The sequence below is a fragment of the Phyllostomus hastatus genome, unplaced genomic scaffold, assembly GCF_019186645.2.
Source record: "Phyllostomus hastatus isolate PE091 unplaced genomic scaffold, TTU_PhHast_1.1 phas_scaffold_755, whole genome shotgun sequence".
Classification (NCBI taxonomy): Eukaryota; Metazoa; Chordata; class Mammalia; order Chiroptera; family Phyllostomidae; genus Phyllostomus; species Phyllostomus hastatus.
Window position 1 is genome coordinate 12,074,456 of NW_025334039.1, and position 576,716 is coordinate 12,651,171.

At 46.3% G+C, this 576,716-nt stretch overlaps 3 protein-coding genes across 8 annotated transcripts; 1 reads left to right on the forward strand and 2 right to left on the reverse strand.

The window, feature by feature from the left end:
• Positions 1 to 19,765: 19,765 nt before the first annotated feature.
• Positions 19,766 to 331,034, reverse strand: ANO2 (anoctamin 2). Of its 5 annotated transcripts, XM_045826455.1 has the most exons (27): positions 330,957 to 331,034; positions 313,451 to 313,635; positions 311,967 to 312,293; positions 253,417 to 253,515; positions 251,510 to 251,512; positions 231,543 to 231,694; positions 228,812 to 228,866; positions 226,303 to 226,354; positions 215,336 to 215,391; positions 214,114 to 214,155; positions 207,150 to 207,214; positions 171,314 to 171,448; positions 166,174 to 166,334; positions 161,267 to 161,349; positions 158,790 to 158,801; positions 158,457 to 158,567; positions 96,072 to 96,149; positions 89,292 to 89,487; positions 71,532 to 71,643; positions 69,240 to 69,297; positions 68,964 to 69,064; positions 54,126 to 54,271; positions 36,459 to 36,611; positions 36,086 to 36,138; positions 33,902 to 34,083; positions 23,408 to 23,513; positions 19,766 to 21,351 (listed from the first exon to the last, which is right to left on the reverse strand). In XM_045826455.1, exons 1-27 carry the CDS (start codon positions 330,976 to 330,978, stop codon positions 21,079 to 21,081), a joined length of 3,018 nt encoding a protein of 1,005 aa, XP_045682411.1. In that variant the 5' UTR covers positions 330,979 to 331,034; the 3' UTR covers positions 19,766 to 21,078. The 5 variants fall into 5 exon arrangements, with proteins under 5 accessions (XP_045682411.1, XP_045682412.1, XP_045682413.1 ...); XM_045826456.1 differs by lacking the exon at positions 251,510 to 251,512; XM_045826457.1 differs by lacking the exon at positions 158,790 to 158,801.
• Positions 331,035 to 334,490: 3,456 nt separating this feature from the next.
• On the reverse strand, positions 334,491 to 456,204 carry VWF (von Willebrand factor). Its single transcript, XM_045826343.1, has 52 exons — positions 456,029 to 456,204; positions 454,791 to 454,845; positions 453,157 to 453,321; positions 445,354 to 445,456; positions 444,850 to 445,058; positions 440,283 to 440,407; positions 427,998 to 428,214; positions 426,172 to 426,294; positions 425,272 to 425,383; positions 424,222 to 424,268; positions 416,353 to 416,489; positions 415,721 to 415,859; positions 414,542 to 414,642; positions 410,352 to 410,547; positions 409,542 to 409,757; positions 405,651 to 405,891; positions 401,833 to 401,930; positions 399,769 to 399,929; positions 391,628 to 391,731; positions 390,268 to 390,406; positions 388,958 to 389,092; positions 386,962 to 387,108; positions 385,677 to 385,817; positions 385,419 to 385,532; positions 384,178 to 384,334; positions 383,384 to 383,542; positions 382,562 to 382,697; positions 378,891 to 380,272; positions 377,359 to 377,475; positions 377,124 to 377,264; positions 376,695 to 376,838; positions 374,501 to 374,665; positions 373,535 to 373,578; positions 373,068 to 373,245; positions 367,909 to 368,129; positions 366,456 to 366,648; positions 365,915 to 366,256; positions 365,395 to 365,594; positions 359,405 to 359,507; positions 358,915 to 358,989; positions 357,652 to 357,756; positions 356,292 to 356,497; positions 355,092 to 355,241; positions 350,814 to 350,924; positions 348,390 to 348,570; positions 348,157 to 348,197; positions 347,500 to 347,616; positions 339,115 to 339,213; positions 338,345 to 338,473; positions 337,583 to 337,622; positions 335,570 to 335,667; positions 334,491 to 334,818 (listed from the first exon to the last, which is right to left on the reverse strand). Exons 2-52 carry the CDS (start codon positions 454,843 to 454,845, stop codon positions 334,630 to 334,632), a joined length of 8,448 nt encoding a protein of 2,815 aa, XP_045682299.1. The 5' UTR covers positions 456,029 to 456,204; the 3' UTR covers positions 334,491 to 334,629.
• A 60,109-nt stretch (positions 456,205 to 516,313) lies between these two features.
• On the forward strand, positions 516,314 to 548,916 carry CD9 (CD9 molecule). Of its 2 annotated transcripts, XM_045826644.1 has the most exons (9): positions 516,314 to 516,420; positions 516,739 to 516,916; positions 537,529 to 537,631; positions 543,839 to 543,936; positions 544,600 to 544,674; positions 546,296 to 546,394; positions 546,535 to 546,624; positions 547,246 to 547,329; positions 548,404 to 548,916. In XM_045826644.1, exons 2-9 carry the CDS (start codon positions 516,851 to 516,853, stop codon positions 548,467 to 548,469), a joined length of 681 nt encoding a protein of 226 aa, XP_045682600.1. In that variant the 5' UTR covers positions 516,314 to 516,420; positions 516,739 to 516,850; the 3' UTR covers positions 548,470 to 548,916. The 2 variants fall into 2 exon arrangements, with proteins under 2 accessions (XP_045682600.1, XP_045682599.1); XM_045826643.1 differs by lacking the exon at positions 516,314 to 516,420 and having other exon boundaries at positions 516,668 to 516,916.
• Positions 548,917 to 576,716: the final 27,800 nt, after the last annotated feature.

Below are 576,716 nucleotides of genomic sequence, written 5' to 3' on the forward strand. Positions count from 1 at the left end.
CCAACTTGTGGCCATGAGAAGAGTCAGCCTGACAATGAAGTGAACCATTGGAAGAAGACAGAGCCAGGAGAATTATAGGATGAGGAGCTGAAGCCCTGCCATACCGAGCTGTGTCTGCTTGAGACTTCACATGTGAGAAATGAATTTTCTTACCCCTTAAACTCTTGAGTCAAGGCTGTCTGTAACTTGTAGCCAAAACATCCCAACTGAATCAGGGATAGGAGAGGGTACTTCAAAATCACAGTCACAGAATGGAAGAGAGCTGAGAAAATGTCCCATGCTCCCTATAACTTTCCATACAAGGAAACTGAGTCCTGGGTCCATGCCTGTTCCTATCAGAGCAGTGACTGGAATCCAGGTCTCCTGGTCCTGAATCATCGGCATTTTTCCATGACTGACTCACTAGCCAGCATTTGCCCCAGTTCCTCAGTAGCCAACACTTGTTACATTTTTTCTGCCCCCAGGTCCCTCCTTTAAGTGATTTGCTCCTCACCCAACTCCATGTGATTCTGATGGGGCTGACAATCAAGGGGCACCACTGGAGGGATAAACATGTGGCCCAGGGCGGCCAATTAGACAGCAATCTTACTCTGATCAGTTTGTTTTAGGATAAGCATGTGACCCAAGTCTGGCCAGTCAGAATCCTTTTCAGGAGTTGTTACATGTGATAGGAAAGTTGAAGTCAAACACTTTCCTTCACCACAGGATCATAGGAAAGACCTAGGGTTCTTAAACGACTAAGTCTTTTCTTTCATTTTGACCTGATTTTAAATGTCACCTTTTCAAAATAGTCATGATGATGTAAAGGACAGCATAAGGAATATAGTCAGTAATATTCTAATGACTGTGTATGGTGCCAAGTGGGTTCTAGACTTCTTGGGGGGACCACTTCTTATATTATGTAAATGTCTAACCATTATGCTATATACCTGAAGCTAATATAAAATAATATTGATTGTCAACTGTAATTGAAATAATTAAATAAATATCATCTTCTCTGGCAAGTTGAGCTAAAGTAGCCCACCAAACACTGTTTCCTCATATTGCTTAATTTTCTTTATGATATTTAGTATAATCTGATCCTTTTTTGCTTATTTGTTTATTGGTCTCTTTTTATACCCTTTTACACTCCCCACCATCATCAAGAATTTGGTAACTCCAAGAAAACATGGACCTTGTTTGTATTGTTCATTGTTGTATTTTCATTGCCTGTCACAAAATAGATGCTCAATAAAAGTAAATTATGTTGGATGGTAGTAGTGTCTAAAATATTTGCTGACCTTCAGACTGGGCCTTCTCCTACAGGTTCCTCCATGAGGCTCTTTTTTGTAGGACAAGTATATGTCCCACCACCAATGATACCAGCCAGATGTGACCATAGGACTATTTTGACCAATAGAAGCCATTGTGAGCATTTGATCAATGCAAGCTGAAGTGACATATGCTGCTACTGAACAGAAGTTTGAAGAACTAATAAATGCATGGCTTCAAGGATGCTTTTTAGTTCTTTGAGAAGATCAAGAGCTTACTTTCTCAATCTTGTCCAATAATAAAGACTGATATAGAGCAGATTTGTAGGCTTCTTACCCTATGAAGAACATATAACATGGGTAGGAAATAAATGTTTATATACGTAAGACACTGAGACTTTGGGTGTGGTTGTTACTGAAGCAAAATCTAGGCAAAGCTGATTGAAAATTGGTTAAGTTAATTGATAAGCCAGCAAATCATTTTTTTCCTTGAACTAGTTTGAACTGGGTTTCTGCCATTTGCAACTAAAAGGCTGTCACTATTGTATGCTCTTATGTTGTTCTCTTTTCACTTATTTATATTTCATCTTCCACTCCAGAGTGTGAGGAAAGACATCATCTTACTCACCATTGTATCCTCAGGGCCAAAGATAGCATTTGCTCATTCCATGTCTGCATTTTGATTACTTGGTCTCTGTCTCTACAGTTAAGCCATTCAAGACTGAGCCTGGGGAGGGAACTTTCTGGCCCTCAGTCATTCCAAATTAAGGGTATTCTTGATCATCTTTCTCTTTTATCTCCTATCCCATTAAAGTAAAGAAATAGCAAAAGTGGCTGCTTGGGTAGTTTTAGGCTGAGGAGTCCTGCCAATGAAACCAGAGAAGTCAGGGTGAAGAGAAATGACCTGGAGCAAAGGCCTGGGCTCTTCTGAAGCTCCCATCCCTCTTTTTATATGGGGATCTGATGATTTACTAATGTTCAGCCGAGGATACCATATTTTGTTTTTATAAGTAGAATAAAGTTTTTGGATCTAAAAAGGAGCTCAAACCTTCTGTGAATAACAGATGGGGAGAGATGAGAAAGCTCATGAGGATAATGGGTGCCAATGTAGTCCTGGGTGGATGACTGATGATGGGGGTAGTAAAACAGGCCCAGGAATAAGAAGTCCATTGACCCAGCCAATCACCTCTGGGAGGAGATGGCTCCTAGTGACTTCGTTGCAGTGTGGAGAAGACTAGTACATGATAGGTAGCTATCTTTCAAGCCTGCTGACACCAGGCAGCCTGGTTTTGGGAGAGGAAGAAAGGATCAAAGTTTTACCTGAAGGAGAGTATTCATGAAATGGATTTACAGTTTTCTTCTGTGTCAGGAACACAAACACATCTACATGTGTGTCTGGTACATGCATGCACATGCAGATACACACAAGACACAACACAACATACATCTGTCTCTTCCAGATGGTTCAGAGAGGATTTGCATGAGATGGTTTAAAGAAGGGTTTTAAGCCATAGATCATTTTTACGGTCTGCTGAATCCCATAGACACTGTTACCAGACTAAAGGGGTTTGTTTGCCTGTATGCATCAAAACCAGTAAGACACCAATAGGAGTTGCAGCAAAAAAAGTAAGGGTTTATTTTTAGGAAGTGGCCCATGCCCAGAGACACGGGTGATCTAATGCTCAAAGACTTGGCTCTCTTCTAGCTTCCAGAGGATGGATTATGTAGGGAAAAAGAGTCATGATAAAGGTTGTGGTATCTACTGAGTGGTCAGCACTAGGATAGAGGGTAGCTCATCAGTGCATCTGGCCCTGATGTCAGCCATGGTATTGCTTCACCTGGTTTCACTGCTTTTCTGTGTCTGGAGCTGAAACACACTGAGGCCCAGATGTTATCTCTAGTTTGACCGGAAACTCTGTCTCTGTGGTCAAAAGACTAGAGGGTTTGTTCCTAAGATTATTTGATCCTGACCAGAACCTCATGGTCCTGAAAGGTTAATGATTAAGGGAGTGGTTGTGCAAGGGAGAAGAAAACAGGTAAATTGGGGTACTGGATAAAGCTAGTACGAATCAAAAGGAAAGAGAGGAGAAACAGTCCTGTTAAAAAATGAAGCTTTTGTGCAGTTCCAGCACTTCTCAGAATGATGTTTTTTAAGATCTGCATAACATAATGAAACACTTAGGATTATAAAAAAACCCAATGATATTAAAACACAGTTATCAAAATATGATGACAAAATATGATTAAGAGCATCATTAATAATGTATTAAATAATAAGATACTGTAAAAATACTAAAAACTGCCATATTTCAAAGTAGTGATGAATATAAATAACATTTTGTGACATCTGAAACAACAAAATATGATATGAAAATATCTGTGAATTTTGTTGGTGACACTGTCCTCACTACCACTAATAGTAGTGCGATTTGGTGCTTGTACTCAAAATAGAAGGACATGCTACACTTGTTAGGGGTTAGTTGTATTTTTTTCCATCCAAGGACTTGGATAGATTCTATCCAAACATACCTTGGGAGTCATGGAATCTTGGGTATGAACTCTTCATTTAGAGATAGTTCACTTGAATTCAAAGAAAAAGATACAGCATTTTCTTGGGACTCCATCCTGTCCTATCAATTCAGACCTAAACGACCTACTTAGTGTGTGACTCAAAGAAGCAAGCTGTTGCTTGCTTTGTTTTTCGGGCCCATTGTGCCAGGGAGCCAGACTGGGCTTTGAATATGTATGATCTGGGTTAGAGCTTGTCACTCCTCCCAGAGCATCACAGAAGGCCTGGTGGCACAGATGGGGTCTACTCTGTGCCCTCCAACTCCACAGGCCTGGGAGCCATCCCAGCAGGAGCCATGGCTCCAAGCCCTGCCCCCACCCCCATCTTCAGCCCCTGCCTGAATCTACGTCCCCATCCGCTCTTACGTTCTTGAAGCTGTGTGTCCATCTGGGACCACCACATCCCTGTAGGGAGAAGAGAAAGAAGGGGAAGGGAACCAACACTAACTGTGTACCGGGTGTGTGTGGAGCATTATGATCAACACTTCGCATACACTGTCACCACACCCCTGTGACACAAGTGGTATTATCCCATCTTACAGATGAGGACACAGAGGCCCTGAGCAGTTAATTGAGCTCCATCAGTTGAAACTCAGATTTGTAGAGCCCATATTTCACAACATAACGTACAGATTCTCAAAATTGAGAGCATGCTATCTGTTTGAAACAGCTCATTCAACCTGTGTGTAGTTCTAACTCTCAAAAAGTTCTTCCTTCTTCTGAGCATTAGCCTAGCAAGAGGGATGGTTGTATTAATCATTAATTTTATTTAATAATAGAGTGTTCATTTATTCACTTACTCACTCAATAAATTTACTGAGCACCTACTAAGTGCAGAGTAAATCAAAACCCCTTCCCTCTTGTGGAGAAGCTAGGCAATAAAAAACAAACAAGTAAAATATAGAGCATATCAGACAGTTGAGAGAACTCTGGAGAACAATACCAACAAGGGAGATACGGGTGTTGGAGATGCTCTTGTGGTCAGGATGCGTTTCTTTGAGAAGGTAGAATTTCAGCAGAGTTCTGGAGGAATGAGAGGGTGGGCATGTGGAGAAGAGCACCCACCCATGCAGAGGAAATGGGGATGCTTGGCACATGGCAATAAGGAGACCAGTGTGGTGGGAGCAGAGTAAACGGGAGGAAAACAGTCGAAGACTGATGTTCAGCCAACATGCAGCTGTATCGGAATACTGATTGTGAAAATACTGAAAACCTTCCAAGCTGGCTGGTAAATAGGCACAGGGCAAAGCTTTCAAGTGCCACTCACCGCACCCTAGCCACACCAGCCTTTACCCTTGGAACTCCTCATATCCAGCAACTACAGGGGTAATGCCCAGCATGGCAGGACACCATCACGACTCTCCTCCAGCCCTAAAGTGGGCACCCATTCAGATGGTCTGTGCCCATGCTGTCTGTGCCTTTTGTGCCATTTAACATTTTGAATATCACCTTGTGTAACAGAGGTCTCTGTTCGTGACCTCAAAGGTCTTTGGTAACTTCAGAGATTGAGCAGGGATCCAGATCCGGTGGTAAGGAATTTGGGGTTTTTGTTTACTTTTTTGGTTATTTCTTTAATGAGAAAGGAAGTCCCTTGCTGGTTCTGAGTGGAGGAAAGGCGTGGGCAGCTTCCAGGTTTAAATGACCAATCTGGCTGTGATGTGGAGAAAGCTGAAAAAAAAAAAAAGAAGAAGAAGGAAGCAAAGCCTGAATGAAACTGGGAGCCCAGCAGGCTATTGTCATAATCCTGCGGAGGTTGCAGTGGTTGGTCAGCAGCAGAGCTGGGGAGAAGTGGTCAGATTTTGGATATATTTTGAAAGCAAAGCGGACAGTATTTGCTGATGGTGAAAATATGGGTCATGAAAAAAAGTGAGGAGGCATGGATGATGCCAAAGTTTTTGTTCTGAGCAACTGGAGAGACGGAGTTTCCATCAACAGAGGTGAGAAAGACCGTGGGAGGCCTTTTAGGCCTGGTGTGGAGATGAAAGGCTGACTCTTTGGACTGAGTAAGGTGCTGGGGGTGGGGGGGGGGGTTGTAAGACAATAAGAGGTTCTTACTGGCACAACGACTGGAAAGCATAGTTGCTATTATACTGTGTTGGGAATCCTGCAGGAGGAATTTAGTTTGGGAGATATTAAAGTTGAGATAAAAGTAGATACCCACATAATGTCCAATAGGCAGTTAGAGAGAAAAGGCTGGAGTTTGTACTTAAAACCCTGCTACTGGAGTAAGGGCAAGGAGAGAAAAGATCCAAGGAATAAGCCCTGGGGCAGATGTGGGGGGGAAAAACCCCTAAAAAACTAGAATAAAAGGTAGAGCAAGAACAAACTGTGAAGAAGAAGGAAAATCAAGGGGAGAAATGCCCTGCAGCAAGATGAAGACAGTGTATGAAGGAGGAGGGGGCTGCGACCCACTGTAGCAACTGTTAAATCAAGAAAGGTAAAGATTGAGACCATTATGGATGGAGCAGCATGGAGGTCTTTGGTAATTGTTTCAAGTCAATTGGGACAAAAGCCAGATGGCGAGGGTTCAGGAAAGAATAGGAGCCAATTCTTCCCAGGGGATACAATGAAAACTTAGAACTCTTTTAAGGAAATGTGCTGTAAGGAGAACAGATAAATGAGACAATCGTAATTGCCCATCTAAATTTCAGTGCCTTCAGGCCTCTGTATCTCTGTTAACACTTTGGTCCAAACCAGGCAAAGAGAAAATGCTCAGGGCAGACTTGACAACTAATGGGTTAGCAAGATTTGATACTGACACGGAAAAATAACCACTGGACCAACCTATCTTCTGCACCCACCTCCTACCCGCCCCCGGCATGTAACTCAATAAAAGTGGAACTCTTCTGACACCATCGGGCAGCACAGACAACAAGATTAGAAGGTAGTTTTGTCTCCACCGCACTTGCCTTATCTCTCCCTTGTCATCACATGTGAAACTCACAAAAGAACATCTGAGCAGAGAGAAAATTTGGAAGGAGGGATTAGATGATCTCCACAGCATGAGCTACAATGTGTGCGGGGAGTGGGGGGAGAGTGGAGCCTGGAGAAAGGGCGCTCATTCTACACTCACTCTGATGAGTGTCAGATGAAATCAGCTGGCTCCAGGATCAGAGGTTGGGAAGAGGGCAGAGAGCATGCCAGACCTGAACCACCTCTCCAGGGATCTTCTTATCTAGGCAGCCACAGCCCTTCTCCGGGTGCTGCAGCCACCTGGCTAAGAGCGTGAGCCAGGGTGCCGTAGGTGGGGAGCACTGGATGTGTGGTCTGGCAGGCAAGCTCCTTGCTTACACCTCATCGGTAAAACAGAGATGATAACTGTCTGCTATCATCGTAACTAGAGAGGCATGGAGGGACAGCTCCCCTGATCTGGTGATCAGTCCTGCCAGCTAGGGGATTTGTACTAAGTCTATTCCAAACAAGTGCCCAGAAATAATTGTCATCAGCTCTCCCAAGACTTCAGCATCCTGAAACCACCTATTGTGAATGCCGGAAAGACCTGAATATTTAATCTAGACCCACCCTCTCATTTTGTAGAGGAGACATGTTTCACTTCTTAGCACCCAGGTCATGTGCTGGGGTTCCAGAGGGCCCTGCTGCATCTCTGCCTGGGGAACTCTGGGCCATCAGGAAAGGCCACCAGGGACCAAACTTCTATGAGGACCTTTGGGCCACCTGGGAGAAATGGCAAAGGTGGGCAACCACATGCCAGATTCCTGTGGGCCAGGTTGGACCCCTCTGTCACCAGACCTGGCTAACATGGTAAATGATGCCCGTGACCACTGCACATGGCCTAGAGAAAGGCTTGTCACCCCGTCAGAGTTTTTCCCTGGTCTTTGAGGAGTAGATGCAAAAGAATGCCTCCCACTTCCCTCTGTAGCCACACAGTTGGCTACCCTGAGCCATACACTCCTGACCTCACCCCGTGGAAATGGAGAGAAGCAAAGACAGGGGAGAGAAAGGAGAGGAGAGAGGGTGGGGGAAATACTTGGTTAAGTGTTCATGGTTCCTCAGCTCAGCTTCATTCCTGAACTTCCCAGTTACACAAGTAAAGTTTCTGCCACTTGCAATTTTGAGTAAAATATACTCATATACAATTTTATATTTAGTGAAGCCCTGTTAAACTCGATTCTTGATTTTATGGCTTTAGAGAATTAAAGGATGGGTCTCTGTCTGTGCAGTGATAGCTGCAGCTCAAGGTGAAGGTGAGAGGTGACCTGCCAAGGGATAGGATGACAATGGGAGCCACGCTGCTGGCTAAGGAGTCAGTCGCAGCTGAGACACACTGACGGTACAAGCCACAATTCCTTGGGAGATTAACAGAGATTCCTGGGAAAAGAGAACCCTGTATGATGGAATTGGAGCCTGATCTAGACATTGAAGTCTCAAGTGCCCTGTAGGTTGCAGAAGTCCGGAGTCAAGCTGATTCCTTCCCTCCCTCCCTTCTTCCTTTCCTCTTTTCCATCCTCACTGTCTTCCCTACAGGAGTAGCTGTCTTTCACAGGGTACGGTCAGGAGGGGCACGGCTGGCTAAAGACCTGGTGACAGCAGAGGGCAAGTGGAGTCACTGTCCTGGTATCTATATGCATTTACGGAGTCCACACCACTTTACTACCTTTCTTTGCTCGCTGGATCTTAGAACACCCACCATGGGGTGAAGGCAGGGGATGTGGGCATGTTGCTAGAAGTCTGTAATATAACCTCACCCTATCAGGCCCTTGGAAGTGCTTGAGTGACCAGGCTACCCAGGCTTCCCTGGGGGCAGGGAGTGGCACCTTCCTGTCCTCTCCCCATCATCAACATCAGCACTCTTTTTGGCAGGACTGTTACAGGGTGCATCCAAGAGGGGGGCCCCAAATAGGGATTTGGAATGGGGTCCAGAACTCAAGGTGTCCAGGAAATATTAGGGTGTCTTCCCCAGTACCCCCAACAGGTGTGGGTTGGGGGAAGGGACAAATTGGGCAGTGCCATTGAGAGCTGTTTTGCATAGCAACAGCTTTTCAGCTAACCTCTGGCATGGTTATTTAACATATCTATAGCCTTTAACTGGTTGCATAGATATGTTAAATAGCTGTGGCCATGCTCTGAGCCAGGGGGATGGAAGTAACTTCCCCCCAAGATGTAACTGGGAGGCAACTCCCCCTAGTTACAGTGCCTTCACGAGAGCTTGGCAATGATTGGCTCGAAGAGACATGGAGCCACACCTGCCCAGACCCACTATGGCAGCCCGGTAAAGCTGGAAGGATATAGGAGTGCTGGCAAGTGTAGCCAATTGTGGGAGCAGTCAGAAATGGGGCTGCAGAGGAAGATTGGCTTGGGGATTTAAACCCAGATGCAGCTGCCATTGGAGGGAGAATCAAGTGACTTTGCTAGAGCATGGACTCCCATGGCCATTGTGCAGAGAAGACCACACAGCTGTGGCATTGCAGACAATCATGTGGCTGTGGCAATAAGAAGGAGAGCCACCGGCTCTGCCAGAGTGGGGACCTCTGCAGCTTTAGAAGGGGGAACCACCACCCGGCTTTAGCAGAGATCCCGGTGACACAAGCTGATGGTGCTGGGAACTGAGGGAGGCCTACCAGCCGAGACAGATTACTGGGAAGAACTGGGGGCTGCCTGAGCCACGGACTTCTACTTCTTTTCCTGAGATACGGTACCCCAGACTGGGCAAAGGTGGGGAGGAAGGACTGTGTGTGTTTGTGGGTGTTTTAAGGGACTTTGGGATTTTGATGAAGACATTAGGTCACTACTTTAAGTTTGTATAGCATTAAATAAACATTTCCTTTCCTTTTCACACATCTCTGGCATTGAGAGATGTCTTTCCTATAAGGCGGTGGACATAATGAACCTGGGGGGTTCCTTTCGGTAATAATATATCACCCTTGGCCCCCTGTTGTTCTGTAACAGGACCACAGCATCTGGCTGGGCTGGAGGATGGAGACAGCCTCTAACCCTGACATTTAGGCTTCATAGACCACTGTTGACAGAAGGAGAGAGAGGGCTGCTGTAAGGAACTCAGAAAAGGAAGAGACCCTTCTGGGGAAAAGAACAGGAGGGGTAATGGTGGGAGGGGTGAAAGACCAGGGCGAGGATGGAAGGATCTAGGAAACTGAGCTGCAGATCCCAGAGGCTGTTGCAGGTGAATATGAGTGTGAGTTTTGGAATCAAATACAGATAGGAGGAAAGCCAGGCCTCACTGCTTACAGTCTTTGACAAGACACCTTTACAGCCTCAAGCTCTTCATCTGTAAAATGGGCACCATAAAATCCACCTCATGGCAGTTACTAGCATCAAACGTAACTATGTCTTTAAAAGCACTGGATTTTGTGCCCAGCAAAGTGAGCTCACACACTGGAAACCATCACCACCTGAGGCTTCATGAGCCACACCTGGAATCTCTCCATTACTCTTAGTCTGGCATTCAAGGCCAGCTGTGGTATGGTTCCTTGTTGTATGAGCAGGCTCAATTTTCCTAATGCTTCTGTGTCATTCACTCTGAACTTCAAGCTGGACCTTCTTTTTTCCTCATTTTAATGTCCAGAAGGCACATTCAGAAGGGTGAATGCAAAGTAATAACTGCCTATGGAAAATCTATTTTCCTCTTTTTCCTCACCAATAAAACCCTGACTTTGTTGAGAGATGGGACAGTATGCCCAGCAAAGAAAACTGTATTTCCCAGGCTCCCTTTTTGACAGGGTGGACATGTGACTGAGTTCTGGACCATAGCACGTAAATAGAAGCTATAGAATGGGTCTTCCAAAAAGCTCCTTAGGGAAGGACGAAAGCTCCTTAACTGGCAGTCCTTTTTTAAACCTTCCCCCCTTTTTTAAACTTTATTTTTTTTAGAGAGGGAAGGGAGGGAGATAGAGAGAGAGAAACGTCAATGTGCAGTTGCTGGGGGCTGTGGCCTGCAACCCAGGCATGTGCCTTGACTGGGAATCGAACCTGCGATGCTTTGGTTCATAGCCCATGCTCAATCCACTGATTGAGCCAGCCAGGGTGGTAACCTTCCCCTTTACTCTTTCTTTTTCCCTAGAATAAAGTGATGGCTGGAGCAGAGGCCATCTTGCAACTCCGAGGTGGCCTTGAGGAGCTCAGCAGCACCAACCATCTTGATCCTGCAGGGCAAGTCTTGCTCCCTGTGTCAGCCATGTCCCTTCCTACACAATGAGGAGTACACTCTTGTAGACTGCTTTGCAGATATGCAGGAACCCAGAGTTTTCTGACTAAAGGGCCCCAAGCCATTCCTAGGGCTGTTTGCCTTCTTCTCTGTATCTGTCCCCCTAAGAGTGGTCCATGTAACCAGTGTGTGCTAAGTGCTGGGGTGGTCAGGGAAAGTCTCTCTGAGGAAGTCACAGTTGAGCAGAGACCTGAATGAAGTCAGGGTTAGGGTCAGGGTCAAGCAACGGTACCTCAAGCACAGAGGCCTTAGGTGAGGAGAGATTGGTGTGTTTCTGGAAGCTATGAGGCCACCCCCATCCCACCCCTTGGACGTTGGCACAACAGCACTGGTCTCAGAACCCGCTCCTCCTGGTTCCTACCACAGCCACCCCATGCCACTGGGGCATACTTCCTACTGGCTATGGGATTCCATTTCCAAAAAAAAAAATTTGAATCAGATAAATTCTGATTTTAAGTTGTACATAACTAGCCTTTGGCCCCCTCTCAAATATTCTCTATACCATCCTCGCCCTTACCAAGGCTATAACAATACTGGCCTTGTGGCCATGGGCAATATGGTGTCTGAAGGCTGGTCTGTATTATCTGTTCCAGTTGCCATTCTCTCTTTTCTGGAACATGGTTTCTTTTCATCTTGAGCTAATTTATTCCAGGCCCTGGGCTCATTTGCCCATTTGGTCTTTGGCATACCAGTCTGGGATGAGTTTGACATGGTTCCTGGCCTGGGGGCTGGGGGATGAGTGAAGTGACCTGCAGAGGAATCCACAAACCACAGGAATTATCAGTGTGTCTGAGTCATGTCACCACCAACCAGGCCAGAGTTGGGCACATTTGAACATCTCAGAGTTCTTTCTTGGCAGGAGAGAGAGGGGATAGAAATGAATTAAGTGTAGGCAGGCAAAATAGTTTGAGTGCTGTCTTCTCTCTCCTGGAAAAGATTTATTACATGCAAAAGATAGCAGGTGTTCATTAAAATAGGCTTCTTGGTATTTAAATCAATGACATAGTGTTGAGAAAAGATAAGTTGCCTTGAGTGCAGATGCATCTCAGTCACACAGTTGCCCCCTAATAGGACCCCGATTGGCTCAGAATGTGTTCACTACAACATAGTAAGGGCAGCAGATCTCCAGGGCTTTGGGAATGTGGTGAAGGGTCAGCTGCGATTAATACATTTCCTTGGGATCAGATTAGAAATGATAATTACTTCTTCCTTTAGGAAGATACTGGGATTTGGGGAGGCGGAGGAGGGGAAGAAGGGGGCACAGGAGAAACCAGACATACAACCTTTGCTCCAGTCTTGTCAGAAAATCTGGAAGGTCCGAAAGTTTTTGATAACAATCCCATGGAGAAGCCAACTTGACAGATGCCAAAGGTGTTCCCACCTTGGATCTCACTTGTGTTCTGGAATCAAGGCAAAAGCAGGCAGCTACTCTGCTCGGCTTGTTTCTCTTGGAATGAACTCAGGCAAATTCCTGCCGGGTTTGTTTATGTTGGCTACCTGCAATGACTTAAGAGCCTTGAGACAAGAAGGAACAACCTCTACGCAGAAGTTCTGAGCAAATTCTGGTGATTTAAAGCTACTGAAGGGGAGTTTCTGAGTGGGGTAGGAGAGAGGGCAAGTGGGAATTGATGACTCCCAAGATTAGGCACCCAGGAATTTGTACTTTTATGCAGAGATGTTTTAATGTGTTGCATTTGGTACAGCCTGGACACCTACTGATTTCAGGGTTTTGAGGTCCTATGCCATGACAAGCAACACTCCTATATTACTTCCAGGGTCATAGGAACGACCAAGGAGCCTCCAGGGTGTAGCTCGAGTGGCCTGGTCGTATACTTGGGGAACTTAGTGGTGGTGCAGAGACTTTACAATCTAATAGAAAATTATTTCAATATTTTGGTCCTAGGTATGGCTCTGCTGGTGTGTCAGTGAAATATTAACCCGGATTCTTTATAATATAGCTGTGGAGAGTGAGGCAGTGAGATATGGAAAGGGGACTCGCTGGTCATTGTTACTTTCCGAAAGAAGTCTTATTACTGACCCACCTCCTAAATGCTGCACTGGGGACTCCAGCCCACACTGCTTCTTACCTCCCTTCCTTAGTTCCTGCCTCCCTTCCTTCCTTACAAATATTCGTTTTTATAGAGTGCAGACTCAGTTCCAGGGACTGTACTAGGCTTTGGGTCCTAAAGATAATTAACAGGAGCCCATTTTCCTTATGAGAGAGAAGTCAAGCCCATGAGTGAGCCAAATCTCCTTTGCTCAGGCTGAGTGCTCTGACATGAAGCCTGCAGATTCACAGGCATGGTTGCAGTTTGGTGATAGCAAAGTGAGGAACTGAGGTAGGAGGGAGGACTGGCTTTATGAAATACAGTATGAAGAATAGGCTGGCTATTTGAGTATAAAGAATAGGCCTGGGTGGGAACCAAGGGTCAAGTGTTAAGACCATGGGTTATCTGGCAGCAAGCCAATAATGCACATTCCAGTTGTAGCAAAAGCCCAGGAAAGGAAGACAGGAATATAGAAGAGATGACAGCAGATGGGTTTGGCCAAAGTCAAGAGTTTACATAACTAAATCATTGCAGGGAAAGGGGAGGTGGGGAATGATGGCAGGCTGGCACAAAGAAAATAGCACAGCCTCTGAGACAGACCTAGGTTTCACTTCTGGCTCATGAACATATTAGTTAGGTGGCCTTGAGTAAGTTAGAGAACGTCTTAGAGCACCAGGTGTTCATTTATAAAATGGGGCTATTGTTATGGGTCATGTAAGGATTATAGGTAATGACTATGATGCACCTGGTTCAAAACAAACCCTAATGAGCAGTTTTACATCCATTCATGCCCATCCCCCTCACACTCCCTACATACCTTCCAATCCCAGACCCATGCTTTGTATGTAGTTCTGGAAGTAATTGGGAGAGTGTTTATGAAGGGAGTTGGTGGAACTCTAAGCCTGAGCCCAGAGGGCATGACCACAGTGGACCAGGAGTCTCCCTGCCTTCCCTAAGAAGGGCAGGCTCAGGGACAGGAGAGAGGCTGACATAAGCTTGTGGGAGGAGCTCTGGGCATGTGAATGAAGGATAGGCCCAGATCTCAGCCAAGTGAGGGTGGTACAGGCAGAGAAAGTGGTCAGGCTAGGGCTGGGCATCACATGAAACATGAGCAGTGGGAAAGGTCAGGCCACAGACAGCCTGGAACAGTGCTCCTGCTCCAAAAGTCAGTCGGGTAACACAATGGGTCAAGTTAGCTAGTCGGCAAGCTCTGCAGCCTCTGCTGTTTTAGTAATGTAACAAACTGATAATCCTTTAGTTGTCTACCACCTGACACACTTTGCATTTAACTTCTTAATCTCTGTCCCCATCTTGAATAGTGGAACTACATTTTGTGTTATAATAGCATTTTCAAATCTCTTTTGAAAGTGAGTGATAAAGAAACAGAAATATCTTCTGTTTTTTAAAAATCTTTATCAGTGAGACAGTGCTTTTATCTGACCCCTTGCTTTTCAATCCACATCCTACCGCCCACATTCCCCACCACTAAGGGGCAGATAAATGTCTACATAATAACTTTCCAATATAAATTCTCATCTGAGTCGGTGCTTTTCAGTCTGCATCTGATCCTTCATTTCTGTCCTCACTGGAAATAGATTTGAGATGGCAAATTGTCACCAATAGATGGAAGACACCTTTCAGAAAGCCAATTCTTGGTTGCCGGCTCTGAAAGGTGCTTTAACATTTTCTGGCTTAGTGATCCTGGAACATAATTGTCTCCATGTGGCATCTGGAACTGGCGGTAGTTTAACCAGAGCCACCATCTTGGATCCCAGATGAGCTTCGACGCTATGAAGTAATCATCTCAGGATCAGTAGAAAAGCCAGTTTTCTTCTGAGGAAATTTCAGTCTTGATGATGAAGCATTTCAGTCTGAAGTCTCCCCTGCTCCCACAATAAACTCTCTTTTCTTTGGTAGACATTTATAAGGAACCACTCAAGGAAACCACAATAACCATGAAAAATTAGTTTAGATTAATGCATTTTCTGAAAATCATGGTCTAGAGATGGAAACTTATACTTGGGCATCACTTGATATGTTTTTGATGGAGTTGGTGCAATGTTTTTAAAAAACCACGACATACTTACTCGACGTCAAAGCGAGGAAGGCATGTGTTTTAAAAGCCAAGGCATGTTAACAGAAGTGGGGCCAGGGGGAGAAGACAATAATTCTTCAGTGAATCCTGGGCAGTGACATCTCATCTGAGGTCTTCCTCCATAGTTTACTCATCTGGAGGTGCAGTTCGAAATGGAATTTAGCAAACGTGCTGATGTCGAGAACACTAACCAGGCAGTGCTGGGTACTGTGCCAGCCCCCCATCCCCAGGCGTCTTGGAATTGCCCCACCTGGACGTTAGGTTTACTGCTGGCCACAACTGTCTCTACCAATAGATCTCGTACTACAACTACATTTCTCTTAGCTATTGATGATAATGTTCATCTCCTTAGAAACATAGGTGTTCATGACATCATCCTTTCCTCATATCGACCTTGTGCTCTGGGGCTCACCAAGGGCAACACAAGCAAAGCTCGGCAGAGTGGTATCATTTCTTTGTCGCAGATGAAGAAAGTGGCTCAGAGAGGCTATGGGGCTTGCCCCACTGGGAGAGTGGGCACTAGAACCCAAGTCTGGCTGCAAAACGGAGTGCATTTTCCATTAGAGTAAGTTCCCTTGGCACCGCATGAAAGACTGTCTCCACACTTTACATGAACATGGGCTGCTGAGAAATGCACCTCTCCTTTTTCTCCTATGAGCGGGGAGGAGCACAGGCTCTGGGGAGAGGCTGACAACAGCCTCACTCCAGCTCGGCGACGTCCTCACCTTGGACTCTTGAGCAGAAGTCCCAAGTGCTTTCTCTGTGTGTGACACAATGTTAGCATCCTTTGCCGTTGCTCCACACACCATCTCTGCCAGGTCAAATGAAAGCCTCCTGATTCAGGGATGGCTGACACAGAGGTTTCCTTTTATGTAATGAAGGATTGCATCGCTCAGGACAGAGAGAGAATAGACACTTTTGCTGCTTGAGAGGCAAACCCTTTGATTCAGCCTGGTTTGGAGGGTAGAAAACAAATGGATTCTTCTAGATTGTCTGAGACTCTCAACTCATAGTCCAAAGTAGGCATTTATCAGAGTGGATCTGTGGTAGGAAATACCGCCAGGGCCCCAGAGAGGATGTCCCTGTGGGGAAGGGGGATCTAGGCTGGTAAAACTGGCTTACTACAAATATCTCGGAGTTCCTAGGTAAGGGCTGGGTTTGGCACATATGTGGTAAGGCTGAAAGAGTTTGGAGACCTTCGGGGACCGAGCCCCTGCAGCGTGATGAGGAAATAAAACAGTGGGCAATAAATCTGGGCAAAGAAAAAAGAATCAAAGGAAACAGGTGGAGCACAGTGAAGTTAGGGGTTGGCAGTTAAGAAAGCCAAGTTTGAAGTTGATAAGGCAGACAGAAAGATTCCTGAGAGTGTAGTAAGAATGAGGTCCATGGAAAAGGGTTGAAGAGGCCTGTTTTGGGGGCCTCATCTGTTTCTCAGCTAGCGGCCTCTCTCAGACCAAGCAGATGTGGTTCTTGATAGGAGTTGACGTATACTTTCTGAAGAATTATAGGCAGGCCAACCAGAGTCTGTCACACTGAGGGAAACCAGGAGCAGGTTAGGATGCGGGATCCCTGTCAAATGCCTGCCTCTGTTCCTTGGGGTGGGCGGCTCCATTTTCCTAACTGAGGACGACATCCTGGCATGGAAGCCTGAGTCCTCCACCTGCTCTGTTAGGCCAACAGGAAGTGAGCAAAAGTGAGGCAGTAAAACACAAAGTCTCCTAAACTCCTACAGAGAGATATATTTTTTAATTCCCATCGGACTTTTGCCCTGCACTTTCTTTCTGCGGACAAAGCTACATGGGACATGGGGAGGTCAGAAGAATAAGTGAGGCCCACTGTGACTGCATGAGAGTCCTGGTGAGAACGTGTCTAAAGGGATAGCGGTCTGGGGCACTGCCCTTCACTGCAGTGCAGGAGAACGGGGAAGAAGGGGAAGGGGGGCAGGAGGCTAACCCAGTAAGCAAATAGACACTCTGAGGAAACATCCGCTTTGTTTTCCACAATGTGTGGCTAAGCCTTGAAGGGGTGGGGACTTCTGCTCTCTGGCGCCCTCTACTGTGGCTGAGCAGATCAGATACCACTGGGGGTGGAAGCCAATGTGGAAATTCCGACAACGCTTACACTGACAGAATTGGGTTAGAATACCCAAGACACATACGCTCAGGGCCTGTTTTGAAAGATGAGTAGAATGGTAACGTGAAAGATAATACTGAGCCATCAACGCACACCCAATACTCTTCATTTTTGCCATGCTGTGGTGAACCTGTAGAATTGCGCATGTCAGGACAGGAATGGAAGTTAGCGCCTGCCAAGTTCAACCTCCTCATTTACTAGCAAGGAATGTTTGTGGGAAAATACATGCTTCAGGTAAAAGTAAGGCCAGCAGTGGCACAGGAAGTTCAGAAGAATAGGGTTCTGAGGAGTTAGGGGAAATCACCTCTCCTCTAGATTATCCATGGATTCATACAAGTGAGAGCTTAGAGGCTGCTGGTATAACATATTGGAGATTATATAGTAAGCTTTCACTTCAATGGTTCTTGGATATTGTGAATTTAAGTGAAATGACATACATATAATGAATTCAATTTTACCATATGCTAATGGATATAAATAAGAGTTAAGTTCCTTTGGAAAAAAATCATCAAACTTCTAAAAAAAGACTCAAGTATTTTTAATATTAAACATTTGAAGTACATGTGAGCTGCATATACATTTAAGAAAGACTAATAAAAACAAGTAAGATCATTCTTTTCCAACCCACTGATTCTAGTTCAGGGTCACAAGTGGCCGGAGCCGATTTCAGCAGTTCAGGGCACAAGGTGGGCACACTCCCCTGGACAGGACACCCTTCCATTGTGGGATTACTCACACACATACCAGACTCACTCAAACTGTGACAGTTTAGACGCACCCACTAACCCAACGTGCACATCATTGGAATGTGGGAGGAAAACAGAGCCCCTGGAGAAAACCTGCCCAGACAAGGGCACAACATACAAACTCCACATGACAGTGGCCCCAGGTGGGAATCAATTTTTTTCTCTCACCAATATAACAATGACATCGAATGAAATTGTGTTATTTGAGGACCTGTTGTAGATGGACTGATTCTAGTGGGAGGGGTATTTTGGAATGGGCGTGGTCCTGAAAGATAGAAATAAGATGTTGAAAAAGAAAAGGTGGACATGAAGATTTCAAAAACTGGAAAACCAGTCTAAAACTTGTGGTTTCTTAAAGTAACCAGAACAGTTGGAATGGACACACTGGAATCCATTCTTGTATTGGAAGAACACTTTTCCGAAGTGAATATGCAGACTGAATGTAATCACCCCATTTCAGGCATATTAAACAAAAGACACTCTTATCAAGACATATTCTCGTGAAATTTTTGAGTTACAAGAATGAATTTCCAAATCCTATTAGCATCAAGCCAGGAGGAAGAAAAAGGCAGGGTGGGATCTTGAACCAGACATAGGCAACCAGTGGGCTTGGGTATAGTTCATTCACTGCAAAGTGGGTACCTGGGTGGTGGAGACACCTTCTGACTGTGGACCACCACTGGTTCCTGGAAACATCAATCCTGCCCATGCTGGTAGAAGTCACTGGGAAAACAGGGGTTGATATCCTCCTTTTTATGGGCCTGGAATCTCCATGCCATTAATGTCCCTTGAAGTGAAACTTTCCTCCTGCTGGCCACTTCACTCTCCCCAGATTAACAGAAGCCTGCTGTAAGGTGATGCAATGTTTTTATACTACTGTTAGACTCTAGGCTCAAATGACCAGTTTGAACATTAAGGTGTGATGTAATTAAAGTTTATTATGGGATTTCTTGTGTATGAGTGGCTGGGGACATGAGTGCCTGTTGCTCTTACTAACAGCTGTGTCTGTGCCCTGGTATCCCTTTAAAAGGACCCACTTTCTAGAACAAGGGTTGGTGGCAATGCAATCCTGCATGTGGCCGGGGGCAAGCAGCAACAATTACCAGTTTACGCACCCACGGGCCCTTGCATCACAGGTTGTGTTGAAATAGTAGGACAACGCTCATTTCTCCTCTGGAGCATGGGTCTCTTTGCTGTGGCCATTCAGGCATTGAGTTAAGACTCTAGTCAGATTGACCTGCAAAACTGGGGCCAGGTCCAGAGGAAGAGGACTGAGCAGTTGGTTTCTGGGCAGTAGGTGGAGTTGAGGTGTGTGAAAGGCAATGATGAATTATGTTTGACCCTCAGTTTTAACTACACTGGAAAGTCTTCTCACTATGAAGTTCTGGGAGGCTGGTACCAATCAATGATGTTAGCACTGCAAGATATAAGCACTTAATCATCTTGAGTTTGAAATGAATTCATATGTTAAGTCCCTCACCCCCTGTGTTGTCCTCACATTTCCTGTATCTCTTATCCCTGTTGTTTCTCCATAGCTCCTGTTACTATACATTTATCAGCTTATTGTCTGTCTCTCCCCAGGACATAAACTCCATGAGATGGATTTTTGTCTTGCATATCTCTTGTCTGAGAACAATACCTGGCACATAGTACGTGCTCAGTAAATATTGTTTGTGGGAGAGGAGAGGGGGAGAAAGAGCAAACCAAAGACAAGAAAAAGCATCTTTATAAAGAATATTTCCATTTATTTTATTATCTTAAATCTGAATCTGCATAAAATGGTGGTTAGTTGCATTTAGCGCAAAGCATCCCTGTGATGTAAACTGAAGATAAGCCCAGGTGCGAAACTTTGCAGCTCACCGTCAGATCCAGTGGCCACAGTAACCAGCCCTGTATCTTAATTTGCATCCGCTGAAGCGCTGACAACCCCAGGTGCAAGTGACTCGGGATTTTCTCAGGGTGATAGTGGAAGGGGAGGGGTGATGATCATTCATGATGGGTGGTAGGTAGAACAGGGCCCTGACTGTGCTTCTGTCATAACCTGCAGCCACCTGACATGAGAGGGCTCCTGAGGAAACACAGGGATGGCTCATGGTGATGCACCAGACACCCACCGTTTTTCCTTGAGTCTGCCTGACTGTGTGCACTGGCCCAGAGATATGCATGAACAGAAATGTGCAGTACAGAAAGAAAAAAAAATGGTTTCATATTGAATTGGCCAAACTCCAATATTGAATTGGAGGTGGGACGCTTAGGCTCTAAAAACAACAACTCTCCGATAGAGTATAGGTTACAGATTATCTAGGGCAAAATCACCAGACACTGTGGGTAGGGGTTTCAGGGTCATGCTGGGAGCTGGTTGGTCAGTGAGGTAAGAATAATAAATCATTTCTTCAAGTCTTGAAGATAGTTCTGAGTTCTTTTTCTGGTGTCCCTCTGTCCATTCTCATGGGAGGGTGGCCAGTGGGTCATTCCATCTTAGGGCTTAGAAACCAAAACATAACTTAGGTCAAGACCTTTGGTTTAGCCTGCCAGAGATCCAGACCTTGTGATCATTACTTGGGTCCCCACCAGTGTCCTCTGCTGGCTTGGGGGTTGCTGATTATGGTGGGGTGGGGGGGAAGGGCGGCGGAGCTAGGCCTCTGAGAGTATGTATACATAGAGAGAGAGAGAGATATGATTTCTAGAGCTATGATTGAAAGCTAAATTTAATCAAAGTCGTAAAATCCTTGATTTCAGTGCCTGGGAATCCTGGGGTAGAGAGGCTCCATTCTTTCACTGGTAAACTCAAAGCAGTACCAATCCCCGGACAGCCTACAGCTCAAAAGAGGACCTAAAAGAAACTTAAGCTTGAAGTTTCTGAGAGGCAGCATCATTTCTCTTCCTCCCTGAGCGCGTTCATTCTCTCTCTTCACACACACACCCTTTGCAAGACGCCCTCGTGCCACATCTGGGCCGATGGCAGACACTGCACCCCGCAGGTGCAGGCAGGCTTGGCCGTGGTCTCGCACCGCCGCCACCGCCGCCGCGTCCCTCGGCAGTGGGGCTGGCTAGCCGCTCACACGTTGGTGTGCTGAGAACCAGAAGACGCGATGCTGCCGGGCTGGCTGCGGCTGGAGGGTGCCGAGCTGGCCGCCCGGCTCCTCCTGCTGTGATGCACCCCTCCCTGCCTGCTGGGCGCTGGCTCATCCATCAGCTTGAGCTTCTCATGCTCCTCTTTCAGGAAGAAGTCCACCAACAAGCCCTTCTCTTTTTTGATCTGGTCACTGATGTCCGTGGGGATATCTGGGATCATCCAGTCCACAAGGACACTCAGGAACATCACAAGGTTCTGTTGAAAGCAGGGGACAGGAGTTGAGAGGAGAGGCTCAGCCTCGGAGCACAAGTGTATCACTGTCTACCCTGGCCCGTCAGAGTGTCTGTCTCAGCAGTGGGGCTCGCGGTAGCGTGCAGCAGTGAAGAGCACAGACCTGGGACTAGACACCTCTGTGTCTTGTTCTGGCTCCACTACTCACTAGTGGGTGACCTGAGCCATTGAGCATAATTGCCCCTTGGTGTCTCCTTTTAGAAAGTGGAGTAGTAACAGAACCTACCTCCTGGAGTCGTCTGAAGATTACATAAGTCACTATCTCGCACACAGTGGGGCTCCTTAAGTGCCAGCCATTGCTTCTTCCCCTCCTCCAGCCCATCTCATGGTCCCGCTCTGTCTTCTTGGCCTCAAAGCCTCCAGACACCCTGCCCCAGAGCTCCTAGGAAGTGGCCACGAGGCCCAGTGGCCTCTCCAGGGCCTTCCTTGGGCCAGTTTCTTCTCTCTTTCTTGCATCTGACCCTCTGTCTTCCAGATCAGAAATGGACCTTTGGTTTCTACACTGAAGGCTGGCCTCGGCCAACGCCACCCACTACTCACACTTAGTGCATTCTGTTCTCCACTCCATTCCAGCCACTCTAGTCACACCGGTCTGCCCGGGACACCCTGCCTCTTATTAATTAATTAATTAGTTAATTGGTTAAATCACCACTGACCCCCTCCCTCTTTTGTACCTACTTGTAACTGACTTCATCCTTCTGTCTGCCAAGCCACCCTCACCCCATTGTAAATACAGGTAGGATAAGACTGTGTTTCCCTGGGAGTATTTTCTATTCAGGTGAGTGAATATATTATAACAGCACCATCCTGTCCCCATAAGTGTTCACTACTTTGATAATCTGGTTTCCATCCATTTTCCAAGCCACCTTCAACCACGCCCTACCCCATACAATAGTTCCTACTCCAGTTGTGTTCTGTGCCTGACAATTACATGCTAATGTGTCTTCTCCTCTCTGAGATACAGAGGACAGTGACAATGCCCAGAATGAGGTAACAGCACTGCTGTCTTCCACACTCTAAGTCTATTCCCAGCTTGACCTTGGACCCTGTATGCTTCTAGGAGCCCAGGGGAAGACCTGGGGAACTGACTGCTGCTTCCAGAGGCACCTGGCTACCTTCGGTAACCTAGAGTCGCTTCGAGTCATGCGCTCTCTTCTTTTACAGCACCTCCCTGCAGCACGAGTGAACGTTACATGGGACATATGGTAAAGTGAGGCGACGACTGCAGGTGGGGCAGCAGGGGGATGTCTGAGCAATTTTTCAAATATATCGCCCGATCTCTCCAGAGGAAGAATAGCTGTCTTCTTTAGGTGAAAGACTAGACAGTGGGCTTCTCCACTTCCTGGGCTGGGGTCGGGGGCAGGATATTTTAGAGCCCTCCAGAGATCTGTCTTCAGGGCATACAAAAGCCTGAGGGAGCCGAGGAGAAAAGGATCTGGGCTTGCGCGCCAGCCTTGCTGGAAGACTGGCGGGACCCCAAATGGGAAGGGGGGCCTCGAGCTCAGAGAACCTCCGAGGTGCAATTGGAGCTGCGGCTATTGTCGGAGATAGCAATCACTGGGTTCAGGTTTGCTATTCATCCAGGGATGGCTCTGGCGGCCCTTCCCACCAGAAGTCTCAGGGGCTAAAACAACGCTAACAAAGGAGGGAGCCAGCGGAGAAGGCCAGGAGGAGAAAGGTTCAGGTGGGGCTGTTTGTCGGCATGAGAGTGGAGACTCTGGTTTCCACAGCTCTTCCCACTTCCTTTCGTTGTCTCAGGTTGAAATGGAAATCTGTCTCTACCCTGCAACTTACTCCACATCTGTCTTGTAACCTTACTCTGTGTTTTCGTCTCTTTCTGCAAATCCATCAATTCATGGCAGCCCAGGGCAGGGAGCACTCACTGCCTGCCACATGCACAGGCCCCTCGTGTCACCCTGTGCCATGCAGACCTGGAGATGAGGGGCAGGCGAGGAGACGTGGCTGTCTTTATTCTTGAAGTTTGAATTCTAATTGGCAATTCCTTATTCAAATAACTCACCTGGAAGATTATGACAAAAGCCAGACGGGCAGACAGAACAGACCAGTACTGTTTGGAAAACTCATATGGGTTCGGGGCCCACGGTGGTTCTCGGTAATCCTTAAACCTGTCCAAAGAGAAACGTGTTGTTAAGATAGAGAAGAGATGGAGGAAGGCGGACACTGCTTTAAAGAAACTTCAGGGTCAAAGCTGCAGGCAAGCCCTTGGCTTTCCAACTTGGGCAATAGGGGGCAGAGAGAGAAATCTATTGCCCAAACAACAAGTGTCCGTGGAATACAAAGACCAATGTCCAAAAAGCCAATGTCAGAACAAGAAATATTTTTCCTACTCTCCCTCTGACATTCTCAAAAGCTTCCTGTGCTGTCTGGATTCTCCTTCCAGAGGAGCCCAGGGATTATGAGAGGACCCCGGAACAGTGAATCCACCTTGGTTCCCACTAGCTTATGGGTTCTGGAGGGGAAGGGAGACCCCCGCACCCAACTGTCATACAGTTCTTTGCAGCCTGTGGGCTCAGTGAAGATATAGGCACCAACGGACGATCCCAGGCTTCACGCCCAGGTGTTTGCTCTGACACTAGGGCCCTGCGAAGGACTGGTCTCACTTGATGACTGCATTCTTGAGCCCAAAGAAACTGACTGTGACCAAGCTGAAGGCTGGGTGAAGCCAGGGAGGGAGGGCTGATGTTAACAGTCACGGTTGGTCAGTACCATCCTCTAGCTATAGTTATATGTTGTCTGTGTGGCTTAAGAAACGAAATGTCAGTGGCCTCATGTGAACTCGTGCCTCTTTCTCGGCCCATGGAGGAGTCCAGGGCTTCTTCTCACGGTTGCCTTTTCATCCTGGGATGACTAATGTTGAAAATGTCTCATTATTTTCAGACTCACTTTTTTCCAAGCCTGGAAAAATGACAAAAGCTGGTACCAGAAGACTTATGACTCTTTAGGAAACTGTTTCCTCCATGGAATTCAACAAAGTTTTGATGCTCAGTACAATCAAAGCAAGCCCTGGGCTGGAGGGAGAGCTGGGACGGCATCGGGCCACAGCGCAGAGTGCATGGCTGTCGAGTGCATCTGCCTGAGGAGGGGCCGGGAGGGGAAACAGGTCATTTGTGTCCACCCTTGAGTAGGGAACTTTTCTGGAAGTTTTCTCATTTAATCCTCCTGATTGCCTTCTCAGGCACACATTGACATCCCCAAGTAACACAGGAAGGAACTGAGACTCAGAGAAGTCCAAGTACTTGGCCAAGGTCTCACAGCCAACAAGAGGTGGAGTCAGGGGAAGACTCTAAGTCTGGCTGAATTCAGGCTTTTCTCCTGTCTCCGTAGAGCACCTTACCATGGGTAGCAGGTTGGAGGTGGGAGATTCAGAAGTGGGTGCTCTCTGCAGCTTCCCCTACCCTGAATGCACCAGCTGTTCTGAAAGATTCATGTCAAACCATGGTGACTTCTAATTGCCCAAGGAGAGATGAAGGAAGAAGAGAAAAAAAAAACCTGAAAAGAGTTGCACGTGAAAAGGGGGGAAAAATGCCTAGCGATGGAGTCAGCAACAGAAGAGAGACAAACCGAGAGGTGGACACTAAGCATTCGACTAGGGCTGGGCACGGGGCCAGGAGCTGCCCTCGCCACACTCAACTCCCCTTTTTCCAACAGCTGATCACAGCTGTTGCAGACTTGGTTTGACATTCGGATGAAAAGCAAAGCTAACTGCAGCCCAGCAAAACACCACGGCATTCATCACATCCATCCGTGGCTGAGGACAGAAACACAGCCAGCTCCAATTATGCCTGCTAATGGGAGAGGGTGAGAGCGTGGCTAAAGGAATAAGGACATCTTGGGATGGGAAAACACTCAGGCTCTCCACCCTCCTGTTCCCCCCCCCCCCCCCTCCCCGCCTAAGGACCCCATGGCAGAAGGGAATTGATCCTGCTCTTTCTTCCCAAGGCCTCCGAGGAGGGGTGTTACACACACACACACACACACACACACGCCCACTCCTTACCACAGGGAAATCCTTCCCCAGGTCTAGCCTGATCCCTTCTTGTTCTCTAGCTCCATCTATGAAGGAACAGATGTTCACTGACCTCAGTATGAGAGCCATTGCTCACCCTGCTTTTTTCCTGTCTGGAAGGAATCCATAAATAATCGAATTCTGGTCCCACCTCTGCTACTAACTCACCACAGCTTTTGAAAATGTCACTTTGCCCTCCCTGAGTGTCCATAACATGGTTTGAATCTAACAGGCACATCCATCTAATCAATGATCTGGGGAAATATTAGCATATAGATATGTCCAGAAAGCTCTACTTGAAATATGCCTAGGCCAATGGGCTAATGGTGCTCTGAGGAACTACAGGACAAGCGATCCACAGAAAAAAACAATATACAATTTAATGAATTATACATCTGTTCACATTTCTCTTTCCAAAGCTAACTTTTTAAAAACTGTGACCAGCAGTAGTGAAAAATGCATTTTAAATTAATGCACACATAAATATATGTTGCTGAAGTGAAATTACACATAAGATACTTCCTCTTGCTACATGCAATGAATGCACTGATGTTTTTCTATTCTATTCTATTCTATTCTATTCTATTCTATTCTATTCTATTCTATTCTATTCTCCAAAATGCTGATCATGACTCACTAGACTGATTTCATAACCTGCTAATGCACCATGACTCATAGTTTGCAAAACACTGATTCTGGTAAGCCTCCGCTACCAGGTAAATGATTGGTTGTTTACATTGCAACATAAATTCAGATAGCATAATTAAAAAACAAACTTCATCCTAAGAAATTAAGTTTATCAAATGTTTTCACTGAGTAACTAGAAGACACTAATTAAACAAGAGATAATTAGTGTGAAGACTAGAAATGTCCATAAAAGACAAAATGGTTAATAGACTTAATTATGTCCACCATGGTGACAGTTGTCTGCTTTGTCTGTTTTGCTTCTAAGCCCAAGGCACAGAATCAGCAAAAAACACGGGCTTTGGAGTCAGGTGTCTTGCTGCCGCCTTCAGCACTTCAATGCCATGCCCTCTACAAAGCGGCTTAACGCTCTGATGACCAAGGCCGCCATCACCTATGAAATGGGCCTCAACTCTCTCCATCTCACAGAGGTGTAATGAAGATGAAATGCCAGGGAAGGGCACTCAGCCTACTGATCTGTCAGACAAACATACCCAGTAAGCAGAAGCTATTCTTTCTCCTTTGACTGAAGGTAACGTATGAACTATATCCCTTCTGTCAAAAGAGGACAGAGCACATGCCCCCTTGCTCCCAGTTCCTCCTGACTTTCCAGGAGGATTTCTGAGCCCTCAAGCGCTGAGCCTCCAAGTTTCCCGTGATGCTGATATGGATCAAAAAGAGTCAGCCAATGCCACACGGCAAGGGGCTTCTTTCTGGAGTCCTGGAGTTCTGTCCATGTAAATGTAGGCAGGCCTCAGGCTGGTGGGGATTAACTTCTGCTCCATTCCCATCAGCTCAAGTGCTTTCTGAAACCAGACCCTTTCCCCTGGTTTAAGGAGCTTGGTTCTCCCGCAGTCCCACCAAGCAGCCAAGCATTGGGGACCCCATATCTGGTCGCTTCCTGCATCTGCTGCCTGGGATTTAAGTTCAGGCATATAATTTTAGGAACCGCTCCTAGATCTCACCCTCACCCTTCCAGGCCTTTATTTTCTTTGAGACTTAATGTTAATTTTGAGAGTTCTCTTTAGTCTTCTAATAAGGAGAATCTTTCATAGAGAAACAACTGGAGTGTCTAAGAAGCAAGTGAGCATTTGGAATGACAATGCCACTTACTAGCGGTGAGACCCTGAGGAAGTCATGTCACGTCTCCGACCCTCGGCACTCTAATCCCTACGGAGGAGGGAACAGAACATGTACTGCAGTGCTGAGAGCACAGACGGCACACATGCCAGCTCACTCACCCCAACCGTGAATAAGCACATGCCGACATGTGAGTATATGTGTACACTGAACATCAAAATTAGTCCATGAGAAATAAGATCACACATGTGAGTGTGGTCTCTGGGGACTTTCACAGAAAATAGACATGATGGTTTCTTCTGGGAGAGAGTGACTGGGATAGGGGCTGAAAAGAGAGTCTTTTCCTTATACTTATATAAAAATATAATATATTATATATTAATAATCAATATAAATATATTAAGTATATAATAAAAATATATACATTTAAAATATAATTTAAATATACTTAAATTATGTGATTTATATAATGTGTAGTATATACATGTGTGTATACATACATATATACAGACATACAGAATTATGAATATATATACACATACATACAGAATTAGGGGACTGAGAAGAGAGTCTTTGTATATACACACACCTACATATATATATGTAGAAAATTATAGGAAAAATTTCATAATTTCAAAAAAAGAATGTAATTAAGAGCAATATTCAGTTGCTCTTTCAGTTTCAAATACATTGTTATACTAAGCTTCCAGGAGCAAAATTATAGTGTTAATTGAGACCCACTCACATGCAATAAGTGAAACTGCTATAAAAATCCACATATTTTAGCTTTAAGATTACATTAAGATTTTATCTAGATCTAACACTAAGAAAAATCACATCGCCCTGGCTGGCGTAGCTCAGTGGGTTGAGCTCGGGCTGTGAACCAAAGCGTCGCAGGTTCGATTCCCAGTCAGGGCACATGCCTGAGCTGCAGGCCATGACCCCCAGCAACCGCACATTGATGTTTCTCTCCCTCTCTCTCTCTCTCTCTCTCTCTCTCTCCCTTCCCTCTCTAAAAAATAAATAAATAAATAAATAAATTAAAAAAATCACATTGATTGAGGGGAATATATTACCTAAAAATATAAGGTTCTCATTAATTAAAAACATATTATGTTTATTATAAAGCAAACCCAAGAGACAATACCTAAAGGCAGGGGTTAGGGTGGAGGTGGGATAGAGTTGGAGAGGTTGCCTATAATGTTTAGAATTGTTATAGGAATCGATTAATATACTACATGTATCATTAACTATGATTTTTTTAAAGCAGAGAAGAATCTTTGGAGATTATTTATTCCTAGTCCTCATTTTTACAGATGGGGAAACTGAAGTGCAGAGAAGGAAGAGAGACTCCTGGCTCAGATGTCCCCGTCCCATCCTCACTTGCAGGGGTGACCAGTGACAGTGCCACCTGCCACAACTACAATAACAAATCACTGCGGGCAGGAAGGGTGCCTAAATGACAAACTGAGGAGTCCATCACCAACGATCAGTAATTTTTTTGAATAAGGTTTTAGTTACATTACGAATTAGAAATGCATTGCTTAACTCCAAACACTGGTATGTAAAATTTTTTAATAGTCCCAATGGAAATTAATGTTATATTAATACTGAATACAACTATATATTATATTATTTTCATACCATCTGAGCTACTTAAAACTGCCTTCTGAAATTGGCCTCTAACAAGGGAAAACAGTACAGCCAATTAGGAACTAATGAGAACCATGTCAATCCAGTGGTTGATAAAGATCAGGAAAGGCAACACCCGGAAAAGCTGACTTTACCTCTGGTTTCAGCAAGAAGCAGATGAGAGGCAGCCATGGGCTGGAAGGAAACTCGCATCTTCAAAGAATTTTACAGCACCTCAGGATATGAAAGAACTTAGGCGCTCGCTCACAGAAAAACCCAGCAGGAGCTACCCAAGAATGCAGTTTCTTCAGGCTCAGCACCTCCAAACAGGCGCATTGGGTTAACCACGCCCAGGGTGACTCCTCCAGCTCTGAGACCCAGGATCCAGGCCAGGCCCTGCCCTGCTGATCTCTCTGCTCCCTTCCAGCTGAGCCCAGAGCCCAAGCCATCATCCATCCTCCAGGACACAGTGGTCCTTCGACCTTGTCAAATGGGCGCTAATCATGCCTGCAGATTGACGTCAGAGGCCGTTTATGGAGCAGCCCTGCCAGAGCGGTTAGACGGTTCGGGCCAACATTGCTCCAAAAATGCTGGGAATGCATCTCAAATGGGCAGCCGGAGACTTGCCTTAACTTTTATGGCTATATTTAAGATACCTCTTCCCTGGTGAGGCTGGGTTAGAGCTGGAGACCTCAGTTTTATTTGATACACATTTATCTCCAGAGGTCACTGAAAGCTAAGAATAAGAAGGGTCATTGAGTTCCCAACACTATTTGCCAGAAAATCAGGGCAAACTTCATTTCCCACCACAGGAGTAGTTTTAAATACCGGCTTTTGGGCTAGCTACGGAATTGTCTGTTTCTCATTTTCAATCTCTGTCTCTCACTTTCTCCCTTTTTCTCTTCCTCTCTCTATTTCTACTTTTAGTCACTAACAATTCCCACCATACAAAGACATCAGTGGGTTATGCCTCCACTTCCTAAATCTCTAGAGAATTTGATGACCCAGACAAGTCCACACAGCATGAATTGAGTAGGACCCATCAGATGTAGATATTTTTATCAACAATTCTCACCCATCTAGGAAAGGTAGCTGGCAAAGCATACCTACTTGATAGGGCCTGTCTAGATGATATGCTGACTTTGTTCTCTAGACATCTGCCCACACTTTGGAGTAGGGTATCTCCTTATTTCTAATGTAACCTGCTAGTCTTCACACTGTGGTCAGAGGTAACACCAAGGAAAAGTTTGAGCTCATCACTGCTCCTTTAAGCCTCTTCAGTGGCTTCATGCTGCCCCATGGGGAAATCCATACACCTCCAAATGACCAGCATACTCTTCTTTGTCTGGCTTTGGTGCCTCCTTCCAACCTCTCTTAGCTGACCTGTCTCACGCCATCCCCAACTACCAAGCAGAAACACGCCCTCCACCTGGAAACCACTGCTCTCCCCAGACCCCTTTTCCACCAGGCACCCCCTTTACCATCCACCATTGCTCTTCCTACCCCACTCACCACCCAGGCCAGCGTGGTCATGTGAATGAAGAGTTTCAACAAGATGATTCTTCTGGCCACTCTTGCACTGATCGTTCTTCAGGCTCCACCTCCCTTGAAGCTTTGCCTGAACACTTAAGTCTGAGCCAGGTGCATGGCCTCTGTCCTCACAGCCATCAGAGCTCCCTATACTGACACTATTGTAAACAATTAAAGCTATATTTTAGCTGCTTATTTACTTACTCCTCTATCTAGACTCCTTGAGGGAGGCACTTTGTCTTATTCTCTATCATATCACTAGTGCCAGGCTTATAGTAAGGTATCAAAACCAGTCGTATTAGTGAACCTATAATCCCCACTGGCACTGAATAAAGAAAAAATAATCAGATGTTTCAAAAATCATTTTGGTTTGATTCTGGAATGATTTATTTTCTGTGAATAAATTTTCTTGGCAGGAATATAGAGTATACTTCCTATGCATCCACCCATTAATAATTCTGCCACTAGTCACAGAATTTTTAAAAAATGGGCCACAGATAAGCCATGATGCCAACTACTTGCATGGAAACAACGGAGGGAAGAGTTACTGGGGATTTACAACTGGCTGAAAAACCCAGTGACTCTGAAGGCAGATAGAAGAAAGCTTGATCTGCTCCATGTGTGCTAACACCTGATGTCCTGGGCATTTTTTGTTTCAGCTGAGTGGTATCCATTCATCTTGTCTTCTCACTAGGGAACTGCCTCCAACTCAGAGATCATGTTCTTCAGCTGGAGATGATTTCACCCCCAAGCCCAGCCCCAGTGGCCCCAAGTGCCATGGAGAGCATCACATTTCTCGGGTTACAGGTAGGGCTTAATTGGTTCTGGGAAGGGCATGCATACTGATCGTAGTCAATGAGCTTCAATGATACTTTCTCTGGGGTTGTTGGGAATGAGGTATGGGCTTTTATCCCACTGGCCTGTAGCTGCTGGCAGTTGCACAGATCCTGAAACCATAATCAACATCAGTTGGAATGGGCTTGGCAGATGGAGAAAGATTTGGTTGGTGCAGACTTGATTGAATCAAACTTGCCTAAAATTAGGCCTACCCTCAACTTTCAATATGGAGTCATTAAAGTCCCTTTGTGTTTAAGGCAATTTAGGCCACTGATATATCTGGAAATCATACTCATATTTGTTACTGGAAGATCAGATAGTCAGGGCAAGGTCAGAGAACCTCAGTGTTCTGGACAAACATGTGATTCTAGACCAACTAAAGAAGCAGATAGTGTTAGCCTTGCTTCTCCACACAATAAGTCACACTAGTGTTGTGCCCTCTCTGCACATAGGGCTGGAAGCTTGTGTTCTTGGATAGATATGGATTTTAGTTCAGGATCTGTCACTAGAAACCTCTGTAATCTTGGAGAACTCTTCAACTTTCTAAGCCTCAGTTTATTTTTCTATGGAATAAGGAGTTTCAACAAGATGATTTCTGTGGTACCTTCCAGTTATTAAAATGACTGTCTAATTCTCATCTTTCTGTGCCTGTTTATTTAATATAAACCTATCAACTGACTCCATGGACCCTGCTGGAGCACATCTAGATGCTAGCAGGAAAGGTCTAGAGCTGGTATAGACCCTCTCTGAGCAGTAGCATTATGTCCGCTCAGTCTACAGACCAAATTCCAGCACCATGGACAGCCTGGCACTCCAGACACATAGAGGAGTGGCCCCTGGGTACAACTTTAGTCTAAGAGCCAGAGTCTTAATAGGCCCAGATATGAAAATTCCTGAAACACTGAGCCTGCTACAAATTGATATCTATTAATAAACTTACTCATCTGTTCTTAGATCTGGTCTCTGATTTTGAGTCTTTTCTTGGTTGGCTGGAGTTGAACCTTAAAGTTATTGCTCCTGGGTCCAGAATACTCTTCTATTTAAATCACAAATTAATAAGGCTGTTTAACTGAGTCATCTTGGTTAGAAGATCAACTTTTTTCTTTCTTTCTTTTGTAGTCTCAGACTGTGAATCTGACCTAAAGCGGCCACCTTACAAATGGCTGATCTCAAATACCAAGGTGTCTTGGGTGGGAAAGCAGGACAGACATGCCCAGGGTCATGACTGCTACAAACACAGCAGATTCACTCCTTCTTCACTGGTGTCATTGACATCAGATACCACTGGGGATGGTCCGGGAAAGCCCTGTATTTTCCCAACAATACCTTTTCCTAGATTTTTATTTTCATTGTATTTATTGTTCTACTTTTTAAAAAATTTATGAGGTATGATCCTTGATTAAGTCCTTTATAGGGACTATCATTTCACCAGAGTACAAAAGTGTTAAATAATTTAGTCCCCTCTGATCTTCTCTTCATTTTGCCTTCATGTGTAAATACTGGAGAGTTTTCTAATTTTTTTGGCTTCAATGATCCCTGTGTTAATGGGTTTTAATCATAATGCTCATCTGGACCTCTCTGGAATTCTAGCTTAGAGTGCCTAGAAGTTAGGTGAAAATTTCCCCTCCGATTTCCTACCATTATTTTCAATGCAATATGATTAAAATCAAATTCATCACATGTACCATATTCATCAGATTCACTTAGCATCTTCCCCATCTCTGTGAATGTATCCACAATTTTCTAGTTTTCTGACTTTACTCCAAACTTTGGGGATATTCTGGACTAAGACTCTCTGTTTCTGGTCACCAACTTTGCAATATGTTAATAAAATAGCTCATCTTCTCTCTTCCTCCTCCACCACCCTGCTCTGTTTCCATCGTGGTTCATGTCTGAATGATACAGCAGCTCAGCTGCCCTCCCTGAGTTCCCCCAATTCTACTTTATCTTTCTTTCTAAGACCAGATCAATTTTCCTAAGCCTACCCTTTATTCTCATTCCTTGTCACTAAACAGTCAATATCTTCCTATTATATCACATTAAAATTCTTGTAAGATTTCAACATTTCCCACCAACTACTTTATCCTATCCAAGTTCAACAATATTTTGGCTTTTATTATCCTAGGAAAAAATATATATATATAATATTATATTATTCCTTATTGTTTTCTTAAGCACTCCCTTTGCTAACTATATCACCTAGCTGGCTGACATAAAAAAATGAGAAGGTATAGTTGACAAAGTCATGCAGAGTCCCTAACACCCCAGATTCATCCCCACCCCCATGACTTTGCCCATACTGACTCCCCATCTAGGGTACTTTTTCTGTCCTAGAATCCCTCTTGGTGCCTCCAGGAAGCCTCCCCTCTCCATTCCACCCAACACTGATCTCCCTCTCTGAATAGCCACAATGTTTATGGTCCATATTAGACATAATTATTGAATAGCCTGCTATTTCCTATCTGTCCTGCTTGTTTTCTTCCCAACCAGACCATAAACCCCTTAATGGTAAAGACGAGGCTATATAATTCTTTGTCTGCTTCACAGTGTCTAGCAAAAGGCACTCAATACTCAATAAGTATTTGTTGATTCATGGAAATGGGTTTATAGTAATTAGGCGAGGGGTAGGAGAAAGGAGAATGATCTAAGTCTAGGTCACCCAGACAATTATTTGGATCTCCAAGTCAAGGTCCTCCGTTTCTCTCCTCTTCACGATTACTTTACCTGCAGAACTGAACCTCCTCGTCAAACTGTGAGTTTTCAGGTTGCGTTCCCTCCTTCAGCTGGCTGACGTTAAAAAAGGAGAGGGTATGGTTGACAAAGCCATGCAGAGTCCCGTTGTGACTATAGGCATACTGGTACACAAGGCGGGGGATAAAGTCGGAGGTGACAGCAATGACAAAAGCCTGAGGAACAAAACCAAAAGTGTTTGAGGAGAGGTCAGGGTGGATGCTGTCCAGGTGGCACGGGTTCCACCTGGCTGAGAGACTGTCCCTTCTTGGGCTTGCCATCCAGAGGTGCTGCTCTGGTTGATACAGAAGTCCTTACCTCTGAGCTCATGAGACTCAGCTTTTGAGTTCTCAGCTCATGAAAAGCCAGCTGACTTACCTGGCTTTTCCACTTTTGATATGTGTAAGTAAATCCATAAGACAGTGGCTGTCAAGAGAGTAAGTTACAACCACTGTAGAAAATGATGCTAAGCCATTTTGGGCCATTCGGTGCTGGAGGGAATAAATCACCTCTGAGATATTTGGTACTGGCCAATCCAAAGTAGAATGGAAGATTTTTTTCTGAAAAAATACCAATAGTGATAAAAATGTCACATAGGTACCATAGGCAAGGACTCTGAATGACCAGGTACATCTGCCCTTGAATGACACCCGAAAGCCAGGAATACCAAGGATGTGGTTCCCCAATTCCCTCAATTTGACCATTACCTCTTGGCACTTTCTGGCACATTGTATAATGGAACTGGTTCTTTTGTTCATTTTACTTAGGAGAAGTGAGACACAGAGGGGAAATGAATGGGCCCTGCTGGATGGAACCACACATAGCCAGCACAGCGTCTGGCATCTCTAAGCAGCCTATAAACGTCTGTGGAGCAAACCAAATGACAAATGAATGAGTCCGTGTATGAATGGGGAGGTCCTTTCTGCAAAGAAAACCTTAAATCTTTTTGGCAAGTGTTTATACTGTGTTCCACACCAACAATTAAAGCCCTTTTTTAAAAACGTAGTTTAGGTATTGTTTTCTAAATGTATATATGACTGTGGATGGCCATAACCATATTTGAGAGTGAGTGACATACTTACATTAATCACAGCTACCACTACTGAGCACTGGTTAGCTGTCCTTTTATCATCATGTGTGACCTCCAGAGCGATCCTAGTTGTGGGTCCTCTTGTCTCTCCCATTTTTACAGATAAGGGAAGAAGTCAGGCTGGGAGAGTACAATTTCTTTCCTTCTATTGTATAGATGGAAAGTGTTTAGTACTCAGGGCCTTCTTTTTTTTTTTTTTTTTTTGTAGACAGAACTTCCAATTAGCTATTGATCTAAATTTTCCCAAATTGTACCTTGTTTCTCAAAATCAAAGTGTTTCCTACATCAAACATTCAAAAATGCAATGTGCTGATTCTCTCTGCCTCCCTCATACCTCTCCAGCCATTGTATGTGTTCTCACTAGGGAACCGGGTCCCAACCAGAGTCAGCGGTCCTCTCCCAAGGGAAAATGGGCTGTGGATTTCTTGGTGTTCATTGAGCTGGCTGACATGTTCTTGGGAGACTGCGAGAGGAGGCCCTGCCTGGCCACCATCTGTACAGAAGGCAGGAGCAAAAGGAGCTGTTGGCTTGGGCCCAGCAGGATTTCCTTTGAAATGTGGACGTGTCTGGCAAGGTAGTTAAGGAGGTCACAACAGGTAGGACCCCTCTTCTCCCATGTCCTATCTTCACCTATGCAGTGCCAGAGTCCATGGGGATAATTAAGACTTCACAATGACAACTTGGAGGAACCGTAATTAGGAATTGCAACCTGGGCAAGGCTCCAGGTATTGTTTAGCTCAGGAGTAGAAAAGAAAGGAAAGAGATGGATAGATACAAGGAATTCTTTCCTCATTAGTCTTGGCTCTGAGCAAAGACCTGATTTTGGCTTTTAAGGCAAAGTTTTGCATTCTGGTGGGTAATTACCCTTCTTTCTCTTAGTGAAATTAACAATTAAGTGGCATTGTTCTGGCAACAGCACAATGAATTAGAAAGGCTTCCATGCATTATTAACCAGGGAGCTGCTTTAAATAAAGCTCTGAATGGAAAAGGCTGAGATGTAACGAGGGCTAGCGTCTCACTTGGAAGGCCTCAGTCCCTCAGGAAAGCCCTTCCCACAATGCTAGGGTGTCATGAATATAAGCACTTACATTGCTGATAACAGAGAACTTGCCGATTCCAGAGAGAATGTCAAACCAGATCCCTGTAAGACAGAAAGAAGGGTGTCTGGCTCACTCCCACCCATGGCCCAGTGATGACAACCTTGCAGCTCAGAGTGATGCTTTGCAGGGACATTACCAAAGAAGGTTTTCTGGGCTACCCAGCAGTGGGCTTGTCTAGAGAGGCTGAGGTGCTCCTCTGTAACACAGCCTCTGAAAGCCTGCCAGTACCTGAAGATTTGAGGATGAGGAGGTCAGAGGGGTGAAGAGGCAAAGGCTTCCCCAACACTCTGGATTCCCATCAGCATGAGGGTGGTGGGGCGGGGGAGATGGGTCTTCCACCACCTCTAAGCAGGGGACATACCGATATCTTTAGTTCTCACAGCATCTGGCCGTCTCAGCTCCGTGACAAACTTCTTTGCATCAAGCCGCACTTCAATGACATTGTTGAGGAGGGCGAACACAGGTGCCAGAGGGAAGGAGGCCACAAAGAGGGTGACAAAGCCAAATTGGATGACTGAAAGAGAGCACAGGCATGAGAAGCTTCATGAGGAAGAAGCAGGACTTAGATCAATTCTGCCTTGTATGTTATGGCCCTAGTCTCTCTGTTGTTTTTGTTTGTTCTGTTTTTAATTTTTTTTATCCTCACCTGAGGACCTTTTTTCGATGCCTTTGGAGAGAGAGAAAGTGAAAAACATTGATAAAAGAGAAACAATGACTGGTTGCCTTCTCATACATGCCATGCCCAACTGGGGATTGAGCCCACAACCTAGGTATGTGTCCTAACTAGGAATTGAACCCACGACCTATTGACCTATGGGAGGACACTCCAACAAACTGAGCCACATCAGCCAAGGCCCTGGTCTCTTCCTATGGGTCTCTTTCCCACCTTACACTCTTAGGCTCCCTTTTCCTCCTGCCCCACAGTCATGGGCATTTCTCAGTTCCTGCAGGCTTATGGATCAATGCCATCACTTGGGAGCAAAGTGCTGTACTAGGACAGTGAGGAGACGAGAGAAAAGGAAGTCTTGTCTCTTTCCTTTCCATCACCCTTTATCTCCAGTCATAAATCCTGGCCACCTAACTCTAAGGTTGACAAGCTTTATCAGGAAAGGTCCAGAGAGTAAACATTTTTACATTTACAAGCCATCCGATCTTGTCACAAAGAATTAACTCTGCCATTGTAGCATGAAAGCAGCTATAGACAAAATGTAGGCAAATGGGGTTGGCTGTGTTCCAACCAAACTTTATTTACAAAAGTAGTAGAGAAGTGGGCTGGATTTGGCCCATGGGCCATGTTTTTCCAACCCCCGATATAACTTAAAAATATCATCTCCCAAATTTGGCCTCATCTCCATATCCACCACGATCATAAATAAAGGCGGTGGCCTTTATTTAGAACGTTTATTCATTCATCTTACATTTATTGAGAGTTCACTGAATGTCAGGCACTGTGCCAAGTATTTAAGGAGGCAAAGGTCTGGTTCTGCCTTCAAGAGGCTGGGTGTAAGCAGAAAAGAGAAATGTACATAAAGATGTGCAACACGATTTTATGTGTGTCCAGGGAGGAAGAGGAATGTACCAGAGACAGTGGAGCACCAAAGGAGGGAGAGCGCAAGCCTGTGCAGGGTGGGTACTAAGGAAAGTCTCCACGTTGAACACCTGTGCTTAGTCTTGAAAGATGGGCCTGTCATTCCAGCAAGACTGGATTAAAGAGAACATTCCAAGTGATGGAAGCAGTGGGAAGATCGAAGTGTAGGCAGACTGTGCCAATCAGATGGCTATAAGCAGTCCAGGCCCTCATTTCCACCTGGACAACCTCAACAACCGCCTCGCTGGTCTCCTTGTCTCCAGTCTCCCCATGCTTCTACCATCTCTATGGTCCTGATTCTGTCATTTCCTCACTCATAAAAATTTCTGTTGGATCCCCTCTATGTACCGGATATAATCCAAATTCCTTATCTTGGGACACAGGTGCTTTACAGTCTGCTCCCAACCTGCCTCTCTAGGCCCATCTGCCAATATCTCCCGCACAGTCACCATGCTTCTGCCTTCTAGCACTCTGAACTTCTCACCCTCCTGCTTTTTCCCTGAACGTGTTAGGTCCTTCCATCCATTCATGCAGGAGCACTCACTCTCCAGCTAGCAAATTCCTATGCATCCCCAAGGCCATTCAAATGCTAACTCCTTGGTGAAGCCCATTACACCCTCCTCAGCTTCCTGCCACCTTTTATGCATGCCTGTCTCAGCCATCCCTGAGTGCTATTGTGACTGATCCACTCACATGTCTTATTTCCCACTAGAAAGGCAGGAACTTCATCCATTCCAGAGGCTCAGTACCTATTTGCTGATGCAAATACAGCCCCAAGTTCCAGAGAAGTCTCAATCTAATAGGACTTCCCCAGCCCTAACCAGTGTAGCTTAGTTGGTTGGGTGTCATTCCAAAAGCAAAAAGTCATGGGTTCAACTCCTGGGCACATGCCTGGGTTTGCGGGTTCAGTCCCCAGTCAGGGCACATATGAAAGACAACCAGTTCATATTTCTCTGTCACAGTTGATGTCTGTCTGTCTGTCTGTCTGTCTGTCTCTCTCTCTCTCTCTCCCTCCCCCTCTCTCCAAAAATACATAAATAAATAAAATATGCTAAAGGAAAGTTATTTAACTTCTCTGTGTCTCAGGTATTTCAACTGTGAATTGATGATAATAATATGACCCACCTAATAGGATTGTTATAAGGGCAAATGCTATTGCATATACAAAGTGCTTAGAACAATGTCTGCCATTTAATATTTATTCAGTAATTTTACCTGTTATGTGTAATTTTACTCTTATTGGAATAAATACCAACACACACAGATAGCTGCTGTACAAAGTCTGTTTGGAAAAAGTCCTACCATTGTTAATATGATGAGAATGGTTTATGTGACATTGATATAACCTGGCAGCCAAAGAGAGTGAGTGGTCTGGAATGCCCATGCATGAACAATGACTTCACTGTACTAGTCAGTGGGGGTAGTAGACAACATTGAATGAGCATGTGTACTGTGTGGCTGTTGCATTCAAAATGACTGAGAGAGTAGAACAACGAATCTGCATCAAATTTTGCATTAAGCTTGGATAGTCCTCTGTAGAAACTATTTGAATGATTCAGAAGGTCATAGCTATGGGCTACTGGTGACTGGCAGCTTCATCACGACGATGTGTCTTCTCATGCATCACATCTCGTGCAGTTTTTTGGCAAAACATCAAATCACCCAGGTGATTCAGCCCCTTACAGCCTAGATTTGGTGCCCTACAACTTCAGGCTTTTCCCAAAACTAAAATCACTTTTGAAAGGAAAGAGATTTCAGACCATTGATGAGATTCAGGAAAATACAATGGGGCAGCTGATGGCGATTGGGAGAACTGTGTGAAATCTCAAGGTGCCTACTTTGAAGGGGACTGAGGTGTCATTGTCCTATGTACGATGTTTCTTGTATCTTCTTCAATAAATGTCTCTATTTTTCATATTACATGGATGAATACCTCCAAGACAGACCTTGTATACCACATACTTATATGCTAAACAAATACCACTTTAAGGTGAAAGCACTGAACAAGAAGAGTCAGGAGGCCTGACTGCTAGTCTTGGATATAATTGGCCACATGCCCCTGGGCAATTCTCTCTGTTTCGACGGGCTTCAGCATCCTCATTGATAAACTAGAGAGAATGGGTTAGATGCGCTTCAGGTCTGATTTGCTATGATGCTATGACTCTTGTTCTCTTGGACAAGACTCAAGATTCTAGGTCAGTGTGATGTTCAACCTTTTTCATCTCATGGCACACATAAACTAATTACTAAAATTCTATGACACACCAAAAAAATATATTATTTTTTTGCCAACCTCACAAAAAAATTTGGTTTAATTTTTAATTTTGGTTCATTCATACTAGCCAGCTATTGTGCTGACTCTTGTCATTTTTTTTAACTTTACAATCTAAGGGAAAAGAGGTCAGTGCCCCTGACTAAATGGTCAGGTATTATATGTTTTAAAGATTCTTGTGGCATACCAGTTGAAAATCATTGTTCTAGAATATTCAAATCAAGAATATGATGAAAAAACAGAATACAAAAATACAAAACTAAAATAAAATAAACAGAAGTTCACAGAGGGATAGCCCTCATCATAGCAGAAGTTTCATGAAAGAGAACACGCAGGGGACCTTTGCACAATGGCTTTTGACCTGGCAGGTTGCTTGTGCCCACAGCTGTGTTATGGCTCTGATACACCACTGTCACTGCCATGTTCTTGATGCCCAGTGAATGCTCAGCAGGCCCTAAAAGACTGACAGGTGCTAGTTGGTGGCAAGATGCACCAGAAGGCACAGATTTGTCAAGGTTGGGCCATGGAATGATGGCCCGGCCAGCTGGAAGGCCAAAGGGGGTTGGGGTGAGGTTGGGGAGAAGAAATCTTCAAAATCAAACTCTGGGAGCCAGTTCAAAATGCAGGGTCTATAGCATCTTTTAAATGAGGCTTTGCTGAGGAATTTTAGAGTTAGGGGTGGGCATTAGGGCCAAGGGGGTAAAAGGGGATGGAATTAACAAGGAAAGAAAAACAGATGTTAGACTGCTTTTCTAAAACCTATAAAATGCATGTCTAGGTTTATGTATATATATGACTATATCTTTGTGTATAGAGTTATAAGTTGATCTTGATTCTATGAGCTAGTCCTATAAGTGTAAATGTTCTTCCCATAAGTGACTTCCTCCAACAAAACTGCAAACTCTTCAAAGGCCCCAGCAAGGGCTTGGCAAGGTGACTGATGGGAGTGGGGAAGGGGCAGGTTACTTCTGAGCAAACATAATTATATACAGCATGCCTTTACCACACTCATGCAAATAGCTCTAGGAAATCCAATGTCCTTCCCGGGTTATAGGAAAAATGGGACTCGCCACTCCTCTCCTTTCTTTCACGTGAACTGCAAAGACAGACATGAACCCTCTCCCCTGGGCTTGCCCTGATGGTTTGCTTTTCTACCTTCACAAACTCTCCAGACACAGGCTCTCTTGGTCCCTCTTCTGTTGACACAAACAACTTCTAGAGATGGTTCAATGCTAATAGTACCCATAAATTATCTCAACCCACAACACAATGTCTCATTTCTTTCCCCAGCCATGTAAATCTGTGTGTTCAGGACTGGGCAATCTCAAGGAAGGGGGTTCAGCAAAAGCCAGAGGTGCTGAGCCTGGAGTGACAGGACACTGTTGTCCCATCTGCTGAGGTCACTCCCTGGTCTCCTGGATCAAGAGAAGACTTTCTCTGAAAATGTCCCAATGCTGTAGGTGTTGCCTCCTTGACCTGGGGACCCTGAGCATTTCCATGAATCAACCCAAAGAGGCAGAAACTAATAGGAAGTTTTGTTGTATCTTAGGGAGAAAACAAAAACAAAAACAAAACATAACCTTGTAGCATATAAATGCCAAATCCAAGACTCACTCTTTGTAGTCAAAGGTCTAAATGCTGTATCAGATGGGCTTCCCTCTGGGTTCACTTCAGAGGACACGATGATACTGGCCTTCACTAACACCAAGATTTGCTTCTAAAAACAGCCAGCCTCCATTTAGGATAAGAGCAATGCCAGAAATCCTCAGTGCACTACATAATAGAAGCCAGCTTGGCTTGACCAATAACAGATTAAACCCGGCCAAGTCAATTAAGGAGGAATCCATAGTTGATTTTCAGCTAAATCTTTACAAAGCCCGCTATAAAGTGCCCCAGAAATGCTGAGCTGGAAGCCGAAGGACCGGAAATACCCCTGGGCACAAACCCCATTGGTTTTCTCTTCTCGCTCCCAGCAACCAGGGGCTTTTTAAAATAACCACCAGCCCTATACTGCCTGATGCTGGAGACGATTAAAATCTTGGCCTTGATTACCTGGGCTTAGGTTAAAATAACAAAGAGGAGTGGATTAAATAAAACAAGATGGCATCCAGCAATGACATCCCAGGACCATCTGTTTAAAGGGGGGAAAAGTATATATTTGGTAGAATAGAGTGAACTGGCCAGAACTGGTGGAAAATCTCTTGATAGAACACAATTCTGTTCTGTTATTTATTTATTTATTTATTTATTTATTTATTTAAAATTCTGCAGTAAAAATACCTCTCTCTCTGTCTCTCTGTCTCTCTCTGTCTCTCTCTCTCTCTCTCACACACACACACACACACACACACACACACACACACACTCCCTCATACATCACAGGAGTCCAAATCCTTAGTCTGGCATTCAAGACTCTTTGTGACCTGACCCTAACTTATTTTTCCAGACACATTTCCTACCCATCTATACTCTGGTCTCAAGGCTAATATTTAGCTGCTATGCTTGGAGATCAACTATGACTATTTTCCAACCATTTCAAAGGCATTTGTACTTCCCCATACTCACCACGTTTACCACATATTTGAGCCTTGGTACATGCTACAACTGTCTGCAATTTCTCCTCTTTCCTTATTTGCTGGATGAATTACTATTTATCTTTCAGGTTCAACTCAAACCTAACCTTCACTGAAAAGACTCTCCTCAACTCTAGTCCCTGCACCTCACCCAATGGGCACCATGGGCAGCCTCACTTCTCCTCACTCCCATAATGTCTTGCACATGTCACTCTGTTTCTTTGACTTGCTCTCTAGATGGTAAGCCCCTTGAGACCATGAACATATTTGATTCTTTTCTGAATCCTCGCCTTTTAGTGTGGCTCCCATCCTCATAGCAGATGCTCAGAGGTTATCTGTTTCATAAATACAAACTTATTCTCACCAGCTGTAAACACGAAACAAACACAGTAGGAGGCAGACAACTAAACTGTGTGAATGGAAACCATTGCGTTAGTGATGGAGAGGCGAGATGGAGACATGAAGTACAAACACCTCCTCCACACAGCAGTTCTCAGTGTGGAAATTTGCACAGAGCACTTTGAAGAAAGTTGGAGTAAAAAGTCAGTTGGGAGAGTCTAATTCTAATGGAAATAACTATAGTTTTGTTTTTAACTTTCCATAGTTTAGTAAAAGCAACGCAGTCTGTTTAAGGGGATTGAAAACTAATAAGCAATACAATGCATAACTGAGGGACATATTGCTGTGAGTTTGTCTTCTAACCCAAGAGGCAGATACTCAAAAGATTCAGCTAGAAATGACTCATTAATATAAACACTCACATAAAAACACAGCCAGGGAAAGACATCACTGTTTACTTCATTAGCTCATATTTCAAGGACGTATCCAGTGTAAAAAGGAAATACAAGTGTTGATTGACTAAGATAATGAGAAGATAGGCATGAGCTGGTTCTTTAGCATGGTCCTCTATTGCACAGGTGGCAAACACAAGCCTACAGGCCGAATCCAGCCCTCCACCTTGTTTTATCTAGCCCAGCACCTTGTTTCTGCCCAGTGGCAGTGTTAAGTTCATGCTTAACTGTTAAGGAGTAGTTACATTAAACAGTCCTAAAATTACATTAGGCCCTTTGAAGGCAACTGTGAGGCTGATGCGGTCCCCGGTGAAAATGAGTTTGACACCCCTGCTCTATTGCTTAGGGAAACAGTAGAATTCTTGACAGAAATATAAGAGGGTTCTCGATATCCATCATTCACTCATTCATGCACTCATTTATTCAACAAGCATTTATTGAGCACATTGTATATCCTGGGCACCACACTCATTGCTAGAAAACAAAGATGACTACATGACTATGTCATCCTTCCAAGAGCTTGGAGTATGCAGTGGGGAAGACGGGCATGTAAACAAACCCTGCATGTGCCATAGAGTTAGAGCTCTAAGGGCAGCATTAACAGAGTGCAATGAACCACTGGGGCAGGAGTTACTCACTCTCACCAGTAGGTCCATGAAGGCTTCACAGATTCACCACCACAGGCTTGGCTTGACAAACAAAAGAGGCATCTGAAGATTTGCTACATGGTTTATCTTTCCTTCAGATTCACTGATCCAAATTCACAAACTACTTGGGAAATACAGACAATAAGTGGAATTCCCTTTCAATCTGGATGGAGTACCCTGGGGTTTATACAATGGATCAGGCTCAATTCAGAAACCCTGAAAGTCATAACAGGAAGGAACATGCTTGAAGGTAACAGCTTAAGTATTGAGTTTACTGCATACAAATCAATGTACCACTGAGACAGATCAGCAAGGCACATTTTCCTCATTTCTTGGTGATTAAAGGAGACTTAGTCCTCACTTTTTCCTCACCCCCACATCCATGATAGAATATTAGCTTCTTCAGAAGCAGAGAGAACCAAGGACTTATTGAGAGTCCTGCTATTCAAGAAGTCAAAGTCTAGTTAAAACACTAAATCTCAGGTTGACAGTGTGAACAGACCAGTCCATGAGAAGCCCTCTTCTCTGCCTTGGGAACAAGGGTAGCGTCATGGGAGCCTTCAGAGATAAACCCTGCCGATGGCCACAGAAAAGGGCAGGAGAATGTGGACAGGAAGCAGTTAAAGGCATGGATACTATGGTCTTCTAGAAGAATTGGCCCATTATTCCTCTTCCATGTCCTCTAAGCAAAACTCCAAACCTCAAAAATTATGGAGCTTCATCCATCATGTGAGGTCCATATGCTCTCAGGTTTACAAATAATCTTCAATGTCAAGTATCATTATCTCCACTTTACAGGTGAGAAAACTGAGTCTCAGAGAGGTGAAATAATTTTCTCAGGGACACACACCTACCAATTGATGAAGCTGGGAAACAAGATAGTTTGTGATGTCAATCAAATTCAGTATCCTTTTACCACAGAAAAAAGTAAATATTTAACCCTAATGCAACAGTGTCCCTTCCCCCGCCCTCATTACTCCTCCACATCTGAGGTTTCCTTTACTGGATCTTCTATAATACAGTCTGATTTTTAATCTTATTGTACAAAACTTTCATTCTCCAAACTGTCTTTATTCACATATACATGTCTTCTCCCCCTGCTGTTTTCTGTGTCATTGCTCCCATCCGCCCTGCACTTATGTCACCTCAAAAATCTTACATCAGTGGACCTAGTTCAGCTTCTTAAAACTAGACAGAACTGATTTGATGAGATCTATAGTTATATTTCTGATTTCCAGGCAACAGCATGGTGAATTTCCAGTAAATGTTTATTGAGTGAACCAAGAAATGACCTGGCTTACTCACTCTTGTTTACTTTATCCACCTGCAAAACAGGAATATGAGGGCCAGTTATTCATCCATCCTGCTTTTCACCCATCCATCCTCCCATCTGCTCATTTGTGGGCTGTGGTCACACAGTCAGTGAGGTGAAAGGTCAATGAAACTAGTCACGACTGAAAAGATGTTCCCGAGCAACAAATCGTAACTGAGGACCTTCGTTTGCTTTACTCCTTTGCCCTTACATCTTCCCAAAAGGCTATGAAAAAGTCAAACAGAAGAACACAAATTAGATTTAGAATTTTAGAAAAAAGAAAATAAAGTACAGAGAAAGGAGGGAAAAACAAATGTGCAAACTCTAAAGACTCATAAATAGGGCTGTAGTTGAGCAACAAAGTTCACTCTGAGCTCCCTAGTTGTTAAAATGAGAAGAGGAATTGGAAAATGATGGAGTTTTCATTAAGATTTAACTTAAAAGACTTTCTTTCTTTCTTTCTTTCTTTCTTTCTTTCTTTCTTTCTTTCTTTCTTTCTTTCTTTCTCTTTGTCATGCACTCAGGAGCTTTCTTGTGGTACACTGAGGGATGTGGTATCCAGATATATCCTTCCTTCTTTTAAGTGTTTATGGGGAGGGGGACTCCTATCACAGATAATGACAAGCAATGTACACTTCAGAAGCAAAAGGAGAGGGATGACCTGTGTGACTCACGCTACTTCTCAGAAATACTGGAATGCACTCCTGGATAATGCCTGAACTGCATTCAGGTGTCATTTGGAGAAGATGGCAGATGCCTGATTATCCAGTGGGATGACTCAGTTTGTATAAACAGGATGGTCCAGGGAAAGGGATTTCCTTGTTCTTGGAGCCATTGCCTTGTAGCACAAACACTTGGAGTTCTGAGACAGAATATGCAGGCTTCAGTGCTGATGGTTGGGCAAATATTCTGGAATATTTTATCACTTACAGCTAAGTCACCCTTGGGACTAGTTTTATATATTCAGCCTCTATGGGAAGCTTGAAAATTACCCAGTGTGATCCCTACCACCCATGACCAAAGAATATCAGTTGGAAAGAATCTTGGGTGTCATCTAAGTCATCGTTCTATCTGAAGCCTCAGTCCCTTCTATTCTTTAATAAGAGGCCACTTTTACCTGGTCATTTCCAAGGTAGGGTACCTAGTGACGTCTGCAGCCAGCTCTTTCCATCGTTCTTTATTCTCTGTCTCCATTGTATGTTACTAAGACTTTAGGGCTATTTGTTATAAAGTGTCATCATAGCAGTAGTTGACTATGACATGGGGTGTTTTGCCAGAACTGCCTAGATAATACGTCCATTATTTTGTGTTGCTGGAGAACTGCCCTATTCAAGAGGATAGCATTCCCTAATTACGAGTACTTCAAAATAAGGAATCTTGGCCCCTGGAGGCAGGCAAGGGGGTAGACTGTCCCAGCTAAATCAATGCAATCAGGGTATCTGGAGAGTTCTGATGAACAATGATGTCTCTAAAGTCCACCTATCCTTTTATCTTCAAGGTCCTCACCAAAGGATGACCTTTTCCATTCTTTCTTTGTCTTCCTTCTTCACCAAACATTTATTGAGCACCTACTGTATGCCAGGGCCTGTGGTTAAGTGCTGTGAAAAAAATAAGACACAAACCTTGCCCTCAAGAAGCTCCCACCACAATTTAGTGAATAACATGAACCTGGGCCACTGGTGTTCAGGTGAGAAGAACTGACAATTGCATCACTGATTTATCTGATAAAGTGGAAATGAAACTTTATCAGGAGATTCTTTTGGAACTTGTCAGTAAACTCTTACAGGATTAAATTGAGGCTTATGTTTTTATGCCAAACTCCACTCTGTAAAAGTCAAACTGTTTCAAGTGTCCAGATAACTTCACTAGCAGCTCTTAAAGCGACTGAAGCATTTCCTCTCATCAGACTCTGAGGAAAACTCTGCAACTTTGAAGCCCCATTTTGGGCTTGGGGACAGTGATGATTAATGTCAAGGCTTGCTCCTGGGCCAGCATTCTTTTCTCCCCTCAGAGATGGGGGGTGGGGAACAATCCTTGAAGTCCTCCTTAGTAAGCTCTTCAGGAAAACGGTTTGATATTGGAGATTCCCTCGAAAGCTTGCTGCTCCCCTCACAGGTTTTTCCAGCTTAATCCCTCACTCTCAGGTTTCTCTTTGTCTGGAGCCAGCCCATCCCCACCACGGATCCTGCCCAGAGGTAGCTCCCTCCCCTCAAAGCCCCCTCCCAGCCTTACCCTCACTCCCAGCTTCCCCTTCACCTCATGGCCCCTCCCCCATGCCTGTGGGCTCTGGGGCCCCGGTTCCAGCACAATTTAGAAAAACGTAAATATAATACATCTCTCCCTGCTGCCTCCCTCAACTGATGACCTGCCTCACCATTACAATTGACAGGCTCCAAGTGGGCTCAGCGCACTTCCTGTCTACATGGGTGGTCCTGGGGATCACGGGGAAGGAAGCTGACAGCTGAGAGCAGGGCCAGGGATCACCATGTCAAGCACACCGGAGGGAGTGGGCTGCTTTGGTTTCACTGCTCTCATTTTTGTTCAAAGTTATAAGACAAGGGCCGTTCTGGAATTGGGGAGGTCTATAGCTTGTTGAGAAGGAAGGAGAAAACCTTACTCCACCCCATCCCTTCACTGAAGCCTAAGTTCCTGCAGGTCCTGAATAGTCTGGAAAGGGGCTGTAGATTCAGGTCCACTAATGAGTCCTTGAGGTGACCTTGGGCAACTGGCACCACCTGTTCAGCCTCTTGGCTTCCAGGAGCATTGTCCAGCTGGAATGTATAAACTAAGATGCCAGCACCAGAAGAGACCCTGGAGGTCACCTGGTCCAGTAGTTTGAAACTCTTTATCCTTGTCGAGACGGTCAATGAAAAATGATTATGCACACCACTCACTTCTATTGGTGTAGCCAGGCTTTGAAAAGTACCTTGCTCTCTCACTCAAAAATAATCTAGGAATGTGAGAATGTGAGGATGACATGGACTGTTTTACTTTATATTTTAAAAATGTATTAGTAGTAGTAGCATCAATTGTGTAATAAGTTATATTACTTGTGACTTATTACGTAATTGATTATGACCACATTAGAGTGGGTTGCATCTCTGCAAGGAAAAACTCACCATCTGGTCTAATTCCCTATATACTTGACCCTTGAATAACACAGTTTGAACTGCACAGACTTTTTAAAAACTTAATGGTACCTATAAATGCAGTATGGCACTGTAAATATATTTTCTCTTCCTGATGATTTTCTTCATAACATGTTCTTTTCTCTAGCTTACTTTATTGTAAAGATACAGTATATAACACATACTAGATAAAGGCAGAGCTGGATTAGCGCCCAAGAACAGCCTGGGAGGATGGGAAGGAGAGCTCCTGCTCTCACTCTGCCCTGCAGTGATCATATGAAGATAAAAGGGACCTTCCCTTTGAAGACAAGGGGGCAGCGAAATCAGAAGTAGTGGCATGAGTACTATCACCAAGTCTTAGTTTTCCATGAGGATAGCAGAAACAATTGCCTTCATCTAAGTTTTGACATGCGTGGACTTCGATCTTCGCTCCCACCAAGTTGTTTCCCAGAGCTGCTACCTAGGAGCCGCGTGGATGGGTTCACATTACACCTTCTCTTATTTCCCTGACTTCCTCACTGGAAAGGAGTTCATAATAGGCCTGAGATGGGGGAGGGGAGAAGGCAGAGGTGATGGGGGGGAGGAGAGTGAGGGGAAGACACGAAAGGAGGAGGAGGCAGAGAAAGAGAAACAAGGATAACCACCGTTCTTGATAATCCACTCCCCAGATTAGCAGCCCATTAAATGAGAATTGATGTCAGCATTGCTAGAAGTGGGATTGTTTCAGCATAGGAAAGAGAAAGGGGATGCTAGATAAATGACAGCCCCATTTATTCAGTCATTCAGTGGCTCCCTTACTGGTTTACCCAGGCTGTGGCAGTGCAGTGCAAGGCCCTGCCAATGGGGAAATCTACCCTCAGGAAAGTAATTGCGAACAGACATCACTAATTTAGGAAGCAGTTTGTCTGAAATACTGTGGGGGAGGGGACTAAAATTCTGAGGATTGGGGAGGAGTGAGGTTAGGAAGGCGGTGCTTTGGAGAGGAGGTGGCTTAGAGCTGGTTTTGATCACGTGAATGGGAAGGCACAGGGAATGCCAGGGCAAAGGGGAATATGCAAGGTCAGGCATGAAAGGAATGAAATGCAGGCTGTGGGTGAGAAATGGTCTGTGGGGTTCACTGGGGCTGGACCTAGGACACGTAAAAGGGCCCAGGGTTAGGTACATTGATGGGATGTCCCGTGAAGGCCTTGTTAAGGATATGGGACTCTAGGGGTTTCTGAACAATGGATAATACCAACACTGCCCCTCACAAAGAATAAAAAGGGTAGCAGTGGGTTGGTGTTTGCAGGCGCCTGTGTTGAGGGTATAGTAGACAAAGCATGAAGTATAGGAGGCCGAGAGGCTACCCGCAGGAGCAGCTTCCAGAGATACTCCAGCGGAAAGACCCACCCGCTGGACAAGGATCTGTGGAGACAAAAGGATGAAGGAACAGGGATGTGGTACTAGTTTCTCAGCCAGGGCCTGGAAGGTGGTGGGGCCAAACATGTAGTAGAGAACTCAGAAAACAGTCACAGGAACTAAGTCTCCCGCCAGGAGGGCTGAGAAATGTTTTCCCTAAGATGAATTCTCTTCCTGACCTTGTCTAAAGTCCAAGAACAAGCCTGAGACAGTGGCTGTTTCCAGTCCTGCATCTGTGCTGCCTCAGTAGGACGTTTCTGAAATCTGAGGATGTTCAGTGAGTGGCCATCACAGGCCAAAGGAACGCAAGAGTGGACAGTTCTCTTTAACACCTCTGTGCTTGGTCAAATGAAAGCTGCAAAGACCTCCCCTCTCTGCAGCAAGCAGTCAGCTTCATTTTTTTCTATGACAATGAGACCCTTTCCTGCTACTTTTTGCCCATTTCTCTCTACCACTAAATCCTTAAGGCCGGTAGGACCTGGGCCCATTTGTTGCCTCTGTGTCCCGGGTACCTGACACACAATTACCCTCAGGGATGGCTTGGAGGCAGGTCGGGGAAGGGGGCCGGTGGTACAGAGAAAAAGACTTGAAACTGGAGTTGAGCTTAAATGCAAGTCTGAGTGAGAGCATTCCGTTCTGTCCACTTCCGCTAATGACTTGATCCCTGAAGGCAAAGGAGCAAATTAAAGCCAGAAGTGACTTTTCTTTGAGGGAAACCCGGATAATAAACAGGGTTTACTTTGGTCTTGGGAGATGAAAATTGCTGCATATTAAAAATACACATAAATATGTCCACAGTGGAAAGGGAGGCTGACCCAAATATCATAGAATAAAGAGAAGTGGGGTCTCTACTTCCCAGCTGCTGAAGGGAATTTAAAGAGCCTTTCATTGAAGAAATATTTTATTGAACTCTTACTATGTTTCAGGAACTGTGATGACTGTTGTGACTAGAGAGGAATAAGGCTCAATCTCTGCCCTCAAAGCCCTCACATTTTCTCCTATATCAAAGCAAGTATAAAAGAAGGGAGGAACTGAGGATGGGAGAACCAAAAATGCCTCCAAGAGGTATGTGTGAGCCTGCACAGCTCAGTAAGATCTTGTTGCAGGCAGACAGGCAAAGTCAGACCTGGTAACAGTGGAAAACCAGATGCGACTCTGCGGCACCATGAAGGACCTGCAACACAGGAGTCAGCTCACGGATGCCGTTACATGCTAGGCTAGGGGACTTAAATCTTTTCTTGAAGTCAGTAATATTGAGGATTTTAAATAGAAAAGATAACATGTGATCAATATCACCATGATTCTGCAAGTTTTCCCATCAGTATGTGTATCAAATGCAATACTGGGACAAAACTAATGATTCCTCTCAGGAGAAACAGGCCTTTGTCTAGGAAGACGTCACAGAGGAAGCACTGGGAAAAGTTTAAAGATGAGTTTGAAATATTGAGGCCAACAATGTGGAATGAGGTGGGCACAGGGCCTGGGAATCTCAAGCTTACTGCACACTGATACTTCTTCCATATCACCTGACTTCCAGTTACTTAATAATGTGTACTCACTGAAAGGATGTTTTGTATATTGCCTGTGGGTAGGTGAACTCAGCATTCAGAAAGCAATTTGGTAAAGTAAATTAGGAACCATACAGCAGCCATATGTCAAATTTAGTAATTACATCTGTGGAAGTCTGTCTTGAGGAAATAATACTATTTCCAATGTGCAAAACATTATATGTATGAAGCTAGTACATATTAGATCATTAAAATAGGGGAAGAATTGGAAAATGAGCCTACAATGCACTTCCATTGGAAGATAGGTTATAAACTATGGTACATTTATGAGATGGGTTATTTATTATGCAGCTATTTCTTTTGAATATTATGTGACAGCTTGGAAACTGTCAGTCATAGAATGCTAAATAAAAAAAGAGAAATAAATGTGTGAATATGGTCACAACTTTATTTTTAAAATCACACATGTAAGAAAAAAAGGGTCTAAGAAATAGCACCAAAGTGTTAATAAAAGTTGTGAATGAGGAAAGTTTTGGGAAATGATCCTTTCTTTTCTCTATTTTCAAAATATGATTGTTTTGTTCCCTTATATTCTTATTCTGTAAGTAGGGTGTGTGTGTAATCTATAGAATGAATTTCACTCTCTATACTCTTAGTGTGAATTTCTTCCAGAAATCACCGAGTCATCTAGTTTTTGTTTTTTTCCTCTTCTCATTAATTTGTAAGTACCCAAGTTCAAACACAGAGGGGCTGTCTATTCAATGACATGATAGCTGACAAAGGGAAGCATGTTTCCCTACACTCTGCCTTTCTAGGGCCTAGGGTCATTAAGAGAAACAACACTTGACACTAAACCTAGTTTTATATATGCTAGACACCCTTCTAAGAATTTCACAGATATTAATTCATTAAATACAATAATCTGCCATGGCTGGTATGGCTCAGTGGATTGAGCACCAGCCTGAGAACCAAAGAGTCACAGGCTCAATTCCCAGTCAGGGCTCATGCCTGGGTTGTGGGCCAGGTCCCTGGTAGGGAGTGCTCGAGAGGCAACCACACATTGAGGTTTCTTTCCCTTTATTTCTAAATCTCTTCCCATCTCTAAGGATAAATACATACATCTTTTTTTAAAAAATACAACAATCCCATTAGATAGATACTATCTATCATTTTTTAACAGCTAAAGCAAATTGAGACACAAGGGTTAGCCACTTACTCAAAGCTGCCCAGCTAATTGGTGGTAACACTAGCATTTGAGCCCAGGAAGTATAGCTAAAGGGCCTCTGCTCTTAATCACTCAAAAGAGGAAGCTTTGAAATAATCAACTATCTAGACAGACAACATGTAAAACCTACACAGATAATTGGGCGGTGGGGGTAGAGGACTAGAATTGGATGGTGGAGTTTGAGAGACAGAGCTCAAGGATTTCTCAAGTAGGCCCTTTCCCAGATGGAAGCCTCAATTTCTGGCAGCAGCTTCTTTCTGAGAAGATGGCAGGCATAAAATAGCATCTGAGATACCAGTAATCATCTCTGTGTAAATATCTGGTTGGAGAGGAATTAGAGGTAGCACTTCACTAAAGGTGAAAAGAATAAAGGAGCTATGTGTTTACATAAACTGGGTCTTCATATTTTCTTTGCCTATTGTTCCTGAAGCAGACACAACAAGTTTCCTCTCTGGTGAGTTTACTTAGTACACAAAGCTCAGGCTTTGCCTGGAATGTTATGTCCATAGGGCTAGAGCAGAACTTTTGAAGTCATCTAATGTAGACTGTGTCCTTCTCTCTACCCTTACCATACATACATACATTTTTACACACAGAAGAGAATAGATATCCATTAGAAATACGGTAACAAGGGAAGTACCTGGTGCCCAGAGAGGCACTGGTGGCCCCCTGTTGAAAGTGATTAACCAAAGGAGGCAGGAGTCATTATGGAAATACAATGATATTAAGTATTGAGTGATTCTTTCATTGGATGTGATTGATGTTTCTCCAACACCCTGGGTTGAGTAAATGTTTAGATGATATGTCTGACCTCTTGGTCCTTTGTTTTTAATTCATTAGTTCCAAGTCTTCTCGAATATCCACCTCAATAAAAGATCAGGATTATTCACAAGTAGCCAAGCGTTTGAGGGCAGCTGGTCTAAGCAGGGATACTTGTCATAATGGGAAACTCATGGCTTCTGAACCACATGTAAAACCACCATGCTCTATCAGTCTGTATTACAGGCACCCCTGTTTAAAACCTTATCCAAGAACAACCAGAGGCTCAGTAACTAGAAATCTACTTATCACCCCCTACACTAAACAGCCCCATGTTTTTTAGGGAAAAGTTGACATTTTACCCAGCCCTACCTGATCAGAGTTGGGGACTCTTCTATCTATATTCTCCATATCAAAGATGTACCCTTGTCCTAAGTGTCACAGGACTACTTTACTTTTCCTTAATGGAAACTCTACCCTTAAGTTTCAGACTTCACTATTTCTCTTTCAGCTTTATCAATGAAAGAAGCCATGGGAAGGGACCTGAGAGACCAAACTTCTCATTTGGAGATGTGGAGAGGAAGCCCAAGGAGAAGAGGGCATCATCTTAGTATCGACTTGGTGATAAGAGTTGTCCCTGGTTTTCAACCCAGGGTTCTTTCTGCTTTACACTCAACTTTTATGTGGCTTTTGAAGATGACTTTGGGTAACCAGAAAGCCCAGGGAGGTGTAGTGGCTGCCCCAGTCATTTCCCTCCCCTCTCCTCACGGCTCTCCTAGACCCCTTGTCTGAACCTGCACCAGGAAGGAAGGATCACAAGCTCTTACTCATTTCCATGTACTCTGGAGTCAGTCCAGTGTATGGTTCCAAGCTGTAGTCTCGGTCCCACTGCTCTGAATGCTTTGAATGGGCAGAGTCCGTTTCTCCAGGTTCTGTCTCATCTTTCAGCTTCCGAAATAGTTTTTTTAGCTTCCTGGAAAATAAATGGACCAGTCACCAAAAGCTTCTGGAGGACAGAGTTAGTTTTGCAGACAGAAAGGAGAAACAAACTTAAATGTTGACGCTGAAGTCAGCTCTGATCCAAGGACAGATAGAGGGATACTAAGGAGACTACATTTCTCTTAAAGATAACCTAAGAAGCTCCTTTATTATGGTAATGAAAGGCTTCCCCACAAAGGATCAGGAAAGAAACTGAATTCTTGTTGCTTATTAAAGCAACAAGAGAGTTGGCCTTTCCTGCCAAATACTAAGACAGTCCTATTATCCAACAGGACAGTCCTAATATCCCCTCTCTTCATGGGGAAGAGAAGGTGTCCAGAAAATAGTAGAAACATGCTTTCCTCCAAACTCAAACATTTTCAGGTCTTACAAACATAAACAGCATCATCTTTCTATTAAAGCCAAGCTAAACACTATCTACCATTACTATGAGTGGAAATCAATCCTCTCCCATGAATTTACATGCCAAATCTCTAACCCCCAGGTGACTGTATTTAGAGACAGGGCTTTCAGGAGGTAATCAAGGTTAAATGAGGTAAAAAAAAAGTAGAGCCCTAATACAATAGGATTGGTAGTCTTATGAGGCAAGGAAGAGACAGTGATTTCTCTCTCTCTGCTGTATGAGGACAGTGAGGAGGTGGTTGTCTGCAAGCCAGGAAGAAGGCCCTCACTGGAAACTGAACTTCGCCAGTTCTCCAGAATGCTAAGAAAACAGATTTCTCTTGTTTGAGCCACACAGTCTGTGGCATTTGTTATACAGCCCTAGTGGATAATCACATGCAGGAACTTTTTTTTGGTCTAAATGATAACAAGACAATAATGACCCAGCCTCTCAGCGTTGGTATGAGGACTAAATGAAACAATGTTTATACAATTTTTAGCACAATACCTGAACATGGTAAGCATTCACTAGATGGTAGTTATTATTATTTTAATATTAAATGTTAAAATATACCTGAAGGTATATAGCCTTTGCATACTTTCCATTGATACACAATATAGAGAGAATGAAATTAGGTGAAGGAGCAGACTGCCAACTCTGCTAACTATTCTAGGAGAAAGTTTCTAGGAGATAGTTGCGAGGACAGCTAACATCAGAACAGACAGAATCAAAGAGTTGAAAAATTTAATGGGATTTTGAAGTTCATGCTCCATCTAAATGCAGGAAACTACCCCTGCCCTCCACATTCTTTACACAAGATCATCCAGCCCCTGTGTAGCTATTTCCAGACTGGTACTCCTGTTAACATTAAGCATCTCATTCTGTTGTTAGAAAGTGCTTCTGACAGTTAATGAAAATCTCATCACTCAAAATTATGTTCTAATCAATGTCTCTCTAATATCATTTGCCATCAAGAAGATGCAGTACATGTAATCCTGACTTCTGGCCAAGATGGAGGCATAGGTAGATACACTTCGCCTCCTTGCACAACCAAAGGAAGGACATGAACTAATTTAAAAAACAAAAAATAACCAGAACTGCTAGAAAGTCAAACTATATGGAAGTCCTGACAACTAAGGAGTTAAAGAAGAAATATTCATCCAGACCAGTAGGAGGGGCAGAGATGGGCAGCTGAGGTGAAGAGGACTCACAGCAAGACAGCAGCTGGTGGACCGGATAAGGCAGCGGCTGGAAGAGTGGGCAGTCCCACATTTGCATGCAGATAAGATGAAATGGGAGGAACAACTGGGGAGCGAGATAGAATAGGCAACCCAGGATTCCAATGCGGGGAAATAAAGCCACAAAACCTCTGACTGAAAAAACCTGTGGGGGTTGACGTGGCAGGAGAAACTCCTAGCCTTACAGGAGAGTTCATTGGAGAGATTCACAGGGTCCTAGAACATACACAAACCCACCCACCTGGAATCAACACCAGAAGGGTGCAATTTGCTTGCTGGTAGTGAGGGAAGTGACTGAAAGCCAGTAAGAGCTGAGCAAGTGAAATCATTCCTTCTCGGACCCCTCCCCCACATACAATGCTCCAATGCAGTGACATAGGTTGCCCCACCCTGGTGAATACCTAAGGTTCCACCCTTTACTACATAAAAGGAATGCTGAGATATAAAAATATGGTTCAAATGAAAGATCAAAGCTCCAGAAAAAATACAACTAAGTGACAAAGAAATAGCTAACTTATCAGATCCATAGTTCAAAACACTGGTAATCAGGATGCTCACAGAAGTGGTTGAGTATGGTTGCAAAATAGAGGAAAGAGTGAAGGCTATGAAGAGTGAAATGAAGGGAAATGTGCAGGGAACCAACACTGAAGGGAAGGGAATTGGGACTCAAGTCAAAGGTCTGGAGCAGAAGGAAGAAATAAGCATTCAATCAGAACAGAATGAAGAAATAAGAATTCAAAAAAAATGAAGAGAGGCTGAGGAACCTCTGGGACAACTTTAAATGTTCCAACATCCAAATCATAGGGGTGCCAGAAGGAGAATAGGAAGAGCAAGAAATTGAAAACTTACTTGAAAAAATAATGAAGGAGAATTTCCCTAATCTGGCAAAGAAAACACACTCCCAGGAAGTCCAAAAACTCAGAGAGTCCCAAAAAAGCTGGACCCAGGGAAACACACCAAGGCACATCATAATTACATTACCTAAGATTAAAGATAAGGAGAGAATCTTAAAAGCAGCAAGAGAAAAGGAGACAATTACTTACAAAGGAGTTCCCATAAGGCTGTCAGCTGATTTCTCAAAAGAAACCTTGCAGGCAAGAAGGGGCTAAAAAGAAATACTCAAAGTCAAGAAAGGCAAGGACCTACATCCAAGATGATTTTAACCAGCAAAGCTCTCATTTAGAATAGAAGGGCAGATAAAGTGCTTCCCAGATAAGGTCAAGTTAAAGGAGTTCAACATCAGCAAGCCATTATTACATGAAATGTTAAAAATACTTGTCTAAGAAAAAGAAGATAAAAAATATGAACAGTAAAATGACAAACTCACAACTGTTGACAAATGAACCTAAAAGAAAAGAAAAACAATGAAAATAAAAACTAAGCAAACAACTAGAACAGGAACAGAATTAGAGAAAAGGAGATCACATGGAGGGATTTCAATGGGGAGGGGGAAGGGAAGGCTAGGGGAAAAAGGTACAGGGAAGAAGAAGCATAACTGGTAGGCATAAAATAGATTTGGGGAGAGATCAAAAATGGTATAGGAAACAGAGAACTCAAAGAACTTATATGTACAACCCATGGTCATGAACTAAGGGGTGGGGCATGCTGGAGGGTTGAGGATACAGGGTGGAGGGGGTATGAAAGGGGAAAAATTGGGAAGACTGTAAAAGCATAATCAATAAAATATACTTTTAAAAAGAATTATAGGAATAAAATTTTATGGCAATTTACAAAAAGAGAACTTAGACAGGATGCAGCAAAATAGAGATACTCTGGTGGGGGAGTAAGTTTGTAAGGTGTTTTCGAAAGTAATTAAAAACATGACTGATCTAAAAACATTCATTTTCTTTGTTGTAATTTTCTCTAGGGAATCTGTCCTCAGAGAAGCCCTTAACACACAAAAAATAATTATTTACAAATATCCATTATATTTTCACAAGCAAATTACTGCACATTCTTTACATTGGACCTTATAATTTAATACAAATGTTTTTGGCCTCAATCTTATCTTCAGTGCAATGATATGTTAAATTTGGCAATGCATGTGAAACTACTTTTTGACTTAAAGAATGATTTTATTACTTACAATGGTAGTTAACATTTTAGGAAGGTTAGAGTTTCCACTTTAGGGGAGTTAATGTTTAATTATTATTTTGATAGCAACTAGTAAGAGGAAATAGTATTCATGTGATTAAACAAATTAGAATATACTCAAGAATTCTTTTTAATGGTTCAACTTTTTCATAATGATTGAAATGAAAAAATGATTTTTATGAAAAAAATTTAAAGGGTTAAATTTTGGCCTATTGTTCACTTATAATATATATTAACAAGCTTACTTATGAAGTGAAATAGTCTTAAGTATGATGTACGATGTATCTGCATATGAAAATGGCATGCACAAAGACACTTTAGTATGTATGGGAGCTGTACTAGAAGATTTATAAAGCATGTGGAATTGCACCTAAAACTGTGTTATTAGTGACTGTGCTTTTGTTTGTTTTAGTAGATGAATGAATGTATTTGGTGAAAGTTACTTTGGTTTAAATATCTCTTTTTAAATGTGTTTGTAATTTGTACTATCAATGGGGGTATTCTCAGACTTCAGGAGTTGTTGTCAAAGTGGGAGTTTATTTTATAGAATCATCTAATGTGATATACCAATTTTTATAAGTGATATTTAGATAATTCTAGTAACTGTATATTTGAAAAACTATTAAAATGTTTTACATTAAAAAATTTAAAAAGTTTCAGCCCTGGCTGGCATAGCTCAGATTGAGCGCAGGCTGTGAACCAAAGTGTCGCAGGTTCGATTCCCAGTCAGGGTACATGCCTGGGTTGCAGGCCATGACCCCCAGCAACCGCACATTGATGTTTCACTCTCTCTTTCTCCCTCCCTTCCCTCTCTAAAAATAAATAAATAAAATCTTTTAAAAAATTTTTAAAGTTTCATAATTCATAAGCTATAGTTTCTTGGACAGTTATTAAAATTCCATAAACTTTAGTTTCTTATCTGTGAGAAAATGTCAACTAGCCCATGGGGCTAGTCTATGTAACATGCTTCACTTAGGGCTTGGTACATGCTAAGAGCTCACTAAATATATCTATCATTGTTCCTATTATCATTATCATCATCAAAGGAGAATTTAAAGAATGAATTGAGATTCATAAAAGCAGCAGTAAAATAAAATATTTTATGATAAGTTAGCAAACAATAATTCTGTGATAATAAGAAATTGAGAAAAACCCAGATGGAGCCTAACAATTCTGAAGCCAAATAGTGTGGACCTGCTGAGACACTATCTGAGAGGATAAAGAAAAACATTAAAAGAAAGAGAAAAAGAGAAGGAAAGAATGGAGGGAGGGAGAGGAAGTGGAAGGAAGGTCTAGAACCAGAACTCAAATTGAGACTTTTTCTCCAGGTACCAGTAATCAGAAAACTTGGCTAAATCTTTAGTAAAAAATAGTGGTTTTAATTAAACATGGAACACTGAACACATGCATATATCCCTATCTACTTTTGAAATGCTACGAAAACGACGGTGAATTTTAAAATGTATAAAACCACAAGGCTAGAGAAAATAGTAGTGTATGAGAGTTGTAATGAATATCTTGGAAGGTGAACAGTGGATGAAGGAGTTAGCACAGCTGCTATGGTTGAATACCAAGTGCCCATAGTGAAAGAGAGCAAAGAAAAGCAAGCCAACTCATGCTGCAAAATCTCAGAAAGGCTCAGAAGTTGCAGGCATCAGGTATCACCAAAGGCAGGGGTAGCAACTGGTCAATGCCCTGGTTAAGGAATAGTAGGCCCTCATGTGTCTGTCCACCCATATTTCCCAAGTGACTACCACTTCCTAACATGAACAGGAGCAAAAAGTATATTTAGAGGAGAAAATGAACCAGGAAAACTCTAGATCTGAAATAAACCCAGTAAAATGATAGGAAGTTAAAAATCAATAAGCTCTCAGGAAAAAAATAGTAGAAAATACAAATGAATGGAAAATAGAAAAGAGAAAAAATTAATCAAATCTATGAACTCCAACATCTAATCAGAAAGAAAAGACCAAGATAATGGTGGGGAAGAAAATACAAAACGAATATGAGAAAATGTCCCAAAGGTGAAGGACATGCATTTTCTGATTGGAAGAACCTACTCAGTGTAATGGCTAAATAAAAAAGGGACCTCCACCAAAGCACTTCACCATGAAGTTTTAGATGTCTAAGAATGATGAAAACGATTCTAAACGTTTCCTAGTCCAGAGGGACAAGCAAAGATTCTCTAAAAATTATTTGGAATCAAAATATTAGAATTCTCAGCATCAACCTTGACACTAAAAAATTCTAGGCGAATGATTTTAGCACAGGATTCTATACCCAGCCAAAGTATATATCAAGTGCAAAGGCAGAATAAAGATATTTTCACACACGCAAGTTTTCCTAAAGATATCCTTCTCTGCACCCATTCTCATGATATTCCAGGAGAATGAAGCAAACAAGGATATAAAGCAAGAAAGAAAACGATATATAATCCAGCAAACAAGGAATCCATCAGAAATGGAGGCATTAGGTTAAACTCAGATCAATACCTTTGTAGAAGTTTAGTGAACAAACAGTTCTAGTTCAAACAGTTCAAACAGGAGAATGGAGCGTTCCTAGAATATGCTCTCCAGGAAAAAATAAATGCAGCCATCTGATGTATTTAATGAGGTAGTCTAGCTGGAAAAATAACACTTAAACAAGTGTTACTAATAATGTATAATGAGTGTTCTGAAGGGATGAATTTAGGTAATTATGAGAACATAACAAAGAAACCTAACCTGGCCTAAAGCAGAGGAAGTTTTCCGAGGAAGAGATATATAAACCAACTGAATGATGAGAGATGATAGAAGCAGCATGGGAAAGAGGGGGAGTGATATGACAGGTGAAGGTATGTTATAGGCCCAGGAAATTATCTGTGCAACAGCCAAAGGCGAATATGAGAATGGTTCATAGAAGGGACTGAAAGGAGTTAAAAATGTTTGGAGCATAGAGCAGGAGAGAGAAAGTGGCAAAAAACAAGACTTAAAAGATAAGGCAAATTCACAGCATTGAAGGACTTGTAAGCCATCTGATGCAGTGCCGCAGGTAAGAGATTATAGTAGTTGAGTTTATGGTGATTGCAATGGATATGAAGAGACCTACAGAGATTGAGACATGCTTAGGCGGTAGAGTTAAGAAGCTGCTGGTGAACTGTATGGGGGAAGGGAAGGAAAATGAGGATCAAAGGGTCTTAGGGCATGTGTGTGGAAGGTGACACAGTTTTCTAAGACAGGAAACACTAGAGAAGAGGCAGTTTTGATGAAGGGGAGACATTGTTGAAGTGGAGGACGCCATGAGTCAACTAAGTAGGGATGTCCAGTAAGCCATTTTATACACAGGTCTAGAGCTATGAAAACAGGTCTGGGTTGGAACTCAAGATCTGAGGATCATCATGGAGGGAACAATTGAAACCCTAAATAGCACCACATGTGGATGGAGCAGAGGGGGGAAATGTCTATGATTAAGGGGTGGATGGAGGGAAAGGAGCCTTCCAAGGGCCAGGAAGGAGCAGTCAGAGGAACACAAGGCCAACTGGAAGAGCATGTGGCAAGGAGGAGGGCAGCAAAACAGCATCAGGAAGAACTGTGTGGTCAGCAGTGTAATATACCAGGGTAGGTCAAAAACAATGAGGGAAAACCCCCACAAATAATTCTTATGAACCTGCCATGCCCAGAAATTTCCCTCCTGGAGATCTCAGTGACCGTTAAAAAAAATTAATGCAAAAAAAATCCCTCAAGAGTGGGACTTAACAGGAATCCTGCAAGTTGTATAATATACAGATGGGCCGTTTGGAAAACTTCAGATTATGATTCCGACCGTATGATGTACTCGTTAAAATAACTCCTTTGATGTTACCCATTTATCCTTTTCATCTGCTATTTTCCTGTCCCTTTTTAAATGACAAGTCTGAGAAACTGTCTGGAAGGCTCAGAGCCTTTCCTCCACTTGTGCCTCTCAGGCTCACCCCAGGACCACGGGGAGTTCACCTGCGGCCTCCTGCCACAGGAACCTGGGCCCCAGCCTGCTGTCCACAGACCCTGGCCCCACAGCCTCTGCGAGTCTCGTTAACGGAGTCACTACCAAGCCCTAAATGGGCCAAAGGAGAGAAGCACATCAACGTTTGAGCTATGTATTCCTTTTCTTGACACCTGACAAGGTTCAAGTTTGTTCCTTAGACTCTGGATTCATGACCACATTCCACTGTATTAGAGAACACAGACTTCCTCTGTCTGTGATGTCTTTAAAGAGAGACTGTTTTATGTCTTGAAATGTAGTATTTATCCCAGTTACCCCAAAAGAGCAGAAAGTTTATAAAATCTTACTGGCTGTGTCCAGGGCTATATTCCAGCTATTTTAGGATGTGATCTTGTGCTTTGAGTGAAAATAGGGATGGAGGATGTTTTGCCAGTGGAAGTACTGCTCTGTCTGCTCTGTCCATCTCAGACTGTGCCCAGGAGAGGGCAAAAAAAGTAGCATTTACTACACATACACACACATACACATCTTTCTGGATGATATGAGGCCCATTTCCAATTCTGCTTCAAGGAATACTGAACCCAGCTTGAGATAAAATTACAGCGAGGACTTGGGATGTCATTTGGCATGTTTTATAGTATCATGCAGTTTGGCTCCAAAGTGTGTTTTGCACAAACACATATGGAAGAGGAAAAGGTAGAGTATGTATGAGAGGACTGGGGATGAGAGAAATCCCCAACAGTGGACTTGGGTAATAAGTAGCATGAGATCAGATTCTGCCTGGCCACTCACCATGACCAAAGTCACCTCAGAAGTCACTGCATTATTCTGAGGCCCACAGTGTTTAACCACCTGGCTCCTTTCTGGTGAGCACCTGCCACAACTCTGTCAGGCCCCAGGAGCCTGGGTGGCAGGCATGGGAATAGTCTGAGGCCAAGCCACACAACCCACTTTGATCTGTGATCATGCCCTCATGAGTCCCAGAGCTGCCTTTAAAGCTCCTGGTGCTCCCGATTTCACTGCCTCCTTGGGAGGTACTTTGTTTTTCCATCTCCAGGGTCTCCGACCCAGGCCTAGCAAAGGTGAGATGTGCTGCTGCCTGATGGAAGGTGCTGCACTGAGTTCGGCTTCCATAGTGGTCCCCTCTGGGACACCTGCTACATTCAGAGAGCTGGAGAAGCTTATCCAAGGTCCCAAAGGGTAGCTGTGCAGGACTTGGGCACACCTGTTACCTGCGCCAGCCTCATGGAGACCTATGGGATTAAGAAGTGATAATATTGCTCTAAAACAATGATTCTAGCAAAGGAAACATTCTATTAGCTGTGCATTAGCTAAGTAACACACCTTTGGAACACCTCTACACTTGGCCTTGTATCTCATTAAAGCATCCAGGAAAATTATTCCCTTTTCTGCTCTCATTCAGTCCTACTGATCGCAGTCAAAGAGAAAACCCCTGTCTGCTGCTGGTATGTCATTGACTTCTCCCCACACTTGTGCATCTTTCTTTAAAATAGAGAATGCAGCTCTCAGAACAATGTCATTGGTTAATAATGCTGTTTGTATGCTATTTCTTTCTATTTTTATTTGTGATTTGTGGTAACTCATAGTATTCATTTTCAACTTTCAGAAATGTTATGGAATTGAATAAAAATGAATTGATTTAGAGGGAATTGATATGCAAATAGCTATTCATATAGATATGAGAAAAAATTTAAAAGTTGTTTTATAAGTGACTAAAGATTGGGAAACAATGTTCTAATTCAAGAAGCCTGCTGGACTGTAGTGTTCTCAAAGCCATTAAATTGTAGTTTGGTACTTTTTGCAACACACACACAGAGAATCTAATGAAAATGCTGTACCCTCAAGGGGAGAGATAAATTATAGTGGATTGTTTGACCTACAGTGAAGGTCAATTAGATAGCCTTTCCCATTTTAAAATTTTCTTTGGAAGAATGTTAAAAAAATCACTCTCAGAATTAGATGATGAATACTATACACCAGTGATTTTCAATCTTTTTCATCTCTTGGCACACATAAACTAATTACTAAAATTTGGCAACCCACCGAAAAATATATTATTTTTTTGGCCAACCTGACAAAAAAAATAGGTATATATTTGATTCATTCACACTGGGTGGGTTTTGTTGTATTGGCTGTTGTCATATTTTTAATTTGACAATCTAAGGGAAAAGAAGTCAACGCCCCTGAATAAATAGTCAGGTATCATGCGTTTTAAAAATCCTTGTGGCAACTGGTTGGAAATCACTGCTATAGATAGTCAATCTTATATTTTGCTACCCCAAATAGTCTTATCTAGCATGTCATCTTTCTAACTTCTCAGACTTGCTTCTTTATATAAAATCAGGTGTGGTCTCTAAGATTAATATTTATTTCCCTTGGGGATAAACTTTGAGGCAGGCACTGAAGGTACATGAAGAGCTCCATTTTCAACCAAAAGCCACTGGACACAGAACAGAAAAGAAAAATCATGTTTCTGAGTTTCTCTTTTCAGTCCATTCCCTGGACTTTAAACACTTACAGAGCATCACTTGTAAACATGTAAGTCAGTGAAACTCAGCACCACCTTGGCCACCTGGAACCCCCAAGAATGGTTCTTCTTTTCTCAGATGTCCCTTCTTCCATTTTCTAGATAGCTGAGCATATACCCAAACTATATTTTCATATAACCACGTTGGATGAAAGTCCTTCTAGAATAACTTTCCCAACATCACACAGTAAGTATATTGTAAGGCCTAGATTTGAACCTAGATCCATTGGACCACCTAATCTCTGCCCTACAGTCATGTGTCACCTCCACCAAAAAGCCAAAGACCACTGGGCCTAATTTTTATAATTTACACTGCTCTTTCCTCACTGTCAGGCTCAACTGTCATTTCTCTTCAGACTATAAGAGACTCCTTTTTATTTTCTTGGTTATTTGAACTGTGTCACACACAAGGATATTGCCAGGTGCTGAATGCTAGATTAGATGGGTCTAATTTATTGAGAGTAGGTTCTGAGTAGAGAGTGGGAAACCCACAAATCATAACCATAGTGATTTCACGGGACCAAACTCAAAATACAACCTGTAGAATTATAAAGATCTTTGAAGGTAAAGGACCCTAAGGTTTGGTGGACAAACTTTTGTTCTACATCCCTAAATTTAACTTCGTAATTATGTTGTGTGTGTCCTTAGAAGACTAGAAACTGGAATGAGGAAAAACACTTTGAAACGGAAGCTTGTGTTTGGAAGCAGCAGTGACTAGCTTTATTAACTAGAGGAGAGGTTCACACAATATTCGAGCTGAAATGAGAGCACCTTGGAGATGGTTATAATGCCATCATTGTTGTCACAGGATGAGGAGAGCGAGACTTAGAGAAGTGACTTGCCCACAGCTGTATGAGTTACTGTGCAATTACCATTAATTAACTGTGGCATATCAACCACACAGCAAGCATAAACCAGAAAGTTTAGCCTTCAAGGCAAACAGCCATGTGTTAGCTTCAACTGTTATGGAGCTGATGGAGTTGATGGGTGGGGACCATGCCAACACACTGTCCCAACATATGCCTGAGTTCTTGGCCTCTCTTACAGTTTAAAAAGGCTGCTGGGTCCAGTGTGAAAGAGCTAAATGGTACAGCAGATGTCCAGAAATGAAAAAAATGGGCATCTGATGCCCACGAGCTATAAACTATTCCATCCTGAGCAGAACAACAATGTGCTGGAAGGGCAGGTGTCGTCCCCAGATGTTGAGGGGGAATGTATACTTTCCACTGTAGCTGTGGTGGAGGGGCTGCCTTCAGTGTCACAGGGGCTAGAGGTGGCATTGGTACCTCTTTTTTAGGTCTGCATATTTTCTGGGTGTTTGTCCATAACAACCAACCGTGGTCTCTATGAGATGGTAAACTAGAGCACAGCAACCATGTGTTTCACCAGCTTTGCCTGACGACTGTCACTGAATGACTCTCCATCAGAAAGCTGGGAAACAAGGCCCAGCTTCAGAGGGTTCAGGTTCTCAAGACCAATGATTTCCTGACTGACGAGTAGAGGCTCACTTAAGCAGAGAGATGGAACAAGACACCCAGACCAATGCTTTCAACAACCCTCCTCCAAGAGAATCACCTGCCCAAGGACCACCTGAGGTTGTCCCAGTGTGGGGACAGAAAACCATCCTAAGCATTCAGCCTAATTAATGGTGGCCGATCCTGAGATCTGTTCTGAGGACTGGGCTGGCAACGTTTTAAGAGGGAATTGTTAAAGATGCTCATCCCTAGAAACAGAGCTCTCACTAAAATAAAGTTTCTTTCCAGATAAATTACATTTTCTCCATTATAACTTTAGCTCTGTTAAATGCGTTTCTGAGGAAAACCAATGGTCTGGAGACCGTTCAGACAGTTACAGCCCCTCCCCTCCATGGAAGCAGGGCACTCTGGTCCATAGAGAGAGCCGGCAGATCACACATCCTCTGATGTGGCCCAAGCAACACAGGACTCAGCAAACTTTCAACAGATTGTGAGATTCTGAGCTCTTGCCACCACCCTGACATTCCCCAAGACTTTGATCAGGGAGCTACCATCTTTATAAGACTTACTTTTCTCCATCTGTAGCACCACCTGGGTCAGGAGGTGATTTTAATAAGGCTGAGTCAATCTGTTGTTTGCTTAACAAGATATCAACACCCAGGAGAAATTATTTCTTCAAACATAACAATTGCAGGCCATCTTATTACATATGATGGTAGCAGCCTTCTTTCAAGAGAGAGACACAGCACAGATAAGCCCTCAGCTTAGGAGGCCTTCTTTGACTGCTTGTTCCCAAGTCCCTAACCTTTACTCAGTATGAATTCTGAGTTTGCACTACACAGAGAGCACCATGTCACATAATATCTGTTTTGCCTCCCAAACTTAAACTCTGAGAAGACAAGGGCTATTTCACATATGTATTTTAAAATCTTTTTAAAAATATATTTCATTGATTATGCTATTACAGTTGTCCCATTTTCCCCCCTTCATTCCCCTCCACCCTGCACACCCTCTCTGATCCACATTCCTCCCCTTTAGTTCATGTCCATGTGTCATAAGTTCTTTAGCTTCTACATTTCCCATACTATTCTTGCCCCCTTCCTATTTTCTACCTACCATCTATGCTACTTATTCTCTGTACCTTTTCCCCCTCTCTCCTCCTCCCACTCCCCTGTTGCTAACCCTCCACGAGATCTCCATTTCTGTGGTTCTGTTCCTGTTCAAGTTGATTGCTTAGTTTATTTTTGTTTTTGTTTTAGGTGTGGTTGTTAATAACTATGAGTTTGCTGTCATTATTTTTAATTTTTTTTAACTTAGGTTGAAAGAAAATAGACAGGCTGTTGTTATAGATTGAATGGTTGTAACTCTTCCAAAATTCATGTTGAAGTCTTAACTCTCAACATGATGGTAGTATGGTAGTAGGAGATAGAGCCTGTGGCAGGTAATTAGTTTAGATGAGAATGAAGGAGTCCCAATGATGAGATTAACGCCCTTATAAGAAGAGGAGACACCAAAGCTCTCACTCTCTCCACATGCACCCAAAGAAGAGGTCACGTGAGCATGCAGCAAGATGGCTGCCATCTGCGATCCAGGATGTGGGTCCTCATCAAGAGTCAGATCTGCTGGCACCTTGATCTTAGACTTCACAGATGCCAAAACTATGAGAAATACAGGTGTGTTGTTTAAGCCACCCAGTCTGTGTTATTTTGTCACAGCAGCCCAAGCTGATACAGATAGCTAGTTAAGTTCAGAGACTGCAATATTTGTGGGTGTGACTCTGGTATACAATTCTCATCTTTTAATATATGAGTGATGTGAGCCAAGAAGCGAAGGCTGTGGCATTCCCTTCAAGCCCTCCTGTCTTGCAGACATTGTTATTCCTGGTTATGCAGCTCAGAATCTGGCTCTCTGACCCTTAAAGGATATTCTGTTAGCTGCTTATTGTCCTTAAATTCCTTTTCTTTGTGCACTAGCCAGAGTATATCCCAATGCCCACAACTAAGACAGCCAATGACATGAACAAAAAGTTGGAAAGGAAGAGACCAAACAAGCTTCTTTATAGCAGGATCTCTCAGAACCATTAATACAATGTGCAGAGTCCATCAGAGTGTGTGGCAGTATCTTCAGTTAACCCTGTGGGGACCAACAATTGCATCCCAGAATGGTTAGTCACACAAGGGGTTTTCAAAGAACTCCAGGCCTAATACAAATTGTCCATCCTGTCCTCCTAAACAGAATTGGCCCAGCCTGTAAGTACTACTCCAGTCATCTCTGGCTCTCTGATGCTGGGTTTCCTGAAAATACCCCCTGAAACAGGTTCTTTAACACCATAAAGCAATAGGACTGAAAGGCAGAGCAGGTTACATCTTCTTTGACCTGAAGGTAGGTTTTCATTTGCTGCATACTCTTTTCTTTAGGTCTTGTGTCTGCGAGTCAGTGTTTATTTTCATCACTATTTCAATGTAAACCTAATTCTATAAAATTTGTATGAACCCACCCTGGATGGGAGAGAGCTCTGTGTAGAAATCTATTCTATTTCACCAGCTGTGAGTATGCATCCTTCTTCTCCTAAAGTCATATATTCCACACTCCCTGAGAGATTTTCCTAAACAGTTACATTGCATTTCAAACTTTCATATTCCCCTATCCACCCCACTGGAAGTCTCTTTCACTTGTTCACTGAGAGAACAGATAGCATAAAAAATATTAGACACATTGAGGTCAGAGATACCTGATTCCTAGCTCTGCCACTTACTGGTTACGTGTACTTAATGAAGTACTTAATCTTTGTGAGCCTCAAACATCCCAAATCAGATTGGCAAACCAGGCTTATGGGAGGAGCCCTGCCTTATTGGCAAATGGACAAAGGACTAAATTGCCAAGCTATCTGAGAAGAGGAGAGGCCATGGAAATCCTGCTGAGCTAGGCCCTGGCAGCAAGGAGAAAGATGAGATGCATTCATTACATACGGGACTCCAATCTCAAAGATGTTGTTCTGAATCAACTGCTTCCCCAACATGATGATGCTGAGCTGAATGCAGAGCTCCATGAGGCAGCCCCCGGGAGCACACTGCAGAGGAAAAGACAAAGGAAGGAGAGGTTAGACCAAGTGAGCCCAGAGAAGCAAAGGCAGGGATTCAGAGCCATGGTGCAAGGGGCATAAGGATGGTGCTGGGGGTGAGGTGGGTGCCCCTACAAACCACTAGCCAGGCAGGAAACACCAGTCAGTGGTTAACTACACTTACCTCTTCCATGCGGTAATTGTTGAACACATAAACATAGCTTCCAGGTCTGCCCACAAACCTGAAATTGAGAAGTGTGGGAAGAATTAGGGGAAGAGAGAGAAAGGCGGGGCTGCTTGAGGGCATGCCTTCAGAAGAATAGCCACTGCTGAAGTCCTTCTTGCAAGTGCTGGCCAAGGCAGGTGGTAAATCACCCAGGGACAGTTTATACCCTTTTATCAGCTAACAATGATCTATAACACCTAGGGTTCACCTCCAGGGGGTGGGGGTTAAGGCTAGTGTAGGGCTGGGAAGGTCCCATGGAGGGAGTATACGTGTGCGTGTGTGTGTGTGTGTGTGTGTGTGTGTGTGTGTGGTGACTTCTGAGCTTAATCACAACAAAGTTTGGATTATCTGTAAGTGTATTGTGTGTGCATCTTCTTCTCTCAACTAGTTTCAAGAACTGAGTTCCAAATGCAACTCCTCAATGAACGTTTCTGATTTCCCAGGAAATGAAGGGTGAAACAGACTAAAGTTGTAAGTGGAGATTCCTGGGAACAGAAAAGGAAAATTGAGACTTCTGACTGAAAGCATTTAAAGGAATGGAAGAAGCCTGCCTCATTCCTCTTCAAAGTAACATCATTTTTATTGGGGAATAACAGGACTGGACAGGTGGGGGACACACAGAAGTAAAAGCCAATCATGGATCTAGACAGGTGATCAGAAGAATCCTACTTATTTGAAAAGCCATTCCTGGGCTCACCTGTTAAAATCCTACTCAGCTATTTAAGACTTGGCTTAAATCTTTGCTTCTCTGTTTTGGTTCCCTTGTTTTGGTTCATTTTATACCTCTTATTACAGCATTTTTTGCAGATTATGCTGTACTGTTGCCAAAACTACTGTTCCAATATACCACAAGTTTATCTCAAGTCAGAAGTCTATATATTTTCACCTAGAAGATCATATGTATGCCATTTGTTATTCATAGTAAATCTAGATAGAAAATATGCTGATTAATATGAACAGTTTCTCTGCTACTATAACAGAGAAATAGTCACGGACAGAGGTCCTGGGAAGGGGTTGTGGTTTGGGCTATAAACACATTTATAAAAAATTATCAAATGTGGATGATGACAGTTCTTGCTACCAATGTCTGTTTGATGAGCAGTTAGCTCTAGGGAGGCTTTCCTGATACAGCTGATGCTTACTGGGAAATCTCCTTGTAGGTAGCCAATTGATCTGACCACAGAAATATTCATCAAAAGTGATTTTACACCCAGACCTATTATATAATGAAGAATTTGACTGGCCTTTGTTGCCAGTTCCTGGAAGGAGCCTCTAAATCATTGGAATTTCCTGATAGGAGTGTCTTTATTATTCTTGGTGGGCCCTTGGGACTATACCTCAGTTTATACTAATGAGATCACTCAGGATGAAGAAGACCATGCCAGAAAGGCCAACCATGGGATTCAAAGGTTGAGGCTTTTGAGCCAGGGAATAGCAGCTTGACCTCAGGGAAGGACAAAGGGACTGGAGATTGAGTTCAATCACATGGCCAATGACTCAATCAATCACACCTACATACTGAAACCTCAATAAAAACTCTAGACTCTGAAGCTTGGATGAGCTTTCCGATTGGAGTGCACATCAATGTGCCAGGAAGATGACATGTCCTGAGAACATCAAAGTTTTGTTTAGGACCCACCCAGACCTCACCCTATGTGGCTCTCCCATTTGCCAATTTGGATTTGTATCCCTTTGCTCCGATAAAACTGTAATTTTAAGTATAGCACATTTCTGAGTTATGCAATTTGTTTTAGTGAATTATTGAACCTGAAGGGTTAGTGGTTGTGGGGGTCAGCTGACCAAATCATGAGTGGCCTGGAAACCCCATAGCTTGGGGCTTAGTGTCTGAAGTGAAGATAGCATTGTGGATGACTGTGCCCTTAATCTGTGAAGTTTACATTAACTCTGGGTAGTTAGCATCAGAATTGCATTGCAAAACCTAAGAGCCACTGGCTAGACATGAAATCCTCTTCTGCCATATCCTCAAAGCTGGGAGACACAAATTCTTCTAAGACTCACTCTTCAAGGCCCAGAGCCAAATCCCTGTAGAGTTTCCTGTTTATCAGAATCTGCAGATGTTAATACAAACTGGTTTAGTGTTAATACCACTGCCTCCTGAACAGCCAGGTGAGGGTGGGAATGGGGAATGGGGCTGAGGATGTGAACTGACAATGGGGACTGGGTGACCCCATTGGAGGACCCAGACTTAATGACCAACTTCTCTTCCATGTATGACACCAATACACTCACCTCCCCTTGAAAAAGGCCACATAGAAGATGGGCGAGAAGGCATTGACAAACTTTAGCAAGAAAGCTTTCAGTATCAGGCGTTCTTCAAAAGTCTGTTCTGTTTTGGGAACCTCTGAAAGAGAAGAGTAAAGCTGATGAGACTGAGAGATTTTTCACCTCTCTGAGTACTGACCCTGTGACATGAGCCATTGTCTCTCCTACAGAGTAGAAACCAAGAGATTCAGCTCTCTGGCATGTTAGAATTGAGTTCATCTAGGAGGTCCCAAGTGGTATGCCAGTATGCAATATAAGGATTAAAAAAGGCCCAGGGTACATAAGATTATCACCTTTCTCATTCCACTTCCCTCTTTTTATCCAGTCAAGCAATGGGTTCATACTGTGCTCCTCGAAGAGGGGTCTGTGCAAGCAGAACTTCCTCCTACCACCTTGACTCACCAAGGGAATTCAGCTTTTACCTGTATAATTAAAATTTTACTTAAACAAAAGCCCCTGATTTTTTAAAAAAAAGGCTTATTAAACACTGAACTAGAGTAAACAGGTAGCAAAGATTTATTTTGAGCAAATAGAATTGTTTCTCTTTTCCTCCACTTTCATTTTTAGCAAGAAAGCCTTCAGCTGTATGTCCTCTGGATAGGCTGAGACATCTTGAGTTCACTCACTCAAATGATGAAGGATACTCAGATAAAATACGTGAAACAAACAGCATAAGGCTAATGTCTCAAACTCAGGGGTCATAGTGCCAGTGTGTCCTATCAGAGCCGAGCAGAGAAGACAGCTGATGCTCCTGGAGGACCTGAGGCACACTGAGCAGAAACCTCCTCAGTGCCTTCTGAAGACTCGAGACCCATGGGAAGCTCCAGTGGGCAGCTGTGCAGGGTGCTTAGTGGAGTCTCCACAGACCATGACATACAGCTTGGCAAAGAAAAGAGATTACAGAGCCACACTTCATGGGCAACAGGAAAGCGTTAACCCTGTGTAATGTGCACTGATGAGTTTAGCCTGAAAGTGTGCTGAGCACAGGACCCAAGTGCCAGGACCATGTGGCCAAGGGAGTTCTGTGTCCATATGAGACCAGAGTATGGATCCGTCTGACTTATCAGCCCACCTGACTCACGCATGGCTTTTATAGGAATCATACAAAAAAATGATAAAAGTGGACACAAGGCCCTGTTCTGCACTGAAGTGCCCTTCTCTGACCCATCTCCTCATGTATAAATCCTTCCCATTTTAACATCCAGATCAAATGTTACACATAATCCCCTTCCCAAAGCCCTCCAGATGCCTTCAGCTGGCAGCAATCATCCTTCCTTTTCTTCTATAGTATTTTAAATTTCTCTGTATTAATTACCTACATCTATGCCCTATGAAACATCACAGTAATAGTAGCTTTCTTGATTGTCTGTGTCTTAGTTTGGATTAGCCTCTAAGTCAAGGATTTGAGAGTAAATAGTTTATTTGGGAGATGCCCCAGGAAGGTTGGTGAGGGTGTAGAGTGTTGAGAAAGTAAAGGGAAGAAAGACAATATGGACATGTCCATGAGCAGGTTAATGCCACAGACAACTGGGACTCAGTTCCACTAGGGACCTTCTAGGAGACTGTGTGAAGCACCAATTAAGAATCATTATACCGAGGGGTGAGCAGGCAGGAGTGAGTCCTTCACTGGTTGAAGGTTACTGCTGGACTTGACTCCCTGGCACTTCCAGCTTGTCCTGTGTGTATACTGAGCTTAGCCCCACAACCAGAGAACCCCCAGAGACAGAGAGCTGTAGTGACCTCCAGGGGGCCAAGGGGATGTGCATGCTGCACCACCAGGGGCTCTGCTATAAGCTGCACTACAGCATGCATTGTACATGGGTGCATGCATTTGCTACCTCAGTTCATCCCCCCTCCTATGTGAGGGAGGTATTATGTCTTACTTTCTTGGACGAAGGGAACTGAGGCCAAGAGAGGTTAAAGCCTTGCTCAAGATCACACAGCTGGTGACAGAGTTGAGATTTGAACCCAGATCTGCCTGTCCCCAAAGACAGTTTTTACTACCTTACACTTAGAAATCAGGATCTTTGATTGATTGATGTTTACATCACAGATCCTCTTCCACCTTCCTACCCTTCACCCACAGCCTGGCATGATGCACCTAAAAAATATTTATCACTGTTCAGTTTACATTCATTGAACACCAGCTGTGTGCCAGGCACCATGCCAGGAGGGATGAAAACTTTATCACTTCCTTCAAAGAGTTGCATTTAGCAAGGTCTCTGTTGAAAGCCTTTTGCAAACTGCCATTTCCCTTCCATATTTACTCTGTGAGCGACAAGGTATCATCTCCCCACTCATCATAGCAGGGGATCCTTGGGAAAAGAATGCTGCATTTCCACATCTGCTTTTCCACACAGCACAGTGAGCCCCTTACTCATTTTGCAATCCTAAAACACCATCTTGCATATTAGAAGGTGATACCCAACAGCAGTGGTGCAAGTATGAGCCTCTGCTAAGGAGACTGTCACAGGCAGACATAAGCCCCTGAAGACCCATGGCCCAGGAAGGGACTCAAGAATAAGAAATTTTAGAGATCCCATAGTGCTACCATGAGTCAATTTCTCCCTAAGGCTGAGAGGGCCTAGGGAAATGAGAGTTCTCACCTGTCTTTGTCCCCCTGAGCCCTGAGAAACATGGTGTCACTCCTGTAAACCCAGCAACACTGAAAACCAGTGTACTCTCCAAATTTGCCTTCATCCTGATGCCCATTTCAGTTCATTTATGTGGGAGAACAGTCCTGGAGGCCCTGGCAGGCCATGCTGAGCCTACAGAGCACCCCGTCACTCTATCTCTGGCTCAGCTGTGTGGTAAGGGGAGAGATTATTTGCTTGTTTTGTATGGCTACGGAGATGGCTATAGGTACAGATGTTAGCATCAGACATATTTGAGTTTAAATGCAGAGTGTAATTAGAGGAGTGAAGTTATGTCAAAAGGAAATCCTGTCTCAGAAGGTTGCCCTGAAGATACAATGGGAATGCTTGGCACAGGGTAGACCACACTAAATGACAAATCATTGTCGTCGTCGTCATCCTCCTCCTCATCATCATCATCATCTAGGTCCAACAGCCTTGCTTTCAACAGCACAGTTGGGCCATCTGTGGCCAGGGGTTAATCCATATGTCCAGCCCCTCGAGAATCTGGACATCATTTCCATGTTGACTTCTAATCACCTCCTACCAATCAATGTTGATTGAGCATGGAAATGGTAAACACACAGCTTGAAAAGTTGAATCAACATGGCCCCTGTTCCCACCACTGCTGAACAACCACAGCCCAAGCCTCCTAAGGTCCTCCAGGCAGGTTTGAAAATTGCATGGCCTGCCAGGGGATCTGGAGACACTGTCATAATTCTACAGGAGAGGAAGTTGGACAAGTCTACCTTGATAGCCCTCAGCTGATAGACAGCCCTGTGGTTCTCTCCTTTCTGCCACGCCTGGATGGACACAAGCATAGCTTCATGAGATAAAAGTCCCAGCCAACCCTGCACTGACTCACCCAATAAGCATTTGGATGAAGATCTGTTGACAGTTAACACTGACACTTCTGTTAGTTCTTTAGTTTATGTACATTAGCAAAGCCCCTCTGATCTTTAACCTCTCAGGCCTTTGAACCCCCTGCTACAAATCCTGCTCAACAAAGAGGTCAGCACCGCCCTGTTGATGGATGCTCATCAATCATCAGGTCTTCCTTGGGCTTAAGACTCATGTCCACATCTTCATCCTGATTCTTATTCTCCCTGACTAAAGGCTCAGGCCCAGGAGGAAATGCCTGCCATCAATTTCTAAGGTCACTGTTAGTTTTAAGATCTTGTAACTCCGAACCTTCATGTGTCTGTGAACCCTATCACTTTCCCCACCCTGTCCCACCCCACCCCCACTATGGACAGTTTGGATGGCTTTTTTACAATGAGCACAGTCACAGCAGTTGCCAGATGTACTCTATTGTGCATACTTGCTGAATGAATGAGTGAATGAATGAATGACAGGGAAAAAACATTTGGAACAGTGTAAAATTTTTGTCATTTACTAAAAATTCCCAGTCACATTCTAAAGAGGGCAAATCCTAGGGAGGGACCTTTGTCTGGTGAGTAGGGCAATGCATAGGAAGACACAAAAGAGGGGCAGTCAAAGAAAGTTACCTTTCCCTATGTGAGATACCAGGTGGGGGTGTTGGAGTTAGATGTAGGACCCAGAAAAGCCTAGAGCCAGTGCAATGGGAGCAGGAAGGATAGAGAAGAAGATGAGGGGACTGCCACCAAAGAAGAAATGTAAGTGACAGGCTTGGGGATGGGGGTTTTGGAGATGCCCAGTGGAAATTTTCATTAACTTCTACTGTGTGATTTGTAGTATAATCCCTTCATTTGCCTCTTTATAGAATCTTCAGTAAAGATTCATTAAAACCTGCTTTCCTTACCAGTACTTGAAGAATTCTGGATTTGTTTTGGGGGGAGTGATGTGCCCATGCACTGAGTCCTGCTTCAAGATTGGCACCCACCAAGGCATAAACAGATATGGCCCATCCTGCCCTGTTGTAGCTCAGTTAAAAAAGGAGAATTTGGGAAGAGAGAGAAAAGAGATACAGATGGAGGATAGAGACAGAGATAGAAGGTAAAGGAGGAAAATAAGGAGTAGGGGAGAAGGGGAAAGAAGGAAGGAAGGAAGGAAGGAAGGAAGGAAGGAAGGAAGGAAGGAAGGAAGGAAGGAAGGAAGGAAGGAAGGAAGGAAGGAAGGAGGGGAAGGAAGGAACTTTTCAATTGAAATTTGAGTCTCTGCCCAGTGTGCCTGTGGCAGCAAATTTAATAGTAACTTAACTGCATCTCCTCTCCAATCTTGTTCCGCACTTTTAAGTATTTTGTGGATAAGAAAATTAAAACCAATGTCACCCCCAAATAAGGAATCATGTCTGAGGAGCTCAAAACTTGGAAAACTTATAAATGTAGCTATAGGGGGATTAAGGAAGGGTCTGGAGAGACACATGGCTTTGATTTTCTTTTCTAATCTCCTTTGAAATCTTTGCACTCCAATCTCCCAATCCTACAAGAATTTCCTCCAAGGTCTCTGGAAAGAGAATCTGGTTCTTTCAAAGCTCTTTGCTCTAACTGGAAATGAATGACTCCCTTCCTCCAAACTGATAAATCATGGGCCAAGTTATTATTTATTAGTTTTATTTTTAAAACAGCCTTTGCCTCTGCTTTTAGGGCCATGAGCCACCATAAATAATGGGCATTTCCAATAAACAATCCAAGTCCACTTGATAGGCCACTAAATCAGCTGGGTGCTCCCACCTCAGAGAAACTCTGTAGCCATGTCATATGCTTTTCTGGGAAAGGAGGCCCTCGGGGAACACCACAAGGGAGGGAGAGAATTGGTGGGTTGTGGGGAGAGTCTAAGCCCTGGAGCTCCAGTTGGATTTGGGGATCTTTCAGTAGCCAATGTAAGGAACCTCGCCTGTCCATGACAGAGATTACATGACTAAAGGAATGGAACAGGTTTCGCAGAGTCCACTTGGGGTAGGATGATGTCTTCAGGGTGGGGAGGGTGATCTGCATGCAGGCTACTGAGCAGAATTCCCTCACAAGACCCAAACCTCAAAAGTGGTCTGAATCTGATCCCCCTAGAAAGTGGCTGAGACTTGTGCTTCACGAGACTCTAAATACAGTGGGTTTAGATTGCAACGGCTACAGGGTTGTAAAGACAGTCAGCATGCAGAGAGTGTGACTGGGCAGAGGGCAGCCCTTCTCCATCCTTCACAGGCTCCTGATATCCCGCGGCCCCCAGAAAGCCACCCCAGGTTGATGACAGGCCATCTGAGGGCTTCTGTAGCTTCTGCTCCGTAGAGACAGATTTCTGTCAGAGCGCAGACTCTGTCTAGGGCCAGAAAAGACAATCAGATAGAATTCCTGTGCAGAGCCACTACCTACCCCCCTTTCTTTTAAGCGTGAAACCTCTGGGGCTCTGTGTCATGAAAAAATATGACTACAAGTGACCCAGCTTTAAACTGCCTTGGAAAATAATTAGTATGAAAGCCTAAGTTAGTCGCAGAGGCCAACTACAAACTGAAAGTCTCAAGAGCGCCATTCTAATCCCATGGAAGCAGAATGGCCAGCAAGGGGCTGCTGGCTGCAGAATCTGAGTTTTGGAAAGCAGGTCCTCCTAACTGATGTCCCCAACAACCCAGCCAGTGCATCTGTAATGATGGCAACAAGACAAAATGAGAAGATGTCCAAGTGTATATTTTAAGTAGTTCAAGCCCTGGCGCTACTCTAGGCAGAAGGAGGGCCTGAACCTGTGCAACTGAGTCAGAAAACAGAGGCGTCAGCTCCTTACCCTGCCTCTCCCCCAGGGCAGATCAAACTTTTGCACACAGCAACGTTTTTTCAGACAGCCCAACCATCTGGCCTTCTCTCCATTTGTGGGTGTGTGAGGGGGGAGGGGTGTGTGTCTCAGCCTCCTGTGTGATGTTGTTGCCTTGTTTGTGCCATGGGGAGGGAATCACCCTGGGAGAAGCCAGCCAACTGGGTAATTAGGCAGTCAATGCATTGCCTAAGGGAGCTGAAAGCCCCAGAACTGGAGATTAAGGATGGGTGTTCCTAAAATCCTCCTGTAGCCCAAGGGAGTTGTTTTTAGCACAAGGGATCCCTCCCTTAGAGTCAGGAAGATGGCTCTTGCTCTCAGATAAAGGGATATGAGACCTACTGTGCTGTCTAGCAGCCTAGCCCAAGGTAATGGTACCCCATTTTAAGGATGGCATCTCATTTTAAGGAAAAAGGATACTAAATAGAAAGAAAGCACTGGGATAGGAAGAGGGTAAGGGATAGGGAGAAAGGGGGAGACAGGGAGAGGGAGGGAGGAGAAAGGAAGGGAGGGAGCAGTGGGGGGGGCGGGGCAGAGAGAGAGAGAAAGTTCTGTTATGGACCTGTCATGAAAACCCCATATCCAGTGCCCACTGCGTGCCAGGCACTGTACAGGCACTTTACACAGATTCCCCATTTGATTGTCACAAGTGCCCTGTGAGGATTTCCTCCCCATGGCAATTACAGGAGCAGAGAGAGGAAGGTGCCTAGTTCATGACCCCAGACACTTGCAGGACACTAGCTGGTCACCTCATGAACACATTCGCTGGTCTAGAAACCAAGCCCCCGGTGAGTTGGGACTAAGTAAGTCCATCTTCAGTCCATCCCTCATGTCTTCCCAGGGAAAGGCAACCGAGAGGAAATGTTTCCACCTTTTCCATCATTATCTTTTTTTTATTCAACAAATATTTATCAAGTGACTATTAAATGCCGAGCATTGAGCACTGGAGATACAGTGGTGAGCCAAACCAATAAGCTCCTGCCATGAGGAGCTTAGAGTCTAGAAGAGGGAGGAAGACAAATAAGACCATTTCAGAGGGCGGTGAGCCTAAAGGGAGCATGCAGGGAGATGAGAAGGAGAGGAAAAAGAGGACAGGAAGACTGCTTTAGTCAGAGTGATCAGGTGAGGCCTCTGAGGAGGTGACCTCTCAGCATGGAGGAGCTGGGGAGGTCTCAGAAGATGGCAGCAGCAAGGGCAAAGGCCTGGGGTCAGGAGACACCTAAGGATATGCAAGGACTAGATAGGTCTAAGTGCATGGAGCGTTCTAAGCAAGGAGACAGTATCAGGCAGTAGAACTGGGAGGAAGGCAGGGCCTGGTTAATGGGGCTCTGCCAGCCACAGGAAGGACTTCAGATACATTCAAAGCACAATGGGAAGTCACCTCAGGGTTTTCTGCGGGGGAGAGGTATAGTGATATTAAATTTTAACAAACTATAGAAATGATCCCTGAAAGTATTGTCTTTGATATTAAATTTTAAAAGGATCACACACAAAAAATGAACTTCATATGTATGGTAGATGAGGGGGGAGGGGACAGAAAGGCAAGCAGAGAAACAACTAGAGGGTATAGTTGTCTGGGTAGGAAATGACCAATATCAGAATGAACTTGTGCAAAGTGGTCAGATCTGGGATATGTTTGAAGGTGGAGTAGTCAATATTTAACAGAATGGATTCTAGGGGTGAAGAGAGAGAGACAGACAGACAGACAATGACAGAGAGACACAGATCCAGGATGATGCTTGGGTTTTCATAGGAATTTTTGAGTGGTTGGTGGTGCCATTTTCTGAGATGGGAAGAATGATGAAAAGTAACAGGTTTGAAGGAAAAATTAAGAGCTCAGCATTGGACACATTGAGTCCTTGGACTTCTGTGCTTCTGTCCTTTCCTGAGTCATGCCCCGTGGGTAGAGCATTGTATGACTGGGAATCATTCCTCAAAGTACCTGGCCAGTTCTGAGGAATCAGAACCTCGAGCAAGCCACAGCCCCAGTGTAGAGGTTGGACTAGTGATTTCCTAAGTCCTTCCTGCTTCTGGTCAATGAGGCTAGGACAGAGTAGAGGAAGACCCTGGGATGGAAGCCAGAAAACCTTTCTGTCCCTGTGTCCCAAGGTAAGTGACTTCCTTTGCTGAGCCTCCCCATCCTAATTCCTAAAATGGCATCTTCATTAAACATCTGCAGTGAAGACGGAGTGAAAGGAAGTATGGGGAGCACCACGCACAGTGTAAGGTCTCAAAGATTTGCTTTTATCATTAGAGTGTGGCAAGGCACGCTATTAGACATTCATTCGTACACCATTTCCTGTCTTTAGTGAGAGAGGTGCTGGTAAGTTTCCTAAAAATTCCTGACAGAGCCCTTCTAGAAGGTCAGGGCTGAGCACTCTGGCATCAGCTGGGGTGGTGAGGGTCACTTCCCTCAGAGAGAAGCGAAATGGGGTATCATGAAATCTGTGTTTTGAAAGTTTAAGAAGATAAGCTCTATGCTCCTAGGGTGAGTTTCCAGGGACAGAAGGGAGTTCTTGGTTCTAAGTCTATGTGATGGGTGACACCTGGAGATGGGGGAAGAGGTATTGATGTGCCTTGAGAGTAGGGACCCTCAACTGAGCTTACTCTGAAGGAGAGGATCATCCCTTCTTGAAGAGCCCAGGCAGGAACTGCCATATGGAGGAACCAACTCAGCAGTGGTCCAGCCTCTTCAGTCAGATGGGACAGAGGCAGCATCCAAGAGCAATGCTGCACAGCAACAAGACCCAAAAGAGTGAAGGGCTGGTCATACTCCAGGCATGTCCCTGTCTAAGCATGGGTGTTGGGCTGACCCCCTCTGTTTGTCCAGATCCCAACAGGAAACAGGATTCACCTCAGATGGTTCTAAGAATGTGATTCTAATGAAGACACTACTTATAAGTAATGAAGGGACAAGAAGAAATGGTGTTAGTGGAGCCCAAGATGGACCATGACAGAGGACCCATCCTGCAGAAGCTGTTATAAAAGAATGCAGTTTTGCCAGAGATGAGGAAGAAGTAGGGAAGGAATAACCCCAATTCACTCTCCTTTGGCCCTCTAACTCCACTGCTTTCTACTGGCTGAATGCCCCACCCCGCCCCAAGTCAGAGTGCAGGAGCCAGATGACGTAATCAGCTGGACCTCATGGGGCTCAGAACACGGTAGAGAAGGTGGATAAGGGGTCTGGAGAGGAAACATAGCAAACAGAGAATGACCCCTGCTCTACCTTCTCATGATTTAAGTCTCTGAGTTCTTAAAAAACTCAAAGAAAAGGAGAGGAATATATTGGACTTCCTGCTCAAAAGAAAGATGGGTGTGTCAGTGATTAACTAGAAAAATGAAAGAGATTCGTTCATAGTTATAGCTCTAGTTTGGGAAAGAATTCTTGCAAGTTATATTAAGTAGCAGGGTTACCAGTTATACAAAAGTAGCAGTGTTACTAATAATAGTTTCACATAACTGGAATAAATTGTTCCACAAACGTGGGCTAAAACCATGATCCCAGTCATTTTTATTAGTAGCAGCAGCAGCCTCCCACCATCCCCGCTCCTTCCCAGACAACATTTACAATGCTCTAAGTCAACATCACTGAGCAGAATCCACTCTCACTACATCCTTCCCTGGCCTCACAGAGGGGCAGGCAGGACGCTCCTTCTCCCCAGTTGCCCAGAAGCCACACAGGGAGTCAGGAGCCGGTGGCAGAGCAGGAATCCAAGCCAGCGGACCTGACTCTCAAGCCAGATTTCAAATTACCAGCACTCTGGTCTCCCCCACACCCCCATGAAGCCATAGGTCCCAGGCTGGCCCACAGGCAAGCACACATATCCACATGTATGTTTGGGGAAACGTATCCTTGCTCTGGAAGTACATTCCCGTGCAGGCTCCGTGAAGCTGACTCCCTTGGTCCCAGTGCTCTGAGCTCCCAAAGCCACCATTTTACCCTGCACTGGAAAAACACATGTTGTCCACATGTGGTGGCAATTACATCCATCCATACATACCCCAAATTTTCTTCTTTAAAGAATTTTTAATGTCCCAGCAGCCTTTGATACCAAGTTTTCCCCTCCTTTATCCTTTCTTTCCTCTTTTTCCTCCTTAGTAGTAATACATTGCCTTATGCTGAGGCTAACTTAGAACTGGGTGCAAACTTTTGACTCAGAACTCCCTGGTGGCATTTCTATAGTTTTTTACTTTAATAAAGCATATGGGACCCTGTGAATCTACAGAGCACTCCTCGTGCATGGAGGCCTGGGAAACAAGTGACTGAACTCAGAGCTGGCTCTGACTGAGTCTCCCTGCTTATCCGCAGAGACCCCCACTACCTGACACTCACATGGGTGGATTTATTGCACTTTAAATTTTCTAGAGCCTCTGGTGTGTTTTCCTTTGCATTCCCAACCCATTTAGAATTTCCTGAGGAACAAGGACACTCTAAAGGCGTAGTGGGTCATGGTCTGAGCAAGGACACCAAGGTCAGACTCACCACATGATCTCGGGCCTGTTATTTACCTCTCTGTGCTTCAGTCTTCTCATCTTTAAAACGGGGGTGTTACAACTGCCTACATTATTGAGGCTGTTTTGAATATTAAAAATGATGACACACATAAAGTGCTTAGAACAGTGCTTGGCACAGGGTGTGTGTGTGTGTGCGTATGTGATGTACACACACATGCACACATGTACACCACCACTAACCATGGGCCTTGGGCAAGTTTCTAAACCTCTTCAGGCTTCCCAAGAGTAGAAAGCAAGATGACTGATCTCCAGCACTACGGTGAAAATTACGTGGGACAATGAATGTACGATGCCCACCACTGGAAGGAATATGGCAGGTACTCAGTAAAAACCCACTGTGTCTCCCCACCCCCTCCTTTTGTTCACTTCCCTGTCCCCACTTCAGTAGCATCTGGGGCAGCAACACAGGGTAGTAGGATATCAGCAATATTTAAAGGACTCACAAACACAGACATTCCGTAAGAACAGAAGACTTTGATTTAACACAATTACCACTGGTTAAGTACCTACAATAAGCCCAACCCTATAACTAGAAGAGGTTCAACAGAGAGTGTATGATGAGTTGCACAGCTCCACACACAACTCAGCACTTTGCACATAGTTTTGAAAGGGTGGGGAAGAGGAGGCTGTGGTGGGGGAGATGGAGTTAGAGGATGGTGCTAAAAAACAACCTGATGGTATCTTGATTATTCAGCCTAGAAGCCTGGTGTCAGTCCTGCTTCCTCCACTTTGCCCCTAGCTAGAACAATTTCCCACAGCCAGAATACCAATAAGGCCCCTTCCCAAGCCAAACCTGACCCGGGCCTGTGTCAGTCATGAAAAGACCCTATGGTTTTCAGGAGCACTAGACATCCTGCTCACCAATGTGTGGGCTCAGAAACTCACTCTTTCAAAGGCACAGCATATCCCTGTGTCCTGACTCAAGGAGGCAGCTGCTATGGTCTGAATGTTTTATCCCTCCAAAAGTCATGTGGCCTAATGTGATGGTATCAGGAGGTGGAGCCTCTGGTAGGAGCTTACCCATGAGGGTGGAGCCCTCATGAAGGAGATTAGTGCCCTTGTAAAAGAGGCTCCAGGAAGAATCCTAGCCCGTTCCTCCCTGTGAGAACACAATGAGAAGTCTGCAACCCAGAGGAGGGCCTTCACCCAACTCTGCTGGCACCCTGCTCTCAAACTACCAGTCTCCAGAGCCGTGAGAAATGAATTTCTGTTGCTTATAATACCACCCTGTGGTATTTTGTTGTAGCAGCCCAAATAGACAGGACAGGAGCACACCTTGAGCTCTTCTGCTTGCTGACTCTTGCTGCCTGGCTTCCCGAGATACCCTGTCCTGTTGGCCTGGGTGCCCATGCTGTTGCTTGTGCCTGACCCTGGGAACAAGATACTTTCCCTATGACTCTCACCTTGACCCCTTCAGGAGTGAACAGATCACTGGGAATGAAGACAGTCCTTGTCCTACCCATTCATTGGAATCTGCATAAACTTTAATTCCTGGTGCTTGCTGAACTGGGCAGTACACTGTGCAGTAAGCCTTGGCCGCCTAGGCCCCAAAACTTTGTTCATGTCCTTAGTAACCCACAGGCTTCAGCTTGGTCCCTGTGCCACCAGTGCTGTGTTGTCCTAGGTTACAGCAGGTCTCGTACCCAAGCCTATGAGTATTGTTATTATGGCCACCAGGAAGACAGTTACTGTCTTTATCCACCACCTCTGAGTCAATCACTTGCAAGGCATTTAACAAATTCTGTCTTTTGTCATAACTGTTTGTGGCAAGAATGAACCTCAGATAGGCCTGACACCTCGGTGCATTAAGGGATGCTCCTAGGAAAGCCCTTGTCCATCACCCAGCCTTGCAGGAAACACTTGGGAACATGTTGGGGTTGTTTACACCAGCTGTTTGCACCTGGTGAGCAAAGCATGTATTCACAGCCTCCTCATCAATCAGGAGATCTGGGGCAGAGAGCCAGACGGGTATTAAACCTACCGTGAGAATGGCAATGAAGCCCCTCGGCCTGGCAGAATCTTCATTAAATTGGGTGGCATTATCCACAGCTCTATGTCCCCGTGAAGGCCTGAGGGACTCGGAAACCACCCCTTTGCCTACAGGTATGCTAATCATCCCCTGCTCTGCACAACCATCTCCAGTAGTGTGTATACAGTTTACCATAAAGGAGAATTCAAGTCTTCTGAGAGCTCTGTTGCACCTTTTGGTCACTGTTCCATTGTGACAACTTTCCATTTGCCTGTTCATCTCAATATTTCCTCAAATCCTTTTGTAAGCAGGCAGAATTGAAATAATGAATACATAAATACTCATTGTGGACTCTACTGAGACTTACAGGATGCCTGGCCTATGGACATTTCTTGAAAAGAATGTTTTGAGTGCATGGATAGAAGAAGAGATGATTTCACCAATGAAACTTATGCTAAGATCTGCCATGAGGTAGGCACTATGTGGGAACTGAACAGTAAGACAGAGTAGCTGTTCTCCAGGACTTTGTAGTCTGGTTGCAGCAAGTAGCAGAGACCTTTCCAGTTCACAGAGCATCCACTCACATCTACATATATTCTAGTGTCTTCATAATTAGGCTAGTCCTCGCCAGTGTGCCGTGATGGATGGAAGTGATGATGGAAGTAATGGATGACACTTTCAGACTGAAGTGTTTCACAGCCTCTGTATGACTCCCCACCACCACCCCTGCTCTCTCTCTCCCTAACATTGTGTCCATGTGGACTCCATCAGTCTGGGTCCTTGAGTGACTGTGTGAAACAGAGACCCTGGCTTGTCACACTAGACACGTAGTGCAAGCAAGAACAAATAAACAACTTCACATTATGCAACTGAGATCTTCAGATGCATTCATTATGCTAGCACAGCCTCATCTATTCTAATCTGGGAAACACACACAAATACAGGAATGATACTGGGCAGTACACTGTCACTTCCAGTGAGCAGAGTAGATAACACTCCAAGCTGACTTCTGCCTTGCTGGTTTATAAGCCACCAAGTCTGGGGGATTGTGTCCCCTCTGCTCTTGCATTTGCTGTCTCAGGTCTCTGTGTGGTCGGTGCCCTCCTGTTGTTCAGGTCTCACCTGTAATGCTCCCATTTCAACAGGCCTTTCCCGACCCCCTGATCCAAAGTGCACAACCCCAATAGTGATCACATCTCCCTGTTTTGCTTGCTCGCCCTCCATGAGATGTTCTTGTCTACTGTCCCTCTTTCCCTCACCAGTGTTGTCCAAGAAGAGCAGGGATCATGTCTTTCTTGTTTACAGCCATGCTCCAGAATTGGGCCTGGCATGAAGTAGGCACTCGATCAACATCAGGGATGAATGAACAGATGAATGATCTGTGGCCCAGGAGTTCAGAAGTGGGTGGGGAGAAATTCACTGAGGGCTGAGTGTCCAGAAAAGAATTCATCAGGAGGCAGGCCTTGAGAGGCCCTTTAGAGAGGGTCACCGGGGTTGTTACAGTGGTTACAGCAGCCTGAGCAAGCACGGGGGACAACACATGGGCAGGTGGTCTGGGGTGACTGTGAGTTGAGTGAGCTCACTGGGGTGGAAAGGACAGTGGGAAGAAGGTGGTTTAGAGCTTCAAATGTTAGTTTATATCTGAACTAAGGGCAAAAGGAAGCTCTCTGTGGGGGCTGAATGGTATTGATACCCCCCAATTCACTGTCTAAGAAAGGCTGAACTGGGTGGGGATTTTTGAGGTAGAGGTCCATAGAAAAGCTGAATACAAGGGCACAGTCATTAGGCTGTGACAATAGTCCAGATAGGGGTGATAGTCTGGACAGGACAGAGGAAAATGGTAAAGGAGGGACTGACTAAACTTGATCTGGAAAAGTCTCCTCTCTGCCCAATGCCACAAAGCTGGGGGTGGGAGGGACAAGGAGCCTGGTCTGGAACTACCAGGTTCTTCCCAGTGGACTCTCTAATTCAGTGGTCCTTCCACTGCACAGCAGCACCTATCTGAGACCCTGGGGATGTTCAGTCTAAGACAGACAAGAGCAACAATCCAGGATAATGCCTGCATGGGTCACTGAGTAAAGATGCAACACACCACTTCAGTCCAGACAGTAAGAAACTTACATAAAAATAGCACAAAAGACACTTGTATTTTAGAAGTAGAATCTGAGTTTGAACCCTCCTATAATGAGGATATAACACTTCCTCTGCTGACCACACATAGTTTTTGTGAAAATGAAATAGGATACAGAACTTTTTTTAGTTTAAAAACAATTTATGGGCATTGTTATCACAAAGAACAACATATACTTGCTAGAATTTCATCTCTTTCCCAGTGCACAGACTTTCTTAGGAAGAACTGGGCATTGGTTTAGCAGCCTGAAGGCGCTGGAACTTCTGGGGTGAGGGAGGACCATCAGAAGCAGTGGATGCAGCTTCACAGTATGGAAACTGCTCTGTGGTCCAACGCAAACAGAATTTGCCCAACCTCGTACACTAAATACTTGCTAATGAGTTTTTGACAGTCAACCACTCCATTCCTGTTCCGCCTTTACTACTCTCTGGAGCCGTATAGGAAAAGTGAAATAAAGTAATGCCCATGGACAGCAGGAAGACATTTCTACATCCCTCATTCCCTGCTCCTCTCTTCCCTGCTTCCTGTCTACGTGTTTAGCAATCTCCTTTATGTCAGACCTTCCAGCCTCTCTCCCCGCTGGCATCCTATATCCTGGCCAAGTAATTCTGCAAACACACAGCTCCCATCACATCACACCCTTTGAGAGATCCTCAGGGATGTTGGGAGCTATTGAGTCAGGAGCTGCCGAGGTGACATTTCTTTCCGCTGCTGGTGTTTCTTCCACATGGAGCGACTGTGATCAGTTGTGACGTCCTGCCTCATCTCTGCCATCTCACTCATTTCTTCTCTTGGGTGACAGAAGGGGAAGTAGCTTACCTCAGTAGTCTGTCTGGAAGATGACAGTGGCACTCCTTGCCTGCCCACTCCTCTGCTCCTCCTTTGGGGAGCAAAGGGCCTGCAGGAAGCAGGTGTTCTCTGCGCCCCCTTCCACCTCTGTCCCTAAGACTTTCAGGGCTGCCCTGCTCACTGTTGTCCACCACCAGGAGGGTATATCAGTCTGCAATCCAGTACTAGGAAGCCTATTGGGCTCTTCTAAGATGCTTCCTCCAGCTTTAAAGGTGGTACCCTGGCTTTTGTCTTCATCTGCCTTTGCTTTATTTCTCAGCTAGTTCAGGACTCAGGCCAGGATAATGGACAGTTTTCATGAGATGTTCCTTTGAACTCCTGGAAATACTTTTCCATTGTCTATAAAAATAAGCAGAGTCCTCAGCTTGGCATTTCAGGTCTCCCACCAAAAAGGTATCATCAACTTTCTGGGCCTAGTCCCCCACTATGCTATGCCCGGGACATGCCACAGATGCTAGAGCAACCACCCTCTGGATGCCTCCAGTGGCATCCTGGGAATGCTTCGTGTGTTCTCTCTTCCGATGCTAAGCTCTGCTCTTTCGGCTCCCCAGTACAAGGCCCACCAAAATTCTACCCACCTACCCATCATAGAAGCTGAGGCACATGCCCCTTCTCTGTGTGCCGTTCTTGACCCTGAGGGATCTGATCTCCCTCTGCAGTGCCGGATTTCTCGTTCTGTCTCCTCTGCCAGGAACCTTCTCCTCCTACCCCCTCCCTCCTCCCCCTGCACGTGCCTATCGGACCACCACTTATCTCTGAGCTCTCTGACTGGAGGCCTATACCTCCGAGCCTCCCTTGAGTCCTGAGGAGTGTTGGCTGGTCCTCCTAAGTGCTTCCATAGAACCCTGTATACCACTAAATATGCGGAAGTGAAATGCTCTGCCTACTTGTCTCAAGAAGTTTATGAAGGCATATAGATAACACTTACGATTATGTGCAAGCTAAAGAGAGCAGAAGTGCCACTCCGGATGGTAAATTGCCTACATCCACATAGAAACCAAAGGTAAATGCTCACTGTGAACAGAGTCCCAGCCGGGGAAAGGCACTGAACGAGTAACTGGAATTAGTGAAGCCTTTCCGGAATTCTCTGGTCCTCCAGGGAAGGCTCTCTCAAAGAGGGGGTTATCCTATTTAGTGTCTAGCTTCTAACTGGTCAGTGAATTAAAGACATCATATCATTAATTCAACTTCCCAGAGGTGAATAGGAGGCCAAGACTCCTACTCCCGGGATTCAGCGGGGGAAAGGGGGTACATCCAGGCCACCCAGAATAAATCCAATGAGGAAAGGGTCTCGGCTCTCAGCCCTCCCCCACCTAATAAGCACAAATGCCAAAAAGTGGTGTTCAGGCAACAGCAGGTTGCAGCTCAAATGACATGTCTGAATATTGAGGCCACTGCATTTTTCTCACTGGCTTGAAGCTTGGGAAGTCTGATATGCCTCTTTGAAGTCTGCTTGGTGCACAGGGAATGTGTGGATTTTCTGAGGCCTCTGACAATGTGGGAATAGATAAGACCCTCTCGGGCTCAAGTATCAAGAGGCTTTCTCAACTTTATAAACGCTGCTGGGAAAATGAGGAGAGCTAAAACTCAGAGATTTTTAACAGGAAGCATTGAACCCAGCTTGCTTCTAAATTAGGCTAAAAAGAATAGACCCATGGATTATTCTTAGAGAAGAGTGAGGCAATCGACCTGGGCTGGAACAATTTTTGCCTGGGAGAGCCTTTGGTAGGCCCTACCAGCACATAACCACTGTAATCTCTCATTTCTCCAATTTAAAGGCACTGCACAAAGCATCTTGTTCCTGTTCCTTTTCTCACGTTGGGCCATTACCACCAGAAGTGTTATCCACATTGAACTGACCCCATTCAGGGAGCCCAGGGCAAACAGGTGATGTGGTGGCACAGTACCGATTTTGGTGAGCCACTTGGCCACGGCACCGTAGATCTCATCCAGGATGAGGATGACCACAAGGTTGATGATGACTGCCGTCGCTGTCACTGTCACTCGGACATTGGAGCGTGTGTCCTTGTTGAGAGACAGAGCAGCTGCAACTGTGATGCGATACACAATGACCGCAAAGACAATTGAGAAGGTCAGGGCAATCTGTAGAGGAAAAACAGTGAGAGTCACACATCTGTAGACAATTATTGAGCACCTATCATTTGTTCAGCCAACAGTACTATGTGCTATGTCAGGTATTCTTAACCTGGAGTCCATTGGTGGACAACAAGGGAACTGCCAGCACTCTAAACTCATGGAAATTATGAGAATTGATGCATTTTTCAGGAGAGAATGTCTCCCATTTTTATCAGATTCCTAATGGCCTGTAATACACACAAAGAACTAGGAATAGAAATGCTGGATACTACAGTGTGTACGATACACATCATGTGATTGCTTCATGAGAGAGCTTTCAATTTACTATGGAGAAAAGATGAATTCCTGTTAAACCACAGTCAATAATACCTGAGAATGTATTAAGTGCTAAATGAAGACTATAGCTATTAAAGGGACCGAGAATACAGAGGAGCAAGTAGATCTGAGTGCTCAGGGAATAGTTTGTGGAACAATGGGATTTAAACTGGGACTCAATGAAAAGAAATAGTGAGCCATTGAAGGTGATTGAGCTGAGAAGGGGTGAGTGAGAGCTTGATGGGGTGGGTGCAAGAAGGTTGACCAAAGAAGAAAGAAAGAGAGTGAGATTTTTCACACTGTCAGTCCCCAGGGTGAAAAAAAAAGGTCACCCTAATTTCTCTACCAGGCAATCTGAAATGGAGAACTCAGATTTATCACTTGGTGTTGAAATCTCTCGCTGCTATGTTTAAAAGGGAAGTCTAGCAGCCACTTGCCTTCGAAGGGCACCCCCCCATACCTCTTTCTAGAACCTAAGAATAATAAGGCATTCTCCCAGACCAGCTCCCTCTTCTCTCACATCATAGCCCAGGGCTGGCCATTTCCCTGAAGCACAAATGTCAGGAGAAGAAAGGGCCCTGAAAGAGCCTCCTAGACAGGGCAGAAGGAAGAAAGAGAGCAGTCAGGTGTTTAACCTGCTCAGAGAAAAATTCTAATTTGTTCTAATCAAGTGAAGTCTTTTTTCTTAGAGTTCTTTTTGCAAAGGAGGCTGTACAGGTCATATTTCCTCTAGGGGCAGGGGGTGGAGGGCTAAATAGAAAACATGGGGAGAGAAAGGAGCAGGTATAAAGGTGCCTTCTGAAGAAACAAGCTTTCCTGGGCTGTCCATTCTCTCCATAAAAAGGAGGGTTAGGGAGGGGGCTGCTCAGGCTTGGGCTTTGCAAGCTGTGCAGTTGACACTCTGGTGGGCTGTGGATGGGGAATGGGTTGCAGATGTGTCTGAGGGACGGATGTCTTCAAACCTCTGGGGGTGGGATACCTGGAGGTGCTGAGGCCTGAGCTGTGCTGGTGACAGCCTCAGTGGTTTATCCCTTTGTGCTTTACAAATATTAGTGTTTACCCTGCGGGCCGTGGTGTAAAAAAGAAGGAAGAGAAGATGGCCGTGTTCCCTGGGAAGAGGGAGGATGTGTATGTGTACATGTGAGTGCATCCACATACATGTAAGTCAGGGTGTAGGAGAGGTTGGATGGGAAAATCACTGTGGGAGGCCCCTCTTCTCATGTAGGGTACAGGGCGGGAGCAGCAGAAACCCCAGGCTCCAGGACTAGGGAGGAATGACTACCATGCAAGTGGGAAAACCAGGACGAGACATCGCTGCTCTCCAACAATGTCGACATTTTCACTTCCCGTTCCTCTGGGATTGTCACTGCCAGACAGTAAGGGCCTGGAAAACGTGGTGTGAGATTCTTTTTCCCCAAAATCACTTTTGCAGTGAAGGCCAGTGATGGAAGTAATGATGAGGCGGGGGCGGCCAGGGCATCGAAGAGTGTGTGAGTGTGTCTGTGTGAGCGTGTGTATTTGGGGTTGGAGTTGGAGGAATGACTGGGAGAAAAACAACAATGGCAAAAACATCCTTTGCTTTGGAGTCTGGGGGTGGTGCATGGAGAAAGGAGTGGGCAGGAGATCAGCTTCTATCTTCCTTCTCTAAGAGGCCCAGCTGCTAAACTGGGGGAGGAAGAAGGCTCTTCCTGGTTACACAAAGTGTGAACCCCAGGACCTGCTCCATCAGCTGGGAGCCTGATGCAGGATCTCAAGCACAACTCCAGATGCAGTTGTTGATCCTACTGATGCAGAATCTGCACTTTAATGAGATTCCTTTGCAAATTCTAGAGGCACTGCCCTCCTCCTGTGGGAAATCCCTTCTTCCCACCCTCTCTACCTCCCCAGCCCCACCTCCGTGTCCCTTCCCAGCCCTCTGTTGCTGTTCTTTGCAGTCTTAACTTCTTTGGTCTTGATTTTCCATCCCATTTGCAGAAATCAGGTTTTGAACCTTCCCTTCTATGTTTCCCACAAGCACCTCAAGAATCAGTTTTCAAACTGGAAGAACTTGGAGAATACAAGCCCAGACCAGACCATTTCACAGATGAAGAAAGAGGTGTGAAAACAGATTTGTTCAAGGTCACAAGGCATGGACAACCACCCTAGTCTTCTGGATCATGGTAGGAATTACAAGAACTTTAGCATTTAGGGATCATCTATCCATGTTTAGCCTTTGATCTCACATATAAGAAACTGAGGCTCAAGAAACAGCAATGTGATCGGTCCCAGGTCCAGAGGGTACATGGTAGAACTGATGCACTAATGGTAATAACATCATCATCAACAACAGCTGATCCATTTGTACCCTCTCTATGTCATTATTCAATGCATATCTTTGCTAGTGCTAATCCTTATAATTACCACAGAAGACATGCCTTTTGTAGATGCAAGTTAGTGATATCCAGGATTCGAACCCTGCTCTATGGCTGCAAAGTCTATAACCCTATCCTGACATTAGAACCCACATATTCTGGCACTAAATACAGTACTATTCTCACAACTTTGGCTGCATTATTGATTTTGTTGATTAAATTCAATAAGTATTTTCTGAGCACTTATTGTGCAAACCACTGTGCTGGGTATGGTGCATGTTGGTGATCAGCCTCCTCCTAGGGCAAAAGCGGGGCTTGGTGTTGTGCTGCATTCTGTGCCTCCTGCCATTTCATAGAGGTGGCTCAGGCATACAATCTTCTCGGTAAAGATTTGCTGATCCCCTGCACGTGGTCACATTATCATGGTTCCTGTTGCTTTGGTGTTTTAATCCCATAATTTACTTCTGGGCACAGCCAAATTGCAATGGAGGCCAGGCTACAAAGTCCATAGCCCTATTTGACACTCTAAGAGAGACAGAGAGGAGAGTCGACCTGATCCCTACCCTCTAGGACTTGCATTCTGAAGCAAAGTTGAGAAAACCATTGCACACATAACAAATGTGGAGACTAGTAGCAGCTGGACAGAGTCACAGGCCTTACTTCATGAGCTTCTGGTATGCTCTGAGTAGAGAGCAGGGGGATTAGTGAGAGGAAACTCCACAGAAGCGGCTTTGGGACTGTTTTCTATGGGAAAGTCTTGGAAGAAGGTATACAGAGGAGTAAGTAGAAATACACAGGCAGAAGCAACCTCTGGGAGGAGAAACTAGTGGGAGAGTGCCTAGTCTAGGGCATGGCACATAATAGTAGCTCAATTTTAAAAATATACACACTAATAACTTTATCATTGACATAATAAGTTGTCTCTGGCATCTTCTTAATTTATTTTCTCATTCAGTCATTCATAAAAGATGTCTCGAGTACCTACTATGTGCTAGTCACCATTTTAGGTGTCAGTGATATATTGCTGAACAAAGATACAAATGTCTTGGATTTTGATCCTCTATTGGGGAAAGATAGCCAATAAACTAATAAATAAGTAAAATATATAGTATATCTGGTGTGATAAACACTATGGAAACAAATAAAGTAGAGCAGGGTTATGGAGAAAGCTTGTCATTTAAAATAGGGTGGTCAGGAAAGGCCTAGGTAAGAAGGTGACATATCCATAAGGACCTACTTAAGCAAAGGGAGAGTTGGAGTGGGGCATGGGTGGTAGAGAGGAGCAGGGCCAGCCCTGTGGTATAAAGGTGTTGGCTCTACATCTCATGAGGTGTGAAAACTCTAGAGGGTTTGGAGCAGGGGAATGCCATTATCGGACCTCAATTTTGCAAAGATCAGTAGGGGGACTAGTTAGGAAGCCACTGTAATAACACTGGCAACGGCGGAGGTTTTCTGATGGGTGGCTCCCAATATGCAAGTGCAAGTGACTGTCTTGGGCATGGGAGGAGGGTTCAGGCACCTAGCTCTAGAGGAAGGATGGACATTGCCTGTGATAATTCCCTGCCATGTAAAAAGAAAACCAAAAGAGGGCCAATTCAAACAGAAAAGGAACTTTAGCTCAACCTACTGGGTTGGAGAAGAAAGAGAAAATCTGTCTTTGTCCATCTAGGTCTCTATCATGGTGGGGAAAATGGGCACAGCATGTGATGTTTCTTGGCTCCTGTCATCCTATGAAAAACATCCCCAGCTGATCTGGCAGACTGGCATCCCTAAAACCGTCCTCAGGGCCAAGGTCCTGAAATCTTCTGCCAAGGTTTAGTCACAGGGGACGGAGGAGGGAAAGATATTTGATACTCCAGTTTGTTGCCCAAATTCCAAAACAAAAAACTCTTTTATAAACACTTCCCTGACTGCTCGGTCTCATGCTCCACACATTGTTCCAGGGCAATACCCTGGTCCTCTCGTGTGATGGACCAGGCTGTCAATCCACAATGGTGATTGCCCATGCCCATCTGGGAGATGATTCCCTCTTCCTCCCTGTTCTACTTAGAACATAATTTTCTCTGCAGTCCCATAAATGGGAAATGGGGTCGGTTTAGTTCTATCATCTTTATTCCGAGAATGTAGTCCTTTGGAGTTCCAATTTAATTAGGTGAGGACTTCCTGTTAGAATCCCTACTTTGAGCCAGCCATTCTCCTGATTTCTACTCTCCTTGCCCCCATAAAACCACCAAAACCAAAGCCATTGGTCTAGATGGGTAAAGGCACCTCTCATTTTCCCTTAGAGCTTACCCTCACAATTCTGTCAGCCATTCAAGACTTTAACAAGATTGAAAAATATATTTATCCAATATTAGTTTTTGTAATTTTCAGCAAGGTGGGATGTTATAAACATCCTAACCTATCACCACTGGAGATAGAAATATTTTACTTAACTATTTTCTTATTTATGTATGTATTTGTTATCTATAAACTCCTTGAGGGAAGGATTATTTTGTTTTATTTTCTGCTCTACCCCCAAGGCCTAAGAATAGCGTCAAGCACATAGTTGGCACCCATTAAATATTTCTTGAATGAATGAATAATCTCTGACAACAAGATGCATATTGTGGGAGGCTTTGAAGTGCTAAATTAAACTTTATATCATTCCAGCGTAACACATTGCAATTCACCACATGTTGTTGAATGCATTCTACATGCCTTGCTCTTGTTAAGCAATGAGAAGATAACAAATGTAGACTTCCAAGTCCTGGCAAGGCACTCACCACCTCTGCAGTTCATCTGTGAAACAAATTGTTGAAGTAGGTGCTTCCTTCACTTTAAACTTCTGAGACTAGGACATGGTTCCTGTCCTCAAGGATCAGGATGGCAATAATAACCTCAGGCCAGGATCAAAGTTACCTGTGGCCAGTAGGTCCAGAAAATTATAATCATTTCAGTCCCCCCCCAACTTTTTTGGGGGGTGAATAAGCAAACTCTGCTCCACCCCACAACTAATGTGTAGTCCTGCTTAGAAATGCTGTAGGGATACAACCGCTGTGTAAAACAGAAGCTCCAGTTTTGAATACTGGAAGGAGCCTACCCATAAAGACAAGGCAGACAGCTCAGTGGCCCATGTTCAGTCCTCTGAGTTTCACCTTTTGTTATTTTCAGCAAGAGGGGATGTTACAAATATCGTAAGATCTTCTTGCTTCAGTTACTGTTGGTTCACTCATCCTGGCTCCCAAGACCAGCCTGCTATCACTTTATTGATATAACTCAAATATGAAGCATAAACCCCTTCCTTACCTTCCCTGACACAGCTGAGACCATCTGGGCCTTTCAAACAGCCCTCTCAAACTCCCAGGGAGAACACAGAAGCAAACACAACAACTACAGGAAAACTAAAGAATCAGCTTAGAAAGCCCAGGCTGGCTGCCTCCCTGGCTGCCCGACTCTGTTCTATTCCACAAATCATGAGAGTCAGCCGGCTTCAACAGGCTGCCACAGTTTTGTAGCCGTCTTACCTGATTACTTCTTCCAAGGCCTTGGTCTGTCCCAGTGTGGAAGGTACCATCTTACCACCAACCCACCCCAAATAGTTCCAACTTCAAACATCTGTGGTCAAGGCTGGGAAGACAGAACCCCTACTACCCTCTTCATTCTAGGAAGATGGAAACTCTTTCAATAGCTACAGAAGGTCACTGACCCCCTCCAGGTCTGGTGTTTTGTCCGAGAAAATCACCTTCCCTTCTTCAGGTGACTGATACTAGAAATGGCCGCACTATCAGATAAGGCCTTGTCCTTCTATACAGGGATTGTGGCTTCATCTTTATTAGTCCCTCATTATTCCCATAGCATAAAAGAACAACACACCCACAGTATTCCCTTAACAGGATCTAACAAGCGTTAAGTCATAGGCAGGTGTTCCCTCAAGGAAATTACCATGAACAAGATGGAGACAAAGTTTATCAGGTAACCTGGGAAACGATCTCTCCAGCTCAGCTTATCTTCATCATCATCCTGGGAAGAAAGAGGAGAGTAGAGAAAACCAGAAGGCATAAATAACAGATAATCGTTTTCTCTTAATTTGCATAAGCTTGCATATTATTAATTACTCATCATTCTATATAGGTATTTTTCTAGTCTCCAATGACTTACCTTCCATATTAACAACAGCTCTCCTGATTTTGTGATTTCTAGATAGCCTGAAAAAACTATGGGGAAAAGAGGACGAGATCTCAGTTTAGCCTCATTCTGGGCTAAAGTTTTCAAAAGGTCAACCTACTTCTCAGCTGCATGATCTTGAATGTCTCTTCACTTTTCTGACTCTTGTTTTTTTTATCATAAATGGGCACAATTGCAACACCTGTCTTGCCTACCACACAGGATGATTTTGTTTGTTTTATTTTAATGAGAAACGTGTGAACATGGTAAAGCAATGGACACAGGACCTATACAACCCAACCACAGGGCAACATCCTAAAACAGACCATTCTTTCAGTAAAACATCAACCATAAGTCCTAGCATGTGTACAAATTACCCACAATTTTTGTTCTTGAAATAACCTTTATGTGCTGTCATTTATTCACCCCAAAATGACTGTGTTCTCTCCTGGTCACAGATGCAGACATTTCTAGCTTAACAGGTTAAGTCAATGCCTTGCAGTTAGTCTGGCTGAGAACCCTACCTTTTTCCCCCAGGCTGGGTCCAGTGTACCCAGGCCGCCCTTCTGGGACAACCGTATATCTGACCGGAGTCCTTTGGCTTAGTCGGATGACCCTCATGGGGTTGGGTGATGTCGACAAGGTATGTATGAATGATAAAAATCCCTGCCAATTAACTGCCACATAACTTTAGTCCAGGCACTTGCTTTCTCTGAGCTGCTCTTCTATAAAATGAGGATTGATACAGGTTTGTTCTGAGGACCATTTGAAGCCATGTTTGTAAAGATGCCCTGAAAATGGCAAAGCACTCTGTGCTGGTGAGGGAGGAGTCCTGCCTTTCTGCAATATATCTGAATCAAACTCAGCAAGTGAATGTTCGAGGCACCCCGACCCCCTCTAGTCTCTCTTCCCTCCTCACCACTATTTCAGAACACACCTGGTTTGGCTCTAGCAACAGTGCCATCTAGCCTTTGAAAGCTTGTACTGTAGGCCAAGGGCCTTCCTGGCCTAAAAGATGTCTTTCTAAAAACCTTTGTGCATCCACTGTGTGCAGACCTTGTTGGCAGGAATGATGAAAGACAGAAGAAAGTGGACTTGACCACTGCCCCTGGGGACCTCACAGTCTAAGAAAGCAGAAGTGACACCCACATACAAAAGCCTCAGGAAGCACTTGCCAATGTGGGAGCGAGGATTATCTTGGACATGAGCCTGTGGGGCACTTGAGGAAAGAAATGATGTGTTTTTCTTACTGCATGTCTAAAGCTGAGTGCAGAGTTGAGCTGGCTTAATAAATGGGGGTGGACATGAGTGTTAAGGCTGAAGTCATTTAATAATTAGCACTTTCATTTACAGATGGCATAAACAAGGGATACTCAGTTTTTCATAGACCTCATGATAGAACCAGGGCTCTAAACTCCTAGCCCAGCAGACTTTCTGTCACACAATTGAGAATAAGGTAATTACAGGTCATGAGCACTCTGGATGAGTGACAGCATATAAATCTATTTCTGTGAGGACTGAAATAGTTATTCATATTCCTCTACATTAGGCCAACATCAAAAGGGAGTCACACTGCTTTCTTTTTCTTTGGTATTAATTCTTAGTTTTTTACTCCCACTAGTGATATTTGCCTGTAAGATTTTGATAAGGAAAACTGAAGATGGGCTGGTGGACAACAGTACTCAGTAGGGATTCTGCAAAGAAAAGAAGGGGTGCATGGCAGGGCTCCTCCTGAGGTCTCCCTCATCGTAATGAAAGTCTTGATGATTCTTTGACTCCTTCTCTGGCCTAGAGTTAAGAAGGTCTGCCTTAAAACTCAGCAAACCAGATGTGTTGTGAAATACCAGTGATGAGTATAAAAGAAGGAACTCTGGTTCATAGGTTCCAGGTTGTCAGTTCCTCTGTCAGGTGATTCCCAAGTGAGGAATAGTGCAAGAAGAGGTAGAACAACCTGTGCTTGGTCCCTGAGATGAAGGGAGGGATGAGAAACATCTTGTCAGCAAGGGTGAGACTGGGTTCAGAGTAACCCTCAGGGCTGAGTTGGACATTCCAGGAAGAAATAGGGGAAAGGGAGGTAGGAGCAGAGGAGCAGGAAATATGGCTCACGGTGACATGGGCTCAAATAAATAAATACAACTGTGGAGGATGACTAATAATCCTGTGGAGGAATCAGGCATCTGAAATGGTTTTGGTTAAGGTTTCCTGCCAAGTGGCTGTCCACCTTCTTCAGGTCAGAGACCGAGAGGGATTAGATGTCTTTGGACCAGTCTGTACCCTGCAGTGACAACTCCATCCTGAAGAATCAGTTTTGGTTCCATTCCACTCAACAAACAAGGTCTGAGCACCTTGGAGGGCTGGGCTCTGTGCTGGATACTGAAGATTCAGCCCTGCCCAGAAGGAGCTCAGAGACCACTGTGGAAACAAAAGGATTTCAGTGCTAACCTTGGCAAGGAAGGTGGCACGACCAGTTTGCATAAAAACGAGACAACTAAAAAGCAATTGACTTGGTTGTCCTCTCAAAGCAACTATCTTAAAGAGAAATACTCATTTTGACATAGGTTCTAGTGTTTGTGACAAATCATCCCCTCTCATGTTTACATTGATGAGCCCTTTTTTCAGGAAGTCATAGTTTCCATCTCATACACTGAGACACTATCCAAACACAAGTGGCCAAGGGAAACACAAAGATTACCAACTGCCTTCCAAGCTCCCAAAGTTACTGGTAAGGATGACAGTGAGTGCAGCAGATTTTATGTATAATAACTGGTTCTGATAGAAGAAGCTAGTTAAAAGTTTCCACTCACTGGCACATTAAAAATGTGAAGATTCAGGGCACCATGTCATTAATGTAACTACACTCTGCGTAATCATCACATAGAAAGCCTGCGGGATAATGAAAAAAGAAGTAGTCTTGAGACCAGAACACCCGAGTTTAACTCTTGGCTCTAATATTAACTAGTGAAGTAACCTTGGGAAATTTCCAGAGCCTTAGTTTCCTCATCTGTAATTATATTCCTTATCTGTAGATGTATAAAATGATAAATTATCATGCATTTTATATGAATTAGCCAACATATGGAGGGGGCCACACTGGCACACCGCACACAGAGGGTAGGTGAGAATTCTTAGTGCCTCTCGCTCCTTTTAAAACAGAGATGACAACACTGGTCCCACCTAAGTGACAGAGGTATTGTGCAGAGCATGTGTGAGTGCCTATGAGAGAGCTTTGTAAACTGTAAGGTGTCACACAAAAGTAAGGTCTAATCAGCTTCATGATTATATCAGAAGCAGGTGATTAGGAAGCACTTAGCTAATGTCCCCATTGTTAACACATGAGCCAAGCTGTCATCTGTGTCTGTTTCTTTGTCTCTATTGTCCTGTTTCCGCCCGTGGACTATGCCTCCTATTCCAAGTCTCCAACAGCAAGTAGCACAGTGACATTCACATTAAATCATAGAACTGCTCTTTTGAAATTATTTATATTCAGAATATATATTCTCTCTACTATTGTTGAAGTTTTTCTGTATATATGTACAAACACACACAAACACACACAGTTCACACCCAGTTTTCCCTATTACATTGTATGGCTGCATTTTTCACAATCAATGAACAAATATTGTAAGTTACTATTAATTAAAGTTCACACTTTATTTGTATTTTCTAAATTTTTACCCACTGCCCTTTTTCTGTTCCAGGATCCTATCCAAACATTACATTTAGTCATCATGTCTCCTTAGGCTCCTCCAGACTACACAGTTTCTCAGGCTTTCCTTGTTGTTGATGACCTTGACTGTTTTGAGGACTACTGGTCAGGTATATTGTAGAATGTTTCTCCATATGGGTTTGTCTGAAGTTTTTCCCATAATTAGACTGAAGTTGTAAATGTTGAGGCAGGAAGACCACAGATGCAAAGTGCCATTTTCACCCCTTCATATCAAGGATACAAGCTATAATATGACCTCTCAGTGATGATGTTAACCTTGATCGCTTGGTGCAGGTGGTGCTTTTGTCAGGTTTCTCTGTTGCATAGTTACTCTCTTTCTCCTGTCCATACTTTACTCTTTAGAAGGAAGTCATTATATGCAGTCCATATTTAGAGAGTGAAGAGTTATACTCTACCTCCTTGAGGGAGTAGTGTCTACAGATTCCCCTAAGATTTAATCCCAATTTTTATATGTTGGATTTGCTTAAAGCAGGGCTGTAGGAAAGAGATGCTCACTCATACCAGTGTTAAACCAATAAAGATTGAAGACAATAAGTGCCTCCTGGTCAGTACGCATCCTGCTTGGGGCAGGACGGGACTTGGGAATGAAAGGAAGCAGGCTGTGGTTCTCTTTATTTGGGAAAGCCAACAAGAGGCAGGAAGCTGAGCACTGTCATCACCACTAGTAGCTCTTCATCACCAGCCTCCACCACCTCCAACTAAAAACAAGCAGGTCAAGAATAGATAGGGTCAGACTGGTTTCTAATAAGATTTTCATACATTAAGTCTATATTCCAACAAATATTTTAGGGGCAGTGTCAAGGAGAGGGAAAAACAGTGAATTTGGAACTATAATATAATGAAGAGGTAGAGGCCAGGAATAAAACCTGTCTCTACCTCTCTATTAGCTGAGCAAGCTTGGGCATATTATTTAATCTATCCCTGCCCTTACATTCTCATCTCTACTGGGATGACTGGCAAATCTGCCTTACTAAGCACTCAGTGAGTACATGTGATAGTATTTAGAAACTTATAAGTTTTGTATAATCATGAGTTATTATTACTACTCCTGTTTCTTCTGTACAGGAAGTGTTCATTAAACACCAACTGAGTACCCAGCATTGTGCCTGTACTATGCCCTGAGATGTGCAGAAGAATAGCTCACATTCTTTGCCCCTAAGGAATGAATGCCCTAACTACTAGAAGAAACTTAGAAAGATGATCACAAATTATGACATGATATATGACATATGTCATGGGGACACGGAGGAGGGAGTGACTACCTGCCTAGGGGAGTAAGGGGTGACTTCATACGTGAGGGGACATTTCACTTGTGACTAAAGGATTAGAGTTTTCTAGGATGAAAGAGGAATGAATGTATTGCAGAGAAAATGCTATGCCCAAAAGCACGGTGCTATCATATCATGTAGCACTATCAAGTGGTTCACAGAAAACAGAGGGTAGAGTGTCTGTAGACAGCAGCAGGGTTTCTGGCAGGGTTAGGTTAAATCATCTGACCTCCCCATCTCATTTGGAGATATGTCTCCTCCTCCTACTGACTGCCAGACTCCACCTTTTCTTTGGATCTCATTCTCTCCTCAAGGACTTCACTCTTCCTTATCTTAAACTAGTGTTCTCATACTTGAGCACGCATCTTCTTACAACAAACTTCTGGGCCCCAGCCTCAGCAGGTTTGGAGTGGGCCTGAGAATCAGAATTTCTAACAAATTTCTGGGAATGCTGGTGCTGGTGCTAGTGATGCTGCTAGTCAGGTGACCACTCTTCGGTAACCACACTCAAAGCATTTCCTTTCTGCTGGGTATTGCCATTCACCTGGAAACATGCTGAACAATAAGAGGTACTACTTTTTAGTTGCCTTAGATATCTTCCATTTAATTCTTGCAATAACCCTGGAAGTTATTATTATTATCCTCATTCTGTAGCTAGGAGAAGGAAGTGAGGTCCAGAAGATTAATACACTTGGCCACAAGCTAATAAGTTGCAGCTCTGGAATCGATGTGATCATGTGTGATGCTGCCTCTCCTGGGTTCAGTCATCTAAAAAATAAGTGGACCAAAGAGCGGCGACAGCATAGGAAGGAAGCCAGCAGATAATAGTGCCACAGATGTCCAGAGAGGGAAGTGTCAAGAAGTAGACACAGGTTTTCTTGAGGAGAGATCAAGTAAGTTGATAGCAACCAAGTATCCATTTGCATTTGCCATTAAAGTTACCTGCGACCTGTGAGACAGTTTCAAAGGAATGATGGAAGGAAGACTAAGATGGAAGATGATGAGAAAGTAGATGGCAGGTGAGAGGAGAGGGCTGCTGTAGTTTGCTTTCTTAAGATGTTGGAAGGAATAAAGGGTTGAAGCAGAGTTTAATACTCATACTTCCCCACTCAAGGCCCTCTTCCTGGCTAAAATCTTGGTGTTTTTTTTTTATCACCCACCTGTTGAGGCAAATCTTTATCACTAGTTCAGGGGTCTCGGCTGAGCTCCAAACTCATTTGTCCAACTTCTTAGTGGACATCTTCAGTGGAATTTCCCAAGTTCAAAATGCCCCAGAAGAATGAACCATCTTACCCCTTAAACTTTCTTCTTATTCTTTTACATTCCCTAACTCAGTGAACTGAACCACGACCCTTTGAGCAGACAAAGCCTGAAACCGAGGCATTCACTTGGGCTACTTCCTCCCACACACTCACCTCAATCAGCCTCCAGCCCTATAGAGCCTATCTCCTTAAACATTCTCCTAGCCTGTCACTCCTCCACTTTCTACTGCCAGTACCCATGCCCTAGTCCAGACCCTGCACATCTCCAGCCTCATTTCCCTCCACTTCAACTGATGATTTTCTTGTCTGTCCTCACAAACTGTCAGTTCCAGGACTGCAGGTGCCATGTTTGATTCATCTCCATGTATCTAGTGTTTAAGCACAGTGTCAAGTACGTGGTATAAGCTCAACAAATGTTTGTGTAATCAACAGGCCTCCTATCAGGTTCATGGACTTCAACTCTGAAAACGATCTTGGTGACACTTCACCAGTCTCACCTGGGTCTCTCTCTGTGCCAGGGGGCAAGCAGGGCATGGCCTCAACACTGGTAGAATTCATGAGGCCAGTGGTAGGTGGGAATCAGATGGAAAGTTCTTCACCCCTTTATGTAGCACACTTTGTCTGCCTTGATTTCTTGAGTCAAGGGATCCAGTCATTTCAGTAGGTGGAGGTCTTCTATCAACCTAGAGGTGACTTCCCCACTCCCCATGGTCGGGGCAACACTATAGAGAACCATGGGTGGGGAGGGTTGGTAGTCCCTGAGTAGGGTGTCTAAGAGAAATCATAACAACCTGGGTGAATCAGGGATGGTAAAATTGCATGACAGATGGGAAGTGGTCCCAGACAGGGGCCTTATGGAAGAGTAAGATTGGGAGACTGACTTAAAACAGGGGTGAGATGGAAAGCTAAAGAAAAGTCTTGATCTAGGTTCAATCATGTCTGAGTAAAGGTCACTAAGGGTCAAAATGACAAGGAAACCCCAAATTCAATTTGGGCAATGCTTCCTACAGCACAGATCCAGAGGCCATTCTTCCTGTTTCAAAGCCACCCAATCATCTAGTGTGACCTTGATCTGCCATTCTGGTCCCACTCTCTCTCAGACACAGCTGCTCAGTGCTCTCGCTGCTGGGCGAGCCTTCAAGCACTCTCACAAACAACGTTCTGGGAACAGAGATCCTACCAATTTCGCCATCTTCTCTCTCTCTTTAGTTCTCTCTCCTAAAATAGCTCCTCCTCCTTCATAGCCTTCATGGCCTGACCAGAAGCATGAGGCCAGTATTGGACTGCGTACCCCTCCCTTCACTGAGCCCAAGATCCTCCACAGCTTCTATCACCATCGTGTAAGCCCCCAGAATGGTCTTGGCCCTCACAGCTCAAGCACACACAGCCTCTCAGGCTGAGCCTCTAGGTCCTGCCCCTCAGCGCTATGCACTTGCCCATGATGACCCCCTGAGTTATTTAGAGATAAAGACTTTTAGGAACAGAGCCCCAATCTAGGAGGATTGAGGCAGTCACGTGGCATAGCACCTAAGTCTACAGGCATGCCTGAAGCCCAGGGCAGAAGGCAGTATAATTTGTGGCTAAAATGAAAAACATTCTTTATTCTTCCCATTGCTTGGTTTTCCCAGCAGACACACAAAAAATCAGACTCTGGCTCCCTGTCTCCCACCCTGAGGTCCAGCCTGCTTACTTGGCTGCTTCTAGTTCCCCAGACAGCTTGCGGCTTCACTTTCTCTGTTTTCCAGGGACTGCCCTGGCCCTTCTGTGTTCCAGTACTGGGCTCAGCTTCTCTCCTGGCTCTACTCTAAACTAAACTGTTCTACTGTGTGCTCCTCCTGGACTCCAACTGCAGGCAGCCCCTCCCCGCTCACTAGTACTGCACGTCTAAATCCTTAATATATAAACTTACCTAGAATATCACACAAGGCCTTAAGTCAAATGACCATGGACTTAGAATACATTTAAAGCCTGTGCCATGGTCTCCAAGACTTGACAAGATCTGGGCTCTAGCTCTTTCAAGCTTCATTTCCTACCATCCAACCCTTTACTCCATTTCAGCCACACTAGCTTCTTTCCTGTTCGCTGAACACACCGAGCTGGTTTCTGCTTCAAGACCTTTTATAAGATTCCTCTCCTATCTCTTTACCCAGCTGGGCTCTCTTCTCACTCTTCTGTGCTTAGTTCTGGCATCGTCTCCAGTGAGGTCTTTCCTAATGCCCCGGCCACACCCTGGACCTTATTATTCTCTGTCAAGACACATCACTATCTGAAGTTGTCTGTTTATCTATCTCCTCTCTGTCTCCTTGAGGAAAACATGGGGTCCATGACAGCCCCTAGGCAGCCCCTAGTTCACCGCTGGATCTCCAATTGCTGGCCTCAGACAGACCTGGGAATCCATCTGCATGTGTGACGCAGGTGACCATCAGTCTGGAAACAATAGCCCAGCTCATTGGGTAGTGCTCAGTGCTCATAAGGGTGGGATTGAGTATTCAGTCTCTGGGTGGGTCAAATCGAGTTTCACACAGGAAGAGCCCATGGAACAATTTTGTGCCACTGTCTCAGGTTACACACCAGCACCAACACCTAAGGGGAAAGTGCAAAATATTCATGGTAAACCTATAACACTTCAAGAAAAATAGTCAAGTGCATGTCTCATCAGCACACACCAACAAGGACAGCTTTTTGAATGGAAAATAATACAGGGAAGAGTGTTAGTCTGAGCAATACCCAGCTGAGTCCCAGCTAATCATGAAGACCTTTGGGACAGAGATCTTGCAGCCACACTGAGCTCCTCCCAGTGTGTGTCCCTTTCAGTCACACATTGTTTCTTAGTCTAACCTATGAGCCTCCAGCTTCAGTGTGGGCCCTTTCCCTTATGTTCTATCCCACAGAATGCAGAACTGATCTGTAGAACATCTGTTTACAAACTTGAAGTTCTTTGTAAAAATCCCTCCTTACTCTTGCTTTCTTTAGGTCCAATACTCATCATTCCTATTTTTTCTACTAAACAAACGCAGAAGAAAATCAGTGGTTCTACATGCCTCTTTATATCTATTCTCTCTGTACCATTATGATGCTCTAAAAAGGTATCCACACCTTACTGTGCTGGGACAGGGGGAGGTGTGGGGCCGGGCAGGGAGAGGGGGAACGAGGTTGGGGGGGGGCAGTGCACACTGGGAAGTGAGTCCTCAGCCCTGGGAAAGGAAAGAAGAGTTGATGGCTCAGCCCTAGTAGATGCTCAGGCCGTAGAGAAGATAGGTCGCTGCTGTGCAAAGGTGAGGTTGGAATGGCACAGGCAGGGCAATGTCATGACTCCCACATTAGCCAACTGTCGAAATCCCTCAGGTGACTTTTCAAAATATGCTGATTTCTGGCTCTCCCCCAGGTCTACTAAATCAGAATCCTTGTGGTGAAAGGATCTGTTTTTGCAAATGCCTCACAGGCGACACTGTGGATCAGCCCAATTTGGGAAATACCATTCTGCAAGACTCAGCCCTCTCTTACTGTTTTTCCTCCAGGGCCTATATTCCTGTGGCTTGTCCCTGTGTGAACAGATATTCTGAGAGGAGCTCACAGGGTGGAAACAAGCTTGGAGACAATTCCCTCATGTGCAGTGTCCACACAGAATTCGTCACATCAGCTGTACTGCTGGCCCAGCCCACTTGCCAACCGGCTCCCATCCACACTCCTTCCCCTGCCTTGCCCCCAACAGCAAGCTGATTGTAGGCCTAAAACAGGCACTGATCAAACTGGAGTCCAGGGATGAATTTCAGATCTGCTCAGTAGCTCTCAAAGTAAGAAGGGCAAGAACTAAAGGTAACTCACTGGCCTGGTCACTGACCATACTGGGGAGGCCAGCAGCAGAGGCACAGTTTGATTTTTCAAACCATTTGTTTGATATGTCAGAGAAGGCCTAGGCAGCATCTGATTATCTTCCTTAATTTGTGCAGTTCCCTTGAATTTTGTGAATGTTTTGCGCTTTAAAATTTCCCACTATCCACAGAGCACTGTAACAGGCTCTATATTAAGAAGAGATGGTCACTGCCCTCCATGGAAAAACAGCAGTGTCAGACTTCTTGGTGTGAAAAATGGCATTTGGAAATATGTTGGTAACTTTTATTTAAACATTGTTCCCTTTGAAATGTTTCATGTGCAAATGAATAAATAATGAATCTTGCCAGCATCCATGTGTTCTGGTCGGAAGAGTAAGGTCACTTTGTTCGTTGTTTTGTTAACAGTATCAGTCACTTCTGGCCTCCACCCAAGGACGGAGCCGTCCCTGCTACACCATGGTTAGACAATATACATCTAAAACGGTGTTTGTCTTTAACTAGGAGAAACAATTTTCAGCAATTTGCAGCAACAATAAACTGGTAAAAAGACACTGCAATTAACTCTCAGCATGGTATTTTGTAACACTGGCTCCTTCAGCATGCAACGTGTATTTGTTGGCTTGGCTTCGGATTTTGTTCGCTTATAGAGAACAGTGGTTAGTTGCTGTTCCTCTTCATTAAAAACAAGGGTCAGAACAAATGGGAAGGGACCCCAGCAAGGAAAACTGGGTAGGAGAAGCAAAAGCACTTCCTAGATCTTCAAATCTGGGTCATGGTCAAGGGAGGCATCTTCCATTAGGTTGCAGGAGCACAGAGTCTCCTAAGATGGCCCTGGAACTTGCTGTTGACATACTCAGGCCACTGTAATACATACAATTCAGTAATCTGTTCTAAAATTAATTAGTGACCTGATGGTGTGGCTCAGTGGATTGAGCACTGGCCTGCAAATCAAAGAGTTGCCGGTTGGATTCCCAGTCAGGGAACATGTCTTGGTTGCCAGCCAAGTCCCCAGTAGGGGGCGTGTCAGAGGCAACCACACATTGATGTGTCTCTTCCTCTCTTCCTTCTTCTCTATCTAAAAATAAATAAGCAAAATCTTTAAAATAAATAAATACATAAATAAATGAAATTAGTGAAATGATCCATAAAAGGGATCCTCCTTCTTGCGTGGTCTGTAGGTGAGGTGAGATCCTGTCCAGCCACTCATGTCTTTTCTTTGGGTTTGCTGAGCAAGAGTTGGCTCTGTCCTGCTGTGCTGAGAACATCCCGGACAAATGCAGAGAGAGGAGTGGAGTCAAAAAGAGGAAGAAAAATTCATGAGGAGGAGGATGGAGGAGAAAGGGAGAGGATGGTTGTGTGTTTGTGAGTGTGTGTGAGTATGCACGCACTTATGCTCACACACATGTGCATGTGTATGCAAGGACTCGTGCCTGAATTTGGTTGCTCTGTGGCTGAATGTGCAGGTACTCTCAGCTTTCTCCTTTGTTACCGCTTACCCACAGGGCCCAGGATGAGGCTCTGCACTCAGAGGCTACTGAGCAGACTAAGAATGTGCAGGTCCCAGCATGGAAGGGTGGATTGGGCCAACTCCATGAATGCAGTTCAGAACCCACAGCAGCTGCTGTGTGTGACTACCTGTCACATCACATGGCGAGAAAAGGAAGACCTACAGAGTCCAAACTCCTACCCCCTGATGCTGATGGCAGAACCCACTGTGCTGCTGAGCTCCCAGACCAATCTCATCCCACTCTCCAGATTCTGACCGTGTCACCAGTTCTGCTGTCACTGTTGGGTTCAGGGGATTTATTTTTGACACTCAAGATGGGTTAAGTTACACTAATAAAGCGATGGGGTCAGACTTGCCATGACAGTGGAGAAGAGGCACTGACAAGTCCTTTGACAATGATTTTATAAGCATCTCCTATGTCCCAGATCCTGTGCTGTGGCCTCCGTGCTCCAGGGCTCTCAGTGCCGTGAGAGAGACAGATGGGCAGCAGTTACAGTGCAGGGAAGTGGTTGCTGTGGAAGCACGGCAGAGCAGCTCCTAACTTTTATGTCTTTGGAAAAGATTCAGGAAAATTCAGGCACGAGTCCTTGCATACACATGCACATGTGTGTGAGCATAAGTGCGTGCATACTCACACACACTCACAAACACACAAACTCACACTTAATGGTCTGGGTGTGCCCCAAAACAATGACTACTTAGCTAAAGCAGTGGCCCAAGACTGATTGTTCCATCCATCATTTAGTGTGTGCTTACTACATTACAGTCACTTTTCAAGATTCCTTACATATCCGATCTTATTTATCTCTCAAAATAACTGTATGAGATAGAAATTATTAGTTTCATATTATACATGAGGAAATTAAGACTCAAGAAGGTTAGTTATGTGACTAGACTTACACTAGTAAGTGCTGAGCTGGGATTTTAATCCAGATCTAAATAATTCCAACCCTCTCCCCTTTTAATTCTCTTCTGTGTTCTTTACACTGTGTTCCTCAGAAAACTGGACTTTCCAGGTATTCACAGATGTTCTACATGCACAATCTCTCTTTCTTTTAGGAAATCTAGTATGCTAATTAATACATATTGGAGGCTCTAAGAAGACCTGTAGTATCTCCATTTAATCCTCCATTCACAGGCTTCATTGATTATGCAAGCTCTGTGGTAGCCAGCAACCCAGCTCCCTGGCAGTTTGAGAAAAGTTGCTTTACCCCCTTTCCTGATCTGGAAACACAACACAGAGTTTCTGCCCCCCAGCAAGGCAGTTTCTTCTTCAGCCAACAAATAATGATTTGACCTTAAATCAATCAGTAATGTATCGCCTTGCATCTCAGTGCTGTTCTCCTTACCCAGGCCCCTCACCCCTGTTTTCTCTCTGAGCTGCAGCAAGCCACCATGAAATGCAGAGGATTCACTACATCACCACGAAGTGCCAAGGAGTCACTAGAACGAACAGAGGTGACGGGTGCAGTCTGAAGTTAGTGTTGAGCACATGCTGGAACTTCCTCATACCGTCTCTTGGCTCTGAGTCTTAAACTGGTACTGGCCCAGGACGGGGGGCCATCTTCCTAGTTATTCTAGCCTCGTACCACCCCCTCAGACTCAACTCTACTATCAGTTCAATGGCCTCACTTTCGACCCTTCATCTCTCAATCCCCAGCTTCAGCATCAAGGAGAATAGCTAGCTGTATTTATTTCCCTAGTTTTTCTTTCCATCTATCTCATAGTTCTCCTCCTGAGAAAGAGAGACACACTGGCAGGACCAACCAAGACATGAGTACCCCATGCCCAGAAGGGATTTTATTCACGCCCCAGAGAGAAAGGGACTGGCCCTGCCTCTCCCCACAAGGAGCCAGGAACCAGGAGCCAAGGGAGACACAGGGGTGTGCCTGCCTGGGGGAACCCCCTCCACGCTGCAGCCAGTCTCACATTCCCGTCTCCAACCCTGACCCACGGAGTCAACATACATCATCTCTTTGCACTTGAGGCCCTGACTCACTGCATGGTTGGGACATGACTGCCAGGGAATCTGCAGCCTCAGCTGCTCCGGCGAGGCTCCCCTCATCTGCACCACAGGGTACAGCTGCCTCCCTGTGTCAACACCAGCTATGGGATTTTTTTTTCCGGTGAGCTCAAGTCATCCCAAATGCTTACCCCCCAGATACTTAACCCCCAGGGGTGGCTGCAGTTGGCCCCCAGAACATGTACAGGGCATCCTTTTTCTTAATGAACAAAATGCACAGGCTAACATGAGCTTGCCCTGTCCTGGGTTTCAACACCATTCATCCATCTCCAGGCCCTGGGCAAAGGGCAGCCAGGGCTCTCTGGGATCCCACACAGGCCAGGTCGGAATTTATGGACAATGCATTACATTTTGATTGCTTCTGATACAGAAACAGAACAGTGAAGATCGAGGCTGAGAAAGAGAAGGAAAATCTAACTTCCTGAGAATAATAGCAGGCAACCTGGGAGAAAGCTACCAGGGTAATAAATGCCTGATAGAAATGAGGAGACTCTCTTCCCTTCCTCTCCTTTCTTTCCCTCCTCATTCACCATGTAGTCAATGAATATTGATAGGTGAGAAGGAGGGGAACACAACAGGAGGAAAAGAAAGCTTCCTGCCTGGGGAGGGGCATCCTTGCTGTCCTCTTCTCTCACTCCTTCTGCAGAGGAAAACATCAGGCAGTTACCCCAGGGCTGCCTAGAGTTGAGGGCTCACCACGAACCCAGGTTTGTGTTGAGGGAGAACTCTTGAAATTAGGTTCTAGCCTCAGCCTTGCAATTTATTTGCTTTTTGACTTTTCATAAGCCAGAAGGAAAAAATGTTTACATGTCTCATTACCAAATTTGAATTTGGAAAAGTAAAATGATTTTCAGAACTATACTCATTACTACACCCATCTCCTTTCCTTCCCCCTAAGCTTCCAACTCCCCTCAAAGCTGGCCACTGATACATTTTCAAATGGAGACTCTCCAGTGGTTATGCAGTAAAGAAATAACCTTAATCAAATTGAGGTCTGGCCTTTGCTCTCAGCTACCAGGAAGTGATCTCTAGCTCCTTCAAATGTTCTACTGATGAGAGTGTCTTCATTTGCTTGGGGCATTTGGCCACCAGGCAGTCTAACACTGTGATGTGATGGGGTCTTTAGTCCGCATGGTATCATCTCTCCCCTGAGATTGGCTGAAGACTAAAGGTCAGCCATACAGGATCAAGCCCCAGTAAAAACTATAGACACCAAAGTTCAGGGGCGTTTTCCTGGTTGGTAATAATCTGTGGCTATATCAATTGTTACACATCGGTGCTGAGAAAGTGACACTGTCCCAATTCTATGGGGAGAGGACACTGTAAGTCTTTTGTTTGATACTTTCTTGGACTTCATCCTCTGTACTTCTTCCTTTGGCTGGTTTCAACTGTATCCTTTCCCCGTAATAAACTGTACTGTATGTACAACGGCTTTCAGTAAGTTCTCGGTCCACACGAGACTGTGAACTTCCTGAGAGCAGCAATTGTATCTTATACATCTTCTACTTTCTGGAGATCAAGGCAAAAAAGTAATTCACTAAGTGTTTGATGGATTAAATTGGATTTGCTGATCCTTTGAAGACGGTAAGCAGTTGTGCACATGGATATGTGGTTATTACAGTCCCATAAACAAGTTCTCTTTAAACTGTGAGCCCACATAAAATTTTACAAGTCTCCTGTTCCTCTCTAAGAAGATATTCAAAAGGAAAAAAAACCCAACAACACAGAGGCAACAGAGCACAGAGCCAAGAGCATACATATGGGATGTGGAAGACCTGGGTTCTAGTGGTAGCCTCACACTCCTGGTTGGCTCCATTGCCTTAGACAGATCACTTGACTAAGACTAGGTTTTCTCATCTGTAAGACTCTGAGAAATACTGTACTCTCAGGGCTCCCTCAGACACACCAGGAAGTAATAATTATAAAGTTCACGCTACTGCAAGTACAGATTCCAAAGATATTTTCTAAGCATCTGCTACCTGTTAGGTACTCTACAAAGCATTTGCTGCCATTGTTTCATTCTATAAGTCCTCACTTTCTAATGTCGGGGATAACAATGGGGAGGGAGTCTTGGGGAGGGGTATAAATGACACAAAACTGGCTGTGAGATAATAATCATTGAAGTTAGGTGAAGGAACACGGAGGTTCACTCTACTATTTCCTCCATTTTTGTGCATGTTGGAAATGTTTTAATCAAACATGTATTTAAAACAACCATCTTGGCAACAATGTGGGGCAGGTCTTCCTAGGCCCACTTTACTAAAAAACTATGTGGGTTCCACAGAGTGTTAGAAGGAAAGTTGGGCTTGGGACCTGGGTTTCTACCTCCATGCAATTTCCCACACCCCGAGCTGCCCATCTCTGGGGAGGTGACTGTCTTGTGTGGCTGGTACCCACTCACCAGAACCTCACTGGCCCTCACCAATGTGTTCTTTGAAGGTCTAGATTTCCTTGCAGGGGAGGTAGATCACTGCAGAAAAGTGAAGAGATAAGGGAAAACAGTTTGTGCCTTCCTTTCCTGTGTCAGGGACCCCTTTCCACACTTCATGTGAGAAATTCAAGGAATATAGGGTCTCCTCAGAGTCACAGTCACCATCTGCAAACATCAATTGACTCCCAAGGGCACTGGGCAGGCATTGTTGGAGGCTCCGGGAGTGCGTAACACACAGTCCTGCCCCCGGCAATTACCTCGAATTTGCTCACCATATTTTAAACTTTATTAGTAGACTGTATAAAGAGAGAAATATCACAATTGTCTTCACCCTCCAAAGAATTTGCTCTAGAATAAAGAAAGAGAGAGGTTTGCCCATTTCTTCTGCAAAGGAAGGAACTGTGTGTGTGTGTGTGTGTGTGTGTGTGTGTGTGTGTGTGTCTGCACAGAGGGGGCAGATGGAGCTGAGCAAGAAGAAACATACTTCACAAAGGCCACTCTAGGGACATGCCCATCTGGAGCTCTGAGGCTGGCTGCAGCTTGCATTTGTTTAGAAGTTCAACCCTGGGATGTATACAATTTTCCCCAAATAACCCTCGAAGGAAAAAATAACAGAGTGCAAGTGACACCAACAGTACTCAAAAGCATGGAGACATATTTAACCATTTTCTTTACTATGACTATATTTTGCCAGAGCCCATGTCCTAGAAATCCCTCCTACTCAGTTAAAAGAAAATCACCAAATGGATTGTGTTTTCTCATCCCTTGTTTTAATTTTTTTTCTCAAGCTCTTGCAGCAACACATGGGTTGGCCAAACCAAAATACACCAGGGAGCTTGGAAAACATTGCCCAGTCACCTCTCCAACCTCAGAAACTCCCACTGGTGCCTCCCATGTGACAGGCTGCTTCCACACACATCACTGGGCATGGCATTTCCCGAGTGTCTCAACCTGGCTGCGGGCTGGAAAGGACAGCCCCTAAAAGTTTCCTCCATGTTTCCACCTTTAGCTCTATCTTGCTATCTAAGTCAATGAACTCTTCAAGCCATGCCCAAATTCTCCATGCACCAAGTTCTCTGCAGCATCTCCGGGTTTTTCACACAACCAAAAGGCAATCGGCAGAGCAAAAGCTAAACCCATGACCAGGCCCCCTCCCTCCAGTCCAAGGATATGTAAAAATATATCAAGTTTATGACACTGGGGGAAAAAGTCGAACCCGAGCTCTGTAATTGTGGACCACTACGAGGCATGTTGTGCTGCCAGTGCATTCTCAGGGAGGCTGTTCATGCCTCACATCGGCGGGGACTGAGAATGACAACAGGGGCCTTGTAACATTCTGCACTCTGTGCCTTTCTGAACACTCTTGATTTGAAAAGCAGAGTCCTGGGGTTGAAGAATCAAGTTCTTTCAATAACTGCTGCCTTAGGCTCATTTTCTTTCAGGTTAAGTGTGGGCCAGTGTGGAGGACCCCTGGATGGAAGCTACCTGGTGTAAAAGAGTCAGCTTGTGTATGTGAGTGTGTGTGAGTTGGGAGGAGCATATATGTGTTTGTACGTGTATGCACACATGTTTGCAGAGATAAGGAAGCAAAGAAAGCAGCAGAGACCCAATGCACCAAAAATCTCTGCCAAGGGACCTGGTACTAAGGAATAATGTCCCCCTCAGACAAGAGTCTAGACATAAACAAGGTAAAGGTAGCATGGGAGCAATCATGATCAGAAAGAGCCAGCATTAGTATTTAGGACAGGTAATGCCAAGGTAATAACTTCCCGATTAGAAATTCTGCATATTATACCTAGATTTCAGAAAGGCTTTTTTATGAATTTTACTTTTAAGTAGGCGATGTATTCCTATGGCTCGAAAGCCCAGTGAAGCCATGGTGAGGAGTCTTCCTCCCCTCTGTGTCCTCATCTGCCCAGCTCTCACTCCTACTCTCCATTTTGCAGAGGCAACCACTATTAATTATTATTTTATGACTAAGTTTACAGAATGTCTCATGAATACAGAAGCAAGTACAAATGTGTGTGCACATTTATCCATATTTTCTCCCCTTTTCACACAAAAAGAGGCACCCTGCACACCCTGTTCTGTGCCCTCAGCAAGGTTTTCAGGAAGGCTGTGTTACCTTTATGGACAGATGACTTTGTTGGGGCGGGGGTAGAAATGGGAAGTGGATGGCACTGTGCAGTGGCAGGGACATGGCCAAGGACCAGAAATAGAATGGAGTTCTGTTGACCTTCTGTCCTGGGTCCTTCTCATTTTATCCTGTCTCTTGGGTCAGCTGTTTGTGCATACACGAGAATACTTCTGAAGTCCTGGCAGTCTTCTCGGAAGCATTTTGTCCTCTTAAGTGGTTTAAAATCTCCCCTGGCAATCTTGCACACACCACTCATTTGCTTAATAAATCTTTTTATCATAGATCATGCAAAGGTAAACTCTGAGCCCTTTGCTCTTGAAATGACTAAATGACCTAACAATGTGAAAGTCGCAGCCCAGCACTTGGCACATAGTAACCACTTCATAAAATAAATATTAGTTGAATATGAATGATTGCTAAATTCCAATTTAATAAAACCTAGATTAAAAAGATTAGTCATAAAGAAACAAGGAACTGGCCTCTTCAGAGCCAGTCCAATGATGGTTTACATTGGTAACACAAGCTTTTTATAAGCCACTGGTCACCTCCTACTCTCTTGCCAGAGAAGCAGAAATAACGGTTTCCTTGGTATTCATTCAATCCTCATTTGGGGGATCATGTGGATTCTTATGATGACTTGCCTGCAATATTCAGGCCCACCCACTGACAGAGCTAAGCTAGAAGAGTAGGCAGGTCAAGTGCATGTCAAGTGACAGAGCAAGGTTTGGGGAAGAAATAAAAAATCCTCTCCCAGGGCAACCTGGACCACCCACTCTGGTTCTCCAGGAACAACCATCCTAGCCCTTTGCTCTTAGGGGTCCTCACCCACCAGAGCAACTCTGACCTGTGATTACACTGATCTCAGAAAGTCATATTTCCTTTATGTTTACTTCAGTCACATGCAAAAGTGGGAGATCCCCTGGAGAAGAAAATATTTGCATAGAGATTCCAAAAGGGAAGGGAACTTCCTGGCATTTGTTGCTGCTTAAGATATAGACTACTATCACCCTCCACTCACCAGTGTAGATCATCGTAAATTTGCTGTAGCTAATGGGCAAAGAAAAGGAGAGAAAAGCAAAACTACTGTGGGCTGGCAACTTTCTGAATTAATCTGCAAGGTAGACATCTTTTCTGGGCCACCACAGAATCTAAGTTCAAGTCCCCACACTGTGAACTGGGCTCCCATTCTAACCTTCTCTTAGGGAGACAACACAGTCATTACCGTCACAAAAAACACGTCAACCCTCCCCACACACAGTCCTGGGACATCTCTCCCTGCCAGCCAGAACTGGAGGGCTTTGAGAACTTCGGCAAGCAGCACTGTCTCCACTACAGGAAATGGCTGCAGGAGGCTCTCTCCAGCATCACAGTCTCTGTCGACTATGGGGGCCAGCTCTCCCTAGAAGAAGTCCCCCTGGAAAAAGTGCAGCACTCTGTTGAGACAAAGTGCTTCTTCTGCTGCCAGCTGCCAGCCACTGCCACCACACTTTAGGTAGGCCACATTGAGGGTAGTGGTTACTAGTGCTGGACTTAAATCCCAGCTACGCCACTTAATTCTAGGTCATTATTTCAGCCCCAGTTTCCTCATCTGTAAACCTCTGCCTGTTGGGGGAGTTATGAGGAATAAATGGAGTTATTGTTGCAAATTTTGTAGCAGAGTATCTGGTAGGTTGTTAGTGCTGGATAAATATTACTTATTTTATCATCATTAGATGGCTCTTTGGAACCCATAGCTTCTGTTCAGAAATCTGTAATTTACCCCCACCACTACCACCCCCACTGCCTACTGCATCAGGCTTGAACTCTGCTCACTGGTTATTAATTCCCTCCCTTCAGGCTTTCTCCCTCATTGAATTCCCATCCTATTTCCTTTTGTTCCTCATCAGCCATCTTCCACTCCTAAATACTGCCTACTAGCTCTTTTTCTCTAATAACAATAATCATATCATCACAATAATAATAGTGACAGTCTGCAGGCGACATTCACAAGTGCTTGGGCACTGTGAAGGACACTATGTATGCCTTCTCACTCAGTCTTCGTCATACTCATGTCACTTGCTCACGATAGCCCTGTGTGATGGGAGTCAGTGCTCCAGCTTTAAAGCTGAGGGATGGAAAGTCAAGTAGCCCAAGGTCACTCTGCAACCTTACTAGAATGTCCCCCAAACCTAGAATAGTCCCTGGCCCTCAATAAATATTAGTTGAATAAGTGGATGAATGAGTGAATGAATCAATGGATGCATGGATGGAAGGGTGGGTGGACAGATGGATGAATGTAATTGAGAAACTGGAATTTGAGCCTAGGTCAGTGTGACTCCACAGCCAGATATGATACTTTTCTGCTGCTGTGTGTATCTAAGTCCAATTTATCCTTGTGAAACCAGCTTCTTCCAAAGTTTTCTGCCACCTTTTTATTATCCATCATTTTCTATTATGGTCCCATAACATGCAAAGTCTCCACCATACATATAGCACTGATTAAACTCTCTGAGGGCAGGGACTACTTTTTAGCCACTGAATTTCTTAGTCTCAGTCTTGGCTTAAATCAGGCACTTAAGAAAGACCTCCTGGTTGTCTGGCTTGTTTTAGGAGATAGTGTGATAGTTATCACCTCCTTTGGCCCCTATATCACCAAACTCTAGTCTTTCTTGTGGGAAAGAGAAAGTAAACTGAGCCTCACTCTTAATGTTTTTCAAGGAGGAGCCACCCTCACCCTTGGCCACTTGATCTAATGTCTTACCACTGGGGGGCTCAGTTCTTATATCTGCTATAACTGGGAGTCAGGGTGCCTGGTCCCAGGTCCCAGCTGTACTGTTAGTTGCTATAAGAACTTCTCCATTCTGGGGCCCAGTTTTCTTGTCTGTAAAATAAAGTCTCCATGACCTCTACATTCTCATCCATCTTGGCTATCTGTGCAACTCATGTGCTCACCCTATCCCAGGGCCACAGAGAGTAGGACAGATCTACTTCTGGTTGAGCAGCCCTCCTAAGGGGGGCATTTTTAAATCCCACCTCTCCTCGTTCTGTAATTAGCACTGTGATTTCTCTCCAGACCCTTCTTTGAGAAGGTGCTCCTATATCTAAAGCCGCATCACTTCTCCTTCTATGCACCATTCTGCTGCCCTTCCTCATCACGGCCTCTCCCTACATCAGTGAGCAGCATGGAGTTAAGGGGGGCGGGGGCAAGAAGAAAGCAGGGTGCTTAGCAAGAGACACCAGTGACCTCTCCTAAAGAGGAAGAAGAAGCTCTCTGAGCACCTGGATACCACAGTAAGAAATACACTCAGGAACGGCATCAATCACAGGAAGATCTCACAAGTGTATAGTGAGAAATAACAAGAACACTCAATCATGGCTTGGCCAAGAGACAAGCATGCTGGACAACTATCTCGTACACACAGGGGATGAAAACAAAAGGATAGCACTCTCTTTGGTTTTAGAAGTACCCTGCAAAAATCAGGTCACAAAATATTTGTTCCATCCCATTTTATTTACTCAACAGACACACAAATGCACACAAAGGGAAGAAAACACACCACAATGTTAACAATGACGACTTTACGAAATGATTGTTCTTTGCTTTTTAAAAAATAGTAATTTGTTGTTCCAAAATTTTCTGCAGTAAAACAGGATTGTTTTGTAAAGAGAAAAAATAGTAAGTTATTTTTAAATGCCTCTCATCCCAAAATTTCAAAAATAAAAATGCTAAAAAATAAAAGGTTAGTCCTTTTTAAAAAGGTGCTACAAAGCAAAAGAAATTTGAAAAGAAGAAAACATATGAGCTGCAGGTGCTTGAGAAGAGACAGAGCTTCTCAGGGCAGAAGAGAGGCATGGTACAGGAAAAGGAAGAGGCTCCAGGAGATGTTTGGGGGAAGTAGGGTGGTGCTGGGAAGGCCCTGGCACCCCTGGAAAGGAGAATAAGGTATGGAAGACAAACCTGTTCATACAGAACTCAGACCTACAGGAGATAAGCAAGAAATGCAAACCAGTATGTACTAGAAGGGAACAAGATCAGAATTTAAATTCTGGAATTTCAAGAAGGTAGTATCCATTTATTATTTAGTTGCCCTTTTATTACTTATTATTTAGGATCCTGTTAGTATCCTTGTGGACCTGGTGTCCACTTTTGAGGAAGAAGAAACCTCACAGCATCCATGATTTCTCTCCACCCCTCCTCTTCTCCCCCTTCAGCAATAGGTGACTTTGCAGAAAGGGGAATAATAGACTTTCCAGTTCAGTGGGGGCTCCTCCTGGTTAAGGTCCCCAGGTGGGTGCACTGGGGACCATCTCTGTGTGGTCCCCTCCTCTGAAATGCAGAGGTCATGAGAGTCCCATCTAGCTTTATCCCTTATGACACCATCATGCCACCCACATAATGCTACCCATGGTCTCTCCTAGCACTGGGAGCCAGGGAAAGCTTGGCTACCCAAACTAAAGGCAAAGACCACCGCAGAGGATCTGCACCTCTTCAAGGTACTTCATTGCTGGAAAGAGAGAAGGAACACTTGCCGCGTCTTCCCTTCAATGGAAAATAGGATCCTCTTCCCTGGAGGCCCTCCTCCCAGGATGGCAGCAATAGCCCTAGATAGCCTTTCCTTCTCCCTCTTGGAATGTTGAAGAGGGTGTAAGCAGTGCAGAAAGCAAAGAGGCATTTCAGAATAAATGAAAGGTCATGAAAACAAATCAGCACAGTGTGCATGAGATCAGCAGGAGTGAAGATCAGAAAAAGGAGGGGAAGAAAACCCACTGCAAGTAAAGAGTGAGACTCTGGGCACATGGCTTTCCTCCCTGAAGCCATCAAACCCCCGGAGCCTTGATGCGACCTGGCTCCTTGCTGAGAAGCTTCACTTTCCAGTCTCAGTGCAGTGGTAGTGACCCCTGGATAATTGAAGCTGGCAGATTTTGACATGTGTTTCCTGGGGCTGGCCTTGAAGATGCTCTGATGCTAATTTAGGAAGACTCTCAGACTGGAACACTAGATGCATAGCTTGATCCCTATACCTCCACCAGATGTGACAGGATCATTTATGTTAGGAATTCTGAAGGGCTGTCCAACAACAGCCCTGGACTGCTGCCTGGAAGTTGGCTCCAAGCCCACCCTTGCTTGAGCCAAAATCCTCAGGGCACCAACTGGGTGGTGAGGGTATCTCTGGGCTCTGGGTTAGGAAGCCAAGTCATCAGTCCCCTCTCTGCCAAAGCAAAGACTGGCACATCTGTGACCACAACCTCTGTGTAAAAAGACATATCAAGGTTAACAAAGGGAACTGAGGTTAAAGCTGTCCAAGAGATTTACTGGAACATGTCACTGAGGTGGGCTGGACACCATCTTTTTTATGTAGGGATTTCTGCACCACATGGAGTTAGATAGACTTGCAACTGGCTGAGTTAAAATACCTAAGAGGTACTGATTCATGAAATAATGAAGAAAGATCCTTGATAGTGTGCCACAGCCCTTTGCTTTCTCCTGGTCAATATTTTTATCAATGATTTGGATAAAGACAAAGACAACAAGCTTAAAATGGCAAATACTAGCAAGCTATAAAGAGCAGATAACACACTGGTTGGCAGAAGGAGTATCTATGAAGATCTTAGTCATCTAGCAAGATTGGCTGAAATGAACAAGTTCATTTCAGTTCAGAAAAGCATGAGATTGAGTCCAGCCCACACCAATGACAGCTCACATGAAAAAGACTGGGGGGAGAAGGTGTCTGCTGAATCTGAGCTCAGCATAAATCAAAACTGCAATGTAGACTCTAAAACTTGGATTATATTGACAGATGTGTAATAGTTAGAACAAATCAAACAAGTGCAACTGTATCCACTTTTGAAATTTTTCTCTGGCACCCTCTTTTTAAAAGGGATGTTGATAAATGGGAGGTGATGACTAGAACAGGAAAGGCCCTGAAAACATTAAGTAAGGAATGGCTGAAGCAAGTGAGATGCTGTGCTAGGAATGGAAGACATTCAAGAGAGGCAGAACAGCTGGCTGCAGACATCTGAAGAACTTCCCTGTGAAGATGGCTCTGCCTTTGTTTGTTGGCCCAGAGAGTAGTTTTCAGACCCACTGGTGGAAATCATGGGTTTCCTGATCAAAAGGGGGAATAGCATATAACATGGTAGATTCTCCAACTCTAGAAGTATTCAAGCAGAGGTTAAATGAACCTTTGTCATAAACATGGTAGAAACTTTACTGGAAACCACAGGTTGTCCTTTCCAGCTCTGGGGGCTCTGTCAATTCAAGGCCATGCAGTGACAAAAGGAAAGGTCTCAGGGAATGATAAGAAGCAGATGGGGAACACCATGGCTAGTCACTTGCTGGAATTCTGGTCAGTGGACCAATGGGAGGTAACTCGCATGTGGTCTCAGGGTAAAGGAGGAAGACAAGGTTAATTTCTTATAAGCACTAGTCTCTGGAAACAGATATGCTCTGTAGGGGAGAAGCTTTTTGCACCAGGCTCAAGCTGAGACACACCCAGAATAAAGGAGACTGCAGTACTTGTTCAAAGCCCTGGTACCACTGGCACCACCCACAGAGCCTACACACTGCACAAAGGGCTCTGCACCAGGCACTACCTTGTGTTCCCCATGCAAAGGTGATCTCTAAGCAGAAAAGAGACCTCAGAACTCAGAATAGCAGGCAGCGTCCTCATCAAGAGACCTAGAATAGAGTCAGCTTGGTAGTCATATGAAGTCACTTCCCTGTCTACCCTTTATGTTTCCTTCTGTAAAAAAAGAAGGGCGAGGGAGTGAATGCTGGTGATGAGTAAGACTGATCCTTTCTACCTCTCACATTTGCTATGAATTTTATGGATTTTGTGACTTCTGCTTCAGTGACATCCAGGACACACGACAGAAGAATCAGGGTCAGGCAGAGTGTTGACGGTATAATCAATTTTCCACAAGAATGAGGCCAAAGCAGGATGTCCCTGAAGAAAAGCTCCTTAAGGACAAATTTGGGGCCAGGCATAGAGGAGACTCAATGACTGAGAAGTCCTGACCCCATTTGTTTTCCCACTCACAGCCTTGGGAATAATGTTAAAAGCGCAAATCCCAGTACAGTTAATGAACAAGTTCCCCGCTGCTCTTGGGGTCACTTCCCCCCTGGAGGAAATTTACTCCCCACTTCTAACCTTTTCCTTCCTCATTCAGCCTCATATCCTCTTCTTACTCCCTGGAGCCCTTTACTACTTGTAAGCCCCTGTGGCTATTTTTTTTAGTCAGCAGGATATTTATTAAGTTCTTACAGAAGTGTCCTTGAGAGCTCTTCTTTTCTCTCATTTCCCTGTTCAACGCTCAAACCTACATTTCCTCTGATTAACCCCCAGGAAAGCAGATGGGTCAGTCTGAGAAAGTTTCCTTCATGGGCCCAGAGGATAAGAACGGGCTATGCTGGAAAACAGAGGGATGGGAGGCCTCTTTGGAGAAAATTATGGAAGATGTTCGTTGCTTTACTTAGTAGATTATTTTCAAAATGGCATCAGTTCCTTCTCTTTCATAGAGTTTTCTTGTTTTCAAGGAAGAAGAGAGGAAATAGATGCATAAAGATAAGTTTAGGTCAATGGTTCTTGAATTCTTTATCCAAAGACCTGTGAGTCTTTCTAGGCTTCCCATTCCACTGTTTTAGATTCTTAAAGTTTTCCCAACTCATATATTTATCAAAACCAAAAACTGGGTTGTGAATTCTGGTCTTTTGAGAATTTAGGAGATAAAGGAGTGTTTCCACTAGACAAATATTTAGATTCTTGATTGAGTTATGGGCCGTACTCATTCTCATTTTCTCTCTCTCTTCCTCTCTCTCTCTCTCTCTCTCTCTCTCTCTCTCTCTCTCTCTCTCCCTCTCGCTCACTCAGAAAAGGGGAGGGATATGGAATGCCAGTGATGACAATGGGGGCTGGAGGTGTGGGTGGTGGTAGGTCTTGGGTGGACAGAACTGTGCTCACAGCAGCCATGGGCACAGGCTGGAAGCAAAGCTAAGAGCTCCTGCAGTTCATGCTGTTCAGTTCCAACATCCTGAGAACTTTCTGTCCTAGTTCAGGTCATGTCCTGCAAACCAAGAAACATTGAGGCAGGCATTGCAAGAGCCCTGTGTGTGTAAAGGCAGGTGACAGAGAATGGGCCATCTCTTTTCCTGTGTATTAAGGATTTACTAAATTCTTAACATATGTGTCTACTGTCATGTAGCAAATAAAATTTAACTATTTTTCTCCACCATCAATAAGCTAACCATTTGGTTGATATCATTTTGGGGTACCCAAGGTACTCATCTGAGTAGAAAGGGTAAAGTTTGGTCTTATTTGGAGGCAGATGGAAGGGCAAGAAGACATTGAGTTTTTCTTTTCCATACTGGGATGCCTATACTTATCAGGAGAAAGCAAAGAAGGGTGACTAATAGGACCCTGTGAGCAATGAAGGATGTGATGATGTCACCAATATCCCCTCAGGCTGTCACTTCTCTGCTAAGCTCTTGGACACACTGTCTACTCTGTGTATCCTGAAGCATATCCTCATCCTGGATTGTGAGACATACTATCTCCAGTTCCATGCCCTATTATCCTCATGAGTTTTCTCATGTACTTCTCTCATCTTTACCCCACAATTAAAGATGGAAAACACAGCTCAGCCAAAATCCTAAATGACCTTATTCTGGGGGGGGAAAAAACAAACTCAAGAAACAGAGGGAAAATTCTGATGTCTCTATCCCACTCTCCAAAGCATGGATGAACAGGCAAGATCTGTAAGAGATTCAAAATGTACACCCTCTTCGCTCAAGGAGCTTTAATCTATTGTGGAGACAAGGCTTAGACCGTGAAGACTTTAAAAACAAATAACAACACATTTAAATACGCAAATCAGACATTAGAGGCAAACCATAGAGTCATCTCTGGGTTGGACACATACAGTGGGTTTTTCTGGAAACCTCAATTTTAACATTTAGTCTTATTGCTAGATCACATATCCTGATTCAGTTCAGAAAATAGAGTCACTATAGCTGTGCCAAAGAGCCAAACAGATGATGCATGTAAGAGAATTTCAGAGAAGAGAGAGCTCAGTGGGAACAGGAGAGGTCTAAGGGGGCTTCATGGAGGCCACGACAGGGCTGTGGAGGGTGGTCCTCGTTCTCCACGTGAGCACACCTGCTAGTCCAGCTCTTCCAAGGCTTGGCTTCCCAGCTGACTTGCCTCCACTCCTGCTTTCATCTGTTTTGAACCTGCTCTACTTGGGTTTTCCCTCTGCCCCTGTGGCAGTGTCCCAACATCTATAATTCACTGTGGCAGATGTGCACAGGGACAGAAGGGAGTAGAGGGAGGGACTGCACCTCCACCCCTGTCACACTCAAAGCTTAGGCAGGCCCCACATTTGCCCTGGGGCCCTTCATGTCTGCTGTCCCTCCCACAGCTCCATCAGGCCCTGGGGCTCCTGATATCACTGTGGCACCAAGATCTGGCACCAAGGTCTGGCAGCAAGCAGCCCCACCAGAAATGCCAGAGGCTCTGGGGTTTCCAGCACCTGGGTCACTGCCAGCAGTGGAACTACTGTTCCTCTCAAGGATCAGAGCACCAATTCACAAATACTCATTGAGTTCCTGCCACAGATTAGACACAGACAATTCAATAATGAACCTGAGAAGGTCTTTGCCATCAAGGAGTTGGATAATCCAGTGGGGAAGTGGTTGAGTAACAATAAATTGGTGTATAGGGCCTGGACACTGAGCAGGGAACTATCCCTCTCAGGGGACCTGGGAAGGCCGGTGATCTTGGTTGAAACTGAACTGGCTTCCCAACTGGGACTATCATGTCTCTGCAGAGAACAACTTCCTCCCAACAACTCCAGTTGCCTTTGAGCTTGACTTCAGTCTTCCTCAAAAATATCACTTCTCAGAAACTTACCTCCACTAATTATATTCCATTCTGAAACTCTATGTCCATCTGAGGATGTGGGACATGTCATGCCACACCCATCTCAAATATTATTTTAATGTTGTTCAATTACAGTTGTCTGTATTTTCTCCCCACCCCCTCCAAACCCACCTCCCTCCCTTGCTTCCACCCTCCCCCTTGGTTTTGTCCATGTGTCCTTTATAGTAGTTCTTGAAAACCCTTCTCCCTCTGTCCCCTCCCCCCTTCCCTCTGGTTATTGTTAGATTGTTCTTATTTTCAATTACTCTGATTATATTTCATTTGTTTTTTTTCTTTTGTTGATTATGTTCCAGTTAAAGGTGAGATTATATGGTACTTGTCCCTTACCACCTGGCTTATTTCACTTAGCATAATGCTCTCTAGTTTCATCCATGCTGTCGCAAAGGGTATAAGCTCCTTCTTTCTCTCTGCTGCGTAGAATTTACACAATGGAACTCCACACATCTCAAATATTTTTGATGCCTCTCTTCCATGTAGTGATACTGACTTCCATTTCAACCATGACTCACTTGAAAATAAGGTCCATATTTTTTATTCTTTTCATCTTCCCTTGGAGGTCCTAGAGAAAGGGTGGTGCTGAAACCATGGTTCAAAGCATGGGATTTGAAGTCATGGGCCCTCGGTACAAAATCAGGCTCCGTACTAATTAGCCTAGGATATGTAGGCATGTTATCTATTTTGGTGAGCCCCTGTTTTGCCCTCTATTCAATGTATATAATTAATATACTCCTGGAGATTATATAAGGGGGAGTAAATGAGATAATATCGGGGGAAGATCAAATTCTGCATTGGGCACTACAAGGTTCTCAAGAAATCAGGGTTCTTTTGGTGCCAGATCTGTACACAGAAGAGATTCAGTGTAACCAGGAGACTTCCTGTTCCCTTGGTCTGATTATGAAGAACAAGCCTTCTTCCCCCGCAGGCCGGCCCACAAGAGGAGAGACAAGGAACACCTCAAGTATTTTCTAAGCTACCCTGGGAAAGGGCCTGTCCCTCATGGTAGTCAGGCACACAGGACTGTCTCTGCACTTGGCCACTTTGCAGAGGACTGGAAAAGAGCAGTAGGAAAGCTGGGGACTCCCAGTGTACCAGTGAGACTCTTGGCAGGTCCCCAAGTGTCTGTGAACATGGGAAAGGATGAGAGGAACAAGGTCCAGTGATAGGCCACCCCTCCCAGTCAGATCAAGTTCTTTCCTTCACCAGCATTCTCTCCTTCATTATTCTGCCACTACCTACCCAGAACAAAGAGGGACCTCAAGTGGGAGCCAAGGGCTGGACAAGACAAATGCCTGTGGCAGCCTTCTCTCACCAGTGCGGCTTCTGGAAATAGCTGCTCTGCCCGCAGAGGAGCTGGCCATTTCCCCAGTCCTTCAGCTGGAGCAGCACTCCCCTCAAGTGGCAGATGAGATAATGCTGCTTCTGCCCATCCACAAAGAGACAGCTTTGATACAGGCAGCAGAGATTGGCCAGACTCCAGGACAAGGTGGGACAACCTCCACACAGCAAGCAGGTGGGTAGACTCCTGCAGAATCAGGTCCTGGGGCAGCTCTCTGGAACAGCAGAGCCCCCACTCCCCTCCCCTCCACCACCTGCCCACTGCGCCTCTACGAAATGAAAAGCATATGTGTGTGCTTTCAGCCATATCTGTTGATCCCTACAGAACTCTACCTACATTGTCTGCATAAAAAAAGTCTTTGTTAAACATTCATCCCCTTGTGGTGTTAACTAGTTACCATGCACAGGAATTTCCAGAGCTCTCCTTATAGACTTCAATATATAAAATTCCTATATTCCTTCTTCACAAATATTTATTAAGCACCTACTATGTGCTAGATGAATGGAGAGACAAAGACAAATTAGACATGGTTCCCCCCCTCAAGGAGAATATAATCTAAAAGGGGGAAAGAGTTATACCACAAATATAGTCTTTTCTTTTTTTTCCCTAGAGAAACCAGTTTAAAGACAACATGCTGTACGATGTGGGCATACCACGCACACTGACCAGAGAATATTCCCCAGGCCCTACAGCCAGAGCCCAGAGCAGCCTCTGGCTCTCGTGGGGACTCAGGAATGAGGGAGCAAAGTGCATCGTATTCCTAGAGAATAGAACAGGCAATGGGGCCCTGAACCAGGCCAGGCCTTTGAGCCCACATTTGTGTGTTGGTGTACAACCATCAGGCTCACAGCCCCTCCTCCGCATCTATTGTTATTGTAACAATATCTAGTATTGTAATACTAGAAATACATTAACATCCTACGGAAACACAAAGGGGGAGCAGTTAATTCTGTTGAAGATCTAGGGACATCTTAATGGAAGGTCAGGGGCCTTTACACTGAGGGCCGTCCATCCCTGTCTTGGGCCCCCTGGGAAGCTAGCATGTGACACCAAAACCTGGCAGTAAGCAGCCCACCCAAGTATGCCAGGTGCTCTAACTTCCAGCAGGCTGGGTCACCATCACTGGTGGCAACATTATTTTTCTAAGAGTCTGTAATAATTATAATACCAATTGTAATATCCATTCAAAAAATATCCTTTAGTTTATTCCTTGGACAGACAATAGAAATACAAGGAACCTGCCTCTATTGCCTTGACCTCATTTGCTTCTACTAAGTCCCACTTAGTATTTCTGAAAACCCAGGTGTTGTGCAAAGATATTTTGACAGCAAAGGTGAAAGATCCAAATTCAAGGAGACTCAAGAAACATGTGGCTGTGTGTGCTCTCACCCTCAGCTGGACGGAGGGAAAGGGTGATGGTACACCACTGAATGGAGGAGAAAGTGAAGATAAGAAAGTGAGGCCACATTAAAAAGTGGAAAAACATTTTAACCAAGTTAAGCACTTGGTGTGTCTTAGACTGAGGAGAGTTGAGAATCACTGTTTTAACCAACTAAGTTAAGGTAGGTTATAAACAATTAGACAAGGCACTATCTCCACCTCTTAGAATTATGCACAATTCATGTTACACACTTTTTAACTATTTGCCTTTTTTTACTAGACCTTCAGCTCAAAGACTTGGTCCTGTTCATCACCTAATCCTGTGCCTGGCTGAGAAGAGTGGGTAGATAAATATGAATGAATGATCTGTAGTTCTTTCATCCCACTGAATACGGAACAAAAGGAAGTGAGAGTTACTGTAGCTCCACAATGGGAACATTGCCCTAACAAGAGGAATTTTGAAACCCTGGGACAGACTTCCAATGAAACGTATAATTTCCTTGCTTAAGAAACTGTATGAATGGGATTGGCATTGATCAGTCCAGGCTGGGCAGGTGGGGTCCTGCATAGAGCCTAGGGAACGGCCAGTCCTCCTTGCGTGTTATGAATGCTGTGGCTTGAGGCCGAGTCCTAGCAGCATGTAAGGTGTCCTCCTCACGAGGCTGTGTTTTCCAAGAACTTGGAGTGCTGCTCAAATACCCAACAGCTGTGAATTTCCACAGTACCTTTCTCCAAGGGATTCCACACACTTATAGACATGAGCTCATTCATCCTCTCTTTCCCTCTGAGGCAGAGTGGGGACCAGCATGATTACCTCTGTTAAACATGTCGGGGAACAGGCACAGAGAAGGAGAGAAACTTTTCCAAGTTTACACAGCAACTACAGGACTGCTGAAAGGAAACTGGGAGGTCTGGCCCAATGTCCCACACCGGTTCCCTCTCCTGCCTTTGTCTTGACATTGTGCTGAGAGTTAAGAGCATGAAGGAAATACACATATTATGAGGACTGTTGTATTATCATTGTGAATATCAGGTAAAATTCAACAAGACAACTAAAAAATAGTATTAACCATCACCGTAAACTCTCTTCTTCTTCCAGGTTTCTACTTTAATGATTAGGACCTTGTAGGGGAGCAGAAATGAAGAACAAAATGCAACTTAGGAACCACTGTAGTAGCAAAGACACCAAACTCTACCCCCAAATCAAGGCCTGAACAGTGGGACTAACACATTATTTTGCTTGGGGAGTAGGGATGTCTTTGGAACATGCAATGCTTTGGGAAACTAAGAAAGGCAAGGATGCCTGGCCCAGAGGCAAAGACCAGCTGAGTGCTACAAGAGGCCTGGGAGCAAGGACAATCCCTCACCAGAAGGACCAGTCACCCTTCTCTGCTCTAATCAGAGGGCTCTCTCAATTAATCCAAAGCCCTGGCTGTTACCATCAACAAGGATTTTCTTCCAGTCAATCCTTAAAGCCCCAGCTGCCTCAAAAGAAAGGCTTGACTCCTGCACTCCCTTTCGAGAGAGGCTTAAAGTATTGACTAATCTAATCCCATCTGCACCTACTCAAATCCTTGGGAACCTGGATGTAAAGGGCTGAGACCCAAAAAGTGAAAATCTCAATTAGGCACGCTGCTTTATCCAAACCAAAGGCACAACAGTACATAGGCTAATCCAGATTTGCTTATTACTCCTCAAACAGGTCAATGCGTAATAGGGCCTGGGTGGCGCATGGTTCAGCCAAGTCTGGCATTCTTCTACGCAGTCTCTCTTGTTCCCTTGCTTCACTAAAGAGGAAACCCTGACCCATGGGTGTGCCCCTCCTTTGTCAGAGCCTTTCCAAGGCCAGGAAGGCACCCTGGATATTTCCAGATGATTCAACACACCAGTCTCCTAAATACTGCATAGGAAGTTCAGCTCTTAAGGGGCCAAGGCCTCAAGTCAGTGATTGGGTCTCTGGAGATGTGAAAGAGAAGTGCAGAAAAAATTGAGAGAAGAGAAAGTAAATGCCACAGGATATATAATTATCTCTAGAGAGAGCAGTTTCAGAAAATGTAGGTAGGAAAAAAATGCAAAAATGCATTTTTAAAGGAAAAATGAGATCTAAAGAAGCCAAGGTAGAAACTTCAAGAAGAATAAAAGTGAGAAAAAAAAGGGAGATATTTGTACTAAGGGCAAGGTCGCTGGAGGGAGGGAACATATTTGAGAAATAATTTGATTGAGAGACCAGTCTTTGACCTATCTGAGGAAAAGGAGTTAGAGATTATAAATGTGAAAGAAAAGGGATCATTATTGAGTAGAAGCCCAGGAGTAGATGGGGACAAGGGGACAGAGACAGGCTTTTTGCAGGAGGGGGACATTGGCTTCATTCTGTACCTTCTGGGTGGAGCCTGGAATCTGCTGTTCTACATGGGGGCCTGGCTTCTCAGCTCTTCGTAGGTATGACCTCCAGAGCCAGGCTCCCCAGCCCGCCAGTGGTGACAGAGGTCCTGCTCCTAAGCTCTCACTGACTCTGGCCCACCCTGTGACTGGCTCTTACCTTTCCTCCAAACTCACCTGGGATTTCTGAGTTTGGCTGCCCCATACCTCTGAGACCTGCTCCCCTCTAATCCCAGTGAGAGACACTAGCAGGTGAATTTAGACTCCTGCTGGGGTACCTGCAGCAATGGGCAGGTTTAAGGAGAGATGCCCACCCTGCTGTGGTCTTTGTCTTCCTGTGGCCTAGCTTAGGGTATGACATGTTGAGTCACCAAACCAATAAGTGGCACGTCGTATAAACATAAGAAATAGTTGTTGAATGTAAACCTATTTTGTATTCTTCTTCCTTTCTTTGAGTTTTCTAATAGGAAATGATTTTTCCCAGCCCAGGAAGCTAAAACATGGTTTGTGTGTGATGCTGACATAAGGCAGACTCCCAGCACGGGCACTATGTGAGTTTAGCTACGACCACTTGCAGAATCCAGCTCTCCACAGGCCTTAGTTCTAAATCACTCAAGTAGGTTTTTGCTCTAAGAATCAATAGACTGGGTGGAGATAATGATGAAGTCACTCCTTAATGAAGCGCTCTCAATAAAACTCACAGGATTGCTGGAGACACTGAGGGGAAAGTGACAGGGGTCTCAAACTACTATGAATCTAGTCCCACATCCAGGATCAAAACCCATGGCTTCGGAACCACTCGCCTTTGAGCCTCACTATTTTCTCAGGATTCCCCTAAAATAACACACTGAAAAAAAGCCAAATAAGAATGAGTGCTTTGCAATTAGGGAATCCATAGTTGCTACTGAGTTTGGATCTCCAGGAGGAATATGAGGCCCCCAAAGCTCTTGGCCAGCTTTGTGTTAACATAGCTTGGCCAGCTCTGTGGATTCCTGAGAGTCTGCATCCTCCACATGGTAAAATTCTCCTGTGCTCAGAGCTTGGCTTCTTCCAGCTCAAGTCAGGGTATCAGCCAAGTAACCGGGAACAAGAGTTCCAGAGAACGGTGGCCCAAGGTCTCCTGTCTCAAGAAAACTTCAAGTACCCTAAGAATCTCCTTACCTTGAGCATTGGTTGGTGAGAACACATAGGCTGGGCATTGAGGTGGCTGTACTCCATGACTCCTATCTTGGGAAAGAGGGCCCCTCACTCTAGGACTCAACTGGCTCAAAGGTTCAGGCAGAATCACTAACTTGTATTATAATTGGAACAAGTTACCCCCTCCTGAGCATAAAAATAAAGCCAGACACCTAATGGAAATCAGAAATTAAATCTGAAACTAATTTCATAAGTTTAGATTGTCTATCAGTCAACAGACATTTATTAAATACCTGAGAAATGCTATGCACTGCTCTGGACAGGGAGCACATGGCAGTAACAAGTCTGACAGAGTCTCATATTCAGGGAGCTCACATACAGAGGGGCTAGGGAGTCAGCAAAGAAGTGAGAAATAAGTAAGACCATTTCAGGCCCTGACTGGTGCTATGGGGGACATCACCTAGGCTAAAACAGGAGGGCTGCTCTGGATAGCTAGGGCTGGGGAGGAAATCGCTGAGAGGAGAATGAGGAGAGCAGGCAGCCAAAGGGAACCTGGAGAAAGAAACTTCCAGAACGAGGAAAGCAAGTCAAAGACCCCGAGACAGATATGAACTACTGTATTTGGAGGGGGGAGGGGAAAGAGAGCAAAGGCAGCTCAAGAGTGGGGAATCAGATGAAGTTTGGAGGGATAAAGGGAGACCAGGGCCAAATCTTGTAAGGTGTTGCAGCCCATGGTGGGGGGAGCCCCTGGTGGGTTTTATGGCCGTGAGTGGCATGATCTGATTTGTACTTTGGAAAGGTCCCTCTGGATAATGTGTGGATGCTAGGCTGCAAGGGGATGAGCCCACCAGACAAAGCAGGCAGCTGGTCCTTGCAATAACTCAGGCAAGAAGTGATGGGGGTTTGGACTAGGGTTGCAGGAGTGGAGAGGGTAAGAGGTGATCCGATTAGGGATATATCTCAGTAGTAGAACCAAAGGTACTTATTGGTGCATTAAGTATTTGGTGTGAGGAAGCAAAAAGAACTAAAAAATGACTTGATTTTTGTCCTTATTTTCTTTATGTAAGATATTCAAGAAAGGTAGATGCTTAAGATGGAGATTTGTAAGATAAGGAAAAATACTTTTATTCTTTAAACCATCAATTTCTTACTTGATTGATATCAGGCTGATAGTAAGTGCCAGATTCAAGGATATGTACAGACTCCAAAATTGATGTTGTCACTATGAGTTTACTTAAGTTCCTCCTCTATGACATGGGCTCAAAGATCTTTGATCCAGGAATGGGTTTAGGCCAAGATCAGGCTCAAATAATTGCAATAATCTAAGACCAAGTCCTGGCTCACAGCACACACATGTAGGGTGGCATGTTCCTTCTGTACAGGAACTCCATGAAACTCCAGCATCCAGAGATAGCTTGGATCATTGCAAGATGTCAATAGCCTTGCTGGTCTGCAAGTGATGGCAAGAAACTCTCCTCTATGTCCCATCCCTAGACCAAAGAGGTCATGAGGCAGACAGTGCAGGGGAACTGCTCCACCAGAGCAAGAAGATAGACTAAGAAAAGGAGAAGAATTAAAACTGACATTGTGGAGCATCAGCCACACTGTAACATCCATGTCTGAGAGCAACAATGGATGCAATCAGTGGCTTTTGTCTTCCTGAGGCATTTTCTTCACCTGTGCCTTTGGTACTCCACTTTTTCTTGATTCTCTTCCTATCTCACTTGCTACTTCTCAGGTACTTTGGTTGGTCCTGATGAGGTTGGTCCATCATCTCAGTCTCTAAACTGTAGACAGGCCCAGGCTTAGTTCTTGGTCATTTCTACATTCTGTCTACATTGGGGAGCTCAAAGAATCTCATGACTAACTAAATTCTGAGAAATTACTGACCTGGACTTTCTCCAGAACAAAGCTAAGTGCCCTCTCTTCACCTCTACCTGGATGAGTAACAGGTGTCACAACATATTGATATACTTGCTCACCGCTAAACATCTGACTTCCTCTTTAACTATTATTCTTCCAATTCTTCAGGCCAAAACCTTGGATTCATCCTTAACTTCTTCCTTTTTCTTACACTTCACACTCACTCCATCAACACATTGAAGGATGTGCTTTTGAAATATAGCCAAAATATGAACATATCCCATCTCCATGGATACTCGCCTTGTTCAGGCCACTCTCTTCTCCCCTTGGACCACTGCAATAACCTCCCACTGGTCTCCTGCTCTGCTCTTGCCCCCCACAGTCTAGTCTCTATTAAGCGACCAGGGTGAACATCTAAAAATGTCAGTCTGATCACATCAGTCCTCTCTCAGAGTCCCAGTGACTTCTCATCTCAGAATAAATCCAGGGTCCTCAGAAGGTATAGAGGCCCTCTATGATCCAACCCCAATTACCTCCCTGCCATCATCTCCAGCCACCTCCTCTCTTAAGAACCCTATGATCCAGCCACATTGGGATCCTTGCTGTTCCTTGAGCACAACAAGCTGGCTCTGTTTCTGGGCCTTGAACCTGCTGCTCCCTCTGCCTAGAAGCCTTTCCCACCCCATCACCTGGCCTGATCCCTCATCTTCATCATTTCTGCTCAATTGACACTGTGCCAGAGAGACTACTCCTAAACACTCTATGCTACTTCATTGTTTACCCCCTTACTCTGTTTTATTATTCTTCATAGTACAGACTGCTACTGAACACATAGTATATTTATTTTTTATTCATGTATTATCTGTTTCTCACTGCTAGATTGCAAACTCCTTGAAGGCAGGGATTTTGTCTCCTGTTTTCACAGCTGTTTCCCCACCACCTAAATCTGTGCCTGGCATAGAGTAGGGCCTCAATCAATGTGTGTTGCTGTTGTTAGCATGTACCAGGGACTTTACAAGTGTGCTTCCATTTAGTCCTTTCAATATACTACAAGGTTGGAACCATTATACCTCTTTTTATAAATAAAAAAAAAATTAGAGGGAGTAAGTCACAGCCCAATACAACAAAGCTAGAGGGTGGCAGATCTGGGATTTGAACTAACTCCATTTGGTTCTAAAACTTTCTCCACTACAAAAGAATGTACCCCAGAGCCCACAACAACCCCTAAGCTTCTAGGATCTCTGCTTCAATTCCTTAGTGGAAGACTTTACTCAAGAGACAGGGAGACAGTTAAACAAATAGACAGAGACAGAAGGAGAAAGTCAAAGAGAAACAGAAGGAAAGTCAGATAGAGGCAGTGTCCATGGTTCTCTTCGAGAAATAATGAGCTCTTTAGATCCATGAGCAGGTGGTGGCCCAGGCTTCCTATGGCAAAGCTGGCATCGCTGAACTCCCCAGCATTTCCACATGGAGCTTACAGAAGGGCAAGAGTCAGGGAATCAGATTTTCCTTTACATGCCATTAACTAGTGAGCAAATCCCTTCTCCCTCTAACCTCAGTTTCTCCATCTATAAAAACTAAGGGAATGGCCTGACAGTAGTTCCAGAACCTGGCTATATATCAGAATCAACCTAGAGTCATGGAGAATATGGCTTTCAATATTTTCCCCCTGGAGGGATTCTGATACTGGAAGTTTGGGGTAGGGTGATAGAATATGCATTTTTCACAAGAGTTTAACATAAGATCTGTATCAGATGAACCATTGAGAGCAGAGTTCCTGGGATCAAAGGCTGTCTGAATTCAACGTGACTCTGCCACCGACTGTTTTTGAGAGTTAGGACCTAATCTCTGTGGCCCAGTTTCCCCAGCAGAAAAATGGAAATATAAATTCCATCAAAGTGCGGTCTGACAATTCATTGTGTTGGTGTTTATAAAGCACTTAGAAACTTTGATGCTATCTAAGTGTCTGTTGAATAATCACTCAAGAAGTTAGTTTGCTGGCTGCAGATCACCTCTAATAGATTTTTCTGGTTTTGATTTGCTATGATTCTCTGCCCCACTGCTCCATAGAGAAAGAGGGAGACTAGAACTCATGAACTCTTGTCTTAGAGCAGAGAACACCCAGCACTACTCCTGACTCACTATTGAACCAGGCTCAACATGAATTACACCCTTTTAACTATGACTTTGAACAACATGCCAGATCAGGCAAGGTTACTGACATTGATATGGAACCACTGAATCATCAAGGTGAAAAGAATCTTAAGATTATCGATTAGCTTTTTTTTTCAAGCACACATGGAACTTTAAAAAATAAAATATAAAGCACATTCCAGGTCACAAAGTAAAGCTCAAAAGTACCCCCAATATCATACAATATCATACATGCTACATTCTCTAAATAAAATGCAAGTACATTAGAAATAGCCAAGATACCAACTTCTCCACCTTTACATCCATGCAAATGTATAAAACACTTCTAGATAGCTCATGGAATAAAGAACTCAGAATAGATTTTTAAAAGTATGAAGGCAGGGCTTTGGGTCATTTTGTCTGTTAGTAAATCCACAGAACCTAGAACAGTGCCTAACACAAAAACATTTGTTGAATTAAGGAATGAACAAATAAGTGAACAAGTTAAATGTTAAATTTATATGTCTTTATTAGAAAATACATAAGACTGGAAATGAATGAGTTAAACATCCAACAACAAAGAACAACAGAATAACCCCAAAGAAAGAAGGAGGAAGAACGTAATAAAAAATAGAAGAGCAGGAATAAAGAAAATAGAAAACAGACAATAAAAAGAATAAATAAAATGAATTTTTTATTTTGAAAAGGTTAATAAAATAGACAAACATCTGATGCCCTGATCAGATTTTTAAAAGAAGATGACACAAACAATATTTGGAATCACAACAGTAATATAATTGAAAATACAACGCCTATTAGTAACTTCAAAAGACAATTCTATGAGGAATTTCATACCAATAAATTTGAAAATACACACAAAATGAACAATTTCCTAGGAAAACATAATTTAACAATATGGAATCCAGAAGGAAATACATACCTGAATAAAATAAAACCAGTAAAAAAAAATTCTGAAATTTAAAATCTACCCCAAAAACCTAGCGGTCGGCCCAGACATTTTAAAAACAAGTTTTATCAGACTTTGGAGAAACAAATCATCCTTCCCTTCTACAATGTACTGCCGAGAATACAAAAGAAGAAACACTGCAAGCTTATGATGTGAAGCTTTCATAATTTGGTACCAAAACTAGACACACAGTACAATATAGAAAATCTCTAGGCCAACCTCACCAAAAAAAAAATGTATATGTATAAATCCCAAATAAAATACAAGCAAACCAAATACAGCAAATGTACTAAAATAAGGCCACATCATGTTGCTTTATACCAGAACTACGTTTAACTTAGGAGCTCTATTAATGGAGCTCAGCACATCCAAATGTTAAAGGAGAAAAGCCACATGATTATTTGAATTTATATAGAAAAAGCATTTGACAATTTTATTTAAGTTATTCTAGCAAAGTAGAAAATGAAGGGAACTTGTTTTAATCTGATAAATGGTATCAATCTCAAAAAATATAGCAAATATCCTATTTACGGATAAAATACTAAAGGTATGTCATTTAAAAATCAGGAATAAAGATACTGACTTCCTAAATTTTTATTCAACACTGTACTGAAAACACTGGTCATAAAGTAAGAAAAAAAAACAGAAATAAAATGTAAGAATTTGAAAAGAAAGAAGCCAAAATTAATTACGTCCAGAAAATAGGATTGTCTACACAGAAAATTTAAGAGGCGCTTCCATTTCTGGCAGTAACAAACTTACTGTGGAGAAGACCCTGTTCCAAGTATAGAAAACATACTAAAGCTTGGTAAACACACTAAACAGCGTTTTCTTTAAGCATGTCTGAACAGTTGGTACAACAAGGAAAGAACCAATTCTAAATGAATAAGACCATCTCCTAGTTCTAAATGAGAAGGCAATTAATAAAAATAAAGAATTGTTAGAACTACATGAGAAATTGAAAAATTTAATATTTGACTTTCATCATTAAATTCTAATTATTTTCACATTTCTTTTCCCACCCATGAGTTTTTTTTGAGGAGTTATTTTTTAATTTCAAACATATGGGGATAAGTTTGGTAATCTTTAAAAATGTATTTCTAAATTAATTGCATTCTGGTCAGAACATGTGACTTTTATAATACAAATTCTATAAAACATATTCAGACCTGCTTTCTGCTTGGTGTATGATGAATTTTCAAAAATGTTCCATCCTAGGGGAGATTTCAACATAACACACTCAGTAATTAATAATGCAAGACAACAAAAATTCAGCAGATTACAGAAAATTTAAAACCACATTTAGCAAAGTTGACCTAATAAATCAATAAAGAAATTGCACCACTGCTACAGAATACACACCAGATCCATGTTTTACAAGTAAATTCTATTAATTAAAACAATGCCAATATTCATCATAGAATGCCATGATCATAGTAAAAACAAGCCACAGACTGGGAGAAGCTATTTGTAATGTGTATGACTACCAAGAACAGCATCCATAACATATAAAGAATTCCTATGAATTAATAAACAATTCAACAAAAAAAATGAGCAAACCAGAAGAACAAACAATTCACATGGTCAATAAGCTAAGGAAAAGATGTTCATTCTTACTAGTAACCCCCAAAATGTTCAATACAGCCAGCACACAGAAAACCATGGATATTGATCCTTACTGCAGCCTGTACACAAAAAAATAAATTCCAGGTAGTTCTAAGATTCATGTGGAAAAATAACCTTGTAAAAATTTTAGGGAAAAAATGGATTATCTTTATGATCTTGTGGGGTAGAGAAGAATTTCTTAAACAAAACACAAAGAAGTACAAATGAAAAAATATATTTGACTAATTTAAATTTAAAACTACAATGAAACGCCATTTCCTAATCAACTGGCAAATGTTAAAATCTGCTATATAAATAAGCAAGAGCTGGTGGTAATGTAGTAAATTAGTGGATTATAAATTAATTCAGTCATTTTAGAGAACAATTTGATGATAACCTATAGAGAGATGTATCATCTAAGAGTAAGTAATTCCTTTCCTAGAGAAATTCTTACATAAATGCTCCCAAATAATGTAAAAGGATTCATAACTGCATCACTGATAGCAGGAAATAGGGAATCAACTTCAATGCCCTTAAATAAGAAAAATGATAGATAAATAATGGTAGGTCAATCTAAGAAATATGGTAATTTGGCTTAAATGAATACACCAGAACTCCATATTTCAAAATGAATCTATCCAAAATTGATGCTGAGCAAAATAGCAAGCAACAAAAATTATGTGTAGTAGGATACCATTTAGATAGTTTATAAACAGGAAAAATACTATATAGTATTTACATGCATGTATGTTCAGGAGAAACACAAAAATATCCATGAAAATGGTAAACATCCGATTCCCAGCCAGGGTACATTCCTGGGTTGCAGGCCATAACCCCCAGCAGCCACACATTGATGTTTCTCTCTCTCTCTCTCTCTCTCTCTCTATCTCTATCTCTATCTCCCTCCCTAAAAATAAATAAATAAAATCTTAAAAAAAAAAAAGAAAATGGTAAACATCAAGTTCAGAATATTGTATACCTCTAGAAACAGAAGGAGCAAGGGTGTGAAAGGGCCACACATACACTTCAATTACATTTGTAATGACATCTAAAAAAACACAGTCTGAAGCCAATATGGCACAATGTCCTTTATGACAAAGCTGTGTCATGAGTACATGGGTATACATTAGTTTATTCTTTAGACTTTTCTGTGTGCTCAAAATATCTCATACCTTTAAAGCTTATTATCAGTTTCCTCTAACCACCCAAAGTAGAAATTCCTCATGTAATGTTCCTGGCAATATCCATTTGTCTTCTATTTGATCACTTCCAGAAGTGGGGAGCTCACCACTGTAGGAGATTACCTATCTAGGATGCTCAGAATCTGACCTGACAATAATGAGTGCTATTTTTTTTAATTTTTCAGTCTTAGATCCAAAGTGCAAAAAGATTTTAAAAGGTGTGTGGGGGATGGGGAGGATGCATTACATATAACTTTGCAGAATTGCAATTAAATATTTCCCAGCATTAGCTACTTGTCAGAATACGTAAGTGTCTGAGACCCCTCATGACTCCTGCATTAAAAGATTGCCATCACCCTCAGTCACAATCTGTACCAACGCAGCCCATGTGGCTTCTCCGACATCACCAACCAGTCGCTCCCAGCTCAGCAGGCCACACTCACCATGTGCTATGACACCGGCTCCTTCTTTACTTTTTATAAAGCACAGTTTTTAAATGGGCAGGCATAAAATAAGGTGCTTTTTATAACAATCCCATCATTGGAAGCTTCTGGCATTCACAAAGTCCTCAAAAAAACCCAGCCTTTTACTGAACTTTGTGATGCAGCCAATTCTGTTGGTGTGCAGATTTGACTGTTTAAAAAGTTCTTGTCTAAGGAATCTGAAATCTGTCTTCCTGAAACTTCTACCACTTGGACCTGATTCTGCCCTTGGAAACCCCCAGAGTGAGCTTCTCTAGCAAGAATAAGTGTGTGTGTGTGTGTGTGTGTGTGTGTGTGTTTCATATATACATCCTATATGTATCTCCAATTGTACCCCTTGTCTCCTATGCTTTAGAGAAAATCTTTCTGTTTCTGAGATTCAGACAGGAGTAAGCTGCTGGCAAAGGTACCTTAGGTTACAACAGGAATTATTTGAAAGATATACAGACCTTAAGGTGGTTATGTTTTTAAGGCTTACCTATTTAAAGTAATTGAAATTGGAATATCAATTGCCTGTCACTTCTGGGAAAATCATACTTTTGCTTAAGATACATAATTTCACTAACAGATTGTTCATCATTATGGCTTTTATACAGTTGAATCCAACAAAGTTTCATCGAAAAAAATTATGACACTTTATTTTCTTAAGAGCTTGCGGTTTCTGAGAACCACTTAGTAGGCATATAGGGTATGTTTTATTGGAAATGGAGATTCTGCAGTGATACTTCCTTTAAGGGGTGGACTTGGGGTTGTGATATGTAGGTAGTTATCTCACGAACAATAAAAACTTTAATAGAGGGCAAATCAAATGTTGGTTAATGTCCTCTGCTCATGGCAAAAGAGAAGGGAGAAGAAAAGGAAAGAGAAAGGAGAGGGTAGAGAAAAAAGAGGAAGAGAGTCAAGTCAACCCATCTTACACAGCAAAGATAAAAGGGCACCAGTCCTGGGCACCCTAGGCAAGAACCACAGTGTGGCTTCCCCTCCTGGCCCTACTGACAGGCTCACAGGAGTCTGTCCAGACAATGGGAGGACCGAGCAGAGCTGTTGCCAGATATCATCATCTGAAGGATCTGGGTACCCCAATACGTGCACTATTACATCTGCTTCATCCATGCCTAAAACCATATAAGTAACTATGAATTTTTAAAAATTCTGACTCTATTGTTTTTGGCCATTCTGTGGATTCCTAAATAGATATTAAAGGAATTCTCCAAAACCTATCACAATTGTTGGGTTTTCCTCCTAAGTCCTGATGTTTTAGTTTCTCTAGTCCAGCCCTGAGCAGAGGTCTGTGTTTAATTTAAGACAGTCTTGACTTCCCAGGACTGAACTGCCTTAGATGATTCCAGCTCCTTTCTTTCTTCCCATTTAAGATAAAAAATTCCTGTAGCTTCTTCCAAAAGTCAAATGTTGCCAGGACAATGAGGTTCACAAAGCCCTTTGGCTTGGGAAAGAGAGAGAGTTTGAACTTGCTCAAGGGTTCAACTTGGTCCTAGATTGACACTGGACCCGCGTTCTCTGAGGGAGAGTCAGAACGCCATGGAAAGAGGGGTGGCCTGGGGGTCAGGGACGCTGTGTTCTATTCTGGCTCCACAATGGCCTGGCCAGTGACATGACCCTGGAAATGTTCTTGAACTTAACTTTCCGGTTCATAACGCAATTTCGTATGCATTACCTCATTTGCTCCTTACAAAACCTCTAACCTATTATCAATTATGTTTCTTTTTAAAAGCCTGCAGTCACTGCTCATTTCATTTAGAATAAATGAGTCCTTGCTGTAGCTGGCAAGGCCCTATGATCCTGTCTCTGATCACCTCTCCGACTTCATCCTCTCCCACTTTCCCTTTTGTTTTTTTTATTCCTATCGCACTGGCCTCCTGACTGTTCGTGAAACACATCAAGAAGGTTCCTGCCCCAGGGCCTTTGCACTTACTGTTTTCTCTGCCTGTACACTCTTTCACCAGATGTCCATGCTGTTCACTTTCTTACTTCATGTTGATGTTTGCTCAAACATTACCTTACCAGAGATCTTCCCTGTCCACTCTATTAAAAAATAGTACATTTCCTCCATACCCTACCCCATTTCTTTCTGTCTCCTTACCCTTTTTCATCTTTCTTTGTAGCACTCATCACCAACAATACAGTATATATTTATTTGTCTGTCTCTGTCATTGCCTGTCCCCCTGCTATCAGAATGGATGCTCTTTAAAACAGGCCCTTTGCCTTGCTCACTGCTGTAATCCCATGGTCTAGAACAGTGCCCAGTGCATACACACACTCAAAATATATTTTATATTTGAGTTAATGGCGTTATCATCTAAGTTACATGTGAGGACAATGAGAGTCAGAGAGGTTAAACGACTTGCCCGAGCACACGAAGCCAGTAGCCCACAGTGATGCTCGTTCATCTCACTGAGAGTGGGTAGGCCAGGGTCACCAGCCAACTGACCTGGGAAAATTGACTTAGCCACTCTGAATTCTGAATTGTATTAAACAGTAAAGCTTTTCATTTTTTGTAAAAATGAGATAATATTACATGTACAATTTTTAATCTAATCCTGCTTTAAAAAAAAACATAATAGTGTAAGATAAGCATGTACTCATGACCTTACGTCTTCTCTAATGTCTGTTTGGGGAGAAGGATTTTTTTTTAAAATTTTGTTAAATTTATTGGGATTACTTTGATTAATAACATTATATAAATTTCAGATGTACAACTTTATAATATGACACCTGTATCTTCTGTTTTCTGTGAGGTCTTTTAAAAAATGACTTTAATATTACATAAGATCAATGTGCCCTAATTTATTAAACTATTCTTATATTGGTCAATAAGACTATTTTAAAATTTCCAATGTATTTGCTAATCCTTTGATAAATATTTCTATTTTATCTTTGTTTAAATTTCTTAAATCTCCTTAGGGAATTAACTTTTATAGGGATTTTGGTTTATTCTATCAAATCTGTCCCAGAAAGACTATATCAATCTTTATTTCACCAATAATGAAAGAAATGACCCTTCACAAAACCCTGGTCAACATTGAACCATTACTTTATTGTTTTGCAGAGATATTTTCGAATTTGTTGGTGCTGTTTGTTTTAGGTCTTCCTTGCAGCCCTATCTAGAAGGGCTCTGTTTCAGGAACCAGAAACAGAGAGACCAATATTCCCATTTCTTATTGTTTCACCACATATTATGTTTATCAAGTGTATTTGATCACTGAAAACAGCTTTCTTTATAACTCTTCACTTATGTTCTGCTATTGGCACTTTGGGAAATGCTACTTTAAATCAAACCACACTATGAAAGGACGCCATTGAGGGTTTTCCTAGATGTCCTCTTCAGTGACCTAATGAGTTTCCACTCCCACCCTCCCCCAGAGGAGGCTCAGTCAACTTTCTAACATGTCAGTCTGATTATCCAAATTCCATGTATCTTAAAGGCTTTTAAGGCTGATAGTGAGGCAGTGAAGAAAGACAGACGTTCAGAAGTGGCGAGAAGTTGAAAGAGAGATTAGTGTGATTACACATTTTCTATGAAGATGGGAAGACCTCCATAAAACCCCCAAATTATAGAGGCTTTGTTTCCAGAATGCCAGGCCAATTGGTAGCAGGTGACCACCATTCAGAGAGTAGATGGGTCCTCTCTTCTGCAAGAGGTCCTCAGAAATACTGATGCTCTACAAAGAGAAGGAAGCCTGACATTCAGGACTCTTCTCTGTCAGTGACATAGACAGAGATGGCTGAGAACACTTAAGCCTCTGTATATAGCTTACCCAGAATTAAGAATTAGCTGCATCCTCCCTTTTCCAAAAGAACATTGTGATTTGGTGCATTCTTTTATATAAACAGTCTTGTTAAGATGGATTGGGATGGGAGGCCTCAAAGAGAGAAGGCAGTGGTTAAACAGGAGCTAGAAGTGTCTTTTCGCATTTCCTTCTGTAACCAAATATGAAAACCTTCTGAATAAGGTAAGCTTCCTGTTTCCAAAGGACTATAAGATATTCACAGGATGGTTTTACTTACCAAGCCCTATGGATAAGTATAGAGCCACATTAATCACTTGATAACTGATTGGTAGATGGGATTTTGGAACTCATAGGGCAAATTCTAACTACACACATATACAGAAAATCAAGAAGTTTAGAGCTATGTTCTTATCAATTCTGTTTAAAGAAAAAATAATCAACTGAGGCCCAGAGAATAAAAATTAGAGATCTCATAAAAATAGGGCATTTTAATTTATTGACCAATTCCCTAAGACCTGCTCCTCCCTTGAAAGCCAATCCCTCATTTGAAATATAGAAAATCCAGGCAATGCCTATATATGCACAAAAATGTTAAACTGCTCCCTTTCAGCCATTTGGTAGTTTTTTAAAAAAATGTGTACATACTCATCATATACAAGACCATGCACATTAGAATGTAGATGAACTAGTTTGGGCCCCACCCTACAATTTATAATATTCTAAGGTCTTCCTTTGGATATTTCTTGAAATCAGTTAGCCTAAAAACATACTTCTGGCCCAAACCAACTGTAGAAACAGGTTTCTTGAGTAAGAGAGGCTTTCCAGAGATGATGTTGTCCAAGTTCCTGCTTCCTAGCTTGACTATATCAGCCCAAGCTAAAGACCTACTATCAGTCCTTAAGTAGTTGTTTATTAATTTTTTTAAGAAGTCATGCTGAGGTAAAGTCAGGTCCTGTGCTAAAAGCCAAACGTGCAAAGTCAAACAGAAGACTCACTCTAAAAGACATTTCATCTTGAGAGAGAATGAGAGAGAGATCAGTTAATGGAAAACTTTTTCTTAAAAGGTATAGAGTGCTAAATGGATGTAGTGGATTGACTTGTGTCCCCAAATACGTTCAACTCCTGACCCCCAGAACCTGTAAATGTGACTTTATTTGGAAAAAAATTATTTGCAGCTATAACAAAGTATCTCGAGATGAGATTACCCTAGATTTACTGTGGGGGTCTAAATCCAATAACCAGTGTCCTCATTAGAGGTAGGAGAGAAGAAGAAACAGACACAAGGGAGGAAGACATGTGAAGACAGAGGCAGAGAGTGAAGTTAAGCTGTACAAGCAAGGAATGCCCCGAGCCACCAGAAGCTGGAAGTGGCAAGAAAGAATTCTTCCCTAGAGCCTTTGGAGGGAGTATGGCCCTGCTGACAAACCTTTATTTTGTACTTTTAACCACCAGAACCACGAGAGAATATGCCGCCTAGCTTGTGAAAATTGGTTACAGCAGTCCTGGAAAATGAATGCAAGGGCTAATGGCTAAATCTCTCTGGGAAGTAAGAGATGGCTTCCCAGTGGAGATGACATTAGCCCTAACTTTTCTAGGACAAGGAGTTTGCTAGATTAAAAGGGGGGAATTATATTCCAAGCAAAGAGACAGGCATGTCTAAAGCCACTGAGACATGATTTAGCAAGACATACTCAGAAAATTGCAAGTAGTTTGGAAATGCTTAGGACAGAGGGAATGGGAGTTTAAGTCGGAGAGGCGGGTCATGTAGAACATTGAGGGTAAAGCCAAGAAGCTTGAAGATAATCCCAAACTCTCTGGAGAGCATTAGAGGATTTTGAGCAAGGGAGTGTCATAATCAAATTTACATTCTGGATGGATCCCTATGAAACAGCTGGAAGGGGGCCTGAAAGGGGGCAAGGAGACCAGTTAGAGGGTCACTAAAGGAGTCCAGGCAAGATGTGATGAGAAGATAAAGAGGAAGGGACAAATATAGGAGATACTAAGTAGTTAGACCCTGACGTACATGGGTTCATTAGAAGTGGGGGTTAGGGGAAGGGAGCAATTGAGGATCACTCCAAAGTTTCTGGCTTAGACAACTGAGTCTGTCAAAGCTGGTGTCATATGACAAGAGTAAAACATGTGCACTTACTCTTGGTTTGCTTTTTTACTCATTTGTTTAACCAAAGGATATAGATATAAGATAAATTTTAGTGTTTTAAGGTCTCTTTGGGTTTCAAAATACTTTAAACATTTCCTTCCTGAAAGCAAATGTCCAAATCATGGTTCCCATTTGGGGAAATTTTGGCAGGTAGCTAAAAGGAAGGCTAAGTCCCCTCAATCCTGTGCGCCAACATTGTAATCAGCCTTGTGACAACACATGAATTAAATGGCCAAGAGGGGTCAGCACAAAGAGGGAAGGTTTATGGAGCCTCCTGGAAGAAAGTTGGAAGATGACACATGGCGGACTCTGGAGAATTGGGAACTCCTAGCTTGTTTACGGAATCATTACCCAGTCCCCTATGGTGTGACTCACACTGGCAGCTCAACCACCTTCCAGATTTCAAGCTGCCAAACTCCTCCGCTGCATCCAAAACAAGGAAAACTCAGGCTGAATCCATCTTCTACCACCCACCATTCACATATAGGCTAAAAAAGTCTGGGGAAGGGAGCGTTCCCCAGCTCCACCCTTCTGCCTAGAGCTCAGCTGGCCCAAAGACACTAATCGCAGTTTCTAGGGGACCCACCTCAGGCTCTCCTTCTGTCTGCTGGCTCCCCACTTCTGCCTGGGAAAGGAGACAATGGGAAAGATGCTAAATCCAGAAGAAACAAGATCCAATATCAGGATCTGGTCTAGAGTCTGCTGACATTGAACAACCTCTACTTCTGTTGGTCTGCCAAAGTTCTGGCCTATTCTTTTCACTTTCCCACATGTAGTTTATCTTCCATTCTACCAGATCACTCTAGAATGGCCTTTGTTTAGAGATTCAAAGGACACAAGATCATTTTAGCCAAATTCACACTAGGCCCCAATCTCCATGTACATACTCAAATCTTGGACTCCAAAGGGAAATCATGAAGGAACCTCAGATAAGAGCTCACTCCATTTTCTGCCATCCAAATGTGGATTAACCAAGGACCAAGACAGCAGAGAGGCTGACTTCAGGACCTCCAGCCAGAGCTGAGGCCATGGCAGGCTGTATACCAGGTCCAAGAAACATCAGCCAAACCCCACTTGTGACAAGTTTGGTGCTACTGTCACCTTTGTTTTCTGCCTGGAACTTCAGAGCGCTGGGAATAGCCCCAAGAATCCCATTTATGAGATGAAGGCAAAAAAAAAAAATACAGAGAATAGGATTATAATATGGTGGTGGTTGTTATCCGTAAATAGAACTATTTTCATTCCTTTTGCCCCTCCTTCTACTGCTCTTCCCCTTATTCTTCTCCTCCTTTTTCTCCTTCTCCCCATCCTACCTTTTCTTCCTGTTCCACAAAGACTATTTATTTTAACTCTAGTTAAGAAGGTACATTTTTAGAATTTCAAAGGTGCTTAGTTTAAAATCACAATATGAACTTCTTAGGAGCCACTACCCTAAAGTATATATGATTGAAAAAATGAATAGGAAAAAACACAAAATGCATTCCACCAAGAGCTCTATTAGATCAGTTTTGGGGCTAATACTGCATTTTTGTGATTCATCAAAAGGGTATGAAGGCGCACCCTGGGTACAACAGGGAGATAAAGTGACTATCAGCAGAGAGTTTACAGCCTAATAAAAATTGGTACTAGAGTAAAGAACATCATATTAAAGTATTTATCAAGTCCTGTTCTGTAAATTAATAATATTTGATATAGGTCAACACTGTGTGTACATATTGTAAAGCTGAAAAAAAATTGGCATCTCAACAAGAGATCAGCATCTCAACAAGAAAACTTTACCCTTTCTCGGAAGTCAGAATGCCCCCACTTGCCCTCTAAATTGTTTCCAGAAGTTTAAGTTATCAAAGGAAGTTTTATACTTTTTTGGTTGATTATTCACCAACCGGGACACATTTCATCTTGGAGCTAAAACCATAGTTCACAATTTGTCTCACTGTTTTCCCTGCCAGAACCTGGCCTTAGTTCAACTGATGAAATATCTTCATTGGAGAAGCATGTACGATCCATCCTTTTTTCCACATTAGTGATCGGTTGGAAGATATGGGCAATCCCAGGATTTGATACAAGTAACCCACCCATTCCCAGGATGTGATAAATGGCTCCCTGGCCAGAACTGGACCCCAAAGTCTAAAATAATGACCCACCTATGCTCCAGAACATCTGCTCTCCCCGTCACATACACAGGGGGAACAAAGGCCTCCTGTTCTCCCAGAAGGGAAACCCAAGTCAATGAAAGAGTTCCAGGACATGAATTAAGTGACCTGACCTAGTTTCATTCACAATGAATGATAGAGCAGAGGCAGGACAGGCACTTACATTAAGGCTCCTCTACATTCCAGTCACATGTCAAAGACTGTATCTGTGTAGTTTCTTCACCAAGTACTAAAGCATGTGCCATTAAGAATCCAGTAACTGAAGATCTTGAGCTTCTAGTAATCTCTCCTACTAATATAACCCTCCTGAAATAACCCAAACTCTCCTCTTCCTCCTAAAATAAGTACAAGCATGTTCATCATATGTTCAACCATAGGGTAAGGACTAAAAAAAACCATAATACATTCATATGATGTATTAACTCAAATAAACTAAAATTCAGGGGGGACAATTTTAAATGTGTTTATCATATGTTTAACTATAAGGTAAGGGCTAAGAAAACTAGTACATTTATACAATAGAATATTATACAACTATTAAAATGATGCAAACAAATGGTATTTAATTAGATTTGGAACTTTTTATGTTCTAAGACTAAGTAAAAAAATCATGATACAAAATTAAATATGTAGCATAATTTTTTCAAACTTGTGGCAATACACATTAAAAAGGGATTTACAGTAGTTTTCCTGGAAGATTGAATAATGGATGGTTTATTTCTCTTCTTTACACCTTACTTCCCTTTTTAGATTTTCTACACTTAGCACATACTACTTTCATATGCCAATAAAATAAAAGTTACTTAAATTTGACAAAACCATGGTTTTAGGGGGCTGGTGATGAAAACATTGAAGGAGGATGTGCCGAGCTGAAATGTGGTCGAGCATCTCCAGAGTTATTGTGCAGATTGCTGACTCTTATCCTGACACTCCAAGCACTGAGGGTAAAAGGGTCCAGAGTGGTCCCTGACTCCATTCAGGGCCCTGCAGTCCAAACTCTCTGCTTGTGAGCAAGCTCCTTCATGATTCGCTATAGGTCTCTGGGCTGGTCACTTCCCTTAAAACAATCTAGCTGGCAAGGAGCGTGCAGTGGTGTTGGGAGTATTAATTCATTCATGTTTATAGACAAGCTCCCTCCGATTCTTGACTGGGAGCAGCTCCATGCAGTGGAGTACAAATATTTAGCTGAGTACATTTCGAGGACAAACTTCCTGCCACAAATTCTCTGAATTTAATTCAGATGCACAAATTCAGCATAAAAATTATGTAAGTTGGCTGGTCAACTATGCACCATTATAATAAAAATGAATTGGATGTCAAATGTCTAGAGCCAACTGGACACCACTACATCTGGCCTTCCTGGGGAATCATGAGGTTGGGTCGAACAGGCTTAGAAATGGGCAAACTCTGGGCATTGAGAAGCAGGACTGCTTGGCCTTGGGTAGGTATTACCCTTTCAAGGTCACGCATTGTTTATCACCACCACAGGGATGTAAATGGTCCAAAGGTGCCACAAAAATCACAGGTGAGACCAAGCAAAAATAAAGCCATGATGCAGAAAATTCTGGATGTGGCATCAGAGTGCTGGCAAAGCATGCGTAGTTTTGAAAAAAAGTAACAGCAGCAGCTCCCCAGATGAGGAACTGACTTTGGACAACCCTCGGATGAAAAACCATTCATGGAGTGAGCCACCCCCTCGCAGGGGCGGTAAATTGTTTGACAATGCACTGGCTGTCTTCCCTTCTCTGTCACTTTCCTACTCCACTACTGGGATGGGAACCCTCCCAAATAAAGTTTGCACTTGAATCATTGGCTCAGGGTCTGCATCTGGGGGAACCTAAACTAAAGACACTATTTTCTTCCCTTCCTAGTTCCTTATACTTCATGAAAGTTAAGAAAGGCATGTCCTGGAGGAACACAGGGTCCAAAGCAGATGCTTTGGGTGAGAGGCCCTTGCTCACCAGGGCAGCATGGGTGAGCCGGCATGGTGGTGGATGGGTAGGGAGGTTCCTGCAGCCTCCTCCAGCTTGGGTAATGATTGCTGGAAGAGCATGGTCTCAAGGCCTCTGTTTTCTCTGTCCATGAAAGAACAGTCCACTCATTTTCATTGACAGCTCCTTTTGACTATCATGTCAAAAGCATCACAGAGAGCCAGAACACCTTGTGACTCCAAAGGAATTATTTAAACCAACATTTTTGATTTTCTGGCCCACGAAGGGAAGAGCAACAAAGGAAACTGAACGGTTTGTATGTGCTCCCAGTGAATTCTAGGGAAGTGAAATAAGGACCTTGGCCCAGACAGCAAAAGATAAATTTAATTTACATGCTTCAGGCCGTATATGGAAAAATCATTTAGACGGAAAGAAAAAAGTCCAAACTGCAAGTCAATAGTGGCAAACATCACACATCCCAGTGGTATGCACTGGCCTCCATTAGCGACTCCGCTGTTCCAACATTCCCAGCCATTGCACATATTTGGGCCTTGTGCTTTTCATGAGGGTCTGCTCAGAAATGCCAGCCTGAATTGGCCCGGCCTTCGCTCCAAGCCTAGATCCGTAGCTGCTCCTCCCCCACTGCACTCTCATTTCACAGGCTATCCTGGCTCTCTCTAGCTTCTCCTCTGTAACCCGGGCCCCAGGACTCTCCTTATTTGTAACTTCTTAATTTAGATGCAGGCCAGTAGAAATGTATACAGTGAGCAGAGGAGAAGGTCTTATTTTAGCCAGAACTTCTGATGCTGAGAATGGGCTGTCAGTTGAAGAGGGCCAGAGACCCCCTCTGATGGCCTGGGCCACCGGAGCAGTCTCTCCCTGGGAAGAATAATTCACATGCTCCGCAAAGAGCGGTGTTTATGGAGACATTCTACGCTTCTCTGGCATCCTCTCCATGAAGTCCACGCCACCCTGGAGACGGTGAGTAAAGCAAAGTCTTCTGGATAAGAAGTTGAGTTTATTTTTAAATCCTGAGGATTTAAAGGAACGTCCATAATCAGAAACCCTCGGTTTTCTCCTAATACACACACACACACACATACCCACACAGAGAGAGAAAGACAGAGAGAGTAAGGGAGATAGAAAAAGACACAGATAAACAGAGACAGACCTAGTCAAAGACAGAGACAGAGAGAGATATGCTGGGGTGGATCAACTTAAAGCCCAAGAGCAGAGTCAGTGAGGGCCCGAGAGCAAGTGTAGAAGTAGCCAGCCCACCTGGCACTTTCCTAGCCATGGACTATTGCCAACCTCAAATAAATTCCCGCAGCTTTGAAACTCACTATTCATCTCTGCCAACCTGTCTGCTCTTGGCTGTCTACCTTACTCTTCAACGTCCATAGACCTTAGAAAGTTCCTTATGCAGCACTTCCCAAACTTCCTCAGTCCACAGCACCCTGAATGCCTCCATAATTTTTACACTATGTCCCTAGGCTCAAAGAAATACTTAACAGTACCATTTATTGAGTAGTTAAGTCTAAATAGCTTAGTAAATATTTATATCCTAACAACTTAGTAGCCATTTGGGAAAAAATAAACATAAATTGATAGAAAAAAAATAGTACTGCATTTTATTCTTAACCCCAATTACTTACTAAGAAGGTGTGTTTACCCATTGGACCCTATCCAACTTCTCTAACCATGGTGTCAGAGTGGACAGGACCACTCTCACCTCCTATCCCACAACAATCTGGGACAGGGCTGGCACTGCCTCCACTGGAAACTCGACCATCACTAAGAGAAGATGACATTAGAAGGCATACTGTGAGATTTGACATCAGCACCGCTGAGGGAGCAGTTCATGTGGTGTCCGACAGGTGTCAAGTATCGCTGGGCTTGCCTCAGAAATGTTTAAAAACCCCACAGCTCTTCTGTTAGTTCACCATGGCTCTCCTGGGTGCCCTGCGGCAGAGTTTGGGATACACTGTCTTCACACCAAAACTTTCTCAACAGATTGAGACCATTTGTCACAACTTTCTCCTGCATGTGTGTATACATAAACTCATAAACAAAACACATACAAGTTCACATGTGAACAAAAGTACATGAGAAAATGCCTGGAAGGATACAAACCAAATTGGGAACTGTGGCTACCTCTAGGGAGACAAATAACATTGGGAGGAGATAAGGCCTAGGGAGATGTTTATTTTATCTAAAATATGGAATTTTTCTCGAGAATGTTTTCATGTATGATTTATATAATTATAACCGCCCCACACATACACAATTTTAATGCACCTATATGCATAGAAACTTTAGTCCTTTCCACAGAACAGTCTGTTAGTCTTTCTCAGTCTAAGGGACTGATTTGAGAAGAGATAGCCTGGCTCCCCTGGAGCACCCTTCAGCATGGGGTCGAACCCGGGCCACTGTCCCTGCCAGACATTCCTCAGTCACCCAGGGGTGCCGGAGGGAACCAAGGCCCAGAATGGCTGCAACAATTCAGAACTCGGCCCGTAATAGTGAGAGTCCATGAAACACCCAGGTAATAAAGAAGTGATTTCAGAAATGGACACAGCCTCAGGACTCACCTTAGCTTCTCACTACATGAATCTTTGACCAATCGAGTCCTTCTCTGCCCCAATGTTTCCTTTTGCTAATAAGGAAACTTCTTAATCCTTAAGAACAATCTGAGGGAATTACTTAGATTCTTTTTTTTTAGACCCTCAAATAGCTACTAAGTCATTTAGTGCCTTCGAAAGACAGACCGAGGGAACTTTACTCGGGTCCACAGAACATTCTGATAAATCACCGAGAGCCGCTGTGGAAAGCCCAGACCATATCCCCTTGGCTCAGAGCGAGAGCCCAGACAGAACCCCTCCATCTCTGCAGCCTGGGCCTCCCTTCTCCCCTGTGCTTTCTGACAAGACAGTCCTGAGCTTCCTTTTGCTGTTGTCCCAGGCTCCTGGTCAAAGGCCCTACAATTATGCATAATTTATTCCACATGTTTGTTTGTGTGCCTGCCAGAGGCATCGGTCGTAAATGTTTCAATGCTTTAAGTTTAGACAAGTTTCCTTTTGAAAAGACTGTCCCCAGGGTGGTGCACTGAACAGTAAATTAACACCCATCCATCCACGGGCCTCCTCTTGGCACATGTTCAGCTTCAATGCTTCCCATAAAACATTCATTAAATGTAACACTGCAGGCAGGGCCAGGCCCTGATGGGAGGACAGGTGCCTGCATCCGTGGACAAACATTTGGGTGACAACAAGCCCCACAAGGTAAACTCCTGGGAGTACTTAATCAGGATTATGTATTGAAGTCCTTTTAGTGATATGTATTATAGGAGAAGATTCTTTTCAGGCCATATTTGCTATTTCTTCAGCTTGCTATGTGCTCTGTTCCTTGACACAAATATATGTTTTTCCCTCTTGTTTGAAGCCTTCAGTTATCTGATCTGACCTGTGTTACTTCAATGACATCATCATACATGTGTTCCGCCTCTCACCCACACATACTATAACACAGCCTCTCACACATGCTCACACCACTAACACACACCCCTGTGCACACATTCTCAACAACTCAGGAACAGTCTGAACGACTGATCATTCATGTACTCATTTATTATGATAGTCGTCAGCATTCTTAGGATTTTTTTTGCCCAATTTTTATTACTCCTGAAAGCAAGGATCTGGCTTAAGTGATCTGTGCCTAGTAGGTCCTAAAGTTATGCTGACTTATTGACTGGACTTCTGTGCCAGTCCCCTGGTTCTCAGATTACTTCCTGCTGTCTCCTCTTCTGCTCAGTGTGGCAGGACAGTGACTCCTGAAAAACAGTATCTCCCAGTAACCTATCAGCTGAGTTTTGGTTACATTTGGCCAATGGCAATGGGGGTGGGGCACTCATAGAAGACGGGAGCAGGGGAAACTCAGTACCCCTCTCCCCACTCTCTATCTGCTTCAGATGGCATATCCAGAAGAGACTGCACTTCTTGAAGGATCCCAGCACCCATTGGGTGGTCCTGGCTCCTGGGTTCCTTCCAGCCCTACATGCAGTAGTAGCTCCCTGCTGATGTTAATCTCTGGGTTGCGCACCATCGCCTGTTTGCCTCAACTTTCCCATGTCGAACACCTTCAAAATTAGTTCCTCATATTATTTTTCCTCTCTTGAACTAGGTGACATGAGCTCTGTTTTCTGACTGTTCCCGAACTCAGTGATTTTCAACCTTCTTCATGTCATGGCAAACATACACTAATTACTAAAATTCCTCAGCACACCAAAAAATATAGTTTTTTGCTGATCTGACAAAAAATAGGTATAATGTTGACTCATTCACGCCAGATGGCTATTGGTGTATTGGCAGTTGTCATTTTTTTATTTCACAATCTAAGGGAAAAGGGGTCAGTGCCCCTGACTAAATAATTAGGTAACGTATGTTTTAAAAAGTCTTGCCGCACACTGGTTGAAAATCACTGCCCTAACTCATACAGAGTTTATTGAAAGAGGCAGGAGTAGGAATTAGAAGGAGCTAAGTTAACAGTCAGAAGGACCAGAGGCAAAAATCAGGATGGCTCCCCAAACCCATCATCTACAGCAACTTACCTAAACCTATACTCAACTTAGAGCTTTATCATCTTACATGAACAGAGAAATCTTGCCATTGAGGGAAACTTGAAAAAACCTCCCAATATGCCCAGGACAGACTCTTCCAGAAAAGATTCAAACTAATTCAGAAAAAAAATGAGCCTATTCTATTATTAAAAGTTCCAAACTCTATATTCTTCCTTGGAAACACAAAATGTATCTGTGTTTATATTCCAGAATTCTCCCTGCTGTCTGTTGAGCCCCTTGCTGTAAACTGAGCTGATTCTACTCACCATCGTCCCCAGTGGAAACAGAGCATCACCCACTAAAATGTACAGAAACCACTAAAGAAAAAGTAGGATAGCAAGCTTGTCTCATACCCACCTTTCTGGAAAATACCATAGTCCTTCCTGCCTGTAGCATAAAGAAGAAGAACCAACCACAATTTTTAGAAGCATCTGATGACCTATTGAGGCAAGACGTTTGAAAAACAAAGAGCACAGTGGTCAAGAGCGATGCTCTTAAGTCAGACCCCCAGCTCACATTCTGGCTCTGTTCACATTAGCATTAAGCAAGTTATTTATTTCTCTAAGCTTCCGTTTTCTCCTGTATAAGTTGTAGATAATGAAGTTTTGAGACTTAAATTAAACAGAACCTATAAAGCCTTGCACATAGTGAGCACTCCATAAATATTACTTGTAATTTTATCGTTATTGCCATTTTCACTATATCCATACCCTTAAAATTATAAAAATAGATAAAAGAATAGCCAAATCACCACCATCTAAGATAAGGAGACAGTCTATCCTCCAAAGTTACGGGCTTGTAACCAACATCACCTCTGATATCAGCAAAGAAAATTACAGAGGCTATCGTCCAATCTCCCCATGTGAAGACTGAGGCAGAAGGACTTAGCTGTCTGGTGAAAGCACCATGAGCCAGCCACCCTTTGGGCCTTATTTCTGTCACTCCTCCCCAATGTGGACCTGTAGTTATCACCCCATTACAGTTAGAAGGTATCATTTCAGATCAGCATTATGTGGATGAGAAGTGAATCGTTCTCGGGGAAGCCTCATAAAGAGAGTTAAAAGGTAGTGTGTCATAGTGAACATCATACTTAATGGTGAAAGACATTTTATTCCTCCTAAGATCAAGAATAAGACAAGAAGGTCCATTCTTATCACTTCTTTTCAACGTACAAGAGATTCTAGTGAAAGCAATTAGACAAAAAATAAAGTAAAATAAAATGCATCCAGATTAGAAAAGGAAAAAGTAAAACTATATTTGCAGACTAGATGATCTTTTAAATAGAAAATCCTAAGGAATCCACTAAAAGCTATTAGAATTAATAAATAAGTTCATCAAAATTGTAGGATACAAAAATCAATATATAAAAATCAATTATATTTCTATATGCTAGCAATAAACAATCCAAGATCCATTAAGAAAGCAATGACATCTGTAATAAGGTAAAAAAATAAAATATAAACAAATTTAACAAAAGACGTGCTGGGACAACTGAATATCCACATGCAAAAACATTTTCTTGAATACCTTATTTACTTCCAACACAAAAACTAACTCAAAATGTATCATAGACCTAAATCTAACAGATAACACTATATAACTCTTAGAAGAAAACTGGGAGTATATCTCTACGACACTGAATTAGGCAATAGTGTCTTAGTTATGGCACAAAAGCATGAGTGGGCAAAGGAAAGATATATAAATTAAACTACATCATAAAACTCTGTGCTTTAAATTATATCATCAATAAAATTGTAAAAAACCCACAGAATGACAGAAAATATTTATAAATCATATTATTTGACAAGGGACTATGTCTAGATTATGTAAATAACTCAGCAAAAAATAAACAATAATAAAAAGATAATTATCCAATTTTTAAAAAGGGCAAAGAGACATCTTCCCAAAAAAGACATACAAATGGCCAGTGAGTACATGAAAAGATAGTTAACAGTATTAGTACTTAGGGATATGATCATGAAAACCACAATGAAAACCGCTTCATACAACTAGGACAGATAAAATAAAAAAGATAACAATAAGTGTTGGTGAGGATGTGGAGAAACTGGAGCCCTCATGCATTGCTGGTTAGAAAGTAAAACAGTACAATCACTCTAAAAATTAGTATGGCAGTTCTTCAAAACGTTAAACATAGTTACCATATGACCCAGTATGTCTTTTTTTCTTCTTACCTATCTATCTATCTAGATATGAAAACATACATCTTGCAGAAAAACTTGTACAAAAATATTTATAGCAGCATTATTTATAATAGCCCAAAAGTGGAAGTCATCCAAATGTCCATCAACTGATGAATATTTAAACAAAATGAGATACGTTCAAAATACAGAGCATTATTTGGCAGTAAAAAAAATAAAGTACTGATATTGCTACAACTTGTATGAACCATGAAAACATTTTGCTAAGTGGAAGAAGCTAAAAATCATATTTTGCATGATTCCATTTATACGGAAGTCCAGAATAGGCAAATCTATAGAAAGTCAATTAACTGTTTTCCAGGGCTTGGTAACTATTGAACTTAGGGTTTCTTTGGGGGGATGACGAAAATATTTTAAACTTAGATTGTAGCAATGACTGCACAAATCTGTGAATATACTAAAAGCCATCAACTGCATACTTTAAATGGGTGAATTTTATGGTCTAAGAACTTGTATCTCAATAAAGATGTTTTTAAAAATGGACTTAACGTCTTTAAAAATTAGAAAAAAATAATAATGCAAGGGGTCTTAGAAATCAGGCAGAGCTCATTTTGATTACCAGCTCCCCACAACTAGCTATGTGGTCTTCAGCAAGTTCCTCTACTACTCTGGACCTCAATAAGTGGTAGGTTTTTATCACTCAAAAGGAAGGAAAGTAATGAGAGGTAAGGATATGCAGCCACAGGGTTACAATGAAGGCAGAGCCAAGGTAATCCCTCTGGAATGAAAGAAGCCCATGGAAGACCATCTGCTAGATGTTGATTCTTAGTCCCTGTCTACTCCCCACAAGAAGGTACCTTTCCTAAATATCCCACACATAATGGCGCCTCCAGAGCCTTGTCCTGCAGTGAGTATTGACCACAACTCTTCCCACAGGCAAGAGCAGCATCCCTCCCATCAGGCAGCACAAGGTGCTCCTCCTTCCCTCCTATCCCATCTTTGGCTACATTTGCAACAAGAACAGCAGCATTTACAATATTAACAGAACTGAGGGAACACAAAAGGATGGTAACAATCAAATTCCAGGCCATTTTTATCTTACACTGCTCATTTGGGAAGGTCATTTCTGCCCCCTCCCAGATGCCCATAAGGCATTAGATGCTTTGAGCTTTGCATTCTCAACAGGGTAATGCAAATAGATGTCGAATGCTAAAACGTAAACATATGTATCATTCATAATGCATTCAGATGTTTTTCAATTATTCATGGTTCCTGAGAGTTACTTGACCTATCATGCATATATATCCAAGCAATGTTTATATTAGAACCACAGCCTCACTGTATGCAATTCCAGCTCCTTAGCATTCCCGTCTATGGAATTAAAATTAAATGAGTCAGTGGTCAATAAAAGTTACATGTGATCTCCATAAAACTATCCACTGTATATTGCTCTGGGGTGGAAAGAGAAGGTTGCGTGGAGTTGCCGAAGCAGATCGGACACCAAAGGCTTGCTTTCGGGTGAGGGTGGCAGTGATGATTAGTTTTTCCTAAGAATGAATTTATTTAATTTCCCTAAATAATTGGTGGTCTTGGCTCTAACTTTTTGTCTAGGAAATAAATAACTCAAAGGGCCATGCTCTTTTCTCTTCAAAGTCCTGTTTTCTTTCCTTTCTTTTTTTTTTAAAAAAGCCAGTGTTCTGGGCTCAAAAACAACACATTCCTCTGTTTTGTTGCTTGAATAAATTTGCATGTTAACATGAATGGTTTCAACTTAAAGAATGTAAAATTAAATAAAATTTGAATTCACATCCAAGATGGGGAAAAGATACATGCAAAAACAACAGATTTTCAACCTTGTTGGTTTTTTTCAGGAACCAGATTAGGAAAGACATAAACACACACACACACAGTCTTAAAGAAAGGTGGCACTCGGAGGAGACAGGCCCTGCCAAGAGGAGCCCCACATCGTATACCCAACTCGCACACACTGTGAGTATTTACGGATCACAGCTCAGATTCTGAAGCTCTGTTTCAAAGTCTGAATGCCACCCTCAAACTCAGAAATATGACTCAGAAGACATATTCACCACTACTTTCACACTTTTGGAGGCCCACTCAGATGAGATGAAATGTAAGGAACATTCTATGAGTAGCTCAAGCAAATACAGGCCTGAATTTGACTCTGCTGGCCCTAAGAGCCATTTCTTGCCTTATCCATTGCACGTAAAAGGCAGTATGCAAAGGAGTTATGTATCTAAACTATCAGTAGTGGACCTAGGTTGGAATCCCAGATCCACCCACCATTCACTTGCTTAGTTACCTCTGGCAAATGACTTAATCTGTGGCAAATGACTTAATAATTTTTTTCATTAGTTTTCATTTACATAACAATAGTGCCAGCCTCATACATTTGTGAGAATAAAATAATATAAGGCACTTAGAACAGTGCCTAGCCTAGAGTAAGCATTCGATAAAGGTTAGCTGTCATTGTGCTGGTTGCTATGGCGGCAGTGGTTATTATTGTTAGATATTTAGGTGATGGAGTCCAGAGGGACCAGGGCTGACAACTGTTTCTTTCTTCTCCAAGCTGCTCTTCGATATTGTCCAGATACCACCCAGGAAAGAGATAAATCAAGTCATGGCTAAAGCCCACTACCCATGAGCTCTGACTGCAGGACAATCAGAGATGTCATGCTCTCATTCCGCCCTGTCTCTCCCTGTCAAGCCCTTCTTGCAGCCCAGTCTCTGTCCCTGAAGGAGTTCCAGATGAATTGGCAACAGGATCTTAAGACATAAAGAAGACAGTCAACAACAAGCACCAGCATCTTACCTCATCCTCACTCTCAGTCATGTTGGTCCCCAGTTTCTGAACAACCGACTTGTCATTCTGCTTAAGCATTTTTTCTCGAACTTTGGTTTCATACTCAGGCCGGGAGTGTTCCTAAAACCCAAGAGTCAAAGAGTGGTTAGTAAACAGGCAGAAGAGCAACCTTGGTCTGTGGGTTATAACCAAACACTGCAAGTACAATAAAGTCAGGAGTTAGGGTCAGATTCTATTGGACATGAATTGCCACACCACATATAATCACAATGGGTCTAGACCAGGAACACAATGTGGGAGAGACAGGACACACAACACTGGTTAACACACTGAAAACCAAACCTGGGCACGTTCCTAGGGATGGCGCCAGTGTTGACAAAGGAGAGAAGAAATATTAACTCGGCAGCTGATACAAAAAGAAGCCACATGCTTTCATAGCAGTTTGACTAAAGGCAGAGGGATGCATCTGTTCATCCCACCAGCTATCCGCAGACCTCAAACTTAAAGTTTCAATGAGCCAGATCTCAGCTGGAGAAACAGATGTGCCCCACAGCTGGGAGTTAGGGCAACAAAAAAAAACTTCCTCCCTGCTGCATTATTCTATAAGCTAAAATGGCGACTAATAAAAATCAAAGTTAAAGGTGGCCATAGGGAATCTTAAAACTCACTTGCCTGTACCTGTTTCCTGTACAGCCTAAGTGATTAACTCATTGGCAAGTACACCAGTGCTCAAGAGACATCACTAAGCCATTCGGCAATACAAACATGAATAGTGAGTGAGTCACCAGGCATGGGAAAGCACACCTAACTAATCAAGACCATGGTCAAATCAAGGCAGATGCTGGAGCAAGAAGATGCCTGACTTACTTCAAAGAGAATTTAACAGTGTACACCTGGCTTCGTTGGCCGGTCTTCCCTGCACTGTCCAAGGACAAATACCTACAGGTGTGAGAACTTTATGTTCCTGTATCATTTACCAGTAATTCCTAGGCAGGAATTATAATTCCATCAGAGATTCCGGAAGCCAATAAGCTAGGTTTCTGGCCTGTCTTTGGCTTTTCCAAGATGTGCCATGATGTTGGAGAGGAGAAACCACGCATGTGACTAATAAATATAATCAATACAATAGGAGATGATGCTATTCAAGTGCTTTTAAAACCCACCATCATTACCCAATCTCCAAGGAAGAACCAAACCCCAGAGTCACCCCACTGGGTCAGCGCAGCTCCTGCCCAAGAGGCCTCCCTATGGAACCAGCTGGACACCACCACCAAGAGACTTGTTGAAAGACTTCTCATGGTCCTGCACGTGCTTGTTGAAGGGAGAACTGCCAGACCTCAAGAATCTTTTGCTCTAAAGTGGGGCAATCTTCAGCTCAGTGGGCTGCCCTTGTCCAGTTAACTTCTAGACCCTAGGTGCTCCTGGGACCTCTCAGAGAGTGTGGCCTTGTCTGAATGCTCCAACCTCTCTGAAGGCAGGACCCGTATGTGTATTCTCTCATTTGTCATGGAATCCATGATGCTTTTAGTCCCAGGACATATGGTTAGCGTGAAGGACTGGATAGAGTGAGCATATGTACTCAATACATTGCCATGTCCATATGCTCAAATGCAAGCTGACTAATTAGAGCACTAAGGAGAAGAAATTATGCCACACTACAGATACAGGGAGCCACAGAGGCTTGAGAACAAGACTAAATTGGGGATTCCACTTGCTTGGCCATAAAAACATCAGGACTACAAAGTCAAAGGTGCTGTGCCCAAGGCAAGGCGCATCGATTACTATAGGAGAGTGAGAAAAAGGCCTGTTGTCCATGCAGCTGCCATATTGTTTGTGGTCATCCTTGGCAAGGGGGTACTTAGGCACTTGGAAGTGCCTCCTGGTCCTTCTAGATGCTGTTCCCAGTACCTCATCCACATCTTCACAACATCGGGAGCACCTATCTGATATTGACATTTGCTCTTCAGTCAATGATTGCATGTGGGAAGAGATAACTGTGAGCAACCATGTCACACTGCTCCTTGTCAACTGGCCAGCATCAACACTAGGACCCTACTTCACAAAAGAGCCTGGAGGGAAGGATGACTTGTTCTCATCCTTTAAATACAGGGTGTGGCAAAAGTGGGTTTACAGTTGCTTGTATAGAAAATAATAATTTATAAATAATTATACAAGAATAAATGCTGTTTTGTGTACACACATCTATAAATCTACTTTTGCCCAACCATGTAGCATTTGTCCATAAAACTAGAGTCTAGAAGAACCTACCCTTTACCCTTTAGCTCACACTGCAGCTTCACATGGTGTACTGGTTTACACTGTGAAGGTATGGTGGTTTTCTTCTTCCATAGACATCAAAGGCAACCAGTATCTGGCATTCATACCTTTTCCTTGACCCTCAGTAGGCTCATAGAGCCATTCTGACATTTTCTGTTCTAATGACTGCTATTCTTTGGATTTATGGTCACTAGAATCAATGACATGGGATATAGAAGTATATTGAGTGAAACCTCAAGGCTACTACTACCAGGCTTGCCTCTTGTGCCATCTCTTTTCCCAAAGAGGGGCACTGGGACATCTGGCTACCCACCAGGCCCAGTGTCTTACAGCTCAAGAGTAGAGAGGAAACTTGAATTTTTGGTCTCAGTGCATATCAACCATGGCTTAGCCCATGCAGTCAAGCTAGAAGAGCTGCCACAGTGAGACCCAACCAGTGACTGGCTAGTGACAGTACACATAAGTGGTTATCTCACTCAAAATGGCCTATTTGCAGGGTCTAAGCAAAGCTAACACCCAGAGACACATGGAAGAGAACTCACTTCTTCCTCTTCTATGCCAGTCAGGTCCCAGAAGTAGCCCAGTCGCATCTGTAATCTCTTCCAATTTTCAAGAAACATGGTGGCTTAAAAGGAAAGAAAAAATTCTGTTAATTTGGAAGAGTGGATTTTGAGTACCCTTTGGTTCACCAATGGTAGTAGAGAACAAACTTACAGAATTCAAATTTAGGAGCTCTCTTTGAAGCATTTATTCATTTCCTTCTGCTTTTACCTAGAGGTGCTCTAAATATTACACATCCTTAGAAGCCAAGTAGATATATTTAAAGGGACACACACACCCCTTTCCCCACATTTAGGTTATGAGAAGAGGGTAAACATTGATCTCAAGAAATAAGAAAGGATGGCAGAATAAATAAAATAAGAATTAAAGAATTTGTAGTCTTTTTTGGACAAACTTCATTTTGCCTGTGCATAGTCTTTCTTCCTGCACCTTCCTCAGCACTCTCACTTTTCCCCTATTTGCTTTTCCATCCCCAGCACCATTTCCCTTTTGTGGGTCCCAATAATCACCTTCTTAGGTTATGTAACAGTGTCCTAATAGTTCTACCTGACTCCAGAGTCACAGTCTTCCAATCCATCTTGCATGCAGCTGACAGACAAATCCCTCTTAAGCGACATGTATTCATTTGTCCATTTCTTAGCCAGTAATTGTTGAATGCCTATATGTCTACCCATTGGTCCGTTTCCCTGCTCCAACCACAGCTCCTTGAAGGGCCAGCCCAACATGCTCCAGAAATACGGATACCCTCTACTCCCCAGCCATGGTTTATAATACCAGGATTAAACATCTGATCTAGAGCCTGCCAATGGACCAGATTCTCCCTTTTGAAAACTGAAACCAAGAGACACAAAGAGAAACAGAGAAGGCAGAAACCAAGCAGCACCTGAAAGAAAAAGAAAGGGATGTGGTTTCTGATAGCAACTCCAGCTCCAGTTCCCCAGCAGCCTGGCTCTATTTCCTGCATTCATGAGCTTGCTTCTTGCCTTCTTACAATAAATGTCTTATCTGAACAAACTTGAATGCACTAGGCCCGACTAAGTTATCTGTAAAATACAAAACACTGTTCTAGGCATCATGAAGGAGATGAGATGACTCTGATGTGGATTTTGCTCTCATGTTGTTTACAGTCTATGGGGAGAGATTGTAAATAACTGCAATACAAGGCACAGAGTGACCAGATTTTGAGAAGGACACATAGAAAGCTGTGTACATGCAGGACAGGGAGTGCTAGCTGCCAGAGAAGGTGTCTGAGCTGAGTCTTGAAGAAAAAGCATTCAGGCAGTGAAGAAGGGTGGTGAAAGGAAGGATGCCAACATCCCTCTCATTCTACCCCTCGCCCAAACTTTTAATGGCTTCTTATGGCCTAAGTTATCTCTGTATATTGGGGCCCTGTATATCTGGCCAGACCCATCTGTCTATTCCCACCATTTATCAACATACACTTTACAGCTGCATTGTTCCTAATGCTATCTCCCTCTTTCCTCTTCATTCCCAACTTGTGTAAATTGCCCGCCTCTCCTATGCTACCTGGCAATACCTACCCTCATCTTTCCTGACCAGCTCATGTGCTACTTCTTCCATAAGATCAGGCTCAAGGGCACCCTCTCTTCTTCAGTGTCTGCTGCCCTGAAAAGGAAAGGGATATGACCCTCCCTGAGGCCACTCCTACACCTCTACACCATACCCAATAGGAGCCTGGGTGCCCTTCATTAACCACTGCACTGTACTATTGGGTGCCATTCAGGCCTGTAGTGTAGTAACAGGTCTGTAAGCTCTTTCTGGACTCCTAGCTGCCTCTGCTTACCTTGGGCACAGCACAGAACTGAATATAACAAACACCATAGACTGGTTAAATATGCAGTTACTTAAAGCTTCATTTGTTTTACTTAGTGCAACATGAGAGTGCACTAATCTATATGTTTTCTCCTAGGATTTGAGGCCTTTTCATGTAAGTGCATCCTGACCTCCCAAGACTAGCATTGCCCTGGGGGTTGCAATGAGACGGGGATGTCACTCCTCTTCCCATGCTCTTCTCAGGGCCTGCGGAGGGCTGTGCACACAGCAAGGCTCAGAGTGCTCCTGACAGCAATGTCCATGAAAGAGAGAAGTCAGACTGTGGGAATGGACAAGACAGGCAAAAGACTCATTGAAAGAGGAGCCATGAAGACAAGAGAGGTCCCTAATAATGGTGAAGAGCTGCTCACAGTTCCTGGCATGTATTAAGTGCCAGGTACTATGCTAAGTGCTTTGCATACACATCTCATTCACTTGTTACAGAATACTATGGGATACGTATTAATTCCCCCATTTCACTCATTTGAGATGAGTGCTCTAAAGGTTAGGTACTGTGCCCCAGGTTACATGGTACCTTGGTTAAGAGTACTGACTTTGGTGACACAGTGCTAAATTCACATTGACTTGCTATGGGATCCACAGCTGGAAGGGGCAGGATTGAGACACTCATCAGGCAGTCCCCTAAGTCAAAAAAGAGTTTAGAAACCCTGTTCCTGTACTTTTCTTTTCAATAGAGTTTCACTATCTTTTCAAAGTTCCCTTGAGTTTGTGGCCAGAACAGCAGAGAAGTTGGGCCTGAAGACTCCAACAGACCCAGGTCTTCCTGACTAGAACCCTCCATACACATCCCTGTCTTGGCAACCTCCACTCCCACTCCACAATAGCCTGAGTCTCTCTCTGTGGAGAACCACTTCTTCCCAGCCTTATTCCTGGCAGGCATGGGCCATGGCCCAGGCCCACCCAGCAAAGCACCACTGATCATAATAATCATGGTAATGAGAGGCATTACTATTATTTTTAATTGTAATATGTAGGCAATCATGCCCAGGGGCTCTTGGCTGTTGTAACCAAATATACAATCACATAAAACAGAGCAAAGCTATTAAAAAAAATAAAAACCAAACTCTAACTTTTGCCAGGAAGCTCTGACACAATCTCACCCTTTTGTTTTCCCGACACTGCTATGTGAGAGAAAGACAGAGGAGCCAGGGGTGGGGGTAGTAAATTATTGAGGACCTCAGAAAGGGTGGGAGGTATCTGTTCATTATAGCTGTTGAGAAAGAAGAGGCAGTTGTTAAGGCTTGAAAGTGGGCAAGTAAAATTGAAAACCAAGTTTCTCTACAACCAGGAATTATGCAGCCCGTCAAAGTTCTTAAGGGATCACGGACCCAATGTTATTAAGCTTCAGCTATCTGATCATCATAATATCTGCAAGACAAGTTAATGGTATTAGGATTGCAAAACATCAAAAAATGAAAGCATATTCTAAGTTCCAAATCAGTTCAAGTAGGTAGATTTTGGAGTAATTACAAGATGCCCTTGTTTGATGAGAAGACAGAGCTGCCTCTGACTTCCTAGGTAACAAACTTCAACTTCAGTTTGTCCTACTCACCCTTCCTGTAAACATTTCCAGAGCTATATGGTCACAAGTGCCATTTCCTCCTACTCCCTGTCACCACTCTTATGAGCTGACCACTATCTGTGTACCCTGGGCAGCAGCTGTTTTCCTTGAGAGCAGAGTGTCCCTGGAAATTGTCCTTGGTGGCCTAGGAACACAGGCATCTTTCCAATCTGATTCTATCTCCACCCAAGTAGAGGTTCCTACAGGGAATGGAGGGTGGTCTGTTCAGTTCTCCCAGCACTGTTGAGAACAAACCTCTCCCTTCCTCCCCCTCACACTTTCAGGGGTGTGACTCACAGCCCCCTCCTGGCAGGTCCTCTGGACCCACGGAGTCAGCGATAAATCAAGCAGCCTCTTCAGCAGGATCATGGCCCTGCTGGTCTGCAGTCCAACAGGAAATCTAAGGACTTGCCCATCCATGATGAGTAAAACGCAGGTGGCTATTCAAGATGGGATGAAACATGTTGAGTTTGTCCCTTTTTTAAATACACATGGGTGTGTCTTCTTGGAAATGTTCAGTTACCACAAGGTTGTTATTGTAGGTTATCCTAGTTTGTGAAAATAGAAGTGTGTGTGTGTGTGTGTGTGTGTGTGTGTGTGTGGTCAGATGGCTATGGCCCAGAGAAGGTTTATTATCCTGATACTCAGGGTGGTGGAGAGGCGGGAAAAGAAAGGAGGAGAAGGGCAGTGAAGGAACTATTTGTTCTTTGCTTCACAAACCCCTTTGTTGAAAACATTGAAAACACTACTGTGCTATTAAGTAAAATCTCTACAGTCTACACCAGGGGTGTCAAACTTACTTTTTTTTTACCAGGGCCACATCATCAGCCTCATGGTTGCCTTCAAAGGGCTGAATATAATTTTAGGACTATATAAATGTAACTACTCCTTAACAGTTAAGTGAGAGCTCATTGTTGCTGCCGGGTAGAAACAAGGTGCCGGGCCAGATGAAATAAGGTGAAGAGCTGAATTTGGCCCACGGGCCTTGTATGCCACCTTGGGTCTCCACTATTGGTATCCTAGAAATTACACTGGACCTCAAGTCAGGAGACCAAGTTTAGTCCCACCTTTATCACCAGATAACTCTATGACCATGGCCATGATCCCACCCTTCTGAGTGTTATTTTGGTTGATATCTATGAGTTTACATGTCTTAGTAGATGTTCCTGGAAGTGCCTCAGAAGTAGACTGGGGGTTTTCAAAATACCTATTGGCTCAAATACTAGTACAAAGTTAATAACACTATGTCATTCATACAAATACACACACACACACACATATCCATGAGAATATTCCTAATTCTATTGGCATATATGAGTAAAGGAGATAAATCTATTGTCCCTTAAATACTTCTCAAGATACAAGGACTAAATGCTAAAGGAAGTAAACGGAAGGATAGAGCCACTAGAGTACAGTCACTGTACCCATTTCAAGGTACCACTCCTATAAGCAAACCTCATGTCAACCACTTACCCCACAGTGCCATGAAGATGGAGAAGAAGACAGTGGCAGGGTTATCAAACAGGTGGCTGGCCCGCGCCGTACCACAGGCTGAGCTGAGGTTCCAGTAATCACAGGACTTGTCACACAGGGGACACATGGTGAAGGCATTCTGCTGGTCACACATCTCTTTGCTGCGGTAGACAGAAGCTACTCGGTCAGGAGCTCACGCAGGACCCACCCCAAACAAATCACCACCAAAGAATCTCCCACTTCTGAATCCATGGCTGAGCTTATCAGCTCCATACATGAGGTGTGTTAACGATGGTGGAATTGGATTTTTTACCTTGAAAGTGTTATTCTTGTATTTTGTCCAAAATAAAAATGGATGAACCACCTTTGAGGTATAGAGCCCCGTGTCACTAGAAGTGTCTCAACAGAAAGCAAGTGGCCATCTGTCTAAGATGCTGCACACTGAGTGATGCCTTATAAAGCCCCTTCAAAATGTGTGGAGTGTACGAGGTTGGTTGGAAGCACCAACAATTGGGACTAAATCGCCCACCTGAAGTTAGATTTCATCATCATCATTCAAGCATAGGCTGTCTTCTTAAGCCTATGGCCTATCTCACAAATGTGTGAGACTCACACAAATGTGTGAGACTGGTCACTAGGAGAAATAAACACAAGCTTACTGCTGGAAGAAGAAACCATGTGATGAAGAATGAAGTCAGATACAGATTGGGAGGCCTTTTCTAAGTGCATCAGCTGCAAGACCACTTGTAGAATGGGGATTAATAGCCTCTGCCTAACAAGAATTATCATGATCATGAAATGGGATTAGGGAAAATGAGAAAAATAAAGTACATTCTTCCAAAGTCTAGATTCTGCGGTCTTCGAGAGAGGAGCATGAGTCACATAGCCATCACCAATATTCTAACCAATTCTCAGTATTTTTCTATTTAATCGTTTGATGAATATATTTGAAATTCCATTCATTCATTAGGCGATTAGCTGGAGCCAATAAACTCAGGCTCATATGAGTGTTTGTAAATAAGAACCAAGGAACTACCAGCCCCACTGGCCTCCCAATATCTATCCACATCATATATTGATGGGGAAATGCATGAACTTATCACTCTGGTGTCATATTCCTCCAGGAGAATGGATAACCAGTTAAGCTCATGATTTTGAGGAAAAGGGTGGAGAACTTGAGTTTTCATGAAAATGAAGCATTGGCTGTTCTTGCAGAGCAGCTAAAGACACAGGGATGGAGTTCAGGGAATCCCACCCTAAAAACCGCAGCTGTGTTTTCCCTGAAAAGAGGCAGCAGAGGGTGCTATAGAGCACAGCTGGCAAGTAGGAGGCCACTAGGTAAACTGGTGCTAAACAAGGGCTTAGATTTTACCCAGAAGTCAAAGGGATGCCTGGATCTACTTTTCCTTCATTAAGACGCAGAACGGTTTTACTGAAGGCTGTCACTGCCTGTCAAGCCCCAGCTTTCGGGCTTGTTTTTAATGAGCTATTAAGTCCTCAGCAGGGAGAGGCCTTCTGTGTGAGAGAATGGAAACTCCAGGTCTCAGAGGATAAAGCTTAGTTCCTTCACTGACTTGCTGCTCAGCTCTCCATTGGCAAGTGTCAATAGCAGTGACTCATTCACATCGACAATATTAAACAGTAATATCTTATTAATCAGTTCTGCCGTGCTAGCTTCACCTGGGCACATTCTTATTGTTCACTGGAGAGTGAGGTTTATTTTAAGTCTTCTGGGCCAGATAAGCATTCACTACATAGTTGAGAAGCAGTTGTGACAATCAGAGAGGAGAGAACCCTCTTGGAAAACAAATTCACACAGAACATTGTTGGTCTGTATAAATTCTAATAGAGCGCTGTGCTTTTCAGCCATGTGAGGACGTCTGAGTTCTCAGCGCTGCCCAAACATGTGTGGCAGGGTCTTTGCTGTTCAGGTGATTTTTTACACAAACACTTGGGGGAGGGATAATCCTAGTCAGCCTATGCCTAATCGAATCGAGTCAGTGCTAAACAGTCAGGAACAAAAAAAAGTATTAGCAACCAACTTGGTGCAAAGCATTTTGAAACTTAACTTCTATGTAAATCACTGGTTTTAAAATTAGAGTACAGTCAAGTATCAATCATTTGCACAAAACGGCAGCCCTGTAGCATGGATACTCTCCAATCACTTAAATTGGAAGTCAGAATGCTTTGTATGCATTGAGTTGGGTTGTTTTGGTTTTGGCTTTGGCTTTGGTTTTATTTTTTCAATGCAAGCAATGTGAACAGAATTCTGAAGAAATTCTGCCTCGGGATGGCATTAAAATGGCTTTGTGTTGTCTGAGAAAGGCTAACTCTAGACAAGCTGGGAGATGAGGGCAGTGTACCTAGAACTGAAACCATATCTAGATTGTTCACTAACTACATAATCCACAGGTTTCTAGTTAGAAGTAACTGTGGCTCTAAATCTAATCGTGCATTTCTTCAATCTGTCATTTTCCCTAGAAAGCATATGTTGATAAAAATCCAGAGTGAGTGGTGTTCTCAATGAGTGGCTCACCGCTCACACGTTAGGAGGTACAGTGCTGTGCTAGCTGAAAGAGAGAAGGTGCAAGGAGGCAATTATTCAGGAAACTCAGACAGAACATCTGTTACTACGGTGCAGACCTAAAGTAACCAATTTTTTTCAATATGGTTTAGATTAATCAGCTTTTTAAAACTGCTCCAGTCTTCCCTACCCATGTAAGCAAACGCCTAACAAATGGAACCAATCCCTTGGTAAGCAAAGGAAAGTTCTATAGATGTATCCTGCACATATGGAATTATTACTTACAAATGATACTTGTATCTCACATATCAAAGTTATTGACAATAAAAGGTATCATTTAAAGTTCCACATAATGTAAATTTTCTGGTTTTGATATTGTACTGTAGATATATAAGACATGACCACTGGTGGAAACTGGGTGAAGGATACATTGTACCACTCAGCACTATCTTTGCATCTTGCCATAAACACACCATATATCTAATTAAAATCTCATGCAACAATACTTACACTTCCTTACTTCCTTCTTGTGATGAATACTAATATTATGTTTCACTCTATTCTCCCCTATCTTATTCTAGTTTATTTACTGAACTAACAAGCAAAATAGAGACAGACTTATAGATAGAGAGCAGGTTGACAGTTCTGGAGGTGGTTAGGGGGTGGAGGGATCTAGGAAAAAGGGAAAAGCACTCATGGACATGAACAACAGTGTGGGGATTGCAGGGGCAGGTATAAGGGGGATAAATAGTAGTAGAAAAAATACAATAAAAATACAGTCATTAAATTTATTCTGTAATGCACAAATGGGTTGCTACCCATAGTCTTTAAAGCATCACACACTGTAACAGGCACTATAATACATCTGCAATTATAATAATCACATTTTACATGCCTGTACATCTACACTCTATGTGTATGTGCATGTGCATAGATATATGTCTTTGCAGCATGTATATAATAAGTAGGAGTTAGAAAATTAGGAAAGAGAAGAAAAGGTAGGAGGGTGTCCATTGCTCTTAACAGAAAAGCAGGCCAAAATAATTTTGACCAACTACCTCTGGTCACATAGCTGTTTCACAACAGATGACCAGATGTTGTCTGCAGCAGGAGATAAGAACCCTGGGAACATACCCCTACCCATGCCTATGATTAGATAGTCACATCTTCCATGGGAAAGCATGCATGGTCAGCACCATCATTATCTGCCAATCAATATGTAACTCCCATTCTCTAACATCATACTAATCCTCATCCCAGTCTGCAAATTATATAAGTCCACAGGACAAGGCACCTATGCCTCTCTTGCCACCCTCAGCAAGGCCTGTTCTTTTCCTTGGGAACATACAAATAAACTCTGCTTGCATACTACTTGACTTGCTGATCTGTAATTCTTTACTGCATTGGCAAGAAAAACCAAGCTTTCAACAACATGTAGACCATAATCATTTTCAATTGCAGTGGTCACTGTCGTGTATTTTCATATGGGCACGAGTTCTAAGTCCCCATATAAATCAGCACACTGATGACCCACCCACTACACTGTCATTGGTTCTTTAAGCATGGTATGGAGATGTCCAGTTTTGATAAAGGTGAGGGCCACCTCTCTAGGGATCACAACTGGGCAAAGAAAACATGGGAGCTGTGTCTTCTGAGAATACATCAAACAAGGCCAGTTGAAGCTACTGGACTGCTGAGAAGGATATAAGCCCTCTGCAAGACTTCACAGCTTATTGGAGAAAGCAAAGACTCTAGAGAGCAGCAGGAGGCAACAGAGGTCAAATCTCAACCCTGACAATGAATTGTTGAAGTTGGACAAACTATGCAACTTCGCTTATCATCAATTTCTCCATCTCTGTTAGATGAAAATAATAACTCATTTATATAGAGTTACAATTTTTGATGCTCTACAGCATCAAAGAAACCAGTACATAAAACCACCTAGCACCACATCTGACACAAGGTAGGTATTTGGTAAGTATTAATTATTCCCTATGCTAGAGGACAAAGAAAGCAAACAACTATTTTTAAGTGCTTACTTTCTCTGTCTTCCCTGTAAGGACCAGGCTTTGTTCCATGTCTTGGTTCTCCAAGAGCCCCACCATGGGAACTGTCACTTCCTGTGGTTTCTGACTCCTGAACTAGAGGCAGAGCCTTACTCGGCTCCAGAGCTGCCTGCTTCTACAGATAGCCTCACAGCATTTTATACCAACAGTGTTTGACCAATAGACATGTGATCTGTACCCAATACCATTCAATACTTCCTGCCTTGGATTATGTGGAAAACCGGGGCGGGGGGCGGGGGGAGTCATGACGTTAAGGAACAAAAAGCATTTCTCAGGCACAATTTTTTCATCAGGCATTATCCACCTGCCTACATCAGACACTGGCAATGGGGAAGAGCTTGACTAGGAAAGAAAGTGGGCCATGCCCAGAATGGTTATAAAGCCATTTCAAGAATCTGTAGCTCCCAGTTCTGTCTCTGGAGACAAGTTACATGTATGGTAGGGAAGAAGGATAGGGATGAGGACTTTGGAAGGAGATGTACTTGCAACTAAGATGAAACTTCGAACTACTAACATGGGAATTGAGCCTTTTTCTTTCGAATTGTCTTACCTGGGAATATCTTCTTCAATGGTTGCACATCCATAAAGAAACACAATCACCCCAATTACAGAAGATGGGATGAGGAATGATGTATATAATCCCAGCCAAGCAAAATACAGTCCAATTTTTTCTCCAAAATACTTTCTGGAAAAGAAAGTAGAAGACATATTAAGAACATTATATACTTTCCTCATTTCTGTTGGTTCTGAACTTGACAATGAGCCAGCATAAATAAAAAGGAATGGAAGTTACATGAGGAAAGGGGGACCTCAGCACAAGGAATCAACAGCCAGTCTTTTCTGAAATGAATTACATTCCATTGGAATAACATATACACACCTGTCCCTGCTGTTCATGTGGAATAGCTATGAGAAGGAATCCAGCGCTAACAACAAACTAAAAATATTCCATAAATTTTGGCATCTTCACCAGACAAACATGAGTAACACATCATCATTTCATAAGTGCCATACTACTTAACCCACAGGAAAAAAGCACACCTTTTGGAACTAGCTTATTTAAACAAAACACAAAGTTATATATTTGAGAATGAATATGCACATAGATAAACTAACATAAAACATACCCAAAGAAAAATGACTAGAATAAATTTGATAATATAGTAGTAATGTTTTTAGCTAATGAAATTATAGGTGGTTTTCATTTTTTGTGGGTTTTCTTGTATCTTTCTGTATTTTTAACTCCCTGCTTTGTTGATTAATTACTTTTATAATTTTTTAAAAAAATTATTCATTTTAAAAAGAAAATTTACCAAGTCATATCTTTTTTATCCCCAGCTCATAAAGTTAGTAAAGTACCACATTAAGCCTCTAAAAAGGGTTTTTCCCTTAAGTAAATATTGGTTATGGACACCTGATGAATAAAATACAATCCACAGAGAAGCAGTGTGTCTTATTTTGCAAGAGCCTCTGACATAAATCCAGAAGGGACACAGGAACTCAGCCCACTCTTGGATAAACCACTAAGAATGAAGAGACCATTGAACAAATTCTTTATCCACTACCAGAGGTGCTGCTCCCAGTTAGGATATAGACAATTATAAGAAAATGTAACTTCTATCCTAACAACGAAAGAAATCTGGATAATCTGTGAAATCAAAAAGTTTCTTGAACCCATTAGAGAATGGAGGTTGTGAGGGAACCAGATGAACCAAATTTTAAAGTAAGAGAGAGAAACCCCTCCAAAGAAAGATGGTCAAATACACAGTTTCACATTTGACACAAGGGAGGAAAAAATAGTTACCATAAGAGTGAGTAAGAAGAAACAGAATTTTTTTTTATTCTGGAAGGCTGAGAGTAGGTTAGCATTACAGATTAGAATAGGTGGGAGCTGCAGACACAAGAAGAGTCTGCACTCATTCATAAGATCTTACCTGATGACCACCACATGGTACTTATGAGGAAGACAATGGGCAAGGTAGGAAAATGGAGAGACCTCCTTTAGTTCCACAAGCCATGAAAGCCCACCCATCTCCCAGGGCCTTCTCCTATTCAAATCAAAAGCCTTAAGCACCAAGTTTGCTGCTAGGGGAGGGGCAGAAGGGAGATCCCTCTGTGACAAAGGAGGCTGAGAGCTCAAGGGTAGAAAAGGAACAATGAGAAAAAATTCTCCAAAGCATGTGGGGATAGCATCCCATTGCTGAAGGGACTTGAAATCTGTAGTACCATGAAGGTGACTCCAGCAATGACAAGATCCAGGCCCAGCTCATCCTCCAACTGCACTGACTCCACTCCCCTCACTAACAGCCTGACAGAAGAGACCTAAGCACATTTGCAGGGGTAAACACCATTTACCTCAGTTTCTACTGCCCTTTCATGTGCAATGTCCAGAATTCAATTAAAAATATTAAGACACTCCCCCATGTATATTCTTGGATCCTTTGCTGTAAATTAATTGATCATCATGAATGGGTTTATTTTGGGGCTCTTTTTTGTTCCATTGATTTACCTACCATACTGTCTTGTACTATAGTTTGAAATCAGAAAGTATGATGCCTTTAGATTTGTTCTTCTTTTTCAGTATTGCTTTAGCTATTTTGGGTCTTTTGTTTTCCATACAAATTTTAGGGTTGTTTGTTAGACTTTTGAGAGAAATATCACTGGAATTTTGATGGGGATTATATTGAATTTGGAGATCACTTTGGGTAGCAGGGACATTTTAGCAGTATTAATACTTCTAATTCATGAGCATAGAATGTTTTTCCATTTATTTGTGTGTCCATCAATTTCTTTCATCAATATTTTAGTCTTCAGTGTAAAGATCTTTCACTTCCTTGGTTAAATTTATTCCTATGTATTTTATTATTTTTGATGCAATTTTACATGAGATCATTTTCTTTATTTCATTTTCAGATAGTTCATTGTTAGTGTACAAAAATGCAATAGATTTTTGTAAATTGATTTTGTATCATGCAACTTTGCTAAATTTATTAGTGCCAATCACTTTTTGACGGACTGTTTGGAGTTTTCTGTATCTAATATGATGTCATCTGTAAATAGAGGCTATTTTGTTTCTTTCTTCCTGGTTTGCATACCTTTATTTCTTTTTCTTTCCTAATTACTCTTGTTGGGGCTTTTGTACTGTGATGAATGGAAGTGGCAGGAGTGGGCATCTTTGTCTTATTTCTGTTCTTAGAGGAAATGCTTTAAGATTTTCACTGTTGTGTGTGATATTTGCAATGCGCTTGTTGTGTATGGCTTTTGTTGTGTTGAGGTACATTCCCTCTGTACCCACTTTGCTGAAAGTTTTTAACATAAATAGATGTTGAATTTTGTCAATAGTTGCTTTTTCTGCAACTATCAAGATAATTATATGATTTTCATCTTTCATTTTGTTAATGTGGTGTCTCACATGGATTGATTTGTGAATGTGGAACCATCCTTGCATCCCAGAAATAAATCCCACTTGATCACAGTGTAAAATAAAAAAATCGAGACACATAAAAAATAATAAATCCATATTTATTGTCAAGAAATAAGGAAAGCAACAAAACTAAAGTTGATCTAGATGCCAAAATTATCAGAGACTTTAAAATAATTAAAGTTAACATGTTAAGGAAGAATTTCGTGCAAAAGATGAACAACATGTGTGAGAAAACTGGGAATTTCCAGAGAGACAGAAATGCAAAAATGTAAATTAAAATGCTAGAAAATAAACAACAAATGATGTCAGATATGAAAATATCTAAATTAAAGTGCTTTAACAAGAGACTAAACACAGCCAAAGACTCAATACACTTGAATGTAAGTCAATAAATAATATCCAAACTAAGACACAAAGAGAAAAAAAGAGTAAAAAAAGAAAAATATCTAGCAATCAACAGCTGTAGGACAATATCAAAGCATCTGTCATATATGTAATTGAAGTCCCAGAAGAATAAAGAGAAACAGGAGTGAAGAAATATTTGAATGGATCATAGCTGAACATTTTCCAAAATTAATTGAAATTATTAAAACACAGATCCAAGAACTCCAGAGAACCCTAAGCAATATTAATACAAAAACAAAAATAAAACCCACATACCTAAACACATCATAATCAAACTTTTGAAAACCAAAGGTAGAAAGGAAGACTCTAATTCAGCTGGGGTGGCAATGGTGGAGAAGTATGGGAAGGGGAAAATGAAGAAGGGAGGATACAATACACCAAGGAGCAAAGGGAAATCTACAGCCAGGAGCCAGGTGGGAAACAAAGTGACTGAGGAAGGCCAAGCGTGACAAACCATTCTCCAGTGGAGGAATGAAGAGCTCAGGTCCATCTTTGTGGAGCAGTAACTACTCAGCTCCAGCAGCCCAGGGTGACACATGGAGAAATGGGACAAATATTGCCAGATCCCACAATTTTTCAAGAAAATTTAGAAATCTGTATTTCTCCCAATTTTTCAGTGATGGCCACTAATTTGGCTGAAATACAAATGTGCAAGCCAAAGAAAGAATATTCAAGGACTGGACAATGACCAGGGGCTATTAGTTGGTACCCTTTGTACTGTAACAGAGGTCAGAGAGCAAAGGCTCTGGAATGTGAAGAGCTTTTGAATGAATCTGGCCTCTGCTGTTTCCCAACTTGGGAAAGTTTCTCAACTTCTTTCAGCTTCATTGTTTTTATTTAAAATATGTTAATGTGAAAATTAAATGAGCAAGATATATGAGGACATAGTAAGCAGGTAATTAACTACTGTTGACTATATTATTCTGAAAATTCATGTGATCCACTATATTAAAATGAAAAACTTCTGTTCATCAAATGAAACTACTGAGTGAAAAGACTAGCAACAACAACAAAAAATATTAGCAACAGAATAAGAGAAAATATTTGCATACATATACCCAACAATGGACTTGTATCCACAATACAAAAAGAACTACAAATCAATAAGAATTAAGCAAATATTCAAATAGAAAAATGAGCAAAAGACTTGAAGGGACCCTTCATAAAAAAAAGATACCCAATAAACATATTGACCAATAAACATAGAAAAAGGTGCTCAACTTCCCTAATCATCAGATTGCCAGGTAAATGCAAATGAAATCATGATGCAATACCTCTATACATTCATGAGAATGGCCAAAATGAAAAAGGAAAAATACCAAGTGTTAGCCAAATGTCGAGAAACCAGAAGGCTCACGTGGTGCTGATAGGATGTGTACAAATTGAACCACTTTGGAAAAACTGCTTAACAGTATCCACTACAACTGAGCTTGGGCTTCCCCTGTGATCCGAAAACTCTACTCCTGAGTATACACCCAATAGGAAAGAATATATGTGCGCCCAAAGACACATACAAGAATATTACAACAACACTATTTATAATAGCCTCAAAATAGGAACTACCCAAATGCCTGTAAACAATAGGGTGAGTAAATATGTTGTGATATACTTGCCCAATCAGAATGAATAAGTTACAGGAACACACAACACTATGGACAAGTCTCACAAATAGAATGTTGAACAAAAGAAGTCAGACACTAAAGAATGTATATACTGTGTTATTTTATTTATATAAAGTTCAAAACCAAAATAACTGTACTAGAAGTCCAGACAGTAGTTAGCCTTAGGAAGGAAGTGACTAGAAGGGAGTGGGGTAGGGGGTGGGGAGCCCTTTGGGGTGCTAATGATGTTTTTCTTTGATCTGAGTACTGGTTGTTATGTGAGTGTTCACTTTGCAAAAATTCAGCAAGCTGTATACTTATATATACACCTTTATATATATATAAAATACTTTGAGGGTGGGAGGAGGAGATGGCTGGGGTGGGGGGGTGGTAGGGGTAAAATGGAGATAACTGTACTTGAACAACAATAAAAAATAAATTAAAATAAATAAATAAAATGGTTTTTAAAAGAAACCACATGTCCTATAAGCTGCAGGCCAACAGAATTCCTGGAGATCACCTTGTCCATTCTCTTGCCTTCAAGCCAGACAGCATTTAATCCACGTCAGACATAGCCATCTTTCAGGTGCAGTCTGTCAACAGACCTGAGGGGCATTTTTCACCTGAATTAAGCACAAAGGCCAGGCTAACAAAAGACAAGGCTTTGAGAACACGGCAGCCAGCCCTGAAATGCAAGGCTGGCGTCTGACAAGCAGCCCAGGGCAGTGATGGAGGCCGAAGGATGTCTGCACCATTTCCAAGTGATCAGATCAGAAGTTGAGCAAGAGATAATTAGTATGGAGCCGATGTGCCAGAGGACATGTTCCAGGGGAGCCAGTCCTGTCAGCTGGAGAAGGAAACTTCAGCTCCCAGCTCTTGCCAAGACCACATCACCTTCCCTTCTGATCTCATAAAAAGCTGTCAGGCTTTCCTGGCCCCTCAGGAGGAGGTGGATTAAAGGCAAAAAGATTTGGGTGCCCTCAGCAGCATTATGGGCAGGTGCCCAAAGAGAAAGTGCTGAGCCTTTAATTAAAGTTCACAATGGTTGTTCTCTGAAAGACAGCCTGGAATTTCCCAGCTACGGAAGAAGCCAGGCAAGTCAGCCAGCCAAGGCCTCTCCTTGGTGAAACCATGAGATGGAGCCAATGTGGGTTAAATATTCAGTCAATTCAAGACTCAAGCACCCTGTCAGAATGGTCTCTCCTATCTCAAGGATGTCCCCACCACTATTCCCTTTACAAGGTAGTATCCAGCTAAGGATGAAGTGTATGCATCCTTATGACAGAAGAGGAGAGGAAGCTTCCAACCCGAAGTCCATCCCCTGGGAAATCCCCGGGTTAAACCTTGGAGCCTGGCACAGGTCAAAACTCTAATTTCATTTTCTCCTGATGTCTCCCATTTTGGCTTGGCTCCAACTCATTGGCCCCTATGTTCTTCATAGGTACCACATCTGCACCTACCTCCAGGCTTTTGCTGTAGCTGTGCCCTGTGCCTGGAGCACCCCTTCCTCAGAGCTGACACTTTTTCAGCCTCTGTTCCCACATAGCCTCCTCAAAAAGGCATTCCTTAGTGCCTAGAATATGCCTAGGACATAGTAGTGGCTCAATTAGCATTTATTTAACAAATGACTAGATCCTCACAATAACCCCAATAGCGGGGTTACTAGGCCTATCCCTCTTCTGTGCAGGGTTAGCGGGTGGAGCACAGCTCAGAGAAATTGAATAACTTGTGTAAGGTCACTCAGCTAACAAGATAAAATCTGGAGTCCAATCCAGGGCAGCTGGATTTCAAGCCTATACTTTACCTATGACATGTGTCTCTTCGGTCACAGGGTAGATGATAAAGCAGACTTGAGCCTTCTGGTTTGCAAAGTATTATGATTTATTTTCTACTTTAATAAAAGAAATAAAAAGAACCCTGAGGATCATCTAAAGCGAAATTCTCCACCCAGTGCATTTACAAAGCCCTCTAGCCCCCAGGAGAGCATTCACATCAGAAAAGGCAGTGATGGCATGTGCCCCAATGTCTATTTGTTAAGCATACAGAACATACAATGATTATTTAGACGGTTTCTGTTTATTAATGAGCCGTGCGAGAGCTTCCAAGTGCACAGCAGACGGTAATTAGAGACACATGCCCATGGCTAGTCCTCCAGTCATTTATCACCTAGTGGTTTGGGCCATTTTACGTTGTTTTCATTTTCATTCTCAAATATTGTTTGGGTTGTTTTTTTTAAACCATGACCAATCTTTAAATAAAGATGGAAACATAAGGAACACTGATGGTGAAATATAGCATGTTGATGTAGATCATACACACGGCAAGAAAGAACTTAGTCAATTTGTGTCAATGACATTTACATAGACCCATAAAATGCGTACAACTGATCAAAATTATTATATGACATATAGAGACATGTCATTACCAAAACCAATGTTAAAGTGGGGAGAGCTGTTATATCCAATTATATCCTACTGGTTTTTTATTGGGAGTTAAAGACTGTCCCCAACTGCCATGTGTAATCTGCAGAAAAAGCCTTGCAATCACAGCCTTAAACTTTCTCTCTTAGCTCATTAAGGAATGAAGGATAAACATTAGATAATAAACCAGCTAAATTTCTCACTTAAAATGCAAATATACCAAATGTCAAGTCATAAAAGTGTTTTTTTTTCTATTTTGAAACTGTAACATGATGATAAATTTTAATCTAATTTTTTTATATATTAGTTCCCAAACCAAAGATGACATATTCTGCTACTTAAAAGTGTTATTTGTTGGAACATTTTTTCTTGGATAATTTAATGTAATAACGTAAAGAGTGTGTGCCCTCTTTGTTACAAAGGAAAGGATAAACTCGTGTGTGTGAAGAATTGAAAGTGTAAGGTGGGGAGTGGGTATTGCAGGGGAGAGTAATGGGGGAAAATGGGGACAACTGTAACCGAACAACAATAAAATTTTTTTAAAGATTGTATGTAATAAACTTTATAGTACAATATTCATTCATATTTGCTTAAAATATTTTTACTTAGACTTGTTTCTTCATCATTTTCCACATAATATTGGCTTAACAATTCCTAAGGGAGTTTGGGGGGATTAAACACATGCTGCCATGAAGATAGCTTGGGCAGGGCTGCAAACCCACTCTGCCCTGGCTCCACCAGGTCTGTGCCCCAACAGGGTGGCCTCAGTAGGTTGCATCAACCAGCCCCCCTGGCTCTCTGTCCACTGGGTTGGCCAATAGCAGCAGGAAATGGAAGGGTGGTGGAACAAAGACCATGGGGCATTGATTTGCCATAGGTGTCTGGCTGCAAAGCCCTCAGTTGGCAGTGGGGGCCACAACTCCTGTCAGAGGCCTCCATGCACGGCAGCTTCAGCACCACTCTCTCTGGTTTCTGTAACCACAGCACCCTCTTACCCCTTTGGGCCTAAATGTGCTTCCAAATCCTCACTGTTGTTGATCTCTCGGGTGTTCCTATCCTTACTGGATTTCCCTTCATCCTTAATTACCAACTTGAGTGTGTTCCCTCTTTCCTAAACAACACAAGTCAAGGAGAGAAGTGAAAGGATTTAGATGTTTCTGATGTTACAATCCTCTCATTTTACAGATTAGGGAACTGAGGCTGGAGGACATTACGAGACTTGGCCAAAACCATTGCCAACAACTTGGCAGAGCCTCAAGTAGAGACCAGAGCTTAATGTGGAAAAAATAAAGCCCATACATCGTAAGATTATTCAGAGTTGTCAGAGTTACTATATAGTCAATTGCTTAAAGCAGCACTTAGCACATAGTAAAAACACAGAAATGCTAGTTATCATCATCATTATATGCTAATTCCCAATCCAGTTAAGAAAAAAGGGGATATAGACTTAAAAATATATAATCCTTCTAGCATAAGTATTCTAAAATTAATTTTATTATATGGAAAAACTAAAGCCACCTTCAGTATGATGAGAAAGAGTGTCCAGGTTCATGATGTGATGAGAGCACAAGGTGAGTTCGGCCCCCCTGTGCCGCCTTGGCCAGGTGCCCAGTTCAGCAAACAGCTTGCACAGCCGTCACAGAATGACCCTGCATCAAGGTCCCCCAGCAAGTAGGTGTCATTGCTGAATGAAAATGACCTCTCACTGAGCTACAAATATCCACTGAGATGGCAAAAGGAAAAGTGCTTTTAAAATTCTACAATAGCACACGTTACTCTGCTTCCCTATTCCAGTTTCCAAAAAGAAAAGAGACCAGCGATTAGAATAAGAAGTTAAAGAACTGTTTTGGTTTTCTGAGTACAGGTCAGACACTTCTCCAAGGAAGACATACAGAAGGCCCAGAGACATATGAAAAGATGTTCAGCATCACTAGCCATCAAAGAGATGCAAATTAAAACCACAATGAGATACCACTTCATACCAGTGAGAACGGCCATCATAAACAAATCAACAAACAAGTGTCGCAGAGTATGTGGAGAAAAGGGAACCCTAGTGCATTGTTGGTGGGAATGAAGACTGGTGCAGCCACTGTGGAAAACAGTATGAAATTTTCTCAGAAAACTAAAAATGGATCTGCCCTTTGACTCAGCAATTCCACTACTTGGATTAAATCCTAAGAACCCTGAAACACCAATCCAAAAGACCCTATGCATCCCAATGTTCATAGCAGCACAATTTATAATAGCCAACTTCTGGAAGCAACCTAATTGCCCATCAGTAAATGAATGGATCAAAAAACTGTGGTACATTTACACAATGGAATTCTATGCAGCAGAAAGAAAGAAGGAGCCCCTACCCTTTGCAACAGCATGGATGGAACTGGAGAGCATTATGCTAAGTGAAATAAGCCAGGGGGTAAAAGACAAATACTATATGATCTAACACTTAAGTGGAATCTAATCAAAAAAACAAAGCAAGCAAAATATAACCAGAGATATTGAAATTAAGGACAAATGGACAGTAACCAGAGGGGAAGTGGGAGGGGATAATGGCAGGGGTGGGGGGGAGGGGAAGGGTTTTCAGGAACATCTATAAAGGACACATGGACAAAACCAAGGGGGGATAGGATCAGGGGAGGGAGGTGGGGATGGCTGGGGGTGGGGGGGAAGTGGGGAGGGGAATGCAGACAACTATACTTGAACAACAATAAAAAAAGATTACACACAAAAAAAGATAAATTACAACAATTTAAAAAAAAAGATGCCAGAGATGGAAAGAAGGAGAGGAGAGTCAGATTAAGGTGCAATTTTAGAGTAGAGAGTTTGGGGCTGGGGCCATTGGCAATAGTTTTGGCCAATTGGAGGCATTTGGACAGACAGGTGAAGAAGAACCTTAGGGCTCACTGCTTGGTGCTGCATGACTGGCATCCCTGTGCTGCCTCCTCTAAAGACTGCAAAAAGGAATAAAACCACTACTCAGTGCTTCTGTGGAGTGGGACTTTTGCTCCTTTTGGATGTGTAACTGATCAGTCAGTAGCCCAGTTTTCTTTGCATTACATGTCAAACAGACCAAATTCATTCTCCAGTGTGTCACAGATATGCCTCTGCAGATTTGAATAATGAATCACTGCCACATAACGACAGCAATTAAAAACTTTGCAACTCTATTTTAAACATCACTATTCAGAAAGAGAGTTAGCCAGAGTAGTTTTAATATACAAATAATCTGTATTACAGCATAGACTTTTCTCTAAAAAAGCATAAAGAATGACTTTTTGATCTAATAAGGGTCAAAATAAAAAAAAATGTAATGAATAAAGCTACAGTTAATAGTCAAAGTCCAAAGAGAGGAGAGGAGAAGAGAGGAGGGGAGGGGAGGGGAGGGGAGGGAGGGGGGAGGGGAGGGGGAGGGGAGGGGGAGGGGAGGGGAGGGGAGGGGAGGGGACTATTTTTGCTTTGCTATTCCTTAATGTATGTAGGACAGAAGAATTATTCATCACTTTTTTTCAATATTCTCAAGAGGAAGAAAGACCAGCACTATGACATGCAACAATTCTGCAAAAAATGTTGTATTTTATATTGAAAGGTTGATGAAGAAATGTCTTGATACACAGCACAGCTTTTACTGAAAGCTCATGCACACTGCTCATGTTGGTATTTTTGAAGAACGTCTGATGCCGTGGTAGAACCTCTAAGGAAACTGAATTAGAACCCAGCCCTCCCAAGCTGTGCCCGCTCTTCACTGAGACACAGGCCATGCCCACCCTGAGCTCTACAGCCCCTGTTTCTTTCTCAGTGTTCACCCATGTGAAATCTCAACTGGGCCCTGGTTGTTTTTCTTTCAAATTCCTGGTGCATTTCTCACCTTAAAATAACCCTGTTTGTTTTGTTGCTGGGCATGCACCTTTTTTGGTGACTTCTCTTTACCCCACTCTGCTCCCTTCTCATCCATTCACTGAGGGACAAAAAAACGTTTGTTGAGCACCTATGTGGCTCTTGACATACATAGATGGTTAGTCACTAGCCCATGAGTTAGGAATTATTTCCTCAATTTGCATAGAAAAAAAACAGGCCTCAAAGAAGTTAAATCCCAAGCCAAGGTCCACATTCAGTTAGCAACATATTTGAATTTCCAACCAAAGTCTATCTTGAGAGACCAATCCCTTCCACTACCCCCATTTTGCCAATTCCAAATCCTTTCTTTCCACTGCTACACGTACCACCCTTGTCTACCACTACACTCTGACTAATGCATAAGAGAATACAGATAATTGTATATAGTACACACATACACACAGAGAAAAATAAATCCTACAAAATAGGAATAATCTCCATTGTCTCATCTTGACCCAAAATGTCACTATGTGCCCATGTGAGTCATGTTAAAAATTAGAGAAGAATAAAAATGAAAAACTTGCGAATTGTTTTTCCAACTATTAAGCATTAGCCTGAGCACCATAAATCTTTTCTTTAGGAGTTAGTCAGAATAGTTTTCTCCCTCTCTTCTCTCCACAGTGGACCTCGTTTGCCTCGAGAATGTCCCCTTCCTTAGCTGCAGCCTTTGGTGGGGTGAGCAGTAAATGATATAGTAAGGAATTGCGGAGCATGAGCTCAATGCTTTGGCATAAAAGCAGGTTGAAAACCTCTCGAAGCTAACATCTAAACCATATTTTCACATATCCTGACTGAGGGTAAAAATGCTTAGGCTATCTGTCCAAGGCTACATTGGAGACTATCAATCTTCCTCAAGACCCTCCCATCTCTCCAACCAGCAAGGAGCACTGTTGGCGGATGTATGTCTTCATACCTCACCTGTTACATTCCATTAATTAGTTTCTTTGCATTGTATTGCTGCTCTATTATTATGATCAAGCATCCTGACAAATACACACAGAACTTTATAGTGCATAAAGTACCTTCACACGCCCTACCACATCCAATCCTCTCCACCACTCTTTGGAAAAGAGAGGTCACAGATTTAAACAACTGGCCCAGAACCAAGCAGCTATGACAGAGGTTGCTGGGACTGATGCTATACCTTTTGCCACACTCATTCAGCTCTAATTGCCTGAACTCATTCAGCTCTACTCTCTTGTTAAATGGTTGTGTCTTGTCTCCCTAGCCTTACTGCAAACATCTCAAGGGCTTATATATCTTTTTCTCCCCACCTGCATGTTATATAAGGTTCTGCCCTTTCCCAGCACATGATGAATCCTTGTTGAATGTATGAATGACAGACATGTGAAATGAGCACCTCTGTGGGTCAGGTAATGGTGAGTAGAAGAAAGAAAGCTTCAGGTGATTTGCATGGAAGCTACTCAGGAATGAAACCATCCAAGGCAGCCCCAGTGTCTGTGAGCAGATTCCTGATTCCCTGGAATAATGCACATGTGGGGCTCCCCACCATGAGCTTTCTCCCAGCATTTTCTAACTTAAGACCTAGAGAAAGAGGGGCTTCCTAGAGGCTTCCTTGAGCTTATATGCCCTCTTGGTCCCAGTGCCTTCTTCTTACTGGTATACCAATGTAGAATCCTAGCAGAACTTGAGGCTTAAATCAAACGTTATGTGTTTTCAGACCACTGGCACAGATCCTGAGGTATCTGAGCACAAAACAATGTTATAACCTGAAGGACCACTCCAAATTTGAAGACAGATGCTCCTGAACATGGCAGGCCCCAAATAATTCAGCTCCCAGATCTTAGGGAAAGGTCATAAATTCCTTATCCAAACCTCCCTGCAAAGTTCATTCACAACCCTGGATGTGTGACAGCAAATGTATGAAGGATACATGTCTCTTTAAAATACACACAAAAAGAATGGAGGCAAATGAAAGGAAATGAGCTTCAAAATAATCAGATGTGAAAGCTTACATGAGCTTGGAGAAAATAAACAAGCCATCAGAGTTAAGGAGTTCACAGGAGTCACAGGAGTCACTTAGCTGCCACTTGGGGCACCAACCAAGAATTCTCAGGATTGCAGATGATAAAACAAATGGTCTCTAGATGGGGTATGAGGCCATGGTAGCAATTATCAGCTAAGACTACCGACTACCGAGGCTCCAGAGAGAAGTAAAGATTCAATCATTTGTCTTTCACCTCATGCTGAGGATGCAGGAAGGAGACAGGGTCTCAGAGATGAAAGTAGCAAGGAAGAGGATAAGAGAAGAAAGCCATGTCCCCATGTGAACTTGATCCTCTCAGAACCTGGCACGTGGCAGCATGGACTGAGAATATGAAGACACCAATGTGGGACTTACAATAGTATCTCCTAAGTCATCCAAAGGCTCTTTCCCAACAAATGCTTTCTTATTATTTCAGGGTAAATGCATCGCAAACACATGGATTTGATTGTATTTCCCTACCCCCATCTTCCTCTCCGCATGCCAGAAAAACACATACAGATTTCAAAATGAAAAGGAAAAAAACTAAAGAACAGCCAGGGACCAAAATGCATAGTATGGTTTTAAGCAAGCTTCGAACATGTTAGGAAAATAATTGTCTCTGGTCAACAGATCCAAATGGCCGTGGCACCCATCCCTGTCATTAACACTGACAGCCAGGAAAGTAACTACAATTAGTGGGAGCGGACATGTGGTATGACAGTGGGGACGAGGAAGAAATGGCCCCCAAATGTCTGACACCGCCATGGGTGTCATTATTTCCCTACAGTTTCAACAGCAATGTGTAGGGGTGAATCGACTTCTGTCCTCAGACTATATCAAAGGGTTGGTGTCCAGCTGGTGTCCATCTACACTGGAAAAAGAACAAAACAGTTCCAGTAGAGTGGAGGGAATGTAATTTCAACATCAAAAGGAATGGCCAGTTGTAATTTACTCTTACAACAATGCATATTAATTGCGTGTCTATAAATCACTCTTCTTACAAATATTTACTGAGGGTCTACGCTAATAAGGGCTGTATCATGTGCCAGACACTAAGATGAATGATGTTCAACTATTATTCCAACCCTTACAACAACAGCACCACAAAGTGGGTATTATTAACCCCAATTTACAGGTGAGGACTGAGGCACAGAGAAGTTAGATGATCTTCCCCAGACCATAAAGCTAGGAAATGGTGGAATGTGGAGCAAACTCCAGTTTATTCAATTCCATTTTTTCTTATTTTGTTTTTAATTTCAGCTAAGTTCTGAAGGGGATTCTTCATGCCTGCCCATCAAAACTTCACATCATTTTATGTTGAATAAATGTTAAGTGAATGGACAAATGAGCATAAATGATGGGTTTTACCACCAATGTTCTCATAGCATATTTCATCAATTTAAAGTATTAATGACATAAATGTGTATCTTACAGTCAGTAGACTCTAAGAATCAATAAAATATGATCATCTCAAACCAAGAACAGCTCCACATGAAAGTGTAATAAACAATATGGGACAGTGAGATGCTGTGACTGAAATATACTTCTCAAATGTAACTGGTCTTCATCCATAGTTCCTGGCTCACAGCTCCCAAGCCCATGGAATTTCTTAACTAAAGAGAGTAGCAATGGTGTCTCTTAGTATGTTAATGAGGTGACTTTTGGACATCACTGAAGGGAGGGTATTGGTTGCCATTATAGCCAACCAAGTGGTTAAAGAATTGAAACTTTCAGTCCCACCCCCTGAGTTCTGGGGAGGAGAGAAGGGCTTGAGGTTGAATTAATCACCAATGGCCAATAACTTTGTTAGTCATGACTACATAATGAAGTCTCCATAAAAACCCCAAAGGACAACTCATTAGTCCTTTTCAGAGGGCTCCCACGTTGGGAACAGAACACTTCCGTCCACATGACACTATGCTGGGCCCCAGGCTCCACAAGAACAGAGGGCCCTTTGTTCAAGACCTGCTCTCTACATTTTTTCATCTGCCAATTGATTCACCTCCTTTAATATCATTTGTAATAAGTCAGTAATCATGTAAGTAAAATGTTTTTCTGAGCTCTTGAGCTGCTCTAGCAAATTAATAGAACCCAAGGGAGGGGTCATAGGAACCTCTAATTTGTAGCCAGTCGGTCAGACACACAGGTAACAACCTAGCTTGCAACTGGCATCTGAAGTGGAGGGCAGTCTCGTGGTACTGAGTCTTTCCCCTGTGGAATCTGATTCTATCTTAAGGTAGATAGTGTCAGAACTGAGCTGAATTTGCAGATACCCTACCGGTGTTGGAATTGGGTCTGGGAACTCCTTCAGACAGTGACTGTCAAGTGCCTTATAAGGTGAGTGTCACAGTCCAGACAGAGCAGTCCAAAAACAGTGAAAACACCTCTTAGATTTATAGAACAACTGATAAATCAGAGTGCCGATAGAATTTGATGACGGTGGGGAATGGTCATTTGAGGCCTCGCTCTTAGCAGAGTTCTTGAAGGGTTCCTTAAAGGCAGGGGCCTCATTTGACTCTTTCTTGTTCCCCAAGTCCCCAGTTCTGCATTAAGCAAGAAATAAATGGTGGTATCTCCCTTCTGGAAGTATCAAAATGGATAGGAAAGCCCAACCCATCTGATGTTTCTAGTGATTCCTGTCCAGAGACAGACGCCTCTGTCTCAGATGGCCTCTGGAGAGCCCTCCTAGATCCAGGACTTTATACCTAAAACAAGAAACCTGATTGGTTGCCAATTTGAATAATTATGGAAACTTACTGTGCATTGACAGCATCAAACCAAGTACTCATTCAACAAGGAGATTTTCTTTACTCCCATCTCTCTAGCCAAGCTTCCTTCTCCCACTTCCACATTTTTGCTCCCTTCCCCCACCCCCCATATACACACACACAGTCATTTACAAGTACAATAATCTATCTTCTCTATTCTCAATTTAAATAATCTAAAAAGCCTACTCTCCTCAGAAAGTATTCCGTGGTTTTAAAGAATGGGGACCAAGAAGAGCCTTTAAAAAGGAGTTTCTCCAATTCTTCTTCCTTCAAGATGTTGTCTCAATAAGTACAATAATCCAAAAACAACTCCTGCATACTGAAAGCAATGGGTAAAAATCTGATAAACAGGATATTCACACCATCTCAAAGACACCCCTCATAAATTTCTTAATAATTACAAAAGAAAACCAGTAACTTCACAGTGAAGGAACCTAGCAGACACCACCATAGCACAGTGGTCACAGCTAACATTGCCATAAAAGGGACTCACAGCCAGAATGGGCCTCCTGTTGTGATGTGTTGAAAAGGATGCACATCATGTATGTAGGATTCCTACTAAAAATACATAATCTGTATCCCAACAGGAGGTGACATCAGGCAAACCCAAAGTGAGAGACCTTTGTCAAAATGATCCTTTTCAAAAATGTCAATAGCACAAAAGACAAAGAAAAGATTACAAATTAAAGGAGACTAAAGAAGTATACCAACTATAAATTGAAGTATAGGACATTATTGGGACAACGGAAATTTCAGTGTGGATTGTCAAGTAAATGGATAATGATATAACAGCAATGTTAAATTTCCTGGTTTTGAAAATCACACTATAAGAAAAAAATCCTTGTTTTTAGAAAACACGCCGTTTTTAGGAGTAAAGAGACATTATGTCTGCCACATTCTCTTAAATGGCTTAGTAATAATAATATATTCATATGTACAGAAAGAGGGAATGAGAGAGAAAATGTGGCAAAAAATATGAGCAATTAAATCAGAGTGTCAACAATGGGGAGTTCTTCATATTATTTTTTAAATTTTTCTGTCATTTTGAAATTATTCCAAATAAAAAGTAAAACACAAATAAAATCAGTTTCTCCTCATTTTACAGCAGTCATTTAGCCCGGGCCCTGGACCCTCAGCAGCAGTGTCTGATTTCTTAGGCTCCAAAAGGCTTCATAGAAGAAAATGGAGAAATGTCTGTTAGCAGGCCCTACCTGTCAACATGTTCAGTCCTTCCTTTGATTTTAGTGGAGACTACAAGTGAACAAAGTGATAGCTGGAACTCATTATCTACACGCAAAACAATTAGTGCGACAACCGCAGAAAGTTAATATCCATTTACGTGGCTCCAAGATGATCCTTCCCTTGTAAACACGCCAGCAGTGAACTATAGCCAAACCCACTCTCAGCCCGCAGGAACTGTGAGTCTTAAATCAAAGTTACAAGGCAGGGAGGGCAGTAGAGGCTGCGCACATTCTGAAGGAGGCTCTGAAAACAAGAATAAAGACGTTCCTGGAAGCCGTTTTGGAAGGCGAAAAGGAAACCTTGAAGATTTCGTGAGATATTGGAATAGGTTGCAAGGGAAAGGCCAAAGGCATCCTTTCCTGGACATCTTTAAAAGAAGAGGAAACCATCTAGGAAAATGTTGCAATGTGTGGAATTGACTTTAAAATACTTCATCACACAAAGTATGAGAGGATGCGTCTTATTTGACTGAGGCTACGAGGCAGGTGCCAGGCAAGGCGGCCCAGGTGTTCAGCTGGCGCTCTATTCAGAAAGCCCTTGATCACAGGTGGCATTTCTGCTTTCCTTGTCTCTATCAACAAGCCCAGCTTGGTAAATTAGCATAGAGTGTCAGAAATGGATTTTCATAAGTAAAAATAATGGCCTGTTGAGTCGCGTAACAAATGTTAGAAAAGGGCTCTCATTTGGTGAAACTGGAAGACTTCAAATAATGTGGAATGGCTAGACATATTTCTGACATACTCCCTTGCCTATAAATATCCATGGAGGCCTATGCCCCATGTTCTAGGGATGATGTCTTTGGCCAAACCCCTAAATATCCCCATGTCCAGCCCAGTCTCTGGGTTCTGTTTCCCTGATACTAGTTCTAAGGGTGACAGAGTTCTGTCTCTAGAAGTGAGATTTTTCCCTGGAGTGAATCTTTCATGCAAGGAGATGACCAGAAAATATAAAAGAACAGTAAGGTGGGACATCCTGAAACAGGTCTTATGAACAATTTCTTCGTTCACACTTGCTAATAAATGCCACTTATTTCAAAGCTTCTCCAGAGGCTAACTCTGTCTATGAAGAAAGAATTGTGCATGACTGAATCGGCTGAGGTTGGCTCACACAGATGAAGGAAGGGCGGTCCTGCAGTGACAGAGGGGCAGGAGGCAAGATGAGCCTTTCTTTGTGTTAATGATCTGTAGCTTAATTCCACTGTGGTCTGAAAATACATGCCATATGACCTCGATTCTTAAGAATCACTGAAACTTGTTTTATGAGCTAGAATATGGTCTAGCTCAGTAAACGGTCCATGCGCACATAAAAATAAAGTGTCTGCTGCAGTTTGGCTGCAGTGTTCTATAAACACCAATTAGGGCAAGTTCATTCCCAGTGTTGCTGAAGTCTACCGTACCCCTACTGATTGTTTATATGTTCTATCGATTACTGAGAGTTGAAATTGCTCAATATAATTGTGGATTTGTCTATTTCTCCTTTCTGTCTGTTGTTGCCCCATATATTTTAAAGCTCTGTTATCAGATGCACACAATCCCAAATAGGATGGTTACATTTTCTTAATGAGTTGTTCCCTGTATCAATATAAACATTATCTGTATTTCTGATAACATCCGTTGCCCTAACACCTCCTCTGTCTGATATTAATAGAGCCACTTCTGCTTTCTTTTGATTAGTGTTTACATAGTGCATCTCTTTCCACCCTTTTACTTTTATCAGTGCCTTTATATTTAAATGATACTTCTAGTAGGCAGCACGTAGTTGGGTATTACTCTTTATCCAATCTAATAATTTATACCTTAATTTTGATATGTAGGCTATTTATACTTAATGTAATTGCCAAATATAGTGGGGTTTAGGTCCATCATCTTGCTATTTTATTTTGTACTTGTTCAGAGCAACTATAGGGATGGTGCTGTTCTTTCAGGGATTCTCTGACTACTGTTTAATGACTGAAAACAGCTATTACATACATCTTAACTAGTTGAGAGTTGTTTACGGCAGAAAACAACTAGTCCTATACCAGCTACTCCATCTTGAGCATATGCGGAAGTAGAAAATGTGTGTTTAAAAGGTTTCTCAGGTGAGTCTGGTGTGCTGCTAGAATTGCTTTAATCAAGGGTCACAAGTTTAAGTGGGTACGGTAAAGGCCATAGTGAAATGCGGGTGCTGGATATAAGACAATAAGGAATGTTGGAAGGTATGGAGAACTAGAGATCACAGGTTCCAACTGTTTTCAATGTTTTCAAAACATCTTTTGGACCAAGTTTGAAAGAAAGGTCTACTGGCTGACATCTTCCCTGGGGCCACCAATTGCAACATCTATGAATCTTCTCGAGTGTCAAAATATCTCCTAAAATGAGGCACCTAGAATTGAGCACCATCTTCCATGGTGGACTGACCACTCAAGAGTGGTGACACCATAATTACCCACAAGCTGTACCTCATGAGTTCATTACTCCAGTGTAAGACATATTCATGTTTGCCAATAAACTGAGAGCTCATATTTAGCTGTGGTCTACTCACCCCCTTCCCCTGCCCCATCTGTCTCACACACGTGCCTGCCAAATCAAATTCTCTTGGTCCTGAATTGCTATTAACCTGACTTTACATTTACCACTATTAAATTTCACCTTGTTGGTTTTGGCTCAGGGTTCCTTCTTGTCAAGAACATTTTGAATCTTGGTTCTGTTATCTTTCAAGGTAACTACTTTACCCACTTGTATACCAATGAAAAATCTGAAGTATGCTTCCCATTCTCAAGGACCCAGAACTAGTGAGTAGACCCCATGATAACAGCCAGTTGACTGATGATGGCTAAGCAGTCCTGCCTTTGTTCCTCATAATCTTTCCCCTCAGGAGAACAGAAAATAGAAGGAGAGGAAGCCCAAACAAATAAATCCAGCTCTTAGAGAATATCATGACTAAATGCCAGGGTGATGGTGAATTTGCTATCTGCATAGATTTTGTATAAATGTTCCCATGAATACAGCTGCCACTCATTACCACAGATAACAGATAATGTTGAAAATGGAAAAGACAGGGCCACCCTAGAGCAAGGCTGTGAGTCATTACTCCTATTTAGCTTTCATTCAGAAGCCCCAGCTCCCCAGCTAATTTGTGATGTGGCCTTGGGCTACAAGTCAGTCTTCCCTGAGCTTCAGTTTCCTCATCTGAAGACTCCCTCTACAAGGACCCAGAAGAAACTTTGCTCAGGGGAGACAACTCAGTAGCCCACCATGGCACCCTCTTTCCCACTAGAGACCCAGACTATGGCCCACTTCTACAAGGCATTGCTTTGGCCTGGCTAATCCATACTTCTGGGGAAAGTGACGAGGGGAACTTTATCTTTCCAATAACATTCTTCAAGTCTTATTTTACCAGTTTCCTTCTTAAAATCCTTCCACAGCCCTTGAGCTAAGTATTTCAGGTCGGCTTCATGATCTGATGCCTGCCTAATGTTTTTGCCTTCCATCCCACCTTACCCTTGTATATAGTCTTAATTCCAGCCATACTCAGCTTCTTGCAATCCCAAATGACTGCTGTGTTCAGCACTTCATGCCTTAATTCATGCTATTCTCTGTGCCTGAAATGCTCATCCCCCTCCCCTTTCCCCATCTGACATTCTCTTTTTAAAAAATTCTTTTAAAATCCTTATCTGAGGACATTTTTTCATTGCCTTTAGAGAGAAAGGGAAGGAGAGAGTGAAGGAGAGAGGAAGAGAGAGAGGAAGGGAGAGAGAAACATTGAGGCAAAAGAGATGCATCGACTGGTTGCCTCCCGTATACACCTGGACAGGGGATCATAGGCACCTTGACTGGGAACGACCACACAACCCAGGTATGCGCCCTGACCAGGAATCAAACCCCCAAATGTTTGATTACGGATGATACTCCAATGAACTGAGCCACACAGGCCGGGGCTAACGTCAAGTCTTTATTCAAATGCTGCTCTGTCATTGCATCTTCCAGGAGGTCTCCTCTGACTGATTCAGGAGCCCTCTTTTGTCCCTCCTAGGGCCCACTGTGAATGTTCTATACAAACATTCATCACCCATCTGTAGTATTTGCTGAGTTATTTTTTTTCCAAGTTGACAATAAGCTCCTTGGGGGACAGGACATTTTCATCACCACTGCCTGGGACGGTTCCTGCCACAGTATTGGTGCTTGTTGAATCATCAAGTATTCTGAATGTGGACTGAATCAATGAGCATGTCACAGCCTGTGGGAGGCTGCAGGCTGAGTCCTCATCACAGCATCCTGAGCCCAGGCCCAGCCCAGGCCCAGGCCCAGGCTCCTGGGACTCCGTATCACAGCAGGAATCTAAATGTCAGACTCATGGTGCAATTCTCCAGGCCATTCACTCAGCTCTCCACCCTCTTTCTAAGCAAGGCAAGTTCAATGGAAGAAAGACTAGGAAATCTCTCCTCTCTCCTCTCACAACTGTCTCACAACCAAGGAGGAGCCACACTCCCAGATGTGCTGGCCAAGAGAGGTGCTCTGATGCCTGGAATCCACAAAGTCAGGGAAGCCTCCTGGAAAAACATCAATTGGAAAATCTATCCGCTGCCAGCCCTCACCAGGCCTCTCTCCTGCCAAGCTTGTTCACTGCTTGAAGTCTATGACCCACTAGTTGTTTACGTTCCTAACCCTGAGTTCAAGGGCATCTGCAATTTAATTTGAACCATGAATAGATGGGGCTGTTCTCTGTTAGAGTTCCAAGAGCATAAACAACCTTCCAGGCTGAACTCTGTGTGGCATTCCCCAGCACCACCCCTATTCTGGGCCTAAAAATACTTCTATCACTTTCCAAGATCACCTTTAGCAGGCCCAGATGGGATGACTTGCCCCCAAGTCTGCAGTCACTAGGAACAGACAGATACAGAGTAGCTGAGATGGATGGGTAAGGAAAGGAGATGGGAAGGAAAAGAATAAAGCCTGAGGGTTAATGGTGGAGGGAAAAGGAGAAAGTTTGAGGAAACCAGAGTTTTAGAGGAAGATGCACATAGCTGTGAAAACTGGGGATAAATACCTTGGGCCCTGGAAGATACAGGGAGGGCTGAGGAGGCAGCCTCAGGGGGCCATGCTCCAAACGAATGGTGACCAGAGTTGGCGGGGCATACTACCCCTTACCCCTCCAACCACAAAAAGGAGAAAGAAGAGAAGTGGGGAAAGTGTGACCTCAGCCCAGGACTCTGAGGATGAAAGACCAACACCAAGAGGGTAACGGATAGCAAAGAGAACTCTGATCAAGGGACACAGGGCTGGGCGTGTTCCCAGCTCATTCACTATGGGAAGCCCACTTTGTATCTCACCCATCCACACTGGTCACTGGGCCTGCTGGTTGGCTCACTGGAAATGATTGTCACCTTTCACAGACAGAGCACTGCTCTGCCTGCCTCTCTGCCCTATGTCACATTCATCACCCTCTGTCTACCTATAGGTGACACACCATTGATTCATATTACTGTGCAGATGTGCAGATAAGAGCCCCAGTTACCATAGAGAGCAAAGCCCTGAGGGCAGCATCCCATGGCAACAAGGCAGAGGGGTCTGTCCAGTCCTCTTATACATATATGCAGACATATGCATAGGCCCGCTAACATACACACATAATTCCCTTACACCAGCCCCACTGGGACAACTCCAAGTCATTTGGAGCACCAGTCCCCAGGCTGAGCCTCCAGACCTTCCCCTATAGTCAGTGGCCTTCATGCCAGGCCCCTGCCATGCAGCTGCCATCAATGCTCCAGGCCAGAGGCCCCTGAGATGCCACACAGACTTTTCCACTTGTCCAGACCTTCTTAAGTGCCTCTGACATACACCATGTGTCCTAACAGGAAAACACACACTCATCAACTCTACAAAATGCTCCAGATGTGATCAAAGCCAGAGAGGCAAAAGAAAACGGAGATGGGGCTGTTCAGGAAGGGGGAGAGGAAAAGAGAAATCCAATATGTTGGGGTAGATGGGGGCAGGGCTGTCCCAGGTGGTGGTGAGTCCAATAGACAAAGTCTAGAATTGGGGTCCTGACTCCTGGGTTCCAATCCCTAGTTCAACTTGCGTCCTTGTGAGACCTTGGGTCTTTCCCCCAGACTGGCTTTAGGCTTGAGATTCTATCCCACAGAGTCTAGAAAGTTGACCTTGGAAAGGATATTATAGACCACCTGGCCCAATCCCCTTATTGTTAGGTGAAGAAGGTAGCAGGTAAGTCAGCCTTCCCAGAGCATCATCCCCTATCTCTAATCCCACACATACTTCTACCTCCCAGCTCACCTCTCTGTATTAAATGTCAGCAACTTATAGCAACACAGATTAAACATTCCTTATTTAGAAGTGGCCTTGGACATAACACTTCTGTCCCTCTGCCTCATTAACTCTGTTAGAAGATTTTGACTGCTTTTTTATAAAATAAGAGGATGGTATTCAAGAACCCCCCAGACCTAAAATTCTTAAGTCCCCATGATCTATGGCAATCATATCTGTTTTATTCTAAAAGATTCTAGAGCCCCTTCACTATCCCATCTGAACACCTGACCACATCTGTCCACTAGCCCCCACTAGCCCCTTTTAGGAAGCAGCCCATGTGTCTCACTAACACTGTTTTCCTCCCTCAAAGTGTAGCAAAATGGTTAAGACAATGGACTCTAGAGTCGTACTGCCTGAGATTTCAAGCAAGTGACTTATCAACTCTGTGCTGCAGTGCCCTCCTCATCTTGAAAATGGGGGCAATAATTGTGTCAATGTCACAGGGTTACCATGAAGATTCAACCAGATGGTGCACACAAAGGGCACAGTGACACTGGTTCATGGTGACTGTTGGGGGAGAGCACTATGTCAGCGATGGTCACCACCATGACCACCAAGACGTCCACCACCGGTGAACTGGGAGAGATGGTTCCCACAGATGACAATCTCATGAGACTTGCAGGTTAGTGAGGATGTGAAGTGGTGAGGATAATAAATGAGACTCTAGCACAGAGACACATGACCTAGAATGCCTACGAGTTCTCTAAGAAGGACAGAAGACATCCAGGAAGAAAAGTGGTTCTTCTCGCAGGTTTTCCACCTCGTCCCTCCATCTTGTTTGGCACGTTATGTACAGTCTCAGGTCCTTCCTAGTACCCCACACAGAAGAGCCTCAAGTCCTTAAAAGTGAAAGCCAACAGATCATATCAATGCCACCCACACATGTGCACTCACAGAAACCAAATCCTTCAGACATACTCTTTTCCTTAAGATAAAGTCCAAAGTCCTCTAGAACCTGGCCCATGCTTCACCCCAACCTGGTCCCCATCATGCCCCCCAGATTTGATGCTTCCAGCACCCAGGCCCCCTCCTCCTGCAGGGAAATTCACACAGTGGTGAAGAGAACCAACTCCAGAACTGGACCTAAAAGCTCAAATCTTACCTCTTACTAGCTGTGTGACTTTGTGTGACTTATCAACCTCTTTGTGTCTCAAGTCTTCAACTATAAACTGAGAATAATAGCATCCATCTCCAAGAGGTGTTGTGAATTAGCAAATACAAAGGGCTGTAACAGTAGCTGGCACACAGGACGTACCATGTAACGTCAGCTATCATCACTATCCTGCTCATCTTTGCCTGGCTCATCTCACTTTCATTCATGCATCAAATCTTTGTTCAAATGTCACTTCTTCTCCACCTAGGCCCTATATCTGCATTCTCATTGTACCCCACATCTCTTATTGTGACCCATGTCACACAATAACCACATACTACCTGTCTTCCCTGCTAGATCACAAGCTTCACAGATCCAGTTATTCCTAGGATGATCCTGGCTTATACCTGTTGCTAGATTGTCACTGAACAAAGATTAAATCCTCTCCTGTTAAGAAGGAGTATACTTCCCAGCAGCATGTATTTGTGCTTGGCCATGCGACTACTTTGGACAATAGAATGCTAATGGATGTGATGCCAGTGATGCCTTAAGAGGCGTTGTGTTTCTGTTCCTTTCCTTGTGCTCTTGTGATTCACCATGAGAGGAACATGCCCAGAAAGCTGATGATCTCAAAGGAACGAGAAGATCTATGGAGATCTGAACACAATCTGAAGCTTGGAGCCAAGCCCAGCCAACCCTGTCTGAACAGAGCTTTTCCATTCAACCTACAGATACAAGAGCAGGAAATGTTGTAAGCTGCTGACTTGGGGGATAGTTTGTTATGCAGCATTATTGTGATAACAACTGACCAGTACACTTAGCATAATTATTAACAGTACTCACTTTCACTCTCAAGAGTGTTTCAGGTTAGATGCGTCAGTCCACAGCTATCTTTTTCATCACTTCAACTCCAGTGCCTAAAACAGTGTCTGACACAGAGAAGGTACTCAGTAAACAAGCTGGGTTAAATTGAACTGAGTCGTAAGTCCTCTGAAATCTCTTTTCCAAAACATTGAGTCTTCTTCACAACTAGATGGCAAGAATTCTGAGTTTGGGGAATCTTCCTTCTATACCTTTCACATTGTCCCCATAGAGATGTTTCTGGCTGGCTGCTGGATCATCAAAGGGCTTAACTTAGATGTCCAGCAGTGTCTAACTTTTTGCTCTCTCTACACCACACTGGAAAAAAGAAGAGTTGTCTTGGGCTACACATTAAGTATGTTGTGACACATAATCACAAAAAAAACTCATAATGTTTTAAGTAAATTTATGATTTTGTGTTAGGCCACATTCACAGCCACACTGGCTGCATGCAGCCCATGGGCCACAGGTTGGACACCTCTGTAACCTTCAGAGAAGGGCTAGTATATCCAAAGGGGATGTGATTTCACAGAATGTGACAGACGGTGGAACAGACCATGAGGTAAACATGGAGAATGAGCAAAAATGAAAGGAATGAACTCCAGCAAGAAGAATCCAGGTGGGGCTTCCAGGAGGCTGAATGCCCCTGAATGGGACAAACAGACACCCTTAGTCTATGGCTGATTCACTTCTCTCCACTGAGCAGATTGCCTTCCTCCTCAAACACTGAGGATTGGGCAGGATATCCGCCTAAAGAAATATTGCCATTTTGTTAGAATAGATAAGAGCTAGAAACTAAGCCACTGCTCTTACCCTTCTCCAGACTAAAATGCCCAAATAAAACTTTCAAAATCCCAGTCCTCTAATCCCCTCTCTTGTCTCTCCTGACTTTGTCAGTTGAATACAGATTCTATGAAAGACACCGAGGAGGTCGAGTCAACGACCCAGAGTCCTGAGCCCGCAAGGAGGGTTTTCTGAGTCCCTTGGCTGGGCTGGGTGATGCAGGCTGAGCACCACAGCCCCTCCACAGCTGAGCCAACCATCCTGCCAGGGGCAGACAGAAATCCTGGGCAGTTACCCAACTATCCATGTCTTTGAATACCTTCAGATAAGCCCAAGAAGGTAGTGGAGGACAGCAGTCTCCCAGGCAGGGATCTTGAAGTTTTGTTTGGTTTTGTTTGTTTTTTCTTACTATGTCTGTGACTTCCAGACCCACAAAATGCTGTGGTTTTCCGTTTCTAAAATAGAGGCATGTGCCTGTGCGAATAGCCGGGGCGTGCCGGGCTAATTAAATATAGCTATCTTGAGGTTGTTGTTGTAACGTGTGTTCCACCGATGTTATTCCATGTGTTAAGACATTTTGTGTTTATGTTGGTTACATACCCATGTGGTGTGGGTGGAGAACATCACTCAAGGGAATATCATTAGCAGGAATGGGGAGCTCGGGGGTTCCAGTTACACATGGTGAAACAGTGGCTCATGGGATCAAACAGTTGGGACGTGTCCATGGTAACTCCTTGTCCACATGCTAGTGTCCCCTTGCTCGTTCTAGGGCAAGATAAGTCCCACAGATCTACCTCAGGTTCTTGACTCTCACAGATAGGACTGTACCTGCCATCGCTGGCTTTGTGGAGGAGACACAAAGATTCCAACGGCTCTGCCAGGGCAAGGAGCTGCACCAGGTCTAAAGGGGCTGAAGGACTTGCCCAATGTTTCCCAAGAGAGGGTGAGAGAAGAACTGACCTCTGATGCGTCCACTCTCACCTCGCAGCTGGAGTACATAAGTCCTGCAGCCCTAGCAAACTTTTTTTTGCCACCTGCCTAAATTCCAGAGAAACCACTCGACAGCATCTTTTTTTGTTCCCATCATCACGATCCCTTTGTCTAGGCCTCCTACTCCACATTGTCTCAGATATCTCCTCCAACCACTTCCCGCAGCCATGGTGCTTCTTCTCAGCCCTAACCCAAATCTTGTAAATCCCCAACCATATTTCTTCTCTCCTTCAAATCTCTGCCTTCTACACAAAACTCACATATCCTGTAGCCTCACTTTTCTCTCATCAACCACAGTAAACAGAGTTGGGAACCCCTTCAAAACCTTTCCCTGTGACCTTGCCATTCTGTATACAGCTGTGTGCATTAGTTCCCTGTCAGGTGCTCCTTTACAGACCTGTGACCTCCACCAGAAAGGTTCTTTATGTCTCATCATTACACTCTAAGCATCCTGCTTCCCTCCTTCTTTTAGCTTTGACACCATTGCCTGGACAAAGCTCTTTATTCAGGAGATCCTTGATGCAGGGGCCCACTTTGTGTTGTTGGTGCAAAAAATATCTTTAATAGTCTTGGTTTCTCAAGATCTCCCAAAACAAGTAAGGAGAACAAAATGGAGCTCTTCACAGAGAAGGCACCTGCTGCATCATACTTACTCTGGTCCCATCTCTGGGGCCTCACGACCTTCAAAAACATCATTTCACTCTCACTGAGAAACAAAAAGGAGACATTTCCATGACAAAAGCAGACCCTCCAAAACATCCCACACCTAACAGGAGCCAGACTCCAGGACAGGCTGTGGAAGAGTCTTACCTGGTGCACAATGCTAATGGCTCGGGTGTCTAGTTGCTGAACATGCAACTGAGACCAAGCAGCAAATTGGAGTCAGCAAGGAAGCTGCTCAGTTAACAAAAGCAAGAAGTGACAGCTAACAGCCTGACAACATGGAAGAAGTCAGGAAAATAAATGATTAGAAAAAAATGAAAAAGCAAAATAAAAAAAAACATGGCATTCTGGGCTCATTTAACAGGAGCACAAACAACTTAACCCAGCTCATCAGGCCCCAAGAGTGACACGTCACTCCCACCAAGCACAGAGGAAGGATCACAGTGATGACTCTGCGGTAAAGCAAGGGTTGACCGTGGTCAGTCAGCTGTGCTTACCAGCAGACCACACCAGTTTCCCCTCAGAAATGGCTAATTAAAGGGATTAACACTAAAACCCAGCTGGCCAGACATCAGGCTGGATGGAGCTCTGTGTCACCTTCAGCTACATGGCCCAAGAGAAAAGTCATAGTTTCTGGAGTCAGACAGGCCTGGGTTTGAATCCCAGATGAGCTGCTCTGTGGCTTTGGGAAGCACATTATTTCACTGAGTTCAGTATCCCACCCATAAATAGAGGTAAGGATACCCACTCTGCAGGGTCACTGGGAGGCACAGAAGTCACTGGTGAAATGTATAGATGCAGTACATTGATTTACAATAAAAAAGTCCTATGATTATACAATACTTGTCAAAATTCTTGAACTAAAGAACTATATAAAATTCTGCTATTTTAGGGAATACTATAACTTTCCCCCAGGGAGCAGTTAGATAATTACTTAACCAAACCTATGCCCATCACCACAGTATTTCTGCAGCGCTTAATCATAATCCTCACAAGCAAGTAGGACAGGCATTGTGATCCCTATTCCATAGTCGAGGAAACTGAGGCTCAAGGGAGAATGGTTTGTGCAAATGTTACATCAACTAGAAACAAAGCTAAAGTTAAACTGAACTCCAGTTCTCAACCCTGTTCCTGGGCAAGTACCTCAGGACTTGATAAACACGTGCACAGCCACTCTACCCATCTTTAATGGAAAGCATGCCGCCCTCACTCCTTCTGCATTTTCTTCCTAGAGTAGGGAGCTCACCTGTTTAAGTCTGTCTTCATGTGCATGCCTCTCCAAATCTTTGATCGCAATACTTTTCCTTCCCTGAAATATTCCCAGCCTGGCTCAGTTTTTGTTTGAGCCTAAGTTGGACATGTGGGGTTTGGCCATGATCTGATAAATCCCTACTTGATGTGATCCTAAAATGTTTTCTGAGAATTTCCAGGGCCTGTGGCTACTATGCATCAAATGGCTTTTTCCAGAAAGTTACACTCACCCCCAACAAACTTTGCCTCAGGCCAAGCTGATACCCCTGAGCCCATCATCACAGATGACTAGTTGGCGGGGAGGGGGGGGGGGTCAGTTCCCCCCTGCCATGATCTTTTCTACATGTTGGTTTTCTCCATCCTCACAATTACTTTTTCGAAAATGTTTTCCCATCAGTTTGTCCCTTCATTTCCCAGAAAAGCTCAGTGGTCATCCACAAGCTCAGAGATTTGACTTTGAACTTAAGAGCCTCGAGAATGGGATCCTGCTTAATCCATCTGCATACCCCCAGCCCCAGTGTCTGACACCTGGTCAGTACAAAACATGTGTTGACTTGACTACACCAGGTGATGTGTATGGAAGAGCCCTGCTCTGAGTCTCCCAGGCCAGTGAGACCCAAAGAAGACGATCGTGACAATAAGGTTGTTTGAAGAGCCCGTGTCATATGAGGACATGCACACAGGTTCAGGAGCGTTTTGTTTAGAGAAAAGAAAGCCTAGGTATATGAGAACTGTTACTGACACAAAAGCTATTTTCAAATAATTAAAGGACTGACCTACATGACAGAGTACTCTTGTTCCTGGGGCTCCAGGGAGCAAAACTGGAACAGAAGGAGGGCAGTCAGCAGGGCTCTGGCTGGCTCCATGACTGTGTCTAGTGGCTAGAAATGTCCAGCAGACAAATGAGCTGCCCCTGAGGCAAGGCGCTCCCTACTGTATGAAAAGTCAAGCAGAGGCTGAGAATCTGCTAAATAAATATGCCAGGAGAAGAATGCCTCATTCCTTCATTCCAGGGTCAGGCATGGAGGAGGCTGACCTCTGAGCTCATTCCACCTCTGTGACGCTCTGCTGTGGTCCCAGGGGTCCACATTAGTGAGAATTTATTGCACACAAGGGCCAAGTGGATACAAAATAGAAAGCTTGTCATACATGTTCAGCTTAATATCAGCTTCTGGTCCTCCTTGGAAAATAGGACAAGACATAAGGGAGTCAAGGAAGCAGTAGGCTGGTGAGACAAGTGACTCTTTCCTCCCCTACTCTGCCCATAGATTTGTGGGAGCCCACGTGTAGCCTCCTGAGATCCACCATCTGCACCATATGGCTGATCATACAGGAAGGCGATTTTAAAAGTTTGATTTAACAGGAGCCACCACCTATGGAAAGTTGTTCTGAGGCTTCAGAAGCCACCTTCAGAGGACTGAGATGGACTCTGGATGCGGTCTTGGACTGGAACTGCAAGTATCATATATTCCCACTGACCAGCCACAGGCCAACAGCCTTCCCTCCAGGAGAGTGCAAACAAGAAGCGAGTGACCCTTAGTGGGGGAAGAGAGAGAAAGGAGAATAGGATAGAGCCTCTTCACAGCCAGATTTAATAACCAGCCTGATCTATTTTTCTGATCTGTAAAATGGGCCAAAAGGTAACAGCACAGAACATGTTATCCTTGATTCTTCTTTGCCTGAACCAGCTACTGTCACTTTTCTTGGTCAACTCTACTCCCACCCCCTCAGGGATAGAAGAAAAATAATCTTCAGGGTCGTAAGATATTTCTTTCCAGCCTGCAAAATACTTCCCAGCTAAATCTAATGCTTCAAGTGCTGAGGCCTGTGTAAATACCAAGGTGCTAGTCCCACACTTCACATCACCTTAGCCTCCTCTCTTGGATCCAGACTCACCTCTTTGCAACCCTGGATTCTCTGCTAACTTACAGTGCAGATCAAGGTACATGGACCAGGCTAGCACAGAATCCATACAGGTGAGGTTTGCAAGTCAAGTTTTCGATCTTACCACTCCCAGTCAACAGTCAGAAGAATCAGACTTTGGGTCAAATGTGATTTCTGGCCACCAATATCAAGCTACACAGGAAATCCATACACAGGACAGCCCAAGCTGGCAATGGAGACACATTCAGGACATTTAACTTCAGTCCTTCAGAAAGCAACATTTCTAATTCAAGTGCCACCTCTTCCAGAAAGTCCTCCCATATTGTGTTAGTAGCAATCACTCTTCCTCTGTTGTCCTATATTATCATGTTTATACTTATAGTCCTTAAAAGCCCTCACTTCACCCTCTCTTGCATGTCCGTCTTTCTACAAAACTGATAGATCCTAAGGGCACAAACTTCACTTTATTTATTGCTGCACCACCCATGTTTCCGAGCACAGAGGCTTGCTCACTGTGTGCGTCAGTAAATATTTATTGCATTGAGCTGAATGGCCTTTATAAATCCCAGGGAAGGATCAAGGAGGAGGCAGCAGGGCTCAGGAAATAATTAATCACAGGCTGATTAACATTTTTTCCTCCCCTTTCCCTCCCCCAAAGCAGCGGGGCCCACTGAGAAGCCTCCTAAGAAGGAATGTGGCTCTCTCCATCTCCCTCCAGGAGGGAGTGGATGGGTCACGCTTCAGGATGGTATAAGTGGGGTCCAGAGACCGACTGAAAGGGATGGGTCAAATCACACAGCCTTCTCTCAGACATCCTACAGAACTCTGGCAAGAACAAGGGCATCCATTTGCCTTGCAGTAGGAGGAGGGAAAGCCAATTCCTGTGATGCCAGGATCCTGGATAGATCCCCTATGGGTGGGGCTGGAGAGGGCTGGGAGTCTAAGAAGGTAGAGATATGTATGGGAGTGGGGGGAAGGGGGCAGCACATGCCACTCTTGCTGTCCACAAATGATGCCCAGAGGCTCTTGAGATGATACGATCCCGTAGACATCGATATGAGGTTGTTGTGGAAATGGTCATGTCTCAAAATTTCAAGCCAGACATTTCTAAGAGAACTCCAGAGCTGTCCCATGGACAGGTTTCATGCCCTGATTTTTAGGAAGCCTCACTCATAAAGTGGGCATCCCTGAAGGAGGTCTGTGGGAGGTGGGAATGAGTGAGTGAGAGCCACTGGTCCCTCCCCAGGCTGTACTCCTGATTCCTTGTGGTGCATGCTGCCCTTGAGTGATCCCTTTGGTGAATTCCCCAAATCAGCATGCTGCAATCACCCCTGAGCCTAGCAGACTTCTGGACCCCCTCTTCCTCATGCTGTCTGTCATAGGCAGGCAGTTGCAGATGCTTAAAAGTAAACGTTCTGCACATCAACTTCAGCAAAGTACAGTTAGGAGCTAAATCAAACTCAGATGTTTAAAGTCTGTTTCGTCTCATTCATATCAAAACCTCCCAGCTAAGAAAATCAGCCTGTGAGCAGACATTAATTTTAGTGAAAAGACAGGTCATGTTCCTGATGGACACTGGGTTGCACCTGTACAAACCCCAAAGGCCCCAGGACCCAGGGTTCCCCAGAAAATAAAGGCCATTTCCCTCCTGGGATGTTGGTGTGTGAGCCCAGAGCAGCACAGGCAGAAATCTACTCCCCTGGTGGCAAGGACCCTCATGTGGCTCCTAAAGGACTAGAAGAGCCATTTCCCTCCAGCTAAGACATCCTGTCCCTCATCGTCTTAGTCACAAATGGTGTTTCTGCCAGGGCACAGGTGCTGCTGGCTGGAGGTTCCCGGAAGAATCTGCTGTGAGCGGGCCCCTGCTGGATACCTGGGAACTTTCCAGGCAACTGTTACACACACACACACACACACACACACACACACACACACACACAGCGCAGGCCTGCAGGCCCAGAGGCTTCTAGAGCAGAGCAAAGGTGGAGAGCCCTGTTGGGCTGGAGAGACAGACACATCAGCAGTCTCACAGTGCAGCCTGCTGGGCATGACTGAAGGTGCAGCGGGAGCAGCCAGGGGCAAGGGGTGCAGGGAAGGGCGTCTCATCTCCCCTCTGCCCACTTTCACCACCTGGGAAAGGAACCTCTAACTCCAAATCTCAAGTTCAAGCTTGAAGGCCTGCAGAGGAAGGACGCCTAGTTCTGGGGCTTTCCAAATACAAACAGATCTCCCACCCCCAATGAGCTCTCAGTGCTTTAGCATGATCCAAAAGATTGTCATGGGTGGGGAGGGGGCACTAGAGTACCACAGGAGCCGAGTGCTCAAGGTGATGGGGGGAAATACCTCTCCCAGGCCTTCGAATGAGTTACACTCCACTTGTACCAGACTCCCCTGCTTCTGTCCATCTTTCAACACAGACCATATGGGTACAATTTCCACGGGAGGCACAAAGAGGGTAGAATTCACATTAGTAAGTAGTAATGGAACAGCCCCGTCACAGTGTGGGGCCAGCAGTGGCTCAGGGAAGGCAGCCCTGACAGCTGGCGGCAGGAAAGACAGAGAAGTAAAGGAAGAGAGAACCAGTGCTGAAGAAGCCCCTGGGCGTGGTATCAGACTGGGAAGTGGGCAGTGAGAGAGAGGGCAGGTACGAGGATAAAGGAGGCGACTTTGACAGGATCAGAGAAACCGAGATGGGCCATTCGGAAGAGAGTGTGAAACAAGGTTAGGGTGGCACCTGCCGACTGTGTATAGCTGTTTTCCACCCCTCCACCCCAGGTTTCTTTTTAGGAGCCCTCCAGCTGCCTTTTCTTGGCTTCTCTGTCTCTGTTTAACCACCTTTGCCCCTAAAGCCCCTGCCCCTTCCCTCTCTCCCCATTATTGTCAATGTCTCTCTTTCCAGCAGCCCCGTGAGGTCAGGGAGTTCCTTGTATCACTGGGTAAACAACTCCCCACACACACACTACCCAGTGTCCATTCCCTCCAGCCAGTATCTGACTGATGCCTGAGGCTGCAGCCTTCTCCCAGTCCTGGCCCAGCTGCTGGCCTAGCCCAGGGCTGTGGGAGCTCCCTAGCCATCTGATCCGTGAGGAGCAGTGGCCAGCCTCCAGCTCCACAGTGCACCATGCCCCGTCTAGACAGATTTGAGCTCTCTGTGCTCAGGAACCGCCAGGCCCCAGAGCAGGGCTCTGCTCCAAAGGCAATTCTTCCCCTGCAGGTGAGGCTGCTTTGGTGGCCAAAGCCGAGTGCATATTGGAGCCATTTCCCACTTAGCTGGCGGGCAGTCACCTGAAGTCTCTGGGGAAAAGACCAGGCTCTCTGGTAAGGAGAATTTTTAATTTTTTTAATCATATTTTTTAAAAACAAATGAGTAGTTGCAGAAAACAGGCGACAGAGTGGGTGGCCACTTGAGACGCAGAGAGGAAGATCAAAGCCCATCAGGCATGGAGGAAGCAGCCTTGGTGTGGCCCAGAGAACAGTCTAGGTGGCCCTTGCATCATAAAAGGCAGCCAGGGCCTGGGAGGTGCTGGATGAGGGAGCCTCGGTCACAGGCACCCAGTGGCCCTGCTTCCTGACCCAACCGTTAACTGCACTTCGGTTAACGGTTTTCAGCTGGAACAAACACCTGTTGTCAAGAGTCGTCCAACCGAGCTCCCAGTTCCCTGGGAAGGCCCTCACATCTCTGTGTGGGAGGTGAACCTGCCCAAACTGTGGCCCCCCAGCTGCTTTCTTCTTCCAAGAAGAAGCTGGAATTCCTCCCTCTGGACTCAATCCTTCTGGCTCCTGCCCTTCTCACAGTCCCAGCCCAGGGCAATCAGCCAGGAACACTCTCCATGTTTGTGTGCTGATTAATTAGTTCATTAGAAGAGCCACAGTGTCGCTGTGGTAGTGAGTCCATGATTTCGGTCATGGGCTGAGAGTCATCTCTTCCAAATAAGCATGCTCTAGCAAGTATCCTCACAGATCCCTCAGTTCAGCCTCCCAGTTTGGGACAACGAGGATCCTGAAGACCAAAGAGGGACCGTGACTTACCCAAAGAAACATAGAGCCCCTAGTGGCTGGGCCTGGCCGAGAACCCAGTCTCCAAACTCTCAGCTCAGTGTTTTCCCACTTGACAGTGTTGCCTCCCAATGTTCCAGTTGGGAAAGAGGCTGAACTCAAAGAACTCATTGAGTTTCTAGAGTCCTCAACTCAATTTATGCTAGCCAGACTTACTGCATTCTAGTAAGTTCTTTAAAAGCGCTATTCACCAAAGTTCTATAGAAGCTGGGGAAATTCTTAAGGTAACAGAGCATCATTTTAGGGACAGCACTGAAGGAAGGGACACCAGGACCCAGTCTTCCCTCCCTTCTAATTTGGAGAAGCCATAAAAAGCCCACATTCCCTCTCAGGCCAGTCAGCTTATTCCTAGTGTGATTTTCCAGGTCTTCCCTTTTCTTGGTCAACACGGTGTCATTTGGCCATAACCCAAGGATCTGCTTCAACCAAATATTGAGGGACAATAATAAGAGATATAAATCCATATGCCCCTCCCTCCCTACAAAAGAGCGGGCAGGGAGAGACCATAGTGCTGAAGGACCTCAAGACGGAAGTCATAGTGTATCAATCTACATTATCTGCTACGTCACACAGATTCTGTTCTCCCTCCAGTCCCTGAGCTGCCTCCCCATCCATAAGACACAACATGGAAATAATACAACCTAGCAAAGCAGACCCCTCTGCTTGACCAGTGCTCTGCCAGGAGCTACGACAGTTGACAGATATCTTTCAGGACTTACATCTCTAGAATCTTTCCAAGAATATCCTCCCACATCTTACCTGATGAGGTCAATAGGTTGAAACTTATAAAACACTCCGTAGCGTGCCCATTCTTGATAGAGCAGCTAAACAAGAAAAACAGGGAAACAGATTAGAATGGGGGAGCAACGTTTGTCTATCCTAGAAAGTCAAGATTTTACCCTCCAAAGCCACCCTAATAGCTTAATTTAGATGACAAGAAAGTCAAAATTGAATTTCCAAAGTCCAATTTCTAGGAAAATTCTCATGAAACATCCTCAAGGGAGATGTCCAAAGGCAGGAGGCTATATGCACTGACTTCTTCCTTAAATAATATCACACTCCAAGGCAATGCTACACCTAGTCATCACAATTCCACCTTCTTTATTCCCTTGTCTTGCTTAGTCCAGTGAAATGAGCTCTGGCATTCATTTATGATTGAATAATGAGCTCTGGCATTCATTCACTCATTTAACAAGTATTTATCGAACATCTGCTCTCCGCCAGGCACTGTCCAGACACTGGATACAGCAGCAAACCAAACAAAGTTGCTGCTCTCATGGAGTTTACACTCTGGTGTGTGGGTACAAATTTAATATAAACATAAAAGACTTATAAATGCCATGAAGAAAAATAAATCAAAGTGAGGGAGTAGAATATGAAAGAAGGGAGTGGGGTTGGTACTATTTTAGATAGAAGTGCAAGGGAAAGCCTCTCTGAAGGGGGGACATTTGAGCTGAGACCTAAAGGAAGTGAGGAAATGTTCCAGGCAAAAGAACACTCTTCTTGGGCAAAGACCCTAAAAAATAGTACACATGGTGTGTCCTGGGAAGAATAAGGAGACAATAATGGGAGATAATGTCAGAAAGTACTGTGGTGGCCATTCAGAGGCTTGTAGGCTATGCTCAAATCTTTGGACTTTGAAAGAAGCCATTAGGAGATTTGCAGCAATGAGGGGAAAATGATCTGATTTAGACTGTAGATAGTTCACTCTGGCTGCTGGGGGAGGATAGGCCGAGGGCTGGACGCATAGGGGGGCTATTGGAATGGTCCAGGGGAGAGTTGACAATACCATGAACCATGAAGGTAGTGGGAGAAGTAGCAAGAAGTGGTTGATTCTGCTTCTATTTTAAAGGTGGAGTCAATAAGATTCACTGTTGGGTTGGATATGGAATGAAAGAAAATGAGAACTTGACATGAATAATTGAGTAAATGGTGATTCTATTTACTGAAGGGGGTAAGACCATGATAAAAAAAATAGGTCAAGAATGGTGGAACCAAAACTTCAGTTTGAGATGTGTTTATCTACAATGCCCTTTAGGGATATTGAGTAAGTAGCTATCTGTAAAAGTCTAGAGTTTAAAGGGGAGTTCAAACTGGAGATACAAATTTGGAGTTAAAGGGAGAAGAGATGATTTATAAAGTCATTAAGCTATGGGTGCAATCACCAGGGAAGGGAGAGTAGAGAAGAGGCCTGACTTCTGGGCCTGGTGCCCCAATGTTTAGTGCTCAAGGGGAGAATGAAGAAGAGCAAAGGAGACAGAGGAGTATCCAGTGATGTGGAAGAGAACCACAAGTGTGTGGGGTCTAGGAAGCCAAGAAATAATGAGTTTCAATGAGAAGAAAATGACCAGTTGTGCCAAACACTGCTGATGGATCAGGTCAGATGAGGATGCAGAAGCAACCACTGGATTCAGTGATCCAAGGTCACTGGTGACTTTGACAAGAGTGGTTTCAGTGGAAGGGTGGGTGTTAAACTTGAGTGGAACACATTCTAGGGAATAATGGAGAAAATGATGCACCAAACATATCAGGCCATGCCCTCTGGTGATGATTTCACAGCAACTTTAGCATGATTGGCATGTGGACAAACCTGTGTATCAGTCCCAAGGGCAAACCACATTTTAGTTTAAGTACCTGACCAGCGAGCTTCATGGGTTATCCACGAATAAATGAAGTAATTTTGTAATAAACCATCATTGGACATCATCTAGATGGCCATGCTGAACAGGTACTAGTGCAGAATCAAATTATATATCTGCAGTTGACAGATTTATAACACACTTGCTACCTTGTTTTTCTCTACTCTTTAATCTCCTTCTACATCACATCTCTTTATATATCACACCTGGAATTCTGTCAAGAAAAAGCTACTCTCATGAGGTATTTAGTATACCCAGTTCAGCATCAAACCTACAGGAAGCATCCTTTCATCTGAGAATCTTCTGACATGATATGAAAACTGAAATAAGAACTGGCATTCCTACTTAATGCCTATACACTTTTATTATTATCATAATGTCTCCCAACAGCCAAAAACAGTACCAGAAACTACACTGACCCTGGGAGAGGAAACTGCACCCACTGTTACCACCATGTGCAAAGTAGGAAACCCAGATACAAAAGGGGGTTGCAATGTGTATAATGGATCTGAGTTCATGAGTTTTGGCAATGCTCATTCAGGTAGGTGGCATCTACTAATTTTATTGTTATTATTACATCCCTTTCCCCCCTCATCTTAGGCATTTGTACTGTCCTGGGTTTTTATTCTCTCTCCCCAGTGTAAATCCTGGACTCACCAGCACCTGGTTGTCATGGTGACATCATTTGTGGCCTGAAGGGAGGCCAGCTTGCATCAGGAGATACAGGCAAAGTCCTCCCTTGAGGGCTGTGGGACGTCACTACCTGCCTCAAAGGCTCTGCCCTCTAGAGAAAATTCCTCTCCAAAGTCACCTGTCTGGACAAAACCTGAGCCTCAGAACATCTACCTGTCACTGCCCTGAAAGGAAAAACTAGAAATGCTCCAGGAAGCTCATATGGCCCAGTTGGCTCGGGCCTAAACTGAGCCAAGCTCACAGGACTTACCCCTGGTGGGATCCCAGGCCTGCTATAAAAAACCTCCAGAAAGTGCCTTTATCAGTGTGATACCCTCTAAGCACAGAATTGTATCCATAAGTTTGCAGATAGAGTGAGGATGCGCCAAGAGAGCTCTTTGAGCTTGAAGCAAACAGGTTAGATGGACACAGAGGAGGAAATCATTAGGTGGCCCCTGTGGGAGAGCCAGAGTTACAAAGCAGCAAATCCGAGGGCTGGACACCCATGTGGCTCTGTCCAGGCCAGCTCCTACATCCTTGCAGGGAAGGCAGGAAGAGGGGTACAGAGTGCTACAGACCCTCCTCTACCTCTACAAACATTTAATCACACATAGTTAGAGACCAAGTGGATCATGCTAACCCTGGGTTCCAGGGTCCCGGAACAGACTAGTAGTCAGGGTGAAGGGAGGCATGCTGTGGAGTCTCTGCCCCATAGGGATGAGAGTGGCATAAGGAAAGTTCAGAAGGACAACCACAGTAACTTGTGACAATCCCTTTAATGTTTCAGAATCTAGAATTTTCTAACGAAGCACTGAGCAAATCCACTTTGTTGCTTAGAACTACAGCATGTCCTCTTACCAACTGGCCATGCCTGGAAGCAGATCAAGGAAGGTCTGCAGCTCCTTCTCCACAGACAGTGCCTTACTCTGGGGGGCACCAGGGGTCATTTCAGGCTTGTCAGTCTCCCCTCAGACTTTGATGGCAGGAAGCAACAGCCCTCACGGACCATCCCATCTGATGGGTCACAGCATACAAGTGGCCAGCCCTGCTCCCCAGGAATCACATTTGACAGTGAATCACTTGGTTTCAGTATAACATTTCCTGAGACTGTAAAGGAACCCAGCTGTTCCTTTCACAATGCCAGAGCACAGCAAGGTGTCTGAGACTGCTGGCCCTCTGTCCACAAGCTCCTCGGGGAGCAGCTGGACCTGCAACAGGCAGAAAGATGCCCACTGCAGCCAGCTCAGAGGCACTGATGGGACAGGGTAGACCTGAATGGGAGAGAATGGAATTCTATGCCCAGATCCTGCTGTGATCTGTTGGAATTTTTGGCAAGTCGCTTCAACTATCTTGGTCTTTTCCTTTAATAGTACAATGGAAGTTGTACAGGAAGAGAAAAATTCAAGTGAAACCAAGAAATTATGTGAAAACAACACAAGTACCTTTTTGTCAGAAAGACAGACTATCTTCACACACCTTGTAGTGGGTCACTTTGTAATTGTCCACTAGAGAAGACAATCACTTGTAAAAATCTGAAAAATCCAGGACCAAGGATTTAAAATCATTCCAGTGTTGTGCCTTGGGTTTCCCCCTGTCAGTGGGTGGGAAGCCACTGGAGCCAGTGAAGGTCAGGCTGCCCTCAGACGATGCCAACAGTCACTTCCACGGGAAGCTTGAGAAAACCACGCAGGTCTGGCTGATGTGGAATCAGGTGTCTGCTGGCTGCCAGGAGGGACCCATCCACACCCATGCTGCTCCTTCTTCCTGCTGCCCTGCTTTCTAGAAAGGTGGGAAACCCCTGTTCTCCAGAGGGAGAGAGCCTCCTTTCAATTACCCTCCAGGGTTAGGAAGAGAGAGAGCCCTCCAGACGCTAGCTGGGGCCGAGTCCACTGAGACTGCACAGCTGCTTGAGGCAAGCTGTGGGGGAAGGAGGCTGCATTCTCAGGGGCCTTTGGGCTTGCCTGGGATCTGCCTACAAGGAGCCTGGGCCTCCGGGAGATCATGGGAATAGCCACATATTGCAGAGAAGAGTAAAGGAGAACACCCAGGTCCTGGCAGGATGGGCAGCCTGAGATATCCCTGCAAAGTCTCCCCAGAGAGGCCATCCCATACTGCAGCCTCCAACCTTCTCCACATCCCCCAGCAACAAAGTCAAGGGTTCTCCCTTGCACTCCAACCCACATCCTTCCTGCAGCCCTCCTGACAAACAGTAGACTATTACAGTGTGATAAACAACAAATAAATATACTGCACATATTCAGAGGTTTTGGCTCTTTCCTTTCTAGGATACCTCTAGGCCCCACCCATTTACCACTGAAACTGCAGGAAGGAACGTTCCCCTCACCATATACAAGAAGCTGTGTTTACCCAGCTGTGGAGCTCTGGCTGGGATTTTTGACACCAAGGTTTTAGTCCTGACTTGACAAATATTTATGGGCATGGGAACCAATTTCCTTACCTTGCTGGATATATTTCCCAACCCAAATGGACAGAAAAAAGCTTTGACTCTAGCTCATGGTTTCTCTTATCCCCCATCACTGCAACGTGTATTTCCCTAACTGTGACCCTGGCAGAGGAAAACAAGGATACCAAGGACTTACCAGCAAACCCAAGGGAAAGCCACAAGAAAGGAGCCTCTTGTCTTTCAAGGACACTGGTCCACCTTTACTGAGCATCGTTTTCACATAAACTATGGGAATCAGGCACCAAGATGTATCTTCATCCTGGCTGCCCTCTCCCTGCCTCCCAGATTCTGCCCATTTGCCCAGTTGGGTTGTGCACTGGAAATAATTCTATCGACCTAAGGAAAACGTTTTCTGGGAGGAAACTGCTCTGACAAAAGATTTTGTTGCTAATATAATACCATTGCAAAGACAAATACACACATAGTTTGGATAGTATACAATTTGCTTCTCTCTGCCTCTGTGATGATAACAGAGGGCTGGCTGATTTCTCCCATGAGTTGCTGTGTGTTTCTGGTCCCTGGAATGTTCCTATAAAGTGCTCCACCTTGACAGGCTGGGTCAACACCCACCCAGCAGGAGGTTTCTTAGGTGGGCAGTGGTGGTGATCACTCTTTAAAGGGGAGGAATGTGAAATCAGAGAGTGGGAGGACAAAAAATGGTTGGGGTGAGTGAGGTGAGATGTGGGGAGAAATGCTTCCTCTTTTTCCTTTAAATCTGATCCGGGACTTTTCAGGAAATTAAACACCGAGACTATTAGCATCAGATAGAAAACAGATGAGGTTAAGACATCGAAATACTAGAGCAGATTCCCTGGGCAGGCAGAGAAGGGACATGTGTAAGCAATCACAGCAGTATTTCTGGAAAAGACCTTTTATGTTTTTAATACTTAACACTTCATAACAGGGACTAATAGGCAGGATAAAAAGAAGGCTGCTCTAAAGGCAACTTGGGGGATGAACGATTTTCCAGACAACAGAATTGGGGGGAGGGAAACTTCTTGGGCTTCAATTCCTCACCCCTCCTGCCCTTGCCCACCTTCTGCTGCTCACCAGAGCTGCTGAAGGCTGGGGGAAGCTTCGAGGGAGGACAGCATGAGGGCCTTGACAGCCAGGAGGGGCAGTCACCTCTGAGGAGGCTGTGTGATCCTTAGAGCACCAGGCCATGGCAGGGAAAGGGACACACCCACATTCCCAGAGCACCAGCAAACAGAAGAAATGGGAGCTGAGTGGAGGGCTGGGGAGAGAGCTGTCCATGTGGGAGCCATGACTGGCATAGGAGAGACCCTTCCAAGGGATGACCTGAACTATAACCTCCCCAGACTATAACCTCTAATTCCCTCCCAGAACTATAACCTCTAATTCCTAGCTGCACATGAATGAGCCTCCCTCTCCCCCACAGTTCTCATTTGAAATTTGGGGACAGCAATCCCCCACTTGTCTGCCTATGGGATAAAAAGAATAACTTAAAGATGACCCCACTCCCCAAAAAAGATAGTGGCATGGATAATAATACATTTTTAGCAGGATATGGGAGTCAGGCGTATTCCAAGCCCTATTTCCGTTTATTATGACAGTGTTATCAAGGGCAAGGTGCTCAATATTTCTGTGTGTCAGCTTCCCCATCTATAATTTAAGAAATCTGGATTTTCACTGTTTCTCAATGAAGGCCCTCTTCTCATCAGGAAATGGGATAACGGTTTTGTGTGAGATGATTAGCACAGCTGACCCACCAGACACTAAATACCAGCAGCACCCCATGCACACAATTGTGTCAGTAACCAGAAGCGGACCTCATATTTCTAAGTGCCCAGGGGGCAGGGAACTGTGAAAGAACTGCTGAAAATATACAAGCAGATAAATCGAACACTTAGGACACTTCTACCTAGTCCCACACCCATGCATGGTCTTCTGTGCACAAAGCACTCAGTACAGCATGAAGCCAGCTTACCTTCCTGTCATTCATGTCATCCCCTGGACTGTCATATTCACCCTGCAGGAGAGCAAGAGATGCTAGATAAAGCCAATGGAATTATTAAAAACAGAGAAAAAATTTTTAAAAATTTTCTAACGTCATCCCTTTTTTTCATTCTCTTTTGAGGAAGGTCAAAAACATGACATGGTAAGGAGCCAAACATTCCACTTTCTTAGTCATCAACGCTTGCAATGTTTCCTGTGGACAGCTTCTCAGACAGTTACGCCCCTGAGATGCTCCAGAGACCAGCCTGTGCCTCTTCATAGCAGAGGCAACGGCACAGCCTGTGTTTGCAAATGGTCACATCACACGAAATCACCCCATGCCATGCCCTGCCCACCCCTGTCCCTAAGTGACAGAACCAGCCTTGAATAGGCCCATAATAAAGATGTTAATGAGAAGAAGGTTGTCATCTGCTAAATTCCTTCAGGCATTCAGGGATCCCCACCTTGGTCATCTCATTTGGTGCAACTCTGTGACAGATGCCAAAGAAGTCACCAATCATATCAACAGTGCAGCCATGGGGTATTTAGTTCATGGACCAGTTAAGTTCTTCTTGAGTCATCTTAAAGAATATATTGTATTGCATTGTATTATGGGATGTTTATAACATGACTTCCAATCCAGGAAAGCTTTAATTACAATCTTTTTATTAAAACTTAACCAAACACTAGTATAAAAAATCTTGAGAAATTTCCTTCAAAATGTTAAAAAAAAATTTAAATGCCATTTAGTGTATATTTGCATATTAAGATTGGTGAATTTCACATCTACACAACACTATCACATACAAAACATCACTTTCAATTTATTTAAGGGTCTGACTGTCCAGGTTGTGTATTATTCAGGCCATAGACTTTCCTTCCACTACCATCCACCCCTCTCCAACATCATGTCCCTTTAACTACTTGCAGGCCGACTCTGTCTCCTCACACTTTCCCCCAAAACAAAGGCAGGGAGTGTCAGGAAAGCTCAAACAAACCCAGTTCATTTTGCCATTGGGGAAACAGCTGGACAGACAACTGACAAAAATCAAACCAGGGCTTACGGTTAGTCATGAGCAGTCCAGAACCAGCCAAGGTATTTTAACGTCATGATTCACTCCTGCCTCGCTTCACATATATCCACCCACTGCATGTCCCATGGTTTTCAAGTTTTTTAAGAGTACAGAGAACATGCTGACAGAAATGGTACTTACGTCATGCAGAGGGTAAGCAGCCTCATAGATATTGTTTGCTATCAGAGAGTTAATACCTATGGAAGAAAGGAAGATGAAAACAATAACTCTAAGGCAGGGGTGTCTGGATTTACCCTTAGTCTGCTGATAGATGTTCAACCCTCTCCCACCTCTTGGCTGGGAATCACTGCACTCTCCTCTATGACCTCCCAGTCTACATGTGTTTTTGTCGAACTTTAGTTCTTGGTATAAGAGCAATATTTTCTCTTTTTAAAATATTTTATTTATTTATTTTGGAGAGAAGAGAAGGGAGGGAGAGAGGGAAAGAAATATCAATGTGTGGTTGCCTCTCATCTGGCCCCCACTAGAGACCTGGCCTGCAACCCAGGCATGTGCCCTGACTAGGAATCAAACCTGTGACCTTTTGCTTCACAGGTCCGTGCTCAATCCACTGAGCTACACCAGCCAGGGCAAGAACAATATTTTCTCATTTCCCAAATATAAAGTTATGTTTTGATATCAGATTGTCTTCCCAAACTTTGCATTCCTCCTGTCCTCACACACTCAGACCTCTCCAGTCCAATCACTCTCCTGCTCCAATACCTCCATGGCCACCAAAATCAGCTGAGAATCTATGTTCAATGATAGCATAGGAATGACTATATCAATTACTACAATTGTGGTCCATGAAAGTATATTTCAGAACAACCCATAGCACTTTATCTGATCTCATTTCTGGAACCTTTCTATTCCTTCACAGAGCAGTGCTTATTACTGTCCATGACTAGTCTGTGGACCACGAGCTGTCTGAGGTAGGGGCAGTGGGGCTGTAGTTCTCAAAATTTGGTCTGGGGAACCCAGAGAGTCCCCCATGACCCTTTCAGGGGTTCATAAGGTCAAAACCATTTTTTACAATAGTACAAAGATACTGTTTGCTTTCTCCCTCCTATTCTCTCACGAGTAGACAGTGCAGTTCTGTGACACGTGAGGACACCATCCTCCTGACCACTAATGGAATGTATGTTTGCACATCCTTGTCCTTTCAAAGTTTCTCAGTTTTAGCTTTTAATATAATAAATATTCATCAATATAACTCACCTAAGCAAAAGCCCCTTGGGTACTCTCAATAATTTTTAAAAGTCTAAAGGGATCCTGACACCACGAAGTTTGAAAATCACACAACAAGGAGTTCACTTTTTAATCTCAATAGTATTTCACACCACTTGCAGATAGTGGCCCTATTAAGTACATGTTGAATGAATGGCTCTGTCCCTGTAACTCACTTTGTTGTAGTATACTCAACAAAGAGCCTTCTGCTTAGCATGGAGGGATGGTTATTTACTTGTTTCATTCATGGTTCTACTCAGAGACTATAAAGTGGTCTGTATGTTCTGTCTAACTCAGAATACTCCATCCTGGGTCACTGGCTCCCAGATGGGAGGGATTATTTCTCACCAGCTCCAGTATGGAGGAGCCTGCCATGCCAGGAGGCACATGTAATCATGGAAGGGTGGAGGAGGGGCGAATCTCTGGTGCACCATGATTTCCTTTGCCTCAAACACATTTCCTGCCCTCAATCAATCTTTCCAGAGAGACTATAGGTAGGAGTTAGAGGAGAAAACTGGTTTTGGAGGGAAACACTTATGATGTCTACACTCTAAGTAAATCTGCATTTTCAGGGCTCCGGATCCAGGGCAGGTTTGGATAAAGAATCTAAACAACAGTTCCTCATTAAAATTCATGGTTTTCTACCTCCCCTTCCTACCCAAGGCCCCACCTACAAGCCCAGAGACCATAGAGGCTCTCAAACAATCCTCTCTCCTCTGTCAGCCTCCTCTTTCACAAACCCTGTGTCTATTTGCCTCAGTTCTAGGATGCTGGGCATGGGAAAGACCAGCCCTGGGATCCGTGTGGAAGCAAAGGCCTTGGGAGGCCACTGTGGGCACGCAGCTGGAGTGGCCCTTTCCAATGAGTTGAGAGCTGGGTGATTGGTGCAGCAGCATCACCAAAGGGCCAGTCCTTTTCCTTATTTTAAGCTTCCTCCTTGGCATGAACATAAAACATCAGAAATAACTCCGGAGAGTGGGGGGATCACAGGGTGGGTAATGGGAGTACGGGTGGAGGAGGGGTGCCTCGAGGCTCAATGAGCTGCAGATTTGTCCTACTCGCACGACTACAATTTCACTCTGAGCATCATTAATCAGTTCAAGAGCCATAACCACAGCAATGTGAAGCCACCCTACAATAATCAAGGGGAGGAGTCCCACGTCGGGAGGGGGTGGGGGTAGTTCAAAGCTACACAAGGGCTGTCAACATGGATAGAGGCTGAAGCATCACAGGCGGGTAGGGCTCCAACTAGACCGTACCCCATGCACAGCCCCACCTAATCTCCCCCCGCCCACTCACACCCCATGGTTGCCACAGCAGCAGTAATACTCCCTGAAGACAGTCTCAAAACGGCATGGGAAAAGTTAAACAGGTGTTGAACTCTTCTGCTAATTCTCAGCTTTGTTGAGCACAGTAGCTGAGTGTCTGAGAGAATTAGGCTGACAACCTGAACTCCTGGGTCCTGCTGCCTGATCCTGAGAAAGATTTCAAATCATTGGAGGTCTGAAGCTGTGTACTCCACCCCCATCTCAAAGAAAGCTTCCTTTGCAGTGCATGCCTAAAGCAGGCAGCTTACTTCACTTCTACGACATTTTTTTGCTCACTGTTTTGCCTCCCAAAGGTCTACAAGGTTTTTGAGGTCAGAGAGCACTCTCCTCTCACCTTTGTCTTGTATTTATGGCATTTAGTTCCCCTCGGGGAACAAGAAGGAATAACGGTTGTTAAGAGTATCCACCTGAGAGCTAAACTTATCTCAACAACCCTTCCCATTTATCACAGGCACCCACCTACCTCACTATGTCAATTTTTGGCACTCTGTGCTGATGAAGAAACTTTAAACTCCATTTCATTAGTTCGCTTCCTAACAGGAAGCCCAACAAATGGTTCTTTGCCTTGGAGCCCATAGGATTCATGTCATCCTAACCCAATTACCAGAGGCCCCACAAGCTATCACGGACCATGTCTCTGTCTCCCATGGCTATGGGCCTCCTCTTTTTCAGATGGGGTCATATGGTCAACCCCAATCACTGGCTGCTGAGCAGAGGGAGGGAATAGGACATAAAAGAAAGAGGAATGAGGAGAGGCAAGGCAAGTTGAAATGTCACTATGCATCCACTTCACCCAAGAATGGGAATTGTTTTGGCCTCTTAGGTCACCCACAGACTTCAGAAACCAAGATTCTACCCCCAAACAAGCATGGAAATCTGTTTGAAAGAAGAAAATAATCAAACGTTGTTTTAAAAAGAGTCTCTGCTTTGAAAATTGAAATTCTGAAATTTTTCCTTGCTTTTCAACAAAAACGGGTTAATTGGTTCCATCACACACCATCCATCTGGCCATAATGGCAAAGCTTTCTTCTTCAGGATCACACTGATAGTCTTTCCTCTCTACTCTAGGCCCAGAGAGAAAGACCCAGCCTCTCCTCCTTTACTCCCAGAAGGGGGCCAGGAAGAAGGAGAACACATGGTGGGGGGGCATTTTTTCTTTCCCTCTGGCCACAGAAAGAAGCAGTGCCTCGGTTCAAAGCACAGCTCACTGGAGACACCCTCACTGATCCCTAAGTCCTATCAAATCACCAGGTACTTCCTAGTTATTGCTGTTAGAACTATAGTCCCCAAAGAATAAGGTTTGGGCTTCCTCTTTGCTCAGCACCAGTCACAGCTCTCTCTGCAATAGCCTGATTCAGCCAAGCCAACACTGGCCCTCTGTATCCATAGAGTTGGGGCCAAGGGCCAGAGTACAGCGGGCTCAAGCCCAGGACTGGTACCTGAAAACACAAACTCACAACACAAACCCGAGGCCTAGCATTTAGCCTCGGAGACATCTCTGGTTTTCTGTACACAGAGGGCCAATCAAAGCAGAGTTCATGGTCTGCCTCCCAGAGAGAGACTCATTAAATCTGCAAGTGGCCTTTGGTGACAGGGACTACAGCTCTATTCCCTCCAGGCCAAACTCAAAGGAAACTCTGCTCTGTGGGGACAGGTACTTAGAGGAATGGTCCTGAACTCCCGAAAACCCATTTGGTTTTGATCCCCCCAGAACAGGGCCCACGCCACCCGGCGTTCTGCTTTCATCCCTTGTACTCCAGCCGGAGGTAAATCTAAACCAGAGCCCCCAGACAGTGCATGGAACATAGACTATATTTACCCATCACCAAATTGTCTTGACATGTGTTTAATTACTTAAATGCCTTTAATCCAAAGCCTTTTCTTCTAACAAAATATAAACCAGTTCAGCTGGATGAATGATAAACCAGATGTTTACAGCACACAACATGGTCTGGCTTCGGTCGAAATAATTAAGACATCGTCTCCCGAGTGGGGAGGGGAGATGCCCAAAGCATACATTTGTGTAAATGCTCTTACACCCAAGTGTCTATGAGAATGTAGCTCCATCAATCTGTAATTTTCTCTCCATGAAAAGGCAACAATGACTTCCATACGGAGGGACAGGAGAGGTGTCTGTCCTCCTCTGACGTGACCGAGGAGGCTTGGGTTTCTTTCCATGGTGAAGTGCAATTTAAAGGCATTCCATGATGGGATAAATGCCCAGGGCCCTGAAAGCTGACATTACATTATGATTTAGGAAGCCTCACGGGGCTGGGCCAAGTTTGTGATGGCTCCCATGCTACCACCACCATGCAGAACCCAAACTCACAAATAGATTTAGTCTTTAAACATCATGTGTCCATAACCCATGCTTCCAGGGGTAAATTAGAGAAAAACTCCCTATCTACACCTTTGTAAATGGTCTCTCTCAGCAGAGGGAGGGAACAGGACTGAATTTTCCTGATATGTATCATTTCATCCTGTTAGAACCCTAACTGCTTCTCAAATGTGGCCCCTATTATGTCTTTTGTATCATTTGCTTTCTTTGCATGTCTCTCTCTTGCCAGACAGACACGTGGCTTATTTCCTCTTGTCCTCAAATGTTACCTTGAAAGTAAGCCCATAAAGGCAGGAATTGCTGTCTGTTGTGCTTGTTTGCTCCACTCCTCTACTCCCTAGTTCTAGAATATAAATGACACATTGTAAGTACTTAATAAAAATTTGTGGAATGAATGAATGAATCTAACCAGCATTGGGAAGACCTCAGCTTCCACTGCTCTGAGAAACCTTTCCCACTAACTTCATTCATTTATTAATTGTTTCAAGAGCTATGAAGAAGAGCCAAGAAACCCAAGTTCTAGATCTAGCTATGAATTTCTAACCTCGGGCACTGAGATGATCTCTCTGTTGTGAAATTAGTTAACATCTGTTGAACCTTCTTTGCCTGGTAGTTTATAGGGTCAAATGAGATCATGAGAGTAAAAATGCTTTAAAAAGCATACCACTACACACATGCAAGGGGTCCTTATTATTTGGTCCTTACGTACTGGTTTCGGTAATACCTTATCTGTACAGACATCTCTTATCTGGTTATCTCAGCTGTCATAACAGAGAACCCAGAAGAAAGAGTACCTAGATCTCATAAAACTCATTCCCTAACTTTATGAACACTAACAACAACAGAATCCTTCAGACCCTCCTTCAGCACATTTTCACTCTCTCTTTACCCAAAATTCTAACAAGCTTGTTTTTCTGCCTCCCCCCAACCCAAAAAAAAAGCAAAAAAGAAATAACAAAACTCAGAGAGGCACCTTACCTGAGCTGAAAATTCAAGAAATCAGATAGTGTGGGGCAAACAACCCTAGTAATATTCTGATAACCCTTAAATAAACATTAAGAGAAAACATATTCTTAGTGATGATTCTGAATCATCCAGAAAAGGTTATGTATGCATTTATACAGAGAATGCATATTGCTCTATTATGCATAAGAAAGCAGAGAATGGTATGAAAGTTTACAGAAAAAATTTTATACAAAAAGATGTTGCTGAGGGCATCAAGGGCTAAGCCACTAACTATATCCCCCTTTCACTTTGGCTCCAGGTCAAATCTGCAGCAGTCCAACTGCAGAAACCAGAGGGCCTTATGGTTTGAATATTTGTAGTCAGTCTATTTCTTTCTCCTAGTTTTGACATTCCATTTTAATTTGTGCTTTTCCTGTTTTTTATTTTTTAATTTATTATTTATATTATGCTGTTTTATTGTTTTTCTTGTAAGCCACCTCAGAAATTTTGTAGAACAAGACAGGAGTATAAATAATTCAATACATACAACTTGTATACAACTCAATGCTTCGCAAAAAGTAGTCATTCGAAACAATGGATTTTCAACAAAGAAAAGAAGTGATGATACTAAAAAATTGAGAGTATTTCTGAATTATTATTATCATTAATATATTTTCCATCTTCTAATTTTAATCTTTATTATCTTTTCCATCTTTTAGATGTCCACTGTAATCAGGTACAATGGGAAAGGCTTTGTAAGGTAGTCACAAAAGTAATGACTGTGTAAAAAAGTTAATGCCAAGAATACCCTGAGAAACAATTCTAAGCACTATCCTATTCTCCTTTGTTTCTTCTTTTTATGAAGCAGAAATCCTCTGGGGGATATAAGTCAATTCTGTGCCATTTGTGCTTCTCTATATGACCAGAGAGAAGGACAAAGAAATCAAAATTTACTCCAAGGCTCAAGGTCCATATTATCTTGAAGCCTCACAGTGTCATTGTGTTTTTCATTCTTCCTGATCTTCTAAGTAGGACAGTTTAAGATGGCCAGAGAGCATAGAAAGTACTTGATTTTCCTAGACAGAAGTCAAACAACATGAAAACTGGCCTGCAGGGTTCTCCTCTGCTAGGAAGTAGAGAAGTTAGTCATATGTCCCTTGTTACAAAGCTAATAAATCATCAGTAGCTACTGTGGAACTGCTAGATACTACTTATTTGGGGGAAAGGGAGTTAGGGCTTCAATGCATGAATTTGGGGCAGGGGAAACAAACATCAAGTCTATAACAATATGTAACTATTAAGGAGTTTCCATTTTATCTAAAAGAAATGTGGATCAATTTTACCATTTCAAGAAGGCCAGTGAAATAATCAGATTTGCATTTTTAAAAGCTCATACAGGCTGCATTATATAGAATGGGTTAACACACACACAACTGGGGATAGGAAGGTGTCTTAGTGGTTGGGAAAGTAGTTCAGGTAAAAGAAAAATGCAGTTGATATAAGCTAGCATAGTGGATGAGAAGAGAAATTGTACCAATTTTAAAGACGCTTGACAGATTAATGAATCTGTCAGATTAGACTAATTACACAGATTAGTCAATAGCACTTTGTTATAATTTCTGGCTTAAGAAATTGAAAGTTAGTGTTCATCAAAATTTGGGTTGCACAGATGGGAGTTGTGTGGTCCCCAAAGGCAAATGTATATGGTCCTTTTGGTTCACATTTGGGAGGTTTTTGGGGGGCATCTTCATGAAGATGTTGAGTATGAAGTTGGGTATTAACTTTTGAGAATCTAGACAGAAAATAATTCATCACTTAATTTTCATAATGTCCATGCTTAAAACACAGACAATAGGGCTTTAAATTTTATTGTACGGTCAGTTTCTTATTTAAGCTTTAACTTAAAATATATTAAATAGCACTAAGGGAAAGGCTTTATAATATCTGTTAGCCTTTTTCTTAATTTTTCATTGTTTTATAAGTGAAACAACACTGAAGCTAGTTAACACAATATAGCTTGCCACAATCTAACAAAATTTGGTGGAAACAGAGCTTAAGCTCACTTCTCAACTTTTCCCTGCCAAAATCCTAGCAGAAGCACATTGGTGTCTTAGGATCACAGGCTCATTATATGCCAGAAGAAGGTAGGCTATCCCTACCAATTCAAGAGTCTATAAATTGATGGCTAGGTAACTGTTGTTTCTGGAATAACAGACTTTAAAGACTCAACCTAATTCCACTTCTGGTTCACAGCATCCCAAAGGGAGTAGGAATAGGAATGGAGTAAGGAAACCTGAGCTGTAGACCCAGTTCTGACAGTGACTCATTATGTGACCCTGGACAAATCACTTATCTCCTTTATACCCATTTGTAATTGAGATGAGAATTATTGACATGCTTCTTCCTCTAGGGCTATGACACTAATATTAAAAAATTTACATTGATACTTAGACACATACATGGAAGTTAATTTCTTCCTCAGCAAGATAAAACAGATAATCAGCAAGAAAGAGATTGAGTTTGATGAGAGTTCCAGAAAAAGGGGCATTAAAAGAGAACCTATGGGACAGTGATGTTTGCTGTGTTCCCTTTGCACTCTGAATGTGTCTCTATTATTGTACCTACCAGATTATCTCATAATTATCAGTTTATATGTTTGTCTGCATGGCTAAACCAAGAGCCCCTCAAGTGTAGAAATTAGGTCAAATTCATCTTGGCATCTCTCAGTTTCTATAACATCATTTGACACATAGCAGGTGCTCAAGAAATATTTTCTGAATGTCAAAAAAGAAATACATTTTTGAAACTATTCAACAACAGCAAAATCCTTAAGATGTTTGACTTTGAGGCATCACAAAAAAAATCAGATCCTCAAAAGAAAAAAAAATTCAGTGTGAAAGCAGAGAGTTTCTAATTACCCTTCTACACTCTAGAAACTCTCTCAAAATGAACTTAGTTCTTAGGGATTTTCCAGTTTACAAACAAACTAACAGCTTCCTATTTAATCTTTACAAAAACTCTTCAAAGTAGGTATTATTATCCCCACTTTACATAAAAGGAAACTGAGTTGCAGAGAAGTTAATTCATTTGTCCATGGACACACAAAGTCAGTAACTCAACAGTTAGTGCTGTGAGACTAGCTGGGTAGTCATGTTTAATAAATTTATTGAACCAAATCAACTGAGCAGAATGTGCAAGGCAGACAGCTAGCTGTATTGGAGCATAAGGATGATTCAAACACATCTCAAGGAATATCTTGTGAGTCAAAGCCATGGAAACAGATAATCAGCAAGAAAGAGATTGAGTTTGATGAGAGTTCCAGAAAAAGGGGCATTAAAAGAGAACCTATGGGACAGTGATGTTTGCTCTGGGGATGGGCAAGAATGAGTTAGAGGAAGGACATTCCTGCAAAGGGAACAGCATGAGCAAAAATGGAGAGGCTAGTAGTCACAGTGACAGGAAGAGAAGCAGTGGAGAGAGAGGGTCCAGGAGAGAGAGGGAACGAGACAGAAATAGAATATTAGATGTGTTGATTTTAAGATGCTGGTGAACATCTCAGTGTAGGTATCAGTCCAATAGTTGGAAATGCTGGGCTGAAATTGGTGGAAGGAACAAAAAATAAAAATACATGGTTGTGAGTCATCTTTACAGAGAGAGAGAGAGAGTAAGGAGGCCAAAGAAACATGCAGACAACATCTAAAATGTGGGAGAAGGGAGAGGAACCAAAGAAAGTATGGTCCAGAGGTAGAAACAGAACACCAGCAGGTCAGTAGATCAGCAGCCCCTTCCTGGCTATCAACTCTCAGAAGATGAAAGTTCAGTAAAGAAGGCTTGGAAGGATGTAGAAAGTTAAGGAAGATGAAGACTAAGAAAAAGGCAATGAAATGGGAGAAGCATGAAGTCACCTATGACAGCTGAGGGAGTAGCTCTGGTCAAACTGGGGAGGCTGTGAAAGGATAAAAGGCAGATTAATAGAACTGAGGAGTGATCCGGTCAAGAAATGAGGGTAAATTCAAAAACTTTGATGGAGGCCATGAGAAAGTACAAAATACATTCTAAGATCTCTTGACTCTTCTGGTTGTCCTCATAACCAAGGACAAATGGCTGCTCAAAGTGAGGGCTCCCATGCGTTCCATGGAATTGAACTAGACTAATCAATTACCTCACTCACTCACGTCCTTGACTTATAAGCACCATGCTCCAGGCGAATAACATTACATAGAAGATTTGATTTTTAATGCTTGGAGTCTTATTTGTAATTTAGTAGCAAGATGAACACATCAAAGCAAACATAGTCATACATAATCGCCCCCTTGAGGGGTTCTGCACAATTCTAAAAATGCTATCACTCTGCAAAACCTGCTTTGATTCCCTTCTTTGGGACTGTTCCCTGGGTGCTGAGGCAGCCTAAGAGCCCCCACGATAACCTCTCCAATAACAGCTATCATTGCTATCATCACTTTTTTTATTCCTCAATTTCATTGCCTACCTTGTGCACTAGACTTGCCTCTAAATAACTTTGGACTCTTTTCAACTTGAAGCTGCCTCAAAAACCACAAATTTGTTACCACAGAGTTTATTACAAAGCAAGTGCTCTCAAAGGTTTCAAAAGACATTCTGGGTGATGGTAGCACCTTTGGGAAGAGAGTTCAACCTGCAAAGTGATTCCTGTGGAAAGGACATGTGCTTGCGTATGTGAGCTCATGTTTTCACCCCTGCTATTATGTGTGTCTCTATGCAATCTGCCAGCATCTCTACCACCTGCCATACGCTTGAAGTTCCCAAATGCTGAGGTTCCTACTTCAGAGACCAATACCCTCACTTAAAAAAAAAATAAAAATAAACATAAACCTAAAGGCAAACAGATTCAGCCAGATTTGGTGACAAGAACGCCAAACTTAAAAGAGGCATGTTGAGACTAATGTGTGGTCCTACGCAAGTCACTCACCCTCTCTGAGGGTCAGTTTCTTCATACATGAACGGAGGGGGCTATAGTAAAAGGCCTTAAGATGCTTTTCTTCTGGAATGAAGGTCTGGGAGAAGTTACAGCAGTCTGGGGAGCAGCCCCAGCCCCACCAAGAAATGGGGCACCCCCTGCTCCTGGCGGGCAAGGGAGGGTTCCATAGCCTAAGTGAAAGCAGCCTCCTCCCCTGTGTGGGGCATTTGTTTGTTTTGTTCTTTGCTGCCCACCAACTGAGCTGTTGAAAGGACAGCTATGGCCCCCTTAGCACTCCAGCACTATGCCCACGGGTGGCGGAAGGGGTCCTTACCCATCGTGTTGTTGGCTCGAGAACAGGCTGTGCGCTTCAGGATTTCATGCACCTAAAACAGATGAGAGCAGGGCTGTGAGGACCTTGACCACATGCTTCACCACATGTAGGGGGCAGGCAGGGAACCAGGTGACTGGACCCATTTACAGGGAGGGGGGAGCCCAGCATGTTCCAAACTCATGGACTGCTTGTCAAACCCACTCAAACTTGAGTGCTTTGAGGAAACAATCAACCCCCTCATACACACTGTCCTCCCTTTGCCCCACCCTGAAAAAATTAAGAAAGGAAAGGCTATAAATTGCAGTTACAGCAGGCAAGAAAAACACACCAAGGAGTGTTTTTCACTCAGACCCCCACAGCGCCCCCTGGGGGGATTGGGAGGAAGAGCCTGGGTCACACAGGATGGGGTGTCTGCCTCCCCTGGTGGAACCTCAGGAAGACCTGGAGGAGGATGTCCTCTCCACCAGCCCTGATTAGTGCCACCCTGGGGAAAGCACAGGAAAAGCAGGCAGACAATCCGATCCTAGCCCTGGTTCTTAGCAGAGGGGTCCTGAGCAGCTCTGTGAGGGCTCATTGCTGCTTCTGTAATGGAGCTATGCCACAGAGCTGCTTTCGGGAACCATGAAAGCACCTTGTAAACTGGAAAAGTGCCACCTACATGTTGGCCATTGGTACTATTCTTCTCCTGAGTCCTCATCTTGCCCCACCCCCAACCAGAGCGTGTCAGACACTTCCTCAAGACTCCACGTCGCCGGGCACATCCTGGGCCTCCAGCAGGCAGCTGCTCAATGACCTCCGCATGTGGTAATGGACCAACAATCCCCAACTATACAGCTCGTAGGTGACTGCCCTCACGTGGGAGGGAGGGATGCTGAGAGTACCCCTGGCAGAGAAAACAGGGGCACAGGTGGGCCAGCATAAACCTGCTGGCCGACCACTCTCCTCCCGTGGGTCCCAAGCCTGTGCCAGGCTATGAAGAGACGCTCAGCAGGAAAGCCGGCTCTGGGGCAAAGAGCTGGGCTGCTCAGGTGCCCACAAAGAAGGGGCAAAGGGAAGACATTTATAGATGTGGGCGAGGTCCCCAGGGCAGAATAGACCCAGGACAAAACTCAAGGCTCCTCCTTCTTCTCACAGTGTGGGGTGGACTGGCAAAAGGGCAAGAAGCAAAGGAAGAAGCCTCTAGAAGAGATGAATGGGAGATGTGTTACTCCATCAGCATTCACACTCCCATATTCTAGCCACAGACCTAGAGGGAGTGGTAAATAAATAACTTCTAGCAGAAGGGGCCCAGGAATGTTTCATTCACTTATAATACAGTACAGTAATTCAACAGCAATAATAATTATGAACAGCATTTATATGGCACTTTATTATTTCACAAGCACTCTGCAATTATGGGGGTAATCTCCACAACACCCTGTGATCCCTCACAGACAGGAGACTCAAGCCACAGGGAGATTTAAGTGGCTTATAATAGCATCAACCCAAAAAAGAGAGACAGAAGTTTATATTTTTTCCATAAAAAGATTTAAAAAATCATATGCCCATTTTAAACCTTTCTAAAACACTAGGCTAAGGGACCTCATATCTTCTTGCCCATGCTGCAAACAATGGGCCTTGTTTCCAGTACGCCTTGGAAATGTTCGGTCCTTTTCTCTGCTCACTTGGCCCTTTATATCCTTCCCATCCCCCTATTGACTTAGAAGTTCTGCTAAGTATCTAACCCTCATTCCTCCTTCTGTTGAAACTTAAGTTCTTTCTTAGGGATCAATGGAAACACATTGCCAAGTTTCCCCTGTGGCATGAGTGAGTGTCCAGCATTCCTTAGGACCTCTTTTTCTCCTCTGAATGTTCTCTAGGTGGGTAGAGAATACACTGATCACCCTAGCTGATTGGGACCACAGGGACGCAAGGTATATTACAGATTTGCCCTAGCGTCCATCATTCTGCAAAATTCAAAATCTTGACTTCAAGTTTTTTCAGGCAAAAAGATTTTTGGCTTTCTACTGAGTAAGTTGATCATTTTACTCTTAGACAAACTGGCTATCTCTAGCATTCCCTGTGACAGAAATGCACAGGACTCCCTTGGGAAAGAAAGAAAGAAACCCAGTGGCCCAGCAATGAGTCCTCATTCGGACACTAATGATCTGTATGAATAATTTTTCAACTCATTGCTACTCAGAGCCTCAGTTTCCTGGTGAGCTGAAAGTCCCCACCAGCTTGGAGAGCCTCTGTTTCTTTGATTCCAAGAGGGTGTAAGTGGGGAACTCTCATGAGAAGACACCCCTCTCAACCCTGAGTGAGGGCAGTTGTTTGCTATTTCTTTTACTGCTGGGATTAGAAAGCTCCTGGACATTTATTTTTGTTGCTAGGCAACTCCAAACAAAGGATGATGGAAGGTAACAGGGCAGGCAAGGGGATGTTCTGATGAACTGGGTACTTGGTCTTTCCCCACCCCTTCCCGGGCCCACCACACCTCATTGGGCCCCTGGTTAACCTGTTTACTCACAATGCGGCTACGTGTGGCATTATCAAAGAAGGTGTCCTTATCCTGGATGTTGTACCTGGAGACACCAAGAAAGCAGAAAGTCAACTCATTTTAGTGCCCTTGTCCTGAGGTCTCTTGTCACCCAGACCCAGAGAAAACTTTCAGAAAACAGCATAGCAAGATGTAAGACACGCCACTCACACACACTCACAATGTTTACCCTCCTTCTGACCCAGTAAATCTGAAATCTTATCATAGAACTGTATCACAGGGAAAATAAATTCATTGGAAGAAACAAGTTCCATAAATAACTATTGAAACTTTATACATAGAAAATTTTTAGACTATAATAGAAAAATATTATACTATGATAAGTTTTAAAAATAAAAGAATGTCAAGAAGATTACTGTGTGTGGACAAACTATTAACAACTACAAAAGAATGTAATTTCAGGGTGTTGGGATTATAACTTTGTTTTCTAAGTTTCATTTAATGTTGTCATAATGTCATATCAGTTAGATATCAGACTCATGATTATGCAAGGCCTATACCTGTCCTAAACTTCAAATATTACCTTTCACTAAAAAATAACACACCTGTGCTTAGGACACTGTGCTAGAGGATACGCAGATGTGTGAGATGTGCTCCCAGCCCCCCGGGAGCCCAGTCACTGAGATAGGTATGTTTCCAAGTAGCTGATACAAAGTAGAACGTGATAATGTGTAGACCGTTGCTATGAAAACTCTGAGGATGAACACCATATTTTGGTTGGAAAGTTCAAAGAGTTCATCAAGAAGACTTGCAGGAATCACAGAAGCTGAAGGGATGGAGCTGTGTGGGAGTGGCCGTTCAATGTCGTGGCTGACGTGAAGGAAGGCCCAGGGAAGGGGAGGCGTGGAAGAAACACAGAGTGCAAAAAGAACAGCAGGCCAGGAGGTCAACATGCCAGTTCCGGTTCAGCCACTTAAGGCTGTGTATCCTTGGACAGACTCTGGACCTTGGTATCATCTGTATAATAACCGGGTAGTTACATCTGGATGGCCACCTCACCAGGGGTTGCAATATTGTGATTTATAAAATACGTATTTTGGTCTTCACTGTTTCTGGCTCATGCCTCTCAAAACCTTAGACATTTCTGAGCAATCAGAGCAATGGATGAATCTTTTGTTATAAAATTTGGTCTCTTGTCCCCAGTTCTTGAAATCACTTCACAGCCATAAAGGTGAAATGGGTATTTGTTACTCATAAGAAGCCCCTCCCCACCACCACTGGGTGTGTCAATGAGGTGACTTTTGGAAAGCACCTCAGGATGGAGGCTGGTTGCCCGGGGAACCAACTGTGAATAGAGGGTTGGAGCTTTTGGTCCCACCCCCTGATTTCTGCAGAGGAGAGAGTGGCTGGAGGTTGAAGCCATCATTAATGGCCAACCATTTGATCAAACATGCTTATAGACTGAAGCCTGCATGAAAACCCAGAAGGAGGGGTCTCAGAGAGCTTCCAGGTTGGGGAGCCAGAATACTCCCATGTGCTGCTTGTCAGGCTCCAACTCCACAAGGGCAGAAGGTCCTTTGTTTGGGATCTCACGCTCTGCATCTCTTCATCTGACTGTTGATTTGTATCCTTTAACACGTTTTGTAATAAACTGGCAATCTAGTGAATAAACTGGTTTCCTAAGTTTTGGAAGTTGCTCCATCAAATTAATCAAACCCAAGGTCATGGGAACCTCCGATTTACAGTTAATTGGAAGTACAGGTAACAACCTGGACTTGCAATTGGCATCTAAAGGGGGGGGAGTCTTATAGGATTGAGTCCTCAGCCTGGGATATTTGATGCTATACCCAGGTAGACAGTGTCATATTGGGCCGACACCCAGCTGGTGTTGGAGAATTTATTGGTCGTGTGGGAAAACCCACAAATACATTGGAATTGGTGACCATAATTGATATCAGAACCATAGGGAGGGGATTCAATGATATGCAAAAAGAACAGCCTATATATGTATACAGAATCATTAACTAACATGGCAAAGATGGGTAGGAGATGCTATCCAATGACAGCAGAAACACAGCTCCCTGAATGCTGTCCTCAAAAGAGACAGATCCTTATATCTTCTCTGCCTTTCCATGCCCCTTCCTTTGTCCCTCTTACTTAATTCACTCAACATTCCCGATAGTCTTTTATTTTCTCATTTGCTCCTAAAACAGAATGAATGCTTGGCTGCTGCACCTGCCACTTCCCAAACATGATTCCCCCGCCCAAAGGTTTTCCAAACGACCATCCCTGTGAAGAGCTCTTATTCTCTCATCCAGGGTGGGATGTGGGGAGGGGGTCTCCCCAGAGTCAATAAGTACACGAGTAGGCAGCTGAGAATACAGAAATCCAGAATCTTTATTCACCTTCTCTCTGGTTTATCACAGTATGTTAAAATCCTATTAGATTGGGAACTGGACAGAATGAAAACCCACAGAAGGTAAACAGGTATATGAGTTGCAAGGTTTACTGTTTGCTCCCTAGTTCTCCAACCATCATGCAAAAAACCTGAAATGGCAGATTTCCCATAAGCCACTGGACAATTATTCAGGAGGTACTTGTGGTAATCTCATGTAGGGCAGGAGACACAGGAAATACTTCATCACGAAAGCATGCTTCCTCTCTTCTTTCCCAGGCACAGGGCACCTACTTATGACTGAGCAGCGTCTGATTTTCTTTTCCATCCCTCCTCACATCCCTACCCCATAGTTCTAATACTCACAGGTACATTTTCTCCCTGGAGAATGGGTAGGAGAGGTTTTTCATCCTGTTGTTACTATGCTCTGGAACTCTGGGCTTCAGGGGCGAGCTCAGCTTCTGCAGAATCTCATTGAACTTCTTCGCAATGCAGCCTTCTGATTTGATCTCATACATCTATAAAAGGCAAAGCCACGAGTTTGAAAGGAGGTCACATCCAACACTCAGGGGAGAGTGACTTACCAACCAAAGCTGCATGGGGCCCAGATCCCGTGGATGGAACCTCTCTGGGGAGAGGAGGAGACTGGGAGAAACAAGAAGCAGGGTCCTTCCCTTTCCCAACTGCTTTCACAATGACTTGGGCTCTGGACTCCCTCTATTTGTGCGAACGGAGGTGACCAGTGTAAAGAAATGAGCAAGGAATCCAAACTTTCTATATGACTTTGTAAGAGAAACAGAAGACCCACTATGTGACAGTCACTGTCCTAAAGCATGTTATGCAAATTAGCTCCCATGCGCACAGCAACCCAGCTAGATAGACAATATTAGTCTCATATTATAATGAGAAAATTAAGGCTCAGAAAGGTGAGATGAGTCAGCAAAGATCACACAGACAGTTACTGGTTGACACTTTGGATTTAATTTGTGTCAACCTAACCCAAAGTCTGCACTCCACAACTACACCACGCCCCTCTGTGATCATGTAGCATCACCTTCTTGGTGAGTTCCTTTTAGGAAGTGCCTGATAAATAAGTGTGCTTTCATAGTACAAAGCACCTAATGAGTATCTGCCTTGAGTAAGGCACAGAGTTAGTATCAAGATAATCCCTGGTATTCATAATTCATATAGCTTTCTGTCATGGACAGAAGACTTTTGCATTTGTTACAGCTTTCGGTCGTTCTAACTTTCAGATGCAGTCACTGAGACACAGAGGTACTCACAGCAAAGCTGTGATAGACTGATAGCCACAAATTCTCTTTATCCAAATTCCCCTTTCACAGGTGACATCTCTATTCCACCCCCTTACATCTGGGTAGGCTCTATGGCTGGCTTGACCAGTCCAGCAGAAGTGACACTCTGCTGCTCTCCTCCTTTAGGAAGAGGCGCAGCTCTGTCTTGGTCTGCCTTGGTCTCTTGAAGCCCTGAGTCACCTGTAGGAAGTCTGCAGAGAGGCCTCGGAAAGGAAAAGGGAGAGGCTGAGCCAGCGTCCCGGCTGCCCTCGTGCCCAGCCCAAGTCAAATACCACCAAGTGACCTCAGTTGACACCACATGGAGCAGAAGAATCACCCAACCCAGTTCTGCTCAAGTTGCTGACCAAAAACTTACAGAATAAAATAACCACGTTTTAAGTTACTTAGTCTGGGCTAATTTGTCATGCTGCAATAGATAATTGGAACAAGAGCCAACATCCAGATCTTCGGACTTGAAAGCGGATTTTCTTCTCCATCATGATATCCTCAAGTTGCTTAAATCTACACCGGCAGTAAAACATGAATGGAATACTTATCAGCTAGAGATAAAAGCCACAGAAGACATACAACACGCTTTGAGGGTTCAAAAGAAGGAGACAGCACATCCAGTTGAGGAATCAGAAAAATGTTTTGTAGAGAAGGAGTAGCATTTCGGTTGGAAATTTTAACAGGAAGATAACTTCTTTTGTTATCAGTTTGTTCTATAATATAATAATGATAAGTTGGGGGGAGGGAAAGAGCCACCCCCATTTAACAACTGAAACATAACCATAGTTTATTTCTTCTAATAAATTTTTCTATGTGTTTTGATTTACTTTCAGTTATAAAATTAACACAGTTCCAGTAAACAGACAAACCCAAGCCATGTAAGTATATTAACTAAATGTCAAGTTTTCTTTCTCTTTCAACCCAATCCTCTCCAGAAAGAAGAAATACAATAAGCATATTTTATCCTGACTCTTTCAGAAATACATGCATAGCTAAATCCCTTTCTGAACTGTGATTATATTTCACATCTTGTTCTATAACTTGCTTTTTTCACTTAGCAAAAGTTCACAGATATATGCTTTTCCAACAAGTATTACACACTGCACATGAATCCTAATTTGTTTAGAGTCATTTCCCTAGGGCATTTATCTTATTTACTATGTATATGTTATCTTACTTGATCATATTTTTATTAACATGACCTTACAAATACTTGCAATGAATAAGGCTTGAACAGATATAGGCAAAGACATCCCAGGTAAACAAAAAAGTAGAAAAGTTCAAGTTGGGCTGCAGAAGGGTTAAATGGCCTGGTTTGTTTGGAGCACGAGGTTCTGATGGGGACGTAGTGACAGTTGTGGCAGAAAGGCAAACTGAGACCTGTGCACAGAGACCCTGCTGCACAGGGCACTGGGAAGTCAGCACAGAGTTCAAACAATGACAGACCCAGGGTGGGGCTGTGTAAGAAGCAGCAGCAGCCAGCTTTCTGAAACAAGGAGACTGTTTATTTCCAGGAGTGCATACCACTTAGGAAGCAGCTCCTTTGTGCCTGGCTCTTGATACACATTAGCATGAATCTGAAAGACATACTGCAAAGCCAAGAGGAGTTAAGTGTCTCAGTCAACATCACACAGATAGTACAAGCCAGATAATAACTGCTGGGGCATTTGAACCCCCAGGCAAAGCCTGGTTTTTTAACAGCTTTATTCTCCCACTTCATTTGCTAAAACATATGAATTATCGTGGCGAAACAAGGGTGTGCAATTTATAATATTGCCTCCGCTAAACCTCTCTTTCACACACATTGGTCACTGCAATGCAAAGAGCCCACCTTCCAGGCACCTTTGGGCCTCCAGGGATGGGGTCAAAAAGATGTTATCTTAGTGCATGAGTCATTGGTCATTTAGGGCAGGTTCTGACCAAGCACAAGCCCTGCACTGAGACTGCAATGATGTGTTAATATACCCATAATCATGTGTTTTTAATGGCATATGCATGGAAATTAAGGTTTCAGAGCAGAAGGGAAGCTGATGAACTCCGTCTGCCAGATGCCTTGGAATGACAGACTCAGACTGGCCAAGGGTTTTTCTTCTTTGTCTTCATCTCTCCATATCCACCGCTGGTTTCCTAATCTAAAGAACCTTCAACTACAGCAAGAACTGGCCTTCTCGTATCTTCTCTTGCTGAGGGGTGCCAGAACTAACAAATAAAAATACAAGAGGGCCAGTTAAATTTGAATTTCATATAATCAAAAAATAATTTTTTAGTGTAAGTATATCCTATGCAATATTTGGGACATACTTATACTTAAAAATTATACTTAGAGCCCTGGCTAGGTGGCTCAATTGCTTAGAGCATCGTCTTGTACACCCAAAGGTTGTGGGATTGATCCATGGCCAATAGCCAATGTTGAATCATTCTCTCTCTCTCTCTCTCTCTCTCTCTCTCTCTTTCTCTCTCTCTCTCTCTCTCTCTCTCTCTCTCTCTCTCTCTCTCTCTCCCCACCTCTTTCTGTTCCTCTCTGTCTAAAATCAATGGACATGTCCTCAGGTGAGGATAAATATATATATATACTTATACAAGAACAACAATAATTTTAAGTATAAATATGTTCAATATTTGGGACATATTTATATGAAAAAACTATTCATTGTTTATCCAAAATTTGAATGTAACTAGGCATCTGTATTCTATCTGACAACCCTACTCTTGTCCACCTCTAATTCATTCCCCATATTGGAGTGAGGCTGATGTTTCTGAAGCAAAAATCTGAGCATGTCTCACCTCTCTGGGAAGGGTCTTCAACAATTTCCCATTGCTCTTACGATAAAAACCAAAGTTCTTAATTCAGCCCTTGGGACTCTGTAGAAGTCTCCACATTGTATTTCATGGGCCCAAATGCCTCTTCATCATAGCCCTTATCAGTCATAATTTTACATTTATTTGAGTGATTATTTGATTAATGTCCAGCTGCCTTACCAAAGCATAATCTCCATGAAGGCAGGATATTGTCCCAACTGTTCCCTGGCTTTGAATGAATGAATGAATGAATGAATGAATGATAAATCTCTGGGGAACCAGCATTGAATGATAGCAGTCACTGCCACTGGAGGAGCCCAGGCTGGGGACAGAATATCCATAAGGTAACAGACCTTGATAACAATAAACCAGGCTGGAGACAAAAAGCCTAAAGCCTCTGTCTGGCTGCAAGGCTTCCCTTCCTGTCCTCATCAACTGCAAGGGCTCTTAGCAGCCCAGCCCTGGCAGAGGCCAAGAATGCCTGTACTCAGTTGGTGTACATTAATAATCCAGTAATTGTCTCAGGGCCTTGTTCTGGAAGAAGGGTAGTTAAGAACCTCTCAGAAGTTCTTGACCTTCATCTTGGTAGCATATCTGGAAGAGCTCCCTAGAGAAATAGGCCACACTGCATGGGCACCTGCCATATGTCTTTAGAGGGACCAGGAATGGGACAGGCACAATCTTTGACTTTTTCTTTTTATTATTATTAGAATTCACTTTATTTTTTATATAAAATTTTGAGGGGGCCACAGCTGGAGCCTGGGTCATCTGCACAGAAACTCTGGTGTGAGTCTTTACAAGATGGTCAGTGGATTCCTGATAGGGAGACTTGGTGAACACGGTCTCTTTCCAGAGGTCAGGGGAGAAGCTGTAGGTCTTAGACGTGGCATCAAAGGCGGCCTTGGTAAAGTTGCCCAGGGTGGCAGTACAGCCCCAGGTGAGGTGTAGCAATCTCCACTGGTGACCATCAGCAACAGCTTCTTGGGCACAGGGACTGAGACAATCCCAGTGCCCCTGGGGGCAGGGATGAGGTACACCAACACAGAGCCACAGCGCCTAGTCACCTTGCAAGGGACAGACAGTGTGGTTTAGAGAGACCAGGAGTGGGGCCAGCTCAAGTTTTGAGTGTTTCTTGATACAGGGTGCTCCAAATCACTGAGAGTAATACTGTCTGCCCTCAGGAAAAAACACAGAAGGAGCAGCACACCAGCATCCCACCACATACCTCAAGGTAACATTTGCTCCCCAGCCATGACTAAAGCCCTGCATAAACATGCCCAGGCTCAAATACCATGGCAGACTCATGTTGGAAAGAGATTTCCCAGACTTCAGGACTTTGGGGAGATGGATTCAGACACACATGCACAATAAAACATGGGTGGATAGCCCTGTGGCACCATACCATGGACACTAAGCTTGGAGGACAATGGACCTGCTTCCTACCTCCATACCTTTGCACCTGCTGCATCTATTCCTAGAACTTCTCCCTCCTTTGCTGCCTGGGTTACTCTTTTTCCTTCACCACTAGGTTCAAGCATCAGCTTTTCCAGGAAACCTTGCTTAGCTGCTCACTCCCTGTCATGCTTCCTTAGTACCCTGTGAAAGAGTACCTGTGTCATAAAGTTTGTCACGTTCTTCTCTTATTCTCAGTCCACCCATCTGTCTCCCCAACAGGATATGGATTTATAGAGAGAGCAAGGACCATAGTCTGTGTGCTAGGAACACAATAACATCTATTGATTGAACAACCTGGGTCCTGGCCCTCGTTGATACAAACTAGCTGTGTGACTTTGGGCAAGTCACTCTCCCTCTTGGGTCTGTCATTTCTAAAGAGAGAACTGGGGAACTCTCACTTTCCACAGTTCCTGCTATGATGGAGAAACAGGGACCAGATTTACCATACCTGAAACAACCAAAACATTCAGACAAAAAATGTGAGATGATGGTTTCTGTGATTTAAATGTTTGTGCCCCCTTCCCCCAAAATTTATATATTGAAATTCCAATCCCCATAGTGATGGTATTAGGAAGTAACATCTTTGGAAGGTAATTAGGTCATGAGAGTGGGGCCCTCACGAATGGGATTAGCGCTGTTATAAAAAAGATCCCACTAGCCCTGGCTGGTGTAGCTCAATGGATTGAGCACAGGTCTGTGAACCAAAGCATTGCCAGTTTGATTCCCAGTCAGGGCACATATCTGGGTTGCAGGCCATGTCCCCAGCAGAGGGTGTGCAAGAGGCAACCACACAGTGATATTTCACCTCCCCTCTTTCTCCCTCCCTTCCCCCTCTCTAAAAATAAATAAAATATTTAAAAATAAAGACATAGAATTATAAAAATAAATAAATAAATAAATAAATACCCCACAGAACTCCCTAGCCCCTTCTACCACATGAAGACACAGCAAGAAGGCACCAGGTATGAACTGGGCAGAGAGCCCTCACCTGACCATGATGGCACCCTGGTCTCAGACTTCCTGCTTCCAGAATTGTGAGAAAAAAAATATCTGTTGTTTATAAGCTACCAAGTTTATGGTATAGTCTTATAGCAGCCTGAACAGACTAGGACAACAGTTTTCCTCCTACCAGACAGCAGGAGTTCCTGGGAGATGGAAACAAACAAGGTGAGTCTGTGATCGCTCCAGCTCACTGCCTTGAGAGAGGTTCTGGGCCACGATGCAGGAAAGGGAAATGGGTGGAGGCCCCCAAACTCCCTGAGCTGCAGAGATAAACTATAAGTCTGGGGAAACCAAAGCAACTATAGTTCATAGGACAGCGTGCCTGAGAGAAAGAACTTCACAAAGAACCCAAGAGATTTGCAGAGGGTCCCCCTGAGAATTTGGCAGCATGGGCCTAAGAAAACTGCCCACGACTGAAAGGATTGGGAATAGCACCTATTCCCACCAGCGAGAATGGAAATTCTCATTATTGCCAAGGCAGTGGGTAGAGGACTCATTCAGCAGTGGGGGGAATTAGCCTGAGACTGAGCGCTGCTGCAGACCAACCTAACAAACCATAACAGAGAGGACTGGACTCAAAGGCTCTTAAAGCATTGTCCATGTCTAACACTCTACAGCTTGAACCATTTCATGAAAAAGACACCTTCATTCACAGCACGAACATTTCTCATCACTGCCTACATGCCTGGCGCTGAGCTTGGTGGCTGAGTGTACCAAGTGCAGGAGAAGTACAAAGACGACGACGCTGCCTTCCATAGACAGAACACTTTGCAATGTATCCAGCCCTTCCACGGGCACCATTTCATCGGGGCCCACAAAAACGCTGCAAGGTGTGCCTGTCAAGTAGCATTAGCACTGCTATTTCACAGATGGGAACACTGAGACTTGGAGGGGCGAGGTAATTACCAGAGTTCATGGTGAAACCAGGCCTGGAACCCACGTTTCCTGACTCCCCATCCAGACCTTTTCCTTAAACCTTTGAAACTTAGAAGGGCTCTCCATGGTCCCCTGAGAAGGAAGCAGACCAGAGCTCCCTTTCGGCCCCCACCAAACCCAGCAGCCTGCGCTCTCCTCTCGTGTTCAGCAGGATCCAGGAAAGGCCCCCGATCCTCTTTATTATTATTAATACAATCAGCAGCGGCATCGTTATTACTGTTATTCTTGGACATCAGAGAATTATGAACATCCTCAGAAATGGCAAGACACATGTTAGCCAGCTGTTCCCCATTATGCCCTCCCTGGGTACACGATACGCCTTTCATGTGCTTAAAATCATAAATAATTTTTAAAGTATGTTGCTCTTATTTTTTATTCCAGGGCTCAAATGTGGTTCTCATAAAAGCTCACTTTGGCCTCATTGTCACAGTCTAAGAGGTTTACTGAGATTCCTTCTCTTCTTACTTCTTTTTTCCCCTTGTCTCGCTCTGTCTCTCCCCTCCAGAGGGGCACAGCAGTGTGGTCTGAGGACTGATTTGGTTTTTTTTCCTACATTGGAATCATGTCCCTGTCTGGGATGCAAGGAACCAAGCCTACAGGGACATATACATGTTACTGTCCTCATTTTACAGAAAAAGAAACTGAGGCACAGAAAGTTTTACTAACATGCCCGATGACCGCGAAGATCAAGAAAGAGGTGTAACAACATGGCATATAAGCAATATAATCTTGATTACCCATGAGTCACCTAGCTCTGGTGACCTAAGAGGGTCTCTGTCTCCGTTTGGTAGGAAAAGTCAGCAGGAAGAACACAGGCAGGCTGAAAGACACAGAGAGTGAGCCCAGCGGTGCACAGGTGTGCTGCTGACACCCCACAGCCCAATAGGCATTAATTCGGATTATCTGTCTCTTTGAATTTATTTGTGCTTTCCTCTGCTCCTCCAATCACTGGATGCCTGAGGGTCAATCTCCCTCATTTTGAGAAGCTGAAGATTATCATCACACCCACCTACTCACCTTTAATATCAAAAGGCTCATATGCACAGAGAAGTCACTAGTGTAGCAGGTGGCCCCACGAGCCACTGGCTGGACAGGGTTGGAAGTCTGTGGACTAAAGAAGTTATAAAGAAGAGAAGCTAAAGACACAGCAGAATTCATCCACTGTCGTCCCCACTTCGGCCTGAGAGGGCAAAGGGAGGGACTCACGCACACTTGCAAGCACAGGACCAGACCTGTTAGCTCCACGCACAAGCACACTGACCCTTGAGAGTGAGTGTAAAGCTATTCACCAATTAAAGGCAAACAGCACCAAGTGCTGCTAAGATCAGCTGCGTTCTAGAGCCTGAAGGCAGACTGCACACACCAAGAACAGGGGCTGATCAGTGTCTTCATCCCTACCTGTGCCCACAGGTCAGTTTCCTGTCTGCAGCACTGCAGAATGTAGACACTAAGGTAGTTACAAAATACACACTCTGTGATGTCTAACTCTGCACTCATTTATGGTTTTTAATTTTGTTTCCGTAAGTCTTCTACACAGGAATGAATGTTTGTTGGCTTTAAAACATGGGATAAAATCCAAACTATTTACATGGCTGACTGGGCCCCTACAAGCTGTGCCTCCTGCCTCCCCCCAGCCCCAGCCGCCTCTGCCTGTGGTGTCTCTGCCGCACGCACACCGACCTCCTCTCTGCTCCTGCCCAGGCCAGGGCTTCCCTACCTGGGGCTGCAGGGCAGGGCCTTCTCTCCTCTGGACAACTCTCGCCCCCCAGCCCTCCGGCCTCAGCTCAGACGGTGCCTTTCTTCACCCTGCCCCTGCTGCCACCTAAACCAGTTCCCTCCGGTTGGCTCTTTGTCCACTCCGTTCTTTTTCTTCAGTGGGTGCGTCCCAGCTCATAACCAGCTAACCTCTGACTGCTGAATCCTCAACACGCCGAAGCCACATGAAGCCAGGGCCTGCTGCTGTCACCACTGAGTCACCAGCCCTCAAGCAGAGCATCTCACACGCAGTGGTACGCAATAAATGGTCATGGATGGATGGATGATGGATGGACGGGCGGACAGGTGGATGGAAAATGTGAACTTCCAAAGGGCCATGAACCCTTATACACAACCAAGCCCCATTCTAGCTACAATTAGACTCTTCCAACATGTGTTTTGCTAACTAAAGGGACTACTGAGGACCCAGATCAGGTGTGGCTACTATGGAGCAAGTGCCACTCTGCTGCCACTTCCCACGCTTGCAGCATTCCTCCCCAAAGCCCTTGGATGGAGCCTCGGGACCCATGTCAGCATCACTCTCCAGCAAGCCACCTCCGATGGATTAGGACTGCTGTGGGTGACCCATTCTCTCACTCGTTAACAAATGCTGATTCAGTGTTTGCTCTGTGCTAGGCCTTGTTCTAGGTGCTGCCAAAGCAGTCCAACAAAATGCCTGCCCTCCTGGGGCTGCCAGTGTAGTGGGAATACAGACAACAAAGACACAAACATGTGACTCAGTACTCGGTAGCTGAGCAAAGCACAAGAGAAAGGGATGGAGAGTGGTGGGGGAGCCTGCCTCACACAGCGGGGCTGGGAGGCCTGTCTGAGGACGGGACGTTTGAGCTGAGGCTCTGGGGAAGTGAGGGGTACCTGGAGAAGGTCTCCAGGAAAGAGGAAGGACAAGCAAAAAGGCCCTGAGATGGAAACATGCTTGGCATTTTGCAGGAACAGAGAGGAGGTTGGTGTGGCTGGAGCAAAGCGAGCAAGTTGGGGAGTGGTGGGAAATCAGTTTCTATACCAGAGGTGGCAGATACAGACTCTGGCACAGACACAGTCATCTCTGGCCCCTCGCTGACTCATAGCCCTTTAATGCCCGTGGCAGAAATCACGTAACACCTTCGGGATGGACCTCACCCCAGCCGTGGGACAGATCTTGTAACCGGTCCCACCTGGCCTTTGTGCTCAGCTCCCCTTCTCCGTGCTCTCACCCACCAGGGGCGGGGAAACACTTACCGAGCTCTCTGGGCAGGCGTGGTCAAGGTCACTGGTTTTAACATGTGCCGATTTCTATGGTATAAACGTAGAAGCCCCCACTTTTATCTATAGATGATATGTCCCAAGTCCCCCAATGCATGTCTGAAACCACACAGAGTACCAAGCCCTAGGTATACTCTGTTTTTCTTATACATACCTATGATAAAGTTTAATTTGTAGGTTAGGCATGGTAAGAGATTAACAACAATAACTAATAATAAAACAGAACAATTATAACAATATAATGTAATAAAAGTTACATGAGTGTGTGTGTGTGTGTGTGTCTCTCTCTCTCTCTCTCTCACACACACACACAAACACACACACACACACCCTGAGAAGACCAAGTCATCGATGGGCAGGGAGTGTATACAGTGTGGAAACGCAGGACAAAGGGATGAGCTGTGCGCCGGATGGGATGGAGCAGGACAGCGTGAGATTTTATCACATGACCCAGAACCGTGTGCAATTTAAAACTTATGAACTGTCTATTTCTGGAACTTTTCATTTAATGTTTTTGGGCTGTAGTTGACCATGGATAACCGAAACCACGGAGAGCAGAACTGTGGGTAGGCAGCACTGCTGCATGCCCACCACGCAAAGTGGAATCAATCTCAAGGTATCAATGGTGTGAGAGCCAGCTTCCAACATTCCTGAAGATGTAACAATCCTATCTTGAGAGCCATTATGAGCCAGCACATCTGCTTACCCAGTTCTTACTGGGTAAGAAGAGCTCTGCCCATGAGCCCCTAATGCCAGAAGCTGACTGACCCTGGCTGCTCCTCTGCCTCTCCCCTCCTGCCAGCCCTTTCCCATACACCCACGGGGCAGCCATGGCCCAGCTGGGCAACCATGGGAAGCGACCACATGTCCCCATTACTCAGGACACTCTGGGTTTACCACTGTGTCCTGGCGCAGTTAACAATCTTTCTTTACTCCCAAAAGCCGCCCTCCTTGGGTGATGAATTCAATGGTCAGCCTATCCACTGCCCTTTGCTCTCAGCCCCACCAGCACTGGGTCCAGTATCTGGGTCCCAGCGAGCCCCAGCCTGGCCTGTGCTACCCCAGTGTAAGTAGACATAAGTAAGGCTTAAAAAAAAAAAAACCACCACTCCTATTTCAATATTTTTTTAACCATGGGTCTAAAAGCAACCTAATAAAAAAATCAAATTCAGTTCCCATTACATTTTCAGCTTCACTGTTAACGAAAGGGCCACCACATTCTCGCATCTCCAGCTCCACCGTGGCCTCCCCAGGCCTGTGTGCACGTCCTGAACACGGCCGCCTGCCAACTCGGGCTCTGTGCTCAGACCACAGCACTGAGGTGGCACCAATTATTTTTCCTGATTTTTGACGATGAGGAGAATTACAGAAAACAAAAAGAAAAAAAAAAGAATAAAAATTCAAAGTATTCTGCACTCTTTCCAGCCGATTTAAATAGCAATCAAAGAGTATGCACCAAAAAGCCCATAATATATCAAATATAAACCCAAATCCTCTCAGCTGTGCCTCTATTAAAAACAAATGTTTGGGAACAGGCAATGACAACAGGGGGAAGGCCCCACCTACAGCCAACCTTATGGAAACAGCAAGAATCCTGGTTCATTTAAAAATTATTGATGATAACAACAAAAGGAATCTGCCCTGCAAGCCGTTCTGAAGGCTGAGTACACAGTGACCCTCTGCCCAAGACCCAGGCTCTGCGAGTTCTCTGTCCTTAACAAAACTCATGCAATCTCTCCTGCTTTTTACTTTCGGGTCACCAGGGAGGATTCACTCAACTATCACAACAGCACTAAATCGCCACCTGATAAAAGAAGGAGTTCGTCAGGGTGAGGAGGCAAAAGAGTGTCTCTCCCGTTTGTGAATTTTTGCGTGGAGCTGAAACCCCTGCTATCCTGCCGAGGATCACAGCCACAAGAAGATCCTAGGGCTGGGGGAGCAGGAACTATTTGGCATCCACCAGTCGGGCCCTCTAGTATTTACTGAGTGTCTGTCAGTTATGCAACACCGTACCAGAGTTTACAGGGAATACCCAAGTAACAAACTATAGTTTCTGCTCCTGGGGGATTATGGTACATTTGGAGACACAAGAGTGAAGTGCCCAAAGCAGTTAAATAAAAACTAACAGATAAGAAAACTGCTGACTGTAAGTAGAGGCGACATCAGCTCAGCTAAATAGAGGAGGGGCTAGAAGGGCAGTGAGATTGGGGGTGGGGGGGGACAAAGGATGAGTGTCTTTACTGTTTACTGTTTATCTAGGGAGGATGGGGAGATTGTCTGTTTGAGGACCAGAGGCAGATATTTAAGGCATCTGAAAAGGTCCCCTCCCTGGGAAGAGTAACGTATTCTGCTTTGGACAAGAGTCTGAATCAGGGAGCAGGATGTGGGCTCCACGGCAAGCACACTTTGGAGAGGAGCAGTCCAGCACATGACGATAGCTTAGAGAAAACCGGTGACGGGCCAGCCTCACGGTTCCTCCGGGGCAGCCCAGGCAAGAGGCAGGCATCCACAGACTAAGCGCACTCACTGCCTCGTTCACAACACAGTGTTGAGGGCGTGTGGAGGGCAGTACCTTTGCTCTCAGAGAGCTGAACACAGTCAGAGTGAACAACCCCCAAAGGTTACCTGTCCCCAGCTCTCTCCACTAACATCGGTAACAGGGAGAAAATGAACACATTCACAAACTGTCATTTGGCTTGCGTGTGAACCGCAACATTTTAAAGCCATTACAGAGAATGTAGGTTCTAACCTCCTTACTTTGCAGATGAGAAAGCTACAATCCAGGACTGTTAAATAACTTCATGAGCTACTCTGTGACACTGAAAAAATAAAAATCTAAGTGTGTTAACTCTGTCAGTCCAGGATAACTTAATCTACGGTGGAGGTTCCCAAAGTATGTTCTGCAGACCACTGGTTCCCAGGATACCTGCTAATACACCCATTCATAACAGATCAGTGTTCAGCAGGAAACAACATGAACAAAATTGAATGATTTTCTTTATTGCAAGGCTTTTTAGAACTTTCAGTTGGTCAGATAAGTTGTAATAATTAGAGTTTGTTAGATTATGGAATCATGGGGGTTTTTTGCTAAAACAAAAGACTGTATTATTCTACAGTTTATGCTTTGAGAAATTCTGTTCCAGACTGTGCTCCCTCTAGCCCTAGTTGTGGATTCTTAGGTAAAGTGAGATGGTAGAAGCATAGCTTGGGAGCCAACAACAATGACTTTGAGTCCTGGATCTAATCCCTTTAGTGTGACCTTAGGTAAGTTTATTAACCTCTCTGCATCTTAGTTTCCTCATCTACAAAATGGGACAAGGCTAGTACCTACCTCACATTGTTATTGTGAAGATAAAAAAAAAATAATGCTTATCAAGGAGCACAGCACATAGGAAGCATCAGTGATCTTTAAAACAATTTAATTATCTACTTATCAACTTATATCTTTGGTTACTAGTTTTTCCTTATTTTAAGGTATTTATTTTGTTTTGATTTACATTGTTGAGAGTGGTTTTATGAACCTTTCTCTTTAAAGTATAAAATATAGGCAAGCTTTAAAATACGCTAACATGCTTCTTTTACAGATAGCCTTCACTAAAGCAGAAGCTTTATTTTAATCAAACCAATAATAATCTTTGGAAACAGAAGCATACGTGAGAAAATAATTATTGAGATAAACAAGCAGCTTTTCTTAGTCACACTGCGTGTCCTTCCACCATCCGTGCTAAAGTGAGCTCTCCCAAGACTCTCTGATCTCATCAAAGTAGGAACAGAATGTGCAGTAGATACGACACGCCAAGGTCATATAGGCGAGGACACCTGAAAAAAGACTCCTGTAGGCATCCCCAAAACCCAGCATCAAGAAGTCAACAATCCTGTTTTGAGCAACCTTAGATGAAAAGTAGATTCTTGGGATACAGAGCAAGCCACCAAGCCTACCAGAGCTCCAGGTCCTGAGTTGTCTGTTTCTTCCTCTCTGCCCAGAGGAAACATGTATTCATTTCCTAGGGCTGCCATAACAAATTACCACAAACTGGGGTGGGGGGTGGTCTTGAAACAACATGAACTTACACTGTCATTGCCGTGAAAGCCCCAAATCTAAAATAGAGGTGTTGGCAGGGCTGTGCTTCTTCCCATAGCTCTAAGGATAAAAGCTTCCTTGCCTTTTCCAGCTTATGATGGCCCCAGGCAGTCCTTGGCCTGAAGCTACATCACTCCAATCTCTGCCTCTGTCTTCACATGGAGAAGATATGTATTGTCTATGCGTCTGATAACTCTTTCTACATTTCTCTCAGGGTAGATTCATTGGATTTGGGTGTACCCTAAGTCCAAGATGACCTTATCTTGAAATCCTTGGCTAATTATGTCTGCAAAGACCTTCTTTCCAATGATCCATAAGATCACAGTCCCAAGTCCCAGGGTTGAGGTTTGGACATACATTTTTGGATGCCACCATTCAACCTACCACAAACAGGATCATGGGCCTTAAAAGTACAAGCCTTACAGTGGTTAATTTTATGTCTCAACTTGACTGGGACAAGGGGTGCCCATATGTTCTGGGTGCGTCTGTGAAGGTGTTTTTGGATAAGATGAACATTTGAATGAGTGGACTGAGTAAAGCAGGTTGCCCTCCCTAATGTGGTGGGCCTCGCCCAATCAGTTGCATGCCTAAGAGGAACAAAAAGACTGACCCTCCCACTAGCAAAAAGGGGCCCCTCCTGACTGTGACTGCCTGCTGCACTCAGATATTGATCTTTTCCTGCCTTTGGGCTCACACTGAAACACTGGCTCTTCTTGGTTCCTGAGCCTGCCAGCATTTGGACTGGAGCTCTCACCATTGGCTCTCCTAGGTCTCCAGACTGGCAATAGCAAACCTTGAGACTTCTTAGCCTTCCAAATCACTCAGGCCAATTCCTTATCATAGACATACTTAATACACACGTGTGCACATCCTGTTGGTTCAGTTTCTCTGGGGAACCCTGACTAACACGAGCTTCCCATCTGGACCAGGTCCCTGAAGTGGGGTGGGCACCATGCATGTGGAGGCTCTTCCTGTGGAACTTTTGCAAAAACCAGTTATCAAATCAGAATCTCCAGAGAGACAGTAATACTCACCTGAGAGTGACTTCCAATAATTGACAAAACTTAAGGGAATTAATATTTCCCTCTTAAGGAGCCATTCAGGCTAATAAATGTCAAGTTTCTTTGCTTTTTAACTGGAAATATATTAGTTCAGTAAGGTAACACCAATTTTCTCACATTGACCAGTGGCAGTTATATGTGTTTCAGTTAATGAAAAAGAGAAGATAAATTATTGCTTAATATATGACATTTAATAGATTAAAATATTTCAAAACATGGAATGCATGGAGAGAGTTAAGGTATGATTGGTATTTTTGATCTAATCTTTACCTTTGAAATAAGTTAGCATATCAGAAATTTGCCTAGGTTATTTTGTAGTGCACGCCTCTCTGAAATACAGTTCAACATTACATCCTCAGTTTGTATCCAGAGTCAATTAAGAAATGGTTATATTAGATCAAAAAATTATGGTACATTTACACAATGGAATTCTATGCAGCAGAAAGAAAGAAGGAGCTCCTACCCTTTGCAACAGCATGGGTGGAGCTGGAAAGCATTATGCTAAGTGAAATAAGTGAAAGACAAATACCATATGATCTCACCTTTAATAGGAACCTAAACAACAAAACAAAGGAACAAGCAAAATATAGTCAAAGACACTGAAATAGAGGACAGACTGACAGTGACCAGAGGGGAGAGAAGAGGGAATTTCAGGGGAGAATGGGAGGGGATTACAGGAACAAATATAAAGGACACATGGACAAAAACTAGGGGGGGTGGAAATGGGAGGGAGGTGGAAAGGGATGGGTGGGTGGGCTGGGATGGGAGTAAAGGACAGAAAAATGTACTTGAACAATGATTAAAATAAAAATAAAAATAAATTTTAAAAAAGAAATGTTTATACAAAGAACATTCCAGCACCTTACATGAACTCACTACTGAAAATATGTCCCCTGTATTAATCATGTCTTTTAAATAACAATTATGTTCTAACAACAGGAAAAATTTGACTCCTCTGACAAAATAGATGCCATTCCCATAGACTATGTGAGCCACAGCCCTTTCTGCTTTGACTACCAGGAAACTCAAATGAAATCTGACCCACTTGCTTTAATCACCATTGCTTTTTATTTCAGTTTCCATTATTTCCCTACATTTTCCTACTTCCTCCTCAATTACATAATAATTTTTAATGTGTCCTTTTAAATGATCCATTTGTATTTATGCTTTTGATTGTAATCCATCTCCAGTCCTGTTTTGGGAAATGAGCTAAGACATGAATCAACCCTAAATTCATGGGGGCAGAGCCAGGAGTAGAACTCAAGTTCTCCACTCATCACACCTGCTGCCTGTCCTTTGAAATGAGCACCTCCAAGCTGTCCCTCCTGTGCTGGGAGGGCCTGCTGGCTTTCCCAATGACTGCACTGCAGACACCGCACATGGAGCCATTATGTTTACGGACGCCCTAAGGACCCATGCTGTAGGAAACAGAAATCCCCCAGCACATAGTCCAAAGGCCATCTGTTCCAGCCTCTCCACTGACTCCACGTCTGGGCTTCTGGCTGCCTTGGCCGATGTAAGGGACTCGGCCTGTCCCCCCACCCCCACCCCAACACCGCAGATGTTGGCTGTGAAAGGAAAGAACAGGAAGGAGCAGCCCCGGTCTGGTGCCAACTGTGCTGCCCAGCACATCGTATGTGAACAACTATACCAATGACAGTAACAATAGCAATTATCTTGTGTTGCATTGCCTCTATGCTAGGCATCCTAAACATACCGTCACTGCTCCTAACAACAGCTCTCAGTGACATTTATTACTCCTGGTTTGGAGATGAGAGGAGCTCTGAGCCTAGTTGCCTAAAAAAGGTATGACTTGCTGGAAGTTAACAGCATCTACTTGCATGGAAAGAACTCAAAAGCTAAAGTCCTCATAGGCTCCTGGGGACAGCATGCATGACCCCTACGATATTACTCACTCTATTAATAATAGCTACAAAAGCTTTGACAGATTAGACAAAAGTGATTTTCACCCATCCCAGACATGTCACTTAGCAATTTAGTGGACTCTGGCTGGATTAGCATGGTTTTATTGATAAAAATGGAGTTGGTTATCTCCCCCTCAACCATTCCTGACCTTGTCTCTGCTGCAGGCAGCACTTGGAGAATAAGAGAATGGTAAGAGGTGAGAAGGGGGGTATCCACTCATATACATGAAATGGATAAGAAATAAACCTAGATGATGAAAGGGAATGAGAAATAAACATAGATGCCGAACACAGCCTAGAAGGACCACCTTGGTAATGAGCAGAGGTGAGAAAGCAACCATTTCAACCCTTCCCAGGCTGCTCGGGGCCAAAGGCCAGGCCTTCCCACCCTCTTCCTGTGCATGGATGAGTGTCCCTCACAAATGCTGGCTCTTCTGTTGTTGTTTTTGGAAAACAAATGCTTCCTTCCAAGGTTCCCCCTCCCAGTTAATATCCGTGCTCAGGACTCTGAGTCCCTGGACGCATTACGATGGATTTGTCCAGGTTTGAGATCTTGATTTCATGATTTCCTCCCCATCTTCCTGGTCTCTCCAGAGCCCACTGAGTTATAACACAAGCTTCCACAGACCTGGAGGATGCTTAGATGGTCCCACACCATGCCTCAGTCTTTCTCTAGGTTCCCTCTGCCACCAGGATGTGGTTTTCTGCAAACGTAGTTTATTCTCATTATAGTCACTTCCCAGAACCATTTAAAAAGGACAAAAATGCCACTGGACCCAACCCTTGCCCTCCACAGACTTCCCTATCTCATTTTCCCTTCCATGCTCCTTTCTCATCTCAGGGACTAGGTTTAACCCCCACCCCCAGCCTGGAATCAAATCTCAGATTAATTTTTAAAAACACATGCATCCTACACAGCATACCAAGTTGTTTCCTGATTATGACACCCGCTGTGAGGTCAATGACAAGCCACTGCATTCTATGAATATAAAGAAAATCTGGGTCATGTGACTGAATCCACAGAAGGATGTCAGAACTGTCCACCTGTGTCAAGTCTGGGGCCCAGAAACATCGGGGAAAAGTTCTTTCTGTTACGCCTAGAGCATGGTAGGAGCCACCAGCTGGCTTTGTTCTCCTGACTCCCTGACCTACCATATTTACAAGCAGAATCTGTCCTGTGCTAACGAGTTGCTATTTGGCACACCATTTAATTAGTGTTCTGATGTCTGGGCACATGCGCGCTTCCCATTGTGCCTTTGACTCTAGCTCTCGGAGAGTGTGGATTACTTCTGTGCCCTTCAGTGTCTCTCCAAAGACTCTCCTACTGTGGGATTTCCACCAGGGTTGGCTGCCTATTGCATCAGCAGGGAAATTGATTGGGGGACTAGAATATGTCTAAAAAGATTTGAGAACACAGACACAATAGCGAACTCCTGTATTTCCATAGTACTGGTTAAGAATTAGATTGCTACAATAACCTCCTGAGAAAAATAGGGCAGATATTAGTATGCCCATATTACAGATGAGAAAACTGAAGCTCTAAAAGATGAAGTGACATCCCCACATCACATAACAATTAAGTGCGGGACCAAGGCTAAAACTCTGATCTTCTGAGGATTGTCTAATGAAGCCTCTACCACACTATGCCTCCAAAATAAATAAGAATGAGGGTGGGAAAAACCTAAGTGCCCGTCAACATAAGAATAGATAAAGAAGATATGGTGTGTATTCAAGATGAAATATTGTCCAGCCATGAGAAAGAAGGGCATCCTGCCATTTGCAAAGACATGGGTGAAACTTGAACACATTATGCTAAGTGAGGTAAGTTAGAGCAAGAAAAGGACTGTACGATACCACTTATATGTGGAATCTAAACATCTAAACTTTGCAAAGACAGAAAGTAAAATCTTGGTTACCAGGGAATGGAGAGAAGGGAATAGGACAGATGTTCAAGGTCAAAACTTGCAACAAGTAGTAAATAAACCCTAGAGATCTAATGCACAGTAGAGTGCATATAGAACGTACAATAATATTGTATTATAATCATCAAACTTGCTAAGAGGCTAGAAATTAATTATTCTAACAACTAGAAAGAAAAAATAATTATGTAATGGGATAGAGGTGCTAATTATTGCTACAATGGCAATCATATTACAATAGATAAATGTATAAATCAGTACATTGTATTCCTTAAATTTACACAAGGCTATGCATCAAACATATTTGAAGTATAAAAAAATGCAAAACAATTTTAAATGGAGGAAAACTCAGAGATAGCTGTGTTATAATATAGCCTTGCCTTAATCATCTCATCTACAAATTCAAGTGCAGGTACTACCTAAACTATAGGTGGTAAGTTCCAGCAGGATAAATGTTTGGGGGCATATAAACTCTGAGAGTGATAAGCTCTCAAGTGTATGAGCTTGTGAAAGGACCAGCAGAAACCAGAGGGAACAGAGACAACCACTGCTCAGGGACTGACTCTGGGAATGAGGAAAAGAAAAAAGTGGTAGAGAAATGAGAGGTGCGGAAGGGTGTTCAAAGAACAAAGAGTAAGGCAAGGAGGAGGCATCAGGAGAGAGAGGTGGAAGGGAGAGGGAAGAAGGGAAGATAAATCATGGGAATGAAAGAAAGATGGGAAAGAAAGACAAAGAGGGGTGAGTGGAAGAAGGACACATTTCTGTGTCCCTAGGTTTCCTGCTAACGGGATGGTCCTAGGGGACAGAAGCAGTCACATGGGCATTAGAGTTTTGCTCACCTTCTTTCCATGGACCAGCCAGCAAAGATAAAAACATAGGAAGTAAGATACACATAGAATGAGATTAACAGAACATTAGATATTCAGATAAATTAGAGAAAGGAGAAGAAATATACATACTGAAGTTAGAAGGCAGACAGAAAAAAGAGAAGCAAAGGGTTGGCCAAGTTAGGACACCATTGGAGAAAAGCAGGAGCATCTGTCCAAGGCTATGGCTTGGGTCACGTTGCCAGCAGACTGGGAGAACATCAGTGGAAGGGGAGCAAACATCCAGAACAAAGACGACACGTTGCATTTGAGGACAGCAGTAACAGGAGTGAAAGGTTTAACACTAGGAAACGAAGAACACAGCAGTACAATTGAGGGAGAAAAGATCAGTGTGGTCTTTATGAAACTTAAACACTCAGACATGTGACCTCAAAACATTTTATTGGCAGAAGTTTGTGGCTAATATCCATGTCTGTGTTTGTTCATTGTTTAATAGTCTTGTGTCCACCTGCCATGGAGGTAGTATCTATCTTAACAAGCCTGTAAAACACAGAACCCCAGATTTTATCCTCCTTGAGGAAGGGATTCATAATGACATCACACATGATGGTACTTGATGAGTGAGCTTTGAAGGGGATGGTAAATCTGTTGGTAATGAAGACAGTGTAAGCATAGCCAAAAAAGCTCATCAGAATGGTGTTGCTGACTATAAGGATACTAATGGTAGTGAAGATGGTGAAGAAGGCAGGTGACACAGTGGTACAGGAGGTAACAAAAATGGAGTTCTGTCATTGATGGGGAGGGTGGAAATTACGGGAGTTAGAATGATGAAGATGATCTCCACAGAGCTCGGTCGCCACTTGTGAAATGACAGTATGGGGGCGGGTTGTATGACAAGGACACAGAGACGGAGACAAAGAAGCCGAGAGAGAGAGAGACAGATAAAGACAGAGATCACCATAGATCACTCGTGGTCAACCTCAAAAGCTACACTAGATTATCATCTGCCCCAGGGCCCTTCCTAGAGACGTCTCAAACGGCCAAAGCCAACATCCACACGTATCCCCTAAAATGCCTAATAGAAGAGAATGGTTTTGTCTGCGGCCTTATTTTCTTTCTGAAGGTGTTTTCTGGATTTTGTTTTACTAGACCATCACCTAGGAATTCCCTGGGAAGGTTTTTAAATTATACATAGATTATACCTGCGGAAAAGGATGCCAGAAACCATCTAAACTGTGCGGCTCTCAACCCAGATATGGGTCACAACCTTCCGGGGATTTTTTTCACAATACTGATGCCAGAACCTCATTCCCAGCATCCCCCCCCCCCGCCCCCCAAAAAAATCAAAACCCCAAGATGGGACACTGGTATGAAATTTTTGAAAATATTCCCAAATAATCTTGATCAATTCTTCTGATTGGGAGAGTTCTATTTTACAGACAAGGCAAGCGAAACCCGCCAAACACAATACTTAGTGGCAGAGTCAGAGCAAGAACATTCACAGCAAGGTGGCTGCACTTTTCCCGCATGCTGCTGACCCAGTCAGCATGGCTTGCTGTCTGCTCTTATTGCTACACTCACTTTAAAAAAAATGCCTGGCAGTGTTGGGACCCCGAGGAGAAGGAGAAAGAAGGTACGATGGAGAAATCGAGAAGCTGGATCAGGGCCATGTCTGGCTTCTCGCGGAGCCCATCCCAGGTGGAGCTCTGAGGTGAGAGGATTTCCAAACCCAGGCCTCTCCCCATGCTAACTCTCTCTTCCTGTCCCACCCACATCATTGCCCCACACTTAGGGTCCCTGGGGAGGTAAGTGTGACTTCAACTTCACAAAACCCATGTCCCACCTCACCCTGTTCCCAAATCATCCACATATATGCAGCCCTCAAGAGGCCCCCAAACCCAGAAGAAACATATTCGTACTTTCTTGGTGGGAACTTTGATCTTCAAGAACTCTGCCTCTCTGGCCAGCACCTGCCATGGGGCGTGTATCCGGACAAAGATGGATCCTTGGCTTTTACTCTGTAACGTAAAAAGGAAGAAGAAATAGAAATGCTTATAAGAACATACCTTAAATTTCTGGCTCCCCAAACCAGAAGCCCCAAGTTGGTATTTCTCCAGTTTCTGGGGTTTATTCTCTTTAAACTTTATCAGGGGTCAGTCTCCTCCTCCCCATACCCCATCCGGAAATGTTCTCATCAAAGCCCATAGGGTAGTGTTCCCAGAGTGTGGTTCCTAGGGTTTCGTGGCTTCCTAGGCTTTGGGGGAAGTTAAAACCACTGTGTTCACAGATTTGAAATGTGAGCAATTATAATTTTCATAAAAATCCTGTTAACTGTTTATAGCAGTAACTTGCCTTACCTCTGCCAGCATTCAGTGACAGCTGCCACTTGTCTCCACTCACATGTTTTCACTGCCGTTACGTTTGTATTTTTGTACTACTGCTGTGCTTGGACACAGCCCCAAATCACAAAAGCAGTTCACCTAAGCCTACCAGTAATTCTATAAATAATAATGTAAATAGTGTAACTCCAAATTCTAACGTAAACATAAAGCATGAACAAGGCTCCCGTGTGCATATGGAGTGTGCACGTATGAGTGTGTTCCAGGTCAAGTGATTCTGTGAGTACATGGATTTCACACAAAAATGGAAAGGAAGGAAAGGAAATGCAGTGATGGGTATCTGAAAATTAGGTCTTTTTTTTAAAGTTCTTCTTTATTTAGAGCCCTGGCTGGCGTAGCTCAGTGGATTGAGCATGGGCTGCGAACCAAAGTGTCACAGGTTCGATTCCCAGTCAGTGCACATGCCTGGGTTGCAGGCCATGACCCCCAGCAACCGCACATTGATGTTTCTCTCTCTTTCTCTCTCCCTTCCCTCTCTAAAAATAAATAAATAAAATCTTTATAAAGTTCTTCTTTATTTATTCTTAGAGAGAAGGGAGGGGAGGGGAAAGAGAAGGAGAGAAACATCAGTCTGTTGCCTCTCCTACGTGCCCCGACCAGGAATCCAACCAGCGACCTTTCACTTTGTGGGATGACACCCAGCCAACTGAGCCACGCCAGTCAGGGCTGCAACTTTGGTCTTAATGACTCAACAATCCATCTGGCCCTGACTGCAGTGTCTTTTATAAAAACAGGTCAGATTATGACATGAAGCCATCAGTTTCTACTCACCTTCAAATAAAACCTCAATTTTTTTTCAGAACAAGAACACACAGGAAAAAAATACTTTCTGACAATAATTTAATTAATTTTGTCCACAAAGAATGAAAGAGACCCGAACAACTAGGAAAAATAGACAAAAGCCCTACCATTTGTGTGAAGCGTCTAAAACTACCTGAAAAGGTCATTGTGAACACTGTGGCCACAGAGAAAGTAGAACAAAATGCTAGCAAAGTTCCTTCATCCAATGACTGTTGGAAATCACCTCAAACCTGTGCACCACAGCGGGAAGGTCCTGGTGTGCTGGCCAACATGCCACTAGGGCACAGCCTCTGAGGGGCAGAGTGGGAAGAGAGAACCTAGGAAGTGTGCCCTGTAGAGACCGGCTTGCACCTTCTCGTTCCACTTACCCCCGAGAACCCACCTCCTACAGGAGGAGAAGGGGCTTTTATTAAATGACTATGTATTTTGTGAAGCAGGATGCACAGAGACAAGTACTGGGAAAGCACCAACTCTGTGTACAGCAAAGATGTCACTGTTCACATAAAATCAGTGTTCCTTTTGGAAATCATTCCCCAGCTTCATTCACAGAGACCAGTCAGTGGTCAACCACTCACCCCCCGGTCTCAGTTTAGTGTTGAAGACCACAGTGGAAGCCATCCACGCACAGCCTCTGACCATCTGTCTGCCCTTCCAGTGTGCCAGGCAGAGAATTAAGGAACAACACTGTTTTCTCCACTGAAGTACACTGACTATAATGGTGCTCACATTTGTTTTAGAAATGACGAATAAAATAAAAGGGCATTTTATAAGGCTCATAATGTAAATGAAAACTATTCCTATGATTCTTTAAAGATTTTATTTATTTATTTTAGAGAGAGAGGAAGGGGAAGGAGGGAGAGAGGGAGAGAAACATCAATGTGTGGTTGCCTCTTGAGCGCCCCCTACTGCAGACCTGGCTCACAGCACTGGCATGTGCCCTGACTGGGAATCCAACCAGAGACCCTCTGGTTTTCAGGCCTGCGCTCAATCCACTGGGCCACACGAGCCAGGGCTACTTCTGTGATTTTGAATGGTGGTTCTACAACATATTCAGTAATTCAGACATCCAGAACCTACCCCTTCTTTGGGAATAAAAGCTGATGATTTATAAAGGAAAAGAATAAAAAAGAAGTCAGGATTTTGCAAGAATATTGAACTATGATATGAAAATCAGGGATAGTCTAGATTTTACAAATACCTGAAAAGAATAACAATAACCATGGTGCTTATTTACTGAGTGTGTATCATGTGTCAGGACAGAGTCGGGAGGTCGTGTGTCTTAGCGCACAGAATAGTCACAGCCATGCTGTGAAGCAGGCACTGTCACCACCTCTATTTAACAGCTGAGGAAATTGAGGCAGGAAACAGTTAAACAATTTGTCCACAGTGACACAGTGCGACAAAAAAAGTATTTTAATCCCGGCCGGCTGCGCTCTGTCTGATGATTTCCACCTCTCATCAAAGCCAGGTGTGACGTGCCAGCGAGCACAGTTTAACGCCACACCCACGGACTGAAACAGGACACAAAGGCATGCTTTTCTGACTAGGACTGAACCGAAGCATGGATAAAGAATCTACAAGGCAGCCCTAAGATGAAATAACCCTTCAGTGGTCAGGTGGACATAGTTGCGGCAAAACACTGGAAGTAGCCTCCAGCGAGAAGTCTCCCCAACTTCTCCGGCCATCTACGGTTGCAGTGTCCAGCACTACGAGACAGAGTCATCGATCACTCGCGGCCACTTCTAACTGTAACTTAAGATTTTCTGATTTAGTGAAGATAAGTTATGGCCCAAGAAACAATGTTTTTGGTGAAAGATTGCAAATAGTACCATCCCTCTCACTAAGATGAAATCAATACTATTATTGATTTTAATATATTTTGTTTTGTCTTTATTTGTAATTGTGGTGAATTTTTTTTTAATTTTATATAGAACTAATGGCTCAAGTGTGTACCAAATGTCCATTACGTGGCTGCAGATGTTCGCAGTTTGAGACAGGACTGGAAGGGCCAGGGTCACACCCCATGGCCTTGGTGGCAGAATGCTAGCTGTCCTCAACAGTCATCCTCCTTTTCTTGATTTGTGAAATAAGCACATGGCATCTAGAATCAACACTCTATCTCCCTTGCAGTTACGTGTAACCATAACACTAATTTCCAGCCAATGCAGTGTAAGTGGAAGTGATGTAAAGCACGTTCTGGCTACCCTCTTCAGAGACAGCAAATAGATGACTTTTGCCCTTTCATCTTCTTCCCTACCCCTGATCTACTGCCTAGCACATGGATATAAGCATCTTAGACCTGGAGATCAAAGTCAAGGTTAGGAATAACAAGGTATCAAGAGTCCTGATTCTTTGAACTGTCACAGCAACCCTGGGCTGTCTTCCGGATTTTTATGTGGAATATAAAATTCTACCTTAGTTAGTTAGCCATTGTGAATTTAAGAGACTTTATCATTTGCAGGCCAACTTTATACTAATGCGACATTGTTCCCAATGTGAGGGCATTAGCTGCCTCTAGCAAAGTATACTTCCTCTCCCTTCTCCTCAAACAGAAATTGTTTCAAGTGAAAATAAAAGCTAGAATGCAATTTTGTGGTGCTAACATCTAGTCATCATGTTCCTTTTATGCCATGCAACACTATTACCTTCTCCTAAAAAAAAAAAACTTGAGAGCTGATGTGAAATATTAGCTGGTGTGACTGGTTATGTTTCCTGAAGAAAAAACAAAAATTCCTGAGTAGAATCAGCACCAAATGCAGAAGCCCTTTCCACTAACCGAGGAATCTAACATTGGGGGTTAACACAGATTGAGCTAGAAAATAACAAGAAGAAGAAAAGGAAAAAGAAGGAGGAGAAGGAGAAGCAGAAAGAGAAAGAGAAAAAGGAAGAAAAGCTCCTTGTTCTCTAGGCCCCACAGACTTCCACTCTGCCCTGTATCTGGATTCTTTGAGGCAGAGTAGGGGGTAGAAAGAGTGGGCTTCAGACTCAAACAGAGTAAGATATGAATCCTGGATTTTATAGCCAAGCGGCATTGGGCAAGCTGCTTAACCATGTATGCCTCAGTTTCTTGATCGGAATAAGGAAGATGAGATACACCTCAGGACTGTCACAAGAAACAGAGTCAAGCAAGTGAGGTCTATATCATACGGCCTGGAATGCGGACCATTCAATAGATGTCAGCCATTACTGACTAAAATGACTGTTTCTTGCAGGGACTGTATCTGAAACTTCTTTCATGTTCCTCAAGCATCCAGCACAGCACTGGACACACAGTAGGTCCTCATTAAATTCTTGCAATTAACAGAAAAGACTTAGAGAAAAACATTCCTATTAGATTAAAATTGTGGATAAGTCACTCTGGTTTACTGCCTTGAACTTTTTTGGTTTTTGTTTGTTTGTTTGTTTGTTTGTGGGGGGTGTTTTCCCAGTTTTTTTTAATGTATTTGATATACAATATTATATTAGTTTCAGGTGCACAATATAGTGATTTGACATACCTTACAATGGGATCGCCCTACCAAGTCTAGTGATTAACTGTCACCCTGAAGACTTATCACGATATCATTGACTATGTTCCCCTTCACCTTTTTCACCTATGTTCCCACCACCGTTTTCAAAATGTCTCATGGACCCTAAAGGAATTCACAAGTTCAAAATATCTTCAGGATTTGTGAACAAAATCAAAAGACATTATCTTCTGAACCCAACACAAATACAACCAAGTAGAAAAGATCAGTCATCAGAGCACATAACTCATCCTTAAAACAGATTTTGTGAATAAGCAATCAATGTGATTGCGAGATCGGGTGTGTGGCAAATGGCTGTGACCTGTAAGGGCTACAAGGACTATCATGGAGATACTTAGACCAACCCCCAAAAGATTTACAGCTTAGAACTGGCAGAAGACCAGCTCTATCCAATATGGCAGCTCATTTTACCACGTGGTAACCCCTAGCCTCATTGTGCACTCATCGTAATACATTAGCATACCCCACGCTGCCATAATCAGAAACAGAAAGCCCCTATAAGGACACAAAATGACTGATGGGGCTCTTCCAAAACATCTCCATCCCTTTCCAGGGAAAATCCCAAATATTTCTCCCCCTTATTGAATACCCTACCCCTCAATTAAAAGAGTTTCAATAAAAAAAAAAAGGTAAATCCCACTAGGGAAGGGCTGCTGTGTCTGTGGAAGAGCCACTCTCTATCTCAGTGCTCCACTAATAAATTCTCTTTCACTTTAAACCCTACACTGGCTCGTCTTTGCATTCTTTCCTGTGAAAAGCCAAGTACCCACACTGGATTGCAGACCTGCAGGTCCCTGGGCCCCTGGAATTCCTGCCTCATCATGAGGGGCTCCAACATCCCATCAAGCAACTAAAATTTAAGTCCATGTAAAATGAGTCATGATATAATTTGGTTCTGGTCATCAGAGAAAGGAGAACCAGTGCACAGAGATTTCTCTAGGAAAGCCCAAGCACATCCACCTGAGGGAGGTAACTATTTCAGTGGTCAGAAATGTGAGATCTACGACAGAGCAGGAAAATCGCTCCGGCTCAGCTGAAATGCCCAACCAATGCTATGCAACTTCTTTCAGTGTGTTTTTCTTTTCATTAAAACCTACAAATTCCGTCCCTCCAATCCCTAGGTATCAGGGAGAAGACACCCAAGAAGAGAGTGTGAGTACTCTCATCAAAAGAAATAAATACTCTTCAATCATAACCTGACTCTCGTCTTTCTCAGTCTTTTTTAAGTTGTGTTATCAGTTTGCTTCCTAGACCTGCTTGCCACTAAGTAAACCAACAGAAAACTGAGCTCATGAAGAGGCAGAGCCAGGTCACCATCTTGAACTTGTGTGCTGCCTAATCAGTCTCTCACTTTCTCCCTTTCTCTCTTCCTCTCTGAAGTCGCCTCGACAGCAGGCTAATCACATGTACGTTCTCTAAGGCACTAGCACCTCTCCCCCTCCTCCCTGGACTCCAGCTACACGGCCTTTCTCCTTGGTTTCCAACTGCTCCTACGAGCTTCCCACCTTGGTGCCTCCTCATCCAGCCAGCCTCCTACTTCAGTACCTCCTCGAACTTTGTTTCCTTCACTGCAAAGCCCTCCCCACCCCAGATCCAGCCAAGTCCTAACTGGGTCTCAACTGAAACATGACTTCCTCCAGGAGGCCCTTCCTGAACCCCTTGGTTCCCCTCTTGCCTGCATAGCTCCTGTCTTCCTTCACTGTTGCAATTACCGTACATAGGTGTTTGACATTTATCTCCTTGGCTAGACCTTAAGCTCCGAGAGAAAAAAAACAAACATGTTTTGTTCTATGCTTTGTCCTCAGCAGCCAACACAATGCCTGGAACATAGTAAATGCTCAGTAAGTATGTATTGCAACTTCACTATGTGTGTGTGTGTGTGTGTGTGTGTGTGTGTGTGTGTGTGTGTGTGTGGAGAGAGAGAGAGAGAGAGAGAGATCTATTTGGATCCTGTGACAAATGTCTAAAAATTGGCTACCATAGTCCAGAAAGTAATTGGTACTTTTGGCCAACCAAATTTAAATCTAGTTCCAATTTAAGAGAATAATGTATTTCTCCTTAAGTGTTATTGTTGAATCCTTTCTGATGCTGACAACTACAGTTATTCAAGTTTCCATCTAATCAGGAACCTAATGAAGAACTGGCAGGAGGGCCCCTCCATTCTAATCCGTAGCCCCTGGTCCTCACAGCATTTGCAGATCACTGCTTCCTCTTCTAGAGACCTCATGCATCAGCACAAACTCATTCTGGTACTTAAAACAACAAACAAACAAAAAAAAACTTCCTGAACTGAACTGGAACTGGGTATACCTGAAATCTCTCTGCCTTATAGGCTTATAAGAGTGTTATAGCATTAAGGAGAAGAATCAGGGATACTCTGGAAAATAAGAGATGTCAACTGTAAAAGTCTTTGGTATCTTTACTTGCCAAACATTAGACTTCCATGATGATACTCAACATCTCCATGCTGATAGCTCAAAGCAGAGCCAGCTGATGGGCACAGTGAATCTCATAAGAGTGAACTGACTTGGCCAAAGGACTCTGGAGATGAAGAAATCTCCAAGGACACTAGGACACTCAACATATCTTTCTCAGGTAAGAGGTGGAGATCTGGAGCTCAAGAAGCTGAGTTGCTTGGGCTTGCACATACAAGTAGTTAGTAGCAGAGCTGAGGATGGAATCCAGGTCTCCTGATGCCAGGGTCCATCCCATAGTGCCAGTGAGGAAATGATATCACATAATCCCAAGGGCTCCCAACCCATCCAAGGGCAGCCTGAAGCCCCTCCCTTCCCAACAGATTAGGTAGATGAGGGATGGAGGAATAGCGGTGAGAGGGGGCTAATTGCACTCCTAGCCACCTCTCTTCGGTGCTCCAGCCACTGCCCAAGGCCCTCTTTGGGGACTATGGGACACATGCTCCTGCTGGTGAAAGTATCCATATTGTTTATGGCTTGCTGTTGTTATCCAAAGACTGCATGTGGCTTCACAAGACCACGTCCTCCCTCTAGAGAAACAAGAATGAATGGGAGGCAGCCCCAGCCAAACACTGGAAACTGATACTCCACAGCCTCCTTCCCACACAGCCCTGCCAAGCCACCTCAATACTGACCCCAGGCGCCTGAGTGTACTTTGGTCCCAGGCCCTGCTGTGAGCCCAGAACATCAGCTGCAGCACATCGTGGCCCAGGAATGGAGTTGCCAGAGGAAGGGTGGGAAGATGAGCATGTAGACAATGAAGAGGGGCAGAGCAAGGCAGAATCCTCTAAGGTATCAGCAACCCAGGTCATCTTGGATCAGCAAGGACCAATGGCATGTGGTCTGACAGGGAGCATGAGAGAAATCCCCAGAGACTCCCACATTCTCAGATCATCGTGGTTGATGTTCACACAGCTGGAGGAGTTATACCAGGTGGTGCTGAGGCTGTGTCCAGGGCAGCCATCATCACAGGCTACGGAAGGGTGTGGGGTGTAGCTCTGAGACTTTTGAAATGAGAGCAGGAAATAAAATGGTCCTTACAACTGTTCCATTTCAGGAACACCATGTTCTACCTGTACCATCATTAAGACCAAAGTGTTCACTTCCCTTCAGCTATCAGGAACTTTCAACCTGTGGCCAGCGAGCAGGCTTTGCCTACACCCCCCCAGTCACACGAACCTGGAATTGAGCACAGGGAAGAATGTCCTGACAGGAAGAGGAAAGATGAAAAACTTGCCTTCCTGGGAGGCCCTGGATGAGAGCAAGGGCCTCTCCTCTTCAACCCTCTCCCCACCAGGCCCCAGGGAGGATGGGCCAATCATCAGCAAAGGTGAAGGGCAGGACCAAATGCCCACTGAACCCTGTTCCATGCCCTGTTCCAGCAGCATGACCCCTCTTACAGAAAAGGCTTCCCCTAGTTCCCAACCAAATACTGGGGACAACCCAACCAGGATCCTATATAAATAAACACTCAGCCACTCTTGTAATATTTTTTTCAAAGCACACAGCTATCAACAAAGTTCCTGGAAGGGGAGGGCATTCTTGGCTGAGAGGATCCCTTGGGGCAGCCACCACAATGGGCAGGTGTCCAGAAGAGATGATCTCTGGACCTGTTACCACAGTCTCCACTCTATTCTTTACATGTCACTGCACTCCAGAAGGAAGCCACCCAGAACACCTCTGCTCAAAGCCCAGGTGAAGATGAAGTAGTGAAGGAAACACAGGAATGCTTAGGAATCAGACCCTCTTGCACAGCAAGGGCTGAGAGAACCTGCTTCCCACCTAATCCCTGAGCTGCAGTGGTCCCCCCAAGGGCAGCACAGCACCCTAGAAGGAGTACTATACGGGGAGTCAGCAATAGAGTGGGGCTAAGCGTCCCCCTGACTTCATTCTACTTCACAAATCCCACAGAAGAAATAAGGGGAAATCTCCACCATGTAGGACAGGTCATGGGAAACATGGGTACTAGGGCCTGAGTACTTGGTCTTCAGCCCCAGCTCTGTCACTTACAAACTGTACCATTTTGGATATCATCAAAGCTCTTGAAACTCAGGGCCATGTTAAAATAATTGTAATAAATAATAATGACACCTACAAAAGAGAAGGATGGACTCTTCACAGGGACCCATGGAATCTTTCAGGAGAAAGATATGTTCATTATCTTGTTTATGGTGATGGTTCCACAGGTGTATACATATGTCAAAACTCAAAATATTTAAATATGTGCAGCTTATGACACATCAATTATACCTCAGTAAGGCTAGGGAAAAAAGATTTGCAAAAATGTAAAACAATGCCACACTTCTCATAATTTTTTTGTCTTGAAAACTATCATCATTTTCATTAAAATATGTTATTTATATTAAATAAACATTATTGTTTATTTTTAAAAATATTTTATTCATTCATTTTTAGAGAGAGGGGAAGAGAAGGAGAAAGAGAGGAAGAGAAACATCAATGTGTGGTTGCCTCTCACGCACACCCTGGTGGGGACCTGGCCTGCAATCCAGGCATGTGCCCTGACTGGGAATCAAATCAGCAACCCTTTGGTTTGCAGCCTGCACAAAATCCACTGAACTACACCAGCCAGGTAAATAAACATTACTTATTTAACAATGTTTTATATTTTAGTTTTTAATTACTAAATATTTAAAAGTTTCTTGTGATTTCATGATATCTCATAAGCAAATAAAATTATATACATGAAAATATTTTGCAAACAATAATATATATACATATATGTGTATATGTGTGTGTGTACATACATATATACATATTTTTTTAAGAGCAAGTTCACACCCCTGACTGGCGTAGCTCAGTGGATTGAGCGCGGGCTGCAAACCGAAGTGTCACAGGTTCGATTCCCAGACAGGGTACATGCCTGGGTTGCAGGCCATAACCCCCAGCAACCACACACTGATGTTTCTCTCTCTCTCTATCTCCCTCCCTTCCCTCTCTAAAAATAAATAAATAAAATCTTTTTTAAAAATGTACTAGTTTGTAGTGTCCCCCGCCCCTAAAAAGGAAAAAAAAAAAAAAGCAAGCTCACAGCAGCCACTTCCACTTCCAAATCTCTGCCTTGGCAATCAAAGGGAAAAGCTGCCCCTGCTCCTTGGACTACAGAACCCTTGACCTCTGCGGGGATCCTTCCATGCTTCTTGGATCCCACCTGAGAGAAATTATAGCTGATTCATAGTTCTTGGCATGTACCTGAACACCCAGTGAGGTTAAAGGTAATGGAGAATGTTTCTCTTTGGAATTTACAATGCAAATAGTAACAGGCTAAACAAAACTCAGGAGCCAGAGACCAAAAATCCATGAGCACTGAAGATACTGGCAGAAAGGACAAGGCCTGTCCCAAAACCAACAAAGGCTAGGGAGTTGACGACCAGGCTTCAGGCACACAGGCCCAGCCCCAAACAGAAAGGAAAAGGTCATAGATAAAGCATGAGGAAAGACCAGAGGAAAATGCTGCCCTTTCCTCGTCGTCACAGCAAAACTATTTTGGACAGTAGATATCCACAAGTAGAATCACATGCTGCAGAATGCTAACTGTCATCGCCATGTGCACTTCCCAGCCGCCCCCACCAGGACAGGGCAACCACCTCAGTGGCCAGAGGAATGGAACGGAGATGCAGAGTGGCGGGCAAAAGGTCCCCTCGTTGGGTGGTTGGTAGATACTTATACCAGAGATGAGCAAGGGATCCAAGTTGGGCTGGGACCGTCCCCGTTTATTTCTTTGGCATCATCCTATTCAGTCTAGCACTTTAGCACTATCTAAAATGTCTCAGATTGGACAATAAATCATAGAGTCACCTGTGGATCAACAATGAGAACCAGTGAACTCAACAGCCATCAGACCTTTGGGCAGGAATGTGCAGTATCACCTTCCAGACCTTCATTCCTTCGGCCCATATGATAAATGTCCCACTCAGTGAAGCATTTCCAGGCATTTAAAAGCTCATCATATTACCTCTAAAAGTACCCATATCTCTAAGTCCCTCCTAACTCAAAACTTATGTGATTTTTTTATCTTGATACTGTTCTTCCCTTCTCAAGATACCTCTGTAAAACCTTCCTGCTATCAGTAATTAACTCCCCTCCCCCACACACTGATGAGCCCTCGCTTTCCTTTAGTGGTGACTCACCCCTCCCCCTAAGGAATACTCGCACTATTTCCTATGATTCACTCCTCCCAACATATGTTAATTCAACAAGTATTTATTGGGGAACAACCGTGTGTCAGCAATGTGCTAAGAATTAAGGGTATACAGAAGAAATATCAGCCATCACACCATTTAGCCATTACACAGCTTTCAATTTCTTTGGAAACCAGAGAAATGATATCTAACATTCTAGACAGATGAATAACATCACAATGGAGGTGATTAATGCCCAAATGGGCAGGACTACTAAGCAATGCTCATTTGTTTGTTGCCTTCCCTTTCACTCATCAATAATTGACAGATTTTGCTCTGAGAGAAATAATCCTCCTGAGTCTCAGCCATATGTTTTCAGTAGAATTGACCCCACCACCAACTCCAAGACAGACCCAATTAGCTTGAGCCAATCAGCATATCCATCTGGCCCAAACAACTGGCTCTGGAATATGTTTGTAATGCAAGCAGAATCAATAAGATGCAGGGAGATGTTGACCTGGGTTCCTGGAGAAAGCAGTCAATTTGCTTCAGAAAAGGAAGGCCAGGGTCAGCTAAGGGACCACTGAGTGAATAAAATGAAGTGCACCCTGAAAAAGGATGAGTGGAAAGATGGAGAAATAGGGAATCCTTAAGGACATCATTTGAGCTGCTGGATCAAGCCTTACCAGACCTACGTATTAGGCTTTCTGATGACATGAGCTTATAAATTCCCTTTGTGGTTCAAGCCAGTTTGAGTTGGGTTTTCTACAATGCAACCAAGAGTTCTCACTGATATCAGAAACCAGTAGAAGAGCTAATTCTGGGCTTGGGGGGCACAGAAATGATGCCACGGAAGAGAAGGAACTTGAGTTGAAATTTGGACATTGTGTGAGGGGATTTGCATATGGAAAAAGGACCGTGGGTGGCACAGAAAAGGAGGAATAAGATGAGAGAGAGTGTAAGGAAGAAAGTATAGCACAGGGAGACTCGCCTGCCTGTGCTGGCCGGAACTGCTCACCACACTGCTGTTGACCTCACAATAGCGATCTCGATGGGCCAACACAATATGTTCACATGGACTCATTATATCTTTAACAGTATAAAGAATGACAAGAGTCCCTCTTATTGGGAACCCTGAGAAAATGCCTTCCCCCTTTCTCAGTGGTGCTCCCATTGGGAACAACTTCCCATTCTCCAGAGAGACCAGGAAGTGCAATAAATGAGCCGCGACTGCCCATCTCCTCTGGGGTGGATGGGGGCTGTGGTCAACAGAATAAAGAAGCAAGTCTCCCATGTGCCACTGTGACCACCTCCAGGTCACAGAAGGCAGGTTTCTTAAAAGCAGGGCTGTGGCGCTTCCTTCTAAGGGTCATTAATCCTTCATAAGAGAGATCTTACATCGGAAGGCAGGGTCCACTTTGAACATGAACAAGGGAGCTGTAAAATTTCCTACAGCACTTGTAATAAAGAACTTCAGCTAAACAACCCTTTCTCCTAACCAAATATTTCAAGGCACTACACTAACTGAGCTTCGGAGGGCCAGTGCGCCACCTGCTCGAGCCCCTCTCTCCTGTCCCTGAGATGGTCTCTGTGTCACCTTTACACAAACCACAAGAGTGGTACCATTCCCTTTGGAAATAAGTGAGAGCTCCTGATTGTCGCAATAACTAGGGAGTACCAGGACCATTTAGTGGATACAGGGCGGGATGCTTCAATGAACACACTGGAAAGTCGCACCAGAGGAAAAACTATCCTTCCTGAAATACGTTGGCCTCCAGCAAGAATCACTGCCTGGGGGCTCCGGGAGCTGAGGTCGAAACCACTGCGCTGCCCACACACAGGTCAGACCAGACATAAAAGCCAGGGTTAGCAATGATCACACCCATCACCTCCCCTCTCCCTCCCCCAGCAGACTCCGACTTGAGAGGTATTAACATAAAGCTTAAAGAAACTGGTTTATGCCCTGGCTGGCGTAGCTCAGTGGATTGAGCGCGGGCTGCAAACCAAAGTGTCGCGGGTTCGATTCCCAGTCAGGGCACATGCCTGGGTTACAGGCCACGGCCCCCAGCAACCACACATTGAAGTTTCTTTCTCTCTCTCTCTCTCTCTCTCTCTCTCTCTCTCTCTCTCACTCTCTCACTCTCTCTCTCTCCCCCTCCCTCCTTTCCCTCTCTAACATAAACAAATAAAATCTTTTAAAAATTAAAAAAATAAATTCCCTTTAAAAAAACTGGTTTATGAGTAAAGGCTATTAAATTAGCTAAAATCTAGATCTTGAATCTGATATTAATGAGCTGACCAAAGACACTCAGGAAAAGACCCATCACTATGATGATAAAAAGAGAATAGGGGAGTTGATTCTTTTGTGGCCTTCCAAAAATATCCAAAATCAGCCCACTGCCAAGAGTGCTATGAAAATAACCCATGAACCTAGAGTGGTCTGTGGGCTAGGGGACGGAGCGAACGGGGTCTTGGAGAAGCAAAGTGCATTAAAGGAAGGACTCGGAGAGACTTGGCTTAAAATCCCGTCTCTGCCATTTGCTCTCTGTGTGACCACAGATACATCATTAGCCTCTCTGAGACTCAGTTTCCTTTTCGGTAAAGTAAAACATAATAATCCAGAAGCAACAGTGACTTCACAGACGGCTTGTGAGGATCAGCAATTACACAGGAAAGACTTCTAGTACAATGCCTGGCACTTAATAGGTGTGCAATGCTAATAATAATCGGATTTTACAGATGGTGTCTCTGGCCAGAGGAATTTGAATTAAGGGGGTTTGTGCAATCCAGTTTCCAGCATCCTCCCTTTTTTCCCAGAAAAACCTGGCTCCTGGGGCACTTTTTCCCTGTATGAGGCGAGAGCCTTGGTTTGGAACGTGTCCCCTCTACACAGCCAAAAGAGGCTTTTCCACAGCCGTGACCCTGTCACACACACCACTGTGGGCTGGCCCCGCCTGAGACTGCCTGTTCCTTCCCATAGCCCCTAGTCTGGAAGAAAAGGGATCATCAACCATGCTAATTAAATCTGCAGATGATAACAAACTGGGCGGTGCTGCAAACAGCACCAGAGAGGATGGGGAAATAAATGAGAAGGGACCTGGGGAGTTTAGAAAATATGGGACAGGAAATAACAAAATGAGATTCAATGCAGAAGAATGCAAGTAACTAACTGGGGGGAATAATCAGAAACATAGACACTGGGGGGAGAGGGCTGGAGAAAGGCTGAGGAGGTGAGGGGTTGGGGTAGGGTGGATGACAGGTGGCAAAGGAGACAATGGTTAGCAAGAGGTGAGCAATAAGCAGGAGTGGAGAAGCCTGGAGGTGAGACCAAATGGTGAATGTGCCTGCCATGGCTGTGTTAGAGCCCAAGGTCCCTTCTGGCGGGGCTGGGTAGCACTCTCCAGGACTCAAGCTCAAGTCACACCGTCTCCAAGAAGCCCTCTGGACTCCTAAAGCACATCACCAGTCTCTCTTGTCACTCATCTGTGACCTGCAGCACCGCGTCTGACTGTAGGCACCTTTCCAAGTCTGCTCCCTTGTCTCCAGGGAGACAGGGAACCAACACCAGCACCGCAGCATTCCTCCTAGCTTCGCCACAGGACAAAGAGAAGAACTCTCTCCAGGCTCTCCTGGGTCAAACTTCAACTTGAGGCCCTCAGTGTTACTGTAGTGCCTGGTGCAAGGGGCCCCTGAATCAAATGCATCATGTCTGTTTAACCCCCATGGAGCTCAGAACACACACCAGAGGTGGCTCAGGGTTCAGGGGGAAAAGAATGGAAAACGAGTGCAGGGAGCACGATGAAGCGTGTGCCCCCTCGTGTGACAGTGACTCTTCTGACTTAGCCATGACACAGGAAGTGGCTCCTCCAGTAGTCTCCCTGAGACACCTGCCCCCTTTCAGCTAAAAACTTCATAATTAATCATCACGATCAATAGCAATCAGGAGAATAAGGTGAAACTCGTTCTCAAGGAACTTGAGTATGGTTCACTGGCCCTGGAGAGAAATTAACTATTGCAGGGGCCATTGTCATGCCACGTTCCTCCAAGGAAAGGCGGGAGCCCCTCGAAAGCAACAGTTCTCACTAAACGTGCATGTCTGAAGGAATGAAAGAAGCAAATACCAAAACTTGGTTTGAAGCTCGGCTTTTTTGGGATTAGGGACAATAGGAGAGGAAATATCAGGTTAGCCAAAAAGTCTGTTTAGTTTTTTCCATAAAATAAAAGACGCGTTTTTCATTTGCACTAATAACTTTATTGATTTCGATATTTTGAGTAGGTCGACTATCTCCCGTATGGTAGAACATTGATTGTTCTCAATTAATGCCTCAATTTGATCGCTATCAACTTCAACTGGCCTACCCAACTGTGGGGCATCATCCAGAGGGAAATCTCCAGCACGAAACTTTGCACACCACTTTTGACACATTTGATCAGTCACAGCACCTTCTCCACACACTGCACAAATCCTTTTTTTGTGTTTTGGTTGCATTTTTACTTTTCTTGAAATAATAAAGCATAATACACCAAAAATGTCGTGTATTTTCTTCCATCTTCAGTATTTAAATGACTACAGAAATTCACCAGTTCTGAAAAGTTGTTTTAAATGCACTCTGGTAATGACAGCTGTCACCATACAATCTAACAGAAGTGTTTCCAATGAAGTTAAAGACAACTAAGCACTACTAGAGCCATCTCTGGGAGAAAGAAGTGAACTTTTTGGCCAACCCAATAAAAACCCAAACATGCTGAAAAATCCCCCTCAGAGCGGCCGATGGATGGAGGCATGTTTAGAGTACCTTCTGTCCATAGTAGTTTCCTTAGATCCCAAGCCAACAGGACACTCCACTGCTCTGAGAGTTCTCTGAAGAAAGAGAACCCACAGTCTTCCCTGCCCATCTGTACCCACAATACTGCAGCACTGCTCAGCGCCCCCAGGGTAGTGGGAGAGAAAGGGACAAGCTGGTGAGACATAGAGACCCAGGTCCAGGTGCCAGCTCTGCACTCCCCATCTGTGGTACATTAGGAATGTCACAACTGAGCCTCCCTCTGCCCCTGCTTTCTGCTCACCTTCCTGCAGAATTCTCTTAGCCCTTCAGCCCAAAGACCTGGCCTTTAGGTCACTCTGCAACAATGGGCCTCAAAGCTCCAGCCTCCTGGAAAAACCTAGGAGTGAGCCAGAGCGCAGAGAGTCACAGAGACTTTCACCATCTACATAGAACCATATTTCTTCTCTTCTTCTTAGGGCTCCCATCCCTGTCCTCACACTCTGAAACTTGAAAGGATCAAAGGTCCTGCTCGGGGTGAGGGCACTTTCTGCTGGATGAGAGATGCAGCAGGGACCAGCCAGCAGTGGTTATCACTGACCTCCGGACCTTATCCTAACCAAGGTGGCCGCACACAGCCATGCAGGTCATGGCGCTGCACAAAGATGCTGCATTAAGGGGAAGCCAACCATAGAGAAGGTATATCTTAGAGTTTGTGCATTTACTATGACAGCTTTCTAGCAGATGGCAGTAAAGTGTCTTCATCTAACAAAATCATCATATTAAGAAGATTTTCCAAAAATAAAATTAAGACATCTTGAAAAAGACCTATTTCTAATTTGTGCCGTATGGCACAAAGATACCAGAGGGGCCAGCTGGGGTCCCGGTCTGAACCCTGGATGCCCACCCACAGTAAAACAGCCAGAGATAAAGGACAGCAGCACCTGGGGTCCTTTCCATGGCCCAAAAGCAAGGCCTGGTGTATAATACATGGGTTGTAAATGGCTAGGGGGCCAAAGCAGAGCCCCTCTCAGGTATATTTACATTTATAAGGGCTGAATATTGATTTCTTAAAGACTGGCCTCTGTCTTGCTGATCAAGCATGTAGGCCCCAGCACAGGGCCTAGAGTAGAGTAAGCACTCCAAAAGGTTCACTGGGACAAAGGGAACCAAGGGAGGAATTTCAGAACCTACCAGTGGGCAGTGGAAGAATCCAGGTGTCCTAAGTCCTGGCCCTGGCTGCAAAGCTCAGAGTATCCCACTGAGAGTATCTTTCACCTGCCTTGCACACAGGACATGCTTATGAAGCTTCATGTGTGTTTGAGACCAGAGAAAACTGGAAATGTACAATCTTCTAAGCTTGTTTTATTCATCCTACATTCAAGAGAAGCAGTCCAGAAACCAGTCCCAGGTTGTCAGGCAGCTTTAAGCAAGTCCAGGTAAATGAGCTAGGAGCAAAATAGGTTTTTGGTTCTCCCTCTCCTGGTACCCAGCTGCTTCTGGGAGCTCCCTGTAGGACCCTCCACCTGCTTCTGTCTTGGTCTGAAGGGTCTGTCTCACAAGCATTCCCACCTGGCTTCCCTGTCATTGAACCCAAATCCTGTCCAGCTAAGGAAGGTCCTGGGATGTCCTCAGGTTACCTCACTGGGAGGCTATCAAGTGACTAGCTGGTCAGTCTATGACAAAGCAATGCTTCTGGGGCATGAAAGGCTGGTGAAGATCTGATCCCACCCAGCCGAATGCTCTATCCCACCGTGACTCACACAGACCTCGGGCCCACGATGGGGCAGACGGGAGAGAGGATGGAGGTCCAGGAACCTTTCCGAAGAGGCTTATTTATAATATCTAGGTGATGGCTGCACAGCTCTGCAACAATACTGAAGACCACGGGATTTGGAAGACCACTGGACTTTGGAAGGGTGGATTTTATGGTAAAGAATTATATTTCATTCTGTTAAAAAATCATGCTGCCTAGAACTCCATGTCTACCCACAGAGAAGGCCAGCCTGTCAGGGGTCTGGACAAGCTTCCTAAAGGTCCTTTTCCCAGGAAAGAGATGTGCCCGTGCACCTGGGAAGAGGCATAGTATAATGAAAAGGAATAGGTTCCAGAAACAGACAGCCTTACAAATCTGTCTGGGTGACCTCAGCGGTGACTTAACCTCTCTGAGCCCTGCTCCACAGAATGGAGGAAATGGCATCCTCCGTGGGGCCGTTGGGAAGAGTCGGTATGAAGAAGGGCGGAAAACACAGCCCACTAGGGCACGCATATGACAGGTGAATGACCATCTTTGTTATTTCTTTTGGTGACAGGCTACTGTTTACATGAGGGGATGGGGGGCTTTTTGTTTTTCAATATTTGGTAACCCGGGCTGGACAGCAAGTAACTGATTTCTGTGTGGCTGTAAATGAGTAAGACCAGACAAAGGAGACAAAGTAAGGGAGCAAGGACTGAGGAATTCCACCAGGGTCAGAACTGTGTCATTCTTGCCCTAAAGTGCCTAAATTGCTTTCTTTCTCTCTCATGAAACCTTGTGTCCTCAGGTTTCATGCATTCACCTCCCTGCATTCACCTCCCTGCATTCACCTCCCTGACCACATCCCTGACCCATCCCTGCCTCACTGGAGGGACTGGGCTTGGAGCCCACCCAGTATGCTAGGGCAGGCCAAGCAGAGTCTGCTCAGAGCTTGATGGAGGCCAGAGGAGCAGGTCCTGTAGATTAGGAATGGTCTGAGTGGGAGCTTCATCAATACATCAGGACAGACGAGGTGTTTCCGTCAGTCACTGAAGAGGCATGGCATGCCAGTGAGTCCTGCCTGAGCTGGTGGTGCTGCCTGGGAGACGTTTAGCACTTGAAGAAGAAGCTCCTTGCTCAAGGGTGTTGAAGCATTTTGGAATGATTCTGCAGGTGGCCAGAGCATGTGTGAGAAACTACATGGGGAGCTGCAAAGCCAGTCAGGGCTCCGTGACATCCTCACAGGCTTCTCAAGAGGCCTCTCAGTGCTCCCAGCCACCAGCCTCCGCTGTGGGGTGCGCCCTGCCCTGCCTCCACCCTAACCAAGGGACCTCCACAGAAGCCCAGACCTCCCATCTATGTGCTTAGGGAGTTGGGGAGAGAGCCCCAAGGCTCAATGCTCTCACACATCCTTCCCAGTGTGAACAAGAAGGGCCTCACCTGAGAGGAACCAGACACAGACCCTGACTCAAGCCCCTTACTGACTGAGGAACCCTACAAGAGGTTAAAAAATAAGACTGGGAGTCGGCGGGGTGGGGAGGTTGCTGCAGAAAATTTCAAAGAGGGGAGTTTTTGGGAAGGAGCTTGAACTTTGCAGCCCTTTCCCCAAAGAGCTAGGTCACGGGGTCAGTGTCCCAGAGCTCAGGTCCCAACTGGGGAAGAGAGGCAGGGCTTGGTGCTGATCTGCCCTTCACTGGCTGGTTGAGCTTAGATAAGTCATCTCCTTTCCCTCACTTCTCTTCACTTCTGCAGTCAAGGATGGGGTGAGGTGTTGTCTGCTTCTTTGATGCTTTACACTGAATCCGTGCAATCCCCTGTCATAATAACAACATTGTCCTTGCTTGACCTCTGGCCTTGGCCTCTCTCCCCTTCTCAGCTCTGCTGTGCACCTATGGGCACACAGCTTCCTCCCAGCACTTCATACCTACCTGCCAGGCTTCTGGACATCTCACTTCCCAGGCAGAGCCTCGCACACAGCTCCAAAGCTCTCCCCAGCCAGCTCCCTCATTTTTCTTTCTCTGAATTCTGTGTGTTCATTGCACACGCAAATCCAGAAAGCTCCTGAGAATAAGGTTCATATCTGTTTTCTATTCAGAACCTTTCCTGGCTGGCCCATTATCTAGAACAGGGTTCGGCAAACTTTTTCTATAAAAAAGCAGATGGTGTATATTTTAAACTTTGCAGGCCACGTGGTCACTGTCACGACTACTCATCTCTGCGGTTGAATTGCACAAGTAGCATAGACAATACGTAAAGAAATGAGCATCACTGGATTCCAACACAGTTTTATTTACAAAATAGATGGTGGACTGGCTGTGGCCTGCAGGATAGAGACTGCCAACCCTTGATCTAGAGCAGGCCTTACTGATAGTCACACCTCCCCCTGCCTTCTCTCATTGCTATGATTGTTTACCTATCTTTCTGTTATACTGGACTGTGAGCTTGAAAGATAGCTCTGTATTTTTCATTCTTCAATCCCAGTCTAATATTATGCTTTATATATTGTAGGTACCCCAAAAATGTTTGTCCCATTAATGCTCTGGTCAGCTGGTACATGTTTCACATCTCACACATGACCTAAGGAGATCAGCACCAGGACAGACTGTGAGCTATCATGAGGCAGACAGGCCCCAGTGGGAGGATGGCCCAGGGCTGACACTCAGCCACAGGAGTTCGCACCATACCTGCCAGAGAATGCAGGGGCAGGCAAACTGGCCTGCTGTCCTCGGCAGTGCTCTTGGAGGGAGCTCCATTCTGCTACATCAAAGGGCGAATCTCCTGATCAAAAGTTTGAACCAGACACTCCACCTCCTGGATCCATTTCTCCACCTCCCACGCTAACCATCCCCGACTAATAGCCCTCTGGGGACTGGAATCAACCATGGAAGGCAGACATCTGTGGGGCTCCCAGTCCCTTTCATTTTCATCTGAACCTGCAGCCTAACATCTACTTCTAACACATTCATTACACTGCACAGATACAAGACAGCATCCAGACACATCAGGCCACCTGCGTCACAACACCCTCGTGATCAAGTGCAATGATCCCCATTCTAGAGAAGAACAGAATGAGCTCAGAGATGCTGTGACTTTCTCAGAATCACTGCAGTAAGCAGTACAATCAGACCTAGGGCAACAGCCACCATAAAAAACCTGATGTGACCTAAGCTGTATCCAGAATGACAGAGAGGAAGACTGCCCTCTGGTCTCACTGATGCATGTCAACGGGGCAACAGAATCGGAGCCTCTTATGAGGAGAGCAATGAGAAAAGAAAAAGAACTCAAGGCCACATTTGATGAAAAATGGGCGAAGGGGTTTGACTGATTAGAGAGAAGTCCAGGGAAAAATGTCAGGGAGGGATCATGGTACCTGGCTTGGGCAGGGCCAAGGTCAGCTAAGAAGGAAGTAAATATTCCTCTTAGTCCACTGCCTGCCTATGGCCCAAACAACAGTTAAAATCATGTTCTAAAATATGAATAGGTTCTTGGAGCATTGTTTTATTTATTTCACCTGCCTTTTAGAATAAGACAGTAAAGAAACATGCCTTCATCAATTCCCATTTTAAAGTAAAGAGCAAATGGTTATTATAAGTGAGTTAAATAGTACCCCTGAAATTCATGTGCATCTGGAACCCGAGAACGTGACCTGATTTGGAAATAGGGTGGTTGTAGATATAATCAATTAAGATGAAGACCTAATGGATAGGGCAGGTCCTAAACCCCATGACTGGAAACCTTATAAGAGGAAAGGATCTACAGAGAAGAAGGCAATGTCAAGACAGAGGCAGAGACTGGGGTGATGTGCTGCCAGCCAAGGAATGCCACACACAGATTGCTGGCCACCACCAGAAGCTAGGAGAGAGCCGTGGGACGATTCTCCCTCGGGGCTCCCAGACCTTACCAACCCTGCCAGCCCCTGAATTTGGATTGCTGGCCTTGAGAACTATGAGAGAAAAATGTCTGTTATTTCAAGCCAACACGTTTGAGGACATTTTTAATGGCAGCCTTAGGAAATGAATACAGTTATTAACTTAGAAACAATAATCTGTGCATTTCATGGAGAGGCAGGAGAATGAGGTGGTTAAGAACGTGTAATATGAAGCAAGAGTGCCTGGGTTCAAATCCTCAGCCAAACCATTCCCCAGGTGTATGGCCTTGGGCAAGTTATGTAACTTTCTTATGCCCCAGTTCCCCCCTCTAAAAAATAATACAAGTATCTACTTCATAAGATTGTTGTAAGGATTCAGTGTGTTAATACACGTAAAGCACTAAGAACAGAGTCTGTGTCAAGAAAGAGACACTAAAAATTATAGCTATTACTATAAGCTAAAGCAGACCAGAGAGTTGGGGGTTTCTATTTTGCTGTAATTACTAATGTGATAGCGGACAATAATTATGGCTCTTTGTCTATTAAGTGTGAAGCACTGTACCAACAAGGTCATGTTTGATGTATTTTCTCTCTAGTTCTTACAATAACTCTGTAAGGGATATAGAATAATTCTTACTTTATAGAGGAAGAAATTGAGGCTCAGAAAGGTGGAATAACTTGTTCAGGATCACTGAGTAAGAAGTGATGTAATCAAGATTTACACTCAGTCCTGTCTGATTTTAATGCACTTTCTATCATGCTGCTCCCAGGGCAGGGACCAATTCTGTTCCCCACCATACTGCCAGCCCTAGCACAAGGCCTGGATAATATTAAGTGTGCCTCAAACATTTAATGAATTGATGATTCATTACAATGTGAATTTAGCATTGCTGACTTTGTCCTAAGCATGGTCCACACAGCATAGAAACAAGTACCCAACATCAACAAAGTTAGACAGTGGTCCTTACACGAGCCTGCAGATTTATGGGAATATCACACTTCATGCTGATTTATATAGCATCCTATGTGAACATAGAAACTTGCTGGAAATTGTGCGTTTTGTTAAAGAGAAGCCAGAGAAGGTGGTTCTGAGATTTGGCACTTTCCTGAAGAAACACACTGTCTAATAACTTCATTAAAATCTCAATTGCCATGGGAGATAGAGCAGAGGGTAAAAGCATGCTTTCTAAACTTTGATCTTGAAGTCAATTGCTAACTATGTTCTGTTCAAACTTAACATTTGGTTGGGAGAAAGAAAGTGGAATTGGCCATTGGTAACATCAAAAGTGGGATGTTGGTGCATCCACAAGCATGGAGGACCTACAAGAACATAACAGTGTCTCCTCATCCTTCTCGATCAAAAACATGGCTTGATATCAATGCTGTTTGCATTCCCTGCTTCCAGGTTGGAAGATGAAGCAAAAGGAAGGGAGCAGGGTCAGGACCAAAGTGAAGCTGAGTCCATATCAATAATTCCCCCTTCAAATAATCAAAACAGCAGATGAAGCTGCAGGAAGATAAAGAAGAGTTGACTACAGCCAAACATGAGAAACAAAGCTAATTTCAGAAGTCCTCATGTTTTCTGGTGGAAGAAAAAGATAGAAGAGAAAGTGTAAATGGGGAAGTGACTGAGTATCTATAGCTCAGATACAGATCAGAAGAGAAAAAATAATCTCAGGAGCTATATGGCCATAAACAGAGCCCTTTCCAGATACAAGACCAATGTGAAGAAGCCCTAGGTAACAGGGATAAAAGATGCCATCCCCACCCTCCAGGAGCTTACTGTCTATTGGAAACGAAACATAAAAACAAAGTATTACAACATTTTCAAGGTACAATAGAAGTGGGGAGGAAGAAACCTAGGAGTCAAGGAAGACTTCACAGAAAAGAGTGTGTTTGAGCTAAGACCAACACACTGAGGGAGGTAAGACCATTTCAAGTGGAGGGAAGAGCAAGGGCAAGGGTCTAGAGCAGGGCAAGTGACCTGATATGACTGGAGCCTATGGCGTGTGCCTGGAATCCCATGAGAGAGTGCAGAGACTTACTGGAGATAAAGCAAAGACATAGACAAGAGACCTGCTATTACATGCTTAAGGGGTGTGAACTTCTTCTTAGGTGCTTAGCAGCCATTGAAAAACTTTAAACAAGGGATTGACTTGATCATATTTGCATTTACAAAGGCCAGTCTGATACAGCATGAAGATGGTTGGGGTGGCGGGAGCAAATCTAGTGGCCAGGTAAAAAATACGCAATAATGCAAGGGAAGATGATGAGTGCTGGAATTAGGATGGTGGCAATGGTGAAGGAGAGGTGGAAACAGATATGGGAAATCGGACTGACATGACTTGGTATCCAAATGGATGTGAGGGGAGGGAAAAATCTAAGGGGGCCTTTCAGATTCTGGCATGACTGAAGAGAGTGGGTTAGGACAGCCCTCAAGACAGGGAATCAGGAAGGTACACAATTGAAGAGAAGATGCTGAGTTCATTTATGAACATGATGAGTTTGAGATTTTCTGGACATCCTGCCATTTGTAGTCAGGAGACAGATATAAGAGCTTGGAGCACATGGTGTAAGTACAGGTTAAATAAGAATACTTGACAGTCATCATATGTAGGCAGATAATAACTTAGAGATGGTGACATGGGTGAAATTGCCCAGAAAGAGTGTTTAAAGAGAAGAGCAAAGGAAAGTAAAAAGGGGAAAGAAAGCTGAAGGCAGAACTCAGAACACAGATACTTCCATTGTAAATAAAGAGGAAAGAAAAAAATGAGAGAATAAGAAGGATGACCATAGAAGCAGAAGAAATGCCAGGGGAAATCACATTACAGACCCTGGAAACCTTAGGGAGGTAAATATCAAGTAGGAAGATGTGGTCAAAATGTGTCAAATGCAAAAAAGAAAGATCAAGTTTTTAAAGGATTGAGATGGTCTTCTAGTTCTACTGAATATAAATACCAAACAAAATTAGACAATAGGAAGCAGATTAGCATAGTCCCTAGAATTGAGTAGGTATCTGATAAATGATGGATGGATGGATGGATGGATGGATGGATGAATGGGATACTGACTACCCCCAATTGAACCCACTGTCTACATAGTGGATTATAGTTGTGACAGTTCTATCCAGAGGCAGAGAGTTGGACAAAGGTGAAAGTAGGGAAAAAGAGAAATTATATAGTCCACAGAATAACCAGAAAAAAACTCATAGCTATTTTACCAGGAAGGGTCTTTCAAAGGTCATCCCATCGATCCCCCTGCCTCTGGCAGTATGTCAAGGGCAATTTTTAATGCACGCTATTGATAACATAAAGAAACCCACATATGCATGCATCTAAATCAGACTTTCCAGAAAGAAGGGAGGAGTAAGTTTGCATCTACCCTACCACCTCTTGCATCTGGCGGGGGGAATGGAAAAACTCGTCATCAGCATAGCTGCTGCCCCTGGAGCCAACAGCACAACCAGAGAGCCAAGTCTCTGTGAAATGCATCAGATCAAACTCAATGATCAATAATAAAATCAACAGCCTTTGCAAAGCCAAAGGGGTTGAAATTCAGAAGGGGCAATCTGTAATTTCTCCTGGGGCCATACAGTACACTCATTTTCAAAAGATTTATAGCTTTAACCAATTCTCTGGATGCAGGACAGACCTTTTGACTAGGTCAGAGGCCAGGGTCAGGGCAGTAATGTTCTAAAAATTAGAAGGGCTCGTGGATCTGACACCATGCCCCCCTAGTCTGGCCAGCTCTAATAAGGGAAATGCAAACCACTTACAAGGGTTAACCAATCAAACCAGAAAACCTAACAGCCATACAGTTCATCTGGAAGAATGTTCCTTTATTAAACAAACAGTGTGTCTGGAACACTTCTGGTCTCATTGTTCCATTCCAGGCTAGAGAATGAAGCTATAGAAAGAAATGGACAATTTCAATAATGCTCATCCTAGGCTGACTCTACTGGCACATGGAGACTTGCTGGCTGGGGCTGAGAACTGAATTAACTCTTTCAGGCTATGGTTGGAGGTGAGGGATGGGGCAGGGCGGGATGGATGACTAGGGAGGCAGAAAAAGAGACTTCGAAGTGTAAATAACTATTGAAAGAGGAAGGCTGAAGGGCACTGAGAACAAATGTGGAGTCTTCAAGAGTCTTTAAGAATGGGAAGGAGAGGAAGAGGCAAAAAAAACATCTCGTAGTGAGGTTTATGACAACAACACAGACCCTGGCCCGTGTCAACTCAATCACTGCAGGGACCACCTCTCCTGTGGTCTGAAAGAAACGATGCCTCTCACCCACTTAAGCATCTATCCTAGTATACCAGGAGAAGGTGGACATACAACGTGAGCTGTCTGGCCTACATTTCACAAAAGGGAAACCCAAGTTTGAAGTGATTCCCTGAGACAGCTTGACTTCAGAACCTTCTGTCTGCTCTCGCTCCTCCACTTTGCAGGGAAGGGAACTTGGAGAGCCACGGCCTTCACGGTAGCTTCAAACAGAAAAACTATGATCCGCACTCCTCCCCACAGGCATGGCGCAGGGACAGTGCCAGCCTCAGGTCCTGGCCCACTGGCTAGACAGAGGACATTCACAGTTTGGTCAGACATCAGAGGCATTAGTGGCCAAAGGACCAGGGCCATGTGACAGGTCTTCTTGTCCCACGTTCAGAGGAAACCAACATCAAAGGTAGGAAAGGCATTAGCTGGGTGGTCTGAGAGAGCAATTAGGGAGGAGCAAAGGAATAAAGGAAAGGCGAGCACCCAAACAGAGCCAGAGACAGAGCATTCTTTGTTGTCCTGACTCAAAACCCAGAAGCAGACGAAGGCCCCAAGAGAAAAGGCAAGACCTTGCTCAAACTAGGGCCGGGTGCATTGCCTAGTCCTGTCTGGGGAGTGCTGTCCACTGGAGAGATGATAGGCAGGAAGGAGGGCAGAAGAGAGACAAAGGGGAAATTCTCAAAAAGAGGATGAGGTTAAAATCTAGATAGGGAGACCCAGAAAGCAGAGAAGGGTATATGCAGACAGATGCCTCCCTGTGGCCTTCCTGCCAGGGTTCCGCATGAACCCCGTATCATTCGAGAGTGTTAAGTGCCTGCCACACACCTTGCTGGAAGCCACTAGCACACACAGCTTGGTGGAGGAAGCCAAAAATCTCAGAGTGGCTCTGTTTTCCCTTCCCCAGCTTCCTGTCGGTCCCCAGCGAGGGTGCTGAAAACGGAGCTCAATTGAATATTTGGGGCTCACATGCAAAGCCTGTGCTTACTCCAGTAAAACTAGGTTCACCCAGAAAGAAGACACATCCCCCAGATCCCCCTACTCTGTGGCTGAACCAGACCTGGAGATGCTTTCTGCCTTGGAGCTTACTGATAAATTTACAGCCAGTCACTCTGCACAAACACTCATGGAAATGTGACGTAGCTGTCTGTTTAATCCTGGGTAATTTCTCTTGCTCGGTCCTTTATGCCATCAATTGGAAAGGGCACAAACACTTGGGTGGGTTTCGATATGTGTGTGTGTGTTGGATGCCTGCTCAGCTACCAGGTCTCTGGCTATTTCACAGGATACTCTCCAAGCCTGCAGAAGAGGCCCCGTGGGGAAGCCATGTGAGGACTGAGCTCAGCACTCCAGTCTTTATTTCAAGTCCCTGCTCTTCTATTGCCTGGAATTGGAGCCTTGGCAAGACATGCCTGTCTGGGCCTCGGTGTCGCTATGACACCAGAAGTTTGAACAGAATGACTGATGGCATAGGTCATCTTTACCTCTGACATTTTCTGGGGTTTTTTAATGTACTTGAAACAGTGTCAGGCATTTATAATTTAGCAACTACAATAGCAAACATAGATTGACCATAGCCTTTTACCTAATCCAAAGGTTTGAGCTCTGGTACACTGTTCCTGCATCGGGAGGACTGATTAAGGCTGTGAATCTCACAAAGATGCGTGCACTGTAATAGTCCCAGGAGAAGTTACAGTATTGTTCTTTCTGAATTTCAGTCCCTACATTGCAGACACTTCTCTAAACCCTTTCCATGCATTATTTAACTTAATCCTAACACCAGCCCTGACAAGTGTATATAATAATAATCCCCATTTTACAGAGAAAGAAACTGAGGCACAGAAAAGTTAGAACATATGTGGCCCAAGGTCACACAGCTAGTGAAAATGGAAATAGAGAACCGGGGCATCTACCTCCAGACCCTGGCCGCTTAACTCTGACAGTCCACAGCCCCACCAGCAGGGACTCAAGGGAAGAGCATTTCGAATCTGGGCCTCTCACCAGTCGGGATGCCAGGCAACACTAGGTCATGGCCAATGTGGGCAGTGATTCCAGCTGCTGCCTCAAGGGCATTGTAAAATTCATGAGAGAAGAGGATGAAATTACTAGCGTCGGTTCAGAGGACACGGGCAGCTTCCGTTTCAGAGGTGTCTTGCTCACCCGATCTACCTGACCAGCCTCCTCCGCAGACTGAACACCAAGTGCAGACCTGAAAGCATGTCTTTTCACCCCTTCCCCACCACTCCTTCCTGCTGCTGTAACTGCAAATGATCTCCTGATGAAGAGCAATCACGATGAAATGGCAAGGTGGCCCAAAGGCAAGGTCAGATCGCTAGCTAGGCCAAGAGGCCATCTTTGTGTCCTGGCCCAGAGCGGCTCACACTTCCTACACCAGTTCAGAGCCGGTGAGCAGACAAGGGCAACGCCTGTACCAGGAAGCTCAGCCTGCTGCGTGACAGTGCTGCCACCTTGCCTAATAGTACACTTGGGAAAGAAGCAACAATCACTGAGGTCCTTCTCTCCAGCCCATCACCTAAGACAACACGCTGGGTCTGCAGATTGCTCTTAGGTCATCTAGAGGGAAAACGGACCAAATGAAAATGAAGGGAAGCCAGCAGACAGACCCACAAACCCATTCTTTCCTCCCAGCATGGTAAAGGAGGACCAACACAGTCCCAGGGCAGGGCTGCTAATGAAGAATACAGGGATCGCACGGCACAAACACCACCTTCCCATCCACCACCACCATGTTCAAAATCTGGTTCTGATTTGCTACAGCATCCATCGCCTGAATCTACCAGAAAGCATTACATTCTTGCTCAACTATTTCATCTCCCTCTGGTCCAGCCTGCTCTGGCCTCATGTCAGGTTAATATTCCTATTCTGTGGAAGCCGGATGAAATTGCCTTTGGTGGGGTTGACCTCTCCCGTTGGCCCCGGTTGCCTGGAAGTCAGTGGCAGCCACCACCCCTTCCCCACCCCTGGGGTCTGAAAGTGTAAACATTCAGGGTGGCCCCTGACTCATATAGAAAGTTATTAGGAAGGAGTGAGGCTTTACAAGGTGTCAGAGCTTTCACCAAGCTTTTGGGTTGGGTGAGCTGACCTCGGGAATTTGCAGAAAGAGAGCAGCTGAATGGAAAATGCACCATCAACACAGGTTACATCTAAGGTTCGTGCTTACTAACCAATGAGCATGGCTGTGCAAAAGGAGGTGACCGTAAGAACAAGAACAGATGATAGCTAATATTTAATGAGCAACTTACCATATGTTAGGCACTATAATATGGACTTTAAGTGCATTTATTATCTCATTTAATTCTCTCAACAAACCCAGCAAGTAGACACTACTGTTTTTCCCACTTCAAAGATTTTAAAAAAGTGAGTCTGGGAAAGGTTTGGTAACATGCTCAGGGCAACAGTAAGTGGCAGAGCCAAGATTTGAACCCAGATAGTATAAATCTAGAATCCAAGTCCTTCACCTGGTTCACAGGTGAGCGATACTACCAGCATGGCCTGAGTTCTTTGGAATGTTCCTTAGAACCATACAATCCTTAAGTGACAATGGAAATGATTCCGAGGGCTGTCCATGGCTAATAAGACCCCTGAGCTAGTATAGCTTAGCTTCCACCTAGCTCCCAGACTCTAATCACAAATCAACACACACTCACTAACGGGGCATTAGTGTATTAGTGTATCAAGCAGAAATAACTGCAGGTCCTAACACCACCTGTGCCCAGATGCCTGGAGTGGGCAAGAGGACTCTGAGTAAAGTCCTGACCTGGAATTCAGGCAGGACCTCAATTCTAGAAGAAGAGGCCTAAACAGAGACGGAGAACCTCTCTCAGGCCCATCCCAGCCTACAAATCTAAGTCACTCTGGCCCTCCCAAGAAAGTAATAAAGCAGAGAGGAGAAGACTCAACAGATATTTGTATACTTATGTTCATAGCAGCATTATTCACACTAGCCAAAAAGTAGAAGCCACCCAGGTACCCACTGACAGATGGATTGATAAACAAACTGTGATATATACATACAATGGAATATTATTCAGCCTTTAAAAGGCAGTGACTTCTGACACATCTATATTATAGATGAACGTTAGAGCATTATACTCAGTGAAATAAAAGGATACAAAATACAGTCATAAAAATACAAACATTGTATGCTTCTGCTTATATGAGGTACCTAGAGAAGTCAGATTCACAGAAACAGAAAGCAGAATGGTGGTTCCAGGAACCGGGGGTAAACACATGGGGAGAATAGGGAGCTAGTGTTTAATGGTTACAGGATTTCAGTTGGGAAGGATAAAAATGTTTAGAGATGGATGGTTGTCATGGCTGCACAACAATGTGGGTGTACTTAATGCCACTGAACTGTACACTTAAAAAGTGTTTAGAATAATAAATTTTGTTATTTAAAATTGTATGTATAATGTTACATATATACATACACATACTTGATTCAAAATACATCCATCTAACCACAAAAAATTACAATAAATGTTACACCTCTTGAATCTAATAACAGTTAAGAATTAGGCTTGAATCTCGGGGTGGGAGGAAGAAAAAAGAATAAACAGTAATAAACCCACAGATGAAAAGCAGCTACATTCACTAGCCTCAAACCCCAATGAAAGGTAATGATGGATTCATTGTGATATGGGAAAGTGGAAGTTAAATCTTCTAATATTAAATTATTTAAGTAAGTAACCCTAGACGCACATAGCAGCACCCTAAGTAAAAATGTATGATTCGAGGCAGATCACTCACAAAGGGGCCCTGAGACCGACCCTGGAAATCTGCTGCTTCCTTGAGGGGGACTGACATTCCCGGGCCAGCCCCATTCCTCTGCAGAACATTGTCACCAGCGTCCAGAGAAATGGAGATGGCTGTCCCAGAAGGCCCATGTCCTTGTTCATGCCGTCTTGGCAATGAGGAAAGCACAGAACATGGGACATGCTCGGGCATATGTACTAGACTTACCATGTATGTATCTCTTAAATGAAAAAAGGTAGCTGACCATATCACTGAGTCACAACTGATTTTCTTGGTTCAGTCATTTTGTTCATCATCCAGCTAACATCTTACACATACCTTCTCTGTGCCAAGCACTATGAGAAGCTCTGGAAGTAAGGGAGGAGGAAGAGAAAGCAGAATTAATTTTTTGAGCACCTGCAATATGCCAAGCACAGCGATAAGCTCCTTTAAAGCACTATCTTCTGTAACTCCTCCATAAGATCTGTGGGGAAGGTAGTACTGATATGCCCACTTTTAAAAAATGCAAATGCAAAGTCTTAATGAGAAATATAAAACTTTCAGCAGTTACACAGGAATTTGAATCATGTTTGGCCCCAAAGCTTGAGTGTCTAACAGCTATTTTACCCTGCTCACCCCTAGAGATGTAGAGGTTAATTCCACTTGATGCCAGTTTACACACAGCTGGGAACAGTGGGACAAATAAGTAATTGCACTACAAGAGAAGACTTGCTAAAATGTGGGCCAGTTTTGAGTGCCCATGAGCCCAGGCAGGAGGAGTCAGGACAGCTCCACAAGGATGGGACTCTTAAACTATGTCTATGTCTTTATCTCCTTCCCAAGACTGTGGCTTTCTTGGGAGCCAGGACCGTGGCTCCTATTTTCCACACAGCCCCCTTTGCCACAATGAGTGCTCCAGCTGGGTGTGCTGGCCACCAACCAGATAGACAATCAACCCAGGAATGACAAAGTGGGATTCCCAAGTAGAGGGACAATGAAGCCTTTTCAGTTGGTGCATGATTGAGAAGTAAACCCTTTCTTAACCGTTTATGTCTTGCAGGTTTCACTTAGCAAAGCTCCCCACAAGGCTCTGTACTGCCTCCTGGTGGTCTGGAGGACTCAAGGCAGTTGTAGAAATAATGCAGGCCCTTGAGGCTGAGTTCAGAAATGAAAGACAATCAGAGGAATGTGGAGTGCAAAAACAAGTACACAGAAGGAAAATAGAGCTCATCAGGTCTGTGCCTTCTCTTATCTGTGGCCCCTGAGGCTTAAAATTCTACTCTTTTTTTTTCTTTTCTGCCTAGACCTGCATCTTCAGAAAACCAGATATGCCCAGAGGTGGTAATTCCCACCAGTACTGAGTTCTTGGAACCGGAAAATTTCCCCTAGGGATCTGGGGAAGGTGATATGGCCTCTTGTGGCTGCAGAGCTCATTCCACCAGCATGACAGCTGCTCTGAGAGATGCTGGTACCCTCAATGCCAGTCCACAGGCCAAAGCAGGATGTGCTTTGAGCTGATCACATTGGAACAGCAGTAAGCAAAGGATAAGATCCTATCTTAAGTGCTTTGGGGATGTCAGAAGAGGGTCTCGCACCCATAGCTCAAGGCACAAGTAAACATTCAGAACAGATCAACAGACTGCTTTTTCTTTATAAATACCCTAATCTCAAATTAACTTTCCTTGAGATTTACTTCTAGGGTTTTCCTAAAGGCATACATCAAGGTGTGAGATAGAAAGAAGTCAACTCAGCAAACCCTTACCATGCCCTGTGTTAGGGACTAGGGAGTGGAATTAAAAAAGACAGAGTCACCATTCAAAATAGAAAATGTGCATTTTCATTATGCACAATTTTAAACAAGGTACAAAAGAAAGGTATATAGCGGAAACAGGCATCAGAGAGGAAGCAGGAGGGGGAGAACTAACAAAGGAGAAACGTCTGATTGGCACACCACTGACTGACAGTTAGCGCTGGGTATGCATCTTGCATGGCCTCACACAGAAATCTGGGCTCACGGCCCTTTCCTCCAGTGACTGTCTTCCTCTCCAGCACAACAGCATGTCCAGCTCTGCACTCACAGGCTGGACCACCTGCTGTCTTCTTCCTCTGGTGGAGACACAAAAAAACACTGTTTCACAAGCTACAGCTCCTATAGGATGCAGGTTTCCCTAACTCACCTCATTGTAAGAGTGTTTGTCTTATTTGCATTCAGACCTCATCATAGTCTGCCCTTTCCAAGGTTGTGGTGTGTCTGTTGACAATCCTGATGTGCGTGTGAGTATCTTTCCTTTCAAATGCCTTCTCTGTCTTTGCCACCTCAGAATTCCTTACTATTGTCTGAACTTCTTTTCTCTAAAACGCTGATTCCTGTGACACACATTCAGCTCATAGCTACCTTTTTTTATTTGAGAGATATGTACCTGGAAAGTCTAGTGCATATGCCTCAGCATATCCCATGTTCTGCACATTCCTCATTGCCAAGACGGCATGGACAACTGGGCTCCTCTTTTGCCAATCAGCTTTTCCTTGTTAATCAGAATTGAAATCAAAATTTTGTTCCTCTTTTTACCTCTTCTGTATTCAAAAACATAGTCTACAAACAAAGAAATTTAAGGGTAACTAGATAGTCCATGATGTTCTGCTATAAAACTATGTATATTAACTTAAAGCACATATCTTCATAATGGAAATTCCCCACCACAACCTTTCCACAGGGTTTGGGTTCTATATTAGTAAAGCATCGACCACAGTTCCTAGTTGGCTGAGTAATCCATAGCATACTCCACAATGTTTTATTCCTTTTATCTCCTCATCTGCTCAAGTAACAGATTTCCACTGTCCTTTTACCCTCTGCTTACTAAATAGTAGACCATCGAGACCTTAATGTTATGAAAATGCAGGAACCTAACATATACTCTATCCTGGAGAAAGAGTTTTCCCAACTTTATTAAAGGACAGACTATACCAGTAGTTCTGAAAATGTGGTCTGGGACAAGCAGCGGCAGCAGCAGCAGCAGCATCACCTAGAACCTTGCTAGAGGCACAAATTCTCAGGCCCTACCTGAGACTGAGTCATAACCCTCAAGGTAGGGTCCAGGAAGCTATGTCTTAGACCAGCCTCCAGGAATTCACCCTCCCTGTGTCTTGTCTTTTGGATGTAGCTCTGTATTCAGAACAGGATGTACAGAGCAGCTATTTCAGAATTCCGAGGAATGAAGGAAGATTGGGAGAAAAGAACAAAATGTGAACTAACACCAAACTTGTGTATTTTCCCTCCCATGCTCCCCACCGAGGCTCAAGGCAGTCTAAAACGAAGACGCGGGCTCCATCAGCATAGACAGAAGGAGCCCCAGGAGAAGACCGCTGGTTCTGGCTCAAAAACATCAGGAATGAAGAAAAAGCCACAAAAATGGTAAATGGCTGAGTAAATAAAATATACCATTCTCCTTGAGTTCTTTAAAATATGTTTGACGGTTAAAAGTAAAAATACATAACATTTTTCTGGTGGGTCTTTCAATTTGTATAACTGTAATACATGAGAAAACTATGAGGCAAAAGGAAGTCATATGGTGGTAAGATTTCTACACTTCCCTTGAGGTCATTTTGAATAGACTGTGTAAAATTGGACTACCCACTGCAACCCCTAGAACAACCACTAATATAACTATGTGAGGCGACAAATTCATCAACAAGCTTTTCTGTTGATACTGATAGTGCTCAAATTTGAAACCAGTGGACTACAGTAAAGAAAAACTTTAAATCTAATTGAAATCCTGATCAGTATTCACTTAGGACACTGAAACCCCAGCTTTCAGAGCTGCAGTGGAAGACTGTGGCCTAGGAAGGGTCTCAAGTGATTATGATAAGCATCAGGAGGAATCACAGGGCCTAAGTCATAGCAGGTAAATGGACTTGCTCCTCAGCCCCACAGTGGGGTAAAGGGGCAGCTCTTTCCTGCCTCTTTCCCTCCCCGGACTAATAATAGTCAAGGCTGGAAGCCAGACAGTTACACCTCTAGGTTTGTGAGGATCACTAATGTTTTTTGTGAGGGGAGTTTGACGGGAATAAAAATGGAGGGTTTGTTATCTAGGTCTTCCCACCAGTTGTAGTAGGAGGAATTCACTTGGTGTTTCTGGGTCTTCGTTTCCCGCTCCTTTTAAGCCCCACCATTCCATACAGTCAGAATGGAGATGAAAACAGTGATACTGAAGATGAGAGGGGCTTAACAGCACCGCAAATGGGATGACAATTACTATTTTGTGGGGATATTACCTATCTCTAAAGATAGCAAAGAAATTTACAGAAATAATTCAGGTAATTCTCTCACATATCTTAAAGCACATATCTTCATAATGGAAATTTCCCACCACAACCTTTCCTTGTGAATGAAAGAAATAATCCCTGTCCCCCCAATTAGGGCTTTTTAGCAACTGAATCTCAAAGAAATTGAATCCCTCATCCTAACTGGCTGGGATCTGGGTACATGGAGAAGAGGTAGGAAAGAGAAGAAAATTCTGGACTGAAACAGTAATTCAGGAAGAGAACCACTGAGGAAAAATTCTGATTGAAGTCATCCATGATTTTAAGCTCTAAAGAAAATTGTAACTGGAGATATAAATTTGGGAGCTCTCCTACCTAAAGCTGGTGACGGAAATGTTGGGAGTACAATAAATCATCTTGAGAGTAGCTGTAAAATGAGAAGAGAGCCTTGGAATGAGATTTGAAGAAGCCCAACATTTAAAAATCAGAGCAGAATAACCCAACCAAGGAGACCTCCAGGAAGTAGCCAGGGAAGTAGAAGAAAAATCAAGAAAGTCTGGAATCAGGGAAGGTAGTGTTTCAAACAGGAAGGAATGATCAACCTTGCTGAATGTGGCGAACAGGTTAAGGAAGCTGAGAACTAAAAACAATTCTCTTAGGTTTAGCACCAACTGGAGGACCCTTGTCATCTGTGTAAGAGCCCTTGGGGCCAAGTGGTGGGAACAGAGGCAGATGGAAGTCGCTTGGCTAAGAGGTAAAGAAATAGCAAGTAAAAATACTTTGAAAGTCTACGAGATATTTACTTTACTATAAAGTGTAGCAATTAAGATAATGAGGTACCAGAAGTGCCCTTCTAGTTGTTAGGTGAGATGCAGCCTGGTTCATGAATTGCTTAATAAAGCCAAATAGATCTTCAAAAAAAATAATAATAATGAGGCATTAAGACAGGATAGTCAAGCAGAGAATGAAATAAATTAGAGAGTCTAAAAGGCAGAAACACATACTTGATTTGTGATCCAAATAATGCTGCAGAGCAGTGGGGAGAATAATTCTTCCAATAAATGATGCTGGGTCAATTGAATATCCATGTGAAAAAAATATTAATTTTGACTCAGACCTCACACCACACATGCAAAAATCAAGTTTATATGGATTGCAGATCTAAATGTGAAGGGTTAACCAATAAAGGTTCTGACAATAACATAAAAGAACACATTCATGACTTGGATAAAGACAATTTCTTAAACAGAACACAAAAAGCACTAATCATAAAAATAGATCAATAAATTGGACTAAAATAATGGTAAGAACCTCTACCTACCAAAAGACACAATTAAAGAGTGAAATGGAAAACCACAGCGTGGAAAGAAGATATTTGCAAAATACATGTTCAACACAGGACTTACACCAAAAATGAATGAAGAACTCCATCAGATCAGTGAGGAAAAAACAGATAACCCATATTTTAAAATGGTCAAAAGACTTGAACAAAAACTTTACAAATGAGAATATACAAATTGCTAAAAAAGAAAAATACATGTGAACAAGTTTTCATCTCATTAGCCGTCAGACATTACTAATTAAAACCACACTGAGATATCACCACACATGTACCAGAATGGCTAAAATATAAATGACTGACAATACCAAGTGTTGACAAGTATGTGGAGAAACCGGAACTCTCATACCCAGCTAATGGGAAGTATAAATTGCTACAAACACTTTGGAAACTGTGCAGTAATGTCTACTAAAGCTAAAAATATGCAAGCCATATAACCTAGCAATTCCACTCCTAAGTATATACCCATCAGAAATGAATTCACCAAAAGATATGTAAAAAAATAGTCACAGCAACACTATTCATAAGAGACTAAAACAAGAAACAACTGTAATGCCCATCAACAGTAGAATGGATAAGTAAATTGAGGTACACTCAAACAATGAAATAAATACCAGCATAGTAATAAATAAACCACCACTACACACAAAAGTATAGATGCATCTCACACAATTAAGGTTGAGCAAAAAAAAAAAAAGGCAGACACAGAAAATATACTGTATGATTCTATTTATATGAAGTTCAAAAACTGGGAAAAACTCCTGTGTGGTGCTAGAAGTCACGACCTTTGGGGGAGGGGGTGCCTGTGACTGAGTGGAGGCACGGGGGTGCTTCTGGAGGCTGGAATGTTCCTTCTTCATCTGGATGGTGGTTACACAAGTGTATCCACTTAGTGATAATTCATCAAGTTGTGCACTTATGATCTGAGTATTTTTCGATGTCACACTTCAAAAAAAAAAGTTTGGTTTGGTTTGGTTTTCCACCCTGGCTATGAAGAGGAGAAGTGAGCAGGTCATAACTGGAGGGGGTAATAGGTTTAAAGAGGTGTTTCTCAAAACAGGGCGGGGGGCAAAAGGAGCATGTGAAAGCAAGCTGCAGCCCAAGAAGTTGCTGTCTCTTGCTGAAGTGGAAGAGACCCCCCTGCTGTCTGCCTGAGTGGGGCTCTGCATTCTACCCAACAGGCAGCTATGCATACACAGTAGGAGCTTTGCAGACTCTCTGATGAAAACGTCCCTCTAAACCAGCAATTTTCAACCCGTGTGCCACCGCAGAAACCCCGATGTGCCACAAGAATTTTTAAAACACGCAAAACCTGACTATTTATTTAGTCAGGGGCACTGAGCTCTTTTTCCTTGGATTGTCAAATTAAAAAAACGATGGTAGCCAACACAACAATAGCCATTTGGTGAAAGTGAAGCAAAATTATACCTATTTTTGTTAGAGCAGCAAAAAATACATTTTTTGGTGCCCTGCGGACTTTTGGTAATTAGTTTATCTGTGCCATGAGATGAAAAAGGTTGAAAATCACCACTCCAGTCAGTACTCCCAGCTCAGAGGGCCAGCAAGTCTCTCTTTAATAGTCATTTCTGACCACATCTCCAAGGACTATGGACTACATGTTACTGAGAATTCTAATAACTCAGCCAAACTGCATCATTTTCACCTTCAGAGGAGGAAACAGATGCATTTAGTGGGTTAGCATCTACCCCACCTTCCCTCCCCCCACCCCACCCCTCACCCCGGCCCCATGCGTTCTGTGATCCTCGGTTAGGTAAGTGCATAGAGCCCCGGGGAATAAGACAGCAGTACAGTGCCTGGCACTGAAACACAGTCCCAGCTCCGCCTCTGAAATCCTCAGTTTCTACAAAATGGGAACAATAATTTCACAACTGCTACTTTACAATAACTTTTTTAAGAGAAAATAAAAGTCTGGCATGTACTCAGGTGACCACAAATGTTTGTTCCCGTTCTGCTCCCCACTTCCCCAGGGAAGAAGGTTCTTACAAGAGAGAAGCAGCTCTGTCTTGCAAAGAGCTCGCAAACCAGGGACGCAAAGGTCCCTAGGATTCCAGACACGTGTTCTTAAGACCACGCAGTCTCCTGGTGCGGTGTCTGCCAGTCTGCAGGACAGCTAATCCCTCTTCCTTTGCACAGTGGTCATTCAGATCGCTCACATAATTCACAGGGGTTTCAGTGTTTCTATACAGTTTGGGTGTGTGTGCTTTTCCTAAATCAAGGAGGGGGTCAGCGGGGGAGGTAGGGGACACAGCAGCACAACTGTATGTGTATGTGTTTCAAGCTGCAGCTGTTTATTTCCCCAGATGAATTTTAAAATCACTCCAAATTCATCAGCATCTTCTGAGGAAGACTTCTAACTAGAAGCAACATGTTCAAAACTCAGGAGCTGTGGTGGGGTAGAGAGGCAGAGAATCCGGTTGGGGCAGGATGCATGAATAACACTTTTATCCTGTTCCCTCTGCCACTCAAGACCTGACAGTCTCTCAGGAGCAGCATCAGCTCACCTCCACGCACACCCTCGGATTTCAATTTAATCTTGGTACACCAAGAGCCCTGGGAGGCTGGAGCCTACCACTGTGCCCAACTTCTCCCTCCAGCTCCGGTTCAAGGTAAAGAATGAAGAAAGGTGTGAGCAAGTGGGAGACCAAGTTCTCTGGATAGGCATCCATTCCTGAGCCAGTCCTAGGCATGAGAGCTTTAACTTCCCATGCCTAATACTCAGCACCCATCTGGAGGTCAAAGGATGATTTAAAATGCTTTTGTAAACTTGAAAAAGTTAGCGAACTTCCAAGGGTCTCCATCTGTCAAATGAGACAAGCATTAAAGACTCTCAAAGATCCCTTCCAACCCTGGAGTCCTCAGTCATCAGGGCTTACATTAAAATGAAATTGAAAAAATTAAAATAAAATGAACTTTCCCTTTTCAATAAAAAATTGGGGGCACATTCACTCTCCATCTGCATTTAACTTGTGGCCCCTGCCACCTTGGCCCAGCCCCTGCCCTGGACAGGAAATGGAACCCCCAACCCCCTCCTCTGGCATTCGGTCACTTCATCTGCTGAGTATTTCATTAGAACTGGTGATGGCTGCTTGGAGAGAGCCAAGGCCGGGAGGGCAGGAGGTGTCTCCTTGTTCCCGGCTCAGGAGACTAGAGAAAGCTGGACAGCTGGGACAGGTCTCATTCTAGGCCGTCCTCCTGCTGGCAGCACTTGATGGCTTTCAGTGTTCATCAGCTCAGATGCTCTCCCGGGGAAGGCCATGGACTTCAGATTGGGCGGGGCCCCTCTCGGCAGGGGAACCGGCTCTCCCCGTCCCACGGCCTTCGTGGTTTGCTTTCTGAAGGCCAGAAATTCATGTTTCCACGCCGAGTAAGCCTGCAGCGCAGGCTGCAAAAGGGACCTGGAGATGTTAGCAAACCCAGGCAGGAAGTAACAACGAGCAGATTCAACCTGGAAAAATGTGGCCGTTGCATCTGGGGATAAATAATCAGAAACACAAATACTCAGGTGGGAGGGAGATGCCTGGAACAGGAAGCAGCCAGACAGCATTTGGAGAGGAGCTTGCAATGTGATCTAGTGACAAAGAAATTGCTGGGGGATTCACAAGCTGGATGCACGGAGGTGATACCCCAACAAGAACAACGAAGGAACAGGGGCGGAGCCAAGCAGCTGTTCTTTGCCTCCCCTAGAGGCCAGGACTATGTGGACCAAGGGGTTGAGATGGTGGCAAGAGAGGTTCAAGCCAGACTCTGGAAAGAACCTTGTCACTATGAAGCATAGGGAGGTAGTGTCCGAGATGATGGAGGAGTGTCTGGGAAGATGTTGGAAGCAATGGGGCACAGGAAGCCTGTTCCAGAGGCAGAGGCATGGACAAGGTGACCTTCAGACATCTCATGCAGCCCACCAACAAGAGGGATTCTGCAGAAAACAGTGAGCCAACCTGCTTATAGATGCCACAGAAGACAAGAGATGCAAGAACCCAAACTAGCCAAAAACACTAAAATTTAAGAGCTTGGGAAAGTCGTGTAATTTGAGACAAAGCCAGGAAAAGATCCAATCTACAGTGGACCAGACACCCTCCTCCTCAGGCCCACAAGGAAGATATTTTCCAATCCTCCCACTGGCGCCATTGCCGAGGACATGGGAGCCTCAAAATGAGGCCCCCGAGACAAATCCCCATGTACATTAGACCCAGAGGGGCCAATCAAGTACATGCCATCCGACCTGCTCCTTCACCAACATATGGTTGCTGTGGAGGGACTGAGGTTAGACCTTGAGAAGAACTTCCCTCCTGAGTTTTGAGATACTGCCAGAACAAGCAAAAGAGGCCATTTACATTCTCACTTCCTCTAGTAGTTTCCTAAGCTCAATGGTGCTTCAAGTTGTATAGGAGAGCCCTTTGCCACTAAAGCCCGGTGAGAGAGCTACAGGTGTGCCTTGCTTCAATCAAACGTGAGATTAAAAGTCCAGGTTGGAAAGCAGATAAATCGGGCTGATGATTCACTTTCAAAAAGGACTCATTATAACAAGCTGCCATATTTTGCCATGTATAACGCACTCCCGTGTATAATGCACACCCACGTTTTTGTGTGCATTATACACGGGATTACCATAACCCATGGTATGTATTCATTATACCCATGTATAGTGCACATCCTTACATTTCCCTCAAAAATTTGGACATAAAAGTACACATTATACACAGCAAAATATGGTACATTAATACACTGAAAATTTGCCCTGGCTGATGTGGTTTAGTGGATTGAGTGCCACCCAGCGAAGCAAGGGACCTCTGGTTTGATTCCCAGTCAGGGCACATGCCTGGGTGGCAGGCCAGGTCCCCAGTAGGGGATGTGTGAGAGGCCACCATACATTGATGTTTCTCTCCCTCTCTTTCTCCCTCCCTTCACCTCTAAAAATAAATAAATATATTTTTAAATGCCCTGAAAATTCGATGAGAATTTTAAAAATACTTGTTCAGTATAGCAGGTTAGACTTCTAGCTCAAACCAGGCACTAACGTGGACGGCCTATTCACCAGCCCAATGATTCCAGGGAGGGTGGCTTCCTGGGGACCATTCAACCTTCTGGTGAGGTATTTGACATGGGGCCTTAGCTCTTAGGCATGCTTTCCAGAGCCTCTAGAAAGAATGGGGAAGCAGCTTCTTGGCAGGGGTCCCTCCAGGGCATTTGGATAGCAGGCAGGTGTCAGAGTCTCAGGCTGGTCCTTGCAGCCAGACTAGTAGGGGAATAGAGGTCATTAGGGTGGGAAAGTACCTCCCATTACAGACAGGTACACCTAGAGCCACAAAAAGTCAAAAGTGTTTCAGGGATCTTTAGACCTGAGATTAAGGAACTAGAACAACAACTAAAACAGCTTGTGACACATGCCTGGCACCAGGCACTGCTCTGGGCATTTTGACATAGGTTATCTACTCATTTGCTTCCTTGACAAATGTTAAGTACCCGAGATGTGCCAGTCTTGTTTGAAACAACTCAAACAGATCAGATAAGACTGCAGTGACTGGAGACATCCTAGGATTTGCCAAAGGTTAGACGTCCCTTGGTGGCTGAGCTGGGGTTTGGATTCAGTCTGACATTCCCACTTTGCTTTACATCAGAGCTTTCTCCTTCAGGAGACCTTCCAGCCCCGCCCCTCTTGGTTCTTGTCTTCATAACAAGACAGTCAGTATGTGTACAGACAAGGTCTATGCAGGTGATTCGCATTTACCCAAACCAGTGGAGGTGAGTGCTACAGCAGCTAAACTACAGCCCTTTGGTCGTGGGGGGAATGACACTCCGTGTTTGAGGGAGGAAGATCCCAGCACGTCTGTCTGATTCAGCTTGGCTTAGGCTGAGATTAATGACTGAATTAGGTTCCATTTCCTGAGCATCCTAACAGCAGGAGGGAACGACCCAGAATGCAAGAGGTTGTTAGCGGATTAACCATTCACCCTCCATAAGTAGCCCATACATGCAACAAACCTGCACATTTGCAGGGGTCATCCTGCACAGCCCTGAGAAATCGCCTGCCTTCTGTTTCCTTCATTAAATAAACACTGACCTCTCCAAATGTGCTGACCATGTCAACGACCTCCTCCTTCAGCCCAGACCAGCATAAGCCTCTGCACATAAGGGGCACTCCATCCCAAATGTTGCCTGGCTGTTACAGCATTAGGCTCCACTGTAAGCGGCTTATGACAGCTGGGGTAAAGGAAGGAGGGAGGCCTGGCTGGGGCCATGGGGAAGAGGAAGGAGCCAATATGGTATGATTTCCACCCCCCTGTTCCATCTGCTGGTGCCCAATACACCACCATGTGCCTAAAGCTTTGATCCCTATTAAAAGCGCAACGACTGCAAGCAGAGTTCTACTGAAGGGTCTGGAGGAAAGACCTCCAAGAGGGGGCGAAGGAGGAAGAGTGGTGGGAAAAGCAGGAGGGGGAGGCCTCAGAAGAAGTGGGCTGAGGACGCCAAGATGAACTCCCCCTGGTGCCAGGTCATCCCGCTGGGTGCCAGCCCTGCTCCCAGGGAGAGCTGATGTTCCTTGCTGGCTCACTATCTTCCTTGCTGGAGCCCTAGGGGGCCCTGAACTCCACCTTGCACCCTGTACTCTTTCTCCAGTTCTTACTGTGTCATCCCCTTGCCTCATTCTCCTGGGAACCCCTGCCACCTCTCAGTCCTGCCTGCTGGATCCAGTTCCATCTAGCTGTCTCAGGGGTGGTCCTGAGCAGATTGGCTCTTGCCACAAACACAGGTAATTAAAAGGTATCTGCAGGAATCCAGCTGTTTCCCAATCCATAACCTTCCACCTAGGCAGATAAGAAGGAAGATAAGGGTGGGCAGAATGGCAGACAAAGATGTGAGTAGAGAATACTTAAGCTCAGGGGCACTCTCTTCCCTCCTCTCCTGAACCTGCTTCAGCTGCTGACACCCCTAGTGATGAGAGTAAGGACTCCCCCTCCCCCATACCAAGCTCAGAGGGCAGAAGCCTTAGCCTTGCAGAAGTGGGACACTGCAATGACAGAGAGTGCAAACTCGGTGTCTGAATCCCTTACTGACACCAGCTGTTTGACCTCAGCCAAGTGATGTACGCTCAGTTTTCTTATCTGCAAAATAGGTGCAGTAACAAACTTTATTAGGGCTATTTATAAGGATTAAGTGAATGATTCTGTATACCTAGTACAGTAGAAGAATTTGTTGTCGCCCTGGCTGGTGTAGCTCAGTGGATTGAGCTCGGGCTGCAAACCAAAGCATCGCAGGTTCGATTCCCAGTCAGGGCACATGCCTGGGTTGCAGGCCACAGCCCCCAGTAACCGCACATTGATGTTTCTCTCTCTCCCTTCCCTCTCTAAAAATAAATAAATAAAATCCTAAAAAAAAAGAGAGATATTAACAAGCTGCCAAGAGCAGACAGTATATTTAATGGTGAAATACTACAAAAAAAAATTTTTAAAAGAATTTGTTGTCATTACTAATAAGCTCAAAAGCAGCAGCCCTGTACTCAGAGAGGGAGGGTGCAGATTCCAGAGGGCCCCGTGGCAGCAGGGAGAGAGCAGCTATTCCTGGCAACCCTGGGAAGGAGATTTCTGGTGACTGGATGAACGCAGGGTCCCGGCGCCAGGAGGCCTTCAGGAGATAGCCATCAGCAGTTCCTGACATAATGTCCATGAGAAACAGTGTCTGCAGCTTTTTCTAAAGGAGTTTTACATTGCTTCATGGAGACGAGCCTGGCATCAACACAAACATCATCAAGTCCGTAACAAGGCTAATCATCTTGAGCTGTGGAATTTGTCCAATAATACAGAACTAGATGTTAAAAAAAAAGAAGAGAGAGAGAGAACTAGAGAAAAAGGGAGGATGGAAAAATAGAAAAAAAAATACCTGCTAAAAACCCCTAGGACTCAACCTCTTCCCCAGCAGGTCACCAAAATCCCCCCAACCCTGGATCAGAGGGCAGCCCACAGGGCTCAGGCTCCCCACAGAAGGTCTCCACACACACAGACGCACATGCTCACACACACAGAGCCCAACTCCTTGACTGTCTCTCTCTGCCCCTCTCTCCCTCCCTCCCTCACCCCTAGTTTTGCTCCGCACAGCCCTCTCCTCGGGGTGGGTGGCTCTGAGGGGGCTGCAGGTTGCTTTGGTATTTCCTTCACTGGCTGGGAAAGCAGATGGAAGAACCAAAGCACAGCTGCTGCCTAAGAAGCAGGGATGAGAGAAGACTCAACTGGAGAGCAAGCTGAGGTTCCAGGTGCTGAGACAGGGGGTGGGGCTAGGAGGAGAGCGAGGCTCCCACCTTCTTTGGAAAGCCTTCCCTGCCAACCCAGCTCTTGGGGATCGCTCCTTGCCATGAACAACTCTACATGTCTTGTCTTTGCTGCACATCGTACTGTGAATCAATTCAATAAACATCACTGAGTATCTACTACGTGTCAGGCACTGCACCAAAAAGAAAGAAAGAATAAAACACAACTCCTTTTCTCAAAGTCTTCAAACTATACCGGGGGACAAGTGAAGTTCCAGGGTGTGCACTGTTCGGGTAATGTTGCCCAAGTACGAAACTAGGGGCAGGAGATTATGGACACATCCAACAGAGCATCACATAACAGTTTTAAGTAACGAGAAAGTCTCTTTTCAATTATTTTGCAAAGATGAAGCCTCGGTTGGATGCCAATACATCTTTAACTTCTCTGACACTGATTAAGCTTCCTTTAAAAAAATTTTTTAATTGAGGTATAATTGACATGCACTGTTATATTAGTTGCAGGTGCACCCCATAATAGGCTTCCTTCCCAACAAAGAGTGAGCAGTCCCCTCTAGCCTAGGACCTTTCATAGCTGACTATATCCAGCCAAAAATTAGTGCTGTTATCTTCTTTCTGGGGTGGTTTATTTTTGTAGTTATTGTCTATTTGTTAGCCAGAGATATTGGTTCCCCATTGTTTATAATAACATATTTCTTTTTAAAATAAATTTAGGTTTAAAAAGTAAGTCAATTTGGCAAAAATATTCAGCAACTAACAATATGAAAAGTAAATGCTTATGCCTAAAATCTCGAAACTGGTAAGCATTGGTATCCCAAATAATGATCATGGTATTAAATAACGGAAATTCCAAGACCCTTTACAAGGGGAACCCAGAGAAGAAGTAACCAGCACACGTGACTCTGTGAGTATATCCCTCATTTCCCAACTAGTCCGTAAACCCCTGCATCGCCTTCCTTTGGGGTTGCCTAATCCACAATTGGACATGTTCTTTCATTCAGAAAACGGGAAGGAAATTCAATTCAGCTCATAGGGAGTGTAAAAAATTGGATAATTAAAGCAAAACACGGGGAGGGGGTTGCAGGGCTGGGTGAAAAAGGTAAAGGGATTAAGCAAAAAAAAAATTCACATAGACATGAGCAACACTATGGTGATTACCAGAGGGAAAGGTGGTGGAGGAGGTAGAAGAGAGTAAAGGGGGGATAAATAGTGATGGAAGACTTACTTAGGGTAGTGAATACACAATATAATATGTATATGATGTATTGTGGAAATGGACACCTGAAAACTATATAAGTTTATTAAACAATGTCACCCACCCCAATACATTCAGTAAAGAAGAAAAAAATAAAAATGAAAACACGTCGCAATTTTATTGACAAAAAAAGAAAAGCAAAATGCAGACAGATGGGAGAGCCCACTGGACCCTCTGGCAAACAAGGAAACCCCAGAGCAAGAAGGAACACCACACCATTTCTGCAAAGAACTGAGGAAATAATGGCACTTCATTATATAACAACATGCTACCTATGGAGTTGTTGGCTACGCATCTCAGATAAGAAAATAGACCCAGCACGGCTAAGAGACTTGCGTAAAGGTACACACCAGTGAATCCCACTCATTGCCCTCCACACACAAAGTTCTTCCCACTTAGTCCTGCTGCTGGAAATCCAGGTGATGGGCAGGAAGAAACTCTCACTGACAGTTACCAGTGTTCTAAAAGGTCTGCTGGCAAACCCGGACCCCCACTCCAGGCCCCACTCACAGGCTGTGGCCCAAGGTGGCCAAAGGCATCCTTTCCAACTCCTCAAAGCACTGTGAGGACTTTACACAGCAATGTACATAAGACAGTAACCATGGACGGGAGGGCAGGTGCCAGGGGCCAGCGGCGCACCCATGCAGACTCTGAGGGCCCCGTGGCTTCAGCTGCAATCTTTTGGGGCTTTCCATGTCTGCACTTGAGAAAGAAGACACAAGAGAACAGCACACCCATCAGACCCCACTCCTTCTGACTTCTGGTTTCTGAAAACGTACTAAAACCCCACAGGCCCTCTCTGAGGCCTGGGAAGCCTTGACCCTCAGAAAAAGGCCTGTGGAAGAGCTGAGTGGAAATGCCCTCGCCTGGATGGGCTCCGAGACAAGGGAGAAACACAGCTTTGGCTAAAACAGCCACAGCCAGACCTAGCCCACTCCTCGACGCCTGGCAGCAATGGATCCCCACGCGGAAACTCAGCAAGACAGTTACAAGAACATCAGCGGTCACTTCATCCAGGCCCATGCCCAATCCCTTGGACTGTGCAGCAAATGAGATTCCCAAACCAGCAATGCTTAAGGGACAAGGAGCACATTCTGGGAGGCATCAGAATGGACCCAGGGTTCCCATAAATGGCAATTTCCATGAATCTTTCTGAGGAGATTCATAACATTCCGGCCATGGCTGAGCTCCTCGGCAAGTCGAGAGGGATGGGAAGATGGGCAGGCAGGGTCCCTACAGTGAGTGTACTGTCCACTTCAGAAGACAATGACACGGTTAACTACCCTGCCGGCTCTTCTTCCTTTTGCTTCCACTGTCCAGCTCCTTGCAGTCACTGTGCACAGAGCAGGGAAGGCTGGGAACACTTCTGTCCATAGCCTGGATGTAAACGGGAGCACCCTCTCCCCTGGAGAAAGGCCATCGCTCCACTCCCGCTTTGCTCATCCAGAACCAGGACCAGCCTTCCTAGCAGCATGCATCACGGATGCTCAGGAACGTGGCATCAGGCAGGGGCCTCGGAGCCCCGCCCTGTTCACAGCACTCCCTGCAGAGCCTTTCAAAAAAGTCCTGAAAACACCAGCGTGCTTAACTCCAGCATTCAAACGACGAACAATTTTAGTTCAAGAACCCATAACACAAGCCACAGAAAATCACAAACAAAACTAAGTTCCAAATGAAACATGATTGGCCAATTCTAAGTTTTCCCACTAATATCCTTTTGCTTTTTACTTACTGCCTTTGCCTTCGATAAGTGCTGACTGGCAGATGAGGAATAATAGTTTCCAAACATTTAAGGAAAAGATATATAACAGCCATTTTTAATTGAGAAAATTATCTTTATCAGTGCAATTTTTCATTAAGTTGAGAAAATGGTCCATTTTTATTTCAGCAAGGACTACGTGAGTCAATGTCAGAGAAAGCCAGCACAGTTTCAGGTGCACAGTTGGAGAATCCCCGATTATGCTCAAACTTCCTTCTTTCCAGATGGGGACGCTGAGGTTCAGAAGGGGGCCAGTCGGTGGAAGAATGGGACCTAGAACCCAGGTCTTCTGATGCTCAGCCCAATCCTCTTTCTACTCCATTCCTCCTTGGGTTCAAGCACACCATGGACTGATCCACACACTCCCAAATGCAAAGAGCCATGCAGACCCCAAGCAGCATGCAGGGGCTCAGCTGAGGTCACAGCTGTGCACAGCCTCCCTGCCCCACGAATCAGGCCCCTGCCTCAGGACCCCTCAGGACCCTTCTATGAGCCAGGTGGTCCCAAGAGAGAAGCTGTCAGGTGTCCCCATCTGGTCTCCCCTCACACAGCAGACAGGCAGACAGCCACTCAGAGCCTGGGGCTTCTAAGTTTTGGGGGTTATGTTCAGGGATTCATAACCTAGTTTGGGCCATGGAGACACAGAAGACTCAAATGAAATCGAGGGACCCCTTCTTAGAGTGTTTTTAAATGCATAAAATACAGGATCATAAGGAAAATAAATATATGGAAATATAGTTACCAAAATAATTTATATATAATGTGAAATAGTAATATACATGTTTCTTTATCAACACATTAAATAGCAAGACCTAGAGCACATCCAAAAATTGCCATAATTCCAAAACAGTAATAATGATAAATGCTTTTGGATATTTGGGGGACAACTGTAGTGTGACATGAATCCACGTGTGATTTCTATTGGAGACAGACTTGCAGGAACTCACAGTAATATAGTTTTGTGCTTGTGTCCTTCATTGAAGTACATGCTTAAGAGTCAGTTCAATGTTGGTGAAAATAAAGCACAATTTTCTATCCCTCAAGTTTATGAATTCTACCCCCTGAATTCTATTCACAAAACCCACAAGGTTTAAGAACCCCTGATGCTGCCACCTAGCCCCAGAGCTCATCAGATCTAAGGTACAGGTACCCTAATGAGCTGCTAACCAGGGGTAGCAGGGAGACCCTGTCTGCAGTGAGGAACAGGGACACTTAAGGCTGCAGGGGCCCCAGCACCATCCTCACCACCCATCGAGCAACAGATACTGCCGGGTATCTCCAGGCCTCAAGGCTAAAAAAAAGGACCTGATCATTGCAATACACACGCTTCAGCTAAACTCAGCAACATGCGCAGTCCTTCCCAGCATCTCTGCTCACAGAGAGAGGATGAATCCTTCCTGGAGACCACAGCCCATTCATTTCTGCTGGGACCCTGAGCATCTGGGGACAGGGAGAAGGAAGGTGACGTAGCCAAGAGTTTCACGGCAGAGGTAAGACTTCCCCAAGTCACCCAGACCATCAGTCACTCTTCCGGAACTCTCCTCCCACCTCTGCTACTGCACTTTAGACCTCATTGTATGACTCTGTGATCAAGTTCACTTCCCCTAATAGACTATGAGGTCCTTGAAGGCAGGGACTGTATCTTATTCACCCCTGTGTCATCAGTTCTTAGGCCAGGACGTGGCACCTGGAGGTGCTCACCACATGTCTGCTAAATGAGAGGCAGGAGATGGGGGGCCAGAAACGGGGCCTGCAAGTTCTCCCCGAGCAGCTGCTTTCTCCCTGTGTGTCTAGGAGCCTGAAACACCTGGCACTGCCATGAAGAGGAATTATTAGCAGGATTTGGTGACCATCTCTTCGCCAAATAACAGAGACTGATGTAAATGATAGCAGGAAGCTTGAATGATGCTCAAAGTATTTAACAACCAGCACAGCATATTGTTAAGTCAGAGCAGGCACCAGCCACGGACCCCTGACAGTCATACCAGAAGCACCAGTTAGACATCAGCCTCGTGGGAAGATAAGTTAACTTCAAGGAAAGCAGACCTGACTGAAGGAAGTCAGCCCATCTTGACTTAGTTGTTTGCACAGACTCTCTATAATCGATATTTCATTTCCTTGAAGTATTAATTAGCAGCATGTGCTTGTACAAGTCACATCCAGTTTCTGCTCTCTGATGGAAATGAAGGAAATTGCAAGCCCTTTTAGCTCTAATATGCGATGATCCCACATTCTCATACCACAGATTGCATCTGGTGACAGAGACCCAGCAAAACAAACAGCCAGTGAGGGGTGCCCAGGCCAGAAGCCCCGAGCCAGGTCCATTGCTGAGCCTTGCCCTCTGCTACTGGAGGGTGAGACTGGCAAACAATCGAAGCCCAGAACCTCCTTCCAGCTCCTTTGGAGGAACCCTAGAGACCTCCAAGAGGCCTCATCAATAGATGAAGGAAAGACACCAGACACTAAGGCCTTGAGAAAGGGCAACACTCAGCTGCCTGCCACCTCCAGTTAAACACTCAGCCTCCTTTTCCTTCCAACCGATGCCCACTTTCTTTCATAACCTGGGCAGTGCTTACCTGCAAAGCTGGCTGACTGTGTAGCCCAAACAGCACCCTTGGGAAGTCATTTTAAGAGACTAAGTTGGGGAGGAACTAGGAGACCTAGTTTCAAGGCACACCCTGTGCCTCACTGGCTTGACCAGGCTCTTTGGGTTTCCTATGACAGGGACACAAGGGCTGCTTAGCCACCTCAGTGGGGCAGCCATGTGCATCAGGCAAGAATATTGAATGTTGATTTTTTTATCACACACTCTTTGAGAAAGGAAGTAGAGATTTACCCGGTTGGCGGGTACCTGACTCCCCTTTCTTGTGTCTCTCTGCTCCCCCACCGGCAGACTTCCTCGAGGCCGCCCCTCAGGGACCAGATCACCCCACCAGCTCTGAGTGGCACTGTGCAGCCCCGGGGCACGGGCTCCTGGGGCATTGCTGTGTTCCCTGGAAATCCTCTGGGGCAGGAAAGCCAGGCGGGTGAGAAGCCCAAGGCTCTATCTAGCATGTGGCTTCAGGGTGGGGCAAGTGGGACAGGAACACATCCAAAGCCAGGGGGAAATCATCGCATTTCCCCAGTCATTAGCGCAAGTCAACAGCAGCAGGACTGCTACCCACACACATGCGGGCAAAACAGCCGTCACCAAGGAACGGTAAGGACTGGGGCATCACGAAATTCCACATTCGTGTTTCCCCTGCCTCCGCTCTAGCCCTTCCTAAGAAGGCACACCACTACCCCATTCCTAAGGAGGAAATAGACTGATTTTATAATGAACTCAGCAGGGGTATGGGGGCCCCGCCCCATGGAAATCCAGGGCTCCCTTCACTCCATCGCCCAGCAACCTGCCCTCGATGCCTGAGGAAGAGCAATGGACAGGAAGACCTCTGAGGACACTGTCACCCTAAATAACAAACAGCAAGGTTTTCCTAAGGATCAGGAAACTTCTTAAATCCCAATTTTTGCAGCAGAGCGAGATGTGAGAGTTCTGAGAGACGACAGCAGCAGTGGGCCCTGTCTCCACACAGGTGGCCCTCACTTGCCCAAATCAGCAGTGAGGATGCAGGTGTCTGTCACCCACAGGTATCTCGAGCAATGTCTTTAAATAAAATACTAATCAAAGGGCCAAACGGAAGGAACCATAGAGGCGAACTATGGTCTAGTCACCTGATGATCCTGAAGAGTCTTTAAAATACGAACAAGGACAATGCCTGTGCATGGAAATGCGCACACAACGTGAAAAAGTGAAGCACCAAGTGGAAGATAAGCACCAATTATCATCCTGTCTAAAGCACGCCCAGGAGCAGCTAACGTCACAAACAAATTCTGCAATATTCAGTCGGATCTGGTGAATTCTGCAGTATTCAGTCGGATTTGATAAATGCAAAGTTCCTTTGATCTGTAAGGCTGAGTGAGGACTTTTTAACAGGTGTCTGAGAGAAACCCATTTTTTTCCTAATTACTTTAAAATCAAAGTGAAACCAGAGCCTAAAAGACAGCTTAGCCCAGAAAGGTGGGGACAACTGAGCAGGTGGGGCCACTGCACCTGCTCTCCAAACCGCCACCAGGTGCATGCAGTCAAGCAACGTTCCGGCTCCTGTGAGGTGCCAGCTCCGGACCGCTGCTGAGAGCCAGAGGCTGAGCATCCTGGCCCAGAGAAGAAGTGTTCAGACCCCAACAAGCCCCCAGAATGTTGGTCAGACCCCCAGAAGCACCCGCTAATGAATCTCTAACCACCTCTAACCAGTATTCACCAACATGGCATTGTGGACGAGGGGTGGGAGGACAAAGAAGATCATGGGCTGCTGGCCCTGAAGGAGATGACAACTCGTCCTCAATCTTGGAGGGGCAACAGCTGAAGGCAACCTGAGTATCCATGATCATGATGGGAGTGACCGGTAAACTGTGATGACTACAAACTGCCCAACCATTAGGGGAAAAATGGATCAGATGCACATGCCAAATGTGAATGGCCTGAAAAATGCAGGAACAGTGGAAACAGAAGGGGCTATAAAACAGAGTGCCTGTGCAGAGTGAAAATGTATATGGCCCTGAGAAACTGTCACCGCCAAGAGGCCCTAAATGCCGTGACAACTGTATGTAATGTGGTATCCAGGACAGGACCCTGAGACAGTAGGTAAAAACTAAGGAAATGCAAATAAAGTGTAGGCCACAGGTGGCAAACACAGGGCCCGAAGGCCAAATCCAGCCCTCCTCCTTGTTTTATCCCTCCAGCACCTTGTTTCTATCCGGCAGCAGCACCAAACTCCTTGCCCCTAGTTAAGGAGTAGTTACATTTATACAGTCCTCAAATTACATTCGGCCCTTTGAAGGCAACTGTGAGGCTGATGTGGGCCCTAGTGAAAATGAGTTTGACACCCCTGGTAGACTTTAGTTAGTGAGAATGTATCAAAATGGGCTCATTAATAGTGTCGTATGTGCCCTGACTAGTGTGGCTCAATGGATTGAGCACTCTACAAACTGAAAGGTTGCCGGCTTGATTCCCAGTCAGGGCATATGCCTGGGTTGTGGGCCAGTCTCCCAGTAAGGGGTGCAGATGAGACAATCACACATTGATGTTTCTGTCCCTCTCTTTCTCCTTCCTTTCCCCTCTGTCTAAAAATAAATAAAATCTTTTTAAAAAAATAGTGTCATATGTACCACATTAACGTAGATGTTAATAATAGGGGAACTGGATGCAGGGTATACGGGAACTCTGTCTAATTTTTCTGTAACTCTAAAACTGTTCTAAACAATAGAGCCCACTTTTAAAATGTAAAAAAAATACATAAAACAAGAACAACACTGTACACTCCCCAGAAACACAAAGAGAACGACTCTTTGGAACGACTGCCCGTGGAGGGAACAGGCAGTGAAGGGGTGGGGCATATTTAAATGAGGAAGGAGAGGGTCCTTGTGCAGACCAATGATAATAGTGCACCATGACTGAGAAGTTCGATTAATACAACTCTTTGCATCAGAGGTCCCCAAACTAATAACACATTTTTAGAAAATACAGAGAAAGAAGGAACACTGCAAAACAGTAGATCCTGATGGCTACGTGAGTGGTGGCAGCTCTGCCGACAGAAAAGGGGGCACCAGGGAAGCTGGGTAACCTGAAATAGCTCCACGAAGGAGGAGTTAAGTAGACCTGGAAGCCAGGGGTGGGGGTTGGAGGGGAGGAGCTTTTGGTGGTCACACAACAGGGACAGCAATCCAGGACCCACGCCACAGCCCCATCTAACACTGATCAGTCTGAAAAGCTATCTCTGGTCCCTAAATTCCCGCAAAGCCAGGAAAATCCAATAGCAACTAAAACGTGCCACCAGAGGGAGTCAAAGATGGGCAGTGACGTGAGCAGTAGCGGCAAAAGTCAACAGCACAATTATCTTTGAATGTCAGATCAGCTATGAATAATTTTGTAGTATAAGTATACCTCCAATATTGCATAGGATATAGTTATAAAATTATTTGTTATTGTTCTGAAATTCACATTTAAGTAGGCATCGTGAATTTTTATCTCCTAATCTGACAACTCTAAACAGTCATAGTAGCAGTAACACCAACTGTTCTGGATAGTTTCTTTAGTTGTCTATTCATAAAAACACAAGGAAGAATGCAGTGTTGTTCCCGCTTTACAGACATGGGAACTTTGACTCAAAACGACCAAGTCACTTGCCCAGGTTGTGAGTCTGGTATACGCCAGGCCTGGGAGGCGAACATCCGGGTTTGGGCTCCAGAGTCCATGTCCTGAACGTGATGCTGCTTCCCAACTTAGCAGGGGAACAGGGTCCAGGCCTCCACTCCCTGACACCGCAGGCAGGTGTGTGGACTGCAGCCTGCTGCCATGGTAGTGGCAAAAGTTCCTGTAACCATGGGAAATTGTACCCCACCCCACTGTAACAGGGTGCAGGCAGGGGAGACCCCAAATGGGGATTTGTAATGGGGTCCAGAACTCAGGGTGTCCAGGAAATATTACATAAAAAATATATATAGGATGCCCTCACCTCCACAAGTCTGAACTCGGGGATGGGACACATGGATCAGGGACATTGAGAGCTGTTTTACATAGCAACAGTTTTGTAACTAACCTCTTGCAAGGTCATTTAACATATCTACAACTTTTAACTGGTTTCATGGATATGTTAAACACCTGTGGCCATGCTTTGAGCCAGGGAGATGGGAGTGCCTTTCAACTCCGGTAAGGCAGTTCCCCCTGGATACAGCACCCTTGGAGCTGCCCCTGGACACAATGGCATTGGAGTAAGAGGGGACCAGGTGGTTTTGGCAAGAAAAGGAGAACCACGAGACTTTGGGGCTTCCCTTGCCACACAGCTTAGGAAGCTGGAAGGCAAGATGTAGCAGCAATGCAGAGCCCCCTCTTAGCAGTTTGGAAGAATGCAGGAGAGACACTGTGGGAAGGAAAGGGGTGAAAGGACTCTTGCTGCTGGGCCATGAGAAGGTGCCACATGGGTTTGGATGAAGAACTGGAGATTGCAGCAGGGACACAGCTGATGGTGCTGGGAACCGAGGGAGGCCTGCCAGCCGAGCACGGATTACTGGGAAGAACCAGGGGCTGCCTGAGCCATGGACTTCTATTTCTTTTCCTGAGATACGGCACCCCTGACTGGGCAAAGGAGGGAAGGAAGGACTGTGTGTGTTTTGTGGGTGTTTTAAGGGACTTTGGGATTTTAACGAAGACATTAAGTCATTAGTCTAAATCTATACACCCTTTGAATAAATAATCCCTTTGCTTTTCACCAATCTCTGGCATTGAGAGACGTCATTCCCCGGTGGTGAGCAAGGCAAACCTAAAACAGGGACACCAGGAGAAGGGAGGGTCCATTCGGTAATAGTATTTTGTCACCCCCCCCCCATTGGGTCTGTTCTGTAATACCACCATTGTTCTGACATTGTTTCTGTGAGTGCAGACTCTGACAAACACGGAGCTTGTAGTGAAGAGCACATTTGCATAAGAATCCCAGGAACTACCACATTTTGCCATGTATAGAGTGCTTTCATGTGTACTGCTCACCCATGTTTTAGGCCCAAATTTTCAGGAAAAAAAATTACATTAATTTTTAATGAAAATTAATTTCATTAATTTTTAACTCAATTTTTTATTCATTTATATTTAGGTATTCATTTTTAGCATTATAAAGGAATGTTAGCATTTATTTTTTAACATATTATGGTACAAGAAATTCTATGTTACAAATAATTACAAAATGCACGAACAGATACAAGGCATTTCAGGTGCTACCCGTGTATAATGTGCATCCTTATTTTTCCCTCAAAAATTTGGGCAAAAAAGTATGCATTATACATGGCAAAATACGGTAGTTTCAAGAGATACAGACTCCAACCAGCTCCAGGAGATCTGCTGACCTTCGACCATGGAGCCAGGTTGATATGAGGTCAGGATGACTACACCAGGACGATGCACACCCAACCATCACTTGCCTTATCGGAATGGACTGTGCTCGTCTGCACATACAGAGCTTTTCAACCCCCTCCCTTCTTATAAAAACCTCTGCTTCCACTGAAAGGTACAGGTGGGCTGTGAGACATGAGTCCCCCATCTTCCAGGAGATGGGCTATGAGACATGAGTCCCCCACCTTCCAGATGCCCAGCATCTGCAAATAAACCACTTTCCTTTACATCAGCACCTGCCTCTCCAATGTTGGCTCTCATAGCGGCAGGCAGCCAGTCCTGCGTGTTGGTTACATTCCTCGGCCCTCAAAACAAGCCAGTACCTCAAGAAATCTTCCCACCAGACCCCAATCAGAGGCACCAAATAAGCACTGGGTTTCAAAAAGTGAAAATCAGCATTCTCACAGCAAGGAAGTCCCAAGTAGCCCTAAAAGAATGCACTGCCCCTGCCTTGGTGAAAGAATAACAAGAGAAGTAGCACAACAAAGGCAGAGTCAGGCCGCAAGCAGATCCTGCCTGGGGACAGGGAAATGAATGAATGACCTCTGGCTGGGGGGAAGGTCCCTTCCAGTTTGGGGGCAGGATTAACTTGAATCTTGCAAAACAGGTTTCCGTAAGAATGGTCTGTCATCCCTCGGCATGACACCTCTTAAAAGAATCATAATGAAGCTGTGGCTGGTTAGCTCAGTGGATTGAGTGTGGGTTGCGAACTAAAGCATCGCAGGTTCGATTCTCAGTCAGGGTACATTCCTGGGTTGCAGGCCACGGCCCCCAACACATTGATGTTTCTCTCTCTCTCTCTCTTTCTCCCTCCCTTCCCTCTCTAAAAATAAATAAATAAAATCTTTTCAAAAAGAAAAAGAATCATAATGAGCATTTACTGAGCACCCTCTATGGACCCAACATTGTGCTGGATGTTTTCATTGCCCTGGTCTAATGATGGGACACGTAAAAGTCACTCCAGCACGGGAGTCTTTTATTTTGTAGATGAAGAACCTGAGCCTCAAGAAGGTTACTTATTTATTCAAATAACTATTGAGTACTACTACTGTATTGTTTAGATTCTGTCCTAGGTGGTAGGGATACAGCAGTGAACCAAAAAGACCTCTGCCTTGATGGAGCAAATGGGGGCACAAATAAAATAAATTTATAAACCTTTCCTATAATTTCAGATAGTGGGGCTTAGTGGGATGGAGAAAAGTAGAGCAGGATCAAGACATGGAGTGATGAGGCAGAAGTATTCTAGCAGGGGTGGTGTGTGGGGGAGGGAGCATTTGAGCAGAGTGTGAAGTGAGAGGGAGTACACACAGGTGAGGGGAAGGGGACTGACGGGAAGGGGACAACCGAACGCCCTGAGGGAAGGGTGTCCAACACATACTGGGCTGGCCAAAAAGTTCATTTGTTTTTTTTTCTATAAGATGGCTCTAGTAGTGCTTAGTTATCTTTAATTTCATCAGAAACAATTTTTTTAGATTGTATTGTGACAGCTGTCATATCAGTGTGCGTTAAAAAAAAACTGATCAGAGCCCTGGCTGGCGTAGCTCAGTGGATTGAGCACGGGCTGCGAACCAAAGTGTCGCAGGTTCGATTCCCAGCCAGGGTACATGCCTGGGTTGCAGGCCGTGACCCCCAGCAACCGCACATTGCTGTTTCTCTCTCTCTCTACCTCCCTCGCTTCCCTCTCTGAAAATAAATAAATAAAATCTAAAAAAAAAGCTGATCAAATTGGTGAATTTTTGTGTAGCCATTTTAATATTGAAAATGGAAGAAAATACATAACATTTTCAGTAATTATGCCTTATTATTTCAAGAAAGATAAAAATGCAACTGAAACACAAGAAAAGATTTGTGCAGTGTGTGGAGAAGGTACTGTGACTAATCAAATGTGTTGAAAGTTGTTTGCAAAGTTTTGTGCTGGAGATTTCTTGCTGGACGATGCTCCACGGTCAGGTAGACTGGCTGAAGTTGATATCGATCAAATCAAGACATTAACCGAGAACAATCAATGTTATACCACATGGGAGATAGTCAACATACTCTAAATATCCAAATCAGCAAAGTTATTGGTGAAAATAAAAAAATGTATCTTATATTTTATGGGAAAAAACCATATGGACTTTTCGGCCAACCCAATACAAGATAAGGCTGGAGCAGGTGCAGGAGCAGGGAGCGGGTAGAAAACGAGTTTGGAGAGTATGGCAACAGCAGGTCATTTTTAAAGGATCACTGCAGTGTGGAGACATGGATGGGTAAGGGGATGGATGGATGGATGGACGGATGGATGGATGGATGGATATATAAGACATATATGTAGATAAACAGATTTCCATAAATTCCCTTAAGCTGGTTACTCACCAGAGGTGAGAATATATATGTAGCTTGCAATTTGATAAAATGTGTTCAATGTTTGGTTCCCAAGTAATCAGCTCCCTCAGGGGTCCCAGGCAAGCACATGCCTTAGTGAAGTAGATCCCCTATAGCAGAATTTTGATCCCAAGTTCAACAGGCAAACAGGGTTTTCATCCCAAGGAAACAATTATGGAAAAGGCTACCAGGTGGGGCCTCAGAACACCAGGGAGAAATATCTACTAGGCCAATTCCCACACAACAGACTAGTGCACACACACACACACACACACACACACACACACACACCCTTACTACCTTGCATCTCCTAGGTAGAGTCACTAACTATACCAATACTCTTCCTCAAGTACTTGGGCAAGAGAATCTGGTTTTCCCACCAGGAAAACAAAAAAGCCACTTTCCAGAACAAAGCCAAAGCTCCCTGCAGGTGACACGGATCCCCAGGAGCCCAGCCCTGCAGAGCCATCCCACCCCACGACCCTGTGACTCCTGTCCAACCTCACCTCCAAGTCCTTCTCGAGCTCCAGCCCAGCCTCCATCAGGTTGTGCTCAAACTCGTCCCGCTGCTCCCTCCTCTCCTCCTCCAAGGCATCCAGCCGCCCCAGCTCAATGTCTTGTGAGCCCCCAGCAGGGGGCTCCTTGCCAGTCTCCCCGTTGGAGACGATGGCCAGCGATTGGCCAGGTAAGCCTTGGCCAGGGTGCGCCCCGCGTTTCCGGTAGTGGTAGGCAAGCACATAGTCGACCTTCCTTTGGTTGTCATAGAAGTGCATGCGACTCACACGGGCTCCCGAGGACACTGGCTCATTGGTGTCCAAGTAGTTGTTGATGACCTGGCCAGAGAAAAGAGAGCAGGAAGAGTGAGGTCTGGTGAGGAAGAAGTGAGAGACAGAGGAGGTTGCCCTTGCTCTGGTCCAATAAGCTGCACTAGGAAGCAAGCCCCTCAGACCCAGAGACCCAAACCACCCCAGTGACAGGACAGAGTGGCATTCGTCTGCCACACCCAGCCCTCCACCCACCCATCCATAGCCCAGGCATGGGTGCCTTCACACCTGCTCCAGGCTTCATGCACACAGATATGCTCAGGTACACAGACCGCACACACAGCAGCAAACCCTTGTCTTCACACTCAGAGCCACAGGCCCACTCTTGCACACGCATACAGTCCAACACACACATCTGTGCACATGTACCTCACCCAAATGCACTCTAACACACAGCCCTCCACACGCACAGTGGCACACCCACCTCCTTGTGGATCTGCCAACTCGCATATGTACATGCACAGAGTACTCACTGGCAGGTTCTCTGGATCCATTGGAACAAAGGCCAATTTCTGGTCACCTGATCCACCTCACAGGAATTCACTACACACTATGCCCTTCACAGCACCACATTATCCTCTTCCTCATACTCTCCAGCCACTGGTGAGGACCCTGCCACAGATGGCAGCAGGGGACTGACTCCTGCTCTCATCCACTCGTGGAGATGGGTGTTGAGAGAAAAGGAAAAGACAGAACGAGGCGGAGCAGAGTAGGGACCTGCCTCCCCTTTGGGTGTTTCCCTGTTTATTACTGGTTTGATACCCAGCTGCCTCCACAGCCACCTGAGAGGTCACCAGGGCAACCAGGCACAGGGGAAAGCCTCCAGAGCCACCATGGCAGAGGTGGGAGGGGAGCCAGGGAGTCTGCAGACTGACAGGTGGGATCACCTGGCCTCTCACACCTCTTCCTTCCCTGTCCTGTCCTCCTCTGACCAAAAGACTCCAGTGTGGACATTATGCTCTCATGCCTTAGAGAAAAGAAAGGAAAAAGGCCTAATAAAAACCCTGAGTCTCTCTTTCTCCCTCCCTCCTCCTCTCTCCCCCCTCTCTCTCTCTCTCTCTCACACACACACACACACACAGCCCCCCAAGTGGGGTGTCCTCAGTTAAGAGGCTCCCTTAGGGCCCCCAACAGGGCGAGCTGTCCCCTCATACCCCAGTACTCACGGAGCTGCCCTGGGAGCACTCTTCACCAGGAAGTTGGCTGGTATCACAGTTGGAGCTGCCCTGCAGACCTGGGGCTCGGGGACCCAGCATCTTGAGGTATTGCTGTCCTTGTTTGAGGCCCTGGCCACCCCTGGCCACTGCCCGAGGGCTCAGCCGGCGTGGAGAGCCAGGGAGCAGGGGGATATCTGTGAGAGGGAAAGACAAAGGAAGCACAGCCCCTTCAGGTGATGGGAACCCAGGACACAGAGAAACTGAGGCACTGAGGGATAGATACAGGGGTGGTCATAAAAAAATGGTCATATCTCCTCAGAGCCTTAGTGATCTAGAGTCACACTGGCCACAGGGGAGGAGAGGGGAGAAGAAAATGGGGGTGGGGTTGTCTCACCCTACTGCACACACACACAGAGCAGCCCTAAGCCGCCAGCTCCAAGGCCCCTTCTTGGCCCTCCTCGGAGCAGCCCTCTCACAGCCAGCAGCAGGACTGCCGCGCTGTTTCAGAAGACTCCCAGCCTCACCCTGCAGGGAAATGAATGACCCCAGTCGGTAATGGAACTGCAGCATGTTAGAATCGGAGGGGACTGAGAGATGAGACATGGACTTTGAGAGATGGACCTCCAAAATCCCAGACAGGGGCCACAAGTTGCCAAGGTCTCACAGCTGATCAGATTCAGTCTCTTCCCACCTCTGAGAAACACCTTCAGGTAGAGCAGCATAGCCCAGAGCACCTGGACTCAACCCACAGCTCTGGCACCTGGGCTGAGACCTCAGCCCTGCCACGCTGACTCTGAAATCTCTCTGAGCCTGTTTCCTCAACTGTAGATGAGGAGAATTCCAAACTTCCAGGATTGTAATAAGAATGAGCACTGGAGATGTGACGCAAAGTACCCAGGACAGTCATTACCCTATGTGCATGCAATAAAAGGTGGTTATATAATAATTCTTATTATTTTTGTTATAAGCTCTCTAGAAGCAGAAATCAAACCTTATAGATCAAGCTCAGCCCTTAGTCTCTCCCTGCTAAATGAATCAGTGGATGGATGGATGGATGGATGTACAACAGCTCTTCCTGGTCTCTTGAAACAGAATTTCTGGCCAGTTATGAGGTTGTGGAGCAGTGTCTATGTGTCCAGCTCTCTACTGGACAGTTTCAGTAAGCCTAGAACGTTTGGTCCCTGCACTTGAAAAACTTAGCATCTTTCATGCAGGAAACACAATTATGACCAGGAGAGTGAAGCTTTTATAATTTATTTCTGCACTGTGGGCTCCAGTCCCTATTACAGGACACCAGAAAGCTAGGTCAAGGTAGGCTTCCAGAGGAATTAAGACTAAATCTAGTCTTGAAGGGTATGTAGTTTCTGGAAGATGCTCCCTAGAGACAGAAAATAGAGGGCAAGAGGTGGCATACATGCTACTGGAGGGACGATGGGGATGGGGGAGCTGGGGAGAGGCTCCAGCTCAGGACACCTTGTGCATGTTCTTCCCTCTGGCTAGAACATGCTTCTCCATCTAGCTGTGGCCCCCTGCTATTGCAATCATTCAAGACCCAGAAAATCCAAAGTAGTACATTCTTCTTCCAAAAAGCTGCCATCAAGGTGTAAGACAGGAATATTTAGATACAACTAATAAAGATAATTTCCTTCCACCTTATCATGACTGAAGTTCCACCAGCTCAGATGATAAGGGGATGGGGACCCACAGGCACATGTGAAGTCATCATAAGATGGCCTCTGACCTTCACCTGGTGGACTTCATCGGTCAGCATGGTACCACGGAGAGTGGGGCTCAAGGGGCAGCATTTATTGTCTGGTGTCACCAAGTGAAGAGAACCCATCAGGGCAGCCCAGGTTGAGTCAATGGGCCTGTACCCCTAAGCCTTTGCCCAGATCCCCAAATGACCACTGCAAATGACCATCCCATATGTGAGCAGCCCCTCTTTCAATTATCCAGGACCCTCACAAGGCACTGGGGCACTGAGGTTGGGCAAAGAGAACCCTCTTCACCATCAAAGTGTAACCAGATGAAAATGACTGAGGCCCTTTGCTCGGCATAGACAGACGGCAGTCCCCCTTGGCCCCAGCACCTGCCCGCATACACATCTGCCCCACGTTTATTCTCCCCCTCTACCCTCAGAGGGGCTTTTTCAAATTATACATCATATCACTCCACCCTCACACTCAAAGCCCTTCAATGCTTCCCTGTTGCCAAAGTACAAAATCTTGACCACAAACTGAAAGGTGATGCATACACTCTCCAACCTTGCTCCTGTCCCCCTTGGCACTCCCAATCTCTTTGAAACTAGAGTTTTCTGCATATTCTTATTCGGTCCATTTGTGGAGACCTTGAAGCATAACGGAGCCATAGGGGCCCTTGATAATGGGTTGGGGCTGCACTTCTTGAGAGTAGGGAGGGAATGGAGGGGAAGAGGGCAGTGTTCTGGTCTTTGCCTGCTGTTTAGAGCTGCCTACAGCCTGTCTGCATGGTCCAAGGCCAGAGTGGACAGTCTTTGTCAGGCCAAGAATAAGGAAATCAGGAAATGCCAGACAGTGATTTGGGACTACATGGATACAGTGCAGGGCTAGCCTCTACAGAAGGCCACCTAAGAAGCACAAAGGTTGACTTAACCGCACGGTTTGCCTTACCCTCGTACAGCCCTCCCAGGACTAGCCATCAGCACGGAGCCAGGAGTGGACTCAGCCAGAGTTGAGCCTCAGTGTCTAGTCCTGGAATTGCCGCAATTTTGGAAAAATATATACTTTCTCTGTGCTTAGTTATTCTTTCCATGAATGGAGTGGGGAGGGTTTCATTACTGTATCTTTGCCTCATAGGATGAGTGTGATGACACAGTAAGAGAAAAGAGCAACATTCCTTGGAAGTACATGACCCATGGAAATGCAAGGGATCACATCAAACCCTACTTGGGGATTCAGCACCTGCCCCCTCCACCTGACTTCCCTGCTTCATTCCAGCTGCCCTACTCCAAGTCCCCAGAATTCCCTTTCTCTCCCACCCACCTGCCTGCTTCCTATTCACTTTCTCCGGGAAGCTTCCCTAGACTACACTGGAAAAGCACCCGCTGTCTGTCCCCTGTTACAACCTGGGAATTGATTTCCTTGCTCATCTGAGACTAGAAAACACTTTTTTGCCTTTTAGGTCCAGTCTTGGCTGTTTAGGCACAGACTCTGTCCCTTCCAGTTGGATCTAACCTCCACCATCCTACTGGGATACAGGTACCTCAGGTTGTGCCACAGAGGCAGATGAACCAACGGGATCAGAGACTTTGAGGAAAAAATAATAGCGACTAAATAAAGTCAGAGAGAAGTCCAAATCTAAATGAAAAACCAGCTGGAGCTTGTCTTCAGAGTCCTGCCAATGCCTGTCTTTTCACTGTCCCTTCCCAAGTTCCCTCCCCAGCTCTGGTTCCCCCATATTCTATGCCTGCACATTTCCATCCACCATCAGGGCCTCCAATGCCCACTCCTTCATTTAGCTGTTGGCTGTCATGGCTAAGAAGCTGATTTATACCACAGTACAAATAGTCCACGCTGACATCTTGCGGTTGTGTAAGTGAAAGCATTTTGAAATCTTTAAAGGGCCCTATAGATGTCACAGACCTCCATGCGTGCAGGCGCAGGGGTCTTAGCTGAAGGATACGCCCTAACAGTGGACACTGGTGCACAGTGCTAGGGGAAGGGAGAGACGCTGAAAGGCATGAGTTCTTCAGGGTCACAGCAAAGGCTCAGAGCGTGGAGGGGCCTCTGAGTAGGGAGAAGGACAGAGCAGGACATGGAGAATGTGTTAGAGTAAGACAGGCTCAGGTGGTAGGTGATGGGGGGAAGCTGGCTCAAAGGGACCAGGTGACACAAGCAAGAGGAAGGCAGGGCCAGGCTGGGCAGAGAAAGAGCAGCAGCGGGCTTGCCAGGTATGGAAGACGGTGAGGTGAGTCATCAGGGCCCAAGGAGGTGCCCGGAGCCTCCAGGAGAGAAGAGCCGGGAAGTCCTCCTGAGGGAGCTAGACTTCCAGACGGCAGAGCTCTTCCTTGAAGTGTCCCTCATGGCATCATTACTGTCTCATTACTAACCAGTGGCAGGTGAAGTGTGACATGCCCTGAGAAATCAGGCAGCCTCGTCACTGGCCTTTTAAGGTCACTGCTTCTGGCAAAATCAGGCTGGCCAGGGCCGCACTGATGCCCAGAGCATCCACATTCTCTCAGGCCAAGAACAAGACTCCAAGCAGGGATCTACCAGCAGGCAAGCCTTCTTGGGAGTCTCAGAGAGTCCCGTTCACTTTCAGATTTTGAAGGCACGCACTCGGGACCCTCCCCGAGCACCCTAATATGGATGGATTTCATCTCAGTTGGGATCAGTACCTACACTGAGGTCTCACCCTGTTTCCCTGCATGAATTGACCCAGGACAACAGCCCACATTTGAAGGTCCAAGCTCAAAATTTGGAACCAATGGCCCTGCTGATCACCGTACCTCTTGCCCCACAGGTCCTGCTAAATGGCACCTTTCTCAGCCTCTGCGCCTAACCAAAGAAATCAAAAGGACAGCCTTCCTGTTCCCTCCACACGAAAAGGATCATTTCAAATATGTCTCCTCGGCTCTGCTTGTCTTATGGCCTCAGCTCAAGAACAGCCTTCTCTTTCTGAATGTTTTCAAACTGCAGTATTATTCACAGTGGCCAAGACATGGAAACAACCAAAGCATCCTTCACTCAATGACTGGATAAAGAAGATGTGGTACATACATACAATGGAATACTACTCAGCCATAAGAAAAGATCTAATACTGCCATTTGCAACCATATGTATTGATCTTGAGAGTATCATGCTAAGCGAAATAAGTCAGAAAGAGTCAAGAACCATATGATTTTACCCACATGCAGGATATAAAACTGCAAACAACAGATAAACAAAGAGGCAAAAACTCACAGACACAGGAAACAGTATGGTGGTTACCAGAGTGGGAGGTGGTGGGAGTAATAAAGGGTAGAGGGGGTCAAATATATGGTGACAGAAGAAGCTTTGACTTTTGGTGATAAACTCACAATGCAATATACAGATGAAGCATCATAGAATTATATACCTGAAACCTTTGTAATTTTATTAACCAATGTCACCACAATAAATTTTTTAATTAAAAAAATTTTAAAAACAGCCCTCTCTTGCTTGATGCTTAAACATCCTTTTCCTGATGATGAGACTCCCACAGATGCATCCTTACCTTGAACTTGGAACTAAGAGTTCACTGGCTTCCCTGCCACTAATCTTGCTCCTCTCAGATCCTCTTCAGTCCTCCTCAATCCTCCATCCTCCTCGCACACTGCAGCTAGTGCTACCACTTTGAAATAATCTGACCAAGTTACTCCCATTCCATGGATTTTCACTCTTTGAAGAAACAAAGTGTCTCATATTGCATGCAGGGCCTTTCCCAATCTGGGCCCTGCCTACCTATCTAAGCTGCTTCATCTCCTAACACCCATCCACAGCCTGCTTCCTCTGCCACTCCCCCCTTGCACCATCACATCATGCTCCAAACACAACTGAACATTCCTGTGGGGGGGGGGTGGGCAGAGGAGGAATATATATAATCTCTCACATCTCCATTCATGCCAGAACACTTTACTTCCCAGGCACTGCATAATACATTGGAAATATAGGCTAAATAGAAGTTGGTACCTTCCACCAATCCCTAGGTGCTCACAAGGAAAGATGACTAATAAGGAAGGAGGATAGATTAGTAAGGAAATAATTTCAGGCATGAGAGAAGTACGAAGTTGGAGTATGAACAAAGACCTATCAACTCTGCCTGGAGCCACCAGGAAAGGCCTCCTAGAGGACATGAGTTTTGAGGTGCATCGAGAAAAGTAGGTATCTCCTAATGGGCAAGGGAGGAATGGAGACTCCAGAGAGAAAAGCAATCATTTGCTCGGACCTTTGCAATCAGCCACTGGGCTTGGCTGTTTCAGATCATCAACCTCACAAGAGCAGAGAGTACCTGCCTCCTCCTGCTCCTTTTCCAACCACTTAGTCCCACTGGTGTCCAACCATGTGGTGGGACTGGAGGGGCACAGAAAGAACCCTCTGTTTATAGTAGACACTTTTAACATGACTTATGAGGCCCTTTACCATCATTTACTATCAACCTTCCCAGTATCCATCATCTCCTGCTAGTCACTACACACACACACATTCCAGAGAGACTGAACTACCTGCAGCTTCGAGAAGGCGACTTGCTTTTTCCTATCTTTGGTCTTCAAAATTGTCCTCCCTTCTGCCCCTAAGTATCTCTCCTCAGTCCTCACCCTGTTAAGATATAAGGATCACAAGTTATAACAGCATTAAAGAATTATAATCAGGAAAGCAATGTGATTAGAGTTTTGTTAGAAAGATCACTCTGGCTGTAGATAAATGGGGTGTTAGGATAAGGAGATGAATCCCTAAATACTTTGCTGCTATGGATGACCCTTCATAAAATTTTTATTTCACTGGTCACTCTACCACTCAAAAACCTCCATTGCCCTGAGGCTTATAAACAAGTTGGCATTCAAAGACTCCCAACTGGCTGTTACCTATCTCTGCTGCCTAATCTGTCCATCAGATAAGAACATTCCTCTTTAGCCAAACCCAACTGATCCTCGCTCTGTGCCTCTGCTCCAGCAGTCATCCCTGCTTGGAATGTTCTCATCCAGATAAAGGTCTGCTCTTACACCAAGCCTTCCCTAACCACTTAGGGAAGTCCTCAAAACATTCACAAAATGTGCCCAGTGTGTTTTTTTATTCCTAGCACAAGACTCTGGATACAACAGAGGCTCAGTGAAGGTTTGGAGGTAATGATGTAGGGAATCAGGGAATCCATTACTATAAGTGAATTTTGAGCAGAGTGGTTTCTCCTCTGAACTGATCACAGACCTGCCCTAGTCACAACAGCAGCTACGACAACCCTAACAGATGACGTCTTACACGTGCTGGACACTGTTCTAAGCATTTTACATACCAGCTCATTCAACCTTTAGGATAACACTATGAGATAGGTACTGTTGTTATCCCATTTTACTGATGAGGAAACTGAGGCATTTTGTGATCAGGGAAGGTTCCCAAGTCATCAGCTAGTAAGTGGCCTACTCAGAGTCCACACTTTAAACCACTAGGCTATTCTGTGCAAAGGAAGAGGGACAATCAAGACAACTTGATAAGTGTGGAACTCCTGAGTGGACATTCTTAACATCTCTCACTCCTTTAAAAAAGCATCTTAATAAATGGTACTTACAGTCAATGCTCAGACCCAAAATCCTAAAAGTGAAGACCAAGGACAAGAAAAATATAAGAAAGCACCTTTCTCAATGACAAAATCCACAGATTGGGACTTGGAGGAGTTGCCCAGATGAAACCTACTCATTGGCAGCCCATTCTACACTGTGTTTTGAAGTGTGGCTGATGAGATTAAGGTATAAATGTCCCTCCCTCTATGTTATGAGGAAGTAGCCAGTCAACAACATAATTGGTCAAAACTGTTCTGTTAGCTAGTCAATTATAACCTGCTTTGCAAGTACATTGGCATGAAAAGCATGGTGATACAACAAGGGTGATCAAACTGTTATCTTCCTCCAGCTCCTCTGTGCTCACACCACACACACACACACACACACACATCTGCTTTAATGAGGTTCACTGGCTCCTCTCCTGGGTATGGGTGGTGAGTTTTCTCAATGTCCCTCTCCCTCCTCCACTACCCACAAACATCTGCCATCTCTGACCTTCCTCCTCCTCCTGGATGTAACCAAGATCAATGATCCCTTTCCTAGTCCTATCTCTCCAAAAAGGTGGAACAGGTTTCTGTTGCCCAAAATGGACTGCATCTAAGTTCAAGCCTAAAACAGCTCTTCCAATCATAGCTCCCCCATCAGGCTGCAAAGGCCTTTGGATATGGATGAGATCTGGGGGTTCTAGAGGGATTCGGCAGGTGTGAGGGATATTGATGAGCCTGAGAATCTTATAAAATATTCCAAAACTCTATGTTAGAGCATTGTTAACTGACATGAGTAAGTTCATATCATATGGATAGTAAGCTTCATTGGTTAGATTGGGCTTTCCTTGAGGACAGGCATAGAACCCATCTTGTTCACCACTGTATCCTTGGCCCTGAGTACGAAGCCTGGCACATAATCAGCTTTGGGAGCGGGGCAAGGGTCTTCCCACAGTTTGGGAAAAGGGACGTCCCAAGAGCAAGCATCAACTAATATGGAAACTCCATGCAGAAGCTTGAAGAATTGTTCATGGACACACTTGCTAGGAAAGACTTTAAGAGAGATTAAAGATTTCATAATAACTGGGGTGGGGGTGGGGAGAGGTTAAGAGAGTCCTTTTTTAGATTTCTTATAACTTCTCCTCTACTAGGCTGCTATGGTCTATCCAAACATAGATTGCTCTTACTTAAAACCGGATCATCCTCATGTGACTATGAGTAAAGTTATGATCACCACATTCCAAAGAACAGAACTAGGAGAAGTATTTCTGGAGAAGGAGAAACAGAAGCAACAAGACCTACTCTGTGGGGAAGTAGAGGTCGTCGTGAGAAGCCAGGCTTAAAATACCTGGATTCAGCAATTGGGAAAGGTGAGAACAAATGGAGACATGGAGTTGTTCTCAACCTTGAATGCAGACTGGAATCACCACCTAGGTTCAAATATTGATGTCTGAGCTCCACCTCTATTTGTCTGGGGTGATCCTATTGGGCCACCAGGGTTGAGACCACTGGTCTGTAGAACCAGAAACAGGATCAAAAAGGCAAGCACAGATCTAGTCGCAAGGTCTTAAAAAACATGTTAGAAGGAAGGAGAACCACCTGGAACTTAAACAAGCATAAGACAAATACAACAAAGTGCCATTAAGCACAGTGAAGATAAATGTTTAGAGCTAGAGACTTGCTTTGGCCTGGATGCGGCATGAACCCAGAAGCAAGGAAAGCCTGGCACTGGAGGAGAAGAAAGGCCACCACGCTTGGCACCCCACGAGCATGCTTTGGCCCACCAGCTCTGGGAGTCGTGTGTGCTGCAACCCAGGTCGGGGTGGGGGGGACCCTCTGCTTGTGCAGCTTCAGTTCGGCTCCCTGACTTCTAAAACAAACTTTGCAACCTTGATCACCATACAAGCTTGAGAGCCAGAGGGAGTGGGAATGGGTATTGCACAATCCAAGTGAATTCAAATGCTAAGTGTCAATTAAACGCAGCTCACGTATGCCTAAACGATTTGACACAGTTTATAGATGAACTGGAGGCAAGCCTACCTGCCTAACAAATGGGAAGGCAAGCATGCCCTTCTGAACTGACAACAGAGACATGTAAAATCCCATCCAGGAGGAGCCTCAAGATATGTATACAAAACCATCATACTACAGCACACACCTGAAAACCGACTTTTTTCAAAGGTAGCCTTTGGATAGAATTTCACCATTTCACCTAACTTCAGAGGATCACAGTCAACCCATAACTGAGTATCTTGGTTAAATCTTTCATAAATTTTCAGTAAAAGAAAGAGTTTTAATGTGAAACTATATCTCTAGTTCATACATTCTTTTTATAATTTCTCTTTTTCTTATTTCCTTAACCCAATGTACTAACTTCATAAGGATGGATACTGAAGTTCTGAAAAAGACTGAGTGTCCCAAGGAGAAATCAGTTTCATCTGTAGTATCCAAAAGAGTCAAATTGCTTGAGTTTCAAGGGCAAGTGAAGTATGTGTCTCACATTTAAAGGAAGACTCACAACGCCTTCACCTTCTTTCTCTAACTCATACTGGCCAGACACTACTGGAATTAAAATTTTTTAATATTGAAAAAAGAAGCAACTGAATCTGTTGGCTAACTACAGTCACACCAGCTTACTATTCATTCATTCATAAACCATTTAATAAGTATTTACCACATTCCTTCCCCGACTTGTCCTGGGTGCTGAAAACATGAAGATCTCAGACAATGAAGGCTTAGGAAGACAAGGGTATAAATCTGCAACTTTAATACCATAAAATAATGTAAATATGCCACACCAACCATCATTTTTGATAGGCCCCTTATGACAGAGACTGCTAACTGCTTAGCAAAATCAGTGTTCCCCTCTTCTTCCTGAACATACAAACAGACCATATTTCCTAACCTCCCTGGCAATTAGATGTGACCCTGAGGCTGAATTCTAGCCAGAGGAACATGAACAGAGTGATATGTGCTACTTCCAGGCCTAACCCATAATAAACCTCCTGTGCATGCTCCTGCATGCTCTTTTCCCCTTGTAGGTAACTGGAAAGGCAACTCCCAGGGCCGCCTTGGAAGTCATAGTTGAAGTTGACTGAAACTCCACTACCCTGGGTCCCTGAAAAGTCACATGGACAAGAGCTATCTCACCAACTTGCTTATCCACCCAGGACTCTTACTTTAGAAAGAAGTGGACTGTTATGTGTTTTACTCATTATGTATTTTTCGATCTATTTGTTAGAGCAGCTAACTGAGCAATAGCCTAACCAATATAGTACCTTTCCTGATGAATGTAAATAATATTAAGTAACTCCACTTACAAGTGCAGTAAGCCAGCCCACTGAGATACCATCCATGTCAAATACTCATACGTCAGAGCCTTTCTCAACAGAGCCTTCCCCAGACTTCTCCCAACCTGACATATTTACCAACCTCTCCCCCTTTTGTCCACCACAAGTGGGTGGAGATACTCAGAAGTCAGGACTGTATATCATCTTTGACCCTTACGGCACCCTGGAACATAGTAGGTACTCAGTGAAAGAGTGAATTTTAAAAAATGCTGAAAGATGAGCAGAGAGGGATTTCTCAGCAAAGTCATCTCTTCCGCACTTTGTGGTATAGAATTCTGGAGGTTTATGTTGAGTTCAAGTATTTTTGAGCAATAACAAAGTTGTTTGGCCTTGATTGCAGGTAGTCCCATAGTCCAACTCTCCCTCGAGATAAGAATTAAGATCAGGATTTTAGCTTCTCATTAAAAATAAATAAATAAATCATGAGGATCACTTTTGAATTAATATTAGAGAGTCCTGTCATTTCTGGCCCTGCCAATGACCTACATCTGACACTGTTTGCTAATAAAATGCTTTTTGATAAAAAGCTCACTGACAGCCCCAGCTGGCGTAGCTCAGTGGATTGAGCGTGGGCTGCGAACCAAAGTGTCGCAGGTTCCATTCCCAGCCAGGGTACATGCCTGGGTTGCAGGCTATAACCCCCAGCAACCGCACATTGATGTTTCTCTCTCTCTCTATCTCCCTCCCTTCCCTCTCTAAAAATAAATAAATAAAATCTTTAAAAAAAAAAAAGCTCACTGACAAAACTCTGCTTCCAGGAGTAATAATATAACTAGTATTGGGGTAGACATTCTTCCAAACGCAAATATAATACAAGACAAACATATGAGTCAACCATTTCAGGCAGTGAACATCCACCAGCACAGAAAAGCAATCCCTGAGTAAGAAAAACCCACACCTGCAGGCTCATCAGGACAAGTTATTGACTGGGGTTCAGGGAGCTAGAATCCACATAAAGTGAGGAGGGCCCCCTAAACCAATGGGACAGAGGTCAAGGACTGGAGCACTTAAAATGGCTGGAAATGAGGGGGTCAAGTGAAAGAGGGGAGGAGTCTGTGTGAAGGAAGCTTCCCAGATATCTCTTTGGGGATCCCTCACGACTCGTTGGCTGAGAGCAAGGCTTCACATGCAGAGGGTAAGACATGTGAGGCTTACCAGACGGGCCACTACAACACAGTCAGAACAGAGGAGCTGGAGTCCAGACAGTACTGGGAGAGGTTGGAGTTCCATCCAGAGCTGCAAAGACCTCCTTAACATGTCCTAACACTCCAGGCACCCAGCTGAGACACCAAGGGCCTCATTTTAGAAGTAAGAACCACATACTACAGAAAAGTTTATTTTAGACTGTCCCTAAGGCATCCAAAGGGCAAGCCTTGACATGATCAATAGGGAGACAGAGTTAAGAGGTTGAATCTTACCAAGTTAAAGAATCTAGAAAAACACCTTAGAATTTCCACAAATATACCCTAACGAAGTAGCAACCAAACCTAAATAAGACCAAAGTTATCGGTTAGTAAATGAACTTCCAGCTAGAAAAAAAACATTTTTAATTTTTTAACCTTACTGAAAGGAAGATAATGTTGTATCATACACAATGTCTCTTTTACCAACAAAACTTACTAGACATGCAAAGAATAAGTGACCCATGAGAGAGACAGAGCAAGCAATAAAAACTGATATCAGCTCTCTGGCCTTTTTCACCTAGTCCAGAGGGACCTGCAGCCAATTTACCCCACCCCCACCCACTTGGAAGAGTCATACCCAGGTTCTCCTCGCAGGAGAGGCTGGTTGATGCTGCCGGGTTGGCCCTGTTCCTTCATGTACACAGCCAGAGCCTGTGCTACTCTGGGCCTGTCCAGGGGACAGGCATCTTGTTCTCATCCCTCCTTCCTAGTTCCACTGTTTATGCTTCTAAAATAAACAGGACTCGATCACACACACACACACCCACACACACACACTGATCTCAACAAAGCCCAAAGACTTTAAAGCAGCTAACACATGTTCCCATAGTAAAGGTAAGTACACTCTTAATGAGTGTACAGAAATAAAACTAAAAACATAAACAAAAACAAAGGTACCTGTCCTCGTACTTGCTTATTTTAAAACTTACCACAAAGCCACTGCAGAACCAACATAAGGACAGACAGACATACCAACGGACAGAACTGGGATTCCAGAAATGAGTCCCTGAATTTCAACAAAGGTAACAAGAAGTGGGGAAAGAAACGGGGAAATGGTGCTGGGGCAGCTGCATATCCACATGCAAAAGAATGAAGCTGGACCCTTTCCTCCCACCATACACAAAAGTCAACTTTTCCAAAATGGATTATAAACCTCAATGCAAAAGCTAGATCTGTAAAATTATTAGAAGACAACATAGGAGTAAATCTTTATAACCTTGGGTGGGGCAAAGGTTTCTTAGCTATTACACCAAAAGCACAAATAATAAAAAAAATAGACATATTGTCCTTCATAAAAATTAAAAGTGATTCAAAAGACACCATTAATAAAGTGAACATACAGATCAGGAGAAAATATTTGTAAGTCATATACCAGATAGAGAACTCGTATCCAGAATATATAAAGAACTTTCAGAATTCAACAATAAAAAGACAAATAACCTAATTCAAAGATAAGCAAACCTGAGTAGACATTTATCCAAAGAAGATATACATTTGGCTGATAAGCTCATGAAAAAAATGTTCAACATCATTCATTAATCATTAGGAAATGCAAATCAAAGCCACAGTGAGATACCACTCTGCACTCACAGGGATGGCCACCACGAAAAAGAGCAATAACAAGGGTCAGTGAGGACGTGGAGAAAGCAGAACCCTCACACGTGGCTGGTGGGAATGTAAAATGGTGCAGCCACTTTGGAAGATAGTCTGGCACTTCCTGAAAAAGTTAAACAGAGAGTTTCCTCATGAACCAGCAGCCCCACTCCTAGGTATATTCCCAAAAGAAATAAAGACTTATGTACACACAAAACCTTGTACTTGAAAGTTCATGGCAGCATTAGTTATAGTAGCAAAATGTAGAAATTAAAATGTCCACGGGCTGATAAACATATAAACAAATGGGGTGTATCCATACAAGAGAATATTATTTAGCCATAAAAGGAAATGAAGAACGTATACATGTTATAATATGGCTAAACATTGACAACATTATTCTAAGTGAAAGAACCCAAACACAAACACCATTCAAATAAAATGTCCAGAATAGGAAAATCCCTGGAGACGGAAAGTACCGGCAGATTAGCGGTTGCCAGGAGTTGGAGGGTGGGGGAAAGGTGAATGGCTGCCAGTGAGTAGGAGGTTTATTTTTGGGATGATGAAAGTGGTCTAAAATTAGAGAGCGGTTGCACAACTCTGTAAATACACTAAAAATCACTGAATGGTACACTTTTAAAAGCTACATTGTATGATATATGATTATACCTCAATAGAGCTGTTATTTTTTAAATGGAATTCCTAGAACTAAACATTATAACAACTAAAAGAAATTCATTGAATGAGCTTAACAGCAACTGGAGAAAGCAGGAGAAGGACTGGTGAAGTTAAAGATAGATCAGTAGAAATTATCTAGTCCAGAGAATGAAGGACTAAAGATTGAAAAAATAATTAGCAGAGCCTCACAAACCAATGGGACAACCTCGAACATACATGTACTTGGTGTTTGGGAAACAGAAGAGAATGAAAACAGAACAGAAAAATACTTAGAAAAACAGTGGCTGGAATCATTCCCAAATTTGATAAAATACAGTAACTTCCAGATTCAAGAAGGTAAATAAAAATGAGCAGGAAAAATCCAAAGCAAATCACAACTAAATACATACATAGCAGTCTAACTGTTCAAAACCAAAACTAAAAATAAAATCTTGAAAACTACCAGGTTAAAAAGGTAGTATACATCAGCAAAAGAAAGAAGAAAATAAAAATATGAATTAAGGCTGATCTCATCGATATAATGGAGACCAATAAAGTGACACCTAGATAGTGCTGAAAGAAAAAAAAAACACCTGTCAACCCATTAGTCTACATCCACCCAGTGAAATTATCATTCAAAACTGAGGCTGAAATAGAGGCACTTTCCACAAAAAACTGGAGCTGAGAGAATTTGGCGCCAGCAGGACACTTCCAGAAACGCTAGTGGACGTCCTCCAGGCTGAAGGGAAACGAGAATGTGGAACTCTGGACAAGAGCTGGTTCTGGCGGAAGTGTCCTGCCTCCCTCTCTCACCTAGGGAAGGAAAAAGAGGTTGAGAGCGCCGCTCCAAAAGGACTACTAGCCACTGAGTTTTCTATATGCTGCAAGCCGCTACCCCTCAAATTACAGATATACCTCATTAATTGGTTATCCAATAGTTTGCAAAAAGCATTTTAAAAAATATAATAGGATAGAATGAACCAGAAAAGAATAAAACACAAACACCCTTTTAAAACAAAATCGGATACAATATAAGTACCCATGTGATAAATAATATACTCTCTAAAAACCTATTAATAAAACTACAGCTCCTTATGTTGGGCAATGTCTTACATAAATATCACAGATATCACTGTGACATTCTTCTTAAAATTTAATGTTAATGAACTAGTCTTCTTTTATCAGACAATGAGATCATGTAACTTACTGTCTGTCTTCTGACCTGCCTGTCAGGAAGACCATAGATAAAATCTTTATTCAATTACAGTACCTATTCTTAGCCTTGGTCTGATGACATAATAATATGCTCCCAACCCTTCATTCTTTGACATTTGTTAATTTATCCTCATTTAAGTATTGTATCTAAGTTTTCCTTTCTTTTAAGATGTTTGATGACTAATAAAAATATTTATCTGATATAGGCAAAAATCATGATGGTTTAAAAAGCAAACAAGGCAAACAATAATTACCAAAGTACTAAAAACAAGTAACTTATTTTTATTTTACATATTTGTATTTAAATTTTCCTCACAGTGAACATATAATATTTTTATTTATTTTTTTAGAGAGGGGAAGGGAGGGAGAGAGGGAGAGAAACATCAATGTGTGGTTGCCTCTCGCATGCTCCCCCGCACCAGAGACCAGGCCCCCAGCCCAGGCATGTACCCTGACTGGGAATCGAACCGGCAACCCTCCAGTTTGCAGGCCCCTGCTCAATCCACTGAGCTACCCCAGCCAGGGTGAACATATATTATTTTTTTATTTTTTAAAAAAAGCTATTTTTAACTTGGTTATAAGTAGCAGGCGTCAGTGAAAGTGGGATTTATCCTTTGTCAATGAACAAGTCAGAAGACTTCAGTCAGTAGTCTGCTTTACGCTTAGGTCCACTAAACAGGAGGAAAATCTGCCACCAGCTGGCTGAGCATGGCCATCCTTTAGTCGTTTCAGCAGAAGTCAACCTGGATGGGACGCTGTCAGCCAGACAGAAATCTATTATTTTCTGAAAGTTTCTGGAGGAAAGGCAACACTGTCAGCAGGATCCCAAGAAAGACCTCTTACACCGTCTTAAAATACCAGAAGTATAAACGAGGCTAATTCCATTGCTATGGGCTGAGCAAGCCCATACTTGACTCCACCTCTTCCTTGCTGTATCCAGCAACAGGCACCATGGATATAGACCGTAAGGTCCAGACAGGCAGGTGTGTGCCTTTCTTGATCTTTGCAAGTCCAGCACCGGGCGCAGTATCTGGCATTCAGTGGGGCTCGTTGTAGAAAATGACAGACAAGCTCCACTTTAGGCCCCAGTGCCTCTGGGCCTCCAGCCTTAGCCCGCAGTGGAAGGTGGCCGAGAAGGAGCTCAGGGAAACTGGACCAGAACCTGTGGGTGCTGTCTGAGACCCACCCTACGCCCCACACAGCCTCTTCAATCGGCCAGCAAAGTGGCCCAGGTTCCCACATAGAGGCAATTCAGAGAGTGTAAGAGGTTGCTAGAACAGACCATACCAGGTCCAAAATGATGGGTGCATAGCAAGACACAGTGAGAGGAAGGAACTGGGCACTGGATGTCCAGCAGCTGGGGACGGTGACTGACAGACAGAAGTGATTGGCACCATCCTCTGGGAGGGCCTCGACCTTGTCTAAGATTCGCCCTCCAACTGTCACTTGCCTTCAGATTGAGAACTCACCTTGCTCAATGGGACTCTCTATCCTGAACCAGGGTCCCCATGGTTCCTGGAGGTCTCTCTCCATACCCGCCCACAAAGGACTATAGGTGACACCGCCTTCCAGTCCCTTCAGCTTATTGTTCCTGCCAATGGCCTGGGCAACTCCCCACCTCAGGCCTCTCTCAAGACCCACCAGGAGCAAGACACCCAACAACTGTTCCAGGCAAGGTCGGTATAATTTGCTTTTCTTCTAAGAAAAAAACGGGGGTGAGGGGAGACAGGCCTGGGTCTCCCTGCACCCTGAGAGGCAAAAGCCCTTCCTGAGGGAGGGCTGGGTAAGGCCTGGAGGACTTCCTAAAACTGGAGGGACACCCCAAAGAGGCCAAAGTCAAATTTGCGGGGGACGAATCCGAACCTCTGTCCTCACAAACTGTTCCCGAATTAAACTCTGCTAGTTGTCTGGGCCACACTAAACATCCCACGGCTTTATCACGGAGAGGCAGGCCAAGTCGCTGAGGCGGGAAGTGGTCGTCCCTCGCCAGAAAAAGCCCCTGCACCAATCAGTCCTCTGCCTCTCGTCCTACCTTCTCTCTCCTCCATAAAACTGGGAAATTGCTCGGGCCTCCCTCTGCTCCCCCACCCTGAGAGGACAGGGATCTACCTGTTCCCCTCACCACGGTCTCTCCGGGTTCACCTGAGGTCACCCGTCCCGAACGGTAGGAGTTAGGATGCCGGCTCCTTCACCCCCAGCCCCGCTCCCTCCTACAACTTGCGGTGCGTTCGGGACCTGGGTCCCCAGCAGGGAACACTCACCTTGCAGCCCGGGGGTGGCCATGGTGCGGGCACACGGGTCGCCAAGCCCGGACTGCCCCGCTGTGGCGCTCGCAGATGGACAGGCTTACTCCACTGCGGGGCTAATTCCATCTCGGCTCAGCTGGGTCCGGACGTGCCCGCCCCTTGCCTGCCGCCGCCGCCGCCTCCTCCTCCTCCGGAATCCCTGCCGGAGCCACCCTGCGGGCGCCGCCAGAGGCCGAGCGCGCCGGGCTGTCCCGCGGAGTGCTGGGCACAAGGACGCGGGCCGTGCCACGTGCACGGGAGAGCTGGTCCCCGCGGTAGGGCTGACTGAGTCCCGGGCACCCGGCTAAGGAAGCTGAGGGGGGAGGCAGCAAGTACTGCCCGCTCTCCTCCACCGGGGCGGGGGAGGTGCCTCGTAACCTCGGTCGGTCGGGTGTGAATATTCAGCCGGATTATCTCGTGAACTGCCCGGCTGAGGAGTCGCCAATCCCACCCGCAAAGCCTCCTTCCCTCCGCCCTATCCAGGGAAATGCCCCGGGGTGGGGGTGGGGAGGCTCCCGGCACACCTGCCTTCACTGGATTGCCACCAGCTGTCCCCCCCTGTCTCTGGACCGAAAGGAGCAGAAGTCGAGAATAGGTACACCAGAGGCAGGTGGGACGGAAGAGGGGCCGCAGGAGGAGGAGGAGGTTGTAGAGGAGCTTCCCACTGAGACCCCGGGACAGGGGCGAGGAGGAGCCGGTGGAAGCCAGTCCCCAAACGAGAGGGCTGCCACCTCTCCGGACCAGTTAGGCACCTGGCCAGGGGCGAGGGAGTGGGGGTAGAGGCTTCCAAAGGGCCGTTCTAGATGGCAGAATCTACAGCTCCGAGACGCCCTGGAGCTAAGCAAATGCCTGAGTACCTGGTGGCCCAAAAATAAAGAGGTGCTGTTTATGACCCCCGACCTTTCAGTGTGAAGTATGTTATCTCCCAGCTTTACAGATGAGGAGCCTGAGGCAGTAAAGGGGAGAATGAGCGGGGGACAGAGCAGAGGGGAAGCTCTACGTTTTAGGGCCCAACCCCAGCTCCATTCTGCTCACTGGGAGCCATCACGGCTGATGTGTACCATACAGGGCTTCCCCTTCCACCGCGCCCTTCTCAATGCCTGAGCCCACAGTAACTACTTGATTCCAACAGCAACCCATGAGGGAATTACTGCTAGTATACCCACTTTACAGACGAGGAGACTGTGATGTAAAAAAAAAAAAAAGGTCAAGCAATTTGCCTCTAAGAATATGCCAGGGCCCCAAGGCAGGCAGCCTACTCCAGGGAGTCTGGTCATTGGGCTCCTTTCTCTCCGGAACAATGCCCCTCCCCCACTCACTTCCAGGAACCTCCTCCCTGTCTTTTCAATGCCAAGACACGTGGAGAACTTCCCACCCTAGTTCCCTCACCCATTCCCTTGCTTCTCTCCCTCCAGCATTTCCTTATCCCCTGGTCCCTGCATCCTCCCTCCTCAAGACCCCCCTAAAACTCTCACTTTGAGGGACTCTGTCTCATCGGGTGTGAGGATGAGCAAAAACAGAAGGTCCCTGAGACCAGAGGCCCTTGGAAGACCTTTGGAGTCAGGGTGGGCTGTGAGACACACCCCATGACCTCCACCAGTTTCTCCTTCTGCATCCTTTTTACCCTGCTCCCTGCCATTGTTTTCAAATCAAAACATGCAGCCTCTCCGATTCAGTTTTCTTCTTGATAGTGAATTGTCCTATCAGTAAATAGGAGAAATGCAGGCAACGGTGGGTCAGGCAGTTGGAAAACTGACACCTGATGCAAAAGAGGCAGCCTGTCTGCTGCGTCTGTCTGCGGCTGATGCCTCCAGTAACCCCTCATCCCCAGGTGGAGCGTTAGGCGGTCAGTCAGGAGAGAGACAGGTAATGCCCTGCCCTGGATCTGGTTTCTACAGAGACCTTGGAGGCTACGCAGTGTTGGAGGCAGGGTGATGGATGGAGAGATGACAACCTTTGAATTATTGAACCGTTATATAAAACTTCTATCCATTCATTCTTCCTTCCCTCTGCCCCACTAAACCCCCCACCAAACCTGTTTAACACAATCTGTGCCATTTGCCTATACTGTGTATTCCCTTGAGATCGGTCCCCAGAAGTAACGGAAGTGCTTGAGAGACCTAGAAATGCAGCAGTTGCTGGTTCCCATGATAGCAAGGGCTGAATCTGTAAGTAACAGGGATGGTGTGGCTCTGGTGGCATGCCCTGGAGTCCTTGTTAGGTGTCAAGGCACCTGAGTTCTGAACCTGGTCCCTCCACTCAGCAGCTGTGTGACCTTTGACAGTTCACTGGAGTTCTCTGAGCTCCTTTCATCCTCAGTGAAGGGGCAGAGGAGGGGTAGCAGTTTGATGATGTCTAAATCCTTCCCAGCTCCATCATCCTTTCAATGAGTTGAGTCTCTCTTATGTGTGTTAAATGGATCTGGAATGAAGATCAATCCTCCATCGAATCCCTGTCAAATACCCAGACTTTCTCTTCATTCCCATGGGTATGATCTCCCCGGTTTTCCATCATCTTGCCATTAACTTTTCCTGGATTTTAAGGAAAGACACTCTCTCTCTGAGAATGACAGCAGCACTTAGGGATCAGGGACTGGGGGAGTTTGGTGCTATCTGCCCCTCTGTCCCCTCCACTACAGGATGCCGGAGTAGGTGGGGCCTGAAGGAAACTCAGCTCTTCACCCCTGAGAAGCAAGGAAACTCCCAGTGCTCCGACACTGATGATAGAGATACTGCTTCCCCTTTTCAGCCTCGATGTCCCCATTTTTATTCTTGTCACTTCTTACATCACTGTAGAGCTATTTATAGTTACCCCAGACTTTCAGGCTTATTGTACCCTCCCAACCCTCTGAAGTAGGACTCACATCCCTTTTTTCCAATCAAGGAAACTGAGTCTGAGAACTGCTAAGCGGCTTAGTTGAAGCCTCCCAGGAGAGTAAGGGCCTTACGGGGAACCCAGGCCTGCCCCCAAACCTGGGGAGATGGGACCATGTTCCTGTACCTGCCAGCGCCCCATCTGCAGTCCCCTCAGTCTGCAGCACCTCTCCCTCCCACTGGGGCCGCAGAGGGGACACAAGGACTCAGTCAGCTAAGGGCTCAGAAAAACCCTTGCACACCTGGCAAGCCCCTTCCCCAGGACACCGGCCACTCTGGCAATAGCACGTCTAGTGTAGGGGAAGCCTTGCCCCAGGGCCCACCCCTCTGTTCTGCCCCAAGGCCCTGGGTTCAGAGACCGGAGAACCCAGTGTTCCTGAGCCGATCCCTTTGACTCCGAGCCACTGGGCTGAGTCTCCCAGGAGGCCTGCCCCACACCCCTCTCTCTCTTCTGCGCTGCATGGGTGCAAAGGCACCACTTTGTCCCAGAGGTTGGCTCTGCCTCCCCCAGACCCTGGGGCTGGAGTGTTTTTTTGGGTGGAGCCTGTGCTTGCTCCTCCAGAACCAACCTCTGCACTCACCCAGCCTACCCTTGTCGCCTCACCCTGGAAGACACAGTGAACCATTAGTCTTTTGCAAGATGAAACATTGGCCTTTATTGTGGGCCCAGGGTTGGGGGGCACAAGAGCAGAGCATACAGAAGCCCAGGCAGCACTCTGGCCAACGGGCCCAGGCAGGCGGCAGCAGGTGTCCATGCAGCAGCGGCAGCAGCGGCCTCACTTGCTGCACTTCCTGGGGGAGCACCGGCACTGCATGGCATTGAGGACCTCATGATAGATGATGGAGCCGTTGGTGCAGCGCAAGGGCACCTGCATGGGCTCTGTCCGCGTGGGTGAGCAGCAGGAGCACTGGTCCTGCACATCCTCGGTGTCGATGGAGTACAGGGCTTTGCTGTCACATTGACCCTGCAGTGGAGCAGAGAGGGGACAGGGCACTGAGGTGGTGGAGAAGCCTGGGATACAGAGGACTCTGAGGCAGCCTGTTTCCCTAACCTGTGCTCCTCCAAGCCAGGCAGCCCTGGCCTCCCCAGAAATCCCAGGACAGCAGGGCAGTTTCTAAAGGCAGGTCTCAGGGAAGCCTGACATGTCCTCTGTCTTTATGGTACCGTGACACCCAGATCCCTCTAGCTGTAATTTCTATGCACGTCTGATTGATCTTGAGGAAACATATTCCCCCCCACCAGCTTCCATAAATAACTCTCCATTCTCTTTAAAGGACTTGTTGAATTTTCCTGGGGTTTGTTTGGGTTTTTTTTTTTTTTTTGGTCTTTTTCTTCTGGGGTCAAAAATTCCCAGTTAACCCTGGCTGGCGTAGCTCAGTGGATTGAGCGTGGGCTGCGAACCAAAGTGTCGCAGGTTCAATCCCCAGCCAGGGTACATGCCTGGGTTGCAGGCCATGACCCCCAGCAACTGCACATTGATGTTTCTCTATCTATCTCCTTCTCTTCCCTCTCTAAAAATAAATAAATAAATAAAATATTTTTTAAAAAATTCCCAGTTAATTCAATATAGCACTGGCTTTAACATAACATGCTTCCAGCTCTTTTCACTCCTCCTCCCTATGAGTGTTCCAGACCTGTGAAATGTAACTAAGAAGATGTCTCCAAACAAGGAGGCTCCGCGCCCCCTGGGCCTCATCGAAGTCAGGGAAGCTTACCTGGCAGTAATGAATGTCCACTTGCTTTTCGGACTTACAGCTGCCCACTTTGACATACTGCAGCGTGGCGATGATATCCTTGCAGTCAGGCTCTTTACCTGTAGGACAGGTGAGAGATGGGACCGGGCCTGGCTGGGGTTCTCCAGAACACTTGCCCACCCGGCTCCCTCACAGGGCTGGAAATGGTCACCAGATCACCAACTCCAGCCACAGGGAGGGGAATTATGTCACCCTGGTTCACCCGGTCCTTCATATTCAGAGATGTAGTTATTGCTGGGTTTAACTTACTGAACGGTAGGATTTTAATTGCAAGAGGAGCCTAGATTTGCTCTGCTTTGGTGATGTGGTGATGGGCGAGGCTTGCTTTTATATAATTGAGGACTCTAAAAACCATAATGACTGAAACAATCCTCGTATGCATGTTCCAGTATCCAGAAGCTAATGAGCAATGAAGTAGCTAATAAATATAATTAAGGTCTATCCATCCCTGCCTTTGGGGTAAGAGGAGAGGCCAATATCATGGCCATATAAGGGCACTCACTGCCTCTGGGAGAATCGAGGGGACCCTAGGAGCCATTGTGGAGTCTGCTCTTTGGGTACAGCTACCTGCGGGTCACTGGCATGGGCTTCCTCACATGCAGGTGTTAGTGGCATTTGGATCTGAATGCTGCCTGCCCGTGGAGAATTCTAAGATTTAACGGCAGCTCACCATTCCACATCCAAATGCTTAGCATTCTGCATTCTTGGATGGCTCCTACTCTGAATCGACTCTAAGGACATATTAGCCTGCCTTCCAACCTCCAAATTACTTCATTTTACAGTGAAAGGCCACCAACTACATGAAGGGGATGAATAAGGAAAACATATTTAGGTGAACATACTATATTCTTTCCCTGTAGGTTTAAATCTCTGAGACTGGCTTACCTTCCTTATGAAGGGTCCCAACCTCCCAAATGCACTAACCAACAAAGGCCCTTTTTTGCTCATTTTGCAGATTAACAGTCTCTTAACCAAATACCTTGTGCAGTGTGCCTAGAGAGAATGCATCATCTCTGATAGTTTTCTGACTTCGCATTCTTAGACCACTCAAACAGGAATCACAGAAAGAGATCGTTTCAGACTGTTTCTTCAGCCTGCAGCTTGGTTACAGCAGTCACAGGGACTGTCGGACTAAGCCACCAAGGAAAGAATGAGTGCTTGAACACTGAAGCTATTCATATTTTCACTCTTCCTTCCTTCACCCAAAAATGAACATGGGCCTGTGAGCCCAAAATAGAGCCAAAAAAAAAAAACAACCCAAACTTCAAAAATATTAGTCCAGGCAAGTAGTTCTATCTTCAGGGTTATGTTGATGAACACAGAACGTGAGGTAAGAACACTGTCTGAGACTCCAGCCCCATCTCCAAAGCTGCTGCTGTGAGCTATTAGGACCAACCAGCATAACATAACTGCAAGGTGAGGAGGGACCAGGCGTGAAGAAGGAGAGGTTAATAAACTTGGACCAGCCTTGTCATCACAGAGAGGACGATATGTTCCCTGCAGCCCCCACAGCTCATGGTGGGTCTCACATCAGCCAGAGACGGCTTCCCTTTCTCTCTGAGATGACTGTGTAACACTCCATGAGTAGGTGTGTACTGAATGTCTGCTCTGTCAAGATCATGGATCAAGGGTACCTGCCCTCTAGGAGCTCTGGTTGGATAGAGAAGATATTCTCTCGTGGTAGGATGATGAGCAACCCAAAGCTCCATGAGGGGAAAGGCAGGTGAGAGGCTGGAGCCAGTGAGGAATTTGGAGGGAAGAGGGAAGAGACTGATTCACAGGCATCTGAAAGGGGATTTGAGCAGGGGGCAGCCTAAGAACATGCAGGGAGGAGCGACAAATCCCTGCAGGACTGAACATAATGACTGGCCAGTGATCAAGAAATATCTTTCTGGAATAAAGCTGACTCCAAAGAACAGTCCCTGGACTTGGTCCGATGGGTTTCAAGGGACAAGCTATTGGTAATATACTTACATATGTCACAGCAGGTGCCTGGACTCCTCATGATTTTCCCCTGAAGAAAACAGCAAAGTCCCAGATTAGTCACAAATAGTACATAGTGGTCAGCTTTCGGGTCACTTCCCAGGCTAATTCCTGGCTCTGGACCCACGGCCCTGAGCTTAAGTCCCCAGATGTAAACTATGCTTTCCCACCACAAACGTGAGAAGAATGACCGCTCTACCTGAGCAGGCGGGAACGGTTTTGATTATTCAGAATTTTCTCCCAACTGAGACATCAGGATCCACATGCTCAGGGAAGAGTGGAAATCAGTTTGCTCTCTCACCTCCCATTCAAGGATCACACATTCAGCTCCCCCCCCCCCACCCTTCGAGGGAAAGATTTTTTTTTAAAGATTTTATTTATTTATTTTTAGAGAGGGAAGGGAAGGAGAGAGAGACAGACAGACACATCAATGTGCAGTTGCTGGGGGTCATGGCCTGCAACCTAAGCATGTGCCCTGACTGGGAATCAAAACTGCGATGCCTGATTCGCAGCCCGCACTCAATCCACTGAGCTACGCCAGCCAGGGTGGAAAGATATTTTTTTAAAAAGCATCGTTCAGTGCAGAGGGTTCTGTCTGTCCTTTGGGCTTGGTATTGTAATTTCACTGATTCTTGTACTAAGCCAGGGATCTCCCTTGGACACTGGGAAAGCAGCCAGAGCAGAAGAGCTCTGTTCTCGGTTGGGGGTGGAGACAATCGAGAGGAAAGCAGGGCCCGAGGGCCGACTACTCACTCCCTGGGCCAGGCATTTGTGTTCGTCGAAGGACGGGCACTCTATGACACTCTTCTCCCAGATGTACTCCCCTCTCTCGCTGACCCTGCAGAAGTGATGGTCACAGCCGTCCTGGTACGCCTGATCACGCTGAAAGCAAAGAAGGCAAATTTGAAGACAGTGTTTGGTTACAAAGCCACTTCACACCATGACCCTGAGTCCATGGAGTTGCTGAAACGATCTGGAAGACTACAGAGCAAGGAGGCGACCGTATCTACGAAGTCTCCACACCCAGAAGACACAAAAATGTGGAGCTCTTCTACAACACATTAACTGTGAGAGGGGCTGCATGAATGTAGAGGTCCCCAAACTCTTCCAACCACTTAAAAGCTTAAAGAATTAAGACACAGGAAGGTAAACTGGCTAATCAAACAGAACTAGAGAAGACCCAGGCATCACCTCCTAACCCCAGCAATCCTGGCGTTCATAGATGAGAGTTTATTTCACCCCAATTGCCTTTCTAGTCTCATAGACATCAGGCTGGAGAAATTTCTTAAAATTCAACCCATTTCAAATCATGGGCCATGCACCAAGTGGTCAAGAAGAGTGACAAAGTAACAAAATCAACTAGGTGGTTCTTTGTCTTCCATAAGTTATCTGTCTTTTCTTTACAGGTTAGAAAGAAGTCACTGTTGACTCAAACTTAATCCCCTTTTTCTTTTGGAAAAGATCCCAAACTAGGAAACCAGAGGCTGATGCAAGGGGGACACTTGAGTTCAACTGGCTCCCACCTTCAGTGTCATGGTCCGTCCTCCCCTCAGCCGGATGGTGCAAGCCAGCAGCCGGCATCTCCCACAGCATTCACCTTCGGTCTTCTCCTCTCTGTAGCCCTGTGTGCAGGAGTAAATGCAGCCTTAGCTGACCTCCCCTCCACGTCCCAGGCACAGCCAGGCTGACTTTGTCAGCTTCTCATCTCTCCTCGAGTTCAGAAGGTCCACACCCAGCTCTGGCTAACCTTCGTCAGCTCTCAGTCCCCTGGATAGCATCTCTGCCCTCCACAGATGTATACCTCCCTCAAGTTCCAGCAGCCAGGCCTATTGAAGTAGACCTCTCTCCTGAGCTCCAGACTTGTAAGTTCAAGTTCACTTGAAATTGTTCGCTTCACTTGTTCGCTTGACAATTATTTATCTTATTGTCATCTTAAGGCTTCTTAATACATCCAAAAACTTGACTTTTTCTCCAAATCCTATTGTTGTTCAATCTTGCCTTTCCCAGTAAACAGTTTCATTACCCAGTTCCTCAAACTAGAAATCTGAGCATCACCCTTGACTTTCCCCCTTTTTTATCCCCTGTTCATCACCAAATCTTGCCAAAATTGCATCTCAAACTCATCTGCTGCTTGTCACGGCCAGTGTCCTCCGTCGTCATCTAGTCTAAGCTCTAAGTGATCATCATTGGCCACTGGACTTTGATATGAGTCTCAATTTGTCTTCCTACCTTCATTCTTGCTCCCCTACTATGGGTCACTACACATTTGCTAGAATGACTTTCTTAAAATATAAATCTAGTCATGTTGTCCTCTGCTTAAAAACCCCCCAGTGGATGCCCTGTCTGGTGTGGCTAGGTGGATTGAGCACCAGCCTGAGAACCAAAGGGTTGCATGGTTCAATTCCCAGTCAGGGCACATGCCTGGGTTGCAGGCCAGGTCCCCAGTAGGGGTCACATGACAGGCAACCACACATTGATGCTTCTCTCCCTCTCTCTGTCTCCCTTCCCCTCTGTCTAAAAATAAATAAATAAAAAATCTTAAAAAAAAAAAACCCTCAGTGGGCAAGGGTATGGAGTTCTGATTCTTGTAATGGCAGAGTAGCTTGTATTTCACTGACTCTCCTGCAGATGACAACCTAAATTAATTACAAAGTATATATTTAAAGATACTGGATGGCCAAGATCAGGAGTAAACTATGGGTTATTGGATCCTTGAAAGAGGGAACCATCATGGACAAGAATCTTGTTTAAATGGCTTTTCCCATGAGGACTCTGCATGGCACTGGACAGCTGGGACTTGTGCAGGCAGGCAGTTGTGTTTGCCTGAGGAGTCAGAGGATGGAGTTTAAATCCCCTAGAGCAGCTGAAAACCAATGGGAGAAAACTCGAACAAGAGAAAGTCAAAAAGGAGAAGCCTCCTAATCTGCACATAAATTCCCTTCAAGTCCCTAATCAGCCCCTGAACTGCTTGTGCACGAAGGCGCCTATAGGAGCCCAGGGACAAAGCAACATGTGGAACCGTGAAGAGCTGAGCAGAGATGTCAGCCCCCAACTGCAGAGGAACCGGTGTGCAGGCTGAGTCCCACCAGGCTGAAAGGACTAGTTAAATACCTTGGGTTTCCGTTCAAATTTCAGAAGAGCCAGGCCTAAGGATTAAAAATTATATTTTTGGACTAAGCCATTTGTCATACAAGGACTCTGTCACCCTTGGATTTAGAGAAATATTGAAATAGACCCCCCCAACATAGTTTAAAAGGTATACTTCTTTAGATCAAGGTGAACCACCAATAATCTAATTTAGAAGCAAACTTAACATTCATCAGAGGAAAAAGCAGAGTTGAGACTCTTCACCATATTTCACACCAACATCAATACATAGTAAAATATTTCATACAAAGGAATGGGGGAAAATATGATCCACACTCAAGAGAAAGATTACTCAATAGATACAGACACACAAGTGACCTTGATACTGCAATCAGGAAGCAGAACTTTAAAATCATTATGATAAATATGTTAAAGAGTCTAGAGGAAATAAATGGATATATTTGAAAAGAGATGGAGAATTTCAGAAGCAACCTGGAAACTTAAAAAAAAAAATGGAAATCCTAGGACTAGAACATGATAACCTAATTTTTAAAATACTCACTAGATTGGATAAACTGTGGAAAAAGAAGGATTGGTAAATTTTAAAACTGATCAATAGAAATTATCCAAACTAAAGCACAGGGGGAAAAAAAGGTTGAAAAACATATGCAGAATTCCAATAACCAGCAGAACAGTATTGAGTGGTCTAATGCACATGTGCAGTTCCAGAAAGACAGGAGAAAGAAAATGAAGCAAAAAAAAATTATATAATCATTGAAAATTTTTTCCCCAATTTGATAAAAAAAAAAAAAATCAACTCACAAATCCAGGAATCTCCATGAATCCAAAGTAGAAAAAGTATAAAGAAAACTACTTAAAAGCATATACTCAAACTTCTGGAATCCAAAGATGAAGAAAAACTATTAAAAGCAACCAGTAGGAGGGGGTGTGGTGGGATCCACACAGGAAAATAATAAAAATGGCAACTAACTTGTCTTCAGAAACAGCACAAGCCAGAAGACGATGGAACAACATATTTAAAGTGGTAAAATAAAAAACTTTCAACCTAGAATTCTATATTCAATAAATGGAGGCAAAATAAAGACATATCAGTTAAATGAAATCTGAGAAATGTAATGCCTTTTGGATCACACTATAAAAAATGCTAAAAGAAGTTCTTTTACAAGCTCAAAGGAAATGATATAACATGGAATTTCAGGTACATAGGAAGCAAGGGCACTGGAAGTTTTAACTCTGTAGGTAAATATAAATTACCACTCTTGGTTCTATAAAAGACAATTTACTGTTGAAAGCAAAATAATCACAATGTCTCATGAATTTATCTCTTAGTAGAAGTAAACCATGTGACAGCAAAAAGCATAGGGAAAAGAATATATTGCACATGGGATGGTATATTATTAAATCAGGGTAGACTGTAATAAGTGAAGGATGCATATCGTAGTCTCTAGAATAGCCACTGTTATATCCACATCAAAATATGTTCTATTTCCACTTGTGATTTCTTTTTTGATGCATGGATTATTTAAAAGTATGTTATTTAATTTCCAAATATGGGGGTATTTATAATACCTGTTTCTACTATTTTCAATTTAATTGCGGTCATAGAATATACTCTATATGATTTCAAATTTTGACATTTATTAACTGTTTTATGGCCCACCCAGAACTTGGTCAAGACAGAGGTACACTCCCTGTGTGTTTGAGAAAATGTGCATTCTCCAGTTTTAGAGTGCAGTGCTCTGTTGTGTTCAATTAGATCGTTAGTTGACACAGTTTTCCAAATCTTCTACATTCTTACTGATTTCCCCCCTACTTATTCTATCAGTTACTGAGAGAAAAAAAAACATTAAAATTACTGACTAAAATTGCGGATAGGCTTATTTCTCCCTCTAGTTCTGTCGTTTTTTGTTTCGTGTATTAGCAACTCCGTTATCTGATGCATTCACATGCAGGATTCTTGTGCCTTCTTAATGCACCACTCTTTTACCATTACAAAGTTACCTTCTTTGTTTCCAGCAGCACTCCTCATCTCCAAGGCTATTTTGTTTGGCATTAATATGTCCTGCTTAGCTTTCTTCCTCCTGGTATTTGCCTGGGATCTCTTTTTCCATCCTTCCATTTCCAACCTGTCTCTCTCTGTCTATCTTTTTTCCAACCTGTCTCTCTTTAAATTGAAAGTGCATCTCTTGTAAACATCATACTAGTGGGTCTTGCTTTTTTATCCAAGTCTGACAATCTCCATTTTTAATTGGGATTTTGTTTTGCCCATTTACATGTAACGTAATTATCCATATGGTCAGGTTTAAATCTACCATTTTGCTATTCATCTGTTGTCCTCTCTGTTCCTTGTTCTATTGTTAATTCTTTTCTGTCTTCTGGTTTAATCACGTTGTCGTTTTTTTAGTATTTCATTTTATCTCCTCTACTAGCATTGAGCTGTATTTCTTCATGTTACTATTTTAGTGGCTGCAAAGTTTATCAAAGTTCAACAAACTACATACTTAATTTCTGTGCAGTTTATTGTAGGTAAACTAGATACCTCATTAAAAATAAATTTTACGAAAATTTTAGACATAAGACCTTCTGTGGTTTCCCATTACATGTAGAATGATGCCCGATCTCCTTAGCACGTCCTGCAAGGCCTGCCATCGGTCTTCCCTAACCTTCTGACCTTGCCTTTCACCGTCGAACCCCGAGCATCTTCTAAAACCACGCACATGGCCACCTTCTTCTCCTGTGAGGGCCTGCGTACAGGCTGTTGCCCACCCTTTGAATAAAGAGCCTTTCCCCATCCTTTCGCAATTATTTTAAACATCATTTCTCAGAGAGGCCTTCCAAGATACAACACACATGCACACACTTTATAATATTTAACACAACTGAACTTATCACTTGTCTGTTAGGCTCTCCATGAGAGACAAATTTCAAACCGTGTCTATGCTGTTCATCCTCGTCTGCCCAGCACCTGACTCTCAACAGCCGCTCCCATTGTTACACTCACTGAGGAGATGAGGTCAGCTGGGAACCCTTGACAGAGGCTGAGAGTGAGAGTCCCTCATTCATATCTGCCTTGGAAGAAGTAGCAGCTTCTGGACAATATGATTTCACTGTCTTGCAACAATGCCCCCAAATCTGGGGGACAACATAGGAAAACCAACTTTTTATTTTGCACAGTAAGAGTATTTTAAACAACGTTAGTAAAATAAAAACCACCAGCTACCATCCGCTGTCTTGCCATTGCATTAAAACTGAAGCTCTTTTAACTTTCTCCGCCACTCAAAAAGCATAAAAAGAACATAATCTCAATTTTTTAAAGAATAAATTTAGTCCAGTGAGGAACCAACTACGTGGTCATTCTGCTCCTCGTTTTGCCACATTTAGTCAAGACCCCGTAAATATTTTCCCACGGGGCCCTGGGGTTTCCCTGACAGGAATCTGCAGCTGATCAGCTGGGGGCCCCCAGACGGGAGGCCCCCCACCCCACTCCACACCATTCCCTCATCATTGCCCGTGGCTGAACGCACCTAGCCAGCAGGAACAGTTCAGGGTGGGGAAGCCCGCTCAGAAATGAACTGAAACAATGTGCTACTCCTAAAGTCAAGCTCCTGAGCTGCATGTGTCTTCAGGGATTAGGCCTCAGAGAAGGAGGGGAGGACTGAGCCCAGCACAAACCAGGGCACCTGGGGCCAGCCCGCACATTCCTCCAGGAAGGTCACTGCTGGCGTTGGGTAGTCTTTTCAAGGGGTGAACTTTAAACTGAGCTTTCAAAAAGGCACAGTTCCTGGAAGGTAGGACCGAAGGAAATGGAAAAGGGCGAAAGAGATGGAATGAAGATTGTGAGAGCGTGTGAGTGCTCACCGTCAGAAGGAGGAAGTCAACCAGGGCTGAGAGCAGGCAGGATTTCCCGGGAGCTTGGATGGGGCACCCTTCAGTGAACGTCAGGAGAAGAGCTAGGAAGTACCCGCTGCTCAGTCAGGCCCAGGAGGAGGAGAAGACTGGACGAAATCTTTACAGAACTGCGCGGGGGGAGGACAAATGGAGGACAAGGGCTGCAAAGTGAAGGGACCGGGGCCGTGGGGGCAAACTCCACACACCAGAGAGGCAGCGGGCACAGTGAAGCCAAGGATGAGGAGAGAGAGGGGTTGCTGCGGGAGAAGGAAGCACAGGCGGAAGGGGAAGGAGGGATACAGGGGAACAGGAGAGGGACATGATTTTAGAGCTGTGGCAGGGAGTTGGGAAGGAGGGACGGGAGGAGGAGAGGGCGTGCAGCAGGACCCAGCTGAAGGCAGGATTGTCTGCTGCCCTGGAAACTGAAAACACAGCTGCACCAGGTGACAGGGCTCATTCGAGCCCTGCGGGGCTTCCCAGCCACTGCGGGCCATGGTATGTGCTCGTAAGACTCCATGTGCCCACGGGCAGTGAGTGGTGTGTGTTCCATACCCTGCCCTGCACACACGGAGAAGGGCAGTCCCGACTCGGCTTTCACCAGAACATTCCACCCCGTGGCTCCAGAGGTCGGTCTCACCCCTCTCGGGAGCAGCCACTCCCTCTGCCTATGCAGCCAAGCTCTAGCCAACCCCAGAGGTCACGTGCTAGGTCTGAGCAGCCCGTGAGTCCTGATCCCCCTGCCCTGCCATGCCCCTAAAGCCCTGCCCTGCATGTGTCTCCTAGCCTCTTGTCACAGATCCCATCGGCTGTCGAAGGCCCTCCTGTCTTCTCTCCCCCTGCTGTCTGTTTCTGACTCTTGCTTCTGCCAGGCTGGTCCCCATTCCACCTCCTGGAAGGGTTGCTATTCTATACTGCTCAAGGTCAGCTCATGGCCACGCCCCTCCAGGATGCATTCTCAGTGTTCCATGTTGGGGTGGCCTCTCTTCCTCATGTTTTCCTTGAGAGGTCCTCTGGCAGGCTTCATGACTACTGCCCACCAACACAAACCCCCTCCAGCTGGTCTCCTTTTGGGCATAAGCATCGTCTCCCCAGGAGGAAATGGAGGACTCACTTCCCTGCTGACACTGACACTTCAGTCTTATGTAGGCCGTTCCGGCAGAACTACCTGACCTTCATCCCCCACAGCTCCCCACGCCTGCAGGAGGCCTCCCGAGGCCTTTCACTGCAGAGGTGTGTAATCAGACCAGTTAAGGATGCTGAGCTAGAATGGGAGCAACTGAGGCCAGTTTCCATGCAGGTTAAGAGATACACAGAAGGAGGGCTAACCTAGGGGTTTCAAGAGGGAGGAGGTGAGTACACTGCTCTGGCGATATAGCAGAATATTGGAGGAAAGAGGGAATAGTACACACACCAAAGGGGTCGTGTATTTTTAAAATATTTAGAACCTCTTTCTGGACTGAATTCTAAAGCTGGATTTCTGTGAACGTAGAGGAGGTTACCGTGCCGCCCTCTGACCACCAGAGGGCGCTGTTACAGAGTTCGCAAGCTCGCCCTCCCCGAAAGCGGGCTACAGCCTCCTCCCTGCAGGACAGCGTTCGTGGGGATGTCTTACTGCACTGATGGCAGGCAGTTCAATGGACATCCAAGGTAAAAGGGCAGCGGCAAACTCCAGACGGCAGTACTTCATTTCGTATCCAAGTCCAGTTCTATTCTAGCGGGTTGTTACACACACACACACACACATCCCTACACCAAAAACCCTAAAACATCAACTGGGATTTTTTTTTAATAGCAACAATACATCCTTAGTTGGTTTCTCTCGAATTGAGGAAGAGAGGCTCTCTTTAAACCATTCTATCAGAAATAGCTGTGTCTGCCCTGGCTGGTGTGCTTCGGTGGACTGAGTGCTGGCCTGTGAATCAAAGGGTCGCCAGTTCGATTCCCAGCCAGGGCACATGCCTGGGTTGTGGGCCAGGTCCCCAGTAGGGGGGCACGTAAGAAGCAACCACACATTGATGTTTCTCTCCCTCTCTTTCTCCCTCCCTTCCCTTCTCTCTAGAAATAAATAAATAAAATCTTTTAAAAAACAAATAGCTGTGTCTATGCCACATATATCTTATTAAGCCCCTTTTCTGAGCATGACACTACACCAAGTACCATGAAGAACACAGATGCAGAATACTCTCTTGTCCTCGAGTGTATAAAGCACCTGTACGAGTGTCCCTTGTCCCTGTCCCTAAGCCCTTCAGACGACCCCTACCCCTCTGTACCCTTCAGGAAGGTCCCCTCTAATGAAGGCATCTTCCTGAACATTAGGTCCCACCCTGCGACGTGGGGCTAAAAGAAATAATAAAAACAATAAAATGCTGGTTGTCATCTCCCAAACTAGAAATGATGATTTCCCCTCAGAATCCACCCTCAGGAGGGATTCATAACAAGCACGGTCATTGTGACCTAGCGCCAACAGGGTGAAATATTTTAAACCACCTAAATGTCCAGTAATAAAAGTACAGGTTGTGGCACATCCATTCCAAAGAATATTGTGTGGAACCCTGCCTATAGCAGGTGTCTGATAAATATTTGTTGACTAAGCTTTAATGTTTTCAAAAATGGTAGTGATTTTTTAAATGTTATGCTGTGTAAAAAAATACAGAACTGTAAACATGGCATCAGAAGCCTTGTAAATATTATGTTTATTTAAAAACACAGGAAAAAAATGTTCCAATTGTACAAAAGTCATTTCTGAGAGGTGAAATTTGGGTGGATGACTTGGCCTCTCCATCATAGTCATCTAATACTGTCCCCAATGAGAAAATAATGAAAGCTTTGTCTAGAAACCCCAGTGAAGTCCCCTGGCGTGGGTCCCACCACTACTCAGCCCACCCCCTAGGAGCTCGACAGCCCTGTCTTACCTGGGAGCAGGCCTGACAGACGGTCTTGTTGCACTGCAGCTTGAACTCAGAGACGGCGCCCACCTGCATGGTGCAGCGGCACGTCGTGCACACGTCAGTCATCACGCTCTTCCCAGGCTGGAACCAGAGGCACCGGGTCAGGCCTCCCAGCTGCGTGGCCCCCTGACTTTCCCACTCACTGCAGCCCCAGAAGCTGTCTGCCTTACCAGTGGGGGGCAGCCTCCCATCACTTCCCTGGGCCATCATCCTGACCCTCTTGCTGTCTCCAGTGGCCACTCCCTTCCCTGCCTTCCCAGCTCCAGTGTGGCCATGGTAAGAGTGGGAGCTTTCATGCCAGAGAGGGAGCCAGGGCAGTGGGAATGGGAATGGACTGGAATGTTCACAATGACATCGGAGCACCCCTCTGTAGCAGAAGGAAGGCCCTGGAGCAGGGTCTGGAGGTGAATGCCAGCAGGGGACCCAAGCCCTAGAGTAGAAGAGCTCCCAGGCTGGGTTCTGGGACTGTGGGGAGCCCTGGAGGCAATGGAAGTGTATTGGGGGTAGGTTTCCTAGGTTTCTTTCATTTCCACACGGGAATGACTGAGTGGCCCACCCTTTCCACAGCACCCCCCACCCCTGCCCCACCAACTCGCCCTGCAGAAGAAAGCAGCAGCTCACCCCAATGATGGTGCCATTAAGCAGGCAGGCCTCCACGGGCTCTGGGGGAGAGAGAAGTGCAGGGCGTGAGCGTGCAGAACACACCCTGGCTACCCCCACCCCACACGCACACCCTTCAGGGCCTTCTCCTCTTTTTCCTGCCCAATCCTGTGAGTTGTTAAAAAGGCAGAGAATTCAGGAGCCCAAAGTGGAAAACCATGCTTGAAGGTGGGCCCCTGCACAGCATGCCTTACCGCAGCGACAGGTGGGACAGCAATCCGAGGTCTTACAGCTCAGCTGAAAGCCTGTGGGGCAGGTGGAGACGGCCAGCTGGGGGCAGGAGACATTCCTCTGTTGCACGAAGACCTCATCCTTCACTCGGACACACTCGTTGATGAGGCAGGGGTTGTCCGGGGAGGTCCACTGAGAGCCAACCTGTAGTTCGAACACAGGCGTTGACACAGGGAAAGTCTGGGGCCAAGGTCCCAGGGGGCTGTTCCCTTAGGGAACTGGATGGGGCCCTAGAAACAGGCCCTGGCTTAACCTCTAAGTCCCACCCACAGGGAAAGGACCTAAGACGGAATGAATGGGGCTCATCTCAGGTCCTTCCGTGAGTCTGGGTCAAAGCTGCCCTGACCAAGATCCTAGCTCAGAGACATGTGTTCTCCCACAGACAGTCCTCACCACCCGAGGAAGCACCTTAGGGAAGCTCGGGATGCACCCTGCTCTACTCAACACTGGCTGTGTGCTGAGCCTCTAGGACTGGGAAGCAACAGTACGGTTGGCATAGAGGAGATGAGGAATGAACCTCAGCCCATAGTCAACCTAGAGATGCTTCCACCATGCAGGGAGACAGCAAGAGACTGGGGTGCTCGTGTCTGACCCCTGCAGCCCTGCAGAAGGAGCCACGGGTCCCTGAGCTTCTAGGCCTGTGCATGCGTGGCCTGACCCCACGGGTTGGCTCCAGCGGCAAAGAGCATTGAACACGTGCAGAGCATGGCTCAGAAAAGTCACCAAGAAGGTTCTGCCTGGAGGGTGTGTCACATGAGAGCTGTCTGTGTGCACCAGCTTCCAGGCGCATCGAAGTGCACTCCCCCACTGCCTTGCTTCTCTCAGCTCCCGCTCACCTTTTTCTCTTTCCAGATGGGAAAGTAGAAAATGCCAGACCCTCGTGGCCACTCTCTTCACCCTGACTTCTGACTCACCCTGACCAAACTTTCCCGCTGCAGCTCTGGCCCCAAGCTCTAGACCTCTCCCCTGCTGAGCCTTGGCCTAGAGATGCAACAAGAGGGACCCATCCCCACCCGCCCCTGCCGATCACTGATATGTTCCCAGCAGCAGCAGCAGCAGCAGCAGAGCCATTGCAGACACCCAAGTCTTGCAGATGAGATGCAGAATTGAACTAGGGAAGAGAAGCTCTGGTCGCCTTTGTTTTATAGTCATGGATGTGAGCCTGGATGTGGGACTGGGTGCGGGGCAGGGAGGCTGGTGTATCAAGCCCCCAAAAGACCTGCTGTCAGCCCCCACCAGGTGGAGCAGCCTCCAACCTGAGCTGGACCCTGGCCTGAGGAGGAGGGACAAACCCTGCCTGACTCCAGGAGGGAGGGGCAGCAGAACAAATGAAAGGGTGGAGAGGAGGGACACAGGGCAGGGAAACCCACAAGAAACTCGGATCAGAAGACGGAGGTGGAAACCCATGAGGACAAACTCAGTGCGTCATTCTGTTGTCACTGAGGAAGGGCAGAGCAACAGGCCTGGGTAGGAGGTAGGCAGGTTCAGGGCAAGACAGTTAAGCCTTTGACTTCCTTTTTAAACAACGTGCCTTTGGGACTTACTGGAGGGACACCAAGGGGACGACCCACAGGTGGACCTCACACTCTTCCAGCACCCGCCTCCTCAGGTTCCAGGGCCTAAACTCCCCACTTGATCCTCTCGAATCAGAGCGAAAGATTTGTTACCATCCTGGCATCTGGACTGAAGTCCCCCAGGAGAGAATCCTCTGTGTTTCACCGAGTGGCTTGATAAGCATCTGGAGTGGGAGCCTGAGCTGCTCTGAGAGGGACTTCAGCTGGGTGGGGGCTGGGCAGGGAAGACAAGTGGGGGGAAGGGGGTGCTGCCACCACGGCAAGATGCTACAGCCTGAGTTGCAGGCACAGCTCAGGGACGTTGGGAACCGAAACAGGTTGTGTGTCTCTGGGATAGAGATTTCTCCAGTGGAACTCAGTGGAGAGGCCGGAGGACCCTGCCAAGGTCAGTGTGGTACAGAACAGTACTTGCAGCCTGTGGAGTTGCGGGGGCGCAGGGGCGCAGGGACCAGCCCCACGGCACATGCAGGGTGGTGAGGCCACCCCTACACCGCCGCTCCCCCTACACCGCCGCTCGGGGGGAAGCAGGACCTCAGACTCACAGGTGAACGTGAGAATGTAAAACCCCCAGGAGTTCACAGAACTCTTAGGGAGCAAATTGGCCCTCTCCCAGAATCAATGAAATGGGAAGTCTGAAGCCATCTCAACTAGCTCCCAAGGGGCGAGGCAAGCCCAGCTGACATCTGGATAACACCAACTGCTGAACTAAACCCCAGCGGGGAAAGCAAAGGGGGAATGAGCTCTGACTTCACAGGTGATCCAAGGCCAGCACTAAACCCCAGAATGGATGACCCGCCCTGGGGCCCGACCTACGTTCTTCCAGAATGACTGGGAGTCCCCTCGTGGGGAGCCGACCACCACCTCACAGGCAGACGGCAGGCACCTTCCACAGCACTCGCCTTCGTGGAGGACGTAAGTGAAGCCCTGAAAAAACACAAACAGCAGAGTGAGGCCAGGCCAGCAGCACAGACACAGGGGTATCTGCTACACAGGCGTACTGAGCGCAGGGGCTCTGCAGAGGGACTGCTGGACTGGACGTTTGCTTCCCCGTCATCCACCAGCCTCGGAATCGTGCTAAGAAGTGGCTAGGAAGCATCAACCATTGAGTCACTAAGTTAGTGACTCAGTTTCACCAGCTGACAAGACATAACCCTGCCCTCTGAAAGCTTCCACCTTGAGACCAAGATCCAGTTCCTGAAAGTACCGAACACAGCCCAGAGTTCACTCAGCAACAGCTACTGGACCTGATCTTTACTGCAGCCAAATCTGGGGCACCTCATTGACTGGGGAAAACTATTCCAGACACCTGGGGTCTCGTCTCTGCTCCGATAGGGCTAACTACCTGTACAAGATGAACACCCTGACCCCAAGGCCTCTGACCAATGTTCAGAGCTGGGTTTCCCCAGGGAGTGACTTGCTGTAGTTCACAGGCCACGGTGAGATGAGAGAGCAACAGAGACCAAGCTTCCCCAAAACGCCTGCCAGGGAGACCAGCATCCTGGAAGTCTCCTGGCCCATCTCGCCTATCGGAGGTTCTCCAATCTGGCCAAAGCTTTAGGAATTTGGACTGACCTCTCCCCTGAAAACTCTGAAGCAATATACAAAGGACAGGCAAAACGCTGAGACGTGTGTGGCTGTCCCAGGAGCCCAGGGGAGAGACTGGGCTTTCTCTTGAAGCTCTGTCCCTAGAAGAGAAGGCGTGCTCGCAGCTGCTCAGGGTGGGTAGGGAGGCCACGCCGGCCTTGCACACGCGCACGCAGGGCCGAGTCGGAAGATGCACACAGCACTGGATGTCAGTCTAGCGGGTGCCTCTCTCCGGGGGAACCCAAGCCCTCCAGGGACTTGGCTCAACGTCACACCATCTCCACGGGGCCCACTTACACCCTGGCCCATGTCACAGAGGTGCCCAGTGAGTTGTCCCCAGCCTTCTATCATCTGAGATTTTAGTTATTTATTGTGCCTCTGTGATGTGCTAGGTACTTTGGAGAAGCCAACAAGTCAGGATAATACACTCTAGACACCTTCCACTCTAAGGCAGAATGTACAAGCTGCCACAAAAGACTCAGGGGGCCCAAAAGGTGGTGGTTGGTAACTGCAGGGCCCCGGCATCACTCTCGTGTGCATGTCTAAGAGGGCTGAGTGAGCTGGATCGGTGTTTTCTGCTGCTTCGCAATCTGGGAAAACGCACAGTCAGTCCTGTGGGCGACCATTGGGGTAGATGCCTTGTTCCCAAAACCCCACCAGCTTCTCATGCTCAGGTCCTCCAAGCCACGCCTGCACATTTCCCGTCTTTCTAAGACCCCCTCCACCACCAGCACCCTCTTTCCTGCTGTACAACCAGGGTTCATCCCATATGTTCATCTCTCTGTCTTTTCCCATGCCCCTACAAGTCCTCAACCTTAAATCTCTTCAACATAAACAGCTCAGACCCTTCTCCTTACTCTCTTCCCCATCCTGTTTGCATTGGTTTCCCAACCAAAGATGGAAATAGCAGGTCTAATATCCTCCCAATCTGAAGACAGATGCCAATGAAAATTAAATTCCTAATATATTTAGCAGCACAATCCTTTAAACATAGTTGCTGTTGCTGAAATGGCAGTGAGAGGTCCCTTGTCTCTTCACTGGACTTGTCAGACTGGCCCTTAAAACGCCGGTGCTGCCCGTGTATCTGGCCCCACGGAAGGCGCCCTGGGCTAGGAGTCAAGACAACCCCATGTCTCAAAGGAGCTGTAGAGCTATGGCCAACTTCACTCCCTGTGCTAGTGCTCTGCTTTTTATCTGATAAGTAGGAAGAATAACCTTACTTCTTCTTCCTTCTGGAGGAGTATCATGAGGATGAATAAAGTATAACAGATAATTTTCAGTTCCTCAAACAGTCCCTAACGCCATGATTTAGTCTGATTCTTGGATCTAAAAGGTGGTCATAAGCCTCCAAAGAAAAACTCCTCTAGAGTTTGTACAAAAGGGAGGGTATTTCTCTTGCTGTCAACGTGGAAGTAAGGCCATGGGCAGGTGGGCACACCTGTAACATTCTCTGGGAAGTGAGCCATGCCCTTTGCTTGCTTTACATAGTTTTTCTGACCTGAATAGTAGAGAACTATGGAGGGGGTTGGGGAAAGCATATTTTTGCAGACTATGCCTTTAGAAAAAAAGAATCAGAGGATGACGGTGGGAATGTTTTTGTATGTCTGTTTGTTTTATTTTTGTCCTAGACAACAAAAGTGTGGGTGAGCCCAAATGTCTCTGGAATCAGACCAGAGCTAATGCTATCCTCTTCAAAGAAGGAAGTCTGAAACCATCACTATTTAATGAAGCTCCCACCTCATCTCAAGACATCGTACAGACCAAAGCCCTGCCTCCCACATCCCTTCAGCTTTAACGAAACCATAAGGCCTCCTTCTCCTCCCCAGAAGGGGTGAACATCAGTCTTTAAGACAGGTCACTCAATTCCCCAGAGCAAATATATGGTCAAGAGCTCTAGGAATGTTGCCTCCTCCACCTGACCACTGTACCTATTTTCTTTCTGAAATGGCCTCCAGCACCACAGCCTCTAGACAGCCAAGTCTCTACCATATGACCTGCACCCTCCCCAAGAGCTGGCTGGACCAAACTGGGGACCGGACAGAGGATCCAGGCCCTGGAATGAGCTGAGCCCATCAGTTTTCTTCTTGAGAAGTTAACCTGTTGAACACAAAACTGAACCAATCACACTGGACAGGGATGACCCTGAATCTGAAAAGTCATGTCAGGCTGAAGCCAGATTCAATCAAGCCGTGTGCAAGTAAAATTTATGAGAAGGCAGAACTTCCTCCCAGAGGAAGTTGACCTGCAATGAGGAGCTGCAATAGATGCCCAGAGAGAAGCAGAGACGGGGCTCGTGGGACAGATGGAGAGAAATGTTGCATGGCCACCTACACATCCTGTACTTCATTCCTGAGAGTTTCATGTTAGCTAGCTTGAGTAGATTCTGGTCTTTGCAATCAAAACTACCTACTGAAATACAAAATACATTGGGTGCCAACTTTATAAAAATGACCTCTCAACAATACTCTCTTTACTTGATAGCAAGTTATTCCCATTGCCTCTCATGACCTATGGGAGGAGATGAAGACAAACAGGTTTCCAAAACTTAACCTTCCCAGAAGGCACACCTGGATACCATAGCATCATCCTCTCTTGGAGTTGCCTAGCAACTCTGCTCCTCCTCAGTACCATCATTGCAGGGAGAGCAGTAAATGAGTTGAATGGACTCCCTACTTCTAATTTACTCATAGGTCCTCCCTTCCATCATCAAACCATACATTTCTAAAACTGCATCAAGAGCATTATCTTCTCCACTGTTAACGTTTACAGAAGCAACCACAAGAGTATGTTACTCTTCTTGTATCATAATTATCTACTTACTGATAATACTCTAGTGATAATAATAGCATTAAACCAGCAAGCAGAATTTGACACCTCATTCTCCATGCACAGGACCGCTTCCTTTTTCTACTGTCTTATTAGTCTTAAATGTGCAAGAATAGAGTCCCCAGAACACAAAGGAACCTCGAGGGTAGGCCACAATGAGAAGAATTTAAAGCTGAACTGGGAAACAGTAGTCACATTTTCTGTACTTTGAATTATAAACACTGTCTGAAAGACCACCAATCTGTGTGGAAACACTATAGGACTTTACAACTGAGACCATGTCAGAACACTCAGAACGTATGTCTGTTCTAGGGATAGCCTATGGTGATGTCTGGAAAGTGAAGAGATAGGGGAAAAATCAAGTCCTGCTTTCCAAGCATTTAGTTCACATCCCTGCTCAAACCAACTCCAAGCCCTCTGTGCTCAAGACCCTACAACAGGCATGTCCACTTGCCAAGGACAGAATCACAGAAGGATGCCACTGCAATCATTCCTTCGTGCTACTTTCTCTTCCCCAGCCCCATCTCCCTGCTTCCGCCTCATCCTGGTCTTGAACCAGAGTTTACTAAAGGTGTTTTTTTGGTTGTTTTTCTTTTTTTTTTTGCGTCCTTCTGGGATCTCTTCTCCTTCTTCCGTACCCTGACTGCTCCACATAGTGCCTAGCCTTTCTGTCCTCCTTACCAACTGGCAGCTTTCTTCACAGGGCTTCTGCGAACACTGGGCCACACGCAGGCCCATCACGGCATCCTCCAGGTCGGTGCAGGTGCACATGTCGCAGCCCTCCTCCCAGAGCTGGCCAATAGGGTAGATAGTGCCTCGGTGGACACACACCTGCAGATACAAGGTTTCCGTGAGTGAACTTGTTCAGTTCATTTGAATAAGAGGTTAGAAAGCATCTGCCATGTGTTGGAAGTTGCTCTAGGTTGCTCTGAGAAGACAGTAATAAATAAAACCAACATGGTCTTTGCCCACACGCAGGGATGCTTATAAAGTACATTTCAATAAGCATGAAATCTAGACCAGCTCCTGCTTCTCCAGAACATGGGCACTTGGAAACCTTGAGCTGTAAGAGAAACCAGAAGTGTAGAGCATTCAGGTTAATGAGTGTCTGCTCTAGCACTAATAGGCTGCAGGGAAAGGTAACTGCGGCTTCTCTTTGGCACTCATTGCAGGCCTCACCCTGCATAATCCAGCAGATGCAACTCTGGTCGGGTCTCCCTGCTGCAGTTCTGGTTCATTTCAAGTTCTGCTGATTAAACCTTGCATGATAGCCCTTCTCAGCAGATCCCTTTCCTACAAGTGCTATGTGCATTTAATATTCGCACCATCTGTTGATACTTTATCACATTCAGTTTATTAGACAATAAGACTATATGGTCTTATATATACTAGCAAGACCATAAGGTGGCTGCATCTTACATTTCTCCATACCACCTAACACAATACCAGTTCTGGTAGAACACAGTAGTTACTTGGTAAATATTGGGAGGAAGGAAGGGCAGAAGGAAGGGCAGAAAAAAGAAAGGGCAGGCAAATGGATGGATGGAAGGCTAGGTGGATGAATTGATAGCAATTAACAAATGAGTAAACTATTAACTGATCTCTACATAATCCATGCAATCATATTATCTCCTTAGCTAACCTACAAATAATCTCCTTAAAGGCCAGGCCATGTCCTATACTTTCTTTGTAACCTCAGCACCTGGCCTTGCTGAGTACATAGTAGGTTCTCTATAACTGCATCCTGAGCTAACTAAATTTACATTAGGCTGAGAGAGAATGTGGACCGCTCACCCACCGAGTCACATGGCACTTGGTTTGGGCAGGAAGGCGAATCTCCATGTTGGGCCATCATCCCAGCCACAGCTGAACAGCCCCTACCTTGTCAGGAAGGCAGGTGGTCGTGGTGCAGCCACAGTCATTGGTGACAGCCGAGGGCAGGTACCCCAGAGGGCAGCTCACAGTAGAGTTGACACAGTTGCAAGCACACTCGTACTCGTCACAGCACTGGGTCTTCCGAAGGGTCGGTATCCGGTGTGGGGGGCAGGAGGGTGGGATCTCCTGTCTGCACTCCTCCTTCTTGCAGGCTGAGGGGCAATACAAGGTGACACCTTAGTCCTGCCACACTGAGCACTGAGATCATCCAGGGTTTGGAAGTGTTCAGCTATTAAATAAGGACCCAGGGAACAATAGACCCAGAATATCAAATCGAGAATACACGTGAGTGCAGTTCAGGGGCTGTGGTGCAGTCATTCATCCCCAAAAGAAGTTAGTCTTCAGAAAAATAAGAACATTGATCAAAAAGAGATATGTAAGGCTAGGAATTTTAAGGGAGAAGAAGTAAAGGTTGTTCAGTCCCAGCTCTACCACCTTCTCATGCACATCTGGAAGGGGTGGGGCCCTTCCAGCTACTGATTCTCAAGAGACAGCAGATGCAGAATCTCTAAGACCCAGGCAGGCCTAGCGCATCCTGAGCTGGTAAGCATTTTCATGTGCTGGTAGCTTATGCGATCCTATCCCCACCTCGGTACCTAGGACACCCTGTAGTTTTAGGCCCTCTGACAAGGCTGAATGAAACAGTGGTGGCACCTGGTCAAATCCACACTGGCATTGTATAAATACCAAATCCCATCCTGCATCCTTTGCTTATTCACAGCCTCCTTCATATACAATGTGTTCTCCTCTCACACTTGAGGTCTTAGGTCTAGGAACTCAAGAGAGACTCTACATCAACAGGACAAGAACTCCACTTGACTTAAAGTGGGTATTCTCAGTAGCTAAACACAGAATTCAGTTTCTTCACATGTCTTATTCTGGTCCTACCTTATGCTTAAATTATAGCATTTAGTGATGAAAAATATTAACATACAAAGTGAGGAACCTATAAATTTGGGGATAAGATCCAATGATGAGGACAAACCAAGGAAACACTCCCTCCCCTCCATGGTGTATGGGAGGAGGGGAGTAAATAAAAATTAGACCTGCAGCCATCTTCATCTCTGACCCAACTCCTTCCTAACACGGCCCGAGAGGATCGTGCCCGTAGCTGTGCCCACACCCTCGACACCTTCAGCAACATGCAGCTGGGAGGATCCTTAGAGTATTCAATCCAGGTGTGACCTTAACTCCTCTGTTCCAGACCTACCCCAACCCCAGATACAGCTAATGAGAGTACAGGACACCTTCCCCAGGCCAGGAAAGAGTGGCCGCACCACCCCCTCCTCATCCATGGAGGCTTTACCGCAGGTGAAGTTGGGTCTGCACTCGCCGGGATTGGTCAGTGTCAGCTGGAGGCCACCTTCACAGTGAGGTACTGGAGGCAGGTTACAGCTCACCAGGTCACACACTAAGGGACAGGAAACAGACATCCACTCAGAGTTCAGCAAGCTTGCTGTTGCATTTCCCGTGAGTGGCACCCTCCAGTCGTATTCATGCAGACTGCTACTGTTGTAGGTAGGTGGGGATGATGAGATAGAGGTAGAGAGATACAGATGGAGGTAGAGGTAGGGGTGGGGGGAGGTAGGGAGATGATAGAAAGACAGATGCTAGGTAGACAGATAGATAGATAGACTGATCCAGGTCATACGATGAGCTCATATTGATTAAAATTGTCATCTACTAGTACTTCAAGGTCACAGCCATGTCACTTGAACCCTCTAGACCTCAGTTTCATTTTCTGCAAGCTGGGAAGTAGACCTCACAGAGACGGTCTAAGGATGTCACGCAGTAACAGAGGCAGCGTGCCTGGCGCATTGGAGAAATGGAATAATGTCTGCGGAACGAGGGACGTGAACTCCATGGTCCCTCCAGCTCTCCCTACTGTTAACACTCTCAAGCCTGTTCTACACAAGCTGTTCTCCAGCCAGATCTCCCTCCCCAGAGGGTGTCTGTGTATCCCCAATCAATTTCATCGGCGTGCATAAATGTCTGAGATTATTTAATTTTTGTGTCTTCGTCCTTACAATTAATAAACGCATTGGGAAGGACAGGGACAGGGCATCTGAGGTCTCCTGTCATGCTCTCCACAAGTCCATCAGCTCTGGGTTCATTTAACTATGTCGTTCTTCAGCCCAGTATTCACTATGCAGTTTGCAAGCCAACAATGAAGCCCTTCAACAAATGCCTTCTTGAAATCAAGGTGCCCTGTGCGTGGCCTTCTCTGCATCTAGACCCTCAGAAATGAAGAGGAAACTAGGTTGGCACAACTTTCTCTTCAGTAAATTTCTGTGCAGCACCCACACCCCCTGGTGCTTGCCCTGTTCTTTTTTTAATCCTTTCAAATTTGACATTTAATGATTCCCTGAAGATTTACTCTAGGAAGCAAATCCTATTTCCTAAAAGTTACTCTTTGCATTTTGGGGAAAATCCAGTCAGACCTTCCCACTTCCTTTCACACACCGTGTGCCTGGGGCCATGTGCCCGAGGCAGCACCTGCACCGTTCCCCGTTCCCCCGGGGCTGGGGCCTGGGCCCTGGAGAGTGCCCAGGGTGGGACAAGTACGTACCACACTCATACTCCGGGCAGCACTGGTCCGAGTTCTGACGGAGACGGGCCACTTCACACGGGCCACATGTGGGAGCTGGAAAGGAACGCCATGGAAGTCAGAGAAAGAAGGAGAGAGCAATACAGCCTGGAGCAGCATTTAAAATGCTGCAGACTCTCTGCCACTGAAACCAGCACAGGCCCAACATGGGGGGCCATGAGGGAGATATCAGGCCGTGGGACCGCCGAGGAATGAGTCTCCCCTGTGTCCTGCTGACCCCTGCATGTGCCCTCCAGGAGACACTGAGTCTGAGGGCCAAGGCAGGACAGGGGGGCAGGGCTAACCTCTGAGAACGGCTACTCCAGGGGCAGAACAACGGGGCCCCCAGCTCAGAGAGGGAAAGAAGGGTGGGCTGGCCTGGGAAACGCAGGCAGGGCCGAGGAAATCCACACGTGTATCTGGTGGCTACCAGCCCTTCTTCCTCTAGGAGCCCCAGGGGAGGCGAACTCACCTCTGGCCGTGGGGCAGGGATATGAGGTGCAGTTGACCCTCCGCCCACTGAGGCAGGTGCAGATCTGGCAGGGCTGGTGGTCTGGGACCCAGGTTTCTAGGAACTGAGTGAAAACGAGGTTCAGAAGGGGCCCAGGACAGGAGGGTGGAAACCCCAGAGCACTTGGAAGTCAGGTCCCCACCTCTGGCTCCACCTCCCCTGAGCCACGTCTCTGCCTGGGCCGCACAGGTGAACCACCCAAGTTGATAGGCAGAGGCAGGTTCTGAGAAGGAAAGTGCTGGAGGAGCACGGGGCGTCAGAAAGGCAGCCCATCCTGCTTTGTAAACTGAGGGGAATGACAAACTACAGATTTTAGAAAACATGGAGGCTCTCATGGCTGCTTTCTCAGATGGTGGCGCTAAAACTAAGCAAAGCCAGAAAGTGAGAATTCCTATGATCACACCATCAGCCTTTTCTGGAACTGACGTAAGACAATGGGGCAGGAAGAGTTGAGTGGGGGGCCGCACAACTGTCAGAACTGTCAGGGTGTTGGTACTGAAGGTGACTGTAGAGACCTCTTTGCCGTTTTTCGGTAGGGGATTCGCCCAGCTGGTGAAGCAAGCTTCCCAGGGTTGCAGGCAGCCAGCCCTATTGCTTAAGGGCTTTGAAGTCAGAGAGACGCGGCTCCTCTGTGCGTAGGTCTCCTCACCTGTGAAGGGAGGGCACCCAAGCCGACCTCCCAGGATTCTTGTGAGGAGTGGGAGGCTGTCGCTAGCACACGTGGGGACCACAGAGCCAGGACTAGGTCTCCCTCTAGACTCAGCCACCAAGTTAAATCCCAAGTGAAAATTAAATGCAACTAAAATTGACCCTGAATAAACACATTCTTATCTAGTATCTCAAAAACCTCTGCCAAGTTTCCAGGCCAAGAAAGTCTCGCTCACCCATCTGTCTCTGTGGTCAGCAATCAGTCCTCAGAGCAGGAAGATCCGAGATCTCCAGTGAAGTGCCCTTCCCCCCACCCTGCCCAGGGTCCAACCCTCTGATCCTCCCCGAGGCCTCCCACTCACTGAATGCACAATGACAGCCAGCATCTGAAGAGCATCTGCTGTGTGCCACTGTGTTAAAGGCTTTACATAAATGACTCATTTAATCCTCACTGCAGCCCTGTGGACGGGGTATGGACATTACTATCTCCGCTTGACAAAGGAGAGAGCTGAGGCACTTGCGGGCCCATGACTGCAGCAGCAGAGCTGGGATTTGAACCCCGAATCCATCCTTTTAACACTGTGCTCTGCTGCTTCCCAGTAATAGTTAGCATCAGATATGTTCGAGAGATACTGTTTCTAGGGACTTTACACTTATTCACTTTATGTGACTAATCATAACGCAATCGGGCAAGCACTATGGTCATGCACGTGCACGAATGATGATGAGGAGGAACGTCAGCAGGAGGCACACCCGGGACTTGTGCCACGCGCTCCACTCCTGCCCCTCACGGGCGTCACAGCACCTCCCACAGGCAGGCCACACAGCCGGGGCTGTGGGAGTGACAGGCACCACACACATGTCAGCCAACGGCTGACAGTCAACCTGAGGAAGTAAGACTCATGCAGGAAAAAGTGCGTGAGATAAATAAAGTGTGACACACTCATACTGTGGAATACGACTCGGCCATAAAAACTAACTGTCGAAACACACAACACTCGTGGGTGGAGCTCAACCATGTTACTCGGAGTGAATGAAGCCAGGCCAAAAAGTCGTACACACTACATGATCCCATTTATATAGAATTCCAGAAAATGGCAACAAGTGTCCAGTGACGGGCAGCAGCCCGGTGCTTGCCTGGGGATGAGACACGGGGGCCAGGGGGTGTGTTCACAAGGGGCACAAGGAAACCTTGGGGGAGATGAAAATGGCCACTGTCCTGGCTGTGATGATAGCTCCACAGGAACATGCCTGTCAAAACTCATCAAATGGTACGTGTTATTCGGTGATGTTCACTACATATAAACTTCACCTCAATAAAGCTGTTTTTTAAAATGAAAAACAAAGGGGCCACAAGAGGACAAAAGACTGATTTACCAGGGCTGGGGGCTCAGAGAGGCCTCCGGAAGGTGGGCCTGTGAAGGGTGGAAGAAGCCCGGCCATGGGGGTGGGAGAGGGGGAGAGCAAGAATTCCAGGTGGGAACAGAGCAGGGAATCTCTCTGTGGCCCAGAGGGCAGTTGCAGAGGCCTTCCCTGCCCACGTGAGGACACTGAGCTTAACTTGGTAGGCAAGGGGCAGCCCTGGAGCTTTGCCGGCAGGACCCTGCCTCCGAGGGGCAGGGTTCTATAAGGGCCAACTCGGGGAGGGCAGTGAGATGGAGAAGGGAGGGGCCGTGACTAGGAAACCAGAAAGGAGGCTGCAGGGGCCACTGTTCCAGTGTGTCTGCCGGGGGCTGGGAAGGCGCAGGGAGGGCCCCTGGGCGCTGGCCTCCGGGGTGCAGCAGAGAGGCTAGGCAGAGGGGCAGGGGTGGGGAGCATGTCCCATTCCCTCAAGCCTCTCCGCCCTGCCGGTGATGCCAAGACACGGCAAAATGGTGGGGGAGGGGGGACTCTGTGTTCCGACTTTTAAATGGAGAACGGGGTGATATGAGAAAGGAGAGAGTCATAGTTTTTATATGTTTTGAAGGGGTTTTCTCTCTTGTAAAGGAGACTTTTTAAAGAGGCTCTTTTCTGTGGACTTCAGAGACCTAAATTTAAGAATAAATAATACAGCTTTACAACTATCCAGAGAGTGGGCAACACCACAATAGATGATCAAAAGCAGGTGTGAACCCTCTCCTCCACGGGGTTTTATTTTCCCGGACAGCTTTAATGAGGTCCGCTGGAGACAGGAGACGGACTCTATGGCCCCTGGAAAAAGCCCTTTCTGCTCACGCTAAGCTTTAAAAAAAAACCAGCAGCTCGCTCTGCAGGGGCATGACCCGCGGGGGCTATGCAGCAAGTGGGCCAGCAGGTGGCGCTCCTGCATCAGCGTAGGCCAACTCCAGGCAGCCCTGTCTCACCCACCTGGTTCCAGGGCCAGAAGTGACAATTAACTGGGACAGGAGAACAGGTATGAGAGAGCTAGCTGGAATTCAGGATTAAATCAAGATGCCCAAACAACGGCCTACAGAGACAACAGCAAGGGAACAGCATGGGATGCAAGGAAGTCATCATGCACCACCGCGGAGAATTGGAGAGAAGACGGGAATGAAATGTGTATCTGACCGAAGCCCAGGGAGCAGGGAGAAAGGGAGGCTCCGGGCACTAGGATTCTGGGAGACGCAGGCCGTTCTTGCTGCGTGCTGGACCGAGCAGCAAGCAGAGCAGCCAAGCAGAGCAGCGCTTGCCCGCACAGCGCCCCCCGCTGCCCCCAACACCGAGGGAGGCCGCCAGTGTTGTCTCTGGATCCCTTCTGAGACAGCTACAAAGGCTCACATCTTTAGAGTGCGCTTTGTAAACTAAACAAGGAGCTAAGAGCTATGGAAACTGGTAAATATTTTGCCCTTCTGAAGTTACCACAAGAGATTTATTCCCTGGTTTATTTCCCTGAAGAAAAAAAAAATTCTAGGCTTTATCAGTTAAAGAAATTCACTTAATGGAAATATTTTTCATATTAGATTTTTTAAAATCTTACTCTAGTTTTGAAAACAAAAGTTGCAACTGCAGGTGAGTGGATATTTGTTTTCATCCACTGGAGCTATATTTTCTGAAAGAACTAAGACTGGCTGTGTTCCCTTCACAGTGTTTGATTAACTAATTTTGTGTCATTTGATTTTAAAATATACTGATAAGATGGTTTGTATGTCAAAAATATTGCACTCTCCGGAAGCATTCTTCATGCAGCGTACATGCCTATTCCAATGTGTTGGACTGAAGGTGAGGGGGCAGTGAGGGGGAAATAGGGTCGGAGAGGAGGAGTGGAGGGGATAGGGGTAGAGACGCTGAGATAGGATTCACACGCTTCCTGCTTTCAGGACCCTGCAGACAGCGGACACTCACGGAGCTAGAAACACTTCGCAGACTTCAGTGGACTTCTCCTCACCGAATGCCAAGGAAGAGGGTGGAGACCATACCTGCCTCCCTGTGAGAGTATCATGCACTGCCAGCAAAACCAGTCCGAAATGACCGCTGGGTGCTAGCCCCACTTGTAGATGGCACACATCACTGAGCCCAGCAGGAGTCCAGGAGCTATGCAAATTAGGGAGAGCAGTGCTAGGCTTTGCCAGCTCACTTGGGGAAATTGTGCTACAGGAAGGGACTTATGCTGGCAAGTTGAAACACGGCAGTAGAGTATGACTGGGCTCCCCTCTTAGTTCATCCGTTTCCACAGTGGAAATAAAGGGGATCTACTGGGATTGAGCCCAGCGACAAAACAGAGCAGATGGCGCCACCCGGGTAACAGCCTAATGGATGTCTAGCTCCCCTAGACACCCAGGTAGAGCAGAGTTTAGCTCATAGTTCAAATGAGATCAATGGCAGGGCCCGGACACTGTGGGGAGACCCGGTGTAGTGAACAGGAATGCCGGTTTTATCACCTTGTGCTGTCTGAGCCTCGGTTTCGTCATCCATTCAGTGAGACATGTAATCACAACTCTACAAAGCTTTGGAGAAAATCAAGTACAATTGTGCATTTCCTGGCTTCCGAAGCCAGGGGCAGGCTAGTGCAGTTACTGGAATTGTGGCTTCCAACATCCCCCAATTTGGTCATCTAGCCTTACCACAAGTCCTCCTAGTTGTGGTACAACATGGCGGTAAGTCACCAAACCCTGTTGCTGAGGGATAAAGGGCCCCCTTGGTGATGATGGAGACGTCAGGTCTTGGGTTCGACGCGTGATCATAAAACACATTCTTTGCTAGAAGCCAAATGTACTCCTCCCACCACCATGCTCTGAAATCCCCTCTGTCAAGGATGAGGAACAGTCCACAGCACAGGTCTGCATGCGCACGCACCACCCCCGATGCAACAAATATGTATCTGCGTCCTCAGCTCTGGAGGGAAAGGACCGCCGTCTTAGGATGGGAGAGGGTCCTTTCAATATGTACCCAGTAACTCCTACCAGGGCTAAAAGAATTGATCAATTCTAAGCAAACCAGCCCCAAAAAGACCCAGTAAAGGGGGCAACTTTGTATTTTGGAATGAGCAAGCTCTTTGGAATCAGACATACCTTCAAATTCTGAGTCAAACTCCCAACTCCATCACTTTCAAACTGTGTCCATGGGCGAGGCCCTAAGGTCTGTAATCCTCAGTTTTCTCTTAGAGGTTGTGTGAGTAGTTATAAGACCGTATCAGTGTAACATGCCCAGTGTGTTCTGTGCAATCCTAGTCCAAGGGCTGCTGCCTGAACGCATGCGCGCGCACACACACACACACACACACACACTCCCTCATCCCCCACACGGACAGGCTCCATGGTCAGATCACTTTGAGAAGTGAAAACCCTCCTAAATAGTGCACTTGCAACGTGCATTAGTACATCAGAAGCTCTAAAGAGTCCTGCAGTGAAGAAACCTATTGAACTGGTTTAGCTAGTGTTCTTTGCAAAACTCACCTTTGAAAAATGTTGAAGTAATGAATATGTAGTGCTCAGCACAATGCAAAGCATATAATATATCTTAATAATGGTAGACATCACCTTATAAAATATTCTTCCCCATCCCCTCCCGGGTTCCTATGGCATCTATTTCTGTGAATATAATGGTAAAAGTAGTAGTAGTAGTAGTAGTAGTAGTAGTAGTTACCAACCAAGTGTTGTTAACACTTCACTGTTCGATCACACAGCTAATACATGATAGACTCAGGATATGAACCAAGATGGGACTCAAAAGCCACTGTGTCATACTGCTGCCCTGTCTCTCAGTGACCCCCCCTTAGGGGTCAACCCCTGCTGGGAAAGTTGGCAGGGCTCAGTCACTGGTGAACACTCCACCCTACTGACCCCGAAAGCAGCAGCCCCACGGGAGGCGAGAGCCCGGGCTCCTACCTGGCGCCGGACTCCGTCCTCACCGACGCACTGGGTGCAGGCCTCCTGGGGCACACAGCGGCCTCCCAGCATGACGTGGTGTGAGGGGCAGAAGCAGCCCTCCAAGGGGTGGTCCCCACAGGAACTGGAGTTGCCCTCGCAGGTCCGGGGGCAGCCGCGCTCACAGTGGCCGTACAGCAGGGACGGTGGGCAGGACAGAGCTGCGGACGGAGAAGGAGGTCGCTCTGGACGGCTCCCAGCCCCCAGAGGGAAACAGAGGCCCACCTGGACCTCCCACGTTAAAAGCACATTGTTCTGAACCCCAGAAATACTAACAGAGGTGATCATACTACATTCTACACGTAAATAACCGACACACCCACCATTTCCTTTGATCGTAACTGGAATCCCAGGTGATAGGAAGGGAAAGGTAGGATCTCGATCCTCGTTACCCAGGTAAAAACTCTGAGTCCCAGAGAAGTGGGGCGAGCCCACCGTTATTTGGCATTCCCAATTTCTAGGGGGGCTTAGGGACACTCACCACAAAAATCTGTCTTCCTCCAGTCGACACAGACCCCACTGGCCCGACAGAGGTGGGCGTAAGAGGCAATCACCTCGCACACCTGCTCCGGGCGGCAACTGTCCTGCTGGCAGATGGCATAAAAGGTGGTGGGAGCCAGGACCTTGTGGCACTCAGCAAACAGCGCCGAGTGGAGGACCTGGCAGGGGGAGGTGCTGGAGACGGGGCACTCCTCCTCGGGGACGGGCTGGCACGTCCTGCCCGGTGGCTGCACGGTCCACTCTTGGACGAGCGTTTTCCAGTCTGTGGTGACCAAGCCGTTCCTCAGCAAGAAGTCGTTGTCCCCGTTCTCACCACAGACCCCTGCAGAAACAAGGAAAGAGACAAGGCTGGCGGCCACGGGTGCCAACGCGTCGATGCCAGAGACCCAGTCACTCTCCAGCCCCCACTGGTGTCTGGGTCTTGCTACCAGACCCAGAAACACAGGCCTGCAAGAGGCCTGAGCGTAGACCAAGGAAGGTTTCTACAGAGAAAAGGGGGAGAGTCAAGAAGACCGTCTTACCACAGAGACCGTACGTCTTCGAAGCGAAGGTCTTGGGGCTAAGCTGCAGCTGGAACTCATTGATTTGGGGAGTGAACGTGAGGATGTGGCCAAGGCGATGGAACCTGATCTCGTACATGACGGTGCCGTAGACGCTGACTTCCATGTCCCCACCCACGTAAGGGACGGGGACCAGTCTCCCATTGACTCCCACCTGCCCGAAGAAGAAAACCACTCATCAGTTGTCACATCCACGAGGAATCCTGGAATTTCATCCTCAGCTTTTCCCTGAAGTTACTGACGGTCTCCAACGGCCCCCACACGCAGCTCCGGTGTTTTCCGCAAACCCCGATGTTTACCGGCAGCTCTTCTAAGATAAAGGAGTTTCCCAGGGCAGGAGGGCAGACTATTATCATGCTGTACAGACAGCCACGCACGGGGGACCCGGGAGCCCAGGGACTGAAGGGCACCGTGAACCCTGAGTCTCCGTGCGGTACAGGGGAGGGCAGCCCCTCCAGCACGGGCTGGGAAAGTCGCTATGTTGCCGGCTCACCGGTGTCCCCGCAGCACGCATCACATCAAACATGCTGCTAAGGTGTATTTGTATCTCATGATAAATATAATTTTTGCTATAAAAATTTCGGAAGGCATTTTCCTCCTTTTAATTTTACAATGTTTGTCTATGAGGCACTCTTTTAACAGATGACTAGCCGTGACTTTCCAGCAATTACTGTGCATATTCAAGAAGTCTCACAACATGAGAGCTAACCTAGAAGTTGTTTTCACATAATATAATATTTATGACTTCTAACTGAACAGGTAAAGAAGTTGGCCTAATATAACCTTTTGTGAACATTTAACCAAACATTTATTTAAATCGGTTTTGTAGGGGGGACTGGATTGGGAGTAAAAAGGAGAAAACTGTATTTGAACAATGATTTAAAAAATAATAAAAATAATAAAATAAAATAAAGAAATAAAAAATTTAAAATTTAAAAATTTAAAAATTAAAAAAAAGAAAAAAATAGGTTTTGCAGGGTTTTTTTTTTTCAAGCTTTGGAACCATACACTTTGTGTGGGCCCTAAATATCCCCAAAGGCCCTACACGAGTCACAGCTCCCTTTGGAAGCTAACAGGCCCTGGGCACTGGGCTTGCAATGCCCGCTGGGTGAACAGTGCCGGCGTCAACCCCAGTTCTCACCAGTGCCAGACACCAGCATGAGCTTCACCAACTAATGCCACCTAAAACTGGTGCCAAACCGGGGCCAGAACAAGAGTCGCACCAGAACAAGGGTCGCACCAGAACAAGGGCGGTGGCAACAAGCCCCTCCCGAAAGGTGGTGCTCCGCTAGTGAGGCGGAAGGCCACATTCCTAACAGGAGCACCCACTAGACCAACCGCCACCAGGCCCGTGTGGCTGCCCCCAAGGTTCAGCCACTGCCCCGCCAAGGGCCACACAGAAGGCGCCTCTCACCTCCATGTTGCTGTGGAGCTGGACGGAGAGGCCGTTGTGTCTCACCTCGAGGGATTTCATGCATGCCTGCCTCCCCAGGGGGCTGCACGCACCGTTATGGAGAATCACCTCCAGGTCCTGCTCCTTGTTTTGAAACAGAACATACGAACAGCTGCCAGGCAGCTTGAAATACTGTTTGTCGAAGGTCATGATGTGCCGGGTAGCGCTGCCCGTGCACACACCTGGTCAGGGGAGAACAGAGGAGCGAGGTGACGTTAGCCAGACTCCGTATGCACAAAGAAGCAGTAAGTGTCACCAAGCTGCACACCCATACACAGTGCTGAGAGCTGAGCGGGCCCTTTGAGGTCCTGCAGTTTCAGTTCCTCCTTTTTACAGATTAGGAAATGTAGGTTCTGGGAGGCAGAGGGCCTCAGGTAAGTAACACTTGGTCGTTAAATATTTTCCTAGAGAATGCTTAGAAGGGCAAGTGTTACATTGAAACAATGTGGCAAATCATAGAACCATATTTCAAAAAAAAAAATGTAATGTGCAAGCTGAATGCTCTACTCTGCCTTGGCGCAGGAAACAAAGTCAAGTTCTAGGGGTGGTATGACTCACTGAAATCCTGAGGAGCTAAGCAAACCATGAGCTCACGATCGCACTGTAATGAAAGTTCACCTAAAAACACATGTGTCCTTCCCGCTGCCAAGTGACTAATGGTGCAAGTGGCCACGCTGACTTGATCCCTTAAGAGATCGCACAGGAGAAATATTTCTGAAGCCAAAACAAATGGTGGGGTCTCAGCACTGCCTCCTTTACCACTCATTCACTCACATAATCAACAAATTCTCCAGATCCCTATTAAACCACCACTTGGGGCTACTAATCCTGGTGCATCTACATAAGACAATTCAGTGAAAATCCTCCCGTGGAAGGCACCCCTGGCATACATGATTCGAAAGGTAATTGTGGACCCCAGTGAAGTTGGAGATGAGCTTTCCGGACAAACCATCATCCCACCGATGGTGGTGGGTCAATAAAAGCCCAAGAACTCAGAGGAGGTGCGGCGGGTCAGTGAGGCCACACTGATGCCCCTCACTCGCAGAGAGGCCTGGGCATCCCCACCTGCCTGAGACACCTGAACCTGAGCGCAGCGTAGCCTTAGACGAATGATGGGCCTGGACGTGCCACCTGCCGGAGCCAAGCGGCCACTCCAAGCGCTCTTCCACTTAAAACCCCCTGAGTCCCTGAGCAGCCAGTCACCGCCAAGGGACCAGACTGAACGCTACTGGCCTGTTGACATCAGTGCTACGAGGGGTCCCAGATACTCCGGCTACGACTACTGTCAAGCCTTAAGGAATCCAGCCCCAACTTCTAGGAGAATGTGGTACGTCACAAGGGAAAGAAATGGTGTTAGCTCACACTTGGCAAGTCGACGACAGTGGCTCTGCCCACCACACAATGAACCGTTACTGAGAAACGGGTCCTTCAGAGCCAGAGAAACTCGGGACCGAGCTCCACCCCTTGCTTGCACTGTGTGACCTTGGATAAATCACTCCACTTCTCTGAACACCTCTTGTCTTGCCTGCTCTCTCTCAACTGATAGGGAGGATTTCCAAGAAATATTTTAAAATCAAAAACGTCAAAGCTCATTTGTAAAGAAGGATAAGCCAGAAGTGAATGAAACTGGTTACCCCCAAGGAATCACAGGTGGGAATGAGCAGAGAAGATGAAGGAAAGAGAAGGGTAACATTTCTGAATTCAGAGGCTCCTCGACCAATAGATCCATTGTAACTTGAAAATACCGTAAGTTGAAAATGCATTTAAGGCACACAACATAATGACCCTCGCCGCTGAGCTTGGCCTGCCTCGCACATGCTCAGAACACTTACATCCGCCTCCAGTTGCAGCCTCCCATCAGCAAAGCCACCTAACGCAACGAACGCACTGCAGTGTCCGTGGTTCACCTCGTGGCCGTGCGGCTGCCTGAGAGGAGCCACGGCCCCTGCGCTGCCCAGCGTCACCACAGAGGATCCTGCTGCACGTGGCTGGCCCAGAAGCGACCAGAATTCAGGACGCGGAGCACAGTTGCTACGGACTGCTTATCTATCGCTTCCCCACCATTGTGAAGTCGAAAACCTGCTAAGTCAAATCACTGCACGTCGAGGACCGCCTGGGCACTTTCCTGCAGTGCTCTGGCATTTAAGACTGTGATAATAGTCTTCACAAACCACAGACAAATAAATCATTAAAATCGGCTAAGACAGGGATGAGGGAAATCCAAAACGGGGTATGGACAGAAACTGACTAAACTAAGGGTGATGAACAGGTAACGACACCCCGAGGCGGGCAGGCAGCCTCGGTAACTTCGGGGGGATTCACTACAGGGACTCAACGAGTAAAGACAGGCAGAGCTGTTCACAAACACCATCCTCTCCACCTAGTGGGTCCGTTTTTCACAAAAGCATTGATTAGCAGTTCTGAAGCCACTTTTCGTGCGCTCTGGGATTAACCCAATACATAAACCTATCGTGAGTACTGGGAGCCGGGCTCTGACTGAGGGAGGAAGGGGGCGGACATGTCAACAGGACGTGAGAGCCCACTGAAAGGGCTCCCATGGCCAAGCCTGGGACCCTCTGAGCAGGAAAATAAGTAATGCTTTACTGGACTTATCCCACAGAATAAAATAATTTCCAGTCGTGGTGACCAAGTCTGGTGACCAGTCTGTGGTATCCACATGGATAGAAATAATTAATTGAGTTAATAAATAACAGAGAAGAAAATCTCTTCCTTTCAGTAGAATTGGAACTAGCACATAAAGAGGGATGGTGGAAGTTGAAAATCGCCTGCTGGCAAACACCACAGTGAGAACGGTTTCAGGCAAGGATTGTCAATACGTGCTAAACTTCATGGGTGAAAAGTGCGTTTCCGTAGTTTCAAAGTATCTCTGCACATGGTAATTATTAAGTGCAAGGAGGGAAAAAATAACGTTTCAGTGAAGACACCAGGTGAATACCACCTTAACCACGTGAGGATACTGAGCATCCCTAATAATGGGGCAAAATGACATCGTGTGCCTCCTCCTGATATACCAAAAACGACGCAGTGTTTCTTCTGGGGTATGCTTGACAACACATGTAACCTGAATGTAACCTACATTGACGTCTACATTGAATGTAACCTACATTAACAGTCTACAAAATTACTAGCCAGAACTCTTCAAAACATCACCATCATAAAAATCAAAGAAATACTAAGGGATTGTCACAGATTTGAGGAGACTATGGAGACACGACAAGTAAATATGATGTGTGAGTCTGGGCTGCATCCCACACCTGAAAAGAAGGACATTGGTTGGACAAGCGGCAAAAACTGCATGAGATAACACTATTTTAGTGATGTTAATTTCCTGATTTTGATCATTATACCGTGATTATATAAGATACCACAGTCTGGGTGGAAGTGTACAGGAATTCCTTATACTATTTTTATGCAACTTTTTGGTAAGTCTGAAATTATTCAAAAGTTATAAAATGTTTTTCAAAAAAAATTGCCAAAATCTACTGTTATCACACCTAAAGCCCTTGGCTCATTTTAGGATAAGAAAGAGTCCGAGAGGCACTGATGGACCGAATTTAAGAAAGCTGCTACTGTGTCGTGAGTCTCCCCTCCCCGCGTGCCCCACCAGGGGCACATGGGACCCCCAGGCCTACGAGCAGGACTTGCACGAGACCGCTCCTAGCGACAGTTTGTGTGCCATGCAGGAATGGAGCCAGTGTCTGACATACACCTGCAGAATCTAAAAGAGAGAAGCTATGGCTATTGCGTACCACAGGTGCCCAGGCGGTAAGAGGGAGACTTGCTCCTGTGTGGGGAATGAGGTGCACCCCCTCCAACAGTGGGACGGAGGTATACATGAGCCCTGGGGGCAAGATGTAGGACCCACAAAGAAACAATGGCCTGGCATTGTTCTACATCTGATCCTAAGGGAACTTCTGCTATGGGACAAGGAAGACCCCAAAAGAAAGAGAACCTAGGGCAAGTTTAACATAAAAAAATAACAACAGTAATCAGGAAAAAGCAGCACCTGGCCAAAGCATATAGACTACTTCTTGCACCCCAACATGGAGTGTCAGAGGAATATGAGGGAGTCTCCCAAGAAATCAAGAGACCAGGCCAGAACCAGCGGCTGCCTAAGCACCCGCCAGGCCGGAGAGTGCAGAGCCTTCCCACAGAAGCGCAGGGACATAAGAGCCTCCTGACCCTGCTGCACCCTCTCCCAACTCCCCTCTCTCGTGCTCCAGGCTGGGAAGTAAGCTGACCTCGCCCCTTCTCAGAGGCAGGCAGCCCAAGCGGGATTAGGGAGGTGTTTTAACTTTAATTCAAGGTCAAGGCTTTGATTATTACACAGGAGAGGGCATCTAATTACCAAATTTAGACTAGTTTTTATGATTTAGAGGGGCCATAGAACTCATTATGGATAAGCAGAAGTCACATGAGGTCTGGTAGAGTTCTTATCCAGTCCAGGGAGAAAAGCTATCCTGCTAAATAAATTCTGAAGGGAGAGTGAGAACAAAACACAGCTTGGATTGCATCCTACAAGCGTGTTTGTTCAACAGAATAATTACAATCTATCCACTGTTACGTGAGGGTTATCATAAGCAGCCATTCTCCCAACCATGAGCCAGAGGACTACCCACCCACATGGATGAAAGCTCTCCACAGCCTTGTACGAGATGGAGTTGAAGATGTCCTTCTCCTAAACCAGGCCACTGCGATGATAAACTATTTGCTCCCATCTCTGCTATGGCTACAGGTACAACTGAGGTTTTCTGGGGGCATCCCTCTCCCTGTGGCACTTCCACGGCATAGATTCCTGAAGGTTGCCAACAGCCAAGCTGAGCACTGACCTCAGAAAGTCAGTTCTTCCTTCTGGTTTTGCATAACCTGAGAAGTACCCTCCAAAGACACAAGAAGAGAGCAGGGATTCTTGGGACTGAACACATACATGTCCAGAGGACACAGGAGGGAGGGGACATGGGTGAAGGTGGCACAGTGCATGTGGCAAAGAGGGAAAGGCTACCTCTGGGCTGGTCAGCTTCTGGCCTACCTCTCTGCACAACCCAGCTAAAAGCACAGCCCCTTTAACACTGCCTAGGCTGGCGAAGCCAGGGACTCACAGGGGCAGGCCCAGCGGCAGCCACAGGTCTCCTCCACTCTGACAGGGGCCTGGCTGTTGGGGCAGGAAGGCCTTGGCCCCTGATCACAGTTGACCCGATGACTGTTCAGCAAGGTCTGGCCATCTGGCAGGCAAGTCACCGTGTGGCACCGATCTGGCAAGGTCCAGACGTCCCCAGGCTGCAGAAGGAAGAACCAGTCTTAGGCAGGACATGGGGTGAGGCACTCCAACTGTAAGCCCATCGACAGGACTTGGACATAGGCCTAAATGACAAGGAGTCAGGATACAGAAGGCAAGATTCTCAGGTGGACCTGACCCCACCTCCCCGCCCCCCAAAAACAGACAGTAATGGTAAAAAGTAGAATTGGGCCAAGACCATAAGAAGGAAAGAGAAGTTAACGAGGAGGAACAAGGGCTCAAAATATACACTTCTGATTTTTCTTAGAAAGTCAACAGAAAGGAACTTACCCTCCTCTCATTCCCATCCTCATCCATGCAAACTCTAACGAACCCTGAAACAGATACAAACGAGATCTGAGTTCCCGCCTATCACCCAGGAATTCTCAGCCATTCACGATGCATGCTTGGGCCTCCGGGCTAGTTCTTGAGATCAACTTAACACTGAAAAGAATCTGAGTGAGTGTGACACTGAGGGTGTGGGTATACCAGATAAGAGCCAGGATCCCATGATTCTTCAGGCTAGCTTTGTGGTTATTTATCATTGTATTGCTAGCAGCAGTGATAACAGGGCACTAACTATGGTTCACAAAGCTTTTTCACAGTCAGTATCTCCTTTTCCTCTTTGGTAGTTCAGTGCCTATGGGGGGGAGTAGGGAGGAAGTGAGGCCAGATCCTGAAAACTTCAAAGAGATCTGGAAAATTCCTACCGGGAAGGAAAGGCAATGACTCTGTGGTAGGTTTTGACTCATCACTAATTACATTAGGAAAACATATCAAACCAGGTAAAAGAAATCATATGTGGTTAAAGGAAGGCTTCTAACCTTAAGCCCACTTAAACTATGGTGCTTTGATCTTCTACTCTATGCTATTGCATTTCCAAAGCCCTGTATGTTCTTGCTGAGAAGAAGTACAGGGCATGGGGTAGAAGACCATCATCTGCAGGATGTTGAAGTTCCCTGTCCTCTCTTCCACTTCTTTATCCAATATCTCGGTGCACAATTAAGCATGGGCCTTTTCTGCTAAAGTGTGGATGGGCACTTAGAATGGGAAGAGGGCTATTCACACAGCTTTCTTATAGCCGCTTGGAGTTAGCACCACAAACTTTCCATGCACAGAAATGTAAAGGTCCTGGTCTACATAACAATCTTCATTCAAGGGCAAATCTTGTGCATGGACACCCCCAGGTCTCTGAAATAGGTTTTGTTGTCTTTGTTTTTGTTTTTTGAGGAGGGAAGAAAATATTACAAGACTCACCAGAGCACAGCTTGTGGAGGAAGGAGTTGTCCAGGGTGACCAAGGTGGGGAGGTCTTCAATTCGCTGGAGCTTCACCACGTTGGAGGGGGCGCCTGGGCCGGCTAAGATTCTCAGCTGGGCTGCGTCATACCGATCCCCAATTCCAATGGGGAACACTGCCACTCCTAGAGTGAGCAGAGGAACAAGAAAGGGTCTCTGGCAACCAGCTTTGGCCGGGTGGGCGCGGAATGGACTCGCCTGCAGCTACACCCTGAATCTGTCTAGAGCCTCATGCTTTCCAAACTGGTCGTGTACACATACCCTGTGAGGAGGATATTCAGTCAGTCCCCAAATGTTAATAATGAGCTGGTACTCGGTGTCAGGCACTATTCTAAGCAATGGGGATGCAGCGAACCAAGCAGACGAAGTCCCTGTCCTCATGGGGCTTACACTGGAGACAGACAGACAACACACATGCAAAGAAGCAAACACCTCGTACTGACATTTCAGATGTGGATAGTGCTTAGGAAAAAACCAAAATGGGGTATGGGAGCGCTCACGGGCAGAAGCGGGAGTTACTGCTTCACACGAGGTGGTTCTCCTTGTGTTCAGTGAAAAGAGGGCATTTGAGTGAAGACCTGAAGTCAGGATGGAAGGAGCCAAGAGGATATCCCAAGCAGACAGAACATGGAGTGCAAAGTCCCCAGAGCAGAAGTGTGACGCACACCCCAGGGTGGTGGGAGCAAAGCAAACGGGAGAGGGAGGTGGGCACAGGTCATGCAGAGCTGCACGGGCCACAGTAAGGATGTGTTCTCTGAGTGAAACGGGGAGCCAGCCAGGACTTTGGAGCAAAGGAGTGACATGAGCTGCAGGGCCACTACAGCTGCTGGGCTGATTATGGACCACAGGGGACGAGGGTGGAAGCTGGGCTCCAGCTAGACGGACATTACACTAATCCGGTGAGAGAGGACGGGGGCTTGGATCGGGCGGCATGGTGGAGGTGGCATGGCGTGGCGGGGTCCTGAATATATTTTGAAGATGGAGCTGTGGTTTGCCGATGGATTGAATGGAGGCATGAGAGAAAACGAGGAATCACGGACGCTGAGGTATGGGATCTGAGCAACAACAAGAACGGAATTGCCGTTTTTTATAAAAGATGGAAAAGACTGCAGGAGGAGGAGGTCTGGGTGACAAGGTCAGGAATTCAATCTATACTGACTTGTGTGCTGGAGCATCAAGGTGGAGTTGACACGAGAGATCCAGGCTAGAGGTGGGAATTTCCAAGTCAGTGGCATATAAATGACCCTGAATGAGACCACCCAGGGCATGAGTGTAAGAAGAGAAGGGAAAATGTCACAGGGCTGAGCAATGAGTATGCGCATGCACAGATGACACAGAAACAAGCAAGATTTTGCCCTTGCCTTCAAAGAACCACCAGTTTATGCAGGAAGCAAATATGCAACAACAAAAAACACAACGTGGTTTGCACATTTTGAGCAGTTCAGATGCGGTACAGAAAACGGAGTGGCCAACTCACAGGAAGACACCAGAGAAAAGACAACTCCGGAACAAGGTCTAAAAGATGAACGGTTCTCCAGGTGGCCATGAGAAGACTCGACACCGTCCCCTCACCTGGCGCCCCACCAGCACCACACCACCTGTCTGGGCTCACATTCTGTTGACATTCGTACACAAATTCTCACAGGACACCAAGGCTGGGTCACGCCCACATCATCCCCTTCCTAAAGCAGCAGCCTTTGTCTCTTGTCCATCCTGCACCCCCAAACCCATCGGGCTGGTCCTGGAAAAGGGCCCTGAATGGCTGAAGGTCCCTGGTGGTTCTCAAGGCCCTGTAATGAATCCCCCTGGCCTCAGACATGTGAGAGACCAAGACACCACTTTAGAAAGGAAAAGTGTGAGGTCTGACCCACCTTTGGACACGAAGGAAAAATATGCAGCAATTGATTAAAGGTTAAAATCTAAAGAATGCAGACAAATGACATATAAGAGTATGTCATTTGGTAAACATACAATTATTACTACTTGGTTTCCAAACAACATAGGGATAGGACAATTTCCTGCTCTTGTGGGAAACCATTGCCACATGTGGGCGCTGAGCATTTAAATCAGCCAGGACTCCCACAAGTAACCCCTTCCCACGCTAAGTCCTCTAACAGTTTCGCACAGTCTCAGGACCGTCTGCTGAATACTTACGGTTGGATCTGGCAGCATCGGCTGCCTCAGCCACCGAATCCGTGGAAACGTCTGTGACCAGGATGACCACTGCCTTAGAGGCCCCAGGCCTGGCACTGTGGATTTCCGAAGTGACATATTGCACGGCAAAGCCCAAAGCTTGCCCTGAGAGCAGAGAACAGACCACACCAAGTCAGTCCTGACCGCGGGAAATGGGGCTTCTGAAGCCAGCTGGGCATCCTGTCTCTGGGCAGATCCGTGGGCCACCAAAACGGGATGATTCAGAGTCTCGGAAAGTTTCACACACAGGTGAGGTCTGGATGAGACCTGAAAGAGCATCTAGGCCCTCACTGTGCAGGGAAGACAACTAAGGCCAAGGTCAGTCGTCACTTATGCCGAGAGCGAGGACCAGACACAGCCCCTGTATCCCAGCCCACAGCCCCACGTTACCAATTCTGCTGGGTCCTCTCTCCTGCTGTATGTGGTCCACGAGGCCCATCAGGATGGACTTCTCCTGGGCCACCTGCCACGGCACGTCGACGGTGACGATGCTCCCATACTGCAGCACCGACACCTGCGTGAGCCGAGGCCCTGAGGGGAAAGAGAACACAGCAGAGTGCTTCGGAGCGGGCGGGGCCCCAGAAAGAGCGCCTGTCCAACCTGCTCCTTCGGGTGCACCGCTCACCGATGTTGGCTTTTGAAATGAAAGTCTTGGCGAAACTCTTCATTTCGTCAAAGTGAGAAACCGGAGAGCCGGAGGAGCCGTCCAGGAGGAGGATCACATCCAGGGGCTGGTTGCAGTCTGCAACGAGAGCAGGGAGGTGAGCACACAGCGCCAGCAGGGCACTGGCCACCGCAGCGGACAGCCACAGTCAACGGGCAGGTGCGCAGCGTGCCCCCCCAACCGTGAGGCACCGTCCAGGGCAGGTGTCACCGCTGGGCCTGCAGGGTGGCAAGACGGGCCACAGAGCGTGGAGGGGCCCAGGACTGGAGGCATAGGGAAGACTCCAGTGCCACGCAAAGGCAACCTAAATGCCTCCTGACGAAAGCAAGAGGCATCTGCTCCCTCAGTAAGAGGAGGCGGCAATTCTTCTAGAATTGAGAGAGATACTGCAGCAGCCAGACAGGGAGACGGCAAAGGGAACCGGAGCAGCAGCAAATCCCTGGAAAAATGAGCTGGTGTGTCCTTAGGTCTTATGCGCAGGTAAGTGCTATAAAGCATCCTGTTACAAATGCCTAGAGCTCAGGTTAACACAGTTTGAACACAGCCGTGATCATATCAGGGAGGGAACAACTGTGGCCTAAACACCATTCTGAGACTGATAGGATGATGCTATTGCTGTTCCCCTCTGCAGAAATGTCACAAGATTTTAAACAAGCCTGTGGCTCTGATTAAAACAAGAACAATGATGCAAAGGCACTGATACCAAGTGTGAGAATGAGGAGACATTGAAAGGAGGCCAGTCACTCTGGGACGCTCCCAAACACACCAGCTAAGGAGGCTCAACAATGAGGAATTGACTAGACAGCATTATCCATTAAGAAATTAAGAAAGCAATAATCATAGCAGAAGTACCATTTTTTGAGCACTTGCTATGTGCTGGCAATTATTCCAAACATTTTTCAAATAAGTCTTATTATTATCCCCATTTTACAGATGGACTTACCCAAAATTATTAACAACAACAAAAAAAATTGCCCAAAACTACCCAGCAAGTAAGTGGCAGAGGTGAGATTCGAACCGAGGCAGCCTGGGTACAGACTCTGATGACTTAACCTGTTACTTGTCACCTAGTTTCCCAGCCTTGGCCCCAGGAATGTCAGCTACTTAGAATAACTGTATCCATCCAGTGTGGTCATTCAGCTGATGGTCACCGAATTCAGCAGGTTACCTCCAGGGCAGGGACTGGGATCGGATGGAAGGAGACTGTGTGATAAACACATATTCTCTACTCCATATCTTTGGTACTATTTAAATTTTAATAGTAGACTTGCACTACCTTTGAGTTTACAAGAAAAGATCCTCCCCAAGGAAGGATAAGAGATGCACCTCCTCCCTGCCTGGGAGGCTGGGACACAGGCACTCTGAGCAGTGTGGGGCCGAAGCAGGATGTGACCGAAGGCACAGGGCGGGGGAGCCAGGGTTACAACCCAGGAGCCATGTCTCTGCCAAGGCCACCCCCAGCCCGGCACCTGTGGCACCAGGTGCCCGCATACCTGGGACAGGGGCGAGGGTGGGGATCTGCAGCCCCTCTCCAGAGCAGCACGTCTGCAGCACCAGGTCGGGGGCCTCCCTGGGGAGCGTCTCGAAGTCCTGGATGAGGATGGGGGCGTTGGGCCAGCCGACCCTCTCCAGCTCCTGCACGCTGGCATGAGGGCCCACCCCGATGGGCACCACCTGGATGTCTCCGGGCATGCGCCTGATCACATCAGAGGCGGGGTTCCCCGTGACCATGTAGACCAGGTTAGGCGCCTGCTCCCGGTCCCCCTGGCCGGCCGAGAAGCTGTGCTCGGACACGTACTGCAGGGCCAGCCCCGTGTTGGTGCTGTTGCCGCCCTGGTAGCGGATCTCGCGCACCCGCCGCAGGACGTCCCCCTTGGACTGGGTCTCGCGGAAGGTGGCCTCCACGGTCACCGTGTACGAGTACTGCAGCACCGTGATGTGGATGGCGTCCTGGCCCACGTCCATCCGCTGGATCACCTCCTCCACGAACTCCCTGCTCCGGTTGAAGTTGGCCTCGCCGATTTGGTCCGACCCTTCCAGAACAAACACCACATCCAGAACCATGGAGTTCCTCTTGGGCCCCAGGGTCGAAGCCCCCAGGTGCTCCGGGCCCACGGTGACTTGCGCCGCAGACGGGGGCTGCGTGGGTGCCCGCACTTCGGGAGCAAGGTCGCAGAGGTAGCTGATAATCTCGTCCCTCCGCTGCTCCAGCTCGTCCACACTGCTGAGCACAAAGGCCTTGTTCTCGGGGGCCTGCTTCTCGATGAGGCGGATCTGCTTGAGGTTCACGTGCGGCCCAATGCCCACCGGGACCACGATGACCTTCTTCTTCTTCAGGCCCTGGACGTAACGGGCCAAGTTCCGGGCCAACTTCGGGGGCTCCTGGCTGGCCATCAGCAGCAGGGCAACGCGGGAGGCCTCGGGGCGGTCGATCTTGCTGAAGATTTGGAAGAGCGTGTACTTGAGGACCTCCGTGGTGGAGGCCACCGCGCTGCCCGCGTACTTCACCTGGCTGGCGATGCGCCGCAGCTCGGAGGGCCGCTTCCGGTCCCGGAGCTGGAGGTAGGCGTGGGAGCCCTCGTGGTACTCCACCAGGGCCACGCGGATCCGCTTCTGGGAGATGTGCAGGCGCTCCATCATGCCCACCACGAAGACCTTCAGCACCTCAAACTCGGCCTCGGACAGCTTGGAGGAGCCGTCCAGCAGGAAGACCAGGTCCAGCAGCTTGCTGCAGTAGAAGTCGTGCAGTGGCGGCTCCGGGGTGTCCTCCACGTCCTCTGGGGTGGTGGGGCTGACCGGGACCTCGGTGCGGGGCACCTCTAGGCCTCCGGGTTCCCTGCAGGCCTCACAGGTGAGGTTGACGCCATCACAGTGACTGTGGAGGAACAGAAACAGAGAGGGTTCTGGAAGAAGCGCCGAGCGCTCTCAGCCCTGCTCAGAACCACAGCCCGTATTCCCATACACCTGCAGCCCCGGCCCACCTGAAATGTAGCGCTCCCACGGGTAGCTCTGCACTCACGTGAGACATCATTTCTTAGCATGTGTCCCCAAATGGCGTTCCCCCCACCTACACACACACACACACACACACACACACACCCCAAAGGCTTCCCTTCACTCTACAAGCCAAAGCTTTAACCTGTACTAGACCCTGAAAAAGAATCTTTCCTGCTTCCAGGCCATCCACACAACCATCGAATGTTGACTTTATTTTTCAGCCTACATCTCTAGCAATATAAATATTTAATTACAATCCAAACCTTCTGCCAAGTAACTCCAAAGACAAATTCTGCTCTAACAGGTTGATGCTGACCAGGACTTGTAAATGTTCTACTGAAGATAAATGCTGCACGGTATTTATTATAACTGAACATAAAATGTATGAATTTTGTACTGCGCTTAATACATTGGGCCTTCAGGAAGAGAGGAAAAACTGGACTGAAAACATTTTTGGAAAGATGAATAAAGATGCAGAACCCCAGCTTTAGCCAGCAGAGCAAAGCACTGGGGAGTAGTATGCGGGGGTCTCCAAGATGTCAGATGGGGCACGCAGGCAGCTCGTTCACTCGTTCCCCCAGGGGACATGTGTGTGTGTGTGGCGGGGGGGGCCACCGATCAAGTGCCAGGACCCGGCCAGGCCCTGCCCCCTGCCCCCAGCCCCCAGCCCCCAGCCCCCACCACGAGTCTTTAGCAGAGCAGCTGCCCCTGACACAAATCCCCACACACCAGCCTGAATTTCTAGTCCCTTCAGCTCACTCCTCCTTTTCCCAGGGTGCCGGAAAGTGTCAGGCTACGCCAGAGCCCAGGGGAAATCCAGGCCAGGACCTTCTCGTACACGAACTCTTGGCCTTTGAGGCAACTTGCCTTCCGCTCCCCCAGGAAGGCCAAGAAGGCAGCATTGTCCTGAGCCCCAGGAAGCGTGCCCTGTGGCTCGCTTCCCAGGCGATGTTCAAGGCTGCTTTGCAACTCCTGCCTACACCTGTCTGCCTCTGCAATACGTTCCCTGGGTGCCAGCATGGGGAGGTGGGGTGGCGGCTCTACGATCTCCGGTGGCTCAGGGACCCGTGCCCACCTGGGACTTGCTCTTTGCTCTCTACAGTCCCCACCGCAGCACAGGGAGGGTGGACAGGCAGGGTCTTACTGCGAAGCTAATTCCTGCTTCCTCACGGTCCACACAATTTATTGCTTCAATCTTTGCTAACCGTGCGTGAGTGACATACTTTCTCGTTTCCTGTGTTTGCTAGCAAACTCACCCCGGGCAGTGCTTACTCGTGTTTGTACAGATGGCTGCGGCGGGATCTGACTCTGGCAGCTGTGGCCGCAGCCCCTTCCCCGGTGAATTTAAGTTCTCAAGTTTTAAGTTCACATAAGAAGGGGTATTGAATATATCGACATCCAAATACACGTTCCTTGCTTGGGAGCAGGACTTCAGAAAGCTCAGGGCTCACGCTGGGGACTCGTCCCCCCTCCCCAAACTGCCCTGTTCCCAGGGGCGATCAGGCGATCAGGTGAGAGAACGCAGGGAGCGGCGCTGAGTGTCTTCCCTCCCCTCCACACAGCCCCGTCCTGGGACTTTGACTGTGACCCAAAGATACACTGAGGGCTCAGGGCTGTGTCTCACTCTGCTCTCCCGCATCCCCACCTCCAGTAGAAAACAGAAATCCGGCTTTCACCAATGAGTCCCAGACTAGATATGACCTCCAGTAGCAATAAGAAACTTCACTCATCCTTCAGCAAGAAGAGGTTAAGATGCCTAACTGTTCTCTTAGATATTTCCTGGCTCTGGCTGGGGTGGCTCAGCTCATTGAGCGCAGGCCTGTGAACCAAAGAGTCACCGGTTCGATTCCCAGTCAGGGTGCATGCCTGGGTTGCAGCCAGGTCCCCAGTAGAGGGCATGTGAGAGTCAACCACACATTGATGTTTCCCTCTCTCTTTATCCCTCCCTTCCCCTTTCTAAAAATAAATAAATAAAATCTTTTTTTTTTAAAAAAAAAGGAGATGTTTTCTGGAGAAACAACCTAGTCTGTTCTTAAAGAGGGGGAAACAAACTAAACAAAAACTGACTCTCAACTCACATAGTGAGGAAGTTTTCCCCAAACCCGCCCCTCGGAGCAGGCCGCCAGAGAAGACAGTAAAACTCATACTTCAAACCACCAGGTTTTACCAAATCTGGCAGTGCTTCGGGTCACTGGGGTTCAAGGTGATTTTCTTCCCGGAGGCTAAGCGCCGGCCGGACACCTCACACACGGGACAGTCCTCCACGTCGACGCAGGTCTGCAGAAGCTCATCCAGGACTTTTCCTGCGCGACAGACCTCTGGTTAGGAGCCACACCCTCTCCTTTTCCACAAGGAAGTCTGACTTTCAACAAAAGGGACCTGTCCCAGAAGCCAGCTCTGCTGGCCTCCCCCAAGAGTCACCCCCCTTCGGGGGAACAACCTCCGTTCTCTGTGAGACCTGACTCCCCCCTTGCAGAATAGGAAAGGGGGACCTCACCCTTCTTGGCTGCCCCCAAGCCTCAGCTCAAATGAAATCTTGTCTCTTTTGAGGGCCTTTTTTGTTCCACCAAAGACTGATTTGGTAAGTCTATAGTCTGCGCCCCCCACTACAGCAGCCAGTAACCATACATGGTTAGATTTAAACTTGAATCAATACTAAATGAAGTTGAAAGTTAAGTTCCGCAGACACACAGCCACATGTCAATAGAACTCCCCCACTGTTGCGGCAAGTTTGGCCAGACCTGCTGCTGTAGGTGATGAGCCTGTGAACAAGCACCAGAAGCATCGTCCATGAGCTCAACCTGACAAAAGTCACAGCTGGCCAGGCTTTGACGAAACGACACAGGGAAACAGAACCCAGGGTCACAGGGTCAGGGGCGGGGCACCGCTGGGCCAGGCTGAGATGACGTAGGACAAGGAACTGCCTTTCCCGGCAACCCGCCCCATCCCTGCAGCCCACCCCGACCCAGGGCGGGGGATGGGGGCTGACCTGGAGGGCAGTGGGCGTGGCAGCCCTCCACACACCGCACCGGGCAGGCCAGAGGCTCCGGGTGCTGGCACGTGGTGGGGCAGGCCGGCGCGCAGCTGTTGTAGCGCCACTCGCACTCGTACCCGTTCTCCCGCAGGTTCCGCTCCTCGCAGCTCTGGGCTGTGCGGGCGGAAGACACGAGCGTGACTCAGAGCACAGGCCGTCCTGGGCAACCTGAGGAGCGGGGACTGAGCAAGGCCCCCCGCACAGAGGGCAGCGGGACAGCTACGGTGAGGGCACTGGGCAGAGTTGGGGGCGGGGGGGGGGGGGGGACAACGAGCAGACTGGGGAACTGAGGAACTGCGGGAGCCCCCAGCGGTAGAGACTTCTGGACTCATAAAGCACCTAGCCCGAGAACCTACTGGTTCTGAGTCAGCATTCCAGGTAAAAAGAACCAGATGCTCATACAGGAGGAGGGAAGCCCCACAGAAAAGGAGGAGTCGGACCCTCGTGCCGTTCAGGCAAACCCCAGTAGTGTCTGATTACAGATAATGCATTCACTGTCCTCTCCTCTGCATCGCTGCTCCCTCCCCTCCCTCCTGCGGAACTCCTCAAGAAGGGTCTCTACCTAATAGTGCCTGTCCCCTGTCCCTCCTCACTCACATCAGTGTCTCCCCCCTTCTGCCTCTGCCATCCGTCCCCATACCGGAGCGCTGCCTTCCCTCCCGTGAAGGTGCCCCCCTGCACCCCACTGTAAGGCCTCAAGTCTACAGACACGAGGTGGAGGGGAGATCCTGAGGGACATCGAGACTCACGGCACAGTGTGGCTGTCCTCCAGGTCACCACCTTGCCATGCTGGGCGCACAGGTGAGCGTAGGCGGCGATGGTGTCGCAGAAGCAGGCGCAGTCCCCGACAGACTCGCAGGAGCAGGTGTCGTAGATGCACACATCCAGGAAGGGCTCGGGGTCCACCTGCAAGGGAGCCTCAGGGTAGCCTGGGCCGGGGACCAGACCTAGGCCCTCCGGCTGTCGGTCTGGGTGGGAGCGTTCACAGTAGGAAAAGGGGGCTCCAGAGACACACACCGGTCACTCTCTTTCCTTGCCTCCGTCCAGCAAGGAGGAAGAGGGAACACATCAGGACACCGAAGCTGCCTCCCTGAGGGACTGTGGGGCCAGTGTGCTGGTCGGTAGGACCAGCCTGCACATAAGTACTCCTGGATTCCAACCCCAAGTCTACATGAAGAGGTCGCCTGCCCACTGCCCATGTGCACTCACGGGAACCGCCCCACCCTCCCCGCAAACATGCCACCACACACACACGTGGCCCTTTTCAGAGAAGCTGTGAGAAGAATGGATGCAGACGCTGCGTGGTTGTTCTTTCCAAGACCTTCCAACAATCCTAAGTCCCCCCACTCCTCTCGCTGTCCTCACGCTCCCAATTTCTCCACCATGTTCAGCCCCCGAGCACACTTTGGAGACCTCGGGGACTGAAACCCACTGGGTGGACAGGAGGGAACTGAGATGCAGGGCCAGTCACGCCCACGCTGGTGCTGCTGCACCGAAGGGTGCACGTGATTGGGGACGTCCTTCCCGCCACTGGAGGTGAAGACACAGAAACCAGCCATAGAATGAGGGCTCAGAACCCTGGAGTTAACAAGCGGATTTTGAGACAAGACCTAGGAGCTACAGGGGTTTGTGGAGGCAGAGGAGAGAGTACTCAGGTCTGAAGACATCGTGAGGTAACAGGAAAATGAAATTCCTGGCTCTCGTGTTGGAGACAAGATTATACGTGGGGGAAGAAGCCCTAAGACTGAGGCCAGAGGAGAAGCAGACGCTGGAAGAGCGCTGCCTTGCAGAGAAGAATGACTCGCAGGCATGGCTGTCCTCACAAGCTGTCGTTACCCTTGCTGTTTCCCAGCCCGAAGACAAGAAAGGGAGGGGAGAGGTGACTGGACGCATCACTTCAAAGGCTCCCAGGCAGCGTCCACAATGAGAGGCTCAGTGCCCGAGCTGCTGGTCAGCCCTCAGCGCCTCTGGTGACCCCCGCAGCGCTCACCAGCTTGTTGCACTCCTGGAAGATGCCGCTGGTGAGGATCCTGCAGGAGGAGTCCACCATGCCCTGCTTCATGATGTTGTTGTGGCAGCTGGCGGGGGACGAGTCCAGCGGCACCTGGGGACAGGGCAACGGGACACAAATAGCCCCAAACAGTCAACCCAGAAGGACCCAGGGGCCCCTCTCCAGGTCCCCGCCACCACTGCGGTGCACACCACCCTCCACCCACCACCCACGGCCCACGCAGAGCCCCGGGCGCACCTTCCTGGTGTCAGCACACTGTGGGCTCACTTTCCAGGAGTTCCCGAAGTCCACGGGGTCTTCCTCCACTTGGAGGTTGCTGCCGGTGAAGTCGTTGTTCTGGATGCCGTCGAAGTTCCCGCAGAGGCCGCACACCTGCTCCTGAGGGACACGGGGTGAGAGCATGAGTGCCGCGAACCTCGGGGCAGATGCTGACTCGGGGCCAGGGGACTCCAGACAGCAAAGGAGCCAGGCTCATCTGAGGAAGAGGAGGGTGTGCAGGGGGCAGGGAGGCAGACCCACAAGGAGACCGGGGCGATCAGCAAAGCCTTGCCCTTGCAAGGCCTTTCCCGGCCTTCCGCACTGACCTAATGTTACAGTTTAAAAAGATCGTTCCCAAAGGCAGGCAGCCTGCCCATGTCCCACAGTTGGCCCAGGGTGGAAGTGGGCAGTGGGCACCTTGGCCCTGGTATCTCCAGGGTGAGCCATCATCCCCCCAGGAAGGCCTGAGCAGAGAGAGGAGCTGGTTCATTGTTACATCAATGAAAGTGGAGGAGGGAAGAACGCTCTAATCCTACTTTCCTGTGGGTGAGGCCCTGGGAGGTTGAGGCCCTCACCTGGAGCACCACAGCCGTCCAGAGCAGGCTGGCCAGGATCCTGTGTATACCAAACACCACCAGGGCCGACCTGATACCTTATTCGTCTTTGTGTTCACCTATCACGGTGTCGGTATACGAGTCCTAAACATTTACTGAGTGGATGGGAACCCTGACACGAGAACTACAGGAGGAACTGGGAACATCCGGCCTGGGACAGAAGGGGTGCTATGCTCTTCCAACACAGGTGGAGCTCTGGCTTGGAACACAGAGATGTGGCTTGCTCTGTTTCGCTTCAGTATGGAGAATTTGGTTTGGTACAATGGGTACAAGTTACTGGGAAACATGTAGGAATGTGCCCACCGTTGGACAAAAGGCCTAACAGCCCCCCAGCGCGGCCCCTGCCTCCTCCCAACCCTTGTTCACGCCCATTCTCCCCAAGCGCCTCCGCTCCAGCCGCAGACACCCTTGCTCAGACATTGCAAACATCGTCCACCCCGTGGCCTTCACACGGGCCTAAATTCTCTCGTCCAGATACTCGTGTGGCTCCCTCCCTCCCTGCTCTGAAGATTCTGCTCCTGCACCCCCTTTTCACACTACCCACCTTCCCCGAGACATCAGGGGGAGCAGTGTCTACCTCCTGCTACTGAGGAAGCTGCAGAAGGTCGCAACGCCGGGTCACACACGAGATGAGGAAGAGGGCCACTGACCTGGTATGTCTGCTTCAGCACCACGGAGAGGCCCAGGTGGTGGTCCCAGACCACAGAGAGTGCCTTGCCCAGCAGCAGGATGACGTAGCGGCCGGACTCCACCACCTCGAAGTTAGTTTCGTCCTCCATGGGCCTCTTCACGTTCACCTGAAGAAGGACACCTTGTGAGACAGGGAGAGGGAGTGTGCAGCTCCCCACCTGCCCCACACCCACGCCTGCCTCCATGGCTCTCCAGAACCAGGAGCCTTTTGCTCCATGCAGTAAGAGCACCTGCCTGGACGTTCATGTGTCCGTCTCGCCTGCCACTCTCCAAGAATCCTATGACTCAGGGACAGCCATAGAGGTGGCAGCAAAAGTGTAATGATGAGATTAAAAATACAACGAAACCAACTAGCAGAAGACTATCCACCACTTCACAGAAAGAATTTTTTGACACTTGATCATTAAATACATATGGTCCCTTAAATAAGTTTTTTAACGTGGCAATGGTTTTAAGCATCTCCAAGCTATTGAGTTAAAAATGTACCCCTCACCCTGGCTGGTGTGGCTCAGTGGACTGAGTGCTGGCCTGTGAACCAAGGGTCGCTGGTTCAATTCCCAATCAAGGGACATGCCTGGGTTGCAGGCCAGCACCCAGTAGGGGGCGTGTGAGAGGCAACCACACATTGGTGTTTCTCTCCTTCCTTTTCTCCCTCCCTTCCCTTCTCTCTAAAAATAAATACACAAAATCTTTTTAAAAATGTATCCCTCTACAAAAATGAGCACAGGGCTTTCTCCTCGCCTTCTCCCACCTCGCACTCCCCAGAGACACTGCCATCAGGGGTCAGAGCTGACAGAGAACAGAGAGGCTGAGGCGCTCGGGGCTGGCGGCAGGAATCACAGATTTCAGTTGTAGGCGTCCGACCTGAGTCCTTGACTGGCCGAGTCACTGCCAGTGCTGAGCCCTCCGAGCCCACGTCAGCGGCCTGGCTATCTAACTCGTAAAACTGCGGCCGGCGCTGCCGTGCTGCCACCCCTGCAAAGGCCCCTCCTTAGCAACCCACAGCACGCAGAGCTTGTCATCCGTGCCCACCGCCTCTTCCACCTCGCCACTGTCATCTGTCCTGAGTGCAGTGCTCCTCGGAAACAGAGCTGACGCTGTGGACTCGCAGTCAGTAGGTCACACCCGCTGCACAGATTCCTTCCACACGGAGGACAACTCACCTCCATCCCCGGACGTTGGGGAGGGGTGTTTGCAGAAGGTTGGGGTGCAGGCTGAGGCCGTGGGACAAAATGAACTTACCAGGGCCGGTGTCAGGCCAGGCCCTGGGTCTCCCTCGTACTAGCTGGAGTGACAACAGTGCCACAGAAACTGGGGTCTGGGGACTGCCCACCACCTCGGCTGCAGAGTCCTGAGCCCCAGGCAGACCCACGAGTCAGAGCCTCCGATGGGCCCTGATCAGCGTCTTCCACAAGGTGCCCTCTGAGAACCACGTCAAAGCCCTGACTACGCGGGGACGGCGCCCCACTCCTGCTCCTTGGGGCGCTTTAAAAAAAAGATTTACCTGAGAAGAACTGAAAATATGAAAGTAAAAGTCCCCAAAACATTGTCCCTTCCCAAAATATACACATTTTACTTTCTCCGAAATATACATATTTTATAGGTGTGTATGTAATATATGCATATATAATTGTGTTTTACACATACCATATACACATCTATATGAAAGGGAAAGTCCCCCTGCCCGCCAGCTCCCCTCCAGGGGTAAGCCCTGGGTCTTCTTATGCCTGTGCAGGTAGTTCCTCACCCTCCTCCACACATAGCTCTGCACCCCGCTTTACTGCAATGGGGTCACGTTATGCAAGTGCACCTGTGACTTGTTCTTACATGACGTGTCACAGGCGATATAGCGCCACCTCCTGCTCACTCACGGCAGCACAGTATTCCATTCACACACAAGTTCTAAACGGAAGAACAAAGGGGGCCTGAGGGGGAAGGGACAGGGCTGGCACTCACCTCCCCGTCAAACAGTTCAATCTCTCCTCCTTCCACCAGGATGGTGACCCGCTTCTTGCATTTCACCGAGGGGTAGCCGCATCCCTCGTTCCCCACCAGGATCCGGAAGGTCCCAGGGTTATCGCCACAGTAATCCTGGAGAAATGAGATGCCCAGAGAGAAATATTATTCCTGCCACCTCTCTCCAGATCAGAAGCTCTGGTGTGGATGGTAGACACTCGGCTGGTTGGTGCTGCTGCTCACTCCCAGCATGCTCTGCACATGGCTGCCTGGCGGGGCTGCTCAGTCCCAGCATGCTCTGCATGTGGCCCAGTCAGGGCGCTGCTGGTTCTGCCCCACTCCCAGCATGCTGGGCAGGCATGCATGCTCAGTTACCCTCACTGCCTGACTCTCGGGGCCTGCAGCTCAGTCTCTGTGGCTGAGGCTCCTACCGGTTTGTGGCCATTCCCTACAAACCACACCAACTGCCCACCACCCAACCTCCTCCCAAGAATGGAGAGAGACAGAGAGACCACATTTGTTCAGAGTTTCACAGAGTCGAACTGTCTCATCCCTCATGAGAAAAGGCCCCATACCTCCTTGCTTACCCACTACAGTGTCAACCCGCAAGAGAAATTTACAGGAATCTATCCAATGGGAGAGGAAGGCAGGGGAGCCCGTGCCTTCACTCACCAGCTCACTAGGATTTCCAGGGTCCCTTCTCATCCTGCTGGGCAGTGTGACTGTTCTGTGCCCCCACCTGCTTCCTGCCCATTCTGAACTGCACCAGGTTAGAAAAGAAAATGTGGAGAATGCGATAGAATCATAAGGCAGAAAGCAAACTCCAGGGGTCATTTCCGCCATCTCCCTGTCCAGGGCTCTGCATGAGGCTGTGTGGGTTATTCACTGCACAAGGGTGCTAGTGGGGGGCGGGGGGTGAGCACAGCCTGAAATTCAGCCTCACTCCCCGCCCCACGGCACATCCCGGCTGAGGAGGCCATGTCTTCCAGAAGGAACAGATGCCTTTCTCTAGTTCTGTTTTGGTGCTAATTTGGGATGATGGTAGCCTTGCCCCACAACAATCCCAGTCAAGAAATGAGCTTCTGTCCTGTTTTTATAAGTCTCCACCCAGGTAACCTAACAAAAGATGGGCAATCACCGTGAAGTTCAAACTCAGACCTCTTCAGGCACCTCTTTCAGAGGCTGGACCGCCGTCACTCCAACCCCAGAGTTGTTTCTATGGACAGAACAACAGACTCTGGCCCGCAAACCCCAACCAGCACCGCCCACCCCTCCTAAGGACAGACAGCATGGCCCTCCCTCCCACTCACCTGCGCCAGGACATACTGGCACTCCCCGGGGAACCGGTACTTGAGCCCGTCGAAGGTGAGGTAGTGGGCCATGCCAAGCGTGGAGCACGTGGCGTCACACACGTGGTCCGTGCAGTTCCACTTCCGGTCCCGACAGACGCTGGGGACAGTAATGGCAAGGACGGCGGGACGTGAGGGGTGGGCGTTGTTGTGGAATGAGGAGGCCTTGGAGGAACAAAGAATGCTCCGGGTGCCACCCTACCTTCCAGGAAGCCTCAGGAAGTGGAGGATCTACAGCCTCATTGGGGGTGAGGGGTGGGGTTGCCGTCATCCACTGACACATTTTGAAAGCGCAACCCAGGAGAAGAGAGGCAAGTCATGCTGCACCCCATTACAAGAGGGACACTGAGGCACAGAAGGGCATGGGTGATCCAGGCAGCCAGGGGAACAGAGCTAGGTCCGCCGGAGACCACCTGCCGTGGGTCTGCCAAAGCCCAGCCTCCCTGGGAGCGGCCTGAGAGCGGAGCCAGGGCCTCTCGGGAAACAGACACTGAGGACGCAGACCGTCTGAGGCGAACGGGGAAAACAAGACAGGACAGTGAATGTTCTGAGTCAGGGAAGTTGTGATCAACCATGAGCTTCTGCCAGGAGAGGTTCTGTGTGCACACAGTTATGTGCTTAAATCTACAGGGATTCGCTGACTGCCACAGCGCCCCATCCCGCCACCTGGTAACGAACTGACATGAGGAAGCCCCCTATGTGCGTCTGAGGGGGGTGGCTCAGACCTCAGGCCCAGGAGATGGCTCGGCACCCGCCTTCCTGCCTCCTTCCACACGGGACTTTCCATAAAGCTGGGCACGGCCCCAGCATCAAAAGCACAGTAAGTGAGCAGAGCAGAGGGTGATGTGAAGGATGGCCAAGGAGAAGGGAAAGAAAAACCAGCCACCCTCGCAAGGTCCCTTTTCAAACTGTGCCATTATGGCCACACTGGCAATGTGCTCCGGGGGCGACATAAGGCGGGAGAAGGACCCTCCAAACCCCACGCCCTTTGGAAGCCTGGTCCATGTGCAATGGCTAGTATGGGGCAAGGTCCTTGTCTTCCGCAGGCCCCACCTCTCTGAACAGAATCACTAAAATCACTAACCTCTTGTAGAGTTTGTACAGGTGAGTACAGGTGACAATAAAGATTCTCCCCATTTTACAGAGAGAAACACAGAGGCAGGAAAAAAGAAGAGTAACCACATGCCCTCAGGGTGCTGGAGGCAAGTGCCAGAGGTCCTTGGCCATGACTCCACCCACAGCATCTTGACCTTCATCCCCGCCTCTGCTGACTCCACCCGCCATGGCTCAGTCCCCGCAAAAGCCTCTCCCAGGGCCTCACCAAGTGTTGCAGCCAATCTTCACCGTCTCTCCAGGGGCATACTCTTTGCCCTGATGGAAGCAGGGACACCTTTCCAGGGCCACACATCGGTTTTCATGCCGGACCTAAGGGAAAGCAATCAGAAAGTCTTGGGTGACCTGGACCTGAGTCACCTGGAGCCCTGCTGGGAAGGCCGCCTCAGCCCGAGGCCCAGCCAGGGAACCCACGGCCAGGCTAGGGCTCAGTGGACACGGTGCCCATCTACGCGGATCCTCCCCAGCTCGGCTGAGGACACTCTGACCACCTTCTGCCCTCATTCCCTGCTGGGGGCACGGTGACCTGCAGCCTGAATGCAGACTCTTTGGTAACATGTGTCAGAAAACCTTGAGATGCACATATCCTTAGGTGTAGTAATTCCATGCAGAAAATTTCCCCAAAGGAAAGAGAGTTATTGCGGCCAAAGATTAATATACAATTATCACTGCAAAAAAATGGGAACCACCAAGTGTTCAACAATAGAGAAATGATTAACTCCATTCAGGACTCGCCAGGTGATGGCGTCCCCTGGAGCTATTAGAGTGGCCCTTCGGGGCAATCTTAAAAGATGTGAGAAATATTTATGCTGCTAATTTTTAAAACAGGGGAGAAAAAACTGTATATACATATGGTCCCAATTATGAAAATATATATACATATTTTAAAAAAAGACAAAGGAAATATAGAAGTTGCCTCCAGATGGTGAGCTAGGATAGGGGGATTTTGTTTTCCTTTTTGGTTTTAAACTTTTTTCCCCAATGTTCTTTAATGAGCATCTACTATGTTTATAATTGAAGAAAATGAGCAATGTATTTAATAAAGTGAATGAATCAATTATTAATGCACTTGATACCCTGGAATTGGAAGTTAAATGCTGGTCATGGGCAGAGATGCACCCAAACCAGAGTCTGGGTCTTGTTGAAACCCCAGGTGTGCCCTCCTCACCCAGTGCCCTGAGATTCTGACACACCCTCCACGCGGGGGCGCTCCACGTCCCTGCCCTCCCGGCACAAAGAAGTTACTACAGGAGCATGTTACACTCCTCCGGTCTGTGGAAGGTGAGGGGGCGGAGAACTAAGACCATCTGACCCCAGTAGGTTCAGCGAGAGCTGGCCACACCCACTCTGACCCCAACAGGTAGATCCGCTTCCGTCCCAGCTGCAGGAGGCAGTCCTGGGTGTCCGCGCTGGCGTGGCCTGCCCCTTGGGTGATCTAAAAGAGCCCTGGGTCACCCTCAGGGGAAGGGACCATGGCACTTTGGTTCTAGAGCCACCTGAGGGATGAGAAACTCCTGGTCTGGATGGCTCGGGATCCGGTGATTCGGTCACTCCCCAGACAAGCCTGAGTTCCTAGGGCTTGAAGTGAGACAAAGCCCTTTGGACTAGACAAAAGGCTTTCGTGTCCAGGATCAGAGGCTAAAGTGTGTGTGTGTGCGTGTGTGTGTGTGTGTGTGTGTGTGTGTTGGGAGGGGATTCACCTTCACCCAGCCTCTGTTGGTCTCCTGAGTCCTTAGAGCCAAAGCGAAGGGGCAGGATAGGGGCCGGGAGGGGGCAGGGATGGGCAGAGAGCGAGGAAGGTGCAAATCAACCACATTCTTGGTAGCTCTTACCACCTACAACCGCTGTTCTTGGAAGACAATGAGCTGAGTGCCTGATAGGGAAGATGGCAACTTGGTAGGATCAGGAGGAAATGAAAAATTGTCTGTCTGCCCGTCTTCATAGGCAGTCACAATTTGGGTTCATTCCCACATCCCCTCAAACTTTGTCAGCTCTGACTGAAGGCTGAGGCCTGCCACCTAGTGGCTACCCTAAGAATAACATAAATATGCATCTACTGGGTAACACCAGCCCTCACCCAGTCTACTGTTAATGGAGACCCACAAATAAGTCTTACATTGGAAACATTACATGAGGAAAAGTGATTCGGGGTGCATAGGGGTAGATTTCAGGAAACAGAGCCCTGGCCTCACCTCACCTCAACAGAACACGTGCTGTCCCTTCGCCTACAGCAGACTGGATTGAGGGCTCCCAAGTCTCTTGGCCTGCACGTTGGTTGTTTTTACCTCTCTTCAAGATAGCCAACCCACGGACAAAACGTCCCACACACCAAGGCTTAGGCAGCTCCTCCCTCGGCCCAGGGCTGAGTCCCAGGCAGCCAGCCAGCCCTGCTGCAGTGGACAGAAAACTCAAATCCCAACTTGGCCATGAGATTATGCTGCTAATTCCTCTGTGCTCCTCTCTGCCCTGACTTATTTTAGTAAAAAGAGATTAGGAATTGGTGGATTACAATATTAAAATAGGGCTGTATGATTTTTACACATATATGAAATCTAAAAAACAAAGCGAACAAAATTAAAAAAAAAAACAGACTCATAGATGCAGAGAACAATCTAATTGTTGCCAGACAGAAAGGGTTGGGGAAAGGGATTAAAAAAAGGGTAAAGGGAAATAAGAATACAAATTTCCAGTTATAAAATAAATAAGTCACAGGGTTATAATGTACAGTGTAGGAAATATAGTCGATAATATGGTAATAACTTTGTACATGGCAGATGGCCCCTAGATTTATCATGGTGATCCCTTTGTTAGGTGTACAGAAGTTAGGAAAGAAGGTTGTATACCTGAAATAATTAATATAATATTGTATGTCAACTATATTTTAATAAAAGAAAGGACCTTTTGAGTGAGGACTGCTGGAAAGACACCAGAGGCATGGGAATAGATCCCTAAGTCCAAGCTGGGGGGAGGGGAGGGCTGGGAAGACAAAGTATAACCTTAAAAGGAGAGGAGAGGTTTCCAGGTCACACCTCAGCAGGAGGCTCCCCACTTGGGAGGGAAGATCAAATAACGGCAGCCCAACCCAAATCACCCGGGGAGTGCTGAAACATTGCAGAAATTCATGGAGATAGAAAGATAAAGGCCCAGTGCAAGGGATGAACAGGACCTGGACACAGAGTAGGTCAGTATAGCTGTCCCCAAGTGGATTTTGTGACAGGTTCCTTAGACTTCATGTTTAAAATGGAGAGAACCATCACTGTCTAGGGTTTGTCCCTTTGGGACACCAAAAGGATAAGTTGACAAATGCCCTTCAAAGGCTGCAGAATAGGTGGAAATAGTCGTCATTACTGTTCTTCGTGTCATGACATCTTTAGTAAGAACGGCTCACACTGAGAGCATGATCCCAGGTCTTGACCAGCTCCCAAAAACTTATGAAGTAGAAAAATATGGTTTTGTTACACATCTCTGAAAAGGCCCCATCTCCTCCTCACTCCCATACATGAACACCATACTCCAAAATCTTTTTTGCCTTCCAACTGCCCTTTATTCATTCTCCCACCCCATCAATACGTCCAGCTCAATGCAGCTGATTTCCATGCTTTGTTTGCTAGGAAGAAAAAAAAATCTGATGAAATAATTCACACTAAGGTGTGAATGACTTCCCATGAGGATTTATAACATTGTGAGCTTTTTTAAAGCTCTTGCTTGTTAACCAGAATGAATTTATGCTTATTACATTTCAGGAAGCCTGATTAGCTGATAAATTATAGGAAGTGCAGGAGATACTTTTAAGACAGGAGGGCTTTCTTGGAAATTTTTAAATGATGCTGCACAGGATGTATTATGCCCACATGTGAAGCCCACTCTGGATAGGGCCCTGAGCCCAAGCTCTCTATTTCCAAAACAGTGCCAAAGTCATTCCAGCCTTCTTACTGGGCCAGTGAGAAAGTTGAGCATCAAAGAATTAGGGAAAGGAACACACCTCCCAGTTGCCAACAGGTTTCCTCATACCCGCAGAACTGGGTACCAGTTTGGAAATGTGACCACCAGATGTTAAAAGGTAAGTGCGAATCTCCAAGAAAAAAAGGTTCATCTTCTCCAGAGCACCTCACAGTCCAGCGTCTGAAGGATCTGGTCTGGGAGTCAGGAGGCCAGAATCTCCACTCTGTAAGTATGTATCCTTGAATGGTTCTGTTCCCTCTCTTTCTTCAGTCTCCTACTGTGGGATAGGAGGGGTTGAAATCCTGGGTTTGGGGGGTTCCTTTTCACTCTGGCCCTTGATAGTGCTTCTAGAGAGGATTCCGTCTGTGGCTAGAATGACTGAACAGTGGGCAGTAGGTTGTGCTTTGCTGCCACCTCGTGATAGAATCTGGGAACATTCTAACTTAAAGGCAATTATTGTAGTTTGTACGCATACCTTTGAACTAAAGAAAAAGGCTTGGGAAATTTTCTAGTGCAATCCCCTTGTTTTATTGATCCAGTGGGCCTCAGAATGTGGGCACTGAGGTCTCAAAAGTTGCTCCCAGTGTCTGCTAATTTCCTAGAGCATCTCTATGCGTTACATGATTTAGAAGTTCATGGTTTCCCTCCATGAACTTCTTGTAATAGCCATCATTAAATCCCCACTTGCGAAGCAACTTCCCTGTGCTTGCCATGGTCATATCTAGTCCTCCCAACACTGCTTCAAACCCAATTTTATAGGTGATAAGAATCAGACACCAAGATTTTAAATGACTTGCCACTCAGTTAACAAAATGTCAGGAGCTGGGATTCAAACCTAGAATTTTGAGACTCCAATTCGGTGCCTTCTTTATGCTGCTTCTCCACTAACTGTTTATGATGGTGTTGACCACCTATCAAAACCACGCCCACCCTCGTTCCACGCAAGGAGACCAGTGCACCAGTTGCAGGAGCAGATGGAGTTTGCAACTTGCGAAGCGGACCGGAAAACCTCTGCTCTAAACAGGTGCCAGGGCTGCAACAAACTGCGAGACGGTGACCTCTCTCCCTGCCCCCAACATTTTAAAGCAGGTACTGCTGGCTTTCCAAGAACATTGAGAGATGCTTTGAAAGGCAGTCTTCAACCAAGAGCAGCACTCCCCAAAGTGTGGGCCACGGGCCAGTACCAGTTTGTGATGATGTCAGCACAGAAATGGAGAGACAGGTTTAGAAAACTCCTATGCCAATTTGACTGAGTAACATATGATGTCTGCTGTAGCTAATAAAAATCAGAGGGGTCATATTTTCTATATAATTGCTTTTTTGTTTCATTTTTCTGATGATTCTATTGTATGTATAAGAGCTTTGGTCCACAACAGATTGGAAACTTAGGAAAACAAGCCCTCCTCGAGTTTCTCCCGTGGACTAGAGGAGTAGATGGGCACAGCCTCGGAGAATGCTCCTCGCTTATTCTTGCAGACAATTAAAGCTGCACCTATGATTCTACAGCACTTTCTGCTGTCAAAAGTGCTTTTTCATACAACTCCTTCAGGCCCACAGCACACAGGCAATGAAGAAATTATGGGTCCGTGTTACCGGTCAGGCAGCTGCGGCTCAGAGAAAGGGTGAGTGACCGTGCAAGGGTGAGGAGCCAGGGAGCCGTGAAGCCTGGACTGAGAGCACAGCCTTCTCACCCCTGTTCAGACTCAGGGGCTCCTTCTGCTCTTAGTAGGTCTGCCCCCACCCTACTGGGAGGAAAGAACTACGTCCTCCCTCCCACCCCAGCTTCAGGTCCTCAGAATGCAGAATTCCTGAGCTCTTCCCCTACACCCTCAGGAACATGCCACAACTTCAGCGCCTTCCACAGGGGACGGGCCGCACAGGGCGACACCTTTGGGAGGAATGTCTGCGCCGTCAGATGGGCCCAAACAGGCTCTTTCCAGACCCTTTTCCTTTGCGCTGTGTCCAGGCACACGTGTCCTGCACGGCAGCCACCACATGGTGCACCTCATAAATCACCCAGACGTTCCTGCTCCCTCGAACCTGGCCTCAGCAATTAGCACATTACTCAGCGTTGTAATGGAGCCGTTGTGAAAATAAGCTGCTCTCTTGAACCATGAGCTTTCAAGTCTGCAGTCCCCGGAGGGTGAGGGGAGAGACCCCTCGCTGCTGCACGACAGACACCCAGGACTGTCCATCCCAGAGGCTGCAGGAATGCCAGCGGGCTCCTGACAGTGCGTCCACATCCTGTACTTGAGGCCTCACTCTCCACTGGGGATTTGGGACCATGATGCAATTATTGAGGTTATTAAGATTTAAGACTATTTGTGCTATTTCCTTTATTAAAATAAACAAGTTCATTGAAAAGAGTCCCTGAGGCTGACATAATCTCCTGAAGGATGCCCCTTTTCTTGCCAGAGCCTTCTCTGACATGGGAGAACTTCACCTCTGGGGATGGCAGTGGGACAGTCAAAATAGGGGCCCTTCGGGTAAAAGGAGCAACACGGAAGCCTGCCCTCCCCTCTCCCATTTCTTGCTCTTGCCCTGTTTCTCCCCTCCGTGTATGCCTCCTTAAATAGCCGCCTTCTGCTAAGGCACCAAACAAGACCTTCTAGTTTGTGGGTGCTCCCTGGTCAATCTCTAGCTCCCTCTTTAGGAAAAACAGTTCCAGAATCCTGAGAGGCTAAGACAGAGGGGAACACCCAGGGGGAGAATGAGTAACAGCTAGTGTCTCTGTCTGGGAGAAGAAAGAGTTGGTTGGAGGGAAGGAGCTAGGCCATTTGCCCTGCCCTCACCCAGTGGGCAGTCCTCCTGAGGGCCGCTGGCCATGGGTCTGAATGCCCTCCGCAGAACATTGGCAACGCCCATGGCCCAGGACACTGCCCCTCAAGCCGAGGCCCGGGCATCATTAATGCCGTTTACAGCCACACGAGAACCATTCTGCCCCCTCCTAGCCTGGCCTCTGCAACACCTGCCCCTCAGCACTCACTTTGGGTCCGGGGAATTGTAGTCAGGGAAAGCAAGAAGATAGGATGCATTTTAAAAAGAAAAATCCAGAATCTTTCCTGGTTTTCAGGGTGACAAGAACAACATATATGTAACATTTATAACTCAAAACACCCTAAGATTAGGCTTGGGAGGAAGGTTAAGGAGGCTTGGGCACGCTCAGACCATTGTCACCACCAGGAGACACACAACAGCCAGGTGGCAGCAAACCCCTGTGAACCTGAGAAAGAAGACCCTCACTAAGAACGGCTCCTCCTGGCTAACGGGGCTCAAATTTTAGAATGCACGCACAAACACACACACAGAATCTAGCAGCCATTTCTACACAGGGGCTTCTCACACAAACTGCACTGCACTTCACGGAGAAGCCTGCACTGAACTGCCTGCCTGCCCTGGGTTCTGCCAGCTGAGCCAGGCCTTATGAAGGAGTTCCAGGAATCCTATTCCAACCAGTAGGCCTGAGATATTCCCCATCCAATTGGAGCCGCACAGCTCTGACCAACCACAGCAGCTCTATTCTGACCAATCAGGGACCAGGGGCGGGGACCTCTGTCCTAAAAGCCAGCTCCCCTCTGGCTGAGAGAGTGCACAGTTTCCTTCCCACCAACAACTGGAGACTGTCTCCCTGCCTGAGCTGAACTGTGAGAAGTGTCTCGGCAGAGTGGATCAGAGCTGTCATCCCCTGGAAGAGGGGCCTGGCCCCAGGGTTGCCTCACAGCCATGCTGTACCACAACTGAGCTGTTTTGCACTGAATCAAGTTTTTTCCTCACCGCACCCCAAACTGGGGATTCTTGTTGGTGTTGAATTGGTACCAACAACCATCGGTTGACACCACCATGCCTTTGACCACACATGGAACCCCAGCCTCAGAATCATGGGATGTTAAGAGTGGACCAACACCTCACCACTCACTTGACAGGTAAGGAAAGCTGGGCTCAGTGTGGGGAAGGGGTGTGTTGGACCCATGGCTTGCTGATGCATGGCAGGGACATCAGCGTCTTTTCTTGAAATAAAAAGCTGTACAGATACAATATATGCTAATCAAATACACATGTGTGTCCTCTCATCATCATGCAGTGGAATGCAGCCCTTGGGAGAATTCTAGTGCAAAAGCCTATTTTCACTTGTATTTTCTGGAAATTCTTGCTTTGCTTCCTAAGGCACCTCCGCACACTGAGTGTTTTTGTCAGAGCTCATCAGGATCAAACCCAGCCACTGTCCTACCATCTCCCTTCCCGACTTTGGCGACTGACTCAGCCACAGAGGACCACAACCACCCCTGTCCCCATCACCACCGCTGCCACCCCCACCCAGTTACCATCCTGGTTTAACTCTTGTTTCTTCGTCTCTCTGCCTGCAGGAAAATGGAAGGCTGCCCCCTCCTGGCAGCCCTGGGTGCTCACCATGCCCGGGGGGCAGAGGCAGCCGGAGACACAGCCGATGCTCATGCACTCCAGGTCGTAGTTCTGGCAGGTCTTCGCACACTCCAGCCCCTCAGCCCTCGGGTTGTCAGCAGGACACACCAACTTGACCATGGGGGGCCGACAGGACAAGCTCCTTTTGCCTTGAGGATTGGGAAACCAAAGAGGCCATCAGCGATGGCGTGAGTAGACCTGCCTTCTACACTGCCCTTTGGTCCCCTAGGTGCACTCCCTCGATTCCAAAGACACAGGGCTTCCCATTCCCAGGGATGAGGCGCTGCCTGACCTCCTGAGCCAGGTTCCCTGTGTGGGACCAGAGGGCAGCCTCATCTACTCAGCTGAGCTTCTGACTGTTGCCCACACTGGAGGTGTCTCTGCTGATTCCAGCATCCCTCTGGTGGCCACATGCCACACCCCCTGCATCCTGCTGTAGTGGGTTGCACCAAATCAGGGTGTGTGGCAGAAATGTCCAGACCCAAGCTTTAAAGGACCTGGGTTCAGGCACCAAAAAGGAACCTCTGGGGGGTCCCAACAGGACATTCAACCTCTGCCTAGCCACTGGCCATCCCAAGAATTCTATTTATATTTGCAACAATACACCCCTTGAGATTCCTACCTGCCCTCCCGATCACCATCTCATATCACCATCTGATAGACTATCTATTTTACTCATTTTATTTCCCACCCCACCCCCACCTCAACCTCACCCACTAGAACCTGTGCTCCGTGAAGGCAGGGATTCTTCCTACTCTGTTCATTGATATATTTCCTGACCATTCATAGATGTCCATGGCTGACTGAATAAATGATGGCAGCCAATGACTGAAACAGCACCTTCCTTCAAAAACCCTCATGCACTTCATAGCATTTATATCTTACTGTATACACCACCTGCAATCTCCTGGGGGGCAAGAAAGCCAACATCTTTAGCCTTATTTTCATATGGAAACTTCTGTTAGAAAACTAAAATGCTAATAGGTGAGATGGCTTTTACAAATCTCACGAAATTCTAAGAATTTCCTGACTTTGAAAGAGATGACCTCTTCCAGTGACTAGACTGGAAGACTCTGAGCAAGAGGAAGCATACAAGACAGACCCAGGAGACAGGATGAAGCAGAGAGGGTTGGGAGTGTGAGAAAGATGCTTCAATGAAAGAGCATGAAGAAGAAAGAGGCAGGCATCAGCGACCTTGAGATTAGCTATGGGCCGAATGTTGGGGTCCCCACAAAAATCCATATGCTGAAATCTTAAACCCCAATATAATATCATTAGAGGGTGAGGCCTTTGGGAAGTGATTAGAACATAAGCACGGAGCCCTTAAGAATGGGATTAGTTCTCCTAGAAAAGAGACCCCACAGAACTCCTCAGCCCCTTCTACTATGTGAGGACGCAGGGAAATGGCATCAGCTATGAACCAGGAAGAGGACCCTCAGCCAACCAGTCTGGCACCTGGGTCTCAGAATTCCAGCCTCCAGAACTGTCAGCAATAAACGTCTGTTTATCAGCCACCCCCAGGCTGTGGCATGTGGTTGTTACAGCAGGCTGAACAGAATAGGGCAAGGTCATGAGTTGTGATTTCAAACTGAGAGCAACAGGTCCACTCTCCCCACTTTCAAACCCATCTGAGGAGCTCTCTAAAGAAGTGTCCTTGACGGCAGTCCTTCGGGAAAAGGAGGCCATCAAAGGTGGGTGTTTTCACCACATTCAAGGCCACCCGTTCAGAGCTGCTCACTGGGCTAAGGACACCAAGGGCAAACTAGAGGTCTCACTGAATCCATCTTGCAGATAATTCAATCTTTTCCAGGTCACAGAATAAAATTTCCTCCTGCCTCAATAATTGGATTCACACATGCAAAGAAAGGCGTGTCTCGTCCTGGAAGTCACTCAAACAAACAGTAACTGTGGCAAGCCTGTCCCAAGGCTGAATGAGCACACACATCAGACAGCAGCCCAGCCCTCTCCCCGCCTCCATGCAGGAGAAGTCTGGGCAGAGGGCGGAGAAGAGCCCTGCCAGGGGGCAGTGGGGGTGGGGGGACCAGTACTCACTGCGGTGAGCCGGGGGACTGCGGAAGATGGCGTGCTGTGGCAACAGGCTCCCCGGGGCCCCACTCGTGGTGCAGTGCATGAAGCCATCCTCACAGTAGCTGTGGAGGGAAAACACGGGCCGGCTTTGCAAGAGTAGCGACAAGCACCAGGGCTATTTCCTCGCCTCCCACTCACTCTCTGGGCTCCCAGGCCCATCATGCCTCTGAAATAGCCTGCTACGGCCACCGGGTCACTAAACTCAATGGAACTGTTTTTTCAGTTCTTTTACTTGACCCCTTTCAGCAGTATTCATCACTGTTGTCTGCTCCATTCTTCTAGAAAAAGAAGAAAATGTCTCTTCTAGTTTTCCTCCTACTTCCCGGGTCGTTCCTCCTCAGCCTCACTGTACCGCTCACCCCCTCTGCGGAATGCAGCCTAGCTCCTCTCTGCTTCTCGCACAGTGTGTCATCCACACCCCAGCGTCCACTACAGAGATGACTCACAAATTCGCATCTGCAGCTCAGATCTCTCCTTTGAACCTCGGACCCATACATTCAAAGGCCTATGAGATATGATAGCCACCTTCGGTGTCTCAGACACTCAAACTCAGCATGTTCAACACCGAACTCCTGACCCCCACCAGGCCAGCCCTCCTCAGGGCTCTGAGTCATTGCATGATACCCCCATCCGTCTAGAGTCAGAAACCAGAGACTCGGGGATCAGCTGTGACACCACATTCTCCCTACCCCCTGCATCTGATTCACCACCAAGCCCTTGGGCTTGATGTCCTAAGCAGCTCTGGAATTCATATCCCTTTCTCTGCCTCCACTGCCACGAGCCACTGTCACCTCTCACCTGGACAATGCGGAAGGTTTCTACCTGATGTCTCCACACCTATTCTTGCATTTCTCAAAAATACACTCCTCTTGGCAGCCCAAGTATCTTTCCAAAACCTAGATCGTAACCCTGCTTGGAATCCTTCAATAGCTCCCCCTCACTAGCTGTTCAGATAAAGGTTGGATCCCCACCATGGCCTCCCAGGACCCATGGGATCTGACCCTGCCTACCTCTCCCGTCTCCAACCCCAAGACTTCCTTTCTGTCTTGAAGCTGTATTGCTCCCGTCAGACACAAGGGCCTTTACATACACCATTTCCTTTGATCTAATGTCGCTTCTGCCCAACACACATGTACACATCCTTCTGTGTCCGCACTCCATTTCAGGTTTTCATAGTGCACGTACTTCTTTTCCTAGAACTCACCACACTGTAACTGAACGTGTAGTTGAGTTTTTATTTGGTTAACATCTCTCTCTCTGCCTCTCTGTCACTGGACTCTAAGACCTGGGAAAGCAGAAGCCATCACTGCTCTGGCTCAACTTTATAATCCCAGCATGCAGCACAGGCTTTGCCTAAGGGACTCAATAAATTTTTTTTAATTTTCTTTTATTCCTACCCTCCAATCCCAACTTCATCCCCTAAAGTGAGTATCTACTTTCCTGGTATCTAGTCTCTGGAATGGCCCCAATGGTCCCCACGTCCTGGCATCCACACCCTTGTGTATTCTCCTCCTACATTGTACCAAGGCTGGCCTGTGTGACCTATAGTGCACACCACCACTCACTTAATATTAGGGTATAAAAGACTGTGGCTTCCATCTCCTCCTGCTGTTCTTGGTATCACTGTCCTCCCAAGCATTTAAGTTCAAATCCCTGGGGCCTTCTTCGACAAACCTTCTCCCCCAAACATCCCACCAGTCTGAGAACCTCCCAGTGTCTCTCGCTTCCGTCCTGCCTCTCCATTTCCACTGCTATGACTGGCCGAGGGCCTTGCCACCTTTCAACAAGACTCTGTCAGTATCTTCCCACAACTAAACTCCCTGCCTTCGTACCTCGTGCAGCTTTTAGAGCCCACGCCCCGAAGCGACACCTTGCTCCGATTTCTTCTCTGCTCAAACCTTCCGAGTCCCCAGTACCTGCTGATCAAGCATCAGTTCTCACCCTATCTTTCCAAGACCCCTGAAACTGGCTCCAGCTTCCCACCAGTCTCATCTTTTCTTCATACAACATACATTTCCTGCACATACTGACCTTGGTGATGGATGAGCACTCCTCCTGTGTTTCAGTCCCAGGACCTCAGCCCTGCCTACAAAGCCTGCCTCCCATTACTCCACCCTCCCCCTGCTGTTAGAATCCCCCTCCACCTCAGGAGCTACCTCCTGCCTCAAGTCTTCCCCAATTCCTCCCAAATGGAAGCAATCTTCCCCTCTTCTGAAGAAGTGGAGTCTTTTATGTCTCTGATATAGGGACTCTACCTAATGTTATAGTTATTTTACCTCAAAACATCAGCTGTACCACTTTCTGCCAGAACTGCGTTAGGTGGTGGGGATCAGGCCCTAACATATGTTCTCTGCTCTTGGGGAGGTCACAGCCTGGAGGGATATACCTCACGTTTTGCTGAAATCCAAGTCCAAAGGTCATGGTTCTCTTAAATCTAAACAACCTGTTTTGGGTACATGAAGTTGGGAGGGGCTGCACATTAATCTCACTGGAATGATGAGAAACCGCTTCACACCAAATGCAACGTGCAGACCTTGTTTGGGTCTTGATTTGAACAAACCCATTACAAATAAATATTTTGAGACAAGCAGAAAAAAAGTGAATGTGGATGGAATGTTAGATGTTATCAAGGAATTATTGTTAATGTTTAGGTTAGTAATGGTATTATGGTTAGGATTTTTAAAGTACTTTTATCTATTAGAAATACATATTGAAGTATTTTCAGATAAGATGATAGACCAACTCGGTCCCTGGCTGGTGTAGCTCAGGGGATGGAGCGCTGGCCTGCAAGCCAAAGAGGAACCAATGCTGCTTCCATTCCCAGTCAGGGCACGTGCCTGGGTTGCAAGCCAGGTCCCCAGTGGGGGGCACTCGAGAGGAAACTAGACTTTGATGTTTCCCTACTCTCTGTCCCTTCCCCTCTCTAAAAATAAATAAATAAAATCTTAAAAAAAAAAAAAAAGAATAGCTCAGGTTTTCTGTAGACTATTCCAGCCGAAAAGGAGATGAGGGAATATATACGTTAAAAATGACAAAGTGCTGATACTCACTGAAGCCGGGAGGAATGCAGTAAGGCCCCTTACACTATTCTCTCTCTTTTACGTCAGTTGGAAATCTCCCACAATCAGGACAGTGGGACTGGTCTCCTAGTAAGCTGTCAGCTCCTCTGGGGCCCGCACTGTCTGGTTCATCTTCTGATTCCCCGTCTCTAGCCCAGCACCAGGGACATGGCAGGTGCCAAGGAAGGGTTGCCCAATGAAGGTTCTGATACAAATGTCTTTTGTGACTGTGGCAACCCTGCTGAAGCTGGCCACGAGACAGGGCCCAGGTGAAGGGCAGCAAGAAGCAGGCACTACTTAGAGCTATTTCTAAGGGATATGCAGGAAGCAAGTCAGCAATGCACCACGGAGGCAACACTTCCGTGATGTCTTTTCTCCTGGTTCAGACGTTTTGATCGGAGACACTGACAAGAGGCTAAAGGGGTGGGGGACAAGAAGAGCTCCTGTATCCTGTTCTAGAAAAAGGGACACTGAGACCCAGAGAAGGGAAATGGGGCCCAACACATGATAGCTGGTAATAAAGCTCAAGAAACCCTACCGCCAGCCTGCAGTTCTAGTTTCCTGTGTCGTAAGAAAGTCAGAAGACCTGGGTGAAGTCCCAGCTCTGCCCTGACTTCCCATGCAACTCTGGACAAGTCCCTTCCTTTCTTGCAGCCTCAGCTTTCCCGTCTGTGAAATGAAGGACTTGGAGGACCACTTCCTTTCCCTGGTGCTTGCACTCACCACATGGTGTGATGGTCCGAGAAGATGTCCTCGGGCTGGAAGATCTCACCGTCGTAGTAACAGGGGCACTGGGCCTTGGGCACGCAGTCTCCCCTCTCATCCAGGTACAGCCCTGGGGGGCAGAAGCAGCCCTCCAGGCAGACCTCATCGCATTCCTCATCCGGGAAAGAGAGGGAGCGGCAGGTCATGTTGCAAGGGGTCCCGCACTGCAGGTACACCTGGTCGTGTGGGCAGCTTAGCGCTAGGAGAGAGAGGAGGGGAAGAAAGGCCTCAGTGGAAACATCAAGATGATGGACACTATGGTTCTGGGACTTGGGGTACCACCCCTTGCAACTCTGACCCCCGAGTTATATCTGTATGGTCACTGCTTTTCTTTCCCACTATGAGCAGAGTGTACTTTTACTCTCACAAATGCCCGTTATTGTTAGGGATACACATGTGTCCCCTGTTAACCACAGAGGCCACGCTCAGTCATCTCTGAATTCTCAAAGCCTCGGACAGAGTGGAAATCCTGGTGGACAGCGAAGCTGTGGATATTAAAAAGAACTAGAATTGATGGGCAAGGGCATTTCTCTGACAGTGATAATAACAATAATGGTCATGATTTACTGAGCGCCTACTGTATACCCTGCTCTTCACACAGGTCGTATGCCTTTTACGCCTCTCTCAGTGATTTAGGCCTCATATCCACCTTCCTATGGGTGAGAAAACTGACACTTAAGCTAGGTGACTCGTCAAGGTCATGGATCACAGGAAGAAGCAGAGGCAGGATTTGAATCCAGCTCTCTGTGATCCAACAGCTCATGCATTTAACCATTAGGCTCTAAAAAGGAAACAGTTCCTTAGGAGCCATGCTTTTGAGGGCACACCAATCACGAAGAGAAGGGACACCCTTATACCTACTCCAGCACAGTGGGCAGCTCACACCTACCCACAGGCCTCCCTCTCCCTGGCCTCCCACACAGAAATAGCACAACAGACAAAAGCCAGAAGGAAGTATGGCCAAGCTAAGAGAGGGGACTCTAAAACCCAAATTCCCAGTTCAAGCCCCAGTTCTGCCGTTCATTCATGAGGAGGCTTGGAGCAGTTTCCCCTGGAATGTAATAACTGCGTCCACCTGTGACAGCGCAGCAAGCAGCCGCTCAGTGAGCTGCCATGTTTAGAGCAATGCCCGGCACGTGGTAAACGTTCGCTGCTGTTATTACACAGCCCCAGCTCCTCAGCAGGCTCCGGATGGGAGGGGTGCTCCTGAGACAGGTCTGGGCCTGAGAAGACCTGGCCCTCCTGGACTCTGGCCGACACGTACCCCACTTTCTGTGGTCACAGCAGTCTCATGAGCATCCCGTTGACGAGATTTGTTACTGGGAGATGTGGGGAGCAAAATGCTTTCCTGTTGCTGATCCGCTGTTGTCCAAGAAATGAGACCCCTCCACTCGGAACACTCTTCCCAGGACCATCAGAATCCGTCCCCTCTGTCAGAGTCCTTTCCACAGTGAAACCCAATGACAGAGCACTCACAGAAGCCGTCAAAGAAAGCCCTGCCCTGAACCTCAGAAATGAGGGTGGGGGATCTCTCCAGAGGTTCCCTGCAGACTCCGCCTCCTGCAGCTGCTCTGGGCTTGGCATTTGAAAGGGGGAGGGGGTTCACTCAGAACCAACAGATGAGCATTTAAGGCAAGGGTGGGTGAAGATGGGAGCGAGCTGGACAATAAAGATGGAAATCATTTTCAATCCATTGAGCCCACAATGATAAGGGGCACATCTCACTCATTAAGGAGCAGCTGGCCCTAAGAGCTGCCTCTATTCTCTGACAGACTGTCTGTCTCTAGAACTGGCTTGGAGCCTTATTAAATTTTTCCTTCCCTAGAAAGGTGCCCATCTTTGTTTAGGAGACATTTGGGGTGCTCCCACTGTGTGCCAAGGGCTGTGCTAGGTTTGGGGAGGCAGAGATGGTAAAACTTGGCCCCTGCCTTCAGGGAGCCCATAGCCTTGTCTTCCCAAAGGAAACAACCAATTTACAAGGATAACGAATGTGAGCGCTTCTCCAGAATCTCCTCACAGCATCCCACAGCATAGCTACGTGATCAGTCCTTGCTCCGTGAGTGTCCCCATTTGGTGTGACTTCTTCTTCTGGATGGAGTCAGTGGTTTAAGAAACAGAGTGAGCCCAGTGGTCCTGCCCACCCACCTTGGGCTCCAAGGAACAAGCCAAGGCCATCCGGCTGCCTTTTCTCTGGTTCACCTCCACATAAACCCACAGAGACAGATTCCTCTCCCCACTGCCCCGCACTTCCTGCCGTGCCTCAAAGCCTCAGGAGTCAGGGACCCTCTGACCCAACCTCAGTCCCTGCTGAAGCTGCTATCGGTGGGGGTCAAGAACAGCTGCTCCTGGGCGATTCAAGACTAGTTCAAAAAGTCCTTGGCTTCCTAGGGCAATGTCCCAAACTAGGGGATCCTTCAGATGCTATTGCATCATTTCTAACACTGTTGGACAAGCAAAGCGCATTCACAAACATCACATCCTTTATCCCCCTCATTACTTCCCCCCATTTCTAAACAGCAAACTCTCGTGAGGACCTGAAGTCCGGTCGGGCGAAGGGAAGGGCTCAAGATCACAGACCTGGGAAGTCACAGGCAAGTAGCCCACAAGGGCTCAGCCTGAGTCCGTCCAGCTGCTGGACCCGAGCTGTCCCAGAGCTAGAGGGAGGAGGGGGCACAGCTGCACGCGTCTGCACACTTATTCCTTGCTTAGCACTGTCTGTGTCTGCCTCTGTCCTTACGTGCATCTCTGCTCCTCTTCTACGGGAGTGTGCTTACACTCAAAACGTGAGCTGGCTCAGCAAACCCCGTGTCTACACTTCTCTTCAGACACATGATATTAAGTCCTTTCGCCATTTCCCATAGCTCCTATGTTTCTGCTTCCGTCAAGACCACCAATATTTTTGTCTCCAAACACATCCACCGAGCCCTAAAAATCAGAATATCCATTACACCTTCTCCTTCCAGCATACCCTCCTCACTTCAACACATCACTGCTACGGTTCCACCGTTGGAAACAGCTCTTTTCTGCCAAAGGGGGGGAGGGGAGTTGTCTTTTAAAAGCCTGATCAAGCACACTGCCTCCTAAAAGCCTTCCTTGGTTGCCCCTGCAGTAATCTAATTATCATTTTACTCAGTGTGACACCTAGTAGGAAAGCAGTCCCACCTGTGTCTCTAAAAGGAAGGTTCAGGTCTATATCACCGCCATTTCCTGATCACACTGGGCACTCGGCAAAAGTCCCCAGACCAACAGCAATTACAGCAAAAGGTGAGCACAGTCCAGCCACTCTGGACCAGAATGTGAGGCAGATAGATTCCAACTCTGGTGCCAGGAACTTAACAGGGCAGAGTGGGACTCTAAAGTCAGCTGGGGACAATGATGTCATTCCACTTCATATAACCTTATACAATGCCTGAGATTTGGGCCAGAAGTCCTCCGAAGGTTTGTGTGAAGTTTAGAGGAAAGGATTGGTAGGTGCCCTCCAGGGATGCAGAGACGCACTCACTGCACAGTCCGGCCGTACTGGTGGCCGACACTAGGTGGCAGCAGGCACAGGAAATATTTGCTTGGCAGGGACACCGGAGTTCTAGGCCCCCAAATAAGGAGTCCAACTTGCCCTCCTGAAACAGGTCGGAATGGCTAGACTGTCCTGTGAGCAAACCAGTCCCCACCACTGTGTCTTGCTGGGAGATAGGAGGGGAAAGTGGCTGCGAATGAACCGTTCCCACACCCCACACTCATCAGACAGAACGCAGGAATGCGCAGACAGTGCTAAGCAAAGAACAAAGGCACAGAGACGGAGGGCATCCAGTGGGTTTCCAGGAGGGGATGGCAGGCAGGGAGTGCACCCACCACAGAAGCTGGGCTCCCGCCACGCAACGTGCACGCCTTTCCGGGCACAGGCAGCGGCGTAGTTGGCCACGGCGTTGCATAGGCAGTCCTTGCCGTCGGCGCAGGAGCAGACATCGTAGTGGCAGTTGTGCAGGTAGGGCAGGGGGCTCACGGCGTGGTGACAGGCCTCGAACTTGGAGGACGCTAGGAAAGAGCATGCTTCCTCCGCAAACTTGGCTGTGGGGAAGAGGGGAAGGGGAGAGAGGGCTTGGCGAGGGCCCTGCCACAGGACTGTACTCTGAAATCCTTATCCCAGCTCCTCCCTGTGCAGCCAGTGCTGCACAAACAACTCTTGGCTCTGGGACTCTCTGCGATTTATCTTGCGAAGCCAATATCCTTTCCTAATTACGTTTGGCTTAAGTACAGAATCAGCTGCATTTCCAGGGCACACCTTGTTCCCCGATGGGTTGGGTAAGCAGGGGACTTTCGTGCTGCCGCAGACAAAACAGCAAACGGCCACCCCAGTGCATTTACCTGCAGATAATTTAATTCAGAGCTTGGGTGAGGGCCGCTATGACAGATTGAGAAGATCAGGGACGCGAACCACGATATGTCCTGTTTTTTGCTTTCCCAGGGTGTGACCCGCGGAGGGTGCCCCATAAAGGGACTTTGAAGAATAAAGAACAATTCAGAGGTAGACAAGCAAATGCTGACAGTAAAAACCGAGCGCCTCCCCCCCCTCCCAATGACGGGCGCCCTGTACCGTGGAACGCACCCAACAGTGGGGACCTCGGGGCTCTGTGGAGTCCCGCCCGCTGCCCCCTCACGTACCCAGGCGCGGGTTGAGGCTACACGGGTCGCTGCGCTGCTTCCGCAGGTCCTCGCAGTCCCCGCGCAGCTTCCAGGCGTTCCCGAAGTCCTCCACCAGGGGCTCCACCAGGCCCGAGGGCGTGCGGAAGTCGTCGCCTTTGTTGCCATTGAAGTTGCCACACAGGCCGCAGGTCCTGCCCGCGTAGACTGGGGACAGCTGCCGGGAGAGCAGAGCACCTTGGGGCCCCTGCCGCCAAAGCAGCCACGGCTTTCTTTCAGGAGTGAGATGGTTTTAATAAAAAACGCTCCCCGGTGAAAGATAAGTTAGTAACCGGCAGCTAAGCCCTAGGCCGCAGAAGAAAGAAGGAAAGCTAAGCACAGTATCGTTTACCACCAGCTCCATTCCCAGTCTTAAGTCAGCAGGGACCTGTTGCTCCGGAAGAGATTGTAGAGAGTATCCAGTCATTGACCAATGGGGACAGAGAGGGAGAGGGACTTGCCTGAGGTCACAGAGTTGGGGCCACTAGCCAGGTGGAGCCCCCTCCAGTGTGCTCTCTGCCACCCTGGACCGCAGGAGCGGATGCCTCAGCTAATGGGCCCTGGCACCCACTGGAATCAAGTGCAAAGTCAACGTGTTTTTATTGAACATTCATATCCGTCACACATGTGGGCTAAGCAGGCTCGGTTGGTTATGGTTCCAGTCCTTTCAGAGCTCACCTTTGGTGACAAAGGAGACCACCTTCCTCTCTGTATTTAACTCAGCCACTGAGTGTCACGGAGGAGAAAAGGCCATGAGCCAAGAGGACTCTAGGGGCTGTGATCGGAGGAGGCGGGGTCACTGAGGACTCTGGAGCAGCTTGCTGTGGGTGACCTGGAGGGGTCCTGGGGTCAAACTCCTTCTGAGCCCAAATTGCACACACAGGAACAGCTTGGAGAGTCAAGGCTGCCTCTCACACAGCACAGCTGAGGCCATCTGCTGGTGGCTATGGAGAGGGTCCTGGTTCAGAGATGGTGCAGGGCTGGGGCCCCAGAGTCCTGCCTCCAGCTCCACACGCAATTAATGCAGCCTGGTGAGTGCTCTGTGTTCTGAGACCCGCCTGCACTTGGCACGAGCCCGAGTGGTCATCCCTTGGATGACCCCTTCCAGCTTCCAGCTCTGACTTAACAAGATGCAGGATGAACAATACAGTGACAGGTTCAAGACCCATAAAAACGTACCCAAGGAAATATCATGAATGAGAAAGAGGATGGGGTAATGGTTCCTCGCTTGCTTTACAAATACCGTGTTTCTGCCCTGGGCACCCAGGCCTTCCCTGATCGCCTGTTTAAAATGTAACTCCCCCTGACCTGGCATTCTTGTCTCCTTCTCTGCTTTATTGATCTCCCCAGAATTTATCACCTTCTAATACATGGTATCATTTACTTGTTGGTTCTGTGTATTGGCTGTCTGCCCCCATTAGAATTTAAACTAAATGAGGCAAGGATTCTGATCAGTTTAGTTTCACTGTTGTAACCGCAGCCTCTCCAATAGCTCCTGTGGACACGAAACAATTCTGCACTGAAGAAAGGAGCTGGAACAAGTGACTGAACAACTTCGTGAGTGAACGAGGCTCTCCTCCGGGCACAGGCTGGAATGCAGCGCCAACAGTCAAGGCCAGCCCTGGGCAAAGCGGCAAAATAGGTGACCACTCTTCCCCCTCACCCACATCTCAGCATCCTCTTTCCTCCTCATTCTCAGGTCTGAGTGACCTCCTATCCTCAAAGTGCCCTCTTGCTCACCCCACCAGGCCTGCCTTCGCTCTCACCCCTCACTCTCTACAGTGGTATCTTCTTCTGTCTCCTTGGTCTGTCTCAGGACTCAGCTCGCCTGGGTTGAAGAGTGGGTGGACTCCAGGCCAGGACTGGCTGCCAGGCCTGCAGTAGCCGCACAGCAGGGACTTAAAGAACATGCTTGCTATTTGAAATAAAGTTCAGATCAGGGACACTCCTGCCCTCTACACCACTCTTCCCAGGGCTGAGCTGGGTGCTGTGTCACAGCCAGCAGAACCCCACTGCCTGGACCGCCCGGCCCTCAGCGACAGGGCATCTGCACCTCACCTGGAGGGAAGGAGAGCCGGGACCCCCTGCAGCACCATGCCAGCCTCCTCTCCGGCTGAGTGTGCTCAGCCTGCTCCTCCTCCTGCCTCCAGCTAGCACCCCCTACTGGGCAGCCCCCACAAACCCAAGGGCAGTATGGTGATGCGGCCGCCTCCCAGCCCCCTTTCCTCCTCCAACGCACAGAGGATGTTCCCACAGCCACGGGTCATCTGCCCGTGTCCTGAATCTCAACCAATGAGGTCCTCTTTTTGTTAGCTAGCTGGACTGAAACCCACCCCCAAAGATACCCTGCATCCCATTCCTACAAAAAGAAGGCTTCCCATCTCTCCTCGGAGGAGAGACAGAGAACAGAGGAACCTGAAGAGAGCTGCCATGCAGACAAGATGTTATGGGCCTGAGGACTCAGAGAAGCCACACAGATCAAGAGCGCCCCCATGGGGTGGGGAGGTTCCCAACACAGTGAAGTGACTAATGGAGCACCTCCTTCAAGACTGTGAGCAGGAGGTGGCGTCAGAAACCCAAGTTTGAGTCCTCGCTCTGTAACCAAAGAACCCCGAGACTCAGGGCAAATCACTTTCTTGCCCCAGAAGTGATGGCTCTTTATTTCCAACTGTGAGTGAGGGGCTGACAAGATCTCTTCATGCTCTGTAGTCTGTGGCCATAAGATTTACTTTGTTTTACAAAAGGTGGAAAAAAAGGTGGTTGAATTGGAACTCTCTTGGGGACTTTAAATCAAGAAGAAGAAGATGATGCCATAGGGATGGAAGAAACCAGGATCTCATGAGGGACACCCCCAGATACCCATCACAGGATTATACCATGGGCCTGGTGGGACTGCGGGCCCAGGGACACAGAAGGAGACTCCCCAGGGATGCTACGAATGACCTAGGGCAGTAGTTCTCTAAGTGTGGTCTTCGGACCCATGGGGGGTCTCTGATGCCCTTTCGAGGGGTCCTGCAAGGCCAAAATACTTTCAGAATACGGAGACGTTATTTGGCTCTCTCCCTCTCATTCTCTTACAAGTGTGAAGTGGTGTTTTCCAGAGGCAACGTGACATGTAATATTGCACAAGACAGAGTGCAGATGTGGAGGTCAGACCAGCTGTCTTCTATTAAGCCAGCCATTAAAGAAATTTGCAGAATTGTAAAACAATGATGTCCTTCTCACTACTTATTTTTGTTTTGGAAAACATAGTTATCCCCCCCCCAAAAAAAGCTGTTTATATTAATGTGCAGTGGGTTTGTTATGATTATTTCTAAGTGAATTCATGACTACATATTTTAAATGTCTCTGACTTCATTTCTAACCTGGTAAATATCAATAGATATGGCCTTCATAAAAGATGCTGAGGTCCTCAATCACTTTTAGAAGGACCAAGGCACCTGAAGACCGGGAAGTAAGTGCACGGCTCTGGTCTGGCGGGCAGGAGGCCGTCCTCGGGCCACTGGCCGTGGGTGTGTGGTGCTAGACATGCCTCCCCACCCCTAGGAGCCCTGCTTGCTTTGTTTGTGAAATGGCAGGGACAATACTTGCTAGGGAAATTCCCAGAGAAAAACACATCTGGAAGCTCTGTGGAATATGCAGACTGCTATCCAGATATGACTCCATGACTTCAGAGAGCGAACGGAAGTGGCCCTGGACGGCAGAGGCCCAGGGCCCAGGCAAGGGACCTGGTGGTTTCCAGCGCAGCCCCTCCCAGGCAGTGGCACGGCTTTGTCCCCCAGGGTGCACACGACACAGTCTTAGCTGTGCATGCCAATCTGGCCTTCCCTTGCTGCCCACAGCGGGCACCCACGGACACCCGTGCTCCCAGGACTAGCTGCAGCCGCAAGGCCAGGCAGCAAATCTGTGCTTCCCAGCCCCTCAGGAGCCCGCTGCCTCTGAAGGCCCTGGGGAGAGCAGCGCTCCAGACGTGAGAATCCCCAGAGCCCCCCAGGAGGTCCCGACAGCAACCCCAGCCCCTCATAAACAAGAGAGGCCTGTTCCTCGCTCTGGGGGCATAGGGTCCGTGGAGAGATGAATTCTTCTCCCACACGCAAAGCCACTCTGCCCGGAGCACAAGGGGCACTTTGTAAGGCTGGGCCGCAGGGAGGCAGTGATGGCAGGGGACCTACCTTCACCAGCAGTCTCCCGCGGCCATCCCAGTCCATCTGCAGATCTTCCCCGTAGCTCAGGCGCACAGAGGTCATCATGGTGTGCTGGATGTGGAGGTCACCTAAAAGCGAGCAGGGGCAGAATGCAGGCCGAAATGGGGAGAGGGCAGCATGGGGTCAGGCAGATGTATTGGGGGGAGAAGTGCAGTGCCTCGAAAAGAACTGTAGCAATGAAAACAATCAGTGATGGGGTAGATGGAGACGTCCGTGAACCTTAAGGGGGTCTCAGGAGGAAGGGTGGCCAGGATGGGTGAAGCACAAATAGGATTCCCCAAGAAGGCTCCTCTGTATTCTTGCCGTAGCCTGCCGTCCCCCCTACTGCCACGAGAGAGCGGCAGAGGCCTGTGCATCCATAGCTCACACAGCTGTCCTTCGCCTAGGCTGTCTCCCACTGAACCCCTAACACCCGAGCATTCCGGGGCCCCTCTGCTAAGTTACTCAGTCCTCACAGTTGAACGATACTGTGTGCGCTGGAGGAACCTGTCACCTCATGGGCAGACTCACGCAGTGTTAAGGTAACACAAGCCTGCTGCGTGCCCACGGCCCAAGGTCACCAGCTGTACACCATGCCAGGGTAACAGGCCATGGGGTGGCCAGTGGCCAAGAAGAAGAGAGAAGGGGTCTGAGGGCCACTTAGATGGTGAAGGTTGAGATTATGCTAGGCAAAAGGGCACAGTGGTGCCTTGCAAATCACTGGACAGGTAGGTACTTCCCTGCCATAGGTCATAGGGTCACCTGGCTTTGCCCCATGACATCCTAGGGCCTTACTCATCACCAGCCAACCCCCTCACTCCTGACTTCTCAGAAACAGCCTCTGCCCCTTTTCCACCTCTGAGTGGGACAAAAACATGAAGCCCAACCCTCAATTCTCCCTTTTGGTTCAAGCTCAGCGAGAATCCTCTCGGCTCTATTTCCCTGTCTATAGTTTCTCCCAGGCCTGGAGCAGCCTCCTCATTTCCAGCATCCAGCCATCTTCCTCCACTTGTCTTCCTCCTCCAGGAAGCCCTTCTTTCTTGCAGGACACATGCCAAGGATACCAAGCCTGCCCTCCAATGATAGCATCTCCCATGTTTCCACAGGAGAGGCAGCAGTGAGTGCTGCTGAGGGGGCGGGTGCTGTAGGTGAGGAGGAGGGACCCACCTTGCAGGAGGGGTAGCTGGACATCCTGGCCATCTACGGCAATTCCTCCTCCGTGCTTCAGCTTCACCAGGCTGTTGTGCAGGCTGGGCAGGCGGACAGTGACTGAGCGGGTGCAGACAGCGTCAGGGTCGTCAGCACACTGCCAAGAGGGGCGTGCAGAGTGACATCACTACACCCACACCCGCCCAGCGCCCCAGCCTAGATCCATAGACTAAGAGAAAGACTCCAGCCCTGGGGAAGAGAAAGGCAGCCTCTGACTTTCTCACACAGAACCACTCCATTCTCACTGCTCGACCTCTGCAAGTGGTGCCTCCTGGAATTGTGCAACAAGGCGGCACTGCCTTGTCTACCCCCCTGCCCAGCTTCCCATGGCTCCCAAGTCCTTTCCTGTTTGGGTCTGGTCTTTCATATGAAACTCCAGGCCTCTGGCTTATCTTCTTCCTTGGGCCTACTGAATCCGGGACTTTGACCCTCAGGGGAAGCCCTATGTACTTTATACATCCTCATGTTGACTCCATTCTCTGCAGAAATGAAGTCCACATGTATACACAGCAGCTCAGTAAAGATGGACAGCTTCACCCCACCTTGCCCTCCCCAGTCTGCCTCCCGAAAGGGCACCTGGCGGAGCTCACCTGCACCGTCTCTATGACAATGGAGAAGGACTGGTCCTGGCAGTCCCAGGCCAGCAGGTACTGGCAGACCCCACTGAAGGTGAAGTACCTGTCGTCAAAGCTCTTGAAGTGGGATTGTCCTGTGATGAGACACTCCCCTGCAGGGGCACAGAGGAGGGGGAAGAGCGTGAGGAGGAGGGGGAGTCTCAAGTGGCAAAGATGGAAGTGTGTACAAGGGGCCCTCACCAAAATGCCACGGACTGTCTTCGAGTTCTACAAGAAGACTCTAAGTCAGACCCCGCTCCTCAAACCATTTGATCATTCAGGTCAATGTATGATTTTATCAAGGGGGCAACTAAGGGAAGTGACAGAGCCACTCTCAGTCAATGGCAGCACCAGGACCAGAACCCACAGCTCCTGGCTCTCAGCTCACCACGACTCCCAGTCCTTCCTCACAGCCACGCCCATGAGCTCTGGCTCCACTGGGGTCAGGCGCCTGGAGCCTGCAGAGTGCTCCGCCCAAGGGGAGGCCCTTCTCTGCACCAGCATTGTGGGGACTCCAGGACCCGACCCCACCCAAGAGAGTCCCTGATTGCAAGTGGGCAGAAAGGCCAGCCAGGAAGGCCTGGGGTCCCCCCGAGGAGAGAGGGATGAGGCTGGCCCTCCCCAAGCTCAGCAGTGCAGAGGTCAGGGCCCCATCCTCACCCCTTCAGCTGAAGAGCAGCTGTAAGGCCTCCTCATGGGCAAGTCCATACTGTGACTTCAGAGGGGCCAGTGGGGGGCCCAGAGGCCACCTGCCCATGACCTCACCCGCACCCAGCCAGCTCCTCAGCCCAGGCTGACACGTTTGTGAGTAGGGACGAGGACTCCCCTTCATCACCCTGCAACTCAGAGCCCTCAACTCACCCCCCACCCAACCACTGCTCTATCCTCCTCCAGGCCTCACGCTGCTGACCCAGTGCACCTCGAACCAGACATCACACATCCTGCAGAGTGTCCACACAGGGGGCCTCTGCCAGTGTCTCCAGTGGTCCCCACTGCCCCTCCCCAGCTCAGGCAGCCCCATCTCCAAGGCCCACAATGGCCCAAAGAAGCTGAAGCAGGCATCTGCATCCTCCCCAACCCCCCTTGACGTACTTCCTCTCGTCTTTGCTTCCTACTATACAGAAAAATATGGACACACACCACAGCTGTTCCATCAAGTAGGGACCCATGTTCCCGACTAAGGTACCCCAGTATCCAAATAGCAGAGACTTGTCCTCCATTGGACTGACCTACTTTCCCCTGGGAGGGTCTTACAGCTGGTGCTGGACCCTATCACACAGTAGGGGTCCCCAAAGGCCACAGGGAGATTCCAACTGCCCATCTGTCAAAGGCCAACTCCACAGGCACTCGCTAACTGCCCCCGAGTGCCCGAATTTGCACCACCAGGCAGAGCAGGTGCAGTCAGGGGCCGACCACTCAGCCTCAAATCCAGGTGTGGCCCTCCTTTGGTATGTGTTGGAGGCAGGGGTGAGGTCAGGGTGCATACCCCAGGTTAGGTCCCTCTGCCTGGTCCCCAGGGCAGCTGACTCCTTCCAGCATGGCAGGGGTCAGGAGGGCACACCGGGCCCAGAAGAAATCAGGAGAAAGAAGGGAAGACCCAGACCATTCTCATCAGCATCTCCCTCCATGATAATAAGATATTTATATATATTTGCTCTTTGTTCCTGGTTCCTGACACAGAGCTTCTAAAACACTTGGAACATCCTGGGTTACAAGAGCATCTTTTGTTCTAAGGAAGCCACTTTCCGTGGGTCCCTACACAGCTTCAGGATGGGGGCTGATGGCAGAGAGATCAAGGCATGATTAGAGAGGGCTGGAACTTTCGGTCCCACCTCCAACCTCCCAACCTCCAGGGAGGGGAAAGGGGCTGGAGACTGACTGCATATCGATTTAACTGATCATGCCTACATAATAAAACATCCACAGAACCCCCCAACCAGCAGAGTTTGGAGAGCTTCCAGGCTGGCGAACATATCCACATGGTGGAAGATGGCACACCCCAACCGCACGGGGACAGAAGCTTCTTTGCTCAGGCTCCTTCCAGGCCTACCCTACACATCCTGTATAATTCCCTTTGTAACACACTTGTAATAGTAAGTCAAGTGTTTGCCTGAGTTCTATGAGCCTCTCTTACAAATTATCACACCTGACAAGGGTCGTGTGGGAAGGGCCGATTTGCAGCCAAGTCAGACACAAGTGGGTACCCTGAGGACCCAGTACTTGTGATTGGCATGTGAAGTGGGCAGCAGGCTACGGGACGGAGTCCTTTGCCTGCAAGGTCTGTGCTAACTCTGGTAGTTACTGTCAGAGTAGAACTGAATTGTAGGATGCCCAGTCGGTGGCCAGAATATCAGAGTACTGGTTGGTGTGGGGAGAAAAAAAACCCACACATCTGGTGTCAGAAGGCTGTGAGTAAAAATAAACAGCATGCTCTCCCACTGCGATGTCCCCCAAGAAGGGCAGGAGTGAGGGACCCTGTTCACGGAAGTCAGGGCAGAACAGGAAAGGAGGAAGGGCCCGGGCTCAGCCCAGCGGGCTGTGAACGTGCTGGAATCCCCAGTCCACTAGAGTCACAGGAAAGCCTTTTTCAATGGCTATTTCTCAGAAGCCGCCATCATTCCACAAACACTGTGATACGGTCCTTCGTGTCAAATGTCTTGACCCCACCACAGTAAAATGGGCAGGGATTTTTCCTCCAACCTTTCTCTGTTTTCTCAAGGGCACTCTTATCTGACTAAGAAATTGGACCTCCATTATCTTTGACCATGTCCAGGAAAAGAGCCATCAACAAGGAAATGTGCAAACATTCAAAAGCAAAACATTCAGGGCTAGAATCCAATCCTCTGATTTGATTTCCTCCTGCTCTGACCCCCAGTGATTTGTGTTCTGAAGTTTCTCAAGAATCAGAAATCTAAATATTTGATTTTGCGTATCTCCTTGGTACACTTGAGGGATGGAGCTGTAAGCACAGGAAGCCCAGGGGCCTGGATGGGTAAGCCGCTGGGGAGCAGGTGGCCCTGGGAGCTGGAACAGCGGCCACACCGCATTGCCACCCACCCTCTGCCCCAGGAGAGGAGGATACCCCAAGACATTCCCAGTCAGTCAGCCAATCAGCAAAAGGCAGCCCCAGTAAACAGCTGGGCCATCACCAGTCAGGGCAGGTGGGCACTCTAAGATTGGTGCACGGCCCTGAGCAGCGTGGCTCAGTGGGTTGGGCATCATCCCACAAAGCCCAAAAGGTCGCCCATTTAATTCCTGGTCAGGACACATGCCTGTGCTGTGGGCCAGGTCCCCATCTGGGGGCGTGAAAGAGGCAACTGATTGATGTTTCTCTTTCAAATCAATGTTTCTACCCCCCTCTTTCTCCCTTCCCTTCTCTCTAAGAATAAGTAAATAAAATATATTTTTTAAGAAATTCATTGAATGAATGAGAAGCAGGTGATTCTTATAGTAACATAAAAGTAGAACAGTCAGAAGTTAAAGCAAATCCACTACATGAATAAAGACGCACCCTCACTAAAAATAAAATAAAATAAAATAAAATAATCATCTAATGAAACACATTATCTCTTCTAAACAAATCCTTTTGTCAGCAGTGAGGGAGCCCCCACAGGGCTGCTCCGCTCCACGCAGTGGCTCCCATCCCATCCAGGCAGCTACAGGAGCACCAGCCCTCCCCACAGACCATTAGCAAAGCAACTCACACTTCCTCCTGATGTAAATATTCACCAGAGCTTCCCTCTAAATCACAATCACACAATCTCAGCCAAATGTACAAGGTACACGTGTAAGTATTCTGTGGGTATCATCTCATTTACAGCTCCCTTGAGCTGGCTGGTCATTATTAGCCCGAGTTTATAGATACAGAAAGTAAAACACAGAGAAACACTCGCCCAGGGCCCCAGAGGAGTCAAACAGGGATTTGCACATGGGCATCTGTCCGGCTCCAGAGCACAGCACCCTTGGCACCACTCAATAGAGCCTCCTGGGCTGGTCCTGCAGCTTCTCATGAGCCTGATTTCATGAGGCCCAGGCCTGATGTCATCCTGATGCTGGGCCATGTGGGCAGCTAGGTCTGGCTATGGAGACTGCCTGGAGGAAAGCTGTGGCTGTGAATGGTGACATGCTGGCCTAACCTGAAGGAGGTGTGGGTCCAGAAACCCCAGCATGGGCTGGGGCAGGCCACAGCAGACTTTCCATGGTACCTGGAAATGCACACTCTTACTGGACAGGCAAGAGCCCTGGTTTAATCCTCTCTGTCTCCTTAGCCAAGAAGGAAGTGTATCTGTGCTAGAATGCATTAGAAATGATCCCAAACCAAATGTGTAACAAGTGTACCCAGGCCCGACCCACCCCTACAGACTGGGCAGGCCCACAGTCCCCCCACACCACCAAGCCCAAGGCAGGCTCTGGCTCTGTCTCACCTTCCTGCCCCACCTGCCCCAGCCACACCCCACCTCACACCGCCCCTCCCCCTTCCAGGCTCCCATGGGCGTGTCCCTGACTCCACTTAATAAAACAGCTAAGGTTGTGAAGATGAATGGCTAACACTTATTGAGTGCTTGCTGTGCGTCGACTCAGAACAGCTTCCGTGGGATGAAGCTGCTATTAATCCTCCCTATTTAACAGATTAAGAAAATGAGGCTGCAAATGATTAAGCAGTTTGCCAAAAGTCATCCAGCTAGAGAGTGGTGGAACTGGAATTCCAGCCAAGCTGCCTGGTCCTCGGCCCAGGTCCTCAGCCCCCTACTGTGCGACCTTTCCACACTCATAATATTTGTCCCACCAATGGGAAGTCCTCCACTTACGCCTTCCCAGTTCCAGAAGAGTCTATTCCATACTCTTCCACTCCTCTGCTGGGAGTTTGAGATTCCATAACCAGAGGTTTATTTGTTTAAGGAGTGGTCTCTTTCAACAGGCACACTCCTTCCTCATTTACTCTAAGCAAGCATGAATGGTTCTATGAGAACTAAATTATCAGAGCTTCTCTGAGCAGTGTGTTTTGCAGAGGAAGGAAAGAGCAATTTGGGGCTACAGAAAGGGAGTTTGCAGGCTCTGGGGAAACCACAGTTTTTGCCTGGGGCTGCCCTAGTTCCTAACCAGGATACAGGTGTGCATGAGCAAAGCAGCTCTCAGGAGCATGTCACAGAAGCTCCAGCCCCTCCCCAAATAGACAGATGCTCTGCTGGGCAACTTTTTCTCCATCCCACTCCACACACACAATGCTCTGTGCTAGGCAGCTTCTAAGGTGCTCCCCATGGTCCCCACATACTGTATTCACGTCTTTCTCTGACCCCCTCACCTTGTGTGTAGACAGATGTTGACTTGTTTCTAGAAAATATGATACAGCAGAAGTAAAGGATGTCACTTTGGAGGCCAGAGTTTTAAAAGACCCTGGCTCTTGCCTGGGTGGCTCTCACTCACTTTCTCTGACATCACTCATCCCAGGGAAAGGACAGCTGCAGTGTCATGCAGCAGCCCCATGGAGGGGTCCACATAAGGAAGGACCAAATCCTGTCAATCATTGCACGAGTCAGCTTCAGAGTGATCCCCTCACCCCGCTGGGAACTTCAGATGAGACCGCAGCCCAGTCAGTAGCTCGACTGCAGTGTCATGAGAGACCTTGGACCAGAAGCACCCAGCTAAGCCACACACAGACTCCTAACATGCAGAAACACTGAGATAATAAACGAGTGTTGTTTGCTGAGTATAGGGATAATTTGTTACACAGCAGTAGACAACTGGTACACTATCATCTCATTCCAGAGAATCAAAACCCAGCTCTCTATTTGTAAGGTTCACGATATCAGCTCCTCCAGGGACTGCAAAGAAGCCCCAGTCTGCTCTTTGCTTCACCAGCAGAACCAAGTGTAAAGCCTTCTAGAACCTTTCCAACAGAAGCTCCACCAGCAATCATCATACTGGGAGCATAAGATAGCCCTACTGCCTGCTGGATCATGGCAAGGTGTATAAATATGCCTGTGTGCTATAGCTTGGAATGGACTGGGAGGCAACAGCCAACTAAACTCTGGAACTAGAAGTAGGGGGTCAGAGCCAAGGCTTTGAACACACACAGCAATGGCTTCGTAGTGGGGTAGGCAAAATATCACACCACTCAGTGGACTGCATGGTTGGAGCTGGTTATCCTCCCACATGAGCTTCAAGAAAATCTCCTGCATCCTCAGCAAAGCTATTTTCTAATTTTTGAATTGAAGACCAATGGATGTTATTGTCTCCCTCAGACCAAGCATTCCATTATGTACACAGAGGATGGTCAAATAATGTTTGGATGGGTGGATGGATGAATGGATGGACAGATGGGAGACCCTCCCTATGGAAAGTGGTTATTAAGAATTCCTAATCTAGTAGTCAGTCTGACAAAACACAGCGAGATGAATTCCTAATTCCGTTTAGTGTGGCTCACAGATCTCATACAAGAAATGCTCATTATTTAGATATTAAAAGTTTTTTCACAGGTCAACTGCAGCAACCTTATCTGTCTTTCAACAGGCTCCTTAGGTCTTTCACGGGGTGTAATTATGTGAAATTGGAGCACTGACATCACTTGTAAGAGCATCGTTCATCCCTTGTACTTCCTTTAAGAATTGCACAGAAGACAAACTGGCTAGTTAGCCACCCCTGGCCAAATTCATTGACCTATCCCTTGTGCCCACTTTTCAGCTAGCTCAAGAATTTTCCTAGTATAGCAAGCACTGGGTAAGGTCTTAAGTGACCTTAAAGCCACAGTCTCTAAACACGATCCCAGTATCTAAGCTCAACCCCCCGTTAGTCCACCAAAGCCAATGTGGCCTCTTGGGCCACAGGGAAGGGAGCCTGACATCTGGCTGCATGCCTTGCAATTTTTTATTGCACTCTGCAAACACGGGGACCCACAAAGCAGTATCCACCACACAAGTTGAGGCTAAGCTGGTCTTTAACCAAGTGCGAGGCCTCTCTAGAGCTCACAAAGAATGGAAAAGACCCTCCTACGAAGGGACAAATCATGGACCAGGAGGGAAAGTAGAAGGAAGGGCAAAAGTAGAAACCAGGCAGTTGTGAATTTGAGTCCTGCCTCTGTCACTTAGTAGCTGTGTGATCTTGGGCAAATTACTTAACCTCTCTGGGTCTGTTTCCTCTTTTGTAAAATGAGGATGAGTTATATCTGCCTCATAGGTTGTTGTGATGAGGCGATACCTGTAAAGAGCTTAGCATATGGCCCAACACATAGCAAACATCACATGAATGACCACAGAGGGGAGACCTGTCAGGAGAAGAGCCCCAGCCCTTGGGCGGGGGGCAGGGAGCTTCGAATGGGCAAAGTTTACAGTAAATAGAATATATAGTTTGGGGCCAAACAGAGGAGGAAGTAAAAGGCAGGGATTATAAGACAACGTTTCCTAAATAGATTTTCCATGGGGAGGAGAGGGTTAGGAGGAATCCTTGGTGGTCTGATTTTTCTAGCTCGTGGACCACGCCAAACATGGTCTTTATGTCAGGCATTCCAAAAAATTCCAGAAATTCTCACTTCAAGCTTAAAGAATTACCAGAATTACCAGGCCCTTCCTCCTCTTAACTTTCCAAAGAATCTGAGTCATCTTTGTTTAATCAACCATGACCGTACAGTTTTTATAGCACATTCAACCTTAATCCTTTTCTCATGAGAAAAGGACAGGAAAACCTTAGCCCAGGTGCATTCCCCCTTGGCTTGCTGGCTCGTGAGTGGGTTGGCACAGCTGACAGCTGAAACCAGAGCTCTGGTCAAGGGCTTGCATCCAGCCACGTAGAGGCTGCCTTTTCCCTGCCTTGATGTGTGAGAAGGCAGAGGATAAGCAAAATGTCGCCTACCTGGACATTCTTCATTGCTGCAGATCCACAGGCCATTTCGGCAAATGCTGTTGGGGAGAAAAGCACAGGTCATGGGTTGTTCTGCAAACACAGGTACATGGACAATTCGGGCACCCCCCACAGATAGCACCGCCCCCAATGGAAGGGATCTGGAAGAGGAAAGGAACTGGTACTGGCGGGTCTTTATGAGAATAAAGGTGTACAGGACAGGGCTTTGGTCCAGAGGAACCTTGGAGAGAGTGCCAAAGGGAAGAAACTCTGACAGGGAAATAGACAAACCAAAAAAGCTAGGGGACCCAATGTCCCTACCCAGGCACTATGCAATCAGATTCCTCCCCCGAATCTCGCCAGGGCGCATGAGCATACCCAGACACACGCAGAGCTAATGGAAGAGAAGAAGGAAAAGCTGTCCAAAGGGGTAACACCAAGAATCATGTCCGGCAGCCCCAGGAGACTCCTGGAAGCCTGCCAAGTAGGGGAAGACAGCAAAGAGAATAGGTGTGGAGACGAAACGAGATGTTACATTCCCCATGTGCAGGGGCAGGTGAAGTTAACCAGAGGAAACAGCCAGAGGAGCTTCTTGAGGAGACGATTTGAGCTAAGCAGAGACAGAAACCCAGGCGAGGCCTGGTTGATCGCAGGGAACCGTGGAGGGCAGGCCTGCATGAGTTTCCATGGGCACCGCTGCTTCCTTCCACCTTGTAGATAAATGATCTCAAGGAGCGAAGAACTGTCTGTGGCTTGCTGACTGTTATGTAGTCCCTCTCCAGGAAGAAAGGGTCATTTATTAAAGCATTGTTTAGTTTGGGGGAAAGCTAGAGATGTTGTTTGCATGTAAAGTCCTTCCCTCCTTGCCCCTGCCCCCTCTGGGCATATCAGTAATATCATCCTTGCTTTCCATCACTGACTTCCTCTCCCTTCCCCTAACCTTCCCCCATCTCATCCTCTACTCCCTAAGCTCAGGCCAGGTCCTATTCCACCTGCTACCTCCCCTACTGCCCCAGCCTCCCCTCCACCGTCCCCGGGCAGCTGTCCCAGACCACCAGTTACCAGGTGTTGCAGTCTCTTGAGAGAGAGGCGCCTGGAGGGTACCGCTTCCCAGAATGCACACAGGGACACTCCGAGCTTTCCACGCAGCGGCCTTCATCAAGGAGCTGTCCCTCTGGGTTCAAGGGCATCAAGGCACAGACTCAACTTGTCATCATCATTACTCATCTCGTAACTATCAAATCCCCATACAGGGGGTCATCATCAGCCTAGGGCTTCTTCCAGGAAGCTCGAGAACTTGTTCTATGGTGTTAATCTCTCACATTAGTGCAACATGAGGGAGGGGGATTGTTAATCTCCACTCTCCTGATGAAGAAATGAGGAAAGAGTTTTGTTCAAGTTCTCTCAGTAAGGACGTCATGAGTCTAGGCTGAGGATTTCTTCCAGGAAGCTCAAAAAGCTTGTGGGAGGTTTACCTTTTGCATTTACGCAATGAGATAAGGGAAGGGAATTCATCACCATTTTACAGACGAAAACGAGACAAGAGTTTTGTTCAAGGTTTTCCGGTAGGAAAGTCATGAGTCAAAACGCACAGGACTCACTCTTACTAATTTAACAGGGTTTTCACCAAAGCTCACAAAGTCTCTCCTGAGAACGACTTCCTACAAAACTGCCATTGGATCGAGCCACATGCTCCCCAAACAAAGGCACTGTTGGCATCTAGACCATCCTTCTGTGTCCGAGACACAGGTGCTTTCATGGATACAGTACAACAGGAAAACATAAATTAAAAATAAATACCGGCTCATTCCTGACCTCTCTGCATGAAGACTTTTAGAAAATAAATAAAAGGCCTCTGATTTCAGCGATGGGGAACGAACACAAGTGGCTTTCATCTGGCTGCCCTCAGCCAAGAGCACTGGCAAGGTCTCAGACGAGTAAATAAAGTGGAAAGTTTATTACCAGGGCAGCTGCAGCCATCCACACATTGCTCCTGACACGCTTCATTGATGTGCAGGCTCTGGCAGGTTCTGGTGCAAGGGGACACGCACTCCTTGTACTCCATGCCAGCAGGGCATGCCGGTCCTGAAAGAGAAAGCTCAGAGTCTCCCCAGAGCAGTCCCTCCACATAGCACCTCCCAAGCCACACACGGTACTTATGCCCCCTTGGTCTGCTTCCCTCTGTCTCCAGGGCCCGGGGCCATCTCTGTCCCAATGGCATCCCAAGGGCCAAGGGCCCTTCCACCCAACCACCCCTTCCCTGAAGAAACATCTTTCATCTTGTAGAACCTGGCCTGTGCCCAGCAGGGTCACCTGGGACCACCACCCCTTCTTCTTGGTCATCTGCTGTCCATGGACAACTTGGCACTTTCTTGCACCCCTCTGTTCTGTCCCTTTCAGCTGAAACCCTCTCAGGATGACACAAAACCCCTCTGGGCTGAAAATAAATGGCCTCCGGGGGCTAAGCGAGGAGTAAATAATGTCCTCATCACAATCTCCTCTGAGGGCCCCTTTCTCTCCTAAAGCTGGCCCCACTCAAATGCCCCACACAGGGTGTAGAGCATTCACACCTACCCTCCCTGTTTTTATTCCCCTGGGCTAGAGGACTGCCTTCAGAGCCTAGCACCTAAGCATCTGTCCTCCCCGATGGACCCAGCAACTCGTGGGCAAGGGCTGGCTCTCCTCCTCTCTCTCCAGCCCTGTGCTGACGGCCACACAGGCCAACCAAAGGATCAGAACTCTTTTCAGGCTTCATGACATTAGACAATTGCCCCAAACCCTCTCTCCCCAGGAAACATCAGGTATCTCCCCCGCCCTACCTCTAAAGACCTGAAACAAACAGACAAACAAAAACAGCCCCTCCAGTTTACAGAGGAGAACCCTGCGGCTAACAGCTGCCTTCCTCATATTCCACCGCAAACATGAAAAGCTCTAACTAATAAGCTGAAAAAACTTTGCAAACTGAAAACTGCGTGTGTGGCACATATATTTGACCAGCTCCCCCACCTCTATCAGTGCCGTGTAATTACTGCAGACCGGCTGCTCATCTGCACAGCTTCGGTCAGTGGAAAGGCAGGGAACAGAGGAGGCTTCTTGCAGGGTGACGGGACAAGCTCCTCCCTAATCATGATAATCTGGGGCTGGTGACAATGCCCATGACCAGGGGCCCAATGAGATTAGGTCAAAACCACAGGCGCCATGAGGGGAAGTGGAAGGAGTGGTGAACACTGGGCCTGGGCGGCCAAAGGCTGATTTAATGAAAGGGAAGAACTTAATGAAAGCTTCCAGGATCTCCAGGATCACCCGTGGACAGTGTACCAGCTCTCTGCTCTTCATCAATTCAGACAGGCAATCAGCAAAGATATTAACTGAAGTTGCCATGCTGCCAAGATTCTGGCTGCAGGCAGAGAAGGCTTTTGTGTCCAGGGGATGGGTTTTCTGAGGGAGTCATGGGGAACCAGGTGAGGCATGACGTGAGAACAGAGGCAGGAGAAATGGCATGGAGACCTCGGGAAGGCCTTTCAAGCCTCATCACAGCCTTGAAGGGAGGGGACTCCCTCTGTGGGCCAGCAAGCTCTCTATGGCCAGGTGACAAAGGGCAGGGAGTGTACAGGAACTGGGTCCAGAAACGTGGTGGCTTGGCAGACACTGTCTGGCTGGGGCATGTATGGTAAAAGGGCACCATTAAGACACAGACTGAGAGCTTCCTGAGGGACACTCCAGGACAGACACCACTCTCCCCACGCCCCAAGCACCTCCCCAGCCACAGAGGGTGGGCCGTGACTTACGGCATACGGTCTGCTCGGTCCAGCCGTACAATATTATCCCTTGCTGGGCACAGGCCCGGGCGTACTCCATGAGGGCCATGCAAGGGCATCTCAGCCCCTGGGTGCACGTGCACAGGGCCATTTCACACAGGGCCACAAAAGGCTCGGGGTCCACCAGAGGGTGGCAGCGGGCGAACACCGAGGCACGCTTCAGAAGCTGGCACTGCTCCCAGGCGCCCTGCAAGAACAAGACAGCACCTCAGTGAGGGTGGCAGCATGGGGCCCTGGCTCCTCACTGCAGTTCCTCCTGAGTGGGACTCAGCGGAGACCTAGCCCTGCCCTGAAAGCCCAGGAAGTTCCCTCACACAGGGATGGCACCTGGCACCTAGTCGAGGGTTATCAACAGTTGTCAAACCAAACAGTCCACCAGTCAAAGGAAAGAGATTGGACCCATGCTATGGGAAGTGCACTGAGACTGAGGTCACCTCCTAAACTGAGCCCTGGGAAAGCAGGGCCCAAGGCCCTTGCATGGCAGTGGCAGACAGCGCCCCCTGAAGGGAAAGAGCAGAGAGGGAGAAAAGAGTGAAGAGAACGCTGAACTTGGAGTCCATGTGGAATTCCGCAGGACGACATGTGGCTTCAGGGTCTGGGAATGCTGATCAGCTTGTTTTGCACAGACCAAGTCACCTCTGCTCCCTGACATTGGTCTTCTCCACTGCAAATGAGGAGGTGGGACACAGAGTTTTATCAAGTAGACACTCCTGGGCCTTCCCCGCAGGGATTAAAATTCGGTGTGATGGAGATGGACTTCAGCAATATTCTTCTCAACATTCCCCAGGAGGTTCCTGGGCCCAGCAGGACCAGTCCCCGTCATCGAGAACAGGCTAGGATGCTCTGAACTGTGCTAGAGACACTCTACCAGCCACGGGCTCTTTTTGCATCTCAGCACATTGCAGGCTTGGAACTGTTGTCACTGATTTCTCCGGTAGCACATTAATATACACAAACACTCCTGAGTTGTATTTGCAAACATCTCTGGGTTCTGTGTATTAATGATTCCAAATGCACATCTTTTTCACAGTTCAGCATCTCTGAAACTGGAGTGAAGCTTACAATTGATATTATACCTGAAGTGGCAGCTTTTTCTTTCTTAGAGACAGGGAATAACATGTGTCTTGGAATCGATATCTTTGATCTGACACTACTCAGTATTGTCACTAGAAATGACCCCATGGGTGTGCCAGGAGCCAGGCCCGGGGCCTCATCTTCTGTGGCACCGTGGAGAGCCTGAAGGAGTAGAAATCTGACTTGGTGCTGCTCACCATCCGCAAGAACCACCCTGGCAGCCCCAGGGACAGGGACCTGCGGTGGCCCTAGGGAAATCTGTGTCCTGCTCACAGTGCCACTCAGACCCCATGGAGTCTGCCATCAGAACCAGGTGGGCAGAGCTGAGATGCACCCAGAGTGCAGCAGGCCCAGGAAGGGGGAGGGGCACAGGGGTGGGAGGTGTGGCCCAGAGCCCTGAGGGCCCAAGCACTTGGGCGTGGCTGGTTCCCGCTGCACCTGAGAATGCTGCAGCTGCTGCAGACTTGTGGGTAAGGACAATTTGCAGCTCTGCTTGTTGGGGGCCAACTGCTGACAGCAGCACTCCCTCCATGAGCCACTCTCCTAACTCACTCCCTTCCAGTCGGAGACCCCACACCCACTGTGGGGCTGAGAAAAAGCACAGGCTTCAACCCAGCTGTGCCACTGGCTGGTGGTGGGAACTGAGGCACAACGTCACCTCATTAGAGGAGGGTGTCCTGAGTACAATGGGGACGGAACAGGACTGCCTCAGAGGTGGTATAGAGACGTACAGGACCTGGCACCAAGCAAGCTATCGACAAACGAGGACCGCTCTCATGGGCCGCATGACCACTGAGGTCTCAGGTGACACATGCATCCTTCCATGGCCACCCAAGCATCTCACACAGGGGAAACTGAGGTTTCTGAAGACAATGTCAGGAACAGTCCTGCCCTGGACGTGTTTTAACTTCATAGCCCCAATCTGAGCTCCACTTCTTCCCCAAGCCAGTGGTGTGACCGTGGGCTGTTTACTTAATCCCATCTCCTCTGGAAGGAGAGGATGAGGATAATAACAGCACCTACCCGAAGAGACTGAGTGAAGAGTGAATGGAATGATGCACGTAAAGGTTTAGACTGATACATGGTGTCACCATCATCATCATCGATATCTCGGCCACCAGAGAGATCCCTCCCACTATCCCTCCTGCCATTAGGTTTATCCTTTAGAATGGTGAGCAGGTCACTAGCAGGACAGAAGGACATCTTTGTCTCCTTTTCCTGTCTCCATCCCCCTGGGCTCAGTAGGATGAATGGTTGCCATGGCAACATTATCAATGTACTACTATGTTGGGGGCTCCATGGCAAAGAGAGGAGCTGGTTTTGTTATTCTGTGATGGGGGGTGGGGGTGGGGGGTGGTCACAAGGTGGAAAGAAACAAAGTGAGTTTCTTTCCAGTGGAAGGGTGAGGGAGGACCCACCTTTCTGTGATAGGCAGGTCTAAGAATCTCCTGAGGTTCAGGGGAGGAGGCCTCAGCCGTACCACCTGCCCCATCGGAAATGACAGTCAAAAAGTGGGGTTACTAGACTCTTAAAGGGCAGCTGAGGGCCACCCTGAGAGGGCCAGGTGCTCAGTCCTTGCCTACCTCTTTCCCCACCTACAAGTGAAAACCAGAAAAAAAAAACAAACAGGCAGACTCCATGGGTCTTTTTCTAGTGACGCTGCTGTCACCTGGTCTGTAGGACAGTGGCGTGGAGCCGCCTCTGCACCACAGGACTGACCCTGCAGGCACAGGGACAGCTGGGCACCCGGGGTTCTCACCAGCAGGACAGTCAAGCCAGCAGAGAGAAGAGACCCAGGCGCCCAGTGTCCCCTCCCCTGTCAGAGCGACAGTGGGAAAGCACCCAGCACAGCCCGTCTCCAGCTGGCTCCTGTCCATTTTTTTCCTGTTCAAAGGAAAAGTGGGAATAAGACTCCAGCACATTTCTGGGGAGGTCCCTTGAGGTATTAAATGGTTTACAGAAAGCCTGACAAGAAGGGTGTTTTCTGGTTATTTGTCTGCAGGATGGGAGTGGATTTCTGCAGAAACAGCCACCTCCCTTCTTAGAACAATCCCTTTGGCCTCCAGCGTTGGCACCTGGAATCTGGCTAGGTTTGCTCTCTCAGCAAGGACAAAAGGAGAGGTCTGTCTCCCATCTTGCCTCCAGTCTTCCTCTTCAGGCCTGGCCTGCACTTGGCCTACTAGAGTGACCGCAGTCTGAGGGCCGGGCAGGACTGCCCGCCACTGGAACCACAGCACGGTGGTGCCTCCAGCTGCTATCCCTGCCCCTCAGGCTGCTCTGTCCTCCACAGGTAGCCCCACCAGCCCAGCTGGTTCCCAAGACAAGACGTCTCCACAGACATGAGCCCGAGCTGGAGCTGGCACCGTGTCAGATCCAGGGTGGAGGTATCAGCAGGCAGGAGGTGACCCAACCTTCACCCAACAAGCTTTGGCTGTGTGGCCTCCACGTCTCCAACAGCGTGTCCAGGTCAATACAAAATAGGCAAATCCGACCATGTCCAGCCCAGCCTAGAGGGCCAAGTTCTGGCTCCTTAGGGAGGCAGCGAGGCCAGGCCTCCCAGGATCTGACCGGCAGACCTCCCTAGTTCATCCCTCCCCACTCCCCACCTCCTATGTTACTGATGGTTTCCTGAACAGACCAGGTTGTTTCAGAGACCACCGCAAGCCCCACTCCCACAAACGGAGCCTTCAGAGGCCTGAAGACACCAGCAAAGAACACAAACCTCCTCAGAGAAAGGTGAGACAAGTACAGTCTTCCAGGGTTGGAGACGGAGGCATGGAGACAGTGAAGAACTTACAAGGTCAGCGGTTCCAACAGTGCGACCCCTACAGACCCCCAAGATCCTTTCAGGGGTCCACGAGGTCATAGCCACTTTTATAACAATAGTAAGATGTTATTGGCCCTGTTTGATCCCCTTCTTTTGCAAGGGCACAGTGGAATTTTCCAGAGGCTGCGTGACAGGCAGTCCCACAACCAACCGCGTGCAGGAGCAGGTAGGAGAGCCCAGCTGACTTCTCATAAGCCAGGCGGTGAGGAGATCTGCAGAACCGAGAAACAATCCGTTCTTCTTCCTAACCGTTTTCATTGTTCAGAATTCATAGCTATTCTATTGAAAAGATGTTACTCATGTAAAATATAATGGATTGATTATTTTTAAATAAATTAAGATGATTTAAATTTCTCAGTATTAATATCTAAAGTTGTAAATATCAGTAGATATAACCCACATGAAGGAAATCTCTTTGGCATCCTCAATCATTTTTAAGAGTGTAAAGGGGTCTTGAGACTGAACCATTTGCAAACTGCTAAACAAGGGGAGGGGTAACTGAGCAGGACTGAGACCTTGATTCCATCCACAGGCCAGGCACCTGCCACCAAACCACAGTTCATATGGCCTTTCATGCCCTTGAAAGGCCCTACCCCGCCCCCCCACGCCCTCCACCCCCGCATTTCCCAACAATCAGATTAGAAGACCGTGCAGTGCAATGGACAGAACAGCTCAGGTCTGAGAAGCCTGGATGCACGGAGTCCCAGCCCCTCACTTCCAAAGTGCATGACTTGAGGAAAATTATCTTGCTTCTCTGCACCTCTGCTTCCTCACCAGTTAGAGAGGGAGAATGTGGGGAAGATCTGAAAGTTGTCCAAAATCTATTCCTCCCTTCTTTCTCAGTCATGAAAACCCTCGGTTTTCAATTTTCCCCTGCACATATATAACCAGTGGGAATAAAGATTCCGTTTCTCAGCCTCCCTTGCAGCCGGGAATGGCCATATGATGAAGCTTTGACCAACAGAATATAAGGAAAGGGTCCTCTGCAACTTCCAGGCAGCATCCTAAACAGGAGAGGGTGCTCCAGCCAGCCTCCCCCTGCGGCAGATCGGCTCTCCGGAAAAGCAGCCATCTAAAAATGTCTGTAGAGCAAGGCAATGCAGCTCCAGAGCATCGAAATCATCGCTGGGTAGTAGGAATGTTTTCTTTGCTAATTGTAAGTCTCCCGGCCAGATCTGCAAATACACTTTTGCACAGAGGAGTATCTTTAAATTGCTATAGTTTTCTAAGAAGTCTGGCACCACAAAGCAAATGAACCTTTTTGGTTGTTGGTCTCCACATTTCTTCATTGGTAACAAATAGAAGATGCATTTAAATTTTTCCAAAATGTATTTTTAAATAATTAAACCTGTTTTCTTGGTGCTGATTCATTTTCCAGTTACAGAAAACCTTTAAAATCAAGAGTGAATAAGAACAAAGCAGAAATTCTAAGAATATTGTTGATTAATTAATTACATGCAACCAAATGCCGTACATTTACATCATAATTTCAAAATGAAAAAAGAGAATGAGGGGACCCTGACCAGTGTGGCTCTGTTGGTTGAGTATCGTCCTACAAAGCAAAACGTTGCTGGTTCAACTCTTGGTCAGGACACATACCTGGGTCAGGGGTTCGATCCCTGGTTGGGGCATGCAAGAGGCAACAGATTGATGTTTCTCTCTTACATTGATGTTTTTCTCCCTCCCTTCCCCTCTTTCTAAAAGATTTTTTAAAATTATTTTTTAAAAGGAGAAGGTGCTTCTTTCTTAGTCCCTTCTCTTTCTACTGGTGGAATGTGGTTGTGATGCCTGAGGCTTGACCTGCCTTCGGGCCGTGAAACAGAAGCCTCATACTGGTAACGACAGAGAAACAAGACACAAGGACCCTGGGTCTCGGCACCATGCGTGGGGTCCCGAGCTTCTTTACATCGCGAGAGAAATAAACTTCTACAATGTGCGGACCATTGTTACTTTAGGTGTCCTGTCACTCACAGCAGAACCTACTAACAGGAATAGCAATGCCTACTTTAGACGGTTGCTACCAAATAAAATTAAATAAGGTTACACAGGAAGGTAATCAAGTGCTTATAACTATTATCATTGGCCTGCTGTCAATATTAGCCCAACAGTTCGAAAGTGGTTTCTCCTCAGCTCTCTGCTAAACCATGCTGGCAGGGAGGCAAAAGGACGGCCAGCTAATTTGCACACTTCCAGCATCTGCCTGGCTCCAATGCGAGGCATCGGCTCCTCTGTCTTCCTTCATCTCTTGTCTGCAGTGCTAGAAGCTGGCAAGAGCTCCAGCCCCAACTCCATCAATCCATGACCTCACCCTGCCTGGGTGGGTGTGCAGACCCACTTGTGGTCCATCTTAATCACATTTCAGTTCATTAAAGGAGGCCAGGCCTCTTCCCTGGAGATGCCATGCCAGTCAAAGGGAGAGGGAGAGAAAAGAAACACATCTCCCCAGTGGCAGATGGGGGCGGGGGAGTGTAGGGAGGAAAAGAGATCTGAAGCTTAGCTATTGTGTTTGTTCCCAAACAGCTGACAAAGGAGAGGGGAGGGGAGCATTCCTAGGACCAAAGTGAACAAAGAAAGGGGCTAATATATAAAGTTCAAGATTGTTCAGCCAGGCCCTGATCTTTCCAGGCCTGGTGTGGGTGCCCTACGGCTGCCCCCGGAGGAGGTATGGAGGCGCCCAGAGCCTGAACTCATCCAAAGTAGTGGGTTCAAGAATTCATCCCTGGGGCAGGGCATCGTTTCTCATTAGTCAGCCTGCGAGGATGGATGGGGGAGGGTTCCTGAGTCTATTATAACTCTGGCTGGCCTGAGATTCCCACCCACATTTCAAGATCTGGCTCACAAGGACCCCATGAAACTGGTTGATGGATACCCACCAAATGGATGGTTTTGGCAGAGTTAGACATTCCTCTCTCTACGACAGTTGGAGTATAGCCTTCAAGAGAAGTAGGGTAACTGGACATGTCCAAGAAGTCCCCAACTTTCCAAAAGGCTCTCCTCACCCTCTGCCCTGGTCTCCTGGAAGGCCTCTGAGCAATTCTCAGGGCTCAGCTGGCTGGAAGGACAAGGGCCAAGTACCAGCCCCAAATTCCCAGTCTGGGGTCTGCCTGAGCTCTAGGGATGGGACCCTCCACTGCTCATGCTCCCAGTGAGGAAAGCTAATCAGCTCTCATCACAGAGCTGATCCTTCTGAGCTGCCATTACACTTACTATTCTTTGGGCAACTCACCATTCACCATCCAAGATAGTACAAGCATGGTTCTCTTTCGTGGTTGTTCAGTTCCTCACGTGTGTCTTGTCCCTTGAGCAAGACTGCAAGTCTACCTTGCACAGTTTTAGTATCACCCAACCCATATAATACATTTCAATAAGTATGTACTAGTGGGCACAGTCAGATTCTTGCTCATTCTTGACCTCACCAGAAGGAAGGACAAGGGAAAGAACGCTGCTTAGGAAATATTTTGTTAAAGGATTTTGAGATTTTTATGTTAGGGAGGCATCTGAACTGGGGGACTCAGATCTTATCTGATCCTCCTCAATGGTTTGTTAAATAAGTGCCCTAAAAGGCCAAGTACTGCTTAACTTGAGGCAAATCTTTGAACTCCTGTGGCAGCCTCTGAGCCCTGTTATAAGGCTAGACCCCCCAAAGGCACAGTGACCCCAGTCACCCCTACCCCACCACAAGCCCATGGGTTCACTGTCCCTCCTCCTGCTTTGCATTCAGGAGAGTGAATTTTCTCTAAAGGAAAAGGGTGCTTACGCAGTGTTGGATAGAGCTCTGCTCACCTTGGAGAAGGAAGGCTGAGATGCAGGGCAGGGACGTAAGTACGTGAAGACGCAGAGAATGATCAAGTGAAACCAAGGACAGCACCTGAGATTCGTGGACCTCAGCAAAGTATGCGATGTGAGTCCTCACCCCTCAGCCTGCATATGGCTGGAGAGAGACTTGAGAGAGCAGTTCTCACTCAGCAACAGGGGTGAAGTGGGGGTGGTACGCGTGTGCTCATGTGCGTGTGCGTGCTTGTGCTCAACCCCAAACCCTGAGCTAAACATCAGTGGGACACCAAGGGTGGGCACCCTGTCTGTAAAACCAGCCACAGTGCTGTTGTCTGACAACTAACTCCTCCGGGGGTTTCGGGTTACACATTCTTTCCTTGAGATTTATTGACCTTCCCTGGACCAGACTCTGACACCATCAGTCTCTCCATGAATCACCTCGATCTTACCAAACACATGAATGGAGCAGAAGTCTTCCCAATCTCCAAGAAAAATCTACTTCAGGCCACTCAACGTGGTGAATGGAAGAGTCAGGCAGTGGAAGAAGGGTGCCAGGAGTAGACCTGGCCCGTGAGCCCCCAGCTCTGCCAGGGCACTCAGCACCTCCGCCAAGCCCTGTGCTTAAATTACCTCCCTCCAGGCCTGTGAGCGCCCTCCCACTACGACTGTGAGCAGAAGTAGTACAAAGAACTGGGTCCCCACTTTGCAAATTAAAAAAAGGCTTGGACAATATTTCATGAGGACATGAAGAGTGAATTGCATTGTCCTCGACAAAATGAGTATTTTGTGTGCCTCTTTGTGCTGTTGAAGAGACATGTTATGGTTACTCAAAGTACACATGAGTATTTACAAATGTCAGCTTGTGTGGGACAGGTGGCTTCCTGGAAGGAAGGGGATTACTGGTAAACAGTGTGCTGGTTCAGAGGAGGGAGAGAGGAAGGAAATGTGAGGCCATGAACAGCAAAAGAACAAAAGGAATAAGGATTGTGTTCGCCGAATAAATGTCAAATTCAGAGCCAGTGGGAGAAAAGGCAACCTGGGACTATTAGGGACTGATGGGAGTATAATCAGATGGGAACTCCTGAATCGGACCTGGAGAAACCAGACTCAGAGGGTCTTGCTTCCCCCAGTATTCAAGGGCACTGAGGTAGGGCTTGCATGGGGTAAAAAGAAAGGAGAAATTTTTCAGGGAGACAAGACTGAGCTCTGCAAGAGAGCTGGAGAGATCTCAGCAGGGATGCCTCAAAGATTTACCTCTTAAATCAAGGTTACAGCACTGTCTATATCTATCAGGATAGAACTTGCGGGGAGCATGCATGCAGTGAGCAAGGGGCTGGACTCAGTAGCCTCTGGAAGCTCATCCCATTATAAGTTATTATGAGTCTATTTCTAACATGGATGAAAAGACATTTCAGGTGCTGCAGGTGCTGCAGACACCTGCCTGAGGTTGATGCTGCTGACAGAGGATTCACCACCGGGGCTGAGTAATAACTGGCACACTCAGTCTCCTCAGGAAAGACTGGGCATCTTGAAGACCAGCTTGGAGGAGGTATAACGAGATGACTGTGAAGAGCAGGGGCACGAAGTGTCCTCACACTCAGATGGCAGCAGGAAATAGCAGGAGATGTCCTTCATACCCTGGGAGAGGATCCTGAGGCGGAGGACGGTTGCAGGGACTATGCCTCCCAATGGAAGCAAAGCCAAGGCCAAGTCCATGGGCAACAAGTGTAGTTCTGCAGGTCATACAGTGCACAGTGGCAACACACCCAGGAGGCTACCATTCACATCGAAGAAATCATATATGTACGTGTACATTGTAGGCACATTTGTGCTTATGATGGCCATTTCCCAGCAGGTGGTGGTAAAGTGTCTTAAGGAAGGGCTGCCTTTTTTTTATTAACAAGAGCACTGCCTGGACTAGTCCAGCCTCCTGGAGCCATGGCCTTCACATTGCAGATGGGAATGCCACACAAAGACAAGATTTTCATAACGGCCAGCCCTTGTTGACATTCTCTAGACAGACAAAACTTTTTTTTAAAGGCGACCTAAAGATCTTTCTAAAATGTTTACTGCACAGTAGAGTTGCCTGCAAATTAACATCAATTATTTGAGCACTTAGAGCTTGGGGTTTTTTATTACCAGGGCTGCTCCCTGAGCTCCAGACTCCAGCAGTCCAGCCCTTTGTTTGAAAAGCTGAGAAAGCTGCAAATTTGCATGCACTCAAACGAGCCATTATCAGTCCCAGCAGACGGGCTCTGGGTTTTGTTGGCATAACAAGGAAACATTCATCCCCTAGGTATAAGTAATATGACCTGGCTCTCAGAATGAGTTGACTGCTTGCTACCACCTTGGAAGGACTGGGAAGCACCAGCGAAGTGGGAGAGCAGATTCTGCGGGCTCTCAAACAAAGTTCTTAGGTCAGTATAGTCTGCCCCATACAGCACTCTGCCACCGCACAGGGCCTTGGAGTCACGCTGGCAAACACTTGTAAACGATCCCATTTACCAGACCTGACTTCTGATCCAGAGGCCCAGGGGGACTGAGCCAGCAGTGAACAGTTCCAAAGACCACTTAATCACCTCCCCAGAGAGAAACCACGGTATTTCTTAGCCAATGAGAGTGCACCAGTCACAGACAAATGCTGCCTGATTGGCTAAGACAAAGCCAACCTCACTTCTCAGGTAAACAACCTGCAACCTGGTGTTCTGATCTTAGAGGACCGTGTGCCTTGGGAGGTCTGGCGTGTTTGGGGGCCTCTGCCCAGCACTAAGACCTCAGTAACCAGTTTCTTCAGCTGCTCCCAAGACACTGGTTAGTAAGGACTTTAATGCACCCAAGAGACAAAGTGAGTAGCAAGCTTGCAGCTGGAGCCCCGAAAGGCACCCAGGGAGACAAACAAGGTTTCTAGTAGGTTCTCCCTCCCTCCCTCCTTCACCCACTCCCTCCCTCCCCCTTGTCTCTGGGCCACCGAGGGCTGTCCCCCTCCTCTACCGGGCCTCAGTGTCAGGTTTTCCCTTTCAAAATCCTGTCTTCACTTCCCACTTCTATGGATAAATGAGACTATTCCTTTGTATAAATGTTCCCTCACTATTCCAAGGGTGAGGGAACATTTGTTCAGCACTGAGCTGGCCTGTGTTTGCAAAATAAAATGTGACAAAGCCCGTATGTCCTCAAAGAGCTGATTGGGTGTAAGAGGTACATGTGTGGCCCCCGCCCCACCTCACCTGCAGAGGCACCCCCACCCTTGATCTCGCCCCTGCCTGGAAACATTCAAGGGCAGGGGAGGCGAACCACCGGCCAACCACACAACTGTAAGTTTGGCTCTGGCACCTTGCTCTCCTTCTAAACTCAAGCTGGGTGCAGCTCCCCCAAAGGAATGGGGTGATAACTGGGAGGAAAGAGAAGAAAAAGAATGAATTGGAGAGCTTATGCTGAAAGTGCTATGCACTTGGCCTCCTTTCCTCCACTCCCCTCCCAATGTGGGGGCACTCTGGTGGGAACACAGACAGAAGGAGGACACCGGGAGGCCTTGCCCCACTTGAAGTGTCATCCTCCCAGGGCCCCACACAGGGGGCACAAAGCCCATCTCTACCTGCAGAAGGTGGAGGCAGGGTGTAGTGTTGCCCTCCCTTGCCCACCCCCTCTCTCCAAGGGGGAGGTTGTGGTTCATGGGAGCATAAAGGCCACCTCTGAGGGGAAAGCTGCTAACTAGCTACCGTACAGGAAGAAACTGGGCTGTGTGTGAAGGGTGGGAGGTGCCCCCCTCTGTACGGAGTCTTAGGGACATAGGCACAGGCGGTCATGGCACCACAGGAGCAGTGACGGGAATGAGGTGACCACAAGCCAGGGAACACTGCAGCCACCAGAGCTGGAAGAGGCAGGAAGAGATCTTCCTGGAGCCTCAGAGGCGGGGTGGCCCTGCCGACGTCTTGATCTTGGCCCGGGGAATCTAAACTCAGCCTTCTGACCTCCCAAACTGTGAGAGACTACATTTCAGTTGTCAGAAGCCACTAAATTTAAGATGATTTGCCTCCTACCACAGCCACAGGAAACTATTACAATGTCCAAGCTGGTCAGTTCAGGCCCGCCCCCACCCACCCAGCTTCCCCCACAATAAAGCTACCCCATTCCTGGTGATGTGCTAGTAAGAGTTTGGGGTTTTCTTCTCCTATTTGTACTGTAAACAATCACTTACTGCGCACCTAAGTAGGAATTCTTTCTATTGGCATAATTTCAGACAAGGGACAGGTGATGATGGAGACATTGGGAGACAAGAGAGAGGGCCTTGGGTATAAAGCATAAAAGTGGAGTCACTCACTATACCAAGTCATTAGACCAGACACATTTTTAGAGTTCCAGGCCCAGAATAACATTAGATTTAGAGCTACCTAGACTCCAGCCACAGTTGGTTTTCAGGAGGAAAGGGACCCATGGGAGCCTTACATTGATCAGCCAGAGGGACCCACAGAGGTAGGCCTATTGCTCCCCGAGGTAGAGGACCTGAGACCAGATGTCCTCCTGCCTCGTAACTCCAGAAGTCCCGCACCCTCCAGACCATATCCAGCCTGGGCTGTACCCACCTTCTGCATTTCCTCAGAGGAGACGTTGCAGGGGCTGCTGGGAGGGGAGGCCCGTTTGCACCGCTGTTCTCCGCTGCTCAAGGCCCAGGAGTTGGCAAAGTCGTAGGGGTCTGAGGTCAAGCTCCCTGTGGAGAAAAGTTTCAGGAAACTGAAGCCACAGTTATAGCTGATCCAGGACTTCTGAGGGGAAACTGTAGGTCTGTCATCTCCTGAACCAACTTTCGTTAGGTTCATACATAGGCCTCTTGACTGGGAGTATTTTCTATGCAGCACTCGGCATAACACGATGGAGCACAGGCATCAGAGTTCAGCCAGGGTTTGGTGAGAGGCGGGCAGCTGGATGGGTGGGCACAGGGCGGAAGACAACATGAAAGACGAGGGAGGTGTCCATCATTTCCACCTCTCCACACCTTTGTGTGCCATTCTTCTGTGTGGAATGTCCTCCCCCACCAACTGCCTTGACTACTGTATTTTGCTGTGTAAAATATGCACCCATGTTTTAGGACTAATTCCCATGTATAATGTGCATCCTTATTTTTCCCTCAAAAATTTGTACCAAAAGGTGTGCATTATACACGGCAAAATATGATATCTCCATTTGTTCTTGGAGGTGCAGCTCCTGAACCACCTCCTCCAGTAAGTCCTTCAGAACTGACTCTGCTCCCTGTCTACCCGCCATGCCTAAGTTGGGTGGGGCCCTTCTCTGTGCTGTCTCAGCACCTTGGCCATCCCTCTATCAAAACTCTCATCATCCTTTGTGTTGGCATTTCTTTGCTTTTATTCAGCCCCCATTTAACTCTGAGCTCCTTAATTCAGGGTACAGACTATGTCTCTTATCTCTAAATTCTGGTAGATTGTGGATATTCAAAATACTTTTGTAGAGGGAAGGTAAGGGTGCCACATAGAGACTAAGCCCTCCAATCACTGCATCCACTGCACTCTGACAATATCTGTGCCTTAGTACTTATAACAATCACACTGTCAGCTACTCACAACAGACCATGAGGGCCTCATGGGCTTACATGGCATGGTGCACAGTAGGGGTCTACTTTATGTCACAGCCACCCATGGCACCAGTAACACTGCTGAACCTTCATTTCAAAGGAACTTAATGGAGCATTTTTGCACAGCCAGGTCTAGAAGCATGAAGCATGTTTGAAGGTCAAATAATGTACTTGGGAATAGGAAATAAACTATCCCTGGGGAAAAAAAAGAAAAGCAGAACTTTAGAAACATAGTCAGTGGCATCTGGGGTGTGGTAGGTAGAAAATAAAACACCCCACGAAAGATACAGGTACTTCCTCATTCCCAGAACCTGTGAATATCTCTTTATATGGCAAAAGATGTGATTAAATTAAAGATCTTGAGAGGAAGAGTTTATCTTGGATTACCTGAGTGAGCCTTAGAGGCAATCACATGCGTCCCTAACAGGGAGGCAGAGGGAGAGCAGAGACACACAGAGAGAAGGTGATGTGAGGACAGAGGCAGAGATTGGAAGGATACTAACACAAGTCAAAGATTGCTAACAGTGATTGGAAGAGGCAAGGGGTAGATGTTCCCACTGGGCCCCAGAGGGAATACAGTCCTACCAGCACCTTGATTTTGAACTTCTGGGCTGCTGGGATTGTGAAAGAATACATTTATGTGGTTTTAAGCCATCAAATTTGTGGTAATTAGACGGTAACTGCAGAAAATTAATACATGGGAGAAGCCAAAATGAAGTGAACTTAAATTTATGGAGTTTCTGATGTGCACCTGGCATTGTTATAGGTACTGCTCTCTAGGTTCTTGGCTATTCCATGCCACATAAGCTAGCTCACTTTCTAATACACCATATTAAGGAAGAGGCAGAAGAGAAGTTTTGTGTTGGATGGGGAAAGCCCTGGAGAAATTCAAGACCTCTGGGGTCTGGTCTCAGCTCTCCTTCAGTTACCCTACGTGATCTGGGGCTGATCCCACCATGCTTCTGTGCTCAATTCTTCACATGTAATGCCCTAGCTGGGGTGGCTCAGTGGATTGAGCCCCAGCCTGTGAACCAAAAGGTCGCCAGTTCAATTCCCAGTCTGGGCACATGCCTCAATTGCAGGCCAGATCCCCAACAAGGGGTACACGAGAGGCAGCTGCACATTGATGTTTCTCTCCCTCTCTTCTCCCCACCCCCACCTCTAAAATAAATAAATACAATCTTTAAAACAAACTTATTTAAAAAAATGAAGGGTTAGACTGGATGGCCTCCAAGATCCTTCCATCCCTGACCTTCCATTAAGGGAAACTCTAGGAGCTCAATCTGAAATGAGGCATGGGGATATCTAATAGACAGAACTACAGATATTCTCCCTAACAGAAAAGTCCCTGCGAGCCAAAGTGAAGGCCCAGCCAGGCTGACTTCCATGATGCCAGGAAGCAAGGTTAACTAACTATTTTTGTTGAATCTTTACCAACCAAATAGGCCTAAAGCCACAGTCCTCTGAGAATGATTTCCAAAATGTCACCAGAGCCCTGACTTTTTGACAATAAGCAGCACCTTTTCCCTGGTATCATAGGTCCTATTTTTAGTTTTTTAAACTTTAAAGCCTGGAATAAGGAAAATATATCTTAGGGCTAGTTTTATTTCTTATTATACAACAGATTTTAAAAATCTTTAAAATGTGCCACTGCATAAAAACAAAAAACAAATATCCTATGGAATCCCTAGTTAATCTCACACACACACACACACACACACACACACACACACACACAAAACATAGAGAATTACAAGAGACCAAAAAAGAAGGATAGGGAGGGAAGGAAGAATAAGGAAAGGAAGTTGAAAAATAGAACTGTCAAGTGTGACTTGATGTTCTGACTACAGGGTGTTAGAATGAGGGTAACATTCTTGCCAATGAAGGCGCTTAAGCTTTAACAACTCTGTGGAGATGGGAATGAGTCCGGGGCCTGCATGACTTGGGGAGGTGGGTTTGATGCCCCTCCAGAGTCTTAAGTTGAGACTCTTGAAGGGCTGCTCTCTGCATGAGAAAGCTGACAAGAAAAAATCCACTCTGAGAAACAGGGAAATAATAAAAGTTTGTTTCTTTGGTCTGGGTTCTGCTTAGGAGAGAAAACGTCTCTGAGAATTTACAGTTGTGGGAAAGGCTTCAAGTATAATTGAGATTCCAAGTTATACCTCTTGTGAGATTCAGTAACTCCATATTAAAAATTAATATAAAACACTTCTAAAGATGAGCTCACAATCCAAAATTATGAAACATAAAAAAAAATCCACTTTAGCCCTGGCCAGAGGCACAGTTAGTTAGAATGTTATCCCACACACCAAAAGGTTGAGGGCTCAATCCCCAGTCAGGGCACACACCTAAGTCACAGATTCAATACCTAGGGGTGCATATGAGAGGCAACTGATCGATGTTTCTCTCTCATATAGATGTTTCTCTCTCTCTATTTCTGTCTCTATCTCTGTCTCTATCTCTGTCTCCCAAATCAATAAGCATGTCCTCTAGTTAGGATTTTAAAAAGATATAGATTTGATTAACACAATTAACAAACTTAATTCAATAAGTATATGTAGAATCCTACAGTGATCAGAGAATACATTTTTGGAGCATACATAGAACAATTACAAAAAAGATCAGGTACTTTGCCACAAACAAACATACCCAAATTTCTAATTTAACTGAGAAATAAATTTAGTTATAAAAGATAACTAAAAATTCTAAACATTTGAAAGTTTTCAACACATTTTATGGTTAAGAAATAACTCAAAATGGAAATTGGGAAATTCATAGAACTAGATGAAAATGAAAATGTGCTACACATCAAAATTGGTGTGGTGCAGCTAATGTAGTACTTAAGGAAAATTCATAGCTTTAAACATACATATTGACTGATAAAAAGTTTGAGAAATCAGTGCTAGGGAAGACAGAAATAAGAGCTCTTACTATTTTTCAGTCCAATGAAAGGCCTAGTCAACTGTTTCTCTGCACACTAATTAATCAGAGGGTAACCAGGTGATAAGGAAGAAGTAAAACACATGCAAATGTTCAGCTTTTGCAAGGGAGCATCACTAATTAAAGGTTTATGTCATTGAAATTATCAAAAAAAAGGATTAAAGATTCATGGTGTATTTCACTTTGTCCATGTTACCTTCTACTGCTTATGAACACACACACACATAAACTGTAAAAGATTAATCTGTAATCTTCTTTTGATAATTTCAATTACATAAATAGTTGGGGGGGCAGTGTTGATTTCACCCATAAATCTCCATTGTGGTGGTTCAGGAGGGTTTGTTCAAACCATCCAGCACTTACCAACCATCTACCATGTATAAGTTGCTATAGGGAATTCAGAGTCAAACCAAGTGGGGTCTGAGGAGCTCCAAGATCAAGTGTGACGGGAGGTCTAGGCAGTGAGATGGAATGCTAAGAGACAAGGATGGCAGGATCCATTGAGGTGAGGTCACAGGGAGATGATGGGCATGCCAGGGGCGGAGCCATAGTGAAGGTTTTGTGAACAGTGAAGTTACAAGCATAACCATGCCCCCAGGAAACAGCACCCCAGAAAAGCTTACCTTCTTGAGTCCTAAAGTCATCTTCAGCAAAGATGTTAAAGTTGCCACACAGCCCACAGGTCTTGTTGAAGTATTTGTCTGACAGCAGGACTTGGAAGCTGCCGCTGCCATCGATCCTGGCCACAAAGCCATAGGCCTCACTGGACAGCTTGTAGTACCCAGCCTCAGTTTCTAAGTACAGCCCGTTGGAGGCATAGGGCATGGTGACACTGGAGGGACAAGGGTAAGCTCAGGAAGTGGGCTTCTCACATATTTTCTGGCTGTCCCTCCCACCCTTCAACCCCAACCCTAGGCAAAGGGTTCAGGCTATGATGCAAAGTGGCCAAGGGCCTAGCCCGGCAGTTGGGAGCCCTGGCTCTCACCCAGCCCTGACACCGGCTTCCTCGGGACATGTTTACTTCCTCTCTCTGGGCCCCAGCTTCTTCATCTAAAAGATGAGACAGTGCATGCAAGGGGGGTTCCCAGGGCTTTCTCACATTCACACGTTTTGGGCTTTTGACTTACTTCTGGTCCCCCTGCAGCACAGTACCATTGACAAACAAATGGAGGTCGAAAAATTCCCCAAGATACACGGAGAGGCTCACTCTCTTGCCACTTTGGAAGTCTCCTGAAAGACAAGAGTCAATGATAGTGGTCATTATCCAGAAGAGTCAATACATTTATTCATAATCATCATCTCTATAATCTTATCTGAGTGGAATACTTCCCACAAAAGATGTAACGAATGGACAACAAAAATCTCCTCCAAAATACTGTTCCTCACCCATCTACTTATTCATCTAAAACATCGAGTGTCTTCTGGATACAGAGGCCTCTAGTAGTCCCTTATATTTCTCAGAAGCAAAATATAAACATATGACCTCTTCCTTCTCGGAGTTTACAACCTAAATACAAAAATAAGAGGAGCATGCAACTATTAAAAATATTGTAAGGTAGCAAATAAAAGCAACAAAGTAAGTTATTTCTAACAGGTACTGTAGCATGTATTATTTAAAGTGTTTTTCTTAGGTTAGCCCTAAAAAGGTGCTTTGTTTAAAATGGAGATTCATGAGTCCCACCTCAAGTTACTGATTTTGATTCTCTGGGAGAAGTTTAGAGAATCTATAGGTCAAGTCATTCATTCCATTTGGGGAACTTAATAAAGATGCAATCAATAATGGGTTTTGTCCTTGGAGATGTTTGGGTAGCTAAACACATGATAAAATAGTCTCTGGCTACGTGACAATGGTTTGGTTGTGAGGGACAACAGAGACACAGGTGGTGGCAGTGACATGAAAGCAGAAAAACAGGTGGAGAAACACTTTTGCATCATTACAAAGACCTTGCTGTCCCACAGCTAGTCTCTGACAACTGTCCCTCATGCAGGGCCCTTGGAATTCAAAGAGCAGCCATGGAGATGAAGGAGACAGAGGAACAGGGGAGAGTCTGACCTCGGGCCTTAGAGGCTGAGAAGCTGATGGAAGCAGGGAAGTTGAGGACGGCCAGTAAGGACAGAGAGACAGAATACTGGGAGAAGAGGGGGAAGGTGGGGGGTGCAGTGCCTTGGGGTTCCTGTGGAAATGGGGCATAGGGCCCACTTGGAAAGTTGACCTTGGAAATGAAGGAATGGGCCTTCCCCTATTGGGGTCTGGGGAGGTTGGGCTCCAGCTCCGCCAAAAAAAGGAAGCAAGAATGTCTGTGGAACCAAGTCCAGGAAACTTGGGAGGTTTGTTGGCGTGAGGTCCTGCTGCCACAGCTGGGGCCACTGATAAGGAGAGTGAGGGAAGGGGACGCCTCAGTTCACAGCCCCACAGCGGTCTGAGGGGCGTTCTCCAATACGGGCCTGAGGACAGGGGCCACCTGGGACCCCCACACACTCCTGACCAACCTGGATGAGCCAGAAAGTAGACTTGTTCATGGTGAGATTTCAGTGAGGGTCGTCACATGTAAAGACCTAGCCCAGTGACTAGCAAACTTTTTCATCTCATGGCACACATAAACTTGTTGCTAAAATTCTACAGCACACCAAAAATATATATATATTTTTTGCCAATCTGACCAAAAATATGTATAATTCTGATTCATTCACACTGGATGGCTATTATTGTGTTGGCCATTGTCATATTTTTTATTTGACAATCTAAGGGAGAAGAAGTCAGTGTCCCTGAGTAAAGGGTCATGTATTGCACGTTTTAAACATTCTTGCAGTGTACCAGTTAAAAATCGCTGAACTAGCCCATTCTAAGAACAGAGCCTTGAATGATATAGCGTTAGCAGCTCAGAGGCCACCAGGAAAGGCCCAGAGTCCACCAGCCACATCCTGCAGCGCTCCACACTAGCTGTCAGGAGTCACAGGAGGTGCCAGCCAAGGTAAAAGGCTTTCGTCCTGTTTGACTAAGGAGTCTTGCCTGCCCGGCGCTCCCACTGACCACGGTATTTGCAGCTAGCACATCTTTAAAACGTAGAACAAACTGTCGGACAGCCAGAAGTTAGCTGAAGAGAAACACACAAAACTAGACAGAGTAAAATGTGGACAGTAGAATCTGAGTGGTAAGTATATGGGTGTTTACTGTCCTGCTCTGTGTGTTTGAAAATGTCCACAATAAAATATTGAAAACACAAACAAATGGAACAGCCTGGCAACAATCCCCAGTCTGCAGCGGACCAAAGACTAAATCCCTTCCTGGGTGTCTGTGGAGGCTGACACTGAACACTACCCCCAGCTTGGAGTGAGCTGGCTCCATCCACCACCCGCCCGCTGGAGGGGGTACAGGAGTGAACCTGAGAGGCCGGGTGTCTGGGTCCCTAATGACCACAGAACCCATCTCCTTACCAGTAAAATTCTCCCAGACCTCCACCCCCAGCCTCAGAGCAGAGGGATGGGTGGTTCTGTGACTGCTTCACCACTGGGTAACTCCCCCAGCATGTGGCCTCTGAGCCAAAGGCCTCTCACTCCTGGAAACAGGAGAGGACTCCCTGTTTCCCTGGGCGCCTCCCTGGGCGCCTCTGCCTCCAGCAGGCTCTCCCTCACCTTCATGGAAATTCAGAAAGGACCGTGAGAACAAGCCAGCCAGGAGTGTGTGGATGGAGGGTGGGTAAGGAAGACTTTGGATACAATCCGGAAGCTTGAGGTAAGCCGCCACCCTGCAGCTACATAGCTGTCCCTCTTCAAGGCCTTCCAGGATATAAAGTCACCTAAACAGTCACTTGCTCCCCAGGAGGCAGAGCTGAGCAGGGGCATAGGAAAGCCCAGAGGTCACTCATGACCAGGTGGAAAGATAGAGCCTGAGAGGCTAGACAAGCCAAGAATGCAGGAGAAACAACAGTCAGACGAGAGCAGACCAGGGGAATGTGAGACAGGGCCCCAAGGTTCCCACCACGGGTGCTGCTGCACGAAGCCCCTGACCTGCTCACGGAAATGATGAAGGCAGTCTGGGACCATGGGACTCAGGTCCACCCAGGTGGCTGACGCTCGGGGTAACTTGCCCATCATCACAGAGCTAGTGAGTGATGACAGAGCTGGGACTCAGGCTGGGTGCTGGTTTAAGCATTTGAAGGGCCGGCTCTGTGTGGCCCTGGGAGAGATCAGCATTAGGAAGCGGAGGAGGCAGGCTGACCACCCACCGAGCGGTGTTGGAGGCCGCATCTCAGTGGGACGTGGGGCTGGCTGGCTGCACAGGATCGTCACCCACCTAGGGGCAGGGGTGTGACAGGGGGCTGGGACTGGGATCCTTAGGGAGGACTGCACCACAAGGAGCCCCCGGAATTGCTGACGCCCCGAATGCAGTCCATCCTCATCTGAGGCGGGGGGGGTGGGCAGCAAGAGGATTTTTGGAAGTGTGCCCTGGAGCAGTCTTCAATTCAGAAAAACATACTGTAGCGTCATTATGAATCTCAGAGATCAACAAAACAAGTGGCTTTAAAGCCTTTTCCCCCAGAAAACAGAGTAAAAACACAATCTACGTGATGGCCCAGTGTGCACACACTCACACAGTTCACATAGTAACATGACCCTCGCCGTGTGCCGTGCACTGTGATGCTTTCTGGTGTCTTCTGCTTCACTGCTCTTACTTTGTAAGTGCTGGTCACAACCAGTAAGTTCATGTGGTGACTCACAGGGCATGGCTCAGTCTGAAAACCGCTGATCTAGACTGGCTCTAATTCACAGGTGAAGAAAGCATACACTGACGGCAGGGCTGCCCCGCCTCGGCACTGTGGACAGCCGGGGCCGGCTACTCCTCTGGTGTGGGGCCGTCCTGTGCATAGTAGGGTATTAGCCACATCTACCCACCGGCAGCATCCACCCACAACTGTGACAACCCAAAATGTTCTGACACTGCCAACCGTCCTCTGGGGGACAATCACCCCAGTGATAATAGTTAGTTTACAAACTGTTAACTCAGGGTAGAGCCCACCCTGGGGTTTTCTGACCCTGAGTCCAGATCTCCTTCTGTACCACAAAGCTGCCTAGCAGGACATCTGAGTGCTATGTTTTCAGTTACCCATTAATGCAGGGGAGAACTCCAGATCCTACTTTATTTGCTTTGTTCCCTCCCTGCAGAACTCAAGGGAATCAGATAATGTGCAGCTATTAGGAAGACAAGCCATTAGAAATTGCTTGTGGGCCCCGGGGAGGGGCAGGGTATGGAGGGGCAACTCCCACACTGCACCTATCTGCTGGTGAACACTTCCTGCAGCTGCTAAGAGAAGATGGGCTGGGCCTCCACCCCAAGAGACTGAAGCAAACCAGGGACACTCTCCCAGTGCCTCTTGAACTCAGTGACTGAGGAGCTCGGTGGGGAACAAGGTCCCCCACCCCCTACATGTTGGAGAGACAGCAGCCTGGGGTGCAGGCTGGTGACTGGAGCTAGAGCAACTCCAAGTGCTGTGGGGACAATAGAGTGTGGAGCACCCTAACCTGCATTCCTAATGAACAGTTCACCCTCCGCTCCTGTGATTCTGATACAGGTGACCATTATCCAAACGCTGAGAAACAGAAATCTGGTCTGATGCCATTTACCGACCAGGAGACGAGGGCTCACACTGGGGAAGTGACTCAGCACGCTGTTGGTGGTTTCTGGCTCTCTCTGGGCCGGTTTGGGTGCCAGATCCTGCAGTGTGGCCTAAACAAGGCAGTCTCTTCAAGCAGGACTCGTGGCGGCTCTTCCTTTTCCCTGTGCTGGTGGCCTTGGCCCCAGACCCTGGAGCCTGTCTGGTCAGGAGGGGCCTGGTCAAGGAAAAGGCCTCCCCTCTGCACCCGGTGGTCCTTCAGCCGGAGACATAAACACCTCACTCAGGATGTGTACAAGGTCCACAGACACTCAGAGAGGAATGGGAATTTATGAGTTAGGACTGAGAAAACAGGATGTCATCGGAGAACAATGGAGCAGAGATGTGCGAGAGGGCGCAGTCGTGCTCACGGAACCGACCCACAGCTTCCAAGCCCACCGCGCCCCTGCCCCTGGCCCCAGGGCTGCTGAAGAAGCAGAACCAACCCTCCCTCCCCAGGCCCAGCCTCCTCGGATTATTTCTTCCCAATGCCCCCCCCCCCCCCGACCCACCACCTCCACCAAAAACAGAACCAGTAGCCACATTCTCTCTGAGGTTAGCAGCACGATTTGGGGTGGGAATTAACCTGATCTACATTAACGTGTGATTGACCCACATCCTGGTCCAGGAAAATGACCTGCAGAAAACGGACACTTGACAAGAGCAGCCTGTTATCAGAGTAAGGACCCAGGGGCAGGGAGAGGGTGGGGCGGGGGGGTCCCACTGAGATGTTTTGACACAGAGAGGCCTTACACAGCCCTTGGACCCCTCTTTGGCCATGAAGCCCAGAGGATGGCCTGAGAGGCAGGCCTCCACACAAACCCACACGGGTATGCTGAGGAGGGGGTGGATGTCACCATAACCTTGACAGAAATGCCCGCAAGCACCCAGCAGCCCCTCATCTCTATGAAGTTCATGTCCAGCAAGTGCACATCCTGAGTTACGGTGGCTGCGTTCAAGCATAAAGGTTTGGGGAGCACTTCACAGGCGGAAACACACATCTGCCTTGCTCCTCCCAGATCTGCATTTTAAAGGGAGGACAGGGAGGCTGAGCGACACTGTGTGACTCCCCTGAGGACACTCCATGGGGAGGGAGAGCAGAGACCACAGGTTTTCTGACTCCTACTCTGGTTTCTATGCTTCCATTTCCTGCTGGGGACTGAGCTACCAGGTCCTAGGGGACAAAAACTGCCGGTCAGCACAAGTTGATGAGCCCAGTGCTGGAGCAGGCCAGAGTGGTCAGGGCCGGGGAGAGTGCAGAGCTGGCAGGGAGGGTGTGCTTCCTGGAGGAGGTGACAGTACAGCCCAGAGGCACCAGCTTGGCTTGAGTCCCTCTGACTAGGAGGGTTACCTTATGGGGGAGGGGTCCAGAGTTGCGTTTAAGTAGGGGAAGGGGCTTTTCCAACATGCTGCTCAAGCCCCTGACCCCAGAATGTGAACTCTGTGCCTGGTACTAAGATTCCACTGCCTACAAACCATCTGCAGGATAAGGAGTCTGCAGCAGAGCCAAGTTAAAACACTATGAAGTCGAGACAGCAACCCCTCCAAGGCACCCAAGGGTCTCCAGAGGGTCCCATTGCCTGGAAATACCACTGAAGCTCAAAGTCATGGGGTAGAGAGGATGTCATTATTTCCTTCTTTTAAAATCTTTCTGCTTACCCTCCATGTCCATGGACACCCCCAGACACATCTCAGGTAAAGGGTCTGTACCATCTCCACTATGATTTTTACAGGAGATAGATAGATGATAGATAGATGATAGATAGATAGATAGATAGATAGATAGATAGATAGATAGATAGATGAAAAAGAAAGGAAAAAAGAAAAACATTTTTTCCTTGTAATGAGAACTTTCAAGATCTCCTCTCAGCAACTTTCAAGTACACCATACAGCAGTGTCGGCTACAGGCACCATGTTGTACATTATACCTTTCGTACTTATTTGTCTTATAACTGGAACTGTGTACCTTCTGAACCCCTTCACCCAATTCTCCCACCCCTCTCACTTTCCCCCTCTGGTCACCACAAATCTGGCCTCTTTCTCCTATGAGTTTGGTGGCACATTATTTTGTTTTGTTTTTCTTTCTTTTTTTTAAGATTTTATTTATTTTTAGAGAGGGAAGGGAGGGAGAAAGAGAGAGAGAGAGAAACATCAATGTGCGGTTGCTGGGGGTCATGACCCTGACTGGGAATCGAACTTGCGACACTTCGGTTTGCAGCCCGCGCTCAATCCACTGAGCTACTCCAGCCAGGGCTTTGTTTTGCTTTTTGAGTCCACATATAAGTGAGACCATACAGTGTCTGTCTTTGTCTGACTTATTTCACATAGCACAATGCTCTCAGGTTCCATTCATGTTCCAGAAAGTGCACCATGATTTCCAAGGTAGAGAAATCCACTTAAAATAAACATTGGCACCACCTGAGGTGGGAGGACCTCAGCCTTCAACTTTCTAGAGAGGTGGGGTTGCTCTCCTTCTCCCCGCCGCGGGGCTGCCCATTGCTATCTCAGCCTCCCCAGGGCTGAGGCCCCCGCCTTTGCTATGTAGTGTAGCATCCCTCGCTCCCACGTCTCCCCATCTGATGAATTCTTAGAGTGGGAAGGTCACCAAACCACAGTTTTCTGTCACCGCTTCCAGCCTCACTCCCAGCCTTGGAAAGTGCCCTCTCCCCTCAGTACAGGGGGAAAGTTCCTTCATCCTGATGAACCCAGGATCAAAACCCAGGTCCTCCTTTTATTATCTGCCAGCCTTTGGGAGAATCAGCCTCCGTGAGGTCTGCATCTGGAAACAGCGGTGACTATATCTGCCCCTGCATCTCAGAACAGCTGTGGAGGTGCAGAGATGACACAGGCATAGTGCCAGCACTTTTCCAGGAATGCCGGAAGTGCTCAACACTGGCCTGAGGCTCTGATTTCCACCAAGGACATGGAATGATCCTTTCCTTTTGCTAGGGCCTCTGTGGTAAAGCACCTTCTGAGCCATCATTCCTCTTGATGCTTTGGAGCTCCCAGGGTGTTGCCTGGACCCAGAGCAGTGGGCATAATCACTGGAGAAGCATAAGGACTTTCTCCATCCCACCAGATTTCCATGAAGAGAGACCCAAGGAAAAGCCAAGGGGATCCAAGGGGAAAGGCCACTCCCCACCGTGCTCTCTGCCGGGATCTTCCAGATCACACACTGTTGTAAGGAAAACTCCCCCTGCCTGTAGGGCCCCCACATGCCAGGGCTGAGCTCAGCCAGCTCCCGCTCTGTATTCCTCCCTCCAGCGCCCCAGACTCACCTATGAGCGAGAAGGAGTGTTTCTGGCAGTCCCCAGCCAGGAGGTAACTGCAGTCTCCGGCAAAGCTGTACATGGTCTCATCAAAGGTGTTGATGAAGGCATCTCCAAAGAGGCTGCATCGGGCCATCGAGGACCTGCCAAGAGTCCCTTCTGCGCAAAGGGTCCCTGGAGGGAGAGGCCACAGGTGAGCACAGCTGGAACCACCAGACTGAAGCACTCTAGCCTTATAGAAATGAGGCTGCATCTCACAGAAATTGGGCTGTGGGGAAGTACTTTCCATCCTAAATGAGATGGAAGCTGTTGCTTTCAGGCCCCAGATATGACCCAGGACTCATAGGAACAATGGAGGAACAGTTGTTTTTAGGAAATCTATTTGGTTTAATGCCATTTACATACCCATCTGAAATCTGATACACATTCATTATAAAAAATTTGGAGAATACAGAAGAAAATCACAGAAAATTTAAAATTTAAAATTTAAAATCACCTGTTACTAACATTCAGCAATAGCTAGAGTTAACATTTTAGTGTTTATCTTTCTATTCTGTTTTACAGCATATACACAGTCGTAGGGGGTTTTACAAAATCGTGATCATCCTGTGCAAACTACAACCAGTCTCTCAATATTGTCAAAAATTTATCATGACATTGCGTATACTTCCAAAATGTGATACTTAGTGACTGCATTATACTTTGCATCTAAATGCATATAGTATAACCTCCTTTATTAGGTTCTTAGCATTTTTCCAAATTTTCTGATATATAAATAGACTGTAATGAGCATCTTTGCACATCAACCAGTAATCTGTTACTTCTAAGCAGATCAGCCCATGTGCCTAACACATAGAATCTATGAAGTGTTAACTCCTGCAGGTCACATGCTAACTCTGAGGGTTCCCTCCTGCCACCCCCACACTGTGTGCATGTGTGTGTGTGTGTGTTGGCAGGTGGAGGACCACATCAGAAAACCTCTTAAGTTTTCGGGGTCCCCTGGCACAGGGCCCACCTAGCTAGAAGATGTAGGGGTGTGACCCATGTACATTTTGTCCCAGACTAGCCTGTGTGCAGCAGACTGGACGATGCCGGTCTGAGTGGTCTATGTGGAGACAGGCCAGGGTCAGAAAAAGGTCTCTCCTACCAGTCACAGACTCAGAATATCAGTGACAGAAGGAAGACAGTGCAGCACAGTGACAGAGTGCTGGCCTGGGATCTCGGCTCCATGGGACTCTGAGCAGTCATTTTTCCTCTCTGACCCTCAGTCTCTTCGCCTGTGCTCTGAGAGATTCAAGTAGGTGACCTCCACAACCCCTTCTAAAACTCGTCATCCATCCTCGTCTTTGATTCCTTCTCCCCTGTCCTTCTCCCCTGTGCAGCCTTTGTACTTCTTCATTCCCCAACTGGAGAAGGCATTTGCAGGGACCTGCTCCTTGAGCAATACAAGTCAGGGGCAGGGGGCCCTGCAGAACCTTCACAAGGGGAATTAACCAGGCAACCAGTGACTCTGGCAGGGCCTGCACAAGCCTGGCACAGGGTGGGCACCTAGGTGAGCTGCACACACACCTGCTTCGTCTGGAAGAGGGTTGTTCCCAATGGCCCTGGGGCAGGAGTGAGAGTAGGAGCACTTTGGTACTTACCTGGCAAGGTGAGGGCCAAAGCAAGCAGCAGCCTCGCAAGCCTGGCAGAACCCATCTGCAGAGAAGCAGGAGAAATGAACTGGTGACCACTCTCCACACAGATGGCTGCTGGTGTGTGCTACTTTCTCTTCATGAAGTGGGAAGGACATTATTTTTTTAAGCAAGAGAAAATACTGATCCTCATTAGCCCATGTTTGCCTTCAAACATGGAGTGCTGTCTCCCCCTCCCCCGCAAAAAAAAAAAAAACCTTGGCCAGGGCCAGGCCCAAGGGTAACAATCACTATGAACCAGGCCCCCCAGCACGCTTTCCCGAGCAGCAGTCTCAGAGCCAGACAGAGGAGGAGGGCTCTGCCTTCTCTGTACGCCTCCAGGCCAGCCTGGCCTCTCTCATTTCCCAGGGTACCTGTGGGAGCTAAGAGCCGATGAGCACCTAACTCCTTCTTGCCTCTCCATCCTTCCATACTTGGCAGCAAACTAGGGGTTGGAACTGTCTTATCCTTTTGTTCCTACCCCAGACACCCCGACTCGGAGAACACTTAAGAATGAGGGACTTTTCCTAGGCAGTCACCACACCGTTCCACAAGTGCCTCACTCATCTCCATCCCCAGCACCCAGAAATGTTCACACAGTGTTTGCCGCGTTGATCTGACAGATGCAGAGGAGTCCAGCAGCCCGGGGCCTGGACTAAGGTACCCGTGGTGTGGCCCGCCAGAGAGCGACAATTGGCCCTAGCTGGCAGAGCATACATACCCCACGTCCCTTAGGGTCCCTGTCGCACCATCTTCTGTGGAAAAGTTGTTAAATTAAGTGCAGTCTGTCACTTGGGATTCACTGGGGGTGACTCCTTTCCTACTCAATGTCCCATTAGGCCAAACAAAGAGAATAAACCCAGTCTGTTATTTAACTGTGGAAGGAACACTTTGATGTCAGTTATGGTCAAGTCTTGGTCCCAAAGCAGGTGTCTTCTCCTGCAGTCTCCCCACACACAGGCACATCGGGCTGCTCCCCATAAGGACCAGGACAGTACAAGCAGTAAAGCCCAGGCAGGAGCAGAGACAGTCACAGGATGTCCCAGGGGTAAGGGGAGGAGGGGAATTAGGATGGTCCCTGGCTTTGAATCACCCTCTAAACAAAGCCTGTCTAGACTAGGGAGTAAGAACCCCAGCTCCCCAGAGGGAGGGATCAGTCCTGATCTTTATCCCACAACCGAGCCAGCCCTCCTCCCAGAAGGCCATACCTTCCCCTGCAAATGGGGCTGCAGGTATCTCCAAGGTGCTTGGAAAACTCAGCCGCACAGCGGTGCCGCCGCCCTAGGCCATGCTCCCCTGCAGCTGCTGCGCTGACCGGACTGCTGCGGCTCTGCCCTGGCTTGCCGCTCCGTGACCCAGGGGCTGCAGACTTCCCGCAGCCAGGCAGATAAAGCCCGAGTAGTGACGTCCACCAACCCCCCCTTTCCCACCACAATAGCAGTGAACTGCCACACAGGGGCCTGGCCTCCTCTTAATGACCAACAGGAAACAATGAACGGAAATGGTATTAGAGACACCTCCAAGCCGATAAGGCTTTGAACAGTTTGGTGGGAGACCTCCTGGCAGCTGCCATAAAGAGCTGCCTTACCCTCCCCATGCCCCCCAACACCCTGCCCCTAGTCCTCCCCATACAGACGGAATGACCAGGCAGGCTGATCAGGCAAGGCAGGAATCCAGACCAGATCAACAAGCTTTGGGATCCAGTTTCCAAGGCCAGATTTCAGGGAAATTGAGAAAATACCTCAACCTGAGCCAATTTAGCTGCCATATCTGGCGGAAGGAGAGAACTAATGCTTCCTGTCCATGTTAGGTATGAATGATCCAGTCCTGGTCCCTGACAAAAATAGTCCGTTTGGGTCCTGGCCAGGGTTAATGGGCAAGTTAAAGATGAGGGGTCCCATCATAAGTCCAGGCCTTTGTAAAATGATGGCTGGGATGGTTTAATTCTGATAGTCCTCCCAAAGATTCTTCTACCACTCAGCTCCTGATCTTAGACACACACAAACACACCACACACACACCAATCACCTACCACACACACTACACATAGACACATACCACACCACATATACCACACCACACACAGAGAGACACACAAAACACACAGACACACCACATACACACACCAAACTCACCACACACACACCATGCACACAGACACTACACCACACACACCACATGCCACACAGAGACACACACACCAATTCTTCTCAATCTCCAATTCCCAAGAGCCTAATTTTCAACATCATCTGCTAAATTCATTCCTTCAAAAAGAGGTAGCTCAGAAAATAGGGGAGGAAGGTGACTCTCGTTGTGGGATTCTAGGCACGACAACAGGCAGCCTAAGACTTATTTAGGTAAGGAAGCACACCTTGCTTCTCGTGTGATGCCGCCTTCCCTAAGACTTTGGGAAACCGTTATGTCCCCACACACATCCTCCACACCCCCCACTCCCCTTGCCAACCCAGGAGAGGAAGATGAACGTCCCCAAGAAAGAAATGGTAGAAGAGGGAGAACTGGCATTACATAGCAGAAAAGGTACTTAAGAATTTCCATTTCCAGCTTTTTTAAAAACTGGGTAACCTGAAAATTCATCTACTATAAAATACCTTGAAATGCTATGTTAAATAGCATTAAGTGCATTAAGTTCTGTAAGTGCGCCACTAAAACAGGAGGAAAATAATGAGTCTCTCCAAGAATCAAGGAGGAAAAGGGGCCCGAATGAGCAGGAAGCAGCACAGGCCTATGTGGTTAGCCATTCTTGGTTCCCCCCAGGCTGGAGGCCCAGCCTTGCAAGAACAGGAAGTGAGGCTTTGGGCCGGACTCAGGAAGAGCACTGGAACAAGACTCCTGCAGAAAGGGGACACCCTTGAAGGGACCCACCTTCCAAACTGTGGACTAGGAGAAAAATTCAGCCAACAATGTAGAAAATAAGGAACTTGTCTGTCTCCACCTGTTTTGGAGGTGGGAAAATTAATTTCTCTAGGATTGTAACCATGGGCTTGTACATTCATGTAGGTTTCAGGTTCGCATTGACATTGCCTCATGGTCCACAAACCCCCAAGCTGAGATGGTGACACAGCAGTTAGTCTCAGGTCAATACCTGGGGTTTCTGGAAGAGACAGCATAAATCTATCTCTTTTTTTTTCCTGTTTTTACTTTTATTAGCATTTATTTTATGCTGAACTTACTCCCAGGCCATAAATTTTTGTTTCTTAGTTTCTTCTGGGATGTCTTTTTCTTCTGTGCAACTTTATCTTCTGTTTCAGGAACAATCTGCTCTTTTTCAGGAACGATCATCTCAGTGTGGCACAGGGAGCTGTGTGTGAGTTAATCCGCCCATGAGCTCTGTAAGGTCTATGCTGCATCGTGAGAGCTTCATTCACCTGGATGTGCTCACTGACCAGAGAAGCTACACCTAAACCCTTAATTAAGTTCAGCATTACTCTCTGAGTGTTTGAGCATGTGCAGCAAAAACTCATCACTCTATTTGGGTCGCCGACCCTGTGTTCGGCCCCACTGTTTAGCCTGGGCACATCTACCAACTCTTCTATTGGCATGCAACACGTTGCTTCTTTAAAGTGGCATCTTTCAGATACTTGGTGGTTTTTCAAATATGCATAACCTTGATGGCCTGGGCAGTTTCACAAGTGTTCTTAAAGTGAACACAAAGGTTTGAGCCTCTTTTTTTTTTTAATTTTTGGTTTATTATTGGCTACCTTTTTTAAAAAAAGATTTTATTTATTTATTTTTTAGAGAGGGAAGGGAAGGAGAAAGAGAGAGAGAAACATCAATGTACAGTTGCTGGGGGTCATGGCCTGCAACCCAGGCATGAACCCTGACTGGGAATCGAACCTGCGACACTTTGGTTCACAGCCCACACTCAATCCACTGACCTACGCCAGCCAGGGCAGGTTCGAGCCTCTTGATTTGCATGATTTTGTGAGGTTTTCTGGGTCAAGTGAATAGTGAACCATCTTCAGAGGTCATCTCTGGTCTCCTTCAGGAGGGCACACAAATCTATCTTAAAGGAGAAAGTTTCTTCCCAGGTCACACATGACACCCACAGGTAAAGCCCTCCAGGGGGTTAATTGAAAAACCGCAAATTTTAAAACACTTGAGAAAACAGTTCACCATGAACAAGAATAAGCAGCCACAACCAAAAGCAGGATTAGATCCCCAGGAACATCAGATAATAAATTGATCAGGTAGCGATGAAAAAGTAAGAGTGTCTAAAATTATCATAAAGAGCAGGATTTGAAAACATAGAAGAAGAAGACCTCATGAGAAAAGAACAGGAAGACTTGAAAAAGAACTTTAAGAAATGCAAATATACAGTAAATCAATTGAAAAAATTCAAATATAAACACTAGACATTTCTGGAGAAAAATTTGCTGGAAGGTAGAACTAAGGAAATTATTTAAAGGGATGAGATGAGAAAAATGAGAAATGTTAAGAGATGTGATACAATGAGAAAATCCAAAGAGAAATGCTAAAAAATAGATATATATATTGTATATAGAGAGAATATATATAGTAGCGTGTATATATTCTATATATACATATAAGATATATATATTATATATGGATAGAATACATATATAACTCTAGATGCAGTGCCTTAGCTTGAATGCCCCCGGAAGCAGGCCCTAGGAATTTTAGGCCTGCAGATGACTCACTTGGGAGAACAGGAACATGTGGGGACATGATAAAGGAAAAAGAAAGCAGCCAATGAAGCGTGTTTATTAAGCTAGCTGCCACACGGGCCACTGAGCTTAATCCCATGGAGACAGTTGGGCAAAAGGATAAGACACCTGCCTCAGAATCACCCCTCCCTTGGTTGAGAGGGCAGGGGTGTTTCCACACCTCCGCCAGTCATTGACTGTCAAGGGCTGCTCCTGGGGGCGTTAACTCCTGAACACGTCCAGCCCGTGGGCACCAAGGTGCAGACACGGTCATCTACAACAAACACGTGAAGAGCTAAGGGCCCAGGGATGTGGGAGGGTGACTGTAGCTTTGCTCTACCTAGTGAAATTAAATCATTTTGGGGGAAAAACCACAATGTGTTAACATTAACAGTCCTTTCTGAAAAGAACTATTAAAGAAGCTACTTCAGGAAGAAGGAAATTAAACCCACATAGAAAATACCAAGAGAAGAGGTAAACAAAGAATACTGGGGTAAATATGAGCAGGCCGTGATTGCATATAAATAATGATAATGATGATAAAACAGAAGGTTAAAACAATAAGATGGAACCAAAATACCAGAGAGCAATAGCCCCCACCTGGAGGCGTGATGAGAGTGAACGTGTGTTGAGGTCCTTGTGTTGCTCAGAAGAAAGAAAGAAAGAAGTGATAGCTCTAGAACTGGTTAAGGCTAGAACGCATAGTAAAACTTGGAGAGACCACTAAAAGAATAGAATTGGATGTACCTGTTCCAAACCATTGGGGGAAAGCAGGAAATAAGGAAGCCTGGGTCGACCTGGGAGAAACATGGAAACAGCCAGACAAATAGCATAAATAATATAATAAAAATATAACCATTGGTACACAGCAATGAAAAGTAACAGATTATCCAATTAGTTGTCTTTCAAAAGACACACGATTCAGCAGTGTTCAAGAGACAGGCTTAAAACCTAAAGACAAACAATGTAAGGAGGGAAAGAGGAAAAGGCAAGAGGAAGATCAGCAAGAGAAAGCTGAGTACACTATTACCAGTCAAAACAGACTGTAGGAGAAAAGTCATTATTAGAGACAAAGAAGATAAAAGATGATGAAAAGACAAGTGCCCCAGGAAGATATAATTAAAGATTTATAGGTACTTCATAATATAAACTCAAAATGTATAAAGAAAAAATATTAAACTATAAGGCAAATCAGAGAAAGCTTTGAGTAAAAGTCGATAATGTCCACTTATGGAAAACAATCAAACAAAAGCATCTCAGTAACCTGCAAAAAGAAGGGAAGGGCCTTGACCTGAGAAATAGAGCAAATTTCACAAGTAGGGTGAAACAGAAGCCACTCTCCCTGCTAAAACCAGAACACGACAAAGATGAGCAATATCATTACTGCTAGTCAACACTGGAACAGATGTCCAGGCCAGTACAGAAAAAAAGTAGAGAAAAGAAAACATAAGGTATGCAGTGTCTAAAGGAAAAAGCAGTAATTATTTGAAGATAATGACTGTCTACATAGGGAAATGCCAGAGAATTCTACATAAAAGAATCTACATAAGAGAATTCTATGCAAGAGAATCTTACGAGTCAGCAGTTTGTTGAAACAGGATTAATTTTTAAAATCTTTGTGTTTCTATATAATTGTAAAATACCATCTTTAAAGTGTCCTATTAGTAAAACAATAAATACAATAATTTGCATAATACTGTATGCAGAAAATCGTAAATTTTGTTGCAAGACATTAAAGAAAACTCAATAGGAAGGTACACTGGATTCATATTAAGTCATTATATGGTAAATTTACCAATTATCCTCAAATTAGTCTATAATTCAAATGCAATAATAAATGTAACAGGGTTTTGTACAAAATTAGATAATTTAATCAAAAATCCATGAGGAAACAAAAGATTAAGAATAGCTCAGACAATTTTAAATTTAAGATTGTCAAAAAGAAACAAAAAATGGTTATTATCAAAAAGACAAAAAATAACAAGTGTTGATGAGGAGGTGGAGAATAGGGTGCAGAATAGGGAACCCTTGAACACTATGATTTTTTAGAATTTTTTAAAATTTATTTTTAGATAGAGAAGAAGGGAGGAAGAAAGAGAGGGAGAGAAACACCAGTGTGTGGCCACCTCTCACATGTCTCCCAGTGGGGATGCAGCCCACAACCAGGCCTATGCCCCAACGGGGAATTGAACCAGTGACCCTCTGGTTTGCAAGTTGGCACTCAATCCACTGAGCCACACCAGCCAGGGCCCCTTGTGCACTATTGATGGAACATAAATTGGTGTGCTACTGTGGAAAGTAAAATAGAGGTTTCTCAGAAAATTAATAAATAGAACTACCATATGAACTAGCAATTCTACTTCCAGGTATTTAACTGAGGGAAACAAATATAGTGACTCTAAAAGACATATGCATCCTACCCTGACTGGTGTAGCTCAGTGTCTTCCCACAAACTGAGGGGTCACCAGTTCCATTCCCCGTCAGGGCACAAGCCTAGGCTGTGAGCCAGGTCCCCAGCTGGGGGCGTGTGAGAGGCAACCAATGAACGTTTCTCTCACACATCAGTATTTCTCTCCCTCTCTTTCTTCATCCCTTCCCCCTCTCTAAAAATATATAAATAAGATCTTTTAAAAAAAGATAAATGCACCCAAATGTTCACTGCAGCATTATTTACAGTAGCCAAGATATGGAAACAACCTAAGTGTCCATCAATGAATGAGTGAATGAAGAAAATGTGGTACAAAGCTACCATGGAATATTATTTACTATAAAAAAAGAATAAAATCTTGTCATTTGCAACAACATGAAGGGACCTTGACGGAATTATACTAAGAGAAACAGTCAGACAGACAAAGACAAATGCTATATGATCTCACTTACATGTAGACTCTAAAAATAAAAATAAAGTAAAAACTGAACTCATAGATACATAGGACAGATTGGTGATTGCCAGGGGTGGGGGGTAGGGATGAAGGGGGTTAAAAGGTACAAACTAAATAAATTAGTCATGGATGCAATCTACAGCATGGTGACAACAGTTAATACTGGGTTGTATATTTAAAAGTTGCTGAGAGTAAATGTTTAAAATTCTCATAACAAGAAAAAAGAATTTTGTAACTATGTATGATGATAAATGTTAACTAGATCTACTGTGATGAGCATTTCACTATATATACAAATATCAAATCATTACGTTGTACACCTGAAACAAATATAATATTATATGTCAATGATATCTAATTGTTTTCAAGAATTCTAAGTGGACAAACAACCCCCTGGCCACAGATAAGTGTCATAGAAAGGCAATTCACAGAAAAGGAAAAAACCCGGTTGGCCAGTAAACATATGAAAAATCATTCAACTCCACTGCTCACCAGGGAAATCCAAAATAAAACCTCAGTTAGTTATCTTCCCATCAGATTGGCAAGGATGTGGGGCTGCTGGAACTACATGCTGTTGTCAGGACAAATGGTATATCACTTTGGAGAAAAATGTGGAAATAGCTATTAAACTTAAACATGCCCTTCCCCACGTGCACAAAGCAACTAGCACAGAATGTTCACTGGAACAGCAAAGGGAATTCACAAAAACATATAAAAACCTAAATATACTTCAACTGCATGAGTAAATAAATGAGGGTGCATTCATCCTATGAAATCCCAAATAGCAGTGAAAGAATCACCTAGGCTCTGCATGCCAACATGGGTAAATCCCAAAAACAATGGTGAGCAAAAAAAGGAAAACAAGTATCTGAGGATTTCTACTACAGCATGGTAGCATTATGCCAACTTAAAGACCATGTGAAATAAAACTACTATTGCTTAAAAACATGTTTAATTGCAGGAAAAGTAGACATGCCTGCAGTGACAACCCCTAAATGCAGGACAGAGCTCTCTCTAGGCAGGAAGAAGAAGGGACCCAGACAGTGGTGGAACCTAAGGGGTTATGTCTCTCTGGGTATGTTTTGTTTATTTAATAAATTGCAAAACTATGAGGCAACTACCGAAACATGTTATGATGGGACCAAAGTGGCTGGGACATGGATATCTTTATATTATCCTCCCTAGTTTTTTATACTAGTTGAAATTTTCACTGAGAAGACACAGCCCTGAAGCCAGCGACCTGGAGTGTTGCCTTAATACAAATTCTTAGATGTAAAATAAGAAAAAAAAGGCTGGGTCAAAAGGCCCCAAAATTGTTAAGACTTTTATACATCCTGCCAAGAATTAATACCAATTTCCCTTCTGTAGCATTTTTTTTTATTGTTGTGGGCTGAATGTTTGTGCCCTCCACCAAAAAAATTAGTATGTTGAAGCCCTAACACCCAACACGATAGTGTTAAGAGTGGGGGCCTTTCAGAGGTAATGAAGATTAAATGAGGTCAAGAGGGGGGCTCCAATGATGGGAGTGGTTTCCCTAGAAGAAGAGGAAGAGATCCCTGAGTTTTCTCTTGGCCACATGAGGACACATCGAGAAGGCAGTCATCTGCCAACCAGAAAGCAGACCCTGCCCAAGACCTGAATCTGCAAGTACTTTGATCTTGGCCTTCCAGCCTCCAGAACCGTGAGAAACAAATGTCTTTTGTTCCAACCTGTGGGATTTGGTTATGGCAACCTGAGCTGACAGAGACAGTTATGTTTTTATTGTTTGATCATTTCATCCACAAACACTGGTAGAAGATAATTGTTTTAATATACATCCTTTTAATTATTGAGGAAGTTTTTCTAATATTGCTCATTTTTATTTCTTCTTTTGAGAATTTCTTGCTCATGTCTCTAGCTCATTTTCAACAGAGATGTTTATCTTTTCTTATTGATTTGTAAAAGCTCTTTATAAATTAAGATAGTATTCTTTATTTCCCACAATTATATGTGAATGTTTTTCTCAGTTCTGCACTTTAATTTGTGTTGATTCTGGGTTGTTTTTATGTACAGGCGTTGAGAGAATTGTGTAATTGTCTTTTGGGGAAGGGGGATGGGAGCTAGGAGACACAGGTGCAAAATAAAAGCACAGAACACGAAGTGAAGGGAAGGATTCACAGTGAAAAGTCAATCTCCCTTCCGCCCAGGTGAATAACCACTGTCCCAGTTTGCCTTGAATTGAAGGACTTTTGGGGACATGGGATTTTCATTACTAAAACTGGGACAGTTCTCAGCAACTGGGACAGCTGGCCACCCTACCAGCCCCTTAGCTTCCTTCTCAGAGGCAATACCGTTACCAGTTTTTTAGGTAGCCTTCCAAAGATATTACAAAAGTTTTAATATTTATCTTCAAATCTGAATGTGAATCATAGTCTATCAACCTGTATTTGCAATTTTTGTCACATCACTTTATTTTCTCTAAGTTAAATTAAACCTAACCTTTTTCAGGGGCAGGATGACCCAGAATCCAGGGGGGTTATGGAGTACTCAGAAAACAAAATCAAAGATCTCTCGTCCTTGGTCCCCCCTCTTGCTGCTTCCTCTTTCCCAAGCGCACAGGACACCGTTCAAGTTTAGCAACTTTAAGGCCCTGCAGGCAGGACCTCTGGGTCCATCAGCCTCTGGCTCTCCAGGCCTCTGCTTCAGCTCCATCATGAGCACCAGGCAGGCGCAGTCCGAGTGCAGGCACACCACCAGAGGAAGGCAGCAGGGTGAGCCAGGAACCCTACCTCTTCCGTTACCCAGCGCCTCACCTTCTTGGGACTCACACCCTATAGTCCATGCACTTAACTACCTCCTGGGCCCCTGTGGTTCACATGCCCACCCTGATACCACCATGCACCCCAGAATGTCTGCCCATCGCCTGCCTGCGTCACTCCCCAGACACCTGTGCTCAGCTGCCTGGGCTCCACTGTCTGAAATGCCTTCCCTCTCCTTTCACTCCTCTCTGCTCTTCACCTCTTCAAGACCCTCCCCTGTCCTGCAGAGAAAGAATTGGTCATCTGCTTCCTATACATGTTTTCACTCGACCCTCCTGTATTAGCTCCCTGGGGCTGCTATAACAAATCCCCACAAGCCGGGTGGCTTAAAATAACAGGAAAGTGTTCTCTCCTGGTTCTGTAGAAATCTGAAGTCAAGGCGTCAGCAGGGCCGCGCTTTCTCCCGGGCCTCTAAGAGGGAGAGCTCCCTGCCCTCCTCCAGCTTCCAGTGGCTCTAGACATTCCTGGGCTTGTGGCGGCATCACGCCAGTCTCTGCCTCCATCTTCACATGGTCTTATCTCCTTCACCCTGAGTGTCTCCCTTATGTGTCTCTCATAAGGACTCCTGTCATTGAACTCAGAGCCCACCTAAGTAATCTAGGATGATCTCACCTTGAGATCCTTGACTTAATGACATCTGCAAAGGCCCATTTTCCAAACGAGGTCCCATTCACAGGTTCTTGGGGTGAGAATGTGGACCTCTCTTTGAGGGGGCACCACTTAACCTGCTACACCTCCTAACAACCCTTCCTCTGAGCCTGGATGCCAAGACTCAGACTTAGTGCTTGTGTAAGGGCACACACCATTACAAAAAGGCAGCCAATACCTGAACCCACTTCCAGCCAGTGCAAAGTCTGTGTTTTTTCCCACTAAACCTGTACCTCTTCCAGGAGCCTTTTCACACTTCCTCCCTCTCTCGCCCCCCACTTTTCTGGCTAGAGAACACTTCCTGGACTTTAAGCCAGGCCCGGGTGTCTCTGGTGGCACTCATCTTGTGTTTTCCCATTTAAGTCTCATCTCCTAGTCTTTGCTCTCTTGACACAAGGACCATGCTTTACTCATCCTTGTATCTTCCAAAGTGCCTGGCATGGAGCGGGACACAAATCAGCACTCCAGAAATTCCTGTTGAGCTCTCTGTGGTGTCGAATGGGCCTATCATACCAAACTGTCACCCCAGGGTGGAAACTGCAGAGAAAAGAATTGCTCAACACCTGAGGAAGCTGTCAGCTGCTCTCAGCACAGAGGTTAAAAACAAAAACAAACCAAAAGCCACACATCCCTATGGTCAGGGGGATATTGCACAGAGTAAGTCACAGGATTGCTCTGTTAGGGGACAGTGACCTCAGACCGGGGCTATGCACCCATTTTGGCATATCTGGTATGACGTCGCAGCACTGCCTATTTCTAACTAACACTCAAATTTCTATCTTAGCACAGTACAACACCCTCACTGGAGTAGAGACTGTTTTCTCTAAGTACAGGAGAAGGCAGATGATGCAGCTGAGATCTGATTTGCTAAGAGAGCTGCAGAAACCAACAAGGCTGTGGAGGTGTGGCTGCCGCTGGGGGAAGAGCCCAGGCCTGAGAGCACCGCTACAGAGGGACCAACTCTCCCACCCCTGACCCCGAGCCCTGCCCAGCACACCTAGAGCCACGCGGTCACCACATAGACCATCTTCTTCAGGGAACCCCAAGTCAGAGGCCAAGCCATCAAGTTTTCCATTTGACAGTTTAAGCCCAGTGATTTTAATAGGTGTTTTATATATAAATTGGAATTGATCAATTAGTAAATTTGAAAATTGCCTGGGGAGCCTTTTCTGAGTGAATATTTTCACTGAGGTTGCTGGTCTTCCTGGGATTAAATAAAATTCTTTTATAGAAAAGCACACAATTTGAAATGAAAGCGTACACATTACCCAATGGCCCTGAGCTACGTGAGTGTCTGGGCCACATTAATACATGCAACCTGGGGCCTAACGGTGCTGGCCCGATGCTGCAACAGCCCTTGCGCACGTCTCCTCTGCCGTAACCTCAGCAGAGGTCAGCCTCCCTCCTACGACCTTGTCTTATGTCATAGAGTCATTTGGCAATGACTCACGAGATGTCTTTTAGCAATTTTTGTGTATTTTTATAAACATGTGATGGGTCGATGCCTTATCTCCCTAATCAGACCACCAGTTCCATGAAAACAGGAATGGAATTTTGAAAGCAGCCTGCCTTCCCAAACTACACCCTACCTCCAGCCAGACATGGGCCCAGGACCCTTAAGGAAATGACCCTCCAAGTCACTGAGCCTCCAGTCACCCTGCTTCACACTTTGGGTTGTGGTGCGTGGGATGTATAAGCATTCCCAAGGTGGAGAGCAGCCTGCAGCCTTACACCATGGACAAGGAGCTCCACACGTACAGCCTGCTCTGTAGCAATTCTTGAACGATCATACACGGGGGGTGCTAGGAGCCTACAAGCAGTGCTGGAAGGTCCATGGGCACAGCAGGCACCTTCATCCAGGACGACGGCTGGGGAAGGCTTTAGGAAGGGGAGGAATTTGAACTGGCCTGGCTAGGATGGGTAGAATAATTTTTTAATAATTATAACTCCTTTTTTATTATCATAAAGTAACATGTGGTCATTGTAGGGGGGAAAAAGGATGGACAAATGAAAATAAGAAAATGAAAATCACCCCCTTAATGTTACTACCCAGAAAGAAATACCATCAACAGTTTAGCATGTTATTTTCCTTTTTTTAAGAAATGTATCTATAATATAATTTTAAATAAAGTCATCCTATACAGAGGGTTCTGTAATATGCTATTTTGCTTTTGAATTTATTATAAATTTCTTTCAATTCATTAGTACTTTTGTACTTTTTTCGTTTTGTTTACTGTGCAATACTTCATATTATAATATTTACAATTTATGTAATCAGTTCCATAATTGTTGGATGTTTTCTTTGGTTGACTCTAATTTTTCTTTTTATTAACAATGCTACAATGGCCATCTCTGAAGCTTTATCAACGCATGACCCTGAGGATTATTTCCACAGTATGAAATTCCTGCATGAGGAATTTCTGGGTGCATAATCATCCACATTTTAAAGCGCAGTAAGATTTTGAAAAGTGAAATGAGAACAAAGGGCATTCAGGAGGTAAAGAAAGAAGTGAAGGCACAGAGGCAGGAAAGTTCTGGGCATGTGAAGATAAATCACAAATGGGCTGGTAGTTAAAGCATGTGCAGCTAACTAGTGGGAGATAAGACGAGAAAGAGTGGTAAGAGAATTTGCCAAGGACCTTGAGTGAGGGTGAAGGGTTTGTGTTTACCCAGCAGACTCTGTATGAAACAGTCTGGTGTAGTTGACCTGGATTTAGAGGGGCCAGATGGATGAAGGAAACCGACTAGTTAGGTGGCTAATTGCCTTTTCCAGAAGAGGCACAATGAGAACCTGACGGGGTCCATGGGTTTAAGAAGAGAAAAGTAGGTATAGCCAATCACCAAATGACCCAAAGACATCCACATCCTAATCCCTAAAACCTATGAATGTCACTTTACATGCAGAAGAGACTTTGTAGATGTGATTCAGTTAAAGCTATGGAGATGAAGTTAAAGCTATCCTGAACTACACTGAGTGAACCTGGTCTAATCACAAGGTCCTTATGTGAGGAGGCAGGAGAGGCGGAGTCAGGGAAGGAGATGTGATTACAGAAGCACAGGTTGGAGTGGCAGGGGCCACAAGCCAATGAACGCGTGCAGGCAGCCTCTAGAAGCTAGAAAAGGCAAGGAGCCGATTCTCCCCTAGGACCTACAGAAGGAACACAGCTCTGCAACACCTTGATTTTGACCCACTTCAGACTTATGGCCTGCAGAACTATAAGATAATAAGTTTGTGCTGTTTTAAGCCACTAAGTTTGTGGCAATGGGTTTCAGCAGCTATTGGAAACCTAAATACAGGCAGAGACAACATGCCACACAGCTCTGCTCTCATGGAAGGTGTCTCAAGGCAGTTTTGCTAAATTAGCACTGAAAGGACAATAACTGCTATAAGACTCAAGGAAAAGGGATCCCTGTGGGCCAAGGTGTAAGGGCCTCTAGAGCCCGGCTTGAAAGGAGAACCGAGGCAGAGACTAAGCACACATGGGAAGATGCAGTTGTTGGAGGTACCTGGGACATTGCTGCTCAGAGGCAGGGGGACGGATGAGTTGACCTCTGCCTGCCTACAAGGGCGTTCTCTAGGCTGTAATGACTAGTGCAAATGCAAAAGAACCTCAGGGGAGGAAAGATTCTTAGCAGGGCTCATCTTTGCCTTTTCCTTCTGTTTTTGTGGCATCTCTTTTCCTATGTGAGCTCCACAGGAAAGGGAACTTTCCTGGCAGTACACTCCAACTGAACACACCAGATTTCCCAAGCCAGGCTACCAGCTCCCATCACATACCGCCAGCATCTTGGCCAAAGGGAAGCCATCGCCTTTCACTTTCGCCTTTCACTTTCTCTCTCTTGTAAGGGCACAGACACTTGTGGGCAAAATAGGATGCTCACTTCTTCCTTTGTGAGCGTCATCATGGTGGTGACATGCTTGTGGTACAATGTCAAAAGAATGGCACAACTTCCAACTAATCTTCTCACGTTCTCAGGAACGATGGCACACATTATTACTTCCATAGAGTCAAAGAGGAGAGTTCAGACCACTCTGTCATGTGGCATTTCTGGTCCTAGAACACAGCAGGATTTCTAAACTCTGAATCACACTATTCCAGGCCCTGGGTTCTAAGTTTATAGACAAAAAGCTATAACAGTTCTAAATTTCTACACATTTTATAAAATACATTTTCACATTGATAAATCAACAGCAAAGTCTTTCTCAACTATCCATAGATCAAGCAAATAAAATTGGAAAAACAAAGATTTTTTTAAAAAACAATTGCTAAACCCAGTAATCACACTCCTGAGCATTTATGCACACTAAATCCTGTACATGAATGTTCATGGCAGCTGTATTTGTAATAGTCAAACACTGGAAATAACCCAAATGCCCTTAATTGGGTTAATAGTTAAATAAACTGTGGTCCACCCTTATGTGAAACACTACTCACAATAACAAAAGAACAAACTACTTCCCTGGCCACTGTGGCTCAGTTGGTTGGATGTCATACTGCAAAGCAAAAGTTTGCCAGTTCAGTTCCAAGTCAGGGTACATGTCTAGGTTGGGGTTCAGTCCCCAATTGTACTAGAGGCAACCTACCAATGTTTCTTTCTCACATCAATGTTTCTCTCCCTCTCTTTCTCCCTCTCTTCCCCTCTCTCTTAAAAATAAAATCTTTTTTAAAAATATATTTTATTGATTATACTATTACAGTTGTCCCATTTACCCCTTCATTCTCCTCCAACTTGCACACCCTCTCCCAACCACATTCCCCCCCTTTAGTTCATATCCATGTGTCATAAATTCTTTAACTTCTGCATTTCCCATACTATTCTTACCCTCCCCCTGTCTATTTTCTACCTACCATCTATGCTGCTTATTCTCTGTACCTTTTCCCCCTCTCTCCTCCTCCCCCTCCCCTGTTGTTAACCCTCCATGTGATCTCCATTTCTGTGGTTCTGTTCCTGTTCTAGTTGTTTGCTTAGTTTCTTTTGGTTTTTGTTTTATGTGTGGTTGTTAATAATTGTGAGTTTGCTGTCATTTTACTATACATGTTTTTTATCTTCTTTTTCTTAGATAAGTCCCTTTAACATTTCATACAATAAGGGCTTGGTGATGATGAGCTCCTTTAACTTGACCTTACCTGAGAAGCACTTTATCTGCCCTTCCATTCTAAATGAAAGCTTTGCTGGATAGAGCAATCTGGGATGTAGGTCCTTGCCTTTCATGACTTGGAATCCTTCTTTCCAGCCCCTTCTTTCCTGTAAGGTCTCTTTTGAGAAATCAGCTGACAGTCTGATGGAAACTCCTTTGTAGGTTACTGTCTCCTTATCTCTTGCTGCTTCTAGGATTCTCTCCTTCATTTTCACCTTGGCTAATATAATTATGATGTGCCTTGGTGTGTTCCTTCTTGGGTTCAACATCTTTGGGACTCTCTGAGCTTCCTGAACTTCCTAGAAGTCCATTTCCTTTGCCAGAATGGGGAAGTTCTCCTTTATTATTTGTTCAAATAAGTTTTCCACTTGTTGCTCTTCCTCTTCTCCTTCTGGTTCCCCTATAATTTGGATGTTGGATCGTTTCAAGATATCCTGGAGGTTCCTAAGCCTCTCCTCATTTTTTTTGAATTCTTATTTCTTCATTCTTTTCTGGTTGTATGTTTCTTTCTTCCTTCTGGTCCACTCCATTGATGTGAGACCCAGTTTTCATTCCATCGCTGTTGGTTCCCTGTGCATTTTTCTTCATTTCACTTATTGTAGCCTTCATTTTTTCATCTAATTTGTGACCAAAATCAACCAATTCTGTGAGCATCCTGATCACCAATGCTTCGAACTGTGCATCTGATAGGTTGGCTATCTCTCGGTCACTTAAAAGCACTTATCGAGAGGCTTTCAATTCTGTTTGAACCATCTCCCCCCCTCCTTTGGTCTGATCGCACCTGTTACATATGAGGGGCAGAGCCTTAGGTGTTCACCAAGGCAGGGCACCCCAGTCGCTGGGTTGTGACATTGTATGTGGGGGTGGGGTTCGAGAGAGAACAATGGCACTTGCTCCATTCTCCGTCAGACCTCAGTCCCTTCCACTGCTTCCCCCCAGCAAACTGGGCCCTTCTGGTGCCAATTCCCGCGTGGGTGGGCTTTTGCATGCCATGGGAGTTTCCAAGGACCTCTCCTGTGAGGCTGAGAATCTCTCTCCCTGTGCCTCAACCCCACAGGTGTTTTCAATCAGTGCCCCAAGGCTCTATTTCCCAGCGCTGGGATCCTGGGTTCCATGCAGTGCCTTGCTTCCCAATTCCCACCTCACTGGGTCTGCCATTTGCCACCCATTTTCCGGGATCTGCCAGCTGCCACTTGTGCGCTTAGGGTCCACCCGCTACGGTCTTGCACGCCCCAGATGCCTTACGCACCCAGTCCCAATGCTCTCTGCTCTCTGCACCACCACCCACACCCTGGCTGCCCGACTCCACCCCTCCTACCAGTCTGGATGAATGGGTCCATTTTAACTTCTTGGTTGTCCGATTTCCATTCAGATCAATTTTCTGTCAGTTCTGGTTGTTATTCTGTTTCTAAATTGTTGTTGTCCCTATCTTGATTGTGCAAGGAGGCACAGTGCTTCCACCTATGCCTCCATCTTGGCCAGAAGTCCAAATAAATAAAATCTTTATAAAGAAAAAAATGAAAAGAACAAGCTAATGATACCACAACATGGATGAATCATGTGTGGATCTTCAGGGAATTACACTCATTGAAAGAAAAGCCAACCCCAAAAGATTACCCAGTGTATAATTCCATTTATATAACACTTTTTAATTTTATTTATTTGTTTTCAGAGGGGGAGGAAGAAAAACATCAATGTGTTGTTGCCTCTTGAGTGCCCCCTAACAGGGACCTGGCCCGAAACCCAGGAATGTGCCCCGACTGGGAGACTGGGAATTGAACCAACAACCCCTTGCTTCACAGGCTAGCATTCAATCCACTGAGCCACACCAGCCAGGGTTTATATAATATTCTTGAAGTGACAAAAGCATAGAAATGATCAGATTAGCAGGGAAGGGGGAACACAAGGGAGGTGCCTGGGGTTATAAAAGGATAACAGGAGGAATCTTGGTTGTGATGGGCACATCTTCACATGGTGGTGGGTACACAAACCTACACATGTGATAAAACTGATCAGAACTAAATACATACACACACATACACTATGTATACAAGTTAAAACTGGTAAAGTCCAAATAAGACAGGTAATCTATATAAATATCAATTCCCTGGTGGCACTATTCTGAAACTATAAAGGATACAAAGGACCTCTCTGCATTGTTTCTTACAAATGCATGCAAATCTATAATTTTCCAAAATTAAAAATTTAATTAAAAATTATTTTTTAAAAATGATGAGTAAGCTCGGTCTAGTGTATTTATTTAGAACGCTGCACCCAATAATTAAAGAATCCACACTATTCTCAGGTACACGTGATATAACCAACCCAACCCAGTTTGCCCAGGACCTTTCTGACTTTAGCACTGAAAGTCTTTCATCCCAGGAAACCCCTCAGTCCCAGACAAACTGGGCTGGTGAGTCACCCTAGCATTTGCAAAACTGACTATGAACAATTCTCAGCACATTTCAAAAAATAATACACACCATATTCTCCAACCACAATACAATTGAAATTTTAACTTAATCAATTCAAATGATTTTTTTTAATCCTCATACATTTGAAAATTTAAAATGCACTTTCAAATAACTCACAGGTCAAAAAAATCAGAAGAGAAATTTAAAAACACTTCAAGCCAAACAGCAGGAAGATACTCTGTGACCAACAACACTCAGCATGAGTGAAGGTGCAGGTACCTGTGCGCACTCCTGCCCTCAGTCCTAGAGCAGGTGGCACCTTTCAATCCGGCCATGGGGCAACGTGGGGCGTACCAGCCTCCTGTAGAGGGTTCGTGCTCTTTGTCCAGTAAATTCCACTTCTAGGAACTAACTTCAGGGCATTATCTACAGTGAGCACAAAGATCTACATCCAAGATAGTTGCTGCCGCATTGTTTCTAATTATCAAAATGAAAGTACAAGCACCCTAAATGTCCCAGTTCAGGAGATTAGTCAAATAGCTTTTGGCACACGCATGGGACGGATGATCACGTAGCCAGGAAAAACAATGTTGAAGAACAGTTACAAATGGCATGAAGAAATACTTAATGGTATAGTCTTAAATGAAAGGAGATATGTATGAATGCATGTATAGTACAATCTCAACTATGGAAAACAAAGACAGGAGAAAACACTGGATGGGATATGTTAACAGATTTGCACCATTATCTGTAGTTGGCAGGGAGTGGTTTTCTCATTTAAACTTCTCTGTATTGTGTTTTCCAATTTTTTTCCACAACATACTTGAATAGTACTTAATGTCTTTAAAATGATGTTTATTTTTTTTAATATTACCAAAAAGGGGAGAGGGAAGAGTTAGTTAAACACAGAAAGTTATTGAGAAGTCAGCTTACAAAGTACATTGCAGAGGAGAACCTAATGTAGCAATACTTCCATATATTTGTAATAGCCCTACACTGCAAAATACCCAAAGTCCACCGACAGTAGAATGGATACATTTATTGCGGTCATTCACACAAAAGATTATTACAGAGTAATGAGAATGATCTACACCCACACACAGTAGTATGGGTGAATCTCGCAAATATAATGTTAAGTGAAAGGAACAAGACCTAAGATTCCATTTGCATAGAATGCAAACATTGGCAGAACTAAGGTATACTGTTAGAAGTCAGGAGGGTACTTTCCCTTGGGGGAGGGGTTCAGAGACTAGATGGAAGCAGAAGGGAAGCTTCCAGGGTGCTGGTAATGTTGTACTCCTCAGCCCAGGTGCTGGTGACAAGAGGTGGTGTTTAGTTTGTGACCAAGTATTAAACTGTGTGTTTATGATCTGTGTAATTGTCTCTGTAAAAATTATACATCAATATAAACTTTTCAAAATAAAAAAATAATGGTGCTTGGAAGCACACTTGGAATTTATCTTCCCTTAATTGGATAAAGGTTCTTAAAAAGCTACTTGGCTTCCTAGAATTTTTATTAATAATTCAAATCTCCCAAGGCGTGTCCCAGACAGAGCAGCATCTACTGACACATCTTGTGACCCTTGCTGTGAAACCCACTTCCTGTCCTGGCTGGCGGTTTGCCTCTCCTGGTGGATGTGGAGGCATCCCCTGCCCACCAATAATAATCGGTTGCTATGATTTGATGTATACAATATGTATGGACGTCAACATGACCTCACACACTGGAGCACAGCGTGGCTTAAAGGGAGGGGAAGAAAAGGTGTGAACATGGGTCTTATTCACAGGGGAGACTTCCCTTAGTGGGTTTCCTCATTCTGAGGATCCTCACCGAGGCAGAAGCCTCAGAGTCAGGGTCCTGGAGGCCAGAGTCTCCACCTACTCCACCAAGTTCCTCCACCTGGAGAAACTGACTAAATTTTCCGGCCCTCACTTTCCCACAAAGTAGTCTCAGATGTGTGCAAATGGCTCTGGGTGTGTGCTTCATCTCTGTGTTTTTAAATTTTGAGTCAATATTACAAACTTAGGGTACTTTACACTAAAATGTGGATCTCTGGCCCCACTTGGACAACTGGAAGGTCTTACATCACTGGGCCACCTTTTCAGGAGGGGACAAGCAGCTGGAGACAAGGGTCCTCTGTCTTTTGACGGGCACGTCCTCTCCACTTTGCCAGTCCCTTCCACATGTCACTATGTCTCCAGCAATGAGGTCCAACACCTGTTGCCATTTATCATTCCACATGCCTTGTCATTTTTTTAGGATACAGAAACATCTCTTTGCAGTCACTTTTCTATCTGAAGTGGAAAAAATAAGACACACCAAGAGAGCTGAGTTTCAAAATAAGCAAGAGACCATATTTCTTGTAGAAGCAGAGAAATATTCCTTTGCACTTGGCTAGCCTCTCTCAGTGGCTCTAGCTCAGGGTCTCTCAGATGCTGGCAGTGACCCCAGTCATCCGAAGACTTGACTGGAGCTGGAGGACCCGATTCCAGGAAGGCTCACGCTCAAGACTGGTAAGTTGATCCTGTTGGTTGTCAGGAGCTCCCAGTGCCTTGCTGTGTAAACTTCTCCATAGAGATGCTTGAGTGTCCTCATGACATGGTGACTGGCTTCCTCCAGTACAAGTGGTCCAAGAAAATGCAAAAGGAAAGGCACAATGTCTTTTATGACCTAGCCTCAGGAGTCAAACATCGTTATTTCCACAATATCCTATTGGTTTCACAAGACAGCCCTATGCAGTGTCAGAGTGGACTACACGAGGATGTGGATCTGGGAGACGTGATCCACTGGGGTCTCTCCTGGCAGCTGGATCCTGCATGGTTCTATCACATTTACAAGAGGCCTACCTAAAGTACAAGGACATGGAAATGTTTGAAGTAAAGTTGCAATGGCTTTATTAATATCAGACATAATAGACTTTTGAAACAGGCATTATTATAAATAGAAAATTAGGTTAAATAATGTTTTTAAACATTTCATTTACTAAGAAGATATGATTATTATAAGCCTAATAAACTTAATAAAATAGGTCCAAAATATATGAAACAAAAAAATTGATAAAACTCAGGGAGAAACTGACATATTCATCATTGTACTAGATGTCAACACACCTCTGTTATTATCACATCAAGGGGGCAAAAAAAATAGAAAAGTCAGAAAATATGAACAACTAATAAGTTTTATTTATTGAACATATAGAGAATTCATATAGAGAATCCAAACATAGGGGTGACACATTTGGGACATTTATAAAAATTGACCAAGTACTAAACCACAAAACAAGCCTCAATAAATTTCAAAGAATCAATATCAATGCATTTCCCAGTATAATGTAATTAATAAGAAGTAAATAAAATATAATTATTTTTAACTCCCATATACTTGGAAAAATTTAAGCACACTGTTAACTCATGGGTCAAAAAGGAAATCATCATGAAAAATGAAAAGTTCAGTCTATTATATTACAAAGCACATTAAATTTGGAATACCATTAGTTTAACATGAAAGTCATATTGGTTCATATGGTTTGAGAGCAAGCTTTCTTACAATTGAAGAAAAAGTCTTTAAACATTTTTCAAAAGCTGAAAATGTTTCATATTGGCATCCTTTCATGCAAAAAGCAAATGGTTTAGGGACTTCAAGAGGTGACATTTTCCCACTATGCTAATGTATCTAGAGAAGCTGCAAATGTAGATCAAGAAGCAATAAAGATATTTCTGTAATCTTACCTCAATATATAAATATATATATATATATATATTAAGAAGTCTATAGAACCTGGCCAGGTAGCTCAGTTGGTTAGAGTGTCATCCCAACACACCAAGGTTGCAGGTTTAATCCTCAGTCAGGGTACATATAAGAATCAACCAATGAATGCATGAATGAGTGGAACAACAAGCCAATGTTTCTCTTTCTCTCCCACTCTCTCTCTATCTATCTATCTATCTCTATCTCTACTCTGTCTCTCTCCCCCCTCCCTCTTCTTCTCTCTGTCTAAAAAACCAATCAATGACAAAAGTCTATACACTTGATCATATTTTTTAGTTTAATAAAACTTTCACCATTAGAAACAAATAAACCTCAGGAGTCAGAACTAAAAAGACTTATTATGGTGCTGATGAAGGGATACTGGCCAAAACTTAATCACTTACAAGACTATGAAGGACTGAAAATATAATCCTTAGCTACATGTCTAGCTAAATATTACAGTTCTGTTGTTAAAGAAAGAAGGGCAAAGTAACTATCAGAGAAGCATCAGCAGACTGTCACAGAAAATCATTCCTAATTCAGACTATGAATCCAATATAACCTTGATGCCAAAACCAAACATGCACAGTATAAGAAAAGAAAATTGCTGGATAGACTTGCTCGTGATGATAGAGTAAAAAGTAAAAGTAAAAAGTTCTAAACAAAATATTAACAACTGAATCCAACAGTACATAAAAAGATAAGACATTATGACCAAGTTTCATTTATACCAGAAATTCAGGAGTGCTTTAACATTAGAAAATCAATCATTACAATGTACCACACGCCAACAAATTAAAGGATAAAAATATGTGCATCTCCACAGTGGCTGTGCCAATTTAAATTCCCACCAACCAGGCACAAGGGTTCCCTTTTCTCCACATCTTCACCAACACTTGTCATTTCTTGTCTTTTTTATAATAGCCATTCCGATAGGTGTGAGGTGATGTCTCATTGTGGTCTTGATTTGTATTTCCTGATGATCAGTGATGATGAGCATCTTTTCATGTTCCCGTTGTCCATCTGCATGCCTTCTTTGGAAAAAAATGTCTCTTCAGACATTTTGTAATGTGCAATAAATTGGTGCAATTACTGTGGAAAGCAGTATGGATGTTCCTCAAAAAAGTAAAAGTAAAACTACCATGTGATCCAGCAATTTCACTTTTGGGTATTTATCTGAAAGAAATAAAACACTAACTCAAAAAGATATAAGCACTCCCATGTTCATTGTGGCATTATTTACAATAGCAAAAATATACAAACAACCCAAGTGTACATCAATGGATGAATAGGTAAAGATAATGTGATGTATATAATATATAATATATAAAATACTATGTATACATAATGGAATATTATTCAGGCAGGAAAAGAGTAAAATCTTGCCATTGTGACAACATAGATGCACCTTGAAGATATTATGTTAAGTAAAATAAATCAGAGAAAGACAAATACTGTATGTATGATTTCACCTGTATGTAGAATAAAAAAAAACAAAACAAACGAACAAAAATAAAACAAGCTCATCAGTACAGAGAGCAAACTGGTGGTTGACAAGAGGTAGGGAGTAGCGGATGGAAGAAATGGGTGAAAAGCATCAAAAGGTACAAACTCCAAGTTATAAAATAAATAAGTCATGAAAATGTAATGTATAGCATGGTTACTATAGTTAATAATACTGTATTGCATATTTACAACTTGCTAAGACAGTAAATCTTAAAAGTTCTCATAACAAGAAAAAATTTCTGTAACTACACACGGTGATGGATATTAACTAGACTTACTGTGGTTATGATTTTGTAATATACACAAATGTTGTACACCTAAACTAATATAATGCTGTATGTCAACTACACCTCAATTTTAAAAAATAAATAAATAAGAGCCTCACAGTAGATGCAGAAAAAGCATTTGACAAATTTACTCATCATAAAAAATTTTAGCAGGTGGGAATAGAAAAAACTCTTTATCTATCTAAGATTAACTAATAAAAACCTATGAGATACATCATTCTAATAAAGGAATATAAGATCATTCCCTTTAAAATAAAAAATAAGATACCATGCCCACTCTTACCACTTCTGCTTAAACTGCATTGGAAGTCCTGGCAAATGCAATGAGATAAGAAAAATAAATTAAAGTCATAAAGATAAAAAATAAACAAAACTATCATTAATAACATGATATAATTGTCTTAAAAGTATCTATAGAATGTAACAGAAATTTTGGCAAGGTAACAAATATAAGATCAATATTTCAAAATCTACTGTATTTACATACACCAGCAACAGAAAATATAATTGTAAGAAAAGAAACTCATTTAATATAACTCGGAACTATAAGTATATTACAACAGACAAACAAAAAGTGCTCAATACATGTAAGGGAAAATAATAAAATATTATTAGGAGACATTAATTATACCTAAACAATTTGAGAGTTATATCGTGAGTATTTCCATTCAATATCAGAACCATATAAATTAGCACAATCACTTTGAACACCATTTGGAATTATATTGTGAATTTAAACATTCACATGTCCTACAATCCATGGGCACCAGGCTATGTAAGAATGATCATGGTATATTATTTGTAATAGAAAAAATTCTACATACAATATAACACCATTTTCATAAGGCTTAAAAACAAGCAAAAGTGAATAATAATTAGAGTTTGTGGAGATATATTATATATACATTCTACTCTTTTAAAAGCAGGGGAATAATGAACACACAGCTCAGGGCGGTGAATACCTCTTTGGGGGAGGCAGGTGTATGGACCAGGGAAGAGACACAGGGGCAGATGCAACCATATTCTAATTCTCAGACGAGGCAATGTGTTCACGGGTGTTCATTTTGTTAGTATGTTTCAAAACACGTGTTTTATACATAAAATTTTAAAAGAAAAAAAATTTCCTTCCAAGGGAACAGACACCCTTTTCCTAAGAAATAGTTAAGGCCTTTGCTGCAGAAAGTGAAAAACTTACTTTTGTGAAGTGAACAGTTCCAGCCAAATTTTACTTGGGCTACTAGATTGGGCCGGAAACCTGAACGGGCAGGATGTGAAGGCAAATCAAGCCAGAGGGTGGAGGGACAGTCTGTACCCCGGGAATTAGAGTGGGCAGTAGCCTGCTTAGCACGACACAGCTCACTGATAGAGATTCAGTGTTCATGGGCCAGCCAGCAGTGTGCCAGGAGCCAGGAGGGCAGACGTGAGGGATGATGTGTAGCACCAAGGCCAGCCACACAGGCAAGGCCTGGGGCTACACCAGCTCTGGAATGCATCCTAAGAATAATCACAACTGGATTCCTGCCAGAGCAGAGGGACCGGGACAAGCTAAAGCCTTTCAGGTCCAGCTGAGCCTCGGGCAAAAACCAACTCATAGAATGTTTAGTATCTTTGGGCACCAGGGTTCCTGGAAACAAAGGACACAGAGACTAGACCTGGAGATGAAAAAGAGTGGGAGTGAGGGGGAATTTCACTTTAAGATGCTTGTGAGGAAAAGGGTACCCACTACACCTAGCAAAATACTCCCTGGCCTCTGGGGCTCTCCTCTCATCCCATCCCCACCTCCACCAGCCATGAGCCTCAGGCTGACAGTATCATCTCGTCTGCCTAGTGGTGCAGTCTGAGGGCCCTGGACAAGCAAGCACCTCCCATCTTCTGGTTAATGACTCTAATGTTGCCAGTTTCTTAGTTTAGGTTGTTCTTTCAACATTCCATGACCTTATAGCACCAAAGCTGTTTGCAACTGTCCTATCTCTATGTAGTGATGTAATTAGAAATATATATTTGGTCTTGCCAGCAACTCCTGGCAAGAAGCTCCTAAAACTATTGTAATTTCCTGAGTGATGGGGTGTTAGGAATATCTTTTGTTACATTTGTCTTAGTCCTTGGTTGCTGACACAAGAGCCTCTAAGACCCTTGGAATCTCCAGAGTGAGAAAAGCATCTTTTTGTATGCTACTGAGGTATTCATTAGCTGGAATGCAGGGACCACTACATAACTGCATGATGAAGAGTGATTCTAGAAAGACTAAGGCATGATTTAGAGGTTTGAAACTTCCAGTCTCATCCCTACCCCCACCTCCAGGGATGAGAGAGGGGCTAGAGATTGAGTTTGATTACCAATAACCAATGATTTAATCAATCATACCTATGGAATAGAACCTCCATAAAAACCTTAAACAACGGAATTCAGGGAACTTCCAGGTTGGTGAACACATCAAGCTGTAGAAGGCATAGAAGCTCCACCATACCTTGCCCTGTGTATCTATTCCATTGCCTGTTCTTGAATTGTATCTTTTATAATAAAATGGTACAAATAAAGTGTTCTCCTAAATTTTTTGAGCCATTCCAGCAAATGATCAAACCAGAAAAAGGAGGTCGTTGGAACCTCCAATTTATAATTCCTCGGTCAGAAGTACAGGAGGCCTGGGACTTGCAATTATCATCTGCAGTAGGGGCAGTCTTGTGGGGCTCAGCCCTTTAACTTGTGGGATCTGATGCTCACTCCAGGCACATAGTGTCAGAATTGAATTAAATTATGGAACACTCAGCTTGTGTCAGAGAATTGGTTTATGGGGGGAAACACCCACATATTTGGTATCAGAAGTGTTCTGTGGATAGAAACAGAACATAGCCTATGTTCTCCCTTGTTTTACGATCGCTGTGTACGTCCACAGATTGCATTCTCTTTGTTAGGCTGTCAGCATTCTAAGGGTGGGGTTATATCTAACTTTTTTATTATTTCCTATGTTAAACTAAAAATCTCCAACTTCCATGATTAAAGTCTTTTTATAAGTAAGATTTTATTGAGCCAAAAATGCCAGCCAAAAAAAACGGTCTTGGGGCCCAGAGTGTAAATTAACTACCAGCAGCATGGCTAGGTGGAAAAGACAGCATGTCCATCATCCCAGAGTTCTGCAAGTGTTTTTATACATCGGGTAGGGGGAAGGGGAAAAAGAGGTAGTCTGAAAGAGTCTACATGAGCTTTAGGCAACGGGGTGGGAGAAGGTGAAGTGCAGCCAGCTCTGGGACAGCAGAGTCGACATAAAGAACTGTCCACTCCTGCGGAGTGGCTGTGGACAGCAGTCCAGAAAGCCCAGAGCTCCTGGAGTTAGATGGTGCCTGCCTGAAATAATCTGTGGAAGCAGCCATCTGGAAATTAATCCAAAATTCTAAGATGCAAAACAAGAATGTGTGAAGTCTTTTGGTAGCTAGCCCACAGACAAACAGTTCTATCTCTTTCTCTCACTCTTTAGTGTCTGTAATTCAATTAAGAGCATCTCATAATTGTTTTTTTTCTTATCACCTGTCAGCTTCCTTAGAACCTTATGCTTAAATATCTCAATAAACTGATAAAATTTGAACTTTTAAATCTGGGGAAGAAGGAAGACACTTTGAACTATTGTCAGCTCTTCAGTATAAATTTTCAGGACTTCTTAAAGATAGATTTTGATATAGGAATTTAAATTTAAGGGGAAAATTTTTTTAAAGATTTTTTTTATTTTTATTTATTTTTAGAGAGGGAAGGGAGGGAGATAGAGAGAGAGAAACATCTACGTACGGTTGCTGGAGGTTATGGCCTGCAACCCGGGCATGTACCCTGGCTGGGAATTGAACCTGCAACACTTTGGTTCGCAGCCCACGCTCAATCCACTGAGCTACGCCAGCCAGGCAGGAAAATTTTTAATTATGAGGTTTCTTGAAGAAAAAGGGGGAAATAACCTGTCCATTCAGAGAGATGATTTTTTAAATTATGATTTATCTATGCCCTAAAATACTGTGGAGACATTAAAAACAACTAGTTCTCTATAGATTACGTGGAAAGCTATCATCAGACATATCATTAAGTGGAGAAATAAACTTGCAAAACATTTACAATGCCACTCTATTTTTATTAAAAAAAAGACAAAGCAAAACAAAAAGTTGTAAGCATCTATTTAGAGCAGTGAAACTACTCTGCATGATACTATAATGGTAGATATATGTCATTATAAATTTGTCCAAACCCACAGAATATACAGTACCCAGAATGAGTCCTAGTGTAAATTAAGGGCTCTGGGTGGTACTGATGTGCCAGGGTAGGTTTATCAGACATAACAACTGTACCACTCTGCTGGGGGATGTTAATATTGGGGTAGACTATGCACGTGTGGGAACAGAGGGTGCATGGGAAACTTCTGTACCTTCTGCTCACTTTTCTTGTGAACCTAAAACTGCTCTAAAAAAATAAAATCTATTTTTTTAATTGTTTAAAGATAAAGCCAGAAAAACACCATAAATGTACATGCATCTGTGTTGTGAAAAAGGTCTAAAAGATATAAACAAAATTATAAACAGTGGTTACCTCAAGGGCCACATTTCTCAAACTCTAATGTGTATACAAATTACCTGAGGATATTGTTAAAATTGCAAGGACTCATATTCAGGGACTTCTGGTCAAGATGGCAGCATAGGCAGCCATGGCTTGCCTCTTCATACAACCATGTCAAAATTACAACTAAAATATAGAACAACAATCACTCAGCACCATCAGAAATCAAGTTGAATGAGAGTCTGACAACTACAGAATTAAAGAAACTATATCCATCCAGACTGGTAAGAGGGGCACAGATGTGAAATGAGCCAGTCCCTCACCCACGTGTGGTAGATAAAAATTTGGGAAGAATATCTTGGGAGAGAGGAGTCCCACCCCCACACCAGGCCCCCCAGCCCAGGGTTCCAGTGCCAGAAAGATAAGTCCCCACAACTTCTGGCATGTCTGGCATCAAGGCGGGCAGAAGCCATTGTCCCTTTTCTAAACCCTCTCCACACTGGGCCAGCAAGCTAGTGCCATAGCTGAGACTCCATCATCCGGGCTAACACTCTTTGACCTGACTTGGAGATCCCCAGAGACTCCACCCACCCAATTTACAGGTCCACCCAAACTGCTTTTCTGTGTGAATGGCTGGTTTGGCTCTTATTTCACAACTTCCTAAATCCTATCCAATGAGCAACAGTTGGCCTCAGTGAGCTCCACATCCTGCACTAGCAGCAACCAACCTAGATTCATAGCTTGGCTTTGCCTGCAAATCTTCAAGCCCAGCACAAGTAGCAGCCATTTCAGATTGCTTTGTACCTTGGGCAGGATGCCCCACACAAAACACAGGTGAGGGCTGACCTTGGCCTGCACCACCCAGGAAACCCCAGGGCCAATGCACACAGTGAACATCTACAGGCCATGTCAGAGCACCACCACCCTGCCTCTGCACAGCTGATTGTCCACAGAGAAAGGAGGCTGGTGGTCAGTGGTCACAGCCAATCCTTGCAACTAACTGGCCTGGGTAAATCCCTCCCATTGATCTGCCAACAGCAACCAAGGCTCAACTACAAGATGACGGTGTATTCAGTCCACCCAAAGAGCACACCTTGAGCACCCAGCTATGGTAAAAGGGAAGCTGTGCCACTGGGCCCTACAGGATACCCACTACATTATTACCTACCAAGACATAGAGTCAAAGCAGCTCTACCTACTACATAGAAACAAATACAGGGAGGCTGCCAAAACAAGGAGACAAAGAAACATGACCCAAATAAAAAAACAGATCAAAACTCCAGAAAAAGAGCTAAACAAAATGAAAATAAGCAACCTGTTGATGCAGAGTTCAAAACACTGGTTATAAAGATGTTTAAGGAACTTAGTGAGGAATTCAACAGCATAAAAAACATCCACCCAGAAACAAAGGATACACTAATTGAAATAAAGAAAAAATTACAGAAATAACAGTAGGGTGGGTGAAGTCAAGAATCGAATCAATGATGTGGCACATAAGGAAGCAAAAAACAACCATGCAGAACAAGAAGAAGAAAAAGAAATCCAAAAAAATGAGGATACTATAAGCAGCCTCTGGGACAACTTCAAGAGATCCAACATTCACATCAAAGGGGTGCCAGAAAAGAAGAGAAAGAACAAGAAATTGGAAATCTATCTGAAAAAATAGTGAAAGAAAACTTCCTTAATTTGGTGAAGGAAATACACATGCAAGTCCAGGAAGCACAAAGAGTACCAAACAAGATGGATGCAAAGAGGCCCACTGCAAGACACATCATAATTAAAATGCCAAAAATTAAAGATAAAGAGAGAATCTTAAAAGCAGCAAGAGAAAAACTGTTACCTACAGGGGAGTTCCTATAAGATTGTCAGCTGATTTCTCAAAAGAAACTTTGCAAGCTAGAAGGGATTGGCAAGAAATATTCAAAGCCATGAAAAGCAGGGACCTACAGCCAAGATTGCTCTACCCAGCAAAGATATTATTTAGAATCAAAGGGCAGATAAAGAGCTTCCCAGACAACAAAAAACTAAAGGAGTTTATCATCACCAAACCACTATTATAAGAGATGTTAAAGGCACTTATTTAAGAAAAAGAAGATCAAAACTATGAACAACAAAATGGCAAAAAAAATACAAATCTATCAAAAATTGAATCTAAAAAACAAACTAAGCAAACAAGAAGAACAAAGACAGAATCATGGATACACAGTACATTCTGATAATTGCCCGATGGGAAGGAGTATGGGGGGAATGGGTGAAGAGGTGAGGGGATTAAGAAGTACAAATCAGTAGTTACAGAATAGCCATGGTGATATAAAGTACAGTATAGGAAATGGAGTAACCAAATAACTTATACACATGACCTATGGACATGAACAATGGTGGGGGGAATTGACTGAGAGAGTGGGATTGCTGGGTGGAGGGGGGCAAAGGGGAAAAGTCAGGACAAATGTAATAGCATAGTCAATAAAATAATTTTTTAAAAAAAGATTAATATTCAGCCCTGGCTGGCATAGCTCAGTGGATTGAGTTCGGGCTGCGAACCAAAGTATCGCAGGTTCGATTCCCAGTCAGGGTACATGCCTGGGTTGCAGGCCATGACCCCCAGCAACCGCACATTGATGTTTCTCTCTCTCTCTCTTTCTCCCTCCCTTCCCTCTCTAAAAATAAATAAATAAAATCTTTTTTAAAAAAAGAGTGAGAGGAGGAAACAGTACAGAACAGGGAGGCTATGAACAATGAATGCAAAATTTTGCCACACTAAGTTTTTCTGTATTCCTAGGTTGTTAGTGGCATGTAGCTTAATAAATGTTTGCCAGCTGTATGAACAAATGAGCACTGAAGAACCAAGAAGAGTTTCTAGTAGAAAACACAGGATGACCCACTTCACTTTCCACGGGGGCTGGGAAGGAATGAGTTGGGTGTGCACTTCTGGGGGTCCCTGGCAGGGGAAGCCCAGGACTGGTCCTCTGGCTGTCTTCCACCTTTCCTGTATGATTCTGGTTCCGGTATCTGGGAGTCAGTATTTACTTAACTCCTACTCCGGAGTTCAGCAAGAACTGTTCAGCAAGGAAGCCCCAAGCCTGCCAAAGGGAAACAAACAGCCAGCCTGAAAGCAGACAGCAGGCACACCGGCAGACTCCAACAGCAAGGTTTAGGCAAGGAAGGGTTGCAGTAGACAAGGATAAGAGCAGAAGGGGGATTCTGCGTACAGTTTGGAAGTAGATCTGACAAGACACGCTAGTGAATTCTTCATGGGGTATGAGAGAGAGAAGGATCAAGGATGGCCTGAGGCTGTGACTTAGCCTAAATCTGTATCACACCATGCCCTGAAGGCAGGAGTTGTGTCTTCTTCCTCCTCACTGTGCTCCCAGCTATAGAGAGTGGGTAGAGTTCCTGGCCAATGATTAAGAAGAGAGGAAGTCAGGGGATGAATAAGTAGAGGAGAGAGTACTCATGCCATTAATATACCCAAAGTCCTGCTTCCCCCATCAAGTTTCTCCAGGTGGACCCAGAGAGGGCTGATAGCATGCTGGGTCCTTCTCAAGAAAACTCTCATAGCCACCTGCCCTCCCATCTTTGCAGCCTCAACTCCCATTCTTTTTTTTTTTTTAATTTTATTTATCTTTAGAGAGATAAGAAGGGAGGAAGGGAGAGAGGGAGAGAAACATTGATGTATGAGAGACACATCAACCGGTTGCCTCTCACATGCTCCCAACCAGGAACCTGGCCCACAACCCAGGCATGGGCCCTGACTGGGAATCTAACTGGCAACTCTTTGGTTCACAGGCCAACACTCAATCCACTGAGCCACACCAGCCAGGGCTCAACTCCCATTCTTAAACAAAAGCAATGTGTTATCAACTAGCCTGTTGAGAACTTGGTTTACCACTTTTCCTTCATCATTGGGTTCACCATCACATGGTTAGGCTATAGATTTGATGGCTGTAACAGGTAACCCAAATAACCATGATGTCAATGAGATAGAGAGCATTTCTTCCTCAGGTATTACTGTGGACCTAAATAGTCCAGGTTGCTACAGCAGCTCCACATGGTGGAAATGAGGCACCATTTATTTTTGCTCTGACATCCGTGGGGGCTGGCTGTATCACAAGGTCTCAGACAGCTTATCACTACATCCATGCTCTGGCCAGGAGAAGGAAGGAAGGGGGAGGAGGCGGATAGGCAGCAGAGCCCTACCCTTTAAGGACATGCCCAGAAATTGCACTCACTCTTTCAGTGGCCCCAGAACTTGGCAGAATGGTCATGGTGGCTGTAAAGGAACCTAGGAAATAGAGGCTTTGTTCTGGGAGATTGTCCCTGACTAAAATCCCAAGACTGTGGGAGAAGGGAAGGAGAATGTGGGGGACAAGAAACAGTTCTGCCACATGGGTTTCCAAAGCAGTGCGGTCTGACGCACATGCCCAGTTCCTGCTCCCTGTGTGAGCCTCTCAGGACAGAGCCCAACTCAAATTCTCTCATTTTACATACAGAGTTTTTCAACATGTGAAACATGCTCACCCATAAAATTGCATGGCAGAGCCTTGACAATGCACAGGATGTGTGAGGCACTGCCTGAGGCTCTCTGCATGTTGCTTTGTCTGATTCATAAGCAGCCATCTGGCTTTGATCCCAGCTCTGTCACCTGGAGCTGTGTGGCCCCGGACAAACTAGGCAACCTCTCTATGCCCCTGTGTCCTCATCACTGAATATAGATGGTAACGAGAGCTCTAGCTAGTCGTAGGGTCCTTGTAATGAGAAATGAGCCAATGCAGTGATTCACAGTAGTGATGTCCTACAAAGTCACTGTGAACACTGACTTAGTGCATATCGTTCCATTCATTACTCCTCGGGGAAACACGCTATTCTTGCAAATGGTCACATCTTCATCAACCAATCAATACATAACCTTGTTTGATGTGTGTTTCTGTTTAAAGACACTTCATTTGATATGTTTTGTTGATTCATCAACATTGAACTCACAGTCGACAGCACTGTAACTCATGCTTGAATGAAACTTATCTAACACATGTACTTTCTCCCTGAGGTATATCACAGTTTTCTTCCATTTAGAAACACTAGACAGCACTTCAACACTACCCTTGAGGGCCATTTTGAACACTGAAATCACCAACAAAAAGCCCAAACATGAGAAAAATGTGGCACCAAATAAACCATAAAAAGAACAGTATGAGCACTGAGGCAAGAAGGCAGAGCATTGCCCCTTGTGACCTCCGCTGGGGTCACACAGGACAGGCAACTATATTTTTCAGCACTCTGCTCATGTTCTCGAATGACCATGAGTATTGATGTTGGGGTTACAAATGAATTTTAGCAAGTAGGCACATTCAAAAGTATGAATCCACAAATCGTGAGGGTCAACGGCATATAGATAGAAGACCCTTAGAAAAGTGCCTAGTGTGTAGGAAGCATTCGATAACTAGCGTTACTTTGTAAGCTGTACAACACCTGCTGAGCTAGGTCTTGCCATTCCCATTTTCCAGATGAGGAAAGTGGACGTCGGAGAGGTTGAAGAAATGGACCCAGGTCACAGAGCCAGGCTGTGGTGGTGTCAGGACTTGAACCCAGGTGCAGCCTGGCTTAACTGTTTCCTATGCTGCCTAGAACCTGCTAGAATCAACATTGAACTCACAGTCAACAGCACTGTATGTAGCTATTTGTATGTGGCTCACTAGCTAAGAATAGTTTTACATTTTTACACAGGGGACCCCTGCTCTCCCCTGCAGCCTCTGCACAGTCTCGCAGGCACTGGCAGAGTAGGACACACACACAAGGCAGGCCTCATACATACCGCAGAATGGCCTGTGTTTACACCAGAGCTTCCTTTCCCAAACCTCCTCAGCTCTGAGATGCCTTAGCAACAAAGAGGTTTCCCAGCTTCCTCCTGAGGCCGTGACCCACCTCTCTTCTGGAAACAGCCCTCCCATCCTTTTTTGCCCCTCCTGCTTCAGCCCTTTTTACCCCACACCAGCCACCAAGGCAGCCTGGCAAAAAAGGCTTGGGGACCAGTAGCTGATTGGGGATCCTTTCGACTGGCCTTACCCACCTGAAAACAGAAATCCCAGGAGAAAGGAAAGCAAAACAGCACAGCGAGGAGGCAGAGAGGCCCAGCCCAGTGAGCATCCACAGGGCACCTTGTAGAACAGGTTGGGCAGACAGAAGGGCAGGTGTGAGGGCATAACTGACAGCCCATCAGTACAGGCGTTGAGAGAGGCCCTGGCGCCCACATTCTACGAGGTCTTCGGTAAAGCCAGCATCTGCCTGAACCAGACAGGAAACCTGTCACCCTCCCAGACCCAGGATTCTGAGTGGGTTTTACATCCCCTCCGAAATCTAGGGAAATGTGCCATTTTGCAGCATTTTGCACTTCTGTTTACCAGTTATCAGGGGTCAGTAAGCCATGGCTTGCAAGCCAAACCCAGCCAGGAGCCTATTTGTATGCAGCTCACTAGCTACAAATGGGTTTACATTTTTAAAGGGTTGAAGAATGAGAAAAGAGGAAGAGGCCAGGAGGCCATGTGTCACCCACATGCAGGATAAGTCTGCCAGCCCTTGACCCAGACTGACCTAGATGGGAAGGGCCTGTGACATCAATGTGTTATTTAACCTCTGCTAGGCTCCGTTTCCCCGTCTGTAAGGCGGAGGCACTAACCATACCTATGTCCCAGAGCTGTGAGAACTAAACCAGGTATAACCCACGCCCAGCCCTCAACACAGAGGCCTCTGGGCTTCTGCATGTGACCGTGTGTCAGCTGACGGCCACTGTGGCAGTGAAGTAGAGGCACAAAGTATGTGGTGGGAGGACAAGAAAAAGGTCCCATCCTGACCGACTGCCTGACTGACTGGCCCCATGTTACAGAGAAGTGGAGAAACTGAATCATGACGGGGGTGACTCATCTGAGGCCTCTCAGCTAGGATCAGGATGTCACCAGGACAACTTTCCACAGACTCGTGCAGGTCCGTGGCGCCTCGTTCCCACGGCACCCGTCCTGCTCCCCACAGTCCTGCCCACCACCCTTCCGCACACTTCTGTCTTCGGTCCCTCTTCTGCAGGACTTCGCTCTTTTCAAAAAGCTGACTGACCCTCCCCCTCATTATATTATTTCATATCCTAGGGGTATTTTCATTTAACAGGTAACCCCCTAGACCTCTGGATACCCAAAGATATTTATCTCTAATTGTTTAATGTCAGCCACAGTGACGGGCATCAGGAGCTGCTGAAAATCACACATGCCACTGCAATCCAAAGCATTCCTTCCTGTTGCCAGGTTACTCCCAACACTGGGACCAAAGCTTCCTAGATCAACTACCCAAATTCAGTACCACTTGTTGTGCTCACGCTCCGGAACAGACAAATGGAAGCACGTGACTTGACCACAGAGTTCAGCTCTCCTCTGGGCCAGTTTGCCTTCCATGTCTCCCAGCTCACCTTCCGAGCCTCTGGCCCCCAGGTCATCTCTCACCAGCATCTTGGTGCCTGAAGGAGGCGGGACCTCTCAGGGGTCCTGTGAGAGGGCCCAGGCCACTTCTGTCTTTTGAGATTACCACTGTCGATGGTATAAAATGAAGAAGTGCCCTACAGAGTTATAGAACTTAGAATCTATGTTAAATATTTACATTGCAAAATTAACACTCTCACCCCAAAGCATAATACAGCCTAATGGTGCTAATCTACAAAATAATTTCAGGGTTTATAACAAATATTCATTCCTCCTGAACTCTCAGGCAAACTGGTCCAGCAGTAAGATAGATGAGAGTTTAAAGGTGAACAGCACGTGCCTTCTTTCAGTTTGGTTGGTGTATCTCTGTATCTGATTACAGCATCCATTTATCGAGAGATGAAATCCATGAAAATAAGACCCAAGCTAAGTGGTAAAGCTTCTCCTGCTTGGCTCTCCAGGGAACGCCTAGATGGTTTTTGTACTGCCTGGCCATGCCATCACCCTGCTCTGCCCTCTCTCCCCTCTCTCTGCTTCTAGGAGAGTCACCAGTTTCTTCTCCTTCTAGTGCTCAAAAAATAACTTTTAAGTACAGGATTAGAAAGGGGGCCCTGGCCAGGTGGCTCAGTTGGTTGGAGCATCGCTCTGTACACCAAGAGACTGCAGGTTTTAACCCCGGTCAGGACACATACCTAGATTGCAGGTTGCAATCCCTGGTCAGGAGGCAATGGATTGATCTCTCTCTCTCATCCTCCCTCCCTCAAATAAAAAATCAATAAACACACCCTAAGTTAAGAATTTAAAAAGAAAAAAGAAAGAAAGGGAGAGTAACTTTGCTGTGGACAAACACTACCTCAACCAGGTGATCAAGGTCAACATCAACAGTCACAGATCATGCTGATACTGTTGTATGTGCCCTTGATATGTAATGATAATGGCACTTGACCTCTGTGATCTTCCTCCCCAAAACCTATAACCACATAACCACAGCCTAATCATGAGAAAAACATGAGACAAATCCCAATTACTGCAAAGTCACTGACCACTACTCCTCAATATTGTCAAGGAGGCTAAGGAGAAATTAAATGAAATGTGGTACCAGGGAAGGAATCCTGGAACAGGAAAGGGACATGAGGTTTAAAAAAAGAAAAGAAAATATGAATAAACTATGGGCTTTATTAATAATACTATATTGGTATTGGTTCATTAATGTGTCATACAAATGATATCAATGCAAGGTTATTAATAATATGGGAAACAAGGCAGTGTCTTCAGAAATCCTCTATACTATCTCTGCAAAACAATTCTGCAAATCTAAAATTGTTCTAAAATAAAAGGCTTATTATTAAAAAATGATTCATGAATAAATGGCTCTGTTTCATCCTTACCCACCTCCAAAGCACACAGTACTAGGCATACATAGAGGGCAGTGCAGTGGAGTTGTTAGAAACATAGGCTGGTGTGGCTCAGTGGTTGAGCACCAGTCTGTGAACCAAAGGGTTGCTGGTTCGATTCCCAGATGGGGCACACCAGGTCCCCAGCAGGGGGTGTGTGAGAGGCAGCCACACATTGATACTTCTCTCCCTCACTTTCTCCTTCCCTTTCCCTCTGTCTAAAAATAAATAAAATATTTAAAAAAAATAACATAGGCTTCTGTGCATCAGGTACATGAGGTCTGAGATGTGGGTCTGCCACTTACTGCTGATGTGTCCTTGGGAGCATTTCTGGACCCCTGTAAGCTTCAGTTTCCTTCATATTAATGGGATGTAGACGCTAAAAATGGCATCTGTTTCATGGAACTGTTGACAAGATTGGTGTGTAAAGCTCTTAAACAGTGCCTAAATCAGAAAATACTCGCTGTGATATTCATATTTTGTGTGGTCAAGAGATAACATCTGGAAGGGGGGCTGCCCATCATGGGGAGAGCTGCATGGTCAGAGGCCTTCCCACACCCCTCAAATCACACCACAAAGATGGCCAGCTCCTCCTGAAGAGGACGGAGTCCGGGAGAGAAGGAAGACAGGGATGTCTGGAGACCTCACTCAGGAGCCTCTTGGAATGCCCGGAGGAAGAACAGGGTGTTGCTGTGACTACTACAAAGGCATCCTGGTCTCTGCCTTCATGTTCATGACCAGGGCACTGGTAAGCACAATGGCCGGAAGAGCTACTCACCCAGCAAAACAGAAAACGTCTGCTGCCTCCCCTTGCCACCCAGAAGAGCTAGTCACCAAATCCTGCTGAAGCATCCCCACCTCCACCAGGAATGCCGGATGCACCACTCACCAAATAACCACTGGGTAACTTGGGCCTCCAGCGCCCCCTCCAGCCAGGCTACAGCAAGCCCATCTCAGAGTGGCCAGGACAGCAATGGCCTTGACAACGGGGTTTCCGCTGAGCCCACCCCTCAGTGTGTACGGAGCACCATCTGAGAGCAAGTGCCTCAGGTACACTTGCTTTCCTGACAGATGGAGCAGAGGCCTATGCTAGGCCTGAACTGGAAGCTGTAAAGCTTGAGTGTGAGTTCTGCCACAGTCCCCCAATAGCTGGATGGCCCTGAGCAAGTCAACTTCTCTATGCCTCAGCTTCTTCCTCAGTCACTGAGAGAAATGGTGCCTGTCTAAAATGTCTCACAGCTGCGAGAATCATGTGGATGAAGGCAGTGGTGAGCTGTGAGACAGTCTTATTATTCACCCGGCACCTTCCAAGCAGGACTTGCAAGGAAGGCAGCCTTGCAGCTCTAAATATCTGCATGTGGTGCAGCAAATGCACTCTCCAAAGTACTTGCGCACAGAAGCCCTGGATACTTACAGGACAGAATCAACCCTCTTTGAATGATGAGGTAACTGAAACCCAAAGTCACCCAGGAGGTTGGTGACAAAGCCCTGGGACTAGACTCCTCCTCTAGTGTCTCATCATCTCAGAGAGGCAGAGCCTCACTGCTGGTTTCAGCTGATCCAGGGCACAGGATTCCTGAGTGTGCTCCTGGCCTGATCCTTCGCTCCTGTGACTCCGTTTTCTTCATCTATAGTATGGGAAGCATAGGCACAAAGAGCATTCGATATGATTCAGACTAAAGGTGTACCTGTTTTATGGAGCACCTGCTCTGTGTGAGGCTCTTTAGCAGTATCTGTGGTACATATAAAACAAAACAAAAATATCACAGTCCCTGTCTTCAAAGAGCATGCAATACAATAACAATAACTCAAATTTGAAGTGCACTTTGCTGTGCATCCTTCTTTCTCAGTTTCCTTCACAATGATAAGCAGGTGCTACTGGCATTGTTTTCCAAACACAGCCATGAGGTGGGAGAAGCTGCCCTAAGTGGGGAATTATGGGACCTGATCCCATTACCCTTTGCGGCCGGGGTACTCTCTAAAAAAACACACACAGAATATAAGACAAAATTTGATGACCATCGTTTCATTTAGGACATCTATCTCAGCTGCCAGTAACAACAACAAAACAAAAAAGCCCAGAACCCAAACGTGAACAGTCTAGCGGTAGGCCCGACCTGGCTTCCGGTGCAATCTAACTGGGGTTTCCACTACCTCAAAGACGTGGTTTCTCTCCACGTCCCAGCTCAGTTTTGATCTCCGTCCTGAGCTGATGTCTTCTCAGGCCACATGTGATGACAAAACAGAAACGGTGGTTCGTGGTCCAAGCCCCTCAGGGAGGAGCCCTTGCCTCCCACCTAGAAACCTCAGCGGAAGCCTCATTGGCTCTGGTTTTACAGGCAGTCCAGTCTCTTTGGCCAATAGGCTGACTCATACAGTGGGCTCACTCCCACCCAACCACAAGGGCAGAGAGTGGGGAAAGGGGATTTCTTAAAGGAAGTTTGAGGTACTGTTTTACCCAAAGGGTGAACACACTTTAGATGGTTTGACTGTACACACGTGTAAGTGTGAATTAAACACCGTTATCTGCTTTGTCTGCATCTTTGTCTCTGATTCTCTGAAACTTCTGTCATTTGGGTAACAAGTTTGCCCTGTTAGAATCAAAACCACAACCCACCAGAGGGTACATAAGTGTTTTCAAGATAAGAGAAATTAAGCAAAAATTTCACGGTCCTGAAATATCAGATTTTATGGCTTGTTATGCAGCAATTGTTGACTAATACTTTCTGTCTGCCAAGCAGGGTACTTGGTGGGGGGTCCATCTGTCCCTTCTCATTTGCCCCGTCTACCCAGTGTCACCAAAACTTGACGGCTCTAACTCAGAGGTTCCTCTCAGCTCTGGCCGCTTCTCTCCACCCCAGCTGCCACCTCTGTGATGCCTCCCATCAACCCTCACCCAGACTTTTGACAGTGTCTTTAATCGGCATCCCTGCCTCCATCTGTCCTCACTCCAGTCCACACTCTCTCATCAAATGCTGACTAAGCCACACCGCTACTGCGTGGGCAGACCTCCAGAGAGAAACAGAGGGAACACCCTGAGTGGCTTTCTAAAGAAAGTTTAATGCGGGGCTAAGTGAACCTGCCCGAGGTGGAGAAGCATCCAGGGACTAGCAGGACAGGAAGCCTCTGCCTCCGTAGGCCTGAGGGGCAAAGACAGGAAGCTTCGTCACCAGAGCCAGGGAGAGCTGAAGCCACAGGAAAGGGTATCTGGCAGAAGCTGTAGCCACAAAGGGACCCGTTCTGGGAATGTGGAGCGCGGAGGGGGAAAAGGCCCTCCAACCAGAAGGCCAGAGAGCCTGGGTGGAGCAGAGTAAGGGGGTCAGAGTAGGGTAGAGAATGGGTGGGCTGACAGGGAGGAGTGCAAACAGAAAACTGCCAGCACCCGCCTGTGAAGTTGACATTTACTCCCCTCGCTCTCGGGAGCAAGCCCAATTTCTCGAGCCTGGTGTTCCAGACATTCCAGCCACACTCTCCCTGTGACCTCAGGTCCCATTAGTTGCCTCTCACTGCCCCCATACCCAAGCCCGTTGCCCCAGACCAAGGTAGCCCTTTCACAACTTCCCACCTTGCCAGGTGCTCTTCCCTCTGCCTGTATGATGCTTTCCCTACTCCCATCCCCTTCCTTTCTTTACGTGTCACACTCCTGTTCACACCTGAAGGCCTTTCTCTGATGGCTCCTCCTTCGTGGATCTTCCACCAAGTCCCGCACCCAGAGTGTCTTCTCTGTTCCCACTGCCACCTGCAGAGACCCGATCAGAGCAGCCGAGGGCTTGGTCTGTCTTCGATGGTTCACTTGTCTGTCTCCCTGGTCAGACTGTGAGTTCCTTGAGATTGGTCATTAGGTCTCTTCGCCTCTCCATCCTTGGCCTAACCACAGTATCAGAGCACACAGTCAGCACATAAATATTAATTGAATCTATGAATAAAAGGTGAAGAGATGTCTTTTGTTTCTTTCTAATCTCCCCCTAGTTTTCGTTTCCACAACACAGAAGCAGAGTAGGGCAGGAATGAAGAAAAAGAGAAATGTGTACCCCAATATCTACCCTGTACTTTTCTCTCCTGATCCAGTTCCTGGCTCTGCCTTACATAGCATGGGGAGCCTTTCTTCTTGGCCCATTATTGGACAAGGTCTGAGTCTGAGCTGAGTGGACCTAAGGAAAGAGTTTTATCCACCAGACCCCTGCCAGACCCCCAGAGCATCCGTGATGCTTGAACAGCTTCCACAGGGTTTTCTGCAATAGCACCCACCTGCCCCAGGAGAGACCCTGCCAGCTGGTGGTGTGACAAGGGGGACTCTACTGTCCCTGCTTATTATAAGCACAGACATTTTGTCAAAGCATCTCTAACCAGGCCCATGGGGACAAGACTCACCCCTTCCTCTTTCCTCCATGTGTTCGTTCACTGAATGCTTCGGGCAGCCAAGAAATGAGGACACAGCAGTGAATGAGCACAGAAGGCCCCTAGCTTCCTGAACCTATAGTCTGGTGGAGGAGACAGATATGAACAAGTAATAATAGTGTGATACAACTAGAAAAGAAGAGAAAGGGAAGGAGACAAGAGAGGGAAGGAGAAACCAAGAGAACAAATGGAACAAAAGGAGGCCAAAGCAGAAGGGTCATCACAAACCAGCACCCCTCCTCTTCTAACATGAATTCCAGAAATCGAGGAACCTGGACAGGAAGCACCAATGAGCCAGGAGAGGTATTGCACAATAGCCCCCCACCCCGTCATCCATTGCCTTCTCTCGTTCAGTTACCTGCAGTCAATCCCGATCCAAAAATATTAGATGTCCCCAGCCTCCCACATCATCTACTCCTGATAGCTAACCTTAGACAGTGTCATGCTCAGTGACCCAGGATCACCCAAAGCAGACAAGCCTCCTTTTGACATCTCATGAGAAGGCCAACAGTAGCCTAGTGCTACATCCTGTGCCTGCGTCACTCACCTCACTTTGTCTCAGCACGCAGACACACCACGTGCCAGGGATGTGCACTCACATCATCACAGGAAGAGTGAGCACAACACACCAAGATAGCCTGAGAGAGAGAGACCACACTCACATAGCCTTTATTACAGTATGTTGTTATAACTGTTTTATTGTATTATTAGCTATTGTTGTTAGTCTCTTGCTGTGCCTTTATCAAAACTATGTATAGGGGGAAAAAACATAATATGTATAAGGTTCGATACTATCTGTGGTTTCAGGCATGCACTGGGGTCTTGGAACATCCCCCCATGGATAGAGGGGCACTACTGTATTCATTTCATAGGGCTCTCATAGCAAAGTGCCCAGACTGAGGGGCTTAAATAACAGGAACTTATCATCTCACAGCTCTGGAGGCTGAAAGCCTGAGATCAAGGTGTCAGCAGGGCTGGTTCCTTCTGAGGACTGTAGGGAGAATGGCCTCGTGCCTCCCCTGGCCTTCACCGGTCTGCTTGCAATCACTGGCGTTCCCTGGCTCGTAGATCGCACCCTCTCCGTGTCTTCCCTTTGTACCTATTTCTCTTCACATGGCATTCGTGTGCATGTTAAAATATACATGACCAAAAAATGTACCATTTCCGTCATTTTTAGGGATCGAGTTCAGTGGCATTAAGCGCATTCACAGTGTTTGGCAGCCATCACTACTATCTACCCCCAGAACGTTTTCATCACCCCAAACAGGACCTCTGCACCCATGAAACAGTAACTCCAGACTCCCCTCCCCTCCTCGCCCCTGGCAGCCACTATTCTGCCTTCTGCCTCTCTGAGTTTGAGTATTCCCAGTACTTCATAAGTGGGCTCATACAATATTTGTTCTTTTGTGTTGGGCTTATTGCACTTAGCGAATGTCTTCAAACTTTACCCATTTTTGCTTGGCAGTCTTTTCATAAGGACACCATCATATTGGATTAGGGGCCCTCGCTACTCTAGTATAACCTTATTTTAATTTAACTAATTAGGTCTTCAATGACCTGGTTTTCAATTGCAGTCACATTATGAGTTATTGGGGGACAGGACTTCAGCATATGAATTCTGGGGGACAAATTCAACCTGTAACAGATAGGCATTGACCAAGACAGAAATGGGAAATACAGAGAAGGCAGCCCGTGTGGGCAGAGTTGGGAGGTGTGGATGAGCAAGCCTTTGTTTTGTTGACCCTTAACCCTCCTGGAAGGAACACTTCCCTGGCACATGTCCCCAGCCTGTCTGACTCACTGGACAGGAAGGGAAGGGTGGGAATGGCTGATTGCTGAGCCAGGGACCCTTCACCTCTAGCCGGGCCTGGCATAGCCTCGTGGGGAGCCCCTGCGCACCAGCCATCCCCATTCTTTGTGTCCTGACTGACTAGCAGGTGGCCACTCAGCCCTCAGAGGAGGTCAAGTGGGCCCCAGTCTCCCTTGACAATGCCCTTATCCAGGGCCCAGCTGTCCTGGCTGAGAGGCTTCTGCTGCAAGTCACTCATCCGTCCACACAGATGGAAGCCCATTTCCCTTTCAACAAATAAAAATTAACACCCACTGTGGGCCCGGGCTATAGGCCCTAGAGATGCAACAGCAAACAAAAGGAACAGCCACTGTCCACCATGAAACGTACATTCACGTGGAAGGAAACAAGGACCCAAAAAATCAATGTACACCATGTCAGATGGTGATAAGGGCCATGGAGGAAGCAAAGCAGGGGAAGGGGTTAGCAGACACATTGGTCGGGCTAGGCTGTGTCATATGTAAAGCCGAGAAGCCATCAGCAAGCATGGGTGTTTTCACTGGAGCAGAGATCCCAAAGAAGGAAGGCTCCTAGGGAGGGTGACCCAGGCTGAGAACAGCAGGTGCCCAGGCCAGAAGGGCAGTGGCCTGCTGATTTCAAGAAACATCCAGGAGCCCAAGTATGTGTGTTGGGGGAGGAGACATGAGTGACCTTATATGATAGTGTTACCTGCAAGACAAGGAGACCTCAGTTCTTATCTTCTTTTTTAAGTTTTCTTCAACTGTATTTTTCCGCTGCAAGTCACTCATCCGTCCACAAAGGGACATCCGTCCCTTTATATTCCCCTGCCCCACCCCTCACAATCACCACACTGTTGTCCATGTCCACGAGTCCTTTTTTTCTTTTTGGTCAATCTCTCTATCCCCTAACCTCCCCTCTCCCCACAGCTGTCAGCCTGCTCTCTATGAGTCTGTCTCTATTTTGCTTGTTAGTTCAGTTTGTTCATTAGATTGATTCCACGACTGAAATCACATGGTATCTGTCTTTCTCTGACTGGCTTATTTCACTTAGCATAATGTCCTCCAGGTCCACCAATGCTGTCACAAAGGGTAAAATTTTCTTCGTTTTCACAGCCAAGTAGTATTCCATTGTGTAAATGTCCCATAGTTCTTTTTTATCTACTCATCTACCAATGGACACTTGGGCTGCTTCAATATCTTGGTGATTTTATCTTGTCTTCTTGAGGAAAGATTTCGGTCAAGAGACATAGTGCAGTAAAGCAAGCAGGAATGCACTGGCTGCAGTGAAAACACACTCAGGATAGAGAGAAAAGGCTTAGCACACAAGAGGCCACAGAAGGGCCCAGGCTGAGCTGCTTTAGCTCACTGGGCATTCAGAGAAAAGGGGGCCTTAGAGACATGTTCAGGGGGTTAACCCAGGACAAGATGCTCCTGCCTGCTGATCCCCTGGTTGCAAGTCTTGTGGGGCCCCTTAGAGATTAGGAGATGCACGCCAGTGGGGGAAGAACAGGGGGAAGGGAAAGGCACAGGCATGCTCCCCAGAGGGAACCGTGTCCTACGTCCTTCATGGTGAGGGCTTTCATTTCTCTCCTGCAGTTGGGAACCTTAGGAGATGTCTCAGAGGAGGATCTCAATAGAACATTCACCAACTTTCTGGGTGTGTCCTTTCCAGATCATGGTCTCTACTGATTGGCTGGCTCCAGGGCAGGGGGTCATTAATCCATGCAGCTGGTCCTGATGTCAGCCATGGCGTCATTTGTCTGGTTCTGCTGCTTTTGTGGGCCTGGAGCTGAAATACAACTGAGACCTAGGTGTCATCTTTAGGGAGGAAAATTCAGGGGGGTCTAAACCACATGACCAGCAGTATGAAAGGCCACCGTGTCCAAACGCTGGAAGAAGAATGGTCACCCTGGGGGCGAACGAGGTCCTTGCTTTCCCTCTCTTGCCTACTGCTAGGCACCCGGCCTTCCTCCCGGCCTCCATAGCCCATGGTCTTTGCCTGCTCTGCTCACAGCTGTCTCACTGCCTGTTACAGTAGGCACTAAGGAATCTGAGTTTTACCCTGAGGACTAGGGATAAAGGAATGAGAACAAAATGCCCCATGCCCTCAGGGAACTTCTCTTCTAGGCTTAGAGGTGGAGAAGTCCCCAGAAGGAGCTACACCAACAGTGGAATTCATGCTAAAGGCACTTGGAACCCCACCGACCTCCAAGAAGATGAATGCACTCACTCCACCAGGCCTGGGGAAACACTGCACATCTCTGTTTAGAAGCCTGGGTTTCTGTGTCAGTGTTGGCTCAAGACCCTTTGTTCCAAAAGAGGTTGTTTGTTTGTCTTAAATTTAAATTGAGAGGGAAAGTACAGTAATCTCTTGGTTAACCACTTTGGCCTGGGATAACAGGCTGATCCAGCCACAGCCAACCCCATGTCATGGAACGCAGGATACAGTGTGTGTGTGTGTGTGTGTGTGTGAGAGAGAGAGAGAGAGAGAGAGAGAGAGAGAGTGGGGGAGGTGTTTTGTGGGCGCACTGAGAGTTACATAAACACACCCTCCCTAGCTGGCCTTGCAGGCCAAGAAGCCAATAATGTCTCCTCCCCATCATCTTCCCTTGTCCCCTCCAGCATTTGGTTTCCCTGGAACTGCTCCTCTCTGCTGGAGGGAAGGACAGAGGACGGGTACAGGAGATGGGAAGAGCAAGTGCCTGCTTGTAATAAAGGAATGCAAACACCTACCTTTCAGGATCATGGGGGAACCCTTTGGAGAGTGTTTATGGCAGAAGCACATATACCAGCGAACAGGGTGGCAGGGACGACAAAGCAGGGTTGTGAACAGAGATCACGTAAACACCATCTGAGTGCATTTCTGCGGCTGGAAGGATTTGGGAAAACAACTTGCAGATCTGGACAAGTTCATGCTAAGGGGCATGCAATATGATGGATGAAGCCAGAGCTAAAAATAAGGCGGTGTTTCTAGGCGTAACAAAAGCATTAGCATCTGTGGGTTTGTGTGATGGGGAGAGGAAAGTCCCCGCCCACCACCTGGCACAGAGGCCAGAGAAGAAGGAAGGGGGCGGCTGTGCCCTGGTCTTCAGCAGTGAGAGAGGAGAGTACTCCCCCGCCCCAAAGAGGAGAGAGGGTGCCCCAGCTGGGAAGCCAAAGTGGAAACAAGGCCTGAAGTTGGGCAGGGAAGGGCTGAAGACCAAGACTGTCCTGCACTCCCAGAGTAGCGGAGAGAGGGTGGGGTGGCCTCCAAACCTCCTCCCCAAGAAGCAGTTAAGGATCCCGGGAGGTTCGGCCAGAGCAGGAGGGAAGGGAAGCAGGATGTACTGAGCGTGCACCATGTGGGGAATCTTTTCCCCAGGGGCCCACGAGGATCCTGAAAGGTAGGTGTTTCATCCCTTTTCTACAGATTTTTGAAAACAGAGTCTTCAAAAAAGACTTAACATATTCTCTGGGCCACCCAGCCAAGTAAGTAGCAGAGCTGGGATTAGATCCCTCATCTCTGTCCTTCAAGTCCACACTCCTGCCACCCCTCACTCATCTAAAAGGCAGAAACATTGTACCAACTGTACCCTTGACACGCCCTTAGCGCAGGAGGGAGAGAATCTCAGCTTTGGAAAGAGTGAGAGAGCAGTCCCTTGGAAGCTAGCTGCCTATGGATGGGTGGATCCCTCAGGCAGTATGCAACCCTGAACACCCAGCGCAGAGACGTCTGAATGCAGCCCCCACCCTCGCTCTGCTGACCCCTGTCCAGGGAAATGGGGCTCACACACAAAAGGAAACAAGCTCAAAAGATAAGGGTGGGTGTTTGCTGCAGAAACAGGCGTTCATGAAAGCTGATGGGACCTGGAGAACCGAGGCAAAGCTCCTTGTTACAATAACAATTAACAGCTGTCATTTTTTTTTTTTAGCATTCACTGTGTGCCAGGAAGTATGCTCAGTGCTTTATATGCATTATATGGTTTAATCCGCAGAGCAACCCTGTGAGACAGGTGCTCTTACTGACTTTTTTACAGACACACAAGGAGATAAGCTCAGAGAGGTTAACGTAACTTACCCAAAATTGCACAGCTAATGTGTGGCAGAGCCAGGTCTCAGGCCCAGATCTGTCGGACTCCAGACCCCATGTGTAACGAGGAACTGATGCTCCTGCAATCCCTGCCTCAGTACAGAAACGTCTCCAAGACACAACAGGGTCAGTTTCCATTGCTGCTGCAACAAACTACCGCAAGCCTGAACACAGGTATTTATTACATTACATTTCTGTAGGTCAGAGGTCTGACATATGAGTCTCACTGGGCTCAAATCTATGTGCCAGCCAGGCTGTCATCCCTCCCGGAGACTCTGGGGGAAAGGTGTTCCCTTGCCTTTTTCAGCTCCTCGAAGCTGTCCTTGTGCTTGGCTTGTGGCCCCTTCCTTCAGCTTCAAAACCAGCCTTGTCTTGTCTCTCTGACCTTTGGTCACGCTCTCTCTGGCCACGGCCAGGCAAGATTGTCCGATTTTAAGGATCCACATCACGAGACTGGGTCCACCTGGATAATTCAGAATAATCTCCCCATCCTAAATCCTTAACCTTAATCACATTGGTAAAGTCCCTTTTGCCACATAAAGTAGCACAATTTACAAGTTCCAGGGATTAGGATGTGGACCTTTGGAGAAGGAGGGGGAATTATTCTGCCTACCACATACAGTAAAAAGGGAAAGCAAGTGCATCAGTAGCAAGATGCTTAGAAAAGGAGGGCAGGGAGAAGTGAATAATAATAATACGTATATTTGAATAAAGAAGAATATAATATTGGTGATGGGAGAACGAGACTGACAGGGAACAAGGTTGGGTGGAGATCTGGTATTGTTGTGGGTGTTGCTATAATAGTCTCTCATGCACAAGAGAGAACAGTGTGATGAGCCCTTTACCTATCGCCCAGCATCAACGATGACCATCGTTTTGCCGAGCTACTTCTGTAACCGAAGGCAGGTCTGGCTGCCTTCAAAAGTCAATACTGGAGCGACAGCCCCTGGTATAAAGGAAAGTGGTTTATTCAGATGCTGGCCACCTGGAAGATGCAGGGGACTGGTGTCTCAAAGCCCATGTTAACATCTCTGGTCAAGCCAGCAGTTCTTACAGGGAGTTGGTAGGAATTCAGGAGGGAAAAAATTCCTAGGCGGAGAACAGACATGCCGTTTCTCTTGGGAGTAAGGGGTGAGGGAGTTCTGAAAGGGGAGTCGCATGGCTTCTTCCTACACTTCCCCCTTTGTTCCAGTGTTACCTATTTGTCTTAGCATTCCTCCCTTCCTGGGACAGCTGTGGTTTGTGGCCAATGCCAGCTGCAACCAGGACTGGAGGAAGTACAAGGTTGACATAACCTTGATTACTAGCTGGGAGATACTAAGTTACGGTTACAACTTAACATTTTTTTAAAAGATTTTATTTATTTATTTCTAGAGAGGGAAGGGAGGGAGGGAGAGAGAGAAAGAGAGAGAGAGAGAGAGAGAGAGAAACATCAATGTGCAGTTGCTGGGGGTCATAGCCCGCAACCCAGGCATGTACCCTGACTGGGAATCGAACCTGAGACACTTTGGTTCGCAGCCCGTGCTCAATCCACTGAGCTACGCCAGCCAGGCCAACAACTTAACATTTTAGTGCAGGCAGAGGTTTTTACAAGGAGGGAAGAGAGGGAAAGCAGAACAAAGAGATCGGGGGAGGGGTTGTGGACATGCAGGCGGTGACCTTGCTGGTCCCCACATGGGACATAGCAAGGACAATTTATGGTCAGTGCCCTTGAGTGAGCAGGACCCCAAGGTCAGACAGTTTCTAAGGCTTACACAGGAATTGAACCTGTCTGTTCTAGTGGGTATATTTCAAAAAGAAAACTGTTAACATGAAAACTTCAGCTTTGAGAGAAAAATCAGGTTAGAGTAACAAGCTGGGTTTAATATCTTTTAGGATTAATATGGGTAGCTTTATATAAGTATAGTGTATACATTCCCCATTACAGTTCCACTTTTCTCCTCACTTTTGGGGAAGAGGCAGAAAAATGTAAAACAAATCCCAGACATCATCATATCCTTCTAGCCACATAAAATTCAGTATGCATCCCCTCCAATAATAAAATTAGCAACATTTCCTTAATATTATCTAATACTTAGTCCATATTTAAATTTCCCTGTCTGCAAAACTTTTTTAAATAATTGGTCCATTTGAATCAGGACCCGAATAAGGCTCACACACTGCACTTGCGTGGTATGATCCTAAGTCTCCCTTCACCTACAACAATTCCCAGGATGGACACTTTCCCTGTCTACTTTTTTATATCTTTATTTTCAATCATGTAAATGAATGGTCTATATAAAAATCAAGTTTAGAGAAAGATGCACGTAGAGCTAAACTTCTAAAGGGCCCCAATGGGTGGTGGGTGAGGGAAAGCACCCCAAGCCGTGTGGACTCGGGGCAGAAAAGATGGTGGTGGTGGCGGAAGTCTGCACCAAGTTCTAGGTGATGGACAGAATCGGGGAGCCCAGGGGCTGACACTTCCGGGGGGGGTTCCTGGCCTGCATGGCAGAGGTGGGTGAAAGGATGGTGGGGACGCCAGTGACAGTCTAGCCTGGAGAAGCCTGAGGAAAGTCCCCAAAGCCAAGGATGAGGCAATTGCTCTAAATGTAGAAGGTGGTTAAGAAACCACGGGAAACCCACCACCCACCAAACTGAGCCAAATGTTATACCAAAGCACACCCACACTGAACAAGAGAAAAAAGTGGGGACAGGTAAAACACAAAGGACAGAAGGAGCCAACGACACCAGAAGTCAGGAGACCTGAGTTCTGGTTCTAGCTCTGCCACCAGCAGCCTGCACTGTGCCATGGAAGTCACCTGTAAACACATTCCCTTAAGTAACCACAGCTGGGGGGGGGGGGCGTGAGTAATAGCATATGTGAGCATTCGCTTGGATTTGCATAAAGGGTTCCTAAAAACCAGATGACGGTCCAATGAGATCCTGAGTATGGAAGGGGGAGTGGCAATCCTTCTCACTTAATATTGCTGACAGCCAGGTCCCTAAACCCCACTCCTACCGAGTTCTCCACCCTAACCCTGACCTTAGAAACAGTTTGCTGCAGGATGAATACGAGTTTGCTGGGAACAGGAAAGTTACCACCCACACAGAGGATGACAAGGTCAAAGGTGGAGAGACAGGAACAAAGCCCAGTGAGTTCAGAGAATTAAAAGGAATGCAAAGTGGGATTTTCAACTAGATTCTGGAATTAAAAAAAAAGGACATGAGTGGAAAAACTGGTGAAATCTGAGTACAATCTGCAATTTGCCTCCGGAATTTTGCCCAGAGGGAGGCGGTGGGCAGCAGGACCCCACTTGCTGTTTGGTGACATACTTACCGGCTTCGGCAGTGACGGGCAGCACGAGTGCCAGCTCTTCTGGTTTCACTCTGAAATAACCACCCTCGAGAAAACACAATCTTTTTAACTACCCTGGAATCCAATCCCTGCATTGCTTTTCCCACCTCCGTGTCACCTTCTGTACAGTCCCTCTTTCATTTCAAATGCACAAAAGAAGCTGCAAACTATTCAAGGGGCCTCAGTTCTGTTGTGATCTTGCTTCCAAGTGTATCCTCTTTTGGGCTCAAATAAACTTTTATTAAAAATCTCTACAGGTGTGGACAGTTTTTACATCTACAATGTTAAACAACACCTCCCTGTCCCCAGTCTTCTCAAGAAAACAGATCCTGGAGAGCCGAGGTGGTGGGGGATGAAGGATATAAACTGGAAATGCCAAGCTGATGGGGGAACTCAAGACTTAAAAAACTTTTTAGCCCTAGCCTCTAGTTAATAGGCTTAGGGACTAAGGCATGTAGAAAGTTGTCGTTGCAGGAGCTGGAATGTTGACTGGACCTAGCCTGACTTCAGGAGGCTCACAAGCAATTCAGCCTTTGTGCCCCAGGAGGACTGCAAGGGATCAAGACGGTATTGGAGCCATTGTGCTCCAGAGTGGGAATGTTCACCATTGCTGGGATGGCAGGAAAATCACTGGGCTGCAACTTTTATCTAACCCTTTTCCTTGAATTCCAAAACCCTTACCTACCCTTTTCATCTCCTTATTAAAAAGATCAGCTTGAGATGCAATATTAAGATGGTTTTTAGGGTAAATAACCAGCCATCTTCTCAGATTGCTGGCCATCTGAATAAAGTACCCGTAAAGATTCAATCTTTGTCTCTACTGATTGGTTCTGGTAATGACAGGCAGCATGAACACCACTTTCTTGGTTTCATATTCTGGCAATTCCTTCCAGGACAGCTTTGGAACTCTCCAGTAAGTCTGAGTATTTGGTGAGGAGTCCCATTGGCTGCCTGGACTGGGGGGCCACAGGGTGCAAATTTGCAGACTCCCTAGCAGCTGCCAAGTGATTTCACTTGGAGACTCTCCTTCTCCGACTCTCAGCACCCCCCGTCGCCTTCACTTTCCATTGAATCGCTACACTTTCAGGATTACAGTCCCATGTCACAACTTAGATAGGTCATCAGGAATTAAGGTGACTTCTGGTTTGTGTGAAGTTACAGAGTTCTATCTGGTGGAATGGTGGGGGGAGCTTCCATTCTGGGAAATAGACCTTTGGGGCAAATTTTGGCTGATTGCTCAACCTATGCTTCTGAACCTATTACTAAAAAGAAAATGATTTTTTTATTATACTACTACTTGGCTTATGTATAATCTAGACTCAGGAGAGTACTGGCCACTGAACAGGTCTTTAAATTACTATACTATACTGCAATTAGAGTTGTTTTATCAAAGATCAGGGAAATGGAATGAAATACCTTATGTACAGGCTTTTATGACTTTACTGAATAAAGATGAAGGGTTAAGAGGAAATAGAGTAATGGTCCAGAGAACAGGGAATTTGCCTGTGGCCGACAGTAGAAGCTCAGAAGACAGGGATCAGGAAGATGTTATGGCTGCTGTGAGCATGGACAGGATTCCCACAGCCCCTCCAGCCCTGGGGGATCTTCTTCTTTACACGGCTGAGGGAGCCAAAGGAGGCGAGCCTGAACTGGTCTCCCTGTCCTGAACCCATCAGGGAGCCAAATTCAGTGGAGGACAAGCTGCTACTGGAGCAGGGAAATACCCTTTTCAAACACTTCCAGTGGGAGTAGGGCCAGAGGTCCAGCCACTGTAGATTATTGGGTACATACCCCATTCTCTACATTGGATCTGTTAAGCTGGAAAAACTCAACTCCTTATAGCAATGATCCTACTGAAATGACTGACTTGGTTACATCAATTTTTGTCATCCACCATCCCAGTCAGGGTGGTGTGTCCCAAATGGGCACAGATACAAGACTTACTGAATACTTTTGCTTATGGGGGGATGAGCAGAGGTTGGTATTGAATAAGGCAAATGAAGAGGCTTGAAGACTACACCAAGAAAACTGAGATGGGGTTTCCAAGCCCACAAAGGCAGTACCTTTAACAGATCCCAGCTGGGATCTTCATGAGAATGGCCTCCCTCTCTTAGAGCATTGTAAGAGGTGCATCTTTGGGGGACTGAAGAAAGGAGTCCCTGAGCAGAAAAGTCTGAATATGGTGCAGGCAGTACAACAAGAGCCCACAGAGGACCCCTCTGAGTTTCTTGGAAGAATCTACCAGGGCTATAGAAAATACATTGATTTAGATCCACAAGCCCCTGAAAATACTAGAATGGCAAATATGACCTTTATCTCTCAAAGTGCACCTGACATCAGAAAGAAACTTCAGAAATTAGAGGGAGGAATAGACACAAATCCTTCCCAATTAGTAGACATTGCCTTTAAAGTTGATAACAACAGAGAACAGAAAGAGGCCCAAGCACCCACTGTCTTCTTAAAACAGACCTCAGGGCAATGCCATCAGTGGGCAAGAGGCACCCAGCCCTGGTCTACAATGCCTGCCACTGATCAATGTGCCTATTGTGAAGGGAAGAGGCACTGGAAAAATGAGTGTCCCAAGCGAGAGTAAAGGAAGGCAGAGTCTGAGAAGCGGAGAGTCATGCTGGGAAAAGAAACACTCCGAGGATGAGTGACAGAGCCCAGATGCTCTATCGTTACAACCCCCTATGAAAGTCACCCCCAGGAACCTCGGGGAAAAGTGGCAGTGGGGACAAACTGTAGACTTTTCCACCGATACCAGAGCGACATGTGCTGTGGTCAACAGACCTCCAGCTGTGTCCTTGTGGCAGGCTATCATCACAACTGGAATTTCTGGAAGCCCTAAAAGCCAATTTTTCTTGAAGCTCTTAGAATGTGCTGTGGGAGATACAGTTTTAATTCATAAATTTGTATACATTCCTGAGTGTCCACTTCCTCTCTGGGAAGAGACCTGCGGTCTGAACTTTGTGCTCAGACCACTTTCCCTCCAGAAGAACTGCAGGTCCCTCCAGAGCATGCCTAGCAGTTCCTTATGAAACTGCGGGAAGAAGAAGAAAAGCGACCTTGGCCAAAAGAAATTGAGAATCTGATACACCCCATTGTGTGGGCTGCTGGAAAGCCAGGGGGGGCTAAGTGAGCCTCTCCTGTTAAAGCTGACCTCAAACGAGGGACAGGAGCGCCCAACAAGAGATGGTTTCCCTTGCAGAAAGAGACCCTAGAAGGAATACACCCAATAATATAGAAGTTTCAGGAATATGGATTTATTCGGCCCTGCTGCTCCCCATACAATACACACATATTGCCTGCTAAGAAACCCCACTCAAAAAAGTATCAATTTGTACATGAGTTAAGGGCCATAAATAACATTGTACGGGGCATTTACCCCGCTGTCCTGAATCATTATACTTTGATCAACGGTATACCTGGGGACAGCCTCTGGTGTCCAGTCCTGGACTTAAAAGATGCCCTCTTTTGCATTCCAGTTGATCAAGACTCTCAACCATTGTTTGCTTTTGAATGGCAGGGCCCAGAATCTCAAGACAAGACTCAGTACTGCTGGACAGTCTTAACCACAAGGGTCTGAGAATTCTCCATGATTTGGGGGGTAGGCCCAGAGCCAGGACTTAAAGGATTTAAAACTATAAGGAGGAATTCTGTTACGATATGTAGATGACCTCTTAATTACCAAGACATCATTTCAGCAATGTTTAACCAATACTATAGCTACCTTGAAATGTTTTGCATCTTGTGGCTATAAAGTATCAGCACAGAAAGCCCAGATTTGCCAGTGAGCAGTAAGGTTTCTTGGGTTCCTGCTTGAACCTGGCAAAAGGAGTCTTACTGGAAACAGAAGTGAAACCATAATTCAAATGAGAGTTCCCAATACCAGGAAACAGTGTAGAGGTTTCCAGGGAGTGGTGGGCTACTGTTGCAGCTGGATTCCAAACCTTTAGCTCATTGCTAAACCATTGTATGAAGCTCTGAAAGGACCAGATGTAGCCCTTTAGAATGGATAAAGGAGTACACTCAGGCTTTTGAGTCCCTGAAGGTATACCTGGCTTCTGCACTAGCTTTGGGGCTTCCAAAACTACTAAAACCCTTTCAATTATATGTTCATGAAAGGCAAGGCATTGCCCCAGATATCCTCACCCAAATGCTTAGTAATATTCCACAACGCATCGCATATTTGTCCAAGAAACTAGGTTACACTGTCCAGGGATGGCCAGCCTGATAGAGAGCTGCAGCAGCCACTTGCAAGCTTTTACAGGAAGATGAAAAGTTTTCTTTGGGACAGCCTATCATCATTTATGCACACCACCAAGTGTTGAGCCTGCTAGAACAGAAAAGGAAATTTGTGGCTCACTGCTGGAAGAATGGGCAGGTACCCAAGTCATTCTTCTCAACAATCCCAATGTCTCCCTCCAAGCTGTAAGTTAAACCCTGCCTCCCTTCTCCCAGAGCCTCGATCAGCCACACTAATGCATGACTGTGCTGAAATAATTGACGAAGTGTATGCTAGCAGGTTGCTTTATAGGACCATCCCCTAGAAGAGGCAGACTGGACCCTATGTGCCGAGGGAAGCAGTTGTATGGACAAAAGAAACAGAAAGGCTGTATATGCAGTTGTGACTCTTGAAGTAACAGTAGAGGCCAAGGCCTTACTGCAGGGAACCTCTGCCCAGAAAGCCAAACCGATTGCTTCGACAAGGGCACTAGAATTGTTACAGGAAAAGAGAGTGGATGTGTACACTGACTCAAGGTACACTTTCCTAATTTTGCACATACATGGTTTGGTCTGGAAGGAAAGAGGACTATTAACCTGTAATAAAAAGGAAATTAAGCAGGCAGCAGACATTTTAAAATTATTAGGAGCTGTCCAAGTACCTTACAGGTGGCAGTTATGCACTGCCTGGGGCATCAGAAAGAGGACACTGAAGTGGCTAAAAAAAACAATCTGGCTGATCAAGCAACCAAAAAAAAGCCCACTAAAGGAACATTTATAATGCCTTTGGTACCTGTTCTGGACTTGTCTCAATCTGACCCTGAATATTTGACTGCAGACTTAGAGAAAGCTAAGAGCTGGGGTTGATGAAGAAGGTCCCAATAACAGATGGAGAAAGGATAAGAAAGGAGTTATCCTGCTTCCTGAACAGCTAGTAGAGCCAGTCATGAAACAATTGCATGAGGTCACTCACTGTGTAAGGGACTCATTAACCATGTATATTAAACTGTGGTTCACAAGTCCTGGAATTTCTAACGCCACACAAAAAATAATAGCTAGATGCCTTGTATGCCAGAAGAACAACCCTAAGACAGATCCCCATCAAAAGAAAGAAGGGAAACAATACCAAGGACAGTGCCCATTTGGGGACGAGCAAATGGACTTCACCCAGATGCTGAGGGTCCAAGGGTGGAAATATTTGTTAGTCTTTGTTGCCACCTTTTCAGGTTGGGTAGAAGCCTATCCTACCAGAACTGAGAAATCCTCAGAAGTAGTGAAATCGTTACAGAAGGAAGTAACCCCTCGATTTAGCTTCCCTGGCAGCATCCAGAGTGATAACGGACCTGCTTTTGTTTCTGAAATTACACAGAAGTTTAGTAAATTTTCAAGAATCAAGTGGAGACTCCGCACAGCATGGAGACCTCAGGCTTCTGGGAAGGTAGAGAAGATGAATCACACCTTGAAGAAAAATATACCCAAGCTGTACCAAGAAACTCATCTCTATTGGGATCAAGTTTTACCTATTGCCCTGCTCAGGATAAGGGTGGCTCCTTGAAGTGGGATTCAACTGAGTCCTTATGAAACTGTGTATGGGAAGATCTTAGCTATAATGAATGACCTCACTTGTATTAGAGGTCTCTCCCTCAGAGATTTGCTACAATCCTTAGTGCTTAGAGATAAAGTGCTATTCAAGACTTCAAAGACAAGATCCCCAGAAGCCAACTAGAAACAAAGAAAGGTTGACTGGACATTGAGACATACTCCTTCCTCACCACCCAAATTGTGGGGAAGCTGGCAGGAGTAAAACCTTGGACTCATCACACCAGAGTACAGAAAGCACCGGAAGAACAACGGACCACCGAACTGCAAGAAGACCCAAAAGCCCTCTTTCAAAAACAATAACCTATACTCTTTTCACTACTTTTTGTTTAACCCCATGTTACAAAGAACTTAATCCTTTCGAACGAGATGAAAATATTTGGGTACATTTAGCAAAAAATGTTCTAAATATCTCTAACTTTTGTCTTACAGATGGAAGCCATGTCAAACAAACTTCCCCTTCCTGTCTTGTAGGTGTTCTTACTCCCCTAGAAAGCCTTCAAAATTAGAGTGTGTGTCAGCATATCAATAAGAGCATAACCTATTCTGATACTTATAATTGGGGATCTCTGGTCACTCTAAAGGACAGGGAAGTGTTTTCTTTAAAAGTCACTGATGTAGTCTACGGCCATACCACCCTGAACGCGCCCAATCTCGTCTAAAAGTCACTGATGCAGCACTGACCACTGTGGCTCAGCTGGGTGGGCACTGTTCCACAGAGGGAAAGGTTGTTGGTTCGATTCCAGTCAGGGCACAGGCCTGGGTTATGGTTTCGGTCCCGGGCAGGGTGCCTACGAAAGGCAGCTGGATCTATGTTTCCTTCTCACATTGACGTTTCTCTCCCTCTCTTTCCCCCTCCCTTCCCCCCTCTCTAAAAATAAATAAATAAATAATTTTTTTAAAAGAGAGAGATCGTGGTGGAAGTAGGAAGAGGGGGTGAAATCTCAGCATGAGAGCTGAGAGAGGGCACATGGGACAGGGGAGTAGAGCCTGGGGAAGCTGCACCCCCTCACAGTTTTCCCACACGTTGGCAGAGGGCCTGCTCCAGGCAGGCAAGGGACTGGGCGCTCTGGGGAACTCAGAAACGAATCAGACGCAAGTGCACGCCAGAGGAGCTCACCACCAAACTGTGCACACACAGAGGAACACGATGGAGAGTAATGAATCACACACGACGGAGGCCAAGTAAGCCGTGGAGGAAAACAGGGGCGTGGAGAAAGTCTTCATAAAGTGGTAGCATGTGAGCTCAGCAAAAGGAGCAGCAAAGAAGTTTCCAGCACTGACCGGTGTGGCTCAGTTGGTTGGGCATCATCCCACAGAGGGCAAGGTCGCCAGTTCAATCCCTGGTCGTGTTTAGGTTGCGGGTTCCGTCCCTGGTCGGGGCGCATATGAGAGGCAACTGATCGATGTTTCTCTCTCACATAAATGTTTCTCTTCCTCTCTCCTTCCCTTTCCTTCTCTCTATAAAATAAATAAATAAATAAGTAAATAAATGTGTTTCTAGAAATAAAGGGAGTGAACCAAGGGAGTGTACCAGAGACTCTGAGGGAGAAGTGTCTGGAAAGAAGGGATGGTCAGCAGGGCCAAATGCCACAACAGCATCAGGAAGAAAACAAGTCTCCAAATGGCCACTGGTGTGGTGGCTGGGAGGGCCTCGGTGGCCCGTGAGTGTGGGTCCTTCCTATTGCCTCCCACAGCCGCGGGGATGAGCCATCCCAGGGACATGGAGGTGAGGGGTCATCAGCACACCAGGCCCCTGCATGTTCATATATTACCACCAGGGGGAGCATAAGAGCCAAAGTGGACGGACCCTCATCCAACCCTGGGTTTTCTCCAGAAACAGGATGCGGGTGAGGAAAGGGAGGGAAAGTTTTCCCACTCCAGCACTACAAATCCTGGAAGGCCTCATGGCTTCATGTGATTTCTGACTCAGGGGCTTACCCAGATTTTCCCCTTGCAGCTAAAGCAAAGCATATTTTTTTCCATCTCTCCTTTTCCTGGTTGCCTGTAAAACTAAACAGCCTGTAATAAACACAGTCTGGCCCTGAGGCTTACTGCACTGGAGAATGTCAGGATAGAGGGGACAGGTAATCCAAAATGCTCACGGTTCAGGTGACGAGACTGAGGCGGAGAGAGAACAAGTAACTTTTCCAAAATAAACGGAAGTGTCCAACCAAGAACAGAATGCCGATCTCCCCACTCACACTACAAGGATTCTTCTGATTGCATGTGATTTGGTGTTTAACTGTAGTCCCCCCCCACAATTGTTTCTGGAGTGTAAATAATAATAATAACAGTAACAAGAGCCAACATTCTTTGAGCATTTCTAGGGCAAGGCCCTGTACTAAGCAAGCCCTGCTGTTGATTACCTTTTTCAATACTCACAATTACCCTAAGAAGTAGTTTCTATTATAAGCTTAAACATTTACTAAATTCCTCCCCACGGTGCTTGTTAATGGCAGGGAGAGGGAGTCGAATGTAAAAAGATAAAATATTTTCTTTCCTTAGACCTGTCCTCCCAAAGTGAGGAGCTCTGGCTCTACAGCACAATGGGGCATTGTCTGCTTTTCTTCTTCTTAGAGTGCCTCACAGACTCCTGTGCCCAGCCACCTCAGTGACACAGCACTTCCTCTGCTTGTCTGCTCTTGACATTAGGCAACATATAAGGGGACCCCATTTTCTCTGCTCCTTCCTCCTCCTCTTTTGTTGCCAGTCTCACCCACTGTTGGTGGTTTCTCACACAGCCAGCTACCTGTGGCTTTGCACTCTGTGCCTTTACACAAACTCCCTCTGCCTGGAGTTCCCTCCTCAGCTTGTCTGCTGACTCGCCCTCCAAAGTTGGTTGCTTGGAGCATCCGCTGCACTGGGACACCTCTCTCCTGACTCAGGCAGAGCTGGGGACACACCCTGTGCCTCTGCCTGATTCTAGGCCACAGCTCCCTCCTTACTGCCCACCGGCCCCCCCACCCGCTGCCGCAAGCAAGCATTCCATCTGCCCTATAACTGAGTCTTTCATGGGGGATACAGGTCAATTCATGTCAGCATAAGGTACAATACATGGAACATAGCAGGCACTCAAGAAATGCAGAAGAAGCGTCATGAACAGAGTTCTCTGTAATCTGCTTCCTGCTCCTCTGACTCTGATGTCCCTGGTCCCCTCTTCTGGTTTTGCTGAGCTCTCTCCGGTCCCACCGCATTGCCCCAGTTTAGTTCACTTCTCTTTGTTTCTCACCTGAACCATTCATTCAACAGCCTCCTAACTGATCTCCACTCAGCCCTCAGCTTGCCTTTCATCTCCTGCCGTGTCCCCCACAGCACCAGACTGCGGGTCCCCCCAGGTACAACACCTCAGCTCCCATCCTAATTCACCAAAACTCTGAGCCAAGGCCTGGACATACAAACACTGGTCATTACCCTCAAGGAGACAACTGCCTTCCCCTCCTGCCCTCCCCCACCCAGCTGAAGGTAGGGATTGAACTAAACCACACAGCCCTTAAGGCCCCTTACCTCAAAATGCAAAGTCTAGGACCAGGAGGCTCCTCTGCACCCTACCCCACCTTCACCTTCCCATACACCTCCCCACACTGTGAGCTTCCAGCCCAGACACCAGGCAGCCCCAATGCCAGGCTTTACCCAAGATTCCCTGGGCCTGCAACAACTTTCCCTGTGGTTCTGCAGCACTGCTTCCCAGGCTGAGTCAGAGGCCCCTCCTTTTAGCTCCTTTAGCCTGGGCACCACATCTATCTATCTATCTATCTCTCCCTCTTCCCCCACCCCCCACACAGCACCCAGATCCCCTCCTGCTGCGGTCCAGCTGCCTGAATCATGCCCCAAGTAGACTCAGACCTCCTGAAGAGGAAAAACAGGAGGAGCTCCTTCCTGCTCCTAATAATGGGCCCTCTTAAGTAGATAGTGATAAGTGTCTTTGAATGAATAACTCAATGAGACTAACCTAACAATGAAGATAAACAGCTAAATAAGAGCTACAAAGTGCTAGAAAAACAAGAGAGAAAAAAAAGACAAATTCTGGTGGGTGAAATTTTGAGTTATGCTCTTTTTGTTTGTTAGTATTTTCGGATGTTTCCGTAATGAGTAGGTTTTGCTTTTGTAACAAAAAAATGAACACTTAGGGCAACTTCATTTTGAAAAAAAAGGAGGGGTTGGAACTTCAAAAGGAGGAATCTCCTTTCTGGTGAGAAACTGGAAAGTCTGTCCAAAGGGTAAGAGAGGGCGACGTGCAGCGGAGGCAAGAACAGAAGCCCCGCTACCAATTCCCTCCGCCCCTCTCGGGGCACCTAAACCCTGCAAGTCCAGGAAGCGTTCCGGGCTGCCCAATCTTCTGCCATTTGCGGCATGGACATTTGAGAATTGCTTCCATAAACCACCGGACTATCTTCCCACCTGGACTACAAGCTTCTAAATCCTCCTATTCCACCCGAGGTGCCCAACACGAGCGTGCTCAGTGAGTGGTTTTCAAGGAGCCGCCCCGAGAGAACTAATGCCCGACAGCTTCTCTTCAAATCGAGGCCAAAACAAGAAGTGCCCTCTTTGCGCAGTCAGGCGGCTTTGGGTGGCGAGCTGCCCCGGGGAAGTTCTCCCAAAGTAGAGGGAGGGCTCGGGCGGGAAGGCCGGAGTCTACAAGGCGAGAACCGGGGAGGAGGGGCTTCCATTTAACTCTCAGGTAAACAAACGCAGCGTGGGGTGGCGGTCCGCAAAGACCCCCGGTGGGTGGGAGGAAAGAGAGAGGGTAGGAGAGGGAGGGGAAGGCCCCTTCGGCGGGGGCTGGCCGAGCCGGAGACAATGGGGAAAAGAGAGAAGGGCGGGGCTGCAGGGCCTCCCGAGCCGGGATCCCGGGAACCTGGGCGGGGAGGGGGCGGGCCGCAGGGCGTGGGCGGGGCAGGTGGGGCCGCGGCCCGGGCCGGGGGTGGGGTCCGCGGCACATGCGCGCCGCCGCCCGCCCGCCGCTCGCTGGAAGGAGTAGTACTTTTTAAAAGTGCAGCCCGGAGGCCAGCCCGCAGCCGCCAGCTCCTCAGTCCCGACCTGGTCCTGCGTGTCCCGGCCGCGCGCCTCCGTCCCACTTCAGTGCAGCCCAGGCCAGTGCAGCCCTCACCATGCCGGTCAAAGGAGGCACCAAGTGCATCAAATACCTGCTCTTCGGCTTCAACTTCATCTTCTGGGTGAGTGCGCGGGACAGCCGCCCCGGGGACCCTGCCCGCGGTCGAGGCGTCGGTAACTGGCACTGCCCGCCCGGTAGACTCGGAGCAGAGGCGAAAGGGCGCTTTGGCGGCCGCCGGCTGGCTGCTCTGCCGAGCCCGAAGACGGGCGGGGCGGGCACGTTCCTAGGGGGCTCGCCGGAGCCGGGCAGGCTGGCGGACGCGCGGGCCCCGGTGAGCTGGGGCGTGGAGACCGGCCCCCGGCCTCTCCTTCGCCAGGGTTGTGGGCTGGGGTTTACGCCTGCCCCTCCGAGCGGAGGGGGTGGAGGGAAAGGCTGGTGGGGGGAGAAGCGGAGGCCCTTCGTTCCCGGGCACTCGAGACCCCGGCCAAAGAGGACCTTGGCGGGCAGTGCTGTTCGGACTGGGGTGGAGTTTCACAAGCGGCGAGCAGGCGAGGGTGCAGGCGCTCTAAGGGTCTTAGGTGGCGGGGGCAGCTCCGCTGGGAGGTTTCGGCGCTTTCACGCTGGAGAGGAAGGGGCGCGCCGGCCGTGGGTGGCCCGGACCCCGTCACCAAGTGGGAGTCGGGGGCCCTCCGCGCTCGAAGGGGAACCTTCAGCCGCCTTCCTTCCCCTGTTCTTTCCAACTTTGGTTCTCAGCCACCGTGAGAAAGTCCGAGGTCCCTCGAAATTACCTGAAAGACTAGCTTTTCCTGATTTCCCCCCCCCCCCAAGGGCGATAAGTATCTGAACTGGGGAGAATTCTGGGAGAGTTGGGGAGAGGAGGGGCGGGTTGCCCGTGGGCGCTTTTAGTGGGAAGAGTCTGTTTCTCTGTTTCCGGGAGAGATCGGGTACTGGCCCCAGGGTCTGCAGCCTCGCGCCTGTGCCCGCCTGCCCGCCGAGTGGCAAGGTGGGGCCACCGGGAACGCACTTTCACGGCGGGGGCGGGCGGGGTGGGGGGGGCCGCGGACACCCGGCCGGCAGGCAGCTCCAGGACTCCCACTGCTGGCGGCACTCCGCCTGTCTGCTATGGGAAGCCCGGGGGCGGCAGTAGAAAAGGGCAGTGCCGCCCTGACGCCTTCCCTTGGGGGTTTAAGGGACCACCCAGAGACAGAAGCAAGGGATAGGGGGCCTTTGTGCTCTGGCTCCGAGGGCCACATCCCCCGCACACAGACGGATAGTATTTGCTTGCAGTCAGGACGGAGGTTGGGAAGGAAGCTCCTTTCCAAGAGAGAGGGATGTAAAAACAGGGGCATGCCACTAGAGGCTAGTAACAAAACAAAAAAAAAAGTACTTATTCCCTTGGAGCTGGTCACTGGGGTCCCCATGAACCTGGGGCAGATCTCCTGAGATTTCATCCTCTCTCTGGAGCTGGCCAGCAAAGAGACTGAACTGCCCTTGCAAGAGTCACCACACCCCACACTTGCACTTGTGCGGATGGCACATAGGTGTGCCCCTGCCCAACCCTTGGCCAGCTTTAAGGACACCCGCCTGTGGTGGGCACCTCCCCTTCTCGGTGTTCTCAGCAGCCAGCCAGCTAGCTGCCGGGCTTGCTCCCTCCTCTCAGCAACTCCTGGCACCAGAAAAGAATGTCAGAAGGCGAGCTGGCCCCACCTCACCCCACCTCTGTCCTTTGGGGAGTTTTCCTCTTCCCTCCCGAACACAGCCTATCCCCTGCCAGTCTGTTGGTTCTCTCTCAGCCATCGGCCTAGGCTGCATCAGGGGCTGGGGGGAACCTCTGACCACCAGGGCGCCCTCACACCCCCATCTGCTCAGGAGCACAGGCAGGAGCCTGATGGGGGGCTCCCAGTGCCACTCCAGCATCCGCTCAGCCTCTTGTCTCTAACTTGCCACCCCATCCATGCTTAGAGCTGCCCCTGCCTGGGCGAAGTTCTGCTGGTCAGCTGTGTCCTCTGAAACAGAAATGATTCACTCTGGGAATGTTTGGGTTTAGAGCTAGGAGTGGCTTGAGAGATTATCCATTCCAGCCTTCTTATTTACAGTGAGAAAGCAGAGAACCAGAGAGGGGCGATTGGCCCAGGACCACAGAGACGGAGCCAATACTACAACCCTGTGTCCCTTATGCTAGGCTTGTCCTCCGTCCCCATCACAAAACCAACAAGGGGGCCTGGTAATGGGCTGGTATAGGCAGAAAGCAGTAGCTACGTTTTTCTGAATTGATTATTGTCCAGTAGTATCAGGCTCCCTATAGCGATGATGGAATAAAGGAATATTACGATTTGCTGGTAAAGGATTTAACAGTCTGCAAGTCCAAGCCCTCAGCTACGTAGCCGGAGAAGGAAGCATTATGCCCATTTTACTGATGACCAGGAAACTAGTCCCCAGAAAGGTTAAACGACTTATCCAGGGTCATGTGGCAAGATGCTCCCCCCAAAAAGGGTTGAGAAGGAAAACCTTTTACTGGTGTCAGAGTGGTGAACTCAGGCTACAGGTGGGGAACCAAGGCCAGGGCCAAGTCAGGGACCTGTGCTCCTGGTCTGTTCCCCACCACCTACCCCCAAACCCCAGTCCTGCATTGAAAGGGCTCAGTTCCTACCTCACACCTCCCTCCGCCCCTTTGTTTGCTGCCTTTCATCACCTACCCCCACTCACTGATGGAAAGAGCAAGGAACTTCTCTTTCCCAAGAAATGGTGTGGCCTTGGACCTAACGGAGGCTTCTCAGAAGCATAGGCAGAGACCTGAATGGGAATTCAGAGCCTGGGTGTTAGTTCAGCTGTGTCCCCAGTGCACTTGGAAGTCTTGGGCAGGCGGCTTTCGTGCTCCGGCCCCTTCACCACTGCCTAAAGCAATCGGGCATTCCCGCACAGCCCGGAGTGGAGTCGGGAAATGGAATGTGTGGTGAACACACTGAGACTGGTCCTCAGAGCTTGGCTTCACTGGACCTTTACCTCTGGGGCGTGATTCTTACGTCTCTTTCCTGTTAACCTCACAGTTCCCCCTGCTCCCCCTGAGTGACGTCTCTCTGTCTGGGGTCCCTGTGTTCATCACCTTCAGCCTTTTTGGTGGTACACCTTAGTGGTCAGGGCACTGGCTCTGGATTGGATTTACCCATCACCAGATGCAGCTGGTGCCTGCCCCATGGTGGAGGGAGGGACAGGGGGGATGAGAGAATGTATGTGATGCACTTAGTACTGGATGCAGAGGAAACTTCTGTAGTATTGTTGCTCATCAGTTGAAAATAGATGGAGGGAGTGGAGCGGTGGGGAGCAACTCCCTAAAAAGTGTGGAAGTGCAGACCACAGGTTACCCAGGAGCACATTCCCAACCCACAGGCATTCTTCCAGCTCTGGACTGGGCACTGACTCCATTTCATGTGTGGCTACAAGTTTGGGAGGCAGCTCCACTTCTAAAAATAAAACTTCGAGGCAGTTTCTGGGTCTGGGCAGGGTGTGGACTAGTTGGAGGGAGGGCAAAGCCCCTCCCACCCAACCTGCTGCTTCTCCCAGAAACTGTTGCCTTCGCTGTGGGCTGAGCAAGCAGCTGGGGCTGTTGAGTAAAATGGCTTCCTGGTTTTGGCACCCGGACAGCCAGAGCTCGGGGACAGCGGCTGTGTTTGTACTGAGGCTGGCAGCTTTGGGGAGAGGTGAGATGAGGCCAGGTGACCGCATCTCCTAAGGAAAATCACACCTCTCCCCCGTCTACAATGTTGATGGTATTCCCCCACTTTTTCACAATGGTTGTCAACAAGGAAGAGTCTGACTCCTGATTTGGGGGGGGGGGGGGTTGGTGGGAAGGATTCCTCTACACCCACGCCTTTCTGACCCTTTTCAAAGTGGCCCCTGGGCACCATTCCAGACCTTATACTCTTGTGTACTCAAGGGAAGGGGCTGCTAGCTAAGACCCAAACTCGGACGCCTTTGATAGCAGCCCCATTGAGGGCCATCCCTGCCAGCACGGAGCACTTCCTCTGCCGTCTCTTCTGCCATCAGCACTTCTCCGCCACAGACCTCACAAATCAGCGTTCTCACGGCTTCCTTTTGTGTCGCATGTGAATCTTGCCTCTTGCAAACAGGGCTGTGTGGCCTGTGTTTGATTTGTCTCTTTTTTTTTCCTTTTGGATTGCATGCCATAAGGAGGCGTGGCTTTGGGAATTGGTCGCACAGTCTGGAACTTAATAATACCTTGGACTTACAAAAGCACCTTTTTTCTAAAGAACACAAGCCTTGATGGGCTTTCTCCGGTGTGTCTGGCTCTGAGGGTAAGGGACCTGAGGTCACGGTTCCTGTGGCTTCTGTGGTCCTGTTGTCGTGTTGGGGCTGTGGGTTCCAAGCCCACCCGGGTTGAGCTGGGCACGGGAGAGTGAAGCAGTTCTGGAAGTTGCATAGTTAGGGTCCATGTTCCTCCTCCGCCTGGGTTGGGGTCAGGGGGACTTTCTGTGGACCCACCTCGGGTCTTTTCAACCAAAGTCCTGAAGGAATGATCTTTACCTCTTATGGAAGAGCAATGGTGCTGTTGTTTGGGGGTTGAAAATCTGGGTAAGAGCCTGTTGGACCCCTGTTCTCAACTCCCCAGAGCTGTTCTTTGCAACTGAGGGAGCTCAGGAGACCAAAAGGACCGATCTTAATACAGTTTTTAAGTTGACGGTCTTGAAGTCGGGCTGCAGATTACTTGCTTGGTTTCATTCTGTGGAAAAAGTAATGCTGGTCCAGGGACATTTTCATTTTCCATCAAGTGAAGGCATGCAGCTGTGGAAAGCAGCATCCTGTCTCCAGATGAGATAATTTTATAATAATTACATTCATCCGGTAATTTCACCCCCCCCCCCCAAAAAATACTTAGTGCTGGGCCGATTTTAAGTACTGTATGCTTTCATCCTAGACTGGTGGATCTTAACTTTTTTTAGGGAATCCCATGCAATCACTGGGACCTGCCTCCAATTATACCCATTTCTTTGCTTTTTTTCTGGAGGCTCATGGACTTTGGTTATGAACCCCTCACATTGGGCTCTGTCCCTTGGTTTCCAGACAAACCCCGCTCTGTCTTGAATCCCATGTTTCTACCATGAGAAGTGGGCTGCCTCACCACACCCTGGGGATTGCTTGGTGGCATAATCGGAGGACTCTGAGAAAGGCATTAGAGAGTCCTAAGTGCCCCTGGCAATCCAGGGCAGCCAAGACTGGGGAGCCCGCCTCCCCAACCATTTTGCTCTGACTCTCTGATTAATCATTGCCCAAGGAGTGGCTTTGACTCTCAATTAATTTAATGAGTGTTTGCATTTCTAGTCCACATGAAGAATCCAACTTTACGAGCTTCCAGCCAAGTTTTGCTTCTTCGGTTAGGGTTTCCCATAGTGTGGGTGAATTGTCTTTGTTCAGGGGGAGTGGAGTTCTGTCTTTCTCTCCTCCTTCCCACGAAATGGAAGCTCAAAGCCTTGCCCCTGAGGACTTTGGAAAGGAGGAGTATCCCCAGGGGGTCGCCTGGGGACTTGGACTCCTGAGGAGATGACAGGCAGCCTGGTTAAACAGCAAGGAAAGATGAAGCCATGACTTGGAAGAGGCCATATTTATTTGATTCTAGAGAGGTTTGAGGGCTACTGGCTTGGAGAAAAATCAGAAATTTGGGATTTTAGGGTCCTTCTTGTTCAGTCCTCTTGCTAAACATTGCCCAGGGCAGCAGAAACAGTGGCTTTTGCTGGCTCTATTAAGAAAGTAACCACACGAAGCTCACCCAATGTACGTCAAGGTTCCAGTGAACACCTCAGGCCCAGGCAGGCCAATGGCCTTTGACCTCTACCAAGCTGCTGCCTCCAAACGTCTCAGGAGGCAACCCTTGCTCATCCTCCAGTCTGAGCTGCATGTTTGTGTCCAAGTGCAGAAATATAACACATGGATCACAGCAGAAAATTCTTGACTGGGTAGTTAAAAGTGTGATAAAGTACACCAGACCGTTCTCAAAACAAATTGCTATAGCATTTTAGCGTTAATTTATCTTTAAATCTACATTGATTAAATCAATAGCATAAAAGTGGTAAAATTGATTTATTCAAGCTTTAAATGAAAAGATTGGCGAAATCATACTTAGTTGTGAACTCATTGCTTTTCAAGTCATTAAAAGTTTGGTGTTTTTAAAAGATAGTTTTCTATAGACTGAGTGTGTGTCCCCAAAATTCATGTGTGAAATCCTGCCTTTGGAGATGACTGGGTCATGCGGATGGAACCCTCATGAATAGCATCAGTGCCCTTAGAAGCAAGGGCCCCAGAGAACGCCCTCTTTCCTTCTGCCACATGTGATTACAGCAAGAAGACGCCCTCTGTGAACCAGGAAGCAATTCCTCACCAGGTACCAAATCTGCTGGCACCTTCATCTTGGACTCCCCAGCTCCTAAAACTATGAAAAAGAAATTATTGTCATTTGTAAGCCGCCCAGTCTGTGGTGCTTTGTTATAGTAGCTCACGTGGACCAAGACGTCTTTATTCACAGGTTCAAATCAGAATCACCTCTTCCCTTGTAAGTGAGCAATCGCAGTGTGCCGCTTGGCACGTGTGCCACACATCGGCGCCCCTCCTGCTGGGTGGCAAGCCCCCTCGGCAGCCCTGCTCCTGAGAGCAGAGTGTGCACTCCAGAGGCAGGAACCCCTTCTTGTGTAGTGTCTTCCTCCTGCTCACCCCAATGCAACATGAAAGACCTGCTTCTTGCAATGTGGGATTGTGGATTCTAGTGTTACACTCCAACTTTTTAAAGCTTCCTTTCTACAGCCTGGGGAAATCTACTCATACTCTGCTTTCCCCCTCCAATCAAGTTATGGCCCTGACTAAGACTAGATAGCATCTGGTTTCCCACAGACCAGAACACTCATTTCAAATGGAAATTAAATTGTCTCTAATAATTTAGGGAGGGACCCTGAGCATTATGGAAAGCTGGCCTTATCCTCATGTTGTAGGTGCCTCCCAGGATCCCGGGCCCAGACCCACGGTGATGCTGTCTCATTCCCTCTGCTGGCAGGATGGTGCTGCGTGGACAGGGCAGCAACTGAGTCCCACCTTGGGGTCATTCCTATAGGGGATGCAGGGACAGTGGCCACTTGATGGACCTCAGCCTCACCCGTGGACACAGTGGCCAGTGGGCAGCTGCAACAGTGTCTGTACTTGTCAGGCCTGCAGTAGTACTGGAGCCAGGACAAGAAGAAAATGTGCCAAGTTACTGCGAGAAGGCTGTCTCCCAGACTGGTGCTGGTGTCCATGCTGGCTTCCTGGCCAGCGCAGCAAGGGTGTGGCAGAGCTCTTGGGCAGAGGCCCACAAGAGAAGGTGCAGGCGCTCTCTCTAGATCCTGTCCACCTGGGGCTCCGCCAGCTCGAGGCCAGGCTAGGACTGCACCTGCGGGCCACGTGGCTTTGCAGGTGCCTTCCTGTCAGAGAGAAGGCCCTCTGCTCTTGCAGGTGGGCCATCATGGGACCTGTAAGAATAGAAGATGGCACTTTAGATATGGGATCAGATGTGCCTGTGAGGGAGAAAAGACACAAGTGAAACAATTAGGTTCTGAAATTCACAAAATGGATCAAAAAGACAAACAGATTAGCAAAATGATTGAAAGTTTGGGCTTTGCACTCAGACTGTTGGGGGTTCAAGTTCTAACTCGGCCACTTATTTGCCAAGTGATCTCAGAGAAGCTGCTTAACTTCTGTGCTCAGGTTTTCTCATCTAAAATCATGGAAGTGAATGTTACCTACCTGGTGGGTCTATTGTGGAGCTTAAATAATACAGGAGAAGTGCTTTGAATGGAATGTGGGACATAGCACATATTGGGGTATCTAATAATTAAGAGACCTAAAGTGAAAGCAGGGATAGGGCAGGTCATAGGTTAGACAGAGCAGTTCAGGAACTGTGACTCTTGACCCCGTGCTGGCTTGGTTCTCAGAATGACCTATGGTGGAGGAGGAGGGCCATTTGCCAACATTCCCCATCTGTGCACCATGTGGCATTGCTTGTAATGTGTAAAAGAAGGAGCATCTTCCACTACTCAGGACCATGGAGGTGACTGGTATCTCGTTCTGTGGATGGAACGAGAACCAGCTGGTCCACAGGGCTAAGGTGCATAAGCAAGAGTGTGTGTGTGACCGCAGGACATCTTAGTGAGTCATATGCAATGGAAACAAATGAGTTTAAAGCAAAACATCCCCAAACAATCCTCCACATCAGATAATTTTGGTTAAGATCAGAATGCCTACTTTCAGCAGAAAATGGATTTATGGGCTGGCTAGTATATACTACATGTCTGGCAAGCAAGGCAATGGAAACTTGAAATGAGATTTCTTGTTTAGAAATGAGGTTACCTTGGGCACAGGCCTTCCCTCCCAATCCCTCAGCCCCAAGCTACTTAACACCAGCACATTATATTAGCTGAAGGTTTTCTCTTCTCTTAGGCAGAATAAGGGCTCTGGGGTTTCATTAAGTTATTGATTTGAGAGAGAAACATGGATTTGGTGTTCCACCCATCCGTGCATTCATTGGCTGGCTCTCGTGTGTGCTCTGGCCAAAGACCAAACCTGCAACCTTGGCATGTCAGGACGGTGCTCTGAACAACTGAGCTACCCGGCCAGGGCCAAGGGCTCTGTTTGTTAAGTGAGGCTGACTTTGTTCTTGGAATGGAGGATTTCTCAACACTTGAACTTATTCAGGCCAAGTCACTCCCTAATGTCCATAAAAGTACGCTGAGAAAAGATTTACAAGGCCCTTCATCCTCTGTCACACTCCAGAGAGGAGACCACGCTGCCTCCCTTTCACCAGGGATGAGGCACACGTGACGGAAGGAGACAGCTGACGGCTAAATCACTCCAGACCTGCTCTGCAACCCTGGGCAAGTTAGTTTCCCTCTCTGAGCCTATTTTCCTCATCTCAGACTGGGATGGTCATAATGACCTCCAAGGGTGTCAGGGAGTCCCACCAGCACTCTTAGGTTCCAAAGGGGTTGTCGCAGCCTCACAGTAGGACTCGTCCTGTCCCTGGGAACTCTCTTACTCGCTCCCAAAGGGAATGTGCCCATTATCGCTGCACCAGCCTGAGCCCAGGCTTAAACATTCAAACACAATTGCTCAGAAGAGCCGGGCATAGGGAGAAGACAGCACCCACAGGCTGTAGCTATTGAGCCTCCATCACCCCTCCCTCCAGGGCGCCCCCAAGTGCCCTAGAATTCCTAGAAAAGGAGGCTGTGCAGGGTCAGGGGCAGGCTGAGTATGTGCTTAGGATGCCAGCAATGAACCCAAGGAATTGTGGGGCAAGTAACTACTTTTTTGAACTTGTGTATACTAATTTCATAATTTCGATTTTTTTTGTGTGTTGAATTACATAGGTGGTAAGGTGCATGACATCATCTTCTCAGTGTGCAGGGCACTAATCTGGCCACAGAGGCAGGAGTTGGCTTCCCCAAAGACCTAGCTTCTGGCTTCTCGAGGATGGTTGGATTTTTTTATTGTTGTCAACCTCCCAACCTGCCATGATGTGGAAGAGAGCAACATGTATGTAGTAACACACATGCACAACATGTAGTAACACATACATGATGATTGTCAGAGGAGGGAGAAGTTGACACATTAGACGGAGAGATCCCCAGCAGTGACTTGGTGACTCCTTAAGCCTCACTTTCCTTATTTGGACAGTGAAGGCAATAATAGAACCAAAGTCTTAGGGTCATTAGGAGGAACAATGGGATGTTTAACGTAAAGCCATTATTGTGATGCCTGGCTCATGGACAGAGCTTGGATGTCAGCTTCCGCAGCTGCTGTGGAGTTATAATAACACCTCTCAAAATTTTTCAGAGATCAAGGTTGTCCTAAACCTTCACACTCATCCATAGCTTACTGCTCCAGTTCTATAAAGCTGCATTGCCCAGGATTGCTCAAAACTGCAATTTTACCACTAGGCTTCCTTCCTTTTAGAAGATGAATTAGCAGGCCTGTCTTTCTGTCTGTCTACAAAACGCTCATTTCAGAGGTTTTCCTGGTCTGGGAAAGGTGAGTGAGGAGAGGAACTGGCTTTGCACTTTGCTGGAAATAGCCCCATGAGGCTGCCCAGCGGGTAGAGGCTCGTTTTTGGAGTCTAACTGGGAATTTAACAATAGGAATCACAAGAAGAAATTTATTCTGCTTCCAAACCAAGAAGGGTGGGTGGCATTAGCACCTCTCCTTCGGCTCACTTGTGTTTTCAAAGGGAGATGGATCCCTGGCTGGTGTGGCTCAGTGGATTGAGTGACGACCTGGGAACCAAAGGGTCACCAGTTTGACTCCCAGTCAGGGCATATGCCTGGGTTGCCGGCCAGGTCCCCAGTAGGAGGTGTGCAAGAGGCAACCACACATTGATGTTTCTTTCCCTCTCTTCCTCCCTCCCTCCCCCTCTCTAAAATAAATAAATGAAATCTTTTTTAAAGGGGGGGGTAGGGATGGATCCCTTTTATCTAGAACTTTCTTGACACCATGAAGCAGACCCCAGAGGAAAGCAGAGCCAGTCACTATTGCTTGCGTGGACACCAGGGAAAGAAAAGAAAGGAAAGGAGAGCTAGCCCTAAGGGGTGCCCTGTCCCTGGGACCCAATGGCTGTGGGCTTGAGACCACCACCTCTCCATGACTCAGAAGAGGAAGAGAGAGAAACCTCAAGGAGAAGTTAGTGGCCAGTGTCTTCCCGGCCACTCGGCCTTCCCCTCGGCTGGGGTCGGTGCCCTGAATCTGAGTTACCTCGCTGCAGCAGGCCGATTAAGCTTTAGGTCAGCATGTTGCCAAATTCAACATGTCCAAACTACCCTCCTTTGTTCAAGAGAAGTTCTTCAGCATTCCCATTCTTCCCCTTCGCCAGGCAGCACAGCGCGCAGCTCGGTGCTGGGAAGAGGGTGGTGCTGCACTATCTACGTGGCCCGCTGCCCGCCCTGAGCGCTGCCTCCTGCTACCTGGGCCGTGTCCAGCGAATTGTTGTTGCTTGACTTCTTGGAGCCTGTTTCATCTATAAAATAAGAGTGGCGAGAGGACTAAATGAGATAATATCCATAAATCACCTCCTACAACATGGGACACACAGAGAGAGCGATTGCTACTATTATTATATTGCCTATTTTCCTTTCCCTAGCCTCTGGAGGGGCTGCTGATGGGCGAAAAGGCTGCCAGGAGTCAGGTTAACAGTAAATCTAAATAACCTACAACGTCATTAACCATCGGCCTCTGCGTGTATTCTTTAAAATTTACTTATTTATTTAATTTTACTTTTTTTTTTTTAATTTAGGATGGTTTGAGGAAGAATCCACTCTCATGCATAGCCTGGCCCAAGGAAAACACGGGCTGCAGAAATCAGGGTGAAGTTTTTACCAAGGGTGTCCCCGCTTCAGACGCAGCAGGAGGCATTTTGGCTTCTTGGGGAGGAGCACTCACAGGGCTGAACTTGTGCAGGGAATGCGCTTTTGAAAGCCAGATGCAGGTTCTAACTTGAACCATTTACTATGACTTCCCAAGCTCAGTGGGTTCAAGGTGGCATAGTCCCGCCAGTGTCTGTCTTGTTTCCTCCCTGCTTAGCTGTCCTGTGTCCTCCCCTCAATGGTCCCTGTGCAGCAGGTCAAGACGGTCCTCAGGCTGAGTCCCTGTGTGCCAGGGAGGCAGGGGCGGAAGGGGCATTTGAGCCACACTCTCCAGATTCCACAGTGTAAAATGAAATGGTGAGATTCTGCTCCCTGCTGGGCGGAGCCTGGGGTCTCTCTCTGACACACACACAGGAAGCTTGAGCCCAGAGAAAGCTCACACACACACACTTGCCCCATGGCTGTATGCCCCTCCCCACTGGCATTTAGGAAGCTGGCCTCTGGGTTCAGAACCCCCAGCGAGAGATTTTCCACGTCTACCCAATTGGTTCTATTGGTTCGACATTTATATGAAGCCCTGGGGCAGTGGTTGTCAAACTTGACCAAGCATCAGAATCATCTGGGGCACCTGTTAAAACACAGATGGCTGGGCCCCACCCCTTTCACCTTTCTCATTGACCGAGTTCCCAGATGCTGCTGCTGCTGCTGCTGCTGCTGCAGCTGGTCTGGAGACCACATGGGAGAACCACTGGCCTAGAAAAAAGTTTGCCAGTGGCCTCTGATGATACCGGCTTCTGCAGATTTGGACACTGCCCCCAGATGGGGAGCTCAGTAGAATCCCCAAGAGCAGAGGTTGCCTAGAGGAGCAGAGTGGCCCCCAGGATGCTCAGGCTCACTGGGGACCTTGTTCTCCAGAACTGTGGTCTCTGGGCTTTCCAGCTCATCTCTGATAGACAGCACTAAAGTCAGCGATATCCCTGATTGACTTCTTTACATTTTGCCGTGAACTAACAGCTTACTGTAACCTTTAATGAAAGCAAACCATGGTGGTTTTTGCTGCTGAACAGTGACATTTGGTTTTGGTGGTGGTTTCACTGTGGGTGGAAATAGATAAGGGGGGCTCTGAGCCCCCTGCTCCTGCCCAAGCAGCTTTGCCCTTCCAAAGACAACAGCTCCGGCCTTCACTGAGAGCAGGGGGAGGAAGCTACTACAGGCCTGGATTAGGAGAGGCAGTGGGGCTCGGGCGCCTGTTTGTTCTTGCTGGCAGTGCCAGGACCAGCCTCCTGACAGTGAATCAGCCCATCGGAGGCTTGGCATTCAGTGGTGAGCCAGGGTTGCCATGGGGACGGGTGAGGCCCGGAGCCCACAGGTCTGGGTGGCCTGACTTGTTTTTAACTGTTGAAGCCTGTGTGAACATAGAGGCCCTTATCTCCACTTCTGAGGCTTTCTTAAAGCATGACTGGTGTTTCGGGCCCCCGAAAAGGCTGGTAAGGGAAATTGCATCCTCGGTATTTAGTCTCTTGCTGATTTCCTGGGCACCATGGGCAAGCATGTCAAGAGGTCTGTAAAGTCCAGTACATTACAAAACAAAACAAAACAAAACCCAGGCGGATGCGTATCTTACTGAAGGGAGGAAGTAGAGAGGTAAAATGCCCTGCCTCTCTGTGATCGGCTCCTTTAATAACTCCTCTCTGCAGAGTTAATGCGCCCACAGAAGGCAGTCTGTGATCCAAGCAAGGACAGAGGCCTCCAGTCTCAGTCAACAATCTCCTTTTAACCTTCCTTCCCCACTTTTCTTTGGCCGCTCCCATCTGATCCTAGCGGAGCTCCAGAGGCAGTGCATGGGTGTGAAGAAGGTAAATTTATCCACCTCCCCTACCACACAGCACTCACTGACTCTCACAGAGACCAGAAAATAGAACCCCAGTGTCCTAAATCGCCTTGCTCCTGCCCAGCCACCTCCTCAGATCATAGGAGGACACGCGGCCAGCGGCCGCCAAGCGCCGTGAATTGCCCCACTGTCGTCTTGTGTCTTTCTCAAGGGTCATTGTCATTGTTGTTACATTTTGCCCTACAGAATCTGTCTGGCTGTAGCACTTCACCATTTTTGGAGTAATTTACGTGCATCGCCTCATTTAACATTCACCCTCTGCCTAGGTCAAAGGCAGGACAGGTATCAGACAATTTTTTTTTTAAACAAATGAGAACACTAAGGTTCAAAGAAGCCAAGGAAAGTGTGTAGTGCCATACAGCTCCCAGGTGGTAGGGCCAGAATTAGACTTGAGTCCACGCCCTTCAACTGGCCTGGCCCTCCTTGACAGGGTTGCGCAAGGAATCGCCTGGGAGTGCAGACTCCCCTGGGATGGGCTGAGACGGGTGCATGTTTTGAATTCCCCCGGGTGATTCCCACATTCGGCCTGTGTAAACCAGGCCCTGGGTGACACAGGCATGCAAGTGACAGGTAACAGAGTCAAGGTCCCCTGCTTCCTGCTCACCCTGTTTTCTGTTATGCCGCCTGCCCCTTACTGAAAAATTTTGTGCCGTCTCTTTGACCCCAGTCTCATCAAAGTAACCAGATAGCCATTGCTTTCCAGGGGGACAATGGGACATTATAAAAGAAAGTGCTCCCACCTTCCCTAACCCTATCCTGTCACCACTGCCCACCTCCAGGGACAGATGTGACCACAAGGCTAAGGCCAGCCTCAGAGGGAAACCACTGTGGACAAAGATCTGCTCTCCACTTTCTGGGACAGCTGGAAGAGAAGGCAGAATGAGTATTTTGTCCTTGAAAAAAAATGTGACCAGTCAGGTCACATTACAGAAGAAAGAAGGGACCTAGGGGAAGGGGTGGGGTGTGGGGGTGTCTCAGCAAGACCGCCCAGTTCATTTGCTATGAAAGGAATTTTCACTGGAGTGGGATTTGTCCCACAGGTAAACGTGGTGCTTTCCACCTGCCGGACGGGCTACGGTACCCTCCCCCACACACAAAGGAACATCCTCCTCGTCAGCCAATTGCTTCTCCCTCCTGTCACGCCTCCTCGTCTTTCCCTCAATAGGGCCACCTCTACTAAACAGCTCCTCAGGTTCTAACTGGAACCAGTTGTGCAAACTTGGCCCGTGGTCCGGAGCAGCCAGGTGCCCCTACGCGGCATCACTCTTTGATTTGTTTTCAATCCTCCTTTGGAACGGGGGCCGTTTCCTTTAACTCCAAGCGTGTGTTTAAGTGTAAGGTTTCTGGGCCCATCCCTGTAGCAAGACCGTGATGTGACTCACCGAGATCCTGAGCTATGTATGCGTGGGTGTTTTTAGTGCCTTGTGTTTATGGTGGTTAAGAGAGGAGAGCAGGAAACTGTTCTCTGTGGGCCTAAGCTTAAGGAGGTAGTACCACGTTTCTTGTCTCCTGAAGTCGACATAAGCCCCGGGTGACAGGGTTACCTGTGTTGTGTGCTCATCAGAAATCTGAGTGTCCCCCTGAACTCCTATTGGGGGAGGTGCTCAGGACAACGGTGCATGGACTCGTGAACTCTCATTTTCAAAAGACTGGCCTGGACTTGCCCCTCTGTGTCATTGGGACGTTCACCACATAACCCCATGGGTTTCTCTCAGTATTTTCCGTGGGCCGACTTGTCTTGTGAGATGTCAGAAGGTGGGTCTGGGTGAAAAGCCAGGTAGGAAAAGAGGCTTGTCCAAAGTGGGAGGACCAGGAGAGGAAATTCTGGTGGGTTTCAGAGATTCTCTTTTATTGAAGCAATCGTGTATTTGCTGAATAATTATTTACGGATGACTGTTTTATCCAAAGGATAGATGCGGCGGGAGAGCAGCTGACGTGAGTAAGGAGTGGCCCTGCCCTCGAGGAGCATAAGCTCTAGTTAGAGACTCGAGAGGAGCACAAACGTGGGGGGATGGGAGGGCATGAGGGTACTGGAGAGGACAGACGTGGAGCCCACAGGACCGCACTTCCTCGCGAGGAGACTGAGGAGATCTTGGTGGGGAAGCAACAGGCGGCAGTGGCCAGGACTGCATTCCAAGAGGAGGAAACTCTGAGTGGTCCCATCCCCGGGGCAGGTGAGGAGGAGGCAGGGCTGATGCTGCCGTGCTACTGAGAGATCAGAAGATGTGAAGACGGCGTTGTCTGCAGCCTTTCAGAGTGAGGTCGAAGGAAGAGAGGTTCTGTTTTCTCGCTGGTGTTTTAGGATAGACAGACCTGCCCATGTGTGTTGGCAAAGGATGAAACGGTGGCAGAGCGCAGAGGCAGGAAAGAGGTGGATTGATGGAGCAGGTTCTTGAAGGAGACAGGAAGCCCTGAAAGAGAGGCCCCATCTTTGGTTCGCAGGTTGGCGCTCTATCCACTGAGCCACACCAGCAGGGCCTTTCTTCCTGTTAGATATACTTTCAGCCCTGGCTGGCGTAGCTCAGTGGATTGAGCGCAGGCTGCGAACCAGCCATCGCAGGTTCGATTCCCAGTCAGGGCACGGGCCTGGGTTGCAGGCCACGGCCACCAGCAATCGCACATTGATTAAAAAAAAAAGATATACTTTCCGTTTTAGAAAAGTTTTAGGTGTACAGAAAAGTTGCAGAGAGCCCTGGCTGGTGTGGCTCAGTTGGTGAGGCTTCGTCCCACAAACCAAAAGGTCACTGGTTCAATTCCAGGACAGGGCACATGCCTGGGTTGCAGGCTTGGTCCCCATTTGGGGTGCCTGTGGAAGGGAACTGATCAGTGTTTCTCACATCAATGTTTTTCTCCCTCTCTTTCTCCTTCCCTTCTCCTCCCTCTAAATTTTTTTTTAATTGCGAAGAAAGTATAGGGTCCCTTATATCCCTCCCAGTGCCCCCTGTTGTTACCGTCCTCCATGGCCATGTCACAGCTGTCACAGCGAAGAAGCCAGCAGGGGTCCATCACTGGTAACTGAACTAGACTTCCTCGGCTTCACCAGTTTTTCCAGTTGTCCCACCTCCACAATACTGTGACAGTTGGCGTGCCTCCCTCGTCTCCTCCGGTCTGTGCCAGTTTCTGTCTTTCCTTGTTTTCCATGACCTTGACCATGTTGAGAAAGTTCCTGTCAAGTGTTTTGTAGGACATCCTCAGTTTGTTTTGCGTTGTGTTGTTCTCGTAGCCCGTCTTCTGAGAAGTAAATGAATTCTTTGAAGAAATGAAGACATTGCCAATAAAACAGTAGGGGAGACAATGATCCTTTTTCTCCCTGCACCATGGATGGAGACCGTTTCTGGCCCAAAAGCAAAGAAGCTTCTCGCAACAAAACCAGCAGGTTCCCCTTTGGCTGCAACTGGAAATGATAGGTAGCCAGGCAGGGCAGGGCCTGGCTCTGGGGGTAGAGACACCGGACTTTTGACTTCCATCCCCTCCAGACCAGTCAGTGACCTCGGGCAGGCCTCCGTCCCCTTTCCAGGGCTCTGTGAGCAGGGAATTGTTTCACTGAGCCTCCGCCTCAGACCTGCTCAGCTCCGGCGATGGTGGGCAACAGTGAGGCAGCAGCCGTGGCAACTGCATGGCCGACATTCCTGCCACATGTCAGTTATTAACCTGGGAGGAAACCGTCCACTTCTGGGCTCCCCAGACCCAGTTTTCTTGTTTTATCGAGACCCCTAATCATTGACTGGATGCCCTTTTTTAAAGGTCAAAGTTCTCTTTGGTTCTTGCTGGTCCCTTCCCATTTGGTTTCTTCTACTATTCAAGTACCGGTAGCTGGGGGCAAGAGCAGGTGGGGGACTGGGGAGCCTCTGTGTGCCACACCAAAGAGTAATTCTCCGTGGAAGTTCTCTGAACTCCTTAGATAGTGCTGCCAAGCAACCGGGAAGGCCGGTACTCGGTGGCGCCAGTGATACCCATTTTGTGGCCCCGTGACGCCCCCGGCCATGGTGACCCAACCAGCTGAAGCAATTTCTCCAATAGCTTTACAGAAATGGGGCAGTTAATGGCTCACACAGCGTCTCCTCAGGCCAATCAACTCAGTAATCCAATCAGAAAGATCCACAGGGCTCATTCCTCCGTGATTTCAGTGAACCGACCGCTCCCAGTTCTGCCTCTGACCTCCCTTTCCCTACTCTTACAGTGAAGTTTTACATGTGAGACTGAGATCTATTACCACTTTTTTCCATTTGTCCAGAGACAGCTGCTTTTCCTTCCCCAGTTCTGCAAAGTGCTCTGGCTTTGACAGCCAAGCAGCGTAACATGAGGTTCAGGACGGGGTGCAGACGTGCGGGACTCCGATTCCCGAGTCTGGCCTGGGCCTTGTCCAGGGTGAGAGCTGAAGTCTTTCCCTTTCTGGGTCCAGTTCCCTGGGAAACGTCCTTCTTGCCACCTTTGCACGTAGACCAGATGCATGACCGGACTTCTACAGATTGGCTCAGCATCCTGAGCAGGATGAAAGTGGGAGAGGCCTTCTAGCTGGAGGTTTACTAGTTGGGAGCCCTGTCGTTGTCCAAGCAGGGCCTCACTCCCGAGGACTCCCAGCTCCTGCCCGAGAGAAGCTTCTGTGCCCGGTGATGCCTTCCACCATCTTTTGTAGTTTAGTCCTTTCAGATGGGGTTGTTTTTATTCTTTTCATGATGACTGGTTTAAGGACTTTCCCCAGCAGAGGAGGGGGTGGCGTGGGTGAGTAACTTTATCAACCGAGAGAATAAAATGACGTGAAGATAATTCTCTGATAAGCACAAGCCTAGAGCAGAAAGGACAAGAAAGGACACTACTGCCTCTCTTAGGTCCCAGGTGCCCTCAGCAACCGTGACGAGAAGATGAGGGCAACAGGAAGGACTGAGGAGAAGGCCTGTGGCTAAGTGCTCACCAAAAGTTAGGACTACCTCCGAGTGTCTGTGAAGCGCCAGCCTGCAGGGTTCTCAGGTTGATGCTTTTGAGTCCACAAGGAGGCCAGCAGCCTGTCTTCCATTCTCCAGGGGTCTGATTGGGCCTCCATGTGTTGGGGTGGGGGTGGGGAGAAGCATCGCCTTCTTTCTTTTAACTCTTCAGGACCCTGGGGGAGCTAGGCCAGGGTCTGCCCACCATGGAGTCAATACCCATTTAGCCCCTCGCTGGTGTGGCTCAGTTGGTTGGAGCATCATCCTGTAGACCGAAAGTCACAGGTTCGATTCCCAGTTAGGGCACATGCCCAGGTTGTGGGTTTGATCCCCAGTCAGGGCAAGCACAAGAAGGCAACAACTGATGTTTGTTTCACATCAGTATGTGTGTGTATGTGTGTCTCTCTCTTAATCTCTCAATCTCTCTCCCTTCCCCTGTCCCTAAAAGCAATGAAAAGATGTCCTCGGGTAAGGATTTCATTTAAAAAAAAAAGGACCCACTCAGTACTTAGTGTTTGCTAGTCTAGTACCCAGCACACAGGGCTGTCCCGGGTGGGCCCCACCGTGTCCCTGCTCTAATGGCTGTGCTCCTGAGTCAGGAGAGCCCAGTCTAAACCACAGTGTCCAGTTGGGAACGGGAGACTTGTAATCCCCACGGAACCATGTCTGCTGTCATTGCCTCAGGCCCGGAGACCCTCGCTCACCTGCGTGTCTTTTCTTAATAAGAGGAAAGACTCGCCACATTTGCTTGAACCCAAAGCTCTCTGGTTTGTGGGAACTCTAAAATTCCTGCTCCTTCAAGGTCAGCATCCAAGAGTTTTTCTTTTCTGCACTGTCCAACCATGGGGCATGTCGTGTTGTGTCATTCTTACTGATGTGTGGTGACGCCGTCCCTAAGATGAGGACTGAGAAGTGTGGGAAGATGCTGAGTGACTCTCCAAGGGGGTAGGAGTGCAGTAATTCTCACCACCACTTCTAATACTTGCAATATACAATCTCCATTATTTTTAGCCATACTGAATGAGCAAGGGTGAGCCACATCTCACCATTCCTGGTTTACAGGTGGGAAGACTGAAGCAGGAGAACTCTGAGCCAGGAATTCCAGCCCCTCAGTGGGGAAACACACCAGGGCAGTGTTCACTTCTGCGGGTGTAGACGGGGTTTGGACTACACGGGCGGAGGTCTCGGGTCACCCTTCCCACTGTTGCCATCTTTCCTCTCTACTCAACACATCCGTCCAAATCTACTGTGAAGTCATGGGGAAAAGGAGGGGAGCAAAGAAGGACAGAAAGAGAGGCCTGTCTGCACCACTGGGCTATCCCTGCTCCTCCAGCAGAGAACCAAGCTTCCTGAAGAGCAGGGCGCTGGCGTAGGACGTCTCTGTTGCAGAGAGTGGGCCGGCAAAACCTGGTGCCTGGGCGTTGGCCCAGAGCCCACCCCCTCATGCACCCAGCTGGCCACTGCACTGCAGCCTGACTCGCTCCCCAGCAAGCCCTGGTACGAGTGTGAGAGACAGAGCTCAGCTGGCCCTGGGGGTGGTGGGAGGAGGGCTTGGCAGGAGGCCGCCTCCGCAGGCATCCAGTTCAATAGTGCCAGGCCAGGATTTGGCACCTCCGTTTGGCTCTTTTTGGGGAAAGTCTGCCCTTTACAGCCCAGTATCTCAACTTGCCCACCTATGAAATGGGATTTTCATAAGATTGGAAGATTACTTGGAGGTTTCTTGTCTGATGCTTATTAGGATCACTCATGAGGAAGCAGGCACCTAAAACCTGGAATGGGGCAGGTCGGCTTGTAAGGCCTCCCTGTGTGGAAAGGGAAAGGAACCAATGTGAACAGCCTAGGGGGACTCTGAGATCTGGCAAGAAATCACGGCTGCCCTCATTGGTGCATGGATGTGTCCTATGAGCAACTTTTTTTACTATATGGTATATATACACACGGTACTGCGTGAAGCATGAGCAGATTAAAGAATAACTATGCAGTGACTATCTATGTCCCTGCCACACAAGTCAAAAGCTGGAATATTGCCGGTGCCCCGGACCCTGGCCCCACAACGTGCTCTTCCCTTGTGAGAGTCCCTCCCTCCCACGACAGGTCACCACCACTTGACTTTATAATAATCACTTTTCTTCCCTTTGTCATCTGTATACACCCCTAAATAGCACAGTAGTATTTAACTCTGTGGAATCATGTTGAATGCATCCTTGTGGTTCTTTCTAACATCTTTCAACTTGTTGAACATCTTGAGATGCACTCATAGTATTGCACATTGCTACAGTCCATTCATTTTCACTGCTGTATAGTATTCCGTTGTCCATAAAGTAACCCGTTCTGCTGCTGTACTGCTGGTACGCAATTATTTATTCCCAGCTTACTGATAGTTTGAGTAAATGGGCTGATCCCCCACGCTGGCTGCTGCTACTACAGACACGTGGGTGAGGGACAGAGACTAAGTGTAGACTCACCTTCAGCTCTCGGGGACCGTGCTCTCCTGGCAGCGAGGATTAATGCCAACATCCTATATTTCTTGCAGCTTACTGGGATTGCAGTCCTTGCCATTGGACTATGGCTCCGATTCGACTCTCAGACCAAGAGCATCTTTGAGCAAGAAAACTCTCATTCTAGCTTCTACACAGGTGAGCATGGGAGACTTGGTACTTCCTCCAACTGTGGACACACGGTGTTGGCCCAGGGGCGTGGCCTTGGGAAAGGCATTTGCTCTGGCCCCATTGGCCAGTCATGTCCCTCCCAAGCCTTGCTTTTGTGTAGTTGTGCCCATGAATTTGCACTTGACTGATGTGGTTTCTTTTTTCCTGCCTGGCCTGTGGACTACTCTCTGATGTGAAGGTGGTCACCAAAGTCACTGCCACTCTTGAGGGCTGCAGAGCCTCCGTTCTCGCCGTCCCTGATCCTCTCTTCATTTCACGTCTTCTCAGGCTTACTCATCTCCTGAGTTCAGAAAACTTTGTCCTGGGGAATCCACCGTGCCAGGGCAAGGAGAAGTGATTATTAGATAGGGGCTCTGAAACCCAAAAGACTTTTCCCCTGGAGAGTGACAGTAAAATTAGTAACAGAGACCAGCAGAGACGCCAGCCCTCCGGGCCCCGGGTGTTGGTGCTGGCGCAAAGGCGGAGTGCTTCTGCTCCAGGGAGGAGATTTCCAGTGTAAACAGGAACTGGCTTCTTCGCAGGTTTCTGTGCGCGCACAGACCTCGCCCCTGCATTGTTTCCAGCGTCGTTCTGTCACTTCTCGCTGCTGTGTCGCCCCGTAAACACCTCCCTAGAATGAGCAGGAGCACCGAGGCCTGTTGAATGCAGTCGCCCAGTTTCTGGGACAGCACGCGGAATCGGTGGCTCTCCTTTCTTCCCGGTGTGGGGATGGGAAACATTTCATTTGCGAGAAACAAGAGCAGCCCCCTATTTTTAGGACGGCGCTGTCATGTCATCAGGCTCAAAGTTTAAGTTTGGTCATTTCCTTCCCGCCCACCCAAGAAGTTATTTTTAAGAAAAGATGAAGAAAACAGTCTGAAGAGACTTATCGCCCAGGCCTTTAGGAAGACCGCCGTGGCTGCCCGGTGCAGCCCCCTTCCTGCCTCCAGACAGGCCCCGCCCACTTGATTACATGGCACCCGGACTTGTGGACCGCTGCCCTGCTTTTATTATTTTTGTTGTCGTCAGTTGGGGTTTTTTTAGGGTGTGCCTCCCTATTGTGAGAAAGAAAAAAAAAGTGAGGGAAAGAAAAACACAATGCATTTTTGTTTTAAACTACGCACGGGGTTTTTAGGGAGCGGGTCGTCATAGTGCCCTGACTTGTGTGTCAGCAACAGCTCGCTTTTTGTGAGTCTGTGGCAGCGCTGGAATGCCACCCTGGGGAGCTGCAGGAACTGGAGCGGCGGGGGCAGGAGGGCGGGGCGGGGGCCCGAGGCGAGAACGTGAGCACTCTGCACCCGGTCCTCTCATGTCGGGGAGGGGGGAACCCTCTTTGGGGAGGGCAGAGGGAGCAGATTTGCTGGGAGAATGTGGAAGCTGGGGTGCCCATCTCGGGCAGGTCATCCTAAGGAGAGCCCCTGGGCACCTCCCATTGTTCTCTGCAGTGGGCCTGGCTCCCATACTCTCCCCAGAGCCTCTCTCTGGGTGGTGTCATTCACTGTCTCACACACTTTGTTATCTAGTGGAATCCTGGTAACTCTCTAAGGTATGTGGAATGATGACCATCTCATTGACGACATGGAGGCCTAGAAAGTGAAATAACCTGTCTAAGCACATACCCATCAAAAGGCAGCTCTGGGATTTGAACCCAGTCTGGTGGAAGTTGTCTCTTGTATGACCTGTGCTAGATTGTGGGTGGGTCTCCCCTATGCAGGAATAGAAAATAGCCACACTGACTGGATGTTCCCCAGGAGTGGGGGCAGGGCAGGGGCTCTTTTGGTCTTTGATTTCACGCAAATTGTAGTTGCGGGAGAGAAAGCCCAAGTATCGGTGGCCCAGGCCAGCAGGTGACAGGTAGGAAAGGCAGATAGCATGGTAAGAGAGTGGTGAGCATGCTGTTTGGGGAGCCAGGACCTGCCTCTGGAAACCTCACAAGACTCGGGTACCCTAGGTCACTGCAGGCTCTCCTGACCTCCCCCACACCCCACCCATGGCCAGTGGTCCTACTTTAAGCAACTAGGTTAGGGATTTGAAGGTACAATCCCAAAGAGACACAGCAATCCCTAGTCAGGGGCCAGTGGCAGCTGCCTCCTTAAGCTCTAACAGAGGAAATGGACCCTTTACAGCCGGACCCCCTGGGAAAGGGCTCAGCTTGCAGAAGCCCAGGGAACAGAGGGTGATGCAAGTGACAATCGACCATCAGTCCGCTGGGTGGCCACTTGGGTATGGCTGGGCCCCCTGCCCTTCACTGAGTGCTTTGGGAAGCTGAATGATTATCTTCTGTGGGCAAAGGGCAGAGGAGTCTTCGTACACTCTGTCCCCTTCCCACTTGGACTGTGATACCAGCCTTGGTATTGACCCATTGCCCCTCTTCCAGTAGAGTGCCAGCTCCACCCCAGCTGCTATTCCCAACATCAAGCAGTGACCACCCCTTGCACAGGGCCCCTAACCATCTGTAGGGCAACCCACAGGCCAGCCTCACCATGCAGCTGGCCCATCGGGAAACCTGAAGGACCCCAGCAGGACCACAGCTTCCAAAGCAGAGAAAGAATGCATAACCAGACAGAGAAGCAAACAGAAAGGAAACTTTCCAACATTCAAAACAGTCCACAGAGAATCCAGAAGAGCCGACAGCCAGCCTTATATAGGCCTTCTCGGCAGTCGGGCCCTGGGCGAGTCAGCCTGTCAGCAGTATTCGTAATCCCGGGCTGCAACATGTTGGGGAACTTCATTTTCTTGGTCTCAGGCCAGCAGCCCTTCTTAACTCCTTGGTGTCCTCCCAGAATCCCAGAACATAGCCACCAAGAGAGGGCACCCAGAGGCTTCCACACTCCCGAGGACCATTCCCCTTTTATGACAGGGTGCCTGATGGTTTCCAGGACACACAGCCTTGCCCACAGTCAGCTGACTTCCCCACTTCCAGCCTGGGGCCTGGGGCAGCTTGTTCTGCTGTTCTGTGCTTCGTCTTCCCCGTCCTGAAACTGGCAGAGTGCACACACGCACACCCCTCGGAGGCGGAGAACCCCATGCCTGGCAGGCGGGGTTCGAGGGGGTGCTCGCTAATGAGAGCAGCCATCAGTGGGATGGCGAAGGACCAGGGGGTCCGTTGGGAGCAGAGTCAGGGTTCCTGGGAGCCCTGATGGTGTTAACTGGAGATGATAAACTGTTCTAAGCAAGTGGAGGCCAGAAGCTCTGCTGGGTTTTGTTCTCCACACAAATAGGTGTGGTGAGTGCTTTTCGCAAGACGGGGTTGAGGTGGTGACAGGAGGCTGATGCGTTCTCTGACCAGCCAAAGCCGAGAGCCCCGATAAACAGGTAAAAAAACATGCCCCATTTCTGGTGTAAAAGACACCCTGGCATCTGCCACTGCTACACCAAGGGCTTTTTAAAAAACTAGCTATAATGTCGGTCTGAAGACAAGCAGAATAAACAGCCCTTAAGCAAATTAACACAGTAATCCTAGAGAAGGCTCCGTGACAAATAACTTTTTCCATGAGTCAGACAGAAAGCCTGCATTCACTTGTTTTATAAAGGGGACGCTTTGTCATCTGCCATGGCCAGCCTGTGCTGGTGAGCCTAGGGTGGGAGCGAGGAGGAGCCGTGCAGGGGGAATTCCTGGGTGGCCCTTTTAAGAAGCAGCCCGCACCCTGCAGTGGTCCCACAGTTTCCAGGGAGCTGTTTGCAGGGGAGCCACCCTATAGCTGCTGCTAAAATCCCCATAAACAGCTGCCAGGGGACTGGAGGAGGGACACCAAGATACCCCAGATCTGCAGCTGCTTAAGCAAGATCTAAAACCAACGAGACCCTTTGTCCTCAAGTCTTCATCAGCTCAGCCCGAGAATGAATATTTCATATTAGCTGAGGCCCATTAGGAGGACTTTCTCCTCCCTCTCTCTCTCTTTTGATCTGGCTCGGCACGGGAAATGCCTTTTCCTGTCACTGCTCCCAAATGCTGCTCACCCAGCACCCCTACTTCTGCCAGGGTCTCTGGGCTTACCACCTGGGATCTGGACTTAGAGAAAGAAAACATGTCTCTGTTCATTCCCACTCAATGGATTTCACATGCTTGGAAATCCTTTTGATCTCTTAATACCTCCTATTCATTCAGCCCCTGCTCTGGAGCTCGAAGAGTGACTCATCTTTCGCTGTCTTACTCCCTGTCTTACTCCGATGAGGTGGGGAGAAGCTGGGGCCATGTCCCGGCCTCGGCACACTGGCATCCCCGTGTCAGAGCCCTCCTCCCCAGGGCTCCGGTGCAAAGCTGCCCTGCCTCTCAAGTCCGGCCTGCGGCCCCCACGGCACTGGACTGCCTGGGAGGATGGGACTTGACTTGAGGACAAGCTGCATTTGTCCCCTTGCCCAGTCTGGGCCAGGCATGCACGGGAACAATACCCATATTCATACAGCATGGGGGTTTGCCAGTAAACCCACGTGACTTGACATCACGACAGATGTGGGGGGAAAAGGGAAGAGACACAAATGCTCCCTTGTGTGCCTTCTGCTCCATGCTGCCCGTGAGCTTCAGCTGCAGGCAGACTGCAGGGCTTGTCGCCTGCAAAGCCTCAGCCCCGTACTAGGGGGACAGATGTGGAACGGTGAAGTCACTGACACCTACCGAGGGTTCTCACTGCTGCATCCTGTTGTATATTGTGTTGGAAACATCATAGAACCTCCCGCTTTCGGCCCCTACTTCAAGAAAGTTGCCCTGGTACCAGCTAGCAGGGAGGGGTCAGCAAATGTATAAAAATTCATCACAGCTATTAGTAATAATTGTCCTCCACCCTTTGTATTAGCGTCAACAGCAGTGCGCATTGGTTTCATGCGCATTTTGATCGCGCATCGCTTAATCCTCACAACAACCCCGTGGTGGGCATCACAGCCATCCCCGTTCTGCAGACAGAAAAGTGTTGCACACACAAATTAAGCGGCCGTCCCAGGGTCACAGTGCTGCCTTTCAGAGCCAGTGCTCTCAGCAGCCTCTCCGGAGGGCGGGTAGCGCAAGCCTGCCAGACAGGGAGGTCGGGGCTTCTCTGCCAGTTTTTCCACGCTGCCTGCGTGTTGGGGGAGCCAGGTGACGGGGTGGTCCCTGCAGAACAACCGTGGCTTCTCCAGAATGCAACTGCCAAAGAGGCCCCTCTGGGCACTCCCTAAGGGTACCAAAGGCTAGTATGCTCCACTTTGTCCCCTGTCCCAGGAATGCATGTTATGTGGGGCACAGTCAGAAACTGTAGAAGTCACTGCCCTTCCTACCGCACCCTTGCCATCGGTCACAACAGTTGAGGGTTTAGAAAACAGGGTCACTCGCTGCCCACCCCTGACCCTGCCCAACAAAAGGATCAATCCTTTTCACACCTACAGTAACCATATTGCAACCACAAGATCTCATTCATGTGCTATAAGTAGGGGGGGCTTTTGAAATTTTCTAGCAACCAACCTCTCATTTTACTGATAAAGAATTTGAGCCCAAGAGAGGGAGACTGTCTTACCCTGAATCACACAGAAATGAGTAGCAGAGTTAGAACCACACCAAGGGCCCCCTGAGGCCAGGCCTGTCTTCTTTGCACTAGACGAGCTACTCTCCCTTCACCAGCGGGTGTCCTCCGTGTTACTAACTGCGTGTGCCTCGCTGCCCCCCACAGCAAGGCGGGAGGTACCCGCCCCTTCTGGGAAGCTGGCAGAGCTGGCCGCCTGAGTGTGCACAGCCCCTTGCTACTGCAGGCTTGTTCTGACAGCTGCTCCTGTCAGGTAGAGACAGCAGGAGGCGAGACAGAGTCCCGGGAATTTACCCCAAGTTTGGAGGGTCTCTCTCAGTTAGTGGGAGTGGATTCTTCAAGCTGGAAATAGCTGGCAGACTGGACCAGCTTGTGTCCTGAGTAGGATCTGGAGGCTCCGAGGACATTCTTTGACCCAGTCAAGGGGTACTAGGCACCTTCTGGGGAGGCCGAGGGTGAGGTAGGAAGTGAGGACTTGATGGGGTGGGGTCCTAGAAGAGAGACTGGTGGGAAGGAGGAGACCTGAGAGCCATGGTGGGAGGGGCTGCATTTCAAGGAGGAGGCACTTCTTCCCCAAGATTGGGACGATAGGGATGGAGGGCGGCCCAGTCACATAAAGGGACAGAGGAATCGCAGGAAACAGCTGGGCCACCACACTGATGTCTCCATGTCTCATCCTCTGTCCTCCCCTCTCCCCTCTCAGGAGTTTATATTCTGATTGGAGCCGGTGCCCTCATGATGCTGGTGGGTTTCCTGGGCTGCTGTGGGGCTGTGCAAGAGTCCCAGTGCATGCTGGGACTGGTGAGTATCCCTTCTGTGTTCCCCACACCCAGGCCAGGGCTCCCTGTCCCCAAAGTTCCATAGGACAGATGGCGGCGTGAACAGGGCACCCCCAGGGCATGAGCTGTTATCCTCGGCTCCCCAGGGTGCCTCCATGCCCAGCGTACCCCAGCCTCCTAGCCGCACAGTGGACTTGTCCTCTTCCTCAGTGGGGAAGCCTTCCTCCTCTTCCTCTCTGGATTCTATATCTTCCCATCACCCTAAGGCAACTACATGCCAGGATTTGGTTCATTTGCTTTTCCCCCCCTAAATCCATAAGTACACTCACTTTCCCTTGTTTCAAAAAATTTGTTGCAATTTTCCTCAGACTCCAGAGTGTATTCACTTTTTATTTCTTCAAATCTGTGGTTTTTGTGAGTGAGCGACAGCATTTTATCGCTGACTGACTCCTGATTAGCTCCTTAGAAATACCAGTTCTGGCTCGGCTGCACCCAGTTCTCTCCCTGCTCCAGCTGCCGCTCCTCCCGGGGCTTCACTCTGCAGCTCTCTGAGTGTCTTCATTGGTGTCCCCAGACGCCCAGTGCTCAGAGGGTCGTCGTCATTCCTCCTTGTTCTCCAGAGTACTCTTTGCTTTTTCTGGTTGGCGAGGGTTGTTCCTCATCCCGTCCTCTTTTTGCCTTCTAGTTCTTTGGCTTCCTCTTGGTGATATTTGCCCTTGAAATAGCTGCGGCCATCTGGGGATATTCGCACAAAGATGAGGTAGGTTTTTCCCTGTCAGATCTCTTGGGACCTGCAGTGATACAGGTTTGGGAGTTTGCAGGTGTGGGGTGATAAGGGCAGAAGGGTGTCCTGCTGGCCTCTCTGGTCAGCTTTCATCATGCCTCTTATTTCACCACATTCCCACTGGCCCCTCCGAACTCAAGCTTCCGCGGGCAGGGAATGTGAGCATTTAAGCATTTATACTATCCTGGGCGCACATTGTGCCGGCCACTGCTTTGGGCCAACCACTGCCTCCAGTTCCCTGAACAGGGCTGGCACATGATAGATGTTCAGGAAATAGCCACTGAGTCTCAGTGTCTGTGTGTGTCTCACACCTCAGCAGCTCTTCCCAGCTCTTCCCAGCTCTTCCCAGCTCTTCTGGAAAGATGGCTTAGGAAAACGTGGCTTTCTGGGCTGGACACCCTTGCTCTTTCACCTAATCCATAAAAATGAGCCCAGTACTATGCAGGATCTGGAGATGCGTGAACTGTTGTCTTCACTGTGAGGACCTTTGCCACCTTGCGTGGCAGAGAGACATGCATTTGATAACGGTCACAGAAGTCACTTATATCCAAAAGTCCCATGGGACTGGAAGGGGTGGGGTGTGGAAGGGGGGGATCTTTGACTTCGTGGAGAAGAAGACATTGGCCTAACCCTTGAACGAGAGAAAAGATCTCACGAGGAAAGTTGGCGGCAGACAGGGTATGTCCCGGCAACCAAAGGGCCTGAGCACAGCTGAGCTTAGGCCCCGTGGGGAGGAGACCAGAGAGGGACGGGCCAGGACAGGCCACATCGGAACAGAGTTTTAGGAAGGGCTGTGTTGTCACGGCTGGCAGGCGGCAGGAAAGAAGAGAGATGCTAGATGCAGGAAACCTGTTTTATTTATTTTGTTTAATGATATCACTGTTCGGATGATAGAGGCTGCAGTCGTAGAACTAGGAAGGGGTAACTGAGAAAGATCCCGAAGGAGAAATGCTGAACGTTGGTCTGTTTATTGATGTTGTGGGGGCGGGAGGGCCAAGAAACAGGCGTCCATTAAGTTGGGAGGTGCCCAGGTACGGGATGATGATATTGCTTTTATTTTACATTGTAATAGCTAATACTTACCCCACATTTACTCTGTAGCAGACACTGTGTTAAGGACATGCAGCGTGCCATCGGAATTTTCACAGTGATCTCTCGGGTAGAGATGAATATAATCTCCATCCTGAATATGCAGAAAGTGATGTACAGAGGGTCTTGGTTAATTTGCCCAAAGTAACACAGTCTCTGAGTGAAGACAAAAGAAGATGGAAGCCTGAGGAACGTGCAGATCAGCGAAGGATTTGTGTTATGATTATGCTGTAGACTGAGGATATTCCTGTTTGTTCTCAGAAAGAAAAGAAGACACCGCGCTGGGCTGAAGGGACCAGCCACAGGCGCAGGGGGAGGGAAGCGGCAGGAGCAGGTCCCTGGAGAATGCTGGGGGAGAGTGAGGGCCCCCGGGGTGCTGAGACAGGGGCAGTCTGCTCAGAAACGTTTTCCACGCACAAGAATTTGCTAGCTAAGTGTGAGGAAGACGGAACAGGTGACGTTTGTTCATTTGTCCTGCTACTCTCTCTCATTTATCTGTCCTTCACAGGTGATTAAGGAACTCCAGAAATTTTACGTGGACACCTACGAGAAGCTGAAGTCCAAGGACGAGCTCCAGCGGGAAACGCTGAAAGCCATCCACTACGCGGTAGGTTGTCTTTGCAGGGACTCCAGCCGGTCTGCGGAGCACAGGCCCCCGGGATATTCGCTGGACCAGACCAGTGCTCCTCTGTTTCAATCATTTTTTATGTGTTTCTCTTACCTTCATCCCTGCCCTTCTCTCTGCAGTTGAATTGCTGTGGTGTGGCTGGGGGCGTGGAACAATTCATCTCGGACATCTGCCCCCAAAAGGATGCACTCTCAACCTTCACAACGAAGGTAAACTTGAAGAGCAAGACTTTTACGCCCCTGCCCACGTGTTCTGGGCAAATCCCACAAGGGTAGAAGTGAAATCTGCCCCCTCGTTTTGGGAGGACAGGCGTTCAAATGCTTCATAAATACCTCTTCCACCGGGAAGCTCCCAGGGTGACAGTCTCGTTTCTCCCCTACCCTGGTGCCTCTGTGTCCTCAAGAGCAGCCAAACCAAGGCCAGACCGGGGACACAGCAAAGTGTCCCAGCTGCCTGCAGTGATCTGCAAGGGAACTACACACCGCTGCCCCTCGTGCCTCTTGCTTTTTAGACCCAGAAACGGCTCAGGATTGTAAGCTAGGGCTAATTCTAAATCTATTCTTAATTATAGGGGGCAACCCCAGACAAGAAATAGACCCAAAACAGGACTTAGCCTTCTTCCATGATTTCTTACCCGAATATAAGGAACCCACCTTCTTATGTCTCTCTTGGTTCTTCCTCCCATCCACCAACCAAGGCACCTGAACGCTCCTGCCCCTACCCTTTCTCCGGAACCACCAATGACCTGAGTGAAACGGGTGCCGTGGGGGGAAGGGGTGTGCCCAGAGCAGGGAGTGTGTGTAACCAGGGTCTCGGTTTGCCCCCCTAAGTCCTGCCCTGAAACCATCAAAGAGGTCTTCCACAACAAGTTCCACATCATCGGCGCGGTGGGCATCGGGATCGCCGTGGTGATGGTGAGTGTCCCGGATATTGGGGGCGGGGGTCCTCTTAGTAGCTAGCATTGATTAAGTGCATGCTCTGGCCAGGCTCTGGGCTAAGTGCTACACATTTATCAACTGATTGAATCCTCGCCATACCTATGAGGTGGGAACTGTTAGCATTCCCACTTTAGAGACTAGGGAATGGAGAGATAGAGAGGTTGAGTAAGTTGATCAAAGTCTCTGAGCTCATAAGGGAAACATTTGGGATTTGAACTCAGTGTGTCTCCAGAATCCATCCTCTCAGCCAGTGAGGTTCAGGGGTAAGTGTAAGGTGACACCAGTGCTGCCAGTGCGTGGACCGTGCACAGATGTAGGCCCACGTGAGGGTCTCAGTCACCCCAGACCTACCAGCTATCCTGGGATAACCTCCAAACATTCTTCCATCATGCACCTGTTCTTTTTCCCAAGAAAGTAGTTCAATGAAAGCTATATGAATGTGAATTATTTCACCTAACAGGCATCTAGGGGTGGACAGCCAAAAGGAAGACTGAAAGCATCAGATAATCTGCTCTTGAGTAATCAGCTCCCAGAAACCATCAAGGGTCCACAAGTTTCCCGGGGTCCCTCCACGAGAGAGCGATGAGAGCCCTGCAGGGGCCACGGCCCTCCTCTGCCCCTCCCAAGACTACCCCAAAAGAGAACCGCTTCCTTTCTCAGTGGTTATTTGTACCTCTCATCTGCATCTAAGAAAAGCTTGGGGTAGCTTTCAGTAAAAGGGATAACAATACCTTTTCAAATAGAATATAAAACACAAACACACAAAGGTGGAAGCAAAGTTGGAAAATTTGAATTCAGGCATTCAGTGTAGCTCTGAGTTTGCCTCGCCCTGAAAGTTCTCCAGGGAAGTTGCTGAGCAGCTTGCATTAGCACGTGGCTGCAGCTCCCAGAGCCCCACCAGTCAGCGATCCTTCCCATTATCTAGCCTATGACTCTCTTGTTTTGACACTTAACTCATTTAGCCTCCTGGTCCTTTGTCTTGGCCTGAGTGACTCATGTCTTTCCTTCCGCAAAGCTGCCCTGTTCCTCCTGTTCCTTCCTGTCTTCCAGATATTTGGCATGATCTTCAGCATGATCCTGTGCTGTAACATCCGCAAGAACCGAGAGATGGTCTAGAGTCAGCTCGCACCCCTGAGCAGGAAGGTTTACCCCTGAAGATCGTTGGTGGTCTTCCTGGGGTTTTGTTATTGTTTTCGTTTTTGTTTTGTTGTTTTCTTTTTTCGCCACTAACTGTTAGTATACATTCTGCATTTCTAAACAACAAAAACAGTTATTCCATGTTTATCTTTTTAACGCTTTATTCAGTATGGATAGATGAGAGATTAAGGGATTTGGTTTGCTTTGGTTTTTAATTTTTTTTTTTTGGTTGTTTTTGCTTTTTACGTTAAGCAGAAATCCTGCAATGAAAGGTACTATATTTGCTAGACTCTAGACAAAAGATATTGTACATAAAGAGAATTCTTTTTTTGTTTTTGAATAGATTTAAAAAATGTCTATCAAATTTAATCAGATTGTAACTTATGTTGAAGACAATTTGATACATAATAAAAGATTATGACAGTATTCTGGACTGGTTTGGGGGCGTGTTTTGCTTCCTTTATTTGATTTTTAGAGCTCTGTGTTTCTCAAATGTCAACTGCTATTCCCTTTAACTGCATTTATATGCAAAGAAGGTTGGAAGGTTGGTCTTCCTACTTTACTAATCAAGAATCAAGGTGTGGAGAGATGAGGGGATTCTGATCCAAGGTCACACATTTATTAATAGAGTCAACCACAGTAAAACCCAGGCCAGGACTCTTGCAGCAGTGTGGTGCGTCTTGGGGATATCACCATAAATGCGGGCTCCCTGCGGCAGGGACTTTGTTTTGCCCACTGCTGTGCCCCCAGCACTTAGAACCGAGTGTCTGGTGCAAATAGCTCTCAGTATTTGTTATCATTTAATATTTCTTGGTTGATACATGAGTATATACCCATCAGGGTTTAATCCAAGAAGCAGAATATTAAGTATTATGTACAAAGAAAAAGAAAGAATTTGCTACAAGGATTTTTTTTTACAAATTTTATGTATTTATTTTTAGACAGGGGAAAGAGGAAAGCGAGAGAAACATCAATGCCTGGTTGCACTCACTTGCCCCCTACTGGGGACCTGGCTTGTAACCCAGGCATGTGCCCTGACTAGGAATCAAACCAGCGACTCTTTGGTTCACAGGCCAGCACTCAATCCACTGAGCTACACCAGCCAGGACTATTACAAGGATTTGACCTTACATGATCATTGGAGCTGGCTAAGCAATCTCTGTAAGATGACTGTCTTTGCATCTGACCCTGGAGCTTGAAGCTCACAGGGCAGATGGGAAGGACATATGGATGTGAGTTGGCAGAGGGCAAGAACAAGCTGGAACTCAGAGGCACAGGCCCAAGAAGACAGAGAAATCTGTGTGGGCCCTTGTTCCTCTGGTGTTGGTTGTATGGGTCCTACAGAGACCCTGAGCCATGTACAATAGTATAACTAAACACACGTTGGCCAGGTGTTAGAGAAGCTGAAGTGAGCCAGCAAAAAAGGCAACAATTTGTGTGAGCTACAAAACAACTGCTGCCCTGGCTGATGTGGCTCAGTGCATTGAGTGCCAGTCTGTAAACCAAAAGATTGCTGGTTCAATTCCCAGCCAGGACACATGCCTGGATTGTGGGCCAGGTCCCCAGTTGAGTGTGTGTGAGAAGCAACCAAATGATATATTTCTCACACATCTGACCCATTTTCAGTCAAATATCTATCTCTGTACAGTCAACTGGCAGGTAGAGGAAAGGGGTGCATGGAGTAAAGAGCCAGCCACCCTCTGACCTATAGACTGGGCCCAGGACCAGAAGAGGAGGGATCACTGAGAGCTGGTAGACACCTGGAAAGGAACCAATTGGTCCACCCTGCTGTCAATTCAGGGAAACAAGCTTGCTCTGACTCCTGGCAAATCTGTCCAGGTGACGCTCTGGGGTTGAGGGTAAACCAAGATGGTGCATAGCCTTCAGGACCTGATGGGCTTTTGGAGCAAAGAGCCTTTAGAAAAGGCAATAGACTCTGCCAAGAGCAACAATAGCTGTGTGTCCAGAAAGAATCTCCTCAAGCAAAAGAGAAATACACAGCTGTGTAGGTTGGCCTCTTCATTCAATGTTACCCAGTGAAACAAATTTGAGTAAAAGCAGCTGGATAGTAAAAGGTTATTACTTTGTCAGGTGCCCTTCGAGAAGTGAAAATGCTTTAAAAACCCCAAACTCCTGGCCCTCTCTTCACAAAAGCCCATCTCCACATTCCACGTCCTCTAAAGCAGAGCGGTGCAAGGGCGGAGCCAAAGTCTGCACGTGTATAATAAGTAAGTCAAATCGAGCAATCCACAGTCCCTGATCCTTACAGCTTGAGTAGGTTAAGCACATGTTTGGCTGGTTAGAGAACAGTTTTAGATGTTAAGTCTGGAGGCAACCACAGGTGTTGACTTAGCAGCTAGGCACTATCAAAGGTGGCATCTCTGATTCTCTTGATTTGTCCCTCATAGTCACAGGGCAGCTGCTGCAGCTCCAACCATCTCTACATTCACAGCAGGAAATGAAGAAGGACAAATGCTTGCTAAGGCTACCCCTTTTAGTTAAAATGCAAAAGCTTCCTCTAACAGATGAAGCCAGCTTCCACTTGTGTATCATTGGCCCAAATCTGTCACATGGGTACTCATAACTATAAGGGAGGCTGAGAACATTTAATTTTTCCAATCTATGGTGAAGGTAGGAAAGGAACAGATGAGTTGTGAATGTTTTATCTCATTTTACAGTTGGAGAACTTGAGGTTCAAAGAATAATATTTGTCCCAAGATCATACTGGATACAAACCTGAATCCAGGTTTTTCTTTCTCCAGTTCCACACAGGGTGCCTCCCAAGATTAATGTCATAAGAGGAAGTTTAACAGGAACAAACTGGAACATCTTTTGATCGGAAGAACTCATAAAATGTAGGGTGGGGAAGCAATTTCATTTGAAATAAGACACGGGAATACAGCTTACCACAGACTGCAATGAGGCCGTGTGGGGCTCCGTCCAGAGAGGTGGGTGTGCAGATGGAGAGAGACGACAGTCACAGGTGCAGTGGTCAGGTCTGAAGGCAGTATGATGCTTCAGTCTGGAGCCGCTCCTTAAAAAGAAAGATGGCCAGTCCTGGTCACATGGCTCAGTTGGTTGGAGCATCATCCCATGCACCAAAACTTGGAGGGTTCGATCCCCAGTCAGGGTACCTTTAGGAGGCAACCAATCCATGTTTTTCTCTAACAATATTTCTTAATGTCTCTCAATAAACATATCCTCAGGTAAGAATTGAATTTTTTTTTTAAAAAAAAAAAAGGGCAGTGGCCAACTACAGAGAGACCTGAAAAGGACAAACGTTATTGGGGAAGAGCCTAAAACCAAGTCATCCAAGTGGAGAGTGAAGGAAGGACCAGGGAATTCTAACCAGAGGGTGGGGAGGGGAGCAACAGCACAATGATCTTTGTTTTCAAATATCTAGAGGGCTATAAGTGCTATTATAGGTGTATATGTTGTCTCAGAGGCCACAGTAAGAACTGATGGGTGAAATTCACAGGGAAACAGATTTTGGCTGAACACAAAGGAAATTTAAAGCCAGGGATCTCCAACAGAAAAGAGGCTCTCCAAGAGTAGCAGTCCCCCAGGAGAGGCTGGAGATGGGGTTGTGCCAGTTCTTGCACTGATGGGGACTTGAGGAATTCTTACACCCCTTCCATCCCTAATAAGAGTTAATGTAAGAGAACCATTTCTATTTCTATGGCAAACCCCAAAATATTTCAAAATAATATTTTACCTCTGAAATCGTTGCATTTTTTTTCATACTCATTGCCATTCTTGGGCTCTTCCAGATTAAAGTAAGAGAGCACCGCCCTGGCTGGCGTAGCTCAGTGGATTGAGCGCGGGCTGCGAACCAAAGTGTCACAGGTTCGATTCCCAGTCAGGGCACATGCCTGGGTTGCAGGCCATGACCCCCAGCAACCGCACATTGATGTTTCTCTCTCTCTCTCTCTCTCCCTACCTTCCCTCTCTAAAAATAAATAAATAAAATCTTTAAAAAAAAAATAAGAGAGCACCGAAATCCTTAAATCACGGGGTTTGTTGGAAGGATGCTCAGCATCTCAGCAGCCATACCACGACTCCTGAGTTTCTGTACATTCTAGCCTGGAGTGTCCAGGAGGCCAGAAGTCGGGACCTGAGACAGTGACTTGTCCCCCAGATCTTCGTATGGCCTCTGCTCCCCTCTCCCACCCCAGCATGATCTCTACATCTTTCTGCATCTCACATTCAAGCTCACTTAGCAAAAAGGTTCTAAACAGGTTGTTTTGCACCGTCCAATAAGCATCCCCGTGTTCCTGCTGTGCATACCTGGCCTTGCAGGCCGCTATGACTGAACACAACCCAACCCAGACCCAGCAAAGCCTGGTTGAAGCCTGTTCGCCTGGCGCATCCACCGCTGCTATGTCCCGCACCTCTTCCCGCTGCTGTGCGCCACTGGACTGTGCACGCCGACCTGTGGGCACTGCCGGACTGGAACACCTGGCTCAGGATGTTCACACACCACGGCGACTGCCACTTCCACTCTGCATTTCTCCTGGGCTGCCAGCAAGGGCCACCGCAGGTCTATGAAGACTTGGCCATTTGTCGGTGGTGGAGGCCAGCTGTCTGCTCACCTCCATCCAAGGCAACAGAAAGTTTCAATATCAAAAGAAATTTGGTTGGAACCCTCTGATTCTATGAAATAAGAACACTCAAAAACTTTGTCCCAGCCCCCGATTTGCACAAATTTTGTTTGGAGCATGCATTCAATGGGGTGGGGAGATGGATGCCAATCGCATTGTTAACTACTGATGGGATCCCCCTCAGGAGATAAGCTGTACTTAGAAGGTTCAGACTTTTTAGAAAATCTTTTGTTCATTGAAGAACAAAAGACTGAAGAAATCATGAAGGAAGACAAGAAATTTCACCCAGCAGTGATATACAGTCGCCATGTTTATAGTATCCACAAGACTTAAAAGCATAACCGTGTTTGTCCTAAGTAGGTAGTGGAAAGAGGCATTGGTAGTGTATTGCTTATTGGTAAGCTGGCCTCTGAAGTCATCCTAATGAATGATGAGGGTTGACAAGACTTGCTTGGAACTTAAGGGACTTTGTGCCTGCAAGTGATATAGTACAGTCTTTCATATTTTAAATGTATTATGGAGTTCTTTTGCTTATTTTATTCTTTATACCTTGCTTATTCTTTAAACCTTACAGTGTCACACAAGTATAAAGTTTGAATGATCTTGTTATTGAAAACAAAAATTCACAAAGATTTCCACTTCTGTATTGTTTTCTTATGAAAAGTTTAAAGAAGCTGTTCTACTGCCATTATCTTTTTAAATGTCCCATGTGTTGGCACTTCCCCTGACGTGCTCAGGAGAAGAATCCACGAATCCTTGGACTTCCTGCAGGAGTTAATTTACAGGTGTCTGATTACACGGTGAACAGCCTGAGACGACCTTCCAGTCAGTGACAATGTCATCACTTTCTTATGACTTTAGCTTGATGATTAAGATACAGTCAAGCCAAAGTCATAAGATACAAGCATTTAAAACTAAATAGCATTAACTGTGGACTTACCAAATTGGAAACCTATTCTAGTTAATTTTTTAAAGAAATAGGAAGCCATTACTATTTTTACTCTGGAGTGCTAGTTAATGAAACAAAAAGGTTAGAGAGATGTTGAAGTTAGACAGAGAGTGTTTTTCTGTTTGTTTGTTTTTTTAATTTTGAGAGTATGTGTATTAAAGCTACGGACAGTGAGACAAAGGAAGGACTCGGGGTAGAAGCAGCAGCAGGAGAGAGCCTGGGCGGGGCTGCTTGGCCCCCTGGCAACGCTACGGGAAAGAAGTGGCCAGGGCGGGGCTGCCGTCAGCTCACTGGAGAGAGAAAAGGGGGCCTTGGGAACAGGCTCAGGGGACTTGCCTGGGATGAGCTGCCACTGCCCATTGCTCCCCTGGTTGCAAGTCTCATTGGGACCCTTAGAGTTGAGGAGAAGGAAAGAAGTAGGCGCCTCCTTAGCACAGTAGGCAGCGTGTCAGCCTCCCAATCTGAAGAAAATAAAAAGTTCACACCCGAGATGAGTCATGGACAAAGAGAGAGCCCACCTTTACTTTTATTATTTTAATACGGGCAATTTTTCACTTCTTCTTAAGAGGAATAATGTGTGTCTTAATCTTCTTAAGAGGATTGAAGTTGGGAAATGGTTAAGACACCAATTGTATTTCAGATCTTTGACTAATTATGCATTGTACAATGGACTGCATTTTTCAAGAAATGTCTTAGCTTTCCTCCTTATAAAATGAGAAAAGCATCCCTGTTATCTTACGTCAGGACATGGACCCCTGGCCCCAGTGCTTGTGGCTAAGAGCAGTATCAGTGTTAAGGATCCCCCACCATCTTCCAAACACAGGAAATTAGGTAGAAAGAACTTCCTGGGACACCTTCCCAAGTTAGAGCTGACTGGCTCAAAGACCACCTGGGACAGCCACCCTAGACAAGACCCACCCCATAGTCTTTATGTCCTAAGGGGGACTGCAGTGGAATTCTTGTAGAAAATATGCCTGCGGAGGGGGGTGTTCCCCTCAAATAAGCATGACCACACTCCAAAAGAAGTAGAATTGTGCACGTGGATCTGTGAACAACGGAAAGTCAGTGGAGAGTCCGCTGCAGGTCCATGGTTCCCAAGCCAGGGACCAACAGAGTCTAAGGGTTTTATTGCACCAGGCTAAGTTTTCTCCACCCCCTCCCCCAAACACCCCCCCCCCCCCACCTGCCCTCAGTTGCAATGCTGGCTTGGGGAGGCCTGAGCAGCTAATGTAATAGTTTTCACTTAAGCTTTGGCTTGCAAACCCTTGGAGAACTAATTCAGTTTCTTTCTTTTTAAATTGGATTTCCCCAAACCATCTGCTTCCCCTTTGTCAATGCAGCAAGATCAGATCTTATCCCAGTGTAGAATCTCTACGCTTCGGAAAGGCTCTGAGGAGCCAGAGCTGAACTTCCCGCCAAGCAAGACAGTGAGGGACTAGTGGGGCTGTTCTAACACACCCTGCAAGAATGGTATTGGTTCAAAACCTCCTTGAAATCCAGCTCAAGGGTCAACCAGTAGTCACATCCTCTGGAGAACCTTCTCAACACGCCACGGTTCATGACCAGCTCTTACAATGTCATCAGGCACCCCCTTTCCACAACGTGCTCTGGACCATCAGCAAGGGGTTCCACTAGCATGGAGGTGGCTCACTGGGCAGCTACCTGGCTGCACAGGAGGCAGAGACCCCAGCAACAAGACAGGCACACGCAAGAGAAAACACCGATTAAGATCTTTCCCAAAATAAGTAACAATTTTCTCTACCAAGGACGAGGATCCCAATCACTGATTTACTAAGTCCCCTAGGCTAGGGGTCAGATCACTTGGGGCTTTTACTTGGGTCCTTCTGTGATTTAATAAAGATGATACATTAGCAGATTCATCAGGTTGAACACACAATGTTCTATTTGAATTACGACGTAGGGACTTCTTGTGATACAGAAATAATGTCCAGAGCCATCCCATTTTGGAGGACAGTTTTTCTCATTAGAGATGCTTCAGTATTCAGTAGAGAAAGGCTTGTCTGACTGTCATTTAAGGCTTGCTGGGTGAATTTTCTGTGTGTCATAATGTCCTTCAGGCCAGTGGAGGAGACAAAGACAGCAGCCAAATGAGTGTACCAGTGGGAAACAGTGAGGACCACCTCAGGCTCTTGTAGAGGAATCCAAGTGTCCCTCCACACATCCTGACCCCCCAAGGGCACGCCCATGATCATCCGCCCTTCATCTTCCTGTCGTCCCACCATGTTCTGAGTCCAGCCCCCTGGCTGCTGGGTGAGAGGCTCTACCTGGAGGATCCCTGGGTGCACTGCTAGGAGCTATTGCTCTGTGCAGGTATGTTAGGGTTTCTGTCCCCTTCCAGAGCTGGGACCAAAATCCTAGGGGCACTCTCTCCTTCTATTGTCTCTGCCACAGTGCCCGACCCATACCTTCCTGAGTCACAGACACAGCTAACGCAAATGGCAGCCCTGCTTGGCAGACACCCAGAGCTTTAATCTGCTCCGCTGGTATTTTTGTTTCCTCAGAGGCGGCTTGCCACTGGGCTCCCCAGTCCCGCATGTGCCCTTTTTTTAAACTAGGAGGCATAGGGACAGAGGCACTGTGCCAGGTGGGGAATAAAACTCCGAAACCCCTAAAACGGCACTGGAGAAAAATGAAGAAGTTAGCTAAGGAGGAGAAGGGGGAGAAGAGGAAGAGCAGGAGGATAAGGAAGAGGGGAAGGAGGAGGAAGGGGACAGAGGAAGGAGGGAAGTGATGCAGGAAGGAGAGGAGAGGACAGAGAGAAGGGGGAGGAGGGGCAGGAGACGGGGTAGAGGACCACACACTTCACTAAAACAGTGGTGAGTGGCAGCAGCAGTGGTCAGTGGGTCTGGTGTTTGGACAAAAGGCACCAGCATATACCTGGCTACCATTGCTTTGGTTTATAAAGAGGCGCCAACTCTGTCAGGTCCACTTTTCTTAACCTTTGAAGAAGGGATCTCAATGGGAAAGGAAAAAAAAAAACAGAAGAATAAAGATACAAAGATAGTAATTGAGCAAATGAAAGTTAGGAATCCTCTGAATCTCCTCAAAACAAACCCACCCCATGATGTCAAGAGACACCCAAGGAAAGCTTTGCTATCTCTTCCGCCATGCCTCCCGCCCCCGCTCGATCTAAGAAAACCTAGACTCAAAGTCAGTGGCCAATGCCCTTTTTATCAGGCTACCCTGTCATTTCCTTCTGGGCCAGCACGGAGTCCCCCATCACCTCCTTCCTTGTTCCCAGGTTCTCCTGGTGATGCCGATGTGATGGAAGGTGTACTCGCAGTCTGACTCATGAGTGACATATTGAGCACCCTCTGGGTTTAAACCAAAGGCAGAAAAGGAGGTCACAGCACTTTAGTCAAGTATAGATAGCTCTCTCCCAGGGAGAGTAGTATTTTTTTTAAAGATCTTATTTATTTATTTTTAGAGAGAGAAGGGAAAGAGAAAGAGAGAGAGAGAGAAACATCAATGTGCGGTTGCTGGGGATCATGGCCTGCAACCCAGGCATGTACCCTGACTGGGAATCGAACCTGCGACACTTTGGTTCACAGGCCGCGCTCAATCGACTGAGCTATGCCAGCCAGGGCTAAGAGTAGTATTTTATCAAACCTTGGCTGACATAAGTAAATGTTTAATCATTTTCTCCATAAACAATTGGCTGTTATGTTTAGAATAAATTGACATCTCCTTTCAATTGTGGTCAGTAGGAAATCATTAAATTACCAATGGATAATTAAGAGTTTGGTCAGGAAGACAGGATCCTCAACAGGTAATTCATCAGAGTGAGTCTAATATGGGGAATTGGTTAAACAAGTTCGGAAGACTATAACATCAGAAAGAGAACAATGAGAGAATGCATAAATAATACCCACAGGAGAAAGCTGCCAGCCTAGTGCTGGGGGAACAGAGGGAACAGGTGGGGTTGTGGGACCTAGGGGCTCAGAGGATGGGGCCCGCAGGGATAAGACTCAGACCTCACTGAGGGCCGTGTCTCTGCTGCAGTGGGTACCCCTGAGGGCTGTGGAGAGGCTGATTCTGAGAGTACTGCATTCTCCGCCTCTTATCATTGCCTGAGAGTCCTGAAGCCTTCTCCAAATGTCAGCGCCCAGCAAATGCAGTGAGGTGAGCAGAAGTGAGCAGACAAGGAAAAGCTGAGCAGACAAGGGAAAGCCGGCCACGTCTGTTTTGCCGCATCAGGCCTCCCCCGGCACAAGGCAAGTGATGATAACTTTGACTATAATTGGGAGCTTTGACTGTTCCCTGTCACTGCACCTGGTAATTCTGGAACGAAGGCTGTGTTTAACAACTCACAGTCACTGTAGTACTTATGAAAACAAATAAAGGAAAATCTTATTCAAATTGAGTCAGGAAGCCCTGAAAGTGTAGCTCTCATGAACACATGACCTATTGTGTTTACTTTACAAATTTGGGCAGAAAGACACTTACTTCACTACCCCAGAAGGAGGGGAAGATTTTCTCCTTGTCCAGCAGTAGCCTGGCAAATGAGATACCACCACACTCAGCCAATGAGAAGCCACACCTACCCTGAACTCTTATTCTCCTCCAGCAGGCTGATTTTAAATAAATTTTATTTATATATTTATTTATTCATTCATTTACTTTTAGAGAGAGGTGAAGGGAGGGAGAAACAAAGGAAGAGAAACATTGACGTGTGAGAGAAACATCAACTGGTTGCCTCTCACACACATACCAACTGGAAACTGAACCCAAAGCTAGGCATGCGCCTTGACTGGGAATTGAACCAGTAACCTTTTGTTTTGTGTGGCGTTGCCCAACCAACCGAGCCACACTGGTCAGAGTTCCAGTGGACTTTTGCTCATGATCACCCCCCGCCCAACTATCTCCTTTTTCTCTGTAACTTTCCCCTCCTTTGTTCTCCAGACTTGCCTGTTTCTCATAGTTTGCGTGTCCCAGATGGCAATTCCTCAGCTATTCCCAAATGAACTCATTTTTGCTGGTAAATAACTGGCTATTTTGAAATTTGATCATCTTTACCCTAAAAGTTATCAGGAAAGTCATGGACTCCCACACACCTATCCTGAGCGAAGAAGAACTGCCCCCACAAAACACAACTGAGAAACAGGGGGAGACAAGAGAGTGACTGCACTATTGCAACCCATGGGCCCTACTTGCTTGGCCTACTAGGTGCAAATATAAAGTGCTTAGCACATAGTAGACACACAATAAATGGCCTGGTTACAGACCCCCAGTGCTCTCACCCCTCCCACAATGCTACACTGACCATTACATAAGAGTGTTAGCACTCCACCTCAACAAAAGATGCTAAAATCCTCAGGTCCCTGTTGTGCCAGAAGGGCCGTCTGAAGGAATACCACTGTTCAGCTTCCAGTTCAAACTTCACAGGACCATAAATGACCTGGGCTCCAGGCCTCCAAGCCCTGGGCCGTTCCCAGGGACTGTCAACAGTGATTAATCCAAATCCGGAATGACTAGCCCTAAACAGCCTCTGGGTCCTTTCATTAACAGGATTGCTTCTCTTATTTGCCCGGTAAAACAGGCCAGGGTCTTGCTGACCCAGGGCTTGTAAATTTTCCCTTCCCCCACCCTCCAACAAATAAACGAAGCGCATTCCTTCATCCGTGCCGTGGGATGCTGTGGAATTCATCCTGAACCCCAGTGATCAGCAAGTGGGGACCCAGACAGAGACCATCTGCACAGCAGTCCCAAGTCAACTCTGGGAAACACAAAACAAAGCAGACTGACATATTCTGGTCTCATTCTTTCTACCCAAATTTGTATCTCTCCACTCCAAATGCAGGCACTATCCCTATCCGGTCCCCTTTGAATCAGCTCTTTACCTTAATATACGCTGTGCCCACCACCACTCGCTGAAAGGCAGAACAGTAAAACCCAACATCCATGAAATGTAGTGATTTGTAGTTGTGCTGAAGCAAGAAATCTGAATTTCATGCTGTGAGGTGGTTGTAAGTGTGAATCAATGAGCCGGGGAGGGAGGCTGTGGGGTCGAATTGCAGAGGCTTCACTGGAGAGTGAAACAGCCCTGAGTTTAAATACTGGCTCTGCCAGGGACGAGCCTGGGGCAACTCTGAACTCCTGGCTCTCCTCCTTAAAGGGAGGGGTCATTTGTACCTTGCAGCGTTGCTATAGGAGCAGGTAGAGGGGCTCAGTAAACAGTGGCTGACCTTAGCATTGTGTTGGTATTCTCACTGATGAGCACACTTGGAGAGCAAGAGTGAGGAAACCAGCCCCTGTGACCTTCCATTAGAGGCAGTTTGGAAAGTGCTGGGGGAGGGGCGGGGGTGGGGTGTGCAGAAAGCAGATCCTGGGCTGGGGAAGGGCAGGAAAGGGTTGAGCAAGGACTAAGGATCACCTTGCTGTGATTATCTACAGATGCCGGGGGTTTTTTTTTTTTAGCGTTTGGACCCTGTATTAATTATCTTTCTCTCCAGCACTACCCCTGTAACGTCTTGGTCATTTCAGGATTCACAGTAAAATCTTTCCAATGATCTAGACCCTCACTTTTCAGCCTCCTCACCCACTCTCGTGGCTAGTGGCTTCCAAACTTGTTTGTCCATGACAAAACCGTATGGGTGACTCAGTGTACACACACATTATGCGTAAACACCCAGGCCTACACATACATAAATGAAATAAACTTTTATACTATGATACTTATCCTTGCTACATGCATTGTGTTCTGCTATTTCCTAGCTTGTTCTACTTCATTTTTATAGATGCACGAGCTTAATTTGGTGATTCACTGAGGAGCTAGGTCTCTCAATTTGAAAAACACTACCCTAGATGTTTTTCATTGCATCTCTCCAGTTTTGGAGATCAGAAAGCTACATTAAGCCCCGCATAATGACATTCCTGTCAACAGAGGGCCACATATAGGTCAATGGTCCCATACGATTATAACGAAGCTGAAAACTTTTTATCGCCTAGTGACATCATAGCTGTCAAAATGTCATAGTGTAGCACAGTGCTTACTGTAACTTTTCACCTTATAAAATTTAAAAGTTTATATAATTTTAAAGTAAACTAAGTTTAATTTATCATTGAAGAAAGAAAATTTAAAAAGTAAATGTCCTGTCGCCTAAGTATGCAGTGTTCACAAAGTCCACAGCGGTGCACAGCAACGTCCTGAGCCTCCCTTCACTCACCGCTCACTCACTGGCTCACCCAGAGCCACTTCGAATCCTGCGAGCCTCATTCACGGCAAATGCCCTGTCCGTACAGGTGTATCATTTTTAAAATCTTTTATACAGTATTTTTTTCTCTGCCTTTTCTATATTTAGATATGTTTGCATATACCAATGATTACCATTGTGTTATAATTGCCTACAGTTCAGTACTCAGTACAGGAACTTGCTGCACAGGTTTGTAGCCTGGGAGCAATAGGCTATATACCACACAGCCTGGGTGTGTACTAGACTGTACAAACTAGGTTTGTACAATGTCCTCTAGTGATGATCAAACGACAAAATCCCAGTGCAAGGCTGTGTCACACTCTCTGATATTTTCCTTTCACTTAAACTTATTGCCTCCACTACTCCGAGTTCAACTCTTTTCCAACCCTACCCAGTGCCTCCCTCCACTCTTACCACCTCTCCCTGCCTTTCACCCCTCATGATGTCACTTTCTCTTTATCTGATTTAGATCACATAGCTCATAATAATAATCTGATTCATTTAATAAATATGAGGTCTGTCCAGAAGGTATCCAGCCACATAATATGAAAAATTGAGACGTTTATTGAAGAAGATACAAGATACAAGAAATATTGCACATAGGACAATGACGCCTCAGTCCCCTTCAAAGTAGGCACTTTGGGACCTCACACGGTTCTCCTAGTCACCATCAGCTGCCTCATCGTATTTTCCTGAATCTAATCAACGGTCTGAAATCCCTTCCCCTTCAAAAGTGACTTTAGTTTTGGGAAAAGCCAGAAGTCACAGGGTGCCAAATCTGGGCTGTAGGGGCCTGAGTCACCTGGGTGATTTGATGTTTCACAAAAAAATTCTGCACAAGATGTGATGCATAAGCAGGCATGTTGTCGTGATGAAGCTGCCAATTACCAGTTGCCCACAGCTGTGGCCTTCTAAATCATCCAAATAGTTTCCATGGACAAATATTCAAGCTTAACGCAAAATCTGATGCACATTTGCTGCTCTACTGACTAGTCATTCTAATGCAACAGCCATGACAGCACACATGTTCACTCAACAGTACCTACCGCTCCCACTGGCTAGTACAGTGAAGTTGTCACTGTTCACATACACACATTCCAGTCCACCCTGCTTGGCTGCCAGGTTACACCAATGTCACATGAACCAATCTCATTATGTTAACAATGGCTGGGCTTTTTCCAGACAGACCCCATAGTCGCCTAGTTTTCCCACTCTGCCAGCACTATTGTGGGTGCTGGAGATACAGCAGTGAACAAAACAAAAGACCCTGCCTGTGAAGAGCTGTTTAAGGGAGGGAAAACAGACAATTAGGAAGTAAACAAGAACAATTAAGCTATTTCGATACAACAGCCAGTGCAAAGGCCTAAGGCAGGAGGGAACCAACAGGTCCCAGGAACAGCACTGAGGCCAGCAAGCCTGGAGCAGAGGGAGGAAGAGGGAGAGGAGGTCAGAAAGAAAGCAAGAAGCCAGATGGTCTCCTAGGCTATTCCATGGGCTTTGGGTTTTACTCTGAATGAGATGGGCTATCATTTAGGATTTGAGGAGAGGGAGCATCCTGATCTGGTTTATGTCCTTAAAAGCCTCCTCTGTTTGGGGAATAGATGGTCAGGAAACCGGGGAGGAGGATGCAGGTTAAGATACTATCGGATTAATTCAGGTGAGAGACAATGGTGGCTTGGGCCAGGGTAGTGGGAAGGAGGTAGAGAGCAGTGGATGTAATTTTGAAGGTAAAGATAATAGGATTTGCTGATAGGAGAGTGTCAAGGATGACACCAAAGTTTTTGGCCCAAACAGCAGAAACTGGTCCCACTGCCTCTCTGTCCTTGTGGTTTTCCCTCTGGCTCAGGCCAAGCAAACACCTACTTCTACTTCCTGTTTCTCCCACCTGGAGAGCTTGTCCCCAGATACACACAGGCACATTTCTCACTCCCTGCTTTTCAAGTGCCATCTTATCAGTGAGGACTCCCCACCTAGCTCTCCTCATTGCAGTCTATCCCCCTGAACCTGCTATCTTCCTTTTCATAGTTCCCATGACCCAACTTGTCTCCCCCAATGAGAATGTAAGTTCCTGGGGGAAAGGGCATTGTCTATTTTGTTCCAGTGCCTGGCCAGGTGCCCAGAACTAGGGCCATCTCCAAGATGTGCAAGACCCTGGGCAAATAATCCTTTTCTGGGCCTCCGTCTAGATAAACAAATTTAGTCACGCAAAATCAGTTCACCAGTACCATTCTGGCAACTCCATCTCCATGATTCCACACTGGCCAGCAAGAGCCAGCTGACTCCAGATTACTCTCCTGGAACTGAGGCCCAGGGATGACCCCTGGGCACAAGGCCCAGAGCTCCTCGGGTCAAGTCCATGCAGGGGGTAGAAGACTGGAGAGCATGCTGGATGGGGAAGTAGAGGGAGGCAATCAGGGCTAGGTCTAAAGTTGACACTGCCTAACAGTGTCACTAAACGGTTATCACTAAAATAATTTTTTTAGGTTTTATTTTTTAATTTATTTTTAGAGAGAGGGGAAGGGAGAGAGGGAGAGAAACTTTGATTTGAGAGAGAAACACCAATCAGTTGCCTCTCATACGCGCCCCAACCGGGAACCAAACCCACAACCCAAGCATGTGCCCTGACCAGGTATCAAACTGGTGGTTTTTTGCTTCGAGAGACGACGCCCAACCAACTGAGCCACACTGGTTAGGGCACTAAAAATTATTGAATGAATATACTTAGCCTCTCTTCTACTCTTCTGTCCAAATGCTGTGGCTAAGCGACCACAAGCATTCAGCTAGACAAAGGCTGCCCACCCCTAAGTGCACTTTGCCAGCTCACCCAGAGAGGAAGGCACAAGAGGCAGCAGAGGGGGGCCTGCCCATGGCCCAGGCTAGGTCATTAGGGGGTGTCATTCAGTGACACCTGGGGCATCTCAACTTGCATAAATGAGCCTCCTGGACACCCAGGCCTCGGGTTGTCGATCTACCTCCACTTACACGAGTGATGCAGTCCCCACTGACCTCCTTAGTGACATTGCCTAAAGCCAGGTCAGATCTCCCAATGGCATCCAGAGGGGCTTTTGTAAGTCCTGGTGAAAGCCAGGCTAGGGGATCAGTGGGGACATCAGGTAAGGCCCCACTACTCTTAGAGGCCAGAAGCTACAGAGGGCAGGACCCAGGGTCTCTGCTCCCTAGACCTTAACTTAAACGGGTAGGTCTTACACTTAGTGCTTGCCATATCTTATCTTTTTTTGTCCCCTGAACAGCCCTTGTGACAGATGTGTTATGATCCCCATTTTTACAAATGAAGAAACTAATGCTCAGAGAGGTTAAGTAATTTACCCAAATCCACACAGAAAATGGAGTCAGGATTCAAGCCATAACTACGTTGCCTCCAAAGCCCACAGCACCAGCCTCCTGTACCACACTCATCTCAGGAACCAGAGGCTTCTGGAACCTGGGGGTATAAAATTTCGGGGTGCCTGATGTCCAGCCTTCAATGCCCACAACAGGGACCAGGGTATGGAGATACCTAAGAGGCATATAGGAAGGGCTTCAAATACAAGAGACTAAAATATTCCCAGTGGAGGAGGATACTGTGGACTTCGAGGTGGGTATTCACTGGGCACAGAATTTGACAGACACCAGAATGTCAAGTGCAATTTCACAACGAGACGCTCCTGCCCTCTGGCCACTGTGCCTACTCGTAGTGCACAGGGGAGGCCAAATCAGCGTTGTGTGGGATCAGAGCCTGGAGCCTCCAGCTGAGGTTAGACTGAGAATCTGTCCTTGAAACAGAGATTCACCTGCCAAAGATGAGACGGGTGGAGGTGGCCTTCTCACCTGGCTGGTGCTGGGAAAGGCAGTGCCTCAGCTGGCCTCAGCTACTGCCTCAACCCAACTCCTGTGGGAGAAGGGACCAAACCCCACCTTTTTAAGAACACCCAGGGAGGCAGAGGCCTGCCTGCTGTCATTAAGAATTCTCAGAAAGTGGGGGGCGGGGGGAGCAGTGCAGAGATGGAACAGGGTATAATGCAGATAAATGGTAATGGAAAAAATATAATTAAACAAAAGGAGTGGGGAGAATTCTCAGAAGTCATTTACTCACTCCTGGGACCTAGAGGGAGACCTGGAGCCAAGATGATTAAGAGATGGAGGAATTCCCCTGCAAAAGGAAATGAAAGAGATTTGATTTATAGTTCTGAGAGGAAGAGGATAGCGATAAGAGAAGGCAAAGAAAGAAAGAGGAAGGAAAATGAGGGAAGGGGCAGAAACACCAAGCCACAGGTAGCTGGAGCCAGGGCTGTAGAAATGGCCAAGAGAAGTTTGTATTCTAAGAACACCTGGTCTAATACCCAATTTGCAGGTGTCATCGCCCTTCTGTGGACTCCCTTCATCTTCCCAGGCCATCAGTGAAGCCTGACACCAACACAGATGTCCCACGGTGGGGTGGGAGGAGGCGGATGTTGAAATGAAGGACAAAGGTTGCTAGCCAACAAACAGGAAGCATGCAGGCAGTGGTGATAAGTCCTGGGCAGAAGCAGGAACTCCGGCAGAATTGACCAAGAGATGCATCCCAACCTCCACCCCAGGCAATCTCAGAAATCTTGGGAAGACACTGGCCTTTTCACAAAGCGGGGGAAAGGATGAGCCAATCCTAACCAGATAGTGAGAAGAGTGGTAACCCAAACTCCCACCTGGTTCTAATCCGGACCTCTCGTGTCTCAGTTCCCGTCACTGGGACGTTGTTTTTCTAGTATTATCACATGTCATCTGGAGGAGGTGCCTCCTTGATAACTGCTTGCTGCTATAGCTCTGGGGCTCTAAGTCAACCTCCTTACTTCTCTGAGCCTTGGTTTCCTCATCGTAAATGGGCACCACACCCCCTGCAGGGATTAAACAGCCCCTGCGTTAGTTAATTCTGTGTGTCAACTTGGCTGGACCATGGTGCCGAGGTACTTGGTCAAACATCATTCTGGATGTTTATGTGAGGTGTTTTTGGATGAGATTTACATTTAAATCTGTGCACTTTGAGTAAAGCAGGTTATCGACATGATGGGGGTGGGCCGCATCCAATCAGTCGAAGGTCCGAATAGAACAAAAAACTGCCCTTCCCTGAACAAGAAGAAATTCTGCAGCAAACAGGCTTCACACTTGAAGTTGTGGAAAAACCACAACATTGGCTTTTCCCTGGGTCATCAGCCTGACAGCCCACCCTGCAGATTTTGGACTTGCCAGTCTCGACAATCATGTCAGCCAAATCCTTTAAATAAATCTCTTTCTGGATATGTATACACTCATTCTATTGCATTAGTTAGAAACCTCACTAATACGGCCCCTCCCCACACCTGCCATGTGCTCGGTGCTCAGCCAGATCACTTCCTGAGGGCTGCCGTGAGGCTGAAAGGAGGTAAGCTTTCCTTAAACCTGTGGTGTCTCATGCACTCGAGTCCTATCAGCAATTCCAGCCTCCCTGCTAGTGACAGGTGCCCAGAGTCAATATAATCCCCGAGAGAATGCTTTCGAGAGGCGCTGACAGACTCTGTGGTGGGAGCTGTTCGGGCCACATAACAGCTTCTCTAATTGCTCTGCTGGGTGGGCAGGGCTGTGATTTCTTGTGAGGGTAGGATTGCTGGGTGAAACGTCACCTCATCTTTCCGGGACAGATGTTCCTCCTGAGTCAAATGTCCAGAGCTGCAGCCCGAGAAATGTACATCAAGCTAAAGGGCCCCGAGTACGGTGGTGCCCTTGCAAACACTCTGGCTGTAGCTCTCACTGTGCAGACGGGAGCAGAGGCACAGAGACGGGAGGCCATGTGCACAGTTAGAGACGAAGCCAGGAGCAGAGCCTCGGACTCACTGGTGTCATGCCGAGCAGTTTCAGGTACTATGTCAGTGAGAAATGAGCAGGTTCGGGAACATTCTCTAGATCACAATGCAGTAAGTGGTGGAGTCGGGATTTGAACCCGGGTCTACCACCTTTGAAAGCCTTGCTGTTTTCACCACCCCTTGATGTTCAGGTTAAGAGACACCCCGGACAGGACACAGACACACACCCACACTGCCATCTGCATTCCCGTGTTTCCATTTCCACGCTTCTCCCTCTGACTTCTCTCGAAGCAACTGCACCACCTGGCAATTCTGTTTCCTCCCACACAGCTCCAGACAGATCTGCGTCATTGACGCGTCACCGTGAATGGAACAGCACACGTGTTGGAGTGCTGTCCGTGTGCAAGGCGTGGTGCACATCGGATCTAGGGGGAAACAAGCTTGCCAAACCACTACCTGCGGGGAACAGGACACCAACAAGAAAACGGGCGACGCCCATCCAGAATAAGAAGTGATCTGATAGAAGCAGCAGAGGACACGGACAGCCAGCCACAGTGAGGGCACTGCAGCTGTAGGAGGGACCTTAAGAAATAGTTCCCGAAGAAAGGGACGCTTAAGCAGAAACCAAGGTATGAGAAAGGAGTTAAGTGAGGAAGGAAACCTGACCCAGTGAATAGCATGGGCGGGGCCGGAGGCTCTCTAAAGCCTCCGCCTCATCAGACACGCCCCCTTCTACCCCTCCCCCTCTCCCACTCAGAGTCCTACGTGGCCTCCAGTGCGCAGTGAAAACGTTCCATTTTCTAAACCTGTCCTACATTCAGCTGGGAGCAGTTTTGAATATCTATGAGATGTCCAATTGAAGACGGTGAGTAGCAATGAGAGACGAGTGTCTTGGCTCAGAAGGAAGACCAGGGCAGAGGATAAGAGGAAAGTCGGTTAGCACATAACGCTCACTGAAATGGATGAGCTCGCCTAAGGAAAGGAGGCAGGATGGGAAGAGAAACAAGAATACCAAGGTTTAAGGAACCAGCATGTCCCAAGCCTGGTTTTGAGACCAGCGTCAGGACTGACTTCTGGTGAGTGGATTGTACTCAGGGTGATCACTCTGAACCTCTCCAGCCTCAGTTTCCTTGTCTGTAAAATGGGCTAGTACTAGTGCCCGCTTCCTCGGGTTGTTGTGGTGAGGGTTAGATGGGCCAAGACATGCAAGTGCTCAGAACAGCACCTGACACATGGAGCTGAGTAAATGTTGGATTAAAAACAATACGATGGGCTGAGGAGTGAATAGAACTGGAAAGAGAAAACCAGCCAAAGGTAATGTGGGGTCATGAGAGGGTTTACTCCTTTTTTCTTTTTTTTTTTTCTTTTTGCACTGTGTGCTACTTTGGGAATTTTGCACTTAGAAGGGGTTACCCACCCTTCTTCACTTAAAAGGGTGACACCCCCCCTTGCCCCTCTCTGACCCCATTACTTTGGAAACCCTGCACACCAAAGTGGTGGTTCCACACTCCTCCCCCCAACCACGCGGTGGAGGGAGCCCCCAGAGCCACACTGGAAACTCCCCACACCTGAGGGGTACTGCTCCCCCATGCTGGGGAAGAAAGCCCAGCATGCTACCTTGGGAACCCCCATACTCAGTAGGTAGGTTGCACCCATACTACTTAGGAAACCCGTGTTTCTCGAGGGCAGCCCAGGCATCACTGCAATGAGAAGGGAGCTCCCCACGCTACGGAGGGAACTTCGGGAGTTTGAAGAGTGGCTCTCACCTCTCCATGGTGAGAAGGAGGTCACCCAGCTCCTTTGGAAATCCTGAGCCTCAGATAGGCAGCCCTAATTTCCCTGAGCTGGGGAAGAACACTTACACTAAGGAGGAAGCCCCCCCATCCAGAAGGGGTCCCCAGCATTGGGGAGAAAGGCCCCTGCAATACTTTGGAAACCCTGTGCATCAGAAAGAGGTTCCCAGCCCTCTTCACTAGAGAGGGAGAGCCCTGCGTTATTTCAGCAACCCCACACTCAGGAGTGGGGGCTCACCCCCTCCCCCAGCAGACAGGGTTTACCTATTAAGTCAGGAAAAGTCTGAGCATGTTCCAATGCTGATCAGAAGGGCCCAGGAAAGAGAGAGGTTGAAGACTCCAGGAGCTGGGGAGGAAGGCTACATAAACAGTAGGGCGGGTTTCTGAGGAGGCTTCAGGTGCTCCAGAGAGGGCAGGAGGGAGGCGAGGTGGGCCAGGTGCCAGTAAACAGGTAGAGGAGTGTGGGTGGGAGGCTGGGGGAACCCCCTACTCCCAGTAGTGGTAGAGATGACCCATCAGCCGAGAATGTGGAGGTGGATGAGAGAGAAGCAGGGGTCAGGAACGTCCTCTGGGGAAAATGGACAAGACTTCTGAATCCAGCAGCCTGAGACTGACCTCTCACTCCTAGGACTTAACCATTCACAAGACAGTTTCCCAACACGCCCTCATTCCACCCTCTCAACACCCCCAAGAAATATCCTTGTCATACTTTAGTGGGAGGGAAACCGAACTTGGAGAGAGTGCAGGCCACACACATGCGCAAACATGCACGTAAACACGCACGTAAACATTCGCACGCACCTGCATCTATGCACACGAATACACATGCACACACACCCCGTCCCTAAGGGCCGTCGCCCTGGCAGAAAGCCTTTTCAGAATGCAAGTGCATGAGGGCCACATCGTTGGTACAGGAATGGTCTCGAATCTGCCCTCCCGGAGAAGTTGGTAAATGATTCACAAGTGAAAAAAAAAAATGAAAACAAAAAACAAGGTTCGGGAGAGTGGGAAAAATACACTAACATTTTTGTAATAAATGGGGTAGGGAAGAATGTGTATATGAGTGTGTTTGCTTATACATACATAAACATTTCTGGAAGGATGCCAAAACTCAACGATGGTGACCCCAGGGGAGGGGAGCTACGGGATGGAAAGGCAGGAGAATTTTCAATGGATCCCTTTCTGTGCCTTTTGAATTGTGAAATAGTCAAGTAAGTAAATATATGCTTTAAAATGCCAGCTGGTGGTTTGCCTATTATGAGTAACACTCAAAACACACTCTGCAACTGATCTACATTGTGATGTTATGTTGTGACTGAAAACCCTCTTACCCGTGGCCCCTTGGCCCTTCCTTTCTCCCCCTCCCCGCCTTGGCTTCTAGTCCAAATCTTACCCGAAGGAGCCTCAGGCAACCCTACAAACCTCAGGAGCCAGGAGGTTCCCTGGGAATCAAATATGCTAAAGTAAATTCCTTTTCTGCCCCAAGTGTGGGCAGCCACCAGGCCCGGCCTGGGCCCTATGAGTGTGACAGAGCGGACCACCGCAGGCTCTGCAGTCAGGGGCTGGCCTCCCTCATCTCTTCTGGTTGCAACAATCACTCTCACTCGATTAGGTCCAAAAATGAGGGGATTCCTGTAAGGAACTGACAGCAAGGAGGGTCTGAAACAGTCCAGGGAGCCCAGAGGCAGCCTTACAGTGGGACTTGTAATTCAGAAAGGGGCAGTGCTCGGGACCCAGGGCACTCCAGAGCCCGGACCACCTCTCCGGTGGGCTGCCTCTTCCTCTGCTCTTTCTGGACATCCTCCTGCTTCTGCCCCTCTACCAGAAGGCCCAGCCCATCACCAGGGCTCTGATATGGGCACAGCCCCATCACAGGCCCCTGGGGCTGCCACCCTTCGGGTGGGTGCCAGTGCTGGACCGATCATCTGTGTCCCAAGAAAGCAAGGCCACATGGTTCAACACCACTCCTCTCAGAAGAGGCCTTGAACAAGATGGTCATATGGAATCCCCAAACTCCCCTGGACCCCTTTGGTCCAGGAGCCTTAGTTTACCCCTTCAGGCTGGCCTGGCCTCACCTAACCCCTGGGCACTTCCTCTCCTGGATGTGTTTCTATGAGCAGAGAGGCGAGGATACCTTCCCCAAGTCCAAGAGCCAGGAAAAATATCTCTGATATTTGTTACAAGGAAGAAACTCCAGATTTATAAATACCTGACTACAAAGGGCCCCCACAGGCATGCCCCTCCCTCTCCTCCCCTCCTCCACCACAGCCTCTGGCAGCCACCCTTCTGGCTGCCTTTGCCAGGACTCTAGCAGGGGTGGAAATATTTGGAGATGGTGGACAATCCCTACACACTAAAACAGAGGAAAGTAAACCACAGAAACGGCATGGGATTCTAAATCAGATCTAGATTCTATTTCTCCTTCTGCCACTGACTAGCTGTATGATCTCAGGCGAGTCACTTAACCTCACTGAGTCTCAGTTTCTTTTTTTTTTTTAAGATTTTATTTATTTATTTTTAGAGAGGGAAGAGAGGGAGAAAGAGAAAAACATCAATGTGCAGTTGCTGGGGGTCATGGCCTGCAACCCAGGCGTGTGCGCTGACTGGGAATCGAACCTGCGACGCTTTGGTTCGCAGCCCACGCTCAACCCACCGAGCTACGCCAGCCAGGTGAGTATCAGTTTCTTCATCTGTGAAGTGGGAGTCATGATATCTAATTCACAAGGCTGGCATGAGAATTAAAAGAAATACATTATTTCCTTAACCTGACCATTTCCACCCCTCCCCCTCCTCGCTCCATATACTTTCCTCTCCCATCCTCCCTGCAGTAAAGCCCCTCTGTCTAAGGTATCCAGAGTCAGTTTCTGTTGGCTGCAACCAGGAACACAGGCTGATAGCACCCGTGATGCTCTCTTCGCCTGCACCTCACATCCGCCGCATAGCGGACATTTCTCATGTTTGCTTAATCCCCAGCGTTTCTGAACGCCCTTCCTGTGTTTGGGGAATTTCCTGTCTTACGTTCTACTCTTCTGAGGTAGGATCCAGAAAACTAGGAAGCAGGTATGTGACCCAGGCCCCATCAACCAGAGGAAACTAAACGAGGTTTCAAATTTTAAGTGAAGAAAGAATGTGACCACGTAGGACGCAACTCCTGGTGATGGAGAAGACAGAGGCATCGCATTTGGGGCCTGCCGGAGAGGAGTTTGCGGTGTCAGGGACCAGTGTTGGCAGAGTGAGATACACAGCCCATGACCAGGGAGGGTGGCCTTCGCTGACGCCATCGGAGGTATGGTCTGTGTAGCCTGCAAGCTGGGTCGGGTCCTCCTGGGGGTTCCCTGGGGATCAGATGTGCTAAAATAAATTCCTTTTCTGACCAAAACAACGAGTTCTGTATTTTGCAACTAAGAACACTGACACACATCTGTGTACATTATCTGACTGTTTTTGTGCAGCCTTATTGAGGAGTAATTGACATGTAAAATTGTAAGATATTTAAAGTATACATTGTAGTGATTTGATGTACATTGTGAAAGTGTTCCCCAAACTAGTTTTTTAATTCATCTACTATCCCACTTTTTTTTTTGGTGTTGAGAACACTTAAGTTCTACTCTCTTAACAATGTCAAGTACACAATACATTGCTATTACCTATTGTCTCCATGTGGCACATTAGATCCTCAGATGTCATTCACCTTGTAGCTGAAAGTTTCTACCCTTTTACCAACTTCTCCCAATTTCCCCCAAATTCCCTTTTCTACATTCTGTTTCTATGAATTCGAGGGGTTTTTTTTTTCCCCTTTTTAAAAATATCTGTATAAGCTCTGGCTGGCGTAGCTCAGTGGATTGAGCACGGGCTGCGAACCAAAGCATCTCACACAGGTTTGATTCCCAGTCAGGGCACATGTTTGGGTTGCAGGCCACAGCCCCCAGCAACCACACATTGATGTTTCTCTCTCTCTTTCTCCCTCCCTTCCCTCTCTAAAAATAAATAAATAAAATCTTAAAAGAAAAAGAAAGTACCTGTGTAAGTAATACCATGCAGTATTTGTCTTTCTCTGTTTAGCTCATTTCGCTTAGCATAATTCCCCAAGGTGCATCCACACTGTACAAACAGCAGCATTTCCCTCCTTCTTGTGTCTGAATAGTATTGCATCATTGCATTATATACCTTCTCTATGCAATCATCCATCAATGGACATTTAGGTGGCTTCCATGTCTTGGCTATACGAATAATGCTGCAACGAGCATGGGAGTGCTCATATCTCTTTGACATCCTGTTTTCTTTTCCTTCGGGCAGATACTCAGAAGTCAGACTGCTGATGACATGGTAGTTCTATCTTTAATTTTTTGAGAAAACTCCATACTGTTTTCCATAGTGGCTGCACCAATTTATGTTCCCATCAACAGTGTACAAGGATTCCCTTCTCTCCACATCCTAACCATCCCTCATTATCACTTCCTTGTCTTTGTGATGGCAACCGTTCTAACAGGTGGGAGGTGATGTCTCGTGGTTTTGATTTGCGTTTCCCTAATGGTTAGTGATGCTGAGCACCTGTTTGTGTACCTGTTGGTCATTTGTATGTCATTTTAAGAAAAACGTCTATTCAATTCTTCTGGCCACTTTCTAATTCAATTGTTTTTCTTTTTTGCCATTGAATCCTTTATATATTTTAGATATTAAGCCCTTATCAGATACATAATTTGAAAGTATTTTCTCCCATTCTATAGATTAACTTTTCATTTTATTGATGGTTTCCTTTGCTGTTCAAAAACTCTGTTATTTGGGCCCTGGCTGGTGTAGCTCAGTGGATTGAGTGCAGACCTGCGAACCAAAGCATCACCAGTTTGATTCCCAGTCAGGGCACATGCCTGGGTTGCAGGCCATATCCCCAGTATGGGGTGTGCTAGAGGCAACCATACATTGATGTTTCACTCCCTCTTTTTCTCTCTCCCTTCCCCATCTCTCTAAAATAAATAAATAAAATCTTTTTTAAAAACCCTGTCATTTGATGTAGTCCTCTTGTTTGATTTTCCTTTTTGACTTTTGGTGTCAAATCAAAAATTCTTTGCCAAGACGGATATCAAGGAGCTTAACATTGTTGAAAGTGGGGTAGTGAAGTCCCCAACTACTATTGTAATTATATCGCTGTCTATTTCTCCCTTCATGTCTGTCAATATTTGCTTTATGTATTTAGATGCTCCCATGCTGGGTGCATAAATATTTACAAATGCTATATCCTCTCGTTGGATTGACTCCTTTGTCATTATGTAAAGACCTTCTTCATCCCTTATGACAGTCGTTGGCTTACAGTCTATTTTGCCTTATATAAGTATAGCTACCCGTGCTTTCTTTTGATTCCCATCTGCATGGAATATCTATTTCCATACCTTCACTTTCAGTCCATATGTATCGTTAAAGCTGAAGTGAGTCTCTTGTAGGCAGCATATCATTGGGCCTTGTTTTTTATTCCATTCAGCCATTCTATGTCTTCTGATTGGAGGATTTAGACCACTTACATATAAAGTAAATATTGATAAGTATGGACTTACCATTACCATCTTATTGTTCTCTGTCTGTTTTGTGATTCCTTTGTTCCTTTCCGCTTCTGTTGCTCCCTTCCGTGATTTGATGGTTTTCTGTCACAGTACGCTGAGAGTCCATTCTCTTCATCTTTTGTGTATTTCTATAGGTTTTTGCTTTGTTGTTATCATAAAACATTTGCTTTCAGACCTACACAAAATATTTTATATTTATAAAACTGTATTTTATGCTAATAACAGCTTAACTTTGGGTACATACTAAAGCTCTACATCTTTGCTCTCCCCACATACACATTTTATGTTTTTGACGTTATAATTCACATCTTTTACCTTGTGTACTCATTAACAAGTTATTCTGCAGTTATGTTTAATACTTTTGTCTTTTAACCTTCATACTACATTGATAAGTGATTTACTTACCACCATTTATTAGAGTATTCTGAATTTAATTACATATTTACCTATACCAATGAGACTTATACTTTCATGTGCTTCTGTTGCTAACTAGTATCCTTCCATTTCAGTTTGAAAATGTCCCTTTAACATTTTTTATAAGGAGAGTCTAGTGGTGATGACCAACTTCAGCTTTTGCTTGTCTGGAAAATTCCTTCAGTTCTGAAGGACAGCTCTGCTGGGTGGAGTATTTTTGGTTAAGATTATTTTTTCTTTCAGCACTTTGACCTTATCATGCCACTCCCTTCTGATCTACAGAGTTTCTCCTGAAAAATGTGTTTATGGTCTTACAGTGGTTCTCCTTGTACCTAACAAGCTGTGTTTTCTTCTGATGCCTTTAAGATTTTCTTCTCTTTAACTTTTGCAATTTAATTGTAATATGTCTTAGTGTGGGTATCTTTAGATTCATCTTGCTTGGAATTTTCTGGGCTTCCTACATCTGGATGTCTGTTTCTTTCCCCAGGGTTAGGAAAGCTTTCAGCCATTATTTCTTTGAGAAAGCTCTTTCTCCCTCTTCTCCTGGGACTCCTGTAATGCAAATGTTGCTCCTCTTGATGGTATCCCAGGATATTGGATGCAAACCCTTTGCTCCTCAGGGAGAAGCTGGGAATTGTGCATTCCCTTCGGATTGCATGTTGCTGTCCTGGGATTAGAATTCTCGGAGAAAGTGTGTCTCAGCCTTTCTTATCCATTTGTATGTGGGTATTTTCTCATTAATCCAATGCAGAGAAGTCACTTTGTTACAGAGTCAACCCATGGGGGGCCCAGATGCTGTTACCAAAACAAACCCCTTCCCCCAGGATCTTTCTGTTCTAGGTTGGTCTTGCCCACTGCCAGGTAGGAACTGTGGCTTTCAATGCCAGAGTTTGGTAAAAAGGAGAGGAACTATTTATTCAAAAGTTATACAGGTTTAGAGTAATGGAGGAATGTTGCCATTAAAATCCCAAAGTCCCTCTAAAATATGCACAAACACACATGCACAGTCCTGCCTCCCTTTGCTAAACCAGGCCAGTCAGGGGTACCGTCTCTCAGGGAAAGAAATAGAAGTCCATAGCTCGGCTAGACTCCGAGTTCCTCCAAGTGATCCATGCTCAGGTGAGCAGGTCTCCCACATTCCCCAGCACCATCAGTTCTGTCACCACGATCTCTAGCTCTTAACACAAAACCACGTGGCACCTCCTTATGGCCCACCAGCCAGCCCTTCCACCCCTTTTCTTCCTGCAGTCTCGTATTGTACCCCCTGTATTGTCTCTCGTCCCACACAGCAGCCCACCTTTAGTTTAAATCCCAGCCTGGAAACTCCTCCATAACCCCATTTCCGACTCCTCCCACAATCGGCTACACCTGCCAACACTCCCCCTGTTTCTACCTTTCTTGGCTGGCATAGTTAGTCCAGCCAGGCATGCCCCGGTGGTGGAGTGAACCATCTCCAAGCTCTCACGCAGGTGCAGTAACCTGAGAAGTAGCTGCATGGGTCAAAGTCATGAATACCTTTCTGGCTCCACTCAGGCTGGAAGCTATCCTGCTGTTATTGATATGCAAAATAACCATTTTTGCATGCAGGTATGAAGCTATCCTGCTGGTATTGATATGCAAAGTAACTGTCAGTGGCCCTGCTCCATGTCCTTCATCCCCACCCCCAGCTGGACTTGCTAGGGGAGGGGGCCCTGTTTCCTGCCTCCCATTCCCCTGGTGGGGGGTCCTGGCTGTACCCCATTATAGCTTGGCTGATTTGGGGACTTCTTTCAGGAAGAATTATTCCATTTGTTCTTTACATTCAGTGTGTCTGTAGAAGATGAGTTCAGAAGTCTCCTATATCATCATCTTGGACCAGACTGTACCTGATTGTTTTCAATGTGTGGT

What these genes read in the sequence shown, in the direction of transcription:
- ANO2 (XM_045826455.1), bottom strand. Translation starts at nt 330,978, where the DNA reads ATGGCCACCCCCGGGCTGCAAG. An exon ending in TCCAGGGAGAAAATGTACCT is followed by an intron (nt 228,867 to 231,542) that starts GTGAGTATTAGA and finishes TGGTGTCTCCAG; the next exon opens with GTACAACATCCAGGATAAGG. An exon ending in AGTTCTCTGTTATCAGCAAT is followed by an intron (nt 34,084 to 36,085) that starts GTAAGTGCTTAT and finishes TTTGTTCCTCAG; the next exon opens with GCTTTTGTCATTGCTGTCAC.
- CD9 (XM_045826644.1), top strand. Translation starts at nt 516,851, where the DNA reads ATGCCGGTCAAAGGAGGCACCAAGTGCATCAAATACCTGCTCTTCGGC. An exon ending in GATATTCGCACAAAGATGAG is followed by an intron (nt 544,675 to 546,295) that starts GTAGGTTTTTCC and finishes TGTCCTTCACAG; the next exon opens with GTGATTAAGGAACTCCAGAA. An exon ending in TCGGGATCGCCGTGGTGATG is followed by an intron (nt 547,330 to 548,403) that starts GTGAGTGTCCCG and finishes CCTGTCTTCCAG; the next exon opens with ATATTTGGCATGATCTTCAG.
- VWF (XM_045826343.1), bottom strand. Translation starts at nt 454,845, where the DNA reads ATGGGTTCTGCCAGGCTTGCGAGGCTGCTGCTTGCTTTGGCCCTCACC. An exon ending in GGATGGCTGCAGCTGCCCTG is followed by an intron (nt 425,384 to 426,171) that starts GTAATAAACTTT and finishes CCTTGAACCCAG; the next exon opens with AGGGACAGCTCCTTGATGAA. An exon ending in ACAAATGCCTGGCCCAGGGA is followed by an intron (nt 337,623 to 338,344) that starts GTGAGTAGTCGG and finishes TGTTTTCTTCAG; the next exon opens with GGGAAAATCATGAGGAGTCC.